This window comes from Martes martes, assembly GCF_963455335.1.
Source record: "Martes martes genome assembly, chromosome: 9".
Lineage (NCBI taxonomy): Eukaryota > Metazoa > Chordata > Mammalia > Carnivora > Mustelidae > Martes > Martes martes.
The window spans coordinates 79,071,072-79,551,024 of NC_137896.1; the positions used below are offsets into that span (position 1 = coordinate 79,071,072).

Sequence of the window (479,953 nt, forward strand, 5' to 3'; positions counted from 1 at the left end):
CTGCCTAGCTAAGCCACCTTGGTACCAAGTTAAATCCTTTTGGGTCCTGTAAGTATGAATAGCTGCTGAGTATGTAGAGTAGGATTGTTGTCCATTTTTCTAACCATTTCCCCAATAATGTTTTCCCCATTTCATTACATACCAAGTTCCCATAAACATGAAATTTTGAGCCTCTCTGTTTTATTGATATATGTATCAATTCCTTTCCCAGTACCACAGTCCTAATGTTACTTTGTAATATGCCCTAATATCTGATAGATGAATCTATTTTGTCCTACTTTGTGAAATTTACCTTAGCTATTTGTGGATTTTTATTCTTCTGTTTAAGTTATAGTATAAGTTTATCAAATTCCCTTTTTTAAGGAGGCTGCTGAGAGGGCACCTGGGTGGCTCAGTTGGTTAATCGACTGCCTTCTGCTCAGGTCATGACCCCAGCGTCTGGAGACAGAGTCCCACACCAGGCTCCCTGCTTAGCAGGGAGTCTGCTTCTCCCTCTGACCCTAGCCCTTCTCGTGTTCTCTCACCCTCTCTCTCAAATAAAAACCTTTTATTAAAAAAAAAAAAGTGCTGAGATTTTTATTGGAATTTATTAATTTATAGGTTAATTTAGAGAGAATTGACATAAGGTCAAATCATCCCATTTATAAACAATTTCACTCTCCATTCAGGACATTATGTGTATGTGTGTTTGTTGATATTTTGTCTGTCTCTGTTGTGTTGGCTAATTCCTAGGGACTTTATAAATTGTGTTGCCATTGAAAATGGTGTCCTTTTATTTCTGGTATAGAGAAATATATTGAACTTGGTGTGTTAATCTTGTATTTGTAGTTTTGATGAAGGCTTACTTCTAATATCTGTTCTCTTGGGTTGTCTATGTAAATGCAAATAACGACAGTCTTATCTCTTCCTTTTCAGTCCTTGTACTTCTCATTCTCTTTGTTTTGGCCAGTTTACCAGTCTGTATTTGACAATGGTTGTGGTAGCAGGCATTTTTATTTTTTTCTACCTCAGAGTCTAATATTGCTATATTAAATGTGTGTTTGCTGTGAGTTTTATGCTAGTTAGTCTTTTATCAAAAAAAGTTCCCTTTGGGGCGCCTGGGTGGCTCAGTTGATTAAGGGTCTACCTTCAGCTCATGTCATGATCTCAGGGTCCTGGGATGGAGCCCCACCCTGGGCTCTCTGCTCATTGGGAAGCCTACTTCTCCCTCTCCCTCTGTGCTCTCTCTCTCTCAAATAAAGTCCTTTTTTAAGAAAGTTCCCTTTTAATGCTAATCTAAATCTACATTTGTTTAGATTATCTTGATTTTTCACCTTTAGTAATAGTATGATGAAGAACATTAATTTTTGGATATCAAACTATTGTATTCCTGCTTCATACTGGGAGGGTTCTTTTGTATGAAATAATTTGTTTTATCAAAAATATACATAAAAAGTAGTATGAAAGATGATTAATATAAAAGTGAGTGCAGAAACGAGCTCTACATAGAAAGCAGTATTGCTGCTGTTTGATGAGGTGTCCCAGGAGAAGATAAGCTGAAAAGAGGCATTGGATCACAAGCTCCAGTTTCTCTGAGAATTTACAAGGACCTTTTCTGTAGGAGTCACTGGGCAAGGTCCTGAGCAAATCTTGGGAAACTTAGGGTTATCCATAGTTAGTGTTTGGAAAGTGTCAGCTGTTAGAACTGAGTATCTGCCTCAGTGGGCTGCTTAGGCATTTCTTTTTTTGAGTTCCTGCCTTTTTTTTCTTTTCCCCTGCTTTTATTTTAGCTCTCAGGAGTAGATCAAAGCAGAACATTTGTATGTTCTCAAATGATCAGGGAACAGGGCTTGAAGGAAAAGAGTGAGGAGTTCTTCAGCACATGGTTTAGCCAACCAAGTACAGCTAATAATCTAGGCCAGGTTCACCCAGGCTCGATCAGATTAAAAATATGCTATAAGGAAAGCATCACTCTATAGTTCTCTTGAGTCATTCTGCACAAGTCTGAACTGATGCTTCTCTTTATTTTGAGGTTTGCATTTTCCTACATAGTCTATCTTTTTTCCCCCTGTTGTGTATCTTTATCTTTCATGATAAATATTTTCCTCAAGGTTTCTACTGAACTTTGGTTGTCTGCTTATTTTTAAGAATAAGAGACTGGAGGTGGCTGGCTGCCTTAGTAGTAGAGCATGTGACTCTTGATAATTGGGATCATGAGTTCAAGCCCCATGTTGGGCAGAGAGCTTACAACAAAAAAACGAAGAGCCTATAACAGCTGATTGAAGACCTTGAATAGGCAAGTGAGATTTGTTGTCTATGAACTTTATGTTAACGCCTATTTTGGAGCCCATGGCACAGAATTTGTTAATATTTCCCTGAATTCAACTATCCATCTAGTCTCAGAGTAAGCCACCTAACTTACAAGTGTTCAGGAAAACATCAGAAAGCACCTTCACTGTAAGTATGTGATCTAGTGAGAGTGCAGAGGGGGTAGAAAATTACATCTGTACAAATCTTTCAAACTCACTAAAATCAGCTAACACTCCTCTCCTGAGAAGCAGTTAGAGAGGAGCAAAAGTAGGAAAAATAAGCACCCAAGTGTCATTCTGGAAAAATGCTTCCATGTGGAAACATGGAATAGGGAATTATGTTACATTGACAGAGATCACAAATAGGCAGAGAGAGAGGAGGAAGCAGGCTCCCTGCTGAGCAGAGAGCCCGATGCGGGGCTCGATCCCAGGACCCTAGGATCATGACCCGAGCCGAAGGCAGAGGCTTTAACCCACTGAGCCACCCAGGCGCCCCGGGAATTATGTTACATTGAACAGTGTGTTAGATTGAACTTTTATTTTTTAAGTAATCTCTACACCCAACCTAGGCCCCAACCTAAAACCCAGGGATTAAGAGTAGCATGCTTCACCAACTTAAGCCACCCAGGTGCCCCTGAACTTGTATTTTAAATTCATCTTTATATTTGCTTATTTTTTTTGGTCTCTTTTCTACTTCCAAGTGGAACATATTTAAAATCTCCATTTGATAGCTTCTCATGGTTTTATCAGTTTTTATTTCATATTTCTGCCACCTTATTACAAGTTTAGTATTTACCATGCTTTCAGGTTTGTTTTTGTTGTTTTTAATAGGTCAAAGTTTCTTCTTCAGGTTTTGTTTGTTTTTTGTTTTTGTTTTGTTTTGGGGCTTTTTGCTGCAGAAAGCCTTATTGTTTCCATTTGGCCCAGGCTTGGGAAAGGGCTCCAGGGTGATTAAAAAGCAGGTGGGCGGGACACCAGAGGAGCCCTCCAAAGGCTGCTGGGGTCCTCGTGTTGAAGTGTGAGCCTCTCCCTGAGATCCTTGCCCAGCCTTGGGGGGCCAGCCAGCCTGGCCAGCCTGTGGAGGTGAGTTAGGGTGCGGCACATTTTTTTTTTTTTTTTTAGATTTTATTTATTTATTTGACAGACAGAGATCACAAGTAGGCAGAGAGGCAGGCAGAGAGAGAGAAGGAAGCAGGCTCCCCACTGAGCAGAGAGCCCGACGCAGGGCTCGATCCCAGGACCCTGGGACCATGACCTGGGCCGAAGGCAGAGGCTTTAACCCACTGAGCCACCCAGGCGCCCTGAGTGCAGCACATTTTGATCGCCTTCTCATCGTGGTTCTCCAGCAAGTCCCAGAGATGGGGCCTGTGTGCGCAGAATCTGGGGCATGCAGATCCAGACCGGCGGGGCTCTGGCTCTTCTCCAGAACCGGGGCAACGTCCGTGGCATCCAGGGTCTTACCACACTCCTCTTGGGACCAATTCCGCACGTCCCGGGAAAGGGAACAACCTCTTTGCCGATTTCGCATCTTCAAGGGACTCTCAGCACCTTAGTGCTTCCCCCTCCCCCCCAACACGCAGAGGAGGTGGCCTGGGCCCTCCAGAGGCACACTGTCGAGGTCAATGTAGAAACCTGGAGAGAAGCAGGTGCAGGAGGCCTGCGGAGGCCTGCTGAGCATGGGGGGAACAGCGGCCTCCACCTCACTGAAATAATTCTGAGGAATCTGGGAGCTCACATCTGACAGCTAACAAGGAGCTAAAATCAAAATAGTTGGTGCCGAGATGGCCGAGATGTCTTCGAAGGTTGTCACTGAGAAAAAAGTTTGGAAGGGGGTTGGAGGCTGGTAGAAGGGAGTCCCTGGGTCCGTTCCCTCCAAACACTGTTGACACAAAAGACAGATCTGGGACTGTAAGGCACACTGCCTCTTCTTGAGGTTTGAAGCTACACATTCTGTTCCTATTCTTGTTGTGGTTACTTCTAACCCCTAGTTATGTTTATTTTTCTCTACCAGTGTTTAAAGTTGTCAATATTGGAGTCTTACAACAGTACAAGACGGTTGGCACACTGTCATCCTCCTTGCTTTCTCCTCCAAACTCTTGTCCCTGTTGGTCCCCTGCCCCTCTTCCTTCACCAATGTTGGTATCACTTGAAATTTTTATTCTACATTGCTATGGCCAATTTTTTATATTTGGTACTTGCCTAGTTGAATAAATAGCTTGTTTGAAGTTACTGTTTTTCCTTACTTCATATATATGGTTTATCCATTTATATTTTTAACTATAAAACTGGTAAAATTGCATGGTTTTTAAAAATCAAATTGTGATTTTAAAAAGGGAGGGGGAATAAAGTAGTTCCTCCCAACTCCTGATCCCAGGAGCAATCGCCTTTAATTTTTTTCTGCTCTGTATTTACCTACTTTTTAAAAACTTTTTATTTATTTGAGAAAGAGTGAACACAAGTGGGGGGAGGAGGGAGAAAGAGAAGCAGACTCCCTGCTGAGCAGGGAGTTGGACACGGGGCTCAATCTGAGTACCTCGAGATCATGACCTGAGCCTAAGGCAGACACTTAACCGACTGAGCCACCCAGGCACCCCTCTTTTTACCTTATTTCTAAGTAATGTGCTCATCCTGCTATTTCTTACTGATTTTAGAGGTTGTTTTAACCTGTCTCCTTGCCACCCCCCATGGCAAATTGGACTGCCTTTTGCTACTATCCCACATTTCCTCTGCACCATTTTAGACTCAGAAATAGAAGTTGTGCGTCAGTAATGGCAAAGCAGCCATGCCAGCTCTGGAGAACCCACCTTTACTGTAATTTGAGAGAAAAATAAACTTTATTTGTGTTTAAACCACTGTATTTAGGTTTGTGTTAAAGCAACTTAGTCTGTCCTAAAACTAATAGAGGGATAGATGAGCTTATGAACATAAACGGGTTAGACTTAGTGAGCAGGGGGAAGTAGATGGAAATCTTAGATAAAATTACCCATTCTGCATAAAAGGCCTCAGGAAGGAACATCTGTACAATGCCAAAGATTCTTCCTTGGGCAGAGATCATTGAGCCCTAATGAACTGGCTATTTGACCTTGGACAAGTCACTTAAACCATCTTGGAATAAAAAAGATTGAAGAAATCCAACTTTCAATGATTCTCTCTTGCTCTGTCATTCTGTAAAAGGATATTTCTCTAGAAAAGACGAGAGTGGTAAGGAAAAGCTTCAAACATTAAGTACCTGAACTGATTCCTCAGAGATGGCATATTGGTATGTGGGTCAACAGTGGGAGCAAATGTTATGATTGGGGTCCGGTAGTAGAGCTCCATTCTCTAGCTCTGCTTGCGAACTGTGGATCATTAACTGACTTCTTTTTATTGAACCTTGCTAAAGGCAAGCACTGTCAGCCAACTCAAACTTACATTCTGACCTTATCTAAACTCCTTTCCTCAGAGCTATAGGCTTGATAATCTGCCTTCCGAGTTAACACAAGTGACACTTTCCAATACACACAGGAGGAGTCACCAGCCTTCTAGCCTACAATATGCTTATAGCTGCCCATGCCAGGCATAACTTAGATCTTTGTTATTGTAGCACACCACTTTCAGGGATCAAGATTTCCCTTTTAGGGACTACCCTAACCTTCTGTAATATACAAAAAAATACAGTAGCTAAAAAAAGATAAGCACTTTTTTTCCCTCATATAACAGTCTAGCGGTAGTCAAGCAATCTAGGGACCTGTTAGGCAGCTTCACTTTAGGGGGTAATTCAGGGCCAAGTTTTCTTCTATGTTCTCACTCTGCAATCACATGAGTCCTTCTACTCCTCATGGTTTAAACTAGTTCACCACCATCACAACTGAGTTCAACCCTAGCAGAAAGAAAAGAAGTAGAGGGCAAGTACCTTCTCTTTAAGAATTTACCTAAATACAGAATTTGCCTAGCTTCAGGGTCTCTCCAGGAAAAAAAATAGTAAAAGATTTGTAGAAAATCAGAGGTGATATAATCACAAAAAACTCCCGGTATACCGTTAGCCACTTAATCATCAGATCTCATGATAGAAATTATTAGTTTGGATAGGGCTTTACTTTTTCTCTCTCTTTTTAAGAAGATTTTATATTTATTTATTTGAAAGCAAGCAATTGGGGCTGGTGGAGAGGGGCAAAGGGAGAGGGAGAGAATCTCAAGCAGACTCCCCACCTAGCAGGGGAGCCAGCCAGGGGGCTCAACCCCACAACTCTTGAGACCAAATTCAAGAGTCAGACACTCTGGGTGCCTGGATGGCTCAATTGGTTAAGCAACTGCCTTTGGCTCAGGTCATGATCCTAGAGTCCCGGAATCAAGTCCCACACCGGGCTCCTTGCTTGGCGGGGAGTCTGCTTCTCCTTCTGACCTCTGCCTTCTCATGCTCAGTCTCTCATTCTCTCTCTCTCTCAAATAAATAAATAAAATATTTTAAGAGTCAGACGCTCAACCGACAAGTGCCTCAAGCAACCCTGTCCTTTTCTCTGTCTCTCTCTCTCTCTCTTTTAATAAATAAAAGATTTATTTATTTGAGAGAGACAGAGCAGGGGAAGGCGTAGAGGGATAGAGAAAGAGAATCTCTAGCAGACTCTCTGCTGAGGAAGGAGCCCCAGGAAGGCTTGATCTCAAGACCCTGAGATTACAACCGAGCGGAAACCAAGAGTCCAACGCTAACTGAGCCACCCAGGTGCCCCTTTTACAGTCCTTTCTGATTCTAACATTGAGTTTTGGTTCTGAGAACAGGTACTTTGCAAGAGGAAATAAAAGTAATTGGAACAAAACTGAACCTTATATATCTTACCGGGTTCCCAGTAATAGCATTCACCACAACACCACACTATTAATGTTAATGAAAACTGAATTTGTAACCCAGAGCTATTTACCTTTTTCAGGAGATGCTTCCTGATAAGGACAATGCCTCCCCCAAGATACTTTTGATGTCCCTCAGACAATACAACTTTCCCATTCTACCTAACCTAAACAGGTATACTAAAGTGACCTACAGCGCCAACTATTTCATTCAATCTTTATCCGACTTCTTTTCTCTCCCGTTTCCGTTTCTTCTGGATTCAGAGTCGGTCACTTAAGATCCCGCCGGCAGGATCTGGTTGCTAAGAGACAAGACGCCTGGAGGATGGGGACGCTGCACTGCGACACGCCCGAGAGTGAAAGGAAGAGGGGGAAGGGGAAGGCAAAGGCAAGGCGCAGCGGCCCCGAGCCTCGGCTGCTGGTCTGGCCACCCGCCCCAGTCCTGCAGGAGCTCGTTGCTCATTGGCTCCGCCGCTGTGGCGCTGGCCTGTGATTGGTGAGGCGGCGCGGGGTGGGGCGCTACCCGGGCCACGGGAGGGGCCGTGAGTGTGAGCGCGGTGGCGGGGCTCGGCGGGGCTGGCGGGCGGGGTAGCTGGAGCTTCATGGCGCGAGCGCAGGCTGTGCCGGCCGCTGCAGGTGACGGAGGCGCAGCGAGGGCCACGGCGGCCCTGGGCAGGTGAGCGAGGTGATCGAGACGCCGAGGGGCCTCGCGTGCCGGCGGGGGGCGGGAAGTGCGGCAAGGGGCGGGACCGCTGGCAGTCAGAGGCTTACCGCCGCGGCCTCCTTCCCCGCCGGTCCCGGCCGGGGTCCCGCTAGCCCAAACGCCCGCGAACGTCCCCGCGCGCAGCCTGCACTTCGCAGGCCCTGCCAGCCCCGGGTCCCCGCCGCCCGCCCCGCCCGCACACCAGCTCAGGGAACCCCGGCGTCTGCCCGCCAGGCCGCGCCCCGTGTCTCTGCCCGCATCTTCCCTCAGCCTCGCCCCGCTGCCCGGAGCCTTTGTCCGCTCCTCCCGCTCGGCGCCCGGAGAGTTTCTGCCCCAAACGGGGAGGCGTTGACACCACAGGCTCGGGAACCGTGAGGACGCGCCTCGAAGTGAGCCTCTGCGCCGAAGGTTTGCAGGGCTTTGATCTCTTCGTCCTGGGCTTCAGATGTGATTTTATTTTCTCCTTCACGGTGAATGCTAGCTGCCCCGATTCCCGTTTGTGGTCAGGAAGGCTGGGCACAAGTCTTCTCTCTTGGGATGACTCTGTTCAGTAATCTCTCATCCTCTGTTATGCCCAAGGCCTTTGACCTGACATACCGGCCCCTTCGTTTCTCACCTTTCCTCCACCGAAAGAAGAAGCTCTACAAAAGCCATTTTATATTTGAAAAAAGAAAAAAAGTCACAGGCCAGTCGCGGACTTCTCTTTGGTCTTAATTAATTAATTAGATTAATTTAATTAGATTGGTTTTAATACGTTTAAGTAAACCAAGGTTGTGGGAATGGGGTGTGGGTCTCCTCATGAGGACATGGGGAATCTCCTTAAAAAGCGAAGTGCATTAAATAGAATTTTTATTTCTGCTAAATAACATGTTTCACCTTAAACATTAACATCTAAAAAAACTTTTTTTGTGTGAAATTGGGAGTGGATTTAGTAGTGTAATTTGAGCTTCCAATTTTTTCTTACTGCCACAGTTTTTGATAAATGTATACTTGTTTTCTGGAAGAGTGCACTGTGACAGCTATTCCAATGGAATTTATAAGAATACCATGTATATTATCAATGAGTATCACATTTGAAATATACATACAAGTTTTTAAGTATTTGATATGAACAATATTTTTATTAGCTAACAGATGCCAGCACATTGCAGTACACAATAAATATTTCATTCACTCATTTATTTATTTTTTCATTTTTAAAGTTTTTGTTTATTTATTTGGGAGAGTGAGCCAGATAGCATGGCAGGGGGCAGAGGGAGAGGTAGAAGCAGCTAGGGGGACACAATCCCAAGACCCCGGTATCAAGACCTGAGTCAAGGCAGATGCCCAGCCGAATGAGCCATCCAGGTGCCTGCACAATAAATATTTTAGAAATTTTAAATGAATCTTTTTGGAAGTGAAGGGGGGGGGGAACCCAGCACCCAAGTCCCTGCCCTGAATTCTGTATTAGACTGTTTTCTACTGAGGTCCACAAATTATAATAAAATACGCTAGTCCTAACATACATCTCAAGTTGTGTGGTATGAATAGTGATGATGTGCTGGGCATACAAGTGGAGAACAATAAAGCTCTGTAAAATCTATTTTCAACTGGACTCAAGGAAGTGTTTTACAATTATTAAACTGCATTTTATTAAACTAAAATTATTAAATTGACCCTTGAAAGTGCAGGGGTTGAGGGTACTGATCCCCCACAGTCAAAAATACTTGTATAACTTTCGACTCCCCCAAAACTTAAGTACCAACTCTACTCTTGACCAGAAACCTTATTAGCAACATAGTCTATTAACACATATTTTATATATGTATTATATACTGTATTCTTATTTAAAAAGTTAGCTAGAGAGAAGAAAATGTTATTAAGAAAATCATAAGGAAGAGCAAATACATTTAGAGTACTGTACCAAAAAAAGTGTGGGTATAATTGGACTTGCACAGTTCAAACCTGTGTTGTTCAAGGGCCAACTGTACTAAGTAACAGCTATTATGTGTTCATCCTCCGTCCCTCCTTCCATGGCCCTCTGCTTTGGCTCTCAGCAAATGATATTAAAGTCACCTGTTTGACTGCTAGTATCCCTCACCAGACCATAAACTCTTTGAGGATGGAGACCATGCCATATTTATTGGCTTATCACATATCACTAAATATTTATTGAACTACATCCATTTGGGAAGCCATCTAGAGCCTTTTTTAAAATGGTTTTATTTGAGAGAGAACTTGTGCAGGATTGGGGAGGTAAAGGAAGAGGGAGAACCAGACTCCCCACTGAGCAGCAAGCCCCACCCAGGGCTCCATCTCAGGACCCCAAGGTCATGACTGGAGGCAAAGGCAGATACTTAACCCACTGAGCCACCCTGGTGCCCCTTATTTATGTATTTTTAGAGAGAGAATGCATGGGGGAGGGGAGGAATTGGCCCTGAGGGAGAAGGAGAGAGGCAGACTCTCCACTGAGATTATGAATGGAGATGAAATCAAGAGTTGGACCCAACTGACTGAGCCGCTCAGGCACCTCTAGAGCCTTTTTTTCTTGGTAATTCCATTGCCTGAACATACTGGACACCCTTGGTAGCTGGATATGTTATTCCAGGACTCCTGGATTGACCTAGAAGAGGATGTGGTGGGTGGGGAGCCAGGTTAACAAAGCAAGAGAAGCCTCCACTGTGCAGGAGAGAGAGGGAGAGAGGGAGGGAGAGGGAGAGAGAGAGAGAGAGAGAGCGCGAGAGCGAGAGCGCGCGCGCGAGCACACGAGAGCATGAGCGCGCAAGCTCGTGCACATGCTTTGGTTTTTTATATTTGAGTGGTAGGGCGTGTTTCGATGTGGGTAAGGATTAAATCTTGTCATGTTTTTTTCTGAAGACAAAGAAGAAGAAACACTTCAAAAAAAGTTGCTTCAGGGATGCCTGGGTGGCTCAGTTGGTTAAGCGACTGTCTTTGGCTCAGGTCATGATCCCAGCGTCATGGGATCGAGTCCCACATCGGGCTCCTTGCTCAGCAGGGATCCTGCTTCTCTCTCTCTGTCTCGGCCTGCCATTCTGTCTGCCTGTGCTCACATGCTCTCTCTCTCTCTCTCTTTCTGACAAATAAATAAATAAAATCTTTTTTAAAAAAAAGTTGCTTCAAACATAGAGAAGTAACTGATTATAATTGTTAATAGAATGTTCCACCATTTATAACTAATAATCACATGGCACAATGACAACGATTATGCTTATCGTATAATGTCAGAGTAACTTGTTTTTAGGTTTCATTTGATTACATTAGTAAAAATTAAATATACTCAGCCTTCATTGTAGCATAGACCTTCACCCACAGAAGAATAAACCAAATACTGCTTAGGACTAGAATGAAATTACAATTCTTTTTAACCAGGATATATTTTTGTTGTTGTTTTTTGTTTTTTGTTTTTTTAAAGATTTTATTTATTTATTTGACAGACAGAGAAATCACAAGTAGGCAGAGAGGCAGGCAGAGAGAGAGGAGGAAACAGGCTTCCCGCTGAGCAGAGAGCCTGATGTGGGGCTCGATCCCAGGACCCTGGGATCATGACCTGAGCCGAATGCAGAGGCTTTAACCCACTGAGCCACCCAGGCGCCCCATTGTTTTTTGTTTTTAGTTAAACTCTACCATCCATGAATTGCTAATCGAGGCATAAATCAAATACAGTTAGGGATTTTTTTTTGAAAGATATATATTATTCAACTTTTCCCTCAATGTTTTATTATGAAAAATTTTAAACATATAACAAAGTTAAAAAAAAGTTATAGTGAACCCCTATATACCTACCACTTATAGTCTTAATATTTTATTATGCTTTTTTATCAGATAATTTATCCATCTGTCCATCCTATGTGTCTATCCATCCATCAATCCATAATATTCAAATGCTATAATATTTGAAGAGATTTAAGCTGTTTATTTATTTTAGGTCAGTTTTCTTTTTCCTTTACAGGTAGCATATAATTCTTAGGAGTAAATTGTAACTGATTTATAATGTTCTAAAAACTCTTGGATTTCAGATGTAAATATACCTATTTGTCTTTATTTATAGTTCTAAAAGATGAGTCGTGGATATTCAGAGAACAACAATTTCTTGAACAATAACAACCAAATGGTGTTGGACATGATCCTTTATCCATTAATTGGAATCCATCAGACCATCAACTGGGAAACTGTGGCAAGGCTTGTGCCTGGATTAACACCCAAAGAGGTAAATAACCATCCCCTAGATTGTTTTTGGAAAAATCAGAAAATGATCAATTTAAAGAAACGTCTTCTAAGAAAGGAAAAAAATTTTGAGTCTTATAAATTCATGTGCATGAATACTAAATGTGCATATGATATGATTTGACTAGATACAAACTACATAAATTACATATTAACCCACCTGGTATGTTTAAATTCAGTTGTTTATGTAACAACTGAAAATTCACTAATATCTAATTTTAAGTAACAGAATTGATACTGTAAAATTATGGGTAGATAAATTTTTTGTAAATCAAATTATATATTATTAAATCCCTAATGCTGTGCTTCTCAAACTTGAAGAAGGAACAGAACTTTTTAAAGGAAAAAACTTGAAAACTCCCAGTGTTGACTTAAATTATTTTTATTATAATATAAATTAAATGTGCACTAACAATATTAGTTGTAAACACACCTATACACCTTTAAGCAAATTTACATACAGTGGACACAAATGAAACCTAAAAACAACAAAATTCAAACTAAAAATGGTTACCTAATGTGCTAAGTAATAGTGTTTTGCTGAAGTTAAATTGTTGATTACTAAGCAAATGTTGTATGGTCAGTTGTGGCACATAATTTTTTGCATTCAGCCTGTATTACCATGTGCCTTTCAAAGACTTCATTCTTTTTTTTCCTCTTTTCCCTATTTAACCTACTATAAAGCCTTACATTGTACCATGAGGTTATGTGCCTTCCCCGGACACCAGTGCCTCTCTCCTTTACAGAGTCCCTTCCCTATCTTTCGTTTTAAAAATTAGCCTTAGACATTCAAAACATTTCTCGGTACAACTTAATTGTAAACAGAGAAGCAAATAGGAACTGAAATACTCTGTCATCCTGATGATTTAGGTGATTTTATTAATTTTATGCTCAGAATCAAAACTTAAAATCTAATTCTTACATTCTTTGATTTCTGGTAATTCATCCATGAAACCTACTTTGAGAAACACCTCAGAATTTTTGCAGTTAATAGGAACTCTAAAGTGGGTGAATCATCTCAGAGTTCTCTAGAAGTAGAAATGACATTAATGATTTTTCCCCAGTAGTTTTTTGTTTTGTTTTGTTGTGGGTTTTTTTGACATAGAGAAAGACACAGTGAGAGAGGGAACACAAGCAGGGGGAGTGGGAGAGGGAGAAGCAGGCTTCCCGCTGAGCAGGGAGCCCAGTGTGGATTTCATCCCAGGACCCTGGGATCATGACCTGAGCGGAAGGCAGATGCTTAACAACTGAACTACCCACGTGCCTCTCCCCAGTGAATTTAAAGCATATTCACCATTGCCCTGGTCCATCATATACACTCAGTAGATACTTGCAGAAAGTTCCACCATCTTTTTTTTTTTTTTAAGATTTTATTTATTTGAGAGAAAGCAAAAGCAAGAGAAAGCAGGAAAAGCAGGGAGAGGGGCAGAGGGAGAGCGAGAAGCAGACTTCCTGCTGAGCAGTGAGCCCCCAACAACTCGAAGTGGGGCTCCATCCCAGGCCCTGGGTTCATGACCTGAGCCCAAGGCAGACACTTAACTGACTGAGGCTCGAAGGCACCCCCCACCATCTTCTTTTGCAGTCGAGAAAACCAATACCCACAAGAAATTACTTGCATTCAGTTATGTTATAAGTCTTTGTGAAATGATGAGGAACTTTTTTTTTCACTACCTAATTTATACTTTTTCACAGCTTTTTTTTTTTTAAAGATTTTATTTATTTATTTGAGAGAGACACACAGCAGGAGGGAACACAAGCCTGGGAGAGGGAGAGGGAGAAGCAGGCTCCCCACTGAGCAGGGAGCCCAATGCAGGGCTCGCTCTCAGGACCCCGGGACCACAACTTGAGCCCAAGTCTGACTGAGTCACCCAGGTGCCCCCTTTTCAAACCTTTTGGTTAAGTTTTGAAATTTGTTAGGTTTTAAAATGAGGCAAACTGTGAATTCAACTATTGTTTTGACTTTTTAGTGTGAATATCTTCAAACATATAGAAAAGTTGAAGGAAGAGCACTACACCCCTATATCCTTACATAGATGCCCTATTTGCTTCATCTCTTTATGAAATTTTTTTCTGCGGTATTTTAAAGAAAGTGTCAGACACCGTGACACTTCACCCCATAGACTACAGCATACATTTCCCTAAAATAAGGACATTATTTCATAACCACAGTACCATGGTTGAACCCAAGAAGTTAACAATAACTCTGTTGTATCATCTAATATTCACTGTGTATCCAAATTCACCCAATTGTTGATTTTTTTTAACTAAAATAGAACTAAATGTAAATCAGATTATGTCTAAATAGTGTTAATTTTTAAATAATTCTTTAAAGATTTATTTATTTATTTGAGAGAGAGAGCGAGAGCACATGCATGCACATACAAGAAGGGCAGAGGGAAAGAATCTCCAGCAGACTCCCTGCTGAGTGTGGAGCCACTGCAGTGCAGGCCTCAATCTCACCACCCTGAGATCTTGACCTGAGCTGAAACAAAGTCAGATGTTTAACTAACTGAGCCCCCCAGGTGCCCCTAAATAATTTTTCATTACTAAATAAAACATGTCCTTAAAGAACACACATACAGGGACGCCTGGGTGGCTCAGTTGGTTAGGCCGCTGCCTTCGGCTCAGGTCATGATCCCAGGGTCCTGGGATCGAGTCCCGCGTCGGGCTCCTTGCTCAGCAGGGAGCCTGCTTCTCTCGCTGCCTCTGCCTGCCTCTCTGCCTACTTGTGTGTACTCTCTCTGACAAATAAATAAATAAAATCTTTAATAAAAAAAAAAAAAAAAAAAGAACACACATACACACACACAAAGGAAATAAGTGAAAAATCAGAATGATAAGTCTGATCCTATCTAACTTAAGTTGTTAACACCTCGTATATATCCTTCCAGATACTTTTCTATACATGTAAGAATTGTTAAGATGGGGGCGCCTGGGTGGCTCAGTGGGTTGAGGCCTCTGCCTTCGGCTCGGGTCGTGATCCCAGGGTCCTGGGATCGAGCCCCGCATTGGGCTCTCTGCTCTGTGGAGAGCCTGCTTTCTCCTCTCTCTCTCTGCCTGCTTCTCTGCCTACTTGTGATCTCTGTCTGTCAAATAAATAGATTAAATCTTTAAAAAAAAAAAAAAAAAGAATTGTTAAGATGGGGCGCCTGGGTGGCTCAGTGGGTTAAGTCCTCTGCCTTCGGCTCAGGTCATGATCCCAGGGTCCTGGGATCGAGCCCCTCATCGGGCTCTCTGCTCAGAGAGGAGCCTGCTCCCTCCTCTCTGCCTGCCTCTCTGCCTACTTGTGATCTCTGTCAAATAAATAAATAAAATCTTAAAAAAAAAAAGAATTGTTAAGATGGACTTACAACAAATTCACTGTTTTACTGCTTTTTCACTTAGCGTATTATAGACATCTTTATGTGTCACTTAATAGACTTCTGCAACATTTAAGCTATATCATAATTTATTAAACCAGTCCCTTATGTTGGGTCCCTTTTGTTGGCTATTATTTCCAGCTTTTAGCTACTACAAATACCACTATTAAAATATCTTATTCTTCTTTCCTTAGGGGATAATGCATTTTTAAGGCTTTTGTTATATATTGCCAACTAGAAGGGCCATCAGTGTTTTATTCCAGTCAACATAGCTGAGTCTTGATCCCTGTACTTTTTATATCACATATTATTTGTGTGTGTGTCTTTTCAAAATACGTGTTATCTTTGTTGCAGTTTTAATTTACTTTAAATCCTAAAGAGATTGAACATTTCATATTTTATTGTACCATGTCCTTTTTCTGTTTGTGAATTTGGTTTGTAACTAGTTTTTTTAAAAGATTTTATTGATTTGAGAGAGCAGAGCTAGAGAGAGAGATTATGAGCAGGGAGGAGGGACAGAGGGAGAGGCAGGCTCCCTGCTGAATAGGAAGCCCAATGCAGGACTCCATCTGTGAACTCTGGGATCATGACCTGAGCCAGAGGCTGACAGTTAACTGAATGAGCCACCCAGGAACCCCAATGTTTTGTTACTAGTTTTAAATAATGGCTTTCTATATATTAAATATATTAACCCTTGATCTAGCTTTTACCAGTTTTTTCCCAGCCTATTAAGTTATTAATGATAGTCTCTTATATACAGATGTTTAGAAGTTTTAAATGTTTAATGTAAAATCTGTGGATCTTTTACTTTGAAATCTGCATTTTTTATCCTGTTTAAAAAATCCTTCTTACCTGAAGGCTATGTATAATATGGAGTTACCTACATTTCCTGACTACTTTTATTTTCTACATTTAAATCTTGACTCCACCTGGACTTTGATTTAGTTTTAACATTTTTCCAAATGACTAGTTAATTGTCTCAACATTTATTGAATTTTTCATTCTTTTTTTTTCTTTTCAAATTTTTTATTCAAATTCTAGTTAGTTAACATACAGTGCAGTATTGGTTTCAGGAGTAGAACTCAGTGATTCATCACTTACATACAACACCCAGTGCCCATCATAACAAGTGCCCTCCTTAATACCCGTCCTCCATTAACTCAATCCCCCATCCCCATCCATCTACCCTCATTTTGTTCTGTATCTTTAAGAGTCTCTTATGCTTTGTTTCCCTCTCTTTTCTTTTTTGATCCCTCCCGTATGTTCATCTGTTTTGTTTTGTTTTGTTAAGATTTATTTATTTTAGAGAGGGAGCACTTGCAAGGAGCAGGGAGGGGTTAGGAAGAGAGGGAAAGGAAAAGGGAGAAAAGCAGACTCCCCACTGAGCCGGGAGCCAGAGGCAGCTAGATGATGTAGGCAGCTATAACGATGACATCATGACCTGAGCCAAAATCCAAGAGTTGAATGCTTAATGACTGAGCCACCCAGGCGCCCCCATCTGGTTTGTTTCTTAAATTCCACATATGAGTGAAATCCTATGCTATTTATCTTTTATTTATTTTGTTTAGCACAATACTCTCTAGCTCCATCCACATTGTTACAGATGGTGAGATGTCATTCTTTTTATGGCTGCATAATATTCCATTGTATGTATGTATGTATGTGTGTGTATACACACACACACACACACACACACACACACACCCCACATCTTCTTTATCCATTCATCAATTGATGGACATTTGGCCTCTTTCCATAGTGCAGAGAATAATTTCATTCTTTATTACTGGTTTGAAATTCAGATCTCTTTCTACATTTACTGTTCTGATCTACTGATCTCTTTATCTAATCCTGTTGACAGTCCTGTGTTCAATTATTTTCAATATTGCTGTAGTATCTGGTAGACAAAAATCTTGTGTGTGTGTTTTTTAAGTTTCTTGAATGTTCTTTCAGTCTCCTGGGTTATCATTTTTTTTCCACTTTGACGATGATGCGTTGGTATTTTGAAAGTGGAGAAAAAACAGATTAAGAATTAGCTGAAATAATGTATCTAATTTTTCCAAAGTGACTATACTATTTTACGTTCCCACCAGCAGCATCTGTTGGTTCCAATTTCTTCACATCCTTGTCAGCATTTTTATTATCTGTCTTTTTTACTGTAGCCTCCCTAATGGGTATGAAGTAGTAATTCATTATGATTTTGATTTGCATTTTCCTGATGGCTAATGATGTTCAGTATCTTATCATGTGCTTATTGGTCATTTATAGATCTTCTCTGAAGGAATGTCTGTTTAGATCCTTTGCCCATTTTTAAATTGGGTTGGCTTTTTTTTTTCCAAAAATTTTTTAACATTTTATTTTTAGATAATCTCTACACCCAGCCATGGGGCTTGAACTCACAATCCCGAGATCAAGAGTCACATTCTTCACTAACTGAGCCAGCTAGGTACCTCTTGTCTTTTTATTATTAAGTAGTAAGAGTTCTTAATATATTCTAGATGCACATCTCTTGTCTGATATTTGACTTGGAAATATTTTTCTCCTATTATGTATGTTGTCTTTTCATTTTCTTGGTGTCCTTTGAAGCACAAAGTTGTAAATTTTGAGGAGTTTGGGTTTATCTAACTTTTCTTTGTTGCTTGTGCTTTTAGTATCATGCTAAGAAACTGTCACCCAATCCAAGATTATTTTTTCCTAAGAGTTCTATAGTGTTAGCTCTAATATTTAGTCTTCGATCTATTTTGAGCTAATTTTTGTATGCGCTTTAGGTAGAAGATCCAGCCTCATTCTTTTACATCTACATGTCATGTAATTTTTGCTTAAACACAAAGAACATTTTTTAAAAGATTTTATTGATTTATTTATTTGTCAGAGTGAGAGAGAGCACAAGCAGGGGGAACAGCAGGCAGAGGAAGAAGCAGGCTCCCCGCTTAGTGAGGAACCTGATGCAGGACCTGGTCATGACCTGAGGTGAAGACAGAAGCCTAACTGACTGAGCCACCAGGTGTCCCAAACACAAAGAACATTTAACAATATAATTTAAATTATTTATAGTTCACTTGCTTCTTTGTTTAAGCAATCATGTATTCATTTCAAAATTCATAATTTTCTTGTTTTTTAAGTATTAGAAATCGCTGTAAACCTTGTTGGATAAATCTACATTCATTTTCCAATATAGCTATACACTTTACCTAAAATATATCAAAGAAGGGATGCCTGGGTGGCTCATTCCGTTAAGCCGCTGCCTTCAGCTCAGGTCATGATCCCAGGATCCTGAGATGGAGTCCGGCATTGGTCTCCTTGCTCAGCAGGGAGCCTGCTTCTCTCTCTGCCTTTGCCTGCCACTCTGCCTGCTTGTGCTCACTCGCTCTCTCTTTGACAAATAAATAAATAAAGTCTTTAAAATATGTATCTATATATATTTTATAATCTTTGATATATATATAGATAGATAGATATCAAAGAAACTGTGTTTTAAAAGCCTGTCACTTTACTTTCTCTGTGTTACAAAAAATAAATTCATTTTGAAGGAAAAACGGATTCAATAAACCCATTTATATTTTTTATTGTTGTCAACTGATCATAAATGCAGACCACAGGGAAATATGACTGATAAAGGTATGGGGCACCTGGGTGGCTTAGTGTGTTAAGTCTCTGCCTTCAGCTCAGGTCATGATCTTGGGGTCCTGGGATCGAGCCCCATGTCAGCTCTCTGCTCGGCAGGGAGTCTGCTTCCCCACTCTCTCTCTGCCTACTTGTGGTCTCTCTCTCTCTCTCTCTGTCAAATAAATAAATAAAATCTTTTTTTTAAAAAAGGTGTTTTTCATTTTCCTATAACAGGATAAATATATTATTCCATTGGGTTAAAATGTATTTTAAAAAGTTCTGTGGGCTCCAGGGTATCAGAATTGGTTAAGCATCTAACTCTTGGTTTTGGCTTAGATGACCATCTCAGGGTCATGAGATCTGGCTTCGCAGGCCTGCTTAAGATTCTTTCTCCCCCTCTCCCTTTGCTCCTCATCTCCCTTCCACCACTACCACACTCCCTGCTTACACACATGTGCATATGCTCTCTTCCTCTCAGAAATCTTTAAAAAAGAAAAAAAGTCAGAAGCTTTTGTACAATTTTCTAGTATTACCCAGCAGATTGGAATCCACTTGCAGAAAATGATTATAGAAAAATATCACCAAACAGAAGGCAAGAAATTAATCTAATTTTTTAATTAAGAAAGACCTGCATTTCCAGGTGCCTGGGTGGCTCAGTGGGTTAAGCCTCTGCCTTCAGCTCAGGTCATGATCTCAAGGTCCTGGGATCGAGGCCTGTATCGTACTCTCTGCTCAGCGGGGAACCTGTTTCCCCCTCTCTCTGCCTGCCTCTTTGCCTACTCGTGATCTCTCTCTCTGTGTCAAATAAATAAATAAATAAATCTTTAAAAAAAAGAAAAGAAAAGAAAACAGACCTGCATTTCCTTCCTTTTATGTCATTACAGTGTGCAAAAAGGTTTGATGAACTGAAGAGCAGTGGAAGTTCACCTGTTGACAACCAGTATAGTCCTCTAATGGCTGCTGGAGAAAGTCCTGTGGAAACTTTAGCTACGTATATCAAATCCTCCCTTCTTGACATGCAGGGAGAATTTCAGGAGACTCTGGTTGGTCAAGATGCAATTTCCAAAACTGGTAAGGTTTGAAAACAAAATGCAGTACTTTTCCTTATGATAATTTTGCAAAATATGCATTTCAATCAACTTTATTTTTTAAAGACTAATATAAACATTGCCAGGAAATCTATTAAGATTTATATCTTCCTGATTTTTAGAAATGTGTCTTTGCTATCTGAAAAATGTTTTAATGTTAATATGCAGGTCAAACACTATCACCAAAAAATCTTTTTATTATATCAAAATTTACTACTCCAGTCTGTTAGCCTAATTATGTCATAAATTTAAAGAGATTTGACCTACACTTTCTACTTAATTTTTTTTACTGAGAAAATGTGGCTTGCTCCTCATATTAGCTACCTTTTACGTAGTCAACATTAGTTTCAAATGACACTGGCAGGATAAAAAAGACGTTTTCTGCAGTTGGAAATAATAGCTGATTTTAGAAACCCTGAGTGTACTGAGTGATTTAAATCTCAGCAGCAGTAGTCAGAATACTGATATGAAAAATTGCTTCAGAAAGAGAGAACTCTATTGTTAGCTTTTGAACACTTGATCCCTGTCCATTCACACCACATCATTTTTTAAATCTTCAATGTAATGTTAGCAATGTGTGATCCTTTTTTTCTACTGTTTCTTCCGTATACCTTTAGAAATATTAAGGGATAATGCCACCTAACAGAGTACCAACTTTAACTAGCCCTGGAAACCATGCATTTACGTATAACCATTCAGTAAGTAAAAACCCGTTCTCAGCTAGAAACACTAACCTCCCCCTTTGTTTTTGTATGTGTTTGTTTCTGTATTTAAGGAAGACATAGTATAGCTTCCACAAGGAATTGTTCTTCAGAAAGTGAAAATTGTACTACTCGTAATGGTGGAGAAAAGACTGAAGAATCTGAAGGGTAGGAGGCTGGTTCTTTGCTAGATAAGATTTAATATGAATATCAACTTTAAGTTATAAAATATATGATTGGTGATTATATACATCAGTTACCATAATTTAGGAATTTTACATTACACAATTGTTCACATTGTTGGAATAAAGGGTAGTTCATGTATTGAACTATAACAATTGCTTGATGGCTAAACGTGGCTTATTCATGTTATAATTAAATGGAACTACAGTTTTCCTTTATAAAAATTCATTTTCATATTTGTAAATATTAGGAATACCCTCTACTAATATAAAACTTTAACCAAATTTTAAAACCCAAAGAAGAATATCTTCCATTAGTTTCCAATTTTTTAAAACTAGATCTATATTTTAGAGTCATTGGAATATAATTCTCATTATAGAAACATTTAAAAATTAGAATACACCTTTCAGTATATTGCAAGTTTTAATTGGTATATTTTACATATAATAAATTAGACATATTTTAAGTATTTATTTTGATGAATTTTAACAAATGGGTACACCATGTAACCATCACACAAAGATATAGAATATTTTCATATCTGAAAGTTCCTTTCTGTATTGTAACAGTTTTATTCATATGTAATTCATATGCCATAAGATTTACCCTTTTGAAAAAGTTCTGGACATGGATGATGGTGATGATTATACAACAATGTGAATGTTCTTAATGCCATTGAACTGTACACTTAAAAGGGCTAATATGATAGATTTTATGTTATGTATATTTTACCACGATAAGAAAAATTCACCCTTCTGAAGTGTATAGTTCAGTGATTTTTAATTTATTCACATAGATTTTTAACCGATAGTTTTGTTTGTGTAACAAAAAAATTTATCAGATAATTTTTTACTGGAATTATCTAGTATTTCATATTGCAGACCCAAAAGCCACAGAAACATTATGCTTCGTTATAGCACCCATTACCTGTTTATATTTTGACTGTAATTCCTTTGGAAGAACAATTTGCAAAGTTACTTAAATTCCTTTGACCTTAACAAGAATGTTGGTTAATAATCCTTGTTCTGGTAGCCCAGTTTTGTTTCAAATGTTACTTTTTTATATTAGAAAGGTAATTGAACACATTAAATTCATATTGTAGGACAGTGTATCTCTTTCTACTTATTCTCTTTTGTAATGCTGTGGAGGTAGTTGTGCATCACACTGATACTGCTTTTTGAGGTGATATAATTTTCAAAGGAAAGTAAATTCAAGGAGTATATAATTTTTGAAGCAGTAGTTCTGATGCATTATCTAAACTTATTCTTAAATTATTTTTAAATATGTTAATAAACACATTGTAGTCTTAAGAATCCTTTTAACTACATTTACTAATTTATATTTGATGAATATCTAGAAACAAAGTTTCTTACTGTTAAAAATAACTAAGTAGCCATTGCTAGTTTTTTGATTTTTTAATGAAAGATTTTACCTGTTTTTCCTATTTATTGGTAGTAAGAAAATTTTAGTATTTAGTCTCTACTTATCATACCCATAACCATGTAAAAGTGCCATTTTATGTTCTTCATAAAAATTAGAAGGTAGTATTTAATTTCTCTTTGTGAATTGATTTTATTTTTAAAAATTTTATTTACATATAACTTGAAAAATAAACTTTAAACCACGTAAATTAGAGTCCTATAGTAAAATATTTTTGTTTTTCTAAGCTCTTAAGTTATTAGACTTAGTAATCTTAAGGTCACTAGCTTAACTAAAATGAGTCAAAAACCTAAGATAAAGATCAGATTAGCAAGACACTTAATGAAAAATTCTGAATGTCAAACCCTATAAAATTGATTTATGGTCAAAACTTCCAAAAAACGTCTTATTCTTGTACTTCCAATAAATGTCAGTGTTCTTAGCTCCTCTTCTAGAACTCTAATAATTTCATTTCTGTGTAACATTTTTTGTGAAGGCCAAACATGGTGATCCATGTATGTGATGAAGCAAAAAACTTGAAAGAAGATTTTATTTGCCCACGAGATCTTTTGATATCAGAAATGAAGTACTTTGCTGAATATTTATCTATGGATGCACAGCGCTGGGAAGAGGTGGACATTTCAGTTCATTGTGATGTTCACATTTTCAACTGGTTGATAAAGTATGTTAAAAGGAACACTAAGGAGAATAAAGATTGTGAGATGCCCACTTTAGGTAAAAGACAATCTATTGCTTATTTTGTGGTGAAATTTGTGTGTCACCTGGTAGTTGCTTCAGGCCAAACATGCAATGTGGAAAATTATTTGGACATTAGTATTTATGCTCAGATTAGTAACCACCTTTTAAGAAACCGATACCTCATCCTTTTTTAGTAGATTATAGTGAATGTATGGCAAGTGGACAGACAGGTCTCTAGATCAGCGGTTCTCACTGTATCGTACATGGACCTCTGGAATTCTAGAGATTTTTTAGAGGATTCACAAGGTCAAGACGATTTGCATTATAATACTAAACTGTTACTTTTTCTCTGTGTTGACCTTTGTTCAGATGGTACAGAAGTAATGGAGAAAACTCTGGGAGCTTTAGCACACATCAGGACAGGGATACCAAACTGTGCTAGTAGTCACTGTATTCCTCAATACCACGTGCTCATAGTTAAAAAGGAAAAAAATGAAAGAAAAAAAATTCATTCTCACTTTAAGAATATCCTTGATAAAACAGTGAAAATTATTAATTTTATTAACTCTTGACCCTTGAGTATGCATCTTTTTCATGTTCTGTGTGATGACACAGGAGGTGCACTCATGCTTTACACTGAAGTGTGATGGTCGTCTGGAGGAAAAGCACTTGTGCAGTTGTTTGAGTTGCAAGCTAAACTAGTGGCTTTTTAAAAAGAGAAAACCAGGGCGCCTGGGTGGCTCAGTGGGTTAAGCCTCTGCCTTCGGCTCAGGTTGTGATCTCAGGGTCCTGGGATCGAGCCCCGCATCGAGCCCTGCATCGGGCTCTCTGCTCGGCGGGAAGCCTGCTTCCTCCTCTCTCTGCCTGCCTCTCTGCCTACTTGTGATCTCTGTCTGTCAAATAAATAAATAAAATCTTTAAAAATTAAAAAAAATTAAAAAAAATAAAAAGAGAAAACCATTTTTCCTCGAAAGAATGATAGGCAAATTATGGTTATTCAGACAGGCATTTGGCAGATATTTTCTTGAAGATGAATTGAGGGAGTTGATCAACTAAAGGGAAACAACTGACAGTATCCATTGTCAATAATAAAATTCAGGGTTTCAAGTGAGAATTGGAGTGTGGAAAACTTATATCTGCTTCCATGTGCTTGACAATCTCTCCATATTTACAGACTTTTCTGATGAGACTGGTCATTCTAACAAATGTGATTTTTAAAATATATATTGTACAATGAAATGTTTCAACATTTGGAAGGTCCACATAACTCAGTGAACCAAAATTTTCCAAATGACCAATGTGCGTTGTTAAAATCATACCTGGGTTAAAGATCCATTCACAGTGCAAGATAAGTCATTTGACTTTGAGATAACAGAACAGGAAGAGTTCATTCATTAAGACTTCAGATTCCATTGCAATTAACCTTTAAAACTACCAGTTGTTGAGTTTTGATGTAACAGCAGAGAAGACTACCCACAGATTAAATGTAGAAACAAACAGAATCCAGCTGCCTTCTATTTAAGTCAAGCATTGAAGAAATTGGCCAAAAAAAAGTCAGTATTACTCTTCTGGTTAATTTATATTTTGGAAAATGTGGTTATTTTTCATAAAATATGTTACTATATATTGAGTCTATTATTCTTTTAAAAGGAATTAAGAAATATTTTTAAATTTTCCCTGTTTTAATTTATGATTAATTATCATTATGATAAATAAATTATAAATAAGTATATAAATAAATTATGATAAATAAGTTATCAGTATCAATACTGATAGATATAACCTATCTAAACAAAAAAGGGGTCTAAGATCAAAAGTTTGAGAACCTGGGGGCACCTGGGTGGCTTAGTGGGTTAACGCCTCTGCGTTTGGCTCAGGTCATGTTCCCAGGGTCCTGGGATCAAGCCCCGCATCAGGCTTTCTGCTCAGCAGGGAGCCTGCTTCCCTTCCCCTCTCTCTGCCTACTTGTGATCTCTGTCAAATAAATAAATAAAATCTAAAAAAAAAAAAAAAAGTTTGAGAACCCGTATTCTAGATGAAAGGAAGAATAATTACTAAGTAATCTTTAATTTTTTTTTAAGATTTTATTTATTTATTTGACAGATAGAGATCACAAGTAGGCAGAGAGGCAGGCAGAGAGAGAGGAGAAAGCAGGCTCTCCACTGAGCAGAGAGCCCGACGCCAGGCTTGATCCCAGGACCTTGGGATCACGACCTGAGCCGAAGGCAGAAGCTTTAAACCCACTGAGCAACCCAGGCGCCCCCTAAGTAATCTTTAGTTGGGTATGGACTTGTATAGGAAATCACACATGTGGTTTAATAAAGTCTTTCTGTGTGTAGAGTATACTATTTATAGCAGTACTAAAATATTTTTTTAATCTTGTTAGTAAATAAATCTATAGTGACAATATAAAAATTTTCTGAAGAAATTTCTAATTTATTACATTTTAGTGACCAAATTAATGGAAAAAAGTTTCTAGTGGCTCTTAAATAAAAATTACAAGATTTCCAAATAAAAATTTTCAGCCAGAGTCAGAGATTCCAAATCACCCAGATATGATATGTATATGTGAAATAAAAAGTCAAATTATGCATAGAGAAAAAATATTGTTTGATCTAGCATATTAATGCATTTAGTAAAGTTAAAAGAAGTGGAGCGAAACCAGTCACTCTGTGATCAGTGGCTACAAACATAAACTTTTATAAAAGCAATCTTTAGGGGCACCTGTGCGGCTCAGTTGGTTAAGCATCTGACTTCTGATTGCAGCTCAGGACGTGTCAGGGCTGTGAGTTTGAGTCCCACGTTGGGCTCAGCCCTCAGGGAGGAGTCCTCCTGAGAATCTCTCTCTCTCTGTCCATCTGCCTCTCCTACTTGCATGTGCATACCCACACTAAATAAATAAATACATACATACATATTTTTAAAAATAAATAAAAACAGTCTTTATTCTAACCAGGAAAACCACCAAAATGCTTAATTAAATCTCTCATAATGCAGACAGTGGGTCTTAGCTGGAATTAAACTTCCCTGAGGGATTTTTCACTAACTCCCTCCTCCCTTCACCATTGCTATTTGAGAGCCTTTAACCTAGAAGTAATATTTAAACAAAGATTAAGATTACTTATTTTAATCGTTGTCTGTATCGTCCTTTATTTAGAAGGATTGTCTTAATATATAACGCAAAAAAAATCATAGTTTTTTTTTTTTTCTTAAATATACCTCATAGGAGATGACTTGGGTTTACAAAAATAATAGTGTCAGCTGGCATTCCCCTTTCCCTGGTTATGCCTCTCAACGCCCACCTCAGCCCGCCTTTAGGAAGTAACTTTAGCACTTCTGCAATAATAAATTTTATATTATCTTTCAGAATCTTTTAATATTTGTTCATAACAAGCATTGTACTGCTTTTGAAGTAACTTCACTAATAACAAGTGCCTTCATTAATCATTTAGAAGATTTTCTCACGATTTTTTTATGTGATGAATTGGCCTCAATTTTAATTATCTTTTTCTCTGATTTAGTTAAGGAGAAAAGTTTGCATGTGTCATGTCTTTAGCTGGAGTCTTTTTACTTGATATTGATGAAGTTCTAGAATATAGGTGAGGTTCGGTGGGGTGAGGTCTGGGGCCGATGACCAAGAAAGAATTCTTGAGACATCTTTGGTGCAAAATGGTGGTTTATTAAAGTATGGGAACAGGACCCATGGGCACAAAGAGCTGCTGCCCGGGGTTGTGAGGGATGGCAGGTTATGTACCATGGGGGTGGGGGAAGTAAGGAAAAGGGAGGTTTCAATAGAACTTTCATATGCTAAAGAGGGCCTACACTACAAGATACCAGATATCAGAGGCCTTGCCTTTGCCAAGGTCGTTTTGCCCTCTAGCAAGGTATTAACATTAAGATGGGTGGGAGATTCCTAAAGAATGTCACATGTGTCCCACCCAGGAGTGGGGGTGGGGGAGGGAGGTTGCAGGGTGTCAGCTTTTGCTTTGTCCTCAGCCAGCCTTCTGTTCCCTCATCAATATGAATCTAATTCCAGGGCAGATTTACTGTGTGCTTTTTCTGTACTGTATATTTTAACACTGCATTTTCTTTCTTTCATGTATCTAAGCTTTATGATGTTGTAAGGTTATAATAAATTGCTCTTTTAATGTAACATCCTCAGTTAAGGTGAGAAGGAGCCTGTTCTGAGGAGGTTGAGGTACAAATCAAAAGGAGAATTTTCTTTTCTTTTTTTTAGAGCCAGGAAATGTCATTTCAATTCTTATTTCTTCAGAGTTTTTGAAAATGGATTCATTGGTAAGTATTAATAAAAGATCCAAGCTCTTTTCGGGGTTCCTGGGTGGCTCAGTCAGTAAAGTATTGACTCTTGATTTTGGCTCAGGTTATGATCTCAGGGTTCTGAGACTGAACCCTGCATTGGGCTCCCCTCTGGGCATGGAGCCTGGTTAAAATTCTTACTCCCTCCCCCATCTCTCCCTCTGTTTAAAAAAAAAAAAGAAAAAAACACTCTTTTTTATTCACCTATGTTTAATTTAACATACAACTTGATTTTTCCTTCCAGGGTTTAGGAATTTTTAAGACATCTTACTAAAATAGTTGTTAATTCAAGAGTGTGATTTCGTAACTGAACTAATAGGGGTTTGCTCCTTGGTGAGGTACAGAGACTACATAAGGTGGAGTTGTCACACAAAGGAAACCATTTGCAGCAAATACGAAGATCACAGTGAATAACTTCCAAAACCAAAGCCATCACTCCCCAGCCGCTGTGAGCAGTTCCTTTTATTTAGGGTTTAAGATGAATATTCATAAAGGCGAGCTTTCATTGCAGGTAGAAGAGGGGCATAAGGTACAAGCTCCTATGCTAAGTTAATGAAGCTTGTGCTCTTCCTAGGGTGGAGATTTTAATATTATAATGAAACAGAGGTAACTAGAAGAGGGGAAAGGGATATGGGCATAAGCTGGAGGAATCCTCAGCCTTGTTTACTTTGGAAACAGTACTGGGAGTTTTTACCATGAATTTGTTGTCTCCGGGCCTGATGGAGACTGTTAAGTTTTTTCATTCCATTGATTCCCTTAAAATTCTTAACTACTGAGGTTTTTGTATTTCTTTGTAACTCTGATAAGTCCTAGGAGGTAGGGCACAAATCACAGAAAATAGTTTAGGGCCTGAAATGGCTTCTCTGTGTCAGGAAAGCTTTGTCTGTCTGTCTTATTCTAGGGACCCCTAACTCTCTGTTTACAATTCCTTTAGAATAAACTGCTCTCATTCTGTGGGGACAGGGTGAGACTACTATGTACCATTAATACATTATACCTATAAAGCAAACAATTTATCTTTAAGGAATACTTTACTGTTGTATTAGATGAAACTAAGCAGAATTAGCTTTGACTCGAGAGGAATTTTGCTCTAAAACTTAATTAAATGAAAATTAATTGGAATATATTTGTATCACTAAATAATTTCTTTAAACATGTTTTACTTATTTTTGTGTCTTTCATTTATAATTCAGTGAATTAAAAACAAATGCCCAGGGGCGCCTGGGTGGCTCAGTGGGTTAAGCCTCTGCCTTCGGCTCAGGTCATGATCTCAGGGTCCTGGGATCGAGCCCCGCATCAGGCTCTCTGCTTGGCGGGGAGCCTGCTTCTCCCTCTCTCTCTGCCAGCCTCTCTGCCTACTTGTGGTCTCTCTTTTGCTTTGCCAAATAAATAAATAAAATCTTTTGAAAAAATAAAAAAATAAAAACAAATGCCCAACTATTAGTATAACCATATATGTGTAAACCAGATGCTAATGTTTATCATTTAAGAGTAGTTGATAAAATGTAAAAGCGCAATATATACATGCACATATCAGGCTCTAACACTGAATATATCTTTTTATTTAATAAATTTCTTATGCATTCACATGTTTATATATGTTTGTGTTAAGGCAGAGTACTCCTTTGCTATGTTAACAGATGTGAAATTTGTTTACTTGATTATTTGGAGTTTTATTAGTTCTCTGTATTCTTCCTACTCCTTAGTTGTTCCCCATTTAGTTGTTAGTATTAATTGCTTCAGAGTGGGGTTACAGAAAAAAGTAGAAATTAAAAGAGTCCTTAATCTTTGAGTTTTGAGATCTAAGCCCTAAAGCATAATTTTTATGCCATAAACAAAATATTTGGAAAATACATGATTAGCCAGCATTACTTTTCCCCAAAACCCAAATCCACCTCAAAAAGAAAGTAAGTATACCTCAGGTTGAAGAAAAGGGAATAAAGTCAGAAAGCAAGCACAACACAACTGAGAAAACCCTGAAGTGACTAAAATTATGTTTTGGCCACTCAAAGAAGTAGAAGCTTAATATTGCCATTAAGTGTAGTTATAGAAAGTCACATCTTGTATACAGGAGTTTGTGGACTAAGATTTATACCTGCCACAATTATGAAAGATGCTCATTGCATTACTACTTAGAGTATGCTAAGAAAATTGAAAGTTATTTTCCTAGCTCTGTATGTGTTTGTAGAAATATGGCCTGCTGGCTCATCTTGCAACAGTATAGATTAACCCAGATAGGCAAAATCCCCTTAGCGCCTAGCAGTCCATGGATCAAGCTTTTAAAGAATTCTATCTTTGAAAGGTATTGACATGACATCATCCTCATGCTACTCTTTTCAACATTCCTTTTCTTTTGTATGTTTTTTAGGTTGAACAATGTATTCAGTATTGCCACAAAAATATGAATGCCATAGTAGCTACCCCATGCAACATGAATTGTATTAATGCAAATCTACTTACACGTATAGCTGATCTGTTCACACACAATGAAGTTGATGATTTAAAAGACAAGAAAGATAAATTTAGAAGGTAATTTTTTAAATTTAATTTTTAACTAAGTATTCCTGTTAGAAGAAATATACTTCTATTTCATTTTAGTGAAATATTCTATTTTTAGAAATATTTCTATTTTATTTCAAATGAAATAAAATTTATCCAGAGCCAATGGCTCTAGATAAAAATTAGTACTTAAATTATTTTGTATAATGCACGTATGAACGTATTGTGTTAGTGAATTATGTTAAAAATTAAGTGTGCATGGGTGGCTTAGTCGGTTAAGTGGCTGCCTTGGGCTGAGTCCTGCATCTGGCTTCTTGCTCAGTAGGGAGCATGCTTCCCACCCCCCCCACCCCCCACCCCGCTCCCCACTTGTGCTCTCTCTCTCTCAAATGGATAAATAAAATCTTCTAAAAAATATTAAGATAGGGGGCACCTGGGTGGCTCAGTGGGTTTAAGCCTCTTCCCTGGGCTCAAGTCATGATCCCCAGGTCCTGGGATTGAGCCCCACATCGGGTTCTCTGCTAGGTGGGGAGCCTGCTTTCCCCCCACCCCAGCCCCCTGCCTTCTTCTCTGCCTACTTGTGATCTCTGTCAAATAAATAAAATCTTTTAAAAAATATTGATAGGCCTCATTATAAAGAGGAAGAATGGTATGAGATGAGGTCAGCAGTGGTCATATCATTTAGGTACTCATTAAGTCTTGGCAAAGAGGGTATACTTTATTCTAAATGTCAGTGAGAGCAGAGGAATGGCATGATCTGATTTGTTTTTAAGAGATCATCCTGGTTGCTCTGGGGACAATAGACTGTAAGGATGTAAGAAGCAAGGAAGCTATCAAGAGGCTAGTGCAGTAGTCTGGTGAGAGATGAAAGGGTTTGGCCTAGAGTAGGAGCTGGTAAGAAGTAGATGGATTCAGAGTGTGTTATTAGATCTGACAGATTTCAAATGGAATAATGTGGAGAGAGAGTGTATCCTAGGATAATTACTAGATTGAGGTTTAAGGAGCAATTAAGTGGATTATAGTGCCATTAATAGAGGAGAGATTGAGGTGCCAGGAATCAGGAGATGGGTTTAGGTCTTATTAAGAGTATTTGATATATTTAATATACCTTTGGGACATCGAGGTAGGATAGCACAGATAGGTGGGTATTTAAGTCTGAAATTTAGGTCAGAGGTTAGAGCTTAAAATAGAAATGTGAGTAAATAGATTTGAAGCCATGGAACAGGGTGAGATTTTTTTGCAAGATCATTCTTTCTCCACTGAATTGCAGTGGCATCTTTGGTATAAATCAGGTGACTGTATGTGGAAGATGTGTTTTGGAACTCTCCATTTTGTTCTGTTGATTTTTTCTTCTTTTTTTAAATTGAAATATAGTTGACACACAATGTTACATTAGTTTCAGGTGTACAACATAGTGATTTGACAACTCTATGCATTAAGCTATGCTCCCCGCAAAAGTAGCTACTATCTGTCACCCTACAATACACTTACAAAACCTTTGACTATATTCCCTGTGCTGTGCCTTTAATCCCATGACTCACTCATTCCCTAACTGGAAACCTGTATTTTACACTGTCCTTCACCCATTTTGTCCATTCCCCTATCTCCCTCCCCTCTGGCAGCCATCAGTTCGTTCTCTGTAGGTCTGAGTCTGCTTTTTATTTGTTTATTCATTTGTCTTTTAGATTCCACATATAAGTGAAATCAGATGGTATTTGTTTTTCTCTTTTTCATTTAGCATAATGCCCTCTGGGGTCCTTCCATGTTGTCACAAATGGCAAGATCTCATCCTTTTTATGGCTAAGTAATATCCCATTAGGTATATACATATATCATATCTTTTTTATGCATTCATCTATGGATGCACACCTGGGTTGCTTCCATATCTTGGCTATTGTAAATAATATTATAATAAACATAGGGGTGCATGTATGTTTTCAAGTTAGGGGAATTACTGGATCATATGGTGGTTCTATTTTCAATCTTTTTTTTTTTTTTTTTAAAGATTTTATTTCTTTATTTGACAGACAGAGATCACAAGTAGGCTGAGAGGCAGGCAGAGAGAGAGAGAGGAGGAAGCAGGCTCCCTGCTGAGCAGAGAGCCCGATGTGGGGCTCGATCCCAGGACCCTGGGATCATGACCAGAGCCGAAGGCAGAGGCCTTAACCCACTGAGCCACCCAGGCGCCCCTATTTTCAATCTTTTGAGGAACCTTCATCTGTTTTCCACAGTGACTGCACCAATTTACATTCCCACCAACAGTGCATAGGAGTTCCTTTTTCTTCACATCCTTGCTGTCACTTGTTATTTCTTGTCTTTTTTATTCTAGCCATTCTGACACTTGTAAGGTGATATCTCATTGTGGTTTTGATTTGATTTTGATTTCCCTGATGATTAGTGATATTGAGCATCTTTTCATATGTCTGTTGGCCATCTGTATGTCTCCTTGGAAAAATGCCTATTCAGGAGCATGGACAGAGTTTTTTTGGTATTGAATTTTATAAGTTTTTTATATATTTTGGATATTAACTCTGTATTGGATATATCATTTGTTAATATCTTCTCCCATTCAGTAGGTTGCCTTTTTGTTTTGTTAATGATTTCCTTGCTGTGCAAAAGCTTTATATTTTGATGTAGTCCCAATTGTTTATTTTTGCTTTTGTTTCTCTTGCCTAAGGAGATGTATCTACAAGAAAGTTGCAAAGGCCAATGTCAAAGAAATTATACTGCCTGTGCTTTCTTCTATGAGTTTTATGGTATCAGGTCTCATATTTAGATTTTTAATCAGTTTTGAGTTATTTTTGTGTGTGGTGTGAAAAAGTGATCCAGTTTCATTCTTTTGCATATAGCTGTCCAGTTTTGTTGATTTCTTTGTCTCTACTTATATCAGTAGTACACTATCTTAATTATAGTGGCTTTATAATAGTTTTTTGGTATGTAGTAATCTAAATTCTGAGACCTAAATACTTGAAAATGGGGTTAATATCCTAAATCCAGATCTGGCCTCAGGATATACAGTTGGAATTAATAACATAAGACTTAAAACTTAGTCACATTATACAGAATTGTGAAGTTTTTATAAATATATGTCAAATGCTTAATGCTGTATCTGGCACTCTTTGCAAACAGTATTCATTTAACCCTCATAAAACCTTGTGAGTTTGGAATTATTAGCCCCATTTTTAGATGAGAAAACAAGGTTCAGAGAGGTTAAGTAGTTGCCAAAGATCATATACCAAGTTATTAGTAGGCCCTTTTCAAGTTCCTCAATATCAAATATTCTTTTCAAAATATATTCTTGATTAAGCATTTATCATTAGTAGGTTTGCTTACTTAGAACACTGTATTTCATAAATGCCTGAAGAGAGTCTCTCCAAGGATTTACTAATTTTATTTTCTACATATGCAGATAGGTCGGTGTTTATTTTCATCACTAGCAAGTAACTTTAATAATGTAAATAATAGAAAATTAATTTGTTGGTCATTTGTTGTTAATAGTAAACTTTTTTGTAAGAAGATTGAGAGACTTTTTGATCCTGAGTACTTGAACCCAGATTCTCGGAATAATGCATCGACATTATACAGGTACAGTGATGTGTTTTTCTTTGGTATTCTATACAATGCAGCTAAATTTTTTAATTTCACCTCATTTTAAGTGTTCTTCTTGTTTGTTTTGTGTCTTCTTTGTGTTATAGATGCTGTTTGTGTAAGAAACTTTTAACAAAAGAAACAGAAAGAAGAATTCCTTGCATTCCTGGAAAAATCAATGTGGATCAACATGGAAATATTGTCTACATTCACATAAGGTGCAGTAAAAATAAAGTACACGTTTCAAATGTGAATTACTAGTGTTTTTCTAAAAACATAACTAATTTTACAAGGTATAGAACAACAGTTTTTTCTGAATGTGATTCAGCTTTGACTTGCAAAGATGCTTTCAAAACAAGTTTTGTAAAAGCTGTCTTTTGTTTACTGAGTAAATTTCATGATTTTTTAGACTTCAAAATAGTAAAAATTATTGTGCATTAATCTTGAAAGATATTCTGGTCATTGCCATTAAAATGATTTCTTTTCTCTAATGATTTTATTTATACGAACATTATATTGAATTTGACAGAGAACCATATTTATTTTCAGATAAATTTTGGTAAATGAGAAAATTGTCTTCAAAATTGGATATTCCTGGGGTGCCTGGGTGGCTCAGTCATTAAGCGTCTGCTTTTGGCTCAGGTCATGATCCCAGTGTCCTGGGATCGAGCCCTGCATTGGGCTCCCTGTTCGGCAGAGAGCCTGCTTCTCCTCTCCCACTCCCCCTGCTTGTGTTCCTTCTCTTGCTGTGTCTTTCTCTCTGTCAAATAAATAAAGAAAATCTTAAGAAATAAAAGAATAAAATTGGATATTCCCTAATCTATTTATTCTTCATACTTTGTCAGTATTCCATTAATATGTAGCCCTATTTTATTCCCCTTTAAATTCAAAACTAGTTCTCATTCTCGGTAGAGGTAGAGGGAAGAGTATTGTAAATTGGTATAAAATCTCAGAAAAGCAAGAATTCTGAAATGTATATATTCTCTAAAAATATATACATAAAAATAAATAAATAAATTCCTGCTAGGAATTTATCCACAGAAATAATTTTAGATTTGTGAAAACACTCAACAAGAAAACCTATTGCTATATTGTTTGGATAGGAAAGAAAAGGGAAACATCCGAATGATTAAATGAACTAAAATATATCCATGTAGTAATATATCTGTATAAAACATGTCTAATTAATTCTTAATGTGCAGCCTTTGAGAATAATGTTGTTGAAGTATGTATACTTATATAGCAAGTTGTTAGTGGTGAATTAAGTGAAAAAAGTCATAAAACTAGAAACATTCACTAAAATGTAAACTGTGGTGTTACCTTTAAGTGATAGTATTATGGATGCTTTTAATTTTGTTCTTTTTTTTCTATGTTAAAAATGTACAGCACTTTTGTCAAGGGAAAAAATAGTATAAATGTTAAGTTTCATATTTTAAACATTAAAACAAATATAGAGAAACACATTTAACCCTATTATTAATATTACAGTCATGCTTATTTTTTAAGGATTTTCTAAAGTTTTTTTTTTTCTTTTAGTTATCTCTGCACCCAACATGGAGCTCAAACTCTTGACCCTGAGATCAAGAGTCACATGCTCCTCTGACTGAGCCAGCCAGGTGCCCCTCGAGTCATGTTTAAAATTTTTCATTTTTCTCGTCATACAATAATCAGGGGAATCTTCATTAGTTATTATAAGCACGTGGGGTTACTTTTTGTCTTGAGACTTGATTTTACCTTTCAGAAACTACTTCCATTCTGACAGCAGTAACTGTTAACTATGTGAAAAACTTGATATTGACTTCAACATCCATTTTTGTTGTTTTATTTAAAGTATTTTCCCAGAAGTCAACTGTTGATGACATTTTTTTAAGTTGTCTTTAAAACAGATGTGCCTATGCAATTTGTAATAACATCATGACATTTTGTTGTTTGTTGAATAAGGACAAAGATAGCAAAGCTCAAAATGATTAAGGGACTTGGGAAAAACAGGAACTGGAGTTACATATGGACATAGCAAATAGGGTTTTAAGCCTTTGCTATTTTTTAAGTTTATATTAACTTCAAAATGTGTGTTACCAAGACCTGATTTTATATTACTGTATTACTCAATTACTTGAAAATGCCTTTTGAAAATAATTTAAAGAAATGTTTAGAATCACCAATGATTAGTAACTTATTTTACAATATGTACAATTAGAATAAAGGTTCTATTTAGCATCATATGCCTAAGTCCCAACTGTTAGCATGCTCAAAATATATTTAATTTAGCTTAGCAAAATAATTTGGCATTCAGTCTTTTGTATCTTTTTCTGTTGTCCACAGAAAAAAAGAATAAACAAACTCCCAAATGAGATTTTTTTCTACTATTCAATGTAGTCTATCCCACAGCTATCATTTGGGGAATGTTTTTGGAAATAAGCCACAAATTTAAAAACGTTTGCTTAAAACAAATTGTTTTTATTACTTGCTTGTAAAATAATAGAATAATTGAGGCTCTTCTCCCCAGGGATAAGACTTGGGATGTTCATGAGTATTTGAATAGTCTTTTTGAAGAATTAAAATCTTGGAGAGATGTATATTGGCGCTTGTGGGGAACAGTCAACTGGCTAACTTGTTCAAGATGTTATCAGGTGAGTTGTTTTTTTTTTTAAAGAATCAATATTTGGGGACACCTGGGTGGCTCAGTGGGTTGAGCCTCTGCCTTCGGCTCAGGTCATGATCTTGGGGTCCTGGGATTGAGCCCCTCATCTGGCTCTCTGCTCAGCAGGGAGCCTGCTTCCCCTCCCTCTGCCCACTTGTGATCTCTCTCTCTCTCTGTCAAATAAATAAAATCTTAAAAAAAAAAAAAAAAGAGGGGCGGGGGGTGGGAGGTTGGGGGAACCAGGTGGTGGGTATTAGGGAGGGCACAGATTGCATGGAGCACTGGGTGTGGTGAAAAAACAATGAATACTGTTATGCTGAAAAGAAATAAAAAATTTTTTAAAAAAGAATATTTTGCTCTGCAAACTCTTAAGGTTTTTTTTTTTTTTTTTAAGATTTTATTTATTTATTTGACACAGAGAGAGAGACAGCAAGGAGGGAACACAAGCAGGGGGAGTGGGAGAGGGAGAAGTAGGCTTCCCTTGAGCAGGGAGCCCAGTGCAGGGCTCTATCCCCAGACCCTGGGATCACAACCTGAGCTGAAGGCAGACACTTAACAACTGAGCCACCCAGGCGCCCCTAAGATTTTGTTTTTAAGTAATCTCTATATCCAGTGTGGGGCCAAACTCAACCCTGAGATCAAGCATTCCATGCTGTACCAACTGAGCCAGCCAGATTCCCAGCCAGCAGAGCAGGCTTTTTAAACATATGCTGCTTAATTAGTATGTTTAGATGTGTTTGGACAAAATATGACATCTTTTTAAAGAAACTAGTGGTAAAAACAATGGCACTATTAAACATTGCTTGTATCTGGTTTTGTCCCTCTAACTGTGTATCTTCAACCTCCTCTTTATTTTCATTACTGAAACAATCATGCTTTGTCTAATTTTTAGAAGATCAACAGGTTTTAAGTGACCAAATATATTTTTTCAGTGGGGAAAAAAAATCAAAATCCTTACAACCTTCAATTATTTGGGGCCAAACTGTTTCTCTGTTAGCCCATTAATTTCTTTAGAAACTCAGAAGCACTTTGTAGATATGGTACTATTGATATGTGCTCTTCTTACTATAGCGGTTGTGTTCCCAAAAAGATTAAAAGATTTTTTTTTTTTTTTAAGATTAAAAGATTTTGTTCATTTTGTTTAATAAATGAAATCTGTAATAAAAGCATAAGAAAGCTTATTATTTGAAGGTACCTATAATAAATCCTTTTATAGAATAAGTAGATCTTTGTAAGTCACGGTCATCCTAATCAGTCTTAGGTATAAATCCAGAGTGTTCTTACATAAATTTTTTTATAAATGTCTAATGTCTCCCTGCCCCCAGTAACTTTCCTCTCTCACTTGAGTAACAGTTTTCAGTAGGTGGAAGGAAGAACAGCTTATCAAACCTATCATGGTGAGTTTTTTTAAACTATGTAAATTTCCACCCAATGGACTCCCAATTCCCACAATTTTTTAAATTGGATTTGTTGAGGTACAGCATTCATTTAGTAAAATTTATCCTTATACAGTAAAATTCATCCTTTTTTATGAGGTTTGAGAAACATAGTTATGTAACTACCACTACAGTCAAAGCATAAGCCACTTCTATCAGCCTAGACATTCCTCTGGGCCCCTTCTCATTTCTTCTTCCACTGCAGCCTCTGGCAGCACTGATCTATTTACTGTCCCTGTTTACTTGGCTTTTTCAGAATGTCATATACATAGAATCATACTGTATTTAGCTTTTTGATCTGGCTTCTTTTACTTAGCAAATGGATTTGAAGTTTATCCATATTGCTTTATGTGTCAGTTTATTTATTCTTTGTGCTACATTGTATAAATGTATCCCAGTATGTTTATCCACTCACCTGTGAAGGATTTTGTAGTGTTTCTAGTTTAGACGTATTATGAAAAAAGCAACTATAAACATTTCCATACAGGCTTTCATATGAACATACGTGTTCATTTCTCTTGAGTTATTACCTAGAAGTAGGATTGCTGGATTATGTGGTAAATGTAAGCTTAACATTTATGACGCTTAGTTTCCCAAAGTCCTTGAGTCATTTTGCATTCTTGCCAGCTCTGTGTGAGAGTGCCACTTGTTCCACACCCTCACCAGCACTCTTTGTTGTTAGCTTAGGTTTGGGGGGCGGGGAGGGGGGTGGTTTGTTTGTTTTATAAACTTGGTACATATTTAGTAGATACTCCCTACAATGGACTAGCACTAATAATCAAGGATTTCAAGCTTCTAAAATATGACTTGTTTAGCATGTCGGAACATAGAAAGTATGAGGGACTTTTTCACTTCTTTATAGCAAATTGAATATTGATTTACAGTATTTCTTATGGAGAGTTTATAAACTCGTAAAATATTTCAGATGTAAAATATTTTGTGTATGAGAATGCACCTTATAGCTATTATCACTCAAAAAATTTTTAAAAGATTTATTTATTGTAGAAAGAGAGAGAGTGCAGGGGCAAGGGGCAGAGGAAAAGAGAAAATCCTCAAATAGACTTCTTGCTAAGTGCAGAGCCTGATGTGGGACTCAATCTGAGGACCCTGAGATCACGACCTGAGCCGAAACCAAGAGTTGGCCGCTTAAGTGACTGAGCCACCCAGGCACTCCTAGACTCAAAATTAAATTAAAAACTGTTTAAAAATCATAATTGGAGGGGCACCTGGGTGGCTCAGTGGGTTAAAGCTGCCTCCGGCTCAGGTCATGATCCCAGGGTCCTGGGATTGAGCCCCACATCAGGCTCTCTGCTCAGTAGCGAGCCTGCTTCCTCCTCTCTCTCTCTGCCTGCCTGTCTGCCTACTTGTGATCTCTGTCTGTCAAATAAATAAATGAAATCTTAAAAAAAAAAAAACATTATTGGAACTAATGACTAAGAACTTGGAATTATGGACTATCTTTTATTGCTTTTATGTTTAAAATAAGTGCTTAAAATTGTTAGTGTTCTTTATTTTATCAACTTGTAAACATATCTGAAAACTATTTTATTATTAAAATTCAACTATTCAGCTATTCAAAGTTATCACGTAGTTTTCATTAACATTGGTGCTAAATATTTACCTTAAAAAATATGTCTAAGAATAGTCAAGCGAGGCAAATTTTATTTCATTTTTTCATTGGAAAACTTTTTATTTGATTAGCTATTTATAAAATTAGATGTACATCAAGATCAATTTAATGCACCTGAATTTTGAGTAAAGTGTTTTGTTTTTGTTTTGCTTCATTGAGGTGTAATTACCTGCCATAAAATGCATTCATTTTAAGTGAATGATTCACTGATTCTTAGTAAGTTTACAGAGTTGTTCATCTATCACCACCATCCAATTTTAGTACATTTCCACCATTCCAAAAAAGGTATCTTGTTTCCATTTGCTGCCATTCCCCAATTTATCTCCAACCCCAGGTAACCACTAATCTACTTTGTGTCCCTAGAGATTTGCCTTTTCTATACATGTTATTTAAATGGAATATACAGGGGCACCTGGGTGGCTCAGTCGGTTAAGCATCTGCCTTCAGCTCAGGTCATGATCCAAGGTTCCTTGGATCAAGTCCCCAGTTGGGCTCCCTGCCCAGCACAGAGTCTGCTTCTCCTCTCCCTCTACCCTTCCCCCTGATCGTGCTCTCTTGCTCTCCCAAATAAAAAAAATAAATTATTTTTTAAAAATTAAAAAGAAAATAAATGGAACATGCATTATGTAGTCCTGAGTAAAGTTTTTTGGGATGTAAAATTGTATTGTGGGAATAATAATTGATTTTATATATTTCTTTTATTCAGGCTTTTCTCTGTATAGAATTTTCACATTGTCAGTATCACTCAGAAACAGTGGTTTATCCTACTGCATCAAGTTCACTGAGTATTGTTGGCACTGGTATTTATCCCTGCTGTAACCAAAAGGTTCTTCGGTTTGATCCCACTCAGCTTACAAAGGTAAATTTTGTTTTTTTGTTGTTTGTTTTAAAGATTTTATTTTAAAAAAAGATTTTATTATTTTAAGTAATCTCTACACCCAACATGGGGCTGAAACTTACAACCTCAAGATCAAGAGTCTCATGCTCCACCAATTGAGCCAGCGAGGTAAATTTTGGATGTTGCCCTTTTGTAGTTACAGTGCTCACTGCACTGTCTATTTAAAATAATCTTTCCTCCTTTTGTTGTTTTTAAAGCGTAAAGATGATACATTCATATAGGAAAGACTTTAAACAATACAAAAATAAGTATAGTTAAAAGTAGAAGTCCCTTTATACCATTCCCTTGTTCTGCATCTTTTCTTAGAGGTAACCACAGTTAACAGTTTCCTTTCAGACTTTGTTTTATACAATTTTTCTTTTTTTTAATATTAAGTTTTCTTGCCTTCTCTCTTTTCAAGATTTTACTTATTTGAGAGAGAGCATGCATACAAGCTGGGGGTGGGGCAGTGGGAGAGGGCGAAGCAGGCTCCCCACAGAGCAGGGAGCCCGATGCAGGCTTGATTCCAGGACCCTGAGATCATGACCTAAGCCAGAGGCAGATGCTTAACCAACTGAGCCACACAGGCACCCCTGTTTTATACATTTCAAGCACAAATTATATGCAGTTTTTTATATTGGAAATAGGATCATACTGTTCATATTATTCTGTAACTTGCCCTTTTCAATCAACAATATACCTAGGTTATCTTTCTGTCATTTCTTTTACTGCTGCATAATATCCTAAGCCGTGCATATATCACAATTTATTTAACCAACCTCCTATCAATGAACATTTAGGTTGTTTCCAGATTGATGGTATTTGTGTGTTGTAATGAACATCCTTACACATATATCTTGGTACAATATGTGAGTATTGCTGTAGGTTAGAGTCCTTGATCACTAACACTTTTGAAAATGTTATGTAATTAAATTTCATCAGTGGAGGAAAAGAACCTAAAGCTCTTCCTCCTCCTCATCCATACAACAGTTATTTATAAAGTACCACAGTTGTATCACACACTGTGCAAGGCAGAGAATAATCTAATTTCTGTAAAAGTAAATAGTTTGTCCCTTTGTGGAGCTTATAGCTCATGCAGTAGTATCAAAAAGGGGTTAAAAAAGCATGCAAAGAAATGTTGGAAGAAGTATGCAGGGCCATAAATGTCTATAATAGGCTGATCTGACCTGGGCATTGAAGTCAAGGAGTTGGCATTCGGTTGAAATCTGAAGGGTGGGTAGGAGTTTGTGAGGCAAAGAGGAGGGACATAGTCTGAATACCAAGGCCAGAAGGAACACAGTGAATGAGAAAGACTGAACAAAACTGCCTGTTACAGAAAACAGTTTAAGCATCGGGCTCTCTGCTCAGCAGGGAGCCTGCTTCCCCTCCTTCTCTCTCTGACTGCCTCTCTGCCTGCTTGTGATCTCTGTCTGTCAAATAAATAAATAAAAATCTTTAATTAAAAAAAAAAAGAAAAGGCTGGCAAGGTAGGTAGGTGTTAGGCAATGCAGGGACGGGAGCTTGTAGGCCATGGGTTTTTTTGTTTTGTTTTTTGTTTTTAAATTTTGGGGTTTGAAGATAAATTGCAGTGTGGAGAGTGGCTTAGGAATATTAAGTGTCATCAGGTATGAGAATAGTTACTGCTTAGTCTTAAAGATGATGATAGCTTGGCCCAGGGTTGTAAAGATGAATTCAGAATTTAGAAGGTAAAACTGAAATGGCTTGATGGATTATATCACAGAGGAAAAAGTCAAGAATAACTCAGTTTCTTGCTTGTGCTACTGGATAGTGGTAGTGCTGTCTACTGAGGAGGAAACAAGAAGGGAATTAGGTTTGGAGAGAAGCTCATGAGTTCTGTTTTGGACATTTTGAGATTGAGGTGTTTTAGGAGATAGCCAGGCAAAGAGTGTTAGATATGTGGGTTTTGGGGCTCAGAGAATTGGCTACCTGGAGATGATAATTTTAAGTCTTTTTGCACATAAGCGAGAATTGAAACCAGCAGGTCTAGGTGAGCACAAGAAGAGCAGAGAGCCTACACAGAAGCCTAGAGAAACTCCCAGAATTTAATGGCTGGATAGCAAAGCCAGAGCCTACAAAAGACAAAGATCAGGAGCAGCAGGAATAATAGAAGGATAACCAAGGATGTTGTCATGAAAATCAAAGGAGTAGTATTTGAAGAAAGAGAAAGTAGTCCATGATGCCAAATACTGCCAAGAAGTCAGAAAAAATAATGAGAGAAATCTGTCCTTTAACTATGGTAACCTGGAATTCATGTGTGAAGAACTGTTTTGTTGGAGTACTAGATACCAAAGCCAGATTGGTATGGGTTGTGGAAGAACAAATGTGGGCAGTATGAATAGCAGCTCTTTTGGGAAATTGGAGAATGGAGAAGCTAAATCAGTAATTATACTATAGGTATTTGGTTATTGTTTCTGCTTTATTTGTTTTAATATTAGAGATCTTTTTTAAAGTCAGTGGGAGATCCAGTTGAGGAGGAGAGGTTGATGATATAAGGTTATGAGGCAGTATTAGTTTAGATGAGAAGAAGGGCAATTCCTCTGTTGGAACAGTAAAGAAAGAGTAGGATGTTTGCAGTTATTAGTAAAATTGTGTTTTTATCATTTGGATGCATTTTTTCCAATCTAATGCCTTTCCTCTTGTCTCTGAAGTATGAGGAAAAGCCATCTGCTAAGATTGAAAGGGGAAAGGGAAGGTTCTTCCCAAGGTTTGAAGAAAGTATTCAAGGTTTGAAATAGTCTTTTTGGAAAACATGAGAGTGAATTTCCCAGAGAAAGGTTGTAGGTTCCTAAGCAATTTGAGAGCCCATTGGAGTTTGGTAATCCTAAATTCACAATGAAATCCAGCAAGCCTTTAATGTGACTCTCTCCAGCAGGGCTAAACTGCTTGAGTGCAAATATGGAAACAATGGGTCATTGAGGTTTTACCAGGTGGGTATGATGAGATTTAGGGTCAAGGAATTTGGGGTATTAACATGAATGTTATTGAAATGGTGGATCATGGGATTTAAGCTGGAAGGAAGTTTGTTATATTTACAATCAGTCACCAACTTCGATTAGTCAGAAATTTTATTGATGAGGTAATAGGTTACCCACATAATGTTTGTATTTAATGTTAGCTAGATGGTTTGCGTACAAAGCTATTTAAATCAGGTATGACACTGTAAACGAAATGGAATTAGCTTTGATAGGCCCAAGACTTTTATTAATTCATGGTTTTGTTATATTTTGCAGTAATATGATTTTTAGTCATTGATTTCTTTGTGGGTATGGTGTTTCTGTTTTAACTATCATGTTCACATTGTTGTAAACAATACTAAAAGTTGTAACTCGTTGTCTTGTTATTGTCTATTTACTGGTTGTATTAACCCCTTATATTCCATTCATCATGAGACAGTTGAGGAATAATTAGTAATTAAACTGTATGATAAATCTTTTTGTGACATCATGGATATTATTGAGGTGATTTCTTAGGCTAAGTGAAATCTAAATAGTTTATATGGTGATCTATGTTTCTAGTAATGGCAGACCTAGTAATTCAGACCATACCTCCCATCAAAAGGCAACTAAAAAAGGTAGATGATATATAAATATAAAGATTAAATTGAAAGTATCAAAAAAGCTAATAAGATAATAAGGAATTAGTGTTAAGGTATAGGAAATGATAGAAACCTAAGGGAGCCAGCACTCAGAACCATTTTTGCCCTGGAAGCAAATACCAGTCTGGAAGGGATCTGGAGGAATGGAGTTTGTAACGAATAATAGTTCTATCCTTATAATTCCAGCTGGGATCCAAAGAAAATAAGATTAAATCAGAAATAAACTATTCTTTGCCTGGGTAACACCCAGACAGCAACTGGCTTTGATTCAGTTGCATGGCCTAGGAAATTTCAAGTTCTGAACTTGGATTAAGGTCCTATTGGATTGCTGTTGTTCCCAGACACCTAGCAAAAGCAGTAAAAATTCTCTCTGGGGGAAAATAACCTTATTCTACACCTCAAATTATTGCTACAAACAATTTTTTTAACATTTTATTTATTTATTTGACAGAGAGAGAGAGGTCACAAGTAGGCAGAGAGGCAGGCAGAGAGAGAAGGGAGGAAGCAGGCTCCCCGCCAGAGCAGAGAGCCTGATGCAGGGTTCGATCCCAGGACTCTGAGATCATGACCTGAGCCGAAGGCAGAGGCTTTAACCCACTGAACCACCCAGGCGCCCCGCTACAAACAATTTTTTAATAAAATATTCAACATAGAAAGATAACCTGACATAGATGGAAGTAGGTTACCAAGAAGGGGAACAGTAGAATTTATGCCACAAAAACAAACCACAGAAACTATAAATATTGGAATTATTGACACAGACTATAAAATAAAGATTACTGGTTTAAGTTGATAGAAGCTAAGCTGGGAAATTTTTGGAGGGAATTATAAACTATAAAAGATGGGAAGCCTGGGTGGCTTAGTTGGTTAAGCAACTGCCTTCCACTTGGGTCATGATCCCAGGGTTATAAGATCAAGCCCCAAGTTGAGCTCCCTGCTCAAAGGGGAGCCTGCTTCTCCCTCTCCCTCTGCCACTTCCCTGGCTTGTACTCTCCTGCTTTCTCTCTCTCTCTCTGTCAAATAAATAAATAAAATCTTTTAAAAAAATAAATAAATACACTATTAAAAATGACAAGGGGTAATCAGTGGGGTAAGCATCTGGCCCTTTTTTTTTTCTAAGATTTTATTATGTATTTGACAGAGAGAGAGAGAGAGAGCACAAGCAGGAGGAACAGGAAAGGGAGAAGCAGGCCCTGCCGCAGAGCAGGGAGCCTGATGTGGGGTTTGATCCTAGGACCCTGAGATCATGACCTGAGCCGAAGGAAGACGCCCAACCCACTGAGCCACCTAGATGCCCCACAACAATCTGATTCTTGGTTTTGGCTCAGGTCATGGTCTCAGGGTCATGAGATCAGGCTCTGTGCTCAGCGTGGACTCTGCTTAAGATTCTCTCTCTCTCCCTGTCCCTCAGCCTATACCTCTGTTCATCCACGTACATTCTCTCTCTCTCTCTCTAAAATAAATGAATAAAATCTGGGATGCCTGGGTGGCTCAGTGATTTAAGCAGCTGCCTTCAACTCAGGTCATGATCCCAGTGTCCTGGGATCCAGTCCCACATGGGGCTCCTCGCTCAGTGGGGAGCCTGCTTCTCTCTCTGCCTCTGCCTGCCACTCTGTCTGTTTGTGCTCGCTCGCTCTCTCTCTCTCTGACAAAAAAATAAATAAAATCTCTAAAAAAAAAAAAAGTGGTAAAATGGTTGCTATGACGATATTGCAAAGAAGAACAAAATCATACAATCATCTTTACAGGAACATTTCTATAACAAACCAACCCCTCTAATTTAGTGTCTCTTATGACACAGGGTTGTAAAGTGAAGGACCACGTGGCTGCTCTTGAGGATCAAGGTGAAGGTGGAGATTTGCCGTCCTGCCCGACTGCTAAAATACTGGACGATCTCCACAAACACAAAGATGTCATCGTTGTGCCTTTTTCTAAAGATACAGTTAGGTGAGGCGGAGGGGAGAACGCTGTGCTGCAGCTTTATTTATGCTTCACATATCAGAATCCTCCATTCCCTGGTGTTTCCCCAAATCAATCCCCCAGTCATTTACATCATTTCAGAAAGCTTACTGAAATTATATGTTAGCTCCCATTCAGAGCAAGCAGGTGTTTACTTGGTAGGAAAAATACTTCAAAATATTGGAGGTCCAAGGGGAAGAAAAATGAATAACAGGAGTCTTTGGTGATTGAAAGTTTGGGACCCGCAATTCATTTTTTGAGGGTTTTTTCTTTGCCCAAGTTACTTAAGCCCTTCTTAAATGCTTGATTGATGCAACTAGAAAAGAAAAAGTCAGTCGTTGAGGTCATCTTTGCATAAATTTGAACTCCTTGAGTTTATTAATTTCTGAAGTCACTTCTGTCATTTTGCAGTTGCAGCAGGCGGTCAGGTGGGAGAGTGGGGGACCCTTTAATGAAGGCCTTTCTCACAGAAGTACCGGTTATAACAGCCTGTTTCACCACCTGGCAAGTGTGTGGTAGTGCCGTGGTGCTCCCCTATGGGCAGTGTCTTCTGCTGGGGAAATCACTAGATGAATTAAGCAATGTAAATGTTGAGGTGACATACTTTATGCTCAAGAACGATGTTTCTAAAGAGTGATTTATAAAATATTTGCAATAAAAAAGATATCGTTGGCATTTCATTTCTTATGAAATTGAACATTTCTCCATAAAATGTCTTTTTCTTTCAAGTGATTCTGGGGTTGGTCCCTGTGATGAAAAGAGTCTAGATTGTGATGTTTTACTGGAGCCAAATACACCATGGGGACCCAAAAGTGGGGAACTCAATGCTGTGAGTAGCTGTTTCACTTATTCTTTACTGATATAAACAACTGATGACATTTAATCTTTAACAGAAATGTAATTGGTTTAAACTGAAATTAAAATATTTGATTGAAGGGTGGCCGGTTAGCTCAGTTGGTTAGAGCGTGGTACTAACAAAGTATTTGCTTGATAAGCGTTTACTGACTACCTGATCATAACAACAAGGTATTATGCTGAGTTAGTAGGACTCTAAGGGAATAGGACATGTTCCTTGCCCTCAACTAATAACTAATCAACTTAAATTTGGGGAAAAAATTTAACATGGTCTTCAGAGGTTTTATTATGGACAACTATTAATTTGAGAATTGAAGATAGAGTGAATGGGATATTTTGTCCTCTCCTAATTCTATAAAATTTTTTTGGTATGAAATTCCTTTTTTTAAATTGTAATCAGGAATTCATTTAGTTTTTGCAAGGTTTAAAAACAAATATTTTTCAGATGGCCGGATAGCTTTGATTCTTTTAATTCTTGTTACTGACAACCATGGAATCTCCAATTGCCTGTGAACTTCCGGGCTTTGTATTGGCTGAGGTAGCATTTACTTGACAAAGTGAAATATTCCATGTAAAATGCATTGTAAACTTCAAATGTCTATAAATATTCAATCATTAACATTCATTTATGAATTATATACCAAATAGCAAATTAGATTTCTTGAATATCCTTTTATAATCTTGTTCCCTAACTTATAGTAAAATACAAACATTAAGAAGTAATTGAAGGGGCCCTTGGGTGGCCTAGTCAGTTACATATCCAACTCTTGGTTTCAGCTTGGGTCATGATCTAGGAGTCATGAGATCAAGCCCCGAGTTACATGCTGCACAAAGTCTGCTTAAGATTCTCTCTCCTTCTGCTTATGCTCCCTCATTCTCTCTCTCAAGCAAACAAATACATCTTAAAAAAAAAAAAGTGATTGAAATAGTTCAAAAAATAAGTTAGATTATCTCTACATGTGATTTGCTTATCCTTTGGAAATGACACTGGGAAGTATTGATTTTCTTTCTTCTTCTTCTTTTTTTTTTTTTTGTAAACATATTCTCTAGGCAGCAGATATAAAAAATTTGTAATACATTATTTTCAGCCTGAGTTTTAAGTTATGTTTCAACCTGGAAAGGAACTATACTTGCAGCTTTTTTTCAACTCTTCCACAGTCTCCACATAAAAATAAGGATCTGCAGTCTGGGTAGATGTAGATTTATTAATCTCTTATTCCTTTGTCTTTCTTATAGTTTTTGTCACTGAAAAATTGGACTCTGCAACTGGTAAGTAAGCAAATATATTCCACTTTCATGGATCTCTTTCTTCCACAATTAAAGTTTAGTTTAATAGAATCTTACCAGTATCTTATTTTACAGATTTTAGTTCAAATCAGTTATCCTTTTCAGCTTCTGTAATTTTGCACTTATTGAAAATGCCATTGTTTAAAACAGATGTATACTCTATTATCTTGTTGTATACTCCTTAAGTGTCCCTAATGACTTCTAAAACTCACATCTAAGTCACATTAGGACATAGAACAAAAAACCAAATCTATTAAATTCCAGGCGAAATTTGTTTGGTTGGTTGGTTGATTTTTTTTTTTTCTTTTACCTATTTGCCACTACTCTGCCATCTGCCACCAATATTCACAAGAATGCAACTGAAATTTGGATCAGTGATGGCAGAAAGTGGGGTGGGTAGGCAGAAACAGGAAGCTGATGCAGCTCTTGTTGAGTAATCCAGGACCACATTTATCCAGGGAATGTATACCTGTACTTGCTTATGAGACTACTTTAATAATGGCAATTATTATATTTTAATTTAATCTTAATATCAAGGAACATACGTTCAATTGAGTGATAGAGGTGCAGTTTGACAAATGCTGAGGACTTTTATGTGCCCATCACTCTGTAGGATATGTGAAGGAAATAATTTAAAAATGTTTATTGTAGGGATGCCTGGGTGGCTCAGTCGTTAAGCAGCTGCCTTTGGCTCAGGTCATGATCCCAGGGTCCTGGGATTGAGCTCCTAGTCGGGCTCCCTGCTCCGCGGGGAGACTGTTTCTCCCTCTCCCACTCCCTCTGCTGTGTTCCCTCTCTTGCTGTGTCTCTCTCTGTCAAATAAATAAAATCTTTTTTAAAAATGTTTAATGTAATGTGACCCTATCCTAAACATAGAAATTCTTGTGTCCATTTCCCAAATGTTATACTAGCCATTGGTTACTTTATCAGATCTTGTGTGGTTCATTTAGAAAAGTGTGTTTGAAAAAATTTATTTATCCAAAATAAATTTAGATAAATGTGTTTGAAAGAATCCATAAGAAATGTGTTAATACTATGTTTTTTAAAGGGTGTGTTTGTTTTGTTTTGTTTTGTTTTTTAATTCAGAAACAACAATCGTTATTTTCAGAAGAAGAAGAATATACCACTGGATCTGAGGTCACTGAAGATGAAGTTGGAGATGAAGAAGAAATATCCAAGAAACAAAGTACTGATTTCTAAGATAAAATCAAGTCTCACTTTTATGAAGGGGTAGCATTTTTTTTTTTAAGATTTTATTTATTTGACAGAGAGAGATCACAAGTAGGCAGAGAGGCAGGTAGAGAGAGAGGAAGGGAAGCAGGCTCCCCGCTGAGCAGAGAGCCCGATGCGGGGCTCGATCCCAGGCCCCTGAGATCATGACCTGAGCCGAAGGCAGCGGCTTAACCCACTGAGCCACCCAGGCGCCCATGAAGGGGTAGCATTTTGAAGGCTTTAATGCAAGGGGTGAGGACTTAGCTCTGTAAGTCTACATGGTGGGCTGCAACATGATAAAAAAGGAGCCTCCATCAGGATTCCCTAATCCTGACACTAACACAGAATAGTAAAAAGTTATTTTAAAAAGTGCAGTGTGCTGAGAAATAATCCTCCACATTTTCACTTCAGGTGTAACCTAATGGGTTTCTCAAAATGTATGACTTACATCAGTGAGTGCCTGAGGTGATTTCAAGTGACACTCAAACGAAGCATTATGCAATAGTAATCAGAGTATGATTCTTTTTTTTTTTTTAAGATTTTATTTATTTGTCAGAGAGGGAGAGAGAAAGAGAGTACAAGCAGGGGGAACGGTGGAGGCAGAGAGAGAAGCAAGCTCCCTGCTCAGCAGGGAGTCCTGATGCGGGACTCAATCCCAGGATCCCGCAATCATGACCCAAGCTGAAGGCAGATGCTTAACCGACTGAGCCACCCAGGCATTCCCCAGAATATGATGCTTAAGAAATTAAAAACATGATTTTATACAATTACAGAATAAACTTGTGTCAAAAGTTTTTAACTCTTCGGCGAGAGAAATAAGGGAAAAATTTTTGTTCAAAGAGCATTTGAAGACTTGGGTATTTATAGGCATTTGAAAAAGAATGTTAAAGAGTATTGCAAGTTAGATTCAAAACTAATTGATGTCCTATAAGGCAGTAAACCAATCACCTTTGAGGTTATCTTCTAAACAGAAATCATTTGCATTTCTGTTAGACACAAAAATCTGCAAGTTACAAATTTCACAGCATTTGGGCCTTCAATCAACAGTAATAGGAGAGTCAGATACAAGGATATTTTCCTTGAGAATTAAGTATTTCTTACATAGCCTCTTAAGCAGTCCTCAAGTATGACACTAAAAGGACATACAACCCTCCCTTTGTCTTTTTTCCAAGGGTTTTTTGTTTTTTTTTAAAGATTTTATTTATTTATTTGACAGACAGAGATCACAAGTAGGCAGAGAGGCAGGCAGAGAGAGAGAGGGAAGCAGGCTCCCTGCTGAGCAAAGAGCCCGATGTGGGGCTCGATCCCAGGACCGTGAGATCATGACCTGAGCCGAAGGCAGAGGCTTAACCCATTGAGCCACCCAGGTGCCCCTCCAAGTTTTATATAATTTTTCTTGATGTGTCAAATACTCTTATTAAAAAACTAGTTATTTATCAATTATTTTATTTATCAATTTATAGTTATTTATCAATTATTTATCAATTATTTTAAAATTATAATTAGTCAAGGAGAAATGCTACTATGTTTTGTGTGAGGTTTTTCCCCACAGTTGATTGAGGTAGAATTTATAATGGAGGATGAATTTATAATGGAGGATGAATATAATGAATTTTAATAAAATTAACCCATTTTTAAGTATACATATTGATGAGTTTTGGCATACAGTTGGGTAACCACCACCAAAATCAAGACTAGAACATCAACCCAAAAAATTAACTCCTGCCCCGTTACACTCAGTTCCCTTCCCCATTCCCACCCCGCAGGTCACCACCAATCTGCTTTTGTCACGGTGGTTTACCTTTTCTAAAGTCTCATGTAAATGGAACCATGGGTAGTCTTTTGTGTGTGGCTTCTTTCACTTAATGTGATGTTTTTGAGTTTCAACTATATTGTTGTGTATGTCAGTAGTTTGTTCCTTTTTATTGCCTAGTAGTATTCCACTGTATGACTATACCATAATTTGTTTATCCGTTCACCATTTCATGGACATTTGAGTTGTTCCAGTTCTTGGTTATTATGAATAATGTTGCCATTAACATTTGCATACAAGTCTGTGTGGACATAGGTTTTCATTTTTCTTGGGTAGATACCTAGGAGTGGAATTGCTGGGTCATATTTTGTTTAACTTTATAAGAAACTGCCATACTGTTTTGCAATGTGTACCATTTTGCATCTCACCAGCAATGTATGAGAGTTCCAGTTGCTACACATTTCTACCAGTTCTTGGTATTATTACTTTTTTTACTTTTAGCCATTCTAGTGATAAATTGTTCTAGGCATCTTCTCGTGTGCTAATTGGCCATTTATATACCTTTTTCATGAAGTGTTTTTTTTAAATGACGTTTTGCCTATTTTTTAGTTGGATTGTTTGCCTTATTATTGAATTATAAGCATTCTTTATATATACTTTGGATCAGGTCCATATGTTTTACAAATATCTGTCCCCAATTTATGACTTGCCTTTTATTTCTATTAATGATGTCTTTTGAAGAGCCCAAGTTATTAAATTATCTTCATGAACTCTAATGTTTTAGTTTTCCTTTTATGTTTCATGCTTTAATAACATAAATCTTTGCTTACCCCAAGGTCACAAAGATTTTCTGCCATTTTCTTCCAGAAATTGTATGATTTAAACTTTTCTATTTAAGTCTATGATCCCTTCCAGGTTAATTTTTGTATATGGTATAAGGGTTGAGCTTCCCTTTGTTTTCCTATAGGCATAGCCAGTTTTCCCAGAACTGTTTGTTGAAAAGAATGTTCTTTCCCCTTTGGATTACCTTGACACCTTTGTTTAAAAATCAACTGATCATTTACACGTGTATCTATTTTTAAACTCTTTGCTCTCTTCCATTGATTCTTATGTCTATTTTACATCAGTATATCAGTACCACAGTCTTAATTTTTGTAGTTTTTAGTGATTCTTGAAATCTGGTGATGTATGTCCTTTAAAATTGTTCTTTTGTTTTAGATTATTTTGGTATTTCTAGATGCTTTGCATTTCCTCTATATTTTAAAGGTCACTATTTCTGCAAAAATACTGTTGGAATTTTGGGGGGATTTTATTGAACCCAAGTATCAGTTTGGAGAGAATGACCTTTTTTTTTTTTTTTTTTTTTTTTACGATGGCAAGTCTTCTAATCCATGAATTTGGAATGTCTGTCCATTTATTTAGTTCTCTAATGTCTCTCAACAATGTTTTGTAGTTTTAGTATGCAGATATTGAACATCTTTTGTTAAATATATTCCTAAGTGCTTTTTCTATTCTGTTAAAAATGGAAGTAGGTTTTTTGAAAATTGTCCAGTTTTTCAGTTGGAAAATTTTTCACTTGTTCCAAATGACCTTTTTTCTGTGTCCTTGTGAATTTCACTTTATTTTTCTTTGCTTATTAGATTCCTTTCCAATACATATGCCTTATATTTCTTTGTCTTGCCTTTTTGCTCTGGTTAGGACCTCATGTTGAATAGAAGTGGTGAGAACAAACATCTTTACCTTCTCCCTGTCTTAGGGGGAAAGCATTCAGTCTTTATCCATTAAGTATGTAATGTTAGTGGTTGGCTTCTCACTTTCTCATAAATGCCCTGTCTCAGATTGAAATAGTTCTTTTCTATTTCTAATTTGCTGAATTATGGTGAATAGGTGTTGAATTTTGTTAAATACGTTTTCTCCATCTATTGAGATGATGATCTAGGTTTTCTCCATATATTAGTATGATGAATTACATTGGTTTTTCAAGTGTTACACCAATCTTCTCAGGTAAACTCCACTTAGCTATGGGTATTTGTCTTTTTATATATTAATGTATTTGACTTGCTGGTATTTTGTTAAGGATTGTTTGTGTTTATGAGCAATATTAAGTTGTTTGTTTTTAGTTTTCTGTGATGTCTTCAAGTTTGGTTACCAGAATAATACTGATCTCGTAAAATGAGTTAGACAGTGTTCCCCTCACTTCTCTTTTCTGAAAGAACGTGTGTACTATTTGTATTATTTCTCCCTTAAATATATGATAAAATTCAGCAATGAGGTCATCTAGGCCTAGAGTTTTCTTTATGGGGAGGTTTTAAATTATGATTTCGGTAGCTGTAATATTGTACTATTCAAGTCTTTTATTTATTCTTGAATCTGTTTGATAACTTGTGCCTTTCAAGGAATTTCTCCATCTTATCCAAGTTGTCAAATTTATTGGCATAAAGTTGCTTATGGTGTTTTCTTATCCTTTTCTGTCTGAAGGATCTGTAGTGATGTCCCTCTTTCATTGGTGATATTGGTAATTTGTTTTACCACTTTTTTCTTGATCAGTTTAGCTAGAAGTTTTTTAATTGATATTTTCAAGGAACCAGCTTTTGATTTTATTGACTTTCTCTATAGTTTGTTTTATATCTCATTGATTTTCACTTCCTTGTAATTACTTTGGACTTAATTCCTTTTTTAGCTTCTTAAGGAACTTAAATCATTGGTGTTTTGCTTTTCTTCTTTTCTGATATAAACATTTAAACTTGTAAGATTTGCTCTCATTACCACTATTTCCCACAGACTTTGCTATGTCTTGTTTTCATTTATATTCAACACAGAATATTTTCTAATTCCCCTTATGTTTTTTTTTATTTGATCCATGTGTTATTTAGTAGTATGTTGTTTAATTTCCAAATATTTTCAGATTGTCCAGATACTTTTCAGTTACAGGTTTCTAATTTAATCCCATAATACTCAGAGAACACACTCAGTGTGGTTTCATCCCTTATATTTTATTGACACATGTTCTAAATGTTCATGAAGAGAATATGAATTCTGCTGTTATTGGTGGAGTGGTCTATAAATGTCAAGACAGGTTGGTTTGGTTGTCTGTTCCAAATCTTCTGTAATCATGCTTATCTTCTGACTGCTCATTTCTGACTTGTTGTTCCATTAATTAGTAGAAGAGAGTATTAAAACCTCCAGCTATAATGAATTTACGTGTTTTTGTCTTTTAAGTCTACTCATTTTTACTTTGTGTACATTAGAGCTTTGTGATTAGGCATACATTTATAGTGTATTGACTCTTCATTATGATGTATTCCTCTTTGTCTACAGTAAAATTGTTTGTCTTGAAGCCTATTTTGTTTGGTGTTAATATAATCACTGTAGATTTGTTTACTGTTATCTTTTTGCTAACCTTTTATTAACCTCTTTGTGTTTTCTAATTTAAAGCATTTATCTTGTAGGTAACATGTTGTTGGAAATTGTTTTTTTGTCCAGTTTGACAATCTTCAGCTTTTCATTGGAGCCTTTATTCTATTTATATTTAATGTATTTAATGATAGGATTATATTAGTTCTGCCTTTTTTTTTTTTTTTTTTTTTAAGTAGGCTCCATTTCCAGAGTGGAACCCAACACGGGGCTTAAGCTTATGACCCCAAGATCAAAACCTGAGCTTAGATCAAGAGAGAGACGCTCAACTGACTGATTTTGCTGTTCACTTTCTAATTATCTCAAATGTTAATGCTTCTCTTATTTCTCCTTTCCTACTTTTTTTTGTGCTAAGAAAATAATTCTAGTATATCATTTAATATTTTTACTGGCTTTTTCGTTATAGTTCTTTACATTTGGCTGTTCTAAAGATTACAACATGATCTTTAACCTATCACAACCTACTTAAAGCTAATAAGAATTACTTGAGGTAAAATATAACCTTAAAATAATAGTTTTCTTAGCTTCCCCTTCTTTGTGTTATCGTTATGTATCTATATATTATATATAATTATGTTAGGGTTATGATTTTTGCTTGAAACAGTATGTCATTTAAAGAATGTAGGGGAACAAAAGAAAAAGCATATACATTTAGCCTTTTATATATATCTACTATTTACTGTTTTTTTATATCTGAGTTATAATGTGATGTTACTTTCTTTTATTCTGAAGAACTTCTATTTCCTTATAGTGCAGGTATACTAGCAATAAATTCTTTCATTTTTATATATCTGAAACTGTCTTTATTTCACTTTTTGTTTTAATATTTTATTCTTAAGTAATCTCTATACCCAACATGGGGCCTGAACCCACAACCCCAGGATCAAGAGTCATCTACTCTGAGGCAGCCAGGCATCCCTCATTTTGTTTTTTAAGTACAGTTTTCTTCAATATGGAATTCTTATTTAACTATTATTTTTTTCTTTTAGCAGTTTGTATTTCATTCCAATATCTTCTGGCCTCTGTTGTTTCTGATGAGAAGTCAGTCGTTGATATAATTGTTCCCCTATATGTAATGTGCCCTTTTTATCTTGATTCTTTCAAGATTTTATTTTTACTTTCAGAAGCCTGACTATGATATGCCTCAGTGTGGTTTCCTTTATGGCTATCTTGCTTGGTCTTTGTTGAGCTTCTTGGATTTGTAAATTAATGTTTTAAACAAAATTTGGGGAGCTTACAGTCATTATTCCTTCAAGTATTTTTTCTGTCCCTTTTTCTCACTCGCATTCTAGAATCCAACACATGTATGTTAGACCTTTTGATATTGTCCCATAGGTTTCTGAAGTTTTGTTTCATTTTCTTCATTCTTCGCTTTATTATTTGGATTGGGTAATTTCTAATGTTTGACTTCACATTTCACTGATATATTCTACCATTTCAGACTTTCTCTTGAGCCCATCTACTAAATATTTCAATTATTGTGCTTATCAGTTCTAGAATTTCCACATAGTTCTTCTCTTATAGTTTCCATATGTTTAAGATTTCCTATGTGTTTATTCAATAACACCATTTTCCCTTTCAACATATTTATAATAGCTGTTTTGAAATCATTGTGGGCTAAATCCAGTATATAAGCTTTCTCAGAATGTTTCTGTTGACTGTTTCTTTTCTGAGTGGTTCATAATTTTCAGTTTCTTCATCTTGTGACTGTTGGTAGATTATCTGTGCAATTCCTATTTTGTTCTTCTGAGGATTGTTGGGGTTTTGTTCCAGTAGGCAGTTAACTTGCCTGACCCAAACTGCAAAATCTGTCTCCCTCATGTCTCTGCACAGGTTTTTCTTGGCTATTAACTGCTACTATTTTAGCCTGACCCCCAGGGTCATACCAGCCGGTATAATTTTACTTGTCAGGCAAGGTTTTAGACAAACTTTCTATTCAGATTTGGGACTTACCTGCTTAGTGGTTTCCTTGCATTGTGGACTCCCCCTAGATTTCTAGTTGTTTTTCCAGTCCTAGTAAGACTCCTAGAGCTTGAGCTCTATGCATTTTGGGAAAGCATTTAGTCAAAGGCACAAGAAACTCTGATCTCTCACCAAAAACAATTCTGTCTTACAGGGGTCAACGCCCGAACCTAATTTCTGCTTGCCTGTTTAGCTGGATTTCTTCCAGTCTCCCATACACTTTCATGATTTAACACGCATTTGCGCAGAGTTTATAGTCACATTTTAGATCTTAAGTCTTTTGTGACTTTCTTCTAAAGTTTTCCCTTTAAACTTTCAGCTTCTCTTACTTTGAATTCTATCATCTTTTTCCTGGAACTCACAAGGCTGTAATTTTCCTCCCTTGGCTCAAGGTATTGGGAAGTGCCCTCAGGCAGAAAGCCATAAACTCACAGTTCTCATCTTATGCATCTTTTTTTTATTTTTTTATTTTTTGCATCTTTTTTTTTTAAAGATTTTAATTTTAATTCCAGTATAGTTAGCATACAGTGTTAGATTAGTTTCAGGTGTACAACAGAGTGATTCAACAATTGTTTTTGAGATTTTATTTATTTATTTGAGAGAGGGCATGAGAAAGAGAGAGAGAGAGAGAATGAGCATGAGCAGTGGAGGAGAGGCAGAGGGAAAGGGAGAAACAGACTCCCTGTTGGGCAGGGAGCCCAATATAGGGCTCCATCCCAGGACCATGAGATCATGACCTGAGCCAAAGGCAGCCACTTACCCGACCGAGCCACCCAGGTACCCATGATCCAATTCTATACATTACTCAGTGTTCATCTCTATAAGTGTACTCTTTAATCCCTGTCTCCTATTTCATTCCTCACCCTCACCCACTTCCCTATCTTATGCATCTTTTAAATGTAAACACTTTCTACCTCCCTTTATTTGCCAGTACCTACAGATAACAGTTTATAATATTTTTGTTCTGTTTTTATCATGTTTTCTTTGGAAGGAGCTTGTATTCACATTACATTATCAAATCTCACTGTATCATGTCCATTAGCAATTTTATAATACTTAGTTTGTCTCCTGTTTTAACTATAAACACATGTCAGGGACTCAGGGCTTGTCAGGAGGCAAATAAATCTATCTAGATTTTTAATACTGTTTTTATTTTATTATTTTATTTTTTTGAGTGAGTGAGCGAGCATGAGTAGGGGAGGGGGGACAGAGGAGAGAGAATCTTAAGCAGGCTCCATGCATAGCACGGAGCCTGACTTGGGACTGGATCTCAAGACCCTGAAGTCATGACCTGAGCCAAAATCAAGATTGGGATGCCTAACCAACTGAACCCTCTCCCCACACACCCCCACCGCCCCAGGGCATCGGGGTTATTTTGTTTGATTGTTTGTTTGTTTTATAGTATCTTCGAGGTTATCTTCCTTGTAGCACATTTTACAGGTTTTCCATTTGTGGTAGTAATATAAAGTTTCCTTTTTAAGATAGAGCAAAAACTATACAGCGTTTGTATACATCAGTATACAAATAATTGATGTTTGGGAAAGTGATTTAATGTACCATCCTTACATTCAAACATTGATTTGAGAGAAATGCCTCTTTCCCCTCCTTCTTTTCTCTTCCTTTCCTTTCTCTTCTACACAGTCAGCCAGAATAAATTCAGAATATTGATTGTAGGAATGCACCAGTCCAGAATACAATTTGTCCCAAATCTGCTTCCTCCCAAGGTCATTTCTGTCCTATCTCCATTTTGAGTCTCATAGCTCTTCCTCCTCCCCAAGCAAAAGACATTTTAAAAAAATTTTTGTGAGTTCACTTATTCTACTCTCAAACTGTGTTTTTCTGAGTTATAGTTATTTTTATATACATAAAAATTTAGTATTAGGTGTTGACTCCACTATCACATTAGATTCAGAGAAATATGTTGATTTTTTCCAAACATTTTCAACATCTAGTTTCATTGGGACTCTGAATTCATTGCCTTGATTTTTTTCCCCCAAAGTTTTTCATCAAGTAGAAAGAAGAAAAGTAAAATGGACCCCTGTGAAAACACATTCAGTTTGACTTTTCTATATATTTACTTTTTATTCAGAGGTAATTTGTTATTTTTAAGAAACAGTGTTTTTTAAAATAGTTTTATTGTTTTATTGTTCATAAGTAAGTAACAAGTGCATTGGAGAAGTACGTAAGACATAACATTGACTTTCTGTTGTCAGGGAAAAAGGAAAAGCCAAAGAAGTTCACAAAACAACCAAAAAAGCAGATGTCTTCACCCTGTGGTCAGAAGAAAGAAAAGGCGCTAGAGAAGGTAGCTCTAAATTATCCATTACTGTTGTAAAGTTCATACTGAGAAATAAGCAAGCAAATATAGCCAAGGAAAATCTGAAGAAGAATAAAAATATACCACAGTGGAATGCTAGCAGTATAAAAAATGAACAAAGTCCATACAAACTGAGATAAAAAAATCTCCAAGATATATTGATAAGTGAGAAAAGGAAAGTGCTAAACAGTATGTGTTTTGGCATATTCTAACATTTCTGTAGCATGGATAGAGGAATATATATGTCTTTATATATGCATAAAATATCTCTGAAAAACTGCACAGGAATTTGATAAAGACTCATTGCCTCTAAAGAAGGAAATTGGGAATCAGACTTTTCACTATATGTGCTATTTGTAACTTTTGAATTTTGAACCAATATTACTTATTCAAAAAGAAGATAGACTTTGAAATAAGAAAAGTAAGTAGACCTTATAATTTTTAAATAAATGTATTTTATGGCCTTTTAAAATAATTCTTATTTCCCATAACTTTGAAGGAAGGGGTAAAAAGCCAGATAGGAATAAAAGGACAGTAGTTAACCATGTTTGACTAAAAGAGAAACCGTGGATTCCAAAAACGTATGAAAGGCTGGGTTGTGACTAGTTCCACACAATTACACTGGACAGGTTGGACATTCACCTGCATGCTAAGTACCACAAGCACACAACTGGGTGAATTCTAAAAGATTGCATAAACTGGGGCTTCCAGGTCAGACCGATAAAGCTGGGTTCAAATTCTAGATCTGTACCTCTTTGGACAAGTTTCTTAACTTCTCTGAACCTGTTTTATTGCTGCTTTTTATTACTAACTATAAAACTAATCGGTAAATGTGTTCTAATTGAACCTTAATGTTGTCTACTCTTTTTTAGTCAACTTCTAGAGATGTGTCTCCTTTCATGTGAGTATTCCTCCTTAATCCAATCAGATACCCACTCTTAAAGCATCAATGCTGATTTTTGTTTAATTTTTCTAATAGTGTGAGTATGCAGAAGAATAAATGGGATGCCACAAGATCCTTGAGATTCAACCAGGATGCACAAAGGGAAGATGGTAAGTTTTAATATGTACATAATGTACAAATTAGGTATAGGTATCAATGATAGGAATCTTTCATTTTATGAAGTGTGCTGAATAGCTTAAAATGTTCAAACTAGAATGAGGCTCAGAATTCACACATTCCCTTAGGAAGCAACCAGAATTTTTATTTGTTTGTTTGTTAAAAGACGGTGGGGGAAGGAAGGCTTTGCAGAATCCCAAGCAGGCTCCTCTCTGAGCACAGAGCCTGATGTGGGGCTTGATCTCATGACCCTGAGATCATGACCTGAGCTGAAATCAAGAGTGGGACACCCAACCAACTGAGCCACCCAGGTGCCCCTCAACCAGGGTTTTATTAGTAGACAATCCCCGCAGATAATGTACATATTATATATATGTGTGTGTGTGTGTGCGTGTGTGTGTGTGTGTGTATGTATATGTGTGTATGTGTATATATGTATATTATATGTATGCAATATATACATATATGTTACATATAATATACACCTGTGGTTTGGAGGTGTCAAGCTGACTGTTGCCCCTTACTTGCACTCTAAAGATGACTATCATGTTTTAGGTTGGTTTACAGTAGCCTTAAAAGTAGCACAATTGTCTATATGAGCTATTTGCCACTTGCTGCCTGAAGTTCTTCAAAGATAAATAAGTGTATATGTCTATAAAATGGTATCCAATGGTATTTTCATAAATTCTCGATAACTAAAGTGTTCTTTAAGAAATAAAAATTATAAATCATCCTCATAAAAAGTTAGGTTTATCATTTCTTACCTCCAGATCAGCGACGGATGTCTGAAATTACAGGGCACCTTATAAAGATGAGATTGGGTGATCTGGACCGAGTCAAGTCAAAGGAAGCAAAAGAAGTAAGAATTATGTGCTAGTATACTCGCTTAGATATACCTTCCTACTTTGTTTTCATTATAAGGTATATAAAGATGCTCTAGGCAGAATCTGAAAAGACCAATTTAAATACTTTAATATATTTTTATATTCTATCCCGGTTAGCTTGACTCAGACAAATGTTCTCCATGTTATTATCCATGGCCCATGGGTCCTCTATAGCACACATAGTAACGTAGGTTATTCCTGGAAGTATAATGTCACACCAACAGTAGATTAACCGTGAATGGCTGACCAAATACTGACTACCCAGAGGGTGACTTTTTGGAAGTTGCTGATTTCAGTTAACTTTGTAGGCAGTGCTTAGATATTATTTCTAAAATAAGAGGTCATCTTGCTGAAAGTGATGACTAGAAATACCTATGTTCTTACTAAAGTTATGTATTAGTCATAACACTATTTATTAACATTAGTATTAGTATTATGTATTTATAATTACTCTTGCCCTAATTCTTTTATTTAAAAATTTACTTCCTTATAAAACTTCTAAAATATTTCCTTTTTTAATTTTAATTCCAATTTAGTTAACATACAGTGTTAAAACTTCTAAAATCTTTGTGACCTTGGTTAGGCAAATATTTCTTAGGTGTGACACCAAAAGCATGATCTATAAAAGAAAAAATTGACAATTTGGACTTCATCAAAATTTGAATGAGTGTTTTTGAGTGTCACTTTTTTTTTAAAAGACACTATTAAGAAAACGAAAACATAAGCCATAATCTATGAGAAACTGTGTGTAAAACACTTACCTGGTAAAGGATTTGTGTCCAGAATATACAAAGAACTCTGAAAACTCAATAATAAAATAAATAATCCAATAAAACTAAATGGGCAAAAGATTAACCAGACACTTCATGAAAGAAGGGCTACAGATGGCAAATAAGCACACAAAAAGGTGTAACATCATTAGTCATTAGGGAAATGTAAATTTAAACCTCAGTGAGATACCCCTGGATACCAACTAGAATGTCTAAAAAAAAAATGCTGGCCAGGATGGAGAGCAACTGGAACTCTCATAGGTAGCTAGTAGGGACATGGAAAGGAATGGTCGCTTTGGAAAACTGTCGGTTTCCTATGAAGTTAAACACTTACTCACTGCAGAGATCAGTTCACACATGTTTATAGTGGTTTTATTCAGAATTGCCAAAAACTAGAAATAACCCAAATGTCCTTTACCTGGTAAATGAATAAGCCAACTGTGATACATATAAAAAAGAAAGAACTAGTGATAAATCAGCAACATAAATGAATCTCCTACACATTATGCTAAAGTGAAAAAAGCCAAACTAAAAAGGCTCCAGGCTGTACGATTCTACTTATATAATGTTTTGAAAAATACAAAACTATAGAGACAATAAAAGAGATCAGTAGTTTCCAGGAGCTGATGGTGGCAATGGGTTGACTTATGAGAGGCACCAGGGGGTTTTCTTGGGGCAGTGGAAGTGATGTATGTCTCCCTTGTAATGATGGTTATACCACTGTATGCATTTGTCAGAATTCAGAACTATACACTACAAAGGGTGAATTTCACTGTATGTAAAACTATTCACAGAAATTATAATTCAAAGAGCCTGAATTTTAAAAATCAAAATAAAACTGCTTATTAGCTAAAAAGTAATGCCATTTTAATAAAGCAGAGCTTCTGTTGATTCCATAAAAATAACAACTTCATTTTGCCACTTTTCTCTGTAGTTCGCAGGAGGTATTTATTCCAGACTCGAAGCGCAAATCAAGGCCTCAGTGCCAGTCACTACACGGCAAAGCAGCTCAGAAAAAAATACAAGGTGAATCAGTATAAACAAATTCAGAATGCCACTTGCTTTGAAATAATTTTCTTTTCTTTCTTTCTTTTTTTTTTTTTTGGTGAAAATTTATTTATTTATTTTTAGAGAGAGAGAGAGAGAGAGAGAGAGTGCATACAGGGGGAGGGCCAGAGGGAGGGAGCGAGAGAGAATCTCCTGCAGACTCCCCCCGCCCCACCCCCTGAGCATGGAGGCCCATGCAGGGCTCCATCCCAGGACCCTCAAATCATGACCTGAGCTGAAGTCAAGAGTAGGCCGCTTAACCGACTGACCTATCCAGGTGCCCTGTGATTTTCTTTTTCTAGGGAAAATCGTATGAACACTAGCAGCACATAATTGCAGTTTTGTTTGTTTTGTTTCAAGGATTAGATCATCAAGACACTAATCAGAACCAGATTTTAACTTAAACTTAAGGCTTGAAAAGGTCATAAGCACAAAATTTAATGAGAGTATTTTTTTTTTAAGTTTTCTGTTGATTGAATCAGCTCTGTTCTGAGCCAGCAGCGGATGGGAATGTAAGCTCTACTGCTACTGTGAATTAGTAGAATTTTATACTGTTTATAGGTTATATGTTATTTGTTTAAATCATTGAAGTCTTTCCTGTTCCTTATTTTATTTCTCTTAATAAAGTCTAACTTGTTGGATTCTCTGTCATTTTAAATCACAAATTTTCTTTTAAAGATCAATAGTTACTGAGATTGGATCATTAATACTACAGATCCAAATGCCTTATCAGCAATTCTGAAATCTGAAACCTCAGAAAGCCAACAAGACTTTTTTACACTTGTGGCAACTCAAATCCAGACTGAGCTACTATGATGCTTTTTATAGTTTTTATTTATCTCACTGAATATAAATGTTCATTTGTTTCACTGAAGAAACATTAATGTGTTTGATTATAGGGCACTGCTCCAATCCATAATATACAATATATATATGATGTTATCTCCCTATCCCCCCCCAAAAATCTGAATTCCAAAATATGTGTCACTTCAAGGGATTTTAAAAATGGATTATGGGGCTACATGAAATTTCATTAAACTTTGATGTTGTCAAACAAGCATAACCTAAAGCAACAGCAACTTCCCATTATTTTAGAAGCACCTCTGACCTTCTTTTCTATTTAAAAAATCTAGGTCTAAAAGCCGTTTTGGTCCAGGGCGTCCTGCATAAAGCACCTTAACTATAACTAAAAAGAAGACACACCTCTGGACATCTGAAATTGCTCACTTCTTGAAGATCTTCAGAACAATGACTTCTAAATGTTTTAAGTTATTTGTTAATTAATCTTGCAAACTACATAAATCATAACGTTGAGGGAAACACATAGTTAGGCCTTCTGAAACCTAAAATTGTAAATATGAAATTTCTTAAATCTGATTTTCCTTTAATGTGATACTAGGCTATGTAGAAAATTAGCATTTACAAATTTGCATAGTTAAGACTCCTGATATTTGTTATCCTTTATTTATTTGAAAGAGAGGATACCTAAACTCTCAAGTAGCTAAGACTTTTTAAGACCTTAAAAAATTAAGGGACCACAGCTGGGTGGTGGTGCTGTGCATGTCTTTTGGGCTGTAAATCTTGGGATAGCATTGGGAACTGCAGCTTATGTGATGAAACTCCCAGTGATGCTAATTTTAAGTTTGCATGAATATTAAGGAGTGACAGGTCTCCAGATTGCATTAAATACATTTTCAGGGTGTGAGGTATTTCCTGTGTTGGCCAGAAGGGTTAATTTTTTTCAGCATTATTCCATGGAAAGCACAATGTTAATCCAACTTGTTTTTCTTTCAGTTTTAATGCTTATCTATTGGTTATCTGAGCTGAAATTACTGATTATTACCTCTTGTTCTATGACACTAGTGCCATTCTGAATGTGTTAAAATAACTATTGATAGTTTTAGGATCGTAAATCATTTCAGTTGTTTGAAACACCCACTGTGCAGTTCTCGGGGCTCTAAAACTTAACCATATTTCAAAAGCCATTCAAATAGCCCCTTCCAACAGTTAAAGTTACTTTTTACTTTAGCAATATCTAGAAGGCAACATTCCCAAGTACATTTGATGGGTGAAAAATGGCATGCATTCAGTAGAAATCAAACTAAATTCTATTTTATAGATCATGTCTTAATTTTTCTAACCAAGCAGAAAGAGTGCTCAGGGAAAATTTGTTCCAAACCGTAAGCATATGAAAAATTATGTGTTTGGAAATTACTTGTGTGTAGACCTCTGGAAAACTTTAAGATGCACTGTTTCTATTTACAGTCTTCATTTGTCTTGTAATTGGAATTTCTTCAAATTATTTAGAGAACAGGCTTTGATAAGACAGAATGGCAGTGACAGAATGGCAGTCTCTATTGAAATACTGAAGTGCTAAACTCAGTTAACACATACAGAAATCATTTTAAGTGAGTGTTTTAGTTGATAAATGAAGCTAGATGTTACTCAATGTTATATGTGTGGCTTTTCCAAGTTTTTTGAACTTCTGTTTGTGAATTTTGTTCCAGTTTAGATGTTTTTCAGTTTGATGTTTTTGAAATAGATTATAAAATTTTTTTTTTAAAGAAAATGTTTTATGGTACATGATCTGTAAGCTCTGTTAAAAACCAGAGTCTTGTTTTTCTTACTGTATTCTCAAAAAGGCTTTAGGCTTGTCCATGTTCTATAGTGCAGTCATGGTCACTACTAGAAGAGGAAGTCTGCTCTTTAGACTTTTAACTAATGGTAAAAAGGCAAATTGCTTCTCCCCTGGGAGGACTGTACCAGTGAATTGATTTTTACAAACCAGAATTTTTCGGATTTTGATTCTCTTCAGAATATGATTTTTATTTTGTTAATGTCTGTAATATATAGCACAGGTACCAAAAACATTGTAATCATATTCTTAATAGTATTTCTTTTGCCAAATACTTCAGAAGGGTTTTACTTTACATTAATTCTGAATTCACATGTCTTTAATTGAAATAAATGTTAATGCCAAGAGTTGTTTGCAAAGTCCCTTGATCTGAATCATTCCACCCTCTCAGAAATAGTCTGGGTGGGCTCTAGAGCACAGGCTTTCATGAAAAAATTAGCTTCTTTAAAGGTGTACTTTATACATTTTAAGATGGCTTTAAGTGAGGTTATCCTGGTAAAGATTCAGCCAAATATCTAAGGGATAAAATATTGCAGAAAGATTACCTGGTAGCAGGGCTGATTCCACACTATTGCATCATGTCGTCGTTTTCCCTCTTCAGAACATTCAGCCAGATATTGTGAGATGTGCTAATTGCTTTGGAAGCTGAGGCTAAATCCCTATGATGCTAATCTGCTAAGGGCAAATTTTAATATAAAAACAACAGAAAATACCTTTTACATCTAATGCCTGAGATTGGTTCTTCAGCTATCCTTCAGCTATTCATTGAGCAACTATTATGAATCTCACCTTTTTGTACCTCCTCGGTAAAAGGTACTGGGATGCCTAGCCAGTTCAATTCAAATAGCTTCCCCACTCTCATTTAAAGCAGATCTGGTGGGGAAGATGACGTGGTGACCACAGTGTTCCCACCCTTATGGGATTGTTGGAGGATTAAAAGATTTAATAAATCTAAAACATTTAGAACAGTCCTTTCTGGCTTATAGTAAACCCTCTATCAATGTTAACTATTATTATTGTTGCATTGTTATTTTAATATTTGCAAAGTAGCCTTAAATTCTTTAAGATGGGAGTTTTATATCCCTCTTCCTATGTTTTGAATTGCTAAGAATGGTGGGTGTGGCTGTGTATTTAGTGCAAGAAAGAAAAGAGGCACCTAATACTTTGGTGGTTGTTATGGCATCATGTGTTACTTAAATATATTAAAGGGTTTGGCATATATTTAGACAAAGTTAACAGAATTTGAGGGAGGAGCTAGATAGAAAAACCATTTCCTGATACTGGTAGTGACCTATACTGTTTTCGGACGTTTACTGAAGGAGGGAGAGAGAACTACAGATAGTCTTAGAGCCGCCCTCCTGCCAAGATGTATCTTTTCTTTCTTTCCTTTTTTTTTTTAAATTTATTTGGCACAGATTGAGAGAGAGAGGGAGATAGTAAGCTCAAGCAGGGGAAGTGGCAGGCAAGGAAGAGGGGACCCTAATGCAGGGCCCAATCCCAAGATCCTGGGATCATGACCTGAGTGGAAGGCAGCTGCTTAACCGACTGAGCCACCCAGGGGCCCCATCCCCTCACTTTCAATCTACATGTGTATTTAGGTCTGAAATAAGTCTCTTGTAGGCAGCATTATAGATGGGTCTTGTTTTTTTTTAATCTACTTTTTAAAATCTATTCTGTCACCCCATGTCTTTTGATTGGAGCATTTAGTCCATTTACATTCAAAGTATATAGGGATATAGGTATAGATATGTATTTTGCCATTTTGTTACTTGTTTTGTGGTTGTTTTTTGTAGTTCTTCTCTAATACCCTTTCTTTTTCTTGCTCTCTTCTCTCACAGTTCACGGATTCTCTTTAGGGATATTTTTGGATTCTTTTAATTTTTTGTGTATCTATGACTGTTTTTTGATGTGTGGCTACCATTAGGTTTGTGTATAACATCTTCTGTATATAGCAGTCTATATTAAGTTCATGATCACTTAAGTTTGAATCCATTTATTCCTCTCCACCCCACATTTTAGCTGCATGGTGTCATACTTTACATCCTTTTATTTTGTGAGTTCCTTGACTGATTTTTACAGATACACTTACTTTTACTGCTTCTGTGCTTCTTACTTTTCTTATTCTTTCTTATAGTCTCTCCTTTCCACTCCTAGAGTCCCTTTTAATACTTCTTGTAGGGCTGGTTTAGTGGTGATGAACTCCTTTAGCTTTTGTTTGCCTGGGAAACTCTCTCTCTTCTTCTATTTTGAATGGTAGGCTTGCTGGATAGACTATTTGTGATGCAGATTTTTTTTTTTTCCCTTTCAGCACTTTGAATACATCATGGCACTTCTCTTTGGCCTGCAAAGTTTGCTAAAAAGTCTGCTGATAGCCTTATGGGTTTCCTATGTATGAAACTGTCTTCTTTTCTCTTGCTGCTTTGAAAATTCTCTTTTTCAATACTTTTGCCATTTTAATAACTATGTGGCTGGGTGTAGACCTCCTTGGGTTGATTTTGTTGGGGGAACCTCTGTGCTTCCTGGATCTGGATATCTGTTTTCTTCCCCAGATTAACAAAGTTTTCAGCTATTATTTCTTCAAAGAAATTTTGTGCCCCCTTTTCTCTCTCTTTTTCTTCTGGGATCCTTATAATGTGAATATTATTACACTTTATGGAGTGTTCTTTAAGTCTATTCCCATTTATATAATTGTTTTTTCTCTCACCTTCTTGGCTTGATTACTTTCCGTTATTCTGTCGTCCAGGTCACTAATTTTTCTTCTGCTTCCTCTAGCATACTATTTATTCCATACAGTGTACTTTTTATTTCATTTATTATGTTCTTCGTCTCTGATTGGTTCTTTTTATCTCTGTGTTAGTGTCTCACTGAGGTCCTCCATTCTTTTCTCAAGTCCAATGAGTATCTTTTTATGATCATTACTTTAAATTTTCTATCAGGCTTATTACTTATCTCCATTTTTCTTAGGTCTCTTGCTATGGTTTTGTCATTATTTCATTTAGGACATAGTCTTCTGTCTCCTTGTTTTGTCTAATACTCTGTGTCTGTTTCTCTGTTGGGAAAGTCAGCTACATCTTTTGATCTTGGGGGTGATGGCATTATGAGGAGGAGGTCCTCTCATGTAGTGCAGTCTAGAATCACATTGGGCCTGAGTGTAGTCAGACCAGGCATTTGCCAGAGATGCAGTAGCACCCAATAGCACCAAACTGCTGGATGCTTTCCCTGTGTTGTCCCCTGAGAAGTTTTTGTTGGTGGGTGGAGGCTGCAATGAGCAAACTGTCTGCCCCTAGCCCACTGTTGGGGCCATTGTCTAACTGGTGTATGTGGCTATCTACCCCTCACCCCAGGGCAGGAGTAACTTTGCAGTAGTGTTGGCTCCTGTCAGGGCAGTGTGCGCGCTGCCAGGCTTGTGGCCCTGGTTAACAAGGTATGTGCTGATCCACTTGTGAAATGAGACCTGCTACCTTGCAAGGACCAGGGCCAGCCTGGGTGGATCTGCAAAGCATACATGGACATGGTACACAGTTTTAACAAGGCACATGTAGGACTTAGGCAGGGCCCGTAAAATGCAAAGTGCTCTGGTCAGGAGACTCAGTATTGGCAAGGTTTGCACCAGTCTTCTGGGGGAGAGGACCCACAGCAAAGGGAATGAGGCATGACTGGAAAGGGCAGATCTGCCAAAGCCAGGTGGGGTGCTCCCAGCAGTTGTAAGAGACCGAAGTGAAAGGAATATAAGTCATATGCCTGATAGAGATGTTAAAGTAATGATTGTAGGGGGTGCTGGCTGGCTCAGTCAGAAGAGCATGTGACTCTTGATCTCAGAGTTTTGAGTTCAAGCCCCACACTGGGTATAGAGATTACTCAAATGAATAAATAATGATTGTTAAGATACTAGACTTCAGAAAAGAGTGAGGGGGCGGGGCTTGGTGAAAGCAAATTAGATAGTGGATGTCAGTGTGTGCTGTTTCCTGCAGATGGCCGTGTATTCATTCTTCTAACCATAAGTAGTCATCTACTCAGGGAAGAAAGTGGACTTTTTTCCCAGTAAGTAGTAAGTAGTGTAACTGATATTTATTAAATGACATCTAGCTTTGTCTGATGAATCAGACTTTCTGACAGTTGTTCTGGAATGAACCTGGGGTCACCGGGTGAATCTGTTACACAGATGGGTTGAAAACCACACTGCTATGTGACACAATATCTACCTTTATTTTATTTATTTTAAAGATTTTATTTTTAAGTTATCTCTACACTCAACATGGGGCTTGAACTCACAACCCCAAGATCAAGAGTCACATGCTCCACCCACTGAGCCAGCCAGGAGCCCCAAGGTGATATCTTTAAATGACAACACTGTAAACCTCAGCCAGAAATATGTTCGGGAGCATTAAAAAAAAAAAATCAGACTAGTACGGATTCTGACAGCAGAGCACTGCCATAAGGTGGCACTAAAAGTACAAGGAAACCATAACTTAAATGAAATCACACAATGCACTTTACACTGAGCCTCCTTACCAAGTGTGCCTGTGTATACTGTTTGTATAAGGAAACAGAATATTGGAAAAACAACTAGTGAGGGAAATTATAGTTAAAACACATAAGGAATCCTAGGAGGCAAGTGAGAAAAAGGAAGAGAAACAGAAAAAGAACAAGGAATATTACTTTTCAGATAAAGTTTAAAGTTGATGCCCTTCCTCAGTGCCAGAACTGCCTATTCTCACAGCCATGCTCTTGCATATTTATTCTACAGGTTCTATAAGCATTTAGAAGGCTACAGTGGTTCTGAAAAATGGAGAGGGGGGAAAAACATTTAAATAATCTGAACAAGCCAAAATAAGCGAGAAAAAGTGAGTTAATACAATTTGTTAAATATATAATAATGAAATATTCCTTCTTTTAGTAAATATTTTACCTTACCAAACAATATCCTTTAAATCAGTAAGTTAAGGTCCGGATTTCCTAGCCAGCCAAACTCTGGGCACTGTCCTCACTGCAGTTGTCCAGAGATCAGCCGCCCTGTTCCTCCTGTCCTGCTGGGCAGAGACAGTAGACAGATTTACGTCAATATGTAAATGGAGGGTATGTCAGCGATAGAGCAGAGGAAGCAGAATTATGGATTCTCTTTCTTTTCACTTTTGCTTGCTGGTATTCTCTTTTTGCTTATCACTAAATATTTCAAGTAGACGGAGGAAGTCCAGAGGGTAATACAACAAACATCTAGGTACCCTCCATTCAGCGTTTTGACATAATAGCATGATACATATATTTTTATAAGAAATGAAACATTCCAAAAACCTTCATCCTTTTACAGATAATCCTTCTTCTAGCTTTTACTTTCCTGGAAGTAAACAGTTGACTGAATTTGTTGTTTATTATGCCCATGCATATGTTGTTAGACTTTAACTACATATATCATCTATCCATAGCACAATATACTATATAAACGTTATACATGATGAAATCATACCTTATATCTCCTTATATGATTTTTTAGAATCTAAATTATGTTTCTTTTTTTTTTAATTTTATTTATTTATTTATTTGTCAGAGAGAGTGAGCACAGGCAGACAGAGTGGCAGGCAGAGGCAGAGGGAGAAGCAGGCTCCCCGCTGAGCAAGGAGCCCGATGCGGGACTCGATCCCAGGATGCTGGGATCATGACCCAAGCCGAAGGCAGCTGCCCAATCAACTGAGCCACCCAGGCATCCCTAAATTATGTTTCTGAGACTTAAAAATTTTGAGACAGGTTAAGTTTGTTTATTTTAGCTATTCTATAGTAATTTATTCTGTGAATCTACCAAAATGTCCTTATCCATTTCCTGTCAGTGGACATGGAGGTTATTTTCAGTTTTTCTCTTAAAATAATGCTGCAATTATAACTTTTTTTTGCAGTTAAAACTTTTTTTAAGATATTATTTATGTATTTGACAGAGAGAGAGAGATCACAAGTAGGCAGAGAGGGAGGCAGAGAGAGAGGGGGAAGCAGGCTCCCCACTGAGCAGAGAGCCTGATGAGGGCCTCGATCCCAGGACCCCAAGACCATGACCTGAGCCAAAGGCAAAGGCTTAACCCACTGAGCCACCAAGGCTCCCTTAAAACTTTTTTTTTTAAGATTGTATTTATTTAGGGGCACCTGGGTGGCTCACTGGGTTAAAGCCTCTGCCTTCGGCTCAGTCATGGTCTCAGGGTCCTGGGATCGAGCCCCGCATTGGGCTCTCTGCTCGGTGGCAAGCCTGCTTCCTCCTCTCTTCCTCTCTGCCTGCCTCTCTGCCCACTTGTGATCTGTCTGTCAAATAAATAAAGTCTTTTAAAAAAAAAAAAGATTTTATTTATTTAGTTGTCAGAGAAAGAGAGTGCACCAGCAGGGGGAGCAGCAGGCAGAGGGAGAAGCAGGATTCCCACTGAGCAAGGAGCTAGATGTGGAGCTTGATCCCAGGACCTGAGATCATGACCTGAGCAGAAGGCAGATGCTTAACTGACTGAGCCACCCAGGCATCCCTGCAGTTAAAACTTTTGAGCATTATCCTTGTGCACACATGAGTTTTAGAGTATGCACATCATCAACTTGACCACGTATTTCTAAACTCTTCTCCATAGTTGTTGTGCCGGCTTAGACTCCTACCAGTAGTAGATGAGAGTCCTTGTTGTTCAGGTTTCTCACCAAGAATTACGATTATATCAGTCAGGATGACTAAATCATGCCACAATAACCAACAACCACAAAATTTCAGTGGCTTGATTCAAAGTCTCATTTCTTGCTCACACTACAAGTACAATGTGGGTCAGCGGTGAAGCTCTGTTCATCAGAGTCACTTAGGGATCTGGGTGACAGAGGCTCCAACCCGACACAAGCTTCCATGAGGCAGGGGAACACTTGCACTTTGGCTGTTAAAGTTTCTGCACAGAAATGACATGCATCACTTTTGCTCATAGTTACTTGGCCCAAATAAGCCATGTAACACCTCTAACTTCAAAGAGCTCCCATTTCTACTGTAGGGTCTGAATGTTTGTGAATGGTTGCCACAGTACTGATAGACTAGTTTTCACTAGCCCAGTGAGAACAGGAAATGTTGTCTTGTTATTTTTATTTATAAGCCTCTGATTATTACTGAGGTTGAGCATATATTCACATTTTTATTGGGCATTTGTGTTTCCTATTTTTTTTTAAGATTTTATTTATTTATTTGACAGAGAGAGAGATCACAAGTAGGCAGAGAGGCAGGCAGAGAGAGGGGGAAGCAGGCTCCCTGCTGAGCAGAGAGCCCGATGCGGGGCTCAATCCCAGGACCCTGAGATCACGACCTGAGCCGAAGGCAGAGGCTTAACCCACTGAGCCACCCAGGCGCCCCTGTGTTTCCTGTTTTAAAAATTGCCTATTTATATACTTTGCCCATTTTTTTTTTCTTTTCTTTTTAGAGAGCGAATGCAAGTGGGTGGGAGGCAGAGCGGGAGAGAGAAGGAATCTTAAGCAGGCTCCATGCTCAGTGCAGAGCCTGACGTCGGGGTCAATCTCATGACCCTGAGATCATGACCTGAGCTGAAATCAAGAGTCTGATACTTTTCTTACTGAGCCACCAAGGTGCCCCATCATTTACCCATTTTTCTATTGAGTTTTCAAAAATTGATTTTGTAGGATTCCTTTATATTCTGAAGAACACAGTCCTGTATGCTTATAGGCATTATAAGCATCTTTTTGCAGACTCACGTTTCTCTCCACTTTGTTTAAGGTGCCTTTTTTCATGGAAGTTAATGTTGATGTAGTCATATTTACCAATTTTTTTTAAGATTTTATTTATTTATTTATTTGACAGAGGGAGATCACAAGTAGGCAGAGAGGCAGGCAGAGAGAGAGGAGGAAACAGGCTCCCTGCTGAGCAGAGAGCCCGATGTGGGGCTCGATCCCAGGACCCTGGGATCATGACCCGAGCTGAAGGCAGAGGCTTTAACCCACTGAGCCACCCAGGCGCCCCCATATTTACCAATTTTTTCCTTTATGGTTGGTGGTTTTTGTGGCTTATTTAAGAAGTCCTTTCATAAAATTGGACAGCCACATACAGAAGAATGAAACTGGACCATTTCCTTACACCACCACACACAAAAATGGACTCAAAATGGATGAAAGACCTCAATGTTAGACAGGCATCCATCAAAATCTTTGAGGAGAACACAGGCAGCAACCCGTTCAACCTCAGCCGCAGCAACTTCTTCCTAGAAACATTGCCAAAGGCAATGGAAGCAAGGGCAAAAATGAACTATTGGAACCAGTTGCATTTCTTTACACTAACAACAAGACAGAAGAAAGAGAAATTGAGGAGTCAGTCCCATTTACAATTGCACCCAAAACCATAAGATACCTAGGAATAAATCTAACCAAAGAGGCAAAGAATCTATACTCAGAAAACTATAAAGTACTCATGAAAGAAATTGAGGAAGACACAAAGAAATGGAAAAATGTTCCATGCTCATGGATTGGAAGAACAAATATTGTGAAAATGTCTATTCTACCTAAAGCAATCTACACATTTAATGCAATCCCTATCAAAATCCCATCCATTTTTTTCAAAGAAATAGAACAAATAATCCTAAAATTTATATGGAACCAGAAAAGACCTCGAATAGCGAAAGGAATATTGAAAAAGAAAGCCAAAGTTGGTGGCATCACAATTCCAGACTTCAAGCTCTATTACAAAGCTGTCATCATCAAGACAGTATGGTACTGGCACAAAAACAGACATATAGATCAATGGAACAGAATAGAGAGCCCAGAAATAGACCCTCAACTCTATGGTCAACTAATCTTCGACAAAGCAGGAAAGAATATCCAGTGGAAAAAAGACAGCCTCTTCAACAAATGGTGCTGGGAAAATTGGACAGCCACATGCAGAAAAATGAAATTGGACTATTTCCTTACAACACACACGAAAATAGACTCAAAATGGATGAAGGACCTCAATGTGAGAAAGGAATCCATCAAAATCCTTGAGGAGAATGTAGGCAGCAACCTCTTTGACCTCAACCACAGCAACTTCTTCCTAGGAACATCGCCAAAGGCAACAGAAGCAAGGGCAAAAATGAACTATTGGGATTTCATCAAGATCAAAAGCTTTTGCACAGCAAAGGAAACAGTTAACAAAACCAAAAGACAACTGACAGAATGGGAGAAGATATTTGCAAACAACATATCAGATAAAGGGCTAGTATCAAAAATCTATAAAGAGCTTAGCAAACTCAACACCCAGAGAACAAATAATCCAATCAAGAAATGGGCAGAGGACATGAACAGACATTTCTGCAAAGAAGACATCCAGATGGCCAACAGACACATGAAAAAATGCTCCACATCACTCGGCATCAGGGAAATACAAATCAAAACCACAATGAGATACCACTTCACACCAGTCAGAATGGCTAAAATTAACAAGTCAAGAAATGACAGATGCTGGCGAGGATGCGGAGAGAGTTAGACAGGCATCTAACTCTGGGATACCCTCCTACACTCCGGGTGGGAATGCAAGCTGGTGCAACCACTCTTGAAAACAGTGTGGAGGTTCCTCAAAAAACTGAAAATAGAGCTACCCTATGACCCAGCAATTGCACGACTGGGTATATATCCTAAAGATACAAATGTGGTGCTCCGAAGGGGCACGTGCACCCGAATGTTTATAGCAGCAATGTCCACAATAGCCAAACTGTGGAAAGAACCTAGATGTCCATCAACAGATGAATGGATAAAGAAGAGGTGGTATATATACACAATGGAATACTATGCAGCCATCAAAAGACATGAAATCTTGCTATTTGCGACGACGTGGATGGAACTAGAGGGTATCATGCTTAGCGAAATAAGTCAATCGGAGAAAGACAACTATCATATGATCTCTTTGATATGAGGAAGTGGAGATGCAATGCAGGGGGGTTGGGGGGAGGTAGGAAAAGAAAAAATGAAAAGATGGGATTGGGAGGGAGACAAACCATAAGACTCAATTTCAAAAAACAGACTGAGGGTTGCTGGGGGGAGGGGGGACAGGAGAGGGTGGTGGGGATATGGACATTGGGGAGGGTATGTGCTATGATGAGTGCTGTGAAATATGTAAACCTGGCGATTCACAGACCTGTACCCCTGGGGATAAAAATACATTTTATGTTTATTAAAATAAATTAATTAATTTTTAAAAAATGAACTATTGGGACTTCATCAAGATCAAAAGCTTTTGCACAGCAGAGGAAACAGTCAACAAAACCAAAAGATAATGGACAGAATGGGAGAAGATATTTGCAAATGACATATCAGATAAAGGGCTAGTATCCAAAATCTATAAAGAACTTATCAAACTCAGTACCCAAAGAATAAATAATCCAATCAGGAAATGGGCAGAAGATATGAACAGACACTTCTGCAAAGAAGACATCCAAATGGCCAACGGACACATGAAAACGTGCTCATCATTTGGCATCAGGGAAATACAAATCAAAACCACAGTGAGGTACCACCTCACAACAGTCAGAATGGCTAACATTAACCAGTCAGGAAACAATAGGTGTTGGTAAGGATGCGGGAAAGGGGAAACCCTCCCACTGTTGTAGGAATGCAAGCTGGTGCAGCCACTCTGGAAAACAGTGTGGAGTTTCCTCAAAAAGTTGAAAATGGAGCTATCCTATGACCCAGAACTATTGGGTATTTACCCCAAATATACAAATGTAGTGATCTGAAGGGGCACGTGCACCCGAATGTTTATAGGAGCAATGTCCACAACAGCCAAACTATGGAAAGAGCCTAGATGTCCAACAGATGGATAAAGAAGATGTGGTATATATCTAAAATAGAATATTATGCAGCCATCAAAAAACCCAAAATCTTGCCATTTGCAACAACGTGGATGGAACTAGAGGGTATTATGCTAAGTGAAATAAGTCAATCCCAGAAAGAAAATTATCGTATGATCTCACTGATATGAGGAATTTGAGAAACAAGAAAAAGGATCATAGGGAAGGGAGGGAAAAATGAAACAAGACGAAACCAGAGAGGGAGACAAACCGTAAGAGACTCTTAATCTCAGGAAACAAACTGAGGGTTGCTGGGGGCGGGGGGTAGAAGGGATGGGGTGACTGGGTGATGGACATTGGGGAGGGTATGTGCTATGGTGAGTGCTGTGAATTGTGTAAGACTGATGAATCACAGAGCTGTACCCCTGAAACAAAGAATGCATTGTATGTTAATTTAAAAAATAGTAGATAAAAGAAAAGATCATGGAGGTGAAAAATGATTTGGACAAGAATGAATGCTTAAATAAATATAAATGTAAAGGATGACACAGTAAAACAAAACAAAATAAAAACATGTGATTTTGAAACAATTCTCAATTTACAGAAAAGTTAAAGCATAGTATGGAGAATATGCATATATACCCAGAGACTTGCATTCAAGTTTTGTGAATTGTCCCAATTATCTTTTCTATTACCTGTAAAGGGTCCAATCTAGGATCATGCCTTGCACCTAGTTGTCATGTCTCTCCAATTTGTTTCAATCTGGGATGGTTTCTGAGTCTTTGAGTTTATGATCTTGACTTTTTTTTTTTTTTTTGTGGAAGGCAGACGAGATTCTCAGTGGGCAGGCAGAGCCCCATGCCCCAGCCACCCCATGTCCCTACATGAAGCTGTCATTGATGAAAACCCTGCCACTCTTCCTCAACTTCCCATAAGCAGAGTGTCTGTTCTCCTCAGAGAAGGAATTGCTTTGACATTTTTGAAGATTATAAGACAGTCATTTTGTAGAACACCCTTCATATTTGGATTCATTCAAGAAATCTCATATCCTATTGAGTGGCACACAGTGTCAACTTGTACATTGTTGGTGATGTTAATTTTGTACGTTGTTGGTGGTGATCACTTGATTAAGATGATGTTTTCTAGTTTTCTCCATTGTGAAGTTACTTTTCATTCATCTTTGTAATTAGTAAGTATTTTATGTGGAGATACTTTGAAACTATACAAATATCGAATTCCTCAACTGATTTTTATCTGCTGGTATTGGAATCCATCGATGATTCTTTCTTGAATTAATTATTACCATGATAATTGCCAAATAGGTTTATTTTTTTCTAATTCTGTTATACAGTAAGAAAAAGCTGTCTCTTCTCCCTGTACTTTATTCATTTGTTTATATCATAAATTCTATTTAGTTCAATGAGTTATAATGTTTAAATATTATTGTAATATTATAATTATCTCAGATTTGGCCAGTGGGAACTCCCTTAAGCCAGATCCTATGTCTTCTTGACATGACCTCATTGTTTGTTTTAAGCTCAACTTGTATTTTCCCCATTACCCTCTAGAACCAGCTATTTATTCAAGGAACATTGGTTCCTTTTAATGGAGAGTGATATTTAGAAACCAGCATCATAGTGTAGATGTGCTCATTTGTACCTTGATGTTTCTGCGTCCAGGCTCACTCTCAGGAGAAAGCTAGGAAATATAAGTATATACCTTTACTTCTATATTTATCTGTATCACTATTTACCTATATTGTAAGCTATTAATTCATACTGGTAATTACAAATCCAGTTTAATACTGCAGGATTCATCCTCACTTTCTCCCTTTTTGTTTTTATATCTTCCTTCCCAGTCAGTGAGAAATCTGGCTACCATTATCTGAAATATACTCATTTATTTCTGGATCCCCTGTAAGAACCAATCCTCTGGCCCCACCCGGTTGCCCCTGCCACCCTCACCAAGGCTGTCCTGGGTTGCCATTACCTGTTGCCCTGTTCTGATATCATGTTTCTATGGGTCACCATTACATTCTTACCTGTGAAATCAATTGGTTCTGAAAACAGTAACTAGGGACACTTTCTTTTCTTGGCCAATGAATAGACACCATATAAAATCAAGAAATTACTCAAGTTAATTTAACTTTTTGTTTGTTTTGTTTTTGTTTTTTTAGAGAGAGAGAGAGTTCAAGTGGGAGTTGGGGGGAAGCAGGAGAGGGAAGGAGAATCTTAAACAGGCTCCACGCTCAGCTAAGAGTCCGACACAGGGCTCAATCTCACAACTCTGAGATCATGAACTGAGCCAAAATCAAGAGTTGGACATTTAACCAACTGAGCCACCCAGGCACTCCTATTTAGCTTTTTAACATATTAATAGTGATATTTTAAAAACCCAATCTATAAACATAATTTGCTTTAAAAATAGATTTAAAATATCTTTACATTGTAATAATAGGAGTGAATAACAAAAACATTATGCCATGCAAAAACAAAAAAAGCTAGATACACAAGAGATCTTTGCATATTGTACTTGTTTTGGCATACCTATGTTAAAACCAGAACTATAGGGGCACCTGGGTGGCTCAGTGGGTTAAAGCCTCTGCTTTCAGCTCAGGTCATGATCCCAGGGTCCTGGGATGGAGCCCCACATCAGGCTCTCTGCCCAGCGGGGAGCCTGCTTCCTTCTCTCTCTCTACCTGCCTCTCTGCCTACTTGTGATCTCTCTGCCAAATAAATACATAAAATCTTTTTAAAAAACCAAAAAACAGAACTATATAGAGAACATGAGCACAATCCCTGCATGAGGATGACCGCATGATGCAGCATTCTATATTTTGTGTTATGTACATTTTGCCACAATTCTATTTTACTTATTTTTTTAAAGATTTTATTTATTTATTTGACAGAGAGAGAGCATGAGTGAGGTGGAGAGGTAGAGGGAGAAAGGGAAGCTGACGCAGGACTCAATCCCAGAACCCTGGGATCATGATGTGAGTTGAATGCAGACACTTCACCAACTGAGCCACCCAGGTGGCCCTTTTTACCACAATTTTTAAAAGTAGTAAAAGCCAATTTCTTCTTTCTAAGCCAGTTTCTTCTTTCTTGGCAAACTAGGGTACCCCACCAGAAAAGTACTCTGTTCAAGATCAAATTTGTATTTTTCCTTTCTTTCACAGCACAGGCTAGAATAGAGATTGACATAAGGAAGCCTTATGTAGATGTACATGGATTCTGCTTGTCTAGAAAGGAAGGCATAGCAAGACTTTTTCTATCTTGATATAAACAAAACAGAACAAAACTGCCTCTTTTTTGGGAATTGTTCCTCATCAGAGAAAAATGAAGAAATGTGGTTCTGGAACCCTGATATACTACTATTATCCTCACCCAGCGCCCCCAGGCTGGGTCCTTCGCTACAAGGCCAACTGTGGAACATCCTTGGCAAGCTTAGCTCGTCATCCCTCAAAGGGCTTTACCTCCCAGCAGGGATAGAGACAAGCCAAGGCATCATCCATAAGCAGCAGATAAGCGTTGTTTTGCATTGAGTGGGACCAGTTTCCAAAATCAACAATGTGAGGTAATGAGAAACTATGGCATTAGCTAGTGATCAGACTCCAATTAAGAGAACAGAAACCATTATAGACTACATAATTTATTACTTGGTGTACCTGGACAAGGTATGGGAAAGTTTTCCACAGTGGGAAATAATGGGTTTCTTGTTAAACAACAGGTTTCTGCTAAAAGGGCTTATGAGTAATTAAGCAATTGTCTGGAAAAAATAAAAGTACTGTGAATATGTTTGTATTTGAGCTTGTGGACTAGGTGATACATTCATTTGTCCATCAGTATTTATTAAGCATATACTACATGCCCTTAGACACTGTGCTAAGAGCTGGTGATAGTAACTATGCTCCTACTGAGTTTAGGGGGATATAGAAAAGATGCACACAGAATAAACTGCTATGCTAGGGGGAGCATGGGGTCCAATAGAAATTCAGAGAAGAAAGACCCATTCTACACTTTGGGTAGCAGAAAGAGAGGTCAGGAGAAGATGCTCCAAAGAAAATAACATTTTAGGGGGCACCTGGGTGGCTCAGTTGGTTAAGTGTCTGCCCTCAGCTCGGGTCATGATCCCAGGGTCCTGGGATGAAGCCCCACATCTGGCTCCCTGCTCAGTGGAGAGTCTGCTTTTCCTCTACTGTTCCCTCTGCTTGTGCTCTCTCTCCGTCTGTCAAATAAATAAATAAAATCTTTAAAAAAGAAGAGAACATTTTAGGCTGAAAGCTGAACTAGGAGCTCTTCACACATCTGGGATGACAATGTTCCAGGAATAAGGGAGAGCATAATCACTGGAGATAAGAGAATGCTGCTCTTTCTGGAAAAGACAGTGCAAGCTTAATGTGCTTGGAATAGAGTAGGGGTAGCAGGAAAAGATGTGGGTTGAGGCTCTGGAGACCTAGGTCTCGATGCTAAGGACAATGATGAGCTACTGGGGGATGTTAAATGGGCAGAGCCATCAGGAAAATTTCTAGAATATTTTCTCTGGTTACAGTGTAAAGAAAAGACTGAAGAGTGACATGATTTGGAGGGAGACCATGAGGACACTGTTGGAATAAGTGAGAATGATGGGGAGGAATAGATTTGAGTTATGAGATACAACCTTGCAGGAATTAATTGACTGGATTTGGGGGATAAGGGAGGAGAGAGAAAAGTAGAGCATGATGTACATTTTTTTCTGATAGATATGAGTGATTATAACATCATCGAGTATTTGTGTGGAGAAGAGTGTTTAAGGCATTCCTTGCTATCCAAATTCAGGAACCAGAATCTCAAGAAAAATTTTTAATCATTTCTTTGATATCCAAATTCCTGCTATTAGATAGTTGAAACTTAGGGACAAACAGATTTAGATAACAAGTTTTATTTGTTTGTTTGTTTATTTCCTACCTAAATCCAGGATCTGAAACTCAGGATTCAGGTAGTAGGAATATTTGTAGTGTATTTTTTTTTTTTAAAGATTCTATTTATTTATTTGACAGACAGAGATCACAAGTAGGCAGAGAGGCAGGCAGAGAGAGAGAGAGGAAGAGAAGCAGGCTTCCCGCTGAGCAGAGAGCCCGATGCAGGGCTCAATCCCAGGACCCTGGGATCATGTCCTGAGCCGAAGGCAGAGGCTTTAACCCACTGAGCCACCCAAGCGCCCCATGTAGTGTATTTGTTTTTCATTTTTGTATTTATTTATTTATTTATTTATTTATTTATTTATTTATTTTAATTTGTCAGAGAGAGAGAGAGAACGCACGAGCGAGCACAGGCAGAGTGGTGGGCAGAGGCAGAGGGAGAAGCAGGCTCCCCGCCAAGCAAGGAGCTGGATGTGGCACTCGATCCCAAGACAGTGGGATCATGACCTGAGCCGAAGGCAGCTGCCCAACCAACTGAGCCACCCAGTCGTCCCATTCATTTTTGTTTTTAAAGAAAGTATTTTATTTTATGCTGTTCCTTGTCATAGGTTTAATATTTTAGATAAAAAGAAATTCTGTATCTTGGGATATGAAGTTTATATTTCAATCAGTTGGTATTTAGAAGAGAGCTCCTGAGATATAGGGTACTAATGTATTCTTATGACAAAATTAAAGTTTTAAATATAAGTAGCTCTATTTTTCAGTATTATATTTTTTACATTGTGGATGTGTTAATAACTAAAGACATATAATTGCTATCATGTGACCAGTTTGACAAAAATCTATTGTTTTTACAAAAACCAATATGATCTCTAAAATACTCAAAACCACTCTAAGATTTCTGTGAAGAAAACAAAGAAAATTTGGTCTTTGGAGCAAAGCACTTTTAGGAAATATTTTAAATAAAATTTTCATCCATATTTACTTCAGGTATAATAAGGTTTTTATCATTCTTTGACACATATTACTGCCATACTTTTTCTCAAATTGGTATAAAATATGTGAAAATAGCCCCCCAAAAGGCAGTAATGATTCTCTACAATTCCAGGATAGACTTTTCAGAGTCAGAGATGACAATATGTATCAAACATTAATGACTTTTTGAGATTGGTAAGGGTATTTCATAACGTTGAAGCCAAATGAAAACTGATACTATTTATACAGGGTTGAATAATAGGAAAAAATTCATTTTAAAGTTTTTCTCTCTAGGTAAGAACATCTTGAATCGCTGAAGTTCCCTTCCGTAAAGCAAAAACACTCATGTTTTTCCACAGGCCATTTGGTGGTCTATCTAGTTTATAAATGTAGATTCCAGATAATCTCATGCTTGCATACGTTTGACTTCTGCTTCTTAACATTTTCTAAACACTCACTTCTCACAGCCCACACTCCTCTCAGCTGATATCCCATCTCATTCTATTTTCTACTGAAAAAAGATAGACTATTTCATCTCCTTCCACCACGTCTATGATTTACCTACGCTTGTAGCCACCTTCTTTTCTCTTATACCAAAGTTGACTAATCCCTCCTTTCTGCCCGGGATTGCTTTGTCTCTCACCTTCCTAGTTCTATCTACCAAATCACTCCTGAGGGAGCTCAGAACATGCCACCCCAAAACTTGCCATGTTGGCATATTATTGTGGGTTGAAGGCACTTGAGAAACAGTAGATACAGGAGACCTACCTTTATGTGCTAAATACAGGACATGAAATTTCCATGAGAAAGATGTCCTCCCTGTAACAGGGAAGAAACAAGCCTTAACACCAGAGACTGGGAATCGATGTTGACACACATCTGTACCAACTTACTAAAGTAATTCTTCTTCCACTACTTTTGCCACCCCTCCCCCTTAGCCACTTTCTTACCATTTACTGCCCCTCGTCCAAACTCTTTTTTGTCTTGTCATTTCTTCACAAATGTATTCTTTGTCTGAAAGGTATACAAACTTTCTGGTCTGATCACTTCCTCCCATCTTCATTCCCTTGAGAAGGCCTTCATGATCATGTAAAAATAAAATTTGTATGACTTTATGTTGCTAATCTGTTTTATGTCAGTTTAATTCTTAGACCCAGCTGGAGAAGCTAAAAGGGTAGAGGAGAATTTTTCCTCCCTTACACTCCCATCAGTATATAAGCATGCTTAATCTCATACTTCTCTTGATCCTACATTTACCCTTCAGCTACTATCCTATTTCTGTATCCTCTCTCACAGCAAAGCTTGAAAGAATAGTTCTTTAGCAGTAGTCCTCAAAGTCTTTTGCTCACTACACCCTAGAAGAATTTTGTAAAGTTATGTGCTTTCTTGGAACATTTTAAAATTAACATTTATATTTTTTATGTTGTTTAGTTAAAAAGCTGTAATTTCCAGAATATTGTAAATATTTGTATTTTAAGTCACATCAATCTTTAAAATGTATCCAATAAGTCTAAATACAATTTGATACTCATCATCCACTAAAAAAAAGTCTTCTTTTACAAATTTTTACATCTTTCCTTTTCTACTTTAACTCCTAGTTCTAGTTCATTTCCCTCACCAAAATTTATCCTAATGTGATAGATTTTATGCTTCAAAGTCTTTTACTCATCACCCTATCATACTTTGCTGGAAAAAGACATTTGAAATTAAAATTTTTCCCATAACCATAAGTCTCTAAGAGTTAATGTTTTGTGGATTTATTTTAATATTAATATACAACTGATAAAAATCACATTGAAGTAAAAATTTATTGGAAATGCTGTCTTAATGAAATGAATGGATTTTTTTTTCAACTGGCTTTAATTTTTGCTGCTCAGAATGATGGGGTTCAGCATAAAAAATATTCTGGTTTTCATTTTTATGTGATAAGCTTCTTCACATAGCTAAGTAGACAGAAGTAGAAGAGATTTTGTTATAGCAGTACTAGTTATTTCTTTGGACTCTTAATGCCAAAAATTATATTGTGTTAACTATCATAAGATTATCATCTACAGCCTGACAACTAGGTTCTCCTTCAATCTGGTTTAAAGCAAAGAATAAGAAAACACCAGGATTTCAAAACAATTTCTTGGAGTTACTGCTTTCCAAATTCAGATCAGTGTTTTTCACTGTCCTGCTGCTTGTCATTACCAGATACTTTGACACCCTGGGGCAATGTGTCATTGTTAGATGAAGAGGAAGAGAGGTGTGCCTTTCTTTTGTAGAACCGGAGAAAGGGGATGTGAAAACCGAGGTGGGAAGGGAGAAGCTGTGCCCACAATACTCATGCTCTCAGGACAAGCATGTTTAGAAGTCTTTAACCTAGTTTGAAGCCCACTTGAATATACCTGCCTCTTCCACTCTCTAATTCTTTTTCACTCATAAAATTCACCCTCATTGCACTTCTGTCTCTGCAACTCCAGCGAAAATACTTTCACAAAGGCCATCAGCAGCGAAAGCCTTCAGCTCCTTCAGTGGATTGGGGGAAGTCTCCGGAGCGCGGGTTTATGTGCGGGTTCATGCGCATGCACAACCGATTTCCGGTTAGGAAGCCCGTGAGGCGCGGGCAGTTTGGAGCATGCGCACACAATGTTTCCTTTAGGAATCAAGTGCGCTTGAGCACACAGGTGTTAGAATTCAGTTGAGACTCTTAGCAACATGGGCTGCTGGGTCCCGGGTCCTGCTGAAGTGGTCGCAGAAAGTTTGTGGGATCCCTCTTTGGCCGGATTCCAAATTCGTGGATGAGAGGTTGGTGTATTCGTTCTTATGACTGGAATTTTAACATCTTTTTTTTTCTTTTGAGTCATTTTTTCGGATGTAAACATGTTAAATATTCATTGTAAAATATCTCACAAATTGCAACCCAATAGAAGAATAGACTCGCAACCTAAAATTGTCAGGAGGCAATAATTAAGCAAAAGTGTTTATTTGGGATCAAAGAATTGTAAATTAAGGGTACACAGATTTCAGCAGCGACCAAAATATTGTCCCACTAGGGAGCAAAATAAATGGGTTTTTATTTTTTTATTACTTTTTATTTGTATAGTTGATGCACAATGTTGCATTAGTTTTCAGAAATAGCTAGTGATCTTACAAGTCTATACCTTATCCTATGCTCACCACAAGTATAGCTGCCATTTGTCACTAAAAGTCAGGGGTTTTTAAAGACAAAAAGCGGGATGCGTGGGTGGCTCAGTTAAGCATCTGCCTTCAGGTCATGATCTCAGGGTAGTACTTCTCCCTCTCCTACTCCCCCTGCTTGTGTTCCCTCTTTTACTGTGCCTCTCTCTGTTTAATAAATAAATAATATTATGTAAAAAAAAAAAAAAGACAAAAAGGGAATGCTTGCATAGGTTGTTTACAAAGAATTTTGATTGGGTTGGTGGTAGAAAACTAATCTTGGCTAAAGGTAATTGGTTGCTAAGGCTATCATTAAGCAAAAGTCTATCAGTGTAGCAAGTTGCAGGTGTTGGTGCCTAGTCCTTGAAGTACTTGGGACTTGGCCCAGTTAAAAAAATGCATGGTTCCACCCCCCTTCAGGATGTGCATAAGGTCCACTCCTTAATGGCCTCCTGACTCTATTTATAAACCCCTTGACATAAGTAACTGTGTTTTATTTCACTTTTCACAAGGCAAAGAACTGGGAAACAAAGAGTCAACAGAAAAATAAATAGACTTTAAATATGCAAAAAGATGCCCAGGGTTAGTTGTAATGAGAGAAAACGAATTGGAACTACACTGAGATAATATATTTTACTCATTGGATTGGCAAACAATGAAACATTTGGCAATATGTTCTGTAGAGGAAGATGTGGGGAAATGGGTTTTCTAATGCTGATGGGAGAGCAGAGTGTTGCAACCCTCTTGTGTGATCAAAACCAAGAGCGCATTTTACACTTTGATCCGACAGTCCCACTGTGGAGAATTTTTCCTATAGATACACTTGGTTACATATGAAATGATGTCTGAAGTTGTTGATTGCAAAAAATTGGAAACTATCCAAGGGTCCATCAGAGGACTGATTTTAAAAAAAGAAAATCGATGATACGGTTGACCAAGGAAGAATTCACTGAAAATTAACAGACTTTTATTTTGGCAATTAGAATTGCAATTCCAGAAACACAAGTCAGGTTGAAGCCTGAATAGCGTTCTGAGAAAGATAAAGAGGGGACAGGGTTATAAGGTGAAAGGTCTTGAGTGCAGTTCTCACTTAGTTCCTCTCTGCAAAACAGGGATTGAAACTAGGTTAACTGGGATTAGTTGGGTTGAAATGCAAATAAGAGACTGAAACTTATTAAACTGGACTGTCTCCTTTCTAATTGAAGAATTTGGCAGACCCAGTTCCCGTGGTCCAGGTTGAAGGCAGTAACTGCTGACATGAAAAGTTCAAAAAGTTCAGTTTCCTTTGACGAGTGCATAAATTCCTCCTCCCTTATGGCCCCCTGACTGTTTTTTGAAAGAGACTCTCATAGTTAGACTTGCTTGCCTCTTTTTAAAATCTCCTTTTATAGTACTTGTGACAATGGAGCATTATGAAGCAGTGAAAAAAAAAAGGCGGTTCCCTGTGTAGTGCAGTGGAAAGCTCTTCAGGATCTCTTGCTAAGTGAAAGCAGCCCAGGTATAAGGAAAGGGGAATAAGATTTAATGATCTTTTCTTGTTTCCCATAAATTCTGTAAAGATACAAAAGAAACTCATAGTGTCCTGTGAGTTGGGGGGAAGGACAGAGATACGGTGAGAGACTTCTCAGTGTGTACATTATAATGTATTGCTTTTTATTTTTTTAAATTATTTTTTTTAAAAGATTATTTATTTATTTATTTATTTGACAGACGGAGATCACAAGTAGGCAGAGAGGCAGGCAGAGAGAGGGGGAAGCAGGCTCCCTGCTGAGTGGAGAGCCTGATGCGGGACTCGATCCCAGGATCCTGGGATCATGACCTGAGCCGAAGGCAGAGGCTTTAACCCACTGAGCCACCCAGGCGCCCCCAATGTATTGCTTTTTAGACCATAGGAATGTTATCCATTTCAAACAAAAATAAAGCCACAATAACTTTTTTTAATTTCAGAAATATGCAATATAAAAAAATGAAAGATCACCTATAATTTCACCTCCTAAAGGTGACTGCTATTAACACATGGATGTTCTTTCAACATCTTACTTGCTTTTAAAATTTAATTTTGATTTGTGTTATTCTCATGCATCTGAAATATGGAGGACAAGTTTTTTTTTTAAACCAGACGCTCTTAGTCTGGTATAATTATGTTTTTAAATTTATTCACTATGTGCATTTGGATGCCTTCTTTTGTGAAGTATCCATTCAGGTCTTTTGCCTGTTTATGTTTGGTTTTCTTCTTACTGATTTACAGGAGTTCTTTATAAATTTTGAATGTATGTCCTTTGTATACGAACACTCTCTGGCTTGCCTTTTCACATTAATGGTATGTTTTGAAGAACAGAAGGTCTTAATGTGGTTCAGTTATCAATTTTTTAAAGGTGGTTCAGTTATCAGTTTTTAAAAAAATTATAGAGATAATTTGAATCTTAAACTAATGTTCTTTGCCTCCAGAGACAACGGGTATTTGCTTCTGGCAGATGGCTAGCACTACTATCAATCTCAGAGCAACTTAATCCATTCAGAAATTGAGATAATTCAGAATTGGGCTTTAGAGTCTGTCTATTCAACCCTACTCCTAGAGTGTGACCTTTCAGATCCCAGTGCAAACCCTGAGGATTGGTCCTGAATTCATGGTTTCCTAGCTTCATGAGTCTGTTCATAGCTCTATTCATCTACTCTGCTGCATCTCCTGAAATTACAAGTTTGGCAGAGCCCCAAATACTGGGCTCAGCAGTGTTCCTACGTTCTGTTTTTCCTGGATCTGGGCACATAATTCTTCATGGCCTTATTTACTCTCCTATGCTTTAAAACAGATACTTTAAAACACTTTATTTAGCTTTTCTAGTTGTGCTCTAGAAAAATTGGTCCAAATAGCCTATTCTGCAGAACTTTTTTAGAACTTAAAAAAAAAAAAACAACAACCCAAGAATGTTTTGAGACTTCTTTAAAGAAAAAAAAAGGCCTAGGGCACCTGGGTGGCTCAGTGGGTTGGGCCGCTGCCTTCGGCTCGGGTCATGATCTCAGGGTCCTGGGATCAGGTCCCACATCGGGCTCTCTGCTCAGCGGGGAGCCTGCTTCCCTCTCTCTCTCTCTGCCTGCCTCTCTGTCTACTTGTGATCTCTCTCTGTCAAAAAAACAAAAACAAAAACAAAAAACAAACAAACTTAAAAATAAATAAATAAATAAATAAAAAGAAAAAGGCCTTTAGTTTTGTTTCTTTTTGTTTGTTTTTTGAAAGGAAGACTGTGTCTTAGAGCTGTATCAGTATGGTGAGTTTTTAAATCATTTAAAATATTTTACAGCTGATTTTCAGGCAGACTTTCTGTTGTTCTTTAAATGAGAAGCTTTTAGGTTTTATGGGTTGTGTCAGTAGTGTCGGAATTAGGGTTGGAAGTGGTAGGGAACTAGACTATGTTGGGTTGAAAGAGCCTGTTTTGACAGCAGGATGTCTCTTTCCTACTGACATTTCTCTGCCTTCATCTCTAGCTCTCAGTAGTCTTTTATGCAGTTGACTGTTCGTTCCTACAGCATTTTCTCTGAGACCTTATTCTCCTGCTCCTCCTCCTCTCCTATTCCTGACCTCAGTCTATTCTGCTGACCAATTTTCCTTTTCCCAACCTCTGCTTCCGCAGAGCTTAATCCTGGGGTCTCTCCTTTATCTAGATTATTTTCCTAATTGATCTCGTGCACACCCATGGCATTAAAATATTTTCTGTGCAGAAAAATCTCAAATTTATATCTCCAGGTGAGAACTTTTCACAGAGATCCAGACTCATCTACCTCATTATCTCCTTTTTTCTTTTGAAAATTTAGGTAAACTTTGCATACAGTAAAGTGTACAAATCTTAAATGTACAACTCAATGAATTTTACATTTGTATACAACCACCGAAAGATCTAGATAAAAGACATTTCTATCACTGTAGAAAGCTTCATGTAGCCTGTCCATTAAGTACTCTTCTTAGAGTTCTTTACTGTTCTTACTGCTATTCTGCCTGTTCTTGAACTTCACATGAGTGAAATCATACAGTGTATCTTTTACTCTTTTTCAATCAATGAAATTTTTGGAAATTTATTTGTGTTGCTCTGTGTATCAGTAATGCATCCTTTTTGTTTCTTTAAAGTGGTCTCCATGTCCAGCGTGGGAATCAACACAGGGCCCAAACTCATGACCCTGAGATCAAGACCTGAAGTGATATTGAGTTGGATACTTAACTGACTGAGTCAGCCAGGTGCCCCAGTAATTCTTTTTTATTGCTGCATAGTATTCTACCGTGTGACTGTTTCAGTTTATTTTCCAGTTGTTAGATATGCCCCCCAGCTTTTTATTATCATGAACAGAGTTGCAATTCTATGAACAATTTTGTACATTTTTGTGTGTATGTAATGTACTTATTTCTCTTTATCCTGCCATGTGCTTAGAAGAGCTGACTGAATGGCTTATATAATACAGCACTCTGAGAAACAGTGACTTTGACTCTGTTTTCCTCCAAGTTCTTCAATCCAGTAACAGTTTTGAAAAACTGACACCTAAAACGAAGGGGTGCAAATATGTGAAGATAAACTGAAATCATCAGCAATTAACAACTTGATAGGATGTTTAAATTTTCCAGCCCTAAGCAAATTTTCAAGAGGTCTTGTTTGTCCAATTTTATTGACTCCCTATCCCTGTGATATTCTTTATTCAGGGTACTTACAAATCATGAGCAACTTCTGGAACAGGGCAAGAGACATGTGTATACAAAAATTTGTTCTGTTGATACAGCAGCATGTGCCGTGGCTGAGATGCTCTCAAGCCATAGACTCAGTGCCTTTTTTTTTTTTTTTTTAAATTATTTCAGCCCTTCTCCAAATGATGTCACTCTTCTCCCTAACCACCTTGCCGCTCAGAGTGTGGTCCTCACACCACAGAGCATCAGTGTCATCTGGGAGCGCTATTCGTTCCATGTTGTCATGTAATGAATTATCCCACTATTTCCCAGTATAAGATGGCATGCATGGTACTATGTCACTGTTTCTGAAGGGCAGGATTCTGGGCATGGCTTCACTGGGTCATCTCCTTTGTAGTATCTCACAAGGCCTCAGTCAAGGTGTCAGCCTTAGGTCTGTGATGTTGTCTGAAGGCATGACTACCATCAGTTATGAGAACAGCCTGGTCCAACGGGCGGAGTGTTAAATTATTTACCTGCGTGATCACCACAGGGGCTGACACCCTAATCTAGGCCATCGTCTCTCAACAGCTTCCAGCGTCCTCTTTTTCCTGATGATGGTCTACTTTCGCATAGTGATCAGAATAATCTTTTACAAAACCTAAAGATCTGAGCACATCATATCCACATAAAACTGTCCCAAGACTTCACACTATCTAGAATAAACTAAGTTGCTATAGGACTTATAAAGTCCTGTACGATCTAGCTTCTACTTGTACTCCAGCTCAGACTGTTCATCCCCTTGATTGTTACATGCCAGGTGTACTGGCCTTCTGTGGGGTCCCAGAATGTGCCCAGCTCAGTTTCTCCCTGGGGGGCTGTGCAGTTGCTCTTTTTTCTGTCCCCATCTCTTCTAGTAGTGGATCTTCCTCATTCAGATTCTGGGAGGTCAAGTGAGCTCCATTCTTTTTTTTTTTTTTTTTTTTAAGATTTTATTTATTTATTTGAAAGACAGATCACAAGTAGGCAGAGAGACAGGCAGAGGGAGAGGAAGGGAAGCAGGCACCCTGCTGAGCAGAGAGCCTGATGCGGGGCTCGATCCCAGGACCCTGGGATCATGACCTGAGCCGAAGGCAGAGGCTTTAACCCACTGAGCCACCCAGGCGCCCCTAGTAAGCTCCATTCTTAATCTCTATCATTTTATTTTCTTTATGGTATTACCCAAGATCTGAAATTCATGTTTATTGGTTATAGGATGTTAGAAATGGGTTCTGACTTGGAATTTCAGCAGAGACTCCAAAGGCGAAGCCTGATGTGGGAGATAACAAGTACTCCTAGGACCCCACACACAAGTAAGAGATGGAAAAGCTGGCCCTTTCTGCATCAGCAGTCACTCACCTTTAACCTATAAATGAGTTCGGAATGATTCTGGAGGGAGGATTTCCCAGGAGACAGTTATCAGTATGTTCTGCATTTATGCCTCTCTTGTGGTGGGGAGGGAGGCACTGACCCCCCTTTGAAGGAGACTTCTTTATTTTTTTTTAAGATTTTATTTGTTTATTTTAGAAATAGCACAAGCAGGGGGAGGGGCAGAGGGAGAGAACCTCAGGCGGACTCTGGGTTGAGCACAGAGGCCAACTGCTGGGCTTGATCTCACAACCCTGAGATCATGTTCTGAGCTGAAACCAAGAATCAGACACTCAACTGAATGAGCCACCCGACTGAGTCATGAGAAGTGGCTGGGTATCAGGGAAGGCTACTTGGAGAACATGAGATGAATGATGAGATACGATTGGGAGTTCAGGCTGGAACAACAAGAGTACAGAAATATGTGCAGCGAGAGGACAGTGCAGCAGTGCAGAGAAAGCTAAGCAGCACAATGGGAAACAAAGCTGGGGAAAGGAGACTCCAAAGGCGGAGACTAGAACTTATTTAGTAGGAGGGTTATTTAGCAGGTGATGGGGAGCCACTGAAGGGTTTAGACCAAGACTGGCATTACAAGAATTGTATTTGACCAAGGAACTTTGATCGTTGGTAAATGGTGAGTTGGAGAGAAGCAAATTCAGAAGCAAGACCGGCCAGGCCGTTCCCGTGATCATCTAGGCAGGGTTAATGACATCCTGGTAGACCTGTGGGGAGAGATAGAAAGGAGGAATGGTTTGGAGAAAGATGAGTTTTCATTCAGCTGGATTTGGTCATTGATTAGATGGGGAGAGAAGAAGGAGTCTGTGCTAACTTAGAGATTTCTGACTCAGGGGACTGAGGACTGAGTGGATAATGAAACTCTGAACTCAGGGGCAAGACATGCTTGTTAGATAAGACAGAGTTCAGTTTTGGACTAGTTGGGAACATTTTAGCATTTTTTAAAAATATTTTTTTATTCATTTGAGAGAACATGAGCCAGGGGAAGAGTCAGAGGGAGAGGGAGAAGCAGACTCCCCTCTGAGCAGGGAACACAATGCGGGGCTCAATCCCAGGACTCTAGGATGGTGACCTGAGCCAAAGGCAGATGCTTAACCATCTGAGCTACCCAGGTGCCCCCATTTTAGCATTTACTATCATTGTCCTTCATTTCTCACCATTGCATCCACCTCCTTTTAGGTAAATTTTTTTTTTTTTTTTTTTAAGATTTTATTTATTTGCCAGAGAGAGAGAGAGAGTGAGTACACACAAGCAGGCAGAGAGGCAGGCAGAGGCAGTCAGAGAAGCAGGCTCCCCGCCGAGCAAGGAACCCGATGCGGGACTCGATCCCAGGACCCTGGGACCATGACCTGAGCCGAAGGCAGCGGCCCAACCAACTGAGCCACCCAGGCGTCCCCTTTTAGGTAAATTTTTATATAGCATATTAATCCTCTAGTGAAACATCTGCACAGTTTCTACAAGTCAAGGCATGACCATAACCTTAGTCCTTCTTTGTTGATAGCTCCAATGTTAGTTTTTATATTCCCTGACTTTCTTCATCTATTCCTTTTTTTTTTTTTAAAGATTTTATTTATTTATTTATTTATTTATTTATTTATTTATTTGAGAGAGAGAGGGCGCACACAAGTAGGGAGAGGGGCAGAGGGACAGGAGAGAGAGAATCCCAATCCTATTGGCATAGAGAATCCTATGCCAAGCCTGGAGCCCAACATGGGACTTGATCCCGTGATCCTGAGATCATGACCTGAGCCTAAATCAAGAGTCAGATGCTCAACTGACTAAGCCACCTAGGTGGCCCTTTTTTCATCTTTTGAAAATAAAAGTGAAAATTAATATTTTATTTTTTTAAATTTTCTTTTCTTTTTTTCTTTTAAGATTTTATTTATTTATTTGACAGAGATCACAAGAAGCAGGCAGAGAGTGGGAAGCAGGCTCCCCGCTGAGCAGAGAGCCCAATGTGGGGCTCAATCCCAGGACCATGAGATCATGAAGGCAGAGGCTTAACCCACTGAGCCACCCAGGCACCCTGAATATTTTATTTTTTTTAAGACAATGTGGAACCTAGTGTGAGACTTGAACTCATAACCCTGATATCAAGACTTGAGCTGAGGGACGCCTGGGTGGCTCAGTTGGTTAAGCGGCTGCCTTCGGCTCAGGTCATGATCCCAGCGTCCTGGGATCGAGTCCCACATCGGGCTCCTTGCTCGGCAGGGAGCCTGCTTCTCCCTCTGCCTCTGCCTACCACTCTGTCTGCCTGTGCTCGCTCTCTCTCTCTCTCTAACAAATAAATAAATTAAAAAAAAAAAAAAAAAGACTTGAGCTGAGATCAAGAGTTTGATGCGTAACTTACTGAGCCCCCCAGATGCCCCACCCCATTTGTTCTTGTAAATAGATTGAGCTGGAATCGAGCAATGTTACTTACAAAATCTTTTTATTTATTGCAAGAAATGAGTCCTTCTCAGACAGGACTTGTCTTGGTCAAAATGACCAAGTCAGTTGTAGACATCTTTGGAGCATCCATGTCCCAGAGAGCAAATAAATGTCAATCTTCTATTTTTCCTTAAAGATTTCTATTTATTTATTTGTCTGAGAGAGAGAGAGGGAGCACTAACAGGGGAGAGGGGCAGAAGGAGAAGCAGACTCCCCACTGAGCAAGGAGCCCAATGTGGGGCTTGATCCCAGGACCTTGGGATCATGACCTGGACCAAAGGCAGACACTTAACTGACTGAGCCACACACATGTCCCAGGTGCGAGTCTACTAAACAGTCCTCTCCCTTAACTGACAATGATCCAGTGAACTTGAAGGGGTCCATAGCAAAAGGGATACTGAGGAAGGAATCAGAGTGTGAAGTAAAAATACAGCATAATTTCACAGTTGGTCCCACCCCTGGAAACAACCACTATGAATGTGATTAATTATAAAGATAAGGAAATCAGTCCACCCATAAGCCACAAAAACAAAGAAACTCTTGTCACATATTTAGTTAAAATTTTTAAGTGTTCTTTGTGTATTACTCCTTTGAACAAACATGATCCCTGTACAAATCTTCAATGTCATACTTCTCTTTGTCTGGATAAATACTATGAGTTTCCTTCTTTTCTTTTTTTTTTTTTTTTAATTTTTTTTCAGTATTCCAAAATTTATTGTTTATGCACCACAGCCAGGCTCACCTAACCCCCCCTTCCTCCTCCCCCCCAAACCCCTCAGTTTGTTCCTCAGAGTCCACAGTCTCTCATGGTTTGATCCCCCTCCAATTTCCCCCAACTCACTTCTCTTCTCTATCTCCTAATGTCTAGCGTGTTATTCCTTATGCTCCACAAGTGAAACCATATGATAATTCTCTCTGCTTGACTTATTTCACTCAGCATAATCTCTTCCAGTCCCATCCATGTAGATGCAAAAGTTGGGTATTCATCCTTTCTGACGGAGGCGTAATACTCCACTGTATATATGGACCATATCTTCTTTATCCATTCGTCTGATGAAGGGCATCTTGGTTCTTTCCACAGTTTGGCAACTGTGGCCATTGCTGCTATGTGAGTTCCCTTCTTTTCAAATATATATTTGACCTCCTTTCAAATATATTTTATTAGAATCCTCTTTTCAAGTAGCTTTCTATAAATTTTGCTTACTTTTGATAAGGTCCACCTCCCCCACCCCTGCTAAGCCTCAGGATATGATATATTCCCTCTCTGACTGCCAAGAGACTCCCTCCACCCTTGTTCCCAAGGCAGATCTTTTTTTTTTAATTTTTAAAAGATTTTATTTATTTATTTGACAGATAGAGATCACAAGTAGGCAGAGAGGCAGGCAGAGAGAGAGGAGGAAGCAGGCTCCCTGCCAAGCAGAGAGCCATGCGGGACTCGATCCCAGGACCCTGGGATCATGACCTGAGCCGAAGGCAGATGCTTAATGACTGAGTCACCCAGGCGCCCAATTTCTTTCTTCTTCTTTTTTTTCTTTTTTTAAAGATTTTATTTATTTATTTGACAGATAGCGATCACAAGTAGGCAGAGAGGCAGGCAGAGAGAGAGAGAGAGAGGAGGAAGCAGGCTCCCTGCCGAGCAGAGAGCCCGATGTGGGGCTCGATCCCAGGACCCTGGGATCATGACCTGCGCCGAAGGCAGAGGCTTTAACCCACTGAGCCACCCAGGCGCCCCATGGGTTGGAATTTCTAAGATGGCCTTATTCACATGTTTAGTGCCTCACGGGAGCTGGACCTCTCTTGCTGCAAGGTGAGGCTCCTTCCCTGGTGCTGCAGGTTTCAAGAGTGGAGAAGCAGAGGCCAATAGGCCTCTAAAGGGCTAGGCCACAACTGGCACAGCATTTCTTCTGTTACATCCTGTTGGTCAGAGTAAGTCACTGGCCAGCTAAGGTTCAAGGGCAGGAGTGGCATGCCTGTACATAATCTACCACAGTAAGAAAAGTGAGGGAGGCAGATTTTTGCTTTCAAAGTTTAGCTGAGGTATTTGCCTTTAAAGATAAAAAAAAAAAAATGCCATTTAAGAAACTACTAACCTTGGGAAAAATAAGGGTAAAGAGATTCGAAATCATTTTTTGAGTAATTTTATACCTGAGAGGAAAGAAGTTGCTGACCGGCCATCTTAAGGTGGAGGAGAGAAGAGGGAGGGTTATAATTTCTGAAAGAAAGGTTTAGCAATGCATTTCTCTTGAACACACAGAGAAGGGAATACTTACGAAGGAATGGAACTCAAATTCTGGCAAACATTGTCTTCAGTGTGTTGGTTCCCCTGCCTCTCCCTCCAGCCCGGGGAGGGTGGGAGTCCAAGAAGCTGTGATCACACCCTTTCCTGTCCCAAGTCCCCAAACAGCTCTGTGTAAGGTGTTACTGAAGGCTTGGGGGTAACTAGAGAGAATGACATATGGTGGGGGACCCTCAAACTGGATACTAAGTGTGATGGGTCCCCAAGCCCAAGGAAAAGAAAAAAAAAAACAACTCTTCTACAGGGGTCCTAATATTTATTGTCTCGAAATCCACCTTTTACTCCCTCCTCTCCAAGAAAGCACTCCTTTTTTAATCCTTCCCAGTGGGTATCTTCACACATAAACACACACACACACACACACACACCCACACCCACACACACACCCCCAGCTGTCTCCATGTCAGTAAGAAATGGAGCCTTCACGGACAATGAGCTTGCTGCTCTCAGCTCCTCAGAGAACCAGCGGGTGTTAAATTACCACCTTCTTTTGCCCAATTAAACCTGATTCTGTTTTTAAAATTTTTTTTTTTTTTTTTTTAAAGATTTTTTATTTATTTATTTGAGAGTGAGAGAGTTGAGAGAGAACATGAGAGGGGAGAAGGTCAGAGGGAGAAGGAAACTTCCCATGGAGCTGGGAGCAGATGTGGGACTCGATCCCGGGACTCCGGGACCATGACCTGAGCCGAAGGCAGTCGCTTAACCAACTGAGCCACCCAGGCGCCCCCTGTTTTTAAAATTTTTAAAAAATTTTTAGGTAATCCCTACACCCAACATGGGGCTCAAACTCACAACCCTTTGATCAAGAGTCACACACTTCACTCACTGAGCCAACCACGTGCCCCCATATTAAATTCTTAATAGAAATAACAATATAATTATTGAGTACTTGCTATGTGTCAGATGCCACTCCAAGCATATAAATATTAGTGCATTTAAATCTCACAGCAGTCCTATGGGAACAATTATCCCCATCCTTGATGTGAGGGCAGTGAAGCACAGACAGGTTAAGTAACTTATCCAAGGTCACACAGTACCACACTCAGAAAAGGTACTGTGTGCCTTTTTCCCTGTAGAAAAGGAGGGATTCACACCCCGATAATTCCCAGAGCTCACATTCCTGAACCTGAACAGTGCAGCCCCTCTTTTGTATGCCTTCCTCTCCTACCACCTTCTCCGTAAGGAAGCCAGCAGTGGACAAATTCATTTTTCTGTAAGGGTCAGCCCCCGGACATGTAACCACTCTTTCTTCTAGTTGGGCATGTGTAAAAAGTTAGGAAGGGTAATTTTGTTAACAGTGGCTATTTCTGGATGCTAGAATAAAGGGCAACTTTTTTACCTTTTTAAAATACATATTTTTTTGGTAACTGATACATATTTCCTTGGTAATTTTTTTTAGAAGCACCCCCCCCCCCAAGTGTTTCTTGCTGTATTCAGCCCCTAACGTCCTGGGACTAACATGAGCATTGATGGGTTTTATATATAACTTGAAAACATTGCTTCAGATACAAAGTCTATCCACAACATTCAGTTTTGTTTTTTTTTAAAGATTCTAATTTATTTGACAGGCAGAGATCAGAAGTAGGCAGAGAGGCAGGCAGAGAGAAGGGGGGGGAAGCAGGCTTCCCACTGAGCAGAGAGCCCGATGTGGGGCTCGATCCTAGGACCCTGAGATCATGACCTGAACTAAAGGCAGAAGCTTAACCCACTGAGCCACCCAGGTGCCCCCACAACATTCAGTTTTATTGGACACCCTTGTGTAGAACAAAAATGTCTTTCCTCCATCTTTAAGTGTGGCGCCTGAATCTGTATTAATCAAGGACAAGTTTCTTCAGGGGGAATGAGTGTGATTTTCTCTTGGACAGGAAGTCATTTCACCAATATGTAGGAGTGTGGAGGTCTCAGGGCCATAGGTACATCGTGTCATGGTTTCCATAGTCCTAGGTGCTATGATAATGCTTCCCACAGCCCTCACATGTGACAGAGCTCAATTTCACAGCTGCCTGGGGAGCCTATGAAAGTGTCTATGAAAGGTTCCTTGAGAACTAAAAAAAGAAAGATGAAACAAACTTTTAGTCCTTCCATCTATTTTAGCACCTGTGAGGCTAAGATAGCCTCACTTGTCCAAAGTAAAGCATGTGCAACTGATTCCTGGAAATAGGGGCCCATGGACTTGATGGCCAAGTGGTTGGGCTTTCCAATGGGGCAGCCCAAAAGAAGGATCTAAAGGTTAATTTTCACAATGGCAGGTTTAGGTCATTGGATGAAGTGGCTTAGAGGCTAGGCCCTTGGGTCAGAGTTGGAGGTGGTGTGCCTTCCTAATACTAAGTAGGAGATAGTGGTTAGGTTGCCTCACACTAGATCCCGCCAGGGATCCCAGGAAGAAAGCTATAACAAGTTGTGGACATTCTCCTTAGGGGCAGGTGTTAAGGGTAGGTTAAGTTGTCATTTGGGGATAGCTCTTAATTCTGCCAAGAGTGAAAAAACTAAAACTTACCCATATTCCTTTGACCTATGTTTTGGGCCCCAGGAAACCCATCATTATATATAATACCCCGTGCTTATAACATCACATGCCTTCTTTAATGCACATCCCCCAGTTACCCCATCCCTCCACCCACCACCCCTCAGCAACCCTCCATTTGTTCTGTATAGTTAAGAGTCACTTATGGTTTGTCTTCCTCTCTGTTTTCATCTTATTTTTTCTTCGCTTCCCCTATGTTCGTCTGTTTTGTTTCTTAAATTCCACATATGAGTGAAATCATATGGTATTTTTCTTTCTCTGACTGACCTATTTCTCTTAATACCCTCTAGCTCCATTGGTTATCCTAACATATTAAAGGCACCTCCAAGAAGAGCATAACTGACTTTAATACATAAAGCCACATTCATAAGAACACCAGTTCTTGAAGTACCTTACTGAATTTTACAATAAATAAGAGCCATGGTGAGTCACATACTGAAAGGATCCACTTGTGATGTTGACCGGGAAAAGGGACCCACCCAGAGAGAACCACTTTGAAACAGGCTATTTGCTATATAGAGTTTTGTTGGTCCTCCCTCCACATGTTCCCTCACCCGAGCTGTGTTCTTAGTTCTGTTATGTGAAGTCAGTCAGGTGTGGCCACAGAAGGAAACACAGAGAGGAAAACAAAGTTTATTATACTCACAAGTCCTAGAGACTTGGAAGGCAGAGCACAGCAGGGCCACATGGGACAGCACCAGTGCTGGGCAAGAGTGAGCAGAGAGCTGTGACCACAGCCATTATTGAAGAGTCTGCAGGAGAAACAAGGCAAGGCAGAGCAAACAGTTTAGGATTGGCTAATTTGAATACGTTCTCTGGGCTCTAAGCTACCGGAGTGGTCTCTCGTGCCTGGCCCTGGGATGGTTAAGGCAGAGGAATATTGCCTTTTGGGGTGCACGGGCCAGATAGAGGACGTTTGGCTCTGGATTGGTTAGTTTGTGAATCAAAGGCATGCTCTCAGCTGAGCATACTATCTCCAAGAATTGCCTAGCCCCAGGATGGGTAGTCTCCCCAGCCAGAAAGATTGTTAAGATATCAAAACATTATAGTATACAGAAAATTTAAAATATAATCAACACAGACTATTGCTACATAACAAGTGATCCCAAATTTAGCAGCTTAATGTAAGCATTGTCTTGTAATTTCTGTGAGTCAGGATTTCAGGAATGGTTTAGCTTGGAGATTCGGGGTCAAGGTCTGTCTTGAGGTCGCAGTCAAGGTGTTGGTCTACAGTAATCTGAAGAGTCAGTTGGAGGAAGATCGGTTTCTAAGCCTACTCACAGGATTATCAGCAAGAAGCTTTATTTCCTTGCTAATGATTGAAAGCAAGATTCAGTTCCTTATCACATGCCCCCATCCATAGGCTGCTTCAATATCCTCACCACATGGCAGCAGGCTTCCCCCAAAGTAGGTGAGCCAAGAGAAAAGGCAAAGAGGAAGTCATAATGCATTTTATCACCTATTTTCAGAACTCACAGGTCCTCACTTCTGGTGCATTTTATTTGCTGGAAGTGATTTACTAAGCTATGTCCACATTCAAGGAGAAGGAAGGAGTATCAAAGAAGTAAAAACAAAGTCCAAGACCAACTTGATCTCCATAAAATCAGCCCAAGGGCATTTTAATGAGAGCCATACTGTCCTAGTTTGCCCCAGATCCAATGATTCGGTCTTTTGAAGACCCTGAATTTTAGACCATGAACTTTTTCCATTTGTGGATTAGAGATCTAGGATTTGGGCGTGATTCGAGATGAATCTGGTTTGGGGTCTGCACAAAGTAGAGGCTCCCAAGTAACCCAGGATGAAGTTTCAGAAAGCTGTGCTTTAAAGTCTAGGGGTACAATGAAAGGGCACTAGATGGGTTGGGACATGAGGGACGAGGGTGCTATCAACCCCTCGTTTGTAGAGTGGGCTTTCTCCTTAGAGCTACCCCTATAGACTGACTGTGCTGTTTATCAGACATTACCAAACAGCACCGTACATAAAGGAAAAATATAAACAAGACAAAGAGGAGGAAAAGGATTTAAAATGTTTGAGTAAATCAACAATGGAAAGGTAGAAGATGTGGAATTAAAAACCGTGTGTGCCTTTACTTTAAAGAAAATTTGGAATGAAAAACATGTCTGCTCAAATTCCAGTAGTGGATCATCCTAAAATATACCTGATCGGTGCTCCCAAAAACTGTTAAGGTGATCAAAAACAACAAAAGTCTGAGAAACTGTCACAGCCATGAGGAGTCTAAGGAAACACGACAACTAACTGTAATGTAGTATCCTAGATGGAATCCTGGACTAGAAAAAGACATTAGATAAAAACTAGGAAAAACTAAGATAGATAAAAACTAGGGAAATCTGAGTAAACTACAGGCTTTAGTTCATAATAATGCATCAATAGTAGTTCATTAATAGTTACAAATGTGGGATGCCTGGGTGGCTCAGCGGGTTGAGCCTCTGCCTTTGGCTCAGGTCATGATCTCAGGATCCTGGGATCAAGCCCCGCATCAGGATCTCTGCTCAGCAGGGAGCCTGCTTCCCCCCCTCTCTTGCTGCCTGTCTCTCTGCCTACCTGTGATCTCTCTGTCAAATAAATAAATAAAATCTTTTAAAAAAAAAAGTTACAAATGTACCATACCAATGTAACATGGTAATAATAAAGTGGGTATGAGTTGTGTGAGAACTCTCTGTACTACCCTCTCAATTTTTCTGTAAATCTAAAAAATGTTCTAAGAAAGTCTACTAGAACCAATTTGTGTTTTTGCCCAATACTGACTAAAATCTTACAGAGGGGAAAACATCTCTCTGAGCATTTGCTCATCAGTGATGTGCCATGAATATTTTTACTTAGAGCTTAAAATGGTAACAGAAAAATAAAAAGTGATTTGTTAAGTTTAAGTAAGTTCCTAATAAATTAGATTGCTAAATGGAAGAGTTGTGATTCTGGGGTTTCTTTTAATTCAAATATAGAGTATTACCTAAAGACTCTTGTGATCAAGAAAGACTTGATATCTACAAGAAAAACTTTGCTTAAGAAAATTGTTTAGAATCAGAAAAAATTGCTTTTATGAGATATTGTGCATATTTATAAAACATGTTTCTTAAAATTTAAGTCACATCACCAATGGATGTTTTTTCCCAACTTTTTTCCTGTTCCCGAAAGCAAGAGATCCAACAAACAAAACTATTGGGATTTACAGATGATTAGGATTCCATTTTACAAGTTAATAAGACAAATTATTAAAAAATCAAAGTGGGGCTTTTTTTGCTTTTTTTTTTTTTTAAGATTTTATTTCTTTATTTGACAGACAGAGATCTCAAGTAGGCAGAGAGGCAGGCAGAGAGAGAGGGGAGGAAGCAGGCTCTCTGCTGAGCAGAGAGCCCAATGCGGGACTGGAGCCCAAGACCCTGGGATCATGACCTGAGCCGAAGGCAGAGGCTTTAACCCACTGAGCCACCCAGGCGCCCCCAAAAATCAAAGTGTTTTTAACAGTTTTCTAAATCTAAAGCAGAACATTGCTTTTGCCTTAACTGAGCTAATAGAAGGCTGAAACTAAGAAATTAAATATGCTAAAAAAAAGGGAATAAATAGAAGTTAAAAGCAATAGATCAAAATGTAAGATATTTGGAGCCCAAAAACAGTGAAACAAAGTCGATGAGATTTGTTTTTAAAGATTTTATTTATTTATTTGACAGAGAGAGATATAGCAAGAGAGGGAACACAAGCAGGGGGAGTGGGAGAAGGAGAAGCAGGCTCCATAACTGAGCAGAGAGCGTGATGCAGGGCTTGATCCCAAGACCCTGGGATCACCACTTGAGCCAAAGGCAGACGATTAACGATAGAGCACCCAGGCGCCTAAAGTGGATGAGATTTAAAATAAAAGATAGAACCAGGAGCCAATAGACTTCTGAAAATAAAAGTGAAGGTTAATATTTTAATATGAGAGTTTAATTCATATATTTATATATAAATATGACCATCGGTGCTATTTATAAAAGCACTAACTTGTCCAACAATAAGAAAACAATTGTAATGTTTCTATAAACTGGAAAAATGTGTAGGTATTTTAAAAAAATCATCTTTTGGGGGCACCTGGGTGGCCCAGTCGGTTAAGTGTCTGCGTTCAGCTCAGGTCATGATCTCAGGGTCCTGGTATAGAGTCCTACACTGGGCTCCTTGCTCAGCAGGGAGCCTGCTTCTCCCTCTGCCCCTCCCCTGCTCATGCTCTCTCTGTCTTTCACTCACTCTTTCTCTCAGATAAATGAATAAAATCTTAGAAAAAAAATCCACCACATCCGGTGTTTTAAAAAAAAAATCATCTTTTGATGATTACTAAAAGACACTGGGAAAATGTTTATAATAAAAATGGTAAGTTTAATAAAGTATATATATAACGATTTAATTTTTTCTTTTTTTTTTTAGATTTATTTATTTGTTTTGAGAGAGAGTGAACGGGGGTGGAGGGATGAACAACGGTAGAGGGAGGGAGAGAATCTCAAGCAGACTCCCCGCTGAACATGGAGACCCCCACCTCCAACCCTGAGACTCTGAGATTATGACGTGAGCCAAAGCCAAGAATTGGTTGCTTAACTGACTGAGTCACTCAGGCACCCCATGATTCTATTTTTTTTTAAGTTATAAAAATATATACGTGTTTCTTCACATGAATGAAATAATGAAACCTGCTACAACATGGATGAGGCAAAATTATGCTAAGTTGGAAGAAATCAGATACAAAAGATTGTATGATTCTATTTATATGAAATGTTGAGAGTAAGAAAATCAATAGAAACAGAAAATAGATTAGGGGTGTCTGCCTGGCTCAGTCAGTAGAGCATGCGGCTCTTAAGCTCGGAGTTGTAAATTCAAGCCCCGTATTGGGTGTGGAGATTATTTAAAAATAAAATCTTAACAAGCAATAGTTAAGTGGTTGCCAGGGACTGGGGAGAGGGCACTACTAATGTGTAAGGGGTTTCCTTGGGCAGTGATAAAAATGTTCTAAAATTATATTGAGAGGGTAGTACAACCATCAGTATATATAATATAAAAATCAGTATATTTCAACAGTTCTCATTTCTAGATGTTAGAATTATGTAAGATTTTACTTTCCTTCTTTTTTAATTTTCCAGATTTTCTGCAAAGAAAACACATGTTATTTAAAACGTATCGAGTAACACCTGGGTGGCTCAGCTGGTTAAGCGTCTGCCTTTGCCTTAGGTCATGATCCCAGGGTCCTGGGCTCAAGCACCGACTGGGCTCCTTGCTCAGTGGGGAGTCTGCTTTCCCCTCCCCCTTTGTTGCTCCCTTTCCTTGTGTGCACGCTCTCTCTCTTAAATAAATTAATAAAATCTTAGAAAAAATATAAAACAAATAGAGTTGTCCAAACAGCGCTAATCAAAGTATGATCTGTGAATAGGTATTTGTCCTTAAATAAAGGACATAAACCTTGTAATGTGCCAAAGGCTTGGTTTGTACAACCCTGGGGAACACTGCTCCTCTGAGGTAGGCTGGAATGACCTCTCATCTATTCCTTGGGTTGGCATCATAAGGTCAAAGTCTCCCAGGAATAGATGGACCAGGTCAGGTTTAACACATTGCCTGGACATCTCAGAGAGGTATGGAATCAGAGACTAATCTGCTTTTCATAGTCCTTGGAATTTTTTTTAAAGATTTTATTTATTTGACAAAGAGCACAAGTAGGGGGAGTGACAGGCAGAGGGAGAGGGAGAAGTAGGTTCCCCTCTGAGCAGAGAGCCCGACATGGGGTTTGATCCCAGACACTCAAGTGACTGAGCCACCCAGGTGCCCACATAGTCCTTGGAATTTGATCCTACTAACAAAACATAGCATGGTATCGATAAGGCAGGAGATGCTCAAATACATGTCCAAAACGTTCTCCTCTGCCTGCAGTCCAGGTATGCCCTTCACAAGCAAGAAGATTGAATGGGACCACTGGAATGATGATTCAGGGGTGATTGACTCCTCAACTTGGAGTCTTTCAGCCTCATGAAGCTAGTAGCAGAGCGCATGTGCCCCGGGATGGGTGTGCACACAGGTGTTACAGCTATGGTAGTTGAAGCCAAGAACGTATTTACCCAATTTGGGGTGGTTATAATGTAATATTAATAGTACAGTGCTTCTGACAGTTACTCAAAGATGTTTCAACTCTAGGTGAATGTATATTAGCCATAACGTTTTGCTAAATCTTTTGTAGTGAATTTGAGACTCCTCTGCTGAACTGTGGCATTTGGGTATTGGTGCCCATTTCCTTTGTGAGAGAAGTGCTCACCTGGTAGCATCACCCCTGCCAAGGGCCGTGTTTCCTGTTGTATAGCTCAGTGTTACTTATTACAGGAGAAACAACTGGGTGATGAATGGATTGCCCAAAAGCCTTATCAAGCTGTAGTGACTTTGTGAGGTTTTATTTTTTTTTTTAATTTATTTATTTGAGAGACAGAGCGGGAGGAGGGGCAGAGGGAGAGGGAGAGAGAGTCCCAAGCTGACTCCCTGCTGAGTGCAGACACAGGGCTCCATCTCACAACCCTGCGATCATGACCTGAACCAAAACCAGGAGTTGTAAACTTAACCGACTGAGCCACCCTGGCGCCCTAACTTTGTGAGGTTTTAAATAGCTTCTGCATGAAAAGGCTAACTGCAGATCATAAATAATGAAGGCCTTTCAGCAGAATAGTCTTCTCTTATGTGGAAAGTATATGTACTAAAATAGTAGCTATTTATCTTGGTGTTTAATATCATTTTTTCCCTTCCTTCCTCTAGTAAAAATTGACAGGTCTTAGCCATTGTTATGGAAGAAAAACTATTTCAATCCAGGAGCTCTGTGCAATACCACAGCTTCACACTGACAAGTGCCAGTATTTTCCACATGGCCTTCTAAAATTTAAAATAAGACCTCCATGCCGCTCTACCAGTTATGGTAGGGGAAACAGCTACACGCATATGGTGAAAGGAAAAAAACGCCTTCATTTCATTTTACTTGTCATTGGAGGCTAGAGGGAACCTATTTAATGTCCAACAAGATCAGGACTTGGTGGACAGGAGCAATGTCTCTTATGTGAAGAATTGAGGAATCTCATTTTAGAAATCAAGGACTCAGAAAGGGAGGCAGTATGATGTTGGTTACAGAGTGTGTTGGTCAGCAGTCGTGGATTGCAGGAGACATAAACCTCCCTCAAACCAACTTAAGCCAGAAAGGAAAGGCATCAGTTCATACAACTTACAGCTTCCAGTCCACAGTGAAAAAAATCAAGATTTCAAGCACAGTTAGATTGAGGAGAGTCATTTGTAATTTGTCTCTCTCTGTATCTCTCAACCCGGCTCTCTTCTTTGCTGGTAGTTTCTGCAAGTATCTTAACATTGAGTTAAGATACTTAACTTATTGACTGAGCTGATTAGATCATATGTTGACTCCTGGGAACTGTGGACTGTTCTGACTGGCCAGGCCTGGGTCCTGTGTGCTCCCCTGGTTCTCACATTCAGGCAGCTATGATACGTGAGTCCTCTGAATGTCCTTGTCTTGATCCTGCAATTCAGGAATCATCACCAGATTGCATGGATCGAGGCTGTAGGGAGGTGGTTGGGGATTCACGTGTACCCTGTGCCCATCTGGACCACAGTTGCCATAGCCCCTGCCACCAGGAGTGCCCACCCTTTGGCTACTACCCCAAAGGGGCCTGAGAGCAGGAGTAGGGGACAGGGCAGAACTGCTCGTCTTGAGAGGAGTTGCTATCTAACCTCCATGTGGCAGATGTGAGGAGCACTAGGAAAGTCCTCCTCGTTCCAAAGGGAACTCCCCATCTGCTGGCTGATGCCTGCCTTTCCGCCCTGTCTTTCTTTTGCTTTTAGCTCTTGTTAAGATACAAATATCCTTGAGAGTGGAAAAACTTCAAGTTTCAGTCAGGCATTCTTGGTTCGAAGGGTTAGAAAGCAGGTTTTGATATCAGGAGGGATAATGTTTAGGGTTCTGGGAGCCTGAGGTCAAGGAATAAATGGGACGAGAGGTGGGAGATGACAGAGAATGTGGGAGGCCCCACCAGTCGCCCGCTGGCCTGCAGCTGGAGCTGGGCAGGGCATGTGATGCAGGGAGGTGACATGGTGTGTCATTGGGCTGAAATGACAGCTTAGAGAAAGCAAGAAGGAAGGAAGCCTAGTGGCTGGTGATGGCCTCGTGGAAGAGGTGTCCAGGAGTGGGGAGGTCGGGGGAGCGAGAGGGCGGAAGCAGGCTGGGGCATTCACCGTGGGGAAACAAACTGCAAGAGGATGGAGAGAAACAAGATTTCTGTGTGCTGGTGGTATTCGTTTTCCAGTGCCTGCCACACACCAGGCCACTACAGAAGGGTTCCCTTTCCTCTGTTCTGCAGGTAATCGTTTTAAATTATGATAAAATATATACGATACAAAATTGACCATTTTCACCATTTTTAACTGTGCTGTCCAGTGACTTAAGTGCATTTACATTGTGGTGCAGCCATCACCAGCATCTATCTCCAGAATTTTCCATCTTCCCAAACTGAAACTGTACCCATTAAACAATTGCTCACTATTTCCCCCCTCACCCTAGCACCTGGTAATCATGACTACTTTCTGTGTCTCTGAGTTCAACTATTGCAGATACTTGCTAGAAGGGAATCATCAATATGTTTCCTTTGCTTAGCATCATGCGTTCCAGGTTCATCTGTGTGTAATGTATCAGAATTTCATTCCTTTTTAAAGCTGAATAATATATCCCAACTTGGGTTGTTTCTACCTTTTGGCTATCATGAATAGTGCTACTTTGAACATGGGTGTACAAACATCTGTTCCAGTTGCTGCTTCACTTCTCTTGTGTATATACCCAGAACTGAAATTACTAGATCATAGAGAACTCAATATTTAATTTTTAAAAATATTTTAAATTTAAATTCAGTTAATTGGCATATAATATTTATTTGTTTCAGGGGTGCAGGTCTATGATTCATCAGTCTTATATAATACCCAGTGCTCATTATAACACACACCCTCCCCAAAGTCCATCACCCAGTTACCTCATGCCCCTATCCCCCTCCCCTCCAGGAATCCTCAGTTTGTTTCTTAAGATTAAGAGTCTCTTATGGGCGCCTGCGTGGCTCAGTGGGTTAAAGAGTCTCTTATGATTTGTGTCCCGCTTTGGTTTCATCTTGTTTCATTTTTTCCTCTCCCCTTCTCCTATGATTCTCTGCCTTGTTTCTTAAATTCTACATATCAGTGAAATTATATGATAATTGTCTTTGATTGACTTATTTCACTTATCATAACACCCTCTAGTTCCATCCACATCATTGCAAATGCCAAGATTTCATTTTTGATGACTATGTAATATTCCATCATGTGTGCGTGTGTGTACACCACATCTTCTTTATCCATTCATCTGTTGATGGGCATCTGGGCTCTTTCCATAGTTTTTTGCTGCTGTAAACATTGGGTTGCTGGTACCCCTTCAGATCACCACATTTGCATCTTTGGGGTAAACACCCAGTAGTGCAGTTGCTGGGTCATAGGGAAGCTCTGTTTTCAGTTTTCTGAGGAACCTCTATACTCTTTTCTAGACTGGCTGCACCATTTTACATTCTCACCAACGATACACAAGGATTCCAGTTTCTCCACATTCTAATACTTGTTTTCTTTTTTGTTTTTCTTTTTTTCCCCCCCTATATAATGGCATGCTTTTTTGCTACATCCTGCTATGTGTGGCTGACTTTTTCTCACCATGTCTTCTCACAAGACTTTCAGGATCAAGTGATTCCTAGCCAAGAAACAAGCAGAATCGTCCCATTCCCCAGTGGACTCGGGTGAAAACTGGTGATAAAATCAGGTACAACTCCAAGAGGAGATACTGGAGGAAAACCCAGCTGGGTCTAGAAGGTGTCACACATCATGAGATGACACACCTAGTTGGCACCACATATTTAATTAAGCTGCGTGCAGATCATATGTTCTATCCTGTCACTCTGTAAACATCCTTCCTACGGGACCAATAGACATGTTATATCAGGGAAATGATTTTTCTGTTACTATGCCTTTGTACCAGTAGGTTGGTTCAGTAATAAATGTGAAACCTTTCAACTCTAAAAAATATATAAATAAATAAATAATAAAATAATGGCTTTATTAATGGGTATGTAGTGGTTACCTCATTGTAGTTTTGGTTTGCTCCTTAATTGTTAGTGATGATGAGCATCTTTTTATGTGCTTATTATCCATTTGCATATCTTCTTTGGAGAAATGTCTGTGCATTGCCCATTTTTTAATTGGGTTGTTTTTTGTTGTTGAATTGTAGGAGTTCTTTATTTATTCTGGATATTAATCCATTATCAGATATGTGATTTGCAAATACTTTCTCATGACTGAGTATGATGTAAGCTGTGGGGTTTCTATATATGGCCTTTATTATGTTGGGGTAGTTTCCTTCTATTCCTAGTTTATTTGGTGTTTTTCATCATGAGAAGGATATTATGTCAAATGCCTTTCCTGAATCAGTTGAGATGATCATGTATTTTTCTCTTCATTCTGTTAATGTGGCATATTACACTGATTTTTGTATGTTGAGCCATCCTTGCATTTGTGGAATAAATTCCACTTTGTTATGGTATATAATCCTTTTAATATGCTGCTAAATTCAGTTTGCTAGTACTTTGTTGAGGATTTTTGCCTCAGTATTCATAAGGGAGATCAGTCTTCTAGGTTTCTTTTTTATGTAGTGTCTTTGGCTTTGGTATCAGGGTAATGCTGGCCTCATAAAATGAGTTATGAAATGTTCCCTTTTCTTCAGTTGTTTGGAACAGTTTGAGAAGATTGGTTGGTTCTTCTGTAAATGTTCAATAGAATTCCTCAGTGAAACCATCTGGTCCAGGACTTTTTTTTGTTTGGAGGTTTTCATTATTGATTTAATCTCCTCCTTATAATTCTAGTCAGATTTCCTATATCTTCATAATTCTGTCTTGATAGGTTTTGTGTTTCTAGAAATTTTACATTTCATCTGAATTACTCAATTTGTCAGCATACTACTGTTCATAGTACTCAGGATATTTTTAATTTCTATAGAATTGGTTGTAATTTCCCACCATGTATAATTTTTGAACACATACCTGCATGCCAAGTGTACTTTGTTAGGCTCTGGAACCCATCTTTGAATATCATGGCATCACAGACTTACAGTCCAGGGCACTTAAAATGTGATTTAAGGACCAAATTTGGATAGCCTTCCACTTTTCAGAAATAAATAAAAAAATAAACACACACACACACTCATATATATATATTTAAGATATTGATTTAAGATATTTGATTTAAGAATTTAAGATATTTAAGAAATTTTCTTTAGGAATTTAAGAAATTCTTTGAAGAATTTAAGGAATTAAAATTTTAAGGTATTGATTCCCAAGTCACATTCAGTAAAGGAAAGCCCTTATGATAATCTTGTCAGTCCTTCCTTGTTGCTAAATCTCTCTGGTCTCAAACTATATCTGATAAATAGCCTTGGAGATAGGACCAAATAGCAGCGGTGCCCTCCAGTCCAGCACTACTCCTAGCAGATATTTAAATTCAGGGTGGGGATGGGGCTCCTTTTCCCTTTCTTTTCAGTATAATATCCACACAGTAGATGACACAAGGGACACTAATCTTAAGGATACAGTTTAATGGGCTTTTATATATGTCTAGACCTTGTGTAACCAACAGTAGATCTAAAACATTCCCATCTCCCAGAAAAATCCTTTACGTGTACATGAGATGTTGGGAAGATTTGGACTCTTAAAATCTCAGTCTGGCAGCAGTGTAGAGTAAGGAGAGTGAGATGGACTCTGAGTCTTCATCTGGGCGCCTTGCTGAAGGAGGCATCTGTGAAATCTCACTCTGCTAGGAGTGGCTCAGATGTTCACATGTTCTAAAAAATCAGGCATGGCCTGAGCCCTCCAGCAAGCTCCAGGTGTGCTATCACACATGCCACACACATACACACCACACCTGCTACACACACCATCCTTTCAACATTTATGGGATTTGCAGATCCTGAATTGGTGGAGTATTCAAAGATAAAAAAGCCATATAGTCCTTGCCCTTTTGAAGGAGAGCCAGTGTTACTACAGCCCAGAGACACCTAGAACTCTTTTTCCAATTTTTTAGATGTGATTGAAAGCAGCTGTCATATTCTTTTGTACCTTTCTTTGCTTCTCAGAAAATCCTAGCTCTTCCCTCCCTCTTCTTGTCATAAGCATCACTCACTCACCTGAAATTAGGTTGGGGGGTGGGGATGTTTTGACCTTGATCATCTTGCTCTGTTCCTGCTTCTTCAGCCATGGCTTCTAGAACTGCCAGTTTGCTTATTTGTCCAGGAAGTGGGTCCAGTGATGTGGTATTAGAAGGATATGGGCTATTTAATTTCGAGAGCATCCGTTAGCAGGTAAGTTGATTATTATAGAGAGGGATTTTATAAGAAGGAAGTGAGACTGATTGTTCATTGTCTGTGAAAGAAGCAGTAAAGAAATGCTTGGGTTAAGAAAGGAAAGCTGGTGTTTGGAGAACAGGAAGAAAATCCTTGTCCAAGAGTGCCAGGATGGTGCCCCATGGCCTCCACCCCAGCCCTCTGAGAGGAGAGGACAGTGAGATGGCAGCCCAGAGGAGAGTTTCTTAGTTCTACTCCAGCTGACGGGCAGGGTTGTGCTGACACTATGGTCCGTCTAACCAAACCATTCCATAATTCTATGATGTCACTGAAGAGAGAAGAATGGGGAGCTGGGTTTGGGTCCAGCTGCTCCAATTCCTCTCCTCTGGATTCTGATAGTTTCTGGGGTGAGGGGAGGTGAGCTGAGTGATCACTCGTGTCCCAGCTCAGTCTCCCCTCTAACCACCTCAGCCCCCACCACATTTATGGAGAGAAATTAGCCAGTGTGAGTCAACTTCATCGAAACAAACACAGCATCTTTTATGAAGCTGATAAAAGAACAACAGTGAAAATAGCCTTTTATTCTTCTGTTTCTAGAAAACTTAAGGAACAAGAGAACTACATTCAAACTAAGCTGGAAAAGAATATATGTGCCATCTGTGATTGTGAGAGTGGACGAGTCTTCTAGCTAACCCTATGAGCTTTGAAACCACAGCAATCACTTTCTTCATCCTCCTTCTAATTTGCTTCATTTGCATCCTCCTTTTATTGGTGGTTTTTTTATATAAATGGTATAAATCCATGCTGATAAATTGGGATCAGATTTCAAGTCACACTAGCAAATATATCTAGAAATAATATAAATCAACTTAAAATAGAACAAATAATGCTATAGCTATTTACTTTTTCCATTTCAGAATTTTAGAAATTCTAATTTCCTGTTTAAAAATGAAATTCCATGCCAAGTAAATCAAGAGCATTCTTCTTTTTCTGAATTTTTTGCTTATTCGTTTTCAGTTTCCAAACCAAGAGCGATGAAGATACAGAAAAAAGTCCTTGTACAAATGCTAATGGAGGTGAAGATTGTTTAGCTACTAATGCAGCTACTGCAGAGACAGACAATTCAGGAGACCAAGAAAAGTAAGTCTGTACCATAGAATGTGATAGAAAGCCATTTTGGGGTATGATAATGGTGGCTAACATGCATAAATTTTTAAAAATCCTGCTGATTACCCAGGCCTGTCCTAACACAAATCATGGACTTGAACGGACCCATGAGGCCTGGCATTCTTGTCCAGAGACGGAGTAAAGAAGAGGTGGTCCCACCCTTAGAAAACAAAGAGAACATAGTAGAGAAAGAGGAGGACAAAACAAAAGAGAAGGAAGAGCCTAAGAATGCTGAAGGAAATGGTGAAGAGGTGATGGCCTTATCTTCCCCCAAGGACCAGGTCAGAATTTGTTTGATTGAAAAGGTGGTAAATTATTTGGCTAGGTACAGTGAGATGGTCTTGCCTGAAACTTAAGTCTGTACCTGGAAGGAGCACAATGTCTGTAGTCATCTAAACCATTCTTCTTAGTTCATCAATCCATGTTATTAAACCAGTCATGTACGCCAGATCTAGACACTTGCTCATTCTTCACACTTACATTTGTGGTGTTCTTAATAATTCCCCTTCATTTTGCTTTTCTCAGAATCCTAGGATCTTAGAGCTGGCGGAATCCTTGGAGATCATCTAGAGATCCAGCCCTCTCATGTTACAAATGAGAAAATGAGATGACTTGTTCAAGGTCATTCCTCCACTGCGGCCAAGCTCAGGACCAGAGCCCATGCCCCTGTTCTGGTTCCAGGCTGTTCAACAGCACACAAACAGGCTTTCTTGAGCTCCCTGTCGGGACTCTCTGATAGGAACAGTTCACATCTTCCCTCAACACAAGGCCCATGCCCAAAGGCATAACGATGGCTTGGGGGACTCTTTTCTAACCATAGAGATATGAAAGTTAGAGCATGATGGATTATCACTGCTTTCCTGTATCATTTAGCAATACTTCTGTTTCTCACTAGCAATGTTTCTTTTTTTTATGCTTCTTTTATTTATTTTTATTTTTAAAAAGTTTTATTCACAGCACTCACCATAGCATATACCCTCCTCACTAACAATGCTTCTGTATTTAATTTAAAATATAAACTAAGTTAAAAATATAACATTTTTTAAAGCAGGACTTCTTGCCTTCATAAATTGATCTTTTCTACTGTTTGTTCCATTCTCTTGCAGGACGAAGATTTGCAAAAACCACCCATACCTCTCAGTACAACTCCCTCAGGTGTTGAAAACCCCAAAAGACCTTTAAAAGGAGTGACATTTTCTAGGGAGGTAATTGTTGTGGACCTTGGGAAGGAATACCCAACACCTCGAAGCTATACTCGAGAACATAAAGAAAGAAAATGAGCTCAAAAAAGGCTGAGAGTGAAAGAAATGTAAGCTTAGACTACCAGTGAAATGACTGGGGGTACAAGATCATGTTGAAACAGCAAAATACGGGGAATTAAGCACATACAAATAGTATTTTACCTTTGTGCAGAAAAAAGTGGGCTACATGCAAAGTTCTGTAAGTAAAATACCCAGAGCTTGAATATAGTGTTTTTAAAATTCAAATCTGAGTTCAAGAAATTGATTGTATTAAGTGTCCTTAAAACACTGTCTACTCAAACACTGTTCTATCATGTGAATAAAGTTATTTGTGTTTGTGCAGATGTCTGTTAGGTAAATCATATTTAAGGGGAACTTTGGAGATAACACCTGTTTCTTTTAATTTGCGGTTTTTAAAATTTAAATTCAATTAATTAACATATAATGTTTTATTAGTTTCAGAGGTAGAGGTCAGGGATTCATCAGTTGCCTATAATACCCTGTGCTCATTACATCATGTCCAACACCTGGTTATCCCATCCTCCCACCCAACCCCCTCCAGCAATTCTGTTTGTTTCCTATGAAAAAGGGTCTCTTAACGGTTTGTCTCCCTCTCTGATTTTGTCCTGTTTTATTTTTCCTCCCTTCCCTATCATCCTCTGTTTTGTTTCTTAAATTCCACATATGAGTGAAATCATATGATAATTGGCCTTCTCTGACTGACTTATTTCACTTAGCATAATACCCTCTAGTTCCATCAATGTCGTTGCAAATGGCAAGATTTCATTTTTGATGGCTGCTTAGTATTCCATAGTGTGTGTGTGTGTGTGTGTGTGTGTGTGTGTGTGTGTGTGTGTATACACACACCACATCTTCTTTATCCATTCATCTGTCAATGGACATCTGGGCTCTTTCCATAGTTTGACTATTGTGGACATTGCTGCTACAAACATTGGGATGCACATGCCCCTTCGGATCACTACATTTGTATCCTTGGGGTAAACACCTAATAGTGCAATTGCTGGGTTGTAGGGTTGTTCTATTTTCAACTTTTTGAGGAATCTCCATATTATTTTCCAGAGTGGCTATACCACTTGCATTCCCACCAACAGTATAAGAGGGTTCCCCTTTCTCTGCATCCTTGCCAACATCTGCCATTTCCTGATTAGTTAATTTTAGCCATTCTGACTGGTGTGAGGTAGTATCTCACTGTGGTTTTGATTTGTATTTCCCTGATGCCTAGCGATGTTAAGCATTTTGTCATGCTTCTGTTAGCCGTTTGTATGTCTTCTTTGGAGAAATATCTGTTCATGTCTTCTGCCTATTTCTTGATTGGATTATTCTTTGGGTGCTGAGTTTGATAAGTTCTTTATAGATTTTGGATACTAGCCCTTTATCTGATAAGACATTTGCAAATATCTTCTCCCATTCTCTCAGTTGTCTTTTGGTTTTGTCCATGGTTTCCTTTGCTGTGCAAAAGTTTTTTATCTTGATGAAATCCTAGTAGTTCATTTTTGTCTTTGTTTCCCTTGTGTTGGAGACATGTCTAGCAAGAAGTTGCTGCAGCCAAGATCAAAGAGACCTATGTTCTCCTTAAGATTTTGGTGGATGCCTATCTCACATTGAGGTCTTTCATCCATTTTGAGTCTATTTTTGTGTATGGGGTAAGAAAATGGTCCAGTTTCATTCTTCTGCATGTGGCTATCCAATTTTCTCTACACCATTTGTTGAAGAGACTGTCTTTTTTCCATTGGATATTCTATCCTGCTTTGTTGAAGTAGAGTTGAGGGTCCATTTTTGGGTTCTTTACTCTGTTCCATTCATCTATGTGTCTGTTTCTGTGATAGGGATTGTAGTGAATTTGTAAATTACTCTAGGCAGTATAGACATTTTAACAATATTCATTCCTCCAATCCGTGAACATGGAATGTTTTGCCATTTCTTTGTGTCTTCCTCACTTTCTTTCATGAGTTTCTATAGTTTTTAGAGTACAGATCTTTACCTCTTTGATTAGGTTTATTCCTAGGTATCTTATGGTTTTGGATGTGGTTGTAAATAGAATCAACTCCTTAATTTCTCTTTCTTCTGTGTCATTGTTTGTGTATAGAAATGCAACTGATTTCTGTGCACTAATTTTATATCCTGCCATGTTGCTGACTTCCTTATGAGTTCTAGCAATTTTGGGGTGGAGTCTTTGGGTTTTCCACATAGAGTATCATGTCATCTGCAAAGAGTGAGAGTTTGACTTCTTCTTTGCCTATTCAGATTCCCGTTATTTCTTTTTGTTGTCTGATTGATGAGGCTAAGACTTCTGGTACTATGTAGAACAACAGTGGTGAAAGTGAGCATCCCTGTCGTGTTCCTGACCTTAGGGAAGAAGCTCTCAGTTTTTCCTCATTGAGACTGATATTTGCCATGGCCTTTTCATATATGGCTTTTATGATACTGAGGTATGTTCCCTTTATCTCTACATTGTGGTGTGTTTTAAGAAAGAATGTTTTGTTAAATGGTTTTTCTGCATCTATTGATAGGATCATACGGTTCTTATCCTTTATCAATATGGTGTCACACTGATTGATTTGTGGATGTTGAACCACCCTTGCAGCCCAGGAATAAATCCCAAATGGTTGTGGTGAATAATCCTTTTAATATACTGTTGGATCCTATTAGCTAGTATCTTGTTGAGAATTTTGGCATCCATGTTCCTTAGGGATATTGGGCTGTAATTCTCCTTTTTAAGTGGGGTCTTTGGGATCAAGGAAATGCTGGCTTCATAGAATGATTTCGGAAGTTTTTCTTCCATTTTAATTTTTGGAACAGTTTCAGAATAGGTATTTATTTATTCTTCTTTGGTATAATCCCCCTAGGAAACCATCTGGCCCTGGACTATTGTTTGTTGGGAGGTTTTTGATTAGTGATTCAATTTATTTGCTGGTTATTGGTGTGTTCAGATTTTCTATTTCTTCTTATTTCAGTTTTGGTAGTTTATATGCTTCTAGGAATTTCCATTTTTATCTAATTTGTTGGCATATAATTGCTCATAATATTCTCAGATAATTATATTTCTTTGGTGGTGTTGTGGTCTCCCCTCTTTCAGTTAATGATTTTTTAATTTGAGTCTTTTTTCTTTTTCATAAGTCTGGCTAGGAGTTAACCAATCTTGCTAATTCTTTCAAAGAACGAGCTCCTAGTTTTATTGATTTGATCCCCTGGGTTTCTTTTATTTCTATATCATTGATTTCTGGCCTGATCTTTATTATTTCTCTTATCCTGCTGTATTTAGGCTTTATTTGCTGTTCTTTTTCTAGCTCCTTTAGGTGTAGGGTTAGGTTGTGTATTTGAGACTTTTCTTACTTCTTGAGGAAGGCCTGTATTGCTCTCTATTTTCTTCTTAGGACTGCCCTTGCTGCATCCCAGAGGTTTTGAACTGTCATGTTTTTATTTTCATTTGCTTTCATGTGTGTTTTTAAATTCTGCTTTAATTTCCTTGTTGACTAATTTATTCTTTAGTAGGATGTTTTTTAACCTGCATATATTTGTGGTTCTTCCAAATTTTTTCTTACAGTAGACTTCAAGTTTTATAGCATTGTGGTCTGAAAGTATGTGTGGTATGATCACAGTATTTTTGTACCACTTGAGTCCTTATTTGTAACTTAGTATGTAATCTATTCTGGAGAATGTTCTATGTGCACTTGAAAAGAATGTGTATTCTGCTGCTTTAGGATGAAATGCTCTAAATATATCTGTTAAGTCCATCTGGTGCAGTGTGTCATTCAAAGCCCTTGTTTCCTTGTTGATCTTCTGCTTAGATGATCTGTCCATTCCTGTGAATGGGATGTTAAAGTCCCCTACTATTGTATTATTATCAAGTTTGTTATTACCTGATTTATATATTTGACTGCTCCCAAGTTAGGGCGTAAATATTTACAAATGTTAGATTTCTTGTTGGATAGACCCCTTATTATGATATACTGTCCTTCTTCATCTCTTGTTACATTCTTTGGTTTAAAATCTAGTTTGTCTGATATAAGGATGGCTACTCCAGCTTTCCTTTGATGTCCATTAGCTTAATAAAAATGGTTTTCCACGGGAACCTGGGTGGCTCAGTGGGTTAAAGCCTCTGCCTTCGGCTCAGGTCATGATCCCAGGGTCCTGGGATCGAATCCCGCATCGGGCTCTCTGCTCAGCAGGGAGCCTGCTTCCTCCTGCTTCTCTGCCTGCTTGTGATCTCTGTCTGTCAAATAAATAAAATATTTAAAAAAAAAATGGTTTTCCACCCCCTCACTTTCATTCTGGACGGGTTTGGGGTTTAAAATGAGTCTCTTGTATGCAACATATTGATGGGTCTTATTTTTTTTTAATCCACTCTGATACCCTGTCTTTTGATTGGAGCATTTAGTCCATTTACATTCAGAGTAATTATTGAAAGATATGAATTTTGTGCCACTGAGTTACCTGTGAAGTTGCTGTTCCTGTAGATTGTCTCTGTGCATTTCTGGTTTTTTTACTTTTGGTCTGTCTTTATGCTCAAAGGGTCATCTTTAAAATTTCTTGCAGGGCTGGCTTAGCATTCATGAATTCCTTCAGTTTTTGTTTGTCTTAGAAACAATCTCTTCTTTTCAGAATGAAAGCCTTGCAGGATAAAGTATTTCTGGCTGCATATTTTTCCTGTTTAGCATGTTGAATATATCATGCCAGTCCTTTCTGGCCTGCCAGGTCTCTGTGGACAGATCTGCTGCCAGCCTTTTGTGTCTACATTTACAGGTTAAGGACGTCTTGTCCCAAGCTGCTTTCAGGATTTTCTCTTTCTCTTTGTAATTTGCAAGTTTCACTATAATACGCCATGGCAGTGACCTATTTTCAGTGATTTTGTGGGGGAGTTCTCGGTGTCTCTTGGACTTGAAAACCTATTTCCTTCCCCAGATTAGAGAAGTTCTCAGCTATAATTTGTTCAAATAAACCTCCCGCCCTTTCTTCATGCTCTTCTTCTGGGACTCCTATTGCATGGGTATTATTTTGCTTTATGGAATTGCTGAGCTCCCTAAGTCTACCTTCATGATCTAATATTTTTCTTTCCCTCTTCTTTTAAGCTTCATTATTTTCCAAATTTCTCTTCTATATCACTGCTTCACTCTTCTGCTTCATTCATCCTCATTTTTATGGTCTCCACTTGGGACTGCATCTCAGTTATAGCATTTAATTTTGCCTGATTAGATTTTAGTTCTTTTATCTTGTAAGGGATTCTCTAATGTCTTCTATGCTTTTTTTCAAGCCAGCTAGTATCTTTATAATTGTTGTTTTAAATTCTAGTTTAGACTTCTTACTTATATCCAAATTGATTAAATCCCTGGCTATGAGTACTCCCTCCTGTTCTTCCTTTTGGGGTGAATTTCTCTGTCTTGTCATTTTGTCCAGAAAAGAAAAAGAAAACAACAGTAAAACAAAACAAAACTAGATCTTCAGTGTGTTTTGGTCTGCTTGTTAAAATAAACTAAATCCCAAAATAAGAAAGAAAGAAAGAAAGATATATGTATAAAAATAAAATAAAATAGAATGAAACAATTTTTAAAATTTAAAATTTAAAAAAATATAAACTTTTATAAAAATAAAAGTTAAGAGGTGCCTGGGTGGCTCAGGGGGTTAAAGCCTCAGGTCACAATCCCAGGTTCCTGGGATCCCCCCCCTCCCCCGCATTGGGCTCTCTGCTCCACAGGGAGCCTGCTTCCCTTCCTCTCTCTCTGCCTGCCTTTCTGCCTACTTGTGATCTCCGTCTGTCAAATAAAATAAAATAAAAAAATCTTTAAAAAATATTAAAAGTCAAAAAAATTTTAAAAAGAATTGAAAAAATAACAACCAAAAAAACCCCAACAAACAATAAAAGGTTAAAGAATAAAAGTACACAGGAGACTAGATACTATTTCCCTCCCCACCCTGGAGCTGAAGATTTGCAGCCCTCTATGATCAGTAAACTTGGTGAGAGCAAGTTGTTTGGTCTTCAGGGGGAGGGGTCTGCTGCCCTGATTCTTTTTTTTTTTTTCCAGTATTCCGAAATTCATTGTTTATGCACCACACCCAGTGCTCCATGCAATACATGCCCTCCTTAATACCCATCACGAGTCTCACCCCACCTCCACCCCCCTCAGTTTATCAGAGTCCACAGTCTCTCATGGTTTGTCTCCCCCTCTGATTTCTCCCAACTCACTTCTCTCCATCTCCCAAAGCCTTCTGTGTTATTCCTTATGCTCCACAAGTAAGTGAAACCATATGATAATTGAGTATCTCTGCTTGACTTATTTCACTCAGCATAATCTCTTCCAGTCCCGTCCATGTTGATACAAAAGTTGGGTATTCATCCTTTCTGATGGAAGCATAATACTCCATTGTATATATGGACCACATCTTCTTTATCCATTCATCTGTTGAAGGGCATCTTGGTTCTTTCCACAGTTTTGGCGACTTTGGCCATTGCTGCTATGAACATTGGGGTACAAGTGGCCCTTCTTTTCACTACATCTGTATCTTTGGGGTAAATACCCAGTAGCGCAATTGCAGGGTCATAAGGTAGCTCTATTTTTAATTTCTTAAGAAATCTCCACACTGTTTTCCAAAATGGATGCACCAACTTGCATTCCCACCAACAGCGTAAGAGGGTTTCCCTTTCTCCACATGCTCTCCAACACACATTGTTTACTGTCTTGTTGATTTTGGCCATTCTAACTGTTGTAAGGTGGTATCTGATTTCTTAGGTGAATTTGCTGTAGTTACAATGTGCCACCAGGGCACAGGGAGGCAGGGCTTGGTGTAAGCAGCGCTAGACTCCACCAGGTGGCACTAGTGTGCTCCCTGAACTCTTGCAGCACAGATGCACAGGGTGAATATGGTACACCCCCCCAACTTCTAGGCAGGAGCTGAAACTTTGCGCCCCCCACTCTTCAGTGAGCTCTCATAGAAGAGCAGTCACTCACTCTTGTCTCCCCATTTTCCGTTAGAATACTGTTCACCCTGCCCGTGTCTAAGCATTTTTACCTCAGACAGGTGACCGAGTTTCAGAACTCCAAATTTTAGGGACTCCCACGGTGCAGACACACCCTGTTCCTCCCTGAGAGGGTCTCCCCACACTTCTGCCTTTTGCTAGCCCCCTCCCAGGAAAGCAGTCACATGACCATGCAGCAGTTCGCAGTTATGGCAACAGAGCAGAAAACCAGCACCTAGACTGGCTGTTTACAGCTGGCGTCCCTGTTCCTGTGCCTGGGAACCGTGCCACACTTAGGTACCACCCATTCTTTTTGTGACCCTGGGGATCCTCAGACCACACTGTCACTCCTGGGTTGTTGTCCTGCTTCACCCCCTGAACATCTTTAAGCCAAGCATGTTCTCCACTGTAGCAGACTTTTTTTTTTTTTTTAAGATTTTATTTATTCATTTGACAGACAAGGATCACAAGTAGGCAGAGAGGCAGGCAGAGAGAGGGTGGGGAAGCAGGCTCCCTGCTGAGCAGAAAGCCCCATGTGGGGCTCGATCCCAGCCCACTGAGCCACCTAGGCACCTCTGTAGTAGACTTCTTAAAAGTTCGATTTTGGACTCCACTGCTTGTAATACTTTGCGGTAGCTTCCTTAAGCAGGCTCCCTCCCCGCTGCCTTATCCTCAGGTATTTCACACTGGATTCAGGCTTTCACGTCTCCTACATTCCAAACAGTCACTTGCAGCATTTGCTTTCTCAGGCCTCCGACTGATCTCTCCGGTGTTCAGAATGATTTGATAACTATGTAGTTGTATTTGAGGGATGAGACAAACTTGGGGTTCCCCTACTCCTCCACCATCCTAACTCCTTCTGCCCATTTTTAGGTAGGATTACTTGGGTTTTTTGGTGTTGAGTTGTATAAATTCTTTATATATTTAGATATTAACCTCTGATCGGGTATATCATTTGCAAATATCTTCTCTCATTCAGTAGATTGCCTTTTTGTTTTGTTGATGGTTTCCTTCACTGTGCTAAGGGCTTTTATTTTGGTGTAGTCCCAATAGTTTATTTTTGCTTTTGCTTCTCTTGCCCAAGAAGACATATGTAGAAAAATGCTTCTACAGACAAAGAGAAATTATTACCTACATTTTCTTCTGTGGGTTTTATGGTTTCAAGTCACACATTTAGGTCTTTAATCTATTTTGAGGTTGTGTGTGTGTGCATGCGTGTGCACACGCGCACGTGTGTGTTTGTGTGTTTGTGTGATGTAAGACAGCGGTCCAGTTTCATTCTTTTGCATGTAGCTGTGCTATTTTCCGAGAGCCATTTTTTGAAAAGACTCTTTTTTTCTTACTATATAAAGAATTCCCTAATTTTTTAAGCCTGAGTAATCTATTTGTATGTATATACCGCATTTTGTTTATCTGTTCATCCATTGATGGACACTTGGGTTGCTTCTTTTTTCTTGTGAATAAAGGGGGTATGAATATTTAAAATTTTAATCTAAGAAATTTGAGACTTATGGATAATGATTTATTGCTATGTATGTGGTGTTATGGTTTCATTGCCCCTATCTGCATTTGTATTTACTTTGTTGCAAACTGATGAGAAAAGATTAGAGGAGGAATTAATATGTAAATGATGCATCTATGTCAAGTGAAGACTAATTTCCTGGTGACTCACTGTACTAACCATGATTTTGTAAATGTCCCAATAGAAGAAAATGGTGGGGAAATTGGCCGTTCCTGCCCATGATAGTACAGGCACCTGGAACTTCCAGTAGGCCAATGGTACCACAACTATGGGGTAAGCAGCAGAGCAGTCAAAGAACAGCATCTGGCACTAAATTTCAATTTGCATTTTATTGGTTTTGTGCTTTTGTATTTGATGTATAAATTTGTTTGGGTTTTACAGTTGAATAAGAGCTCCAAGGATAAAAAGTTGATATCCAGCTTTATGTTTCCACATCATAAACAGAGGATGGAGGCATGAGATGTGTCCTCCAGGATTAGGTTATTGAAGAGTAACAACCAGAAGATAAATGGAGGTGGCTGTAGTGACAATCTGGATTTGAAGGATGAGGATCTTGAATTGGGAGGTGGCAGCACATAAGGAGACTATGAAAGAGTAAAGAAAAGAATGTCAGTTTTTGGTGAGATATGGGAGGAAAGAGAGTGGGACAACAGGATAACTTCTGAGTTTGGATACCTGAGGGACTGTCAGAAATAGGAGAGTCCAAAGAGGGGACTAATTTGAGAGAAGAGATTAGCTGGATTTTAGATCTGTTGAATTTGAGGTGTTTGCCAGAAATTCAGCTGAAGATGCTCAGTGATCAGTAAAGCTTTCAGAGTCTGTTTTCATCTTCTAAGCTATGGATTCAGTGAAGACTTGAGCAATTCTTTCTCAATGCCTACTGGTACTTCTCTTTCAGAGTTAAGATCAAACTTTCCACTTTTCCTCTTTAATTAGCTGGTGACCCAGGGACTTTCTTCAAATGACTACCTCAATTAGGGCACATCATCCAAAAGCCAAAAGGGACAAATTTGATGAATTGGATTATTAAAAAAAAACTTCTGTTCACCAAAAAATAATGTCAAAACACCAACAACAAATTGGGAAGTCCTGTTTAAAAAATATTTTTAAATATTTTTTATTTTTTTAAAAAATATATATGTATATATATATTTAAGAGAGAGTGTGTGAGCTGGGGCAAGAGAGGGGTAGAGGGAGAGGGAGAAGGAGAGAAGCAAACTCACACTGAGCTCGGAGTCCGACATGGGGCTCAATCTCACAACACTGAGATCATGACCTGGGATAAAACCAAGAGTTGGAAGCCTAACCGACTGAGCCACATAGGTGCTCCAGAAAGCCCATTTTTAGAAAAAACATTTTATACTGAGATAATTTCAAATTTACAGAAAAGTTGCAACAGTAGTACAAAACTGTGTGCCTTAACTCAGATTCCCAGGTTAACAGTTTACACATTTGTTTATTCATTCATATATTGTAAGCATTTGAGAGTAAGACACAAACATGCTGTATCATTTACCCTTCATACTTTAGTCCACATTTCCTAAAAACTAGGACATTCTTCCACATAACCACAGGTCAACCATCAGCTAACACTGATATACTATTGTGTATGGGTCATCTAATCCATATTCAAGATTTGCCTATTGTTCCAATATATTTTTATAAGTTCAGCATGCAAATCAGAATAATGCTTTTCATTTAGTTGTGACAGCTCTTTGATCTCCTTCAATTTGAACCAATTCCTGAGACTTTCCTTGATTTTTCTGACCTTGACCCTTTTGAATATTATAGGTCAGTTACTTTGTAAAATGTCTCTCACTGGGTTTGCCTGATATTTCTTTATGATTAGGTTCAGGTCATCTATCTTTGGCAGAACTATTCTAGAAGTGATCCTGTGATCTCAGTGCCTCATATCAAGAGACATGTGCTCTCTAGGGGTGCCTGGGTGACTCACTCAGTTGAGCATCCAACTCTTAGTTTTAGCTCATGATCTCAGGGTCATGAGTTGGAGCCCCATGTAGGTCTCCACACTCAGCAGAGAGTCAGAGATTCTCTCTCCCTCTGTTCCTCTCTCCATTCGCACTCTCTCTCTCAAATAAATAAATAAATCTATCTTCAAAAAAAAAGAGGTGGCATGGACTCTCAATTTGTCCTCTAGAAACTGATACAATTTAAAATTTTTTAAAAAGATTTTATTTATTTGAGAGAGAGAGAGAGCATGAGCAAGGAGGATGGGTAAAGGAAGGGGGCAGAGGGAGAGGGAGAAGCAGACTCCCGACTGAGCAGATAGCCCCATGTGGTACTCCAACTCAGAACCCTGAGATCATGACCTGAGCGGAAGGCAGGTGCTTAATGACTGAGCCACCCAGGTGCCCCAAGAATGGCCTTTCTAATGGGTGCCTGGGTGTCTGAGTTGGTTAAGCATCTGCCTTCCACTCAGGTCATCCCTGGGTCTTGGGATTGAGCCCCACATCAGGCTCCCTGCTCAAATATTCTTAATAGTAATTACATTAATTCTTTTTTATTATTTTTTATTTTTTTAAAACATTTTATTTATTTATTTGACAGAGAGAGAGATCACAAGTAGGCAGAGAGAGAGGGGGAAGCAGGGTCCCCACCACAGCAGAGAGCCCGATGCGGGGCTCGATCCCAGGACTGCGAGATCACGACCTGAGCCGAAGGCAGAGGCTTTAACCCACTGAGCCACCCAGGCGCCCCACCCCTTTATTTATTTTTAAAAAAGATTTGTTGGGGTTCCTGGGTGGCTTAGTTGGTTAAACGTCTGCCTTTGGCTAAGGTCATGATCCTGGGGTCCTGGCGCCACCCATGCGCCCCTAGTAATTACATTAATTCTGAAGATTTTGTGAATTACTTTTAGGATAAATTTCTTTTAGGCCAATGTAATTATTGATCAATTATCTACATAGAATACCTTTTCTATTTGCACTGTAATAAGATTATTTCTGTTCAGATAAATTTTTTATGTAAATAAAAAAATATTTTTGTTCACATAAAATTTTAGTGATTATAGCTTCTGCCTTTGTATATTTTCTGATGTCTTATTTTTCCCCCAGGTTACATTTATATATCTAAATTTTACCATGTAATGTTCTATTAGTAATACCCTGTATGCAAACTCTACGCCCGATGTGGGGCTCAAGTGCAGGAAGGACCCCGAGATCAAGAGTGACATGCTCGGGGTGCCTGGGTGGCTCAGTGGGTTAAAGCCTCTGCCTTCGGCTCAGGTCATGATCCCAGGGTCCTGGGATCGAGCCCCGCATCGGGCTCTCTGCTCAGTGGGGGAGCCTGCTTCCTTCTCTCTCTGCCTGCTTCTCTGTGATCTCCGTCTGTCAAATAAATAAATAAAATCTTAAAAAAAAAAAAAAAAAAAAAAGAGTGACATGCTCTACTGACCCAGCCAGCCAGGCGCCCCTCTCTATGAATTGGATAAAAGATGGAACAGTGAATCCACAAGAAAATGGTGCCCAGTTACTATTGCCATTGCTGTTCTTTTCTATTTGATTCCTTGTGTTCGTATCCATGGCTTTGGTGAAGTAAGGCTATGAAAGGTGAACGCCAAAATTCTTTTTTGAGGGGATCAAAACACTCTGAACACTTTTTTGGGGATCAAACCCTGCATAACTGGGATGGTGTTTTGGAATATGATGTTGGAATGTAGTAGCTTCATTAAGCAAATGGAGAAAATGTTCTCCACCAATTTGATGAGCACAGTCCACAGGCAAAAGACAAGTCACCACAGGAGAAGAGTCAGATACTTCCACCCTTTCATTGTCATCCGTTTTCCCTGCTGAGTAAATACCTACAGACACCTCTAACATTTTCCCTATAGTTGGTGCAATTTTTGCTGGACGGTGACAATTTGTGAAAGGAATCAACATCCGCTTAATGATTGAAAAATTGCGTTAAGTAGCAATAATATACACTTGCAAGCACATTTTTTGGTCATCTGTGATGGATTATTATATGAATAAAATGTAAACATCCCTGAACTGAGAACTTGGTAGCTCGTGTTACTTGCACAGGTGTTGGAAAGGCGTGAGAACCAGCGTGAACCAACTCTGCAGGAGCAGAATCTGAATACCGCGTGAAGAGGGCACGCGCGGCGCAGATCGCCGCGCACCCTGGCCAGTCGCACCGCAAACAGTGCGATCAAGTGCTTGAGGCGCGTTCTCCACCACCGGGGTCATCGAATACAGTCCACGCGGCCGCCGACAGCCTCCAGCGGCGCGCCCCAATACCCCACCAAGACGCGCGTCTCGGGACGCCTCTGCCCCTGTCACTCTCGCCTCCCGGATCCCGCACCCCGCGCCGACCTTTGCGGCCTCCGGGCTTCTCCACCGCCCACCCCACAACCCTGCCTCTCGGATCCCGGGCCAGGCTCCCACTCCCTCCGCTCCCCGCGGCGGGGCGGGGCGGGGCGAGGGCGGGGTTTCCTGGCACTTAATGAGCGCCGCTAACGCTGCGATCCCGGGCTTGGAGGCCGGAAACGCCGCGGCGGAGCGGCACCGCAGCCCGGGCCGCTGCCCTTCCTCGCGGTCCGCCGAGGCCGCGCCGCCAGCGCAGACTTGGTCGAGTGGGGCCACGGAGACCCGCGCTGGATCGTGGAGGAGCGGGAGGACGGGACCAACGTGAACAACTGGCACTGGTGCGGCTGGGCGGGGGCCGGGGCCGGGGCTTTCGGGCCTCCTCCCTGCCGAGCGGCGGGCGGCCGGCTCCCCTCTGCGAGCAGCCGGCTCCCCGTGCCTGCGGGGTGCGGTGGCCTGGCCTCTCGGGCGCCTCCCGGGCGCCTCCCGGGCTGCGGCGCTCCCTCTGTGGGGGCGGGGCCTGCGCAGGTGCGGAGGATTCCCTCCTCCACCAGCTGCTCAAAGAGCGGCTGTGATTATCCTCAGCTGAGTCTGGAGACGGGGTGAGCGCTTATCTGCACTGGCTGTGGGATTTCAGTTTCCTCCTTTTCGAAGTTGTTCTGGGCCCCATGAATGGTATCTGCCTGGCCTCTTAAACTTTGCCGGTCTGTGACCTTAAGAGTCCCCCCCCCACCACCCCTCTTGATGTTTTTGGAAGTTAAAAGCTTGGTGGGGGGGATGGAGGGTGTTGGACTCTATGTAGTGGAAAGAACAGGAATGTGGATCTCAGCTGTACATCTAACATGATGGGCCTCTGGTGAGCCCTGCTTTCTTTCTAGGAGTTTGAACAGTTGCGCATCCTCTTTGTACGTTCTCTGGGACATGGGCTGATTTCTGCCTCCCTGGCTCCCTCAGGGTTTCGGGAAGTGATGCGGCATCACTGGGGTACCCTGGGGTACCTCAATGCCATCAAGCTGAGGTTGAGGCACGTTCAGTGCAGAGCAAGGCCATCAGTCTGTGAGCGGGTTACTGAGGGAGCCCTGGCCTCTCCTTTTCCCGCATTGTCACCAGGAACACACGAGGGACTTGTCTCATCTCATTTCCACGGGCTAAAATGGGAACATTTATTTGGGAGGATTGCATGAGATAATATGTGCACTCGATGATTTGTCTTGTTTTGATTAAAACTATTTCAGTCATTACTACCTTTTTGTACAGCCCAGGCTTTGCGCATCCATTTCCAGTGGGTGAGATTGCTGGGCTCCTCTTCCCCCAGAATAAGCCAGTGTTTTTAAGACAAAACACTACTTTACACAGTGGATAATAATATTTTAAGGAACAGAGAAGGAATATTAAAAGATATTTGGTAGAAATCTCGTTTAACTTTGAGGGCGGCAGGGTTCTCAAGGCTGCCTGAGAGGGAATGGGCTGCCCTGGGCTGGTCCCGGGCATTCCCCTGACTCCTCAGTCTGGGCATGTGGCTCCTAGCTGGGGCCTCCATTCACGGCTCTGCCCTTCTGGTCCCTGGCAGGACAGAGCGGGATGCCACCAGCCGGTCCAAGGGGAAGCTCTGTGACCTCCTGGTGGGCATCATCGTAGAGAATGAGGTGGCAGCGCTGAGATCTGTGAGCTGAAGCAAGTCGAAGGTGAGGCTTCTTGAAGCAGCCGCAAAGGAAAGCTGATTTTCTTCTATGAGTGGAACATCAGGCTGAGCTGGAAAGGTAACAGGGGGCTCAGGGCATAGCTAGGGGCTGGAGGCAGCCTTGGGGCCCGGTGGGCTCATGTATTATTCATGCATTCACTAGATATTTTTAGAACTCCTGATAAGAGCCTAGCACTCACTGGCCCCTGAATTTGGTGTGTGTAGTTTCAGATACCCTTTGGTCATATAGAGTGCCTTGTCCAGCAAGCTGTTGCTTCCCTTTCTCCCAGCATTGTTTAGAGCTCTTTGATTTCAGCAGCACTCTTGCCTGCCAGGCACCTATGAGCCCTAGACTTCTCTGGAGCTGCTGGAGCGCTCTTCCCGGAGACAGCTGCCAACTGACTCTTCTGGGTCCTTGTCCTGAGTGAAACCGCCTGTCTCTACTATAGAAATTGCAGGTCCCTTCTTTGAACTGTCTCCCTTCCTGCTTTATCTTCCCCCAGAGCACTGATATTTGGTATCTTTTTATGGTTACTTAAATATATTATTATTCTGTTCTCCTCCTACCCCCTTTCCTCAGGGCAGGGATTTTATCAGCTTTATTGGGATCTAATTCACATACCATACAGCTCACCCATTTAGAGTATACAGTTCAGTGGTTTACGGTACACTCACGGAGTTGTGTAGCCATCACTACAATCAGTTTCAGAACATTTTCACCACTCACAGAAACCCTGTACCCATTAGCAGTCACTCCACACTCTGGCAAACGCTAATCTGTTTTCTATTTCTATGGATGGATTTGCCTATTTCTATTCTCTATCTCTATAGATGGATTTGCCTATTCTGGATGTTTCATATGAATGGAGTCATAGAGTATGTGGTCTTTTGTGACTAGCTCCTTTTTTAAAAGTTTTAATTCTGGTGTAGTTAACATAAGTGTTAAATTAGTTTCAGGTGTACAATACCGTGATTCAACAATTCCATATATCACCCAGTGCTGATCATGATAAGAGTACTCTTTAATCCCCTTCATTGTTTCATCCATCCCCCAACTCTCCTCCTTTGTGGTTACCATTAGTTTGTTCCCTAGAGTTAAGAGTCTGTTTTTTCGCTTGTGTCCTTTTTTTTGCCCCTATGTTCATTTGTTTTGTTTCTTAAATTCTACATATGAGTGAAATCACATGGTATTTGTCTTTCTCTGATTTATTTAGCTTAGCATTATACTCTAGCTCTAACCATGTCATTGAAAATGGCAAAATTTCATTTTTTTAAAAGGTTTTACTTATTTATTTGACAGACACAGCAAGAGAGGGAATACAAGCAGGGGAGTGGGAAAGGAGGATGCAAGCTTCTTGACTATGCGGGGCTCCATCCCAGGACCCTGGGATCATGACCTGAGCCGAAGGCAGATGCTTAATGACTGAGTCACCCAGGCGCCCAATTTCTTTCTTCTTCTTTTTTTTCTTTTTTTAAAGATTTTATTTATTTATTTGACAGATAGCGATCACAAGTAGGCAGAGAGGCAGGCAGAGAGAGAGAGAGAGGAGGAAGCAGGCTCCCTGCCGAGGAGAGAGCCCGATGTGGGGCTCGATCCCAGGACCCTGGGATCATGACCTGCGTCGAAGGCAGAGGCTTTAACCCACTGAGCCACCCAGGTGCCCCTCTTTCTTCTTTTTAATGGCTGAGTAATACTCCATTCTATATGTGCCATAACTTCTCCACCCATTCATCTGTCAGTAGGCACTTGGGCTGCTTCCAGTAGTTTGGCTATTGTAAATAATGCTGCAGTAAACATAGGGGTGCATATATCCTTCTGAATTAGTGTTTTCATTTTTTGGGTAACTAGCCAGTAGTGTGATTACTGGATCCTAGGGTAGTTCTATTTTTAACTTGTTGAGGAACCTCCATACTGTTTTCCACAGTAGCTGCACCTGTTTGCATTCCCACCAACAATGCAAGAGGGTTCCCATTTTTCTACATCCTCACCAACAATTTTTGTTTCTTGTGTTTTTGATTTTAGTCATTTTGATAGGTGTGAGGTGATATCTCATTGCAGTTTTGATTTGTTTCCCTGATGATGAGTGATGCTGAGCATCTTTTCATGTATGTTGGCCATCTATATGTCATCTTTGGAGAAATGTCTGTTCATGTCTTCTGTCCATTTTTTAAAATAATTTTTAAAAAGATTTTATTTGAGAGAGAGAGCACATGCACAGGTAGGAGGAGGGGCAGAGGGATAGGGACAAGCAGACTCCCTGCTGAGCAGAGCCTGACATGGGGTTGGATCCCAGGACCCTGAGATCAGGACCTAAGCTGAAGTCAGATACTTAACAAACTAAGCGCCCCCAGACACCCATGTCTTCTGCCCTTTTTTTTTTTTTTTAAAAAGATTTATTTATTTATTTATTTATTTGACAGACAGAGATCACAAGTAGGCAGGAGAGGCAGGCAGAGCAGAAGAAGCAGACTCCCTGCTGAGCAGAGAGCCTGATTGGAGGCTTGATCCCAGGACCCTGGGATCATGACCTGAGCTGAAGGCAGAGGCTTTAACCCACTGAACCACCCAGGCGCCCCTCTTCTGCCCATTTTTAATTGGATTACTTATTTTTTAGTGTTGAGTTGTAAGAGTTCTTTTTTTTAATTTTTAAAATTTATTTTCAGTATTTTTAAAAAAATATTTTTACATTTTTTTAAAAAAGATTTTATTTATTTATTTATTTGTCAGACACAGACAGGGAGAGAGCGAGCCAGTGTGTGCAAGCGCACACACAAGCAGGCACAGTGGCAGGCAGAGGCCAAGAGAGAAGCAGGCTCCCCGTGAGGAACAAGGAGCCCGATGCAGGACTCGATCCCAGGAACCTGGGATCATGGCCTGAGCCAAAGGCAGCGGCTTAACCGACTGAGCCACCCCGCGTCCCTTTACTTATTTTTTAAAGTAAGCTCTAAACCCAACATGGGCCTCGAACTCATGACCCCAAGATCACAAGTCACAGGGACTACAACTGAGCCAGCCAGGCACCCCTATATAAGTTCTTTATATATTTTGAATACTAACCCTTTATCAGTTAGTAGGTTAATAGGTTGTCCTTTAGTTTTGTTGATTATTTCCTTTGCTATGCAGAAGCTTTTTATTTTGATGTGGTCCCTTTTTTTTGAGCTCATGCATGTGGGGGAGGGGCAGAAGGAAGAGAGACAGTCCTGAGGAGGCTCCACACCCAGAACAGCCGGAGGTGGGGCTTAATCCCATGACCCTGGGATCATGACCTGAGCCGAAATGAAGAGTCACCCCCTTAATTCACTGAACCATCCAGGTGCTCGTTTTGATGTAGTCCTAATAGTTTATTTTTGCTTTTATTTCTCTTGCCTCAGGAGACATATCTAGAAAAACGTCACTACGATGTATGGCTGATGTCAAAAATTACAGACTGTGCTCTTCTAGGATTTTTAGGTTTGAGGTCTCACATTTAGAGGACTGGCTCCTCTCACTTAGCATAACATTTTCAAGGTTCATCCATGTTGTAGCATGTTCCATTCCTTTTTATGGCTGAGTGATACTCTGTTGTACAGATACAACACATTTGCTTTATCTGTGCATCAGTTGATGGACATTTGTGTTGCTTTCATTCCATAGGTCATTTGGTCAGGGATGGATTAGTTTTGTTTCCAGGTCCACATCACTGTCTGGAATGTTGTATTCTTTTTTTTTTTTTTAAAGATTTTATTTATCTATTATTTGAGAGCGATAAAGAGAGCATGAGAGCAAAGAAGTCAACGGGAGAAGCAGACTCCCTGTCAAGCAGGGAGCCTGATGTGGGACTCGATCCCGGGACTCCAGGATCATGACCTGAGCCGAAGGCAGTTGCTTAACCAACTGAGCCACCCAGGCGCCCCTGGAATGTTGTATTCTTGTTGAAAGACTAAGTTTCTTCTGTGATGCCTAGTTCCTGGCTGGTTGCCAGTCTGTGCACGTAAATACTTGTTGAAATAATCATGGATGTGAAGACAAAGGTGAAAAGGAAGAGGAAGAGAGAGGGAGAGACTTAATTCTAGAAGACTGTACTGAGTTAAAGTTTGGGCCTCTACTCAGGGGTCCATTCCTTTCTTGAGGGTAGGGTCAGAGTCCCACAGTAAGCTGGCCGCGGGCCTCTGCCCTGTTGGCCGCTTTGCTCGAGGCAGCCTTGAGCCCAGGGAGGTGCTCACGAAGGATCAAAAGATGTCCACTTCTGCTTTGGAAGCTTCTGGCTGGGGCTTGCTCTCAGTTGCTCCCTCATTGTGTGCAACTGGCTGGATTGTGGCCAGGTCTGGCAACTTTTACCCCACCCCACACCCCCCAACAGGACTCTGAGGGTCCCAGGAAAGCTCATTGTCTTGTGTCTCTTCTGTCTCCCTCACCTCAGAGCAGCAACCACTGCTTTTAGAAGGTAAGACTGAGCCCCCCAAGGCAGGAGCTGAAGGACAGGCGGAATAGGGCCTGCCATGACCGCTTGCTCGTTCTCTAGCAGTGAGTCCTGGAGGTGGCAAGTGGGACCTTCTGGGGAAGAGTCAACATTCTGGTCTTTTTTCTTTTTCTAACTGAATTTTATTTTAATTTTTCCCCATCTTTATTGAGACGCAGTTGACTTATAACATTGTATAAGGTTAAGGTATACAGCAGGATGATTTTATATATACATGATGGAAATGATTACCGCATTTTAATGGGATTATTTGGGGGTTTTTTGCTGGCAAGTTTTCTGAGTTCCTTATATATTTTGGGTATTAACTTTTTTATTATTAACATATAATGTATTATTTGTTTCAGGGGTACAGGTCTGTGAATCATCATAAACAATTCACAGCACTCACCATAGCACATACCCTCCCAGGTGTCCATCCCCCAGCCACCCCACCCCTCCCACCCCCCCCACCCCCTACCCCCTAGCAACCCTCAGTTTGTTTCCTGAGATTAGAGTCTCTTATGGTTTGTCTCCCTCCCTGGTTTCATCTTGTTTCATTTTCCCCTACACTCCCCTACGGTGCTCTGTCTTGGGTTTCTCAAATTCCTCTAATCAGTAAGATCTTTTGATAATTATCTTTCCCTGATTGACTTACTTCATTTAGCATAATGGGTATTAACTTCTTATCAGATAAGGTTTGCAAATATTTTCTTCCAATCTGCAGGTCGATCTGCAGGTCGCCCTTTCCTTTTATTAGTGATTTTTTCAGTTGCAGGAACTTTTTAGTTTGATATAGTCCTAACTTGTTTTGCTCTTGTTGCTTGTGCTTTTGGTGTCCTATCCAAAAATTATTGCCAAGACCAGTGTCAGGGAGATTTTCTTCTAGGAGATTTATGGTTTCTGATCTTTAATCCACATTAAGTTAATTTTTGTAAGTGTTGCAAGATAAGGTCCAGTTTCATTGTTTTGCATGTGACTATAACGTTTCCCCAGTACTGTTTAATAAAAAGACTGCCTTTTACCACTGAGTATTTTTGCCTCTCTTGTCAAATATTAGTTGATCATATATGCATGGGTTTATTTCTGGGCTCTTAATTCCATTCCATTGGTCTCTGTGTCTGTTTTTATGTCAATACCATACTGTTTTGATCACTAGCTTTGTAGTAAATTTTGAGATCAGGAGTTGTGATGCCTCCAGCTTTGTTCTTTCTTAGGATTGCTTTGGGTGTTTGGGGTGTTTTTTGGTTTCACACAAATTTTAGAATTGTTCTATTTCTGTGAAAAATTCCATTGGCATTTTGATAAGGTTATATGGAATCTATAGATGCTTCTTTTCTTTTTAAGATTTTATTTTTTATTTGACAGGGAGAGAGAGCACAAGTAGGCAGAGAGGCAGCCAGAGGGAGAGGGAGAAGCAGTCTCCCCGCCGAGCAGAGGGCCCAAAGCGGGGCTTGATCCCAGGACCCTGGGATCATGACCTGAGCCGAAGACAGCCACTCAACCAACTGAGCCATCCAGGCACCCCTATAGATGCTTCTTATTTGCTTTCATGTGCTAACTTTGGGCTTAGTGTGTTTTTTTTTTCCTAACTCTTTGAGACAAAGTTAAGTTCTTTATTTGAAATCTTATTTTTCTTTTCCCCCTTGATGTATATGTTCAGCACTAAAAACTTCCAGTTTATAACTGCTTTTGCTGCATCCCGTAGGTTTTGGTATGTTGTTTCTATTTTCATTTGACTCAAGGTAGTTTTAAAATTCCCCTTTTGATTTCTCTAAGCTATTGGTTATTCAGGAATGTTTTATTTATTTCCATGTATTTGTGAGTTTTCCAGCTTTCCTCCTGTTACTAATTTCCAGTTTCCTACCATTATGGTTTGAAAAGATACTATAATTTCTATATTTTTTAATTTGTTGAGACATGTTTTGTGTCCTAACATGATTTATCCTAGAAGACGTTCCATGTATCCTTGAGAAGAATGTGTATTCTGTTGCTGTTTAATGGACTGTTTTATATATGTCTGTGAGGTCCATTTGGTCTATAATGTTTAAATCTGCTGTTCCTTACAGATTTTTTTTGTCTGGATAATCTCTCCATTATTGATCGTGGGGTAGTAGAGTCCCCAGCTATTACTGTGTTGCTGTTTATGTCTCCTTGTTCTGCTAGTATTTCCTTTATATATTTAGCTGCTTCAATGTTGGGTACATAAATATTTACTATTGTTATATCTTCCTGATGAATCAATCCCTTCAGCATTATATAATAACCTCCTTTAGTTTTTTTTTTTTTTTTTTTTTTACCATTTTTTCTTAGTATTTTGTCTAATACAAGTGTAGCTACTCCTTTTCGGGGGGGGGGGTTACCATTTGCTTGAAATATATTTTCATCCCTTCACTCTCAGTTTATGTGTATCCTTTTAAAGTTAAAGTGAGGAAGAAATGGATACATTTCTAGAGACATATAAACTACCACAACTGAACCAGGAAGAAATAGATAACCTGAACAGACCCATAACCAGTAAGGAGATTGAAACAGTCATCAAAAATCTCCAAACAAACAAAAGTCCAGGACCAGACGGCTTCCCAGGGGAATTCTACCAAACATTTAAAGAAGAATTAATTCCTATTCTCCTGAAACTGTTCCAAAAAATAGAAATGGAAGGAAAACTTCCAAACTCATTCTATGAGGCCAGCATCACCTTGATCCCAAAACCAGACAAGGATCCCACCAAAAAAGAGATTTACAGACCAATATCCTTGATGAGCACAGATGCAAAAATTCTCACCAAAATACTGGCCAATAGGATCCAACAGTACATTAAAAGGATGATTCACCACGACCAAGTGGGATTCATTCCAGGGCTGCAAGTTTGGTTCAACATCCACAAATCCATCAATGTGATACAATACATTAATAAAAGAAAGAGTAAGAACCATATGATACTCTCAATAGATGCTGAAAAAGCGTTTGACAAAGTGCAGCATCCCCTCCTGATTAAAACTCTTCAAAGTGTAGGGATAGAAGGCACATACCTCAATATTATCAAAGCCATCTATGAAAAACCCACCGCAAATATCATTCTCAATGGAGAAAAACTGAAAGCTTTTCCGCTAAGGTCAGGAACACGGCAAGGATGTCCGTTATCACCACTGCTGTTCAACATAGTACTAGAAGTCCTAGCCTCAGCAATCAGACAACAAAAAGAAATTAAAGGCATCCAAATTGGCAAAGAAGAAGTCAAACTATCCTTCTTTGCAGATGATATGATACTATATGTGGAAAACCCAAAAGGCTCCACTCCAAAACTGCTAGAACTTGTACAGGAATTCAGTAAAGTGTCAGGATATAAAGTCAATGCACAGAAATCAGTCGCATTTCTTTACACTAACAACAAGACAGAAGAGAGAGAAATTGAGGAGTCAGTCCCATTTACAATTGCACCCAAAACCATAAGATACCTAGGAATAAATCTAACCAAAGAGGCAAAGAATCTATACTCAGAAAACTATAAAGTACTCATGAAAGAAATTGAGGAAGACACAAAGAAATGGAAAAATGTTCCATGCTCATGGATTGGAAGAACAAATATTGTGAAAATGTCTATTCTACCTAAAGCAGTCTACACATTTAATGCAATCCCTGTTAAAATCCCATCCACTTTTTTTAAAGAAATAGAACAAATAATCCTAAAATTTATATGGAACCAGAAAACACCTCGAATAGCGAAAGGAATATTGAAAAAGAAAGCCAAAGTCGGTGGCATCACAATTCCGGACTTCAAGCTCTATTACAAAGCTGTCATCATCAAGACAGTATGGTACTGGCACAAAAACAGACATATAGATCAATGGAACAGAATAGAGAGCCCAGAAATAGACCCTCAACTCTATGGTCAACTAATCTTCGACAAAGCAGGAAAGAATATCCAGTGGAAAAAAGACAGCCTCTTCAACAAATGGTGCTGGGAAAATTGGACAGCCACATGCAGAAAAGTGGAATTGGACTATTTCCTTACACCACACACGAAAATAGACTCAAAATGGATGAGGGACCTCAATGTGAGAAAGGAATCCATCAAAATCCTTGAGGAGAATGCAGGCAGCAACCTCTTTGACCTCAACCACAGCAACTTCTTCCTAGGAACATCGCCAAAGGCAACAGAAGCAAGGGCAAAAATGAACTATTGGGATTTCATCAAGATCAAAAGCTTTTGCACAGCAAAGGAAACAGTTAACAAAACCAAAAGACAACTGACAGAATGGGAGAAGATATTTGCAAACAACATATCAGATAAAGGGCTAGTATCAAAAATCTATAAAGAGCTTAGCAAACTCAATACCCAAAGAACAAATAATCCAGTCAAGAAATGGGCAGAGGACATGAACAGACATTTCTGCAAAGAAGACATCCAGTTGGCCAACAGACACATGAAAAAATACTCCACATCACTCGGCATCAGGGAAATACAAATCAAAACCACAATGAGATACCACCTCACGCCAGTCAGAATGGCTAAAATTAACAAGTCAAGAAATGACAGATGCTGGCGAGGATGCGGAGAGAGGGGAACCCTCCTACACTGCTGGTGGGAATGCAAGCTGGTGCAACCACTCTGGAAAACAGTGTGGAGGTTCCTCAAAAAACTGAAAATAGAGCTACCCTATGACCCAGCAATTGCACGACTGGGTATATATCCTAAAGATACAAACGTGGTGCTCCGAAGGGGCACGTGCACCCGAATGTTTATAGCAGCAATGTCCACAATAGCCAAACTGTGGAAAGAACCTAGATGTCCATCAACAGATGAATGGATAAAGAAGAGGTGGTATATATACACAATGGAATACTATGCAGCCATCAAAAGACATGAAATCTTGCCATTTGCGACGACGTGGATGGAACTAGAGGGTATCATGCTTAGCGAAATAAGTCAATCAGAGAAAGACAACTATCATATGGTCTCTTTGATATGAGGAAGTGGAGATGCAATGCGGGGAGTTGGGGGGAGGTAGGAAAAGAAAAAATGAAAAGATGGGATTGGGAGGGAGACAAACCATAAAAGACTCAATCTCAAAAAACAGACTGAGGGTTGCTGGGGGGAGGGGGGACGGGAGAGGGTGGTGGGGAAATGGACATTGGGGAGGGTAGGTGCTATGATGAGTGCTGTGAAATGTGTAAACCTGGCGATTCACAGACCTGTACCCCTAGGGATAAAAATACATTATATGTTTATTTAAAAAAAAAAAAAACCATTTTTCTAGTTAAAAAAAAATAATAAAGTTAAAGTGAGTCTCTGTATTATAGGCAGCATTTTGTTGGATCTTTTTTGTTTTTGTTTTAATCCATTCAGCTATTCTGTGTCTTTTGATGGAGAGTGTAATCCATTTATGTTTAAAGTAATTATTGATAGGTAAGAACTTACGCTTGCCATTTTGTTGTTTTCTAACTGCTTTATAGATCCTGTGTTCTTTGCTTCCTCTCTTGTCTTCCTTGGTGATCTGATGTCTTTTCATGGTGGTATGCTTTGACTTCATTATCATAATCTTTTGCATACCTATGGGTTATCCTCAGGTGGTTACCCTGAGGCTTATATGAAATATATTTATAACGTGCTATTTAAATTATTAACAACTTTGGTAGCATACAGAAATTTATAGTTCTTCCCTCCTCAGATTGTACATTATTGATAGTACAATTTACATATTTTCATATTGTGTGTCCAGTAACAAATTATTGTAGTTATGGTTATTTTTATTATGTGTTAACTTTTAAAGTAGAGATGTAAGTGAATTATGCAACACCATTGCAATATTTGATGATCTAACTTTAACTATATATTTACCATTACACATCGGGTATACACATTCATATGGGTTTTACACATTCATATATTTTTATGATGCTAATTTCAAATAATCTATTTTCTAGTTCACTAATCCTTTCTTCTGTTTGGTCAGTTTAGCTATTAAAGCTTTCTATGGAATTCTTCAGTTCATTCATTGTATTCAGCTCCAGGATTTCTGTTGTGTTTCTTTGGTTTTTGTTTCTTTGTTGAATTTCGCATTTTGTTCATGCAGTGTCCTCCTAATTTTTTTTTAAATTAATTTATTTATTTTAGTAAACATATAATGTATTTTTATCCCCAGGGGCACAAGTCTGTGAATCGCCAGGTTTACACATTTCACAGCACTCATCATAGCACATACCCTCCCCAATGTCCATATCCCCACCACCCTCTCCCATCCCCCCTCCCCCCAGCAACCCTCAGTCTGTTAGTGTCCTCCTAATTTTGTCTGTGTATTCTTATAGTTCACTAAACTTCTTTAAGAGATTTATTCTTAATTACAGAACGCATAGTTTGTGGATCTCCATTTCTTTAGGATTGGAGCTTTATGAGTTTCCTTTGGTGGTGTCATGTTTACCTGATTATTCATGAGCCTTAATTCCTTATGTTGGTATCTGCATATATAAGTGGTTTCCTTTTCCAGACTTTATGGGTTTGCTTCAGTAGGAAAAGACCTTCACCATTCAGCTTAGTTTGGGTTAGTTGGTGGGTCATCTAGTAGCATTTGTGGTTGGCAGGACATGCTGTCAGGGTCTCTAGCGGGGGCCGCTGCCCATACTCTGATCAGTGTTGGAGGCTGGGGCTCTACTATCTGGGCTCCTTGGTTGGGTGGGTCTACTGGTTGGGCTCTGTGTTCAAGCAGGGTTGCTGAGCAGACACCCCGACGGGTTGTAGCTGCTGGCTGTGCTACATGGTCACATGGGGCCTCTACATGCGTCTTACAGTTACCTCTGGTTGGGAGCTGGTCCCTGGATGTGTTCCCTGGAAGGGTGGTGCTACTGGTTGGACTCTATGATTGGGTAGGGCTATGGGTGGGTGGGGTCTCAGGCTATGGTCCCTGACCAGATGGTTTTCCTGGCTAGACTCTGTTCAGGCAGGACCATAGGCAGGGCTTCATGATTAGATCTGGCCTCAGGCTGTGCTTTGTGATTAGACTGTGCCCTGAAGTTGGATAGATCTGCAGGCTTCACTTCAAGATCAGGGAGCCACTGGCTATGCTCTGCTGTTGAGCAACGAGCAACCTTGCTGGCTGGGCTGGCTGATGGGGATGGGCCTCCAGCTGTATCCTGTAGTTTGCTGGAGCTAGGGGCTGTGTTCTGTGTTTGGGTGGGGTCACTGTCTAGGCTCCCTGTCTGGACAAGGCCAGAAACTGTCTGACATTTGGGTAGGTCTGTAGGCTGGGTTTCAAGGTTGCTTAGGGTTACTGTTCGGGCTCCCTGGTTATGTGGGACCAAAGACTGTGCTCAGCAGTTGGGCAGGGCTGCTGGTTTGACTTCCTGCCCAAAGTGGGGCAGGAGGATGGGGTCAGGCTTCCTGTATGGTCCGGCTGCCGGGAGACTACACTCAGTAGTTGAGTGGGGCTGCAGATTTGCTTCCTTGACTGGGTGGGGTGGTGGAATGGGCTCCAGAGCTGGTTTCAGTCCGTTGACTGGGGATCCTAATCAGGCATAACTGCCAACTGAGCTCCCTAGCTACATAGGGCTACCCGCTCAGCTCTGCAGATGGGTGGAATTACAGGTGGGAGGTGGGAGGATCTTTGCTCATGCTCTGCTGTAGCAGGAACATGGTCCAACAGGATTTGAGTGTTGGTTAGTGGAAGTTCTGCCCTGCTTCTGTCTGTCTGATTCCCAGTGGTCCCTGTGAGCTGAGACCCAGGTGGGCCTTCTAGGAACCATCCCCCAATGCTAGGGGACCTGGAGGTCCACCTTTTTCCCCACTGAAGAAACCACAGCTCACTGCTGGCATGAGGGAGGGGTGACTTGGTCAGTTTTTTTCACTTCTACCCTTCTCATTTGGCCCTTTGTCTCTGGTCCACAAGGGTGCATTCTGGGATTTTCACTGTGGTGTCTATGGATAGCTGCTAGTGGTCTTGTGATGGGGACAGAAGTTGGGAATAACCTATGTTGCTGTCTTGATGTCCCTGAAATCTGCATTTTGGTATTGAGAGAAATCCAGCTACGTGGAGTCCACACACATCTTCCCCAAGCCACCACCTGCCTCCCCTCATGCTTTCCCTGATTAGACCTCATTCCCCCTTTCTGGCCTCCCATCCCATATGTGACTTCTCTTCAAGATAGCCCTTTATCCTGCTTTGACCAGGTAAAGAATATGGGGAAAGGAAAACAGAAGCATTGGTTAAAGGCCCACTTCCTTCACCCTCATGCTTCCACCTGGCCCCTCGTTTTGTGTACACTCATTGGCCAGGTTTTGCCTCCACCTTCCTTGTTCCCTTACCTCTGTTGTGGGCCAGGAGAACACCTGTGTGGTGGCAAAGCCTTAAGCCTGCCTTGTCATCCTCTGTGGTGGTACCCTGTGAGGAGGGTGGGCAGTTTTGCATAAACCAGTTGTTACTTTGTAATTGAAGAACATATTTTGTTTATTTTAGGTGTAATTAAAGAATCTGGTGCAAAGCACAAGGGATTGATTGAAGAATTTCTGAAGAAAATGAAGTAGATGACACTGAGGTGAGGTATCTGCTGGTTTCTTTTGATTAAAAGGTCAAGTTTCTGCTATATATATTGGGCATTTGGAAAACTGTTAATAGACTGTGAAAGATTCCTGTATGGCAGTTTTGGTGAACTGTGTAGGATTTGTTTGCCAAGCAGGTGTGCTAGACTGTGGGAGGCAGGGTGGTGTGTGGAATGGAGCGGTGTAGGAAGAAGAGGAAGCCCCAGAAGCCCTAGACTGGCCTGCATTCCAGGTGTGGGGCCCATACAGGTGCCCGTGCCCTCCTTGCCCCTTCCTCTGTGACTCCGGGCTGGTAGCAGGTAAATGTGTCCGTGTACGGACTGAAGCGTGCTCAGGTGGATGAATGGGGTTTTGTTTCTGCATCTTTGTGGTTTCCCTTTAATAGTGAAAATTCTCCACTTTAGCGTCCTCTCTTTCAGTTATATTACATGGTTTTGGTAAACTAGTTAGTTGCGGCGTTGCTTTTGCCTGGCTCTCCTGGGAGGTAGAGCTTTGTGGAGCTCCCAGATTTGGTTTTCATGGACTGTCCTCTTGCAGCTGAGAAGCTTGGTTCCTGGGGGAAGAGGGGAATGACCATTTGTACCATTTGTTGATTTTCCAAACTAAGATAGTTTGACAGAGGGTCTTTTTGATTTGTGAACATATTTAAATGTGAATTCTTAACAAAGAAAAACTAAACCATACTGAGCTATATGCCTATGACTGGCCTTTAGTAAAGGTTATAAAATGCCATAAAAGTGGGGCTCAGACCCATGTTCAGATGTGTGGTTGCCATGTTTAAGGGCTGTGATTTCACTTCACTATATTAAGATCCAGCTGGAAAGGTTTTCATCAGCATATTAAGCTGGCCTTTTAGATTCAACCCTTGGTGGCATTACATGACAAACTGGGACCCACGACCCGGGATCAGGACCAGCTCAAAGGAATCACAGAACACTAAGTATTTCAAACCAACACCTCTTTTCATTCTGAGAATACCACAGAAGCATCCCCAGGGAGGCATTCGGATGCTTCCTTCTTCCTGTCTGCCCCCTTCTCCCCCACCCCCACCCATCTCTCTTCTTGTCCCTTCTCCTCCTTCCCTCTTTCTTTCTTCCTTTCCCAATTTTCCTCCACATCAAAAAAGTGTAGCCCCAAGGCCACGTTATTGTGGGAACTTGATTTTCCTAATTACACTGGCTTTGGGGTTCTAGACCAGCGCTGTTCAATAGAAATACAATGCAAGCCGCATACGGAATTTAAATTTTTCTAGTAGCCATATTAAAAAAGTTAAAAGAAACAGGTGAAATTAATCTTAATATTTTTATTTAACCAAATATATAAAAATACCATTTTAACATGTAATTAGTATCAAAATTACTGAGATTTCACATTCTTTTTTTGGTAGTAAGTCTTCAAAGTCTGTTGTGTATTATTTTACACTTTTAGCACATCTCAAATCAGACCAGCCACATTTCAAGTGCTCAACAGCCAAATGTGGCTAGTGGCTACCATACTGGACAGCGCATTTCTAGACCCTGATAAAAGCCATGGGGTGACTACATCATCAATATAATACATATACATATACACATCACATTTTATATGCAAATTAAGGGGTTCACATTTCTAAGAAGTCCACTCCAGATTTGGCAATCAACCCAGTCAATGGACCTTTGATTAAAAAACCCTTACACCTTCTCAAAGTCTGTGAAGAAATCTGGCACAACTCTCTTATATCCACTTCTTCCTCTTCCCCCAGCATCACAGCACTTCTCCCAGCTGTATGTCCTCATGTTGTGAGAGTACATCAAACCAGATTTTTCTTAGGTTTATATTTTTCTGATTTGTATGTGAACGTGAGTAAAAAGAAAGGAGGTGGGGGTATACTGAAGGATCTTATGAAAACTGCAGGCACCACCAAGGGCAGGGAGGCTCTTGGAGATTACCTGAAGGCACTTAAGAAGGGTAAAGAAGGCAACCCTTGTGAACCAGAGGGTCCCTTTTCTATTTACCCAAGTTATGCTCTGTACTGTGGTCTGGATTCCCGGGTTAGGGTGATGTCTGTGAGGCTTCCGAAACAACTCTTGATGCTGCAGGATAAACGGTAGTCTGGAGGTTGAGAGCTAGTCACGAGTAAGACCATAATTAGTGACTGTTGGTATCATATACACCGCAAACTATTTTGCCTATGGAACTGCTGAGTTTTTTCTGGAATGGTAATTTATTCAGTTGTTTGTATAATTACTTGTTCCAGGTTTATCTTCCCTCCTAGAGTGTAAGCTCTAAGGGGGCACGGAAGGTGTGTATCTTATTCACTGCTGTATCACCAGCTTTTTGCATAATTCCTGGCACATAGTAGGTGCTTATGAATAAATCTTTATTGAATTAATGAGTGAGGGAATGAGAGGCATTACAGATATAATTGAGATTTACCTAGATGGTATCTACACTGTGTGGAAGTGAGGTCATTCGTTGTCTTCTTCCCTAAATTAGTCAGCTGCCAGGCAGAAGGACTGGGGGCCTGTATGTCCGCACCTCATCCTTGGACTCTGTTACCAAGGTATGAGGTGCTGGCTGGCCCACAGGTTGGAATACTGGGAGGCCAAGCTTTGGGAGGTGGTGGTGAAGCAATTAAGTGGTTCTGACAGTAGGTGAAGGTCATAAAGCTAGTAGTTGTTTTATAAAATGGAGCTTTTGGAAAAAAACATTGAAAATATCATACTTTTATCAAGAACAAAATAAAAGTGAGGCATTTGGAAAAAAAGGCATTCGTTCCTATGGAACTCATGTTCATAATTAGTTTTATATGTTAAAAACATGGTAAGGTCTTGAAATTCTCAATGATATAGGGATTCTTTATAAATATCAGTTCTCTTATTTTCTTATAAGCTGTTTGGATTTTCTGCCTTATTGGTGGTGCTCAAAGGGAAAAAGTTTTGTTTTTTTTATCAAAATCACTTTCTGTATATTTCTTTTTAGAATTTACAATGTGGGGGCGCCTGGGTGGCTCAGTGGGTTGAGCCTCTGCCTTCGGCTCAGGTCATGATCTCAGGGTCCTGGGATGGAGCTCTCTGCTGGGCAGGGAGCCTGCTTCCTCTCTCTCTCTCTCTGCCTCTCTGCCTACTTGTGATCTCTCTCTCTGTCAAATAAATAAATAAATAAAATCTTAAAAAAAATAGACTACAATGGGAATGATTTTACCAAGGAAAGCCATGGCAACCCAGGAACTGACAGTTAAAAGGAAACGGAGTGAGAACACCCTGCAGGTATGACCTCTGGGGTCAGTATGCAGGGAGGTAAAAGGAAGTGCTTAATGAGGGTGCGTCAAAGTCCTAAATGATTAACTGGAAAAGGTTAGTGAGGAGGGCTGTTTCATTCATCTTTGCATCCTTTGCCATTTTGGGGGAAAATAATGAAATGAGACTTCTATCCTTGATGGAAGGGAATGTATACATAGGCCTTCTTATGAGATAAATATATAGTTCAAGACTGTGTCAAAGGTGGGGTCTTTGGTAGGCAACGATTATAAAACCAAGCAACTCTGAGGTTCACCTACCACAACGGAAAAACCTCTCCAGCCTTTTGGATTGGGAGGTTTTAGGTCCCGTCCCTGGCATCTGGTGTTGGGCAATTGACACCATTTGGCTTTAAGTACTATTGTCCTTCATCTATTTATCGTTATGCCCTCTGGGCCATTATGTACATGTCCAGGAACGATTTGGGATATTAAGCAATGGTCTGGGAGTAGAACAAAGCCGAAGAGCTCCAAGGAACAATGAGCTGTTTCACGGTAACCAGGATTGGTGGTGCCAAAAGGCTTTTCGTGATATTTCCATGTGTCTGGAACGTGTAGTATGAAATTCGGGGACATTCTGGTATGAAGAGTGGGAGACTGCATTTTAAAATCTAAGTAGCTTGATCCCTGGCATGCTAGGTTAGTTATCCTTTGGACCTCTTCTCTTGAGATCCAGGATCCCCATTGTGGCACCGCACATGACCGGGCTCTTCGACGCCACTACAGAGCAACTGTATGGCATCTTCACTGGGAAAGACGTAAGTAACTTCCCAAGCTAGGATCTTCAGTGCTGACACTGGGAGAAAATGTGCCACTAAAAACCGGAGCTGGTTTTTCACTTCCCATATGGCTATGTTCTTAACAACTAAGGGATCTATCTAGTCGATGGTGACAGAAGTCTTTAGGATGACTTCTAAAAAAATTCAAGGGAGTAAAAGATAGGCATTTTAGGGAAATGGATCCACATTTGGGGGATACATTACTGAGTTTTCTCCCTCTGAGGGAGAGGGAGAGAAAGCTGTTAAGTAAAAGCTACAGATTAAGGATAAGAAAAAAAAAACCCAAACTACCGTAATTGTTAATACTTTGGATTTAGGTTAAAAAGGTGATAGGGCACACTGGACTAACATGTCTGCTATATGTTTGCTTGGTTAGTTGGTGCAAAAATTTTCTAAATATCCCGCTGTATTAGAAGCTGAAAAGGGAGGGAAATTCCAAATGTTTGATGGGAACATCATTGGTGAATATGTAAAATTGGTAAGTAATCTTTAGAGTTAAAGAAAAGCTGGGACTGACTCTTAATATTGCTTTTTAAGTAGTTTCTATAGCCAGGATAAGGCTTGAGATCATGACCTCAAGATCAGAAGTCACATGTTCTTCCCAATGAGCCAGCCAGGCGCCCCAATATTGCTTTTTAAAATCCATGCTTTTAAAACTTGCTTTGGTTTTTATTTTTTTATTTTTTTTATTTTTAGAGATTTTATTTATTTGACAAAGATCACAAGTAGGTAGAGAGACAAGCAGAGAGAGGGGAAGCAGGCTCCCCGCTGAGCAGACAGCCCGATGCAGGGCTTGATCCCAGGACCCTGAGCCGAAGGCAGAGGCTTTAACCCACTGAGCCACCCAGGCGCCCCTTGCTTTGGTTTTTTTATCTGAGCTCACAGAAACTTGAGAACATCATAAAGTTGGTTATAGTAAAGCTATGTGTACCTGGTTGTAGAACAAATAAAAAATGTTACACATAGTAATGATAAAGATTAAGACTTAGTTCTTAGCATAGTAGGTGTGCTAATGCTTATGGTTTTAGAAGAAATAAGTAGAATTCTTAACTCATGCTCTACAAGTTTCACATTTTGGCCACCTAAATCACTAAGGTCTGTATTGCCTCACCCCTGACATCAACTCTGGGTTACCAGTGTCACTGCACTTCTGTCCTGGAGGTCAGTACTGGCATGCAGGAACAGTGGATTTTCAGTTGGTGCTGACATATAACCTGGAAGATGGGACTGTACCATTGTTGACTCAGTATTTTAAGTGCCCAGGGATTTTAATGAAAGGATTTTCTGTATTGGAAGTTTTAAAAGCTGTTTTAAGGGAATTTCCCCTTTGTTTTTAGTTGACAAATAAAAAGATCATCATGAAGTGGAGATGTAGGAACTGGCCAGAAGGTACGTTACTAGTATTCTTTGTTGTAAGAGTCTAGAAACACTCAAGCTCACACCCATGCCCCGGTGACCTGACACACTATTAAAAAAAAACAACCAAAAACACAAGGAGTAGTACTATATGGACAGTTTTCCTTTTTGTAATGCTGTAATAAGCTTCTTATCTTCTTTCCAGAACACTATGCAACAGTTGCCCTGAGCTTTGTGCCTACTCCAGGGCACACTGAATTGCAATTAGACTGTTCAGGAGTTCCTGTCTATAAAGAGCATGAAATTCTGTTGGCAGAAGCAGCATTTTGAAGAAGTAAAAGGTTTACTGCGGCTGACCACCCTAAATGGTTGAATTAGATGATTTTATAAGGGTATTACTTTTTGTAAGCAGGAAAAAAGTTTACCTCTTCCCCATTATTCCTTTTAATTTATAGTGGATGAAATCCATGAGCTTATACAGAATTCAAAGCACCATTTGAACCTTTACTACAGCTAGACTCTCACTGGATTAAAAGCAGCAAGCAACCTGGATATTAGGTATGAACCTTACCTCCCATAGCGCTCCTTTGGGGAGAGACTGAGCTGCTGGGTACAGATGGTTGCTGTTTCCCACTGAAGCTTGTCCTAGCAAGCTGCTTTCAGCTGTATTTTTAGTTCAGGCAGATAAAAAATAAATGGCACATCGATACTCTTTCTTTATTTTACTTCAGGGTTTTTAAGTTCTGTAGCTCTTAGGTAGCGAAGCACCAGCGTGTCACGTTCGGAAGCATGCTGATGTGAGGTGCAGCGGGCCTTGTCCTGAGGCTGCTCCCTACGGCAGTTCTGCACTCTGGGCGGAGGCCTGAAAGGCTCTGGGGTAAGTGACTTTTTGGACTGCCGCTACTACTATAGTGAGAGAATATGATGGAGAAGTGCTTCCCTCCCACTCACAGTTTTCTCATTACTTTCATCTGAGAAGACTAAAGCAATGTTAAATGTAAACAAATGAAAAGTCATCACAATTCGTTTAATTAAGTGCACAGAATAGCAATCAGTCATGTCAATAAAAATAAAACAATTATTTTTACATCAAGTGTGCTTTATTTCCTCCACAGGTATTCTGTTAAATAAAGCACCATTTATATACTGCCAGGCCACAGCTAAAGAGGATTCTTTACAGAATCAAATTTCTTGTGGTTGTTCCGTATACAAGTAAACTTAATTTTGATAATAAGAACCACAGCGATCGGAGGCAATCTGCCTCTATTATAAGGTACAAAACTGGCACAGAGGACACCATATTATACACAGTAAAAATGCTGTAAGTTTAAATTACATTGTACAGGGCCAGGGAACCCTGTCCCTCCCAGACAGCCATAGGAAGTGAAAGCCACTACAGTGAACTCTTAATTACATAAAACATAGCCATTATCTGATTGCCCTTTAGAAAGTATACTGAAGATGCAAATTTTTTCATCTGGATTTCTGCCTGACCAAGGATTAAGCCTATAAATCTATCTTGCCATTCAAGCAGAGAGCACTGGACAAACTGAAGCACAAAAACAGAAATAAGCAAAACTTATACAAACAGCATTGGGGGGAGAGGGAACCTTAAAAGTAGACATGCTACATCTAATGTCAAGAAGCAGCTTGGTTTCCTTTGCCAGATATCCTTGTGACCACATGGATCGTAGATTCAATGGTCCTACACAGAGTATCTAAAATGTCGTGTTGCTGCATATGACTAAAAAGTCCTCTGGAATGGCCACAACTGAGTGATAAAGCAGCCTCAGGGTCCTGGGAGGGCAAAACTTGACCATCACAGCTTCTCAAGTCAGCTAAGTCAGACAGAACCGCAGAGAGTGAAGTAGAAGGGAACTCAGATTCTTCCTCAGCTAGGTTAGAATCCTTGGGACAGTGGAGGTCCTTAAATTCTTTACAGTCTTCAAATCTACCATCACTGGACTGTTCTTCTGCATGCTGTGACCTGATATTTGACATGTCTTCTGAAAACGAAGATGGAACTTCCATTCGATATTCTTTAACAGAACTATTTTCAGGGGAAGGAAGATCTTGTTCAGTTCCTGGATCAATGATTGAGGAGTCTCTTGTCTCATTGTCTGAAGTGCTAGTTGGGGTTAGGACCTCCCTGGTTTCTGTTTTCATGTCGCTGATACAGCTGTCTACAGTGTGCTCCTCATCACTGCTAACACGCCTTCTTTTAACAGGAGTTGCCCCTTCATCATCTGTGAAAATGAACATCATTCTCTGAAAGGAGTCATTAAGATCACAGTGGGAATATTTGTGGGAGAGTTTCTTTTTAGCATTATATGCAAGAGACCCAACTGAACCGACAGCTACAATAAAGTCAGTTATACCGAGTGTATTCTTCCCCTCTCCCACCCTAAAGGTAATTAATATTAGTCCAGAAAGCTAACCTTTAGTTTTTCTTTCTTTGGCTTCTTGCTCTTGGAGTGAGTTTCTCTGCTGCAGACAAGTCCTACATTTGCTTAAAAGCTCTTGCAGAGTTGGAATGAGAGCTGGGTTTAATTGCTTGGGAGTGTGTACTGACAGGAGCAAAGCAAGTGCCCGCAGATCCTAGAAAACCCAGATGGGAACATTTCATATTCTAAAGCTAACATTTTGACACAGTTGTTTACAGTTTACCACACATTTACTTTCCCAGGAATTCATTCTGGTTTCTCAGGCAATTTTAGAGAATGCTAAAACTAGAGAGCTAGCATTAGCATATTACCATATTTTATTGGTTCTAAGTCATTAATACCAATATTCTACATATCATGCCACTAATAAGGTCAGACTGAAAACTCAAATAGTTTTCTGAAAATGGAAAAGGCAAAAAAGGGATTTAAAAAATAAGCCCTGGGGTGCCTGAGTGGCTCAGTGGGTTAAAGCCTCTGCCCTCTGCTCGGGTCATGGTCTCGAGGTCCTGGGATTGAGCCCCGCATTGGGCTCTCTGCTCAGCAGGGAGCCTGCTTCTTCCTCTCTCTCTCTCTCTCTGCCTGCCTCTCTGCCTACTTGTGATCTCTGTCAAATAAATAAATAAAATCTTTAAAAAAATAAATAAAAAATAAGCCCTGAATTATCCATGAGAAATTAAGGCCTCAATCTAGATATCACAATTCCTCAAATATGCTGATTTTCTGGTGTCAAATAGTAAGGTGTTTCTTAGCTCTATATTCTAGTCTGGCATCTAAGCAACACTTGGTTATTGGGGAGGCTGTGGCTGGACAGGTGCTAGCATTCCATTACTGTATGACCTGGAGATAAAAGAAATGTCTCCCTCTTGGTGGTCTCATTGTCCTTAGCATTTAATGACATTTGCTCATGTCTTCCAAGGTAATGTAAAAGTGTGTACTACATACTTCGAAGGCATAGAGAACACATATTTTTAGAAAATTTTCATCCTATGTGATTTTCAGAGTTTGAATAATTTGAAGTTATGATAGTAAAAATATTAATTTGAAATTATAGTAAAGATCATATTAAAGCTGAATTTAGAGTTGATTTAAGGAAAGTACTTAAGTACAGGACTATTCCCTTCCACAGTTCTTACCCCATTTATTTTTTAAAGATTTCATTTTTTTAAAAGATTTTATTTATTTATTTGACAGAGTGAAAGCCACTACAGTGAACTCTTAATTACATAAAATATAGCCATTATCTGACTGCCCTTTAGAAAGCATACTGAAGATGCAAATTTTTTCATCTGGGTTTCTGCCTGACCAAGGATTAAGCCTATAAATCTATCTATCACAAGTAGGCAGAGAGGCAGGCAGAGAGAGACGGGGAAGCAGGCTCCCTGCTGAGCAGAGAGCCTGATGCGGGGCTTGATCCCAGGACCCTGGGATCATGACCTGAGCCAAAGGCAGAGGCTTTAACCCACTGAGCCACCCAGGCACCCCTAAGATTTCATTTTTAAGCAATTCTGCACTCAACGTGGGACTGAAACAACCCTAAGATCAAGAGTCACACGCTCCAACTGAGCTAGCCAGGCAGCCCAATTCTTACCCCATTTAAAGAAGCACTTGCTTTAGAAATTTCAACTCGGTTGGTGAAATCAGATTGCAGGTTCTGATACTGATTTATCAAGTTTGTAATTAGGGTGCTGATCAAATTGGCACAGTTTGCTTCAGAGAACACTTGACCTTGAACCTGGGGGAAAAAAAAAAAGATTAAAACAAAAATCTCCAAAAAGGCCAACATAATGAAAATATAACCACTAACACACTGGAAGTAACACATTGAGTTTCCAAAGTAGGACATACCTTTAGAAGAAAATGTGTCATGAATGTGTAGACAATGTTGTTGTTTAGAAAAGTTCTTTCATCCATCAGGATACATTTTATATATTCTGCAAAAACGGGATCTTCACACAAAAGCTTGATGCAATTTTTTGACATTGCAGACTACAGTGGGGGAGAAGAAGTACTGACGGTTGAGCATGGAAGTAACTGCAAGGCTTACACGCGCTTATGATGAACATGCAGTCATTTTAAGTCCTGTTAGAGAAGCCACTTTTAACTGTCTACTGAATTTTCAGTTAAGTAACTGTCCTCCCAGTAAACTAAATCTTCCGCACTTAGACTCTACACATGAGTGTCAGAGAAAGAGACTTGTAACGTCTGAAGGGCAATATGAAAAAATAGGTTTCCAAAGAAATTCAACTTTAGCATGAAGAGAGGAAACAAAGACTGGACAAATAAGACTAACAAATGGATGAAAATGTTTTCAGGAGACCAAATTGATGGATAATTAATAGGTAACCAAACCATATGTAGAGAAAAAGACAAATTTTAAAAATTAAATTTATTCCGTGAAAGGAGTTAAAACCTTAAAGCAATTGTAATTTGTCTGGTAAATATCCTTTTCCCCCCATGAATACTGCAAAAGTAAACAGCAAATTTCTTTTAATTATCTCACAAAGATAATTAGTGGGTCCCCAACAGATGGACATTTTACTAAAATTTGGTTTTCCTGTTTTTAAATGGTCATGGCTCTTAAACACAAGTAGTATGTCTTTAAGTGGATATACTCCCTAGAGTATATGTATTTTATTTTTTTTAAAAGATTTTATTTATTTATTTGACAGACAGAGATCACAAGTAGGCAGAGAGAGAGGAGGAAGCAGGCTTCCCGCTGAGCAGAGAGCCCGACGTGGGGCTCGATCCCAGGACGCTGGGATCATGACCTGAGCCGAAGGCAGAGGCTTTAACCCACTGAGCCACCCAGGCGCCCCTATATGTATTTTAATAATCATTTATACAGAAGACAAAATGGACTATTTTAAAAAATAGGACAAAGTTTAGATAATAGGTATAGGTTATATACTTAAATATTTTATTAGAGTAAGGAATTTGATAAGTACACTCAAGTTCACCCAAGAAATCAGGAGTCTTTAACACGACCAAGGCCCAGCTCCTCAGAGGCTTGCTGTCAGGAAGACTGGCCTTATTCTAGCAGCCAGAGCCTCTGCCTGCTGCCTGGGTTTCCTGATGGCTGCTTCGACCAAGCTGGCAGGGCTCTAGAAGCCTGCAGAGAGTTTGGCATTGTTTTAGAGGAAGTTTTTGGAGACGGTGAATTCTTTGGGAAACAAGCCAATAAAGGGAGCAGTAAAATGCTGGAATAGATAAAACAACAGGGAAGCAACAGACTGGCTGAGCAGAGAAACCAAAAAAACCAACTACCCAGATCAAGAAGAATGGAAAGAGCAGCAGCAGTGGCAGAGGGAACAAGCAGCGGTCTGCTCCAATTTACTGAACTGACCACTCAGCTAAAAAATCAACCAGCACGTCATTTTCTCAAAGTCCCCAATGTACTAAATAAGGCCCTGGGATCAAAATAAATTAGTTCAAAGATTCCTACTATAGAAAACAAAGCGACATTTCTTTAGGGGCTAGGGAGGATTCCATTTCTACACTTGGGAAGTTCACAGTTTGGAACAAGGAGAGAGAGAAACAACTATCCCAACCCCATTTGACACATGTCTACAAGAAGAAACTGTATTACAGCCCAGACAGGAGGCTGTACCAGAGGCATAAAATGTTTCCACATTTCAGATACTAGAATTTGTGTAAAGTTTAAGCCAAAGTAAAGTAAACACAACTCTCTTCCTCTGGGGATGGGTGGCTGCAACCAAGCACGAAACCAATAGTTTTTTTTGGGGGGGGGGTCTAAAGAAAGTGGGGATCCTTTATGCCTGATCCAAGGAATGAGCCAAATCTTAGGACCAATCTGGTTTCCCCCTCCATGTCCCTGCCATTCTCCCCCAACAATTAAACAGGCATTACTGAGACGCCCCCTTTATTTTAAAGAGTTGGCTCTTATATACTTCAGGTAGGTAGGATACGGTGTTTCTTGAGTTCAGTGAGGCTGCGGACAAGAACAAGTGCATCAGACTCTTGAAAACCTCTCCAAAGTAACAGGGAAGAGGTAAAGGACAGACCGATGAAATTGTTTCTGCTAAAGCTTTGAGAAGGGTGGAAGGGAGCAAAAGAGAGATAGGGCAGGTGAGGGGGAGCAAGAATTGGAACATGCCTTCTTCTCCTAAATACCTCCCTGTTTTGTTGGACTTTCAGCATGACTGTTTATATTGATCAATACATTACAAATTCAATAGCTCATTTGAAACATCCTCTGGGATATAAATCTACTGAAATAAAAACCTCAAAGGGCAACTTGATGCCCCAAACTCAATAGCTATTATTTTCATTAATCATACTTTTATCTACCAAGATTCTAAAACATCTCTAATTTCCAGTTTGTGTTCAAACCATTGTTTCTAAAATTACTGACCAAATGGTCAGATGAGATGAAAGATCAAATCATCTAAAACTCATTTTCTTTACCTGAGTCTGGCATAGCTCAGTCCAAAGTTTGGGGAACAGTGCAAGATGAAGTGGCAAACCTTCATAGGCAACTAGGACACCTAATATTTGAAAAGAAATCAGAATAGGTTATAATTATAAATTATACTACTAAGGTATTCAACTCTGCAGGTACAATTCTATAGGTATTCTAGTCATAACTATGCATCTTTTCTATATGTTTGAGAAATACACAGAATATTTAAAGGGGAAGAATTCATTCCAGTGCTTTAACCAGTGAAATAATTTAGAATGCAGTATACTCTGACTGAATTTATTCATATTCCACACCTCATTCCCTGCAGGATCTGAGGTAACTTAAACCAATTCTACTTTTTAAGTATTAGAACTTTACTTGGGACAGTTTAATAGGGGGTACTGCAAGTGGTTCTAAAGCTTTCTTAGATAAAGATACCACTCTGCATATTAGGTAATTTTCATAGACTAGCTAAGCTTGGAGGGGAAGGAGGGACAAGGTTAAAAAGAGGATGTGGAGAATCCGAAATACTGTTCCTTCCTCTTTTACCTTGTTTATCCAAAAACAGGGATTATGGTGGATTTACCTAAACACTGTTCTTGAGTCTAACAGCTTCTAGACTTGTCCCCAAGCTCTTCTGGGTGGACCACTCTTGGCTGTCAGTATCCTATTTGGAACCTCTACTGTTTTAACCTTTCCTCTTCCTATTCCAAATGTCAAGTATATCTCTAAGAAATGTATTCCCCTACCCTCTGCCCTCCTACCTCTCAAAGAACAGAAGTTGCTATACCACAGCTGTAAGTAAATTTCCCATTCTCCATACTCCCACTTCCAGCGAAATTATGATGATGGAGAGGGAGAAATATAATAAAAACTATCTTCCTCCAGGTAAGAAAAAATTATGAGTTAGACGTGAAGTCAGCAAACTTTTTCTGTAAAGGGCCAAACAGTAAATATTTTAGTCTTTGCACCAAATGATCTCTGTTGCAACTAATCAACTCTGCAGAGGTAGTATAAAAGCAGCCAAAGGCAACACTAGATGAAGGTGTGGCTATCTTTCAATAAAATTTAAGAATACTGAAATTTGAATCACATGTAAATTTTGTGTCACACAATATTTAGAATAACCTAGCATTTAAAAAAAAACATTAAAAAATATAAAAACCCTCCTTAGCACGCAGGTAAGCTCACTGGTTATACAAAACAAGGCAGCATGCGGGCTATTATTGTTCGCCAACCTCTGGGTTGGACCAAGGATTCAAGAAATCTTAAGATAGGTCATTATCAGTCATCCAAGGATGCCAAAATACCCTTTTGTGGGTAAGTCTATTTATTATATTCTGTCAAGATTAATCCCTTTGTAGAAAGACCCGCCCTCCCCCCCAACGAATCTATGCACCATTCTCCTTTATCCTAACCTAATCTGACTGGGGATGGAGGCATTTAATGTAAGAACACAATACACATAAGCAAACGAAGGCATGTCATCAAAATTGTTGGGTACAGGGAAGAGTTTCTATGTCCCTGCATCGTAATTACCCTTAAAGGTAGACCAAGGGTTGGCAAACTCCGGCTTGCAGGCCAAGTCTGGTCCACAACCTATCTTTGTATGGCCATGTGAGCTAAGAAGGACTTTTGCATTTTTAAAAGATTGTAAACATAAATGGATGACGCAGACCATACATATGGCCAGCAAAGTACACCCTTTGCAGAAAGTCTGCCAACCCCTGAACTAGAGGCTGCCCTGACCTCTCAGGTGAAAGTAGACTGTACATTACAATTTAAGATTCTCTAGTCTTTACTCTTTTTCCTCAATTATTCCTCAAAGTAAAATGTAATATTTATTCCTATTTTCCACAACTTCAAAAAAATCAGCACTACCACAATAAACAAACAACCCACAGAGGATTTCTATGATCTAAGATCACTGCCAAGTAATAATCTGATCCTAATATCTTTATTTTATAACAGAAGGAGGAAATAAATACATGCTGGCATTTATTGTGCTAGGTGTGTCAGATAATTACATTTAATTTTCTTATCAACTTTGGGAGGCATTGTTTCATTCTCATTTCCCCTTTTCTCAATGAAGTTATCAGATTTAGAGAGGTTATGTAATCTGCTCAGGTTCATCCCAAAAGCCAGTGAGCAAAACATCTATCCCTGGTATACTTGATTTTGAAGCCTGTAATTTTTTCAGTGATCAGTGTTTTCCCAAACTTCAGTCATTCATATTTTTTTTGTATCTGTCCATCACGTGTACTGTTTACTTAGTACTGTTCTTTAGATTCACTTAGGGAAGCTAATACTACGTTAGCCTTGGGCAACATAACATCCAGGAAGTCACAAATTTGGTATACTAGTTATATATTTCTGTGACACAGTAAGACCCATACATATTTATGAATATAAAATTATTTTCCATGGACCGTTTTATACATTACACTCTGGAAAGCACTGCCACCCATGGTGAATCAACGATACCTCTCTCACTATTTCCTCTCTGAATTGCACCTCCTTTGGAAGGAGGGCCATCCCTTCAGAGCAACACAGTTTCAGTTTCTTTCTACCATTTTCACAAAACACTGAGGATCAGGCGTATCTTGGCTATGTGACTCAAGGTAGAGGTCAATGCCATCCTACTCCACACTTTCCTCCAATAACCTTCTGGGATGCCTAACTTACTGGGTACAAAGCACAGAGAGATGCAATCAAGGCACACGTCCAAGCCTTGTCCTAGTAAACAGGACAGGAAGGCCTAAGATGTATGGGCTTCTGCCCATTCAGCTTTCTTCATCCTGTGACTTCAGACATCCTCAGTTGTTTCTTACCCCAACCCATCTAAAGGAATATATAATAATCAAAAACTGTCCCAAATACCTTTCCTCATTATTACTTTATACTGTATATGCTACTAGATGTGTTACTAAAAATCTTCTAAAAACTGTTTTTGTAGGTAAAATGGTAATTCAGATGACTGCTGATAGGGTGTCTCCTATCTGAATTGTGTTCGGATTGTCTGGTTTTCTATAGGAGTGTTTAGCCCACCCAACCATTATCCATGGAAGTGGTGGTTTTTGCCAATGGATGAAAGCCCACAACTAATACTCTACTATGGGACTGAATCAAGACATCTTAGCCTAAGAATATCACACAACTGATTCTTCTATTTCCCCTTATTCTGACTTATACCCACTAAGCAACCAACTGCTGTTTATTCGGCTTCCCATGTAGGTTACTAGAAAAAAATCTGCTGGCCCTACCATGGAATATTCAGATCCCTGTGTTAGTTCTTCCTCTTTGTAAATTAACAGACTGGTAATCAACTAAATTATAAATATATATATTAAGTGTAATTACTAAGTTTTAGCCAAGGATAAATGGATCTTCCCCTGGTAGACTGGTAGAAGCTGCCTTCTGATATGCACTGAATGACTGATATATTCAGTCACCTTCAAAAGTCTTTTGGAAAACAGCTAACCAGTTGTCTTTCCAGTTATACCATCTTGACATCAAAAAAGGTAAAGGATGGACCAGAGCTGTGCTTTTTTATAATCTGAATTTCTAATCCATTTACTTTTACCAACTATCTTAATTTTTTTAATTCTTAAGATTTTGAAGATTTCAGATTTCATGTTGCCTGCAAAAATTTCCTTTTACTATTTTTTACTTTATTAATGCATTCTGAAAACTGTCAAAAGCAATGTTACATAGTAAAAGTGAGAGGTTGTTTTATTTATGAAAATGAAAATTATTTAAATTAAAAGATGAAATCTAGAAATATCATTTAATTTTACTTGAGCATCTCAGTGTTAATTTTATACATGTATGGTTCCTTAAAAAAATTATATGAGAGTTTGCAGTACAGTTTCCTAGACTACTTTCTAAAAATTTTGTTTCCTCTCCCCAATACAAATGATCATTGCAAATAATATAAAATTTACAGTCATTTAACCTAGACCTTGACCCGTAATTTTATCCATACAGTTTAGAGTATAATCCCCTACGTTTTGTGTGTGTGTGTGTGTGTGTGTGTGTGTGTTCACATGCACTAAGTGATTTTTCCTCTTGTTCTAAGACTGTGGTCACATTCTGCATATTGTTTTCCAATTTGCTTTTTCGCATGTAATCCAAAGTCATTTCCTATCTTTTTAAAGACCCATATATAATACAAACTATTTAAAGACTGTATGATAAACTACAGATTTACTTAACTAAGCTCCTATTGATGGACATTTGAATTGTTTCCCATTTTTACGCAATACAAACTGAATGAAAATAAATACCCAATGTATGTTTTTGGACGCTTCTGTAAGTAGATTCTTAGATTTGGTACTGCAAGATCAAGGGCTATGAACAATCTAAATTGATAATGCTAATATGCGTCCCCGAACTGACTCCATTATAACATCTTATCTTTCCCCAAACTGTTTATGTATACCATCAAAACTCTGTCTCATAGTTAGAAACAAAAAATGAGAGAAAAGAGAAATCATTAGTAAGGCACGGCAACCTCTCATGCGGTTACCAAACATTTACTTGTTTTGTTATGTGTGAAGGAGCTGCTTGTTGATGTCCTTTACTTATTAATGATCTTTCCCATCTCACTGAATCCTAAAAACTCTTCGTATATTGCCAATACTAGCTATTTAGCTGTTAAGAATGCAAATATTTCTCCCATTAGCTGTTCTTTAATCTGTGGCATTTTTCAACATGTAGTATTTTCAGTTTTTATATTGCCAAAAACTTATTTTTTTATGGGTTTTATGTCCTGCTTAACACGGTGTTTCAAACTAGAAGATACTTATCCATATGGTTCTATATTTTTAATAGTTGTTATTTTATTCTTCACAATTAAATATTTAATTCTCCTGTAATCTATTTTAGTCTAAGTAGTGGAAAAGTTTTCCCCTTCTCTCCTTAGACAGTTGATTCTGTCTAATGGTATGGTTTCTCTCAAAACCATACCATTTCCACATGTCTGACAGGTCATCTCTATTGTCTTCAAATTCCTCATGTTATATGCAAACAATGAATCATGGAACACTACATCAAAAACTAATGGTGTACTGTATGGTGACTAACATAACACAATTAAAAAAAATTCCTCATGTATCCCTTATGTTTGTCTGTAGGCTGTTTTGTCTATGTATGTTTTTCTGCCTATGTATTTCTATATCTACATTACATAAATAGTATAGTTTACTTTTATGTAAGAAAGGAGAAAAAATAAACCTGTATTTGCAGTTCTGATGCACAAAAAAGATTAAAAAGTTAATGAAAGGGGGGGGGCAGGACTGTGAGTGATATGGTGTCTTTACCTTTTGCTATTTTCAATTATAAATTCATGTATGTAGTGAATCCTAAATAATAAAATAAAAAATGACTGATCTTTATTAAGTATTTTAGAAATTAATAGTGCCAAACCCTCTTACTATTTTTTTTAACAGCTTTTTGGGCTAAATTCTGCTATTTTTAAATTCTCAAAATACTGTAGCTTCAGAACACCATTATTTCACATGGCAGTCAGTAGCTTTATGCACTCTCCCAAAATTCTACCCCCACTTCATTGTCTTCCCTAACCCCATGCTTGACTACCCTCACTTCAAAAGTACTCCAGCCCTTACTTTACTAGTTAGTAGTACCTGCAACCCTAATATGCAATTATTACATAATTCCTTTTTATCTCCTAATGAATCTTAAAATCTGCTCAGTTACCCACATAACAATTATGACAAAGACTTTCCCTCAAAACTGGAAGTGACTTGCAATCCAAGTCTTGAGTCAATCCCACCTGTGGTCACAATATTATGGCCCTTTGACCATCTAACCTCAAGGCTTAAATGACTAAGGACATAAACAATTTAAATTTACCTTTCCCTCTCCCTATTGCCAGATTTAATTTCCTGAAGATATTACATAAATCAGAACTCCTTAGCAAATCTCTGCTCTTCATTTCAGTCATTAATGTGGACTTTATTTTAAGCTCTTTCCTAGGTGCCTCTCCCTGGAAATAATCATTTCATCTGAAGATGGAAGTTAACTCTAAACACTGGGGCATACTCTTTTCATTCAGATGAGGCATGAGAAAGCACTGCTTTTAGGTCTTTGTTAAAATAATGTCTAATTTTCTGCATTAACTGATATAATAACCATGAGTTCTAGGGAAGTTGGCAGAGTAGGAGGAGCTAATAAAAGTACATGAATGAATGAATTCAAGAGGAAAAGATAAACCCTGAAAATTTTCTTTTCCTGCTTAATTTGTGAAGGCTTGGTTTCTACTCAATATAGCGACCAGTCACATCTGGCTTAGTTTAATAAAGATTCAGTTTCTTAAATCACATTTCAAGTTCTCACCACTCACATATGGCTTCTGGCTATCATATTATGGATGACGAGGCACCTGGAGAATATTTCTGTCCTCATAGAAAGTTCTACAGAATACTGCTTATGTAGAAAACTAAACACTAGGAGGCAGCATCAACAGTGCTTCATGGTTACAAGAGGAATGTGAGTATAAAATACTATGAAAAGTTGAGTCAGCTAATGTTGAAGGCTAAGTGTACGTCCTTTCCCTCCCTCCCTCCCTCCTCTCCTCCGTATTTAATTTCCCTGAAACTGTTTTTGTATTGAAGAAGACAGTCCCAGAGGGTAGAAATTCACTATTTGATCAGACCTGTTCAAGCAGCTCAAACAGCTCCTCACATAACTTCTGGTATAAATCATATGAACACAATTACCAAGAACTTAAGGTCAGCATTGTAATAAGTCCCCCTCCTTATCTGGGAGTAAGGCTGCATTACTAGAATTCCTGGACACTTTCTCACATTTGATCACTGCCACTGCTAGGTTTTAGTTTTTTACCAAGTGCCATGACTGAAATGTGTAATCATGAAATGGCCAATCTCAGTATGTGCTCCCCTACCCAACCATTCCCACTTGGTAATTCAGCCACATGTGTATAAAACCAGCTAATGATAACAAGTGGAAGGAAAGACCTTTCAAATGTGAAGACACTCTAATCACTTACCAATAAGATGGGTTTTCTGAAGAGGAATTATCCCTGACAGCTGTTACCACATCCTTCTTCTCCGATAACGAAACCTAAGGTATGTTCACAACTTTTGCCCTACTTAAAATGGATCAAAACCTTTTCCATATAAGGAAAGGGATGGGATTGAGGAAGAGTACAAGGGGGGAGTTCTAGAGTATGGCAATATTGTGTTTCTTGACCTGGTTGGTGGTTCCACGAGCACTTCACTTCCTATGCTCTGAAACGAAACTATAGAACACTGGGAAAGAATCCTAGGCCATCCCTGAAGAAGTAAGATTCACAGAACACACAAAGCCTGGGAACTCTGGAGGTCCTGAGATAAGGGATATGTCCTTTAAAGACTTATCAACTAGAAAAACTCACCCAAAGGGAGCAATTCTATAGGTCTCAAGCACATCCTTGTAATTTGAGGTTTTTTTCCTTTTATAAAATTCACTGATGATTTTATTTTCTATTTCTCCTACCTTCCTTTTCAAATTTCCTTTCTTCTCATTCACCTCTCTATTTCATGAGACTTACCTCCTATTTTACTCATATATGCACCTCTGCTTCACCCTGGCAAGCCCACTCAGTTTCCTCTAGGCATTGCCAGCTCCAAAGTACAGCTGGCACTATAGATCTCATCTTATCCTCAAGATCAGGGCTGGGATAGTCCACCTCTCTAAGCATGCCTCCCTAAGAAAAGTAGTTTTTGGTTTTTGTTTTTAAATTCTGCTGGGCAGATGGAGGAGGACTTGGGCTTCTATGTACAAAAGTGATCAGCCCTACTCCACTCCTTTATAGGCCAGCTGAAACTCTGGGCAGAACTATTCAATGGAAACCAGTAAGTTGGTGTTTTCTTAATAAAAATAAAAATGTTCCCAAAAATAATTAATATTTTTAAACAGTCACTTTAAAAAAGAAAAAGAATTGTCTCATTTTTGTCTCCCCTTCCTTTGTGGCTAGGGGCTTAAAATAATTCAGTGGAATTTACTGCTCATCTTTTATACTTACTCAGCTTAACTAATGTTTCAGTAAATTTTTCACAGTTGATTGCAACTCGGCATAATAGATGGATGAATTGATGATAAGAAAAGAAGTAGTCTAGCAGCATACGATCATAAACGTCATCTTTGCCCTGAAGGTTAAAGATGATAAAATGGTTGCACTTAAATTGTATAATAAATTAAAGAGCATATTTTGTGCAAATGTAATAAGTTTAACTAAAAAGCTGATTAAATATTTAAATTCTATAAGAACCTAGTTTTAAATTCCAAGTTTCTAGTAATGTTAAGATCTTAATTGTTACAAGTTTATTTTCAGTGTGCAAATGCTATCAATTAAAATTACCCATTATTTCTATATACTTTAATCAAGTAAAATTACTGTAGGATTTTAAAATGTGACACTTTAGTTCTATAGACATCATCAAGAAGAGTTGAATTAAATTTGATTTTTGAAATAGATTTCAAATGATTTCTGTAATGGCTACTACAGTGTTAATTATTTTTAGTATTTTATAAGAAGTGTATTTAAGATCCAAAGATGGTGGGTAAGGGAGAGTGTGAATGAAGTGGGGTAAAGAAAGATAAAGGGGAAAAATTGTTTAAAAAAATGTTGAAACTGAGATAAATTATCTTGTGCCAATGTACCTTTTCTCTATAATTTAGAATTAGCATTATTTTAGGATATGCATTAGAGAAAAGAATCCGACTACAAATGATGATACATCTGTCAATCAATGATATTAAGCCTAGGTCAAAGGATTAGAATTAAAGGGCAGTAAAAGAAGTCATTGGTTATATGGCCAAATTTAAACAATAGTAAATACCTAACTTGACTTTTCAGGTTTAGATATATGACCCAGTTATAATTTAGCCTAGTGAGAAATACTAGTAAGACTTTCTATTCAGGTATTTTTTTTTGAGGGAGGAAAAAACTTACTACTTGTGCTTACTGTTGATTTGCAAATACTCAACCAACATTTCAGAGCACTAAAAGGAAAAAGTCCAAATGAGTCTAATCTTCTTAGGATCCACAAAATGGTCATTTAAGTCTAATATAACTGCCAGAGGGGAAATTTCAAATTACTGTGTACTACAGAAACATGGTTTTCCTGACATCCCAACATACCTTACTGGTTTCCACCATTGTGGGCAAGAGGCACATATTGAGTTCAGGGCGCGGAGGCCGAATATTGCTTTTCCCTCCTATTAGCTTGATATTTTCTCGACAAGGGAAATAAGGTCCAAGAGACACTAAGACATTAAAAGTGTACAATAAGAATAAATGGAAAAAATAAATCTCCATGCTTCAGTGTGCAGAAAGATTAAATGCCAACCACATTCAAGTACTGTGCTAGATGAATACGTACTTGGTATATTACTGTGATGATAAGTACAATGGTTGTGTTGTAGAAATGGAACCAGAGTATGAAGAAAGTCATGGGGACTCAAAAGCACAAGTTCCTTGAGGACATCTGAAAATAAAAACACAGTATGAGTATTAAAAAGCTGGAGGATACCTGACTTGCTTCTTTCAAACTCACAAATCCTGTTAGGGTGACTAATAGCAGTATGGCAGGTGAAAAGGTTTATTAACGAGTCTAAAACTGTTTTAGCTGCTGACACTGGGAGAAATTCTGTCTGATGCTCAATTAAATCTGGACCAAAGTTATTAACCAAACACAGTCATCATTTAGAAACCAAAGTTTAAAACTATTTATTTGTATTTTATTTATCCAAGAGAAGCATTATGGAGAAGTATGCTAAGGGAAACATTTAATGCATACTAATGACTGTCTTCATAAAATCAACCAAACCAACTAAAGACAGAAATCTAAGGCTCAAAGTTCTTTGGATCTAAGACATAATCCTTAGTCTACTTTTAATGTTTCATGATGCTAGCTGAACTGATGCTCATCCCCTAATCACATAGAAGTAAAGCTCATGATGACAGGCTACTGGTAATCAGAGGTAATCAGAGGTTACCAAAGTATAGGCCAGTAATTCCACAGAACATCAGGCCAATGACTGCCAAAACTGACCGCTTATATGTCATTTTAAGAACCTGGGAATAAAAAGTTACAGTCTCTAAAGATGACTTTTTAAAATGGATTCTAAACTAGTAAAAAATACAATATAAATTTAAAATGGGGGGTCCTTTAACAGGCAAAATTATCACTTTAAATATATAATCAATTAAAAAAGTAAAATACTTGGGAGTCTAAAGAACAAGTACTACAAGTATCTTTAGGTAAAGAACAGGCAGTAAAATAATCTCTCCAACCCTTTACAGTATCAGTTCTCCTTTGCAAAACATCTGCATGATCCTACCTTACTTACATAGGACCAGAAGATTTCAGAGCTGGAAGAGATCTAGAAATAACCTAAGGTCAAAGAGCCCAGATATGTTACATGACATGCCTGTGATCATATAATGTAATTACTGGCATGCTGAAAATATAACTAGATTTTCTAGAACCCTCTGAGTTACACATGGAAAGTACAAATGTCTTCCAAACCGTGCAGAACTAATACCACATCCTACAAAGAATATTCCACAAAAATCTTCATCCATTAGGTTTTGACACAGATATATTTCCAAGTAACTTACCTATACACGCATTTCTAAGTTCTGGAGGACTATAGGAATTAAGAAGAGTTAACAGTTTATGGGCAAATTCAATTCGCTCCTGCCACTGAATTAATGCTTGTTTCACATCTGCAAATACAAAAGCATACATAAATACGCCATCTGAGTTCAAACTTCTTCACGATTATTTTCTATTTTTATCTACAGAATGCTAACACCAAGAAAATCAAATTAATGACATGAACACCTTTGGTGAAAGTTAAGTGGTCATTTTCATGAGACAGCTACTACTGTGAAACCTATTGGATTTCTTAAAACACGTATCTGAGGGATGAACACGTTCATTTTCTAGAAATTTATGTGAAGTTCAGAGTTCACATGTAATTTTACAGGGACATAAGAGATAGGTTTTATAGTTATTTCTCTTGAAACTAAAAATGATCTAACCTAAGCCATGGAGGTTTCCAGTTGGAGAACCTTTACAAAACACTCATTTTGTTGCAGTGCTTCAAGATGTTTTCCAGTCTCTTAAATCTTAACACTTACAGGATGCTTGCCTATTTTTCAGGCAGGCATAAGAGATTAAACCAGAGCACTTCAGCCTAATACCAGGTCATGGTGAACATGTCCTTATGGTTAGTCAGCATCAGCCCCACCTTCTGTACATAAACCGGAGATGAAGACAAATTCTCTGAAGGCTGTGGTCTGAAATCCTTATTTTACTCTTTAAATGTTGAAAGTAACAAAAATAAGAAGTAGGAATGACCAAACCTTTTCTCTGAAGATACGGGCGTGTAGACTTCAAAACCGAAAGGAATATTGACAGAAGTTCTACTAAGTCTCCAGTCACATGGCAAGCTGTAGCTTCATGGTACATCATGTGCAGTGTGTTGAAAGACTACAAGTGATTTTAAAAAATGAAAAACTTCATTTCATTTTTACTTTATTGAACCACAAAATGGTAGTATTCATCTTTTGCGACAGATGTTTTCAGATTTTATGTGTGTGCACATGTGCACAAAACAAATGTATTTGCTTTCTCCTACCTAAAAGTCAAATTCTCCCAAGTCAACTCTTTTTCTTCTTTTTTTTTTTTTTTTAAAGATTTATTTATTTATTTATTTGACAGATCACAAGTAGGGAGAGAGGCAGGCAGAGAGAGAGGAGGAAGCAGGCTCCCTGCTGAGCAGAGAGCCCAATGCGGGGCTTGATCCCAGGACCCTGGGATCATGACCTGAGCCGAAGGCAGAGGCTTTAACCCACTGAGCCACCCAGGTGCCCCTGTCAGCTCTTTAAAATACAAAATAGTGCTCACCTTCACAGCTAATATTTTATGCATACATTTCGGCCTGAAGGAATAAGCTATTTAATCAGTTTGTTTGTTTTTGGTTACTGTTTGCTCTAAGCCTTAGAAATTACAAAGCAGCAGGCAACAAGACTGGGCAGAATGCGTAACTGCTTTAACTAACTTTCCAGGTCTTTGGGAAGAAAGACAACGGTGAAATGGCTGTCAACAGTTAAGTCTGAATGAGGAAAAAGAGCTCCAAAAGAAGAATTCCTTTAATCATATTGGCTTGTTAAATCTTTTAATTCAAAATCCTTAGTTTTTTTCCTACTTCATTCTACGCAAAGGATTTTTTCTAATCCTCTTGAATCAGTTCCCTATAATCTATATTCTATCCACAATTCAAAGTTCAAAATCCATCGTCTAGAATCGGTGGCGGCAAATAATCTGAACAATGTACGTGTATGGCATTTAACCTATAAGCTGTGAGGATAGGAAGCATGTCTGTCTTATTCACTGCTGTATCCCCAGTGCCTAGTACAACGCCTAGCATAGAGTAGATATTCAAACATCTGTTTAATGAAACAATGAAATTCTCACTACTTTTCATATACTTTCTATTGTAGCCAAATAGAAATACTTGGCATTTTTCAAATACAACAATACTTTCTTGCCTCTGCTGACCATGTCATTTATCTAAATGCTCTCCCACTTATCTTTACAAGTCCAAATTCTTCGAAGTACCATTTTAAACATGTATTAATTAAAGAAAACTATCCTACCTCTTACTTCTCATGGTACTTTTGGCATATACTCTTTTCTCTTCTCTCCTTTATTAGACTAAGGGTAAAATGCACCTCTAGGGCTTTAAAGTCATCTCACAGTTTGTGAATGTTCAAGATGTTCAAATAAGTGAGCTCTTGAGAAATTATATCAGTGATCATATCATATGAATTTCATCTGTTTCTACCCTTACAAATGGAATGAATAAAACCAGTCTATTTCCAGTGGTTATTCTAAATACAAAAGAAAAGTATGGAATTACTACAGACAAAACAGCAACCTAAAAACTATTAATCATTCTTGGAATATAAATTAGCACTTAATATATAATCAAATCCAGACACCTATATGAAACAGTCTAGCATAAACTCTAAATATCCACACACACAAAGTCTTGGTGAGAACATTAAAATAAACTATATCTATGGTAAAATGAAGTAAAATATTTACCTCAGTCATCAGGATCAACCCTCGATTAAATACAACAAGAAGTCTATCTTCATCAGATTCTAATAGTATTCTGAAGGCACTAGAAGAATACAAAAAGCCCAGGTTGAGAACTCTGAATCAGAATGGAAATCTAGGTGATTAAAAAAAAGAAGAAAACTGTAATTTTGGCTTTTTTCTTTCTACAGGAGAGGGAGACTGCTATATCTGTTTCCTAGTAATGTAATAAAAGGAGTTAATATTAAATCCTCTATGTAACATGGAGAAAGTTATGTCTGCTAGTATCTACTCTGCAATTCAATGATGGAAGAGAGGTACCATGGAAATATTTTTAAAGTTTCAATATAAACAATGCTTATTTTTATAATGGGTATATCTTCTAGATTATGTTAAGTTCTGGAGAGTAACAAAATACATTTTTACTATCCAAGCACTTGTCAGCTGGTTCTTGGGAATAAAGAGAAACATGAGGGGAAAAACATTAAATACATTTGGTCTTAAAAATAACTTATGTGATAATTACCAAAAGTAGTTGTACTGCTCTTGTTTGTTAACAGACCTAATTTCATTATTAGGTACTGGAAACTGCTGCTGTATGTAGTACATACATGCAGCATAGCTGGAATCTTTCTACTTCAGTTACATTATTTTCTTCCCCTTTTTTCAAAAAAGAATTAAGATGAACACTGGGGAGGGTATATGCTATGGTGAGAAAAATGAATTTTAAAAAAGAATTAAGAAAGCTCAAAGTCTTTTTTTTCCTCTTCTCTGTTTTTTTTTTTTTTTTTTAAGATTTTATTTATTTGACAGACAGAGATCATAGGTAGGCAGAGAGGCAGGCAGAGAGAGGAGGAAGCAGGCTCCCTGCTGAGCAAAGAGCCTGATGCAGGGCTCAGACCCTGGGATCATGAACTGAGCTGAAGGCAGAGGCTTTAACCCACTGAGCCACCCAGGCTCTCCTCCCCACCTTTTTTCTTTTGAGAATAAGCTTTAAGTAGTAAGCCTTTCAAACATAAGGTATTCAAAATTTTAGAAGAATTCCTTTAGAGTCCCAGCAAAAGCATAGCTAATTCATTTCATTAATAAAGATTCAAATCTGAAAGTTTTCTGAAGAAGATAATCTGAAATAACCTTATCTTGGGTTAAGTATAAAATACTATTTTCAAGGAAGTACTGCCAAAAAATGTGTGCCTAATAAAGAACATTACCTCCAAGTCTTAGATATAATATATAGAAACACTTTTAAGAAATTAACCTGGCCTTTATTCCCACAGTTAAAGGAAATTATGTGTAATTTGTTGTAGAGTTCCTTTATAGCCATTCAGTAATTTTTGTAGCTCTGAACAATTATAAAGATTTTTTGTTATTCTGGCTAATCCCTACAGTTAAGGTAAATCTGGGCTAAACAGAATGAAAAATCCAAGTTTCATCCAAAGGTGTTCTCCTGGAGGCCTCTAGAACTGAACTGTCGAAGCATAAGACAGGATGAATCACAAGAGAGAGAAGGATTCAAGCTTTAGGTGTAAGACCATACATGAGGATTCCTTCCAACCATAATTCTATGATACTGATAAAACACATATAAACAATCCAAAATCAAACCTTGAAAACAAAAGCTGTTCAAAAGTAGCTCGTTTAAAAAAAAAAGCAGCTCGTTAATTTTTAAAAGATAAATCCTTCCAAGGTTACTGAATGCAAAAATGCTTCCCTAATCACCTTAAAGAACTGGTAAACTTTCACTTATAAATAATTTAGTTATAACTCTTTAAGTGTCAAAAAGATGGTCCCCATTCCCTCACTTGGAAAAAAATAATAGTTTTTTAAAGATTTTATTTATTTATTTGATGCGGAGAGAGAGAGATCACAAGAAGGCAGAGAGGCAGGCAGAGAGAGAAGGAAGCAGGCTCCCCGTTGAGCAGAGAGCCCGATGCGGGGCTCGATCCCAGGACCCCGAGATCATGACCTGAACCGAAGGCAGAGGCTCAACCCACTGAGCCACCCAGGCCCCCAAACAAAACAATTTAAAAAGAACACCAAAAAACATCTTCTTACCTTATTAAAGTAGTCCAGCAGGAGCGGCCATCTAAGCAACGTAAGTAACAACTTATGGTTGTTTTCTTAAACTGTTTAATATCTTCTAATTCTTCTTCTCTCATATCTGGCCTTTGAGCTATAAACAGCTGCATCAGGTTAAATAGTTCTTCTACTGCCTAAAAAGGGCAAATAAGCATCATGGTGATCTTTTAACCCTATATTTTAGAATGTTTCCTTTTCATTTCTGAATGGTATGCCTACTAGCCAGCTCTTAATATTATACAAATGAAATCAGATTACACTACCACTCAAGAATAGTTATAAAATTAGCAATAGATTCTATTTTAAAAATTTAATGTATTATTCACTAAAAGTAAATCGTAACACTTTCAGAAAAAAAATTTCTGAAAAAAATTTTTTCATTTTTAGTCTTAATACTATTTATTAAAGCACTAGCTTTGTAACTTCGAATGGGTGTCCCGATATGCTACACCAATCCTTTGCCCGTTTAATGAGAAATCACGACTTCCTCACAAAATTTTACAGCCCTCATTTACATTTCAATCAGTACCATTTCTGAGGAAACCCTCTGTGCCAACATTTAGAATGCTGTTTCTAGACTGATGAATGGTTAGTTCAAGTATCTGATAGATGAAACATGGGAAATAATATTTAAAATCGCTAACTGTGGGTTTATAAACTCATTTAGCATGGGCATGTAGGCATACTTATCAATAAACTGAAACCCCCAACTCCATACTTTTCATGGCAAAAACTGATTAAGCACCATTTTCATGAAAATCTCTAATAGTTAAGCTCTACAATAGAAGATGTTATGTTTTATTGATGTCAGGAAACATTATCAAATAAAGATTCCAAGTCTCCCAACACTCATCAAAGGTCTATTTAACCTTGGATATCAAGTTTAGTAACTAAGTCAAATATTATTTACGTAAATGTGATAAAGAAAATCCACAAAATCTTGATAAATCCTGTCCTGACTCTTTCAAGGTCAGGCAGACTCTCACATTTGTTTCCTTCTGTCTCACAGCCTTGGCTTTGAACTCTTTTGGTACTTAATATACTCACTCTCTTTCCTCTATTCTAGGCATTCTAAATTTCCTGGCTGGAAATTAGGTTATTCTTTCTTGGTAAGAACAATTTACTACATTATATCTGAAGGACAAGAAAGGTCCTTTCTTTCTTTCTTAAAAAATATTTATTTGACAGAGCGAGAGAGATGAGAGCGTGTGCGTGTGTAGTGGGAGAATTAGGCTCCCAGCTGAGCAGGGAGCCCGATGTAGGACTCAATCCCAGGACCCTGAGATCATGACCTGAGCTGAAGGCAGATGCTCAATGGACTGAGCCACTCAGGTGCCCTGGAAAGGTTCTTTCTTCAACAGGAAAAAGTACTGTACAAAATTCAAGGATACCAATAATTAAAATATTCTTCATCATGTTCATTTGATTAAACTCTTAAGTAAACACTGGATGTCTTGAAAAAACTCCACTCCTACCATCTCACATTTAGCAAAATACTTCTCACATTTGCAGCTTGTAGCCTCTAGGTTAAAATAGTTCTGCATTCTCCTTCCAACGCCTTTTCTAGATCTATATCCTCTTGGTATAACCTTCAGTTTACAACAGAGAGTTAAGAAGCAACAGTAAAAAGATATATCGAGGAATGACAGCCTATGTGAAGGGAGAAAGTTTTACTATGAAACCTACAAACAGTCTGCAAAAAAAAAAGGAATCAGATTTAGACTGCATATATTTGTATCCTGATAGACCCTTTATCCATTTCATTCACCTGAATGTAGTGTGAGGAAAAAAGAAACTAGGGAATACTATAGCTAAGATAAAAATATTGTCTAGCTCACAGTTTAGAAGAGCCATGTGGATCTTAATACCTAAACAGTAAATACTTCCCTAAAACTATACACAAAGCTGACATTTTTCATTAGGTACATATAGAAGACATTTACAAAAACACAAATGAAAATAGCTAAGTTCAATTAGAGATAAAATTTCAACACCAACCTAATTATCCGTTATTACTTCAATTTAATAGTAATATAGCATTTTATACATGTAGCCAAGAAAACAAATACACATTGAGTCCTTAAGAAAGAAGAGTTCAAGTTAGACTATATTTCTATATTTTGTTACCACTTCCCACAAGAGGGGGGGAATAGGTTATTTCCAATCAGTTTGAAGATATAGAGAATTATCAATTTTACTCACTCCAGGGTATTGGCTGGCATGTGGTGTAAGATTCTTAAAGGCCCATTGGATGTTCTGGTGAGAAGCGAGTTGTCGTGTGAATGCAGGAGACTGTTCACAGCAGAGCCTCAGAATGCCGTAATAGGCTGGCAGCATCCCACGGTTAAAAAGCACCACATCCTGATCATCATGGTCAGCAAGGATGTAATTGAAGGCAATGTTCTTGGTTACCACTGGGTTCTGAACAATAAGGCGGATATTCTCTGGACAGTCAGCACACACATTGTACCAAAATGAAAGCAAAGCCTGTTTATTGTGATTTGTAGCTATTGCTGGCTCAGAAAGTTTAGGCTGGAAAAGGTTCCACAAATCCATGAAATATGTGGAAAACATCAGCTTCTCAGTTTTGGAAATTAAACAGTAAGTCATAAAGCTAAAATAGGGCACTAGCTTTGTAGTGCCATGAACAGCAGCATCAACATAAAGTTTGGCTCTTGAGAGCAAACCAAGGAGCACGTTGTAGACCTGATGTAGGACTACTGTTGTGTCTGGACTGAGTGGAAGGTCACGGGTTGGGATGTGCAAAGACCTTGTTGACCGGAACATCTGGCGGAATGAATTGCTTGGTATAAGGGACACCAGAAGATAAGCTGCAGCTATAAAATGTAAAACAAAACTGTCAGATCCTTACAAGATATAAAACAGCCTGAAGAGCAGTCATTAAACACAAAGCCACTCTTCTCTTTAAAAATTAAAATGAATAAAAATTAAGGGACATAAACATTTCTTAGTATTTCTGCCCTACCACTGGCCCCACAGAAAAATATCAAGGAATGATGAAAACAGACGCCTTCCATTTTGTCATTGCTATTTTTTGCAACCATAACTGCATTATGGTGGCAACCATAACTGCATTAATAGAAACAGTTTTAAACTTCTCTGTTAGCTCTCCCCAGATGTAGAATTTTCCACTTATTTGATCATTTTATTTCTTCTTAGGAAATAATACGGTTTAATAAGAAGAACACAGCATTTGGAGACAGAAGACCTAGCTAAATAAGGCTGTCTGATGTGATCAAATCATTCAATGTATTAGCATCTTTTCTTTTTCTTTACAAAATAAGGGTAAGTTATTTTGTAATAATTTACAGATTAACAGTAAAATACAAAGTTACAAAGAGGGAATGAGATCTTCTACTTTAAAGTTCACTGTAACATATTAGATTATATATGTATGTGTGTGTGTGTCAATTACAGAATATTAACTTTGGAAAAACCTTCAAAATCTTCTAGGCTAAATTTGTACTTAAAATTTTTTTTCACTTGAAAAAGTGTAGGTAGGGTTGACACACCATGTTATATTAGTTTCAGGTGTATAACACGGTGATTCAACTTCTCTATATGTTATGCTGTGCTTAACCACAGTGTAGCCACAGTGTACCACAGTGTCACTACACAATACTATTACAATATCATTGCCTATATTCCCTATATCTTTTATCCCCATAATTTATTCATTCCATAACTGGTAGCTTCTAGGTTGACTTCCAATGCAAAGAAAGCATCCCTTCAACATACCTGGAAAATGTTATTAAGCATACAATTCTGAGAAGAAAATGACTCATTAGTTGAGTTCATTTGTAAAAATGGTCAGTGTGTGTGTGCAAGGCACCGAGCTAGGTACTCTAAAAATATTGCATTTAATCCTGACAATCATTCTGGAAATAGGTGATGTTACATTAGGAAAATCTGAATCTTGGAGAAACAAAGACCAAAGTCACACAGATAAAAGAGGTGGAGCTCAGATTTTGCCCTGGGAAATGATAACAGTGATGATGACAATGACAATAATGGTAATGATCCAACAAGAATAACTAACATTTATAAATGTTTATACTATTTAACACCTCTAAAGCCTTAGTTTAACTCTTTTCAATATACCTACTAATTCTGTCTCCCACTATTCTATCTATAATTTGGTAACTTCCAATGTTCTGTTAAAGAAATTAAAGTTAGCGTTCCTAAAATTAATTATAAGCTATTTTACAGATTTTAAAGTAAACTTTGTGCACAATACTCCATTTCTATATATTTTTTCACCTGTATGTTGCTCTGGTTAGGCTCAATTTGGTTTATGTTTCCAATATACCTGGGATGGTATATTGCCATATATAGGTACATATAGGTACACCTGGCAGGTTTCCTATTAAAACCTGGCATGTTGGGGTCATTCTGACCAATCTTTGTATAACCTGCTATTAAGAAAAGTAATTTGTGATTAGAAAAAATTTATTCAGTTTAAGTTAAATACTTTTATCTCAATATTTTATTAAGAAAAATTTTAAATGCAATGAAAGGTTCAAAGCGCTCTACCCAAAGACCCACTTAAATTCTACAACTAACATTTAATTTTGTTTTATTATATACCAAACCATCTATTTATTTAAGAGCTATCTGCTTCTAAATAAAAAATAAGATCTGCTTGGGAGAAATATACAACTTCTAGGAAGGTCAATATGGAAGAATAGATGACCTTGCTAAAAACTGCTTTGCTAACTAGAGTACCTTCCATTTAGTTCTATACTAGAGAACTTAGAACAAATCTACCTCCATTTCTATATGGCAACGGTTCAACTACTTTAAGACACTTATATCTTTTTCTTTTTTTCTATAAACTAAACAATCTAATGCATTCCCTTAAAGTTTTGTAGGATTTAATAGTATTTCTCAGTAGTTCTTCTTCTATACATGTTACTATACTTCTTACTGTTATATTGATTTTATTCAAATATTTGGGCTATTTTTTCAAGTTACATTATGTAGAACATTTTCACATGACCATAGTATATTATAACTTTTAAATAACTTACTATAACTACTGCCCAACTGAACATCGCCAGTTTTTAATTTTTCACAACCATAAACAATGCTATTTAAGCATCCATATATTAGATGACTCGCTTATACTGGAATTCTTGAAATGATATTACTGAATTTAAAAAAGGCAAAGTATTTTGAAAGATCTCGGTATGTATCATTAAACTGCTTTTCACAGGGTAATATTTACTTATGACTTCACTGCAGTGTATGAGAATGCCATTTCCACAGTACTGTCATCAATATTAGATGTAACAGCTGGAAAACTTTTTTTTTTTTTTGTTCAGCACAGATTTTTTTATTGTTTTATGGTTAGAGTCAGGACATGAATGCCAACCAGCATACGTGTCAAGACTCACAAATAACCCATTACTATGGGGTTATATAAACTGGCAGGAAAAATAAGCCTGTAAGTACCAGTGCCAATCCATGTACCCACCAGCACAAGGTGTTTTTCCCAAATAAACTTTTTATTTTAGAGTAGGCAGAACACAGTTCCCATACACTCTTCTCCCTCTTCTCCTATTATTAACATTTATTATTACTATAGTACAATTGTTTTAACTAAGGAAACAAAACTGACACATTAGTTTTAACTAAACTCCGTACTTTAGATTTTATTAGTTTTGCCTTAATGCTTTTTTTTAATTTAAGATTTTATTTATTTGAGAAACAGAGAGACAGAGAGAGCACGAGTGGAGAGAGGGGCAGAGGTGAGAGGGAGGAGACTCCCCACTGAGCAGGGAGCCCGACGTGAGGCTCAGTCTCTACCCCTGGGATCATGACCTGAGCCGAAAGCAGATGCTTAACTGAGCCACCAACGTACCCCATTCATGTTCTTTTATTTTGGCTCTAGGAGCCCATCTAGGATATATCACATTTAATCATCATGTCTCCTCCTTAAGCTCCTCTTGGCTGTGACAGTTTCTCAGACTCTCCTTGCATATGGAAAAGCTTGACAGTTTAAATAAGGAGTACTTGGGTCAGGTATTTTTGAAGAATGTCCCTCAAACTGAGTCTGTCTGATGTTTATTACTTTTAGACTCAAATGATGGGTTTTTGTAAGGAAGACCATACAGGCAAAGTGCACTTTACATCATATTACATCAGGGTATCAAGGGTACATGCTATCAACACACATCAGTGATATTAACCATTATCACCTGCCTGAGTTAATGTTTGTCAAAGTGCTTCACTTAAAGTTACATCACCCACAAACTGTAAAAAACTCTTAAACACAGAGAATAAACTGAGGGGGTGGTGGAGGGAGGTGGGTGGGGGGTTAGCTACGGGGGACGGGCCTTAAGGAGGGCACGCGGTATGATCAGCATTGGGTGTTTTACGTGATGAATCACTGAATCATCCTGAAACCAACACTGCACTGTATATTAACTAGAATGTGAACAAAAATTTGAAAGAAAAAAAAAAAGTTACATTCCCCATTCCCTACTCCTTGAAGGAGGTTCACCTATCCCTCCTTGGGAGGGATAGATGTACATAAATTATTTAGAATTCTTCTGTATAGGAAATTTGCCTCTTCTCCATTTATTTATTTAATCATTTATCAATATGGACTCAGGTATTTATTTTATACTTGGGGGTATAATCCAGCACTATGTTACTTATTTTTTTACTCAAGTTGTTTCAGCTTTAGCCATTGGAAATTCTTTCAGTTTGGTTTTGTGTCCCTTTGACAATGCCCCACTATTTTGTTTTTCTGAGTACTTCTTTCTGGTCCTACAAGATGCTCCAGGCTAATCTCATATATTACCTGCCCAAGACCTAGAATCAGCCATTTCTTCAAAGAGCTATTACTTGTTTTATTGGAGAATGGTCTTTGGAAACATTTGATTTGGGGGTATTTGATGTGCATGCTGGTTCTGCAGTATCCCTGATTCTACACCCTTTCAGTAGACAGCTAGGAAAAACAATTCTAATGATTAAATTTAATGATTAAAGAAATCTTAAAAATTAACAATTTCAATTTTTGTTTCTTTGAATATTATCAAAGAACATACTGTTTATTTACAAGCAATTTTCTAATCTGTAAAATACCTGTTTTTCATATGAGTCCATCTGTCTTCCAAGATCTTTATGTCCTCCCAGCCTGCTTATGTAAAAGTGTTTATCATTTAACTCCCATATCTCATTAAATATTTTCTCTCAGTTTGTTCTATGCCTTTTTATTACTTTCCTCTTAGCCTTACAGTTACTTTTAAGATAGGATTTTCTGATCCTTTATTCTCTTCACTTAATGCTGATCATGCTTTGTAATCTATCAAGCAAGGAAACAAAAACGGTGGTGGTGGTGATGTCACCCAAGACAGGACAGTTTCCTATCCTTAAAATACCCAAAGCACTGTAGATATTTGTAAAACACTGCCACTTCCAAATAGTAATGTAACTTTGGTCTTTAAGAACAGTATCTAAGAGCTTTTGTACCATACAACAATGGGCATTACTGTAATCACCTCATAAAACAAAACAAAAAAACAAAACTTGGAACAACAAATGGCTTAAGTTCTGAATATTTGACTTACAAGTCCTGACTCTAGGATAATTATGAGCCAAAAGAAACCTCTCGACCCAGTTTTCCATGTTCTGTAGGACCCAGCTGTGTGCCAGTTTATTTCGGGGTGTCTGTACTGCCAACCAATCCAAACACTGAGAAGGATTGTATTCAATTACCTAAAAATGAAATGATAAGAACAGAATATAAAACGAACTGATTAAGGAGTTACTTTTTTACTTACTTTTGGTATATGCCATTAAACACTTAAAGCCAGAGTTTTTTGAAAAATAGAGCCTAAGAGAAATTTTGCTTATGTTTTTCTACATTTCTGTTTTTTAAATTTTTTAATCAATTTTTTTTTTTTTTTAATTTGACAGAGATCACAAGTAGGCAGAGAGGCAGGCAGAGAGAGGAAGGGAAGCAGGCTCCCCGCGGAGGAGAGAGCCCGATGCAGGGCTCGATCCCAGGACTCTGGGATCATGACCGGGCCGAAGGCAGAGGCTTTAACCCACTGAGCCACCCAGGCGCCCCTCAATTAATTTTTTTTAAGACAGGAAGCAGTGAGGGGCAAAAGGACCAGGAGATAAAGAATCTTAAGCAAACTCCACACTGAGCACAGAACCTGATGTGGGCTCGATCCCACAGCTGTGATTTCATGACCTGAGCTGAAATCAAGAGTTGGATGTTTAACCAACTGAGCCACCCAGGTGCTCCTCTCCATTTTTTAAACTGCATTTACCAAAAGGAAATATTAAGAAAAATCTGTCATTAGTTTACAAAATAAAATTAAAAATAGCCAAGGACTTTAACACAAAACTAATAAGAGAACCCAATTACTTTTTGGTCTTATGAAATTTATAAATTTACTTCAAAGTGCTTCTAATCCTCTAAAGCTTCTTATCTTTATTTTTCTTACTGTGTGCCCAATCTATTATTGCACGTGAGAATGAAAAGTAGTAACTGGACTGCTGGGGAGATTTTTTTTTTAAAAAGATTTTATTTATTTATTTGACAGAGACAGTGAGAGAGGGAACACAAGCAGGGGGAGTGGGAGAGGAAGCAGGCTTCCTCCTGAGCAGGGAGCCCACTGTTGGGCTCAATTCCAGGACCCCAGGATCATTACCTGACCATAAGACAGATGCATAATGACTGAGCCACCCAGGTGCCCTGGGGAGATTTTTTTCATGGGATAAAGAAATCTTAGGAATCCAGATTTGGCTTTCAGGCCAGTTCCAGACCCACTCATTTCTGTACTGTCTAGATGGTTTTAGGCTAAAATAGTCGAGTGGTTGCAAAAGATATCACGGGCCCACAAAGCCTAAAATGCTTGCTAACTGACCAGTTGGAGAAAAAGTCTGTGGACCCCTGGTGTAGAGAGGTTTTCCCAACACTCACTAAAGAGAAACTGTGAACCCAGCAGTTACTCTGAAGGAAAGGACTGGCTGGTATTTCCTGTACCATTTCTGTCAACTGCTGAAAACACTCAGCTTGTATTTCTAAGATTCTGTCACTCTTTTTTGAGGGGAAGGGAATGAAAACTCTAGACTGGCCAAAGACTTTTTATTGACTCACAAGAGTCTTTAAACCTGTGGGAAGTAAGACAAGAATTCTTTCTCCAAGCCAAGCCTCCTGACTAAAGCATGTCTTCCTCCCTCACTTGTGACCCACTAAAACCATTTTGGATTGCCCAAGTAAGAAGAAACTGGTACTTAAACTGGTAATGACTTTATTAGAAAAATAAAATTCTCAGAAAAATACTGAAACATCTATTGCAAGACTTACCTCCCATATCCTCTGCAGAATGTAGGATGCAAAGGGAGGCATTCCTGGAGGTCCACCAGCAAACTCCATTAGCATAGTCAACAATTTAAAGAAAGGATTGGCTGCCTGTAAGACATATGCATAACTGTGTATTCAAATGTACTTGAACCCACCTGTTTCAGAAGAAAAGAAACACGTACTCTTCTACACATCACATTTAAATCTGTGTTAGGTTAGCAGACCTCAGTACTCTTGCATATAAACTTGAACTATATGGAGCAGCAGGATCAACTTGGGATACAAAGTCAATGGCATGACACCACATGTAACAGAAAGTATGTATTTTTCTAGATATCGATTTGGAAAAAACCAATCAAAACCTTTATTAATGAGACAACCGTATTCATAGAATAATTTAGGTTAAACGTTTCTTTTAGCATCCCTTGATCTCTAAGGTGTAATTTACATTAATATTTGACAAAGTATCATGTAGCTATAACATTACCATTTTGTAAAAATACTTTTGGATAATACTGTATTACTATATTTTTCATCATTCTTGAACACAATTATGATACAGGCTTCAAATCAAACAACTTTAAAGCTTAGTCTCTCTGTGGTACTCCAATATGTTGAACTTATACCTAAATTTGTATTTAACTGGGAAAATTACATTTATTATAGTGAGATACAAAGGAGTAATTCAGCCTGTTCAAGTTACATACTGAAAATTAAGCTGTGTTATGGGAGAAACCTTGATATATTTTTTTCAAGAATAAGAAGAAAGGTTTATCTGAAAGCACTAGTAGTTTTAAAAACACGAATTAACTAATGTGTACATACCTCAGGAGTCAACTTTGCTATTGATGTGAAAAGCATAGACACAATCTATAAAAAAAAAATAGGAAGATTTCAGAACATTCTTTTAAAAATTACCAAAAAGCTTTTTAAGACTGTTTCTCAGCACTTACATGTTCTGCTAGTCGATTATTGTATCGACAAAGGCTGAAAATCAGATTACAAGTTTGTCTTATATTGATGCCATCACGAATATGTTGAAACAAGAAGGGGAATCCCTGTTAAAAGTAAAAGTTGTTCATTTAAGAACCATTACTATTTGTGAGATGATCAAATCCTCTAATATACAAAGTATTACCTTTCCTCCTGTTAATGCTGCCATGTCAGTCTGTGATAATGTCAAATGCCTGAAAGGAAACATCAGTGGAAATAAGTTTTTCTTCCCTCTATGTTACTTTATAGCTATTTGCATCATGACATGCATCAAAACTGTCAGTTCAATTACAATTGTACCAAGCCATCAACACAGAATGATTTTTGAACTTTCTGCTAGCTAAACTTACTTGCTAGATATACATCTCTCAGACAATTTTTCAAGATTCCAGAATTGATATATGGAAGCCCAAACCTACTTTATTTGCCATTTATTTAGCTCAATATTTTTGTGTATTATAAATACTAGGATGGGTCTGAGTTGTGGTTTTGACATGAGACCCTTCAAAACAAAACAAACTTCTAAGAAATACTAAAGAGTTTCAGTTACCAGTTTACAATTTCTACATATTTACTATAGAAAATTTCAGATACATACAAAAATAGTAAGATAATGGAAGTATCCCATTATTCAGCTTCAAATTACTAATTCATGATCAGTCTTGTTTCATTTGTACCTCCCACTCACTCAATGTGGACTGTTCTGAAGCAGTTCTAGGTATTTTATCATTTAATCTAAAAATCTCAGCATGAATTTCTAACAGATAACATTTAAAACACATAAACACACTACCATTATTCACACTTAAAATAAAACCACAACTCCTTACTATCAAACAATATCCAGTCAGTGTATGATTACCTCAAGTGTCTAAAAAAATTTTTAATAATTTGTTGGCTCAAGATCCAAATAAAGTCCTCTGTTGCAAGTGGTTGAAATGTCTTTTAAGTATCTTAAAGACTACTGGTTTTCCCTCCAATTTTGTTTTTATCTTGCAATTTATGAGTTGAAGCAAGTAGGTGGTTTGTCCTGAAGAACTTCCCACATTTCCATTTTGCTGTTTGTATCCTTGTGGCGTTGCTTTAACCTGTTCCTTTGTCCTTATATTTCCTATAAACTGGTAGTTTAGATTTAGAGACTTGATCATATCTAGATTTGATCTTCTTAATCAAGCATGCTTTATAGGTGGTGGTACTGACTTTCTTCAAGAGGCACACAATGAAAGGTGGTCTTTTTGTAGTATTTTCAGTCAATGATGATCATCTCCTAGATCCATTACTTCATTTGGGGTACAAAATACAGATATTCTGATTTCAGCATTACTTGCTTGTTCATTAGCTCAAACACTTCCAAGATGGTGAGCTTCCTCTCATATATCATTTGTTTGCCATGAGGTAATTCTTGCTGGTAAGATGAATGCTTGTTATCATTCCTTTATTACTAAGTTTCCAAAATTATGATTTGGTTTTCTAATATACTCCAAAGGTTACCAGTAAGTAGTTCGTTTGTTTGTTTTTAGGTACCATTACGAACTCATGGATTTAAATATCTGTGATGTATTTTAGTCCTCTTGTAGTTATTCTATTACTGATGCTCAGGTTGTCCAATCTATGACCAGAAGGAACATCCATAAATCGGTTCCTGCCCTTTTAACATAATCTCAATAGTCTTTGATAGCCTCTGCTTTCCAAAAGCACAAAGTGTTCTAGACTTCCCATTCATTTCTTGCCCAAGACCTGTAACTGGCCATTTTTTCAAAGAACCCTGATTTTCTTCCATAAGAAATGATATCTAGGGACTACAACACTGATGCCAGCAGCACTCACTGATTCTGAGTTGGGTCGGATTTCTAAGCCTTTTCAGAAAACGGAAGTACAGAAGACATTTTTTGTTCGCTTAAAGACAAAATACACCATAAACTCTACTGGTATTTCCAAACTCAAATTTAGTTTTAAAGAACTTACATAAAAAACCTACAATTTTGTATTTGTATTTCTTCCGTCTTTGGCTGAAAATCTTGGTTTCTAATAACATTAACAGTTACTTATTTGCTTTATTCTATGATATATGCTAGTTTCTGGATAATAATCACAATTACACTATAAACAATATACTTAGTAGAACAGTTTAGGATAATTTTACAATTCTTTTTTGTCCTTCATGTACAACTAGGAACTTACAGTTAAATTAGTGTGTTCTAAAGTCATTTTAGTGAATTCCTTTCCAGGTGTTATGCCACCAGGTCAATATATAATTCATTTATTTCAGTCTGCTTTTGATTTTTAGGGATTGCATTTTATTAATTTACTTATCATTATATAAAACATTTACATGATTACAAGTTAAATCTAAAAAACAAAAACAATATGTCAAGCTTTCATTCTTGTCTTTTCCAGCAATTTGTTTTTCCCTCCCCCAACCACAGGAAAATTTTTTTTTTTAAAGTTTTGATTTTGTCTTCAATTTAAAAAAATACAGTCAATTCTTGCTATTTGTAGTACTTATGTTCTATAAAATGCTGCAAACACCGAATTAGTGATTAATGAATCATTGCTCATAAGAGAAATACAGGGTTAGGTTCTTGTGAGCCTCTGGCCAACATTTTCTTCAACCAATCAATAGGTTACCTTGTTTTGTGTGTTTCTGTTTAAAGATGCCTTATTTAATATGTGTATTGTTCATTCATTAGCAGTGAAGTCACAGCAAATACTACTATTAACTCATACCTGAATGAAGCCTATCTAATGTGTATTTTCTTGTTAAGGCACATTATGGCCTTCTTGAGCTTAGGAACTCTACATAGCACTTAGCACTATACTGGGGGGCAATTTTAAACACTAAGTCACCAACAAAAAGCACAAATGTGAAAAACATGGCAGCAACCATGAAAAGGATATTTGTTTACAATATGAGAAGTGAAACAAGAAGTCACAGTCACCCTGTTTGACCTTGGCTTAGAAGGAAGGTATGTGTCAGGCAACTCAAATTTTTTTGCCACTCTGCACATGGACATCTGCAGTCCACAAATGACTGCAAAAGAGCCATGAGTACTGATTTTGGGACTGTAATAAATCCCAGCAAGTAAGCAAATTTGGAAACAGTAGATCCACAATGAGGAATACTGAAAATTGAGTTTACATGCTTTCAATCTCTGCACCCCTCCCCTGCCCCCAGACAGCCTCCCCTTCTTCAAAAGGTACCATACTATACATACTTTTCTCCACCTTGCTTTTTTTACTTGGTAATATTTATCCTAAAGATCTCTTCATGGTAGTACAGATACATTCCATACTTCTTTTTTTCAGTAATAGAGTATTCTATTGAGTGGATGCCTGCTTTTTTCAACTAATCCCCTCTTTTTAAATATTTCCAGTCTTTTACTATTTTAAACTAAATGCTTCACTAAATATCCTTGCATATACATCTTTCTGTATTTAGGGAACAGGCTTCTAGAAGTAGTGCTGCCAGGTTAAAGGATGAATGCACATATAATTTTGCTAAATATTTTACTGTATATTTCTTCAACGTATATTTCTAACATGACTCAGGAGGTACAAAGTCATCTGATACAAAGGACTGAAATACTTATGCCACAAGAGTTCATAAATCGTGGTATTATTTAAAAGGAATTATGTAACAAAAGTTAGTGGTAAAACAATTTGGTAAAAGGGGTAAAATCAAACATGCTTTAACCATTTTGAATGTTGAAACATTTCACCTTTCTGAGCGAGACTGTTCAACCAACAGAGCAACTAAAGCTATCATTTTTTCCAGGGCAGCCGGCCTGTATTTTTCTTCTGCCAGAGAAAGAATATCTTCTTCCTCCTCCTCTTCTTCCCCCTCTTCCTCTGACAACACTTCAACTTGAGGCTAGAATAAAATGTTGAAACTAATACATTAAAACTGAATTATCTTGAGAGAAAATAATTTGACTATTTTATAGAACTACCCAGGGTAGATGGTAGCAGGAGCATGTATCATAAAGAACCACTCAAAGGCCTAACCCTGACTTTTAATAGTTAAACAATATTCAGGATAATTTTAGACATAGTAAGCAGAACTATAAAGAACAATGATTCTCAATACTGTACCTATTTATACCTCACTTACAGGGATACATCTTTTAATAATTTTTTTTCTTATAGGCAAGCCCCTTGGAAGATAAATCAGGACCAAATTTTATATGAGTATGATAAAACAGTATTTCCTATTAAATAAAAATGTCAGTTACACAAATTAAAGAATCCTTATCTGCAATGTTCAGATAATCCAAATAGCAAGTCTTCCAAAGACTTCCATTTCTTTGAAATTCAAGAGACTGAAATGATTTTATGATTTAACAAAGCAAAAGAAGAGCAGTCTAAACAAGTAGCCATATAGGCAGGAATTAGACAGTAAAAGTCCATATTCTGAGAAGCATTACAGAATAACGGTTAATAGTGTAGCTCAGGAGTCTGACCGAAGATCAAAGCCCAACTCACTGTGATCTAAAACAAGTTAACTTCTTTATGCCTCAAGCTCCTGATCTGTAAAATGGAGGTAACAACAGTATACTTACATCTTAGGGTTGCAATAGCGTTAAATAAGATAGTATAAATAGAGCATAAGCCAACGTGGTCATTAAAGTCAACACAAAGTTCATGTCATGCTTTAATACTATGAATAGACCAAGCTATTTAAATTTTTGGAACACTCTGACAAACTCAACAGCAAGGGTTTAAAAATATGACCAACAGAAATGTTCACTGAAACAACATGCTACTGATACGACCCCAAAGCAGGTGGTGGCCATTCTGCCTAAATTTGTTTGCTTTGTTCCAGGGCCTTGCTGATGAAATTTATCATTTGATTATTTCTTCTCTCGCTGTATCATTAAAAGTACCAACCAAATTCAGACACTTAAAATTATCTAATGCCAGGCTAGAAGGGGCTTTAAAGCATTCTAATATCTAATGACCTTCCATGACAGAAACTTGAAAACATGGCCCCCTAAATCCCCAATATGAGAGAGAAGTATACTTACATTTTCAGGCCCTTTGGTTCCCATGTAAAAATGAACCATTGTCGATATGGCTTGCAGTGAAAGCAAAAACTGGCTCTAAAAATAAAAACATTGATTTAAAAATATAAAATAAGAACAATTGAGTTTTAAATACTGAAAATAGGTACATAATCCCAGAAATAAACAAGATACAGCCTTACCTCTTCTTCACCCATTTTGGCAAACTCATAAAGGAAGGCAAAATACTCTGTAAGATGTTTACTGTGAGGTTTTACACCATGTTCCATAATTAATAACAGAGTTCTCACAAATCGAGTGACACATGAACGACCACCAATATCTTCTACTGAGGCATCCATATCATCCGACCTGAAGATACAATTTAATATATCTTAGAGACAGTATGAAGTCTGGAGATAGATATTCTGGGAGGAGAAATATTTTTAAAAACCTAAATTTATCTCTCTCAACTTTGTAATAGTGAATACCAACTGCAATAATGTAAGTAGATAGATTCAAATTACAGTGTCTGGCTAAATCAATCCAAACAAAAAGACTAAGTCATTAAGTTACTTGTAGACGACTTTGAAGATGCACTTAATTAAAAATAAAAAGTATTATGTTCTCTTCTTGATTGTATTATTACAGATTTTAAAATAAAAGAACCTAAGTATTTCTTTTTTAAGATTTTACTTATTTATTTGAGAGAGAGAGCATGAGCATGGCAGGAGGGGCAGAGGGAGAGGGAGAAGCAGACTCCCCACTGAGTAGGGAACTTGACACAGGGATCAATCCCAGGACCATGGGATCATGACCTGAGCCGCAGGCCACTGCTTAACCAACTAAGCCACCTACATGCCCTGAACCTAAATATTTCAATGTGGGTATTTAAAATACTCTAGGGAGCTCATTAAAAAGCTTACAATGCTAAAAAGTTATTTCTTACCCATCTTCCATTCCTGGCTGTAGATAAAGATGAGCATGCACAGGTCTGAGTCTCTGAATCACATGGATACACAAACGCTGAAACATCTGTAAATGAAAAGTTATAACAACTTAAGAGCCTGAACATAGGTAACAAAGTTACTGAAAAATTAACAGGTTTCAAAATTCTCTGCACCCATTTCTGTTTTCCCCACAGATTATCTTTTGCCAGAAGTCAATGATTAGGAGAAGGAAATAGGATTTAAGTTCATTTATTCTCTAAATAAGATATACAAATGGCCAGTAAGCAAATGAAAAGATGTTCACCATCACTAACTATTAGGGAAATGCAGACCAAAACCACAATGACATACTACTTCACATTCATTAGGATAGTTAAAATAAAAAAGACAGTAAGAAATGCTAAAGAAGATGTAGTGAAAATAGAAACCCTTATAGAATGCTGCTGGTGGGGATGTAAAGTGGTGGAGATGCCATGAAAAAGTTTGTTGTTCCTAGAATGACTCAGGACTTCTACTCTCAGGTAAAATAACCAAAAGAACTAAAAATATATGCCGACACAAGTATTTGTACACAAATGTTCAGAGCAGCATTATTCAAAATAGCCAAAAAGTGAAAACATCCCAAATGTTCACTGACTGCTGAATGGATAAACAATATTTGCTATATCCATTCAATGGAATTTAATTTAGCAATAAAAAGAAAGGAAGAACAGAAACACACCACAACATGGATAAACCATGAAAATATTGCTCAAAAAAGCTGATCACAAAAGATCACAGTGTGTGACTCCATTTACCTTTTAATAAAGATTTAAAATTTTTTAATAGTTTTTTTAAGATTTAAATTTTTTGAGGGAGCCAGCGAGAGAGCCCGAGCTGGAGGAAAAGGCAGAGAGGGAGGGACAAGCAGACTTCCCAATGAGCAGGGAGTTTGATTCCAGGACCCTGGGATCCTGGGATGCTTAGCATCCCTGAGATGCTTAGCATCCCTGAGATGCTTAACTGACTGAGCCTTTCAGGCACCCCTCCATTTATCATTAAATAGGCAAATCCATAGAGACAAAAAGTAGAGTAGCGGGTGCCATTACTGGCTGGAAATAAGGGACAGGATAAAATTGGGAGTGACTGTTAATAGGTATGGAATTTCTCTTAGCAGTGTTACAAAATTAGATGATGGTTGCACAGTTTGGGGATATATGAAAAACCACTAAATTTTATATTCTGTATGGTTTTGATGAATTATATGATGTAAGGGTTATATCTCAGTAATAACTGAAAAGTGGCCTTTTCATATAAAATTTTTAGTTCTGTGTCATAAATGAATATAAAGTAATATTTACAATTTCGTCTAATTTTTCCAGAGATTTAAGGAAAACAAATTGATTCATGTGACAGTTCAGAATCTTTCACAGAATTGTTACATACTGTTCATTTAATTTTCAAGGCCACTACAGTACCCTTCCATGGTTAGACTATCTAAAATTCTAAAAAAGAATTAGTACAACTCATAAAGCAGTGATAACAGGATCTGAGAGAATAGGCACTTATACTTATCTTCCTATAACTAGGAAATGTTAACAATTTTAATCACTTGGTTGGAAAGATAGTTGATTTGCTAAAAGAAGCTGATGAAATGGTGCAAAATGATTCTTACGGTAAGAGGTCGATCTTTACAAAACTACTTTCATTGCTGGGTTAAAATATACTCACAGGTAAATTTAGGATTATTAACTTGAAAGCCACTTCTTTTTCAAACAAATTTTTTCTTACCTGTCTCACAATTTGATTAGGGCACTTAATTAGTATCTGCATTGGCCACCAGTCATCATCAGCCATACGGTCCAAAAACCACTGTAAAAAAATAGTGCGATATTAACCTTCAACCAATACTTGTTGAATTTAAAAAAAAAAAAAAAAGTCACACAAGGATTTTACTTCTAGTCTATGTTTCAGTTATTTTAAATTCTTACCAAAACAGATTCTTCCATTGTTTTAAAGTCTAAAACTCTAGGAATGCATGGGTGGCTTAGTTGGTTAGGCATCCAACTCCTGCTTTCAGTTTAGGTCATGATCTGAGGGTCATGTGATAGAGCCCTGAGTTGGGCTGCATGCTCTCTCTAAAGTAAATAAATAAATCTTTTTTTTTTTTTTTGTAAATAAATAAATCTTAAAAAAAATTTTTTTTTTAAAGTCTGAAATTCTGAAATGCCTAAAGTCATAAGCAGGGTCACCTGATTACAGAATTCCATGAATGCCATTTACATCACAGTGTAAACCTGCATGATGGCAACCTGCGCTGCTTAACATTATAAAATGGGAATACTATTTTCCTCTTAGTCCTCACAGATACTACACTGCAGAACCTTCTGTTCCTATTAATATATGATCTGAGTAGTATTTATTTTGTTTAAAAAGAATTATGCTCTCTTGATAACAAAAAACACCCCTCCCCCTATTTTTCTGAGAGCGAGAGAACAGTGGGGGAGAAGCAAGAGGGAAAAAGAGAATATTAAGCAGGCTTCATGCCCAGTGCAGAGTTGACACAGGGCTCTATCTCACAACCCTGACATCATGACCTGAGCTAAAATCAAGAGTCAGATGCTTAATCCACTGAGCCACCCAGATGCCCTCAAAAGTACCCTTTATGCTAAAACAATTTCCTACTGATTTCAAGATAGCTTTTAATCACATATTTAATGCCTATATTGAATTTTACTGTCTATGTGCATATGCACAATTATTGACAACTGCAGAGAATTTTAACTCCTTGAGAGAGTTCTGGAGGCCAATACTTAGTTAAAAAAAAAAAGAAAAAAAAAACAAACAAAAAACGAAAAAAAAACCCTTAAGTAGCTATAAACAAAACAAATGATGACCTAATCAATATTCTGGATCTACTGAACCGCTTTTTAAAAAAAATCATGATGGGGGAGGAGAATAGAGGAACTTGTTAACTAACATCAGGAGGATATAATCAGTCAAAGCAAGCATGTAGAGAATTATGCAGATCAAATGACAAAGTAGCAAAGAGAGGAAAAAAAGTAACTGTTACAGATGAAAGCTGATTTATAAGACAAAAGCAAAATGTAGTCCTTGTTTGAATACAATTCAAAGAAGCCAACTGAAAAAAACACTTTTTAGGCAGTTAGTGAAAAGTAAACACAAAATGAATACTGGATGATGTTAAGGAACCACTTCTAATTTTACAAGGAGTAAATTAAGTCATGGAGACATATATATATATATATAGAGAGAGAGAGAGAGAGAGAGATATCTCTATATTTTTTTAAAGTTCTCATTTATTAAAGATACATACTCAGTATTTATGGGTGTATGATAAGCTATGTGGGTTTGCTGAAAACAGGCATGGGGGACAGCAACAGATTAAAGCAAAACAATGTTACTGTTTGTTGAAATTAGGTTACAGGTACCTGGGAGTACCTTATCTTCTTACTTTAATGCTTGTTTTGAAATATTTATTACAAAGTTTTAAAAAATTAGCCTTCTGTTTAAAATCTACAATAATCAGATCCTCTAATTCCAATGTTCCATGGCATAATCAGATAGCCTTCTATATAAGAAAAAGATCTTCAACTAATTTCATCTATTGCACACTATGTTGTAATCTCCCACCTCTGGAAATTTTTAAGACTTGCATTCTTAGAAAGGCTTATACAACATTTGGAAGCTAATCAAAAAATGATAAAATGATATTAAGGTGGCAACATGGTTAAGTGATCATTACCTGTGAGCAGACTATCCTTAGGGATGTATTATTATAGGGATGTATTAGAACATAATATGGACGATAAAACTGGACATAAACTGATATACTGGGATATATGCATTTTTATCTTGGAGGAAGAAGGAAGATACCCATTTTCTTTCTTTTTTTTTTTTTAAGATACCCATTTTCAAGTATTTTCTGATAATATTCAAAATTAATTAAGAAATATCCGATCCAGTCTTTTGAACTTTCTGTATTTTTCTAACAGACTGGGGGGAGGGGAGGCACCCAAGGATTTTTAAGTAACTTAAAAATCAATTATTTCATCAGCGTAATGGCTAGGACATAAATTATAACCTTCTCAGTTGTTAAGTAATTTGGGGAACAACTTACACTGGGATCCCTATGATTTATAACACAATACTTTTGCTATAGCATCTTATGAATAAAAGAAAACAAAACAAAAAAGTGCATCTTAAGCTATACATTATTTGTTGAATTATTTCACCTCACCTCACAAGCTGCTTGACTATTATTAAATTGTTTGGTCAAGAGTTCAATCCACTGAAGCATTGTGGGCTAAAAAAAAGAAAGAAGTCATTTAAGGCATGGACTTAAAGCTAAAGATAAAGAAAACCAAAAGCTATCTGCTAAATGACACAACATTTTACAAAACACATACCTTTTCTTTTGAATGTATAAATGTCTCTAGGACAAAGGAGGTGCTGAGCTGTAAGAAAACATCAAGCAAAAAGTTTTTAATTACTTTAAAGTAGTCAATTTTGAAAAAAAACTATCTACGGCTTATATATTACCTTTGCTGTCATTAGGGACACAGCTTTAGGATCTGGTAATGTACTGGGAATACAACTACATAACTGCCACATAAACCTAGAATTTAAAAATAGTAAGTTACATATCTTATAAAATAAGATTTGCTTTAAATGTGTAAGAAAAAATCTATTACTAAGTTTACCAAACTTACCCAAAATATGTATGTTCAAAAATGTTTTTGTCTTGAAGAAACTGCATGTTATCATGCCAAATCCACTGAAGAAAAAGAAAATGGTAACATTAGATATCAGAAAGCATTTGCTTCATTACATTTTACCAGTATTTTTTAAGACAAAAAAGATTTTCTCTAAAAGAAACAAAAAAACCCCCAAAATACAAGCACTTAAAATTCATGTTGATTTTCTTTCCAGGTATGTGGAATGCGAAAGTAGTTATTAAGCCTGCTCCAATTTATCATTATGTATCTGGCTACCTCAAACAATCACAGTTCTTTAAAAATACAATTTTAAAGATTTTGAAAGAACTCTGAAATCCCATCTAAAGAATGAATACATAAATGAGTAAAATTATGTCGTGTTCCATTTTGATAAAAACAGATTATGAGAAAGGTTTATGTTCAAAAACTGGCAAAATGAAAACAATTCAGATTGGCAGACCTAAGTCAGGTGATTTCCTTGTTTATTCTTTTTTTTTTTTTTTTTTTTTTTTAAAGATTGAGAGAGAGAAAGCATGAGAGGTGGTAGGGTCAGAGGGAGAAGCAGACTCCCCCACCGATGAGTGGGGAGCCTGATGCGGGGCTTGATCCTGGGACTCCAGAATCATGACCCGAGCTGAAGGCAGACACCTAAACAACTGGGCCACCCAGGCGCCCCTCCTTGTATATTCTGTAACAATTATGAATAATATTTTTTTAAAAGATTTTATTTATTTATTTGACAGACAGAGATCACAGGTAGGCAGAGAGGCAGGCAGAGAGAGAGGAAGGGAAGCAGGCTCCCTGCTGAGCAGAGAGCCTGATGCGGGGCTTGATCCCAGGACTCTGGGATCACGACCTGAGCTGAAGGCAGAGGCTTTAACCCACTGAGCCACCCACAGGCGCCCCACAAAGATTATTTCTAACATGAGTCTTACACAACTGCTCTGCTGATTTTAGTTTTGTGTTTAGCTCTCTGTACCCTAAACATGCTCTAAGTTAGTGTTCGTTCCATAAAATTATCTTTATCTGGAACAAATTTGTGTTCTGATTACTGTTACTACTGCCTGTGTTTATCTCCTAAAGATTTTCAGCTACCTCTTCTTGCCTCCCAGCCCACTAGTCCCGTCCAGCACCAGGTCTTGAATTCATATTTTAGGGCTCCTGTTCCACATTGGTACAGACCTAGTCACTGAACAGACTGCTTCAGAGTTCTTGGTCCTCTAGCATTTCTATGCACACTGCCTTCTAGAAAGCTGTAGCCTAAAGAAGAGTTTGAGAGCCTTCACCCCATCAGTGCTTCTTCATAGCAATGAAGCTCCATTCCAAGGTTCTTACTCCTAGCCATGAGCTCAGCTCTAGATCCTGTGTCATCATTTTTATCCCCTTTAAGTCTCAAGAACTCTCTACCACCATTATCTGATTTGGGCCTAAAGCCTGGTAGTCTTGTGGTTTCCACCAGACCCACTGCTTTCATTTCTGTTCTACGGAATTATTCATCTTGTTTTTTGACGATCCTTTTTATGTTTTATCAATACAATATATGTGGAGCCATGTGGGTGTGTCTAATTGTGAAATTATTGTACTATAGATATTTTCTATACACCTCTTCAACTTCATCTTGGACATTTCCTTGCACTTACTAATCACAGCCCCAGAGGTCATTGTTCAGCTTCTAAAACATGCCAATACCCTATATCTTTACTAAAGGAATTTGTCATAATAATCTCTTTGCCTGGAATATTCTTCACATGATTAAGTCTTCTGTACCTTTCAAGTCTCAGTTTAAGCTTAATCTGAATTATTTCCTAATCACTTTCCCCAGAAATTCCAATCAACTACCCTTTCTGAGCATTTTGTTTTATCCACAACAGTCATTACAATTTATAATGTTTGTTTACTTACTAAATTTTATGGTTCTGGGACGCATGGGTGGTTCAGCTGGTTAAGCGTCCAACTCTTGATTTCAGCTTAGGTCATGATCTTGCGGTCATGAGATCAAGTCCTGAGTAGGGCCCAACACTCAGTGGGGAGTCTACGTGCAATTCTCTCTCCCTCTCCATCTACCCCCATCTCTCTAAAATCAATCAATAAATAAACTCTTTAAAAATAATTTTATGGTTTTAAATTTCCTATTTACTCTTTGGGAACTCTGCTACTAGCTATATTTCAACTGCACAAATCTAAAGGACCAGATTCTAGTTTATACCTAAAATCTGTGTTAATATTAAATAACAGTATTATCACACTTTAATATTTTATTAAAATGTATATTCAGGCAAATTCATTCTTCAATTAATAAGCTAAAAACAATTTTAAGAAAAAAAACAGGTGGCTTAGGTCTGCAATCAAGAATATTCTAGGGATGCTTGGGTGGCTCAGTTGTTTAAGGATCTGCCTTGAGCTCAGGTCATGATCCCAGGACCCTGGGATTGAGCCTCACATCAGGCTCCTTGCTCAGCGGGGAGCCTGCTTCTCCCTCTGCATACTCCTCCTGCTTGTGTGCTCGCTCTCTGACAAATAAGTAAATAAAAATCTTAAAAAAAAAAAAGAAGGAGGAGGAGGAGTACCTGGGTGGCTCAATTGTTAGGTGTCTGCCTTCAACTCTGGTCATGATCCCAGGGTTCTGGGATCAAGCCCCAAATTGGGCTCCCTGCTCTGCAGGAAGCCTGCTTCTCCCTCTCCCACTCCCCTTCTTCTGTTCCCTCTCTCACTATCAAATAAATAAATAAATAATTAAAAAAAATATTCTAATGTGGTTCAGTTTGTTTTTCTTGCTGTAGTAGAGCAAATGTCTGAGATTCCCTTTTGTCACAATATAAATCAGTGGTTCTCAAAGAACAGTTCAGAGACCTGTGGGGGTGGGTACCTACAACCGTTTTTAGGGTATACATAAGATCAAAACCATCTCCTTAGTAATATGATGAGGCTATTTGCCCTGTTTTACTCTCATTCTCTCCTGAGCATACAATGGAGTTTTCCAGAGGCTAAATGACGAATGAAATCACAACAGAGCAAATGCAAAAAGCTATTATGAGACTCTAGTTGTCATATATTAAATCAGATATCAAAAAGATCTGCAAACATCTTAAAAAGATTTTGCAAACGGGGCCACTTTTCTCACTGAATGGTTTTGTTCTGAAAATTTTTTCTTCATAAAATGATATTTATATTAGCATGTCATGAGCTTAATTTTGTTACCTTTAAATAAATTAATATAAATTTTAAAAATTTATTTTAAATCCTAATATGGCAAATACTGATAGATATAACCACACTGAAACTAATATATTAAAAACTAATGTTCTCATTATTTTTTAAGAATATAAAAGAATACTGAGAATAGGGGTTTCAGAACCATTAATGTAAAGACTATACATCATTAAAGTTTTTTTTTTTTTTTTTTTAAAGGTTTTATTTATTTATTTATTTGACAGACAGATATCACAAGCAGGCAGAGAGGCAGGCAGAGAGTGAGGAGGAAGCAGGCTCCCCGCTGAGCAGAGAGCCCGATGCGGGGCTCGATCCCAGGACCCTGGGATCATGACCCGAGCCGAAGGCAGAGGCTTTAACCCACTGAGCCACCCAGGCGCCCCTACATCATTAAAGTTTTACTTAAAATTTCATTTTATTTCACAAGTGGGCTGGGTTGTCATTAAACACTGTTGTGTCCTTATCTAGAGTAAAAATCTAGTCAACATTTAATTTTGCTGGTAAATCCAATTCAAGGGTTTAAAAGATGATCATATTCTTGGGGTTTTTTGCCACTAACATTCTGGGAGGTCAAGATACCAGTTAAGAGTACTTGTTTGGGGACCAAAATCCACTCGGTTTTAAGACTCAACCACATCAGTGCATATATTAATCAATCAATTAGACAGTAAAAGCTGAATTGTCTAGATGGAAGAGTATATATATATATTTTTTAAAGATTTTATTTATTTATTTGACAGAGAGAGATCACAAGTAGGCAGAGAGGTAGGCAGAGAGAGGGAGAGGGGAGCAGGTTCCCTGCTGAGCAGAGAGTCCGATGCGGGACTCGATCCCAGGACCCTGAGATCATGACCTGAGCCGAAGGCAGCGGCTTAACCCACTGAGCCACCCAGGCACCCGGAAGAGTATATTTTTATCATGAAGATTTATACATTTTGGCTGAGTTTATAACACTGATACAGCATAGAGTTGTGAATACATTTTATAGTTCTTAAGACATTAAAGTAACATCACAGTTATTACATCATGAAACAAAGAAAGCCTAATTACTATGAACAAGACAGATTTTAAATATTTAATACATATTTTAAATGCATTTCAAATACATGGTACATTTCTATGTAACATGAAGCAAAGAAGAACAGCCATCATCCAATCCAAGAACATTACCATACATACAAGTTACTTAATGAGCTTGCTCCAATTCCATCAACCACGTTACTTATTTTTCTTTCATATTACTAATAATTATTTTCTGGTCACTTTACCTGTACCTGTCCTATGACAGTATTACCAAGACTATTTATAAATAGTGTTAAGGTCTACCTGGGATTATAAATCCTAACATTGTCATAGCCTGGTCCAGTAGTCCTGTTACTCGCATTAATACTTAACATGCTTTTAAATTGAGTAAGTTAAATTAACTTATACCTCTAGTAACTCTGATGATACATCAAATTTGAATTCTTTGCCATTTTCTTCCTCTGGTTCCATGCGTTTGTAGAACAGCATATATGCACTGTGTGTCTTTAAGAGGCAAAGAAAAAAAAGGTATATTTTCATTTTGACAAAGTATAACTATAAAATTAGGTAACATGGAAAAAAGAAAACAATGTAAATCATATGTAAAAAAATGATTACCTTTTCAAAGGAGAAATCCATAAATTTATCTGTAACAGAATCATAGGTCTTGGTCTGTTTAAAAAAATAAAAGTTTTCATTCTTTAAAAAATATATTTATATTTATCTCAGTTGTATTTATATATAAAATAGTTCATAAACAGCTAGTTTATTCTTTATAAAAAATCCCTGGCAGAAGTTCTTGGCTAAGAGTATAGTTAACCCTTGAATAACACAGGTGTGAACTACACAGGTCCACTTACAGGCAGATTTTTCCCCCCAATAATACAACAGTGTACTGTAAATGTATTTCCCTTATGATTTTAAAAGATTTATTTACTTTAAAGAGAGAAAGAGTGAGTGGGGAGGAGAGACAGGAGAGGAAGAGAATCTCAGGCATACCTCCCTATGAGCACAGACCCCAACGACATGGGGCATGATCTCACAACCCTGAGATCATTGTCTGAGCCAAAATAAAGAGTCAGATGCCCAACTGACTGTCACCCAGGTGCCTCTCCTTATGATTTTAATAACATTTTCTTTTCTCTAGTTTATTTTAAGAATATAGTGTGTAATAAGTGTAACATACAGAATCAATAAGGCTTCTGATTAACAGACAAAAGTTATACTTGGATTTTCGACTGTGTGGGGGCCTGGCGTATTTAACTCCCACATAGTTCAAGGGTCAACTGTAACTAAAAACAAGGATTCAAAGTATTTTTAAAGATACTTTACCATAAAATATATAAAGGATATAATAAAACATACTTGCAATTTAATAACTACCTTTTAAGAGAAGAGCTTTGCAAAGTTTACTTTTTTTACTTTTTTGGGAAATATCCCAGAAATAACATTGAGAGATGGAACAGGTTTAATTATGGCATCAGTAATTTATTACTTCCTTTTTCTAACCATTTCTGAAGTGTTAGCAATTTGCTTACTTCTCCTTTTCCTCAAAGTAGTACATGAGAGCACCAAAGAGCAATAAGGAAGTCCTATATTAAAATCCACAATGTGAACCGTGATTTCACAACAGACATGGCTATTAAAGTGAAAAATAACTTCATTTGGACTTATCTGTGAAATGGAAATGACTATTTAATGCTTGACTTATAAGAATCAAAACAGTATTTTAAAACTGTTTTCAGAACACTGGTATTTGGATAAAATGCCTATGAAGTACAATTACTATAATTACATTATAATACTACTAGTCCAAACTAATTGTCTTTTCATGTCTTGGGGCTAATTATGTAACAGGTAAGGTATTCTTTGCCTATCCTGTCAATAGTAGTAACCAGGTTGCTGCTGCTATTAAAAAAAAAAAAAGCACTGAAAGAATAATTCACTGAAGTGTACCTAAAGCTCATTTCCCTGACAAAGATTTTTCATAAGAAGTCAATAAAGAGTAATTTCTTTTCCCTCAAATCTCAAAGCATTCAGGTGGACAACTTCTTCCACCATGTTTCATGGCAATGCAATTCAATTCCTACACTATTTAATTTTTCAATTTTAAGTCTTAACCTCCTTTATCAGTTGAAGGCAGAAATTACAATTTAAAAATTATTTCCCAGTCTGGTATACATGCCCAACAGACTAGACTTCTAATACATAACAACTGAATAAACTTTAGATTTAATCACAGCAATTAAAGAAAGTTAAGTGGTTTTGCTACTGGATTTTATGATACTGCATAACATTTGGAAAGTCACGAACCATTCATAACTTCTGAATAAAACTTACTGTCATCTCTCCACCAAAACATTCAGAGGCCAGCTGAGCAGAATCGAAAGGTTTTACCTCAGCATCATTAAAAAGATACCTAAAACAGAGCATATAGTGTTTGATCAAGTATATACATACTGAGTATTACACCTATTATAAGAATACATACTGAAAAAATTCTAAAACAAACTATTTTTAATATGAGGTAAATAGATTCCTCAAGAAATTAAAAATAGAGTTTCCCTATGACCCTGCAATTGCACTACTGGGTATTTACCCCAAAGATACAGATGTAGTGAAAATAAGGGCCATCTGTACCCCAATGTTTATAGCAGCAATGGCCACGGTCACCAAACTGTGGAAAGAACCAAGATGCCCTTCAGGGGATGAATGGATAAGGAAGATGTGGTCCATATACACTATGGAGTATTATGCCTCTATCAGAAAGGACGAATACCCAACTTTCGTAGCAACATGGACAGGACTGGAAGAGATTATGCTGAGTGAAATAAGTCAAGCAGAGAGAGTCAAGTATCATATGGTTTCACTTATTAGTGGAGCATAACAAATAATATGGAGGACAAGGGTAGATGGAGAGGAGAAGAGAGTCAAGGGAAATTGGAAGGGGAGGTGAACCATGAGAGACTATGGACTCTGAAAAACAACCTGAGGGTTTTGAAGGGGCGGGGGGTGAGAGGTTGGGGGAACCAGGTGGTGGGTATTAGGGAGGGCACGGATTGCATGGAGCACTGGGTCTGGTGCAAAAACAATGAATACTGTTATGCTGAAAAGAAATTTAAAAAAAAAATGAGGTAAATAAATTCTAAGTTCTTATTTGATAACACTAACCTACTAGAAACTGGGAATATAATTTTACAAACTGTAACTGCCCTAAAATCTGATAAATCCATTTATAAACTAGGAGTAACAGAAGAATTCATAAAAACAAAAAGTTTGCATATATGTGTAGCTATTGGACAGAAAAGATTAAGAGATGGGAGAACTTCCAAAGATAAAGATGCCATTTCGAAACTTATGATCAAAAAAGGATTCAAAATATATTTATGGAATTATATTCATATGGACAAAGTGAGATACCACTGACATGTTGGCTTAAAGAATTCAACAAAACCATTCTGCTAACTGCAGATCAATTTACCCATGTACATTTCGTTCAAAGCAATATCCCTAACACTTAGAACAAGGCCTACCATAAATACATGGCCTCTGTACATGAGACTCTACCTAACAACATCTGAAGACAAAAAAACAGCTCTTAAGCACTGATTAAATCACTTCCATCCATTACCTTGATAAAAGATGATAAAAAAAGAATGTGCGGGCTGGAAGGGGAAAAGTAAGGTGGAGAGACCGGAGCATGCAGGTAACCTCAAATCACTTTATATAAGGACCTCGTAACCACTCTATATGAGACACTCAGTATACAGCTCTTGAATTAGTGAACGAAGATAGAAAAGATTTGGAAGGTGCGATATGGTCTATGAATCTAAAGTGTGCAAAACCTTGTGTGTTCATTTTTCTTAGGAGAACATTCATCAAATTCTCAAAAGAAAGTTAAGAACAAGCAATTCCTACTGTCTTATGAAAGTTGTTTTCATTTAAAAATTGTCTGCCCCCTTTCCTAATTTTATAGAAAGTTTTTAGTAAAATAAAATCAGAAAACATATCTGAAGCAAAAACAATCATAAGTTTGTACTTTACGAACAGAAAAAAAATTTCTTTAAATCCCAAGACTAAAATACTTAAAACTCACCATTTGTTGTTTTTATAAGCATGTGGATTGACTATATCTCTGATGAAGCTATAATAGTGCCCACCATCTGCTGTTCCTGTGTGAACAGTCACTCCTATTAAGTCATACTCATAGCTTTCTGTGTCTTTTGAATGATCACTGACTTCCTTAAAACCTGAAATGATTTACATAAAATTATGGTAATAATGTTGAAAGCTGCATAGTAACGTCTTTGAATCACTTTACCTCACTTTACATAATGTGTTTTATATACAGAAACAGGCACAGATACATTATATATTATAATACATACAAAACAACTCCATTTCCTAGTCATTTCCCATCCATAGTCTACAATTTTAAGGAACATTTAAACAAATCATTTGGAAAAACAACCATAAGTATGGACAACATCAGTATAATATATAAATATAAAATATGCTCTTTTTCTTTAATCTTATTCCTTTTGGAAAAGATAGTACAATATTTATCATTTAAGTTTATCTTATTAGGAGCAGGCAAACACAAGATCTCAAAAGGCATTAAAATACTCAAGCCCTTTAATCTCAGGTAAAGAAAAAGGAGCACTGTACTGGTAGCATGCTTGCAATTGTTTATTAGTTAATAGAAAACATTCTGTAGTAGGAGACAGAAACAAAATAAGTAAGAGACATCCTTCTTGTCCCCAAAGATTTAAATTGGAAAGGTATAGAAGATACTAAGGAAAAAATTAAAGAAATATCTAGAAAGTTTGAGGATTTGTGACTTCTGATCTGTATACCCAGCATCATATACAAAGGAAAAAGTATAATCACAGAAACAAGTGAAAGCAGATTACATTAACTTGGGTGCAGTCTAAATTGGAAAGTGACAACTGAGGAGAGAAGGAAATGGCTGACAGTGTTTTAATAGCGACTGAGAAGTTTGGATGTGCTAAGATCCAACTCTGAATGCATCAGTTATGGCCTAAAAAAATCCTTCATCTTGGCACAAATTTTTGCTACTTCTACACAAGGAAGCAGCATGAAAAATACCAGAAAGCACAATAACTGGGCAGTCTTGCTCTAATTTTATAAATGGTTTGGAAAGAGTTCTAAAATGTAAAGTTTATATATACATTGCTTACTTCTTAACTTTGCCTTTATTTTCAAAGTTATCATCTTCTACTGGCTCCTCTGCTACAACCTCTAAACATACTCAAATTCTAAGGATAGAGACGCCTGTGTGGCTCAGTCAGTTAAGCAGCTGCCTGGCTCAGGTCTGGGATCGAGCCCCTTTTGGGGTTCCTTGCTTGACAGAGAGCCTGCTTCTCCCTCTGCCTGCTCTTCATGCCCCTCTGCCTGCTCGCAATCTCTCTCTGACAAATAAATAAATAAAATCTTTCTTAAAAAATTCTAAGGGTAAAAATACCCCCCTTAACTCAATTCCCCTATAGCAATAGTCACCATCTTCTCTCCTCTTTTCAAAGAAAGAGTATGTTCTTCTCTTAAAAGAATAGCTAGGGGCGCCTGGGTGGCTCAGTGGGTTAAAGCCTCTGCCTTTGGCTCAGGTCATGATCTCAGGGTCCTGGGATCAAGCCCCACATATGGGGCTCTCTGCTCAGCGGGGAGCCTGCTTCCTCCTCTCTCTCTCTCTGCCTACTTGTGATCTCTGTCTGTCAAATAAATAAATAAAATCTTAAAAAAAAAAAAAGAACAGCTAGCCCATGCTCACCGTTTACACTTCTCATGTCCCATTTAGTGAAACATTTACTGGCTCATTAAGTGCCAGGCAATGGAGTATAAGATTAAAATACAGTTCTTTCCCAAATCTTAAAATACAGTGCCTTACTCAAACCTTAAAAATTTTAATCAAGAGAACTTTCATAAAAAAACACTGTCAGAATCCTATTATGTAAACCAGAACTTCTCCAACCAAGGAATGGAAAGGCAAGAGCTAGACCTGTTCTGCTTTTTTTGCTCACCTGCTTCCATTCCTCACCTCTGTGGTCTTTGAGGCACATATAGGTTAAGTCTGAAAAGCACTGGTCTTATGGAAGGAGTAAGAATCTGGAGGTAACCGGATATGAACCAAGTATCATCTTTAACTCACTGCAATCTGCCTTTCTACTGCAATACCCAAATGAAACTGCTCTGATAAAGATAACCAAATACATTCTACATGCTGTTTTCAGCCATGTTGTTTCTTTTTTTTTTTTAATTTTTTTTTAAGCCATGTTGTTTCTAAAACAATTCCTTTTCGTTAGCATTCAATACTTCTGACCAAATTCCCTTTTTCTTGAGATCTTCTTGAAATTCTGACCTACTATTCATCTATGATCAAGCCACAAACCTGAGTTATTCTTGACTTTTCTTCCTACCTCTAGTAGTAGACTAAAAACTCAACTTCAGAGGGACAAAGACCTTGTTCTTTGTTGCCACTCTATTCCCACTGCTGTGAGAATAGCAAATTAGAGATATTCAATAACTTTGTTGATTTATACATATAATCATCAAATCCTATTAACTGTCCATGCACTGCTCTCAAATATACTGGTATGCTTGCTTATTAAGCTACCATCTTCTCTGGAGTTTATCAAAATGGCCTCCCCACATCCCTTTTATCACCCGCCAATCCATTTCTATTGCTGTAGTCAGAATAACCTTTTCCAGATCCCACCTGGTTATCTCAGTTCCCTGCTTAAGATGTTCCAAAGGTTTCACATCAAAAAAAGATTGTAATTATTAAGATGGCCTAAAAACAAAATGATGTGGCCATTGCCTTTTGCCCATCTCATCGACTCCACCCCCACCTCCTACCCACCTAAAAACAATAGCCATTCCTCTCAATCTATTCCTTACTCAAGCTCTGCTTCAATGTTATCTCCATGAAGGCCCTCCCTAATACCCCTAGATTTGAGATATATCTACCATCCTATCTGATGATACAACTTATTTATAATTTCTTGCTCAATAAGACTTGCCTACTAGACTTAAATTCTGAGTTAAGGAACCAAGTGTATCTTGTTCACTGCCATGTCACTAATGCCTAGCAGAGTGCCTAGAACATAACTCTAATAAATGCCAAATATCTATTGATGAATTGACTGAATGTGCCATACTGTACTTAAATACAATCCCCTTTCTAAAATTCAATTTCATTTTATTAATTGTGTAGTTGGTTATAGTTATGACTGTCTTGTTACGGAGACTTACAATAAACACGGGCAAGAGAAAGAGATAAAATTACCTTCTTTCCTATCACTCTTTCCCATTAGAAAATCTTCTGTATAGGGCGTCATATCCAAACGTAATGGGAAGGAAAAGTGTGTGTTCACTTTCTCTTTCATCATTGTTACCATATTAAATGTATACCTCATAGTATTAAAACTCAGAATGCGAGGCAATTTCTTAAAACATGCCCTGAAAGACAGAAAAAAAGGGAAAACAAGTAGAAAGAAAACTTAAAAATCTCTTCCAAAATTACTTTAGATGGCAACACATTTACACTACATGTATTTCAGTATTCAACTCAGTAAATACTTAACAGTACTTTAAATCATGTTATTAAATATATCTATACCTATATTCCCCTCTTACATGCCTTTTTCCATTCTAAAAGTGTTTTCCTGTGTCTAAGTAAGAAAAATAAAAAATTAAGCACACTGTGGTAAATTCCAGAAGAAGATATGTAAAAGTGCTATGGAAACATAAAAAGGCATCACACCAAATTTCAAAGGAGTTATGTCTTTTGGTTCAGAATTTTCTTTTCCGGGGCGCCTGGGTGGCTCAGTGGGTTAACCCTCTGCCTTCGGCTGAGGTCATGATCCCAGGGTCCTGGGATTGAGCCCTGCATCGGGCTCTCCGCTCAGCGGGGAGCCTGCTTCCCCCTCTTTCTCTGCCTGCCTCTCTGCCTACTTGTGATCTCTGTCAAATAAATAAATAAAATCTTTAAAAAAAAAAAAAAAGAATTTTCTTTTCCATCTTAAAGAACAGGAATTGAACTATTTGTTTTTATAAATTAGAATTGCAAAGTTTGGCTGTTATCATTTACTAGATGTATGACCCTCAACTTACTTAACCTCTCTGAGCTTAACTCTGAATTTGGAAATTTCTAAAATGGAGATTAAAGTGCCTATTCCTTCCTACTTTTAGAATGCTGCCTGGCAAATAGCAATCAATAAATGTTGCTTGATATTGCAAAAGCAGCAGCAGCAGCAGCAGCAAGTTACCTAAGTCTTATGGTTTAACAAATATTGCCAGTTTAAATTAAACAAGCCAAAATTTCAGCTTAAACAAAAAAATATATAAAAGCTTAGATTCATGAAAAAATATGCATTTTGGGGAACAATTCTTCATTGAATTTAAGATTCTAAAGAGAATCTGTTTAAATCAAGAGCTTAGTTTAAGAAAAAATTAGGAATTCAGGGAGATACGGAAGGTAGGGGAAGGATTTCACCAACAGGAAATAAGTCTAAAATCCATCATTACTGTTTATTTGGGAGACTGGCATAAGATGAGGTTATAGAAATATAAAGGAGTCAAATGAAGGGGTTCCTGGGCAATGTCAGAGTATGAACTGCTTCTTGAGAACTAAGAGTTACTGAAGGACCTGTGGTGGACCGTGGAACCATGCAAGATTCAGAGGATAAATGACACAATGGAACTAAAGAGATAAGAGTTATGTAACTATATAACATCTTATATACATGTTACTGAATCTATGAGACACATAAGTCAGAGCTGGGAGAACACAGCACAACATTCTGATTTAGGTAAGATGAATTAAAAATCCTAAGCATGTCGTAGACTCATGTTATGGTGGTAGACAAAATTATTCAGATAAGAATGAATAAACTAAGAAAAACAGAGGTTTGAAGATAGAGCAAAAGATGATCCTTTGCCCATTTCTGTTGACCACTTACTATGTTATCACAGACGTTCAAAAGTACGGCAAGAGTATAGAAGTACTGAGTGACACTTTCTTAATGAGGAGACAGTTATTTCAGAAAAACAGTAGAATCGTATTCGCCAAAAGAAGGGAATGTTTCAAGAAGTAGGAAGTTATCAAGAATGACAGATATTTTCAGTAAGTTTATTTATTCCAACTAAAAAGACATTCTCAAAAGAAAATGCTTCAGCCCCTCAACTATCTTTTATTGATTCCTCATTATGCCCCTCCATAGTAACAAACTTTTGACTAACGCCATTCTGTGTTAAGTCTTCACTGATACCCTAACCCAATTCTCATTGGATGGGCCTGTCTTCTCCCTGTAACTGCCTGCACAGCTTCTTATGTCTGCCTTACAACTTTTCTCTCTTGCAACCATCAGGACCCTCTGGAGACTGAGTGAGTACCATTTCTGTCAGTGCAGATTCCCTGGTAAAATCTCCTATTAAGCAATTTTAAGGGATGGCTTTTCATTCTCTGCCTTCCAACATGATCAGATCTACCTAGAAAAGTCGTGTTTGATTCCCAAGCCCTTTCCAGATTCCATTTTCCTTGTTTATTGCCAAACTTTAAAAATTAATTATCTATTCTTGATGCCATGTGCCCTGACATCCCTGCTTTCATTGCTACAACCCAATAAAACATACCACTAAACTATCTTTCTACAAAACCCAATGCTTCTACTCAGCTGTAATTCCCCCCCTTCTTTTTTATGGACTATGTCAACTGAATACCTTCTTTGGGAGATTTTCTTCCCCAGTTTCTAGATTACCATCCTATCATGTTTTTCTTTCTTTCCTAGCTTCAATTCTGTCACTTTTTCCTCTGCACTTTTACGTTGGCTTAGGTCTAATAGTCACCCTTTACAATAGTTATGTTCTCTCTCAGACAGATGTTCAAATGGTGCCAACCAATTATGCAAAGAACCTCAAAATCTAAAAGTTAATCATTTTATATCATTGAATACCAATCATATTTTCTATTACTGGTCAATGCAAATCCTCTACTTGAGGCAGACTAGCCTAATGCCAGGCTTCTTGCACATACAAGGTCATTTCTATTTCTCTGCCTTTGTTCCTAATAACTGCAATTGATGCTCCCTCAATCCAATTGCTACTTATCATTCAATGTTCACTTGTAGAATTGAAACCTCTTTACCCAATTACCCTGTCCTAAATGGGCCAACTTATGGTTGCTTCTTAAGAAAAACATCTCTCACTTCAAAGAATCAGAGGAGGATCTCTTCAGTTCATGAGGAGACTCTTTACCATGATTCACTGAGTATACAGCAAAGGGCTAACAGACTCAGACTTTGGTAAATATTTAATTAAAAGGACACAAAAAATTTGGAAAAATGTAAGGGTGCCTCAAAGTATAATAACTGAATGATTGAATATGCAATTGGATAACTGAATGAAAAATTGCTATATAAGAATAAGCTTGATGGGCACGTGGGTGATTCAGTCAGTAAAGCATCCGACTCTTAATTTCGACTCAGGTCATGATCTCATGGCTCTGCGATCAAGCCCCACGCATCAGGCTCTGTGCTCACCGTGGAGCCTGCTTAAGATTCCCTCTCTCTCCCTCTGCCTCTGTCCCATCCCCTACTTGTACTCTCTCCCCCTCAAAATAAATAAAATCTTAAAAAAAAAAAAAAAAGTATAAACTCCAAGCAGCTGACCTTAATTACATAATTTTCATGAAAGGTTAACATGAATTTACCATTTCAAGTGTTTTACTTCCATTTGATGATATCAAAATGATAAACATTACATTTCAAAAAGCATACCTTTTTTCGGCTCGTACTTTCTTCCCACAATGAGAACAAGTATACATGTTGTCACCTTCTAAAGTATCTTTAATAGTAACTTCATCAAGAGATTCCTGTATATTAAATCAGATTATAAAGTTCCATATTACTGTTTACAGTATGCAAAGTTACAAAAAGTAATAATTATCATTTGGGCAGAATGCACAGAGGAAAACAAACTTTTTTTTATAAAAATAAAATCTAGGGACGCCTGGGTGGCTCAGTTGGTTAAGCAGCTGCCTTCGGCTCAGGTCATGATCCCAGCGTCCTGGGATCGAGTCCCACATCGGGCTCCTTGCTCCGCAGGGAGCCTGCTTCTCCCTCTGCCTCTGCCTACCACTCTGTCTGCCTGTGCTCGCTCGCTCTCTCTCTAACAAATAAATAAATTTAAAAAAAAAATTTAAAAAAAAAAAATAAAATCTAAATTTTAGCAAAAAAAATTTTTTCCCTCAAATTGACAAGACGGTCCATGAATCTTACTCATTTTTCAAAAGCAGAAGTATTTCAACTTTGGGGGAAAAATCAGCTCTGTGGTCTATCTTTAATTCTTATTTGATTTGCACAGCAAGAAGGAAATAAATAAAAACATAAAAGTTAATTTTCTATCAAGATGACAAATATAAACCTGCTGTATGCAAGTAATTAAAAGCAGAAAAAGTCTAGTAATATATAAAATATTACTCACATAAATGTTCTTCATATCAGCCACTTGGCACCTCACAGTATAAAACTCTTCAGCAGTTTGACTAACATGTTCACAATCCTGGTCAATCAAAAGCCAAATATAAGTAATTTACTTTAATAAGCTAAAACATTACATTAAGACTTCAAAAAAGTAAACAGGTGCCAATACTTACCAAGGACACAACATTGTTTGTAATTACACCTCCAAACAAACTTTTGACGGTATTTTTCTTTAAAAACAAACAAAAGTGAGTAATTAAAATTGGGACATCTGTACAGATTTCAAAAAAACATCAGCATTCTGGTACTAACCAGTTCTGGAGACATTTCTTCAATCTTAGTAATGAGATCAGTAAAAAATTCTGTCATATCTTTCTGCTCCCCAGTATTCAGAGGCTGCTTATCCATAGTGTACGTTTTACAAAACGGTCTAGGATTATATGCTTTGCATTCACTCTCCTGCAAAGGAAAAGGGGGCAGGGTGGATCATTAAACAATCAAATATATATTCCAAAAAAAGAACATTATCACAAGATTCTTGAATAAATAATAGAACAACAAAACTGGGAGTATATCTACAACAGAACTGCTTTCTTCAATTTCACTGGTTTATTTTCAGATTTTTTAAAAATTAAATTCCATAATTAACATATAATGTCTTATTTGTTTCAGGGGTACAGGTCTGTGATTCATCAGTCTTACATAATACTTAGTGCTCATTACAACACATACCCTTCCCCACTGACCATCACCCAGTTACCCCACCCTTCCTCCTTGCTCCCTCCAGCAACCCTCAAATTTGTTTCCTATGATTAAGAGTCTGTTATGGTTTGTCTCCCTCTCTGGTTTTGTCTTGCTTCATTTTTTTCCCCCTTCCCCTATGATCCTCTGCCTTGTTTCTTAAATTCCACATATCGGAGAGATCATATGATAATTCTCTTCCTCTGACTTATTCCGCTTAATTTAAAATAAATTAAATTTTCAATTTAATAGTCTTGGTGCCCGAAGATGCTTAAATTACTGTTATGAAATTTGTATTATTTTTAAGTCTAATAATTTCTAGGAAGGAATGTGGGACTCAAAGGATGCAGATTTGTACTATGAAACAAAAAAGAAAAATTTTGCAGGCTACGTAAGTTTTACAACAGACTGGACTTCAGCAGTCTTTGTTTTAAATTTTTTTATTTATTCATTTGAGAGAGAGAATGCACAAGCAAGAGCATGAGTAGGCAGAGAGTATCAGAGGGAGAGGGTGAAGCAGACTCTCCACACTGGTATTTGACCCCAGGAATCCAGGATCACGAACTGAGCTGAAAGCAGACGCTTAACTGACTGAGCCACCCAGACACCCATGAACTTCGGCAGTTCTTACAAGAGTAGTTTAAGGGCCCCTGAGTGGCTCAGTTGGTTAAGCATCTGCCTTTTGCTCAGGTCATGATCCCAGAGTCCTGGGATCGAGTCCTGCATCAGGCTCCCTGCTCAGTGGGGACCATGCTTCTCCCTCTGCCCATGCCTCCCCACCACCAACTCGTGCTCTCACACACTCTCAAAAACAATATCTTAAAGAAAAAAAAAAGAGCAGTTTAAAACACTTCTGTTTTGTCAGTTGAGATGGCATGCTCCAGCTGTTAAAGGGAGATTGAAAGTGGGATCAGGGTGCCTGGGTGGCTCAGTCGGTTGAGCATCTGACTCTTGATTTTGGTTCTGGTCATGATCTCACGGTTTTCAAATTGAGACCCATGGAGCTTGATCAAGATTCTCTCTTTCCCTCTCCCCCTCCAAAAAAAATTATAATCCAAGAATGACTATTAAATCTTTTAATTTTGTTAAAATTTCATTTACTGACCCTTTAGTAAATGTCAGGGGCTGGAAAATATAAGAATAAACATAATATAATTTCTGTCCTTAGGATTCTAACACGTGAGATGAGTAACTTTTACCACAGGTGGAAGATATGAGATAGAGTTGTAGAATCACAGTTTTCTTAGAGGAGCTGAAAATAAGTTGCTTCCAGAAAGATGACAATAAGAAGAAAAGGGAGAAAAGTGCTAAGGAAAGAGTGCTGCAGGCAGAAGCAGCAGCATAAACAGCCACACAAGTGATGAAGGAACAGGGTGATGGGCTTCCAAGGACTGACACATGCTATAGGATTTCGCTGGATATAGGGATGGGTAAGAGAGGAGGCTGAAGGGGTGCCTGGCTGGTTCAGTCAGTACAGCATGTGACTCTTGATCTCAGGGTTGTGGGTTTGAGCCCCACATTAGCCACTGCAAATACTTTAAAAAAAAAAAAAAAGTAAAATCTTTAAAAAAGAGAGAGAGAAAGAGACAGAAAGAGAGAGGGGGAGGTTAAAAGGACTGTGGACTCTAAGAAATAAACTGAAGGTTCTGGAGGGGAGGAGGATGGGGGCTTAGGTGAGCCTGGTGGTGGGTATTATGGAGGGCACATATTGCATGGAGCACTGGGTGTGGTGCATAAACAATGAATGCTGGAACACTGAAAAAAAGATTAAATTAAATTAAAAAAAAAAAAAGGAAGGGGCAAAATCAGAAGACATGTGCTGATGAGCCTGAATATTATTCTTTTCATAATAAAAAATCACTGAATAGTTTTAAGCAGAGGGATAATATTGTAAGATTTGCTAATTTTTTTAAGATTCATTACTTTTACAGTTTGGGGGGTGTGAATTAAAAGGGACAAAGAGAAATCAACCAGAATACTCGGGGGTGGGGGAGTGGGTGACCCTGTGACGGGAAAAGGACCACATACAAAGAATTCTTTAAAGGACAAATTAATAGTCATCATGCAGATGAGTGACATGCAACTGATAAAAGCCACTTTTACTAAGAACACCAAAAACTGAAAAATTCAATTTGAAAAATAAGAGTACATAGCAGGACAAATCCAATACAAATGAACTTCACTTAATTTTTTCAACTTATATAGGTTATATCTAAGTAGTTTTCCATATACGGTTCTCAAACATACCATTAAATATGTAAACATTTTTTGAAGCTCCAGAAGAGTGGTCTTGTGCTTCATATCTTCTGAATACTGGAAATCAAGAGAAAAATTTTCCATTTAAACAAAACTGATGGTAGCAAATTAGACAGTCTAGCAAAGAAAGTATTACAATGTGTTTAATAGTATATCTGTTTTCATCCTTTTAGCTCTATGTAAGAAAAAGTTTATTCTTTATTTAGCAATTTAGCATTTAAAGAGTTATTTTATTCATTATATAAATATAATCATCACTATTATGTAAGAAAACTGAATAAAGACATCTTTAAAAAAAAATTGCTTTCCAGATCAACACTCATTTTGGTACAATGCTGTTTTCACAAGTTGTACCTGTGCAGGAACAGAAAACGTCATAGGTATGCAACAAAGCTGTTTTCTACAAATAAATCCATACATTAAAAAAAATGTATTATAATAATAAATGACATCTCTCCATCATCTAGTCTTATCTTTATTTTTTCTACAACAGTGTATCTTTAATACTGCAGAAAAATTACTGGACAACATGCTTGAAAACCTTCTATGTATTCAAATATCATTAACTGAAATTCTGGTATCTGGCTAGATTCATTCACTAGAGACTTAGTACTAAACAACGGCCTTATAGGCACTTATTAGATATACTCTAATTCATCCAAATACTAAAAAAACAAAACAAACACTATGAAATATTATTCTCACTACAAACTACCTCTTAAAATTTTGAAGAAACTCTGATGTCTTATGGAATAATAAGCTTTTTTTTTTTTTAAAGGTTTTTATTCACCTATTTGACAGACTGAGATCACAAATAGTCAGAGAGGCAGGCAGAGAGAGAGAGAGAGGAGGAAGCAGGCCCCCCGCCGAGCAGACAGCCCGACACGGGGCTCGATCCCAGGACCCTGGGATCACGACCTGAGCTGAAGGCAGAGGCTTTAACCCACTGAGCCACCCAGGTGCCCCAATAATAAGCTTTCTATATGCCAGAAGTATACACTAGTTATTTGTGTCAGTCTTGTGGAGAGTGTTCAGTAATGTGGTTCTGCTATTTTGGAGCTTATAACCAAACTGAGGACATAAATACATTGAAAAGGATTCTACTCAACATGTAGTTACTACAAAATTATATAATACTAAGTACAAAAGGAACTGAATAAAAGGCATCAACAAAACTGACAAAACAACTATAGCACTATAACTGACATACAGGAGGCTTAATACTCTATGTGGTTAGAGTAGAAGTCACACAAAACAACATTTTCCAATGTGTAAAAGAACGGTGATGATACACGATACATGCAAACTGTATACATAATACAACAACAGTCAGGAATAAAGATTTGGCTTTATATCTTCATTGCTGGAGAAGAAGTATTAGTTGGCTGAAGAATAGAAGTAACTGAAGTCTTCTAAATTAAGAAAGAGCAAGAATGTTTTATTTTACTTAATGTAGAAGTTCTAAATATATACCTTACATATGTATTTACTACTTAAAGGAATACATATTTACACCCATTAAGATGGCTATTGTCAAAAAACGGAAAACAAGTGCCAGCAGGGGTGTGAATAAATTGGCACCTTTGTGCATTGCTGGCAGGAATGTAAAATGGCACAGCCACTATGGAAAACCAGCATGATGATGCCTCAGAAAACTAAACACAGAATTCCAGTATGATCCAGCAATTCCACTTCCGGGTATATACACAAAAGAAGTGAAAACAGGGACTCAAATGGATATTTGAACACTCATGTTCATGGAAACATTATTTACAATAGCAAAAAGATACAAGCAACCCAGAAGTGTCCATTGACAGATGAATGGATAAACAAAATGTGGTACAACGGACTATTATTCAACCTTTAAAAAGGAAGGAAATTCTGATACATGCTACAACATGGATGAAACTTGAAGACACTATGCTAAGATTGTAGGATTCCAATTAAGTGAGGTATCTAGAATAGTCAAATTCATAGAGACAAGTAATAGAATAGTAGTTGCATGAGGTTTGGGGGAATGGAGAATAGGAGGAGTTTAGTGGGTTTCAGAGTTTTAGTTGGTGGAAGTGAAAAAATTTTTGAGATTGATGGTGCTAATATAATCTCCAATGTACTACTACTGCAGAACTGTACACTTAAACACAGTTATGATTGTTAATTTTAGTTGGGTATATTTTGCCACAATTAAAATACATGTAGCTTTACTCTTACTGTGAACATCAGAAAAGGAAATAAAAATGACTAATGCATTCACATAAATAATCAAGTGCACATTTGACTACAGTACTTTCCGAAGTTATGTCAAATTCTATTCTGTTAAGAATTTTTTATGTAGAAACGAGTCAAAATTTAGTTGTTTTTTTTTTTTTTAAGATTTTATTTATTTATTTGACAGACCGAGATCACAAGTAGGCAGAGAGGCAGGCAGAGAGAGAGGAAGAGAACCAGGCTCCTTGCCAAGCAAAGAGCCTGATGAGGGGCTCGATCCCAGGATCTTGGGATCATGACCTGAGCCGAAGACAGAGGCTTTAACCCACTGAGCCACCCAGGTGCCCCCAAAATTTAGTTTTTAACCAAAAACACCATTTATGAGACCTACTCCCAATTAACACATCTAAATGTTGTTTCTGGTGCTACATTTTAATTCCTGAAAGTGCTAATGGCTAAACAGTGATCATTAATATTTAGAAAAGAAAACATGAAGTATGGCCATGTTAACAGGCAGGGGGAAAAAAAATCACTGAAATTATGCCTCTTCACTCATTACTGGTTCCATAAAAATTAAACAGATAGTATGGAAAGAGCCTAAATGTCCATCAACAGATGAATGGATAAAGAAGATGTAATATATGTATACACACACATACACACACGCAAAATATGTAATATTAAGCAGCCATCAAAAAACCTGAAATCTTGCCATTTGCAACAACATGGATGGAACTAGAGGGTACTATGCTAAGTGAAAAAAGTTAATCAGAGAAAGACAATTATCATATGATCTCACTGACATGAGGAATTTGAGAAATAAGACAGAGGATCATAGGGGAGTGGAGGGGAAAATGAAACAAGATGAAACCAGAGAGGGAGACAAACCATAAGAGATTCTAATTTCAGGAAACAAACTGAGAGTTGCTGGAGTAGAGGGGGATGGGAGGGATGGGGTGGCTGGGTGATGGACACTGGGGAAGGTATGTGCTATGGTGAGCGCTGTGAATTGTGTAAGACTGATGAATCACAGACCTGTACCCTTGAAACAAGGAATACACTGTATGTTAGTTAAAAAAAAGAAAAGACAATCTAAGATGCTATAATAAAAATTATTATGATAATGATAAGAAAAAATTAAGCAGACAGGGCCACAAATTTAGTGACAAAAATTTCCATATGCTAAATGAATCAGTTATTCAACTATTTCTAAGCATAATCAGTTTCAGAAGATAAAAGCATTAATATACATTTTTAAAAAACCCACTTGACTATACTGTAACTTGGAGACTTTGAAGCCTAACTTAAACATATTAAGGATTCACTGAAAGTACATAAAGAATTGCAATATTTTTTTTAGGTGGGGAAAGTCAGGAAATTAAGATGACATGATGGAAGAAAACAAAAACCTAAGTAGAAGCATAAAGTAGGTTTGCCAAGAAATTATAAAAGCAGAGCAGAAGGCAAACTAAAAAACAATTCATTGTTAAAAAGAGTGAAAACTAGAAATAACAAGCTAAGAAAAATAACAGGAAACATACATTACCCAAATAAACTAGGCCCACAGTAACATTTACTTTGGGATAAAAATAAAACAAGTGATTCTGGTACATTCCCTTACTTTGTTTTAGGCTTTGCTTATGTTGTATGTAAAGAAAATTTGTATTTACTTTTACTGAGAATACCATGTTCATTATATACACTGAGTGTATATAAGCCACAACTGTGTTTTCTTTGAAGGAATAAAGAAATTATACTAGCATATTAAGAGTAACCTGCTGAAATATAAAAATAACTAAGATATACATGAACTAAAAATAAGATTACATACTAGTTATGTAATCAAATACTGTCACTTTTAATTCATAAATTATTTTCTCAATGTTTTACTAAATTGAAATAAGATTTATCACCGAAATTTAAAAACCTTCTTTCACAGTTTTAATACTGAAGTGAGGAAAACTGTACCTTAGCAGTGAAGACAGCCTGTCTTGCCTCAGGTATCATATAAAGTTGCTGAATAGTAGAAGCCAAGTAACAAGTAGCTCCGAGGTTAGTTAGGCCAACAAATCTACACTCAGCACGAACATCCTCATGGGGCCAGTAGTCCCATTTATAAGGTGCATGAGCTGCTGAAAAAATAGGGAGGAAAAGATGCCCCCCCCATACAAACTATTAAACATAATGTATTTTGCTTTTACTAACAGCCACTACTCTCCATTACTTTAGTTAATAAACATAAAACATTATATATGGTAACTAAAACTAATGTAACATTGCATGTCAACAATTCTCAAAAAAGAAAATTAGTAAGAACACACAGAAAAACTAATTCATTCTCTAAAAATTCGACTGCCAATATTTGATTTTACTTGGTACTAAATGACCTGACCAAAAAACTCCAAAGTATTTCAGATACCTATCAAGTCCTTTACACCTATTTTTTTTTTAAACAAATCAATGTCTACGTTTTTGACAATGTAGCAACAGTGCTCGATTCGGCAGCACATATACTAAAATTTTGACAATGTAGCAACAATAGCTTATAATGTTAAAAGTGTATGAAAATTCTTTCTATAGCCATGGCCTCCAAAATCTCTTTTCTGTTCATAAAATTTAGAAAGATTAAAAGGAAAAAAACGCTTACACTGCATGTGTTGTGCCATAACCCAGTTGTGTATTAGCCTGTAGTTCTCAACGGATCCCTTTACCATCTCTACTAACAAATCATAAGCAGCAGCTCTTGAAGAATGTGATTTGCACTTTGGCTGTTGTCTGTCTTTCAGACTAGGCAACAAAAACAGGAGATTGAAGATATCTCTTAAAAATTCCTGGAAAAAAGAGAAAGGCCAAGTATATTATCTAAGATTACATATTAGTTATATTCTAAATATAATGAATACCTTATATAGAGTGAACTAGACTATATGACAATCTACAATCTACTAAAAGGCTATTTAAAAACTTAGAGCAGCATCACATACCCTCATCTGAAAGTCTTTCTCTTAAAGAAAACAGAATGGGTAGGGATCAACTTTACTCTTCCTTACCTCTTGATAGCTAATAGGCTCATTCTCAGATTCCCATCCCTATTATCTTCCACTCCGTTAAGTGACCAAAAGTTTTTGTTAAGGACTCCTATCTAGATTACCTTTGCCATTTACTTCCGGTTCTCCATATTTCACTCTTACAATATTAACAGCAGCGGCAGCAGCATCAAAAGCACTGACTTACTCGTAATAAACAGTTACAGTGCCAGATACTACTCAAAGGCCCCCATACAAGAAAACAAACAAGGCTAAGAACGTTGCATGGAGTCACAGAGATGGAAGAAGCCAGAGCCAGGATTTCAGACACCAAGCTCTTGATTTCTATCCCAGTGAAGTTCAAACTGAAATGCGAGGTTTTACCATCCTAGATGTACTTTTTCCTCTAAATTTGATCTGCCTGAGAAGGGGTCACTTTTCCCATTTGTTCTTATTAATTGGTCCTTTGTTACTTTACCAAAGATAGTTATTTCTCACACACCTCAAATACTACCACGGTACATTGTTCTGGGTATAAAACCAGCATTCTGGTATACTGTGCAGAAAGAGGTTAGAGACTAAAAGGCTCTTATCCTTAGAATGGCTGGATTGTAAGGTTGGCCCCTGGCTGTCTTGTGAAAATTTGAACAGTATAGAGTTTGTTCCTCTGATATAAAACTTTTTCTAATAGAAGTGGCTCACTATGTCTTTTGTATTTGATTTATGCTGAATATCTGCTTTCCATCTGGGAGTCTGGAATTGCAGACACTGTGGTCAGTTACACAGGTACTATAAATGACAACCCCCACTTCACCCCACCTAAATCCCTGACTTGAGGCTCAATAGAGTTCCCCAACAGACCACACCTCACACGTTGTCACACTTATTGCTGGGGAAATTAAGCACACCCTGTGCAATTCCAATAGAAGAGAATTCTTACAAGTATATACCTAGTTTCCACCAGATTTGGCTAGGTGCTATCTTTTTCCGGTCTCTGATTTCATTTTGTATTCTTTTGCTGTAACAAATCTTAGCCACTAGTACAACTATATGCTGAGTCCTTTTGAGTTCCTTCTAGTGAATCACTGAACCTGGGGATGGTCTTAGAAACCTCTGACACAGGTACCAAATAAAGGACAATTTGAAATATTTTTCCATCAGTAAACCTCATTATCATCACAGAAAGTACAAAGTCCTGACTTTGCAATGAAAAGTAAGTTTGGCTAAGAAATATGGAAAGTGAACAGTCTACTTCATATAGCTGACAGACTGATAAGTCTTTCTTGCCTTTCTGAGAATGCAGAGATTAGATAATATATATTGGAGATAAAAGATAACACATTTACTTCAACTAGAAAATAAAGTCAAACTAAAAAAAAAAAAAAAAAGGAATTGGCTAATAACTAGTTTAAAATGAAGTATCTTGGGAGTACCTGGTTAATGTGGGGCCTGATTAAGAGTCTATGTCTCCCTCGCCTTCTGCCCCTCCCCCACTCTAGAAAAATAAAAAATAAATAAAATGAACTATCTTTTCCAATTAATTTAGATCCAGAAACTGAATGAGCTAAGTTTCCATAGCTCCAAAGCTTTGATAAAATATATTTAAAACCTATGATAAGATAAAAACACTTTATCAGAAATACCAGGATGGTAAAGCATAATGAAATAAACAGTATTTTTATTTTCCTTACTGAGCTTACCAGAAAAGCACGTATCTCTAAAGTAAAAGGATAACCTGTATATTAATATGTCCATTTTTAAAAAGATTTATTTATTTGGGAATCTCAAGCAAACTTCCCACTGAGCACAGAGTATGATACAGGGCTCAATCTCACGACCCTGAGATCATGACCTGAGCAGAAACCAAGAGTCAGACGCTCAACGGCTGAAACACTCAGGTACACCACAATATGTCCATTTGATAAATAATGGTAAAACCATTTTAGTATACTTCACAGAAAGAAGAACCTCAAACTGCTGAGAGAATACTAAAAATAGTTTCTGAAAATGTGTGATTTTTAACATGTAACTCAGAAGAAATTCACATTAAATAACACTGTTAAAATAAACTTCCATTTCCACTGTAAACATGTGAACAAAGTTTTACATTTCCGTTATGTAAATAAGATTTCCCAGAATCCACATCTATAAAAATATAAAGTAGGAAAAGAATTACTGAACACATATTCGACCTTATTAACAAGTAATATCCACCTATAACTATATGAATTTTAAAAGGCCCATCATTCTTGTCACTACATTTTCAACTAAATTTCATTTTAATATTTCGTACTTCTCTGGCAAAACTTAAGGTATACCTGGACTTGCCTATGGTTCTGCAGAAGAGCACATGCCCTGGGTTGCGAATCTCTGCTATTCCCGAATAAACCCATTTTTGCTGGTAAAATAACTGGCAGTTTTGTTTTTTAAGGTTAACATTACTTAGTGATCAGAAATGCAATGCAAAGAAGACGCCCAACAATGTTGAGGCTGGTGAACAAAACATGCCAGTATCCACAGAGCCAAATGGGATCACTGCTTTCTCACTGACCTTGGTTTCAGGCTTTGAGTCTTTTAAGAAAAAGTCCCCTATGGGAATTCTTCACCTCTTTGGAGGATGACTTACAATGAGAACATCAACTTTGCCATCCCACAAGTTCACGAGAAGGAAATCTCTACAATCACGTAAAGCGACAACCATGATGAAACTTCAACCCAGATATAACAAAGACTATGAACTATGAATAAGATAAAGTTTCAGAGAAGAATGAGATATCCAAAACCCATTCTGTTCTTACTAATCAAACTGCAAAACAGACTCTATAAAAATATATCAAGAATATAGTTCCTTCTATTTTTGAGACTGAAAAAATGTAAACAGAAAGCTTGACAAAATTATTGCTATACACTGCCAACTATTTTTAATACTGTAAGGTGGACTTTTGACATTTAATGAAGATACAAATTTTCTTCTATAAAATATGTTACTAAATAGTTTTTACTTAAAATCTGCTGTGTATATGAAAATCTGCTGTGTATATGAAAAAAAAATAGAGTTTTTACTTAAAATCTGCTGTGTAGGGTGCCTGGGTGGCTCAGTGGGTTAAAGCCTCTGCCTTCAGCTCAGGTCATGATCCCAGGGTCCTGGGCTGGAGCCCCACATGGGGCTCTCTGATCAGCAGGGAGCCTGCTTTCCTTCCTCTCTCTCTGCCTACTTGTGATCTCTGTCAAATAAATACATAAAATCTTTAAAAAATAAAAATAAAAAAACATAAAAACTATGGATAAGCAAAAAAAGAACTCTGGAAAAGAGGACAGAGAAAGAATATTAAACTTTTTAATATTTTCCAAACACAGACTTTTACAAATGAGAAGAAAAAAGACAAAAGATACACACTGATTATAAACAGAAAATTCACAAATTAACACAAATAGCCAATACATACATAAAAAGACACTCATCTTCAACAGAAACCAAAGATAGAAAACTAAAGCAAAAGTCTCCTTCACTTCGCCCTCCAGCAAGGGTAGTTGCACCCCGGCCCTGAGCGAGCCCAGCAGCCTCAGCTGTGAGCGGAGTGGCGATAGAGGCCCCTCTCGGGAGACCACCAGATCACCTCTTCCTGTGGCCTCATCATGGTGACCTACGGACAGAGCTGCACGCGGCCAATGTGTGTATTCCTCCATCATAAGCTGACCTGGGCAAAGCTGCCAGAGATATCTTCAACAAAGGATTTGGTTTTTGGTTTGGTGAAACTGGATGTGAAAACAAAGTCATGCAGTGGTGTGGAATTCTCAACGTCTGGTTCATCTAATACAGAAACTGGTAAAGTTACTAGAACCTTGCAGACCAAATATAAATGGTGTGAGTATGGTCTTTCATAGAAAAATGGAACACTGATAACACTCTGGGAACAGAAATCGCAATTGAAGACCAGATTTGTCAAGGTTTGAAACTGACATTTGATACCACCTTCTCACCAAACACGGGAAAGGAAAGTGATAAAATCAAGTCTCCTTATAAGAGGAAGTGTATAAACCTTGGTTGTGATGTTGATTTTGATTTTGCTGGACCTGCAATCCATGGTTCAGCTGTCTTTGGTTACGAAGGCTGGCTTGCTGGGTACCAGATGACTTTAGACTGTGCCAAATCAAAGCTGACCAAGAAATAACTTTGCAGTGGATTACAGGACTGGGGACTTCCAACTACACACTAATGTCAATGATGGGACAGAATTTGGAGGATCAATTTATCAAAAAGTATGTGAAGATCTCGACACTTCAGTAAACCTTGCTTGGACATCAGGTACCAACAGCACTCGCTTTGGCATTGCAGCCAAATATCAGTTGGATCCCACTGCTTCCATTTCTGCAAAAGTCAACAACTCTAGTTTAATTGGAGTGGGCTACACTCAGACTCTGAGGCCTGGTTTCAGGCTTACACTGTCTGCTCTGGTAGACGGGAAGAGTATTAATGCTGGAGGCCACAAACTTGGGCTTGCCCTGGAGTTGGAGGCTTAATCCAACTGAAAGAAACCTCTGGGAAAGGATATCAGAAGATTTGGCCTTAATATATTCCCAGTGTGACCAGCAGGCTTCCCCCCTGCCCCAAGAAGGTGATCAAAACAAAGGATGATCAAAACAAGAGCTGTATTTTAAATATTTAGACAGTCACTTGTTAACCAGTTCAACTAGGAACCAGCTATCTATTTAGTTACCAATGCTGCAGTGGTGCAGTCACCTATACGTTATTTAAATGTATTTAACTGTTAAATGCGCTACCCACCAATAATGATATAGACCTTTATGAAAACTGTGCAATTGTGCGCATGTTTGTTTTTATGTTCCGATTATTGAAAATTGCCATTGAACGAGATGGATCAGTGGAAGTTTTAAGATGAGGTTAAAAATTTTTTGTTAAGGGGCGCCTGGGTGGCTCAGTGGGTTGAAGCCGCTGCCTTCGGCTCAGGTCATGATCCCAGTGTCCTGGGATCGAGCCCCGCATCGGGCTCTCTGCTCAGCAGGGAGCCTGCTTCCTCCCTTCTCTCTCTGCCTGCCTCTCTGCCTACTTGTGATCTGTCTGTCAAATAAATAAATAAAATCTTTAAAAAAAAAATTTTTTTTTGTTAAATTCAGCCATCCTTAGAATTACTTTTGGTATCCCCAAACCTTACAGATTATGAATAAAAAGAAGTATACATTAAAAAAAGAAAAAAAAAAACTAAAGCAAAAGTGAGACTGGTAAAGACTTCACATGTAAGGGATGTCTTAGATATCCCCTTCACATGTGGGGATATCAGAGAAACTGGGGTATTTGAGACATTCTAATATAGTGCAGCTGGAGAATAAAAGGATAGATAAAATAATTTTGTGAACTAATATGATTAAAAATCAATCAAATTTACTTTTTTTTTTTAAAGATTTTATTTATTTATTTGACAGAGAGAGATCACAAGTAGGCAGAGAGGCAGGCAGAGAGAGAGGGGGAAGCAGGCTCCCTGGCAAGCAGGGAGCCCGATGTGGGGCTCAGTCCCAGGACTCTGGGATCGTGATCTGAGCCAAAGGCAGAGGCTTTAACCCACTGAGCCACCCAGGCACCCTGATCAAATTTACTTTTAAGAATAGGAGTATATAATGGGACAGGGTACAAAGATGATGTTCCCTGCAGTTGTGTTTTGTTTCTTTTACAACCAGTAACAACATAAATGTCAATAAAAAGTTGTTTCTCTTTATGTATTTATTTTTTTAAGTAAAAAAAGCAGATCACAAAATGGTTATTATGTAATATAAATGATATACTTGAATATTTAATATATCCATGGAAACTCCTGGAAGGCCAACCATCACCCAAGCAGCATGGGAAATCAAACTATATGGGGATCTTCTCTTTGCACTATTTAAAAAGTAGTTCTTTTTTTGAAATGATTTTCACATTACAATATGTTATCAAAGAAATCAATATATTTATATCTCAGAATAAAAGCTATATACTGGCTTATGTAACATAATACTTCATCCAGCAAAAACTAAATCAATCAAATTATTCCCAGTGAGTATAGGGAAAATTTAAAAAGGAGAGAGAAAAATAGCACAAAAAGGGGGTTTGTCAAATAGGGGAAGAAGTACTGATTTAAGACCGATAAACCTTAAGACAGATAAACCTTAAGTTTATCTCCAGAATCTCCAACTCTATGCCCTTGAGGATTACCTTCCATCCTTCTGGTTATTCCTGTATTTCCTACCACAAATTAGTTACCTCAAGAAAAAAAACTCTCCAAACCAAAACTAACTCCCTCAATGTGGGCAATTACAAAAGTGCTAATGGCAGAGTAAGTAACTTAATCCAAAGAGTAATTAGACATTTGTGGGTACAGAGTGCTTAGGTGTTATCAAATATTCAATAGATTTCATGTCAAATGGGCTTTTTCTTTCTTTTTTTTTTTTTTAAAGATTTTATTTATTTATTTGACAGAGAGAGATTACAAGTAGGCAGAGAGGCAGGCAGAGAGAGAGAGAGAGAGGAGGAAGCAGGCCCTCTGCCGAGCAGAAAGCCCGATGCGGGACTCGATCCCAGGACCCTGAGATCATGACCTGAGCCGAAGGCAGAGGCTTAACCCACTGAGCCACCCAGGTGCCCCAAATGGGCTTTTTCTTAAACATGAAACCAGTCAGGTCCTCTAGGACTACTTATGAATTCTGTGTAAATTATTAATTCAAAATATTCCACCCTACAGAAACTGTAGTAGAGGTTGTCTTTCTATGTACAAGTCATAGGAATTAAAATTGTTTCTGCATATAAGCTTAGCATTAATATTTCTAGGGTTCATTTTATTCAATGTTCACTTTTCCTATCAACAATAAAGTTCTAGCAAGCTTTATGCTTGCAAGTTTCAGAAAATTTAATATACCCCATACAATGCAACAACAACAAAAATTTCAATCATATTTCATATAGACATTTGGATGTCTTAATACCTACCTGTCCTTCTCTGGAAAACTTAAATGGTGGTTTGTGTTTAATAACACTTGTTGCAAGCCTTAGAAGTCCTGTAAGCCCATCATCTTCTACATTACCATCTTGATGATCAAGGATCTCCCTGCTGCAAAAAAGAGCACAAACAAAACAAGATAGTTCACATAATTATGTCCTTTATCTTTCCTCAACGATAAAATTGTCAATTTCACATCAAATTTTACCTTCGAATACAGTCAGCCAAATGTCGTGCCAAAGCATCTAAGTCGAGGAGTGTGGTCTTAATACAAAAAGAAAATACAAAATTCAAATATAGACTTTTCTGTTTAGTACCCAGAGATTACTAAAATAAAAAACATCCTTCCCTTATAAATAAGAATTTGGTTTTCCCAAATTCATTAACATACTAATTAAATTATAAATAATACAGCTACTCTTTGATAATTATAAACTCATCATTGATAGTCCTTCAAAAAAGAATCCAGGGGGGATGCCTGGATGGCTCAGTTAGTTAAGTGCCTGCCTTTGGGTCAGGTCATGTTCCCAGGGTTCTGGGATCCACGGAACTCCTCATCGTATCGGGCTCCCTGCTCAGCGAGGAGTCTGCCTCTCCCTCTGCCTCACCCCCCGGTTTGCTTGCTCTTTCTCAAATAAGTAAATAAAATCTTTAAAAAGAATAAAGAAGGATCCATGGAATGTCAGTCATAAATTATGATAGTCATAGTAATGTATGGAGAAGATACAAAGATTTCCTGTTTTATTTTCTCTGTAACAATTTTATTGAGATATGGTTCATATTACCAGTTAATTGACCCACGAAGGTTTGTCTTTAACATCACCTTTAAACTAGGCTTTAAAAATAAATTTAAATAATAAAAAAAAATTAAAAAATTAAAAAAATTTAAAAAATAAATTTAAAGGGGAGGTGGTGCCTGGGTGGCTCGATGATGATGATGATGATGATGTTATTATTATTTTAATTTGAGAGAGAGAGAGAATGAGAGAGAGAGAGAGCATGGGAGGAGAAAGGTCAGAGGGAAAAGCAGGCTCCCCGCTGAGCAGGGAGCCCGATGCGGGACTCCAGGATCATGACCTGAGCTGAAGGCAGTCTTTTAACCAACTGAGCCACCCAGGCGCCCTGGCCCAGGGATTATTAAGTTTAAGACTCTCGGGTTTTAGCTCAGGTCATGATCTCAAGGCTGTGAAATTAACCCATGCTGCACATGAAGCCTGCTTAACATTCTCTCTCTACCTCTCCCTCTGCCCCTCTTCCCACCTGCACCTACCTCACTGGTGTGTGTGCTCTTGCTCTCAAAAGAATAATTAAACAAATTTAAAGTATGGTTCCAGAAAATTTTTATCTTCATTATAACTGAGCAAATAAACATTTCACAAGATAAAACTTAAGAGGATTCTCAAAGAAACTCCAATCTCTAAGAAAAAATAATGTTGATTGGCAAGCAAGCAATATTAGATTCCTACCTTATTTTTTTATTTTTATTTTATTTTAAGATCTTATTTATTTATTTGACAGAGAGAGAGAGATCACGAGTAGGCAAAGCAGCAGGCACAGAGAGAGGGGGAAGCAGGCTCCCCGCTGAGCAGAGAGCCTGATGCGCGGCTCAATCCCAGGACCCTGGGATCATGACCTGAGCTGAAGGCAGAGGCTTAACGCACTGAGCCACCCCGGTGCCCCAGAGTCCTACCTTAAACGGGCAACCCAAGGTTAAAAAAATACATATATCAATGTTTGACACCAATATTTCATGAAAAATCAAGTAAATTAAAACACATTCAATATTTGTAATTATTTCTCAAATAAAAAGTACTTAAGAATTCAACTTACACTGCTCCTTAAAAGTAGAAAGTGCAAATACTTCAGGATTTTTTAAAATGTAAGTGTATAAAATGCACTTGAATTAAAATACATTTCTTTAAGGCTTTTAAAATAATCTCTGCACCCATTGTGGGGCTTAAATTTACAACCCCCAATCAAGAGTTGCAAGCTATACCGACTGAGCCAGGCAGGCACCCTTGGATTAAAATACATTTAAAAGAGAGAAAATATTTCCTAAATATCTAAATGTATCTTCTTAAAGTATTTCTCATTTTTTGAGAACACTTAGATGCATTTCAGCTTACTCAGTTTATGAAGGAGAAAAAACTTATGTGGCAAGTTTGTTTTTGAAATTAACTTATTTTAAATAACTCTTTGATAATATTTTAGTCTAAGAAAATTAGATCAGTACATAAAGTTTCTTTTTTTTTTTTTTTTTTTTTTTTTAAAGATTTTATTTATTTATTTGACAGACAGATCACAAGTAGGCAGAGAGGCAGGCAGAGAGAGAAGGGAGGAAGCAGGCTCCCCGCTGAGGAGAGAGCCCGATGCGGGGCTTGATCCCAGGACTCCGGGATCATGACCTGAGCTGAAGGCAGCGGCTCTAACCCACTGAGCCACCCAGGCGCCCCATATCAGTACATAAAGTTTCTTAACCTTAAAATAAATTCTATTTGAATTGCAATTTTATTTTACATATCCAAAACTCCAAACCTATATGCTATTACAGAACACTGTATATTTATATTTAAAGTCTAAATTTCACATTTCAAGTAACCATTTTTATCTAAAAATCTTACTCAGAAGAAAGAGGAAATTACTTACAAGTACCAGATGAAGACATTTCAACAAAGGTCAAAGTAAAAAGAAGAAAGGAATTTAGCGCAAACAAAAAGGTCCAACTACAGTAAATTATGGCATTTTCAACTCTTATAGAATGATTAAAAAATGCCCTTAAATATAAGGGTTTATATAAAGTCATAAACATACATGTGCATGACGCATCCAACATCCTACAAGTTAATGTATAATTTTCTGAACATACCTGACTAGCATCCTTTATATGTATGTTGTCAACTAATTTGCATAACAACCAAAAATACTCTTTACATCCAGGTTTTAACATTGGTTCTTCTTCATAATCATCTATCTATAAAAAAAAAAATTTCAACTTTGTGAAAACATTTTTTTGTGTGTGAAAACATTTTAAAAGGGGGATTAACTTAAAATTACAATACATTTAAGAAACTACAGACCTTATGAAAAAATTAAGTCCCTATATAAACAGTATTCAAAATTCAACAAAAAATGGAAAGAACACTTCTAGCTTCTGTAAAATTAGAATAACTAGACCCATAAGTGAATAGTATGAGAACTTTCAGAAAAATAATACCCTCAAATTTCTTACAACCCACTCGGAAAAGTCATTATATGAGCAACATTTAATGCTAAATAATGTGACAGAAATGAAGAATTCAATGAAACGAATTCTTTTGTCAACAAAAGAAACCTAAAGAACATTTAGAAGTTTACCTACCCATATGCAATGGTCTATTATTATAGTCTTGAAATCTAAAACATAAATAACACTTTAATATCTTACATATTGTTGACCGGTAAATATGGAAAAAGAAAAAGTATATCCTACAATGCATCATATTTCTGGGGCTTTACTAACCCCAGAAATTTACTTAGTGAGCTCTGAATTTATGTAGTAGAACGCTTTTTTTTACAAGGCTGGTATATACACTGAAGTAGAAAAAATTAAAATTTAAAAAATTTAAAAAATTAAAAATTCAGAATATCATAAAGATTAAAAAAACTATGTGACTGAATGAGAAGAAAGCTACATTTATGATATTTTTATCATTCCATTTTAGTAAGAACAAATGCTATTTCGAAAACTCCATTCCCAGGAGTAACATGGACACAGTACGTCCACAACACTGTCACTTTAAGAACTCTAATTATTCTCTTGATATAAAAATTACATACTAAACAAGTACTCAAAATTATTGCAAGTATGTAATACAATGACAAAAACTTGGGGCAAAGAAAATTGCAGAAATAGAAACTTCTCCTATAACAGTAAAATCTTACCCTGATAGGTTTGAGTGCTTGAGCATCAGGAAGAAATTTCAATAATGTTGAAGCAGCCAATAGCAGAAAAGAGCGATTGATTGAGTCTCCTCCATCCAGCCCTGACAGAGATAACTTATAAAGACCATTGCAAGACTCATGACGGACCGCCGTCTAAATGAAAAAGCAAGTTCCAAAGATAGTCTGAGTTAAGTATTAAAAAGTTAATCTTTAAAAAAAAAAAAAAAAAAAAAAAAAAAAAAAAAAAAGTTAATCTTAAAATCAATGTCAGCAGAAATAACATGTTACAGAGTTTCTTTAGTAATACTTTTTAAATGCAACATTCTCATCACATACTCACACACATAAGTGTGATCAAATAAAGTACCCCCAAAAGAATACAGCACTAAGTAGAAACATGTCAGAAATCCCCAAATATGGACATGAAAAAAGACAAACACTACAATAACAACAAATACAAAAGGGACAAAGGACAGAATATTCTTAATTTATTTATGAAACTAAATAAAAGCATAAAATATTTTCAGAACAAGAAGCAATTTAGAAAGTACTTATATCAAAACATTTTATAGTTTCTAAGGGACTTGCCCAAGTGTCAAATTCTTACCTGTGACACAGCCAGAACAAGAATACATATGCATTCAACTCAAAGTTTAAATGTATTAAGACAATGCTGCCTAAAAAAGATGTTAACTATTTTAACTAATGTGGCTAAGTGTTTTAAAACACTTAAGTGTTCTAAGAGTATGTTTCTTTCATTTAGGAATATGGTGCAGTATCAAGATACTGGTAGTGACAATTATACAGACTTCAGTGTTGACACTGGAATCAAAATATATTTATCTCTTGTGTCTAAGGATACACTCTAGTAGAAAAAGGAAAAGAAGCTTCCTCTAAAATATAAATTACCAAAAGAAACACTCCTGTCTTTCCCAGAAAAAAATTTTCAAAACTCCAAAGCAAAATAATCATGGATTTATTTCAGAAAAATAAAAATATGACTGTTCTAGACTATTTTACATTCATAATTTTTTGCATTTTTATTTAAATTCAATTAGTTAACATATAGCATACTATTAGTATGCTATACTAATACAGAGGTACAATTCAGTAATTCATCAGTTGTATATTAACACCCAAGTGCTCATTATATCAGGTGCCCTCCTTAATGTCCATCACCCAGCTACCCATCCCTCTACCCCCCTCCCCTCCAGCAACGCTCAGTTTGTTTCCTATGGTTAACATTCACATTTAAGTGTACAAAGTTCAAAACACTCTCAATCTTAAAATGTTTAATAAGTACATTCCAGGTAATAGGATATATTTATGGAATCATCTCCACTTGTTTCCATTAGCTCTTTCTTATCAATGCAAATAATATAAAAAATATGAAGAGTAATAGTACTGATTTTCAATCTTTATCTTACCTCAGGAATAAGGAGAGTCAATTTCTTTAACCAATCTTGTAAATGGTCACTATCAGCAAGGCTAGATTTCACTAAAGAACAGCAATGCGCCCAACTCACCAAGAGCCACATTGAATAATGTGAAACTAAAGAGAAATTAGGAAAAAGTATGACTATAAGGCCTGTGTTGTAAAGAAAACACAAGGTTCATTATTAAAGATTATCTAATTATGCAAATCTCTATTAAAAATTAGTTTTGTGGAACCCTTACTTACCTTCATGCCTAGACCTGTGATCGGACTGAGCTTTCAAAACTCTGTAAAGTAAAAAAAAAAAAAAAAAAAATCCACCACCACTAATTAATTTTAGCAATAAAATACAAATGACTCAATTTATTACCACATATCCTTTAAAGTTTATGCAATGTACCCCCACAGGAAAAGAATAAATTTTAAGAAAAATATGTTTCCTATGGTCTTTATCTTTTAAAGAAACACTGGTAAAATACTACAGACCACCCCATATGACTGTTCAGATTTAACAAACAATATCTGAGTGAATACGGTATTGACTGAAATAAGTGAACCCTCAAGAAATGCTCATGATGGGCAATCTTGGTGGTTCAGTCAGCTAAGCATCCGACCTGATTTCAGATCAGGCCCTGACCTCAGGGTCATAAAACTGAGCCCCGCAGGGGACTCTGCGCTCAGCTTGGAGCCTCCTTGTCCCCTCTCCCATTCCTCCTCCCCATTTGCTCATGCTCGCATTTGCTCATGCTCGCGCGCTCTCTCTCTCTCTCGCTTTCTCTCACATAAATAAATAAAATTAAAGAAAAAAAAAGATTTACTTACTAAAGAGGTGTATTACAAACAGAAAGCTTGTAATGGTTTAGATTCTAAACTTCAGACTTCTAATTTTAAAAATAAAGTCATACACTAACATACAATGCCCTTCATTTAGTACTGTTAATGCCAATTTCTATCAGAAATGGTTAAAAGCAAACTACTAAAAAGTAGAGAAAACCAATTTAGTTCTGTATTATTTTACACCCATTTTTCTCCACACATTTAGTTACTTCAGTGAAAAATGTATTACTTCAATTTAAAGAAAAGTATTAAAAACTTTCGTTTTAGCAAAACCAATAAATGGGGATTACCTGTCTTACAAATAAATTGTTTAAAAAAGGAAAGGCACTGCTCTCTAGCATCCTCACTTTGTTATAATTAATAAAACACCTTTCAAAATCTCAAAAAACAAGACTTATCTACATTACTGATTTAAAGTAAAAAAAGTACTGGGGCACCTTGATGGTATAATCAGTTAAGCATCCCACTCCTGGTTTCAGTCAGCTCAGGTCCTATTATCAGGGTAGTGAGATTGACCTCTGCATCCTGCTCTGTCCTCAACACAGAGTCTGGTTAAGATTCTCTTCCCTCTCCCTTCCCACTCCCTGCACTCATGCACATGCATTCTCTCTCTCTCTCTCTCTCAAATAAATCTTTTAAAAAAATAAAAGTAAAAGGTACTAAGAAGTTAAAACTTGTAAATCACATATGTGTCCATGTTTCATGTTTAGTTATTATCATATTGATATAACCAACAGCAACCTACCCATCCACTTTTTAAATATGTAGCATTAGAAGATTTTTGATGGTGCACCTGGGGGCTCAGTTGGTTAAGCATCTGCCTTAAGACTCGACTCAGGTCATGATCCTGGGATCAAGCCCTGCCTTGGCTCCCTGCTCAGCTGGGAGTCTGCTTCTCCCTCTGCCCTTCCTCTCAGCTCATTCATTCTCTCTTTTTCAAATAAATAAATAATCTTAAAAAAAAAAAAGATTTTTTATAACACAGGCAAAAAGTATGCTCTAGCTGCCTTAACTGATGTATACCTAGCACCATACGAATCAAGGTGAGGGCCTATGGAAAAGAGAACGGTGCATGAACAGGCACAGAGAAAAAAACAGGAATGGGGGGCAAAGGGAGTGGGCGCACATTACAAAGATGGTAAAATGTTCTTTAAGAACAGAACTAGTAGAATGAAAAACGAGAATTGCCACAGAGTGAACCAGCTTAATCATACCCGCATGTTTATTTTTCCTTGTGTGAGGTTAATCAAGTCAAGTGAACAGTTCTTAGTTCTCATAATAAAAGTGAACTAAAAGAGTTACTGAATGATTCGGCCTTGTTAACTCAATATATCCTGGCATGTGGGATAATAGAGCGTGGGTTAGTGAGGACACAGAGGAAGGGTTAAGAATTATTTAGCTAGGGGCGCCTAGCTGGGTGGCTCAGTTGGTTAAGCATCTGCTTTTGGCTCAGGTCATGATCTCAGGGTCCTGGGATCGAGCCCTTCATCAGGCTCTCTACTCAGCGGGAGCCTGCTTCCCCCTCTCTCTCTGCCTGCCTACTTGTGATCTCTCTCTGTCAAATAAATAAATAAAAATCTTTTAAAAAATAAAATAAATAAATAAACTCAATAGGAAAAAAAAATTTTTTTTAAATTAAAAAAAACAACAACAACCAGCTATTAGCTATTAACCACAAATAAGGTCAAGCACTTTCAAGCGTGTTTACATTAGCTTTATAAATCCTTCAAGTATAATGGCTACACCTACAGAATACAGAGAAATTAATTTTACATACTTTAACATGACTTACATGATTATATAAGCCATAGTCATGTCCTATGTATTAGTCAGCAATTATCTATATCAAAATTTCATACATTTTTTTAAACTCTCCTGTAGCCCAAATGAATGGGATATTTACATGCCAAAAATATATTCATATACACATATTTCCAGCTCTGTTCACCAAGGGCCTAGAAGCAAGGAAACCTCAGTAGTAACGAATCCACCAAGAGTCTGTATTTTTGGAAGTTTCCCACCATCAGGAAGCAGGGCTTCTAAAAGAAATGGCTGATTCCAGGACTAAGGTAGGGAAAACTACATGCCTTGAAGATCTAAGAGTGATAGGTAAAATAAAAAAGGACTCCTCTCTTCCAACATAAATAACAAGAATATGTCAAAAGAACACATGAACAAGCTTGAGGAGGCAAACTCAGGTACAATTTGAGTAAAGTGAACAGTAATTAATAGTCATGAACTACAACAAACGGAGTGGAAAAAAAAAAAATCCATGAATTCAAACTGATACTAAAAGGGAGGAACACAAAGTTCTTCCTCATAACAGAATGTCAACCAATAAACATAAAATGAGAAAATCACTACTTTACAAATATTTCCTAAGCTTTGATTCAGACAATCATCATCACTGAATGCTAAAAATCAATGAACAAAAGTTTTTTTTTTTTTTTTAATTTATTTGACAGACAGAAATCACAAGTAGGCAGAGAGGCAGGCAGAGAGAGAGGAGGAAGCAGGCTCCCTGCTGAGCAGAGAGCCCGATGCGGGGCTCGATCCCAGGACCCTGGGATCATGACCTGAGCCGAAGGCAGAGGCTTTAACCCGCTGAGCCACCCAGGCGCCCCTCAATGAACAAAAGTTTTATGAGAAGCAGCTTCCCATAGGTCACTTTTAATTGGGAAAAATCAGTAACCTTATTGTAGAGAAACCTGCAGGAAACCACATAAACTAATAAAAGTTAGTATCACTAATAAGGGGACCAACTGACATCAGCCGGATGTATTGGGAAAGACACATTACTCATGGAGTAATCCTGCTAAAAATACATCATCTGTATTTAATCATGAACAATCAAAACTGTTAGAATTAGAAAACCTAAATTAAAAGATGCTTTATAAAAGAACTAGCCTGAAGTACCCAGAAATGTCAATATCTTGAGAGAAAGGCTAAGAAAGTATCCCTGATAAAAGAAAATGGAAGAAATAACTAAATGCAGTACAGGATCCTAGACCAGGAAAAAAAAGTGTCATAAAGAATATTAATGGGACAATTTGACTTGAGTGTGGACTATACATTAAATAATACTATCAGAGCAATGTTAAACTTCCTACATTTGAATCTTTTACTAAAATTATTAAGAAAATGTCCTGGTATCCAAGTATTATTGGTAAATGGTCATGATATCTGAAACTTACTCTCACAAAATTAAAGACAACATGTAAATATGTGCACACAAACACACTGAAAATGCATGCTCACGATTATGCAATAAAATTGGCAAAATGTTGATAACACACAAATGAAAATGAACAATATGAGAGTTAAAATACCCTAACAATTTTTCTGCTAATCTTTAAGTTTTTTCAAAATGAAGCTTTAAAGCACTATATTCTTGGTACAAATACATAATTATGTAAAAACTTCATACCTAGGAGCCAGATTATCATACGTATAAGCAACAGACATAAGTCGCTGAATCAAACTGGTTCCTTGGACAAGAACAAGAAATACCTTCAAGAGAAAAACATTAAAAAAAAAATCTTTAAATACACTAAAACACAAAAATGCATTTTTAACCTAAGATTCCAAATTACTTTTTTGTCTATGACAAGGAATATCATTATAAAAATATCTATATTGAGAATTTTGCAACTAAAATTAAGAATAGCAACTAAAAAAAAGAAAATTTATAAATACAGAAGCAAAATTATTCTTTATATTTGATCTACAAATTCTTTACAGGTAATCCAGGTGGGTGAAAAAAATATATTACACATGTCAATGGTTTATTGGGGTGATGAAGAATTAAACATGTTTTACCTCTGACATAAGGGGAAAAAAAAACAACCAGTGGCAGATAATCTCAACCATCCTGAACTAAATAGAGAAAAGAATGAATACAGGGCACAGATTCCAGATTGAAAATCCTGAGGTTCAAAATTTAGTCTGCAACCTTTCAAGGTGTATGATAATAATACATATTTAATTTTTAGGTTTTACTTTTTCTGTATAATGAGAATTCAATATAATGTTTTATACAGTTCTATATAAAACAATTTGCTAATTTATATAAATAAAGAATTACAGACTCCCTTCTATAGGTCAGAACCCTTCTGTGTACTTATGTTATAAGCACTGTTCCCATATTGGAAATGGGAGTCCAGTACAGCAGATAACAGAGGAAGCACTGTAACATAATTAATACAATGTGTCACCTGAGCAAAAGCAGAGAGCAGCAATTAAACCTCTCCCTGGTGAAATCAGGACAGCTTCAAGAAAAGCTGTTTAGGTTAGAAATTTTAAAGTCTGATTGGAATTTGAACCTTTTGAAAGGGCTTTATTAAGGGGAGCAAATGAAATAATGCATGACAGTAAATTATGGAAAAAAACAACAACAGTGTTCTTCCTCACTATCTACATATACAATATCAAAACTGGGTAACTCTGTCTCTAGAATATAATAAAAATTTTTGTTCCCATAAAGCTTAACATACTAAATTTTGATTATGATCAACTAATGGGAAAATATATATGGTAAGCACCTTTTCTAAACTATAAAAATGTAACACCGGCATATGCAATGAAAAAAATCTAATAAGATAATACAAAAAACTATCAATGGTAGTCATCTATGACTGGGAGGGAAGGTTCACCTGTATATTCTGAATTATTGTCAATAATCATGTACTTGCATACATTTAAAAAAGAAAAAAACCAAACTTTTAAAAACTCCTTATGTGTGCATGTATTTTATATCTATACTATATGTTATTAAAATCTCAAGAGAAGATGATTAATTAAGGTCAAAAGCTTTCAAGTTATTTAATGAGTTAACAGAAAGGAACACAATCAATTTGAGTTTTTAAATTATAACCTGGGAAGATTATTCTAGGAAAAAAAATAACTAGAACATTATAGCAATGCAAGGTTAAAAATAAGTAGTTGATAATATGCAACAGTGTAGAACACATATAGATTACACTGTAGTCCCCACAGTTTATTTTAATTGTATTAACTGTAAATGATTTATAATCCTAGCAGAGGTCACTTGTCCCACTTAATCTCCCAAAATTCTGAAAGGGAAATAGGCTTCAAGTTCAATTTCACCAGTAGTTTCCAACTTATGTTTCACTACGATATTTCTCTCTAGAAACAACTCATTACTCCGGTGTTTCTTGGGGAGCTATGAGGCAAGGTAATATTCTCAAAAGGTTACAAATACTAAGAGATCTCACTAAAAACTTGTCTTTATCTCTCATCACTTCCAGTCCAGTGACGGAGCCATTCTAAGGGCAAATATTTGATCACATGAACCACTGACAGAATTCTAATTATACCACTAGATGTGCCAGTTATTGTACCATTTTTTGTTTAGCTCTAAATCTATCATGCTATAGACTTGCTTTGTGATTCTAGGGCTGGTACATCACAAACTAAATTGCCAGGTGGTTTCCTATGAGGTTTTGTCAACCTCGAACAGAGATTACTTCCTTGCTTTTTCTGACAGCACTGTACTGTTAAGTATTTAACCCAGGAGAAGCCATTTGGTTTCAGGAATAGTAACAGAACCCCTTCCTCCGAGGCCTCAACTCTAGGTCAACAAGATCCTTCCTTATAACCTCATTTCTGGTATCTCCAACCTTTTCCTATATGTTCCACAAACACTAGGGGTGCTGAATGGTTACCTATTTGGATTACCTCAATATTTTCTTTTTGTACATTTAGCCCTCCAATGCAGACATGTGAAACCAATTCTTTATTTTAAATCTCCTCTGTTGAAAACACCTTGTATGGATTGTTTCCCTAAATGGACCCTCAAAAATTTAGTACATAAATTATTGGGTGTAAATGATTAACTAAATCCTACAACTGGAGAACATCAAAATGGCATACAATTCATTCCTGCAATTTGGATAAAGAACTAAAAAATATTACTATTTCATAATTACTACTACTGAATTAAAAATGAAGATATCACTTCAGCTGTTAGGTCATACTGTGGTAATCTAGGATCACATTTCTTCGGCATTAATGTATTTTTAACTTTGTAAAACACAAACAGAATTCATTACTACAATTTAATGGCAACTTCTGTACTTTACCTCTGTTAATCTTGGTATATGAAGACCCTTGGCATGATCACCAGCAGCCTTTCTCGATTTACCAGGCCAAGTTCTTTTCCTATGGCTTTCTGCTATACCAGACCAGGCAAAGACATCATGATAAGCTAAATCCAAATCGGATGGATCTACTGCAAACTGGCATATTAACTTCAGCAAGCAAGCAAGACAGTCTAGCTGCCACTGTGGATGAGAAGAAAATGTCATTTCACTATTTTGATTAATTTAACATGGCCACTATATAACCTGAAATTGAAAGCTAGAAAGTAAAAAGTAATTATAGCTAGTATTTTATCAACGTGCTAAAGAAATTTTACTTACTCATGTACTATACAGAGTAGCAATCTAATCTTAAAAAAGAAAACATCTAGGTACTAAGAGGTAAAGAAGAAAACATCATACCAATATCAGATACAGGATTTAAAAAAATATATACTGCTCAGAATATACCATATTTTTAAAAAATTACTATAATGTAAACAAAGATATAATTTACCTATCACCAAAATGAATTAAGAGACAAAGTATTTTAAGTTGTTTCCCCATGCAAGTGGCATATAGTCCAATATTTTGGAGCCAAAGAATTCTTAAGAATTCTAAAAAAAAAAAAAACCTCAACTGAAAATTCTATATTTTAAGTAAGTACATTTAAAATAAAAGAAATATTTGGTAAAATATTATTTACTATGAAAATTTCATTTCTAACTGATTTAAAGCTCTACTTTAAAATTTTAAAAACACTTCCTTTATATATATGTATCTATCATTTATATGTAATTACTATCATTTATGTGTGAGATAAGAGTTTCATAGTCTCTTCAACAGTTACTTTCCTATCTTTCTAATCCCACTGCCAAACTGTACAGCTATGCCAATATACCAGGGAAGAGAATTCAACAATAGTGTATTACAGATTTTCAAGAAAGATACCAAGAAATTTCAGTAATAGTCCTTTCAACAAATGGTGCTAGAAAACTGAACAGCCATATTAAAAAAAAAAAAAAGAAGAAGAAGAACAAACAACCCCTCAACCTCACTCTACATATACAAAAATTAACTCAAAATGCATTACATGGGGTGCCAGGGTGATTCAGTGGGTTAAGTGTCTGCCTTCAGCTCAGGTCATGATCCCAGAGTCCTGGGATCAAGCCCACATCAGGCTTCCCTGCTTGGTGGGGAGCCTGCTTCTCCCTCTCCCTTGCTAACCCTTTCTCTCTCTCCCTCTCTACCTCTCTCAAGTAAATAAATGAAATCTTTTAAAAAATGCATCACAGAACTAAATGCAAATGATAACGATAAAACTTATAGAAGAAAAAACAGGAGAAAATCCTTGTGGACTTCAAACTAAGATTTCTTAGACAGGATACTAACTGTTAAAATTAAATACTTCTCTGCTTAAAATACACTGTCAAGGGGCGCCTGGGTGGCTTAGCAGGTTAAAGCCTCTGCCTTCAGCTCAGGTCATGATCCCGGGGTCCTGGGATAGAGCCCCACACAACGGGCTCTCTGCTCGGCAGGGAGCCTGCCTCCCCCCCTTTCTGTGCCTGCCTCTCTGCCTACTTGTGATCTCTGTCAAATAAATAAATAAAATCTTAAAAAAAAAATACACTGTCAAAATAATGAAAAAGTCAGCCACGGATTGAGCACAAATATTCCCATACATACACAGCAGAAAAATCTGTCCAAACTAAGGGAGGGGGGAGTCCCCTTTTACTAAGGTCAGGAAGGAAAGAGGGGGTGTGGGGACCCCAAGATATGGATAGACACTTCATGAAAGAAAAAAAACCATGGTCCATGTGAAACTTATGAGATGCAGTGAAAAGAAGAACTAATGGAGGAAATTCATAGCTATGAACAAATTAAAAATAAAAAGATCTCAAATCAACAATCTAACTTTCCAACTTAATATCTAGAAAAAGAATAAAACCTAAAGCTTGTGGAAAGAAGGAAATAATAAAGAACAGTTAAAAAAGGACAAAATAGAAAAAGAAGAAAGAAAATCAATGTAAATAAAAGGTCATTCTTTGAAAAAAAAGTTCATTCTTTGAAAAGAACAAAACTGACAACCTTTTAGCTAAAAGAACTAAAAAATAAATCAGAAATAAATCAGAAATAAAAGTACGAGTTTTTCTACCAAGTCTACAGAAATAAAAAGGATTACAGGAATACTATAAATAAATGTAAGCCAAAAAAGCTGGAAAACCTACATGAAATGGACAAATCCCTAGAAAACAAAACCTAGCAAAGACTCAATGATAAAGAAATAGAAAATCTGAATAGACCCATAATTAAAAATCTCCCAACAAAGAAAAGCCTTAGACCTGATAGGTTCATTAATAAACTCTACCAAACGTTGTTTTTTTAAAGATTTTGTTTATTTATTTGACAAACAGAAAGTGAGGGAATACAAGCAAGGGAAGTTGGAGAGGGAGAAGCAGGCTTCCCGCCAAGCAGGGAGTCTAATGCGGATCCCAATCCCAGGACCCAGAATCATGACTCAAGCTGAAGGCAGACTTAATGACTGAGCCACCCAGGCATCCCTCTACCAAACATTTAAAGAAGAGCTAATACCAACCCTTACCAAATTTACCAAGAAGGGAATACTCCCACTTCATTCTATGAAGCCAGCATAACTATGATATCAAAGCCAGACAAAGACACTACAGAAAAAGTACAGACCAATATCCCTTATGAACAATGATGCAAAAATCCTTGAAAAAACATTAGCAAACAGGATCTGGCAACATATTAAAAGGATTACACACCATGACCAAGTGGGATTTGTTCTTGGGATGCAAGGATGGTTCAACATACAAGAATCAATCAATACTCCACACAACAAAATGAAGAAAAAAGACACATGATCATCTCAATTGATGCAGAAAAAGCATATGAAATAATTCAACACTCTTTCATGATAAAAATACACAAAAAAACAGAAATAGAACAAAATTACCTAAACATAATAAAAGCCATATATGAAAAATAGTGAAAAATCATTCAATTGTGAAAGACTAAAAGCTATTCCAATAAAATGAGGAATAAAGCAAAGATACCTGCTTTCCTAACTTCAATTCAACATAGTAGTGGAAGTTTTGGCCTCAATGATTTACTCTTTCCTTTCCAGTTTGGATGCCTAAGAAAAAGAAACAAAAGGCATCCAAACGGGAAAGGAAAAAGTAAAACTACCTGTTTGTAGATGATATGTAGAAAATGTTAAAGAAAAAAAGCTCTTAAAATAAATGAATTCAGCAAGGTAAAGGATACAAAGCCAACACACAAAATTCTGATGCATTTCCATAGAACGATGAACACAATGAAAGAGGAATTACAAAAATAATTTCATTTATAATAGCATCAAGAGAACAAAATACTTAAGAATTAACCAAAGTTAGGAAAGACTTCTATAACAAAAATTACAAAACAAGGCTAAAAAAATTAAAGACATAAATATATGGAAACACATCCCATGACCACGGATTAAATACTTATTAAAATATCAATACTGCCCAAAATAATCTGTAACAAAATACAAATGACATTTTTTGCAGAAAAACACATACTTAAATTCATATGGAATCTCAAGGGACCCCAGAAACAATACAATCTTAAAGTAACAAAATTGGAGGACTCGTACCTCCTCATTCTAGCTCATAATACTGAGCAATAGCAATCAACATGATGTGGTATTGGCATAAAGACATATACATTAGATTAATGGAATGGAATAGAGCACCCAGAAATAAATCTTTATATGGTCAAATGATTTTTGACTAGGGTGCCAAGACCATTCAATGGCAGAAGGGACAGTATTTTCAAAAAATAGTAGTGAGAAATCAGTATCCATATGCAAAAGCATAAAGTTAGACCCTTACACACTAAAACACCATATATGAAAATTAACTCAAAATGAATGAAGGCCCAGAATATAAGGCCTAAAATAAATTCTTAGGAGAAAACAGGATAGACGCTTCATGACAATGGATTTGGACACATGATTTCTTAGATAGGACATCAAAGGACAGGTAATAAAAGAAAAAAAAAAGACACAAAAATTTTGTGCATAAGACTATCCGCAGAGTAAAACAGCAACCTACAGAAGGGAGAAGATATTGGCAAACTATAATATACAAATAACCAATGAGCACAAGGAAAAGGTCCTCAACTTCACTGTTTATTAAGAAAATGCAAATTGAAACCAACCTCACAGCCAGTAGGATGGCTAATACCAAAAAATCAGAAAATTAAAGTGTTACTGGCAAATATAGGGAGAAATTAGAACCCTTGTGCACTACTGGTAGGAATGTAAGATGATACAGCTGTTGTGGAAAATTGTATGGTGGTTCCTCAAAAAATTGAAAACATAACTACCATATGAGCCAGCAATTCCACTTCTGGGTATATACCCAAAAGAACTGAAAGCAGGGTTTCTAAGACATTTATACATCTATATTCATAACAGCATTACTCAGAACAGAGAGAATATAGAAGCAACCCATGCCCATCGATGAATGCATGGATAAGCAAAATGTGGTACACACTGCATACAATGGAATATTATTCAGCCTTAAAAGGAAGGAAATTCTGCAATATGCTACAGTAAGAATGATACTGGAGGACAATCTGCCAGTGAAATAAGCTAGTCACAGAAAGAAAAATACCATATGATTCCACTTACAGGAGGTACTCAGAGTTGTCAAAATCATGGAGACAAAGTTTGTCTTGGTGGTTTGTCTTGGGATGGGGGAAGGGGAAAATAGAGAGACACTGTTTAACAGGTATAGTTTTAATTTTACAGGATGAAAACAGGGGCACCTGGGTGACTCAATCAGTTAAGCATCTGCCTTTGGCTCAGCTCATGATCTCAGGGTCTTGGGACTGAGCCCCACATTGGGCTCTCTGCTCACAGGGGAGTCTGCTTCTCCCTCTCACGCTCCCTCCGTGTGTGCTCTCTCTCAAATAAATAAATAAATAAATCTTTTTAAAAAATGAAAATAGTAATGGGGATGGATGGTAGGGACAATTCCACTACAAGGGGAAAGTATATAATACCAGTGAACTACACACTTAAAAATGGTTAAGACAGTAAATGTTAAATGCTTTTCATAATGATTAAAAAAAAAAAACACAACAAAAACCAGCATAGTCATGAAAAGCACATGTAAAGATATTCAACATTGCTGGTCACCAGAGGCTATGCAAAGCAAAAGCACCATGAGGTGATACTACATACCTAGTTGAAAGGCTCAAATTAAAAAGACTGACCACACCAACTGTTGCTAAGGATATGAAGCAACTGGAACGCTTATACACTGTATGGTACAGGAAAACGCTTCAGCCGTTTCTTACAAAGTTAATTTTACATTTACCATATTATTCAGCAAATTCATTTCTTGGTATTTACCCAAGAGAAACAAAAACATATGTACACGAAAAGACTTCAATATGAATGCTTGTTAACTTTACTCTGAATAGCCCAAAATCAGAAACTCAGAATGTCCATCAATAAGTTGAGTGGATTAAGTAAGGAGTAGTATACCTATAAAGGGATATACTACACAGCAATAAAAACTCACAACCAACCAATACATATAGTACTCATTAGCCTCAAAATACATGTTGCGTAAAAGACACCAGATACAAAGAACACATACCATTTTATTCCATTTATAAGGAATTCTATTAATGCAAATGTAATCTATAACAACGAAAGGCACATCAGTGGTTGCTTAGGGCTGGATGGTTGGGAGAATGGGGAAGACTGATGGTAAAATAACAACAAAAAAAACAGGATGGAGGGGTGCCTTGGTGGCTCAGTCAGTTAAGTGTCTGACTCCTGATTTTCGCTTAAGTCATGATTTCAGGGTTGTGAGATCAAGCCTAGTGTCAGGTGTGGAACCTGCTCAGGATTCTCTCTCCCTCCCTTCTTCTGCCCCTTCCCTTCATTCTTTCCTGCTCTCTCCCTCTCTTGGTGGGGGGGGGGAACGCAGGGTGAACTTCTGAGGTAATAGAAATGTTCTATATCTTGTTTCTGTTGGTGGATTACACAAATACCTACATTTTTCAAAACTTAACTACTTTTTAAAATGAGTTCATTAACTACTGTATGAAAACTATACCTCAACTTCCTATCACACACAAAAATTAACTTAAATGGATCAAAGACCTAAACACTGTAAAAATTTTTTTAAATGGATCAAAGACCCAAACACTGTAAAAAATTTTTTAGACTGGCAAATTCTTAAAAGAAAACATACTTATTAATATTTGTGACCTTAGATGACACACTACTTTCAAGAATGAACCTTAACATTATGCTAAGTGAAAGCAGTCAGTCACAAAGTACCATATACATATTATATGGTTCCATTTATATAAAATGCCCATAATAAGCAAATCCATAGAGATAGTAAGTAGATTAGATTAGTGGCTGCCTGAGACTAAAATGTTTCAGGGAAGAAAAAAGGAGTGACTGCGATTAAGTGTGGGGTTTTTTTTTTAAGGGTATGAAACTTGTTCTGGCATTAGTGGTAATAGTTGTCAATGTACTAAAAAATCACTGCTTTTTAAAAGGTTGGATTTTACTATATGTGAATTCTATCTCAAAAAATTTTAATTTGAAAGTATACCTCAAATAAATTCATTTTAAAGAGAAAAAATTATATTGTCTAACAAGAATGACTCTGGATTTTTAAGTATTCTATAATATGTTAGGAGACATGCATTATAAATAGTGGCTATCAGTTGACTAGAAAGCAATCTCAGGCATGCTTAGCATCTCAGGCATTGCACAATGTGTCATATACAATAGTTCAAATTTTTTTCATTGGTAATACCTCACAAAAGTATCCACAATTTCAAAGGAAACTGAGAAAAAAAACCTCTAGCTTATGCTGGATTCCCTATAAACTTTATTCAAAACTAATCTTAGAGCGGTTTATAAACAAAATTCCTATAAATGACACATAACTACTCACTCAAAATTTTGGTTAAGTTCTCCCAGTTTGCTAAAGAACTAAGGCACACTAGAATTCTAAGAGACTGGGGAAGGGAGTGGGGGATTAGGTGAGCCTGGTGGTGGGTATTAAGGAGGGCACTTATTGCATGGAGCACTGGGTGTGGTGCATTAAACAATGAATCTTGGAACACTGAAAAAATAAAATTAAATTAAAAAAAATTATAAGAGATGAATGGGGCAATAAAGACATGACTAACAATAAAACACAACAGACACTGTAAGTCACAGAACTACAATAATTAATAACTGAACAGAGTATTCTAAAAAGGCAAATATCGTAATAAAATACATAAAAGTAAGTATTAAAACCAGTGGTAAGAATAACATCTTAGTACACAGTAATAGGTTTTCTGAATGTATCTTCTTTTATTAACTTGATATTAATTCAAGAATACCTGATTCCTAGGTTCCAAGATAATTCTAAAACACAAGTACTAAAAAATTAATATTTGAATGGTATGTTTGATAATGCTATTCTGTTTTGTTGGAGGTCAGGAAATGGAGCATTCATTCCATTTAGTTCAAAAACAGACTGTGCAGTTTGGCATAGCAGTATCAATTTTTTAATATTCCATAATTTTATTTTCCTGATACTGCAGAGTAGTGCTTCTTCAAGTTAATAGTGCTAAGGTAAAAATACCTTTAAAAAAAAGTTTCATTTTGTTGAGGACCAATAATTTTGTGAAATGCTATAAAAATTCTGCAGCAATGTTCAACAGCTATAATTTCTGAAGGCTTACTTCCAATTTTTGCACCTATTTCATCTCAGACCAATCACAAATGATCTGGAAACACTATTTGAGTAGCACTATTATAAAGGAAGAAATAGTCAAAACAAAACAAAGCAATGAAAAGGGGCGTTTTTCAAAATTGAACATTTATAAACCAGTTTTTTAAAAGCATCCAAACACTCAGACTATATAATTATTCGTATGTAATTTATCAAGATAAAGGAAAAATGTTTACGAATAAACCACAGTTCAGAGTCAAGAATTTTGGCACTTAAAAGTTTAACAGAATTGACATGAAGAACTCTTCAAGAATAATTAGTTTATCAGACTCCTTATATTTTAAAAAATCAATTTTACTACACTCCATAATCTTCCTTATAACAATGAAGCATGTAGCAAAAGTTATACTTGTAATGAAAACCGGAAGTGCTTAAAAACAGAATAACTATGAACTGGTTTAAACAGTGAACTCTGACTTACCACCGTCCAGGATTCCTGCTCTTTAGGCTCCAGAATTCCAGAATTAAAAATTTCTAGTAATTGTTGAAGCCCTCCAGCACCAACAAACTGTAAGCAATTGTGAGAGTACTGGTAAGAGAGACAGCTACAAAATGTCGTAAAAACCTGTTTTTTGATTGAATAACCGGATACGTGTGTGTATGTTTATGTACATGTATACCTAAAAGATTACGTATCTTTAATCTAGGAAATTACTCTGATTTAAATAACCAAAATACTTCTAAGCAAAGTAATAACACATCTTATTTTCAAGAAGATTTTTAAAAAGATTCTTGCAAATATCTATAAGGATATTTTTATATTCCATTGACGATTTAACTGCAGACACCAGTATGTCCTAACAAAGTATTCCAATAAAGGAAAAAAGTAAGTGCTAAAAACAACAGCACCGAGGCATTAAATAATCTCACCTTTAACTGTGATTTTGAGTAATACACAATTTTTAAACTTTATTTTAATAGTAATAGCTTTATTTTAATAGTAAATTAGTTTAAAACCAATTAATAATTATGATACCTAGTTTTGGAAAATTAGAATTTTTATCAAAACACTGCATAACACGTATGATCAGACCTTGCAACTCCAGGAATTTTTACTATTTTCCACTTGATCCTCACTTGAATCATCTGAATCTGGATAAAGATCACTGTAACTTCCCTGTGGGAATGGCAAAAAAATAAGAACAGGTGCAGGAGGAAAAAATTATTTTAGAATTGAAAAATAACACATTCTGGAATTCAGCTTCAGACAAAATACAAATACTTCACGGTAAGAATGAACATTCAATTACCGTTGACTCTCTCCTTATCCTCCTGTTAGGTTTTCCTAGTGCTTCAATAATTTCCAGGGCATATAATAGCTTGTGAGCGCTTTTAATTTTGAGAAGTTCTTTCCAATTAAGTCCATCATTACTCTTAAATTAAAAAAAGAAAAACACAGGTTTTCTCAAACCAACTTACTAAAGGTTCCCTCCCAAAATAAACTTTTAAAGAAAGTGATGCTATGTAAGAACTCAAATATTATATATACACTGAAATATTTTCAAACATTTGAAGACCTAGTGTATAAATGGTACTCACAGTATGCTTAAAACACCAATTACTCATTAAATTTTGTTAAAATTAATATACAAACAGCAGCATACAAAAAAAAATCTATCTTGTTAACCCTCACAACAGATGAGGCAATTCAACATCTTTCCAATGAAAACATTGTGTAGCCTAGTTGAATGCTTTAACTTTTAAAGATACAGCAATAAAATCTATATTTAATAAAGTCACACCTACACATTTAAGTCACAAATATATAAATCATATTCTTTTCTAATCTCAATTTATGATGTGATATTCACACAATATACATCTTTGACAACAACATTATTAGAACTACTCTGAGTCATCAACCACCATTTGCCAGGCCTACCTTATTCACATCTAAATCATCTGAGATATAGGACCTTCTGAAATCACGTGGCCAAGAACCAAATCATTAAAAACCATTAACGTACAACATTAGGACACTGTTTTTCCATTCCTCCTGTAAGTGTTCTATTGGTATCTCCACAAAATAACCCTTTAGTATATAGCTTTTTAAAAATTAATCTAATTTTAACACATCTTTACAAAGACATCTAACACACTCGTGAGGTCTGACCATATGGGAATACAGAACATACTATGAAAAAATACTAATATAAAGACAAATTATGTTTTCTAAAGATAATTTTAGAGAACAACCTTAGCCTTGTATTAAGCCTATATTATTCAACCTCACTAACAAATAAATGAATGTTAAATGAACTGTGTGCTTTTTACCCATTAAATGGGCAAAATTTTATTGAGGATATAGGTCAACAAGCAACTTCATACACTGGAGAAATGTAAAATGGTACCATCCTCTAGAAGAGTGAAAAGACTTTATGGGTTTACCTGTTCATCTGAGATATTCTGGAATGCCATCAACATGTTAGGACATGTAGGAAGAAGCATCAGTAGCTCCCATACACGCCTAGAGAGATTTTCTGCATGAAGATGAAGTTCTTCACATCTTAAGCTCTACACAAATAAGAACAACTGCTGATCAAGACAGATCCTTAAAAAAAAAACCTACACTCAGAACTTTTTTGCATAAAACCCTTATCAAATTTGATAATATTTTTCAGTCTTACTTTAAAAGTGAGAAATAAACCTTTTGTTTCATGGTAAATAATTTATACCTTTGTTTTTTATTATTTTATTTTTTATTTATAAACAACAAATACATTTATTGAATAAATTGATCATCATGACAAGGTAGTAGTTTTTCAACTTCTTGTTACTGAACGCTTTTTGGAAAAAAAGTAACCTGTAAATCTTGGCACTTTATTTAGGAAATGTTTCAAATGGAAGTGAAAACATCTGTTTTACAAAGCCATTCAAATAAATTTCAAGAACATTACCAACTGTTTCCTCTTTGCAGGTCACTACTCTAACTAGGACAAAGTCCTGGTGATGGTGAATTAAATCCTTGATCTTACATCTGGGAAAAGGAGTACAGCTGTTTCTTTTCTATACTGCTAATCCATACCTTATTTTCCAGTCTCAGATAAGCAGAGAATTAAGAGGAAAGCAAACAATTTTAAAGAACCTACTTTTTGCCATTATCTATTAAATCTGAATTCTATTTTTAAGATTTTTTTTTAAGATTTTATTTATTTATTTGACAGACAGATCACAAGTAGGCAGAGAGGCAGGCAGAGAGAGAGGCACAGAAGCAGGCTCCCCGCCGAGCAGAGAGCCCGACGTGGGGCTTGATCCCAGGACCCTGAGATCATGACCTGAGCTGAAGGCAGAGGCTTTAACCCACTGAGCCACCCAGGCGCCCCTATTTTTAAGATTTTATTTATCTCAGAGAGAGCAAGCGAGCGCACAGCAAGGGGAGCAGCAGGCTCCTGGAGCCAGGAGCCCGATGTGGGGCTCAATCCCATGGGATGATGACCTGAGCTGAAGGCAGAGGCTTAGTGACTAAGCCACCTAGGTACCCCTATATTTGAATTCTTTAAGATCCTGAGATAATAGCAACCTGAAGAATGTATCAGAAAGTATGTAAGAAGTAGGTTTCTTTTATTTAAAAAATTAAAGCATAACCTCAAGAGGTAAAACAACTAAAGCTAAAATTTACTATTTTAGAATTTTCCAGAGTATGAATTTGTGTAAGTCTATTACTGCTGCTGCCATAATGATTTTTTTTTCACTATAATAACGGAATGCCAAAAGATTCTTCTATATACCTATAGAAAGTTTAGTTCTTTATGTATAATGATACAAAGCTAGTATACATTGAAAGCAAGCAAATCTTGGAGTTTCAAAGTATCCTTTGCTTTTCTCATCCTGATGAAGAAAAGCAACCCAAAGTAACATTTTTGGTTTAGCTGGGGAAATGGCACTGAAAGTTTTTCAGTAAAAAAGAATCTATTCCTTTGTAAACACCAAGTTTAAAAAAAGAAAAAAAAGAAGAAGAAGGAGGAGGAGGAGGAGGAGGAGGAGGAGGAGGATGTATTCTGTGCAAAAAAAAATGAGGGGGGAAAAAAAACCCAGGTGTAAATGACTATATGCTATGTTATGGTTAAAAACCCCACCCTTTTATTTTTTATAACCTTCCGCAAGACCAAATCAGTCTTGACAACAAAGACACCCCACATTGACAATGGCATACTTGCCACAAAGCCCAGCAAGTATCTACTATAAAATGAATGCTTCCCCTCCAGTTCAGGCCTCAGGTGGACTATTACAATGGCCTATTAATTGGGCCTCCTACCTCCAGTCTTTCTCTAATATGTCCACCACAGTAACACCTAAACTTTTTTTCCAATAGCCCATAACAGCTTTCATTTTGTTCCTTTAAACCTTCCATGATGATGGCAATCCATTTTACAAAGAAGAAAAATCTCATATGGCCCTTTGTGGTACAGGTTCCAATCCCCTTTTTGGTCTTTTTTTAAAAATTACACTATACTCATGCTCCCAGTGTTTCAAACATACATTCACTTTTCTGTGAATCTGTAATGCTTCTCTTCGCTCCCCCAGCTAGACCCAATTAAAAGACTCCCCTTTTGCAAAACCTTCCCCAAATTTTTGTTCCCCCACCCTAAGTTCTCGTAACACACTGCACAGCCACCTCCCAGAAAAGTGAAGAATTTTTCTAATTATCTTTCTTGCTTTTAAACTGCCCAAATGGTGCTGACATGAAGTAAGAAGTCATTAAGTATTTGTGGCAAAAGGTAAAAAATCAAGGTTCGAGGCCATCTGTTACTGATTATGCTACTTGAACAAAAGAAGGATTTTTTTAAGGAATTTTTAAAATTTTTTGAAGATTTATTTATTTGACAGAGAGAGAGATTGCACAAACAAGGGGAACAGCAGAGAGAGAGGGAGAAGCAGACTCTGCTGAGCAGGGAGCCTGATGTGGGGCTCGATCCCAGTCCTCTGGGATCATGACCCAAGCTGAAGACAGATGCTTAACTAACTGAGCCACCCACATGCTCCACATTTTTAAAGAATTTTAAAATGTGCCACCACAAGAGAAAAGGCTATGGGGAACAGAGGACTCAACAGCAACTACCATGCAACCATGATCAAACACATTTTGGAAACATGGAAAAGAGTCATTTAACATTCTTGAGAAAGAAAGAATAGTAGCAACTGATTAAAGAATAGTAGAAAGCAGAATAGTAGAAAAAACAGTAGCACTGAATGTCACTCAATTTCAAAATAATTCATGGCATGAAACACATCAATGAACATCATCTTAGGGTAAGTCTATTTAAAGGCATTTAAAAAACAGTGAGCGGACTAATACTGAATCCTTTAGATGATCTCATATACTCTCTAGAGTTCAAATACTATCTTTACAGTGATTACCCATATCTTATTTCTCCAGACCAAGCCCATGCTCTGAGCTCCAAACTCATTTATCCAACTACTTCCTTTCCTTGACATCTCCACTTAATGTCCCACAAACATCCATTCTTCATCTCAAACGGAATCTACCCAGTTGCTCAAGACAATCCTGGACACAATCTCCAGTTTTCTTGTTCCTGAACATGAGTCTATCCCACTCTTAATGCAATCCAATTAAATCAACTTTATTTGTCCATTCCCATCATGTTATTCCAGGGCACCATGAAGTCTTCCTTGGATTAGTGCATTAGGATCCTCACTGCTTTTTCTATTCTCGCCAAATAAATCTATTACCTTGAAAACCAGAATCAGAACATATGCTCCTCCCTCTGCTTAGAACAGTTTACTGCTGTTCACCTTACTATGAGTAAAATGGAAGCGAGCTGCCATAGCCAGTCTGGTTCTACTCACCTTTCCAATCTTGTTCCTCTCCCACTACCCTCCACATTCCACTCATTATTAGCTCTCCAACAACCACTCATTATTAGCTCTCCAACAACTCCTAGACCTGACTGATTCCTTATATGAAGGGCTTCAGGAATGTGTGCAGATGATCCCTCAATTCTCCTTATTTTGCTGGCTCCTTTTCATCTTTCTAGCTCAGATCACGTATGGTTTCCCTCAGAGAAAACTTCCCTGACCAAATAATATACATAAATGAGTTTCTTATCACTACTCCCTAATAATGTTAGTCTTAGCAGCTATCTCTATCTAAAATTTAGCTGTTAGTTTCCCTGAAACTATCTGCCAGGCATATCAATTATTTGTCTTCCCCACTGGCCTGAAGGCTGAAACTGTGCCTACTTTGATCCTTACAAAACAATACTTAAAAGAGTGTAACCAGATCACAATAGGCACTTAAATACCTAATGAATGAATAAATGGGTTCCTGGATTTTATTGTTCTTAAGAGATTACTGAGAATGAGGCACCTGGGTGGCTCAGTCAGTTAAGTGTCCGACTCTTGATTCCACTTGGGTCAAGATCTCAGGGTCGTGAGACTGAGCCCTCTGATGGGCTCCACGCTCAGTGGGGAGTCTGCTTGAGATTCTCTCCCTCTCTCTCCGGCCCTCCCCTTGCACATGCACACATGCTCTCTCTAATAAAATCTTAAAAGACATTACTGAGAAAATTATTTTCTACTTGAAAGACAAATAAAACACTATTAAAAATGAAATGATAAAGTCACCTCACTATCTTCCACTGCCACTTTTCCTGAGGGTGGTTTAAATGATGCAAGCATTTCTAATAAATCAAAAAGAGTAGTTAAATGAGGCTCTTGTAAAAGCAAAAGCATTGGAATGTTGTCCTTCTGAGGTGGTGGTAGGCAAGATGCTGGCAGCTGAACACCTTCCCCTTTCCGTTCTCTCCTTGGTGCACCCAAAGATACAAATACCATCTACAAAAACAATAGCAAAGGGGGAAAACAACAACACATAATTAGACATATCAAGTTTTGGTTTACTAAATCTCAGAAGTATAAAATAACTTCACAAACTTCACATACACTTAAAGCAATAATAACTGCTTTTGAAGGATTCAACTGCTGAATATAATAGTCAATAGATCATTTAAACTCAAACCATATTTGTATGTACCTGCATATCTTTAAAACCAAGCTCATGAAGTGCTTTTTCATCATAATCCGTTGTTAACTCATGTCCAGATGAAATCATCCTAACAGGTCCCATAAGTCCTCCTTAAAAATAGGAGAAAACATTAACTGAACATTTTTATAAAAGCTAACTTTTGTGCTGACACAAATATATGATTACATTATGTGAGTCTTCCTCCTAACCACTCAATCTAAAGAGCCTCATTTTACTAAATTAATCCCTTATTCTGCTTTATCTTTCTTTAAAGCACTTACGAGCATCTAACATTACATATTTATTGGTCTTACCTCAAAAAAAAACAAAAAAGCAAAAAATAAAACCCAGTTGTATAAAGGCAGACATTTTATTACATTCAGAGATGTGGTTCCAGCACTAGAACATAGCAGGCATTCAAATTTATTGTTTCATCCATGAAAATTTTTTTAAACAGGAAATGCTTAATAAGAGTAGAAAATTAAGCAAAATGATGAAATACCTAGTGAATAATTTAAACCTTAAGATTGTTGAATTTTATTAAGTTCATCTGGAAAAATTCCACTGGAGACACTACATAGCTCCTTAGAAATGAATGAAATAAGGCCACCACTTTTCCATAATGATACAATTCTTCATCAAAACTATGTTACTGTAATTTTAGAATATTTTATAAGATTTTATTTTTTTATTTGAGAGAGAGCACGAGCAGCAGGGTGAGGAAGAATCAGGCTCCCTGCTGAGGGGCTTGATCCCAGGGAGCTGGGATCATGACCTGAGCCAAGGGCAGATGCTTAACCCACTGGCCACCCAGGCGCCCCATAATTTTTAAATATTTTTAAAGCTAGTATTGAAATTCATTTCTCTATTACCCTTTTGGGTTTCCTCTCAGCACTTCTGATATTGCTTAGTTTATCCACACAGTTCATGATTCAGAATAATTTCATCAAATTTAAAATGAAAATTCCATTATGATTTTAAAAGATTTTATTTATTTATTTGTCAGAGTGAGCACAAGCAGACAGAGGGGCAGGCAGAGGCAGATGGAGAAGCAGGCTCCCGCTGAGTAAGGAGCCCGATGTGGGATTCGATCCCAGGACGCTGGGATCATGACCTGAGCCGAAAGCAGCGGCTTAACCAACTGAGCCACCTAGGTGTCCCATCCATTATGATTTTAGATAGAATATATAAATAAATTAACACAGTATCTCTACAATATTTGTATAGAGACATACTAAGTAGATATATGTAGTTAAGTGTTCATTTATATATTTCAACAGAAACTCTACGTTAAACTTACAATACTTCGGCGGACTTTTATTAAAATGTCTTTACCACCTTATCGAGATAATAATACAATCCATGACTGCTCATCTTTTTCAAAATATTGAAATAAAACATCCTTAGCTATGATGAAGTGCTAAGATAATTTACACTTGGCTTTGTTCCAAGGACATCAGATACTCTAACCATGTATAACTTTGTTCCAAAAGAGGACTAAGATGGCTAGTACTTTATTTAGGCTTTTGGATTCTACTTGATGTCAGATAGGCCTATATATTGTATTACACATGAACTTTTTATTATAATGGTTGAGTTGGCTTTTACAATTAACTGAACAGCTTTCTATCTTTTGCCACTTTTGAAAGTATCTTTTTTATCATATCAGGGTAACTCTCTCAGGTCCCCTCCGTCCTGGGAGCTTTGTACTATCACTTTGCTATTGCTCAAAATAAACCTTGCTTTCCTGCCCAAGAAAAGGAAAAGAAAACAAAGAAAAAAAAACCGAACTGCTTATTCCTTAAGAGTTCTAGAAAGAGTTACTAACTTTTAAATATTTCAAATCTTAATGTAGTAAATGTTTCGAAACAAGAAAAAGTAACAAGAAATCTGGAAAAACTCTTAGGTTACAATGGTGTATTAACACATCTACATTTTACCCTCTCAAATTCCAATAAATTTTCAACATTTCACTAATTTTAGACTGGGAAAAAAAGCAAAAAGACAATACCAACCAAGTTTGCAAGCTGAAAAGCAAATGAATTTGTGGCAACTAGTAAGACCCCCCAAAAGATAAATCTCAATCCAGACACAGGCTTACAATCTGTATTTATCCTGGTTGAACACAGGAAGAAAACCAACACCTGACAAAGGGATGAGGGGGAGAAGGGGGGGAACAAAGGGAAAAAGAGAGGGAAAGGAGAAAAGGAAAATAAAAGCAGCTCCATGATCTGTGAGACATTAACAAAAAGTCTAGGATACACTAATGTAGGGGCCTAGAAATTAGGTCAAAGGGAAAGGAAAAAGAAAAAATATTTGAAAAAAATATAATTGCTAACATTTACCTAATGTGAAAAATATAAACACAAAGACCCAAGAAGCTGAACTTACCCAAAGTGCATATACACAAAACACAACAAGGCACATTAAAATCAAACTGCTGAAGACCAATGCAACAACAACAACAACAACAAAAATTCTTGGGGCACCTGACTGGCCCAGATGGTAGAGAATTCAAGCCCCACATTGGCAGTAGAGCTTACTTTAAAAAAATTTAAAACCCAGGGGCGCCTGGGTGGCTCAGTGGGTTAAAGCCTCTGCCTTCGGCTCAGGTCATGATCTCAGGGTCCTGGGATCGAGCCCCACATTGGGCTCTCTGCTCAGCAGGGAGCCTGCTTCCCCTCTGTCTCTGCCTGCTGCTCTGCCTACTTGTGATCTCTCTGTGTCAAATAAATAAATAAAATCTTAAAAAAAAAAAAATTTAAAACCCAAACAAAAAATTTCTTTAAAATCAACCACAGTTGAAAAGACACTGCAGGGGCACCTAGGTGGCACAGTCAGTTAAGTGTCCAACACTTGATTTCAGGTCAAGTCATTATCTCAGGGTTCTGAGACTGAGCCCACCACCTGGCTCCCCGCTGGGCATGGAGCCTACTTAAGAATCTCTCCTCAACAACCCCCTAAAAAGGGGGCGGGTTCACCTGTGTGGCTCAGTTGGAGGAGTGTCAGGCTCTTGATTTTCGATCAGGTTGTGATCTCAGAATCCTGCAGTGAAGCCCTGAGTCAGCTCCAAGCTCAAGCTCGACACTGAGTCTACTTGGGATTCTTTCCCTCCTCTTCTTCCTCCCCCTCCACATGTATGTGCCTTCTAGCCCTCGCTAAAATAAATAAAATCTTTAAAAGAAAAAAAAAAAAAAGCAGAGTGTATATACAAAGGATGAAAGAAAAAAAACAAACACTTTTAATCATAAACTCTGTAAACCAAGTAACAATGGGTTTAACTATTTACTAAGTCCTGAAAAGAAAACAATCCTTGACCTACAATTCTATGTCCAGGGAAAATATCCTTCAAAATAGAAGGTAAGATGAACTCTTTTCTCCAACAAAAGCTTGAGAAAATATATCACTGAAAGACGTGAAATACAAACATTCTTAAAAGAAGTTCCTTAGAAAGAGAAAAAAAGAGAGAAAACAAATGGAAATTTTGATCTATACATGGCAATGAAGAATGCCAAAATGGTAAATACATGGTAGAAGAGAGAAAAGATGAGATGAAACTAATAAAGAATAATCATATAATTTGCTCAACATTCTACTTAAAATGCAGGAACCATGAGTCTGAATTTTAAAAGATTCAACAATTTTTAAAAAATACCAATGGCCTCAAAGATATTTAAACCATGAAAATAGGAGCACTCAGAGAACAAAGAGATGTCAGATACTAAAAGCATGACAGCGAAAACTCAAAAGAAAAAAAACAAAATAAAAGTGAAAACATCTCTTAGGAAGTTTAAAGCCAAAGAAATGAAACATGAGAAAAATAAGTAAATTTGGAACCGTCCAAGAGATAAAACATGTAGGTAATGAAAGAAATTATTAAACAGCACACAAGAAATCAATAAACTAATTCAAGAAAATATCCTCAAACTTAAAGATACAAGTTGCCAAACTAAGAGGTGCCAACCTATATAGTAAGGTACCCATCACAATTGTTGAAAACAGGCCAAATACTCAGAGCAGGTATTACAAAATTTCAGCGCATTAGGAATAAGAAGACTGTTCTCCCCCTTTCCTTAATCTATCAAATTTAGGCTTATCTGTTTCACATAGCAACTAAATAACATATTTTAGGAATATATATACCCAAGGTAAAGGTATAAAGAACACGCACATACACACAAACCACACACACAAAAACGATAAACTAAAAAATCAAGATAGTGTTAGAGGGAAGTGGAAAAGAGGATATTAAAGAGGAATACACAAGTATCTTCTAAAAATGTTCTAGTTCTTAATTAGGATGGTATGTACATGGACAGTTTTCATTTTATTATTACTCACTTCATATTCTCTTCTCTATGTATAATATATTTCAACAAAAGATACCTTTTGACCAGAAAATTCCATAACTAGGTATTTAGCCAACACGTATTAGATGATAAATGTGTAGGGATATTCTCTGTGCACTGCTCGTAAATAGCAAACAAATGCCCATTAATAGAGGATAAGTAAAACACATCATGGTACCAAGTTACAGAATATGTATATTAAAAAAATTTTTTTTTAAATTTATTTTGACAGAGAGAGATCACAAGTAGGCAGAGAGGCAGGCAGAGAGAGAAGGGGAAGCAGGCTCCCCGCTGAGCAGAGAGCCCAATGCGGGGCTCGATCCCAGGACCCTGAGACCATGACCCAAGCTGAAGGCAGAGGCTTTAACCCACTGAGCCACCCAGGCGCCCCCAGAATATGTTTATTTAAAAAGAATAAAGCAACTTCCTATACACACTATAAATGGAATGCTACCATTTATGTTTTACGTACATGAATAATTCTTACATTACATCTTGGTATCTCTTGATGGATATGTAAGAAACCAACAACAACATATATATCAGGAAAAGGGAAACGGGTGGTTTAGAGATGGGGTAGGGAAACTTTTCAACATCTATTCTATTTTACCAAGAATATTAATTATTCAAGAAAAAATATTTAAGATCTGATACTTCAGAAGATGCCGAAGAATTATCACTGCACATAGGCAAATTAAAAATCCTAAAAAGAAGCTTTTAAACTTTAAGATTTTTTTTTCTAAATATACATACAGCCTGTTACATTTTACTTAAAAGTTAAAGGCCTGAAATTTTAACAGCTTTCAGGATTGTTCCTCTGATTAACTCACACTTTATGTGCTATAGAAAGACACTAAAAATGCTCTAGTGGTTACAGTAATGGAGGTATCAAATATACTTTTTGGACCTGTATGAAAAATTTCTTAATATGATACTCTTTTGAAGGGAAGGGGAGATACCACAGGTAGGATTTTTTTTTTTTTAAGATTTTATTTATTTATTTGACAGGCAGAGATCTCAAGTAGGTGGAGAGGCACGCAGAGAGAGAGAGGGGAGGAAGCAGGTTTCCCGCTGAGCAGAGAGCCCGATGTGGGGCTCTATCCCAGGACCCTGGGATCATGATCTGAGCCAAAGGCAGAGGCTTTAACCCACTGAGCCACCCAGGCGCCCCCCACAGGTAGGATTTAAGGGTGTATTATTTTCATATGCTCTGGGGAAAAAAAGAAAATATACCAAAATGACCAAAAGATTTTATTGGGTAAAACTGGGTACTTAAGTAGTACATGGAAAATAAAACTTGTAATTCCCAAACTGCTTATCAAATAACCTTAAAAGTAAAATTTTTTTGAGAAAAATGAGAAAAAAAATTTGCAAATAACATCTGTAGGAACTCTTAACTCTTCTCTGTGAATCAATGGCACCCTACCAAAAGGAGGGGAGCCATGAATATTCCTGATACTCTTAAAAGAAGCAAAGGTTCTAAGTTGATATATAATAGAATCTAGTAATTATGAAAATTTAAAATGTTGGACTTACCAGGAAACTCTCCCTTTCGACTGCTTTGACCAAACTCCTGAAGCTGAGCTTGTTGATTTATTTGTTCTTTCTGTAAATTTTCATACCAATGAGTTACTTCAGCCCTAAGATCTGCTACCTGGTCACTAGGATACATTTCAATAGTCATCTGAAATATGAGATGCAACCAATTTAAAAATATAACAAGAACAGATATTTGAACTGGGAAATGTTATCAATTTAAAAACTAAAATTATATAACTACCTTGTCAGGAAGTCCAGCTGGTTGGCATACTACCCTCAGCGGCAGGGACTGTTTGTCACTCAGTGCTTTCAAATGACTACTAATACCAGTGCCTTCAATTTGCCACTGTCTGAGATGGTACGCAAACCTAAAACAGAAAAACCACACACAGGAAGAATATCATTTTAAACCACCTTAATTTTACAGAAGTTTTTTAACATTTTACAAAATGAAAAAGCCCACAAAAGTTTCTAGCACATTCCAATTTACTCTACAGCATTAAGCTTAGATTCATCATACTGCAATAACTTAAATGCATAAATACAGCTAAGAGATCCTTAAAAAATAGTTTACAAGAAAAATTACTGAGGAAAAAATTTCCCATTAAGAACATTAAAAAAAAAAAAGAACTTTTTTTTTTAAAGGGGGAGAGCGGGAAATAGTGAAGCAGGAGAATTCAAAGAAACAAACTAATCCAGGAAGTGAAATATAAGTTCTCATTCCTACATTCACAGGAGAAAAAAAGGTTATTAGGAACATTTTTCAGAGACAGAAACGTATCCTAGTACATATATGCCTAACAGAATTTGAGAGCTGATTCCATGACTGCTAAAATTATCAAATAAACCACAAAGACCAATCTTAAGGGAGAAAGGCATCTAGCAAGGTCACTCACTAAATACTGTCAGTTTTCTAACTGATTTTCAGTTGTTTGAAGACAGGATCCAGGATACCTGAATTTCATTAAGAAAAGAATTATCAATGTCAAAAACTAATCAGCAATTCTAGAAGGATGAAAAGTAAGGAAATAAATGGACTTGATATCCTAGAAGCAATCCAATGTCCAGCTTTCACAGTTGAGCAAATGAGTAATCCCAATCTTTTAAGACCAGATAATTCTTAGTTGTGGGCAGGGGCATGCAGGCAAAACAGTCTTGTGCAAAGTAGGATGTTCAGAGCATCCCTGGTCACTAATAGTACCACCTTTTCCCTTAAGCTGTGGTAATCAAAAGTGTCTCCACAAATTACCTAATGCCCCTTGGCCAACAAAATCAATCTGGCTGAGAACCGCTCTTTAAATTATAACCTTTCCTCTTTAAAAAAATTTTTAAGAGACAGTTTTATCTACTCTCTTAATATAAGGAACACACAAACACAATAAGTACTTTATATTTTCATTCTATAAATGTTAGACAATTTTAAATTAGAATTAAGCACATTAAGCTTGAAATTGTACAGTGATACCACATAAAGGTGTGCATGAAGATTACTGACATTTTAAACTAGCCCCTAGTGTTCTGAATATTCAATTTTGTTTTCTAGTTTCTCTACCTGCCTCCAAAAAAATAAATATTTATGTAAGTTACTTAACACCAACATTAACTTTTAGAGTAAAACATGAACAAGTATAAAAGATTTCTAGCAAAGAATATTACACAATAATTTTCCATGTGTTAGAAAAAAAAATCGTACATCTGAGAAGGGATTTTTTAACTGAAATTCATTCAACTTATAAACAGTACCATTGAACATAGGAAACTTAATTTACTCTTAAAGACTTTTAAAATAAAAACATATTTTAAAAACACAAGTAACACTGTGTGAGAACTAAGGGTTTAAACCAACAGGCCATTTCCGGTTTGTTGTTTGTAGACTCTGAAGCAAAAAAGAAAATTTTGGAAAAATTTATATCATCTCATTAACAGTAACTATCTCTAAGAGGAAGAGATGATAGATTATGACTTTCATTTTTTGCAGTATTTATTTTTATTAATTTGAATGAGACATCACCACATTTTTTTTTTTAACATTTTAGAGTGGTAAAGTAATGAGGCAGTGTGATGTCTGTTCCAAAAACTCTAGAGTTCCCTTACACATTCTTTAAAAACACAAGGTATTATTTAAGTATAATTCCCACAAGTTGCAATCATAATCAAAATAAAGAATTTTGCACTGCCTAAATATATTAAAATCATGAAGCCATGTTATTTATAAGGAATGTGTAGAACATCTTTTTATTATTATTTCCTGTTAATTTAAATAAAATCTCAAAAATATCGATTATATGACTCAAACTAAGCTCTGAAGTTGAAAGATTAATTTTAACAATTTTTGTCAACACAGTTCGTTGTATCTTTACATTTAGTCATGATTTTTAACAAATAGAATTTCTTAATTAAAACTATCTACTCACCTTTCATTTCAGTCGATATATTCATAAATGTTAATTTGCTTTATTTCTGTATTACACAGGGTATGTCTAAATTAATTATACAGATATTCATTAACACAGAATTTTTTGATCATGTTTCCATGGTAAATGGAAATTCAAAATTAAAATACTGTCTCCTAGTCCAGGAAGAAAAAAAAACAGCAAATGAAACAAATGACTCAACTTGATTCAACTATGAGAGATTATCTGATGTTCTTGGTGAGGATTTTAGTGAAACTTTTTTTTGGTGGTCGTGTTCTGCCTTTCAGTTGTAATACTTTCTTCGAGTTGGAATTCTGTCTAGAGAGTCTTACTCATGCATATCTTCTCAGAGTTTTTTAAGAATTCTTAAAGTTCCACAATATTTACTGGGAACCTATGTTGCCTTCTTGGCAAAATGATACATATTATGAATAAAAGTACTTCTATTACTAACCCTTCACTTGTGATAAGTTAAGCTTTCTACCTGCCCCAACAAAACCTTTACTTTAGGAATACTTTTGTACATGTCAGCAATGGGAGGAAAAAAAAACCCAAAAACAAAACAACGCCTGAAATTCATTGTAATAATGTAGTATAAAACAATTACCTTCTCCTAAATGCTTCCAGATGCGTCTTCAGCATAAGGAGTCCTCTTTCTATAACAGTGAGACTTGAGTGTGATTCCTGTTCGAGACTGCTAGAAGCTATCATGAGACTCTCCATACACTTACTAATAAATTCTTGCTCCTTCTCCAAACCCGTTTTACCTGAAAATCAGATGTTTAGACAGTATATCAATCTTTATTGTTTGGCTATGTTTAAAAAAAAATGAATTGTAGCTAAACAAAAATCCTCACATAAGAAATTATCAGACAATATTTTAAATCACTCACCATTAATATAATAGGAGTTAATATACTGGATAGCTGCTCGACTGACATCACCAGATTGTGCTCTTAAAGCAATGCCCCAAAATTGGTCCATACCACAAAGCTAAGAAAGAAAATATGACATCTATAAATCTTATTGTCAACAATATAAACAATTAGAAGACTGAAGTAGTTTCAAGTTTCAAAGCCATACAACATCAAAGACTTTTAATATCCTATAAAGCATTTAAAAGGCAATTCCTATTAAAATTAAATAACAAAATGGTAAAAGCCTTGAAAATTTCCTCAACTACTGTAATACACCTGTACTGGTTCTAAAAAAAATTTATAAAGCAGCTGTGTGTGTGTATGTGCATATGTGTAATGTTTAACCAAAAGCTGTAACTACATAGTGGGAAAAACTCAAATCCCCAAAACACACTACAAGTGAATAAAAACAACATACACATAATTATTAGCAGAAAAAAGCTTCAATGCTTTCATCCAAATTACTCTGATAAAAACACTCTGCTTTCAGATATTCACAGAAAAAATTTTAAATATGCTAACCCAAGTTGTTACTTAAATTTATGATGTTAACTATTCTATGACAAAGAGAATGAGTTCACTGAAAACTACAGAAAAAGTGGAGTCAAAGTTCTCAAAAGTTGGGCAGGCTGAAGCAAGGTATTCTTCTAATAGGTAAGCCTTTGAGTTCATATCATCGACTTAAAATGCAATATTACATCAAAATTAGAGTAGGAATACTTCTTAGGTAAAACAGATCTGTCTGAAATTACCCTGAAATTTATCAAAAAGACCACGATATTAAAAAAATACAAAACACTATTTAAACAAGGAAAAAAGATAGGAAGATACTGTGAAAGCATTCTAAATCCAATTAAAATTATTCTTTACTACAAAGGCTAAAACCAGTTTTCCCTATCTTTCTCTCTATAAACAACTCCAACTTCTAAAGAAAATTAATGAAAAATGTGAGAAGATACTATCTAAATCAAAGCTAACATTAATAAACTGGAATGTCCAATGAGGAAGACTTTCAAATAACAGTCTGTGCTGAGTGAGTCTAATAAATAAGGCCTTCAAAGAAAACCCAGCAGCCACCCATTGAGGCAAATGGAATAGTAAGCCAGAAATAACACTAGCAATTTTTGAGTCTTCAGTTAATGAATGGACATGGCTCAAGGTCAGAGATGATTTAAGGTAAATTCTATTCTAGGAACTCTGGTGCTGTCCAAGAGCAAGTTAAAGCTTGGTCACACAAATGCCGTAACAGTCAGATTTCAGATAAATCAACCCTAGTGGACAAAACTACTTGACTTTATTAGCTAGGAGCTTCTACAGTACTTTTAAGAACATTCAGGTGGCCTCTTGTGCATCAAAGAATGTGTAGTAAGTTTTCATTACATACAACCAAGGTTACATTTGGTAACCAAAAAGGAAAAAAAAAAGTCCCAAATTTGCTTTGTACAACTTTTAAAATCAAAAGACAATGCTTTTTAAAACCTAAGAATAACAGTCTTCATAATTAATAAATTCAATGGTTGGCAGACTAAATAATTCAGTAATCTAGTTTGAAGAATAAAAGAAAAACCCCATAAGCTGACCTAATAAAATGCCAAGTCTGAATCCATACCTCAGAGTTTGAACCACCATCATAGGCACTGGTCGCCAATCGAGCCAAGTTACAGAGATGCTGAAACAGGTTTAAGCCAGTCATGCTAATCGTTTCAGGTTTTAGCTGGGGCATCTTAAAAAAAAATTTTTTTAACTAGTTTAGTGTGATAATTAATATATTTTACTTTATCAAATTTAGATTAACAAATTTAACAACGTAAATTTGTAACCCACTGCAGAAGAAAATGTTATCAGCTCAATATTTTAGTGATGATTTTAAAATAAAAATAGATAAGAATTTAATGAAAATTTTATTCAGGTCATAACTGAAACCTAATATCTATTTCAATTTTCAATATATACATAGATAAATCAGAGGATATAAATAAAAAGTTTTATCATTTATTGTGTATCTAATCTCATACACATTTAAAAGATGTGTAGCTGTATATACAGTTTGTGTCTAAGTTAGGGCTTGAAATTAAGATCCTTGAGGGTTTATCTGTAGCTTTGTAGTAGATCTATTAAGTGATTTAGTATATATGTACCAAAATTCATTCATATATATTTAATTCTACCACAGAGATAATATTAGTTTGCAAAGACTGTACATAATCTCAAAAATAAGTATAAAATAAAAAGTCTATTGCTTTAATATTGTCAAGTTTCAAAATCCAAATGGAAAATTATTACCTGAACCAACGGGGGCATCTGATAAAGAACAAAAACTGGATAGAAAAATATCTTTAAAAACAAGACATGATGGTGCTTCCTAAAAAGGACTTTTTGGAATCCAGTCGGGAGATTGGTTTATTTCTGCCATAGGACTGGCTAAAACCACAGCCATCTAACTAAGAGTCACAGAACATACTCTCACTCATATTCATATCAATATAAACACTGCAGAGGAAAAAAATCAAAGTAAAACCTATAGGACAAAATTATATAAAGACTGCTAAAAACAGTACATTTGTCTCTTTTACAAATCTATGTCAAAAGAGGAAAAAACTAACATTATAGAGTTTTTATTTCAAGAGATAAAAAGGAAATACAGGAAAACAACAGGAAAGGTAAAACTGTCAAGAAATAAAATTACCTTCTCCAGGAAAAGATGTTTGTAGGTTTCCATTCCCATAGCATGTTGATCTTTACTTCGAACTTGATTTAAAAACCAATGGAGTGCATCATCATAACACTCAGCATCTTCTACTAAACAATGCCATAAAATGTCGACTTGCTCTAAACTTAACCCTAGATAAAAATTACAAATTTTGAATCATGGTACATACAATGTTTTGGTCTTAATTCAATGTACTAGAAGTGCCAATATATGCAGAAATATAAAGGAGGTATCTTATAAAAATGTGTTATAAGAGATTTCACATAATTTATGCTTTCAAAATGCAAAATGTACTTATACATAATCCATATATAAATCATCTAAAAACACACAACTTATATAGTATCCTACAAGAGCCACTTGGTCTGGAAAATCACTCTCATTAAAATAAGGACATACACTGGATTACAATAAAAATGATTAATAGGGTAGGGTAATCCCAAAATTTGAGAAGTCAGTTCTAAGGTTTAATTAAGGGTTAATGGAGTACATGCACATCATGTTCAAAGATCACTCTATGCCCACTGAAGAAAAACAATAAATGCCAATAAGCACTATTTTTGGAAACTACTGCGAGGGGGAAGGATCTGTATGATGAATAAAGCAAAAAGTAATTGACTGCCTAAAAGAGGAAACAGCAACACATCAGGATATTCAATTAGTTGGGGAGCCAATATAATGAGATGAAATCTGTATAGTACTTTGACCCAAGTATTAAATGATTCCAAAGTCTGGCAGAAAAAAGGAAAAAGAACTGTTCAGAACTAAGGGAAGGCAATACAGGCAATCACAAATCTGATTATGGATAAAAGAAGAAAATCCAAAAAGGGTAGAATAAAAGCATCATAGGAATTTTTTAAAGTGTATCAGTAGAGGGTTCCAAAGAGTAGGTTGTTTCCCAGAATCAGAAAGGGATGGGAAAATATGATACAATCATAAGAAACCTCTTTCCTGGGAAAGGTAGGAGAGATCCAGAATAGAAAAAAAACACCTCAGAAAATATTTACCTAGTAGCAATATCAGTCTACAGAATTAGATCACAAAATAAGTACCCTATCAATTTCTCACATAACCATACAAGTTGAAGAATTTATACCCCTGGGAGCCAATATTAAGAAAAAGAAAGAAAGAACGAATGAATGAACCAGAAACAATCTTTACAGCATATTCTAATTTAAATACATTCAATAATTAAGAAAAGAGAGAAGAAAATTAAGAGCTGTAAAAACAAAACAAGAAAAAAAAAACAGTATCCAGGTTAATTATAGTAAACTATATGATAAAATAAGTGTATTCATAAATGACTAAATCACCAATCCACATTTAATATAACTTTGGAGTAACTATATTATACCTAACAGGAACTGTGCCAGGAAGAAAAGAACAATTATGATGTGGGAGAAGTGAAGTTCTCAGTTTGATTTTTCTCTGGACAGTAGATATTATATGCCTATACAATAAGAATCTATACTGTGCTCCCTGGAATGAGAACAGCAAAATTATTCATTATTCAAAATACTTGAATTCAAAAATATTCATTATTGATTGATATATGAATATTCAAAAATATTCATTACTCAAAATAATGAAAAATTATTCATTATTCAAATACTGGGAAGAGTGGTTAACAGTTTCCAATGAGAATCTTAATTAAAGAAACATGAAACTTCATAGTCGTGTGGAATTATTTATGCTGACAATACCTGTCTTAGGTTGACTTCTCTCATGTGTAAGACTGGTTTTATGTATTTTATTTATTTCTTGTCTACTATCAGTGATAATGGAGGTGATAAAAGACCTAATAATATGAAACAGAAGTTTCCTATCAAAAACCAGTGTCTCGTTTTTAAATCTTTTGGTATCACTTTAGTGGCATTTGTTACAAAGAGCTTAACTTGAAGAAATTAAATAGACAAATGAGTAAATGGTGTATCTCAAGCACAGACATGGACTTAAGAGAGCCGTGATGACACCTCTCAGGCTAGCAAGACACTTGTAATTCTGACTATATCAAACATAGCTAAAGAAAGAGAATGTCCTAAAACAAAGTTTGTTGACAAGGACACACAGAAAAAGCGTGGAGTGAAAAATAACAATATGTGTCCCGCAAGAGAAAAGCAGCTCTGGCCAAAAGGAAATCAAGCTTCCTCCTCTCAAATACACCTAGAGTGTGGGTTTAGATATGGTCCACACCCTGAATATACCAGACCAGTTTTTTTAAGGTTAATTATTAATGAAACTGAATTTTATGTTAATGTAATAAAAACCAGGGACTCTAAATATCTGTATCACCTGTGAAGCCAAGCAATTTTGGGTTGAGACTAAGACTAGCCCTAACAATAATAAGTAGACAGTGGCTGTTTCCAAATGAAGTGATAGACGAATTCTATAATTAAAAGAAATAAAAAATACAGTCACCCCTAAACATGGTATCTTCTACCCCAAATATCTTGTTCTTGAAATGAGCTGTTTATCCGCTGAGAAACTGGCATTTTCAGAGATTGAAGCAGAAATATGTCAGGGTCACGCTCATACTGCCATACACACTGAGGACATTCAGCATTGAAAATATGAATTAAATATTAAATAGTCACTACAGAAATCTAAAGGCATGAGCACATTTAACTGGACTCTTCTAAGAGTCAATACAGACCTAAAAACTGATTAAAATACTGATTAAAAAGCTTACTGAAATGATCAGGTGATCCCAGAGTTGAAAACACACAAGTCAAGAACTGAAGTCGAACTTGAACTTCGGCACTATGGCTGTACCTATATTTAAAAAGTCATTAAAATAATTAACTGAAAGAGCCTACTTCTTAATTATTTTTAAAGATTTAATGGCCCTAATCTTAAATTATACCAAAGTAAAATTCTACTTTAGTATCATAATTATTAAATATTTTAATTACAATTGATCCTCGAACAACATGGGGTTTAGGGGTCCCAAACCCTGTGCAGGTGAGAATCTGTGTAGAACTTCTGACTCCCCAAAAACTTAGGTACTGATAGCTTACTAATGACCAGAAGCCTAACTGATAACATACACAGTTGATCATGACGTATTTTGTATACATATTATAGACTATTTTTACAATTAAAATATGCTAGAAAAAAGAAAATGTTACTGTGAAAATTGTAAAAGAAAATACACTTATAGTACTGTACTGTATTTATCAAAAAAAGTCCACATGTAAGTGGACCCATGCAGTTAAAACCCGTGTTGTTCAAGGGCCAACTGTATATAACTTTGGTTATACAAAAAAAAGGTCATAAAGCCAAATGGTATGGTTGAGATTTATGTTACTTAATAAATTATTAAAAATCTGCAAACAATCAGAAAACATACTTTTAAATTAGATGAGAAAGTACGTAAGAACTCAACAGTGGAACAAAAGAAACATGTAATTTTGAACTTATGCAATATGCACAGAGGTTAGAATAAATAAACTGCACTTCTATCCAAAAAATGCATGTTTCATTATCACTGTCCTATCAGTGATAATACTATATTCCATAAACAAGATATGCTAATGAAATGTCATTCCATACATCTAGTTCACAAACAATACAGCTAATACAAAACTGGCATTTTTTAATGTTACTTCAAATCTAATTAATGATAATCCATGTGCACAAAATCAATGGTAAGAGTTGGAGGCTTATTAAGTAGGTGATTTCACAAAGTTCTCTGGGAATTCAATCTGTAAGCAGGTCCAAAGGAACAGCATTTTAAGAATCAAGTGTTGGTCTCTCAGGGAGGAAGGGTAGGAGATGCATCTGAAAGAGCTATATAGGGTCCAGACTGTGGCCAGCCTGAAATGTCAAACAGAAGAATTTGGCATTATTCTGGATGAAAAAGGAGATCACTAAAGGGTGTTGAGTGGAGAGCGGACTCATGATCAGGTCTGCATTTTAGGATTCCTTTAACAACCCTGTGAACTGCATACTGAACTTGTCTGTGATAGTACAATATTCTAATTCCCACAAGCACCTGAACACCCAATCAATGTAACTTAATCAATCATGAGTTCTTAGCTCCATGTTACAAATCAAAGGCTAGTTGTGGATGAACTGCCCAAGTTACATTGCCAACAAAAGGCAGCAGCCAGTCTGAGCCCTGATCTATATCCCAGGTTGCAGAGAGTCAAAGAGCCTCAATTCAATTTCCTATATCTTCAACTAAGTATAAAATTTGAAAAGCTTCCAAAAACTAGCTGGTTTCAAAAATTATACTAGATTTGCTGTTCAAGTTTAAAGTTAAGGTTTTATAAAAATTGAATATGCTGGATATACCTTTGCTGCTCCTTAATGTCTCGTATTAATATTGGCAAAGAAAAGATGAACTTTCAGTTCATTACTGTCACAGGACCTTTTGTGAAGGTCAAAGTATGTGTGGCAAGATGGCTGGGGGCACAGAGGAGGGAGTACAGTAAGCAACTCACAGACTAAAATGCCATCCAGGTAAAATTCAAAATCAGCTCTTAACAGCTTCTTACCCTTTTAATAAAAAGGACCGATTCTGTAGAAGAAGCCTTGGAGTACAGGTTCAAATTCAAGTTCTATCATCCATCAGTTCTATGATTTTAAGTAAGCTACTATACTTCTCTGAGCCTGGAGGACTTGGTCACAGACATAAGGGGAGAATGAAATCTTGTCCTGTACAAAGCGCTTTTATTTCCTGCATACTTCCTGCATTTGAAACTCAGACTAACAGACCCATAACCCCAGAAGGCATGGACTCAGTCCCTTTGTCCTCTCCTCTTCGGTTTCCACAGCAGAGCCACTGGCTCCACACTTCAAAGGACTCTCTGCTCTGTCAGGGTCTCACTGGCTGCTGAAATCACTAGCCAGGAAATTTCTTGAAATGCAAAACAAAGATAACATCAATAATGGCAAATTCTCATGGATTTGTCCATGGCTTCTGACATTACAGGAAATGTAAGACAAAAATAATCTCCCTACAGGCATGAAATTTTAGTGGCAAATTACACCTTTAAAAAAAAAAATTCTGTTTGTAGCCTCTATGTTGACACAGTGGGATTTTCTCTAGAGGCCACTGGATTCAAGAAATATGTAACATGTCTATTTGGGAAATGAAGTGTTATCTCTCATACCACAAGAATCTTTTTGTCCTAGGTGAAAATCTGAGAACTTTGTCTACTAAAATCCCCATGGAACAAATGCAAAATAATGGGCCACAAACTCAAGAGGTCAGTATACTTTAACAAAGGGTAGCAAATGCACAACTCTGTTTTATAGCCTGAAGGAACAAGGCAGTTATATCAAGAGGACAGACATCTCTCTGTTCTAAGGTTTCATTCTCCTTAAGATGCCAGGCAACAAGGTAAGACTGGAGGACTGAAAGGATATTATATACCCTAAGAGAGTTTCAAACTCACCTCCAAAGAGCACCACTCCACTATTTATTTTTCGCCACAGAAACAACCCTTGTATGAGGCTCCACCTCTAATTCCACTAACAATGTCAGCAAATTCCCTGTAACCAATGCTGTGAACAATCAAGACTCAGACCTGTTTATTTTTTGGCATTTAATGTCAGACTTTCTCGGAAGATTCTTTCTGCGGATGATTCATTTAAGTCTTGTCTTCCACGCTCCTTTCTTAAGCCTCCCATCCTTGCTCATTAACCCCCTGGCTTGAAGCTGTGGTAAGAGCTCTTTTGTAACTTAGTGTTTACTTCTAGGGACAAGCAGCTTGAATTTCATCTCCTAAAAATGCTCAAGATGTAGGTCCTGTGGTTTTATTTCTGCTTCTTGCCAGTTTTGTGGTTTTTACAGATAAATGGAGACGCTCAGGTTCAGGAAACCATGATTATCTTCAACCTCTGCTTCAAGAAGAATTAAAAAGGAAGATACACACTACTACAAAGAACACTTAGAATTTTAATAGGATTTAAAGAAATGCATCTTATGTAGAGATAACTATGTAAACAAAGCTACAGAATAAATTTAAGGTAATAATTCAGAAATAATTTGATAGACTTATAAGATAGGAGGTCCTAAAAAAATTTGAGTAGTAAAACAGGAAAAGCTGCTTGAGCTTTGATCTTAGAGGGCCCAAAATACTAGGCTGAAGAAATGGAATTTACTTTTTACACAGTAAAGGATCTAAATGGGGATAAAGGGCAACTTTGTTGTCTGTTTTGTACCATAGTTTGTTATTAGCCAGGTAACTATAGTTTGTAGACAATCTATGTGCCAGGTGCAACTTACTAAATTATTTCATTTAATTCTTTCAAAAACTCACAATGTAAATAATTAGAGTTTATTAGGGAGGTAACTGTAATCAAAATAAGGTCAAAACAATACATTCATAATCTAAATCCAGGTCTACATGATTCACAAGCCCAAGTGTTTTCCTCCAATACTATATTACAACTCCTAATATAATAAGGATAAGAAATTAATGAGCATGGCAGAGAATGAGTCAAGAGTGATACAGAGGTTGGATAATAGGACTGCAACAGCATCTGTGGGAATGTCAATTTGTGAAAAAACACGGAACATATTTTAGCATTAAGATAACTAGAGACTGATGACAGTATAATGTAGAACTCAAGAATATTAGAGAAAACAGACTGCTCCAATATTTGTAAAATGTGTGACCTTGGGCAAGTTATTTATCGTCTCATAGTTTAAACATTCTCATTTTTAAAATGAAACTGCCTAACTCAAATGAGTTGTACATCTTGAGGTTAATACTTAATGGTATCTGGCATATGGTAAGCATCAATAAACATTGGTATTTTTATCATCATTCATGTTTGGAAATGACAAAAAAAAAAAGGCCCCAAAGCCTCGAAGTTTTAGGTGACTGAGAGGATGATGGGATTCTGAAGGACATAGTAAAACCTGGAGATAAAACTGATTTGTGGAGAAAAATAATTCATTTTTGGAAGGAAGAATGCCTTAAAGGTCTATCACTTTTCTGAACACTTAGTGTGCTCAGTATTCATCTATGTAGAAGTCGTCTACAGGATTATTTTCTCAATAAATACTAAGGCTAGCTGATACACAGTAAGCTGGTTTTTCCCAACCTGGCCCATCAGTCCCAAAAAACAGAAACCAGAATTTTACATATTTCCCTCTAGACAGCAATCTTCCCTACAAGAAGCACTGAACACAGCTATACCACTGATCTATTTCTACCAATTCTTATCTAAAGTCACTAAATGATGAAGTATTTCAAAATTTCAGAATCAATGCCTTAACAGAATAAAACAGGGTATTGATGATTACTTAAAAAAACCTTTTGATTCCTGAAAACAATGACTTTGAACAGAATTCAACAGTGAAAGTTAACTAACCCCCCAAAGTTACATAACCTACATTTCCTTAAGGTTAAAAATTATAAAAATAACTTTATAAAATTCTCCAACTTAAAAGAGCATTTCTTTCTCTTAAAATTTTTACGACTAAAGTTGTCATCACATTTATTTGCTATATGAAAGAAAAGGAGTAGAAATCCTGGGAGGAAAGACAATCAACACTTAAACATAATTAACCTAGTTAAGGTACTTACAGTGCATGTTTCTGTCTTCCTTCTCTTACAGCTTGAATATAATATACCAAATTATCAAAGAAAAGCTTCATCATGTTCAGTTCTTTTTCTGCCCACCTGGTCCAAATGAAAGAAAAAATACTTTTAAAGGCATAGAGTAAGAAAATAAATCTACTCTAGGAAAGAAAAAAATGCAGATCTAAAAATTTTTCAAATGCAAAACCTTCTAACTGCCAAAAATTTACAACTTCTATTTCTATTTGAATTGTGAAAGATATAAAGCAATATGTCTTAATTTTTTGAATTTAAAGTATCACTATTTAATCTCAAAACACTCTATCTCTGTGAAGAGGATAAAATGTCTGGCAAGAGCTAGTTATAAATGACTAATACGAGTTAATATTAAAAATAGTATGATACAGTCCATATAAGGATGGACTGTGTGCCTTGGTCATTACTTAGTTCAATTAGCAGAGTGCCTGGCATATAATACACATACAATATGAACATACTAAATTATTTTTTCTTTTTTATTGTGGAGTATTTGTTAAAAAAAGAAAAAATCAGGTATCAGGCTCCAAAATAACCTACAAACATACAATCAGGGATCTCAGGGATTATAACATTCATGACTAATATCATCTATTCCACATAATAGGTACTACCAATACATCTATTAAAATGTAGAAGAGTACTGAAATTCCAAAACTTCTGATGTAATTTACATCATGCTATAGCACTTGCTCTTTTCAAAGTACGTTACTCTCACTTTGACAATCGTTAATGAATGTGCCAGTAATGCACAAAACATCCAGTAAGATTTACGTTCGAAACCAGTCCCAATATAAATGCAGCATGGCTCTGGGCAAGTAACCTGACCTTTTAAAGTCTGTGTGCTGGTTACCTGAATATCTACTAAGAGGATAAGGAGTAGCAATTTCTCATTTTAAAATATGGGCCATAAGAATTTCAGAGATAATTAGTACCAAATTTTGAGTGCTACTGCACATAATAGATCCACAAAGTTTTTGTCATTATTGCTGCCAACTAACCACAGGAGCTCAGCGTTCCTTTAAATTGATCTACTTGAGATTCAGGATAGCAGTCTCAGGTAGGAAACCCTGAGAACTGCCATTAACTGAGCTCATTTACATTTAATTTAAGGATCAAGCTAAAAGGGTCTCAACTCAATATACTTCGGTTCAGGTACTTGATAAGTAACTGACCACAAAGAGGGAGCCACTTGTATAAGACACTACTGTTATTCCTTAATATAAACCCCCTCAAATGGCTACAGTATGTCTCCAATTCATCCAAATTAGCTACAAGTAAATCTCTTAATACCTTAGAATTCTGCCATTCAACCATTTAAAAACTATCTGAAAAGTAAACGAAACTGGACTCACATTCTACTTATACTTAAAGGACACTAAATACTTTTCCCTATCCCTGTTTAGTATCTCAACAACTTTCCCTCATACATACAAATAAAATTGTTACTAGACTCATCATAATAACAAGAGACTAGGATAATTTTTTTTTTTTAAATAGAGGTTCAGGTTAAATAGGTCCCCTTTAAAGGAACAAAAAACCAGCAAGAGCTATAACTGAGAGCTAACTTTACCCATTTACAATTATTGTGAAGTCTTGTAAGAATTTTTCTAAATGATACTCATTTTGAAAGTAAACAAGTGCTCTTAACAGCTAATCTTAGATGTGAGAAGGTATTAGGTAAAAAGCCATCTTATTTGACTTCAAAAATGAATCCTTCAATAGGTCTAACTTTTCCTAAAATCTAAATGTCTCTAAAATCCCTCCAAGAGTCTATTTGATTGAAGCAAATAACACATTCTTACAAATTAATCTTAAATTCTCTGTAAATGTAAAGTAGTAATAGGTTCGTATCGTGATTATCCCTAACATGACGTAATGTCTACAACCAATTTCTAGTAATGGAAAAAATTAAAGACATCCTAGACTGTTTATTTTAGTGTGCTATCTTTTTCAGGAATCCTTTATTGCGGTGGATATACTACAAATCTTCACCCTAAAATTAGAGCATTACTTGCTACCGTATTTTTCTTAAGCTACAAAGAATACAAAAGCCAGATTTTTCTACTGATGTTGATAAAATCTCCATGGGCTAAATGGCAAAGAGCATGCCAAAATATCTAAGAAAACATCTAAACCATACAAAACGCAAATATTCCCGGTGCAAAATAAAAGCCAGTAAGTCACTCAAAACTGTTCTATAACTATGATTATTAAAAAGTCTTTAAAATGAACATTTCTGTTTATTTTATTTACTTACATTGTAATCCAATGTGTATCATAACTGCTCCCAAACTGCTGAAAAGTACCAAATAGTTTTGGAAGAAGGCGAAGTGAAATTACTACTGATCTGAAACAGCAAAAACAGGTATTTATAGAATAAAATAATTTTAGTTACTAATTCTAGCATTTTACAGAAATTCAGCTATTTAAAAATCTTAGGTGCAAAACGACTTTAACGACTTCACAGTATAAATATATTTCTTACATAAACACTGAAAAATTTTTCCTTAAAGTTTAAATTTATTTTATACAGTGGGGCAAGAAACCCAAGTTTTAAAATCCCAATCCAAGATTTTTAAAGTAAAATACACTATAAATATGTAAGTATAAAAACAAATGAAGAATATTTAAAGATAAAGAACTTTCATAGAAAAAAAAACTAAGTTGTCGGTGCTTCTGAGGATTTAATCAAGGAAAATAGGGACAAGCAGCTTATTAAGTATGTTATCTAGAACAGAACTTCTCTAAGTGTAATGTGCACTTTATTCACTTAGGTAAATTTTGTTAAAATGTAAATTCTGCCTGCCATGTCTGAGTTAAGAAATTTTTCTAACTAGCTCACAAATGATACTCAAACTGCTGGTTCGTGAGCCACATTCTGAGCAGCAATAATATAGAGAGCATTTTTCAAACTATACAAATTATCCCTTTCTCCCCTATTCTCACTTAATACGAGCTGCATCCAAATTGAAAATCACTTCAGTGTAAGCCACGTTAATAACGGAAGCACACCATACACTTCAAGTACGAAGGACTAAAAAAGGAGTAAGAAATCACTCTGCAACTTCAAGTAGATCTGAGTATACCTATCTTGGCCAGCATGGGGGTGGGGAGAGGGGGTGGTATAGGGAAGAGAGAGACGTACACATCCCAAAAGTCTTGGTAGGCAAGGAGGTTGACTGCATGAGACTAGAAAGAAGGAAGACAAACTCTTAACGAGGTAGTGAATTTTTTTTTAAGGAACCTATATTGCTTCATGAAAAAATTTTTAGAAAGAGTAAAATAAGGTATACAAGTAAGTCCCCCAAAATGCCTCTTATTTTTGAGAAGAGTACCAGGAAAATCAGAACATACAGCTGCACTGTAAATACCAAGTAGGAAAAATTAAAGAGAAAAGAAAACTTCCTGTTTCTGAATAAAATCCAAAGTTGGAGAAATGCATTATCTCTTTACATTAAGTTGGACTACAAAGCCCTATGTGCTCCCCATTCCTCTTATCGGTCTAACTAAAATTTCCTTCCTATTTTCCTCTTTACTTTCCCCACCACACACACATACAAGCACACGCCTGCCTCAGAACTTTGTTACTGCCTCTACTTGAAATGCTCTTTATCTAAACATCTCTATGCAGAACTCCTTCCCATACTTTACTCAGGTCTCCTCAAATGTCAACAAGGATGACCCTGACAATTCTATATTAAATAACACTCTTCCACTGCCCCAGAACCTCTTTATTCCTGATTCCTTCCCAATTTTTCTTCATTCACCATCACCTAATGAATAATCCCTTAATGCATCTACCACTAGAATGTGCTTGATGAGAGCAAAGACAATCATATTAATTAAAAAGCACTGCATATGGTGCAAAATGAATACATATTAGCTTAAATAATCATCTAATAAAGAACTTAAAGGCAAGATTTTCAAGAAAGGAGGAAGAACAACAGTGTAAAATGCAAATATAGTCACGAAGGATGAGGGCAGAAAAAAAATACCACCAGATGACAAAAGAAACAGCATGTTAGTAGAATGCTAGAAGACCAAAGCCACATTGGTACAGATTAAGGAGTAACAGTTAAATCATAGAAACAGTAAGAGCTAATATTCTTTAAATATTTAAAAACATTTAAATTTGGGGGCGCTTTGGTGGTTCAGTCGATTAAAATGTCTGACTCTTGACTTTGGCTCAGGTCATGATCTCAAGGTCATGAGATCTAGGGCTCTGCACTCAGCAGGAAGTCTGCTTGAGATTCTGCCCTCCGCCCCTCCCCCTCTCCCCAAAATAAGTAAATCTTTTAAAAATATTTAAATTTTTAAGTATATTTTTTAATATTAAAATGGTTAGTATTTTTCAAGAAGTTACACATTGCTGATGCTTAGGAAAATGGACCATGAGTATCAGGGGGAATCAACTGTAGATTCTTTATCTAAAATCTCTGTCAAGGGGCACCTGGGTGGCTCAGTTGATTAAGCAACCAACTCTTAATTTTAGCTCAGGACATGTTATCAGGGTTGTGAGATCAAGCCCTGCATAGGACCCCACTTTGGGCATGAAGCCTGCTTAAGATTCTCTCTCGCCCTCTCCATCTGCCTCCCCCACCCTGTAAAAAATCAAATCAAATCAAATCTCTTGACAAAATTTCAGAAACATTAGTGGAGTTTTTCCTAAAAATTAAGACATAAGAAAACAGAATGTATAAATATATATTAATTTGATCTAATGCTTTACAAACATAAAATCAATACAGTATATCACAAAGAAAAAATACAGAAAAATTACATCTAAAAGCACGAAAGCAAATTTCAAAATTATTTTAACAGTGGTTTTTTTTTTTTTTTAAGACTTTATTTATTTATTTATTTGACAGACCGAGATCACAAGTAGGCAGAGAGGCAGGCAGAGAGAGAGGAGGAAGCAGGCTCCCTGCTGAGCAGAGAGACTGATGCGGGGTTCGATCCCAGGACCCTGGGATCATGACCTGAGCCAAAAGCAGAGGCTTTAACCCACTGAGCCACCCAGGCGCCCCTTAACAATGTTTTTAAAATACAAAGAAACAGGGACACCTGGTTGGTTCAGTACGTTAAGCATCTGCCTTCAGCTCAGGTCATGATCCCGGGGTCCTGGGATCTAACCTGTGTCAAGCTCCCTGCTCAGCAGGGAGTCTGCTTGTACCTCTCCCTCTGCCCTCGCCCACCCCCACAGCCACCTTGTTCTCTCTCAAAAAAAAATAAAATCTTTAAAAAAAAAAAATACAAAGAAACAAAGACTAGAAAGAGATATACCTGATGTTAAGAAGATACTATGACAAGTCTTACAGTGTGCAATAGTTGTTATTTTCTGAAAATCTTATTATCTCTTACAGTCAATGATGTTAAAGGTCTAGATTGTTTAAACTTACTTTCTAGGGGCACCTCGGTGGCTCAGTGGGTTAAAGCCTCTGCCTTCAGCTCAGGTCATGATCCCAGGGTCCTGGAATCAAGCCCCACATCAGGCTCTCTGCTCAGCAGGAGGCCTGCTTCCCTTCCTCCCTTCCTCTCTCTCTGCCTGCCTCTCTGCCTACTTGTAATCTCTGTCAAATAAATAAATAAAAATCTTTAAAAAAAAAAAAACTTACTTTCTAAATTTTCCACAATAAACTGTTTTCATTTTATAAAATGTAATGCTGCTTGACAATACATAATAGGAAACCAGGTGATGAGTGGAAACTGGTTGAAATGAATGGATAATGGTGTGGTTCGTGTACTAGAATAACCAAGAATACAAATGTAGAAATGAGACTCATCTTTCCGCTACTCCTACTGGAAAAGGAATGCTTTTTCTCACAATTTATAATATAAACACTGAGTTATCAGGGAATGATTATATTTTATAGAACTAAAACATTTCTTTAAAAGTTCATTAGGTTATCAGAAAAATTCCATTTTTCTTTAAAAAATTCAAACATACGAAATGTTTACAAGAAGCACAGGATATGGACCTGCCTTCTAGTAAACAAAATACCAAAGAGGCTGATTACAACCCAACCCCTACATCCACCCTACCAAGTGAAGAGCAATCTTACCTCATATCAAGCTGAAAAGTAGTGGACCCTTCATTGTGGGAGCTACTGTCTGCCTCATGCTTTCACTTTGTAAAAACATTCTGCAAACCAGTCTACTATGTGTTTCTGTAACTTTTAACTTCCTGCACTCAAAATGTCATTATGTGCCCTATAAAACAATCTGCCTGAGGCTAAACATACACTAAACACACGATGCGTATCACAGAGACTACGAAAGGCATTTTTAGAAAGTGTTTGCAATGGTTCTATTTAAATGAGAGAATTATGGGCAATTTATAGAAGACTTTAATTTTTTCTTTTTCAGATCACCATGCTTCCTGAGAATAAGCCTACATTACTGTTCCATAAAAGCTAAGTTCATTTTATCAAATAAATTGGAATATGACCACAGAAAAGGAAAAAAAAAATGCTGAGAGATCTATAAACCATGGCAAATGAAAGTACTGCAAAGAAAACTTCTAAGTTAGAGAGAAAATAAAAAGCTAAAACCTCCCTAAGTACATAAAAAACTGACATCATCAGGAAGTAGACTTCTGTGTTCTTCTGTCAAATGTCAGGAAAATGCTAAATGAGTTAAGGTTGCAGGTGGCCCATTAGTTTCAACATGAGGAAGTGCTTTTCTATTAATATTAGCATCCTTGTGCAACATTCCTTTCTGACGGTAAACTCAGGGGGCTAGATTTGAGAAAAGATTCTTGTGTTTTGGATGGGATTTCTAAAACTCTGAGGTCACTACTGACATTTTGGGCCAAGTAATCCTTTGTTATGGAGGGGCCATCCTCTGCACTGATGGATATTTAGAAGCATCCCTGGCCTGTAATCTTATCTCCAAACTTATTCATTCGAGTGACAACCAAAAATATGTTGGCTGACATTGCCTCGGGGGCAGGGGGATGATTCACTGGTTTATCAGGAACCCCAGACTAATGATGTACAAAACTTTTTTTTGACGTGCATAACTTTGGTAAGTTCAGCTGGTATACACCAGATGTGTTGCATATTTCCTATATTGAAAAATGCCACTGTGCTCTACATATTATCATATATGACTATCATTCACTACAAAACTAGCATGATATAGCAACCATATGAAGAGTCAAGTTTGAATGTAAAATTAGCTCCAACACAATGTTTACTAATACTCCATAAAACTTTAAATATAGTAGGATACAGAAACTGACTTGAACTAAAAATGTTTCATCTTCAAGTAATTTGGAAGTAAACAAATTAAAGCTTAATAAAAAAAACCCAGATTGACAATTTTCCATTTTACACACCGACTTTTCCTTTTGTCTCTTTAAAGCTTCCCTACTTTTTTCTAAAAAAGATTTTATTTATTTGAGAGAAAATGAGAGAGAGAGAACATGAGAGGGGGGAGGATCAGAGATAAAAGCAGACTCTCTGCTGAGCAGGGAGCCTGATGGGGGATTTGATCCTGAGACTCCAGGATCATGATCCGAGCCGAAGGCAGTCACTTAACCAAATGAGCCACCCAGGCACCCCTAGTTTCCCTACTTTTAAGAGAAAGATATGTTCATTACAAAAAAACTAGGAATAGAAAAGCATAAAGAAGAAAAAATAATTCAATCCTTTCAGAAATAACCATTTTACTATAGCTCACATATCGCTTGCAATCTTTTTAACAGACAGGCCTGCAAGTACATGCCACTATCATTGTATAATCTTTTTAAAAAGGAGCTCTTTAAAGGCTGCATGATATTTTATCTTTCACAAAGTTTTACAGGAGTATACATAGAAAAACATGTATAAATCTAACAACTGAAAATATTAGGAGGTGAACATACCTGTACAACCAGCACTCACTTAAGAAATAAATTATTACCAACATACTTCTGTTCTTGTGTCCCTTTTTCCAGTCACTAATAACCCAACAGTAAAAATTATCCTGACTACTAAATACATTTTCCTCTTTGTAAACTTCACATAAATGGAATAATAGTGATATATTCTCTTATATCTGGCTTCTTTCACTCAACATTATGTTTGTGAGATTCATCCACACTATTCCATAATTCATTCAATGTTACTGCTGTAACTTCATTCAACAAACAATCCACAATTTTCCTTTCTACTCTTTTTCGGCACTTGCACAGCCATATGGAAACTCTAGTTATTTTCAATAGCGCTGCTACGAACACTCTTGAATGTGCCTTTTGGCAATCATCTGGATGTATTTCTGAAACGCACATACTTAGCAGTGGAATTACTGGGCCACAGGGTATACACACAGATGCACATATGTCAAATATAAATTGATACAATCACTTTTAAAAACTTCAGTGTTTTAGAGTGCCTGGGTGGCTCAGATGCTTAAGCATACTGCCTTCAGCTCAGGTCATAATCCCAGAGTCCTGGGATCAAGTCCCCCTCAGGCTCCCAGCTCCGTGGGGAGTCTGCTTCTCCCTCTGACCTTCTCCCGTCTCATGTTCTCTCTCTCTCTCCTCAAATAAATAAATAAAATCTTAAAAAAAAAAAAAAAAAAGCTTCAGTGTTTCACAAAGACTTCTAAAAGATAACACTTTAAAATTAACTACTATAATACCTACATAAATGATGAAATATCATCTAGCCATTAAAAGCATTCCTTTTAAAGAATATATGCCAAATGTTGCAACTGATTCACTAACAGAGGTCTATTAGTGGTTTCTTATACCTGCATGAAGAAGCAATTTTTCTATTGTGATTGTTCAAATTACATAGCCCATAAAAGACCCAAAGTAGAAAATATCACACATACTTTTTCTAATTTAAACTGAGTAAAAAAATAGGTTAAAACACTTAAATATTCAGTAAAATTTAACATTTATATCAGTCTTAGGCAGAGGTAAACTGAAAATATTATATGAATACAAAAGAATACAACAGATTCAATTAGTAACTGAATTCACTATATCAGAGAATGGTATTTCCAAAGCCAATGGAAGAGGCCTGAAAATCAACAGATTTATGGTAATCATCTCAGACGCAGTAAGAAGTATATAAATACACGGTGGAAATCAAACTAGAAACCGCCACTAACCTCTTTATGCACTACAGAAGTCAAGACACCGAAGATCAATTCACTTAGAAGAACAATACCATTATCAAAATATTTATACTTCAGCTTAAGTTTAACTTAGTTTATCTTTTTTTTTTTTAAGATTTTATTTATTTATTTGACAGAGATCACAAGTAGGCAGAGAGGCAGGCAGAGAGAGAGGGAGGAAGCAGGCTCCCTGCTGAGCAGAGAGCCCAATGCGGGGCTCGATCCCAGGACCCTGAGATCATGACCTGAGCCGAAGGCAGAGGCTTTAACCCACTGAGCCACCCAGGTGCCCCTAACTTAGTTAATCTTATTTAGGTTCTTTTATATATGATACAGTTTAAGAACATTTAACTAATTTGAAGACACAGCATCTACCACTATGTTCCCAGAAAAAATGAAGAGTATTATTACTTTGTTTCTATTGGGTATCTAATCAAGAGCTACCGTGTGCTGAAAAAGCAAGACTGACTGATTAAAAAAAAATCTTGTGAGGTAAAAATCTTCAAACCTAATAGGAAAGCCACACTTATTTAAAAAAAAAAAAAAAAAAGGCTAGTAATGGTACATCACATGCTATGAATCCACCAACACCTACTCAGTAAAGAATATACAAAACGAAACCTGACTACTACATAAAAAAATTTTTAAATTCTTATTTACCTGTTATTTCCTAAATTTTCAAGGCAACCTTCGATGAATCTCATTCGAATCTGTCTATCCGTAAACCAACATACTAAGGAACAGAGAAGTTTCTCTGCTTCATTTATTAATCCTTCAGAAAGATTAACCTACAAAAAAATGTATACATATAAAGTTACTGTTTATCCTGATTGCATTTTGCTGTAATTTTGTCATCTTTTTGCTCTATTAGGTAACTCACTGCATCATCATCTTGGACTATATCCCACAACAAAGTGTTCCCTTTCTTGCAAACGTTATCCAAATTAATGTCTGTCACAGCATTACTGTTGAATTGATGTTTATGAACTGCAGGTCCTGAAAGGGCAAAATATAACACATTCTAGAGGAATACAATAGGCAGAAATTGTGAATTACAGCATTCATAACATCAACAAATCCTAACTATAAAAACAATACAAGATTAACACAACAGTTGCTTTGTCAATGACATAGTGTTATTTCAGTCTGATTAAACTAAAGTTAAGGAAAGAGCTTTCCTCTCATGGTCTCTTCACTATTTCTAAAAGTATAATTGTTTTTTGCATGTCAAGAGACAGTATATAAATGCTTGAAACCCAAATGAAGCATAAAGATAATTTTCCTGAAATAATTCTATAGCCAAGGAACATTCTTCTAAATTACCCTCTATATAGTATTTTATATCTCTATATTTTAAAAAATTTACTGGAGATGGTTTACCCATAACAATCAAAGATTCTAATATAATAATTTAGACTCCAAGCACCAGGCTAAATAAATTCTCATTAGCTTTCCTAAGCAAAAATGCTTGTCTTTTAAACAACCATTAAATTTCCCTACTGAATGGTACATATACATTTATTTCATTAAAATAAAAATTGTGCAACCATCACCATAAGGTTTAAAACATTTCACCACCCTAAAACATTCTCTCGTATCTAATTACAATTAATTCCTATCCCACTCCTCAGCCCAAATCCATTTTTCCAACCCCATAAATTAGCATTTTCTAGAAATTTTATGTAAATGGAATCATACAATGTATGTACAGTCTTATGTCTGAGTTTGTTCACTTAAGCAAAAATTTTGAGGTACATCCATGTCAAAGCACGTATCACTAGTGTGTTTTAATTACAAAATAATATTCTACTATGTGGATATACTTCATTTCAATATATTCAACAGTTAACAGACTTGGGAGTTTCTAGTCTCTGGCTAATATGAATAATGCTGCCAAAAATGTCTGCATAAGAAGTCTCTGGATGGATACACGCTTTCCTTTCTCTTTGGTAATCTGAAGTTGGTGATTCACAAGGTAAATGTGTGTTTAACATTTGAAGAAATTACCAGACAGGTTTCCAAAATGGTTATGCCATTTTATATGCCCACCAGTAGTCAATTAGAGTACCAGTTACTATTCCTCCACATCCCCACATCACATGGGCATGGTTTGCACTTTTTAATTTTAGCCATTCCAATAATAGGTGCACAGTAAAATCTCATTAAGGTTTTTAAATTTGCAACTCCCAAGTGACTAATGATGTTTACCATCTTTTCAGGTGCTATCAGTCATTTGTATACATTATTTGCTAAATTAATACTGAGTGGCAAAAGTTCTTATATATTCTGAATTCAAGGCCTTTATTACATAAATAATTTGTAAATATTTCTCCCAGATCTTGGCTTACCTTTTGGGGGTTTTGTTTTGGTATTTATTTTTAAATTAATTTTATTAAAATATAAACACATAAGCAAGACACAGAACATTTATAGCACCCCAAAAAGTTTCCTTGTGACCTTTTATAATCATTTCCCATAACCAAATCTATAAACAGATTTCAACCATTATGAATTACTTTTGAATATTCCAAAACTACATATAAGTGATATACAGTATGTACTACTCCTTTTTCACTTCATTTGCTTAGAAAGATTTTTTTTTATATTCACCACTGAGCTGCATGTATTAGTACTTCTTTCCTTTTTCCTTATGAGTAGTATTATACTATGTGAATATACTATAATTTGCTAATCTACCAGTTAATCTCAGTTGAGATTCTTATGAGTGAAACAGGTATGAACATTCAATGTACAAATCTTTTTGTTTATATATGCTTTCATTTCTTAGGTAAATACTGAGAATAGGAATTGCTGGGTCATATGGAGGGATACAAGTTCAACTTTACAAGAAACTGGTAAAATAGTTCTCCAAATTGGCTATATTATTTCATACTCCTCAACAGCAAGGGAGAGTTCTAGTTGCTCTACATCTTTAGTATCATTTAATATGATTAGTTTCTAATTTTACACATTTGAGTAGGTGTGTAGTAGTATTGTACTGTGGCATTAATTTGCATTTCCCAGGTAACTAGAGATACTAAGCATCATTTTTATGTATTTGCTAACCATTTTCTGGTATCTTCTTTTAACTATACAAAATTCTATTTGTCAATTTTTATTTAAAGATTTTATTTATTTGAAAAAAGGAGAGTGAGCACATGCAGGAGTGGGGAGAGGGACAGGGGAAAGAATCTTAAAGCAGATTCCACAGAGCCCAACATGGGGCTTGATCTCACAAGCCTGAGAGCATGACCTGAGTGAAACCAAGTCAGACACTCAACTGACTAAACCCCCAGCCACCCCCCGCCCATTTTTAAAGTGAATTGTTTTACTCTATTGAAACAGTTCTTTGCAGTATTAAATACACAGCAATACAACATAGACTTGGAGAGTGTCAATATTATTATGTAATAATTCTGCTTAATTTCTAACTTCATATACTAAAAAATACATATAATACTAAATAACAGGAAAAAATAAAAACAGAATGGTGAAAATTTAGTAAATATAGTATAAAATTCAAATGACCTCAATCTTAACCTATTCATTTCTCAAAAAAACCACAATAACAATTAAAAAAAAAGGCAAGGTGCCCTTACCTATATTATGCACAAGTACCATTTGAAATTAGTAAGGTGCTGCCAAAGTCCACAAGTTGTATCTCCAAATTTGATCATGGCTCTTTGCATAAACCTAACCCATCAGGTTTACTTAGTGTGTAATGTGCTGACACCCCAAAACCCATTTCCTAAGCTAGCTAGTGCTTATAGTACCTTAAAAAAACCTTTAAAAAGTATGAGGTCGGACCTTTATTTTAATTATTTTAATGTATATACCACTTTTTTTTTTGTAAGTATACTGACACACAATGTTCTGTTAGTTTCAGGAGGCTAGACCTTTAAATTGCTAATTCTAAAACTATATTTCCCTCTTAATTTGTCTCCCTCTCCTCCTCCTCCTTCTATTATTAACTCTTCTAATCTCCATTCTTCCAAGTACGGTCATATCCTATTACTTTTTTTAGATTGATGTGAAATGCTTAGAACGATCATTTTTTTAACATCTCCATCACTCCAGATGGAACACCTTGCCCTTTAGCAGTTACCTCTCCTCTTATTTTCCCCCAACCCTCCCTAGCCACATGAAACGACCAATCCACTTTCTATTCTCCACAAATTTGACCATGCTAGACATTTTACATAAATGGACTCATACAATGCATGACCTCATGTAATCTCAATTTAGCTCTTAAAATTTCTAAATACACTTAATACAGCCATTTATTTTCTAAATCACAAGGTTATAATTTTACATATATTATTATATATTCCCTTTCCTAGCTAAGTATCTCTTGATGGAAATGCAACCTTTATACTCATGATGAAGTATTCATAATAATTTCATTCCCTAGGAATGAAAACTAACCATATGAAAGTTCTCTGGCAAAAATATTTATGTATCATAACACTAAATGTTGAATTCTTTTAAGAATATAAATTGTTCCTCTGTTTTAAAGCAAGTAATATATTTTACTTACTACAGAATCTTACCTTGACTAAGATGTTCATGGTAAATAGATGCTAAATTGGGAAGATGTTGTTGGAGATGAGATGTTAGCTCTGCATGTGAATTAATCTGAACTAGTTCCTCTTCACACCCAGATTCTTCACCATCAAAATCAGCCATATTTTTTTCTGATTTTGCACTGACCTGGGAGCTACTGCAACTGACATCATCTGCACTTAACATATCATCAACCATATGCCTATAACACAGAGGAGAGGACCAAGTTAAACATATTTTGGGAATCACAAAAATTCTCAAACTATTCAGGCACAAGTTACATCACAGTCAAGAACAAATCTATATTTGTTTTTTAACTATATGGAATATTGTGAGCTTTATGAAAACTAAAAGCCCACACTTGTAAGAACTATATATTAATTATACAGTATACCCACATACTGGCTGACCTGTCAACACATTTCACTAAAGCAAACTCAAAGAGAAACTTTAGAGAAGATCAGTAAACTCACCATTACATAATTACTTCATCAACTCAAATCACAACGTAAAAGCTTAAAATTTATTTACATTTATTCATACAGCTATAGGATTGAATGAGATTACTACCAGCAAAATACTTCAATTTAAGGCTGCAATCTAAATGTGGTTATTAACCAGGAGAATTTTATACAATACAAACACCTGTTAAAACAATAAGCACCGGGGCGCCTGGGTGGCTCAGTGGATTAAAGCCTCTGCCTTCCACTCAGGTCGTGATCCCGGGGTCCTGGGATCAAGCCCCACATCGGGCTCTCTGTTCAGCAGGGAGCCTGCTTCCTCCCTTCTCTCTCTCTGCCTGCCTCTCTGCCTACTTGTGATCTCTGTCTGTCAAATAAACAAATAAAATCTTAAAACAACAACAACAACAATAAGCACCTATTGGAGCACCCGGTTTGCTCAGCGGTTAAGCATCTCCCTTCGGCTCAGGACATGAATTCCGGGTTCTGGGATCAAGGCCCACACTGGGCTCCCTGCTCAACAGAGAGCCTGCTTTTCCCTCTCCCTCTACTGCTCCCCCTGCTTGTGCATAAGCACTAAGCCTCGCCTTCCCCCCCCAACACCCGCCACGATTTCTTTGAGGGAGAACACGTGTGCGCAAGCAGAAGGTTGGGCAGAGCAGGGGGGAGAGAGAATCTCTGGCAGACTCCCCACTGAGCCCAAAGCCCAACACCAGGCTTGATCCTCACAACTCTGAAATCATAACCCAAGCTCAAGTCAAAAGTTGGATGCTCAACTCACTGAGCCACCCAGGCACCTCAGCACTCACTTATGAAACATACCATGACGGGCACTTTAAGGACGGCAAACAAAAAAGATGAAAAATAACATTAAAGGAGAAAAGGTCAGGGTTAATTTAGAGATTCACAAGTGGTACCATACACAGAGAATATGAAAAGTGTTAAAATGGAAAAATTAAATCATTCCAGGTCTTGTGAAGTAGGGAACTGCTGTGGGTATGAAAACTTAACTGCAATGTGCCAAAATGAATATATTTCACCTCAGTTTTACAAACTAATTGCTTTGTCTTCCTTATGAGTTGTCCTGAGAAGAACTCTGAATTTTGTTTATGTATAATATCAGACTATAAACCACTGGTTCTCAATCACAGGTGATTCTGGTCCCCAGGGGGGAACACTGGAAAACGTTTTTAGAGATATTTTTGGTTATTACAACTTGGGAGATGCTACTGGCATCTAGAGAGAGAGAGAGACTAGAGATGATGCTAAACATCCTACAATTCATTCAAACTGTTGTAAATTCAAAACACAGAATTATCTGACCCAAAATGTCAATACTGACAAGACTGAGAGACAGCATCTAACTCACATGGGTTAGTAATAAGAAATAATGGCAAAGAAAATAAGCAGTAATATATACATAGCTAGTCTATTTTCTATTTCATATATATATACACATACACACAAACACACATACATACACACATATATGTAGTTCTTCCATACAAGCATACTGATTTCTGAAAAGCCTGGCAAATCATCAGGTCTAAAAAAACTCATCCTGATAAACCACATATTTATATTTTATCATCATCAGTTCAAATATTACTACTTATAATGACAGTAATAAATAGTAGCTAACATTTACTGAGCTCTCATTACGTGCCAATCACATCAGCCCATAAAACATTTACACTGAAGCCCAAAAGGTAAGTACTGTTGTTCCTATTTTATAGATGAAAAAAATGACAGAAAAATTAAGTACTCTGCCCAATATCTATAATACCTAGTAACAGAATCACTTACTTTTAATTACATGTATATTTCACATACAATCAAAAAGCTTTATGCTGAGGCTTTGTCCTTACTAATACCCTAAAATTAGGATGTGTGTAAAATTTCCCTTTTTATTATCATACTTTAATGGAAGCTTCTGCAAGCACTCTTTTATCTGCTTTATCTGCTTTTAGGAATTTTACATGTAGCTAAAGATCTAAATCTGTGTTGTCCAATATGATAGCCACTAGCCACATGTGATCACTGCACACACTGAAAAGTAGCTGGTCTAAACAGAGATGCAAATGTAAAACATACACAGAATACTGAAGCCTTATTACAAAAGAAAAATACCTTTGTTTTTATACTGATTACATGTGGAGAGATTTTAGAAATTACTGATTTAAATAAAATTTATAATGAAAATTAATGTTACCTATTCCATTTTGCTTTTAAAATGTGCTGAGAAGCAAATTAACAATTGCATGCTTGTAGCATGCATCTGAATTTACATTATACTCCTATCAACACTAATCTAGAATATATTGCAATTGAATGAATACAAGCAGTAACTGCTCCCCTAAAGGAAATATAAGATCTTTTTGGGGAGGCGTATTTTTAAGGTAATCTCTACATCCAACATGGGGCTTGAACTCACAACGCTGAGATCAAGAGTCACGTGCTGAGATCAAGAGTCACGTGCTCTACCAACTGAGCCAGCCAAGCGCTCCAATATAATCTATTTTTTGAGGCAACTTACCCATCATGGTGGTGATGATGGTGGTGGTGGTGGTGGTGATGCTGTGGACCAATAAACTGCCGACAATTAAATAATTCATTCCCAATAGTCTCCCCAAGAAAGTCCCCAGTGCGTGTAATACAAGATTCCTGAGATGCTTGTGCTATATGAGCAGCATTCATTTCCCCTGAAATATCATGTTCTGGGTCTTCAGAGTGTGAACAGGCATCTAGCATTCGTATACGATTATCTACTGAAGGCATTGACTCAGTGTTAAAAACCAGGTCCTTTCCTGTTCCATTGCTTGTCCCACTTCTTTCTGATGGGCCTTGGGAATCCCCTAAACAAATGCCTGCTTGACTTTCTAACTTTCTGTTCCGAAGATCTGTACCACAACTGCTTTTAGGAGGATTATGACCATGATCATCGTCTTCATCTTCTTCTTTAAGGGCTTCAATATCTGCAATGTCTTCTGACTGTACCTCACTGCCAGGGCTCCCAGCTGACTGGCTTGCATGGCTAGAATTCACCTCATTGCTAGATCCATCACTATGCCCACTACTGCTACCAGGACCACTGCTTCCATCTTCACCACTGTTGGCAGTTTCATCAGAACTTCCCTGCATGGATTCCTGTATTGAGAAAAAAAGCAGATTTAAATAAATTTTTAAACTAGCAAGAAAAAAGTAACTGACATTAACATACTGTACTTTTTAAAAGGCTGCCACAATCTTGACATATTCCTTTAAACAATATAAAAAGAATTAAAAACATACACAAAAATTAAAATAATCTCAATAATAACTATTTACAGGAAAGGCCTGAACATGAATCATGTTTATATTCCCAGTTCAAAGGATATACATGGCAGAAACCCCAAAATCCAAAAATCTTGTTAAAGTAGAGGAAAACTGTTTTCATACCTCTGTGTCTGAAAGTCGCTGTTGCACATGTTTCGTTCTATTAATAAGTTGCTCATCCATTTCAATGTCACTGCCTCCACTCTGATGGGTATCACTGTTATCACTGCTTTGAGGACTAGCTGCAGGTGACCCTATATTAAATAGATTTTTTTGTTTTAACTCCTAATTTGTATTAACATATATTTAGCATAATGACATAATCCTTTGATTCTTTTATTTAAAAAAGCTTTACTCTAAATAGCCAAAAATATAATCTGGAAATCATTAACATTCGCCAATTATTTCTAAAGAGGATAAACATGACCTCGATTGAAAGTAAGATGGAAAACCAGTTAAGGGTTTATATCTGCTCGAGAAAAATTTCATGGCTTTGAAACAAATATGTAAAATTAACTCTAGATGATCATGAAATCTAAACTACATGTCATCTTGCCATGCATTTCTAAGGCTCAACTTACAGGGTGATGGAGCTGCTCTTCTGAGCTCTTCTTCCTCTGAAGGAAAATGAAAAAAGAGGAGGGTTTTTCTAAGTGACTGAGCTTCTTTGGAACGGATTATCAATTGCTCTTATTATTACTGCATAATCAATAAGGTACAGGCAGAGAAAACTGAAATAACTGACGTCCCTAACACCTACAGTAATAGTTGTGGGTGTCTGACTAGAAAATCCTAAGAAAAGCCTAGTATATGATGCCAGGAGACAAAAAATGGGGCAAAGTTGGTAAGGTTTTAGAAAGCCCTATGAAGTTACACATACAAAAGCACACATAAGACACCTAAAGTGACAGACAACTTTTGAATTAGAAAACACACAGAAATATTGCACCATCATATTCTGCTCTCAAAATTATTTCTAAAACAAAGCATGTTGTTTGTTTTCTAACCAAAAGCTCCAAAGCTGTTATGAAATAGTTGCCTCCCCCCAGCCCAAGGGAAAAACACTAATGAGAGAAAATTCTAATAACTACTGCAACTTCATTACTGTTCTTTACATGAAAGGTAAACCAGAAAATTAGCTAACCCCAATTTATTAGCCCTTTCACAAACACTACAGTTCCCATCTCAAATTTATTTTGAAGTTAATACTGAACAGAAACTACTTCAAATTAGAATGATAAAGTTTAAAAAACCGACTTTAAAAAATACATTACAGTTTACTAACCTTTCTTATTTCCAATGGGAAGATTAGTATTTAATAAAGATGCAAAAGAACTCTGTTTAGACAGCTGAGCCTTAGCTGCTAGTGCATTATTCCATAATGCTTTAATTAACATCGATGCCAAGTACAATGTCTTAAAAAAAAAAGAGAGAAAGGTTGAAATTAACATTTCATAACAAATTTAATATCCTTTTGCCTAAATGAAATGCTAGTAATAACCTACAAATTAAGTTACCTGAATGGCAAATAAATTTCACTTAAAAAAAACCAAAAAACCTGACATCATGGTTTGAACATCTTACCTGCTCAGTATGAACACTTGGCTCAAGAGCTGAGACCAAATTAAGGAGATGTCTAAGCGGTACTGGATCCAAATTCTTGATGAGTGAAGGAAATAAGTCATGTATATACCGACTACAATGTTTCAACTAGAAAATAAAAGTAGAGACAATAATCAAAAATAATTACATTACATAAATAAATAACCTGATGCCAAAAGTTCTACAGTTAAAAAGAAAGTAGCTGAAACAGTAATTTATTTTTTAATATGTTGGGAAAATGCTAATTACCAAGTGTCATAAATGGCAGTACATAATATGTGATAGTAAAATTCCACTTAAGCATAACTTAAAAAAAAAAGCATAACTTTATCTTATTCAAACCAACCACAAGATTACTTTTCCAACCACAAGAGGGAAGCCCACAATAAAAACAGTTTCTGGAATCCAAGTATAAAGAAGATTCCAATTAAATTTATATACATATCATTAAAGTAAAAACAAGTTAAATAGTATATTAAAAATAAGCAGTTACAAATATAATAAATTCCAATTATAAGAGAAAACCAAAGCATTATTTTAATTGTACTATATTTCTCATATTAATGGTTATGAAGTATCCGTATAACATGTTCATTTTACTAAGGTACGCAAGAGCAACTCCCTTAAAATAAAGGTCTACATGGTAATAAACCTAGAAACAGTCTCCTTTCTTATACTAATTAAAGTAACAAATATGAGGGAAAGTATAACATTTACAAAGATGTGACTATTAAATATTACAACGAGATGTAAATGTCTTTTGTAGTCGTGAAGCTACAAACCATGAAATCAAGATACACAACGAACAGTTTAGTAATTACCAAATTGAGGCTTCCAAAAGTAAAAACCTGAGGTATCCAACTTCTCTCCTATACATAAAAACTCATATAACAGAAAATGTACATTTTCCTATTCTAAAACACTGACTTCTATATTTTTCAGGCATAAATCATATGAAATCTCTTCTGCTATATCCCCTATTAGGGTAAATATGCACAACTGAAATTTGAAACAGAAGATGAAATAAAAGTAATAAAATAACTTTGGAGAAATTCCTCCATGTTTGGTGACTTTTTATAAACTACTTACATCATTTGAGATAAAGGATAAGTAAATTATCAATTACAATTTATTCTTTTATAGGTCTTAACTAAGAATGTTAGTTTTAATATAGCACTGACTAACTTCACAGATTATACTAACAGTTTATACCTTTGCTTTTTGCAAACAAGTAACTATTAAACTCTTCCTAATTAGAATGTAACAAATACACAATATGGAATAAATTTCTGACTTGCTATCACTTCGATCAATAGAAAGAATTTCCATAACAGATTCAATTTTCATAATCAAATACCTTACTGTTTTTAAGTGACAAAACCCTTGAGAGATAATTATGTAATCCTATAATCCTATAAAAATATAAAGCTCTTTTAGAGTTGTACAGCATGAAAGCAAATTCAGAAAATAAAGATTAAAAAATTTTAAAATTATAGCACTTCAGGGGCGCCTGGGTGGCAGACTGGGGGGATGGGTTAAATAGTTGATGGGGATTAAGGACAGTGCTTGTGATGAGCACCAGGTATTGTATGGAAGTGTCAAATCACTAAATTGTACACCTGAAACTAATATTACACTGTATGTTAACTAACTGGATTTTAAATTACAACTTGAAAAAAATAATAATCTTGTCCTAATAATCTTGTCCTCCTAAATAAATTTTGTGTCCAAAATTTCTCCATTCCAACTGCAGACTGCTACCTTTGATTGATAAGAAGACACAGAGTCAGGCTGCCATTATTTCAACCCAATTAAAACATACACACAAACAAGGTATAAGAAGAAACAGTAAAGTGTGGCCCACTGAAATGAAAAATAAATCAATGGAAATATACCTAAGGAAGCCCATTTATCAGGCTCTCTCAACAATCATAAAACAGTTATCTTAAAGATGCTCCAAGACTTAGGGGCCGCCTGGGTGGCTCAGTGGGTTAAAGCCTCTGCCTTCAGCTCAGGTCATGATCCCAGAGTCCTGGGATTGAGCCTGACATCAGGCTCTCTGCTCAGCGGGGAGCCTGCTTCCTCCTCTCTGCCTGCCTCTCCGCCTACTTGTGATCTTTTAAAGATTTTATAAATAATAAAATCTTAAAAAAAAAAAGATCTAAGACTTAAAGGAAGAAAAGGACAAACATAGGAAAAACAGTGCCTGACCAAAATGAGCCAATCATCAAAAAACAAATTCTAAAAACAAGCTATAAGAAATCAGAAGCTGAGAAGTAAAAAAAACTGGAATGAAAATACACTAGGTAAGGTTCAGCAGCGTATCTGAGTAAGCAGAAGAAAAGAGCAAACTTGAAATTATGGAAACTGAAATTACCGAGTTTAAGGAACAGGAAAGAAATAACAAAGAAAAGCAGATGGATTCTAAGGGACTTGTGGGAACCATCAAACCTACCAACACACTCATAGGAATCCCAGAAGAGAAAGGTATACAAAGAAAAGATGAAGAAAAAATGGCTGAAAACTTTCAACTTTGGGAGACATGAATCTACAAATCCAAGTAGGATAAACTCAAGGAGTCTTATGACCAACCTTATTATAATCAAACCGTTAACGGCCAAAGACAGTAAAATAATCCTGAAAACAGAGATAAGCAACCCACAAGGGACCTTCAGTAAGATTATCAGCCAATTTCTAATAAAAAACCTTGGGATCCTGGGATCGAGTCCCACGTTGGGCTCCTTGCTCAGTGGGGAGCCTGCTGCTCTCTGTGCTTGTGCTCTCAGTGAAAAATAAATAATAAAATCTTTTAAAAACAAAACAAAAACAAAAACCTTGGGAAACCAGAGGAAGTACGATGATATACTCAAAGGCTGAAAGAAAAAAACTTTCCATTGAGAATTGTGTAACAGGAAAAACTCTCCTTATGAGGAAGGAATTAATACATTCCCAGATAAATAAGCTAAAGGAATTCACTACAACTAGACCTGCCCTGCCAGAAATGCTAAAGGAAGTCCTTCAGAATGGAATGAAAAGAAGCGAAACAGTGACTAAAGACCTCTAATAAATACACAGGCAATTAAAAGCTAGTATCGTTTTCATTTGTAACTCCACCTTTTATTTGCTGTATGATTTCACAAAGGCAAAAGAATTATTTTTTTAAAAGTTTTTTTTTTTATTTGACAGAGACAGACATAGCAAGAGAGAGAACACAAGCAGGGGGAGTGGGAGAAGGGGAAGCAGGCCTCCCACTGAGCAGAGAGCTCGGCTCTATTCCATCAGGACCTGAGCTGAAGGCGAATGCTTAACAACTGAGCCAACCAGGCACCCCAAGAATTATTATTATTAATCTACATAACTGGGCACACAATATATTAAGCTGAAATCTGTTGTATGAATAACAAAAATGAGAAGGAGCTATATAGGAGTATAATTTTTGCATACTATTTAAGTTGACAAATTCAAATTAGACAGTAAGAGTCTTGAGATGTTAAATGTAATTTCCATGTTAAGCACAAATTATCTATAGAATATACAAAAAAAAAAAAGAAATGAGAAAGGAAATCCAAACTACAAACAAAAATAAAAGGCCACAACAGAAACAACGGACAAAAACACTGTAAGACATATACAAAAGAAACAGGAAAATGGCAGAAGTAAATCAGTCTTTGAGGAATTACTTTAAATATAAATGTTTTAGGAGTACCTGGGTGGCTCAGTCAGTTAGGCATCCAACTCTTGATGTCGACTCAGGTCATGATCTCAGGGTCATGAGATCAAGCCCCACGTCAAGCTATGTGCTTAACACAGAATCTGCTTGTCCCTCTCCCTCTGCCCCTCCCCCCCAATTCATGCATGCACACTCTCTCTGAAAACAAAATTTTAACAAAAAATACATATATAAACATATATATATATATACACACACACACACATAAATGGCTTAAACTCTGCAATCAAAGACAGAGATTGGTAGAAAGGATTTTAAAAACATGATACAACTCTATGTGTTCTACAAGAGACTCAATATATATCCAAAACACAACAAACAAGCTAAAAGTTAAAGGATTAAAAAGATATTCTGTGCAAATAATAAGCAAAAGAGAGCTGGGCTCACTATAATAAAATCAAGTAAGGTAGACTTTAAAATTTTAAAAGGTTACTAGAAAAAGAGAGACTTATCACATTACCTAATAAACCCATTTCTGGGTATATAACCAAAAGAATTAAAAGCAGGATCTCAGGGGCACCTAGGTGGCTCAGTGGGTTAAGCCTCTGCCTCCAGCTCAGGTCATGATCTCAGGGCCCTGGGATCAAGCCCCATATTGGGCTCTCTGCTCAGCAGGGAGCCTGCTTCCCCCCTCTCTCTGCTTGCCTCTCTGCCTACTTGTGATCTCTGTCAAATAAATAATTAAAATCTTAAAAAAAAAAAAAAAAAAGGCAGGATTTCAGGGGTGCCTGGCTGGTTCAGTCAAAAGAGAATGCAACTCCTGAACTTGGTTGTGAATTCGAGCCTCACAGGAGGTACAGAGATTACATACATACAGAAATAAATTAAGTAAATAAAAGTGTAGTTTCAAAGAGATACTTGCACACCTATATTCACTGGACCATTATTCACAACAGTCAAAGATGAAAGCAAAGTAAATGTCCATTGACAAATGTCTGTGGCATATATATACTACAGAATATAAATCAACCTTTCAAGAGTGGAAATCCTGTCACACGCTACAACATAGATGAACCATGAGGACATTATGCTGAGTGAGATAAGCCAGTCAGAGCAGAACAAATACTACAGGATTCCACGAACATGAAATATATAGAATAGTCAAAACAATACAAAAAGTAGAATGGTGGCCATCAGGTGTGAGTAAGGGGCACAGGGGAACTGTTGTTGTCGTTGTTCAATAACTTGCGGTTTTTTGTTTTCTTTTGTTTAATTTTTAAGTAAACTCTATGCCCTACGTGGCACTCAAACTCATAACCCCAAGATCAAGAGTCGCATGCTTTGCCAGCCAGGTGCCCCTCTATTATCCAAGGAGTACAGTTTTGGAAGATGAGAAAGCTTTAGAGATCTGTTATACAACAATATGGTTCTAGTCACTATTAGAACTTAAAAATGGTTCAGAGGGTAAAACTAATGTGGTTTCCTTTCACAGTTAAGTCTTTTTAAAAAAAGATTAACAAAGAGTGATATAATTATTAACAAAATGTTCCATACAACAAGGAGATATAACAATTATAAACACACTTTATAACTCAAAGCTCGGGGTGCCTGGGTGGCTCAGTGGGTTAAAGCCTTCGGCTCAGGTCATGATCCCAGGGTCCTGGGATCGAGCCCCATGTCAGGCTCTCTGCTCAGCAGGGAGCCTGCTTCCCTTCCTCTCTCTGCCTGCCTCTCTGCCTACTTGTGATCAGTCTGTCAAATAAATAAATAAAATCTTAAAAAAAAAAAAAAAACAACTCAAAGCTCAAAGAACAGATCACAGCACTGACACATAAAATACAGATTAGGAAAACAATTGAGAAAATTAACAAAACCAATAGTTGGTTCTTCTAAAAGATAATCATTTAGCCAGCTTGAAAAAAAGAGTGCAAAGACATAAATCAGAAATGCAAGTATTACTACCAAACTTACAGATTAAAAAAAAAATTAACAGAATGCTACAAACAACAGTACACCAAAAAAATCAGGTAACCTAGAAGATAGGGACAAATTCCTTCCAAACTAACTATACTGACTCAAGAAGGAAAGGTCAACAGACCTATAATAAGAGATTGAATCAGTAATCAAAAACCTTTCAACAAAGTACTAAAATGCATGGCTTACCTGGGGAATTCTAACAAATTTTTTTAATAAAAAATTAACACCAATCCTTCTCAAATCCTCTGCAAAAAACTGAACAGAAGTAAATACTTCTTAATTCATTCTATGAGGTCCAAGTCTTCATAAGAATAGGAAATTACGGGGCACCTGGGTGGCTCAGTGGGTTAAGCCTCTGCCTTCGGCCCAGGTGGCGATCTCAGGGTCCTGGGATCAAGCCCCGCATCAGGCTCTCTGCTCAGCAGGGAGCCTGCTTCTGCCTCTCTCTCTCTCTCTGCCTGCCTCTCTGCCTACTTGTGATCTCTCTCTCTCTCTGTCAAATAAATAAATAAAATCTTTTTTAAAAAAAATAGAAAATTACTAAGCAGTATTTATAAATGACAAAGAGTCCTCCAGCAACTATTAGCAAATCAAATCCAAGACCATACCAAAAGGATTATTCACTATGACCAAGTAAGACTTAACCCAGGAATGCAAGTGTGGTTCAAAAGGAGAATTACTCTAAAACATATTAATCAATGGGAAAAAGCCACATGGGCATCTTAATTGATGCAGAAAAACAATGTGACAAAATCCAACACCCTTTTGTAATAGAAACTCTTGGAACACTAAGAATAGAGGGTAAACTCCTTAACATGATAAAGGATATTTATGAAAACCCCACAGCTAACAGCATAACCAATGATAAACGACCGATTTTCCCCGAGGATGAGGAACAAGATAAGAATGCTCATATTTATCATTGTTATTCAACACTATACTGAAATTCTAGCCATAGTTATTGGACTCCACCCCCTCACAAAACATTTAATGGATCCAAATTAGAAAAGATGTAAAACTGTTCAAAAATGACACAATCCTATATAGAGAAAAAGCTATATATAAAAAGCTAGTAGAGCTAAAAATCGAGTAGACAGTGTAAGAGTATAGATCAACAAAATTCAGGTATGTTTCTATATATCCACAATTAATTACCTGACAAGGAATTTTAGATAGCAATTCCATTTACAATAGCATATGAAGAATAAAAGACAACTGATCCTTGAACAACACAGACGTTTGGAGCACAGATCCCCTGTGCAGTCAAAAACTGGATATAACCCTGACTTCCAAAAATATAACTATCACAGCCTACTGCTGACTGTTAAGTCTAATCAAGAATATAAATCAATAATCTAAACCAGAATACCTGTAACATAAAGAGTTAACACAAATTTTTTATTTACATATAATATATACCGTACTCTTATAATAAAGGAAATGTTAAGAAAATTGTTGAGAAAATATACTTACAGTACTATACTATACTTCTAAAAAAAATCTATATGTATGTGGACCTAGGGAATTCAAACCTGTGTTATTCGAGGATTAACTGTACTTAAAAATTAATCTAACAAGAGGTGAGGTGTGCCTGAGTGGCTCAGTTGGTTAAGCATCTGACTACCACTCAAGGCATGATCCTCAGGATTGAGCCCTATGTTGGGCTCCATGCTCAGCAAGGAGTCTGCTTCTTTCCCTCTCCCTTTGTTCCTACCCCCACTCATATTCTCTCTCTCTCAAATAAATAAATAAAATCTTAAAATAAAATCTTAAAAAAAAAAAAGGATGTGAAATACTTGTATACTGAAAACTACAAAACACTGCTCAAGGAAATTAAGGTTTCAATAAATGGGACGACATCCATGTTCATGGATAGGAAGACTTAACATGGTTAATATGTTAATACTACCCCAAAGAGATCTATAGATTCAACACAATCCCTTCAAAATTCTAAGGGCCTTTCTGGAAAATGGAAAATGGAAAAGCCAATCCTCAAATTCATAGGGAATTGCAAGGAGTTCTAAAAGCCAAAACAATCTTCAAAAAGAAATCTGAGAAGCCTGCAAGAAAACAAGAGTAATTAGAATGTAGAAATGAAAACACTAGGGGTAAAAAACAAAAGCAAACACAAAAACAAAAACACTAGGGGTGCCTGTTGGGGTCTGTTATCAAAGGAGGGAGACTGATACAAAGCGAAGGTCAAGCAAAGCTTTATTTCGGGCCAGCATCGAGAATCAGACCAACCGGTTGGGGCGGTCTCTTATGGAGAGACTGCCCACTCCCAGCCTCACAGACTAGCTTTTATAGAGCAAAGGCCATGTGGTCGAGCCTGGCCATATACAGGTGGCCAATGAGATTTTAACACACAGAGAAAGTTGCATAGTCATGTTAGGTCAAATGCAGGTGGCCAATTGAATTACAATTTACCCTATAGTAGCTGTTCGAATTAGCCTATCACTCTGGTCAGAATTGGCACCCAAAAGGCGGGGTTTACATTCTTTGGTGGTTAGGGAGATAATATGTGTGCTTTACTGAGTGGATGTCTCCACCTGGCCTAACTTGTCCTTGCATTTGGGCTCTATTATCTCCACCTGACCTGACTCGTCCTTGTATTTGGGCTCTGTTATCAGGGACTGGTCAACCATATTTTACTGGTTTCCCAGACTTGCTTCTAAGGAAGTTCCTGGGGCGGGGGATGGGGGTGGGGGGACCAGGGTCAGTTTAAGTTTTACTACACAAACAACAAAATGGCTGTTTAACCAAGATGGAGTCACTCTGGCTAAGTAGGCCCTTAACAGTGCCTAGGTGGCTTGATCAGCTGAGCATCTGACTCTTGGTTTCAGCTCTGGTCATGAGTGAATGGGTTGTAGGACTGAGCTGCTTTGAGATTCTCTCCCTCTGTCCCTCCCCACACTCTTTCTCTCTCAAATAAATAGGAAGGAAGGAAGGAAGGAAGGAAGGAAGGAAGGGAGGAAGGAAGGGAGGGAAGGAAGGAAATAAAGAAAATAAGAAAGAAAGGAATGAATACATTAAATATGGTATATATAAGCCATGGACTATTTGGCCATAAAAAGAAAATTTTTATATAGGTGGTAACAGGGATAACCTTCAAAAGCACTGTGTATAACAAGTCAGACAAATATTTTATGATTCTACTTAACTGAGGTACTCAGAAGAGGCATATTCATATAGACAGAATGTAGAATAGAGGAAACCAAGAGCTTGCAGGAGGGAAAAATTAACAGTTATTGTTTAATGAGTATAGAGTTTTTGTTGCACATAGTGTCAAAGTTTTCCATACAGACTTTGGAGACAGTTACACTACACTAAATGTATTTATGGCATTGAACTGTACAGTTACTAATGGTTAAAATGGTAAATTTTATGTTAACATATATTTGTATCACAATAAAAGAATTAATGAAGAAAATAAGAGAAAAAGTAAATTTAAGTGTTAAAAGGCATCATCCCAAAATTCAAACTACTAATCATGTCTACTACAAAGTTTTGAGGGGAAATAAGAATGGCTTTAGTACCTATCATTCAAACACTTCAAGTACAAAGAAAACAAATATCTCAAGTATATAGTAACCCATAATAGAACATTCACAAATTTCTCTTTAGGAAAACAAAGGCTACTCAATGAAATCCACATGAATAAATATTCATTAATTCTGGAATGAGAGAAACAGAAATGAGGAAAAAGGACTGGTGGTGAGTCATATACCTAAATACAAAATTAGCACTAAACAACTGTAGAAATTACAGTTCTAGTGTAGAATTTAAAACATATACTTTGATAAAATACAAATACAGTAAAAACAGGGAAGCAGAAAATGAGGAAAGATAAATAATGAGAATTCCCTCATCTTCTATAGAAGAGAATCAATCACTGTATTTTAGAATGAAAAGAAACAAACCCACAAAGAAAATGAAAATTAGTAATCGATACTAGATTTCAACAAACTTCTGAAAGACTAAAATGAAAGGAATGCATTTTAAAATGTACAGGTGGAGAAGGATGTAGCTCAGAGTAATTTGTGAGTGAGCTGCAGAGGAGATAAGTCAACCTTCCCACTGTAACTGGGGAAGATACCAGATTCAGAGACCTAGATCTGATGGACAGCAGGAGATATGGAAATAAAAACACAGGATTTCCCTGAATACTCTTAATAATTGTATTTGTCAGCCATCAGTCAGAAAAATAGGAACAGCCAACTTATTTATTCTACCCAGCCGCCAGGGCTCTCCCTTGGGTAAAAAATACATAAAACCATAGCTTTTAACCACAGATACTGGTATCCCTTTTCACTCTCTTTTAGAAGTCGCACAGGCAGAAAGCCTAGTAGTGACTTTAATGAGAAAAGTACAAGTTGTTTTACCATTACTACCCTAGAAAATGTTTCCAAACAGGAGTGCCACTTGAGAGACCTCTAATAAAAAAATATTTCACAACAGCCAACAATACCCAGGCCACTTACCTTGTCATCTTTCTAAATATGAATGGATCACAAAGGCATACATGAAGACACCCAACAACACATAAAAAGAGCACAGCTCATGTTAAGAACTCTTAAGGCAGGAAGCAAAGAATTCAAATCGCTAAGATGTAAGAGAGAAGGATATTACAATGCCCAGATTCTAACTCAAGCAGTCATAACTTCACATACTAGTAGTATGTAATGTCTCATAAAGCAGTAATCTAAATGTGTATACAAGTACACATGCAGAAGCTAATAAGCATTAGAGTATAGGTCAGTGCTTCTAAAATTAGTCAACACTAATCCTTTTAAGAATCTGACAATTACATGTATAAAGCACATCTGAATCAGATGACATTCAAATCCTACTAAATCCTAGAGAATCTGACTTTTGTCATTGATACAAAGATCGACCCCAAATAACTTAGCTCCATATTAAGATAAAATTATTATATCAGGGGTGCCTGGGTGGCTCCGTGGGTTAAGCCTCTGCTTTCAGCTCAGCTCATGATCTCAGGGTCCTGGGATTGAGACCCGCATCGGGGTCTCTGCTCACAGTAGGGAGCCTGCTTCCCCCGCTCTCTCTGCCTGTCTCTCTGCCGGTCTCTTTGCCTACTTGTGATCTGTCAAATAAATAAATAAAATCTTAAAAAAAATTATTGTATCAGTAATTTACATGCATTTACACAAGCATCCTTCAAATCTGAAGCATTTAACAATATAAATCCAGTAGAGTGCAAGGATTCTGAAGGGATTTTTTGATGTCCTATGACTAAAACATTTTACAGTGAAAGGGTGTGTAGAGGCAAATATAAAGGTAACCAAATCAAACCGGAATAGGTAAATTTAAATGGTGGAAAGTCATTTAAATGTCGAAATGTTTACTTTAACTTTATATACTAGTCTCTGTATTTACTGAAAAACTAATAAATGTAAAAGTTTCGAAGTTTACATAAACACAGACAATGAAAAGGAAGTCTTCCATCTATCCCAGATCATATACCCACAAATAAATCTATTAAAATTTCTCGTGTATTTTTCAAAAGAGCTCCAGGCATTCATAAGCACAAACTGCATGTATATATGTTATAGACATACATGTGCATCCTCTTTTTATAACTGTTTAAATACACACTGCAAGAATACACCGCATACTTAGGATTTTCTCTCAATAAAAGATCTATTACCTATGCAGTGCTTAGTAAAACTATTTCTTACATATTGTTCCACATGAACATAATACAGCACCTTTGGTCCTTCTCATGGCTACAAAAGATACTATTAAATGAATTTCCCAAAATTATTAAAGTAGTCCTACAGTGACATTCCTTTTCTGGTAGTATGGTCAATGCTGTAGTGAACATCTTTATGTTCATGTATTTACAAAATAAATCACCAGAAATAGAACTGCTGTATTTCTTCCCAAATGTTACAGCACACTCTGGTCAATATAATACATTACTAAACATAATGGGAATTATCCAATAAATGAAAATGCTATTACATTATTTGAACTTATATTTAATTACAAAGATAAGCACTTTTCAAATATTTACAAATAATTTTTCTATCAATTTCAAACCCATTTGTCATCTCCTTGGATTCCAATACAAGAATTCTGATACAATGAAAAGAGCAGCAGACAATCCAATTACCATGAGGAAATGTGTGTGTGTGTATATTGTGTATATGGATGTATGTATCTCAGATGAGTGAACTGACCTCAAAAACTTACTCCACATGGGAGGAAAAAAGACTAAGGTAAGACTGTAAGAAACTAATCAACCCCAGATGCTTTGAAATTAATTTTATTTAGTGCTCAAATTTTTTTTGTTAACATATAATGTATTATTTGCCCCAGGGGTACAGGTCTGTGCATCATCAGGCTTACCCATTTCACAGCACTCACCATAGCACATACCCTCCTCAATGTCCATCACCCAGCCACCATCTCCCTGCCCCCCTACCCCTCAGTTTGTTTTGTGAGATTAAGAGTCTCTTATGGTTTGTCTCCCTCCCAATCCCATCTTGTTTCATTTTTTCCTTCCCTACCCCCTGGTGCTCAAATTTAAAAAAACAAACTCAAAATGTAAAAATTCCTGATCATTCTAAATTTGTAGTAGATTCAGAAGTGGTAAGTAACAAACCACAGAAAGACCCAATTAAATTAACCCTTAAAATATACTTATTTTATATAGTTAATCTTGTATAGATAGTTTAAGTTTTTGCAAACTGTCTCACAGATTATGCCACAATTTTTAATTATTCCCTTACTAAGTTGCTTCAAATTCTTTTTAGGGCAAAATGCTAAAACCTTTAACAGGCCATACTATGAGTTATCAATTTGATAAAGTTTCAATAAAGAATTCTCTACTATTTCTAGCTATTTATTCTGTAATGATACATTTATCATTATTCTCCCATTCTCCTAGTCTTGTTCTGAACAAAATAAAAACTTTAAATCTACTAAAATGCGTAAACTTTTTTTAAAAAATTTCCCTTTGTTCTGAAACGCAAAGTGCTTCTTTAACTTACTGAAATGACAGTGATATATAAATATATAATATTAAATATGGAAAGTAAAAAAAGGTATTGAAAAATTACCACAACCAATCTAAGACATAAGGTCTCGAGACACACAATCTTTTTTTTTTAAGATTTTATTTACTTATTTGACAGAGAGAGTGAGAGAGCACAAGAGCAAGGGGAACGCTGGGGAGAAAGAGAGGTATAGAAGCAGACTCCCCTCTGAGCAGGGAACCTGATGTGGGGCTCTATCCCAGGACCCTGGGATCATGACCTGAGCGGAAGGAAGATGCCTAACCAGCTGAGCCACTCAGGCGCCCCAAGACACAAAATCATTATCAAAAATTTGAAACTGTTCGTATAAAAAGTTTATGAATATATGAAGTAACCAACCATAATGGAAGGAAGAGAAATATAATGAAGAGAGTAAGTATAATGGGAGAAATGGCTATTATTATAGCAATAATAAATATAACTTAAATTCCTAAGAATAAGCTTAATATAAAGTAAAACATATATACAAGGAACTTTAAAATTTTGAAAGATACAAAACGTGTTAAGCTTTGGATAGAAAGATTCTTCAAATTCATCATTATGACAATTAAAATTACAATATTTTTAAAGAATAAGTCAATGATTAAATTTATATAAAAAAACTGAAGAAAAAATTGTTTAAAAGATTTTATTTGTCAAAGAGAGCAAGAGAGCACTAGAAGAGCTGCAGGCAGAGCAGAGGGAGAAGCAGCTCCCTGCTGAGTGGGAGCTCAATGCAGAACTCAATCCCTGGACTCTGGGATCATGACCTGAGCTGAAGGCAGATGCTTGACTGACTGAGACACCCAGGCATTTCCAGACAAATTCTTTAAAAATATATTTTTAAAAATATGTAAAAATATATTTTAAAAAAGAGCCAGCCCTGTCAGATAGGAATACTCAAAAAAAAAAAAAAAAAAAAGTAAAGACATAAGTTAAACCCACGATCAGCAAATGTTTTCTTGAAGGACCAGACAGTAAATTATTTCAGGATTTATAGTGGTAAGTATTATATAGATAAGTACTATACTCTGCCACTATACTATGGAAGTAGCCACAAGCAATACGCCAAAGAAAGTACAAGGTTATGTGGCAAAAAATATTTACAAAATGAAGTGGTCGGCCCAAAAGCCTTGTTTACCAAGCCAAAAGTTTACCAATCCCTGGTATACAGATTATGATAGTCTACAGACTCCAGAAACTGACCTAGTCAAAATAAACTGGTATCTCAATTCAATAAGGAAAAAAAGAATTACTGAACAAGTAGAATGGGGACAACTACATAAACAAAAAATGGGGTGAAAAGTTAGATAAATGACACCTTGAACCAAGAGTAATTCCAAATGGCTCAAAGACTAAAATACAGGGGCACCTGGGTGGCTCAGTCAGTTAAGCATCTGCCTTTGGCTCAGGTCATGCATGATCCCAGAGTCCTAGAATGGAACCCCATGTCGGGCTCTCTGCTCAGAGAGGAGGATACCGTTCCCTCACCCTCTGCCCATCTTCACCATCCTCACCCCTGCTCACACTCTCTCTCTCACTCTCTCAAATAAAATCTTAAAAAAAAAAAAACACAAAACCTAAAATATAAAATTTGAAACAGAAAGGAACTAAAGGAGAACTTTTTTATAACTTTGGAGTGGAAAAGGGGCGTCTGGGTGGCTCAGTCAGTTAAGCAGCTACTTTCTGCTCAGGTCATGTGGGATCAAGCTCCACGTCAGGCTCCCTGCTTAGTGGAGAGCCTGCTTCTCCCTCCCTCTGCCTCTGCCTGCCACTCTGCTACTTGTTCTCTCCCTCTGTCAAATAAATAAAAACCTTAAAAACAAACAAACAAACAACCCTTTGGAGTGGAAGAGATATTGCACACCATAAGACAAAATCCACAGGACATAAAAATAACTCAACCACAAGTTTGAAACCACAAACTTGAAACCGAACACCAAAAACCACCTTAACCAAAGGACAACATCAAAGTAGAAAACAGTCCTAACTCTTAACAGACACAAGTCCAATTTCATTGATATATAAAAGTCTCCTACAAAAAAGAACAAGTAAAATCTTTGATAAATGACAAAGAATATCCAGTAAAGGAAACAAAAATGGCTCTTAAATACAAGATTTGCAATGTGATTCACATAAGCAGAATGCAAATTTAAAATACACATTTCAACCATCAGTTTAGCAAATACCAAGAAGTGTAAGGACACAACGTACTAAGGAAGATGAGGGAAAACAGGCATTATCACACCATTAGGTACCCCAATTAAACCAAACAGACACTTTAACCTAACAATTCTCCTTAAAAGATAAATCTTTTGCACATGGATGAAATGAACATGTTAGAACTTACTTTAGCACAGAAAAGATTTATAACAGAAAAGATTGGGGAAAAAATAATGCTTATGAATAGGAATTGGTTAATTATCATACATGGATGTACTGAAACACTATGCCCTCTTTAAAAAATCGGTGTTTCAGATATTGATATGCAGTAATCTTGACGATAAATGAAGTGGAAAAAAAAAAAAAAAACAAGTCCACTTAGTATGCAACATTTGTAATAAAGAGGACCAAAAGAAAAAGAAAAGAGGAAGACAAGACAAAAAAGCTTACAGTTAGCTATTTATGTAGAAAATCTATGATGCACCTTAGAAGAATGGTATTCTTGGGAAACAGGGACAGGAGGGGGGAAAATACGTAACATACACTTCTATATTTATTTTCTGGATTTTGAACCATGTAGATATATGCTTATTCAAAAAACTAAAGAAAACAGTGTAACAGGAAAGAAAAATACCAATACAATATCCAGGATAGAAAGATTTACTATATCAACAAAAAACAGGTAAAAGTCTCTTAATAAACCAAGATGGTTTCATGTAGAATGTCCAATTGACTGACTTTCATTTCTTTCAATTCTACCAGTAATATAGTAAGACATAGACTCTCAAGCCAGACTTCAGAGATTCCATGCCCAACTTTCTCTCTGTCTCAGTTTCTTTAGTTATAAATTTAGGATAAGAGAACTTACCTCATAAGGGAATTAAACATTTAGAACAAATCATAAGGAAGAACTTAATAAATGTGAGCTGTTAATATTACCTGTGCTGCAGCCCAAATGCAATCAATATGCTGAGTACTCAATCTCCCTTCTGCTGCCAAGAAGTTCAAAATCACCTGGCACTGTTTGATGATCTGGAAAAGAAAAACTTATTATAGCTAATTTTCTAAAGTATTGTTCTCTTAATAGGGCAGAGAGGTCATGTAATTGTCCACAAACCTCAATATGTAAATTTGGTCCAAATATATGCTCTACCACATTGTTGCTTATAAGCCAGTCTGCAAGTTCTTTTGCAATGGACCTAAAATCAAATAATAAAATTAGTTAACACATTAAAAAATTATTAATATCATTTTTTCCCAACCCAAAAAGGCAGATTCAGTTGAAAGCCTTAATGTTTTCTGAAGGTGAGTTTATTTATTTATTAAGTAGGCTCCATGCCTAATGTGGAGCTTGAACTCATGACTCTGAGATCAAGAATCACATGCTACATGCTCTACTGTCTGAGCCGGCCAGGTTCTCCTTAAATGTGACCCCAAACTTAAATGTGACCGCAAACAAATTATAAAGAAGTGACCACAGACAATTAACTGGTTAGAGTACCACAAAGAATAATTAAAAGAGTGGTGCCTGCGTAGCCTACGCAGTGGCTTGGTATCTGACTCCTGGCTTTGGCTGGGGTCATGACCTCAGGGTCATGAGACTGAACCCTGGGTTGGGCTCCACGCTTCACATAGAATCTGCCTGAGATTCTGTCTCCCTCTCCCTCTGCCTCCGTCCTTCCTGCTTGTGCTCTCTAAAATAAAAATATCTTAAAAAAAAAAAAAAAAACTAAAAGAAATGGTAATATTGCCTGAATTTACAAACAAGCAAAGACAAATCTGGAAGGAGAAGGAGTACACAGGTGAAAATACCAAGTGTTAACAAAAAGCAACATATTTTCTCACTCTAGTGAGGAAGACTACGCCTTCCCACTTTTTAATTTCCACAGTAGGCACTTCATCATTCAGGGAAGGTTTCCCAATATCCCCTCTACAGTAAGATAACACCAGAAAAATAGGTTGCCGAAAGGGTTAAAAGAAGAAAATTCTCTCAAAGCCAAACTGAAAGTCCCTGTCTGATACTAATAAAGTGATTAAGGTGATTAAGTGATCCCTAAACAGATACACCGATGATGCAGAACACCTTAGTTACATTTACCAACATTTCATTCTTCCTTTAAAAAAGTAAACATCTTACAACAGTTTTAGATTACCCTTCATTTTTTAAGAGCTACCAATTCTCTTTTAGAATTAATAACTCATTGGCATAGAAGTTAACCTATTTTATTAGTTTTACCAATAAGGTAGTATGAATTTATCAGTTAATTGTCTTTTACACCTTTGATATATATATGACCTACAATATACTGGACACAAAGTACACAGTCTGATGAATTTAAGCTTTGGTATACATCTATGAATTCATCACTACCATCAAGATAACAAACACACACATTAACCCAAAAAGTATCTTTAAGACCCTCTGTCATCCATCCCTTTTCCAATCTCCACAACCATACTCCTCAGTGATCTGCTTTATTATAGTTTTCATTTTCTAGAATTTCATGTGTCAAGAAAGATACACTACATAATATTTTTAAGATTTTTTTTTTTAAGATTTTATTTATTTGACAGACAGAGATCACAAGCAGGCAGAGAGGCAGGCAGAGAGAGGAGGAAGCAGGCTCCCCGCTGAGCAGAGAGCCCTATGCGGGGCTCCAGCCCAGGACTCTGGGATCATGACCTGAGCCGAAGGCAGAGGCTTTAACCCACCCAGCCACCAGGCGCTCCCATAATTTTTTAAATCTGGCTTCTTTCACTCGACATAAGATTTCTCCATGTGCAGGCTTTTGTGGAGATGTAAGATTTCAACTTCTGTGGGTAAATATCAGTGAGCACAACTGTGAGACCTATGGTAAGAGTATGTTGAGTTTTGTAAAAAACTGCCAAACAGCCTTCCAAAGTGTAACTAGCAACAAATGAGAGTTCTTGTGCTCCACATCCTTGTCAGCATTTGGTGTTATCAGTATTCCTAATTTTGACTGTTCTAATAGATGTGCAGTGGAATTTCAGTGATGTTTTAATATGCATTTCCCTAATGAAAGATATAGGGCATCTTTTCATGTGTTTGCCATCTGTGTCTCTTCTATTGGCAAGACGGCTGAGAAAATCTTTAGCATACTTTTTATTCAGATTGTTCATGTACTTACTGTTGAATTTCATGATTCTCTATAAATTTTGGGTAACACTCCTTCATCAGACATGTCTTTTGAAATATTTTCCCCTCTTCCTGTGGCTATCTTCTCATTCTCTTGACACTATCTTTCACAGAGCACAAGTTTTTAACTTAAATGAACTCCAGGCTTATCAATTCTTTCTTTCATGGATTACGGTATTGTGTCCAAAAGGTCACTGCCATACACAAGGACATCCTAGGTTTTCTCCTATCTGCTAGGAGTTATATAGTTTGGCATTTTATGTTTATGTGTAGGATATATTTCGAATTAATCTTTATGAAGTGTATGAGGTCTAGATTCTTTTGCATTTGGTTGTCCAATTGTTTCAATGCCATTTGTTGAAAAGACTATCTTTGCTTCATGGTATTGCCTTAGCTTTTCTGACAAGGATCAACTAACTATACTTATATGGTCTGTTTCTGAGCTCTCTATTCTGTTCCATTAACCTATGTCACCAATACCACATTGTCTTGATTACTGCAATGTTATAGTATGTCTTAAAGATGGACAGCATCAGTCCTCCAACTTTATTCTTTTCCTTTCAATACTGTCTTGGTTATTATGTGTCCTCCATCTATCCATATAAATGTTAGAGTTATTTTCTTGATATCCAGAAAATAACTTGCTGGTATTCTGAGATTTCAATGAATTTAAAGATCGAACTTGGGAAGAATGTTATCTTTATATTTTTGCATGTTCTATCCATAAACATGGAGTATCTCTTCATTTATTTAGTTCCTTGGTATCTTTCATCAGAGTATATATTTTTACTCATAGAAATTTAACAAAATATGAAGATCTATACCCAAGTATTTCACTTTTGTGTTGTTAACATAAGTGGTATTGTATTTTAAATTTCAAATTTCAGGGGTGCCTGGGCGGCTCAGTTAAGCATCTGACTTCAGCTCATGATTTCAGGATCCTGGGATAAAGCCCCGCACTGAGCTCCCCACTCAGTGGGGAGTCTGATTGTCCCTCTGCCCCTCTCTGCTCATGCTATTATTTTTTTAAAATAATAAATTATTTTTTAAATAATAAATTTCAATTTTCATGTGTTCTGTGCTGATATATAGAAAAGCAAATGAGTTTTCACTAACTGTGTATCCTGTAACCTTGCTGTCCTTTATCACTAGGTACCATGAGTCTGTGAATTCTTTCAGATTTTCTACATAGATAATCATGTCATCCCCAGTCAAAGACCAATTTCTTCCTTCCCAATCTGTGTAACTTTTATTTCCTTCCTTTGCCTTACTGCATTAGGTAGAATTCCAGTACAATGTTGAAAGACATGAAGAGAGGGAACACATTTTTCCTTGTTCCTGATCAGAAAACCTTTGAGGTTCTATTAATCTGTAGGTTCTTTATCAAGCTGAGGAAGTTACCCTCTATTCCTAATTTACTGAGTTTTTATCTTAAGTGTTCAAGTTTGCCAAATGCTTTTTCTTTATCTATTCACATGATGATGTGCTTTTTCTTCCTTAACCTGTTGATGTGATAGATTACATGAATTCAACCGGCCTTGCATACCTGAGATAAAAATCACTTGGTTGTGGTATACAGTTCTTTTTATACACTGTTCTATTTGATTTGCTTATAGTTTATGAAGATTTCTGCATCTGTGTTCATGAGACATACTGGGCTATAGTTTTCTTACATGTCTTTGTCTGGTTTTGGTATTAGGGTAACTTCTTCCTTAAATTTCTTCTTTTAAACATTAGGTAGAATTCACTAGTAAACACAAGTGGGCCTGGTGCTTCCTGTTTTGCAAAGTCAGTAATTCTTTTTAAGGGTTTGGGGCAGGAGAGAGAATTTTAAACAGGCACAGAGCCCTATACAGGGCTTGGTTTCACAACCCTGAGATCATGAACTGAGCCAAAATCAAAGCACCTGAGCAAAGCCAGTAATTCTTAATTCAATTTCTTTAATAGATATAGGCTTCTTCAGATTGCCTATTTCTTTAAAAACATTTTTAAATGGCTATTTAATGAAAAAAGTAGGGATAGGTATATTCTGTATGGAAGAAAATAGACAAAATAGGACTTGCCATGAGAGCTCCCATATCTTCCCATCTACATGAATTATACACAGAAAAACTGAAAAGATAAAATAATTTATCTTTGTTACAAGAATTTAAAAAGCCATTTAAGGGACACCTGAGTGACTCAGGAGGTTAAGCATCTACTTCAGCTCAAGTCATGATCCCAGAGTACTGGGATCAAGTCCCGCATTAGGCTCCTTGCTCAACAGGGAGCCTGTTTCTCCCTCTGCCTGCTGCTCCCCCTGCTTGTGCACTCTCTCCCTCTCTGACAAATAAGTAAAAAAATTTTTTAAAGCCATTTAAGTCTAAAGAGGGGAAAAAGCTATGAATTAGATACATGTGCCTCAAAAGGTAAAAGATTAAAATAAAACTATTGATGCCCCCCACATATGTGTTATCTCTAAAATAAATAAAGGGATGCTTAGGTGGCTCAGTTGGCTAGGCATCTGCCTTCAGCTCAGGTCATGGTCTCACAGTCCTGGGATCAAGTACCATATCGAGCTCCTTGCTCGGCAGGGAGCCTGCTTCTCCCTCTGCCTGCTGTTCCCCCTGCTTGTGCTCGCTCACTTGCTCTCTCTGATGAATAAAACAAACCTCTTTTTTAAAAAAGGCTTTAAAAAAATAAATAAAATAAAAATAAATAAAATCTTCAAAAAAATGGGGCACCTAGGTGGCTCAGACAGTTAAGCATCTGACTCTTGATTTTGGCTCAGGTCATGATCTCAGGGTCATGGGATCAAGCCCTGTCTCAGGCTCTGTGCCCTATCCCCTCTCTCCCTTTCCTTGTCCTTCTCCCTCCGCTCTTCCTCTCGTTTGAAATAAATAAATCTTAAAAAAATAAAAATACTAATGATATATTTTACCTATTCCTGGATAGCCCTACAAAAGCTATGATCCATGAGTCAACTCTCTGACCTGCATAACATACAGAAAGACACTTCAACAACTAATTATAAAAAATAAACCTCGGGGCGCCTGGGTGGCTCAGTGGGTTAAGCCTCTGCCTTCGGCTCAGGTCATGATCTCAGGGTCCTGGGATCGAGCCCCGCATCGGGCTCTCTGCTCAGCAGAGAGCCTGCTTCCCCCTCTCTCTCTCTGCCTGCCTCTCTGTCTACTTGTGATCTTTGTCTGTCAAATAAATAAATAAAATCTTTAAAAAAAAAAAAAAAACAACCTCATTCTTTCAGTATCTCCAAGGATATTATAAGGAGACCCTGGACTTTTCTATTAATTCAGAACTGTGACTATAACATAGCCAAGTATAGAACTAAACAACATTATCAATCACAACTATTCAGGGCTCTGGATACATACATGTAAGTGGACTCCCAGGAGTAGGCAGAACAAACAAACAAAAAACCACCCTATAGAAATTATGGCCAAAATGTCCCATTTTGATTAAAAAAAAAAAAAGTCATCTACATATCCAGAAATCACAACAAACTCCAACTAAGGTAGATACACACAAGGAGATGCACAGCTCAGCATTAAATTGTTAAAAGGCAAAGATGAAGAGCAAAATCTTGAGATCAGAAAGAGAAAATGAAATGTGTGTACAAGGGAACCACAGTACATTTAACAGCTGGCCTCTCATCAGAAACAATGGAACAGAACTATACTAGAACAATATTTCAATATTTTACTAAAATTCCATTACTGATCTAAAGACTAAGCAACTAAGATGCATACTATAACCTATAATGTAGTCACCAAGAAAATAATTTTTCAAGTATTAAAAAAAATCAATGGAATTAAAATGGTATACTAGGATAAAAGCAGTAAAGGAGAAACAGAAAAACAAAAAAGGTGGCATACAGAAAACCAACAGCAAAATGGCAGATGTAAATCCAAATACAGAATGACATAAAGAATAAATGGATTAAATACTCCAATCAAAAGGCAGATATGAAGGTGCCTAGCTGGTTCAGAGAGTAAAGCACAGACCTCTTGATCTCAGGGTTCTAAGTTCAAGCCCCACACTGTGAGTGGAGCCTACTTAAAAAAAAAAAAAAGAGAGAGAAAGAGATTATAGGATTTGGTTTTTAAATGCTGCCTCTAAATGACAAGCTTTAAAAATAAATAAATAAATAAATAAATAAATAAGTGGCAGGCTTTAGATCCAAAACACAAGCAGGTTGAAAGTAAGAGAATGGGGTTTTGAAAAAATAAGAATGGAAAAAGATATACCATTAAACAATAAAGTTGCAGTGGCTATACTAACATCAGACAAAATAAACTTAAGCCAAAAAATGTTTCAAAGAGAAAAAGTGGGACATATGGACCTAAGGGGAAAAAAAAGTCCCAAAATACATGAAAACAAAAAGTAACAGAACTGAAGGGAGAAAAAGACAAATACAGCCAATTCTTGCTACTCGCTGTGGCAGTTATACTATATAAAGCCACTACACTAAATTAGCCAATACTGAACTCTTGAATTCCTTTTCAAATTATTCTCACCTGCTCCTTTAATGCGTAAAAAGAACGTATCATTAACATCAACTGCATCCTAAAGTAGATTCTCTTTAGGACCATGATTCAGTACAAGAATGTGACTTGCCATTTGCCTTTGACTGGAAGACTGCAGGTTTGATTAAATGCAAAACATACATGATCTAGGTACAGAACTAAAATTTATCTTGAAGCTCCCATTTCATTAAGGGTAATGCAAGGGAGGCTATTTCCCCTTATGTAAAAATGCCATCAGAGACCATGACATATAACATTTTATTAGTTCAGGCATACAACAATGATCAATATCTGTATATATTATGAAATGATCACCACACTAACTCTAGTTAACATCCACTACTTTGCAGTTACAAATTTCTTTTTCTTGTGAGAAAAGAACCTTTAAGATCTAATCTCTTAGCAACTTCCAAATATGCATTTACAGTTATTACTAACTACAGCTGACATGCTATACATTACGACCCCAATTTATTTTTTAACTAGAAATTTACACCTTTTGAGCCCTTTCACCATTTCACTCACTCCCCACCCCCATCTCTGACAATCACTACAAGTTTGGATTTGTTGTTTTTCATGCCCACATATAAGGTTCCTACAAAATGTATCTTTCTCTGTGTGACTTATCTCACTGTAACGTCCTCAAGGTCCATCCATGTTGTCATGAATGGAAGATTTCATTCTTTTCAACTGTATTCCATTATGCACATATACATACATACAACTGAAGAGAAATAAAGACAATACAGTCAATTTTGTTGCTCGTGACAATTCTATAAAGTTGCTGCACGGGGCGCCTGGGTGGCTCAGTCAGTTAAGCTTCTGCCTTACGCTCAGGTCATGATCCCAGAGTCCTGGGATCAAGCCCCACATCGGACTCCCTGCTCCATGGGAGTCTGTTTCTCCCTCTCCCTTGCTTGTGTGCATGCTCTCTTTTTCTGTCAAATAAATAAAATCTTTTAAAAACAGGACATAAAAAATAAAGTTGCTGCACTAAATTAGCTAATACTAAACACTTTCACCTTAAGTCCTAAAAAACAACTTATCTTCCTTTTTCTCCATCTTACGAACTGAGGTTCAGAAGTGTTTAGGTGACGTGGTTGAGGCTGTCCCACTAACCTAGACTTGGGATTCACTTTCTACTCAAATGGCCTCAGAACTGGAGCTTCCTGCACTACAATGCACTGCCTGCTACCATCTTCTGGTCACCACTGTACCAGCACTAAAACAAGAAGGTAGAGCATTACCTTGTCTGACTTCAGTTGGGAATGTGCATGTTCAAAGACTCAAATTTTTTACTGTTCTGAGCATGTCTACAAATGACCGTGAAAGCAACACAAGTATTGATTTGGGGGTTAGAAATAAATTGCGGCAAACAGGCAAATTCACAAATACAGAATCCACAAAATGAGGAGGATTAAATGGAATTGGAGACTTCAATAACCTACTCTTAATAACAGAACTAGACAGAGAAACAAGAGTATAGAGGGCAAACAATACTAAAAACTCATTACATCTATACACAACAATCTATAAAATAATAGCAAAACAAAACAAAACAAAAAAAACACCTTTTTTTTTGGAAGCCCAAGAGTCAACAGAGGCATGTTTTTTGACACATGTATTACATCTGTAGAAAAAGAACCCCAGGGTTTTCCCTCCTCAGTGTTTTCACCTTGCTTCTTCATGGTCCACGATGCCAGCTGAGGTTGTCAGTACAATGAAACCAAACTGGTGGGAAGGAGCAGATTATTCTGCCATTTTTCTAGATCTCTGACTTGTATATCAAATCTGGAGCTGATTACTCCACATTTGTTCAACCTGCCTGTGAGGTTCAAAACAACTTTCCCAGCTCTGTACTTATCAGTGATTTCAAAATTTCCAATGTAAACCTGCTTCATCATCACAGTTAGAAACCAGAAGATGACTTTGGAGCATGGCCTAATTAGAACCTGGCATTTGCATCTCTTTTCGGCATTGTTAATACTGCTGTGAGCAACTGCCAGGACATTCATGTGCATCACTGTGGCAGCACAGAAAGATGGGAGGAAAGCTAAACGGTCTTCTTAAGCACCTATGAACATTCTGTAGTACAGATCTTATACTAGTCCATAAAAAAGACAATTAACTAAAAACTGGGCAAAAAAGTGCATAAGCAATTCACTTAAAAAAAAAAAACAAAAACACAAAATAGAACAGCACATAACCATATAAAAAGAAGTTCAACATCATTAATTAGGGAAATACAAATTAAAGCCATAATGAAATACTACTTTATACCCACTAGCATAGCTATAATCAAAAACACAGATAATAACGAGTGCTGCTGAGAATGGGGAGAAACTAGATCCCTCATATATTACTAGTAGGAATGTAAAACGATGCAGCTATGCTGGAAAACATTGATGATTTTTTTTTTAAGTGAGACACAAAATGAGCATAAAAACCAGCCATTGCACTCCTATTTACCAAGAGAAATGAAAACATATTTCCATAAAAAGGTATGGAAATGTTTAAAGGACCATTATTCAGGGGACTCTCAGGTGCTCATCAGTTAAGTGTCCAACTCTTGATTTCGGTTTAGGTCATGATCTTAGGGTCAAAAGATCAAGCCTCACTTCAGGCTCTATGCTCACTGAGAAGTCTGCCTGAGATTCTCTCCCTCTCCCTTTGTCCCTTCCCCTGCTACATGGGGCCACAAGCTCTCTCTAAAATAAATAAATCCTTAAAATAATAAAACAAAAGAGCGTTATTCATATGAACCAGAGTGGAAATAATCAAAATAGACAACTGGTAAATGGAAAAACAAAATGTTGTACCTACATAATGTAATACTATTTTGCAATAAGGAATGAAGTACTACTTCACTCCACAGCATAAATGAGCCTCAAGAAAAACAGTATAACGAAAGAATAACTGAAAGAAACTAAATGAAAAAGATAATTATTGTAATTCCATCCATATGAAATGTCCATAATGGGTAAATCTAGAGAGAAAAAGTGTATTAGTGGGAGTAAGACTAGGAACTGACTACAAACTGGCAAAGGGGATCTTCCTGAAGGGATGGATATGTTCTAAAATTGGATTGCGCAGGACTCCTGGGTGGCTCAGTAGGTTAAATGTCTGCCTTCAGCCCGAGTCATGATCCTAGGGTCCTGGGATCAAGTCCCACCATCAGGCTCCTTGCTCAGGGAAGAGCCTGCTTCTCCCTCTGCCTTCCATTCTCCCTGCTTGTGAGCGCTCTCTAACAAATAAATAAGTAAATACATACATACATACATACATACTGGATTGTGATGATTTTCATATAACCCTGTCAATTTCCTAAAATTCACTATAAAAACAGATAAACTTTATGATAGGTACAGTACTTATACCTTAATAAAACTGCTAAAAAGGAGAGAGACAATTCATAGGCCGCAACAATAATTTTCTCACCTTGTAAGAACGCTCCTCTTCCCAATTTAAACTACCTCTATCCACTGTTTCTCAAAATTTGGACTCTCCTCCCGCTTTCCTTTATCATGTCTTTAGAAAGCATATTCCTTATACTTTTAAAAAAAGATTTTATTTATCTTTGAGAGTGAGAGAAAGAGAGAGAACATGCACACAAGAGGAGGGGGGGTGCAGGGGACAGAGGGAGAAGCGGACTCCCTGCTGAGCATGTGGGACCTAATCCCAGGACCCTGAGATCACTGACCTGAGCCACGCAGACACCCCATGCCTTTTTTTCTCCCCCCAATGGAATGCCTTCTTACTCTCTATGAACTGTTTCACCAACATAAAGATCTAGCTAGCCTGGACATGTAAAGTTACTGTAGTGATATTCCAGGATTGTTTTGTTTTGTTTTGTTTGGCAGAGGTGGGGGGTGATTACTGTACTGGCAAATTTAACATTCTCTTAGGCAGTCTTACGGAGGAGGCAGCACTAAAGGATTAAAAGGGAAATCCAGAGCTGTAGTTTTTACATACTGGATATAGTCTCTGTAATGTCCTGACTACTGGAAATAGTACTCCAATATGACCCAGAATTTATAAAGCTATGACCAACTCTAGGCAACATATTTTAAGGGGATCGTGAATAAAGAATGTTGCCAGAGATGAAAGAATGATGTGGTAATATATCTAAACACTGTAACATATATTGGAAGAATAAGAACTCATTAGCCTGGAGATGCAAAAGAGTAAAGAGTATCATCTTTGGCTTTCACCTTCACAAAGGGTTGGGTTCAGCTGAGATTAATTCCACAGGACAGAATTAAAATCAATGCACAAAAGGTAGAATAAAGCAAAAACACGACTCTTTCATATAATTATGAATTTTCTAACACCTTAAAACTATACAACTCTGTTCAAGCATAAGATATTTCTACCCAAATGAGATTTAAAAATGGATTTCTACACTGGACAAACACCTAAATGGAATACTGGAATAAATAAATATTTCCAAGATACTGAAAAGCCCTAAGCTATAACAACTACTTATTTCTAAACATGAACATCACTAACTTGGTTTGTCCCCCAAAAATGTGTTGAATAAGGTCTTCACATTATTGGCATCAAGTGCGCTTTCTGAAAACTATCAATACCATATTCTTTACTACTAAATTTTCCCTTATAAATAGTACCCTTCTGCATTTTGTGACACTAATACTATGTGTTGGTATACCTTTTAAAAAACAAATGTTTCAACATACTGTTCTGACAGCTTATTCAAAACTATACAAATGAAGCCACAAGGCAAAGAATTTCTAGTAAATACTTCAAACCTAATAGTCACAATTATTATTTACCATATAAGCAGCTGCACAATAAAATGATATACTTATGTATAAATTAAAATTCCTACTTACGTTTCTGTATCTGATACCAAGGATTCATTATTGCATACATCATTGAAAGTGTGAAGTTGATTCTATAATTAGAGAAAAAAAATTAAAGGTATTTTTACAAATTTTTTCTGGTATGTTACCAACTGTTGAGAAACATGGTTTGATATATATAAAATCAATAACCAGATCAAAATTATAAAACATAAGACAGAAAGAGTCACATACACACTCACCAATTAGCCTGGTTATTTCTTTTATCATATTAAAATAAAATAATCTCATCCTACCAGTAATACCTCATGCTTTATTCCACTAAGTACATATGAAAAAAACAAGAAAACAAAGCTAAATAAGGGAAAAACACAAAAACCTAATGCAAGCAAGTGGTATGTCACACTACAGAAATAAAATTTAAGGAAAGGCTTCTTCAATAAATTCATTTATGATTTACTTCAGAAAAATGTCAACATCTATTTTCTACATTTACAAAGTCCAATACCTGGCTAAAATCTAGTTACTCCAAGAATAACTACACTACAAAGGAGTAGAGTTCATGGAGACCCTGGTATACCAGAAAAAGTACATCCATTCTAAAGGATTCAGCTAACTTCTTAGCTCTAGCAAATTGCTATTATGCAAGAATATAGATTTATGGATACCACATCTTCCTCCCCATCTCATCTCCAAGATGAGATATGTATTACTATACATGTTTCTATGTAAAACATTATTTGCAGAGCTTTTGGGTGTTTCGGTCGGTTAAGTGTCTGCCTTCAGCTCAGGTAATGATCCCAGGGTGCTGGGATCTAGCCTGGTATCAGGCTTCCTGCTCAGTGGGGAGCCTGCTTCTCCCTATGCCCCTCCCCTAACTTGTGCTCTTTCTGTCTTTCTCTCTCAAAATAAATTATTTTTTAAAAATCTTAAAAAAACAAAATAAGGAAAATACTGAAATTATCAGGACCATACAAAGTAAAACATGTGAAATACTTGGCAAAATGCCTCACATAAGTGCTCCATAAATAGCAGGTATTATGATGATGATGATGATGATGATGACAGGGTGAAAGGCAAATTAAAAAATGACTCAAAATAAATAAATATAGCCTACCGTTATCTGACTTAGTCCAGCCAATCTCATAGTCAAAGTCGGCGACATGAAGTACTTAAATGCAAGATCTAGGCTTTCTTTATCAAAGCATAATGTTGTATCCAATGGTTCTTTCACTGTGCTCCACATTAAGTCAGCCATGTTTCGAGCCGCACTCTGTCTTAACTCCTGATCAGAGAGCTTGCATAAATACCTTAAACGATTCAGAAATAAAACATATATAAAAACTTGCAAAATACTCCTAAAAACTCTTCAATAATTCAGTAACATTCATTTGCTCCATACCTCCAAAATGTTTAGTAAAGTAGAACCTGACATCCTAGGATTAACATTCCCAATTTAAATTATTCCTAAGTGATGCTTCAAATATTGTGACCTGAGGCACTATGTCCTTTGCTGAGTCCAACTTGAAGCAGAAACTGCCAAAAGCCATTTAACACTGGACTCTGCACCTCCACTGAAGCTTTTTATTCTCATATGTGTCATGTACACAGCTCCTGCTGCTTTCATATATAACAGTACATCTACCCCCCACACAAGCAAACCTCTTTAAATGTGTACATTTTTTTAAAAAATTTTTATTTGGCTTCCAGATATCACAAACCACTGGTTTTCCTCAGGTCCTGCCTGTTCTATTTGGTTAGTTCCTCCTCCTCTATCCAACCTTTCAACATCCTTGAGGTTTGTAATGGATTGCAAAATGGCCCTGAACTACTCCTATCACTTTACATAGGTATTTGCAATACAACTTCGCCACTCTTCCCATCAAGAGGTGTCGTCTATTTCTCTACTCCCTGATTCTGAGCTTTACCACGAAAGCTGATTTAACCAATGGAACAATAAAAGATGTGACAGAAACAGAAGTTTAAAATGCCTCTGAGCTTGTTCTTTCTTGATGGGAACTCTTCGATCACCAAGAAAAGGAACCCAGGTTAGGCTGCTGGATGAGGGAGACATGTCTGATACCCCAGCTAACAACTAGACAACTGTAAGATGAACAGGAACTCGCCTCCACTTCCAGTAACACTCAACCTGTCAACCAGAGGATACATGAGTGAGGTGCTATCTTTAGAGCATGTAGTTCCAGCCACGTCAGCCCAAAACAAAAGAACTAGGCAGCCCAAGAACTGTGAGAAATAATAAATGGCTGTTATTTTAAGTCACTAAGATTTGGGGATGGTTTTCTTACTCAGCAAAAGCAAACTGATACAAAGGTTCCATCCTCAACACACTTCTATTCACTTTCTAGATTCTCTACCCAGATAACCTCTCATTCACTTCCATGAAGTGTTTAATAATTGCTGTTCTTATTCTGATAACTCAATTAATGGTACTGTTCTTAATTATATGCTTATACTCCCAATTCACCAGTGCCACTTAAATGTTCCACAGGCATCTCGAAATTAAGTCTCAAAGTTCTCCCAGTCTTTCACATCTCCGTTAATGATACAGCACAAAAGAGAAATTAAGGTGGGGTGCTTAAGTGATGCCCACCCCTTTAAATCCCAGAATCACCAATCCTATTCACTTTATTTTCACTTACATCAATTCAATTTTCAAAATCACCATAAGCAATCCTTGCACCAGTAACCATCATACCATCATTCCTTTCTAGGACTACTACGCTAACCTTTCAACTGGTCTCCCAGCTTCTACTCCGACAATCCTACAATTTATGATACATTTAAAAGCCGAAGTCATCTGCTAAAAATCATCATGACTCACCTGCTGAAAACCACTGAATAGATTCCCTTTGCTAAAATTAAATCCAAACTCCATAATGGCTTTAAGGTCCAAAATAACCTGCCCTTGCTTATCCAACCTCATTTCATAATTATTCCTCCCTACACGTTATATTCCACAACAGTCTGCTTCTACTTTCTTTAATGTCATATTCTTTCCAACTTCAAAGCTTACATCCTATATTCCTGTACAGAGTCTGCACAAAAAGAGAAATCTTTTCTTCTCTGCTATATCCCCAATGCCTAGAACATAATATCCTTGTATATCTTTGTTGACTGCATAAGGTGGACTGCCATGTAAACACTGTGAACCTCTTTATACATTCATGTAAAAGAAAAAAAAAAAGGTCCAGGAGAACCTGGCTGGTTCAGTTGCTGGAACATACAACTCTCGATCTAGGTAGTGGTTTTGAGTCTCATCAATAAACAGTGTTGTAACAACTGGACAGCCACATGCAGAAGAATGACAATGGGCCACTTTCTCACACCATACACAAAAACGAATTCATAATGGATTAAAGAATTAAATGTGAGATCTAAAACATCTCAAAAAAACATAGGCAGTAATCCCTTGAACATCAACCTCAGCAATTTTTTAGATATGTTTCCTTAAGCAAAAAATGTTTGGGTGTAAGTATTACTTAAAAAAAAAAAAATCTTTAAGAAAAAAAGGTGCAACATAAATTGCTTAAAAGTAAACATTAAATATGAGCCTACATGAGCATAAAAAATATTATACACCAAACTGCCAATTAAAATTTTCTCTAGAGGATATGAGTACAGTACAAGGGACTTTCTAACAACATAATTCTACACTATGTTAAGAACTATTTAAATGTATTACACTGTTAATCAAGAGGAAAAGATTTTATAAACTTACCTAATAACATAGGTCCTAAAAGGGATAATGTGCTGCATGACAGCAGGGATATGTAGCCATATTCTAATCTATAAAGAAACAAATATGACATTAATGTATAATGATTATGTGAAATACACATAATACAAATCACTGTAACTACGAACAAGAACACTAAATATTTTGTTGGTTTTAAAACTATATACATGTTTACATATTTTAAAAAGAATAAACTAAAAAACAGGATTACACACAAAATCAGGTGAGTAACCTATATACATTTTGAAATATACATAGTATCAATCTAACGAATGTTACCTTCTTGCTCAAAAGGGAGTACTACCTACCTATCCTGGTAATATCATCTTACCACAGGATACTCTATACCTCTTCATATGAAAGCAACACAAGTACCATAGCGCTAAATTAGCTTTTTAATAAATCACCTTAGTTTTTAATAAAAAAATCTTTCTTCTTCCTAAAAAATACCAAGTTACCTGTGATTTCTAGTCATTTCAATATCCAGCTAAAGGAAATATATTTTATAGATTACAGTATCAACAATTTACTGAATTAAACTCTTAATGTAAGTACGCCAACCTAAGAATTATAATTTTTTCAAAATATGCTTACTTTACAGTTTTAGTCTCAAATAATGGCTTAAGTATCAGGTAGGAACAAAGATCCTAAGCAAATTATCAAATAACAAGTTATAATACTAAGTCTTACCGAAGGCAAGGACACAGAAACAAATTTGGAAATAAAAAATGTATGGCTCCACTCTAATCAAAAATACCTATGTAAGTTTTATAGCAAACACTATACTAATGGTTTAATGTTAAAACTTCTCCTTCTAAGATTAGGAATAAAACAAGAACGTCTTTAATTCATATTGATCAGAAGGTCCTAGACAGTACCAAAAAAACTAAGTCGTTACAGTAAAAATGAAGCACTGGGCGCCTGGGTGGCTCAGTGGGTTAAGCCTCTACCTTTGGCTCAGGTCATGATCTCAGAGTCCTGGAATCAAGCCCCCCATCAGGCTCTCTGCTAAGCAGAGAGCTTTCCCCTCCCCCTATGCCTGCTTTCCCCTCCCCCTATGCCTGCCTCTCTGCCTACTTGTGATCTCTCTCTGTCAAATGGATAAATAAAATCTTTTAAAATGAAGCATTAAAACCAGTATCACTTAACAAAGCAGCAGAAAAATAAACTTTATTAAAAAGCCATTTATAATTGCACCAAAAATAATAAATACCTAGGAATAAACGTAACCAAGGAGGTGAAAGACCTATACTCTGAAAACGATGAAACACTGATGAAAGAAACTGAAAATGACACAAATAAAAAAAGATTCCACATTCATGGATTGGAAGACGGAATTAATACCAACAAAATGGTCATAAGCAATCTACAAATCCAATTCAATCCCTATCCAAATACCAGCAGCATTTTTCACAGAACCAGAAGAAATAATTCTAAAATTTGTATGGAACCACAAAACACCCCAAATAGCCAGAAAAATCTTAAAAAAAAAAAAAAAAAAAAGGAAAGCAGGAGGCATCACAATTCCAAACTTAAAGTTCTATTACAAAGCTCTAGTAATCAAAACAGTGTAATACTGGCACAAAAACAAACACATAGATCAATGGAAGACAATAGAGAATCCAGAATTGAAACCGTGAATATATGGTCAATTAATCCACAATAAAAGCAGCAAGAACATACCATGAGGAAAAAACAAGTCTCATCAATAAACAGTGTTGTGACAACTGGACAGCCACATGCAGAAGAATGACAACTTTCTCACACCATACACAAAAACAAATTCATAATGGATTAAAGAACTAAATATGAGATCTAAAACATCTCAAAAAAACATAGGCAGTAATGCCTTGAACATCAACCTCAGCAATATTTTTCTAGATATGTTTCCTTAGGCAAAAAAAAAAAAAAAAACAAAAACAAAAAACAAAAAAAACTATTCTGATTACACTAAAATAAGAAGCTTTTACATAGCAAAGAAAACCAACAAAACTAAAAGGCAACCTACTAAATAGAAGAAGATATTTGCAAATGGCATACCTGATATTTGTTAATATCCAAAATTTATAAAGAACTTATACAACACAAAAAACAATCTGATTAAAAGTGGGCAGAGGGCCCAAACAGACATTACTAATGATGCTCAACATCATTAATCATCAGGGAAATGCAAATCAAAATCACAATGAGTTATCATCACCTTATACTTGTCAGAATGGTGAGAATCAAAAAGATCAATTAAGGGGCACCTGGGTGACTCAGTGGGTTAAGCCTTTGCCTTCAGCTCAGGTCATGATTTTAGGGTCCTGGGATCGAGCCCCGCATCGGGCTCTCTGCTCAGCAGGGAGCCTGCTTCCCCCCCTCTCTCTGCCTGCCTCTCTGCCTACTTGTGACCTCTCTCTCTCTGTCAAATAAATAAATAAAATCTTAAAAAAAAAAAAAGATCAATTAAGTGTTGGTGAGGGTGGGAAAAATGATGGTGGGACTTTAATCTGTGCAGCCACTGTGGAAAACAGTATGAAGGTTCCTCGAAAAATTAATTCTACATATATATGCATGCATACACAATAAAATATTACTCAGCCATAAGAAAGAATGGTATCTTCCCAAAAGCAGTAACATGAATCGACCTACAGCGTATTATCCTAAGTGACATAAGACAGAGGAAGAAAAATACCTCATGATTTCACTTACACATGGAATCTACATATCAAAACAGGGGCGCCTGGGTGGCTCAGTGGGTTAAGCCTCTGCCTTCGGCTCAAGTCACGATCTCAGGGTCCTGAGATCGAGCCCCGCATTGGGCTTTCTGCTCAGTAGGGAGCCTGCTTCCTCCTCTCTCTCTCTGCCTGCCTCTTTCTGCCTACTTGTGATCTCTCTCTCTGTCAAATAAAAAAATAAAATCTTTAAAAAAAAAAATCAAAACAATGAATATCAAAACTAATAATACTAATAATAAAACAATAAATATCAAAGCTAATGAAAAGCCAAACAGACCCATAAATACAGAGTACGGGTGGTTGCCAAAGGGGAGGGAAATGGGGTGATGGACAAAATAGGGTAAGAGGAGTCGTAAATACAGGCTTTCATTTATGGAATGAGTAAGTCACAAGGATAAAAGATACAGCATAGGGAAAATAGTCAATCATATTATACTGGGGTTGTAGCATAGTGTTAGACGGTAGCTACACTTATGGTAAGCATAGCAAAACATACGGACTTGTCCAAGGACGATGTTATATACCTCAAAAATATGACACCATATACCTAAAACGTTGAGAGAAGGGTAAAGAAGAGATTTAAACTTAAGCAGAAATTAGTAACATTATATGTTAACTATAATGGAAAGTAAAATTTAAAAAAATACAACCATTAACATAAACTTAAGGGGCACCTGGATGGCTCATTCAGTTGGCTGTCTGACTCTTGGTGTCAACTCAGGTTGTGATCTCATGGGTTGTGGGATCAAGCCCATCACTCAGTGGGGAGTCTGCTTGAGGATTCTCTCCCTATGCCCCTTCCCCACTCATGCTCAGTGCTCTATCTCACTAAAATAAATCTTAAAAAAAAAAAAAAAAAAAAACTTATGTGACCACCAACTTGATACAGACTGCTATATGCAGAAGGTGTTATATACAAACCCAAGGGCAACCACAAATCGAAAACCAGTAATATGCAAACAATAAAGTGAAAGGAATCCAGCTATATCACTAAGGCCAACAAACCATGAAAGAACAACCATCCGTAGTAATTTAATAGTAGTAGAAGACTTTAACACTCCACTTACATCCAAACAGAAAATCAACAATCATACAGTGCCTTTGAATGACACACTGGACATGGATTTAACAGACATTTTCAGAACATTCTATCCTAAAACAGAATGCACATTCTTTTCCAGTGCACATGAACATTCTCTAAAACACACAGTAGGCCAAAAACCAAATCTCAAAAAATTAAAAACAATCGAAGTCATACTATGCATCTTTTCTAACCACATTGCTATGAAACTAGAAATCAACCACAGAAAAAACTCTGTAAAGGACACAAATACATGAAGGTTAAATAACATGCTACTAAGTAATGAATGGGAGTGCCTGGGTGGCTCAGTGGGTTAAGTGTCTGCCTTTGGCTCATGTCATGATTCCGGGATCCTGGGATCAAGCCCCGTGTTGGGCTCCCTGCTCCAAAGGAAGCCTGTTCTCCCTCTCCCACTTCCCCTGCTTGTGTGCGCTCACTCACTCTCTCTCTTTGTCAATAAATAAATGAAATCTTTAAAACAATCAATGAAAAAAAATCAGAGAAAAAATAAAAAATTACACAGAAACAAATGAAAATGAAAACACAATAGTCCAAAATCTTTAGGATACAGCAAAAGTGGTTCTAAGAGAGGAGCGTATAGGGGCACCTGGCTGGTTCAGTCAGTGGAGCATACAACTATTAATTTCAGGGTATGGGTTCAAATCCCATTTTGAATATAGTGATTACTTAAAAATAAAAGCTAACAGGGCACCTGGGTGGCTCAGTCAGCTAAGCATCTGCCTTCAGCTCGGGTCATTATCCAAGGGTCCTGGGATCAAGCCCCACATTGGGCTCCCTGCCCAGCAGGGAATCTGCTTCTCTCTCTCCCTCTGCTCCTCCCCCAGCTCATACTCCCTTTCTCACTCTCTCTGAAAAAATTAAGATCTTTAAAAAAATAATAATAGTTTTTAAAAAATAAAATTTTTTATTAAAAATCCTAAAGAGGAAAGTGTAGAGCAATATACACCTACCTCAAGAAGTCCGAACAATCTCAAACAACGTAACTTTATACCTAAAGGAGCTAGATAAAGAAAAAACAAAACCCAAACCCAGGAAAAGAAATAAAAAATATCAGAGCAGAAATAAGTGATATGCAAGCTAAAAAGAAACAACAGAACAGAGGAAACCAGAAGCTGGTTCTTTTAGAAGGTAAACAAAAGTGATAAACCTCTACAATGACTCCTAAAAAAAGAGAGAGGACCTAAAGAAACAAAATTACTATCATGAGAAGAAATAACAACCAACACCAATGAAATACAATTTTAACAGATTATGAAAACCTATATGCCAACAAACTGAACAACTGAGAACAAATGCGTAAATTCCTAGAAACATAACCTACCAAAACTAAAGCAGAAATAAATAGAAAATTTGAATAGACTAATTACCAACAATGCAATTGAATCTGTAAAAAAACACAATTCCATGATGAGATGGCTTCACAGATATTTCTACCAACCATTTAAAGAATTAATACCTATTCTTCTTAAACTATTCCACAAAACAGAAGAGGAAGGAAAACTTCCAAATTCATTCTAGGAGACCAGTATCACCTTGAGATAAAAACCTGATAAAAGGGGTGCCTGGGTGGCTCAGTGGGTTAAAGCCTCTGCCTTCGGCTCAGGTCATGATCCCAGGGTCCTGGGATCGAGCCCCGCACTGGGCTCTCTGCTTGGCAGGGAGCCTGCTTCCCTTCCTCTCTCTCTGCCTGCCTCTCTGCCTACTTGTGATCTCTGTCTGTCAAACAAATAAATAAAATCTTAAAAAAAAAAAAAAAAAGATAAAGACACCACAAAAAAAGAACTAGAGGCCAACAGTTCTTATAAATATGGATGCAAATATCCCCAACAATATTATAAGCAAACCAAACCAACAAAATATTTTTTTAAAAAAATCATACAACACCAATCAAGTGGCATTTATTCCCAGGATGCAAGATGGCTCAATATTCGTCAATCAGCATGACTCATCACATCCATAAGACAAAGGAAAAAAACCACGTTATCATCTCAGTAAGTGCAGAAAAAGCATGTGACAAAGTACAACATCCATTCATGGCAAAAACCCTCACCAAAAAGAAGGTCTACATAATAAAGGCCTTATATGAAAAACCCACAGCCAACATCAGACTGAGTGGTGAAAAACTTGAGAGCTTTTCCCCTAAGGTCAGGAACAAGACAAGGAAGTTAACTCCTACCACTTTTACTCCTTTTGTAAAAAGTCCTAGCCACAGCAGTCAGACAAGAAAAAGGAAAAAAAAAAAATAGGGTATAGAAATTGGTAAGGAGGAAATGAAATTTTCACTATTTGCAGATGACATGATGCCATGTATACAGTACCCTAAAGGCTCCACCAAAAGACTAGAACTGATAATGAATCCAGTAAATTCAAAAGACATAAAATCAACATACAGAAATCCACTGCATTTCTATACACTAATAATGAATCAGCAGAAATTGAAATCAAGAAAACAACCCCATGTACAATTGCACCAAAAATAATTAAATACCTGAGAACACACTTGACGAAGAAGATGAAAAACCTATACTCTGAAAACTATAAAACACTCATGAAAGAAATTCAAAACAATGCAAAGAAACAGAAAGACATGCCACGCTCATGGGTTTGAAGAACAAGTATTGTTAAAATGTCCATACTACCCAGAGCAATCTACAGATTTAACACAATCCCTATGCAAACATCAACAGCATTTTTCACAGAACTAGAACAAACAATCCTAAAATTTGTATGGAACCACAGAAGACCTCATACAGCCAAAGCAATCTTGAAAAAGAAAAACAAATCTGGAAGTAAAACAACTGCAGGTAATACAACTTCAAGCTGTATTACAAACCAGTAGTAATCAAAATGATACTGGGGGCACTAGGTGGCTCAGTTCATTGAGCATCTGCTTGGTTTCCACATGGGTCATGATCTCAGGAGTGAGACTGGGCCTACATCAGGCTCTGCGCTCAGCACAGTCTGCCTGGAATTCTCCACCTCCCTCTCCCTTTGCCCCTCCCTTGCTCGTGTATTCTAAAATAAATAAATAAAATCTTTAAAAAAAAACAAAACAACAGTATGGCACAGACATAAAAACAGGTAAGTCAGTCAATGGAATAGAACAGAAAGCCCAGAATTATACTGTCAATTATCTTCCACAAAGAAGAAAAGAAGATACAATGGGGGGAAAGACAGACTCTTCAACAAATGGTATTGGGGAAACTGGACAACTACATGCAAAAGAATGAAACTGGACCACTTTCTTACACCACATACAAAAATAAACTCAAAGTGGATTAAAAACCTAAATGTAAGACCTGAAAACCATAAAAATCCTAGAAAAGCGCACAGGCAGTAATTTCTCTGACATCAGCCATAGCAACATTTTTCTACATATATTTCCTAAGGCAAAGGAAACCAAAGCAAAAATGAACTATTGGGACTACATAAAAATAAAGTCTCTGCACAGCAAAGGAAACAACCAACAAAACTAAAAAAGGCAACCTACCAAATGGAAGAAGACGCTTGCAAGTGAAATATCTGATAAAGGGTTAATATCCAAAATATATAAAGAACTTATACAGTTCAACACACATACACAAAAAAAAATCCAATTAAAAATGGGCAGAAGATATGAACAGACATTTCTCCAAAGAAGACATACAGATGGCCAATATACATGAAAAGAAGCTCAACATCACTCATCATCAGGAAAACAAATCAAGACTATAATGGGATATCACTCACACCTGTCAAAATGGCCAAAATCAAAAACATAAGAAACAACAATTGCTGGTGAGGATGCAACTGCTGGTAGGAATGCAAACTGGTGCAGCTACTGTGGAAGAAAGTACGGAGGTTCCTCAACAGATTAAAATAGAACTACCCTAGGATCACACTAGAAACTACCTTAGTAATCACACAACTGGCAATTTACCCAAAAAATGAAAACAGTAATTCAGAAGAATATACACACCCCTATGTTTATTTTTTAAAAATTTTTTTATTAACATATAATGTATTATTAGCCCCAGGGGTACAGGTCTGTGAATCACCAGGTTTACATACTTCACAGCACTCACCATAGCACATACCTCCCCCAATGTCCATAACCTCGCCACCCTCCTCCTCCCCCCCGGCAACCCTGCACCCCTATGTTTACTGCAGCATTACTTTACAATAGCCAAACTATGGAAGCAGCCAAAGTGCCCACTGACAAATGATGGATAAAGATGTGGCACATACAGAATGAAATATTACTTAGCCATAAAAAAGAATGAAATTTTGCCATTTTCAATGACACCGATAGAGCTACAGAGTATAATACTGAACTAAATAAGTCAGAGAAAGACAAATACCACATGATCTCACTCATCTGTGGAATTTAAGAAACAAAACAAATGAGCAAAAGGAAGGAAAAAAGAGACAAAACCAAAGACTCTCAACTATAGAGAACTTATGTTTATCAGAAGGGATGAGAGTGAAGAGATGAAGGATATAGAGAATGGGAATTTGTCATGATGAAATAAAATAAAATGATAAAAAAAAATTATAATTGGGGGTGCCTAGCTGGCTCAGTCTGTAGAACATCAGACTTGTGATCTCAGGGTCATGAGTCTGAGCCCCACACTGGGCATGGAGCCTACTACTTCAAAGAAAAAAAATAAATAAAGATAAAAATTGTTAAGAAACAAAAGACATAAACACCTACACAGAAACAGAAAAATAGGAGAGAAATTAAAGGACCTGTAAATAAAAACACATTTACCATAGTTACAGATAAGGAGACTCAATACGGCAGAGATGACCATTCTCCCCAAACAGATCTACAGAATCATGGTAACCCAAAAGGTTTATATGTAGAAATCAGGTGTTGATTCTAAATAGAAAGATCCATGAGGAGAAAAAACACTCTTTAAAAAGGACAGGGAGATGGAGCGCCTGGGTGGCTCAGTGGGTTAAAGCCTCTGCCTTCAGCTCAGGTCATGATCCCAGGGTCCTGGGATCGAGCCCCATATGGGGCTCTCTGCTCAGCAGGGAGCCTGTCACCACCCCCCCCCACCTACTTGTGATCTCTGTCAAATAAATAAATAAAATCTTTAAAAAAAAAAGAAAATAAAAATGACAGGGTGGGGGCGCCTGGGTGGCTCAGTGGGTTAAAGCCTCTGCCTTCGGCTCAGGTCATGATCCCAGGGTCCTGGAATCGAGCCCCGAATCGGGCTCTCTGCTCAGTGGGGAGCCTGCTTCCCCCTCTCTGCTTGCCTCTCTGCTTACTTGTGATCTCTATCAAATAAATAAATAAAATCATAAATAAATAAATAAAATCATTCATAAATAAATAAATAAATAAGAAAGAAAGACAGAAAGACAGACAGACAGGGTAGGGGTGCCTGAGTGGCTCAGTGGGTTAAAGCCTCTGCCTTTGGCTCAGGTCATGATTCCAGAGTCCTGGGATAGAGCCCGGCATCAGGCTCCCTGCTCGGCGGGGAGCCTGCTTCCCCCACTCTCTCTCTGCTTGTCTCTCTCCCTTCTTGTGATCTCTGTCAAATAAAAAAATAAAATCTTGAAAAAAATAAAAATAAAAATGACAGGGTATGATGAGGTAATGTACAGACAGCATCTTGCCTATAATTAGCAATACTGTATTGCATATTTGAAAGTTGCTAAGAATAATCCTTAGAAGTTCTCATGACAAGAAAAAAGAATTTTGTTAACTATGAATGGAGATGAATGTTAGATTTATTGTGACAAACATTTCACAATATATACTAATACTGATTTGTTACATTCTATACCTCAATATAACATTATATGTCAATTATATCTTTAAAAAAAGTAGAAGAATGACAGAAAGGTAGAACTTACTTTACCAGACAGCAAGTCTTGCTATAAAGCTCCAAAAATTACGATGTACAAATAGCTAATCATTAGGCAAAGAGACAATGTAATATACTAGAGATTCCAGACCCATGGACATACAAAGACCTCTAATTTATAACAAAAATGGTACTGGGAAACGAAGGAAGGACTGTCTTTGCTAAAGTGTTAGAACCAATGCTTGTTTCTAAGAAAAAGAAAATTAGGGGCTCCTAGGTGGCATTCTTGGCTTTGACTCAGGTCGTGACCTCAGGGTCTTGAGATTGGGCCCCACATCAGGCTCCATGCTCAGCAGAGAGTCTGCTTAAGATACTTTGTCCCTCTCCTTCTACCCCTCCTGCTCATGCTCTCTCTAAAATAAATTAATAAATCTTAAAAAAAAGGAAAATCAATCTTGATCCATCACTTACACCATACACAAAAATCAGTACCAACTGAACTGTAATCAAAATGTGAAACAATAAAACTTCAAGAACACAGGAAAATAACTTAATGATCTTAGGATAAGAAAGACTTCATCCACAAATGAAAACATAACCTTAACAAAAAACTTCTCTGATAAATGACAAATCTTTAAGATTAAGGAGTAATAATAGCTCTTAACAGAAGAAGAATGAAAAGCAAACCACAGTGTGAAAGCAGATACTAGCAATATGTGTGTGTCAGACAAAAGATCTGTATATAAAACATGTAAGAAATCTGTACCCATCTGTAAGGAAAAGATGACAATGTGATTTTTTGTAACAGGTAAGAGACCTGAATAGGTACTTCTCATAAAATAACCAAATGGTGAATATGCCTATGAAACAGTGCTCAATTTCATTACAATCATACCTTGGAGATACTGCAGGTTCAGTTCTGACCACCACAATAAAACTAGTATCACAATACAGCAAGTCAAATTAATTTTTTGGTTTCCTAGTGCACATAAAAGTTGTGTTTATACCATACTGTAGTCTATTAAGTGTGAAGTAGCAGGTCTAAAAATAATGTACAAATCTGAATTAAAATTCTTTATTGTTAAAAAATGCTAACCATTGCATGAGCTTTCAATGAGTTGTAATCACTGATCACCATAACAGATATAAGAATAATGAAAAAGTTGGAAATGTTCAAGAATTACCAAAACGACACAGACACAATGGGAACAAATGCTGTTGGAAAGCACAGGTTGCCACAAACCATCATTTCGTAAAAATCTCAATCTCTGAGAAGCCCAAGGGGGAAAAAAAAAAAGTATCTCTGCTTCCGTATCTATTATGCTTCACAGTAATGGACATTCACAACATATAAAATCATTACTCTTCTTTACAAATGCAGAAAAATGTTATGAGGTCTTACAGAGGAAAGTCAGGCACACTATAGTAGTACCCTAAGCTAACCATCTTTTTAAGTAACTAAAAATCTAAAAAGCCAAAAATTTCCCAGACAAGGAAAATTAAAATCCCAGACAAGGAAAATTAAAATCAAAGTAAGACTTCTGTGAACAGCTACCTATCATATATTTTAAAGAGAAGTAGTAAATGGTTAAATTTACTTATTTAAGTTAAATTCATTAACTTATACAAATTCAAAAAAAAGTATACAAATTCCATTTTTATTACAAGACCTTTTTAAAAAGACTTATATACTCAATTTTTTCAAAATATAATACAGAAAAAAATTATTGTACATGCACCAAATGACTCAAAACCTATCTTTTTTGGACATAAAATTCATGTTATTAAAATCCTAGACATTATTCCCAAGATTAAAACCAATTCCAAATAATACTTACATTAGATACAACTGTAATAAATGCATGTGCTATAAGAAATGGCAATGTTTCAGGAGTTCCATATTCAAAGCAATCCTTCATGAGAGAAAGGCCATTTTTCCCACAAAACAAACATACATAACGAAGCAAATGCAACGGTACTTCTACATCCTAAGGAAAAAAAATATTGTTTAAAACTCATCAGGAATAATTTTCATTAACAACATGGAAAAGATACCAATGAGACATAAAAATAAACTCAAAGACCTATATGAACAAAAAAGCAAATTTTCCATAAACCTGAGAATAAGAAAAACATAAATACTTACATTCATATCACAGAATGCCCCTAGTATGTTGCTTTCTTGGGTTGATATATCCTGATTTACAAAAAAATAAATAAACAAACAGTTAGGTTACCCTACAAAACAATAATCTCTTAAAAAAAAAACAATTTTCTGTGTCAACTATAATAAAAAAAATACAATATTCTAAAGACTGAGTTTATAAAACCTGAAATAAGTTTTGCAAATGTTTCTAATCATGAATAACATTATGCCTAACTGAAACTAGTAAGGTTCAGTTCTAAAACATATTTTAAGCCTCTCTACAGAAATCTTTCTAAGCCATGTACTATATATTATTTTGCCTTTTTAAACAATAATGTTTCTATAAATAACTGGGATAACTGTTACAAAAATATATTATAACTTAATTAAGTGGTTCTAAAACCATGCTCTGGAATTCCCCAGAGGTAGACTCCCAAGTACCCAATGTGCTTTGTATACATATGATTTAAACTACTTGAAAGCATATTCATCCATTGCTGGTAAGAACAGAAACTGATAACGACCCTGTTTGAGGACAACGTGGCAGTATCTATCAACATTTAAAACGCACATTCCCTTTGACCCAGGAATTCTGGTTTGACCCTTTGACCCATCTTCTGGTTATTTATCCCAACTAATAAAGGTAGTGCTGGAAAATGTTTAATGATGCTCCCTGAAATTATAATATCTCAAAGTTAGAAACAAATACCCATTTATTGGATGCATAATTAAATTACAGCATAACCATCCAGTATCTTACACAGCTTTCAAAAATAAGGTGAAATGTCATGAAGGATCTTTTTGAGATGACTGAATAGTTCTATAAGTGGAATGTGATAATGGTTATGTAACTCTGTACATTGACTAAAAATAATTAAATTATATACTTTAAGCAACTGATTTTTATGGTAAGTTATTCCTTTAAAAAGCTAAGGTGGGCCCACATATACAGGCACAGAAAAAGAATTTTTACATTTTTAAAAATCAGGATTTATGAACACGATCTGATTTTCATTACTTTTTATGTGTCCAGAAATAATCTGAACTAATTTCCTGGTTTTTTTTATGAGATGGAGAAAGAAGACAGGTTCAAGGTCTATATTTGTATATTTTGTAATTTTTAGTCACACTGAAACTGTTACTCTTATAATCAGAAAGCTGGATACTTTCACCTGAAAAAAGTTTTCCCAAAGAAATCTGTCATTCACTGCTGTTAAATGCTTTATTTAAGTCCTATTGCAGAAATAAAGTTTGAAAACAAATGATTGAGAGCATCATATAAAACATTCACATTTCCAAATAACCAAAAAACTGTCCTAATAACAGGTCAAAACACGTGTTAAATCAAATGTACTAAACCTAAATCTATTCCTGAGTTCCACTGGCAGGACCACAATTAAAGCTTTAAATTATTCTCAAACCTTTTGTCTTCAACAAGTCCAGAATGTAAGAACACCAATGGTACTGAATACAGATTCACATACCAGGTAAACCACGCTGTAATTTTAGAATCCAGTCAAAATTTCTAGTGCCCATCATGGACACAGCTAGAAAGTACCCTAACAAAATTCTATTCTGATGTGCAAAATGTTGCTCATGGACTTGGTTAAAACTATTCTGACTACACAAAAAGACTGTTTTACCATTTTTTATTTCTACTCTGGGTACAAGAAAACATTATCCTAAGGTGTCACTACAATCTCATTTTCAGTAGTACACAAAGAGTTAACACAGATCTATACGTAACAACAGTAGGAACAACACTAGGATACCTCCCTAAAAACTTAATCAACATCATTTTTGTTTCAAAAGTTCTAATTTTAGATGAACCCTACACAGGCCTTAAGAAACCTATCTGCTCAGTTTTTGTCTTTTTAAGAAAATCTTACATTTACTAAATTAAGATAATGCCATTCTATTTCCAGAAGTAAAAAGAAATCTGCCTATTACTTTAAAAGAGAAAATAAATGAGTATCCAGAAAGTAATTCTACATCTAATTTAACAAATGCTGCCCCATGATCAAATTATGAAAAACTGAAAGCCAGTGGATCAGGAATACAATTTTTGCTTAAAAAGAAGTCATCCCAGGGGCGTCTGGGTGGCCAGTGGGTTAAAGCCTCTGCCTTCAGCTCAGGTCATGATTCCAGGGTCCTGGGATCAAGCCCCGGCATCGGGCTCTCTGCTCAGCGGGGAGCCTGCTTTTCCCTTTCCCTGCCTCTCTGCCTACTTGTGATCTCTGTCTGTCAAATAAATAAATAAAATCGTTTAAAAAAAAAAGAAGTCATCCGGGGGCACCTGGGTAGCTCAGTAGTTTAGGCCTTTGCCTTCACCTCAGGTCATAATCTCAGGGTTCTGGGATGGAGCCCCATATCGGGCTCTCTGCTCAGCGGGGAGCCTGCTTCCCCCCCCCCCGCCACCTCCCCCCCCCCCCCGCCTCTCGGCCTACTTGTGATCTCTCTGTCAAATAAATAAAATCTTTAAAAAAAAAAAAAAAAGTCATCCGTATAAGAATTAGACAGTAGTGATAGGTTGCACAATTGTGGGAATATACTGTAACTTACTAAACTGTATACATTAAAAGGGTGAATTTAATATATTTTTAATTTAATAAAGGATAAATAAAAACAGTCAGTGGAAAGTGGAAAGAGAAAACCAAACTAGATTCAGAAATTTGGAACATAACGTACGTATTTACTCTTCCCAACCATATTACACACACACTTAACAAATGCAGTGGTTTCTCTTCTTTAATTATTATACTCATTTTACTTTACTTAGAATGAAAACTTAAAATACTAGGGCAACACATCATAGAATTACACACTGATTCAGGACTAAGAAAAGAATGCAAAAAAAAAAAAAATGCAACAGCTCCCTGCCCTCCAAAAAAGATTCAACCTGAATTAATACTTATTTTTAATTACATCTTTTAAAATACTATCAACTTTGATAGAAAAGAAAGAAGGATACAGACAGGAAGGGGTGGGAACTCAGAGGCTCTGAGTTCCTATCTTCTCCTAGCAATGGATATAATAGCTACAGCAATTAAGTGATTGAGAAGCAGTATAACAGAATGAACTGAATTCTACAACTCCTTCAGCAATATGCTATGCAAACCTGACCAGAACTTTTCCTGTCTAAGCCAGTTCCTTTTTGGGGCACCTGGCTTGCTCAGTCAGAAGAGTATACAACTCTTAACCATGGGGTCATTAGTTCAAGTCCCATATTGGATATAGAGATTACTGAAGAAAATACACCTTAAAAAAGATTTAAAAAAGACAGTTCCCTCTTATATAAACTAAGATGGCTGACTAAATCCTAAAGTCACAGCTATCTAAATACTATCACATGAGTACTGAATCATCTTCTGAAGAGTCTTAGCCAGGGATGCCTGGGTGGCTCAGTCAGTTAAGTGTCTGCCTTCAGCTAAGGCATGATGATCCCAGATTCCTGGGATCAAGCCCCACATGGGGCTCCTTGCTTAGTGGGGAGCCTGCTTCTTCCTCTGCCTGCCACTCCCCCTGCTTGTGCTCCCTCTCACAAATAATTTTTTGAAAGATTTTATTTAATTATTTGACACAGAGAGACACAGTGAGAGAAGGAAAACAAGCAGAGGGAGTGCGAGAGGGAGAGGGAGAAGCAGGCTTCCCCTGAGCAGAGAGCCCGATGTGGGGCTCGATCCCAGGACCCTGGGATCATGACTTGAGCCAAAGGCAGCCACTTAACAAGTGAGCCACCCAGGAGCCCCTAAAATAAAAATCTTTTTTTTTTTTTAAATAAATAGTCTTAGCCAGTTTGTGCCTCTTTAGAAAAGTCAAAATCAAATTAAAATCAAAAACAGGACCGTTACCATTTAACCACATGGCCACTAGGATAGAAACTACAAATTTTTGAAGTATTTGTAACAAATCATTACTAACTTAACTAGAAAGCCAGGAAAGGGCTGTATTATGAACAGAGTATTACAGAAACACACAAATTCTGTATTAAGGAGAGAATTCTGTGTAACACTATGTTACATTTTATCTAAGGTTGTTTTTTATTAGAATTTTACCTCAAAGACCTCATGCAACTATTGCTTTCAACCAACTAGTCACATGGAATGATCTGCAAGAACAGTAATAATGAGGCACTTTATTTCAAAAGAGAAAGTAGGGCAGTGTGACTATGCTTACATTTGGAGATTATTTTTTTTCTAATGGTTTTAAAAAATGGCAAACTGGTGGACAAACTGATTTTAGGAAGAAAACAGCAGATTTGGTATAGCCATGGTTCTACTGTTAGGAGATTTTTAACTGGAAAAACTTAACTTTATGAAGAAACTTTGCATGAATTTCACATATCTGGGTCCCTAACTGATCTATTTTTTGCATATTTCAATTACCAATTTAAGGCATTAAAAACACTATTCACGTGGCATTGAGATTCAATTTCACCGGTTTGTACAAACAGATCCCATTTGTTGAAAAAGGATTCTGAGCTGACATTTTTTTTTAGGATGTTTACTCAATCTATGTAAGAGTCATTAGAAGATTCTATAAGGAAAAAAATCACAGACTAAGAATTCTAGAAGGCAGAACACAATCTGATTTAAAATATTCTTATGTAGAATTCCAGTAAGGAAAATACTTAACTCCTGGGCTATGTTTTTAAGTAGTCTCAATTCAATGTGAAAGCATTTTCAGTAAAGGACTGTTTTGGATTTTTTTTCTGTTTTTTTTCTAAGATGAAGAAAGAAGTTTAAAGAAGTCAGTATGAAGGTTATAGAACAAATAAGCCAGAGAAAATAGGCAGACTTTTTTTTAAAAGCATGTGGTAGATATGTTAAAGTTTAAATGAAATGCTGCCTCTCCTACCCTCCAGAGATGAAGTGTACTTCATACCCCTTTGAATCTAGGCTGCCCTTGTTAATTATTTCAACCAAGAGAATGTGGGAGAATTTATACTGTGTCTTTGTTTCAGAGGCTAGACCTCAAGAGGCCTTACAGCTTACACATTCATCTTCCTGGATCAATGCTAAGACTACTATGTAAAGAAGCCAATCAACTCTAGTGGAGAATGAGAGGCCATATGGAGAAAATCCAAGAGCCTTAGACAACACCCAGCACCAAGTGTCAGACATGTGACACCACACTGGACCTTCAAAGTCTTCCAACTTTAAAAGTAAATACAACTGCCTAAATGAGGCCACGTAAAACCAACAGAAGAATTGCCCGGACAACTCAGAGAATCATAAGAAATAAGAAATCTCTGTTGTTTCATATATATGCCACTTACATAATACATTATCCTATAACTGTCTCGATTGCCACGATGTGTACAAAGCAATGCCATTATCTAAATAAACCTAAGGTGGGTTTCTAAACGCCTGGAAAAGTTGTAAAAATATCACTAAGGGAATGAATCACGCATCTTCATTCATAAAAGACAATACTATCATTTAAAACTATTAATTAAGGAATATTTGTTAAGTTTTCTTAATGAAAGGAATTCCAAATTCTGTTACCAATGTTTCTGAGAATGAAATTCAAAATTCCACAATCATCTTCTTCCTAAGTTACTATTTCTGAAAGTGTCATAGTAAGTAGAACAGAGATGTATATTGGCACAATGTTTAGATCACTGACAGTTTAACTTTTATGAGTTCAATGTGTAAATCTTTCCCTAACAGGACTGTATTAAGCAAATGTTCAACCCAAGTTGCTGCAGAAATGGTTTAGAGAGAACTGGAATACTTTTCCTAACCATCGTGTTTTTTTTAAGTTTTCCATCAACAACTACTCTGCATATATTCTTAAGTGAGAAACTGTCAACATAATGGTAACTTGGTGTTACATTCACAGTATCTATGTTTACGTACCTCTATAGTAGGATGAGTATTATGCTTGTAAGCAGTATATAAAGGAAACTGAATTTGAAAAATTTTTGCCACACATAGTAAGAGTTTTTCCTTCTCATCTGTACTCCATAAGCTAAAAGGATCACAACTCTTTGAAGATTCCTCTTCAGTCAGATTACAAATTCTTGTAGAGTTTGATTTTTTTTCTATTGATTTTTGTCTTTCTGTACTTCCTTCTTTACACTCTCTTTCTATATTCAGTGGTTCTTCCACTTGATTAGTCTCATCTTGCCACGTGGAATCTATGTTAATAGTAGTACAATGTTTACAAAGCTGGTCCCGGAGTACTTGAACTTGGGCAATCACTAAATTAATAAGTGCACACACTACTTGGTTAAAAATCTCCAAATGCTTATATTCCTTGAAGCAGCATAGACATTGCCTGTAAGAGAAAGAAAATTTTTCAATAAATTAATGCTTTCTAGAGAGACAACCATTACGTATTTTAATATAAAAAATAAAAATAAGCAAATACTAAAGTACTCCCCCGCCCCAGTTTTTACTTCCTCCTGACAGGGTAGCACAACAGTAATTTATAAAGATAGCATCCCACCAAAAATTGGTACTTTGGGTAGTAAAAGGTCATCATATTAGGATGACAATTGCAGTGTTCAATTTTATATGTATATTTATCAGCCCTTCTACACAAAGTACTATTTAAAAACAAGCACTGTAGCATGTATCTTTGCCTCTCTAAATACTGAGTACTAAATACAATATATGATTATCAAATATGAGGAAACTGGCTAAAATAAAAACCTTATTAGTAAAGCTAATTTATTTTACACAAAGGGATTTGTAGTTAACTAATAAAAAAGCTGTATTTTAACATTAATAATCTGCTTGAGAAAGGGCGCCTGGGTGGCTCTGCTGGTTGAGTGGCTGGCTCTTGATTTCAGCTCAGGTCATGGTCTCAGGGTTCTGGGATTAAGCCCTGCAACTGGCTCCATGCTCAGCAGAGTGTATACTTCAGGATTCTCTCTCCTTCTGCCCCTCTCCCCACTCATTCATCCTCTCTCTCTAAAGTAAATAAATAAATCTTAACAATAATAATAATAATTTCCTTGAAGGCTAACTTCGGAAGGACATCCCTATACACTATGGCTGATTAAGGGCATTCAGAAATCACACACACACTCAACACCCTTTAGGGTATGCATACGTGTGTATGCATGTATGTATGTACATATATATACATATAAAAATACAGTAAGAGTCAGTAATTATTACAAACAAATCTAGTTCTCTTAGATATGTTCAGTTAGCATAATGCCTGGCAATACTGAATAATTAAAAGAGCCGGGTAAATCAAATAAAGGATACTCAAGTACCAGATTGTTAAGATTAACTACATACAGGAGTACCTGGGTGGTTCAGTAGGTTGAATGTCTGCCTTCAGCTCAGGCCACGATCTCAGGGGACTGGTATCAAGCCCCATGGTGGGCTCCCTGATCAGAGTGGAGCCTGGTTCTCCCTTCCCCTCAACACTTTCACCTCTCCCCCCGACTTGTGCTCTCTTGCATTCATGATCACACTCTCTCAAATAAAATCTTTAAGGAAAAAAAAAAGAGTAACTGTAGCCAATGATGGACGAGAGTAAACTTTTACTTACAATTTGTACTGAGTTATATTATCAAATCAAATCATCTATATTGTAGTTCAAACGGAGCACCAACTCCCCATATGACCATGTAGACGTAATTTCATTACTCCAAGTGTGGTAGATTTGAAGTACAGCCACAAATTCTTGAATACTCTTCCCTTTAGAAAGGGAAGCCCAATTTTCCTCCCCTTGAATGTGGAACAGACTTAATGACTAACATCTAATGAATGGAATGTGGCAGAAATGACTGTGACATCTGAAACTAGGTCATAAGAGACACTGCCCCTCAGCCTTGCTCCCTTCTGTATCACTTGCTCTGAGGGAAGCCAGTTATCATGTTGTAAAATACTCAAGGAGCCCACGCTGTAATCCACAGGTGAAAAAACTGAGCACTGGTCCCATAAACAACAAACACCAACTTGCCAGCCAAGTTAAGTGAGCCAACTTGGAAGCAGGCCCTCCAAACCTCACATAAGGCTTGGGATGACTGCAACCTGGCCAACAACTTGACACAACCCCCCCCCTTTTTTTTTAAAGATTTTATTTATTTGACAGAGAGAGCACAAGCAGGGGGAGCAGCAGGCAGAGGGAGAAGGAGAAGCAGGCCCCCCACCGAGCAGAGAGCCCCATGCAGGGCTCCATCCCAGGTCCCCAGGATCATGACCTGAGCCAAAGGCAGATGCCCAACTGACTGAGCCACCCAGGCACCTGACTGCAACCTCCTGAAGAATCCAGGCCAGAACCAACCAGCAAAACCACTACCAAATTCCTATCCATAAAAACTCTGAGGATAATGTTTATTGCTGTTTTAAGATACTACTTTTCGAGTAATAGGTTACACAGAAATAGATAAATAATACAGGCCTGTCTTCTCAGTGACAAAAATGAAAGGAATTTTACCTCTAAGAACTCTTCCACTTTTAAAGTTCTGTATTACCAGAATTTCTACAAGAAGAAACACTAACCTATTACTCCTCAAGTTTTTCTTATGAACAGTTTCTCTTTAGGTTCAAGAAAAACCAAGCTCAAAGTGAAGGACTAAACATCTGAGTATCTTTTTATTTTTTTTTTTTAAGATTTGCCTTTAAAAAAAAAAAAAAAAGATTATTTATTTATTTATTTGTCAGAGAGAGCAGGAGCACAGAGAGCTGCAGGCATAACAGGAAGAGCAAGAAGCAGGCTCCCTGCTGAGCAAGGAGCCCGAAGTGGGACTCGATCTCAGGATTCTGGGATCATGACCTGAGCCGAAAGTGACGCTTAACCAACTGAGCCACCCAGGCATCCCTTGAGTATCTTTTTTTAAAGATTTATTTATTTGGGAGAGAGGGAGATAGAGCAAGGGACAGCACAAGTGGTGGAGAGTGAAAAGCAGACTGCCCATTGAGCAGGGAGCCTGATGCACGCCTTGATTCCAGGACCCCAGGATCATGATCTGAGCCAAAGTTTGCCACTTAACTGACTGAGCCACCCAGAAGCCCCTTGAGTATCTTTCTTTAGTGAAAAAAAAATCTTAGTTCCTTCCAAAAAACACCGTGAAGTCAGATTTGGATTAAGAAAGTCAAAGAGCCAGTCAAATTTACTTTAAAAATTCACTGGCAGGAAAAAAAATTCATTGGCAGGCAATGGCAGCATTTAACTGACTAGGAAACTAATTTTAAAAAGACCAAAATTATAGGGGTGGTTCAGTGGTTCAAGACTAAGATAACATCTGCCTTCTGCTCAGGTCATGATCCCAGGGTCCTAGGATCGAATCCCACATCACGCTCCTTACTCCATGGGGAGTCTTCCCCTCTCTCTGCCTGCCATTCCCCATGCTTGTGCTCTCTGTGTGTCAAATAAATAAAATCTTAAAAAAAAAAAAAAGACAAAAGTTATATATTCAGAAATTAACACAGAACTGAATCTAGGTCCTTACAGATCCAAAATATACAAATTCAAGGAGAGCTGAGAGTCTAAGTGAAGATACACAAATACACACATTTTTAAATAATTATGTAAGTTACACACTTTATTGTATGACACTCCATTCTGAAAAGTCTAGGTATTTGAACTCTCAATACAGCATTTCTCTCTATATCCCTACCCACAATGCAGGAGGAGAAAGTGTTTTTAAATAAATAAACATCACTTTCAGTTAAGTCCAGCTTGATTTTACACTTAGGTTTATTTCTGGTCTATTTAAAAATCCACTACAAATACACTAAAAGAAAAAAAGATCCTTAACTCCGTAAGGAAAGAGAGAATGGAAGAACAGATAATAAGTAGCAACACATTTTAGACAACAGAAAAGGGAGGAATAGTACATGACTTAGAGCAAATGAAATAAATTTGGAAGGGCCACGGAAGGATTTATCAACAAAAATATCCACCCTACAGAACACTGAAAAGGCTCAGCAATAAAGAGCATCAGATTCATCTAAAGGCAGAGATGAAGCATAGGCAGAAAATAGGACTAAATGAAAGGTATGGTTAAAACCTGTAGATTCCCAACTCAGACAGCCACAATACTATTCCTACTTGACCCAGGGAAACAAGAAGTTTTTTGTACATAAAATGAACAAGATAAACCCAGGAACACCAGATGTTAAAGAAGTCAGGGATAATATAAGAAACAGAAAAGAAAACTAAGTGATACTATGACTGAATGAACCTCCTCAACTAACCTTCCCTGCCTATCAACCAGACTAAGATAACTCAAGCCCAAAGACTTATTTTTCTTAGAGAATATGAGTATTTATGAGAAAAGCCCATTTACCCATGGAAATGAAGCTAGTTCACCACTTTATCATCACATCCTACAGTGTAGACCAATACCTCAGATACTCCTACCCACACAGAACTTCCAATCCATCTTTCAGTGTCCATCTCTTAACCATGAAAGGATAACCAGTAAGACTTGCAAGGAAAGCTGCATTGCCAAAGGCAGATCAAAACAAATGGTAAAAGGAAATTCAGAGAAAATAAATAAAATGCAGAAAGAAAAGAGGTTTTAATCAATTTATATCCTTAGAGTCAAAAAAGATTCTAGATTACTGAAACAAGAACAGAATACCATTTTAAAAAATGCATTCAAACTACAAAATAAGAGTCCTTCAATGTGTACAAATATACATTACATACCTTTTGCATATACATGAGTCACAAGTTAAAAACCAACTAGAGGGCACCGGGGTGGCTCAATCAGTTAAACGACTTGCCTTCAGCTCAGGTCATAATCCCGGGGTCCTGGGATCAAGTCCCACATCGGGCTCCCCTTGCTCTGTGGGGAGCCTGCTTCTCCCTCTCCTTCTGCCTGCTACTCCCTATATTGTACTCTGTGTCGAATAAATACATAAAATCTTAAAAAAAAACAACAACAACTAGAAGTATAGCAATTTGACAGTCGGAAGAACATACAACTCCTGATCTCAGGGTGGGGAGTTCAAGCTCCACATGGAGTACAGAGATTACTTAAATAAATAAAACTTTAAAAAAAAAAGTATATTAATTTGTAAGATTCAACAGAAGGTCAAAAGTGGAAAAAATGTCCTAGAAAGTAGAATAGATTAAAAAAAAAAAAAAAACAATGGGGAGAAAAAGAAAAGTATATCAAAAATTTCGTATCTGAAAATTCCACCAAAACATCATCTATCATGAAATTACTGAAGCTGAAGGGGAGAATAAACATCCTAAAAGCTTTCATGGACAGTGGGAAGAATGACAAAGAAAAGCTCAGGAATAAAAACAGGTAATACTTCTCCAAAGCAATACTGGGGGAAGGGGAGCGGATGGATGGCTCACTCAGTCTGCAGAACATGCAAGTTCTGATCTCAGGGTCCTAAGTTCAAGAACCACAGTGGGACGTAAAGCTTACTTTCAAAAATAAATAAATAAATAAAAATAAGGGGCGCCTGGGTGGTACAGTAGGTTAAGTGCCTGACTCTTGATTTTAGCTCAGGACATGATCTCAGAGTCATAAGATTGAGCCCCACAATGGCTCTATACTCAGCAGGGAGTCTGCTTCAGATTCTCTCTCCTTCCCTCTGAGGGAGCTCATGCTCTCTCTCTATAATAAAAGATAAATAAATCTGGGGCGTCTGGGTGGCTCAGTGGGTTAAAGCCTCTGCCTTCAGCTCACGTCATGATCCCAGGGTTCTAGGATTGAGCCCCGCATGGGGCTCTCTGCTCAGCAGGGAGCCTGCTTCCCTTTCTCTCTCTGCCTGCCTCTCTGCCTACTTGTGATCTCTGTCAAATAAATAAATAAAACCTTTCTTAAAAAATAAATAAACTTAAATAAATAAACAAATTTAAAATCTTCAAAGCTGTATCAGGAGGTAAAACACAAGGAAGCAAGACTTTTAAATTTCTGGAAGAAAATCATTCTCTACCTAGAATTCTGCATCCAGAAGTCTTCAATAAGATTAAGGGCAGAAGAGAAACTTTTAGTCCTGAAAGATCTTAAAAAAAAAAAAAAAAACACTGGTCTCCTATACACCCTTTGGCACAAAAGATGTCATTCTGACAAAGCAAAAATAGTAAACCAATAAAGAGGTCAACATGGAATCCAGGAACCCTGAGATCCAAAACAGAAAAGCAAAAGAAATTTCAAGGGTGATCTGAAAAGAAGATAGCTATTTAGTAGCCCTAATAAGAAACCAACAAATGGAACAGGAAGATAAAGGCCCAAGGAAATTCAGGAGAGGGGAAAGGGAAGGAAATGAGATCACATAATGATGCATAAAAAATGTAAAAACTAGTACTAAGAAGGGTTGAAGAGTCTGAAAAGTATTAGTGATCCACAACTCAAAAATTATTAAAAACCAGCCAGTAAACTCTAGGAAAGAAAAAAGATAACGAAAGATAAACAAGAATTTATTTCTTGTAAAATATAAAATGAGCCATAGAACCTTTTCTGGCTCACCACTGACCAGAACTGTTATTTTTAGAAGAGCCCTGAGAGAAAAGGAAGTTTTAAGAAAGTAATCCTTATATATCAGAAAAGAAAGTTTATAGAGTTTACTTAAAATTGATGCATGAAGTAACAGCAGTATAACAACACTACTTCATAATACAGAGGTTAATATCAAAGCCAACATCTGAAAGCAAAAGCGGAATTGAGGAGATGGGGCAATGAACTTTATTACAGGCCTTTTTCTGTTTATTTTTTTAAACTCTGTACACATTATGTCTATTTATAAACTAATCTCAGACATACCCTTCCACTATCTAAGCTTATCCTATTTTTTCCTATACCTTCTAGTAGCCTGATAAGACCTTCTTACCAAGTAGAGTTATATGCTGCTTGAACAAAGAATGCTTACATTTAAGAATATTCTAGTAGGTTTAGAGAGCACATACCTCATCATAATGAAGGCCTTAATATGAAAAACCCACAGCTAACATCATACTCAATGGTGAAAAACTGAGAGCTTTCCCCCTAAAGTCAGGAACAAGATAAGGATGCCCATCCTCACTACTTTCATTCAATATAATAGTAGAAGTCCTAGCCACAGCAGTCAGACAAGAAAAAGTGGGGTGGGGGTGGGGGAGTTCAAATTGGTAATGAGGAAATAAAATTTTCACTATTTGCAGATGACATACTGTATATACAGTACCCTAAAGACTCCACCAAAAAACTAGAACTGAAGAATGAAGTCTGTAAAATCATAAGATACAAAATCAATGTATAGAAATCTACTGCATTTCTATACACTAATAATGAAGCAGCAGAAAGAGAAATTAAGAAGAATCTCATTAACAATTACACCAAAAATAATAAAATACCTAGGAATACACTTAGCCAAAAAGGTGAAAGACCTATACCCTGAAAACTATAAAACATTGATGAAAGAAATTCAAGACAACACAAAGAAATGTAAAGACATTCCATGCTCATGGGTCCAAAGAATAAGTGTTGTTAAAATAATTCACACTACCCCCAAAGCAATCTATAGATGTAATACAATCCCTATCCATATGCCAACACCATTTTTCACAGAACAATCCTAAAATTTGTATGGAACCCCAGAAGACCCCAACTACACAAAGCAATCTTGAAAAAGAAAAATATATCTGCAGGTATCACAATTCTAGACTTCAAGTTGTATTACTTACAAAGCAGCAGTAATCGAAACAGTAAAGTATTAGCACAAAAACAAACATAAATCAATGGAACAGAACAGAAAGCCCAGAAATAAACCCACAATTACATGGCTAATTAATCTTCCACAAAGAAGTAATGAAGATACAATGGGAAAAAGACAGTCTCTTCCACAAACGGTATTGGAAAATGGACAGCAGTATGCAAAAAAAATGATACTGGACCACCTTCTCACACCATACACAAAATTAAACTCAAAACAGATTAAAGACCTAAATGTGAGACCTGAAACTATAAAAATCCTAGGAATACACTTAACCAAGGAAATGAAAAAACTATACTCTGAAAACTATAAAACACTGATCAAAGAAATTCAAGACAATGCAAAGACACAGAAAGACATTCCACACTCATGGGTTTGAAGAACAAATATTGTTAAAATGTCCATACTACCCAGAGCAATCTACAGATTTAAAGCAAACCCTATGCAAATACCAACAGTATTTTTCACAAATCTAGAACAAACAATCCTAAAATTTGTATGGAATCACAGAAGACCTCGAATAGCCAAAGCATCTTGAAAAATGGACAGCTGCATGCAAAACAATTAAACTGGACTACTTTCCTACACCACAGAAAATTAAACTCAAAGTGAATTAAGGACCTAAATGTAAGACCTGAAAACCATAAAAATCCTAGAAAAGCACACAGGTAGTAATTTCTCTGACATCAGCCATAGCAACATTTTTCTAGATGTATCTTCTGAGGCAAAGGAAACCAAAGCAAAAATTAACTATCGGGACTACATCAAAATAAAGTCTCTGCACAGCAAAGGAAACAACCAACAAAATTAAAAAAGGCCACCTACCGAATGGGAGAAGATGCTTGCAAATGACATATATGATAAAGGGTCAGTATCCAAACTATATAAAGAACTTAATACAATTCAAAGCACATACACAAAAAAATAATCCAATTAAAAATGGCCTGAAGATATGAACAGACATTTCTCCAAAGACGACACACAGATGACCAACAGACACATGAGAAAATGCTCAACATCACTATCAACAAAAGGCAAATCAAAACCACAATGAGATATCACTTCACACCTGTCAGAATGGCCAAAATCAAAAACACAAGAAACAACTGTTGGCGAGGATGTGGAGAAAAAGAAACCCTCTTGCTCTGTTGGTGGGAACAGAAACTGGCGCAGCCAATGTGGAAAACGTTACAGAAGTTCCTGCACAAATTAAAAATAGAACTACCCCATGATACAGTAATCACATTACTGGGTATATACTCTAAAAATACAAAAGCACTAATCTGAAAGGATATATGCACTCCTATGTTTACTGCAGCATTACAACAGCCAAGGTACGGAAGCAGCCCGAGTGTATTGATACTTGAATGGATGAAGATGATGTACCACATATACACACAACAGGATATTACTCAACCATAAGAAAAAGAATCAGGATGGAGCCAGAGGGTACTATGCTAAGGGAAACAGATCTGTCAGAAAAAGACAAATACAATATGATTTCATTCATTTGTGGAATTTAAGTAACAAAGCAGATAAACATACGGGAAGAGAAGGAAAAATAAAGATGAAAATAGAGAGGGGAGACAAACCGTAAGAGATGCTGAATCCTAGGAAACACAGTGAGGATTGCTGGAGGGGAGGCCGGTCAGGGTAAGGGGTAATTCAGTGATAGGCATTAAGGAGGACACTGGATATAATGAGCACTGGGTGTTATATACAACCAATGAATCACTAAATTCTACCCTGGTAACTCATAATGCAGTGTATGTTAACTGAATTTAAATAAAGAATAAAAAAAAAAAAAGAAAGAAAGAAGTCTTGCCATTTGCAAAGACATGGATGGATCCAGAGAGCATAATCCTAAGTGAAATAAGTCAGTAAGAGAAAGACTAATACCATATGATCGTACTCATATGTGGAAGAAACAATGAACAAACAAAGAGAAAAACAAAAAAGGAAACTCAAAAACAGATTCTTAACTGTAAAGAACTGATGGTTACCACAGAGGATGTGGGTGGAGGGATGGGTGAAACAGGTGAAGGGGATTAAGAGTGTACTCATCTTGGGGCGCCTGGGTGGCTCAGTGGGTTAAGGCCTCTGCATTCGGCTCAGGTCATGATCCCAGCGTCATGGGATAGAGCCCTACATCGGGCTCTCTGCTCAGCAGGGAGCCTGCTCCCCACCCCCCCACCTGCCTCTCTGCCTATTTGTGATCTCTCTCTGTCAAATAAATAAATAAAATCTTAAAAAAAAAAAAAAAGAGTGTACTCATCTTAATGAGTACTAATATACAGCAATGTTGAGTCACTATTTTGTACACCTGAAATAAACACTGTACATTAACCGTACTAGAATGAAATAAAATTTGGAAAAAAAATATAAAATTTCTAAATGCCTAGCATAAAATACATAGCTCCAATTTATTAAAAAATTTTAACTGTACATTCATGAAGAATCTACATGTCTAAATTATTTTTTAACTTTGATTCTGTAATTCCATCAAACAACACATATTCCAATGGATCTAACTTCTTCCTGGCCTGGTACTGTGTAACACTTGAAAGAGCTGTTAATCCATGGTATCTAACCTTAGCAAAAGTTTTTATTTATGAACTGATTCATGAAAAGCACTACTTTAAATAGTGGTCAATATCAATACCTCACTGAATTTATCAATATCCCCAAATTTCTTAATGCCAGAATAAAAGCCAGAGCCTTAAAGAGTATAGAACATAATCTATTCAAAAGCAACAGCAACTAAAACTGTTCATAAAAATAAAGTTTACTGAGGCACCTGGCTGTCTCAGTTAACAAAGTATATTACTCTTTTAACCTTGGGATCATGAGTTCAAGCCCCACATCGGATGTACAGTTAACTTAAAAAAATATAAGTTTGGGGCGCCCGGGTGGCTCAGTCATTAAGTGTCTGCCTACGGCTCAGGCAGGGATCCAAAAGAATTCTCTTTTAGAAGACAAATCATGAAATAAAACTAAAACGCAGAATGGCAGAAGACAACCAAAGGCCTTAAAACACCTGGTAAGAAAAGAGGAATTTACAAGACAGAAACCTAAGCCTGTTTTGTGGTAAAATTTAACAAGTCCAAAACAAACAAACAAACAAAGTTATTCAATGCTTTTATCATCCATATTATTTTCAGACCTTTATATGCTCTTTTATTAACTTGTATTCTTCAGTTTTATTCTCTTAATCTTCTCTCCCCACTTTGAATTAGTTTTCCTCCCATTCCAGCCCCAATTGCAATTTTAATAAAACGATAACCTTTAAAACAAGCATATAATAATGTTCCTGAGCTTACAGACAGAACAGCAGCTGTATGACTGTTATACAGCAATTAAAAATATTTGATGACCAAAAAAAAAAATTTGATGACATAAAGAGATTAATTATACTTGACTGTATATAAAAAATCAGATTAACACAGATGTAGGAAACTCACATTTTCGCAAAATTTTAAACTGTATGATTCACAACCTCATGCCAAGGCTATACAAAAAAAAATCATCAGTTGTTACTCTGGGTAGTAGCATGCCTTTTTTTTTTCTTTTTTTTTTTTTTAAAGATTTTATTTATTTGACAGAGAGAGAGAGAGAGATCACAAGTAGGCAGAGATGCAGGCAGAGGGGGAGGGGGGAAGCAGGCTCCCCACTGAGCAGAGAGCCTGATGCAGGGCTCGATCCCATGACCCTGGGATCACGACCTGAGCTGAAGGCAGAGGCTTTAACCCACTGAGCCACCCAGGCGCCGCGGCCTTTTTTTTTTTTTCTTTTTTCACTTTGATTCTCGGGGTGCCTGGGTGGCCCAGTTGTTAGGCAGCTGCCTTTGGCTCAGGTCATGATCCCAGAGTCTTGGGTCCTGGGATCAAGCCTGGGGCTCTCTCACTCTGTTTGTGTTCCCTCTCTTGCTGTCTTCTGTCATATAAATAAATAAAATCTTTTTTTAAAATAAATAAATAAACTTCGATTCTCTATTTTCTCAAAGAATTTTACAGTGAGTACATACTTAAATAGGAGGAAAATAATATAAAGTATTAATACAGTTGTTTATAAAAATTATCAATATACTATTTTAAGTGAATATGCTTTTAGTATCTTTTAGTCAATATATTATTTAGTCAATATATTATTTAAACTATCTTTTAGTCAATATATTAGAATAAGGATTCTTAACCACTAATAAGCTAATGAAAACTATTAACATTTTTCTCCTAGAAAACCTTTAAGAACATTTTGTATGAAATGTCATGGGTTCATCAGTGTGCTAAGACATATTTATGGACCTCCATAGTCATGGGCCCTAAGTTAACAATCTCTTTTGAAGATTAACCATGCCTTATTAGTTGCTGGTTATCACCTACAAAAACTACCATCCTTAATCTAGGCAACAGTATTTTCTGATGCCCAAGAAACAAACTGAGGGAGGTTGAAGACATGAGAGGAGGGGAGAATAAACAAAGAAAAAAAAAATATATATATATATATATTTTAAAGATTTTTGTTTATTTGACAGGGACAGAGAAAAAGCGCGCACACACAATCAGGGGAGTGGCAGGCAGACGGAGAGGGACAAGCAGGCTCCCAAGATGCAGGGAGCCTGATGCAGGGCTCAATCCCAGGATGCTGGGATTAGGACCCCAGCTAAAGGCAGATGCTTAACCAACTGAGCAACCCAGGTACCCTTAGACAAAATGTTTTTTATCACAAAACTGTGATCCACCTGGATATTTTATTGTCACTTGTCTCATCTTCAGCATGAACAATGAAGAGTGTAACATTCTACTTTTGGGTGCTTTTTTACTACCAGCTAAAAATTGCTCATACTTATTGACATGTGAATAAAATGATAAAGGTTACAAATTATGTTTTAGTTCAGCTTTTCACACTTTAGCTTACATAACCTTCAACATGTATATTATTTACAAAATAAATTTTAACAATTTTAATTAAAACAGGTGTTTATTAAGGTCTTCTGTCAGGTACTGTGCTAAGTAAGCACTTGGTCTCTTCACAATCTAAAATAGTAGTAACGTTATTATTATCCTCATTTCACAAATGAAGTAAGAACTTAGAAGCTAACCAGTCTGTCATAATTATCTAAGAGGTGATAATCTGCCACATCACTCTGGCTCGACAGCCATACTGAACCACTATACTCTATAGCAACAATAGATAAAATTAAGAGGATCTCCTATTTTGGGGGCAAACATTCTTTGGCATTCTGATGAAACCTACAAATTAGGCCTAAAATGGTACATATCAGTATTTACTTTGTAACTTCACTCCCATTCAGGTTAAAAATTCCTGATACAAGGATTAAGAGTATGTATCAATGATAAAAGTGGACTAGGAATGGGAACATGGAACCCCTACCCAGCACCAACCAATAACTAGGGGGTGAGACATTAAAAAAATTGCATCATTTCCCTGGATTTCATTTTATTTAGTGGCACAACATGTTGCTACCTAGCTACAGTTACAGTAAATAAATCCAAAATTATGATTCAAATGCAACATTTCTCAGCAAATCCTTTGGATACTGATGTTAATTTTATTTTAATTTTTTTTTTTAAGATTTTATTTGTGAGAGCCAGCCAGCAAGCGAGTACAGGCAGAGGGAGAAGCAGGCTCCCCCCTGAGCAGGGAGCCCAAAGTGGGACTCAATCCCAGGGTCCTGGGATTGCGACCTGAGCTGAAGGCAAATGCTCAAGTGACTGAGCCACCGAGGCATCCCTGATGCTAATTTTAAATCATTAACATTAGTATTATGAAATATCCAATCACCTACTCTACCCATAATGAAAGGAACAGAGGAACCGCTCTCATTTCTAAACTTAGCTAAAAGTAATTCAGCTGGCTGAGACTCAGAAAAGAGATGCCGATAATGATAGCATGTAAAAAATCTACAATATTTTGTAGAATATGTGTATCAACTTTATCAACAAAGGAGGAGAAAACATAAGGAAAAGGGATATTACTGTAGAACAAATGAGATTTGAAGATAAACTCTATGATCAGCTAGACCGTGGGCCTCAGGATATTGATTTATTTTAGCTGCACTTAACATGTTCACTAATCATTGCACACAAAGCTTCAAACATTCTTTACCCATAAAAATTTTAGAAGACTAATAAACGAGATAGGCACACAAGCAAAAGAGAATATTTAGCTAGGCCCAGCTAAAATCATGTTAAGGGAACCGGAACTTACAAATTCTGATTATATTAATTACCATGTTTCCTCAAGTTTTATTCTTTATATTCTCAACATATGTATTTCTTTTTTTTTTTTTAAGATTTTATTTATTTGACAGAGAGAGACACAGCAAGAGAGGGACCACAAGCAGGGGGAGTAGGAGAGGGAGAAGCAGGCTTCCTGCTGAGCAAGGAGCAGGATGCGGGCTTGATCCAAGGACCCTGGGATCATGACCTGAGCCCAAGGCAGACACTTAACAGAGATGCCCAGGCACCCCACAATATATGTATTTCTTAAAAACTGGTCTACTATACCTATATATTATGCAAATGGAATAACAAATGGCTTCCAGAAGGGTCAAAGTGTCCATTACCACAAAACTAATTTTTTTAATGGATTAAGTTTGTTAAACGTCTCTAGTTATACCATTAAAAATTCTTCAATCTCTCAAAATAATTTTTAGAATTTCATTCACTCCCCTATTTCTAAATAATAAGAGTTAAAGAAACTTTTATTGTTTTAAAAAACAAAACCATGAGTGGCCTCATGATTAAGAAAGGAAGGTTTAACAAATACTGATGAACTGTCATTTATTGACTATAGGTATACAACCCAACATTCTAAAAGGGAAATTTCATGACAAACCATGTCAATTTAAAGTACAACTCAAAAAGTTAGTCTTTAAAGTACTTAAAGATGCATACCTCTGTGTCCAGGAATTGATATAAGCAAATATTTTGAGAGTATGTTCCTTTCTGAGCTGCAGTCCATCACCACCTTCTATATCTGATACTGAAATAAAGTAGAAAAAACACTTTTTAATATTAGGAATAAGTAAGACTAAACCAATATTAAAGCCAATACTTTAAAAAAAAGAAGTCTAGACTAAATGCAAATATTTCAGATTTTTTAACAGATGTATTGGGGGAGCGAGAGAAAAGACACTTTCCTCCCAGTTATTCTAGTGCTGTCTCTCTACTTCAAATCCCCCCTTCTGTTCTAAGCTTTGTGATGCTGGGGCTGGAACTCTGCAAACTACATTTTTCATTTCCATCTGGCTTCTTAAGATGCTCCTCCACTGTCTACACAGCACTAGAAGACTAGAAGGCAGGAGGAGACCAAAGACGTGTTCACTTTCTGTATATGAAAGCATCACTCAGCAACTGCAGATTCCAAGTGGCAGCATCCAAAAACCAATATCATGGTATTCCTCTCAGAGGTACCAGCAGTAGCCAGACAGCATTCCTTCCTTTAAGTCCCAGCTTCTTCACAGGGCCCACTCCAAGTGATTGAAAGTGATTCTTAGATTCTGACAACCCTTTTTCCTTTATTCCCCTAGCCTTTGGGGAGACTGGCTGTTCCTCAGTTATCATAGCTGTCATCATCATCATCTCTGGGTATTGTCCAGGTTCCACTTGTTTTTTACCTCCAACATTTGTGTAAGTACTTCCATTAATAAATTCCCTTTCAACTCCCTGACTGGAGCTTGACTGACATACTGGCATTTCATATACAGTATATACTACTAGGAAAGGAATCTAAAGTTAAATTCAGAAAGGAAGAAAGTTTCCAGAAACTACAGGTGGTCCAAATGAGTCTTCTAATGTAAAATGTTCAACTATACAAGATCTGGTCGGCAAATTTTTCGTTAATGGGACAGAAAGTAAATACTTTAGGCTTAGAAGGCCATAGAGTCTCTTTCCACACCTGGATAGCTGTGCCATGGTACCTTGAAAGGAACCACACACAAAGTGTAAACAAACAACCACAGCCATGTTAAAAACAAGCAGCTGAATGATCTGGTACACTGGGTCACAGTTTGCCAGCTCCATTCTATTTTTTTAGACTTTTTTGAAAAAAATTTTATCTATTTTAGAGAGAGAGAGAACATGCACATACATATGAACAGGGGAGGAGAACAGGAAGAGGGAGAGAGAAGCAGACTCCGCACTGAGCACAGAGCCGGACAGGGCTCCATCTCATGACCCTGAGATCATAACCCAAGCCGAAATCAAGAGTTTGACGCTCAATCTGCTCAGCAGGTGGAGCATGTGACTCTTGATCTTGCATTGTGAGTTGGAGCCCCATATTGAGTATACAAATTACTTAAAAATAAAAATCTTGAAAAAGTTAATAGAGCTACCCTATAATCTAGCAATTGCACTACTAAGTATTTACCTAAAGGATACAAACATAGTGATCAGAAAGTACACCTGCACCCCAATGTTTACAGCAGCAATGTCCACCATAGCCAAACTATGGAAAGAACCCCAGGTGTCAATCGACAGGTGAATGGATAAAGAAAAAATGAAATAGGGGCACCTGGGTGGCTCAGTGGGTTAAAGCCTCTGCCTTCAGCTCAGGTCATGATCTCAGGGTCCTGGGATCAAGCCCCGCATCGGGCTCTCTGCTCAGCAGGGAGCCTGCTTCCCTTCCTCTCTCTCTCTGCCTGCCTCCCTGCCTACTTGTGATCTCTATCTGATAAATAAAATCAAAAAAAAAAAAAAAGAAAAAATGAAATATTCCTCAGTCATCAAAAAAAAAAACCAAAAAAACCTTACCATTTGTAATGTCATAGATGGAACTAGAGGGTATTATGCTAAGCAAAATAAGTCAGAGAAAGACAATTATATGATTTTGCTTAGATGTGGAATTTAAGGGAAAAAAAAACCACACAGATGATCATAGGGGAAGGGAGGGAAAAATAAAGTAAGACAAAACCAGACAGGGGGACAAACCATAAGAGACCCTTAACTACAGGATACAAACTAAGGGCTGCTACAGGGCAGGGGAGTGGGGGAAATGGGGTGACTGGGTGATGGACATTAAGGGGAGCACATGATGTAATGAGCGCTGGGTATTATACACAACTGATGAATCACTAAACTTTACCTGTGAAACCAATAATACACTATGTTAATTAACTGAATTTAGGAGCACCTGGGAGGCTCAGTCATTAAGTGTCTGCCTTCGGCTCAGGTCATGATCCCAGGGTCCTAAACTGAGCCCCATATGGGGCTCCCTGCTCAGTGGGAAGCCTGCTTCTCCCTCTCCCACTCCCCCTGCTTGTGTTCCCTCTCTCGCTATCTGTCTCTGTCAAATAAATAAATAAAAATCTTCTTTAAAAATTCAACTGAATTTAAATAAGTAAATAAAATAAAAAATCTTGGGGTGCCCAGGTGGCTCAGTCAGTTAAGCAACTGACTCTTGATTTCTGCTCGGGTCATGTTATCAGGGTCATGGGATCAAGGCCCAAGTCAGGCTCCACGTTCAGCAGGGAATCTGCTTGAGATTCACTCTCCCTCCACCTCTGCCCCTCCCCTGACACACACACCCTCTCTGGAGCACACTCTCCCTAAAATAAAATTAAGAAGTTAAAAATAAAAAATATTTTAAAAACTAAAATTAAAAATTTAAACAAAAAAAGGAATAAGGTCCATTATCCAGAACTTCTTTTTTTCCTTAGTTTTATTTGATGTTTTAAAGACATCTCTACACTCAATGTGGAGCTAAAACTCACAACCCCAAGATCAAGGCTCACATACTGTACCGACTGAGCCAGCCAGGCACCCCAGAGCTTATTTCTTATAAGCATTCATACGATACCTATTTCAGGATTGGCAATTAAAGTTTAAGTCTTAACCATATGTATCCCGTATTCCTGGGCAGTTTGCAAAAAATATAAGTCAAAATTTAAACTGGAAGAAAGGGACTCTTTTTAATTAAAAAGACTAGTTTTAGAGAAGGAGGAGGAGGAGGAGAACCCAAACTGAAATGAATGAAAAGTACTGCCTATCAGAAACTAAAGGGGTAATTAACTTAATAAACTGAAACTGAGAGTGTCTGGCTCAGCTGGTAGAAATCATGACCTTGATGTCAGGGTTGTGAGTTCAAGCCCTATGTTGTATGTAGAGATTATTTAGAAATAAAATCTTTTTAAAAATAAATAAGGAGGGGCACTTGAGTGGCTCAGTCATTAAGTGTCTGCCTTTGGCTCAGGCCATGATCCCAGGGTCCTGGGATCGAGCCCTGCATTCAGCTTCCTGCTCAGCAGAGAGCCTGCTCCTTCCTCTCTCTGTCTGCCGTTCTGCCTACTTGTGTTCTCTCTCTGTCAAATAAATAATAAATAAATAAATACCATCTTCTTAAAAAATAAATTAAAAATATTATTTACTATTATTCAATATATATTTATTATATATAATACATAAATATAATAATATTTAAATATAACAATATTATTTAATATAATATTATACATAATATTGTAAATAAATAAATAATAAATAAATAAGTAAGTGGGGGACCTGGACGGCTCAGTCAGTTAAGCATCTGACTTCTCCTCAGGTCATGATCTTAGGGACCTGGGATCGAGCCCATGTCAGGGCTTAATCCTTAGTGGGGAGTCTACTTAAAGATTCTCTCTCTCCCTCTGACCCTTCCCCTGCTCATGCTCTCTAATAAATAAAATCTTTAAAAGATTTTTAAAAACCTGAACCTGTGTATCAAAATGTCTAATATTCGGGGTGCCTGGGTGGCTCAGTGGGTTAAGCCTCTGCCTTCAGCTCAGGTCATGATCTCAGGGTCCCGGGATCGAGTCCCGCATTGGGCTCTCTGCTCGGCAGGGAGCCTGCTTCCTCCTTTCTCTCTGCTTGCCTCTCTGCCTACTTGTGATCTCTGTCAAATAAATAAATAAAATCTTAAAAAAAAAAAAAGTCTAATATTCAAATTCCAAAACATCAGTGAAAAAGTTGCAAAAGGATACAGTTTGATACCATTTGTTAATGTTTCACACACACACACACACACACAAACTGTATTATTAAGAACTCATGTACCATCATAGTATAAATACATATACTGTAACGACACACATCTACACCAAGAGAATGGTTACATCTGGGAAAAAGATAGGCAAGAGGAAGTACATTTATAAAAGAAGTACATGTCAAACAAAAGGTTAACAAGGTAACAGCACCTGAGACCCTGCAAGCCAAACACACCATCAGGTAGAAGATCCTGACAACAAATCCATGACAGAATAAGATATACTGGGGGAAGAGTTAAGGAAACCACTGAAAACAAACTCTTGGTTGTAGATTTCTGCACCAAATCCTCCAACCCATGAACTGTAACAAAGGTACAGCAGGAAAACAAGGGAAGGGGTGGGGGCTCTCAGAAAGGATTCTCATCCTCCTGCCAGAAACCTGGTGTTTAACTTTGCTCTTTTGTAGAAAGATTCTAAGAGAAAAATGAAGAAAATGCACTTAAGCCATTAAAAAAAAGAAAGAAACCTAAAAGGAACAATAATGCAACCCTGAAGGGTGAACTACCTAGACAGGGAAGAAGAAACCATAGTACACAATGCCAGTTCTCCTTCCCCAGCTTGAAAACACAGGTATCTGAGTGGCTGCAACAATCCTATTTCCCAAACACAAAACACAAATGAACACATTCTGGAAAAAGCCTATGTGTAATCAGACACCTATTCCCACCTAAGGCCTACCTAGCAGCCTAACAGCTCACCAACACAAGCTTTCCAATTTATTTCATTGTATCTACCTCATAACCAGTAATGGGATGGAAGATTATTTTATTAGGGTCAAACTAGAGCTCTCCAGAGAGCTAATATCATACTCAATGATTAAAGACTGCAATCTGCTCCACTAAAATGAAAAGCAAGACAAAGTAGACAATTTTCCCAACTTCTGTTCAACTATAGTATTGGAAATTCTAGCCAGAGCAAAAAGAACCAAAAAGGAATTGGAAAGGAAGAAGGAAAATTACCACTGTTCACAGATTACATAATCTTACATGTAGGAAACTCTAAAGGGTCCACCAAAAAAACTGCTAGAATAAATGAATTCCATAAAGTAGCAGGACACAAAATCGTAACATTGTGGTGCCTGGGTGGCTCAGTCGTTAAGCATCTGCCTTCAGCTCAGGTCATGATCCCAGGATCCTGGGATCAAGCCCTGTATCAGGTTCCCTGCTCAGCAAGAAGCCTGCTTCTCCCTCTCCCACTCCCCCTGCTTGTGTTCCCTCTCTCTCTTTTGCTGTGTCTCTGTCAAATAAATAAAATCTAAAAAATAAAAAAAAAAATAAATGAATGGGTGGTAAATTTTTTACAACTAAAAAGAATTTTATTAATTAAACAAAAAAGACGGGGAAACTCAGACTGTAGTTTAAAAGAAGCCACTAATCTCTACAAATAATGGTAAAGTCCACAGTACCATAAAAGCAGGTAGCCAGGCAGGCATCATCCAGAAATCTTCCCACCATTCCCTATAGAGAAGGAACTGTAATCCAACCCTAAACAGTCAACCACTGGGACAGGAAAGAGAGCAAGCAAGGTGGGGGAACTGCCCACACAGACCTACAGAACACCAAATACAGCCCAACAGGAGAGACCAAAGTAGAAATGGAAACATCAATGCTGGTCAATATCCAAGGGTGCCAGAAAGTAACTCAAAGTACCCACCTGACACAATGCAGAGGGTAGAAGACTAGGTACTGGATGAAAAGAAAATGGTTCTCACCACTTAGGTTAAAAAAAGAAATGCTTGGGATGCCTGGGTTCCTCAGTCAGTTAAGTATCTGCCTTTGGCTCCAGATCATGATCCCAGAGTCCTGGGATCAAGTCCCTCACTGGGCTCCTTGCTAAGTGAGGAGCCTGCCTCTCCCTCTGCTTGCTGCTCCCCCCTGTGCATTCTCTCCCTCTCTCTGACAAAACAGACAAAAAAAAAAAAAATCTTAAAAATAGAAAAGAAATGCTCATTAAAAACTTCAATATCAGAAATCGATAGTATGGGGTCGCCTGGGTGACTCAGTTAGTTGAGCATCTGACTGGTGATCTCAGCTCAGGTCTTGATCTCAGGGCCATGAGTTTAAGGCCCTCATTGTGCTCTACCCTGGATATGGAAACTACTTTAAAAAAAAAAAAAAAAAAAAAAAGAGGAGGGAGAGGAGGAGGAGAAATGGATAGTATGACAAGCACAATTCCAAAAGGACACATTAGAGGATGGGAGGTATAATGCAAAAGTCTAGTGAGAAACCACTGGTAGCTATGAGTAAGATCTTACACAGGCAAAGGAATTGATCTTCTCAAATACAATCTCACAATTCGCCTAAGGAAAAAAATGCATGACCACTGACCAGACCAAAGTTGCTGAGGAAAACCTCATGTATTTCTAAACCTCATGTACCTCAGATCCAGAGAATTCCAGTTCCTGGGCTCTTAGAAGCCTGTAAGAAAGGTATTCTCAGCAAAGTCTCAAAAGAACAGGACTTTACAAAGCTGGCGAGGATTCTAGATAGGGCTTAGCTTCGTAAAGTCCTATCCAGAATCCTCGCCAGCACCCAGGTTAGCCACTGAGGCCAACCCAGGTGGGTGAAATGGCTAAAATAAGTACAAACAACTATAGGAGGATTGGTACAGTTACAAATTTGAACTACTGTCAAACAACTTTTAAGTATTCACATCTTTTATTCTTACATATTATACTTCTGTATGTATTTGAAATTTGTCATATTAAATAAAGCTCCAAAGAAAAAATGATGTTATCTGGAGTAGCAATAATCAAGAGTGAGAGGCAGGCTTCTAATCAGAAGAACAGTATAAAACCTGCAAAATGTGGGATGCCTGGGTGGCTCAGTTGGTTAAGCAGTTGCCTTCAGCTTGGGTCATGATCCCGGCGTTCTGGGATCCTTGCTCAGCGGGGAGCCTGCTTCTCCCTCTGCCTCTGCCTGCCACTCTGTCTGCCTGTGTTCACTCTCTCTGACAAATAAATAAATAAAATCTTAAAAAAAAAAAAAAAACCTGCAAAATGTTAAAATGATGGCAAATCTAGAATTTTATACCCAGGTAAACCTACCTCAAGAGGAATGGTGAAATAAAACTTTGGACAAATATGTATGCTTACCACTGGCAGGCCATGCCTGAATGTAAGAGTAAGACAGAATGCAAATGTAATGCAAGACAGAAAATAAAAGGTACCTCAAAAAGAAAAGACAAAGGAGTAACAGAAACAAAAAGGAAAAAAATGGTAATGAAGGAAATAAACATGGATAAATGTAAATATATAAGGAGATGGAAAAAATTTTAAATACTTATTAGTTTAGGACCCTTTCAACTCAACTGAAGTATGAGACAACATGGAAGATGGCAGAAATAAAGACTGGCATTCTTAAAGTGTTCTGAACTGATCCATTAGATCATATAAAACATTTAAACTAAGGACAAAAAAAAAAGCAAACTTCAAAGAAAATACAAACTAGGAAGCCTCTGTAGGGTAATCTCTCTAAGCTCAAACAAAAGATTAGTGGAAAAGAAATGAGAAGAATGGGCCAAAAAAGAAAAATGATAAACACATGGTTCAAACATACAACTGAAATGCTATTTTTCTCTTATCAGGTCTGCAAAGTTTAAGTAATACCTAGAGTTGAAACTCAGGAGAAAATGGATACTTTCTATACATTAGTGGAAAAAAAAATTGGCAATATTTATCAAAATTAAAAATGCATTGAACCTCTGAATAGTCATTTTTTTTTTTCAATTTTATTTGCTTATTTGAAAGAGAGACCAAAGAGAACAAGCACACAAACTGAGGAAGCAGTAGGTAGGAGAAGCCCACTCCCTGCTAAGCAGGGAGCCCAATGTGGGACTCCATCCCAGGACGCCGGGATCATGACCCAAGCCAAAGGCCGACAATCAACAAACTGAGCCACCCAGGCGCCCCTCACTTTTTTTTTAAAAAGATGTTATGTATTTGACAGAAAGAACATAAACAGGGAGAGCAAGAAAGAGGCTCCCCACTGAGCAAGGAGCCTGACCTGAGACTCAATCCCAGAACCCTGGATTCATGACTTGAGTCACACACAGATGCTTAACTGACTGAGCCACCCAGGAGTACCTAAATCATCTTTTTCTTACACATTTTCCCTCCCCCAAAATAACTTTCATAGGTTTTCAACATGGCACTGTTCATATTAACATAAGATTGGAAAAAATCTAAATGTCTGTCAAAACAGGACAACATCAACCCATCATGACAACGGAAAACTATGCATCAGAAAAAGAAAGTTTTAAAAAAAGGATGGGTTTGTTATTTTTTTTTAGATTTTATTTAATTATTTGACAGAGAGAGCACAAGCAGTGCAAGCAGCAGGCAGAGGGAAAGAAAGAAGCAGGCTCCCTGCTGAGCAGGGAGCCAGGTATGGGGCTCTGGAGCTCAATCCCAGGGATCATGACCTCAGCCAAAGGCAGATGCTTAACCGACTGAGCCACCCAGGCACCTCAATACCTCATACCATAAACTGGTATGAAATAATCTCCCTAAAGTTAAGTGAATAAAGGGAAAAACATTATTTTTAATTACATAATTTTATGATTCTAAAAAAAAGACTAATTTGTCACAAACCAAATGTTAACATTTTAAAGAAGTCATCGCTACAAATAACAATGGTTGCTGGCATTACAAAACACACGACATGACCTTATGTGCTCTGATGGAATAATACAACACATCCTATTAAACACTACTGCCAAGAAACCTAATCTGAATCTGATCAAGCCTCTAAATCTAATAATCAAATTATAGATATAGAAGAGACTAAAAAACGTTACACAAGGATACAATAAGCAACATTCAGACTGAAAAATCTCTGTCTGAATGATCCATGGAATCAGCAGTTTCTTCAACAAATAGCAAGTGAAAAAAGGAAGACAGGAACTTAAAGATTAAATCAGTCCCAAAAAAACAACTCAAGCAAGACCACCAAGCTATCCTGACTGAAGAATGACTCTTAAGAATATATCCTTAAAAATGAAAACAGAAAGAAAAGAATTACAAACTAAAAAAAATTAAAGAAACATGAATAACTACAAACTGCAAAACAGCTAGAATCTATAAGGATTGGTACTAGCAGGTCACCAAACAAACAGAAAACACAAAAAATATAATGAACAAAACAACAAATTATTCAAAGAGCCTTAAACTAGAAAAAAATTAAGTGTCCAGAAAGTAGATCGATTTATATATATACATATGAGAGTTAGTGCATGTGCATGCATGTGTATCTCCACAAGGAATTCTATTCAGCATTAAAAACCAACACACTACTGATATATTAATAAGGATTAGCTTATAACCATATGTTAAGTGGAAAAAATGCCTGATACAATTAGTACATAAAGTTTATTTCCATTATGATATACCCATACAAAAGACAAATCTAAGTCTGGATGGCATAAAGCACGTCAGCCAAGAGTGAGGTCATTAAAATGGGAATTTTCTACCATCTACCTCCCAAAGAACACTGTAGACACAGTGCCTTTGCAGAAGTCTGGGAGTCCAGTGGAGAAGTTCCAACACACCACTAGAGCAAAACCAAACAAACAAACAAAAAAACCCATTGAAAGGGGTAAAGTTTCACTTCACCTGCCACACCCATTCCCCATAGTCCCAGGAGAGCCAGGAGAGATTTTCTTAATCTGTGATGTCTCCCTTGGGAGAAAATCAGAGCATATAAGTGAGCACCAAGCTTCCCCAGTTGTGCGGGACACTGCCAAAGAGACCCGTTTCAGTCTTACCCCACCCAGACTACTGAGGCACTACATGACGGCAGGGAGTGGCTGAAAGAACATCATGGGTCTCAGAAGATATAAAATGGGATGTGGAACCTACTAACTGCAACGCGGACTTCATTCGGAAGCCCACCCACAAGCTGCCTTGTGTTGAGGATGCTGCCAGCTGGTAAATGGTCGGCCCCAACTCTCTGCACACCTAACCCACACATGCTCTCACTCTGTGGCTAGCTCCCTGTGTTCACCCCCAACAAGGGCAGAGAGAGAGCAAGCATCTATAGATAGCTAGTGAACAAGTACAAAAAGCTATCCTGACTCTTCAGAACTGGGAGAAAGCACACAAACTTGACAATTCAGCACTGCCCTACAGAAAGCAAACAAGAGAATGTCAAACTCGTCTTAGCTTTGCAGGATCAAGAAAAGGCATACAGGCGTACCTGGGTGGCTCAGTGGGTTAAAGCCTCTGCCTTCAGCTCAGGTCATGATCCCAGGGTCCTGGGATCAAGCCCCATGGGCTCCCTGCTGACCAGGGAGCCTGCTTCCTCCACTCTCTGCCTGCCTCTCTGCCTACTTGTGATCTCTGTCTGTCAAATAAATAAAATCTTTAAAAAAAAAAAAAAAAGGTATACAAACATAATACAAAAATTCTAATTTCCAGGGCACCTGGATGGCTCAGTGAATTAAAGCCTCTGCCTTCAGCTCAGGTCATGATCCCAGGGTCCTGGGATCGAGCCCCGAATCAGGCTGTCTGCTCGACAGGGAGCCTGCTTCCCTTCCTCTCTCTCTGCCTGCCTCTCTGCCTACTTGTGATCTCTGTCTGTCAAATAAATAAAATCTTTTTAAAAGAAGTATTCAAAACAGTTGTTTTAAGGAAGCTTGGTGACCCACAAGAAAACACAGAAAGACAATTCAACAAAATCAGAAAAGCAATACACAGGGGCACCTGGGTGGCTCGGTGGGTTAAAGCCTCTGCCTTCGGCTCAGGTCATGATCCCAGGGTCCTGGGATCGAGCCCCGCATCGGGCTCTCTGCTCCGTGGGGAGCCTGCTTCCTCCTCTCTCTCTGCCTGCCTCTCTTCCTACTTGTGATCTCTGTCAAATAAATAAATAAAATCTTTAAAAAAAAAAAATACACAGACAAAAAGTGAGAAGTTCTAAAAAAGAGACAAATTTTTAAAAAAGAACCAAAAAGAACCAAAGAGAAGTTGTGGAGCTGAAGTACACAAAATGAAGAACACATTGTTCTTCAATGTGAAGAACACAATGTGAAGAACACAATGAATGAAATAAAAATGCAATAAAATGCAAAAACAGAAGACATGATCAAGCAGAAGGAACAATCTGTAGAGAACAGGTTGATTTTAAAAATTACACATTCAAAAGTAAAAAGACTGAAGAAAGCCTAGGGAGCTACAGGATACAATTAAAAGAAATATGCATGTATTTTTGGAGGAGTCCCAGAAGAAAGGGAAAGGAGGGCAGCATTTTATTTAAAAGAGAAGTAGCAGCAGACAACTTCCCAAATGTGATTAGAGATTTGGACACTCAAGTTCATGAAGTTCATAGCTGCAAAAAATTTTAACTCAGAAAGATCTCCAATACGTATTATAATAAAACTAACTCTGGAAGAGAAAAAATTAGGGTGCTGGGGTGTCTCAGCTGGTTTACCATCTGCCTTCAGCTCAGGTCATGATTCCAGGGTCCTGGGATCTAGCCAGCTTCCGGCTCCCTGCTCAGCAGGGAGCCTACTTCTCCCTCTCCCTCTGCCTGCCTGTACTAATAAAGAAATAAAATCTTTAAAAGAATAAAAATAGAGAAAAAAATTCCTCACATAAGCCCAGAGAGAATGGGATGATCCATTAAATAAATGCTGAAAGAAAAAAACTGCCAAAGAAAGAAAGAAAGAAAGAAAGAAACTGCCAACCAAGAATACTTTACCCAGCAAAAATGTTCCTCAGAAATGGAGAAATAAAGACTTTCCCAGAAAAAAAATTTGAGAGAGCTCACCACCAGTATACCTGCCTTGAATACAAAGCTAACAGGAATTCTTCAAAATGAAATGAAATGAAATACTATTTAGTACATGAAAATACAAAACACACTTGGGGCACCTGGCTGGCTCAGTCAGTCAAAGCACTTTTGGCAAGGCTCATGATCTCAGGGTCATGGGATCGAACCTCACTTATTGCAGTCTGCTTGTCTCTCTCCCTCTGTTCTTACCCCCCACACACACACTCTCCCAAATAAACAAAGTCTTAAAATATATATAAAACACACTTATAAAAATAAGAGTATGGTCAAATTTGAAATAATCTAATACTATAATATTAGATGTCAATCACTTAACTCTAGCAAAAGCCTTAAACGACAAAATTATTAAAATAACAATGGCTCGGGACGCCTGGGTGGCTCAGTTGGTTAAGCGGCTGCCTTCGGCTCAGGTCATGATCCCAGGGTCCTGGGATCGAGTCCCACATCGGGCTCCTTGCTCAGCAGGGAACCTGCTTCTCCCTCTGCCTCTGCCTGCCTCTCTGTCTGCCTGTGCTCACTCTCTCTGGCAAATAAATAAATAAAATCTTAAAAAAATAAATAAATAAAATAACAATGGCTACAATTTGCTAACAGATACAGGATATAAAAAGATATAAATGGGGGCACTGGGTGGTTCAGTTCAGCATCTGCCTTTGGCTCAGGTCATGACCCCAGGGTCCTGGGATCCAGTCTGACATTCCCTGCTCAGCAGGAAGCCTGCTTCTCTCTCAGCCTCTAACTCCGCCTGGCACTCCCCCTGCTTGTGCCCCACCACCACCACCACCACCACCCCGGCCAAATAAAATCTATTTTTAAAAAAATGAAGAAATAGAGAAAACATCCCACTTACAATAGCATCAACAACAATAAAATTTGTAGGAATAAATTTAACTAACAAAGTGAAAGATCTGTACACTGAAAACAATAAGACAGTGATGAAGGAAACTGAAGACAGAAATGAATTGTGTTCACGAATCAGAAGAATACTGTTATAATGTCCATACTACCTAAAGCCATGTGTAGATTCAATGCAATCCCCCAACACTCTAAAAGATTTTTTTACAGAAATAAAAATTATGAAATTCAAATAAAACCACGATCCTCAGAACAAAGCTGGAAGCATCACACTTCCTGATTTCAAACTATATTACAGGGATGCCTAGGTGGCTCAATCAGTTAAGCATCTGCCTTCAGTTGTGGTCATGATCCCAGGGTCCTGGAATCAAGTTCTGCATCCGGCTCCTCACTAAGAGGGGAGCCTGCTTCTCCCTCTGTCTACCACTTCCCTACTTGTGCTCCCTCTCTCAATCTCTGACAAATAAATAAAATCTTTAAGAAAATAATTCTTTTTAAAAAGCTCACCATATTACAAAGCTGTAATAATCACAACAGTATGGTGCTGGCATAAAAATAGACACACAGTCCAAAAGAACAGAGTGGAAAGGCCAGAAACAAGCCATGTATATACAGTCAACTAATATTTGACAAGAGAGCCAAGAATACTCAATACATCATGCTGGGAAAACTAGATATTCACAGGCAAAAGAATAAAACTGGACCTCTATCTTACACACACACAAATTAACTCCAAATGGATTAAAGATGTGACTAAGACCTAAAATTAAGAAATTAGGAAAAAAGCTCCTTGACATTGGTCTTGGCAATGATTTTTTTTGATATGACACCAAAAGCAAAAGCAACGGAAGTAAAAATAGACATGTAGGACTACATCAAACTAAGCACATCTGCACAGCAAAAATAACAACCTAAAGAATGGGAGAAAATATCCGCAAATCATCTTTCTATGGGATTAATATCCAAAATATATAAGGAACTCATACAACTCAATAACAAATTAAATAACCCACTTTAAGAAAAATGGGTAAAGGATCTCAACAAACATTCTTCCAAACACCTACATATTGCCAACAGGTAAGTGAAAGATGCTCAACATCACTAATCAGGGAAATGCAAATCAAAACTAAAATAAGCTATCACCTTACATCTGTTAAACAGCCATGAGGATAGCTGGTTAGGATGTGGAGAAAAGGGAATCCTTGTTGTGCGGACGGAAATGTAAACTGGTCCGGCCATGAAGTGAAACAGTAAGAAGTTCCTCAAAAAATGCAAAAATAGGACTACCACATATGATCCGGCAGTCCCACTTATAATTCGAAGGAAATTTAATCATTTTCTCAGAGAGATATGTGCACCCTTATATTCAATGCAGTATTCACAACAGCCAAGAAATGGAAGCAACCTAAGCATCCACTGATGAACGAACAAGGAAGATGTGGTATAAATATAATGGATTATTCAGTCATACAAAAGAAGAAAATCCTGCCACTTGGCACACCAAGGATGGACCCTGAAGGCATTATGCTAAGTGAAATAAGTAAGACAAAAAAAGAAATACTGTCTGATCTCACTTATTACGTGGAATCTAAACAAGCAGAACTCAGAAAGAGGGTAGACTAGTGGTTGCCAAGGGCCAGAGGGAGGGATAAATGGCAAGATGACCATCAAAGGGTCCAAACTTCTAAATAAAAGATCAATAAGTTCTTGTAATCTATTGTACAGCATGGTGGCAGAATGAGGACCATGATTAAGAATGGGGCACCCAGCTGGCTCAGAAGAGCATGCAACTCTTGATCTCCGGGTCTTAAGTTCCAGCCCCACATTAAGTACAGAGATTACTAAAAAAACAAACAATATTGCATTATATACTTTCTACATATGTGTGTGTGTATGCAAGTTATTACTAAGAGTAAATCTCAAATATTCTCGCCACTAGAGCAAAAAAATAAATAATTATGTGAGGTGATGGATATTTTAACTAACCTTATGTTACATTTTGCAATATATGCATATTATCACATCATACACTTTAAACTTATACAATGTTATAGATCAATTATACCTCAATAAAGTTGGAGAGAGAAAAGCACATCAGCAGTGACAAGGATGGTAGAAATATTCAATTGTGGTGGTGCTTACATTTATCAAAATGAATAAAACCATATATTTAAAACTGATATAATAATGTATAAAAATTATATATCAATAAAGTATATCTGGGGCACCTGGAAGGCTCAGTTGGATAAGCAACTGCCTTTGGCTCCAGGTCCTGATCCCAGGGTCCTGGGATCGAGCCCATCATGGGGCTCCAGGTTGAGTGGGGAACCTGCTTCTCCCTCTTCCTCTGCTGCTCTGCCTGCTTGTGCTCTCTTGCTCTGTCAAATAAATAAATAAAATCTTTAAAAAAAACGAAAAGAAAAGAAAAAGGAAAACCCATCCATAAAGAAAAGTCAAAAGTTCTTTAAAAAAAAAAAAAAATCACTGGGGGGCGCCTGGGTGGCTCGTGAGTTAAAGCCTCTGCCTTCAGCTTGGGTCATGATCCCAGGATCCTGGGATCAAGCCCCGCATCAGGCTCTCTGCTCAGCAGGGAGCCTGCTTCCCCCTCTCTCACTGTGCCTGCCTTTCTGCCTACTTGTGATCTCTGTCTGTCAAATAAATAAATAAAATCTTTAAATCAAATAAAATAAAAATCACCAACTACTACAGACCTCATCTGAATTCTAATTTTATTTTTTTTGTTTTTAAGATGTACTTATTTTAGGGGCACCTGCGTGGCTCAGTGGTTGGGCATCTGCTTTTGGCTCAGGTCATGATCACAAGGTCCTGGGATCAAGTCCCACATCGGGCTCCCTGCTCTGCAGGGAGCCTTCTTCACCCTCTCCCCAGCTTGTGGTTCCCTCTACAGCTGTCTCTCTCTCTCTCTCTCTCTGTCAAATAAATATTTTTTTTAAAAAAAGATTTATTTATTTTAGAGAGAGAGCACCAGTGGGAGGGGCAGAGGAAGAAAGAATCTCAAGCAGACTCCACATTGAGCAGAGACCAACTCAGGGCTCAATCTCACAACCATGAGATCACAACCTGAGCCAAAACCACGTCAGATGCTTAACCAACTGTGCCACACCAGATCTCCTCTAATTCAAATTTAAAAGGTAATATTAAATAAGAATTTTTAAACTTTAGGGGCACCTGGGTGGCTCAGTGGGTAAAGGTTAAGCCTCTGCCTTCTGTTCAGGTCATGATCTCAGGGTCCTGGGATCAAGCCCCACATTGGGCTCTCCGCTCAGCGTGGAGCCTGCTTCCCCCCCACTCTCTGCCAGCCTCTCTGCCTTCTTGTGATCTCTCTCCCTGTCAAATAAAGGAAATCTTTAAAAAAAAAATTTTTTTTAAACTTTAGAGTATGAGGGAAATTTGACTACTAAAGGTTTCATATTAAGAAAGTATTCTCGGGGGCGCCTGAGTGGTTCAGTGGGTTAAAGCCTCTGCCTTCGGCTCAGGTCATGATCCCAGGGTCCTGGGATTGAGCCCCACATCAGGCTCTCTGCTCAGCAGGGAGCCTGCTTCCCTTCCCCCGCCTGCCTCTCTGCCTGATTGTGATCTCTGTCTGTCAAATAAATGAATAAATAAATAAAATATTTTTTTAAAAAAAGTATTCTTGGTGGCGCCTGGGTGGTTCAGTGGGTTAAAGCCTCTACCTTCAGCTCAGGTCATGATCCCAAGGTCCTGGGATGGAGCCCCATATCGAGCTCTCTGCTCCGCAGGGAGCCTGTTTCCCCCTCTCTCTCTGCCTACTTGTGATCTCCGTCTGTCAAATAAATAAGATCTTTTAAAATAAATAAATAAATAAAGTGTTTGGTATTAAAAAAAAGTATTCTTGGGGGGGGGGAGGTGGGTGGCTGGGTAGCTCAGTCAGTTAAGCATCTGCCTTCAGCTCATTGGGCTCCCTGCTCAGCGGGAGGCCTGCTTCTTCCTCTCTCACTCCCCGTTGTGTTCACTTTCTCCCTATGTCTCTTATCAAATACATAAATAAAATCTTTTTTTTTTAAAGATTTACCCATTTGATAGAGAGAGAGATCACAAGCAGGCAGAGAGAGAGGGAAGCAGGCTCCCCGCTGAGCAGAGAGCCCAATGCAGGGCTCGATCCCAGGACCCTGACATCACAACCTGAGCCAAAGGCAGAGACTTAACCCACTGAGCCAACCAGGCGCCCCCATTAATAAAATCTTTAAAAAAAAAAAAAAAAGTATTCTTGGGCAGCCTGACTAGCTCAGTTGGTAGAGCATGCAACTCTTGATATCAGGGTCATGAGTCTGAGCCTCATGTTGGGGGCAGAATTTACTTTAAGAGGAAAAAAAAGAAAGAATTCTTAATTTTTTAACTTTGACAATGATATTGTGGTTATTTATTTTTTAAATATTTGTCTTTTAGAGAACTGTATTGAAATACATACAAGTAATATGTAATACCCGGATTTGCTTCAAAAAGTCACCCAATGGGTAGAAAAGGAAATGGGCTGGCGTACAAAGAAAACAAAATTGTCCATGAGTTGCTTAAGTGTTGACTGGGCAATGGTTTCATAAAATCATTGTCACCTTCCTTCCCCACTCCTACAGGTGATTGTACATAGTTTAAGTTTCTATAGGAAAGTAGAAAAAATTGCCAAGCATACCAAAAAACAAGAACAAAAACCACATAGTCAAAAACAGAAGAAGGGTGCCTGGGTGGCTCAGCTAATTAAGCATCTGCCTTTCAGTCAGGGCATGATCCCAGTGTCCTGGGATCAAGTCCCACATCAGGGTCCCTGCTCAGCAGGGAGTCTGCTTCTCCCTCTGCCTCTCTCCCCTGTTCTCCCTTTCTGTCTCTCTCAAAAATTAATAAAATCTTAAGAAAAAAAGAAGAGTGGGAAAGAATAAGACAGAAAATCAGACAGTAGAGTCATAAGAACTGAACTTTTCAAGAGAAATATTCAAGGTATCAGGTGATAAGGAATTTCAGCAAATTCTGAAAACTATTAAAAAAGAAATCAAAAGCTTTAGAACTAAAATATATAGTAACTAAAATTAAGACCTCAATAGATGGCTTTAATATTAGATTGTATGCAGTTTTGTTTTTGTTTTTTTTTTAAGATTTTATTTATTTACTTGACAGACAGCAAGAGAGTGAATACTAGCAGGGGAGAGGGAGAAGCAGGCTTCTGAAGAGATCGAGAGAAACAAGGAAGATGAAAAAGCATAGCCATTTATATAAATAGAATCCCAAAAGGTAATGAAAGCATGAGGCAGGAGCTATATCTGAAGAGAAAATGGCTTCCAATACTAATTTTTTAAAAACTCAAACCAGAATAAAGAATGAATCCCAAGCAAATACAAAAACAGATACAGACATATTAGAGTAAAATTGCTGAAATCCTAAGACCAAAGACAAAAAGAAAATCTTAAAAATCAAATGGAAAAAAAAAAAACAACCCACCTTCAAAGAAGCAAAACTGAGGGCTGACTTCGAAAAAGGAACAATTTAAATCAGGGGGGTGGGGGGGGGGGTGAATGACTTAATGAAAGAAGCAATGGTAACTACCAATCTGTAATTTAATATTCCATTTCAGTGTGTGCTTGTATGAAAATGCAAGCATTTGTCTTCATTTTATTTTTTTAAGATTTTATTTATTTGACAGAGGCAGAGCAAGAGAGGGAACACAAGCAAGGGGAGTGAGAGAGGGAGAAACAGGCCTCCCGCTGAGCAGGGAGCCCGATGCGGAACTCGATCCCAGAACCCTGGGATCATGACCTAAGCTGAAGGCAGACACTTAATAACTGAGCCACCCAGGCGCCCCATTCCTCTTCATTTTAGATGACAAGAAAATACTGGCAAAAATCATCAAAAACAGAACCAAACCAAAAGAAATGCTAAAGGAAAAATGATCCCAGACAAAAGCCCAAAGATGAAATAAAGAATGCAGAGCAGCAGTAAGTATAAATCTGAATATTAACTTTATAAATTAAATAAGGTCTTAATTTTCAAAATCTAAGTAATTAAAACACACTACAACAGCAGTATAAAAAATAGAGGAGTGGAATAAATGAAATTAAAAGTATTCTATGGCCTTGCTACTCAAAGGGGTTCCAAGGACCAACAGCATCAGCATCATCTCTAAGTTTGTTAGAATGAAGAATTTCAGGCAAAATTCCAGACCGTTAAGAGTTGGAATCTGAATTTTAAAGAAAATCTTCAGGTGATTCATATGTACATTAAATTTCCAGAGGCACTAAAGTCTGGAAAGTACTAGAAATACTGAAACAGATTGTAGTGTGAGATATTCATATAATTAAGAAAGGTTCTGGGAAAGAAGCAAACATGATAAATAGAACACGATGAAGGATTCAGTTTCACTTCTGTTGAAATCTGAGATAAGAAGATACTTAAATAGAAATGTCTAGCATGGGGTGCCTAGGAGGCTTAGTGGGTTAAGCCTCTGCCTTCGGCTCAGGTCTTGATCTCAGGGTCCTGGGATCAAGCCCCGCATCGGGCTCTCTGCTCAGCAGGGAGCCTGCTTCCCCCTCTCTCTCTGCCTGCTTGTGATCTGTCAAATAAATAAATACAATCTTTTTAAAAAAAGATGTCTAGCATGAAATTAAGAATATTAGACTAATGCTCTGAAAATTGCTCAGGGTTAGAAATACACTCAAAGTTGTCTAAAAGATGATACAATCATGGTAGTATACTGAATCCTTACTTCAACTTCTTTATAAAATACACAGCAAAAGACTAAACCTTGGGTAATGTCCACACTTAAAGGATTAGAATAATAGAAACCAGAGTAAGGAAGAAAATTTTAACAGGCACCCCAGCAGTTCTCCAACTTTTTGTTTTTAGCATTCCTTTACATGTTCAGAAACTGAAGACTTCAAAGAGCTTATGTTTATAATTTCTTTCCATATTTATTGTGTTAGTTTACAAACAATAAACTCAGGGCACCTGGGTGGCTCAGTCACTGGGTGACTGCCTTCAGCTCAGGTGTCCTGGGATCAAGCCCCACGCTGAGAAGCCTGCTTCTCCCTCTCCCACTCTTCCCGTTTGTGTTCCCTCTGTCTCTGTCAAATAAATAAAATCTTAAAAAAAATTTTTTTTAAATTAACAAATTCATTGCCTGTTTTCTGTTAAAAAAAATCAGTGGCTTGAGTCACAAGTTTCTAAATTTTAAAAATCTCTTTAGGGTTTGGCTTAATAGAAAACAACTGGATTCTCATTAACTGCTTCTGCCTTCTCTCTGTTGCCACACACTCTTTTTACTGAAGTGTATGAGGTCCATCCTTAAAATATAGGAATATGGAAATAGAAGTATTTAAATAGCTTTATCAGATAATTTTGGATAGTCTTCTTTGATAATACACCAAAACTCAATGACTGTTAATTTCTTAACGATTAAGTTGCAATACGAAATCTAAAACCATTATCAGTACTCTGTTACATTAAAATCCATCAATCAATCTATCTCACTCCCTGAATAGAACTTTAGCCCATAAATGTGTTTGTAACATCATGCAATGGTGTTATGGAAAATACTGGATCATTCAGTTATACAGATCTTTCCAATGTTGACTTATTACAGAATATCAAAAATTATATCATTAATATTCTCCTCAATCTCATCAAAACTCTACTAGGCAGCTGTCAAACTCACAGCGACAGGTACAATTTTTCCAAAATTCTAATTTTTTCTTGAAAGCTTAATTTTATCTCTGGCAACTAACAGTCTTTTGAAATGACATGCTTGCTTCATTCATTCCAGAAAATGTCTGCCAAATACCCAAATCTGGATAACCTTTGAGTCATTCTTGCAAATAAAAATTGTTTTGTTTCATGAGAAAAGCAGCTTGTTCAGCTTAAAACTCAATCATATGATCGCACTTCCTTAAGACAACCATCTTACACTGCAGTATGTAGGAAAAAAGCTTTATATGTACTTCTCATTTCATCGCGGCATATATGAAGACATGTACACAAGTGTTGAGATATAATAAAATTATCATTGCTTCATCAAGGACGTCACTTGTCAGACAGCAAGTGCTTGGCAGTGAAGATTACCTACTTAAGTACTACTAATGTGGGAAGCAAAGGCAAAAGAAAAATTAAATTTCCTTACTACTTATAACCCATTGACAACTCCTTGAAACAGGCAGAGTCACATTCCTTTCCTCTAGGAACTCAGCTGCTTCCATGTTAACACTTTGCTAGGGGCAAAAGGCAACCTTAGCTTAACATTATCCCAATACCTCACCCTCTCCCCCACCCCCAATCCTGTAAGTCTTAACATACAAAAATTCCTTTGGAAACTTCCTTTCTTTCTACCCCATAAAAAACAGGTCGACAATCATCCCCCAAGCACCCACCAAGATATACCTACAGGGTCTCATGACTTAGGTTTCATTAAACAGTAATAAATGACCTTTTCCTGGGGCACCTGGGTCGCTCAGTCATTAAGCGTCTGCCTTTGGTTCAGGTCATGATCCCAGGGTCCTGGGACTGAGCCCCACATTCGGCTCTCTGCTCCGCAGGAAGCCTGCTTCTCCCTCTCTCACTCCCCATGCTTGTGTTCTCTTCCGCTCACTGTCTCTGTCAAATAAGTAAAATCTTTTTTAAAAATAAATAAAAAATAAAGTGACCTGTTCCTAACAATAGCTAGCCCCCTCAAGGTCCTGGAAACCTTGATTCCAAAATTCCTTAGAGACTTAACACTATCCCTAACCCCCTCAGAACTTGAAAGCATATAATCAGTCACTCCTCGTGACCCAAGTACAGCTCTTTCTGCCCATGCGTCCTGTCTTCATGCTTTAATAAAACCACCTTTTTGCACCAAAGACATCTCAAGAATTCTTTCTTGGCCATCAGCTCCTAACTCCAACTGTTTCTACATCACCACAGCCTTATTTCCTGCAATGTGGCTATCAGTGAAAAGTATCAACCAAAAGGCAAGTAATGTCTTACCTCTCAGACCCCTCCTTTAAGCCCTCCCTGAGACCCTCAAAGAACCAGAGATCATGCTCTTGAGAACCACTAATGGAGCCAAATGAAAGTAAAGTTTTAATAAAAGGGTATATGAAATAAAAGACATCGTGACTGAAAAGAAGCAAGTAGAGACTCCGCGGTGGCTCAGTGGGTTAAGCCTCTACCTTCGGCTCAGGTCATGATCCCAGGGTCCTGAAATCGAGCCCCTCATCGGGCTCCCTGCTCAGCGGTGAGCCTTTTCCCCCCTCTCTCTCTGCTGGCCTCTCTGCCTACTTGTGATCTCTGTCAAATAAATAAATAAAATCTTTTAAAAAGAAAAGAAAAGCAAGTAAAACAGATTTGAGAGTTAATTACATGGAGAAATAAATCCATGTATCTGTGGTCCATGATTTTCAGCAAAGGTGCCAAGACCAGTCAGTAGAGAATATCTTTTCTACCACGGCTGTTACGAAAACTGGACAGCTTCATGCAAAAGAATGAGGCTGAACCTTACCTCACACTATGTACAAAAAATTTGACTCAAAGGCCTAAATGGTAAGAACCAAAACTATAAAACTCTTAGAAGAAAACAGGGTAAGGCCTTGTGATTTTGGATTTAGCAATGGACTCTGGCAATCAACAGGACACCAAAGTACAAGCAACAGAAGAGATAAATAAATTGAACATCATTATTAAACATTTTTGTACAAGGACATCTGGTGGCTCAGTCTGGCTAACGTCTGCCTTCCGCTCAGGTCATGATCTCAGGGTCCTGGGATCAAGTCCCACGTCAGGCTCCCTGCTCAACAGGGAGCCTGCTTCTTCCTCTCCACTCCTACTCCCCCTGCTTGTGCTCTCTGTGAAATAAATAAAATCCATGGGGGAGGGGGGGCTTTTGTGCTTCATGGGCGCCTGGGTGGCACAGTTAGTTGAGCAACTGACTCTTGATTTCAGCTCAGGTCCTGACCTCAGGGTCACCCAATGTCAGGCTCCACACTCAGTGGGGAGTCTGCCCAAGATTCTTTTCTCCCTCTTCCTCTGCCCTTCCCCCTGCCTGCCCTCTCTCTCAAATAAATAAATCTTAACAACAAAAAAAAAAAAGGTGCTTCAAAAGACACTGTTGAAAAACTGAAGATAATTCACAATATGGGTGAAAATATTCGCAAATTCTATCTAATAAGGGACTTCTGTCTAGAATATATAAAAAGCTCATACAAATAATAAAAAGACAATTAACAATTAAAAAGTAAGCAAAGGATCTGAAGGGTCATTTCCCCAAAAGAAATAAAACAATGAGATAGCACTTTAACCCAGTAGGAAGGCTAGAATACTCAGAATAACCAAGTGTTTGCCTCTGTATTCCCATCCATTAAAAAAAAAAAAAAAAAAAAAATCACCAAAGGAACAAATATTGATTTGAAAACAAACAAACCAGTACTGGTGAGGATGTGGAGAAACTAGAACCTTTACACTGCTGAGGGGAATATAAAATGGTGCAGCAATATAAAATGGACAACAATCTGGCAGTTTTTTATAAAGTTAAATGCAGTGATTAGCTGACCTAATGATACCACTCCCTGATACAGACCTGAGAGAAATGAAAACATCAGTCAACAGAAAAACTTTTTTTTTTTAAGATTTTATTTATTTATTTGACAGACAGAGATCACAAGCAGGCACAGAGACAGGCAGAGAGAGGGGGAAGCAGGCTCCCTGCCAAGCAGAGAGCCCGATGTGGGGCTGGATCCCAGAACTCCAGGATCATGACCCGAGCTGAAGGCAGAGGCTTTAAACGTGCTGAGCAGGGAGCCCGATTCGGGGCTCGATCCCAGGACCCCGGGATCATGACCTGAGCTGAAGGCAGAGGCTTTAACCCACTAAGCCACCCAGGCTCCCCCAACAGAAAAACTTTTTACGCAAACGTTCACAGAAGCATTATTCACAATATCAAAAAGAACCTAAATATTGATCAACTGATGAATGGCAAAACAAAATATGTTATAACCATACAAGGAAATAGTATTCAGCCATAAAAAGAATGAAGTGCTGATTCATGCTCCAGCATGGATGAATCTTAAAAATGTGCTAAGTGATGGGCACCTGGGTGACTCAGTGGTTTAAAGCCTCTGCCTTCAGCTAGGGTCATGATCCTGGAGTTCTGGGATCAAGCCCCACATCGGGCTCTCTGCTCGGCAGGGAGCCTGCTTTCCCCTCTCTGCCTACTTGTGATCTCTGTCAAATAAATAAATAAAATCTTTTTTTAAAAGAATGTGCTAAGTGAAAGAAATCGGTCACAAAAGACAGTATAATTCCATTTCTATGAAATGTTCAAAATAGGCAAATACATAGAGAAAACAGACTGTTGCTTAAGGGTGGGAGGATGGAGGATTTTGAATGACAGTTGAAGGGTATGGAGATTCTTTTTGAGGTAATGAAAGTATTCTAAAATTGACTGTGATGATGGTTGCATAATTCTGTGAATACACTGAATAAATATGTACAGTTGGGGTGCCTGGGTGGCTCAGTAAGTTAAACAGCCAACCCTTAATTTCCATTCAGGTCATGATCTCAGGGTCATGAGATCTATCCCTGCAACAAGCACCACGCTCAGTGGGGGAATCTGCTGGAGATTCTCTCTCCCTTTGCCCCCTCCACGCCCCCCATCCCATTCACCCATGCTCTCTCTAAAACAAATAAACCTTTAAAAATAAATAAATAAACAAAGGTGGCATTTCGAATCACTGGGAAAAAGATGCGAAGACCAATGAGTAACAGTCTGGAAAAGCTAATGTTAGATCCCACTTCGTAACTTAGACCAAAATAAGTTCTAGACAATAAAAATTTAATAAATTCATTAAAGCTAGAAAAAATTTAATTGAATATCTGATCTCAGAGTGAGAAAATCCTTTCTAAATAACAGACCATTCACTATTGTAATTCAGGAACCAATTATGTCCATACAAATAACACAATAATCCTCAATATCCAAAGTCTAGCAGAAACCAAACAGTTTGAGACAGCAACTGTATCCTTTTTTCCCCTACTATATGGAATTTTTTTTTAACTATTTATTTGTTTTATAGAGCAATAGACAGCAGAATGGCAGGCTGAGGGAAAGAGAGAAGCAGGCTCTCCACTGAGCAGGGAGCCTGATGTGGGACTTGATCCCAAGACCCTGGGATCATGACCTGAGCTGAAGGCCAATGCTCACTGACTGAGCCACCAAGGTGCCCCTGGATTTTTTTTTTTTTTTAAGATTTATTTATTTATTTATTTGACAGACAGAGATCACAAGTAGGCAGAGAGGCAGGCAGAGAGAGAGGGGGAAGCAGGCTCTCCACCGAGCAGAGAGCCCGATGTGGGGCTCGATCCCACGACCCTGGGATCATGACCTGAGCCGAAGGCAGAGGCCCAACCCACTGAGCCACCCAGGTGCCCCCCCTTTTTTTAAAGATTTATTTATTTATTTATTTGACAGACAGAGATCACAAGTAGGATTTTTTTTAAATAGAACATCTAATGCAAATAAGCAAACAATCTCAAATACCACTGATGGAGTATATATTAGTACAACCTTTCTAGGTTTTTAGCAATCAGAAGCCTTAATATTTTTTACCTTTAGACCTAGAACATGATCCAGATTTCTATACTCAAGGACATTTTCGTTGGTTTTTGGTTCTGTGGGGAGGGGGATTAAGAGGAAAACAGTAAGTATGTGTTATATTCAAAGACTACAAGTAGGATGCCATTAAATTTCGTTTGTAGACATAAGGATATGAGAAAATGCCCATTTAAAAAAAGCAAACAGCACATATGAACTCATTTTTATATATTCATAGAAAATTAGCTGGAATGATCTATATACCAGAATTTTAACAAAGTAATTATGTTTTATTGATGTGTGTCAGCATCTTTTTTAAAACTTCCTACGAGGATCATATATATCACAACTGTAAGCACCAAGTAAGTGAAACAGGGAAAGCACTGGCCAATGAGAAAATTATAGAAATTTCTATAGATATTATGGAAAAACAGGAGGCTACTGGTGACCTGTAACAATACAGTTTTTAGGCAAAAGCAGAAGCCAGATTTCAGAAGCTTCAGGAGAATGTTAAGACACTGGAGGAAAAGAGCTTAAGAGTAAGGTCCTTGAGGAATACAAGAAAATAAACCAGAGACAATTCTTTGTGAAGTTTCAAGAAAGTCATACAATGTTTACTATTCTATGAAACTTTACTGAAATGACCATTTTTCCAAATCTAATCAGTTAGAAAAAAGTTGCTCAGAGATCGACTAAAATTTTATCAAATTTCCATGAAGCTTTCTCCAATCTTACCTAAACTCCTCCTGCTGCACTTCAGCTATTTTTGTTCTTTTGGAATTTACCATTTTCCTTCTCCCTCCTTCCCTCCCTCCCGTGCGCGCTGGCGCGCGCTCTCTCTCTCTCTCTCTCTCACACACACACACACACACTTTATCTTACACTGGCACTTTGTTAAGTGTTTATATGTATTGTATTATCTTACTACCTTAATTACACTTGATAGAGATTTTGTGAGGATTAAGTATCATCTCATTTCCAAATAAGGAAGAAGGAATTAAGAGGTTAAGGAACTTAACAAAAGCCTGAGATCTAATAAATGACAGGAATAGCATTTTAATTCAGGTCTATCAGATTCCAAACATCAATCTCTCAACTACCATTCTACTGCCTCATCTTTACTGGACTCCAACCTTCCTTAAGAGGAGACATACATCTAAATGTATTTCTGTATCTACCACAGTGTCCAGCAAAAATGCTTTACACATGTTAAACGTTAACGTATTTTTTATATATTGAATATTTAAATAAAGAGTGAAGATAAAAAAAAAAGTGAAGGTAAGACACACAAAATGATTTATTCGGTAAATAGAACATTAAGAAATAGTTTTCAAGGGGCTCCTGGGTGGCTCAGTGGGTTAAAGCCTCTGCCTTCGGCTCAGGTCATGATCCCAGGGTCCTGGGATCGAGCCCCGCATCAGGCTCTCTGCTCAGCAGCGAGCCTGCTTCCCCCCTCTCTCTCTGCCTGCCTCTCTGCCTGTCATCTCTGTCAGGTAAAGAAATATAATCTTTTAAAAAAAATAGTTTTCCAAAAAAAAAAAAAATGGTTTTCAACTTTCTAATTTGGGCCTACCAGAAAGGCTCCCAAAAAGAGCAGAGAGGAGGGCCATTCTGCCATCAACAAGATAGTGACTGTCTAGAACACACCATCAACATTCACAAGTGCATCCATGGCATGGGCTTCAACAAGTCTAACCGCTGGGCACTCAAAGAGATCCAGAAGTTTGCCATGAACATGAGAACTTTAGATGTGCACAGACACCAGGATCAACAAAGCTTTCCAGGCCAAAGTAATAAGGAATGTCCCATACCACATCCACGTACAAATGTCCAGAAAACATGAAAATTCACCAGACTAACTCTATACACTGGTTACCTATGTACCTGTCATCACTTTCAGAAATTGCAGACAGGTCAATGTGGATGAGAACCAATCCCTGATTTCAAGTTATAAAACCACAAGAAAGTATTAAGTTTTCACTATAACATAATGTACTAGATATCCATGTGTTTGCTGCCCAGAAACAATCTCACCTTCTTCATGGTCACAACATGCCAAATTTCTTTGTGGGAAATATTTTTTTCTTAGCTCTGAGGTTTAGGTGGGATCAGCTTCGGGAACTGGGTTATGATTAGTTTAAGGCAACCGAAGTCCACTCACTCTGAGCTCTACTTCAGGATTAAGTCCCATGACATGTAAGCCAATGATATATGAAATGCCATTTGCCATGAAGGTTTTGGAAAAAACTTCCCTGTTCTTTATACAGGTTTCAAAGAGATTCTCTCTTTTCCTCTGTGTAGGACAAACATGATTTACAAACTGTGTGGTATAAAGATGGTGAGGTAGCTATTTCTGCTACCATGAGAAGGGCCAAACTGAGGTCAAACCAAGGAAGTACAGAGAACAAGCCAAAAAGGAATGAAGTCTTGATAACGTTCTGAATTCACGGATTAAGAGTAGACCACACCCAAAGTCAGCACAAACCTCAACTACTTAGTGGGGCGCCTGGGTGGCTCAGTGGGTTAAGCCTCTGCCTTCGGCTCAGGTCATGGTCACAGGGTCCTGGGATTGAGCCCCGCATCGGGCTCTCTGCTCGGCAGGGAGCCTGCTTCCCCCTCTCTCTCTGCCTGCCTCTCTCCCTGCTTGTGATCTCTCTGTCAAATTAATAAATAAAATCTTGGGGCGCCTGGGTGGCTCAGTGGGTTGAAGCCTCTGCCTTCGGCTGGGTCATGATCCCAGGGTCCTGGGATCGAGCCCCACATCGGGCTCTCTGCTCAGTGGGGGGCCTGCTTGCCCCACCCTCTCTGCCTGCCTCTCTGCCTACTTGTGATCTTTCTCTCTCTGTCAAATAAATAAATAAAATCTTTTAAAATAAATAAATAAATAAAATCTTAAAAAAAAAAAAAACAACAACACCTCAACTGCTTAGTTATAACTTAGGGGGTAAAATCCCTTTGCCACCAAAGGAGCTGTTCTTTTCTTTCTGGTCCTTGCAAAAGAGTCCTACCTGGTTCAAAAAGTAATTCCCCATCTCCCATTTTTAACACATGGGTGTAAATATCAAGGGATATTCAGAAATTAAAACACACACACACACACCCCCACCCCTTGACAAAATTGGGGTTTTTTTCTTTATCAGTGGAGTACCCTTTTATGAGTGGAGGTGGTAAGCAGAACGTCACAAAAGGATTGACAGTATATAAAATATCCAAGTAGATTCAGAAAGCAGGAAAAACCACCATATCTAGCCTACCCTTGTCTTCTGTTCCATTACCCACCTACAGTGATCTTAAGATTTTTTCACACATTTAACAAGTAAGTACTGATCCTAGTATTACTAGTACATACACTATGAAACTTAGTTAATATGACAGATGACTGCAACCACAGAATTTATAGTCTTATAAAATGAAAAGACGTAAAACAAGTAAACAAAAAGTAAATACCTAACTCTAAACTGTGGTAAGTGCTACGAAGGATAAGAATCAGAACTACTTCAGGGGTACGTGGCTGGCTCAGTCAGAGAAGCGTGCAACTCTTGATCGTGGGGTCATGAGTTTTAGCCCCATACTGGGTGTGCATACACTTAAATTAAAAAAAACAAAAAAAGAACCAGAAATACTTTAGAATGGATGTTTAAGAAAGGCCTCCTTGAGAAAGTAACATTTAGGTTGAGACTTGAAGGCACAGTAAGGTGATAAATTCCAGGCATACATAAAGGCTCATCATTGCAGCAAATAACATCTGTGAGAGAAGCAAAGCAAGGAAATGAGGTTAGCAGTGGCTACATCACAAATTGTGGTAAACCATTCCACTCCCCTCATTCCCAACTATTCCAAGCAGTTAAAGGCCCAATTCAATCTTCCACCTTCCTTGAAACCTTGCCTAATCCACTTAAACCAGAATTAACCTCTCCATTGTTCCTTCGTCAGTTTTTCATGAATTTTCCAACTCCCATGGTGAAGCTTCTCAAAAAAAAAAAAAAAAAAAAAAAAAAAAAATTGCAAGCAAGCTTACTGGTGAAAGGTACACTGAGTAGAAATACGAACTAAATTCTAATCCTAACTTGGTTACTTAATAGCTATATAGCCTTGGCTAAATAATTCCATTTCTCATGAGTTTTCTGAAGTTCAATGAACATATGTGAAATTACACAATGTTCAAATATCTTCAGAAGTAATTATCAGTGTGTTATATACAATTCAACACAGTATTCTAACTGCACAAGCACTGAAATACCACCTCCCATAATATGCACACATTACATGTAATACTTGAAGAGTTTCAGGCTGTGTTGCCTTTTGAGCATGTAATATCATTAATGGTTTTCAAGCTTTTTTTTTTAAAGATTTTATTTATTCACTTGAGAAAGAGAAAGAACAAACGAGGAAAAGGCTGAGGGAGAGGGAGAAGCAGACCCCCCGCTGACCAGGGAACCCAACGCAGGACTTGATCCCAGGATCAGAAGATCATGACCTGAGCCCACGGCAGATGCTTAACCATCTGAGCCATCCAGGCACAAGCAGCTCACCCTGGTCTCCCCAAAAGAAACCTGACATAGAACTCCAATCTACAAAACAGGTCAAAATGAGCTTTTCATTTTTAAAAAAAGGGAAGAGGTTCTGAAGTCCCCTTCACTCCCTTCAAATAGGGACAATTCCATTCCAAGGAACAGTTTTTAAACCAGAGATCATTACTGAAAATCCTGAAGAGGAAAGAATTAACAACAAGACCCTGTGGCTTGCCACCAGTCAAGTCCCTCTAGAACGACAACAAAAATACATTTCATCTTCTCCACCAGGACATCAGATTCGATCACACTGATGTAATCAAAAAGGTCATACCTATAGTAGTATTTCCATGTTTTATCATACTGGTTTCTAAAGCAAAGAAAAAAAACTACATTTGTTTAAGTTACTTAGTGCCATGCCAACTTTTTTTATCATCATTTCACTCTCTACTAAGTGACTGTATAGTAGTAAAAAGTTTCTCTTCTATTTCCCAAAATAAGGGGGGGGAAAATAACCTAAGACAATACTTGGCAATTTCTGCTCCCCAGGAAACTTAGCTAAAGCTTCACAATCACACACAACCATGGCTCTATCACCTTCACTGGATGCAATATGCTCAGACCTCGAGATTTTAACTCTTAACACCACTAACAAAACTCTCATTATTCCTCACAAATCTAGAGATTAGATTCTCTCTTAATATGATTTATCCTACAGGTTTGGGGACTCCTGTTAAAAGGGAAAATAGAAACAAGGTACCATTAGAATAGAACTTTCTGCTGACCACCATTATGCCACTCTACAAGGTGGGCCCACTATCCCCTTAATGAAATTTTTTACTTATTTTGTTTTGAAGTTTTGAACACAACTTCAAAATTCCTACCTGTCTTAGCGTTTTCTTAAGTCTAAATTTATTCTGAGCTTATATTCTTATACTTCTACATTCATCATTGGGTACTGAGCCTTTCAGTAATCAGAATATGGTTCATGAGTCTGGCAGCAAAATTACCCAGTATAAAAAATACCTATTTTCCTATTTTGTCTTATGGTGGTTCAGAACCAGCACATTGTTAAATTGCTAATGCACATTGCTAGAATAGTCCCACAGACCTAGGAGTCAAACACTTTAAGACTATAAAGCCTATATACTGATGCTCTATTGTTAAGTTTTAGCACAACTGTCAACTTCCCTTCCAGACATGCTGTATGAGCTACTCAGTAATCTGACTTCACAGACCATGTTCAGGTAATATTCAGACAATAACACAAAGAATTACAAAAATCCAAATGCCCATCAACAGAGGACTGATTAAGTTACAGAAGGACCAAACAATGGAATACTACACTGAAGCCACTGTAAATTGCAATGTAAGTGCAGATTAACATAAAAAGATGCCTACATCGTTTTGCCTACATAAAAATGATATAGAGGGGTGCCTGGGTGGCTCATTGGGTTAAAGCCTCTGCCTTCGGCTCAGGTCATGATCCCAGGGTCCTGGGTTCGAGCCCGCGTCAGACTCTCTGCTCGGCAGGGAGCCTGCTTCCTCCTCTCTCTGCCTGCCTCTCTGCCTACTTGTGATCTCTCTCTCAAATAAATAAAACCTTTTTTAAAAAATGATATAGAAATACAGAATAACATGTAATTAGCTTTTGGGGCACCTGGGTGGCTCATTCAGTTAACCAGCTGCCTTCGGCTAAGGTCATGATCCCAGGGTACTGGGATTAAGCCCCTCAGGCTCCCTGTTTAGCAGCAAAATCTGCTTCTCCTTCTCTCTCTGCCCTCCTCCCCATGCCGCTCATGCATGTGCACTCTGTCTCACTCTCCCTCTCAAAATCTTAAAAAAAGAAAAAAAAAGTGTGTATAGGGAAAGCTATATATAAGGAAAGCAAAAACAACTTACGAGATATTTTATTAAAACAAGGATAATTTCTTTGATAAGCAATTTCATATATTCCTTTTTTTTTAATTTTCTACATTATTTAATTTTTCTGGGGGAGAGGGAGGGGAAAGCAGGTTTCTTTTCCAGAAACAACAAAGTTACTTGCATTCTTTTGAAAAAGACTAAACATCCTGGTAGAGAAATAATTAATGAAAGGAGTTAAGCTTTCTCCTGCCACCAACACTACAGATGACACCTGCCCAACATGTTCCAAGAATTTAAGCCAGATTATAATGAAGTACTCAGTTTCTGGCTGAAGTATGCTGTAGCTGATGATTATATCATATCTACTGCTTTTTATTATCTTATTCATGAATCACAAGGTATATGCTCCAATACAAGAAAGCTCGTCAAGGCACATTACTTGAATCAGAACTCTTCTGCTTGAACATTAACTCAAATGGTATGTACATGGGAGACAGCACCAAAGGAGCTCAAAATTCAGTGCTAGAAAACCACCATGGTAATATCTCCCATATCTTTACGGAGCTTTCATGTCAACAGTTTCCACAAATCTGTCCCAATTCTCTTCTGCAAAGAGCCGCCTTTACTTCCTCAATGTTTCTGCTCCCTCCCATCAGCTTCCTAAAGCACCCACTCTCCTTCAGCAGCTCAGAGATACCTGACCCTTCCGTTCAAACATTCTGACAGGAGAAATCTGACTGATCAAAAGCAGCCCCACCAATCCATCAGGTCAGGAGTCTATCTGGAATCCAATCAGCAATAGCTAGAGAAGTAGGTTCTTCCAGGAGATAAAAGCAACCTAAGTTTTCTAGAAGAGGTTACAGCTAGAGCAGGAAGAGAAACCAATCTTCAACAACTACAGTAAGGGAAGTGCAAGAAGAAGCCAGGTTTACACCACATGAATTGTCACATAACATATTTGGAGAATTTTTTAACTCCTATGGAATTTGAGGGGAAAAAATATCATTAACAGGTGTTAATCACAATAAGGAGCAAAAAGTCCAATTGTTTTCCTGGTATATAAAGTCCTAAATAAAAGTAATTTAGTCAAAGTTCATGTCATAGACACAAAGCTCACAGAATTTTTAGTTCAAGCCCCACACTGGGTGCAGAGTTTACTTTAAAAAATATAGGTCATTATTTACTATAAGCCCAAGAATACTGATTTAACTAGGCAATCACATCCTTCTTTTACAAAAATCTTTCCTTAACTAAAATGTTTACCTATTCTCTATAAGGCACTATATTAGGGGCTGGGAAAAGAAGAAAACATGGCCCCTGAGTTTAAGGAGTTCTTCACACAGCAAGGAAGACTAATGTTAATTTAAAAAAAGAAAAAAGAAAAAAGAAAAAGGAGGGCTAAAGTGTACATAAATATCCTAAACTAAAGGATATTAGTTATTTTAAGAGAGGCTGGGAAAGATTTAAGAAGGCCTCACCAAAAATGTGAGATCTGAAGCTAGGAAAAGGAGTTTGGGTCAAATTGTGCTATGATATATGTCATATTAAGAAGTTAGAATTTTATTCTTCAAGTAATGAAGATTATGACAGTTTAAGCAGATAATATGATAATCATATACTGTGTTTTAGACAGCCAACTCTGCAGAAGAAGCTGTACAATATGAAACATTTTTTAAAGACCTATAATTAAAAACACCCAAATGAAAAAAGAAAAAAAAAAACAGGAAAGGGGCACCTAGCTAGCTTGGTCAGCACAGCATCCAACTCTTGATCTTAGAGTTGTGAATTTGAGCCCCACAATGGGTGTACAGAGATCACATTTTTTAAAAAGGGATGGGGGACTCCTGGATGGCTCAGTGGGGTTAAATTTACTCTGCCTTAGGCTCAGGTCATGATCCCAGAGTCCTGGGATAGAGCCCGTGTAGGGCTCTCTGCTTGGCAGGGGGATCTGCTTCCCTTCCTCTCTCTGCCTTCCTCTCTGCCTACGTGTGATCTCTGTCTGTCAAATAAATAAATAAAATCTTTAAAAAAATTTTTTAAAAAGGGGGAAGGGGGCGGGAAAAAAATGTATGCAGTGAATATGACCAACGGTCAGTTAATAAATGAGCAACTCTTGTAAGGTAATTACCCAAAACATTAAAACCTGAAAAGCTGAAAAAGAACACAGGCAATGTATTAAAAAATGCAAATAGCCAATAAAAATATGAGTGTTTTAGGGGCGCCTGGGTGGCTCAGTCATTAACCATCTGCCTTATGCTCAGGTCATGATCCCAGAGTCCTGGGATTGAGTCCCACACATCGGGCTCCCCACTAAGCAGGAAGCCTGTTTCTCCCTCTCCCACTCCCCGTGCTTGTATTCCCGCTCTCACTGTGTCTCTCTGTCAAATAAATAAAATCTTTAAAAAAAAGTGTTTAAACTTACTATTAACTGGCTATTACAGTTTTTGCCAAAATAACACCTTTTCAAGGATAATATTCAGTACAAGTAAAGTGCCCACATTGTGCAGTATATCCTTTCTGAACAGCAAGTAGACAACACAAACAAAAGTATGTTTATATTTCTGACATAGTAATAACTTCTAGAAATCTATCTAAAAAAACAGTAATGTAATTAAAGGATTTATATAAAGGATGCTCATGTGTAGCATTATTTATAACATAAGAACTGAAAACAAACACAATAGGAAAATATTAAATTTTGTATAAAATGAAATACTATAGAAATAAAAAGTACATTTTCAAGAAAGGTTAGTAAGGAAAATGAGCAAACAAAACATTAGGTCAAACTAGTAACATTAAACATTAGGTGAAGTTAGATATTAAACTACATATATCTCATTCTTAGAAATATAATTGTGTACCACAAATATTTCAAAGCATCAACAGGAATCATCACTGGATGATTAGATTTATAATTCTTAGTATCTCTATGAGCATATGCAACCTTTATAAATAAGAAAAAAATAAAGAGAAAGGCGGCTCCACACCCCATACAAGGGTATGTCACACCTTGGTCAAGACACTACTGGAAAGTTTCTCTCTCTGAAAATATAAAAATTATTAATACACACTATCTACACATTAGGAATACTTTTACATCAGATATATAGATACTATCATTAAACATATAAGAAATGTTACCATGTTTCATGAATACAGTGCTGAAGTTCATTGACAGTTATCACTGACAATGCCATAAAGCACTAGTCACTAAGTTATACCATAAAAATATACAAACTGAAATTATGTATACTACTTCAAATATTTGGTTAAGTGATACTTAACTAGATCACCAAATAAATAATTCATAATTTGGCGCTTTGTGTTGTAAAATCGTATTTCCAATTTTAGGAATCACTTCAAATTTTAGAATTATAGGTCAACCAAAAAATACTGTTACTAACGATTTAATTAATTAGTGCCTTTATACTTATAAAAAAAACCTCTAGAAATGCATGGTTTATTAAAGGACTCTTTGCTAACTATATTTAGATTCCATTCAGCTACTTAAGGACCACCACTTTTAAATTCCTACTACAATTACAATGGCCTTATGCCTGAAATTGTGAAAATACATAAAAATATACTAATATTTTATTCTGTCAATCAAACAGTATACTCACAATAATGTCTTCCATTCAAACAGATCATCATAAAGTTTACACAGCATAGCATAACTTGTAAGAGCATGGCCTTTTTAGCCTGACCTGAGATTAAGTCCTGTTCAGATTCTGATTCCACCAAATATAGTCATGTGACTCTAAGCAAGTTATATAAACCCTAAATCTTGGTTCTCTTATCTGAAAAGGGTGACAGAGTACCTACCTCAAAGAGCTGATAAAGTACTCAACACAAACTGCTCAATAAAGTATTCTGCTTTGAAAAATAATGCAAACAGAATTATTCTGCAAATACTGTTATAGTATCCTGAGTTCAAGCTTAGACAGGATTACTAACTAAGCAAGTGACAGGTGACCTTTATCTGGCAAACCACTTAGCCTCTCTGAGATTTAATTTCTTTAGCTCTAAAATTTAGGTACCAATACTTGTCCCTGCCCATCTTCAAAGATAATGAGGAGGGACAAACAAATTGTCTAATTTAAATGCTACATTTGACAAACTGTAATTTACTAAACACACCCATAGAACAAAATCTATATTTAAAATCATTTTCATTCTCTCAGAGAAACTGACTTTACCAAGGCAAATAATGACCTCAATTTACTACTGAGATAGCTACAGTGATGGCCCAAAGCGTAACTACACCTCCAACCTCTTCTCATCAACACCCAGAAATGGACTTAGTAAGCTAGTTCACAAAAATAGCTAGAAAAGCTGCAAATATACAAATTCAACAGAATAAACAGGAATATAAACTTAAAATTTCCTAAACTGAATGCAAACCCACAAACTGACAGTAAACAAATTAACTCAATACATTTCAAGCTTTCAAAATGTCCTTATTAAAAATAAAGCACTGAAGGGAAAAGAGAAACTTAAATGTTAGTATTGTTGAGACTGGTTATTCTAACACTAAAGCCAAACATTATTTAGAAATATAAGTTTTAAGGTACCTGTCAAGACTATTTAAAAAGGGGATGTGGGGGTCCTTATTATGGGGTTCTTAGCCTAGTTCCTTGGACAGGCTGCAGTTGGGTCCTTAAACTGCAGGCATAAGTTGCTTTTATACCTGTATGTTTCCATGGGAAGAGTTCACAGCTTCAAATTCTCAGCAGGACTAGAGGTATAAATGGTAATATTAATTCTCTCACCAAAAACTGATGACAAACACAAGCTATTTATAATCTTTTGTTACCAACTTTTATTTTAACTAAATTATGGTCTGCCAGATTTTTAAATAAATATTTGAAGTCCCTACCATTATCAAACCCTCTGCGCATATCAGATATAAAGTAGTACTATCGGCATTAGGTCTACCCTTTCATTTAAAGCACAAAATTTTTACATTACACCAGTGTGTCCAGACTTCTTTTAAGTTTCACCAGTGTTGGTAAATTTGATAAGAAATCGGTTTTTGGTATTTTTTCCCCTTTTTTGGTTAAAATCTCATGGGGAGTTATACTGAGAGATGAGTTCTGAGCACATTATTTGGGAACTTGAACTCTGAATTTCTAATCAAGGATGAGTGGATGCTCATCTTTGCGCAACCTCTGGGGGAATAAAGTACAGACCTAAGAGTTATTGTGAGCAAGATTTTTTAAAAGATCCATAACCTACTTCAATTCAACAGGTTTTATCGAGTTCCAGCCATCAGGATTCCACCCAGTAAGGATAAACGTTACTATAATGAGATAAAGTAAGATCCTGTTCTCTAGAGACTTAAACTCTTACGTTTGGGATACAAGAACTGCAGGGAAAAAAAAAGGAGAGAGAAAACAATTTTACAAATGGGGGGGAACCAACTTATAATAGTCTGATATAACCTACCAATAAAATTGCTGAATTAAAAAAACAAAAAAGGAAGCATCATTATGAGGTTAGTGTTTAGGAAGCAAATTTTTAAACTGAGCTTTAAAGGAAATATTAAGAAACTGTCCTAAGTATTTTTAGAGCCCACTGGCTTATAAACAAATAGGAAATCCTTCTTATTTGTTCTTTAAGACAAATTTCTTAGAGGGTCTGCATGGCCACATTTTGTGAACCTGGTTCCACTAACTGTATACAATTAAAGGTAATAAAAGCTAAATTCTACTTCAAGATTCTCTACGTTTCTAAGTTTCCATAAATGCACTGCATTTTTGACTGCTTCTAAACAAAGTTCTAGGGGTTTCCCAAATAATTCAATAAAAACTTTCATGTCTCTTTTCAAGAAATAATAAACTTTATTTTCTTTAGATACTAAAGGTAATTTTCCTGAGTTCAAAATAACTTAAAACTTCAAAATATTATTAAAACCAGTTTTTCTTATATTGAAAGCAAAGATATGCTTTTCATAATAAAACCATAATCACACAATTTATATCTGAGATATAAAACAGTTTACTAAAGTAAGTACGAAGGGCTTCACCTACATCATCACCGTATCATAAACCACCTGCACCAAAAGTAAAAGTATCTCAAAATAAATACAAATAACCTTAAAATTCTAGGAAAATTTTTAATAACACAAATATGGGAAAGTCCAGTCTAAATATGTGCAAAACCTGCTTCCACCTGTCAGAAAGTAAACACACAGTTCAAAGTAAACTAGAACCGTTCCACTTTTATTATTGCCTTGCGTTACTGAAGTAAAATTCAAACACATAAATAATCAAAATTCAAACGCAAACAAGAAAATGCATTTTACAAAGCCATTGTCTTAATCATATTAGAAAAGAGGTAGTTTGGAAGTTTTTGGAAATATCAGAACACAAATCCAAAACCCACATAAGCGGTTTGTAAATGATCATTTTCTCAACAATCAAGTTTTTGTAAATTAACCTTTTATCTAATACACCTCAACCAACTAGGCCTTTGGGCCCAGAAGTAGTGAACTTGCAACACAGCTTGTTTCTCTAGGATCAAATACTATCTGCCAAGAGTCGGAAATAAAAGAATCTGCCTTAAATATATATATACATATATGTGTGTGTGTGTATATATGTGTATCAGTGTACGGTCGTTAATAATCAAAAGTATACGGAATAAGGCCTTTCCTTCCAGGAGACAGGCCATGACTATCCCGGGATGGTATCTGTAGTACAGTGCTTTCCTTAATAAAATTTACCATTAAAACGACGAATGGTACGCTAAGAAAAAACATCATTAACTTAAAAAAAATAGGTATGAAGGTTCCAATCATGACTATCACAGTTCATTTTCAGCTATTTCAGGACTGGCAGAAAGGCTTAATACACCCACACACCCCCAAGGGAGGGGAAAACCAGCAACCTCCTCCTAGGGAGTTTAATGAAAATTAGCAGGTAAAAGAGGCCTCCTCAGCAGCACGCTGAAAATCAAAGAGGGCGGCGGGAGGGCCGAAGGGTTCGGACTGCGGAGGAGAGCTTCGTCCTCGGACCCCACCTCCCTTCACCTTCCCGGCAGGACGAAGAAGGCGAAGGCTCATTAGTGCCTTCGTTAATTGACACCTGTAATGAGGAAACTTTCCGAGAGGCAAGACCGCCCGGGCCCGGCCTGGCCGGAGCTCCGGAACGGCCCCCCTCTCGGGCGCCCAGGTAACCGGGCCGGGCTGGGCCCGAGGCGCCTCGGCGGACGCGCCACCGCGCACCTTCCCGGGGCGCTAGGCCCGCACGCCGCCCGGCTCGGCCGTCGCCTTCCGCAGGCCGCGGCAGCCCGGGGAGCTGCGCGGGGTCCCCAAACCGTGCACCCCCACAGGCCGCCGCCGCGGCTACTTACTTTCATTTAACACCTCCACCAGGTCTGCGCAGTTCTCGCACATCGTTCGGCCGCCGCCCCCCCCCTCCCCCGCTTCGGATCGCACTGACTGATCCCGACCGGCGGGGGGGAGGGGAGAGAGGCGGAGGAGGGGGCCGGCCGGACGGCGGGGCGGGGAGGCGACGAGGGCGGGCGGCGGCGGGGACGGGGCGGAGAGCAGGAGTATGGGGGAGGGGGCCGGCGGTCCCCGGAGCGGGCGGGGGAGAGGAGGGGGGCGAGGGGAGGTGCGCAGGCCGGAGGGGCGCGGAGGCGCCGGCGGCGGGGAAGGGGGGGAAGGACGGGGGGAGGGGAGAGGGAGGGAGGGGGCGGGTGGGGAGAGAAGCAGCAGAGTCACTTCACCGACCAGACGCCGCGGCCACCGCTGACGCCGCCGCCATTTTAATAGAGCGTTCGGGCTGCGCTCGGCTCTTTCCGCCCGAGCGAAGAGGCCGACGAGAAACGCCTCGCGCTCTCATTCCTCCGCCTCCCGCCCTCTCTTCGCCTCCCGCCCTCCCTCCGCACACACGCCGCACGCTCCACACCCCGCCGCGGCCGGCTCGCCGCCCTCCCTTTCCTCTTCCGTCCGGCCTCCCCGCCCTCGGTCCACCCCCTCCGCGCGCTCGCCCACCCCGCCCAGCCCGGATCTCTGTCAGCGGCCGGAAGGGAAACACGAAGCAAGCGCGGCTGCGGGGGGAGTCCGGGTGAGTAGAAGATGGCGGAGACACCGAGCGGCTCGCGGTTGCGCGGCGTCGCCCACGGCGGCCCACTCGGCGGGCTGCGAGGCCTAGCGAGTGCCGGGTCACTCGCGCCGCCCTGTTCCCCGCCCTTGCGCTTCGCCGTTTTTCGTCCGGGGCCCCGAAGAGGGATTGGCGGCGATTTCTCCCTCCCCTCTCTCGGGTTTTGGGGATGAGGGAGGCATGGTGCACAGGGGAGCCGGGCCGGAGTGACGCTGCAACCCAAGTTGGGGCACACGGCCCTCTCCCCGCGGGGCTTTGTGAGAATGGAACAGCCCACGGGCGGCGTAACCTGCATCCGTGTTGATCGCTACCCTTGACTCTGTAAGACTCATCCGTCCTCCAGCAGTAAGACACCTTGATGTGACTAGAAATGGCGGAGTGAAGAGCGTTCACATGGCATCTCCTCCCATTTACGCGAGAGGGCCCTGCACCAATTGCCCGTCTACGGCTTTTCACCTGAAATTGCTATTCTTCTCAGCGAAGAGCAGATCGCCAGGGTATTAAGATAGGGACAAAACAAAGAACAGGTGAAGGAAAGGGGACGCCCAGCTGTAGTTGGTTAACAACTAGTTAGCATTAGGAAAATATTTCCTCATACCCTCACTGATTCCTATATCCAGTACGTTTTATAGAGACGTGACTGAATAGTCCAAAAGGGAGTGTACGTACTCTTAGAACTATAACCGGGGCAGCTATTCAGACCCTGTAGTAATTCTTATATAGGTTTTATCGAGGTCCGTCCCAGCATCTTCCCATGCTAGGACCCCATTGCCGGTGTTCTTTGCCTTTCTGCTGCTCCAACTTGATGGTATAAAAGTTTCTGCCCACCTGTTCTCCAGTGCTCCTTATGAGCAGGTAATCCTTCGGAGCTGTAGAGTGAATTCTGCCATTATCTTCCTTTCCCATATTTACTATAAAACTTGGGTTTCTGCAGACTTGACTTTAATCCTTGACCATCCAGCATCCGTTCCCACCCACCCCTCTTACCTCTTACCAACAGGGACGCTTTCCAAACCCAATTTTTGTTTTATTTTACAGGTGGCATTTAGAGACTTGGAACTCCGGAAGGAAAGCCCTAAGCAATATTTGTTACTGGTTTAAAACAGTCATGGTAGGGCTGAACCTGTGTTTGAGTCATTGCCAGTGAAATGTGAGCAGAAATCTGCAGAGTGGATCTTTTGGAAAGAATTACCCATTACTAATAAAAAAGGGACAAATTCAGTAGTCATCACCCTTATCCCTTCTTTCTGCCTGAAACATAGTCTTAATTTACAAAGTAATACAGCATCTGTTGTCTAGTTTTTGTTTCGGTTTTTTACAATGAAACCACAAATAGGATAAAAGCGAACTATAAAGTTGATAGTGCAGAAAATTAAGATGTGGTTCTCTAATACATCCTAGAGCAGCAGTTCCCCATGCCCCCCTAGTTATGTCTGTCCCATTTTCTTTAAGCCACTCTTAGGTTTCCATTACTTGTGGCCAAACACATTCCTGATACAGAAAGTGAGGACAACAGCTATTACTGTACATGTGGAGAGTACTTCTAGGATGTATTGAAGACACAGTCTGATCTTCAAAAAAAATTTTTTTTTAATAATTGCTTCCTAGGGACGCCTGGGTGGCTCAGTTGGTTAAGCAGCTGCCTTCGGCTCAGGTTATGATCCCAGGGTCTTGGGATCGAGTCCCGCATCGGGCTCCTTGCTCGGCAGGGAGCCTGCTTCTCTCGCTGCCTCTGCCTGCCTCTCTGTCTGCTTGTGTGTACTCTCTCTCTGGCAAATTTTAAAAAATAAGTCTTGGGGCGCCTGGGTGGCTCAGTGGGTTGAAGCCTCTGCCTTCAGCTCAGGTCATGGTCGCAGGGTCCTGGGATCGAGCCCTGCATCAGGCTCTCTGCCTACTTGTGATCTCTGTCAAATAAATAAAATCTTTTTTAATAAATAAATAAATAAATAAATAAGTCTTTTTAAAAAATAAATAAATAATTGCTTCCTAGTTGTGTTGTTTTTTTTTCCCCCCTTTACAAAGTTACGTTAGATGTTACTTGATTTAGTATTCTTTGAGGAGAGCCTGGGTGGCATAGTCATTTGGCATCTGACTTGGTTTCAGCTGGGCTCATGATCACTGGGTTGTGAGATGGAGCCCTTTACCAGGCTCTGCGCTTAGTATGGAGTCTGTGAGATTCTCTCTGCCCCTGCCATTTGTGCTCACTCGCTCTTTCAAATCTTTTAAAAGAATAAAATAAAATGCTTTGAGAATCTAGAGTATTATTGTCATAAATGATCATTGCTTTTCAGTCAGCACTTCAGAACTCAACAAATTTACTATAAAGGGCCAGAAAGTAAGTATTATAGGCTTTATAGGCACTCCAGCTTTCTATTACAACTATTCAGCTCTATTAAAAACAACCATAGATGGGGCACCTGGGTGGCTCAGTTGTTAAGCATCTGTCTTTGGCTCAGGTCATGATCCCAGGGTCCTAGGATCAAGCCCCGTGTTAGGCTCAGGTAGGGAGCCTGCTTTTCCCTTTCCTGGCTCCCCAGCTCATGTTCTCTCTTGCTATCTCTCAAAAATTTTTTTAAGGGGGGGGCGGGTTCCTGGGTGGCTCAGTTGGTTAAGCATCTGCCTTCAGCTCAGGTTATGATCTCAGCGTCCTGGGATCAAGCCGCCCTTCAGACTCTCTGCTTGGTGGGGAGTCTGTTCCCACTCGCTCTCCCTCTGTGCTCTCCCCTTCCCCCAAATAAAATCTTAAAAAAAAAAAAAAGGAGGGCAGCACCTGGGTGGCTCAGTAAGCTGAATGTGGTCTCTTGATTTCCAGTCAGGTCGTGATCTCAGAGTTGTGGGATAGAGCCCAAGGTCAGGCTCCATGCTCAGCAGGGAGACTGCTTGAGATTCTCTCCCTCTGCCCCTCGTCGCACAGGTGTGTTCTCTCTTTAATAAGTAAATAGTGTGATGAAGCAGAATCTCTGCTAAAATATCCCTAGATTCTTATAAATAAGAATTTCTGAACCAGTAATCAATAATCACTATACACCTTCAATAGCTAAAAGATTATTTTCAATATTTTGTATACATGTCACCATCTAGTGGTAAAATCATGCTTTGAGTAAAATTATATAATCTATGAAATTTCTAATTCTTGAATTTGTAATACATGTCATATATTCCTAGTTGTTTACCTGAAAACCAGCCTCAAGTAAACGACTATGGAAAACTAATATTGCTAGTGAAATTATTTGCTCTTCTTAGCATTCTGGTTGTTGTTATTGAATATAGGGTTTTTTCTCAAGTTTGGACTTAAAGCTTAATAGTTACTATCAGAAGCCAGAATTATTGCAGAATTTACTCTTGGCCCTTACACCCATACTTGGCATTGTTTTGTGGAACTTAAGGCCCTTATTAGAAGGAAAGTATGCTGTTTTATTCTTTCCACAGTACCCAGCCCAATTATGTATATAAGCTCAGCAAACTACTGTTTGGTTCTTAACTTGCTAAGGTGTTTATTTTTAGAAATAAATTGGATTATATCACTTTTCTGCCTAAAACCCTTGAATATTTCCTGTCGCATTTACATATTTATTTAAGGTATCTCTACACTCAATGTGGGGCTTGAACTCACGACCCTGAGATCAAGAGTCCCATGCTCTTACTACTAAGCCAGCCAGACACCCTCTTCCTATTGCATTTAGAATAAACTCTACTTGGGGAGATGCCTGAGTGGCTCAGATAGTTAAGTATCTGCCTTCAGCTCAGGTCATGATCCCAGGGTCCTGGGATCAAGCCTTGCATTGGGCTCCCTGTTCAGCGGGAGCCTGCTTCTCCCTCTCCCTCTGCCTCCTGCTCCCCCTACTTGTGTGCTCACACACGCTCTCTCTCTCCCCATCAAAATAAATAAAACCTTAAAAAAAATAGAATATTATAGTACTCTATCCATTTCTTTCATAGTTCTTACTAATCTCTAGAATTACTTTATTTCTGTTTATTTGTATTGGGGACACATTGGACTGCAAGTAAACAATTTTTGAATTAAGAATGGCAAAACAGTTGGTTAAGCGACTTCCTTCGGCTTGGGTCTTGGTTCCAGGGTCCTGGGATCAAGACCCTCATCGGGCTCCCTGCTCAGCAGAGGGCCTGCTTCTCTCTTTCCCTCTGCCTGCCACTCTGCTTACTTGTGCTCTCTCTCTATCTCTGTGTCAAATCAATAAATAAATTTTTTTTTAAATGGCCTAAACAACAGAACTTATTTTTCTCTTGTAACAAACAATCAGTAGACAGTCCAGTCCAGGGTTGGTACAGTGGCTCAAAAGATACGGACCCAAGTTCTTATTCCTTTCATTTCACCGTCTAAATATTGGCTTGTCACCTCCTAGTTGAAAGCTAGCCACTACAGCACCAACTGTCTGCTTTAAAGACAGAAGGAGGAAAGGTGATGATGGCCCATCTTGATTTCAGTTCCCTACAAAGAGGTCCTGAGACAAGGACACAAGTGGAAATAGTTTTATTTTGATGTGACCCCAAGAAACATTGATAGGATAGTGGAGAAGTGAGATAGGAAATGGAAGAGTAAGTATCCAATAAAAGATGCATTATCCCTTTAATCCTAAGAATAACTAGAGCCTAATCCCCCCGGTAAATTCTACAAACCAATTGAAAACATGTGCCTTAAAATCATCCTACCCAAAAAACAAACTCATCTTACCCAAGAGACAAGGAAAGCTAGGTATGTACATCTACTCTCCTTAGTCACTGACTGTTGCTAGAGGAGAGGTCGTGGGGCAGCAAAGTAGGCTTCTCCTGGCTCAGGCAGCTGAAGAAAACCCTAGGGCATAAAAATGTAGGAACTCGCAGTTGGAAGTCTGGCCACTGTACACTGAAGTGATAAGAACTAGAGGCTTTGGGCAGAGCATCGTGACAGCATCTGGTACACCCCTTTTCCCTCTTCTGTTTGGCTCAAAAATAATTATGATAATCTGGAAAAGCAGCAACCATCCTGAAACAATAAACCTGTAGGCAAAAAGCAAAAGCCAAGGCATGGAAGATGGCAAAATGGAAAAAGAAAAGGCCTGAGTCACTGGTGGCATTGTTGATCAGCTGAATCAGCGCTAGCAACTGCCTACTTGTTGCTACGTAATATGTTTGGTTATCTAACAAACACAAAACCCTAAAGCCACTATTAGAGTATTTGTAGCCCAATGCAGTCATAAAAAATAGTGTGGTAGTTAGAATAATGCCCCTAAACCTCAAAGATGTCTATATCTTAATCCCCAGAATTTGTGAATATGGTACCCTACATGGCAAAAGGGACTTTCCAGATACGGACCTTGAGACAGGGAGATTATTTTCTATTCATGTGGGCTCAATTTATTACATGGGGCTTTAAAATGAGAGAACTATTCCCAGCTTTGTGCAAAGGGAGCTGAACTACACAAGAACGGTTGGAAAGATGCAACATTCCTGGCTTTGAAGATGAAGGAAGTGGGCCAGGCCATGAGCCAACAAATGTGGGTGGCCTCCAGAAGCTGGAAAAGACAAGGAAACAGATTCTCCACTTCAGCCTCCAGAAAGAATCCCAGTCAGTCCTGTCGACACCTTGATAAAGCTCAATGAGACCCATGTTGGACTACTCACTTACAGACTATAGAATGATGTTTGTTAAAACAAATTTAGTTTTAACCCACTATATTTGTGGTAATTGGTTTCAGCAGCTATAGAAAAGTAATAGAAGTGGCATGCAGATAAAGAGAACAGCATAGGAAAACCCTTGAGACAAAATTCCTTGCCTGTTTCTAGAAACAGGAATAAAGCCAGTATGACTAGAACATAGTTGGGAGAGAAGGCCATGCCAGACATAGCAGAGCACTGCAAACTTTGTTAAGATTTTCATCTAGATCCTAAAAAACAATAGAAAGCTTTTAAGTATATAAGCAACACAATCAGGTTTGTTTTTTTTTTAAATATTCAGACTAAAAGAAAATATTCAGACTGATGTGTAGAGAATGGATTAGAGATAGGAACAACTGGGAGTTAATAATACAGAAAGATGATAACTTGGACTAGGGTAATAGGAAAGAAATGGAGAAAAGGGAGTCCATTCTAAGAACATTTTGGAGGGGAAAAGAACAAGACTTGATTGATGGGTTTGGGAAAAAGAGAAAATATTATCAGGGCTGTCTCCAGATAAGAGATTTGTCCAACTGAGTAAAAGATGGTGCCATTCACCAAGTTAGGGATCACTTAAAGGAGGACCAGAGGGAGAGGGGATCAATAATGACAAGTACTATTTTGGGTTTTTTGTTTGTTTGTTTAAAGATTTTATTTATTTGACAGAGAGACAGCAAGAGAAGGAACACAAGCCGGAAGAACGGAAGAGGAAGAAGCAGGCTTCCCACTGAGCAGGGAGGCTGACAGGGGGCTTCATCCCAGAACCTTGGGATCATGACCTGAACTGAAGGCAGATGCTTAACTGACTGAGCTACCCAGGAGCTCCCCCAAAAAATAAACTTTTAAAAAATTAAAAATAAAAATTGAGTAGAGGAAGAGACAATGCCCCCAAAGAATTTAAAGAATATACGGCGGGGGGGGGGGGGTGCCTGGGTGGCTCAGTCAGTGAAGCAGCTCAGGTCATGATCCCAGGGTCCTGGGATCGAGCCCCACATTGGGTTCCCTGCTCAGTAGGGAGCCTGCTTCTCCATCTCCCTCTGCCTGCTGCTCTGCCTACTTGTGCTCTCTCTGTCAAATAAATAAATAAAATCTTAAAAAAAAAAAAAAAGAATATACTGGGGGAGGGATTTTGATACCATTTATACTGAAGAAGAAGTACTCAAAAATGATGAAGATGACAATTGTTGAATGCTGAAAAGTCAACTAAAATGAGCTCTACAAAATATTCATTAGATTTAGCCCATGGGAGGTCAAGGGAAAGAATTATGGACACTGAAACCTCATTGCAGGAGACTGAAGATAAGAAACTATTAAAATAGAAAACTATTTTAAGACTGGACTCTAGAGAGAAGGTGGGGTAACTAATGAGGAAGAAGACTAATGTGTGTAAATGCTAGCAGAAACATAAAAATAATAGGTAACTTATTGTACAGACTGTGCAACAAGCACTGAGCACTCATTTAAATCTCCCAACCGCCATGTATAGTATGTTCTATTGTTCTCCCTATTTTCCAGAAGACAATAATAAGGTCTTGAGGAGTTGAGACAGAAAGTGATGGTACTAGAACAGAGAAGTCACGGTGCTTGCTGTAAATTCTCAGAAGATGAGGGACGTGGCAACATTACACAGGTGCAAGGATTGACTTTTGATAATGGGGAAGAAGGAAAAGATTGGTACCTATGTGTGTAAATCTGATGAGCAGGAGTTGAGGGCGTTCCCAGCAGATGACTTTGGGTTTTTTCCCTGAAATGAAAAGAGACAAGAAGAAGGCAGGATTATGAGAGACTGAGAGGGCTGTAGTTTTAAAACAGAAGTTCTGGAGAGCCGATGAACCAATTAACTGAAGAATTGTGATACTGATTCTGGGTGGGGATGAAGGTATGGTAGAACTTGGGTTTTGGTATTCATGAATGTTGTAGTGATGTCAGTCTTCCCAGAGGCTTTAATGTCCAGTTGTCACTGTGTAGTGAGCAACTGAACAGAATGCCACCTACGCCATGGACGTCACAGATGTATATGTTTACTATAACAGGACAGCAATAAAGTGTCTTTTAACAATTACGACAATTTTCCAGCATGTGGAAATGTGTTGAGGAAAGGGTGTCTTATTCTAATTCATACGAAGGTTAGCAGAGATGCAGTGTCTGCTCTGTGTAGCTCCAATAGCTTCCCAGGTTTTGCATGGTTAACACCTAACAAATGGCAAAACAAAATAAGAATGAGTAAGTCCCCCACTTACCTTAGTTCCTACTAAAACATTCAAGGAGAGAGCAAATAAACTCCGTGTGTGCATGAGGGCTGCGAATTTGGATATCTCTAGCCTTCACCTTTGCTACCTTTCTTTTCTTGTCTTTCACATAGTACTTTTCTGTAAGTCAACCACATATCTTTACAAAACAGGTGAAAAAATCTTCTCATCTCCCTGCCACAAAATCATTTTTGTAAGCAGTTTTGTATTGAGTGCATATTTTTTAAAATAATAATTTTAAAGCAACCATTAAAAGAGATACAAAGGTTTTATCTTGGCATGAAAGTGGTTAAGTAGAGGTTTGTGAGAAGATTGGATGGGGGGTTGTTTTTTCCCAAGTTAGGGCTACTCATTAAAGTAAGTCTTTAAGTGTGTTGTTTTTTTTTTCTCCTCCACAATTTATGGTGTTTCTGAATGGCCTCTTAGGACTGTATTCATAGAACTCTAAGAGTTGTAAGAAATGTAAATTCATTCAGATCTGGAGTTTCTGAACCCTTTTGTCTGCATACTTCAGAGGAATTTTTAAAAAGTTTATATCCCTTGCATACTTTACCTTGGCATCTAACATTTTTCATCATAACCTTAAAGAACTGCAGAAGATGTGATTTCTGACATAAATATTAAAATTTTAAATAAAACCATTTAATGTTCGAGTGCCTGGGTGGCTCAGTGGGTTAAGCCTCTGCCTTCGGCTCAGGTCATGATCTCAGGGTCCTGGGATCGAGCCCCACATCGGGCTCTCTGCTCAGCAGGAAGCTTGCTTCCCCCTCTCTCTCTGCCTGCCTCTCTGCCTACATGTGATCTCTCTCTCTGTCAAATAAATAAATAAAATCTTAAAAATTTAAAAAAAAACTGACTTAATGTTTTTTAGATATATCCAGTCAAGGGGCCCGTGGGTGGCTCAGCGGGTTAAGCCCCTGCCTTTGGTTCAGGTCATGATCTCAGGGTCCTGGAATGGAGCCCCATGTGGGGCTCTCTGCTAGGCAGGGAGCCCATTTCCCCATCTCTCTCTGCCTGCTGCTCTGCCTACTTTGATCTCTCTCTCTCTCTGTCAAATAAATAAATAAATAAATAAATAAATAAATAAATAAATCTTTAAAAAAACAACAAAAAAAGATATATCCAGTCAAGTCTAAAAACCCTAGCAACTTACTACTTACAATCATCCATTTGCAATGGCACTGGAAGAAGCTCTTCACTCTTCCCTTACATAATTTTACTCTAAGGTAATATACTAAGTATATAATACCTACAAGACAAAAAACAAAAACATTCTGTGAAAGCATGATATATTTCTTTCTTTTCTTTTCTTTTCTTTTTTTTTTTTTTCTTAAGAGAGAGAGCATGAGTGGGGAGGGACAGAGAAAGAGGGAAAAAGAAAATCCCAAGCAGGCTCCATGCCCAGTGCAGACCCTGAGTCAAGAGTCAAGAGTTGGATGCTTAACCAACCAAGCCCCCCACATGCTCTGAGCATATGACTTTTGATCTTGGGGTGGTGAGTTCAAGCCCCACATTAGGTGTAGAGATCATTTAAATAAATAAACTTATGAAAATAAAGAGTTGGGACACCTGGGTGGCTCAGTCAGTTAAGCAGCTACCTTCAACTCTGGTCATGATCCTAGGGTCAAAGCCCTGTGTTGGGCTCCCTGCTCAGCTGGGATCCTGCTTCTCCCTCTCCCTCTGCCACTCTCCCTGATTGTGATTTCTCTCCCTCTGTCAAATAAATAATCTTTTTTTTTTTACAGAGAGGGAGAGAAAGAGAGCGATCACAAGTAGACAGAGAAGCAGGCAGAGAGAGAGGGGGAAGCAGGTTCCCCGCTGAGCAGAGAGCCGGATGCAGGGCTCGATCCCAGGACGCTGAGATCGTGACCTGAGCCCAAGGCAGAGGTTTAACCCACTGAGCCACCCAGACAACCCTCAAATAAATAATCTTTAAAAAGGGGGGGGGGGGCACCTGGGTGGCTCAGTGGGTTAAAGCCTCTGCCTTGGGCTCAGTTCATGGTCTCAGGGTCCTGGGATCGAACCTAACATCAGGCTCTCTGCTCAGCGGGGAACCTGCTTCCTCCTCTCTCTGCCTGCCTCTCTGACTACCTATAATCTCTGTCTATCAAATAAATAAATAAAATCTTTAAAAAATTGTTTTAAAAAAAGAGTTGGTTATTATGTGAGATACTTCTAGAAATTATTCTCTTTTGTTGGTGTCCAAGACACACTGAAACATGTCAAATTTCAGCTGTGATTCAGGGAGCAATACTTCAGTTTTATTTCTCCTGACCTTGTTAGATGTTGGGTACCAGCTACTACAAGATAAAAATAACGGATCTTTCAGTGTGTGTAATACAACTGAAGACTTCGTAAGTATATCTAATTACTGATGAGTATGTTCAGGACCATTATTTTTTTTTTAAAGATTATTCTTTATTTATTTGACAGACAGAGATCACAAGTAGGTAGAGAGGCAGGCAGAGAGAGAGGGGGAAGCAGGCTCCCCATTGAGCAGGAAGCCCGATGTGGGACTCGATCCCAGGACCCTGAGATCATGACCTGAGCTGAAGGCAGAGGCTTAACCCACTGAGCCACCCAGGCGCTCCCCATTATTTTTTTTTAAAGATTTTATTTATTTATTTGAGAGACAGAGAGAGAGAGAGAGTATGAGTAGTGGCAGAGGGGCAGAGGGAGAGGGAAAAGCAGACTCTCCACTGAGCAGGAAGAGCCCAAGGCAGGGTTCCATCCCAGGACCTCAAGATCATGATCTGAACTGAAGTCGGATGCCAAACCGACTGAGCCACCCAGGTGCCCTGAGGACCATTTCTGACAGTTGTTGAATAATTTACCACAACCCAAGTGAACAGCAGAGCACATTTGTGAATCAAACTTCACGGCAAATTAACATTCACCCTAGAAGTTGCTTATGGTCATCCTTTTCCCTCGCTTTCACTCTCTCTTCATCCTTGCACCTTTTTTTTTTTTTTTTAGATTTTATTTATTCATTTGACAGAGAGAAACACAGCGAGAGAGGAAACACAAGCAGGGGGAGTGGGAGAGGGAGAAGCAGGCTTCCCACCAAGCAGAGAGCCCTAGGCGGGGCTCCATCCCAGGACGCAGAGATCATAACCCAAGCCGAAGGCAGATGCCCAACGACTGAGCCACCCAGATGCCCCCATTCTTGCACCATTTGTCTTAATTTTACTTTTATTCTCTATGCTCTTACTCTATACTTTCCCCCCTCTTCTCTGTATATTCTTTTCCTTGACTGACACCTATATTAAGAATTATTTCTTGATGTGAGCATAACTTAAGTTTTTTGAGCTTTCACAGATATGAATCTGCTTCTCCTTTTTTATTTCCTCGGATTCTGTTAGAAGCTTAATATAAAGTCCTTTAAGCTACTGCTTTTATTAGAATTAATGTCTAAAAATACTTCTGAAATGCTATCACTGATTCGTGTTTGTTGTGTGGGTTTGGGTGGATGAACTGAAGCAAAGGAGACAGGGAATCTTAGTCCATGAACTCAACAAGAAAACACTCCTAGAGGTTTCTTTTTCTTCTCTGTAGTATAAGGAGCCAAGGCAAGTTAAATAGGAAGCAGGGCACTAGGATAATTATAATAAAAAATTCAGATAAAGATCCACATAAAGGTAGAATTTATGTAAAGGGAGCTTCTTTTTATTTATTTTTTTAAAGATTTTTTATTTTTTATTTTATTTTTTTAAAGATTTTATTTATTTATTTGACAGAGAGAGATCACAAGTAGGCAGAGAGGCAGGCAGAGAGAGAGAGGGAGAAGCAGGCTCTCTCTGTCAAATAAATAAATAAAATCTTTAAAAAAATATATTTTTAAGTAATCTCTACACCCAAGGTGAGGCTCGAACCCACAACCCAGAGATCAAGAGTCACATGGCTCTACCCACTGAGTCAGCCAGACACTCCAAGGGTGCTTCTTGGTCATATTAAACTGTTATAGGCAAGTTTTCCCACTACAGATTTGCCTGTATTGTCCAGGACATAATAAATACTAAGATGAAAAATAAAATATAGCAGTAACATGTATATAGGAATAGAAAAAACGAAGCTATGAAGCAGAAAATCTTGAAACAGAATATGTATGTAAGACTTTATTATAAGATGGCTGAAGGGAAAAGTGCTTAGTCATTCTAGGGGAAAAATGTTCTCATTTTCGTATCATTTACCAAAAATGCAGAATTAAACTGTAAAGGTACTAAAAATATAACAGAAAGTAATATAATCTTAGGTGGTGGAAGGCCTTTACTCTAGACATAACATGAGAAATAGAATCCATAAACTGATACATTGGACTAAATTTTAAAAATTCTGTATATCCGAGGTACCTGGCTGGCTCAGTTGGTGGAACATGCAACTCTTGATCTTGGGATCATGGGTTTGAGCCCCAAGCTGGGTGGAGAGATTACTTAAGAAATGAAACAAAAAAAATTTTTTTAACTCTGCATATCTAACTACCATAAATAAAATTGGGGAAAAAAAATCCTGCAAACTAAGGAAACCATTCTAACATTACAAATACTACTCTACTTGTAAAAATAAATGCAAAGTACAAAAACCCAAACAGGACAAAAATATGCTGGTATAAATTGGAAATATTTTTTTAAGTAAAAAAATGCAACCTCCTTAGATGCCATGAAAGAAATTTTCTTTTTGAGGATTTTATTTATTTATTTGAGAGAAACAGAGATAGTGACAGAGAGCAAGAGCCGGGAGGAGAGGGAGAAGCAGGCTCCCTGCTGAGCAAAGCGCCTGGTGCAGGACTAATGTGGGACTTGATCCCAGGACCCCGGGATCATGACCTGACCCAAAGACATACGCTTAACCAACTGAGCCACCCTGCCGCTCTGAAGGAAAAAAATTTTTTTTTAAAATTAATTAATTTATTTGACAGAGGGAGACACAGCAAGAGAGGGAACACAAGCAAGGGGAGTGGGAGAGGGAAAAGGAGGCTTCACCCTGAGCCGGGAGCCCTATGCAAGACGGGATCCCAGGACTCTGGGATCATAACCTGAGCCCAAAGCAAATGCATAATGACTGAGCCACCCAGGCACACCTGAAAGAAAATGTTTTATAATAATTTCTAGCTTGGGCTGAGGTAGAGAGGGGTCACAGAGTAATACTTTATTGGTGAGAATATAAAATTATTTCAGCTTTGGGCTCAGTCATTTAAGCCTCTGACTTCCACTCAGATCATGATCCCAGGGTCCTGGGATTGAGCCTCCCATCAGGCTTCCCTGCTTGGCTATGAGTCTCCTTCTCCCTCTCCCTCTCCCTCTGCCCCTCCCCCTACTTGTGTGTGCGCGCTCTCTCTCTCTTAGATAAATGAATGAATGAATAAATAAATAAAATCTTTATTTAAAAAATTGATTCAGCTTTTCTGGAGAGAAACTTTGTAATATGTATTTAAGTCTTTAATTTTTATATATGCTTTGGCCTAGAAATTCTGTCTAGTAATTTATCTACAAATAGCAAGATAAAACTTAATTATAAAAATGTTTATCAAAGCTTTGCTTAAATAGTAAAAAACCAGCAACCATCTGAATGTCTAGTAGTAAAGAAATTATTGAGTAAATTATAATGTGTCCATGCAAAGAAACATCCTGAAAATAGATGTTGTATAGTATTTTATAACCTGGAAATATGTTAAAGTAATGCATGTAAGTTTTTTAAAATGTATGAAACAATATGAACTATATGGTTCTACTCTGTTAAAAAAGGCTGGGAAGGGGTGCCTGGGTGGCTCAGTGGGTTAAGCCTCTGCCTTCGGCTCAGGTCATGATCCCAGAGTCCTCGGATCGAGCCCCGCATCAGGCTCTCTGCTTAGCAGGGAGCCTGCTTCTTCCTCTCTCTCTCTCTCTCTCTCTCTCTGTCTGCCTCTCTGCCTAATTGTGATCTCTGTCTGTCAAATAAATAAATAAAATCTTAAAAAAAAAAAAAAGGCTGGGAAACAATGGATGAATAATGGGTTCACAGTTAACTTTTGTTGGAGGGTTACAGTTAGTTGTTTTTTTTTTTTTTTTGCTTATCTACATTTGGCATACTTTCTACGATGAAGATGTCTTACTATTACAATTTTAAAACAACAAAAATTCTTGTTAATGCTTAAACTACATGAATAAAGCCTCTCTCTATTAGGAATCAATTAGGGGAACAGAACCACTATGAGCATTATGAACTAACGGATTCATTATAAGAACACAAGCATCGGGGCGCCTGGGTGGCTCAGTGGGTTAAGCCTCTGCCTTCGACTCAGGTCATGATCTCAGCGTCCTAGGATAGAGTTCCGCATCAGGCTCTCTGCTTGGCAGGGAGCCTGCTTCCTCCTCTCTCTGCCTGCCTCTCTGCCTACTTGCGATCTCTCTCTGTCAAATAAATAAATAAAATCTTTATTAAAAAAACAAGAACAAAAGCATCCATAACTGTGGGATAAGCAGGCCAAGACTGTCGACTCTGCCTCTGCTGGTAGAACTGGGGTCACTATGGCTCAGCAGGGCCCACAGGTGAGAACTACAGCATGAGTCCCAGGAGGAAAGGACAAGCTGGAATCCTTGTCTCTCACCATCTCTCATCAAGATAGCCTTCAGAGAGCAACAGTCGCTGCCTCATTTCTACCACCCATCTCTTTTTATTAATATTATTACTTTAATTTTGTAAGTAATTTCCACATGCAATGTGGGGCTCAAACCCTGAGATCAAGAGTTGTAAGCTCTACCAACCAAGCCAGGCATGTGCCTCGCCACCACCCATTCCTCACCAAATCTTTTTTGGACAATTCCAACTGAAAACCATTCATGTAAGGGTGATGGGCACTTTTCAGACAATTTGTTCTTGTAATAGTCCAAAGGAAAATAATTTCTAAGAACTCATTAGAAATTCCAGTCTACTCCAAAATGATATTTCACAGCAAATACATTTTATTAAGCTTCTTTGTGTTAATGTTGTAAAAATCAGATGCTCAAGCACATACCATCTGTGTCAGTTGGGGCAAATCATTTAATTTGTGTCATTTTCCTAACCTGCAAAATGGGGAAAATAAGTGAGAAGAGTTGTGAGAATTAAGTGAGATAGTACATGTAAAAAAAACCTTCGGGGTGCCTGGGTGACTCAGTAGGTATGCATCTGAGTCATGATTTCAGCTCAGGTCATGATCTCAGGGCTGTAGGATCAAGCCCCTGGTCAGGCTCCGTGTTCAAGTCAGAGTCAGCTTGTCCCTCTCCCTCTGCTCCTTCTCTACCACCCCACTCCCCCCTCTCCCCACCCCAAATAAATAAATAAATAAATAAATATAATCTTTAAAAAATACACATGTAAAACATCATAGGTTCACAGACCTGTACCCCTGGGGCTAATAATACAATATATGTTAATAAGAAATAAAAAATTTATGAAAAATTTAAAAATACTAAAAAAAATCATAGCATGATAATTAGCATATTATAAACACTCAATAAATGATAGCTATTGTTCATATTAGCAAATATGCACCTAATGAGCAAGTATGTAAATGTGACTCATGATTGTAGGAAACTTCACTGCTTAGCATTTTGGCATGTGGAATTTGTCTGCATTTAGGTCAAAGGAGCCAGATGTGGGGCTCCATCCCAGGACCCTGGGATCATGACCTGAGCCAAAGGCAGATGCCTGACCAACTGAGCCACCCAGGTGCCCCATCAGTGTTTTAAAAAACATTGGTAAAGCAATATCTTCATGTTACAGATAAACTGCCAAATTTCCTTGTTTTTTAGAATTTTGTAAACTGTTTCAATGTAGATAATAACAGTTTTTTTGTTTGTTTGTTTCTTTTCAAGACTTTATTTATTTATTTGACAGAGATCACAAGTAGGCAGAGAGGCAGGCAGAGAGAGACGGAGGGAGAGGAGGAAGCAGGCTCCCCTCTGAGCAGAGAGCCCGATATGGGGCTCGATTCCAGGACCCTGAGATCATGACCTGAGCTGAAGGCAGAGGCTTAACCCCCTGAGCCCACCCAGGCGCCCCGATAATAACACAGTTTTATCAACCACTTTGCTCTATTAAGTTCTTTATCCATATTTGCTTTATTTTTCCTTTATTTTTTAAGATTTTTTTATTTATTCATTTATTTTAGATAGAGTGAGCATATGTATGCCCAAGTAGGAGATGGGGGAGGGGAGAGGAGGAGGGAGAGAGAGAGAATCTGAAACAGACTGTGCACTGAGTGTGGAGGCAGACATAGGGCTTGATTTCTCAACAGTGAGATCATGACCTGAGCAGAAACCAAGAGTTGAATGCTTAACTCACTGAGCCACCCACATGCCCCATATTTGCTTTATTTTTTTTCAATGAAATTAAATGTGTATCTCATTCCATTAGCCCTCCCCCCTCCCACCTCTCCAAATTAATCCTAATATCTAAATTTGGCATTTTCCAACACCCAAACCTGTCTTTATAATATTAATATAAAGGGTTGTGTTAATTAAAAACATATAGCATAATTTATTATATTTTTCAAGTGTCATGTAGATGGCATATAAATTGTTATAAATATTATATAAATTAACCGTATAATACTCTGATGAGCATATAAATTGTTTTTTCCACCCAACTTTATTTTATTTATTTATTTATGTTTAAGTAAGCTCTATGCAGAGCTTGAACTCAGAACCCTGAGATCAAGAATCCCATACTCTAACAACTGAGCCAGCCAGGCACCCTTCACTCAACATATTTTAAATTTTTTTGTTTTTATATTTTTGAAAAGATTATTTATTTATTTATTTGATATAGTTTAGTCCATTTATTTTATTTTAATTTTTAATTAGTTTTACAAAATTTTTTTAGTATTATTTAGTAATCTCTACACCCAACCTGGGGTTCGAACCTATAATCCCAAGATCAGGAGTCCTGTGATCTTCTGACTGAGTCAGCCAGGCACCCCTCTTAACACTTTTTTTTAAAGAAGGATCCATGCCTAGTGCAGAGCCACAGGGCTTGAACTCACAACACTGAGATCAAGACCTGAGATGAGACCAAGGGTCGACACTTAACCAAGTGAGCCCCTTAACACATATATTTTTTTATAACACATATTTTTGAGGGGCGCCTGGGTGGCTCAGTGGGTTAAAGCCGCTGCCTTTGGCTCAGGTCATGATCCCAGTGTCCTGGGATCGAGCCCCGCATCGGGCTCTCTGCTCAGCAGGGAACCTGCTTCCTCCTCTCTCTCTCTGCCTGCCTCTCTGCCTCCTTGTGAAAAAAAAAAATTTATAACACATATTTTTGAAAAAAAATTTTGAGTAAACTTTATCCCAACTTGGGACTGGACCTCACAACCCTGAGATCAAGAGCCTCATGCTCTCCCAACTGAGCCAGCCAGGTGTCCCTGATCATTCATTTTAACTCAGGTATGGTGTCCCCCTATATAAAGATATCACAATTTGTCCATTCCCTTGTTGAACATTTAGTTTAGTTTCAGTTCTTGCTGTTAGAAACAATGGTGAAATGGACATTCTTGTTCATTGAGAGGGATGAGCAGACTCTTAGCTGAGCTTGATCCCATGACCACTCATCATGACCTGAGCAGAAACCGAGAATTGGTTGCTCAACCAACTGAGCCACCCAAGTACCCCAGCACTTTCAACTTCTAATAATGTCTTTAATAATACATTTAACCATCATTTCTATCTACACTTACGTAACCTGAAATAATGAGCCACTCATATATATTGTTGAAATAATAAAGCTGGTTTTCCCCTCCATAAATATAACTAATTGCCTATTATTGTACCAATTCTACAGAATCAAAGGGCATTCTTATTTTGTCCAGTATGGCAAGTTTAGGCTATAGTTTATCATTAGTATTATTTCCCTTCTGTTCTCCGGTAGATTCAGCAGATTCAGCTTTCTATTTTAAAGGAATGTTAAGAAATAGTTTCATCTCTTTTTTTTAAAAGATTTTATTTATTTATCTGACAGAGAGAGAGCACAGCAGGGGAAGCAGCAGGCAGAGGGAGAAGCAGGCTTGCCCCGAGCAGTGAGGCAGACACAGGGCTTGACCCCAGGACCCTGGGATGACCTGAGCTGAAGGCAGACACTTAACAACTGAGCCACCCAGGTGCCTCCATTTCCATCTTTTTGTCCTAGATGTTTGTTTATATTTTGTTATAAATTATCCATTTATAAGTATCAAGATCTATAAACTTACTACCTATATAAGAATATCAGAGCAATAAAGATAAAGCAATGGTAAAAAGTTAACTAGTAGTAGTAGCAACAACTACATAATTAAAGGGTAAGGATAAATCAGGATCTTCCTAAAGGGCAGCCTCCTATTGTGATATGAACTGAAATGGCAGAAATGCTGCAAATGTTTCTCAGATTTCACTATGGCAAGATACCTGTCTATCAATGATCATCATAATATCTATTCAATTCAATTAGCTTGAAGTAACAAGTTTATAGTAGAATTTACATCCTGAATTTTATCCATTGCAGCAATTAAGGTCATATTTGAACGCATATCTACAACCATTATAAGTGAGAAATACACAAACCCTTTGGTACAAATATTTTGCTTCTAGAAATTTATTTTTTGTATGTACTCAAACATGTAGAAGTTTATTCAGAGTAATGGCAAGAAGAAATTAGCACCTACCTTTGGACCAATTAGTATACTAAAAGCTTTACATATATTAACTTATTTGATCCTCATAACCTTAGGAGGTAGGTATTATTCCCATTTTACTGATGGGTAGGTATAAACTTATGGGCAAGTATCATGGGTAGGTACATTTGGGTAGTTACTATTCCCATGTTATAGATGTTTGGAGAAGTTAACCTTCATAGAGTTTTGGAGAAGTTAAATTATTTTAAGTAAGTTCTTATAGATAGATTACCACAATAAAATGAAGTGAAATTTAAGAATGGGAATTTCAGCAGTCTGGCAGGCCTCTGTTCTGTCAGCAACTATACAACATATTAATGAGATGGAACTAAATATGCTGCTCAGAACACTAATAACATGTCTATAGAGTACTGCTCACTCATAAGTAAAAATTAATAACCTGATACATAGGTATTCTTCCCATTTTACAGATGAAGAAAATGGGGTTTGGAGAGGCTAAATAATTTGCCTGAGGTCACAGAACTAGTAAGGGATGGAGCTGGAGTTCAAACCCAGGCCATATGGCTCTAGACTCCTTTAATCACTACATGACACCATCTATATGCTCATCAGAGTATTATATGGTTAATTTAATTATGGTATATACATCCAATGGAATATAATGCAACCTTAAAAAATGAGGAAGCTTTTATTCTTTTTTAGAATTTTATTTTGGAGAGAGAGTATGCATACACACACACAAGCATGGGGAAGGCAGAGGGAGAGGGAGAAAGAGACTCCCCACTGAGCACAGAGCCCAATCCCAGGACCCTGAGATCATGACTTCCCCCATGACCTGAGCCGAAGTCAGATGTTTAACTGACTGAGCCACCCAGGCATCACATGAGGAAGCTTTTTATATATGAATATAAGACAACAGGCAAGCTATATCACTAAGTGAAAAAGCCCAGTATATAATAATCTATTGTGTGAAATTATATCATGAACCCAGAGACCTGAGAATACATACAAAATTTGGGCTAAATGTGCATTTGCCTGTGGGGAAGTTTGCTAACTTCCTTTTTTCTTTTTTTTTGTAAGACTTTATTTATTTATTTGAGAGAGAGAACATGAGCAGGGGGAGAGGCAGAGGGAGAAGCAGAATCCCTGCCGAGCAGGGAGGCCAGTGTGGGGGTTGATCCCAGGACCCCAGGATCATGACCCGAGCCAAAAGCAGATGCTAAACCAAGTGAGCCACCCAGGTTCCCCCAAAGTTTGCTAACTATTACTACATTTCCCCCCCAAAATGACTAAGAATCTCTATGCTATGGGGTGCCTGGCTGGCTCAATCAGTTCAGTACAGCATACAACTCTTGATCTTGGGGTTGTGAGTTTGAGCCCCACATTGAGTGTAGATGTTACTTAAAAATAAAATCTTTTGGGGCTCCTGGGTGGCTCAGTGGGTTAAAGCCTCTGCCTTCGGCTCAGGTCATGATCCCGGGGTCCTGGGATCGAGCCCCACATCAGGCTCTTTGCTCAGCAGGGAGCCTGCTTCCTCCTCTCTCTGCCTGCCTCTCTGCCTACTTGTGATCTCTGTCTGTCAAATAAATAAAATCTTAAAAAAAAAAAGAATGGCATTGTTTGCCTTAAAAAAATTAAAAAAATAAAATCTTTTAAAAATTTAAAAAGTAAAGTTATAAAAAATTATCTCTTGGTTATGAATGAACACTTGGTCTTACACAAATTGTATGTACGCTGTGATTTATATATACGTGTAAAAATATGAACAGGAGGGGCACCAGTGTGGCGCAATCGGTTAAGCAACTAACCCTCGGTTTCGGCTCAGGTCGAGATCTCCTGGTCGTGAGGTCAGGTTGTGACAGGCCGCCTGTTCAGCTTGGAGTCTGCTTGAGATTTTCTCTCCCTCTGCCCCTCCTGCTCGTGCTCTCTCTCTCTCAACAAATAAATAAATAAATAAATAAATCTTGAAAAAAAATTACGAACAGGAAAAGATTAAATAAAGTAAATAATAACATCTTATACCAAAAATTCAGGATGGATCAAAGATTTTAACTGATTACAAAGGAAAAAGAAATTACTAAAAGAAGCTGTATGGAATATTTTTATAACTTACTAAGTATAAGTCCTAACCCAGATCCATAAGATAAAAGATACATAAGTTCAACTATATACCAACAAGGAAAAATTTCTTCTTTTTTTTTAATAATTGGGGGAGGGGCAGAGCGAGTGAGAGCGAGAGAGAGCAAGAGAGAGGGAATCTTAACTAGGCTCCATGCCTAGCACAGAGCCTAATGTGGGGCTCGATCTCACAACCCTGAGATCATGACCAGAGCTGAAATCAAGAGTTGGACCCTTGACCAACTGAACACCGAGGAGCCTCAAGGAAATAAAAAAATTTTTTAAAATGTTATTTATTTATTTATTTGACAGACAGAGATCACAAGTAGGCAGAGAGGCAGGCAGAGACTGAGAGTAGGGGAAGCAGGCTCCCGGCTGAGCAGAAAGCCTGACACGGGGCTCGATTCCAGGACCCTGGGATCATGACCTGAGCAGAAGGCAGAGGCTTTAATCCACTGAGCCACCCAGGCACACGAAAAAAAAATTTTTTTTAAAGATTTTATTTATTTATTTATTTGACAAAGAAAGACACAGCGAGATAGGGAGCAGAAGCAGGGAGAGTGGGAGGATTAAGCATCTGCCTTCAGCTCAGGTCATAATCCCGGGGTCCAAGAATGGAGTCCTGCATTGGGCTCCCTGCCCAGCAGGGAGTCTGCTTCTCCCTCTGCCTCTGCGCCTCTCCCTCATGCTCCTCTTTCAAATGAATAAATAAAATATTTTTTTAAAAATGGCTTTCAGGGGTGCCTGGGTGGCTCAGTGGGTTAAAGCCTCTGCCTTCGGCTCAGGTCATGATCCCGGGGTCCTGGGATCAAGCCCCACATCAGGCTCTTTGCTCAGCAGGGAGCCTGCTTCTCTCTCTCTCTCTCTCTCTGCCTACTTGTGATCTCTCTCTGTCAAATAAATAAATAAATAAATCTTTAAAAAAAAAAAAGGCTTTGAAATATATGAAAATAGTCTCAATTTCACCCATACTAAGAGCCACACTAAGATGCCATTTTTCACCTATCATTTTGGCTAAACTATAGAAGTTTGAGAAGACACCTTGTCAAAATGTGGGGAAATAAGCACTCTCATACACTGCTGGTAGAAATGTAAACTGGTTCGGGCGCCTGGGTGGCTCAGTGGGTTAAGCTTGTGCTTCCGGCTCAGGTCATGATCTCGGGGTCCTGGGATCGAGCCCCACATCGGGCTCTCTGCTCAGCAGGGAGCCTGCTTCCCCACTGCCTGGCTCTCTGCCTACTTGTGATTTTTCTCTCTGTGTCAAATAAATAAATAAAATCTTAAAAATAAAGAAATGTAAACTGGTTCAACATTTGTGGAAAGCAATATATCAATACTAACATTACAATATATATATTTTTTGACTCAGCAATTCCACTCTTAGGGATTTATCCAGTAGAATTACTCCAACAGGTGTGAAGTGACATGTACACATTCATAGTGGCATAGTTTATAATAATGAAAGACAAAAAAACTGCATGCTCAAAAATAGGAAATAAAATCATGACACATGTATGCAATAGAAAACTCTGCAACTAATACTCCCAAATAAACAGAGAAATGGTTACATAATAACATGAAAGCAACTCCAAGATGTAATGTTCAGTGAATAAAACAAGTTAACAAAGAGTGTGTAACATATACTATTATCTTATCAAATAAACAGTAGGAAGAGAACATATCTATATATTTGCTGAAATGTGCAGAGTTATCTGTGAAACTATTTACAGATGATTAACACTGGTTTTCTCCAAGGATGTGGCTGAGGGGTTGAGGTAGAGAGGAAACTTCCTTTCTATTTATTCTTTGTGTCTTCTGAATTTTCCATCATGAACATATTCTTTTTAAGTTTTATTCATTTATTTCAGAGAGAGAGTTTGTGCATGCAGAAGCAGGGGGAGGGGAGGGAAAGAATTCCAAGTGGACTTCCCACTGAATGTGGAACCCAAATTGGGGCTCAATCTAAGGACCCTGAGATCAATGACTTGAGGTGAAACCAAGAGTCTGACAGTTAACCCACTAAGCCACCCAGGTGCCCCAAATGTATTATCTTATTGAGAATAATACACTGAATTTTCTTAAATGTCAAGAATCTATGAACTAGTATTCTCTGTATCCCCTTTATCTCTTATTTTCTACTCCACTTCCTTACCTTTCCCTACCATAAATCCACTCTAGGCTTTTAGGCTTTACTTACTGTCATGGAGGGTTTTTGTTTTTGTGTTAGTTTCAGGGGTAGAATTGAGTGATTCATCAGTTGCATATAATAACCAGTTCTCATTACATGGAGCATCCTCTGTAATGCCCATCACCCAATTATCCTATTCCCCCCCACCATTCCTCCAGCAACCCTCAGTTTGTTTCCTAGACTTCAGTGTCTCTTATGGTTTGCCTCCCTCTGAATTTTCACCTTATTTTATTTTTCCTTCTCTTCCCCTATGTTCATCTGTTTTGCTTTTTAAATTCCACATGAGTGAAATCATATGATAATTGTCTTTCTCTGAATTATTTCACTTAGCATTATACCCTCTGGTTCCATCCACATCATTGCAATGGCAAGATTTCATTCTTTTGATGGCTGAGTAATATTCCATTGTGTATATATACCACATTTTCTTGATCCATTCATCTGTTGATGGACGTCTAGGCTCTTTCCATTGTTTGGCTATTGTGGACATTGCTGCTATAAACATTGGGGTGCACATGCCCTTTAGGATCACTATGTTGGTATCTTTGGGGTAAATACCTAGTGCAATTGCTGGGTTGTAGGGTAGCTATATTTTCAACTTTTTTAGAACCTCCATACTATTTTTCAGAGTGGCTGCACTAGCCTACATTCTCACCAACAGTGTAAAGAGGGTTCCCCTTTCTCCGTAACTTTGCCAACATCGCTTGTTTCCTGACTCGTTAATTTTAGCCATTCTCACAGCTATTGGGCGATATCTCATTGTGGTTCTGATTTCTATTTCCCTGATGCCGAGTTATGTCCCACATTTTTTCATGTGTCTGTTGGCCATTTGTACATTTTTAAATTTTTTTTAAAGATTTATTTGACAGAGAGACAGCGAGAGGGAACCCAAGCAGGGGGAGTGGGAGAGGGAGAAGCAGGCTTCCCAGCGGAGCAGGGAGCCCAACATGGGGCTCAATCCCAGGACCCTGGGAGCATGACCTGAGCCGAAAGCAACTGCATAACACCTAAGCCACCCAGGAGCTCCTGCATGTCTTCTTTGGAGAAAAGTCTGTCCATGTCTTCCACCTGTTTCTTGAACTGATTTTTTTATTTCTTGGGTATTGAGTTTGGTAAGTTCTTTAAAGATTTTGGATACTATGGGGTGCCTGGGTGGCTCGGTGGGTTAAGCCTCTGCCTTCGGCTCAGGTCGTGATCTCAGGGTCCTGGGATCGAGCCCCACATTGGGCTTTCTGCTCAGCAGGGAGCCTGCTTCCTCCTCTCTCTCTGGCTGCCTCTCTGACTACTTGTGATCTCTCTCAGTCTGTCAAATAAATAAATAAAATCTTTAAAAAAAAAGATTTTGGATACTAGTCCTTCATCTGATAAGACATTTGCAAATATCTTCTTGCATTTTGTAGTTGCTTTTTAGTTTTGTTGACTATTTCCTCTGCTGTGCAAAAGCTTTTTATCCTGATGAAGTCCCAATAGTTCGTTTTTTAAAAAGATTTTATTTATTTCACAGAGAGACAGTGAGAGAGAGAAAGAGAGAGAGAGCACAGGCAGGTAGGCAGAGGGAGAGAGAGAAGCAGGCTCCCCACCCAGCAAGGAGCCTGATGGGACTTGATCCCAGGACCCAGGAATTATAACCTGAGCCAAAGGTAGCTACTTAGCCAACTGAGCCACCCAGGCGCCCCGAGCCCCCTCAATAGTTCATTTTTGCTTTTGTTTCTCTTGCCTGTCATTGAGGGTTTTTACTAGACGTCAGGACATCCCACTTGTACACTTTATTATAGCCTGGCAACTAACTGCAGACATGAGCCTGAGGTCCTCCTGGTGCAGGGATTCTTTTTTTTTTTTTTTTTTTAAGATTTTATTTATTTATTTGACAGAGATCACAAGTAGGCAGAGAGGCAGGCAGAGAGGCAGGCAGAGAGAGTGAGAGGGAAGCAGGCTCCCTGCTGAGCAGAGAGCCCGATGCGGGACTCGATCCCAGGATCCTGGGATCATGACCTGAGCCGAAGGCAGTGGCTTAACCCACTGAGCCACCCAGGCGCCCCTGGTGCAGGGATTCTTAATTGTTTTTATGCCACGAACTCCTTGGGCAATCTGGTGAAGGCTTTGGACCCCTGAGAAAATAAAATATATAAGCTTATCAAGAAAACCGGGGGTACCTGGGTGGCTCAGTCATTAAGCATCTGCCTTCAGCTCTGGTCATGATCCCAGGGTCCTGGGATTGAGCCCCATATCGGGCTCCCTGCTCAGGGGGAAGCCTGCTTCTCCCTCTCCCACTCCCCCTGCTTGTGTTCCCTCTCTCGTTCCCTCTCTTGCTATCTCTGTCATCAATCAATCAATCTCTCTATCTTTAAGGAAAAAAAAAGAAGAAATAAAATCAATCAGGGGCGCTTGGGTGGCTCAGTCGGTTGAGTGTCTGCCTTCAGATCAAGTCATGGGGATTGAGTCCCGCATTGGGCTCCTTGCTCAGCGGGGAGCCTGCTTCCCCTTCTCCCTCTGTCTGCCACTCCCCCTGTTTGTGTGTGTGCTCTTTCCCTCTCTCTCTCTGTGTCAAAGAAATAAATAAAATCTTAGGGGGGGGAAAAAAAAGAAAATCAATCATATTGCAACAAAGTTATAAAAATATTTTTAATTTTTATTTATTCTTAAAGATTTTATTTATTTGAGATAGAGAGAGAGGGAGAGAACTTGAGCAGCGGGAAGGGCAGAGGGAGAAGCTGGCTCCCCACTAAGCAGGGAGCCCAATATGGGACTTGAACCTAGGACCCTGGGATCATGACCCCTGGGCCAAAGGCAGCTGCTCAACCAACTGAGCCACTCAGGCATCCCCATAAAAAAATTTTTTTTTAATATTTTATTTATTTATTTGACAGACAGAGATCACAAGTAGGGAGAGAGGCAGGCAGAGAGAGAGAGGGAAGCAGGCTCCCTGCTGTGCAGAGAGCCCAATGTGGGGCTCGATCCTAGGACCCTGGGATCATGACCTGAGCCGAAGGCAGAGGCTTTAACCCACTGAGCCACCCAGGCGCCCCCCCCATGAAAAGTTTTAAAAGATTTATTTATTTGAAGGGCATCTGGGTGGCTCAATCAGTTAAACGTCTGCCTTTGGCTCAGGTCTGATCTCAGGGTCCTGGAATCAACACAGAGTCAGGCTCCCTGCTCAGCGGGGTGTCTGCTTCTCCCTTTCCCTCTGCCCCTGCTCCTACTTATGTTCTCTCTCTCTCTGTCTTGCTCACTCTCTCGCTAATGAATAAATAAAATATTTTTTTAAAAAAAGATTTTAGGGGCACCTGGGTGGCTTAGTCAGTTAAGCATCTGCCTACGGTTCCTGCCTATGATCCCACGGTCCTGGGATTGAGCCCCACATAGGGCTTCCTGCTCAGCAGAGAGTCTGCTTCTCCCTCTTCCTCTGCCTACTGCTCTGCCTACTTGTGCTCTCTATCTCTTTGTCAAATAAATAAAATCTTTAAAAAAATAAAAAGATTTTATTGGGGGCCTAGGTGGCTTAGTAGTTAAGCGTCTACCTATGGCTCAGGTCATGATCCCAAGGTCCTGGGATCAAGCCCTGCATTGGGCTCCCTACTCAGTGGGGAGCCTGCTTCTCCCTCTCCTACTCCCCCTCCTTGTGTTCCCTCTCTCACTGTATCTCTCTCTGTCAAATAAATGAAATCTTAAAAAACAAATAAATAAACATAAATAAAGATTTTATTTGAGACAGAGAGAGTGAGTAGGGGGCAGCAAATAATCTTTAAGCAGACTCCCCGCTGACTGCAGAGCCCCATGTGGGGCTTGATCCCACAGAACCTGAAATCATGACTTGAGCCAAAATCAAGAGCCAGATGCTTAGCCAACTGAGCCACCCAGGCACTACTATAAAAGAATTTTTTTTTAAGATTATTTATTTATTTATTTGACAGAGATCACAAGTAGCCAGAGAGGCAGGCAGAGAGAGAGGAAGGGAAGCAGGCTCTCTGCTGAGTAGAGAGCACGATGCGGGGCTCGATCCCAGGACCCTGGGATCATGACCTGAGCCGAAGGCAGAGGCTTTAACCCACTGAGCCACCCAGGTGCCCCTATAAAAGAATTTTTAAGACATTATTTGTGATATGGCAATGCATGTGTTATTTAATGAATTTAATAATAAGCTACAGGTGGGGGGAGTCAATAACTATGGTAAATTTGGGGGCACACATGTTGGGTGTAGAGATTATGTAAAATAAAATTATGTAAAAATAAAATTATGTAAAATAAGATTATGTAAAAATAAAATCCAAGGGGGCGCCTGGGTGGTGCCTGGGTTAAAGCCTCTGCCTTTGGCTCAGGTAATGATCCCAGGGTCCTGGGATTGAGCCCCGTATTGGGCTCCCTGCTCAGTGGGGAGCCTGCTTCCTCCTCTCTCTGTCTCTGCCTGCCTCTCTGCCTGCTTGTGATTTCTGTCTGTCAAATAAATAAATGAAATCTTAAAAAAAATACAATAAAAAATAAATTCCTAAAAAATAACCACAGTAATTTTGAAAAAGTGATAAACCCAAATATTTCAAAATATCAGCAATAACTTTAATATATGTGACTTACTGCTTTAAGCATTGTCACTTTCATCTTCCTAAAGAAAGTCCCTCCTGGATCTATACAAATTGACTTCTAAGCCTTGGTTCTTGGCTGGTTAGTTGGGGATTTCTCTTCACCATCATCCTGGGGGACAGCTTTGCCACTCCATGGTGTCAATGTCCTTTTTCATATCTTATGTCTTGTTTATTCCCTTATTTTGTTTGAGTGTATCCTCCAATTGTTTCTGAGAAAGACTGTACGGGAGGGAAATTATTTAGATCCTGACTATCTAAGAATTCAATATTCTATGATTCATACTTGATTTGCTGAGTAAAGAATTCAAGGTTGGGAATCATTTTCTTTCCAAAATTTGAAGACTTTCTAGTATTAACTATCAAGAGGTCCATTCTGATTTTTGGATCCTTTTATGTGATATGCTTTTCTCTCTAGAAACATGTGTATATTACATTTTCTTTGTTCTAGTGTTCTGAAATTTAATAACATACATTGTTGGGATCCATTTTCATTTTATGGGATGAGTATGTGGTGGGCACCTTCAATCAGAAAATTGATGTCTTTCCAATCCAGGAAATTTTCTTGAATTCTTTGTTTTGTTTTTTTTTTCCCTTCCCTCCATTTCCTCTCTTTATGTGATTTGGGAATCATAAAACTTTTGAACTGGTCTTCTAATTTTTAAAAATAGTTTATTTCCTAGTTTCCATCTTTTTTGTCTCTTTACTTGATTTTGGGGAGATTTCCCCAATTTATCCTTCAACTCTTAAGTTCTTTATTTCTGTATTCTTTAATTTGGAAAGGTTCCTTTTTGGTTCTCTAAATTTACCTTTAATATAGTACTCTCTTCTTATTTGTTTGTTCAATAACTTTTCTGAACTCTGAAGGTATGGAGTAGTTTTGTTTAGTTTTCTTGCTTGCACAGTCTCTATTTTTCTACATCCTATTAACAGCTCACCCATGAAGTAGTTGTAAACACCATCAGAAGTAGAAAATTTTCTTCCTATAGGCTAATAACTGGCTAATTATTTCTTCTTTGAGAGTGCTTTTTTTTTTTTTAAGATTTTATTTATTTATTTGAGGGAGAGAGAGAGTGTAACTGAGAGAGAGGTAACAAGAGCAGGGGTGTGGGCAACAGAGAGGGAGAAGCAGACTCCCTGCTGGATCGTGACCTGGAGTAGATCCTTAACTAACTGAGACACCCAGACACCCCTCTGAGAGTCTTTTTTAAAAAAACAACAGGGGGCGCCTGGGTAGCCTAGTTGGTTGAGTGTCCAACTTTTGATTTCAGCTCAGGTCATGGTTGTGAGATCAAGCCCTAGGTCAGGCTTTGCACAAGGCAGGGAGTCTGCTTGAGATTCTCTCTCTCCCCTGCCCCTTCCCCAACTCATGCTCACTCACTCACTCTCTCAAATAAATAATTTTTTAAAAAAGTAAAAAAACAAACACTACTTGTAATGCTTAAGGCAACCCAAAGGGCAGGTAGGCCAACTTCACAGCTCAGGACATTGTGTCCTCTTAAGTGTCCTTGATGATGAAGACCCAGGTGGATCTGGGGAGTGACTCCGGGATAGACTCAGGGATGAGAGGATTTCTTGTAGAGCCTCACCAATAGTGTGGAAAACAAGGGGAGGAGTATGGCACTTATATCTGTGTCTAAGAACTGCATGAGTCATAAAAAGGAGAAATATATTTAAGAATAGTTTGCTCTTAACTGGTGGGCATATTGAATATGGCTGACCTCATTTTGAATATTTGATCTCATTAGTATATGAGACCCAAGACTCAGGGGAAAGGACATTCTGGGTCAGAGACTTCAGTTAGGGTAGCAAGTACAGAGTATTAATGTTCAGACTAGATCTCTTACGTACTCCTCCTGGCATACAAAATAGAGTGTATCCCAGCTTGCATTAAAACTCTGGTCTTGGGGTGCCTGGGTGGCTCAGTGGGTTAAGCCTCTGCCTTCAGCTTGGGTCATGATCCCAGGGTCCTGGGATCGAGCCCCGCATCGGACTCTCTGCTCAGCGGGGAGCCTGCTTCCCCCTCTCTCTGCCTGCCTCTCTGCCTACTTGTGATCTCTGTCTGTCAAATAAATAAATAAAACCTTAAAAAAACAAAACAAAATTCTGGTATTTTTCAACAGGCCAACAGAAGAGAGACTTACTAAATTAAGTGCATGTTGACTCACAGTAGGCTCCTAAGAAATCCTCCTAGAGTGAAGATGACAAAGGACAATTTTTTTTTTTAAAGTAATCTCTACACCCAATGTGGGGCTTAAACTCACAACTCCAAGATCCAGAGTCACATGTTCCACCAGTTGAGTCAGCCACGCACCCTAAAGAACGATTTCTGAAAGTGGAGCAAATGCTTCCATGTCAGAAAAGAAAGACCTAGTTAGTTGGCAAACTCTTGGGAAAAAGATACAATTTTCTCGGGTGTCCTAACAGAGAAGTGAGAGCAGCAGTACTGTTTGGGCATTAGGTCAATCAGGAGTGGATCACAGAAAGGAGTTTGGAATTTTAGATATCCATTTTTCTAAAAGAGCGCCCCCCCTTTTTTCAATGGAAATGAAAGATTTCCCATCTAAACTTTCCCAACTCTTAGACACGACTCTTCCCCCTCAACTGCTATAGTTTCTCCTCTCCTTTAGGACACTTTAAAGTTTTCATTTGTAAAGTCAGGATATTAGTTTTAGTAGTCTTTTATTTATCTTGAAAATCCACTGCACACAGCAATTAGCAACAAAGACAAGTAAATGGTTTTGTCTGCTACCCTGTATAGATAGATTTTTTTTTTTTTTTTCCAAATTGTGGTCAGTGAATGACAAAGGCAGCTGTCACCGCCACAGTAACAATTTCTTTGGCATTATTAGTACTTGAATGCTAGGGAAGATTTTGCTTTTCCCATTAAGTCAACTGCCTTTTGTCCTTTATTTTCATTTAAGACTTTCTGAACTTGTGGTAAAGCCTGTTAAGTTTCTTCAGTTTACTCTTTGCCTTCTCCTTAAATAGAATGCCAATTGTATTCACAACAGTAATGCGTCCAGTTTCAAGACTGTATTTCTGTGCTTCTCTTGTTGGGTGGGGTATGGGCAGGTACTTGAAAGTGTTCTATCAGTTTCTGAGACTTTCAAGTCTTATAAGGGGAAGCTTTCTTCCTCTCTGCTGTCTAGAATGCAGATACAGTACTTGAAACTCCTGCAGCTATATTTGAAGTTGGGGTTAATCCAGGTGCCAGGGATACAAAAAGTTCCTAAATTACCAGAACCTTATAAAGCCGAGCTTCATAAATTCCATGTTGGTTAACTCTGGACTTCACTGACACAAGCACAAAATAAACATTGTCACTATTAATACTTTTTTTGTTACATGGAGCAAAACAAAAAACAAGTTCAAATGTTTACAACAGAGGCGCCTGGGTGGCTCAGTGGGTTAAGCATCTGCCTTCAGCTCAGGTCCTGATCTCAGGGTCCTGGGATGGAGCCTGAGTGAGAGCTCCCTGTTTAGTATAGGACCTGGTCCCCTTTCCCCACTCTTGCTGTCTAATTAAATAAAATCTTAAAAAAAAATTCTTTTAAATGCACAGTAGTACCATCTTATCTGTTAGGGAATATGTTCCAAGACCCCTCAGTGGATGCCTGAAACCACACAGTACTGAATCTATATATACTGTCTTCTCCTATACCTACATACCTATGATAGAGTTCAATTTTTTTTTAAACATTTTATTTATTTATTTGACAGAGATCACAAGTAGGCAAGAGAGGCAGGCAGAGAGAGAGAGAGGAGGAAGCAGCTCCCTGCTGAGCAGAGAGCCTGATGTGGGACTCGATCCCAGGACCCTGGGATCATGACCTGAGCCAAAGGCAGAGGCTTTAACCCACTGAGCCACCCAGGCACCCCTAGAGTTCAATTTCTAAGTTCGGCACAGGAAGTGATTAACAATAAAATGGGACAATTATAAACTTATATTAAAATAAATGTGGTCTCTCAAATTATCTTATTGTACTGTACTCACCCTTCCTGTGATAACATGATGTCAAAATGCTTATGTGAAGAGATGAAGGGAGGTAAATGACTCAGGCATTGTGACGTACCACTAGGCTACTACTGACCTGATGATTGGTCAGAAGGATCACCTACTTCCGGACTGCAGTTGACCTCCAGTTAACTGGAACCACAGAAAGTGAAACCCCAATAAGCTACTGTTTTCCTCTAGGGTCGAGAGAATTAAATTTTAAAGGTTACCAGTGGGGAGATAGGTCAGGGGGGCTTTGTCAATCTGAGTAATGGATGCCATAAAATACACACTATGCTGTAATTCATGGGAAAAATGAGAAGACACTATTTCAAAAAACAAATTGAATAACCACATTTTAAGAAATTATCACAGAAATTAAAAACTCAGTAATTATAGGGGTAACTGGGTGGCTTAGTGGGTTATGTCTCTGCTTTCAGCTCAGGTCATCATTTCAAGGTCCTGGGATGGAGTCCCGTGTGGGGCTCTCTGCTTGGTAGGGAGCCCTCTTCCCCATCTCTCTCTGCTTATGATCTCTGTCAAATAAATAAATAAATAAATAAAATCGTAAAACAAAAAACAACCCCCCCCCCCAACTCAGTAACTATACAATTCAAAACACATGAACCTAAAAAACACAAGCCATGAAAGACATTTTTAGAACTGTTGGGGAAACCTGAACATGTACTAGATTATTATGGAATTACTGTTGATCTTCTGAATTTACTCAGAACATCTCAGAGAAATGGAAAGTGCAAAAGATGGTAAGGGAAACTTTACAACAGTACTTATCAAAAGTACTACTTACAGGGGTGCCCAGCTGACTCAGTTGGTAGAGGAGCATGTGACTCTTCATGTCAGGGTTTAAGTTCAAAATCCATGTTGGGTATAGAGATTACTTAAAAAAAATACTATATATTATAATTAGTAACTAGATACACTTCATTTCTTACCTTTTCAAAAAAAGATTTTATTTTAGAGCACAAGTGAACAGGGGAAGGAGCAAAGGCGGGGGCGGGGAAGAATCTCAAGCTGACTCCACATTCAGAGTGGACCCCAATCAGGGTCCCATCTCACAACCCTGAGCCGAGAGCAAGAGTCCCAACACTTAACCAACTAAATCACCCAGGTGCTCCTATTCTTCCTTAAAAAAAAAAAAAAAAAGCCTTATGCCCGAATGTGGGGCTTATACTCAGGATCCTGAGATCAAGAGTCGTGTGACAATGAATTATGCTGCCTTTTCAGAGGAATCCTAACACATACACTACCAAATCAGACCAATTATTTCCTCTATGTATTCTAGTATTTTTTTTCAAACTCCATCCTTGCCTATCTCTGTTGGGATCAAACATGAGACATCTGTATCATAGGTAAGCCTAACAAATTAACTAGACTGGGGTAAGGAAAAGCCTGTGAAGATTTAACTCCTACTTGGCTTAGTTACTGGTTTATTTCAAATCTAAGAGACATCAATTTCAAGATGTATCAAGAACAAAACACTGCCAACTCGGACAACATACTTGACAATCCAGTAAAATGCCATGAATTGGTTGTAGCAGTTTCTTTTTGAAATTAAATCGATCTGGTCACACTTTCTTCAAATTGTATTGCTTTTAATTTGGTAGACAATTCCTTGCATTACAGCTTGTAGGCAGCTCCCCTGCTTAAGTCCCAAGATCTAACTCAGCTGCCACTTACAAGAAAATACAGAACTGTGGTTATCCTTCTAACAATTAAGATTTCCTTAAATAAAGTTTATGTCCTGCTGCTTCTGTGTGCCTTTCTGGACATAGAAGTAACATTTTGATGTTGAACTATCCTTTTAAAGACACTTAGCAATTAAACTAATACACACCAACAGCTATGATTAAGTTCACAAGTGGACAAGCAAAGACATGTCACTGGCATTGTGGTGCCACCAGAAACTGAGATGCCGTCAATTGTTAAGATACACTCCAATTTCAGGGAAGCTAAAATCTGAATAAAGAAAAATGCACCCTAGAGTTATATGGTGTCAGTCATATTGTCATGTTTCTATCTAAATCCTCACAACCATCAAGGGGACTTAGCTTTGTGATACCCGTTTTCAAGTTCACGTGACTTACCCCAAATTCCCCATTTGACTGCCTAGACCAGGATTCAGACCCACTTAACTACGCAATCCTAGTCTTCCTCCCAATCTGTGACAATTTTGAGACTGACTTGTTCCCAGGAGTTAGAATGCAGTATGCCAAACATGTGAAATGGCCAGTTATCAGTGTGCTCTGCTGTCAAATACCTTTAGGCTGTCCCGAATATGACCAATGTACAATTATGCCAGAAATGCCCACCCTATATTTAATGTGATATAACACTGTTCTCTCTGGTTTTGGTGAAAACTCTTTAAGTCCCAGAAGCTTCATACATGGGACTGAATTATGGGATAGAACGTACCTATGAGAACTTTGTGTAAAGAAAACCTGAATCTGACGTTTCTAATTCAGTGAATTTATGTATTTTCTTTGAATGTGTTTAGCTTATATAAACATTGAAGGAAGGATTCTTTTAAGCCATAGCTATAATTACTCTTATTCAAGGTATATGTTTGTCTTGTGAAGTTCAAAATTTTTATAATTATGTATATTGTACAATAATATTATAAATCACATAATTTATTAAAATACATAACAGTAACAGAGTCAGAAGGGGAAATGGAGGTGTTCTAATCTATCATCTTCCATTTCATGATCTAGTATCTCTACCTCTTACCATCATATCCATATTTTCCAGAAGTTTATCATCACTTCTGCTTTCATTTCAGTCACAAGACTTCAACCTGGTTATTAAGGGAGGTTGGGATGTGTCGTCAGCTAGGGAGCTTAAGAACCCAATTAAAACATATGGATTCAATTATTAACACAAATGAATACAATACATTGAGGGACAATTACCAGTTTTTTTTAACACTGTCCTGAGGCCTGTATACAATGTAAAAAGGAAAAGTAAGTAAAATTTACTCTTGGCAGTGGCTGAATCCCAGTTGCCAATCATTTCTAAATTCAAAGCAGACTATCCTGGTTTCCATGCCAAGCCTTGTTGTCTTGCAACTTCTAGAACATACCAAGAAAGCAAGGGGGTAGAGAATGGATGTGCTAGAAGATAAGAAAATTGTGTATGATCATTGACAGAAATGGTGACAGCTACTCAAAAGCAACCATATGCATTTCATAGCTAATTCAAAACAGACCAATCAATCTGAACCTAAACTTTTGGCTGATCCAAGAAAACCTCTTTTAAGGGGTTTTGAGGCCCAAACCAGTAATTAACAGGACCAAATCAAAGATTTTAACAATGCTAAAGTTTGAAACAAAATTTTCCAGTGTTCTTTGAATATATTTCAAGTCTTAACCATTTACTGTCCTAGAAAGAAGTTTCACACAGGATTATATTCTACTGAAATAATGGTTTTGCCAAAGCGTGTAAAAGTTAAAGGAGTACAGCAATTATACAAAATTGCTGACTCTGCATGAACACAAGGCACTTCAAATGCTTGGGTTTTAGTCTAGGTTTATAGGTTAGATTCAATCCTCTGGAAACAGGTTCACCCAAGCTAGTTTCCTTTTTCTATTCCCTTAGTTCTACCCCCTTTCATGTTTTACAGGACATCTACACATTTCCCCCCTTCCTCAACTTTCCAAGGGTTATATTAGACAAAAATACAATTAATCAAGAATATCTGCACTAGCTTCTTACACCTGGGTTCTCAATCTCTTTAATCTGTTACAGGTAATTCCTAACCAGGAACACCAAGGGAAGATGCTTTTTGATTGCAAATAAAGATCAAAGGATGGTAAACTGCTAAAGAAGGAATTTGTTTCTTGGGAACCAGAGCCATGTTCAAGTAACCCAACTGTGCCTTTACTCCCAATAACCCCAGAGGTTATATTTGCATATCAACAATGTCCAACTTCACTTAATGTTACCTAATACTTAAAACACATATAATCACTTTCATTAATGTAGGAATAATTTTGAGCCAATAAAGAAAAATAAATGTAAACCAAGTTTATTTTGCTTTTTAAGTAGTGTTCTTAAAGCACTACAGCTTGGTAAACAATGTAAATTAGTATAAGTCATCTCAAAAGCCAGAGTTTTGTTTTGTTTGTTTTTTAATGAGTTGTTAAAAAGATGCAGCCTATTCTAACAGGATAAATATTTTTAACCATTTCACTTCGAGTTAATGAAGGCTCACAAATGAGCAACACTCCTCATTGAGGAAAACAAAAAGCTGTTGTCGACAAGCGACAGCACACACACACAAAAACAAAAAGAACTGTGTAAAAATAACTAACTGTGTTCCCATATATTTTTGAAGTCGCTTTACAATGGGATGATATGCACATGATCTTGCTGCAAACTTGCCATACAGACTCATAACACATGTAGTCTAGACAAACGATTCAGTCCAAGAGGTGCTAACTTTAGACAATGCAGCACTAGAATCCTCTTAACAACGCAATTTGTTTTACTCATTATCTTTTCTTCTAGACTGAAATACAGGCTAGAAAGAAAATGCTCCCTAATTAAAAATTGGTATTGTTTACAGGAAATTGTGTAATTTTGCATTAGAATTTACAAGTATATGTTCAAATTGAATTTGCTTCCTCCCCCCATCCCAGCCACAAAATGGGCATGAAGTAAAATTTTTAAAAATGCCTTAATTTTTAACTTCATGCAAACTAAAGATGACCAAAACAAAAGCTTAAACAATGGAAGGATATTTCACAGAAAATTTCTTATACAAAAAACACATAAGAAAAAGGGCCACTAGGTGACATTTTAATTTACAAATTGGCATCATTTTGGTCGACAAATATCCAGATGCTGTTTTCTTCTGCTAACAAGAGTTGCAGAGGGGGGGAGGGGGAACCCAACAACAACAAAAAAACCAGCATGACTTCTGATTTTAATCACACATTTCTTCTGGAATCTCATGTGGATTAAGGATGCCAGGGACAGACATCTGAAGTTTATGTTTCTCTTCCTGAGCCTGTCGAAGGGCTGTTTCTCTTTCTTCCAAAAACAGATCAGATGTATCTTCACCTGCAAACTCCTGTGAAAACAAGATAGTTGAGGTATTAACATAATAAATTTCAATTTTGGAAAATGACCTGTTTTTGAGGGGGAAAAAAAAGAAACTCAAACCCCCCCCCACAAAAAAAAGACAGATAAACACCTCCCTGTTTTGTTTACAACGATGATAAAAATCTATCCTTCAACTGGCTGGGTTTAAATTATAGTGTATATACATACATTTTTAAAGATTATAGGTATTAGAGAAAGCACGCGCTCGCATGCACAGGGGGAGGAGCAGAGGGAGAGGCACAAACGGACTCCGTGCTAGGCATGGAGCCTGACACCACATGGGGATCAATTCCAGGACCTGGAGATAGCATGACCTGATCAAGGGCCAGACACTTAACTGAGTCACCCAGGTGTCCCTAAATTATAGTATACTGATACAATTCTGTGTAGCTGAATTAAAACCAAATGTGTTAGTTGAGGATAAAAAAGGTTATTAAAAGAGGCATAGTCTGATGTCATATATATATATATATATATATATATATATATATATATATATATATATTATATGCTTCATAAGCCAGGAGATTTAAAAAGTTGTTTCTCCTACAATTAATGATAAAGTTTAGCTATACTATGATAAGACTTTATAGCTGTTTCAGGTAATTCTCATTCTTCTTTGCATTCTCTACCTTACAACTTAGCTAACATATTCACAGATGAAAAAAAGCCTTATTTCTATCTTGGAAGAAAAAAATCTGAGTAACGTATGTGATCAATTCTTATTTGTCAGGTTAAGATAATCCAACAAGCACTTGTAGGTATTATGTTACTTTTAAATTTCTTCTTTTAATTTTTTAAAAAGATTTTATTTATTTGTCAGAAAGAGAGCCCGAGTGAGCACAAGCAGAATGGCCGCCAGAGGGAGCAGCAGACTCCCCACTGAGCAGGGAGGTTTATCGGAACTTGATCCCAGAACCCTGGAATCATGACCTGAGCCAAATGCAGACACTTAACTGGCTGAGCCACCCAGCCCTCCCTACTTCTAAATTTCTTGAAAATAATGTAAGATTAATCCCTCTTCCCATAAACTTAAATGAAGCATTGTGTAACAATAGCAGTAACAGGTTGATTATCTGCTTATTTCTCTTAACTCCCTAAAATGGATTTGTAACAAAATGGGTATGAAATCCCCAAAGGGTCTACCTTTCTTTCCCCTTATTTCACAATTTAAGAATGAGTTGTAGGATGTAATCCCAATATTCCAAGACATTTGTATCATTTAAAATGAATTATATTAATAACAACTTTCCAAAAACATTTGAAACTCATCTTGTTCTCAACTATAAATTTGTAGTTTTTCACTCTGAATCAGTCTAGGACTAGTAAGCCTGAGTATCATTCATTTTGCTTTACCAAAAAAGTGGTTAATTCTACAATGCAACAACTAAATCATATTCAGTCCTAATATTTCTCCAAGTGCAAACAAAACACATACCTTTATTTGTACTAGGAAATCCCTAAGATGTTCCTTGAAAGCAGGAATATCCTGATTTAAGCTGAAAAGCCCTGTCACAAAGAGCTTCACTTGAGCACTGCAAATCAAAACACAACAATTAAATAATCATTATTTTTTTTTAACTGAAAAATGTATGCGGGTATTAAAAAGCATATTTACTCTTGTAGATGAGGGAATGCAGATTTAAGGAGATTTGCCACATATTCCTGAATGAACATCTGGTTGTTAACTGGATTTCCAGGATTTAACGGTGTACTTATTTTTCCTTCTTCAACCAAATTAAACATATATGCAAGTATTGACGCATGCATTGTCAAACCTGTTGATAAAAAGAACATTACTAACTCCAACAGGCAGTAATAACAAATAGAACACTTAACATTTTCATGGCTATAAATTTTTTTTAAAAGATTTTATTTTTATTTATTTGGCAGAGAGAGAGAGATCGTAAGTAGGCAGAGGGGCATGCAGAGAGAAGGGGAAGCAGGCTCTCCGCTGAGCAGAGAGCCTGATAAGGGGTTTGATCCCAGGACCCTGAGATCATGACCTGAGGTGAAGGCAGAGGCTTAACCCAATAAGCCACCCAGGCGCCCCCATGGCTATAAATTCTTACCAGCAGTATGTGAGGTGTCTGTCACAACAGAAAAGATATGCTGAAGAATATCACAAAAATAAGTCTGATAGAAACTCTGAGCTGCAGCTTCTTCTTGTGCAACATTTTGTAAGAGTGTAAAAAGTATCTGTAAGCCTAAAATGTACAGAACACCAACAAAGTTATTACGGACTAGAAACATTCATACAGAATTCCTATTCAACTATTTGGATTCAAAAACCATTCTTACCACCCCCCTCCACTAATGACTAACAATTATTTGCCCAAGTTTTCTTGAGTAATGAGAGTTAACTAGCAACTATACCTGCTTAGATACAGACTACCAAGTAGTAACTATTACCAACGTTCCACAAAGTTTAGTCAATTCTCTCCAAATCAACTCTGAAAATAGCATTACCAAGTACATATCTGTTACACAAACCAATTTCTATTTAAAAACTAGATAAAAACCTCTCTTGCTAAAGTTGTTGTGTTTTATCCTTACTTTGACCCTTACTGGCACCAAGGAAAAGCAGACGGGAAAAAGGACATACTTGTAAGGATGTGGGGAAGTGATGTCCCTCTACTTTGAATCTGACACCCATCTCCTTGTAAAACTTGATCCTGCCTGTGGACTCAACTATGGAAGAGAGGATTCAACTGCTTTTAGGATTTACTTAGACCTACACATGCAAGTGATGCACTCCAATAAAACCCTGACAAGTGTTATCTATGTGACTATACCTACACATCTATTTCTAAGAGCCTGTGGATTGGCAGGGCAAATGAATAAAAGGACATGTGTATTTACCTGTATCTGCAACGTTCCTCATAGTATGTTTAAAAGCCCAAATAATGGAATCCAAAACAAGTTTAAATTGTGCAGGTGGTATAGCCAGGAATGCTGGGAAACAATGAGAATTGACAGCCTGAAGTAGTAAGAAAAAGTTTGTTCTGTGTTCAGGATATTCTTCAAAGTCCTAAAAACAAATAGTGAGAACAAAATATTTCAATGCCTTATTATGTTAAGTAAGAGAGAAAAAGTAAATCCTAATTTAGTATAAAGGTTTGGAGGTGTTAGTGGGCCTCATGAAGCCATGTGGCCTCGTGACTGGAAGGAAACCTGAAGACAATATAATTTGAGTCCCATGGAAGATGAAATTAACAATTATTACACAAATTACTAAAATGAAGATCACATTATAAAGAGAATTCCTCAAAACCCACACAAAGAACATCACATTTTCTAGTTACACTGAGACTATTACTACCATGTTATGAGTGACTTCAAAATCACTAATACAGATCTGAGAATTTTTTAACTGCTGTGAATTTGTATACTTTTATCTACACTTTCCCTTCTTGGTTAATATATTTTCCATTTCAGGATGCCCGGGTGGTTTAGTCACTAAGCGTCTGCCTTGCCTCACTCATGATCCCAGGGTCCTGGGACTGAGCCCCACATTGGGCTCCATACTCAGCATGGAGTCCACGTCTCCCTCTCCACTCCCCCTGCTTGTGTCCACTCTCACTGTGTCTCTGTCAAATAAATAAATGATAAAAAAAAAAATATATATATATATATAAAAAAGCAGGGGAGAATGTGGCTCCCCACGAAGCAGAGAGGCCCAATGCGGGGCTTGATCCCAGGACAGTGTCACTAAAAAGTTTTAATGCTTAAAATGCAGCAACTTACCACTAAATGCTAGCTGCTATTTTAATGTTATACTCTATCAAATTTACTATTTTGTGAAGATCTTTTTAAAATTAAAGATTTATTTGCTTGAGGAGGGGGGCAGTGTACTTGGGAGGGGGCAGAGGGAGAGAATCTTTAAGCAGACTCCTCACTAAGTGCAGAGCCTGGAGATGGGGCTTTATCTTACAACCCGGAGATCGAGACCACCAAGAGTCAAGAAGCTCAACTGACTGAGCCACACAGGTACCACAAGATCTTTTAAATTATAAATTTTTTAAAAAGTATTTCTGGAGTGCCTGGGTGGCTCAGCTGGTTTAGTGTCTGACTCAAGTCAGTTTAGGGTCGTGGGATTGAGACCCAGTACTGGGCTCTCTGCTCAGTGGGGAGTCTGCTTCTCCCGTGACCTCCACCCCTCCCCGACTCATGCTTGTGCTCTCTCTCAAATAAATAAAATCTTAAACAAACAAACAAATAGGTAAGTATTTCTCCGTTCTAGAAGTTCAAATATTTGCTCCAGAGCTTAAAACTTATGCTAATCTCAGAGCTATCATTTATGCTTTTACCTTAAAGGATATATACTACAGAATTCCCATAACTGAAATGTAAACCACATACCTTATTTATCATATTCAATGTGCATTCAAAAACAGCATCAAATATTTGAGGTATTTCAGCTGTTATATGTCCTCCTAACTTGTTGACAATAATAGCCATAGTACTAAGCACTTCTGGTTCTCTAGCAGCTGGGACATTTCTCTGATAATCAATGAGAACTGCATCCAATAGAGGAGGAACAAAATTTTCAGCTACCTATTTAAAAAAAAAAACAAAACTTTTAGGTTTTATTCTATGTACTTGTTAACCATTCGAAAACAGATCAGTGTTGTATTGACATTTAGAGTGAGTATCTGCTTTCAACTAGAAAATCCTGTGTTTTAATTTGGTTTTGGATATTAAAACTTTTTACCAAAAGAAACCAAGAAATCATAATAGGGTGGGAAGAGCCACAGACATATTCAGAGTTCAAATCTGTAATTACAAAGGTAACTTGGGCCCAAAATCAAGTGACTGGCTCCAAATTACTGTGGCAGGACTAGGATTCTAAGGGTACTGCATGTGGGATAACTTGCCTAAAGGAATGAAATAAAGTCCTAACCAATACTGTATCAATTCTGTCAATGAATAATATCTATAACAAGGAGCTCATATCTAATACAGAGTAGACACTCATTCGATTATCATTTTTTTAAACTTAGTGAATGCTACCTGGTAAGTACTTTAATAAATAAAAGTAAAAACCACTTACTATTGTAAAAGGAGTTAGAATTGTACCAGAAAGACCTTAAGTTTCCATGAGTCTCAATAAACAGGGTCATATTAAGGTGTAACCTACATGTCTTTAATAGGTTCTTTATTAAGACTTACAAATAATATTTCTTCTAACTAAAGGTTACCAGTGTTAGTAGTATCCTACTACACAAAATAGGCCTAGTAAAATTTTAAGGATAAGCACATTATTTTTCAGATAACCCACTTGTTCTGTTAGACCAGAACTGATTCTCATTTTACTCTTAAAATGCAGTAATTCTTCCCCCATTTAAAGTGGATCATAAAGTTTGAATTATTTAATTCACTGCCCCAACCCTCCATACAATCTTTGCTATAAAATGATACTGTCTTCTTGTTATGACTGTGAATACTCCTAAATTTGCCCAAGCTATTGTAATTATGAACTTCACAATTCCTTTCATTCATCTTATCTAATTTCAAATTTGAAATAAGTTCTGATCTCATAATACATGTGTTCAAAACCTTTCAATATTTGATATGCTGAGAATTCCATAATTGTTTTCTGAACAAGTTCCCTGAAAAGTATCTCCTTATCTGTAGGAACAATACTGAAATTTTAAAGTTATGAAAATAAACAGTACACTTATCAACCTCTATTTATTTACATACAGCAAAGATTAACATGACAGGATTCCTTGTAATATTCCAAGGATGAAGAGAATGAAATGGTAGAATAAATTAAAAATACACACTTAAAGAAAGTACTAACACACATTTTCCCAAGTTGAGGCATATATGGAGCCTCGTTTAGTTTCTGAAAATCATTTTCCCTTCTGGAAATGATTTAAAACTAAAAGAAGAGTAAAACAGACTTAAAACTTCCACTGGAAAGGCCCTTACTTCCTTACTTTCACTACAGAGGCAAACTAATGACAGCTTTGTAAGTTGCTCTGAAGATTCATGAAGAAACACTTTCTTCATGAAGAAAAAATTTCATCAGAATGTCTACTATCCATAGGGGAAAAAGTGACTCAAGGCACTTTGTTACTCATCACTACTGTCCCCTACTAACAGCAATTTCTTAGGAAGATGGTATACATAATAGTATTTTCAAGTATTCAAGGAGTCTGAAAAATAGAGGACACTGCAAGATAATGCCAAACATACCATTTAAATTACCTTTAAATGAGCTATATGCACATATCAGAGAATACAGCATTCACTTAAAAAGTGTAACATTTCACATACCATCTGTGGATCATTGGATCGGCTCACCCAACCAGATATTAACTTTAAAGTTTCCCTTTTTACTGTTCGCATACTTCTAATCAGTGGTTGCTTTGTAACCATCTCACCTAAAAAACAAAATCCAGTGAAATCCAACTTGACAACTAAAATTCTACACTGGTAGTTACATGTACTTCAGATGTAATAGTTCTGACTTACCACTCAAAAACATAAAGACAAGGGAAAATAAACTAAGAGTAATTTTACAAGGGAAAGATGTAAGCAACTCATTAAAAATAACTGTCTATGGTCATTTGGACATCAGGAGAGTTAACTTAAATCTGTCAGAAATGAAGGCTTACACTAAGACTGTGAATGCAGAACTGATTTGTTATTTCACCATTCTAAAAAAATTCAGAATCACTTACCATTAGCTTGGATAGCTGCTGAAATATTTTCACTGAGGCACTTGTATACATTAAGCATATCTAAATAAATTCTCCCAAGCTGAATTACAAAGGGATGTCCGACAGCTTTGCAGGCTCTAACATTTGTTTTCAATATGCTACCGAGCTGCTTAACTGTTTCAGGATCTTTAAGTATATCCACATTCTGTGAAGGACAAATAACAAATTTCATTTATCACATGAAAATTATCTTTGTAATTACTAAAGCAAAAACCACTACCCACACCCTACTCCAAACCACCATCACATTTATAATTAAAAAGAGTAAAACAAGGAAGTCTTTATACCTACAGGTATAACTAAGTATAGAGTAACAGTCCCAGTAAACCAACAAAACAGAATAAAATTACAGTATAATTTTCACTACTTCTGTAAACAACATTGTCTTCTTGAATTCCATTAGGACTTTGAGAAAAGAGTAAAACTTACTTTGGTTGCCTGCTGGATTATGCTATCCCAAACCTGATTAGGGAGTAGCATATATTTTTCTATCAAATGTTCTTGTACTGTTTGGTCTGTTTGTGCACCAATCATGTACCCGACAGCTTCATAAAATGTATGGACCTATGTAAAAAGGCAGACTCTTCACTTTTATGCATAAGGAAAATGACACACAAGCAATTCACGTATGTATTAGAACCTATTTCTTGAGTCTGAGAAATAACTTACATTAGGCAGGAAAATAGCCTGACAAACTTTTGCCTAAATTTTTGCTCCACTATGAAAATTTAACCACTTCAGCAGAGAGGTGGGTGGGGGTGGGGGTAAAATAGGTGATGAGGATTAAGGAGTGCACTGGGTGATGTATTGAACTGCTGACTCACTATATTATACATGAAAACTCACACTGTATGTTAACTATAGTGGAATAAAATAAAAATTAGCCACAGACACGTAAACTGAGTCCAATGGTGGCACTCTCTCTACTGCCATTCGTAAATTCTGAGTAAAATAGTAGTCACAGGATACCTGGGTGGCTCAGTTAAGCATATGATTCTTGTTTTCAGCTGGGTCATGGTCTCACAGTCCTGAGCTCAAGCCCTCCCAACCCCATGTATGCTCTGTCAAATAAACCTTAAAAAAAAAAAAAAAAAAAAAAAAGTAACCACATTTTTTGGGGGTAGAGGGAGAGAGAATCTTAAACAGGCTCCATGCCCAGTGCGAGCTCTATCTCATCACCCAGATAGCAGGACTGGGGCCAAAATCAAGAGTTGGATGCTCAACGGACTAAGCCACTCAGGAGCCCCAATACTGTTCACTTTCTTTCTTTCTCAACGGACTGAGCCACTCAGGAGCCCCAATACTGTTCACTTTCTTTCTTTCTTTTTTTTTTTTTTTAAGATTTTACTTATTTATTTGATAGAGAGAGACTGCAAGAGATGGAACACAAGCAGGGGAATGAAAGAGGGAGAAGAAGACTCTGTTGAGCAGGGAGCCCGATGTGGGGCTTGAGCCCAGGACTGGGATCATGACCTGAGCCAAAGGCAGACGCCTAAACACTGAGCCACCCAGGCACCCCTACTACTCTTCTAAGGAAAGGCTTAGTGTTCTACATACCTGTTGAGGCTGAAGATCACAAATTATAGTGTTGATATTGTTCAAAATTTCATCAATAAATGGCATTACTTCTCCAACCTGAACCTGAACAAAATGCCTGCGGCATTTCTGAGCTATTTTAATGAAAGTGTCACAAGCCATGTCTTGGACTCCGTCATGGGTCTCTAACGAAACAAAAACATTTTTCAAAAAATTTTCAAGAAAAATTTTTGTTTTGTTCAATAAATAGTTAAATAATATATATTAAAGAAGATTTACCATGCATGAATTCAAACAACTTGTTAACTACAGTCTTCAAAAACTTCCAGTGAGCTCTTAAAAACCTTGGATATTGACCTACTATGTACATGATATTTGATGCAATAATAGCTTTATTATCTTTGCCTCTTTTCTGTTCACATAATCCTAATAGATCCTGTAAAATAAGACCAATTTCAGTCATTTATATTAATACAATATGTTTACCCTAACAGTTCCAGTTCACATGTATCACTTGCATACCTTTATAACAGTAACAAGAAAGCGTTTTTCATCCTCTTCATGCATTGCTCCACTAATGGAGCCTATTGCCCAACACAATGTATTCAAATTTTTCCATGACCACTCTGTACCATTCACTTGATTGTGAAGTTTCTCAGTCATTATTCTTTCTGTATCTACATAATCCAGATGAGTAAGATAAACTACAAAGGAAGGGAAAAGGTTCCAAAGGTTCAAATGCAAAACTCTACAATCAAAAAAATTTATTAATAATAGCACATCAATAAAGGTGGTTATTAACAGATTCAGAAAAGTATAACACATTTCTTTAAATAATATTTCCACCCCAGAAGAGAATTATAAAGAGAAAGATAAAGATTGAATTGACAGTATTTATTCACTTACCTAATGTTTCTCTCATATTCTTATACAAATTAATGGAATCTGTATCCTTCATGAATTCTCTTACAACTTCTCCCTGATCATTTTCTACAACCAATACTTCCTCTGGTTTAGCCATACGACTAACCATCAATAAACGGACCTACTCAACAATAAACAAGAAAAATCTATTACATTTTTGCAATCAGCCACATCAAATGTAGGAAAAAAAGTTTAAGCACTTCACACTTTAGACCAACATACTCCCAAAACTGTTCCCACAATATCAAAGAATATGAACATTTAAAAAATGTAATTCTAGGGGTGCCTCTGGGTGGCTCAGTCTGTTAATAAGCATCTGCCTTCAACTCATGTCCTAATTCTACGGTCCTGGGATTGATGAGCCTGCATCAAGCTCCCTGCTCAGCAAGGAGTCTCTCCCTCTCTTCCTCTACCCCTCCCCAATGCTTGTGCTCACTTTCTATCTCAAATAAATTTAAAAAAAAAAAAAAAATTTTTTTTAAAAAATATTTATTTATTTATTTGACAGACAGATCACAAGTAGGCAGAGAGGCAGGCAGAGAGAGAGGGGAGGAAGCAGGTTCCCTGCTGACCAGAGAGCCCGATGCGGGGCTCGATCCCAGGACGCTGGGATCATGACCTGAGCCGAAGGCAGCAGCTTTAACCCACTGAGCCACCCAGGTGCCCAATAAAAAATTTTTTTAAGTAATTCTACAACAATCGTTTTCAAATGTTAATTATCTTGAACAAACATATACTATTAAGTTTTCTGTGTCTCATCCAGAGAGCGACTGACTCAGTAGACTGGTAGGTGATTTGTATTTCTAACAAATTTATTGGTAGAGTGCTGATGCAGTCTACTTCTATGGACACACTTTGGAGAACTGCAGTTCATTTTTTTTTTTTTAGAAAATTTTATTTGTGAGAGAGAGAGCGAGCGAGCATGTACAAGCAGGAGGAGTGGCAGGCAGGAGAAGCCAAGTCCCCTGCCAAGCAAGGAGCCCAATGCAAGACTGATGCAGTACTCGATTCCAGGACCCCAGGATCATGACCTGAGTTGAAGGCAGATGCTTAACCGACTGAGCCACCCAGGTGTCCTGAAAACTATAGTTCTTAAACTAATCCTTTTCAATCTTCTAGCTTTGAACATAAATGGAGAAGTTATTGGATTCTTTTTGTAGCTCTTTTATTTGGACATATTGTAAAAGCCTAAATAAAATAAAAATAAAACCCACCACTTTCATTTAGTCTTCAAAATCACAGCAAGAACAGGCAGAGCACTCAACCACCAACTTTATTACCTTGGATAACACGGGCAAATACAGCTGTCTCCTGGGAGGAACATCAAAATGTTGACTTCCAGATAGCAATGGAGAAGCAGATGTAGAGAATGGGCTCTCTCTATAGAGTTCAGCTGCCAAATGATTCCAGTACTCAAGACAAATCTTAAAGATTTCAGTTTCCTCCACTTCTGATACCAACAACATGTAATGAAGGGCCTACAATGATGACCAACAGTTTTAAATAATCCTTAGACATTTTCATCCTACCACAAATTGCCTTCCACTTGTTACTAGAATAAAAATTCACGTTTCATTTTACACAACTCTGAAGTTTCATTATTTATCTAAGTCTAGAAATTCTCAAAGAGCAAACTGTGCTTTCTTCAGAGTCCTAGTCCTAGAACTTTAGAACTTGCTGGCCAATATATATGTTAAGTTAGTTCCCTAAAAAGGTATGGACACTAAAGGACATTTGGTACTAATATTCAAAAGCCGTAAATAATCCAAACGTCCATCAACTTAGGATTGGTTATACTAGTATTATGTAACCATACAATGGACCATTATTCAGCTATAAAAAGAGATGAAATAATGATACATGCTGCAACACGAATGAACTCTGAAAACACGCTAAGTGAAAGACGCTAATTACAAAAGACCATACACTAGGAGTCAACTTATAAGAAAGGTTCAAAACAGATAAAATCCATAGACAGTAAACTAGTGGTTGGCTAGAGGCTGGGAGAGAGCAGAATAAGGGACTATTTTAATGGGTACATTATTTTGTATAGATGAATAAAAATATTTTAGAATAGAGGACAGCTGACAATACTGTGAGTGTCACTGAGATCGTACACTTCCAGGTAGAGTTTTATGTCTCATGCATTATACCTTAATTTTCAAATAGCACCTTTACACTTTTCATCTTAGAAATGTCTGAATACCCTTTAGGAATTTAATTTTGATTATTAACTATTGATCTGACATTATACAAAACACATAATCAACAAATTCAGCTTGTAATTCAGAATTCACATATTTTTATGCACTGACAATAGGTAGAAGGTATGTCAAAGGTACACTTAAAAAATTTTTTTGAAAGATTTTATTTATTTCAGAGTGCATGAGTTGGGGGAGGGGCAGAGGGAGTAGATTCCCTGCTGAGCCTGACCAATCCTGGGACCACAACAGGAGCCTAACGCAGACATTTAAAGGACTAAGCTGGACTGAACCACCCAGGTGCCCCCAAAATACATACATTTTTTAAAAAGTAGACATTTGAGAATAAAGGCATTTTTGAAAGAGCTTTCATTATACAAAAGAATTTCAGAAGCCAAAGGCTCCACAAAGCCTACCTCCATGAGTGTTTCCCTGAGATTTAACCTTTTCTCTATAAGTTGACCATGTTCCTTAAGAAAGGTGCAGAGAAACAAACTGAGATTTTGAATAAAGTTCTGTTCATCATCTTTTCCATTTGAGTATGCAAGTCGAATATTGGTATTTAAAGGAAGCATCTACAAGTTTAAATATGGACCATTAGTCTGCATTCTAAAACCAATAAAAGATACTACCTTCAAATACTAAGATTTCATCACCTTGTTACTAATATTATAAACCACAGACTTAGATTATTCTTCGATAGAAATCCTTGGTCTGTTTATAGTATTTTTGTATTCTAGCTTTTGGTTTTTTAAAATGTTACAAATAGTAAGAGTTCCACAATTTATCTTTTCAATTTTCCCCTGTATCAGACTTTTCCTTTGTATCATTAAAAACAAAAATAATCAATTAATTCACTGGAATATAAACACATACAGTAATGCAGTATTATGGTTAACATTCTAAATAATTTCATCTATACCTAATCAATATTATAAATGAACAATCTCATTTCAGAGGCAAAGTCAGAAGCAGAGCTAATATTAAAACCAGGTTTCCAAGCTTCTAAATTCTATGTAAATAAATTACGACATTCCCAGAATCTTTATTTCAAGGAATTTTCAAAATGTTCACTAAAATTTCTGCCTGTTCTTATTTTATGTAATAAATATACAATCACACTGTAGCTGATCTGTTATAATTAGTTGTACCAAACAGTTCAACTCCAACCCAACTTTTTCTAAGGCACTAAAATTGTTTAGTTAGTTGTTAAGAGTGTTGTATTACCTGTTTTAGCTGCATCATTGTCAGTGTAAATAGCGTTACAAATTGTTCCTCATACTGGCTTACACTTACACCAGCAATCTCAGTGAGGCACTTCAGAGAGACATTTCGAAACATTGGAACATTCAGGAACTATTTTAAAATTAAAAAAAGCAAGCATAAAATTAAATGACATGTTATACTTTACTTGACAAATTAAGAAAAATAAAGGTTTTAACAACAGGGAGTGTAAGGGAAAACACCAGGATGGGTATTTTGTTTTGCATGTTAAGATTCTGAGAAAATTTCATTATCCACCCAACAGACAGTAAATGCTGTGGGAGCAAACTATGCTGCTGCTTCTGATGTGTCTTCAAACAACTAAACACAAAGTCACTTAGTAACTTTCCCAGGAACCATTATGACTTTTAAGAACATCACGTTTTATGCGTAGTCTAAAAATGACCCAAGATTTATAACTGCTTAGCCTTTTAGTAGATGGGCAAAACGTTAACAAACACGGTAAAACTGGCTCTTTCATTTTCTATTGCTGAGAAGATATAAAAATGACATACCATTAGTATATGGCAATTTGGATAAGCATCAAAAACCTTAAGAAAATGGATATGCCCATTGGCCTGAAACTTACATGTGTAGAAGTTGTACTATTTAATGTTTCCTTTGCAGGACCACTGACAACAGCGAACAGTTTTATAAAACTGTCTACCAATGAAATATCTCTAATATCGTATTCACATATTAGAACAGAGTATTACCTCGTCAAGCCCTGAACTACAATATCTCAAATGTTGTTATAATAAGGTCTCAATTAAGCATACAAATTTATTCCTTCTATCTGCCAAGAAGGTATCTGGAAAGATAATATAACCAATTGGTAACTGGTCATCTCTGGATAAGCAATTAATTAAGGCTCCATTCCATGTAAGTATTATACCCTACTGCTAAAAAGGGGGGGGGCATGAAAAACCCTGAGGCCTTCCACTTTATAGAAACATCCTTTATTTTATTTTTTTTATTTGACAGACAGAGATCATAAGTAGGCAAAGAGGCAGGCAGAGAGAGGAAGGGAAGCAGGCTCCCTGCTGACCAGAGAGCCTGATGCCGGGGCTTGATCCGAGGACCCTGGGATCATGACCTGGGCTGAAGGCAGAGGCTATAGAAACATTCTTAAAATCAAATCCCGTAACAGTTGTTCACATGAATTCCTGAGATTTTTGACACCATTCCAAGGAATTATTAGCTGAAACCAAAGAAAAGCTCTTCTGAGCAGTTTCTTAGAAACAACACTGGTTACACCTACAAATGTGTAATGGTTTTCTATAGCAAATGGCATGATAAATGAGTAATATATATAATTATCCAGTAATAAGAAATGAGATGTATTCACTATACCTTATAAATTAATGTGCTGATTAACTTGGTCTCAAAAATATATCCCAGTGGAATCCAATTAAGAAATCTGAGCAATGTTTCCAAAGTTGCATGTACAAGTGGAGCATTTTGGGAATTTTCCTGTAACAAAAACACACCTGTAAATAATCCTCTTCCTATAATTATCACTTAAAAAAAAATGAAATCAAAAGCACTTACCATCACAAACTGACACAGCTGAAAAATTTGTGAGAATTCATTGCACATGCTAAAAAAAAAAAAAAAAGGTTACCAGTTTAGAAGACACACAGAAATACTGATTTACATACTAACAAAATTACAAAAAATTTCACGAATTTAGTCATTAAAAACTTGAGTCACTTCTTTTTAAACACAAATACCAGTAACTTCATCAAAAGCTACAAAGTTGCTAAAGCTATGTATCATTCTTTCAAAGTTTACCCATAAAAAAATGCTATAAGGAGCATATTAATTTCATTTTGAGGTTTCTGTCATCCTTACTTTAACTTGAAATTTAATCAATTATTTTTAAAAAATTAGTTTTTAAAAAGTAATCTCCACCCACAAAGTGGGACTTGAACTCATGACCCCAAGTTCAAGAGTCACATCCTCCACTAACTGAGCCAGTCAAGTGACTTCAATCAACTTGGTCTTTTAAATCAAGATAGTTGGAACAAAACTCTCCAAACTAAGAGTGAGAGAAGCAGTATTTTATATATATATCCCAAATCCTACAATGTGCTTATGTATCAGAACAGAGGCAAAACTGTAAATTCTGAAGTCAGTCAGAATCAGTCAGAATATATAATGGTGAAATACTTCTGCGCCCTAATGATCAGAACAAATTTTTATTACTAAGTGAAAGAAAACAGAATGGCACATTTCCAAGACACAGGACTGGTAAAAATTCAGTTGACATTTGGACCCAAGTCAATTCCTTCATTTTTATTTAAGTAGTCACCATATAAAAACAGATCCCAACGGTTTCTGCAAACTCCTGACCTATATTCTTTTGCATAAGATGTATAAAGTTATTTTGCTGTGACAATGAAGTATGACATCCTGTCTTATTAACCACACATACTTTTCAAGCCTCCAGATTTAAATTTGTACCAAAAAACAAAAGTAATTTAACATATTAACAGTTTCTCAAAAAATTATAATCAACCTCCAAGCTTAATTTTTTAAAATAACTTGAAAATTCTAAAGCAAAATAATTACTTGCCTGTCTTTTAAATGCTTAGCTTTCACTTGAGTTATCTGTCCACTAGAGAAATCAAATACTTCTTCACTCAAGAGTTTGAGAATCACCATATTATTCTGACACAGACTTTCACTGGTTCTGCTTGCTCCAACAATGTCACTGATAAAAGTTGGCCAGTGTTTTGGCCATTCTTGTTTTAGTATCTAAAATAAAATAAGAAAAGTTAATTTCACTTCTCAAGGGCAAAACAAACTTCAAGGAAATTGTGTGATACTAAAATCGGGAGCAAATAACACCCATTTTTCATTTTCTCCCTCTTAAGAGAGGAAATGTGCCATCCTCTATAGAATAAACTAGGTAAACTGTAACACAAAGATTTTGGCCTCAAATGCCCAGGACTCCTGTCAGTTATCCCAGCTGAGCCAACTAGTCTGGTTCTTTTTTCTTTTTTTATTAAATATTTTAAGTATCTCTAGACTTTATGTGGGTCTTGAACTCATACCAGAGATCAACAGTCGCAAAATCCGACTAAGACAGCCATGCACCTGGGTCTTGGCCATACTAACATGCATGCACATCAATATTAGCCAGATACAGATGCTTAAAATTATCCTCAGTAGACTCAAAATAACAAAAGGTGATGCACAGGGAGAGGCATTTTCTTTGGGTGGTATCAGAGCCCTGAAATATAGCAGCATTTGTTTGTATAAATTTGACAGAGAGACAGCATTACAGTGGGAGATGGAATCATCTTTGACCAAAATCTATCTAATAGACTGTATTAGACTTTCAAGTCTGCACTGTGTATTTTGTATAACAGGGATTTTCCTAACCAGATTATTCCCTAACTGTACATGTTAGTAAGAGGTAACTAATTTCTTTGTACTCTTCCCTCTTCCCAAAAATAGGCAAACAACAAATGTCCTCAGTATAAAAGCCAGTGTTAACTTAGTGAAAACCCAATGTTTCCATAACTTATTAAATAGAAAAATCTATTTTTTTCTCATATACCAATTAATTAATGTTCACAGGACAATTTTTGTCATACTATAAGAAGTATGTAAACATAAAATTTTGAAGCTGAGACTATTTAGAAAGTCTCAAAGACTTAGGTACAGAAATCAATTTAAGGAATGCTGAATTCAAAGGAATGATTTATGAATTAAAATGTAGATGACATGCAAAGGAAGTATGCACAGTCAATGGGCAAATAAGAAAACTGTTAACATGTCTGATCCATATTGGAGCCACGAAAGTGATAGGTTTACAACATCTCAGTTTTCCTACCACAGGAAATTTACCATTTCAAGTGTTAAATAGTAGCTTAACTACTACAGTTACTTTAAAAACTATTATTACTGCAAGATGTTAGTCTAGTTATTTAATAAAGGTTTGACTATTTTGTTCCAGTAATCAGCCTAACTGAAGCATTTAATTCTTTTAAAAACAATGAATCAAGTAAAAGCTTACCTGAACAAGAATCATATTTAATTTCCCAATATACACCTTTTCCTTCTAAGAAAAGAAAAAAGTTTAGATTAAAGCAAAGTCTAAATTAGGCTTAATAAGAATATAAGCAAAGAACTCCGTTTGAGAAAAATCACAGATCTATTATAAATGATTATACATATGTTTTTATGCCTGTGACAGAAGTAGATTTAAGTTGAAGATTCAATATTTAAATTATTTTACAATCTCACACTTATTTCCAAAAGTGGTCTTACCTCTACACAAGTTGGGTCAGATGACGTCTTGATAATGAGGCCAACAACGTATTTTTTAATTCCTATTAAAAAAAATTATTCAACACTTTTATAGCATGCCAATAAATCTTCAGTAAGGAAAAAAAATGGGGGAGGGGAATGCTGAAAGTAAAGTCAAATAATAAATCCCAGTCCCATCAGCAATACTGGCAATTTTTGAATGATGTCAGTCATTTTTGTGTACTACTTCTTTAAACTTAATTTTTTTAAGAAAAAGATTTATTTATTTGACAGAGAGAGAGAGAAGGGGAGAGCAGGCGCACGCGTGCTTGCACGACAGAGAGAGCAAGAGAAGACACAAGCAGGGGGAGTGGGAAAGGGAGAAGCAGGCCTCCCTCGAAGCAGGGAGCCTGATGCAAGACTTGTTCTGTTCCCATGGCCTGAGCCGAAAGCGAACGCTTTACGACTGAGCCACCCAGGTGCCCCTAAATTTTAATTTTTGTCAACTTTACAAAATACAGGTTTAACAATTACAAATTATCTTCTCAGATGTTCTTCAATGCTATACTAGTTAAGTGCACCAATGTTATTTTTTAAATAAAAACATACTGTAAGGGACTTTGTTGTTCATTTAGCTCAATACACACAAACTTATTTTTTTTGGGTCATAACTACAAACCCCTGAAGAAGTAATTTAGTAATAAACATTTTAAGAAGTTGTTTACGTAAAATATCTCTAAATCAAGATCAGATACTAATATCCTTTTCCAATTTAATTATAACATTAAAGTAATCCTGGAAACAGGACTTTAACTTGCACTACAACACAGAGTAACAGTTAAGGAGAAAGTTTGATTTCTGATGTTATATACTTAAAAGATATCTTAATAGTACAACCTACTCTTAACTTATTTAACACAGGGATGGGGAGTCAGAGGCCTCAGGTGTGCACCATGAGAGTTTATTTGTCAGAGAGAGAGAGAGAGAGACAGACAGACAGAGCGAGCGAGCATAAGCAGAGGGAGCAGCAGGCTCCTCATGGAGCAAGGAGCCCCAGGCAGGAACTAGATCCCAGGACCCCGGGATCATGACCTGAGTCAAAGGCAGACGCTTAATGACTGAGCCACCCAGGTGACCTGGAGAGAGATCTTAAGCAAGCTCCGTGCCCGAGTGAAGCTCCAGGCTCAGAGCAGAAATCTGCCTGAGATTCTCTCTCCCTTTCCCTCTGCCCCTTCTACTCATGTGTGAGTGCAAGGGCGCTTTCTCTCATAAATGAGTAAATCTTTTTAAGAGCAGGATGCTTAACCAACTGAGCCACCCAGGTACCCTAGTCCCCTTAAGTTTTGAAGTTGTATGGTATACCTACATTAACATGCCCAAAGGATTTGAGAAATAGGATCCCTAAATAAATAAATTATTACTTCCTACCACAAAGACTACTCTCACATTTGTTTAATTTAGGCTTTGCTACCAAATGATCTATGAAGATCTTTTCAGAGCTATCCAACCTCTGGAGACACAGTTAAGACTTTCTGGAACTATGTTTTCCAAGCCTTATCTAACAAATATGGAACTCTGGGCTCAAGCTTTCACGGAGAAGGGATTTGCTAAGAAATGTACCCGTAATAATAAACAGGAAATATAGCCAACATGAAGGCAATAAAATACTGATTTGATTGTAAAGCTACCTTAATAATCTTCATGGGCTGAAGTATTGTATTTATTCCTATTCATTTGCATTTCAAGTAGTATGTATTAATTATGGCAAAACTGCCCATTTGCTTTCATATTCTAATTAACAACTGAACACTTTAAAAACACTAATTATGAAAATAATTTCCTTAGTGTGGAATAACTTTATTAGCACAATAACGTCACACAATAAGGGTTATTTATCAACTGAAAATGTAGTGTCAAGTGGTATCAATATTCATAGTTTAAGAGACACTAAAAAAGGCCAGGTGCCAAAATGTAACTGTTACATACCATCTAAAGTAAACTATGTCATTTACATTTTTAAAAGTTAGTTCTACAAGCAAAGTCCACAATACTAAATGTTGCAAACAAGACCCACCAATGAACGCTAAAAACAATGGGCAATCCTTTCCAAAGAAAACAGACAAGAGTGTAGTCTCAAATTACCTCCCCAAGATCATTTGAGGAAAAAAAAAAAAAACGCTGTAGTTTTATTATTAGTCAAAAAGCAGGAACCACCATAACCCACTAATAAACATTAATAACAAATGAGTAATTAAATGTGCTGATCTTGTGCCCTATGTCTTGGTGGACTGAGGATACCACATCATTGTGGTTATCTTGCCAAAAACCATGGATCCTCAGCCTAATCATGAGAAACCAGACAAACCTAAATTGAAATACACTTTACAAAATGACCAGAACTCACCAAAAGTATCAAAGACCTATCAAGCAGAGATTAAGAACTATCACAGATTAGGAGACTAAAAAGACCCAACTAACTAAACTTAGAACAGAAAAAGGATATTAAAGAGAAAACTTCTGAAATCTGAATGCCCATAGTTAACAGTACTGGCCAATGTTCATTTTATGGCTTTGATAATTTTATTACGGTTACAGAAGTTGTTAACATTAAAATAAGGTAAAAGGTGTTAGGTGCATTCTGTATTTTTTGGGCAGTATTTTACAGTCTGAAATTCTTTCAAAATAACAAAAGAGCCTTTGTGGACACAGGTCTGGTTTGAATAAGGCAGTAAAAAAGGGGAAACACTTGAGATCAAATTTATTTTAAAAAGAGTGCTTCTGACAACCATGCATCAATTTTAAAAAACAAGCTAAATTATATACCAATTATTTAGGGTAACCCACAAAACAATCCCACATGGTCTCAATATCCAGAAGATTTACCCAAAACATAATTCTACTACTGCCAGCCCTTCTGTTCTTTACACATAAATTACTATCACTAAGGCCTCTGTAAAAAATTGAGGAAATGGCAGCTCTAAAAAACTAGAGAGTAATAGGCATCCCTCTAAAACCTCTTAACCCAGAAAACACAGAGCCTAAAACAGAACAAAAATATTGCCTTCTCAGATTAAATGAGTGACAATACCATACAATGAGAGATCTAATAGTTTTCTTCTAATCTGTAATAAGGAAATGAGTAGAATGTCTAAAACTACTATTGCTGCCTCTAGTTGGAATATATATATTTGGAGGCTTTTTTTCAGTCTCAGAGAACAGGAAAATAGGATCACGCAGATCCTTCAACTCTTCTGTTACCAATTAAGTATCTTCTCCCTCTTTTCAGAGGCTTCTGAAGTTCACCTGTAGGTGGAGCAAAGGGTAAAAGATGAAAATGGAAAAAGTGGGGAAAAAAACCCAAAACCAAAAAACTGGAAGTTTCCCACAGACAAAAGAATCTTAATTTCATGTCACTCTATAATGATCATATTTCAATCCCTTCAGAACATTGGAACACCTTTTCTTTCTTTCTTTAAAAGATTTTATTTATTTACTTGACAGAGAGAAGTATAAGCAGGGGGAGTTGCAATGGAAAGGAGAAGCAGGCTCCCTGCTCGACAGGAAGTTTGATATTGGGCTGATTCCAGGACTCTGACCTGAGCCCAAGGCAGGAGCTTAACTGACTGAGCCACCCAAGTGCTCCAAGGAACAACACTTTTCTGATCAAGTACGGCTGCACACGAAGTGTCTGTCTAGAATCTCCAACTTCTAGGTACAAAGGTTATTTCATTGGGGCGCCTGGGTGGCTCAGTGGGTTAAAGCCTCTGCCTTTGCTTGGGTCATGATCCCAGGGTCCTGGGATTGAGCCCCACGTCAGGCTTTCTGCTCCGTGGGGAGCCTGCTTCCTCCTCTCTCTCTGCCTGCCTCTCTGCCTGTCAAATAAATAAATAAAATCTTTAAAAAAAAAACCAAACCCCCCCCCCCAAAACAAAGGTTATTTCATTAAGTACTATAACTTCTTTCCCAAGTCTGCGCCAACAGAGCCACCTAGGCACCACAGTATCTTTTATCTATAGTTCCTCATCCTATTCTCAATCTGAACAAAAATTCACCTCAAGAGTTTAAATTAACCTTCAAATTACTGCAAAGTGCTATGTAAAAAAGAGACCAGCATGGGGCACCTGGGTGGCTCAGCTGGCTGAGCATCTGACTCTTGATTTCGGCTCAGGCCATGAGCTCATGGCCATGGGATGGTGCCCTGACCAGGATTCCCCTCCTCACTGGCCCTGGCTCAGCAGGGAGCCTGCTCCCCCCCCAACCCCCACCTACTTGTGATCTCTCTCTCTGTGTCAAATAACTAAAATAAGTCCCAAATAAATGAATAAATAAAACAAATCCCATCCTGTCTTAGAAATTACACACCATCTTCCAAGTTATTTACACAACCGTATTAGTAATCTTACCCCCTAGGAACATCTTTAAAAAAGTGGTCCTTAATGATAACGGTAAAAGAAATGCATTACCAAACCTGATTTTTATAAAGGATTCACTAAAACTCTTTATAAATGGCTTCCCCCCACTTTAAGTAGGCTCCACCCCTAGCATGGAGCCCAGTGTGGGGTTTGAACTCACCACTCTGAGGATCAAGAGCTGGATTCAACCACCTGAGCCACCAGACACCCCTCACTAAAATCCTTTAAAATATGACCACTTACTGACTACAACTTACTGACAGGCCATATTCCCATGGAAGCAAAAGTCCTACATTAAAAAAAAAAAAAAAGATTTTATTAAATAAAGTTTTATTTATTTTAGAGATATAAAAGGAGGAAGAGCAGACGGAGAGGGACAGACAGACTCCATGCTGTGTGGAGCCCAATGCCCCACATGGGGATCGCTGAGATCATGACTGGAGCTGAAATCAAGAGTCAGACACTTAACCAACTGAGCCACCCAGGTGTCCCAAAAGCCCTACTTCTCAAAATTTAAATCATAATTGTACCTTACCATCCTATATGGTCAGTGATAGAGTGCCATTAAACAACTTCAAACAAATACATGATTCTATCCACTAAAATTGCATTCCTAGACGAATTATAAAATATATTGAACAAAAAAGTTATACATTCCGATTCCTCTTTCACAGTAGCTGATTTTCATATATTAAAGAAAATGAAAAGTCTTAACGCACTATTATGAAAGTAAAACTACCAAGCTGAGTTCACTTCAGTTCCAACTACTGCGCAATACTCAGAAGTATCCAATTCTACTTTATTTTTTTAAAAGATGTGTTTTTTAGAGATTTTATTTATTTGACAGCAAGAGAGGGAACACAAGTAGGGGGATTGGGAGAGGGAAAAGCAGGCTCCCCGGGAGCAAGGAGCCTGATGCAGGGCTTGATACCAGGACCCTGACATCATGACCTGGGCCGAAGGCAGGCACACAACTGAGCCACCCAGGTGCCCCTTGAAATTTTATCTTTTAGTCATCTCTACACTGTGGGCTTCAAACTCACAACCCTGAGATCAAGTGTCAAATGCTCTATTGACTGAGCCAGCCAGGGGTCCTCCAATTCAACTTTAAATATCTGTTTACCCCCTAACCTCTCACAATGCAAATTTGGTACACTCCTCCATCAAAGCCATTTTAACTGAAGGTAAGGTTCTTTCCCCTGCCAAATGTTAGTTACAGTAGCTGTCCATTTAAACCAACAATACTGTTGTCAATACTGATCAACAAAAAGACAGACACTAAAATATACCTATCTATCCTCTTTATACCTGGTCCAGATGAATCCAGAGCATGGTTCCTACTCCTTACTCAATGAAATACTTGAGAGAACAAACAGCAAAATGAGACAAATAGCTAAAATCAATTCAAAAGCAGGCTTAAACTAGGACTCATACAAATAGGCTAGGACCATACTGTAATTTATTACCTACATGTTTAATAATTTTAAGAGGAATGAGCTATAAGAACACTGATCACTTTTTTAAAAAAAAGATATTTATTTGAGAGAGAGAGAGAGGGAGAGGGAAAGCATACGTGCACAAGCAGCAGGGTAGAGGGAAAAGAAGGCTCCCTTCCTTGCAGGGAGCCCAACACAGGGCTTGATCCCAGGACCCTGGCAGATGCTTAACTTACTGAGCCACCTAGCTGCCCCCACACATCACTCCTGAAAGGGTTATGGCCTCAGATACCAAACAAGTATAAAAAAACACATAGGATTTATAGCATCATTATCTATGAACAGGTAAGTCAGTCAACAAAATGTGGTGACAATGGAATATCCAGGCATTTACCATAATGAAATTCAGATACTGTTGAAAACTGTAACACAGATAAACCCTGGAAACATATGCTAAGTGAGATTAACCAGACAAAAACCAAATACTGCTATTCTAAGAAAGAACCTGCATGGGTCACCTGGGTGGCTCAGTCAGTTAAGCATCTGCCTCTGGCTCAGGTCATGATCCCAGGGTCCTAGGATGGCGCCCTACATCATGCTCCCTGCTCAGTGGGAATCTGCTTCTCCCTCTCCTCCCTGCTCATGTTCTCTGTTGCTGTCTTAAATCTTTAAAAAAAAAAAAAGTTGCACTCACATGAGTTACTTAGAATAGGTAAATTCATAGAGACAGAAAGTGTGTAATAGTGGTTAACAGAGCCTGGGAGTCAGTATAATGCAAGAGTTAATATTTAGTAGGTACAATTTCAATTTGGGATGATGAAAATATTTTGGAGATAGTGATAATGGTTGTATGATACTGTGAACATACTTACTTGACACTGAACCATACACTTAAAATGATAAATATCGCTACGTATACTTCATCACAAAACCACCTTTACTTTACTAAAGATTCAGTGATTACAGTTGACTCTTGAACAACACAGGTCTGAACAGCACAGGCCCACTTATTTGTGGATTTCTTTTAATAAACACAGTACAGTACTGTAAATGTTATTTCCTTATGATTTTCTGAACATTTTCTCTTGTCTAGCTTACTTTAGTTTAAGGATATAGTATAAAAGACATATAACATACAATACATGTTCATCGACTATAACCGGTGAGGCTTCCAGTCATCAGTAATTAATGATTAAATTTGGGGGGAGTCAAAAGTTTTACGTGGATTTGTGATTACAAGGGTCAGTTCCCCTAACCCCTCACACAGTTCACAGGTCAACTATATTGCTACTAAGAATGTGAAACAACACAACCATTTTAGAAAATAGTTTGGTAGCTGAACACACGCCTACCATATGATCCAGCCATTCTACTTCTAGTTAATCAAATGAGTGACAGAAAGACTGAGGGGAGCGGGTTTGGGGGAGCAAGGGCAAAAGAGAAGGCAATCACAAAAGTGAAGATATTGATTATATTGGATTCATGGGTATATGCTTAAGTCAAAACGTATCAAACTGTATAGTTAAACAGCTTCCAGGTTCTGGCAATCATATCTTTCCTTTTGTTCCCCCAACCCCAAGCTTAGTAGCTGCTTCCTGTGTAACATCTAGGTTACCTGAACGGCCCTCTCTTGGCCTTACCAAACCTGTAAATTCCTTGCATTAAATCCCCTTGTCTAAAAAAGAACAAAAAATACCATGCTAAATCATTTGTGGTGAATATAAGGTACAGACAAAAGTAAGTATTAAGGACCCCAGTTAGGAAGCTACTGCAGAAACTTTAAAGTGATCTGAGACTAAGACATGATTATTTGTCGAAATGAAGATATTTTTGTGGAAAAAGAATGGAAACATGCATGCTGTGTTTATTCATACTTAGGACTTAGAAGTGCACAAAGCTTTATAAACACTACCTCTTCTATCATATCCCAGTAAGGTTGGAAGGCAGTCAAGATTCAGAGACAGAAAGTATCTTATGCAAGATCATACTAACAAGGCACTGAGTAAAACCTTATCGGTAATCAATTGTTTTACCAACTTTCCAAATTAAAACAGAGACATGCGTAATTCAAACTTTAACTGCCCAAGTTATCTTTAAGCACCCAAACTTCCAAAATACCCAATTATGATTTTATCACCTCAGACTACTCATAAATTCACCACTCCTCTTTTCAGTATCAGCAAGTTCTCGTCTAGCTCATGAAATGAAATGACCTGTAAGCCATATACCTTAACAGATTAAATCATTTTTTGGTTTAAAAAACAAAATAAAATGCTACTTTTATACAGATAAATTTTTCAGGAAGGGCCAAAGGGGGCTTCCCCCTCCTTTATCATTTGAATTTTATAATAAAATTTTTTTAAAAAGGGAGGAAGATTACCTGGATAATGAAGGCTGATGTGCAGCCAAGACAGAGACTCAACATCACTGACAGTCCTGGTATACCATTAATCATTTCAGTAACCAGCAACCAGTCCCTATTTGGAAATTATTCTATATCACATAATTAAAATTTCCCCTTCAGCATAGATCAATGGAAGAGAAAAGAGAGCCCAGAAAGAAACCTATGCTTATTTGGTCAATTTATGTATGACAACAGAGGAAAGAATATACAATGGGAGGGGCGCCTGGGTGGCTCTGTGGGTTAAAGCCTCTGCCTTCAGCTCAGGTCATGATCCCAGGGTCCTGGGATTGAGCCCCGCATAGGGCTCTCTGCTCAGCAGGGAGCCAGCCCCCTGCCCCCGCTCTCTCTACCTGCTTGTGATCTCTGTCTGTCAAATAAATAAATAAAATCTTAAAAAAAAAAAAAGAATATACAATGGGAAAATACACAATCTCTTCAATAAATGGTGCTGGGAACACTGGACAGCTACATGCAGAAGAATGAAGTTGGACCACTCTCTTACATCAGACAAACTCAAAATAAACTGAAAACCTAAGTGTGAGACTTGAATCTGTAAAACTTCTAGAAGAAAACATAGGTAATCTCTCAGACCTTGGCATTAGCAACATTTTCTAGGTATGTCTTCTCAGGCAAAAGAAACAAAAGCAAAAATAAACTACTGGGACTACACCAAAACAAAAGGCTTCTGCATAGCAAAGAAAAACATAAACAAAACAAGGCAACCTACTGAATGGGAAAAGACATTTGCAAATGATACATCCAGTAAGGGATTAGTATCAAAAATGCATTAAAAACTTACACAACTCAACATCACCCCCGCCAAATCTGATAAAAAATGGGCAGGGGACTTTAGAATAGATATTTTCCAAAGAAGACATACAGATGGCCAATAGACACATGAAAAGATACTCAACATGGGGCACCTGGGTGGCTCAGATGGTTAACGTGTCTGCCTTCAGCTCAAGTCATGATCCTAGGGTCCTGGGATCGAGCTCCACATCCACCCCACATCCACCCCAGGCTCCTTGCTCTGCGGGAGCTGCTTCTCCCCTGCCTGCCAGTCCCCCTTGCTGTGCTTACTTACTGTCTCTCTGTCAAATAAATAAATAAAATCTTAAAAAAAAATCTATTAAAAAAAAAAAAGATACTCAACATCACGAATCATCAGGGAAATGCAGACCAAAACCACAATGAGAGATCATCTTACATCTGTCAGAATGGCTAGAATAAAAAGAAATAACAAGTGTTGGTGAAGATATGGAAAAAAAGGAACCCTAGTGCATTGTTGGTAGGAACACAAACTGGTGCAGCCACTGTAGAAAAACAGTATGGAAGTTCCTCAAAAAATTAAAAATACAACTACCATATAAGTCAATTATTTCACCACTGGGTATTTACCCAAATAAAATGAAAACACAAATTCATGCACCCCTATGTTTGTTTATTTACTTACTTTTTAAAAAAAGACTATTTATTTACTTGACAGAGAGAGAGAGAACAGAAGCAGGGGGAGTGGGAGAGGGAGAAGCAGGCTTCCTGCTGAGCAGGGAGCCCAATGCAGGGCTGGATCCCAGGACCCTGGAATCATGATCTACGCCAAAGGCAGATGCCCAACGACTGAGCCACCCACGTACCCCACCCCTATGTTTACTGCAGTATTGTTTACAACAGCCAAGATATGGAAGCAACCTAAGTGTCACCATCAACGGATGAACCGGTAAAGAAGATGTGGGAGAATGCGTGCGCGCACACACACACTGGCATATTACCCAGCCACCAAGAGTTCTTGAAGGTATAATGCTAAGTGAATAAAGTTAGGCAGAAAAAGACAAAATACCACTTCTATGTGGAATCTAAAAAACAAAAACAAAGGCAAAACAGACCCATAAATAGAGAGAAAACTAGCTGTTACTACTAGAGGGGAGATGCTTACGGGGATGGTCAAAAGGGGTGAAGGGGACTAGAATGTACAGGCTTCCAGTACAGAACAGTAAATCAGAGACAAAAAGTACAGCACAGAAAATACAGCCAATGATATTATAATAGTACTGTATGGTAACAAATGGTAGCTACACTTGCGATGAGCATGGTGTTATGTTGTACACCTGAAACTTAATAAAACACTGTCAACTATACTTTTTCAACTATACTTAAAATTTTTTTAAGTTAAAATAAAACTTCTCTATTTTTTTCTCAGTGAAAAATCAAGTCTCTGACCTAATAACTCAGTTTGCAAATGTTCACTTCAAAACTTTGAAGTTTTTTTTTAAATTCTTTTTTTTTAAAAATTTTATTTATTTGACAGAGAGAAATCACAACTAGGCAGAGAGGCAGGCAGAAAGAGAGGAGGAAGCAGGCTCCCTGCGGAGCAGTTAGCCTGATGCGGGGCTCAATCCCAGGCCCCTGAGATCATGACCTGAATGGAAGGCAGAGGCTTTAACCCACTGAGCCACCCAGGCGCCCCAAAACTTTGAAGTTATTATATATACACATAAATAATTTATTTATATGTATGAGCAAAAATACTGGGAACTCATTAGGCCCTTAAAGTAGAGGGATGAAGTAAATTGGAGGAAACACTAACAAAAATAGTTTGTTCATTGCATAATTATATACCAAGCATAAGAATGCAATCAACAGGTTTGCCTGGGTGGCTCAGTCAGTTAAGTGATTGCCTTAGGCTTAGGTCACTCCTGGATCAGCTCCTGGGATGAACACTGCTTTGGGCTCCCTGCTCAGTGCGGACCTGCTTCTCCCTCTCCTTCTGCCCTTCCCACCTTCCCCCATCCTATACATGCTTGCTCTTTCTCAAATAAATAAATGAAGAAAATGAATAAAATCTTAAAAAAAAAAAGCAGTTATCATTCTTGGATCCCTAATATCATTAAACTTATATTTAGGGAATAGGGGAAAGGGGAGGAGAGGACACCAAATGGAAATATTTTTCTGGACTAAAGCAAAATAATAAAAACCAGAGAAATTCACTACATTTTGTATTAAGTCTAAATTGTCAAAATGTTCTATTATGAAACTGTATCTCCTGTTTTAAAAATTAAAATCTTCTAATTTCATGTTTTTGAAACTTTTACTTGGCTAATTATTATCTGGTGTATTTCCTTTTTGAAATTTTATTCATTTGTGACCCACTGAAACAGGATATACACCAAGGAAATATAGCAAGAGACATCTAACATCATCTAGAATTATCAGGGATTTTCCTGGCAAAATGCTTTAGACAAAAGGGTTAAACTGAAAATGTCATTATCCTTAAAAAGATAGAAAATAAACAGCAGATTAAAAAATTCAAGTTATTTTGCCTTGCTTTCTGTGCGGTCAAACCTATTCTTCCTTTAAAACACATCTAGCACTACCATCTGCATGAAGAAACTTGTTTAAAGGGCGCAACCCTTGCTATGGTGAGTGCTGTGAAGTGTGTAAACCTGGCAATTTACAGACCTGTACCCCTGGGGCTAATAATACATTATATGTTAATAAGAAAATAAGTAAATAAAAAATAAAAGGCACTACCTGATGATGATCATTCCCCTCTTTTAGCAAGAGTGCCACTCACTGTATTTACATAATTTAACTTTTTCTCTACATCCATGTGTATCTTTCCACCTGCAACACTTTGATACAGGAATGTGTTTACATAGTCTTAATACCTACTAGTGCTTTGTACAAAGCAGATACACAATGTATAAATAAATATGTATGCTAAGCTGGACAAGGAATACCTAACAAGTGGAGACAACAGTTTCAGAAGATTTATAAAAGTTACAGACAAAAACATACACATACATACATGTGGGTTATATAAATTTATTCCTAATACTTAACTTACTTAAAGATGAAGGAAAAGTAACATTCAAAAATCTAAGTTTATTTTGTGACACACAAAATCTTAACACAGGAAAAGCCTCTCAGGATTGATAACGTTGAAATAATTATAGAATAATAAATTAATAAAGCACTGAATTTATTTTCTATGTTTTACCTTAAAAACAAATCACTAAATGCATCGTGCAAGGCTGCTGTTGTCCAGAGTTCACAAACATTCTCTGGGAGATTGACATGTTCTTTTTAAAAAAGATTTTATTTATTTGAGGGGGGGTAAAGCAAAAGAGCGTGCATGCAGGGTGGGGGGCAGAGGGAGAGGGACAAGCAGACTTCACACTGTGTGTGGAGTCCAATGCTACGCTCTGTCCCATGACCCCGAGATCAAGACCTGAGCTAGAATCAAAGAGTCAGACACTTAACCAACTGAGCCACCCAGGTGCCCCTAATATGTTCCCCTAATAAGCATGTGAAAGATTCTAAAAGTTTTATCACACTTTTTCCTACAAATAATGGCAACCATTATGTGAGCAATAGAGTTAACTTCAGGTACTTATTACTAGTCTTGAAGAGAAAAACCCAGGGAAAGGTGGTTCTGATACATCTTCTTTATAGATACAGCTGATCTTTGAGTAACATGGGCTTGAAAAGGACGGGTCCACTCATATGTGCATTAACAAATATATATACACAGTACAGTACTGCAAATGTATATTCTTTTCGATTTTCTTAATAACATTCTTTTACCTAGAAATGTTACATAAGAATACGGTATGTAACATGTATTATATACAAAATAGGTGTTCCTCAACTTTGTTACTGGCGAGGCATCCAGTCAACAGTAGGCTACTAGTAGTTATGTTTTGGGGAGTCAAAAGTTATACATGGATTTTCAACTGCAGGAGGGGATGGTAGTGGTGGTGGTGGTGTTACCCCTAACCCCTACGCTGTTCAGGGGCCAACTGTACTGTTTGCAGAGAAACAAAGAAGTGTCTCACCAACACAGAATGGAACACATGAATAAAACAGAACTCTCTTTTAAGTCAGGCAGAATAATCAGCACTCCTCTCTCCAGTTTTTTTCAAACATGATAGATTTTTTTCAAAGTAAACAGTCTTATGGACCCTGGAGTATGTGTACATTTGATACGAGAGCTACTGTGACTTCAGGATAAAAACCCAAACATACTACTCCCATTCACATAGCAAACTAAAAATGCCAAATCCTCAGGGAGACTTAATTTTTTCAGTAACAAACAGAACTGTGATTTTGATAAACCAGTATCATTTCTAATTGTCTAATTTTAAAGCTGGAAAAAAATGTTGAAGGATCATCTAGTACAATCCTTATGGGTAAGAGGCAAGGGTATAGGTGTATAGAAACAGAAGAGGGGCTTAATTAATAGCAGCCGAGGAACAAGAATCACACCTAAGATCCCTCTTAGAGAGCAGTCATGAAGTCTGGAGATCTATTTGGGCCACACAGCCGAACTGTACTCATTAACTTCCGAGGTCACACAACATCATCCACCTAAAATGGTTTCAACCCCAAGTAACACATTTAAATAGGAACCCCCCCCCCGTCCCCTTACTGTCATTCTTACCCTGTGGTTTATGGTACAGTAAGGATACTGCCATTAAAAACTGTCTTATTCACCTCTGAACATGCTAAAAAGACACTAGCTTTCTAGAGAAAAGGCTAGATGTGTAAATCCAGGTCACTCTCCCACCATAAAAATGACATGAGAAACAAATGAAATACTTACTAAAGATCAACAAAGAATGAAGACATAATAGAAAAAAAAATGCCACCAGTAGTAGCATACTCCCCATTATAAAGTCCAGGCTTATATTTATGTATTTTTCAGAGATTAAACAAGTTAGTGATACAATGCAGGTGACAGAGGCAGTTATAGGAAAAGTGGAAGTAATTGTATCAATATACTCCAAGAGACTAAGCTTGCTCCAAGTTTCTTAAACTGGGACTACCTTTACTGAGATAGTGTAAGGGCAAACGTTAAATATCAATTAACAGGCATCATCACATCTTCATTTTCTTTTCTCTTCTTTCCCTAGTTTAGAAGTTAATCTCTTCTAAAGCAGGCCCAGAATTCCCAAAGGTAAAGCTTTGTGATTTTTTTAAAATTTTAAGTAGGCTCCAACACAAGTACGCCAACATAAGGCTTGAACTCACGACCCTAAGATCAAGACCTGAGTGGAGATTAAGAGTTGGACACTTAAATGAGCTACCCAGCCACCCCAATCTTTGACTTTTAAAACTTTGTTTTTCCTTTGCTCTGTTAAGTTTATGTACTATTTAATGTGCTATAATACTTACTACTCATCAGTTACTGTTTGGCAGACTTAAAACCATGTATAAGAACACATACTCAAAATTCATTCACTTCATTAATGGTACTGATTAACCACAGGCTGATATGTATTTTTTTCACCACAGCATTTACTGTGAGCAGTTTGACCCCTCTGGTCTCCTTTCTCTCCCAAACAGTAACCTTTTTCTTCCCCTGCCCCCAAATATAAATAGAACCTGCCTTGCCAATTGATGAAAGCAGTAATCTCCATCAGTACTATTAAACTACTGAAGATTTAACACCACAGCCACCCTGCCCAATATTCAACTATAATGAAAATGCCAAAAAAATTCAATTCTGAATTTACAATTCTTTGAAACATTTTCCTACCTTCACACTGGTTCCTTGGAAGAATCTTCCACCTTGTTTTTATCACATTTTCCAAAATTTGTAGTCCATAATACTGAAAATTGGAGAATAGAAACATGTGAACATATAGTTATAATAATGGCAACTTTCAGGATTCACAAATGGACAGACATTCACACATTTACATCTAAAGTTTCAAAAACATTATGCTACCAAGTTTAATTACATATATTAAACAAGGATCTATTCACCCATATACTGAGTTTTCATGCATTTTCCTCATTTTATTGTTTACTACTCTATTTAATGTCCTGCTGTTTATACATGCTCACACCAGGAGGAAGAACCAAATAAAAAGCCCTTTAAGCAGCCAAATGGGCTTATCTGTAGAAGGAAAAGTAGCAGCCAAATATGAATTCACAGCATAAATGACTGCTCACAGGCTCACGTACTTTAACACGACCAGGCTCCTAAGAATTTAGCAGCTTGGATGCTCTCAAGCTTCCTACCATCTTCTAGGAGTTGTAAGCTCTTGGCCAAGTATTAAAGTATTGTCACAGATACTTTCTATAGAAAGTGTTTATAAACATCTCTGGTGTGTTACTTAAGGAGCAGCAAGACAACCCACGGGTTTAATTTTAAATTTTAATCCCACCCTTACAGTTGCTATTTCTACTAATTTAAAGATAAACTTTTGTGCACAGTCAAAAATACACAAACGCATGTTGCAATCTGTTTTTACCTTTCAGGTATTCCTTCCTAAACATAAAAGTCTTAACTAAAAACGTAAGAAAATAAATACAGATACCACTCTCAAGCCATTTTGTCCCTCCTGCTGATTACTCACTCTAAATAGTCAACAACATTCACAATAATTTATAATGCTATAGGAGTTACTACCCAAAATTATTACCATGACCAATTAGTGTGGATAGACAGGAGGAAGAAAAGGGACAAAACTGTTGTGGTATGCTTCAATTATCTGAAGTAGGGAAGAATGAGCTATAATACCTGAAAGGTAAATTCATTCATATATAGACACAGAACCTCAGATTGCAAGTTTTGGCTGAGAATAAGAGTTCATCTTTAAAATGGTTAGTCATCACACAATAAAATAGGAGCATTAGTATTTCAACCAAAGGGATCATGTGAATGCTCATTTTATCCAAAGCACAATATAGACTGTCCCAAACTACATTGTGCTCAAATAGTAAATGTTTTTGCTGTTTTCTTTCATTTTAACATTTCATACTTTTCAAGAAAATTTTGCCATTTCAACTAAAATCCTACATTTGCACAACATTCCTTAAAAAGACTTTCAAAATAAAAACAAGGCCAAAGCAAAATTCTGAAATTACAAATTTGATACCATCAAAGGGTTTCATAATCAGCAGTAAATACCGAAAACTTTCTAACCTGCTCATTTACAATCCCTTTATAGGTCTAGGTCTCAGAAAAATATAAACAGGCAAAAAAGGTTTCTGCTTCACTGAAATTTTAAATTAACTTTTGAAAACATACTACCCTAAAAACTTTTAATTTTATAGACACGAAATAACACTGTCAAAGTTTTACTAAGTCAAAACAATGCACTTCTTACAATACATCCTCTTGTGATTCTTAACCAATTAAAAAAATCTTTAAAAAACTAAAAATCCACCATAAATACACCAGTAAGCAGCAGTAATCCCAATGATAATTTCACCCTATTTAACCAATGTTTTACAGCTTATGCTATTACCCTGCTTCCTTTATGTTTGATAGTTTGTTCCCTAAATTTACTTACTAACCTCTACTCCCTTCTCCAACTGTAAAATGGTAGCATCAGCTTGCTGAAGATACAATTCAGATTTTTCTTTCTGCCAACCCGCTGAGGTAGTAAGCCCAATAAAAGCTTTCCACAATTTAAGTCAAAGGAATACAAAGATCGCCGTCATAATATTCTAAATCCCAATCTCACCTAAACATTAATACTCCACATATGAAGAAAACTCACATTTTGTGAAATTGAGTATTTTTGGCTAAAATAATCTTAACTGCTAGCCAAATCTAAGGGCCAATGATAAATGACTATTTTGGAAATATCCATACATAATCCAAGTATCACTCTAAAGAAATAATCACATTTCTGCTTTACATCTCAGGACTTGAGAAATCCACTGCTGAGTTATGAAGATGAGGGACAGATAACAGCAAAGACTAAATGAAAAAAATAAATGCATGAAATGATCCCTATGGTAGAAATTTCTACTGAGCCCTTAGAAATACTTATTTTATGCATTGAATTCCCCTTTCCCCCCACCGCCCATGAAACAAAAACAATTGATGAACAGAATTCAGTTAAAGGGAATCAAAAGGGTAGACCTTGTGGAGGCCTGCCGTCAAAGCCTAGCTGTGTCAGTTGCACAGGAAGACACCCCTTTTCTTCCTATTACAAGCAATCAACATAATGGAACATTATGATTAATATCAGGTAGTGTTAACATCTTTAAAGAAAAAAAAATGATTGCATAAAAGCCAAATGTCATAGTGCATAAATTTAGCACCAAATCATTTGTAATTTATGTAAATTGAAGAATTCTTTACCTGTTGCTTTCTTTCTGTTCCTCTAATCATCTCATTTTTCACAAGACAAATTTGAGTTTTTAAAAATACTGTTGATAAATCAACTTAAACATTAGTAATGTCTGTCAGTATAAAAAGCAAAATTTACCAGGCAAGCAAACAGGCAAACACTATTATGTTACTTAAGGTTAGCACTTTGAGGAAGTTCTGGACTGTATTTTTGCCCTAAAATTTACAAGATGTCAAAACTAATTAGTATTTTAAAACTGTTAATTAATACAGTCTGATTTCAGAAACAGATGTGAAAATGGCTATTTTCTGTTTTAACACAATGTATAACAAGTGGAAATCTTGTGTGTATTAAACAGAATGCCATGCATGGTATTTTATTACTTTAAGGCAGTTTAAAGAGAAGTGTGAATCATCAAGCCTAAAACAGTCAAAACACATTTTGATCAACCCTTCTGTTCAAACTAGGAAAAAAGGACCCAAATTATAACATTTTTCAATTGCAAATAAAAACTGAGTGCTGTCCCATTAAAAGCATTGGTACCATGGAGCAGGGTTTTATGCTGCCCACACAACTTGGTGTTGGTGCCTAGCCTGTATTATATTGATTACTTGCCCAAAATAATTCCTCTGATGTTATGTTTCATCTCTGAGTAACATTCAGGATTTATGCTACTTAGATCTGTATACATACTCTAAAAACAAAAACAAAAACAAAAAAGCAAGCAAAAAAGCCACCTTGCATACTAGTCCCAATTACAAAACTTCATTCATAATTCTTAGGACTATTTGCAAGAATTAATTCTATGTTTAAGACTAAATTTTGAAATAAGTTAACAATATTAAATAATTTGAGATAACAAATGCAATACTAAAAATGAGATACCTTCCTCAAAGTTTATGACTGGAAGAAAAGAAGAAATAATGGATTTTAAAACCACCACTTGCTTACTTTCGTGTTCATATTCTGTGAAAATTCCAAAATTGTGTCGACTCTTGTCCACGCATCAGGATGCTCCTTTAAATGTGTCAGTACTTCTTGAGCCATTCTTTGCTAAAACATTATATGAAAATAGTTTTAAGCTCACTTGTTCTTTTTAATCATTCATTAAAATGGTGTTGAGCAAGGCACAAATCCTAATACGACAGTGATTCTACTAACTTTCTGAAACACTCAAAGAAATAATTAGTCCATACCGAAATAAAAATGTATCCATTACCACTCTTAAACTTCAATTTAAAACGGGAATATATCTCTCTGAAACAGAGTAGTTTTTTTCGCAATCTACTTTATTTAGCATTCTCAAAATGGAACTTAAACCCAACCAATACTAACAAAATTTCTCTAATGTGAAGTTCTTAGCACTTAACAATCAAGTGAAAGCAACATATAAAAATTCATTTATACTTAAATAAATTATGTAATGGTACTCCCTGCTTTACAAGTTACCAAGATGTCTCCAACAAACCTTACCTATAAATATGTATTTCATGAAAAAAAAAATACATTATACATACACTCTTTTTCTTGGGAAAACTGGTAAAAACTGAGTCTAAGTAAGGCCACAAACCCCAAATACCCATAGATATATATAAAACATGAAGACCCCGAAACTCTTTAAAAGTCTCTTAAATTTATTATAAATATACCTTTTATCCATTCTCTGAAAAGTCTTCTGAATTTCATATGAAATCCTAGCTTATTTTGAAAATTTCTGTTTTCTGGGGCACCTGGTTAGCTCAGTGGGTTAAGCCTCTGCCTTCTGCTCACTCAGGTCATGATCTCAGGGTCCTGGGATCGAGCCCTTCATCAGGCTCTCTGCTCAGCAGGGGGCCTGCTTCCCTCCCCCCTACCTGCCTATTTGTGATCTCTCTCTGTCAAAATAAATAAATAAAAATCTTAAAAAAAAAAAACCCAAAAACTTCTGTTTTCGTATCTTTAAGAGCTCATGTATTTGAGAATGAGCAAGCATGTGTGTGCAGAGAGAGCGAGAGGGAGATGGGCAGAGGGAGAAAATCTCAAGCAGACTCTGCACTGAGCATGGAGCCGAGGGGAGTGGGTTTGATCCCAGGCCCCTGAGATCATAACCTGAGCTGAAACCAAGAGTCAAACATTTAACCTACTAGGCCACCCAGGCACCTGTTTTCATCTTTAAAATGTAAAACGAGGAATAATAAAAACCTATATAGCCAACATCTACAATTAACAAATGTTAACACTTTGTTTTACTTGTACTTTTCTTTCAAACATAAAAGATGTAAAACTTATGGAAATCACCTTTATACCTTTCTCCAGTGCCATTTCCTTTCTTTGTTCCTTCTTTAGAGAGAATGACTTTCATGAATTTGGGGTCTTTTCCTGTCCATATTTTCTCAGCATGTGCATAAAATTTCATGGATGATACAGTTCTGTGGTCACTAAATTTTATATAAATAATATACTATAAAAACACTAGGATCTGCTCTTTTCATTTGACACTTTCCCTTAGCTTTATTGTAAGGTGTAATAGACAACTGAATTTTAGAGATCTAGCCATACTGACACTATGTATCTAGCCTCTTCATTTTAACCGTTATAGTTTAATGATACGAACACATTTTAACAAAGGCTGTTAATTCTACTGATTTTTTTTTGAAGAACAGCTTAAACTTTTCACCTTTAAAGGCAGTTTTGTAGCTCAACTGGATCCTCCCTAATTACCTTCCACCTAGTTCTATCACATTTAAGTAGAAAGTTTGATAATTTTCAAATATATCAATTATCTTTGTTAGACTGATTCAACTTGATCAAGGCTTTAATTCTACAGGTTATAAAGCAAGCATCAAAGAGGGGAAAAGATACATTCATTCTAATTTGAACCATCTCTCACAGACACCTCAAAATCTTTAACTCAGGTTTTATTTCAGTTTACAAAAAAAAGTTCCTTATTTTGGCTTTGATGTTAAGAATTATTTTCCTTAGGTAGCAGATATAGTGGTTTCCCCATCAACCAACTAGCAATATACACTGCTTATTGTTTAGAAGAAAACTGAAAATACACACCCACTAAGTAATGGGTTTTTTGTTTTGTTTTTAAAGATTTTATTTATTTGACAGAGAGATAGCACAAGTAAGCAGAGCGGAAGGGAGAGGGAGAAGCAGGCTCTTCACTGAGTAGGGAGCCCAACGCCGGGCTAGATCCCATGACCTGAGCCGAAGGCAGGCACTTCACTGACTAAGCCACCCAGACGCCGCTAAGTAGTGCTTTTGCACCTTGACAATACCACCGGAATCACCACAGAACTTGGAAGAAAAAAACAGCTGACTGGATTCCAACCTACAAGTACAGGGTTAGAGCTAGAGTATAAGCTCTTAAAATACATATATTTTGATTAGATTTTGTTAAGGGACTAACAGTTTTAAGGAGTTGTAATTATGCTATATAATGACAAAAAGCAGAAATAATAATGATCTGAGTTATCTAGGGCCAAAGCACACTTGATCAATGTTGGTGTTTTTTTTTAAACTTTTATTTTTTTTAAAGATTTTATTTATTTATTTGACAGAGAGAGACCACAAGCAGGTAGAGAGACAGGCAGAGAGAGGAGGAAGTAGACTCCCCGCGAGCAGAGCCCAATGTGGGGCTCGATCCCAGGACCCTGAGATCAGGACCTGAACCGAAGGCAGAGGCTCTAACCCACTGAGCCACCCAGGACTCCCACTGATCAATGTTTTGATTCTCTCCCAAAGAATATCTAACTAGAACTATTCATTTCTCACTAGCTATACTTGCACATAAAATGGTAACAAATGCCAAGAACATGACGTGTATCAAAAATCCATGCCTAGTAAAAGTTACTTGGTCATGATACTCTATTAGAGGTTTTGAAATGATGACAACTGTACACAGAAGTGAATACTCACCACACTATTATCATTAACACTGCATAAATCATGTCATTTCCTTTTAGGCGTCCTTTTACTCTACGAAGTCACTTCCAGAATTTGTATCTTAGTCTCTATTTTGTCCTAACCCCACAATCCTTACACAATATTCTTTTATTAACTTAGAACTTCAGGAGGGGTTAAAAAAATACACAAAAGCAAACTAAAGAAGGAGAAAATTTGGTATCTCCCTGTGTTACTTACTGAATGGTGAAAGTATTTTAGTTGCTAAGCAATAGATTAAGAGTTCAAGTCACTTAACACAGCACTGGAGAAAACACCCAACTCTTCAATATATTTTTCCCCTGCTGGCTGCCTAACTTGGGTAAAAATAGAAAAATACTTAGAAGAGAAGACAGTTCTAATGTTACAGTGTTAAATATCCTTCTATACTGCCCATTTGGACATAAGCTCCAGGTACAGATTAAAAGGCACCCCTCTAACAATCTCTTCCCCTCCAAAATTAATCTAATCCTTAAAAAAATTAGCTTCCTCTGAGTTTTAATGTTTAATTAGCATAATTTCTATAGCTACCATTTTTAGCACATACTCTATGAAATTGGAAAAAAAATTAAGAAACCATACTGTATTTTAAAACAATGAGTTTGCACCATATGCTAAATCTTCTTCATTATACTTCCTAAAGTACCCTTTAAACAGAATGCCTTCTAAGTATGAGGTACCATAACAGGTGTTTTTACAAACCCTACTATCTTCTAGTCTCTTGTAAAGTAGGTAAGTTTGTAGTTGACACTCTAGAGCAGTAACTAGAAAACTTATTGGACAACCAAGATATCCATCACTAAAAACCTGTTTTCCATGACAGCTTTTTTCTTTTTACTCACAATAAACCCCCAAAGAGGTGGCATATGAAAAATCCACTAGAACTAGAAGTGTAAAGATACACCTTTAGAAAAAAGGTTTTTAGATGACTTTAAGCTCTAAGCCTCCACTTCCTTATCTATAACAATGAAAAATATCAGTTTGCAATTATCTTTATGTAACTGATCTGTCCTATAGTATAAGTAGACATAAAATTCTTACTTTTGGGAAAGTTTATTTTGCCTTGATAAATAGAAAACACTTCCTAAGTCTACATTTTATTTAATCAAATTTAAAACAAATCATTAAATCTCAATAATGTGAAACACTACTGAAAGCAGTAGCAGCACCACCACCAATATATATATTTTTTTAAAGTCTTTTTTTTTTTTTTTTTTAAAGTAATCACTATACCCAACATGGGGCTTGAGCTCACGTCTGTGAGATCAAGACTCACATACTCTTCCAACTGAGCCAGCCAGGTACCCTACCACCAATATATTCCTCATGATAAAAATTACTGTTGCTTCTTAGTTATAAGCCTAGAAGAACACTGGTCTCTGTTTATCCTCATACTTTTAGATGTTGTGAGTCATGTTAAAAAGAACAAAGATTTAAACAGCAGTAGTAGCTAAGTGATGTGACAAAATTAAATGCCCATCTTTCTAATGGCTACAAGACTTGAGCTTCTAATACATTCAAAGTTGAGCTCAACCTTACTTGTATACCTTCCTCCAAAAGCAGCTGCTTTCTACACATGCGTGTTAGAATAAAATGAAGCTTAAAACTCCCAGCTGAATGTATAGCACAAAGAAACTACTACATTGTATGTGTAATACATATGGATGGAATACCTTTTCAGGAAGGCTTCTGGAGACAATAATGTGGACCAAAAGCCCCTAGGAGTTCTTAAAACTGGACCAAGCTTACAAAATCTGAAAAATAATTTTTACCACTCATACAACTTTCATGGCCCCCCTTTCACTTTATATACACTTTCTCTTTTATACACACACACACGAAAATAATGTTGGATTTCAGAGGAAACTGAAATATTTATGCACATGCTAGTATTTATACATCATGCTTTTTGGACCATCTATAAAAGATACAATTTCTACCTTTCAGGTTTCTGAACAGTATGATAGCACTCAGGGTTTAAGCATGCAAATATAAACTAGTATCTTGAAGATATAATTAACCTTCCCATGTACTAACCAGACATCATCTACTAGGAATATAATATTCTGGTAAAAAAATTTTACTGGTTTTTGTCACATCACCTCAAGATGTTTAAATCCAACAGAAAATTTCACTCATTTAAAACCCTTCATGTGATTAACTTCACAAAGTGAAGAATCAAGATTGCCCAGTTTCTTGTAACATCAACAACTAAAAAATTTATGAATATTCCTGTCTTGTCTAACATTCAATTGGTTGTTTAAAAACTTTAATCTGATCAAAACATGGATTATGAGTAAGATAACTGCCTACAGTTATTGACCACTTTTACAAGTCTTAAATTCAAATAACTTAAGATGCTCAGTATTGTTGGACTCTTAAAAGGAGTTTTATCAGTGAAGTACTTCTGTAATTTAAACGTTTCAAAAATACAAGAATCTTTTAACTCCAAATATATGACATACACAGAAGATACACAATCTTTAGTATCTATAAAACATTTAATACATTAGGCTCGCATTAGGCTCTATCTTTCATTAAATTGGCTAAAGGTTTCTTAAAGACAGAACAATAAGAATATATCCAAAACATCTCATTCTAACCATGTCAGAATATAATGCATATAATACAGTTTCTCCAGACTGTTTCTCACTGGTTAATATATAGTTCCAATTTAACATAAACTATGTAACACTTTTTAAAAAGGCGATAATTTAAAATTTTATTATAAACCGAATAATACCGCAATAAAGTTAAAAAGTTTTGCTCAACTACTTTACCTGGGCTCCTTCTCCATGGTATAAGCAATTCACCACATTGTCTAGAAGGTTGATATCCAGTTTTTGGCTGAAATCGAGCAGCTGACGAGCTGCATGGTCTGCTAACATTGTCATAATTGCTGGCATAGATTACTGTAAGTAAAGAAAAAAATTTAAGGCGCCTATGAAATTTTGGTATTACCAGTCAGAAACTTTCTACTCAAGTTATTTTACTTCAACCATGTTCTTACAAGTATTATAATAAGTAATTTTTAGAGACTACCTAAATAACAGTAAAAGCAACTAAATGCTGAAGATACTTAGCCACTCCACAACTGCTTTTGTTAAGGTCCATTCAACTTTTCTAGTGTATATTTTTTTTTCTAGTGTCTATTTTAAATTACCAGAAAAACCTTACTGTTCTACTAATATTTAAATAAAATTACTCCTAACCTGTTTTAATGGAACTATTATTAGAAATTTATGGCCCTAAAAACTCAACCAGTTCAAAGTCTTAATCTCAGATTTTTAGGTACAGATAAAGTTTAAGTGGATTTCTCTCTTCCTAAATAGGGTCTTCTATTTCAGTAGGCACTCCCTTCCCTGTATATTACCCTAATTTTTAGGATATACTGAAAAAACAGGGAGATGCTAAGAGCTAAATGTGGTACCCAAGTTTTCTTACTGTATATACCAATTACTAGCAGAACTTAAAATTTCTATATTCAAACCATCTATTTGTTTCTTTCAACACTCAACTGAATTTGGAGGTTAAAATTCCTTGAACAAATGTCTAGAAAAACACTTTACAGTAATAACTCAAACTTTTTAATTTCCAGGTATTCACTGGCAAGGTAAAAAAACTGTAAAAGCTTGCCAACTATTTTCCAAATAAAAACAAATTCTATGGTAACAGAAAGACGAACTTCTTCACCTCATATAATGCACTGGCTAAACCCTACCAACTCATATGCAATGCTATCCTTTTAAGAGGATTCTAATCCAAGATGCTGGCACACATGCGCATTTCTTTTGCCCAGCATTATAAAAATCTTTCTTTTGCTTTTTCTTCAAAGCCAGTGCCACTTGAGTCTGGCTGGCTAAATCAGTACTCCTTAACCTTTTTGGGTCAAGATGCCTTACAATCAGAAGAACACGATAGCTCCTACTAAATTTTAAAAATTCACAATTTTGTATACAATTACAGAAAACCCAGGACACCCTGAAAGCCATGCATGAAACCTCAGGTTAAGAACTACTGGTTGACTGCAGTTAGACCCAACAAGGTTGGCAGGTCACCTCCACTTCTCCCCCTCTTAAATAACCTTCCAGGATCAGGAAATGGGTGGGATTTGATTACATTATGTTTGATAGGAAAAACATTTATTTCTTGGCTACTTGAGAGCAGTTTTAAAATGTTAACAACACTGGCAGCAATTTCAATTTTAACGCAAATGCTTTACTTAATGATAATGCCAACTGCAAAAAAATTAAATATAAATGGTAAGTTAGAGATAATGTAGAAATCGAGAAATTAAGAGTTCCAAGAATTTTGATTTCTCTGAAATCTTTCAGCCCATTACTGACAGCAATACTAAGGAGATCTCAAACATTTTATACCAATTACTAATGTGTTAATACCGAAATACCTGATATGCATCAATAAAAATCTGACCTACATATAAATATAAAAATGGAAATATATATTCCACCAACCTGTATAAATTTCTTGCATCTTATACCATAAAATTTTAAGGATCAGAACAGTCTTAAAAACTGAGGTTGAAAAACAATGCCCACAAAGCACCAAGATGTACATATCAAAAGTTTTAAATTTTTGGTTAAAAACTGAACGAACTTTCCTCCTATGTACTCCTATCATAATTTAATAACCCAAACAAGAAAGAACAATTTGACTATAAAAAGTTTCATTTTCAAGTACACTGTCTTTACAAGAGTTCTTCGAGCTAAATTCTTGTGAAAAATCAGGTTTAAAGTAAAATCTCATGTTAAATACAGTAGTTTGCCATCCTCAGAACTAGCTGCTATCCTCGAAATGACCTAACTAATCTTGAACTGTACAGAAATGGCGGCTTTCTGGTCAATGCCAAGCACATTTAGTCCCCCAAATCAAACAGCTTCCAAAACATTCTTTCCACTAACAGCAGTGTCCCACACGCTTAAGATACACAATCAGGCAGATAGCAAACAGCCATCCGGCGGGAGAGCGTGAAACCACAACCGCTTTCTTTTCTCCTTGGGACACTCAATCCTAAAATCCACTCACTGGATAGCATATACAAGGGATTATCCAGCAATGTGACTCTACAAGTGACTACCAAAATACCTTCACTGCCACTTCAAATTGAATAAGCAGGCAGCTACACACTGCCAGCTCCCATGCAAACCATAACCGATGCTTTATGATTACTAAGTAGTAGGTCAAAAAACAAGTCGCTACAAGGAGAGACTGCTACTTAGATGTGTGGGCAACTGCCTGCTTCATTCAGTAGAAACACACCTCACTAAGGCCCGCCCTCCCCTCGCTTCCCACCCGAACCGATTTGCAGCAGTTCTAACTATAGCATACCCGAGCACGCACTCACCCCGCCCATACTCGGAGGAGGCATTTAGACCAGGCGCCTGAAGTTCACCGCCCCATTCTCAATGCAGCATGGCCTCTGCGTGATCAGAGGAGGTCCCGGCTAGGCAAATCTTTAAAGCTTCCTCCACTACACCACTTCTTCCCACCCATCCCAAACTCGGAGACATCGGAATGAAGGAGAATCAGGGCATCATCCACCGTACAATGCCAGCAGTAAACGATCTGGTCACTTAACACACTCAACCCCCCCCCCCAACAAACTACAGCACGAAATCCCACTTACAGAACCCTGAACCACCAACTAACCTTTCCTATTTCTAAACCTAGCCTGCAAAAAAACAGATTTCGAGTTTCCCTGCAAGAGGAGGAGGGAGTCGGCAGCCCCTCCCTCCCCCGATCCCAAGCTCTCCACCGAGGGGGCCACGTGATGCAGGCGAGGCGGACGTTTCAATGCTGCTGCACTAAATATTTCTGGAAACTTCCACTCCTAATAATTTACAGAGATGTTCCTGAAATCACCCCAACTTCTCGCCAGCCCCCTGGGCTGGGGAAGCCCTTCCACCCCCACACCGGCCCCGCTTCACTATCACGCTCTTCGCCTTCCTCCACCGCCACCCGCACACGCGAATAACCCAGCAAGCGCTACCCTCTCACGGCCGCCTCCCCGCCTCCATCCCCCAGCGGCAGAAGCGGCTCCATTCAATCGCAGGCTCTGCCTGTGGGCCCGCCGCCGCCTCCCGGGCTCGCCTCCCGCTGCTGCCGCCGCGCCCCACGCCGGCCTCCTCCCGCCCGGCCGCCGCCCGGCCCTCGGCCCCGAAGACACAGTCGACTTACCCAGAGATTGAACCAACTGCTTCTTCTTTCCTTGTCGGGGGATTAGGGCGAGGGAAGGTGGGGAGGGGGGAAAGGGGAGGAAATCAAGGTGGGTTTCACAGTTTTCCCACCTTAAAAAAAGGAAATTAAAAAAACGAAGATAAGGGCAAAAAAAGCTCAACAATATTTACTATTTCAGGGATGCCCCCCACGACACACACCCACCCGCCCCCCCCAAAAAGGAAGGGGAATTAATCCGTGGAATAAATGCTCCCGCCTGGCTGGGGAGTGAGGGAAGGGGGAGGGGAAAGGGGTCAAGTCCCAAAGATTCAGCCCCAGGGGGACCCTCCAGCCACAGGCGGCAGCAGAAGCGGCAGGAGTAGGGGGTATAGAGTCCACAAGGTCGGGGGACGCTCTGCTGCCAGTTGCAGTCCGACTCCCCCCTACCAAAATACGGCTCCCTCTCTCACGCGGCTCCGGCGCTGGGCCCCCCCACCCAGGCTCGCCTAAACTTTCCCCCCTTCTCCTGCTCCTCAGCGACTGGTGGTTCCCCCCTCCCCCTCTGGGTGGTTGCACGGACTGCAGCAGCAAAGACTGGAACAGGCACCGCCGCCGGGGCTGTAGCTACTGTTGCTCTTGCTGATGCTGTAGCTCCCGCTGCTCCTGCCGCGGCCGCTGCAGCCGCTTCTCCCCCTCCTCCTAGTGCCTCAAACTCGGAACCGGTTGAAACCGGTTCAGACTGGGAGATTCCATCTCGGTTGAGTTTTCAGCCCATGGCGCCGCGGAGCGTTTGGAACCTGGGCCTCCGCCCCCAGCCCGCCTGCCCATTGGCCGGTCCCAGCCACAGCCGCGCCATCAACCTACGTCTTATTGGCCAGATAGCCCGTCAATCCCACCTCAAGTCTCCACACGAGCCCGCCGCTTCGGCCCCCGCCTCTTTCCAGCAGCGATTTGCCTGCAGAGTGGGGGAGGGGAAGTGAGGCGGGTCGAAAAGGAGCATGGAGGGGGGGTGGAGGAGGAGGAGGTGGGGCGAAGAGCTGAGCCCAGCTGAGAAGAGAGCGAAGACAAGCCGCGCGGAGGATTGGTGCGAATGACCTGTCAGTCAAGTAAAGCCCGCCCTCGACTTCCCGTCCCCCTCCTGCGGCTCCCCCTCCCAATGCTTAGCCCGCAGGCCCGGCCTTTCCGGCCCGCTCATTGGCTGGGCGCCTTTGCTGACGGAGAGGGTGGGGCGCAGCTTGTGAGCTGGTGGCGGCGCGAGTTTGAGCTGGGCGCGCGGCAGCGTTCGCTCGGCTTTCTCCGGATCCGCTCCGGCCCGCCCCCGCCTGCTCCCGCCAACCTGCGGGGTGTGAGCCTGCCGTGTTCAGGACCCGCCCCTTCAGAAGGGAGCCCCGCTTTGAGAAGGGAGGGCACACCCAGTTGTTTTTATTAAGCGGGGAGGGGTGGAAAAAAGGAGTGAAAAGAACGCACCGGAGGCCAGTTGTAGGCCTCGGACCTCTCTGATCCATTTTAAAGGCCTGGCTTTGGGAACTGGAAGTTGAGGGTGAGAAAAACCGTGAAAGAGGTTAGGGTGAGATGTGGGGGCATGCACTCTTGGCGCCTCGTGATCTCAGAGTCATGGAAAAGGTGCCTGAATGGATCTTGAGAAAGGCTTTTTAACTTGGTGTCGCCGGAGCTGGGATTTGGCTGCCAACAACCAACCCTTACTAGGAACGAAGACACTAATCCATGTTATTGGTGTAACACGGGTTTTTTTGCTCGATTAGGGTGCATGCCAACAGCCACCCATCAGGTGCCCTTGATCTGTCCCTACCTTTGACTTCTTTTCAGCATAGCTGCCCTTCACATTCTTCATCATCCCAAATAGTATTTTCTATGAAAGTCACATGCACGTGGCGTTTCACGTGGTTGCCTCGTTTGTTTATCCCCAAGTGCCCTCCAAATCAGCTTAACTGATTTTTCTATGCTTAAACAGCAAGTAGCCCACCAAAATTTTCTAGGTCCATTGTGCCACCAAGAGGTTAATTAATGATTTATTAAATTGCAGTTTCAACAGCAGATCTTTTCTCTGGGAATGAACAATGGCTAACACCAAAACTACGTAAGAATAACTCCCTCACAGGGCACTTGGGTGGCTCAGTTGGTTAAGCTTTCGGCTCCGTCATGATAGTAAGGTTGGGAGATCCCTCTCCCTCCAAACCCTCCCCGTTTGTTCTCTCTGACTAGCTCTCTAACAAAGAAATAAATCTTAAAAAAAATAATAATAATTCCCTCACCTTCCAATAAAGAAAAACTCTATAACTCAACTCCTGTATTTACCTAAATAGTATTTTTAGATGACTTTCAGGTGTAAGATTTTTATTCATTAGCTAACAATAATATCAAGCCATATTTAATATATAACATGCCTGGTATACACTGGTCATTTGGAATATTTATATTCTATTACCAGAAAAACTGGAGCTGTCCTGTTTTTATTTTTTTATTTTTTTTTTTAAAGATTTTATTTATTTATTTGACAGATCACAAGCAAGAGAGAGAGGGGGAAGCAGGCTCCCCGCTGAGCAGAGAGCCCAATGAGGCTCATTCCCAGAACCCTGGAATCAGGACCTGAGCCCAAGGCAGAGGCTTTAACCCACTGAGCCACCCAGGCACCCCATGGAGCTGTCCTGTTTTTTAAAAAAAGACTTCTTCCCTCTACATTCTCAGCTCTTGGCCACCATTCTTTTTTTTTTTTTTTTTTTTTTTTTTTTTGATGGCAGACTAATAGTAAAAACTGACTAGGAGTAAGACCTGTCTTTGTTCAAGAGTGTGCCCTTGGGCAAGTCACTTCACCTCTTTGGACCTCAGTTTCCTTCTCACCCATCTCACCCGTTTAATGAGGCTGACATCATTAATGCCTGTTTCTTCCATGAAGGATCAAATGGGTATGAAGGAGCAGTGTGACCCATAAAGCACTGTGTGGATTGTAAAGTTCAAATAGTCTCGGTTTGTTGTCCCTTTGCCTCTTTTCATCTGATCTTTAGATCATATCCTAGGAGGTCATCTCTGTCTGAGTATCTTGAATTACATGTAAATATTTAGCCCATCAGTTTTGCCCAGAATTTGCCAAAATGGAGTGTTCAAAATCAGCTTGTTATTAATAAGTATAAAAAAAATGATGGGAGCAGATGTTTGATCATTGTATTTTCAAGATAAAATTCAGAACACAGGTCTGATGCGTCTGATATTTTTTTCATTACCTTCATTTACTGGAATCAAACAGATTTCAAAACTTGGAGTGGGATATGGATAAGGAAATATAAGTAAATTGTATTGAGTGCCTGCCAGCTGTCTAGCAGGGTGAGACTTTTTTGTACAATATTTCACTGAACTCTCATAGTAACCTGTCAGATAGTTATTATTTTGCAATCTCACTCTTGATTCCCCTTCTTCAAACACACATACATAAAGATATAGGTACACATCACCTCACAGTAGTTGAGTCGACATTAGAACCTATGTGTTCTTTCTACTCACATTGTCTTACAAAACAATAACGTTCATCTGAAATAAGAGAAACAGAAACTCATAAATTCCTTTTTAGCACTTAATACTTATTTCTATTTTTAAAAAAAGTTTTTAAGATTTTGTTTTTAATAATGTCTGCACCCAGCATGGGGTTCAAACTCACAACCCCAAGATCAAGACTCCCATGCCCACCGAATGAGCCAACCAGGCACCACTATTTTTAAAAATTATTTTTAATTTAGAAAGTAATACATGATCATGGCTAGCAATTCAAACAATATAGAACGAAGTACCTACAGTAAATAGTAAATTTCCCCTCTGCATATCCCCACAGTTATTTTTCCTGCCCAGAAATAATCATTGTTAAGGGTGTGGTATGCATGCTTTGAGGTCTTTTCTATGCATTTACAAATGTATTTGCTTTGTGTTTTGTTCAATACATATGACATCATACCATACATAGTTCAGTGATTTGCTTTTTACTTAAAAGATTAGTATATATAAATCCATCTTATCCTTATTAACAGTCCCATAGCCTTCCACATCTTCTTAGTACCATAAATGATTCAACCATTCCCCTACTAAGGACAGCAGGCTATTTCTAGTTTTCCCTCTTAGAAATAATGCTGCAGTGAATATCCCTGTACATTAATCTTTGGGCACAAATGTGAATATATCTATTTCTAGGTTAATATCCTAAAAGTGAAACAATGGTGTGAAAGACATTATATTTGTTATTGTGATAGGTACTACCAAGGTAACCCCTAAAAAAGTTGTATCAGTTTACATACCCATCACAATATGAGAATACTACATGTTTATTCCCTATCAAAGCCATAAATATTTGCTACTACAATCACACCAGGGTCAAATAAGCATTTTAATTTAATCTTTTGGCACTGAAGACAATCTCTTCTGATGGTGAGCTCTTCAAGGAATGCATAAATAATAAAATTAAATGTCCATATAATATAACAAAAAAAAAGTTAAAGTAAGAACATGCAGTAAATCTACTAATGATGGAATTCGTCATTTCATTTTTTTTGAGAAACTCGATACTACTTTGCTCTCAGAGATACAGCAGTGACCTTCCAACATGTACTTCTTCCTATCTGTCATACAAAATGGGCATTGGACTGAACATGAGTTTGACTCACTGGGTGTATTCATGTATTGAACACAAATTCACAATTCCATGGGCTCTTTTTTCCAGTGAATCTCTATGGGATGATTGTAACTTTGTAAGGCTTGAAAAGAAACACGGGGAGAAATATTTATTTGTGAACATCTTGTTTTTCTATTTGCTCTTAAAAATACTTCATAAAACACTACATCACATCACAACCATAGATTTTAAAAAACATTACCAATAAAATGTGGACAACAGTATGATTGTGTATGATGCTCAGACATGGAGGTGAGAGAGAAGAGATACCCTTTTCATAAAAAATTAACCAGGAAAGGCAAAGTCCTATTCCTATCAACCTGAATTTACAATGTCAAAAATGTTTATGGAAGATTATGAATATTCTGCTTGTGGAGCCAAATTCCCTTATTGTCTAAGACTTCAGCAAATAATCTATATGCAGTCTATGAAACCTCAAATCGATCAGGAGCAGAATCAGCAACTGTCTGCAAGTAAGTTGCTGTCTTTTTGAGAACATAGCAAAAAAACATCTGACAAGGCTGCCAAGCCTCAAAGTTATAGTTTGACAGTCAGAAATTTATACAGTTCTGTGAGGTGACATTCAACAATAGGTCCCAGACTCTTACTCATGGAGAAATGAGAAATGAAATTATCATTTAACTAGGATCATTCTCAAGCAGGACAGGGGAAATGACAGAGTTGTATTTCTAAGTAAAAAATAAAAATATGTAAGTAAAACAGATCATTAGAGAAGGTGGAATTAGTACCTGTAGCCTGGATGGAAAGATATGCTATTTCCTTCACACACAAATGTATTGTTATCTATTAGGCAATGAGAATCAGAAAAGTAAGTTTTAAAAAAGAAATGAAGAGGTGGCCCTAACCCATTTATTCAACAAATATTAAATTGAGTATTTACTGGTCACTGTTCTAAATGCTGAGGATTTGAGAGGAAACAAATCCTACAAAAATCCCTACATTCATTGGGTTTTAAGTCTAATGGAGGACACTGGACGTAAATAAAGAAGTTGGAGAAATGGTGTGTTGTATGGTGACAAGTGCTAAGGTTAGAAATGAATCAAGGTATTGAAATAAGAAATTGGGGGTGGAGCAGTTTTTGACAGGGTGACTAGGGAAGGTGTCACTTAAAAGGTAACATTCAAAAAAAGACCTGAAGGAGATGAAAGAAGGAGGCCTTGCAAGTATTTAGGAGAAGAGCTTTCCAGGCAGATGGAGAAATAAAGGCCCTGAGGCAACAGCATATTGGTGTGTTATTTATAGTGGTGAACTAGTGTCAGCCCTGGGAACCAATTGTTAAGTTTTCAGGAATTTTGCGAGCTGATTGTCAAACCTAGCCATTATAAACAATTAAATTATGTATAAATGTATTATTAAATAAATAAATTATATTAAAAGCCAAGGTAATAAATACTCAAGAGTCATCACTTCTTAACTATGTTATTGTACTTTACCATTCTCTATGCTCTTTAGATTACTTACATCAACGGTGTTTGCATGATGGAAACACCATATAACAATGTGCCACTGTGCTTCTCTCCAACTTTTGTGACATCATATTCATAGCCTCACATTGGCCATGGCAGGAGTACTTATAGTTTGCAAGTCAGCTAAAATTCAGGACTTTTTCTCCTCAGAGCTTGTTGTTAAATCTTTACCATCAAGGAGGCCAGAGTTGTGATCAGTGCTGACTGAGCAAGAAGGAGATGAAGTCATAGCATTAAAGGGGCCAGGTAAGGGGGCAGGTAAATTGTAGGGCCTTCCTGTAGGCCATTGTAAATGCGTTGGCTTGTTTTCTCAGCGACACTGGGAACCATACAAGTGATTGAACAGAGACATGATGACTTGACCTGACTTCAAATCTTACCAGAATCGCTCTAGATGCTGTGATGAGAATAGCCTGGGAGCAAGGGTAGAACTTGGGAGAACACTTAGGAGACCCTGCATTCATCCACAGATTGATTTTGGTTTGGACCATAATGGTAATCATGAAAGTACTCAAAATTAGAGTCAAAGGACTTCCTATAAGATTGGTTTGGGATGTGTGAGAAAGAGAGGATTCAGGGATGACTCCATGGATTCTGGCCCGAGTGACTAGAAGGGTGGAATTATTGTTTTTCTGAGATTGGCTGCAGGAGGAAGTTTCGGGGTAGAATTAGGATCTCAATTTTCCATCACCCATAAATTCCTTAAAGGCAGGGGCTTTGTGCCAACTTCTTAGTTGTACTTAATAAATATTTGTCGAATTCACAAATTAATCTTTTTTTGGCTTTTGTAATCAAACATAGCTCTGAAAATTAGTGTTGATAAGAAGATGTTACCAGGGGGGTACCTGGGTGGCTCAGTCCTTAAGCATCTGTTTGGCTCAGGTCATGATCCCAGTGTCCTGGGATCCAGTCCCGTTGGGCTCCCTGCTCAGTGGGAAACCTGCTTCTCCCTCCTCCACTCCCCCTGGTTGTGTTTCCTCTCTCGCTGTGTCTCTCTCTGTCAAATAAATAAATAAAATCTTTAAAAAAAAAAAAAAAGATGTTACCAGATGTCCAGATGTGAAAGTCTCTAACTCTGTAACTCTAAAGAAAAAGAGAGAAGCTGCCCATTTTACTTTCTTTAATTCTCACACTTAGTAGATCTGACTCATTTGTCTCATGAAGTTCAGGATATTATCGCCATTAGCAGAAAACTTGAAAAGCAGACAAGAATAGTAAGACCTCATGTGTACTTAGACACATTAGTAATTTTGAGAAGGTATTATCAAAATTATGTTTCGAAGACTTCTTCTCATATAATAAATTGAAAATAGATTCTAACAACAATAGAAAATGTTCTATTACGTGCTCTGACTTTAGAAGAAATGAAAAACCTAGCAAAATTGGTGGATTGATTTCAGTGATTCTCTACAGGGGGCAATTTTGCTCCTGAGGAGACATTTAGCGATCAACCGTTGCCTCACAAAACAACATTGTTAGCCAATGTCAGAATCAAACACAGCATGTTATCAGACTAGATAGATCAGAAGGTGAAGGTAATAATAAACACCAGTATAATAATGACTAATACAAAGACATTGTCGATACTTACAAGTGGTCAGAGATATGATGCTGCTAAATATTCTGTATATAGAGAACAGGCCCCCCACAACAAAGAATTATTCAGCCCAAAATATCAATGGTGCAGTGTGGTATGGACAGATGGCAGCTACACTTGCGGTGGGGACAGCATAACGTATAAAGTTGTGGAATCACTATGTGTGAAACACCCGAAACTAATGTAACATTGTGTGTCAACTATACTTCCAAAAAAAAAAAAAAAATCAATAGTGCAGAGGTTGAGGCATCCTGATCTGTTTATAAAATATATGATGTTATCTTGGCTCGCTGGAGGAGGGGGGAAAAGTGGAATCTCAACTACATCAGTGTTTCCCAAACTTTACTGTATATATGAATTGCCTGGGGAGCCTATTGAAATGAAGATTATGTTTCAATAGATTTTGGGAAAGGCCTGAAATTCTGCATTTCTAACAAACTCCCAGGAAATGCTAATGCTAATGCTGATAGTCCATGGACCACATTTTGAGTACCAAGGCACTAGATTATGCCACTCTGTTGTCTGTTGGGGTGGCATGGGGACAGGGATTCCTTAAGAATTTGTCTGAGAAGCTCCCCCCAAATAATGTTTGGAGCATGGTATGTGCAGTTTGTACTGGACTCATTAAAAATACATTATCTTGGGGCGCCTGAGTGGCTCAGTGGGTTAAAGCCTCTGCCTTTGGCTAGGGTCATGATCCCAGGTCCTGGGATCAAGCACCGCATCCGGCTCTCTGCTCAGCAGGGAGCCTGCTTCCTCCCTCCCTCTCTGCCTACTCGTGATCTCTGTCTGTCAAATAAATAAATAAAATCTAAAAAACAAAACAAAACAAAAAAATACATTATTTTGGGGATGCCTGGCTGGCTCAGTCAGTGGAACATGCAACTCTCGATCTCGGGGTTGTAAGCTTGATGCCCATGTTGGGTATAGAGATTGCTTTAAAACTTTGAAAAAAAAAACATCATTTTTGAGTATTCTGTATTGTGCAATTCTTTCCTTTTTGGAGAAGTTTTAAAACATATCAACTAAGCATCATAAATACATTAATGGAAGAATCTCAGCACCTCACCCTGTCTTTAGGCCGTACTAGGCTTGAACAATTTCAAGCTGACTCAATGTACTTATTGAGAATGTCAGAATTAAACAGCAGCTAGACAATAAACCCAGAGAGATCAGGTGAAGGTAGTTTTAAAACAGCAAGTATGACAATGGTTAACATTTACTGAGCACTTACTATGGGCCAGGGACTTTTCTAAGCACTTTGATATGTATTCACTTAATTTTCTTGATAACCCAATGAGGTAGGAACAATTACTATCACCATTTTAAGATGGGGAAATAAACACAGAAAGTTAAGGTATTTGAAAGTAAAGTGAACAGTATGTCAGGATACCTCAATACAAGATAAATGATGAATAAAGCATGAAGAAGTTTGCTAGAAGGAATAAGCTCATTCTGTTCTTATTCCATTTGAATGTAAATTCCAAAACATTGAAAGAAAGAAAAGAAAGAAAAAGAATATCATCTGGAGGGACTGGAACATAGAGTGTAATGAAGTCTTTTTTAAAATAGAGCTTTATTCTAATTTAGCTAAATTAGAAACTTTCAAGTTTTTGTAAAATGTATTTCAGAACCAAGGTTAAAAATCCAGGGGGCGCCTGGGTGGCTCAGTAGTTAACAGTCTGCTTTTGACTCAGATCCTGGTCTCAGGGTCATGGGATCGAGCCCTGCATGGGGCTTCCTGCTCAGCAGAGAGCCTGCTTTTCCCTCTCCCACTCCCCCTGCTTATGTTCCCTCTCTCGCTGTGTCTCTCTGTCAAATAAACAGATAAAATCTTTAAAAAAAAATAATAAAATAAAATCCAGAAGAAAAAGAGTATAAACCCTAGAAGTTAGTTGTTTATTTAATATTAATTTAAACATTCTATTATCTTTCCCTTAAGAAATGTTATAAAAACAAAGGATTTATTTCAATAACAGTTACCTTTCTTAGGCATTTTGAAAATTGCCATAATTAATGGAATATTTTCTTAAGAATCTGGCATGTTACTAAAATAAATAAGTAAATTTCTTAAAAAAAAAAAAAGAGGGTCACCTAGCTGCCTCAGTCAGAGCAACATGTGACTCTTGGTCTTACGGTCAGAAGTATTTCGAGCCCCACTTTGGGTGTAGAGATTACTAAAAAAAACATAAATAAACTTTATTTTTTTTAAAGATTTTATTTATTTATTTGACACAGAGAAAGAGAGCACAAGGAGGGGAGCTGCAGGAAGAAGGAGAGGGAGAAGCAGACTCCCCACGGAGCAAGAAGCCCAAATCAGGGCTCGATCCCAGGACCCCGGGATCATGACCTGAGCTGAAGGCAGCCACTTAACCGACTGAGCCACCCAGGTGCCCAAACAAATAAGCTTAAAAAAAAAAAAAAGGAATGGTCTGGCATGACTTGCCTGTACAACTCTTTATTTGTAATGTAATGAAGATTTTTCAAATGAATAATATTTAAACTACTTTTCACATGAAAAGAGAAGTGAAAAAAACGTTACATAACTATATGGGCTATTATAGTCGTAATTTCAGTAATTATTTTATTTTTTTTTAAAGATTTTATTTATTTATTTTGTTTTTTTTGTTTTTTTTTTAAGATTTTATTTATTTATTTGACAGACAGAGATTACAAGTAGGCAGAGAGGCAGG

At 37.5% G+C, this 479,953-nt stretch overlaps 5 protein-coding genes and 4 pseudogenes across 9 annotated transcripts; 6 read left to right on the forward strand and 3 right to left on the reverse strand.

The window, feature by feature from the left end:
* The first annotated feature begins 7,671 nt into the window (after nt 1–7,671).
* SANBR (SANT and BTB domain regulator of CSR) lies at nt 7,672–65,193 on the forward strand. The gene is made up of 21 exons (XM_080813875.1): nt 7,672–7,785; nt 11,861–12,019; nt 19,886–20,072; nt 20,865–20,958; nt 22,889–23,127; nt 27,329–27,387; nt 29,777–29,937; nt 33,406–33,492; nt 33,603–33,713; nt 36,002–36,125; nt 39,909–40,061; nt 45,497–45,642; nt 46,384–46,483; nt 47,746–47,778; nt 48,883–48,982; nt 58,351–58,442; nt 59,327–59,355; nt 59,434–59,507; nt 60,285–60,373; nt 62,103–62,194; nt 63,349–65,193. The coding sequence occupies exons 2-21, from the start codon at nt 11,870–11,872 to the stop codon at nt 63,383–63,385; spliced, it is 2,157 nt and encodes a 718-aa protein (XP_080670001.1). The 5' UTR covers nt 7,672–7,785; nt 11,861–11,869; the 3' UTR covers nt 63,386–65,193.
* A 42,501-nt stretch (nt 65,194–107,694) lies between these two features.
* LOC308349103 (large ribosomal subunit protein eL39-like) lies at nt 107,695–107,941 on the forward strand (annotated as a pseudogene). Its single transcript has one exon. The product of its transcript is annotated as a large ribosomal subunit protein eL39-like (transcript).
* A 3,122-nt stretch (nt 107,942–111,063) lies between these two features.
* Nucleotides 111,064–112,814, forward strand: LOC308349606 (uncharacterized protein C2orf74; the record flags this gene model as incomplete). The annotated part of the gene is made up of 4 exons (XM_080814385.1): nt 111,064–111,158; nt 111,385–111,507; nt 111,605–111,785; nt 112,641–112,814. The coding sequence occupies 4 exons, from the start codon at nt 111,064–111,066 to the stop codon at nt 112,812–112,814; spliced, it is 573 nt and encodes a 190-aa protein (XP_080670511.1).
* A 10,687-nt stretch (nt 112,815–123,501) lies between these two features.
* Nucleotides 123,502–146,030, forward strand: LOC308349104 (activator of 90 kDa heat shock protein ATPase homolog 2-like; annotated as a pseudogene). Its single transcript has 11 exons — nt 123,502–123,505; nt 125,356–125,619; nt 125,771–125,936; nt 127,166–127,355; nt 140,163–140,241; nt 142,078–142,192; nt 143,407–143,493; nt 144,167–144,280; nt 144,678–144,779; nt 145,639–145,690; nt 145,863–146,030. The product of its transcript is annotated as an activator of 90 kDa heat shock protein ATPase homolog 2-like (transcript).
* Nucleotides 146,031–146,669: 639 nt separating this feature from the next.
* Nucleotides 146,670–388,470, reverse strand: USP34 (ubiquitin specific peptidase 34). The gene is made up of 79 exons (XM_080813119.1): nt 387,861–388,470; nt 348,779–348,866; nt 334,098–334,518; nt 328,237–328,287; nt 327,929–328,078; nt 316,453–316,520; nt 313,831–314,023; nt 312,744–312,805; nt 301,328–301,409; nt 301,150–301,242; nt 285,343–285,468; nt 285,044–285,173; nt 283,882–284,012; nt 282,980–283,590; nt 279,970–280,184; nt 276,300–276,415; nt 276,080–276,207; nt 268,569–268,658; nt 266,279–266,374; nt 261,424–261,506; nt 258,711–258,865; nt 257,634–257,747; nt 256,001–256,100; nt 255,715–255,874; nt 252,935–253,061; nt 252,691–252,838; nt 246,815–246,915; nt 246,406–246,615; nt 242,209–242,334; nt 241,071–241,193; nt 240,854–240,937; nt 240,242–240,328; nt 231,995–232,195; nt 229,321–229,403; nt 225,303–225,343; nt 225,049–225,173; nt 223,622–223,774; nt 222,567–222,671; nt 219,909–219,964; nt 219,691–219,811; nt 212,333–212,516; nt 211,654–211,814; nt 207,469–207,534; nt 204,793–204,939; nt 204,654–204,710; nt 204,482–204,559; nt 203,776–203,870; nt 200,286–200,458; nt 197,079–197,232; nt 195,323–195,401; nt 193,601–193,654; nt 193,391–193,486; nt 188,744–188,808; nt 188,574–188,649; nt 188,441–188,488; nt 188,272–188,337; nt 185,802–185,882; nt 184,031–184,116; nt 183,285–183,453; nt 183,106–183,180; nt 181,801–181,952; nt 178,227–178,275; nt 178,042–178,146; nt 177,914–177,958; nt 177,092–177,196; nt 175,338–175,485; nt 169,942–170,576; nt 167,716–167,873; nt 165,667–165,745; nt 163,920–164,046; nt 163,170–163,277; nt 161,929–162,033; nt 161,688–161,812; nt 160,569–160,692; nt 152,527–152,606; nt 149,947–150,087; nt 149,690–149,833; nt 148,096–148,255; nt 146,670–147,903 (listed from the first exon to the last, which is right to left on the reverse strand). Exons 1-79 carry the CDS (start codon nt 387,901–387,903, stop codon nt 147,296–147,298), a joined length of 10,605 nt encoding a protein of 3,534 aa, XP_080669245.1. The 5' UTR covers nt 387,904–388,470; the 3' UTR covers nt 146,670–147,295.
* On the forward strand, nt 216,348–217,292 carry LOC308348607 (non-selective voltage-gated ion channel VDAC2-like; annotated as a pseudogene). The gene has a single exon. The product of its transcript is annotated as a non-selective voltage-gated ion channel VDAC2-like (transcript).
* LOC308349852 (small ribosomal subunit protein uS8-like) lies at nt 301,589–309,905 on the reverse strand (annotated as a pseudogene). Its single transcript has 2 exons — nt 309,519–309,905; nt 301,589–301,698 (listed from the first exon to the last, which is right to left on the reverse strand). The product of its transcript is annotated as a small ribosomal subunit protein uS8-like (transcript).
* On the forward strand, nt 388,064–390,184 carry LOC308349106 (uncharacterized protein; the record flags this gene model as incomplete). The annotated part of the gene is made up of 3 exons (XM_080813633.1): nt 388,064–388,131; nt 388,217–388,579; nt 389,654–390,184. The coding sequence occupies 3 exons, from the start codon at nt 388,064–388,066 to the stop codon at nt 389,760–389,762; spliced, it is 540 nt and encodes a 179-aa protein (XP_080669759.1). The 3' UTR covers nt 389,763–390,184.
* A 34,631-nt stretch (nt 390,185–424,815) lies between these two features.
* XPO1 (exportin 1) lies at nt 424,816–470,208 on the reverse strand. Its single transcript, XM_080814307.1, has 25 exons — nt 469,526–470,208; nt 466,108–466,239; nt 460,352–460,453; nt 456,847–456,919; nt 442,078–442,139; nt 441,824–441,868; nt 440,375–440,556; nt 439,348–439,396; nt 439,150–439,269; nt 437,761–437,889; nt 436,950–437,108; nt 435,613–435,810; nt 434,315–434,453; nt 433,931–434,112; nt 433,688–433,844; nt 433,430–433,593; nt 432,302–432,436; nt 431,834–432,017; nt 431,427–431,533; nt 429,504–429,698; nt 428,004–428,172; nt 427,214–427,348; nt 426,760–426,919; nt 426,580–426,676; nt 424,816–425,109 (listed from the first exon to the last, which is right to left on the reverse strand). Exons 2-25 carry the CDS (start codon nt 466,231–466,233, stop codon nt 424,963–424,965), a joined length of 3,216 nt encoding a protein of 1,071 aa, XP_080670433.1. The 5' UTR covers nt 466,234–466,239; nt 469,526–470,208; the 3' UTR covers nt 424,816–424,962.
* Between the last annotated feature and the right edge of the window lie 9,745 nt (nt 470,209–479,953).

Bases quoted from the DNA above. Each gene is read 5' to 3' on its own strand.
- XPO1 (XM_080814307.1), bottom strand. From the start codon at position 466,233: ATGCCAGCAATTATGACAATGTTAGCAGACCATGCAGCTCGTCAGCTG. The intron at 431,534-431,833 runs GTAAGTGATTCT...TTTGTTTTTTAG, and splicing joins AGCAGCTATCCAAGCTAATG to GTGAGATGGTTACAAAGCAA. The intron at 427,349-428,003 runs GTAAATACACAT...TGTACATTTTAG, and splicing joins GAGGAACGTTGCAGATACAG to GCTTACAGATACTTTTTACA.
- SANBR (XM_080813875.1), top strand. From the start codon at position 11,870: ATGAGTCGTGGATATTCAGAGAACAACAATTTCTTGAACAATAACAAC. The intron at 29,938-33,405 runs GTAATTTTTTAA...TGTTGTTAATAG, and splicing joins AAGAAAGATAAATTTAGAAG to TAAACTTTTTTGTAAGAAGA. The intron at 62,195-63,348 runs GTGAATCAGTAT...TAAAAAATCTAG, and splicing joins AGCTCAGAAAAAAATACAAG to GTCTAAAAGCCGTTTTGGTC.
- USP34 (XM_080813119.1), bottom strand. From the start codon at position 387,903: ATGTGCGAGAACTGCGCAGACCTGGTGGAGGTGTTAAATGAAA. The intron at 268,659-276,079 runs GTAAATAAGAAT...TTGCTGTTTCAG, and splicing joins GAAAATTTAGGAAATAACAG to ATCAGTAGTAATTTCACTTC. The intron at 164,047-165,666 runs GTAAATATTTTA...AATCACTTGTAG, and splicing joins GGTTGATCCTGATGACTGAG to TCTTTCAACACACTGCACAT.